A 511976-nucleotide genomic window follows, 5' to 3' on the forward strand; every position below is an offset into this window, starting at 1 on the left:
CCATGGATGTGCTGTCTGCTGACTACACGTGTGATGTGATATGGTATATTAGAATCCTCCCATCAGTCTGTGCATCCACAATGCTGCCATGTATGTGCTGTCTGCTGACTACACGTGTGATGTGATGGGTTATGGTATATCAGACTCCTCCCATCACTCTGTACCTCCACAATGCTGCCATGTATGTGCTGTCTGCTGACTACACATGTGATGGGTTATGGTATATCAGACTCCTCCCATCACTCTGCCTCCACAATGCTGCCATGTATGTGCTGTCTGCTGACTACACGTGTGATGTGATGGGTTATGGCAGGGGTGTCAAACTCAAATTCATCGGGGGCCGCATCAGCAGTTTGGTCACCCTCAAAGGGCCGGTTGTATCTGTTGGTCCCCCTTTATAATTATAATGCCATGACACCACAGGCTGCTCCCCCTGTATAATAATAATGCCATGACACCACAGACTGCTCCCCCTGTATAATATAATAAAAGTAATGCCATGACAAATAAAGGATTATACAGGAGGAGGAGCCTGTGGTGTCATGGCATTATTATTATTATACACGGGACACCTCAGGAAACAGCAGATATATATATTTTTTTTATTGTGAGTGTGATCCTCATCCTCACTTACTGTTTCTCCGTCTGTCCTGCAGCTGCTGCGGCTTCCAGCTTTTCTTCACTGCTTGCTGCGGCCACACTGTCCCCAACTCCCGGTCCAGCTTCCCTGCCTGCTCCTACTTCTCTACAGACGCATGGGCGGGCGGCGTCAACGTCATGACGTCCCCACCCAGTGTCTGTCACTGCCGGGCATCAGAGGGAACAGGCGGCCGGGCCCTCCTCCACGTAGCCGTGGAGGCCGGCGGCCATGTTTCTGTAGCCGCATACATATGTGCCTACAGGAACATGGCCGCTGACAGTGGAGGAACAGGTAAGGCGGCCGCGGACGTGGAGGCGGCCCGCAGCACTCCTGTTTTAGACACACTGCCCCTGCGTGCTATCTCCTCGTGCGGGCCACATGACGAGGTCTGGCGGGCCGGATTTGGCCCGCGGGCCTTGTGTTTGACACCCGTGGGTTATGGTATATCAGACTCCTCCCATCACTCTGTGCCTCCACAATGCTGCCATGTATGTGCTGTCTGCTGACTACACGTGTGATGTGATGGGTTATGGTATATCAGACTTCTCCATCACTCTGTGCCTCCACAATGCTGCCATGTATGTGCTGTCTGCTGACTACACGTGTGGTGTGATGTGATGGGTTATGGTATATCAGACTCCTCCCATCACTCTGTGCCTCCACAATGCTGCCATGTATGTGCTGTCTGCTGACTACACGTGTGATGTGATGGGTTATGGTATATTAGACTCCTCCCATCACTCTGTGCCCCCACAATGCTCCCATGTATGTGCTGTCTGCTGACTACACGTGTGATGTGATGGGTTATGGTATATTAGAATCCTCCCATCACTAAAAGTATCAAATCTAAACAAGCATGAAGCAGAGATGTAAGTATACTGTAATACGTTTATGGTGTGTAGGCTTGCTATTCAATCCATGTGCGATCAGATCGCATTGGGATCGAAACACCCAACATGCATGCTATTTTGTCTATATAGTTCAGATTTGCACTATATAGTCATTGCTGCCATGTCTATCTGGGTTTCGATTTGTGCTGTCACAGGAGTGCGCATCGGGATCGCAAAGTAAAAACCTGTGCGATCTGCATGCGATCCCGATGCAATTAAGACTATATAGTTGAAATTGTATGCTGGATTGTACCGTGTGTACACACCATTACTGTTAATACTTTTCTGATTATTATTTACTCATACTTACCGAATTTGTAAAACTCCTCTCCGGGAGAGACAGAAATGAGTCGCCATCTTCACCTGGGGGTGGGGGCTGCCCTGTGGGGGGCGGGGCGAGGCTACATTTTGGGGGCGGGACGAGGTTGCCGTCACCAAGACCCGCCCCCATGACTGGCAGCAGCATCAATTTGCGGCTCCGTGGACGGGGGAGGGGCTAAAATGACGCAAAATTACGCAATTAGCTGCATTTTAGCCCTGCCCCCTCCCCGCGGACCCGTGAAATTCATTTATTGCCACAGGGAAGGGGGGAGCCGGGGCTCCTGCGAAAATGCAGGAGACTTGCCCACCTTTCCGAGGGGCCTGGAGGGGGACCCGATTTGCGAGACCCTCCCGGCCATTCCGGGAGGGTAGGCAAGTATGTATTTACTTTATTTAACAGTTATTTTGACAGACTATTTTAATTTTAAATGTATTACATATGTATGATTTTGATACTCTTCAGCAGGATCGCTCAGCACATATCGTGGGTGTCCCGCTATTTTAAACAGGCAAAGCCCTTCGATCTAGGGAAAGCCAGTACAAGCACTGGCTTTTCCTGCAGTTGATAGCGATCAGTGAGCAGTGATCCATTTCATATACCCCTTTCACACCAGAAATGCAGGGACAAACCCGGGAATTATATTCCCGGGACAAGCAGGGAAATTCCCGGGTTGGGACCCTTTCACACCAGAAAAGTCCCTGCATTTTCTGGTGTGTGAAGTGGGTGGGAAGGAGGCTGTCAGGAGGTGGGGAGGAGGTGGGATGGCGTCGGGCAGTCGGCAGGATGGCAACGAAGGTGGGTAGGAGGTGGTAAGATTATTCACCCCGGTTGCTGGTCCTCTGTGCAGGCCAGGGATCCACACAGGCGGCGGCGCAAATGAAGGAACAGGTGGCGGATGAAGATGACGCAGCTGCGTCATCATCATCCACCGCCTGTCCCGTCATTTGTGCCCGCCGCCTGCGTGGATTCCCGGCTGGACAGCACACCGAGGGCCAGCAACCCGGGTAATTATACCCTACCCCATTCACACCAGCCAGGTCCACGGGTTTAACCTGGGAACAACCCTGCTACCTAGCAGGGTTAGATTGCCGGCAAATTAGCCCGGTAATTTGTCCCGGTTACCTTTCACACCAGCGATAGTACCGGGGTGTTCCTGGACTCAACCCAGGAATTTAGGCTGGTGTGAAAGGGGTATCAGTGATCTTTTCAGATCGCTTAGAAAAAAGGGCTGAGATCGCCCCCTGTGTATGCCCCTTTATACTGAATATTGCGTGGGGTAATGTCCATCTCTTGAATTTCTCATGTAAATAATACAGCAACCCTTACACAATCATAAGATAAAATATACAGTGTATCTACTAAGAACGACTGTAACTGGCATAAACAGCATTACAAACTCAGGAAGAAGTGACACACCAAACAAACTGCGTTGAAGTGATCAATAGTTCAAGGTAAACAAGGATTTAAATAAAAGCAGAGCCTGTGTAAGTGGCATATGTAGAGGAATCACGCTGGCTCTGAGCAGGTATGATAGTTTAAGAACCTGTGAAGAATAACACTTGCAGTCACTGTGATATTGGAGTAGCAAGATAATTACCACTAGACAGGAATGATCAAACAGCTGATAAATTGCTGGCAGAGGTTACTGATGGCTTCTCCTAGATGGTGTTAGGATGTAATCCTGCAGGCACTTCTCTTCTGTGACCCTGTAACCACATATGTAAAGGTAATCCTTTCAAGGCCAACTCTGATTGACAGTTGCCTCGCTCTGTTTTAAACTAAAGAATTCCCAGCGGAACCGTGACTTGTAAATCTGCAACTGCTGAAGGGAAATATGTTCGGCATAAGAAATAAATGTAAACATTCTGTAGGTTTAGCCCTGTGCAGCTCTATCTGCCCCAACAGCCATTAGTTACAACAGTTTTATTAGAGTAGGGTTAGTAAATGTACAGTAGTTACATAGGGGGTTATTCTGGTTGGTGCGGGCGGACTGCGTTCGCACGGTCCAGATTTTTTTTCTACTGCGCATGCATATCATTCATAGCGAATGAATGCACACCGCTGACAAACGGACTGTCCCGAGCAAAAAATCCTATCCGCAATCGCACGGTGACAGTGGGCGTTTTTAGGGGAGAGGCTAGAAAACTGGGCGTATACCTGGGCGTACACGGGGGTGTGCACTCAAACTGCACGGAGAGACAACCGCCTTGCTCGGCGAGCGCACCGTGCATTTTTGGCCAAGATTAGTCGGACGCCAAAGAGTGCTCAATACCACTCTCATACCACTTTCACACTGCCTTAACATAAAAAAAATGGTATCTTAAAACGGTATTTAAAACGGGTCTGAGCCTTCACATTGCAGTAGATTACCATTCTAAATACTGTACCATTTGAATACCATTCACATCAGTCAACCCATTTTAATCCCCTCAACACGTTTCAAGGCTGAATGCAGGGGACAGCCTATCACAGGTCTGGAATCTGTTGTTTTTACTAAATACCGTTTCAGAGCCATTCTCACTGCATAAAAAAACGGCTCTGAAATGTGTAGGACTCTGCTTTTTAAAAGTTTTGAAATACCGGTTATCTATAACTGGTAAATGAACTCTTGCACTTTCCCACTGCAGCCTTAAACGTGTTGAAATGTGAAAAGAAACAGCAATATACCATTTTACAAGTGCAGTGTGAAAGGGGTATCAGAGTTTCCGCCTGAGTGCGGCCACCCTGGTCTGCTAATTAACGCCAATTACAAGTAAATTGCATACATCTGACTGCAATATTAACCAATGCTGCAGGCTATTAAGTGAAATGCCTCATTTCAGTACCTGCAAGCCAGACACAGCCCAGAAATACATAGGAAGGTTCTCTTTCTACACTTCTCACCATTGAAAGGTTGGTTTATTTTTATTTAGCATTAATCCAAATACACATGTTTCAATGTGTCCAGTTTGTTATTTTGTAACCATCTACACCCTTGGTGCAAGTGTGTTTTACATCTTTGTAGGAATTGTCAATAGGTGATTCAGCCGACACATAGGGAAGAGACGCCTTAAATCTATGATAATAGGAATTTAAGTGCTAAGGGACGCCGCATGAGCCCAAGTTTTTAATTAGCACTATTTGTTCACTTGTCCTTGTTATATGTAGTCTGTCATATTTCGCAGCATCCTCTCTTTTATGTGATGAATTAATAAAAGTTATTTTTTAAGTCGTTCTTATTTACTGTGGTGCACCACTACCGTGACAAACTGCCCTCTCCTCCTTCAAGTTGTTTTACATCTTTACAGGATACACAATTCATAGCAGTCAACATGTGTCAACTTTTTCACTGCAACACAAACATACAAGTCTAATTTTTTTTTTCACACATCTATCACGTCTAACACCAACAATGTGTTTTTGGGTCACCATTTCTACTTGCAATGTTTGTTAAATGTCGTATGCTCTTGGACACTATTTTGCCCACAATCTCACTAATATTTACCTTGGACATAAATTTTTAACTTTGCAATCTCCTAATAACTTTATTTATCACACTCTGTATGCAAGAAGCACATTATTGCAATCACATATCTCTAGCAAAGGTTCCCAACATCTGCCTATCAGTCTGTAATGTCTTATTACACACATCCACATGTAAGGATGCACATTCTCTCACGATCGGGGAGACACGCTGAGTCTCCGAGCGAAAAAGGCTGAGATCCGTCCGTGCACGGTGGCGTACTCTCAAATGTACGCCACTCCCCTTTGTCTGTGACCGTCCGTGTGCGGCTGTTCTGTGAGAGCGCGGAAAACGCTCAGTGTGAACGTCCGTACGCACGTTTCACCGGTCCGATCAGAACAAGGCCCATAGTTACATAGTTGGTGAGGTTTAAAAAAGACAATTGTCCATCGAGTTCAACCTATATTAAATATATGTGACTTAACTGAGTCATTTTAAGCTAGACAACACCTTTTGTAGTGGCCAATGTATCACTGGTCGGGCCCCCTAATGTACATTACCCTGAGGGGTGTAACCCTGTTCCTTTTTTCTCTGCTATAAATTTGTCTAGCCCGCTCTTAAATGTATTTATTGAGTATGCCAACCAGGGCTGCCATCGCAAATTGTAGGGCACGGGACTGACAAAATGTCAGGGCCCCTATAGGGGAAAGGAGGGGCGCATAGGTGGGTGGAGCTGTGGATAATGTAGGTGGAGCTACAGCAAGAGCATAGCATGTTTGTGCTGTATGAGTTCTGCAGCTGAATTGTGCTTGTTTTGGAATATGTTCCAAACATATATGGAGCTGTCCGCATATAGTTAAATCATGGCTTCAGCTTGTTGGCGTGCACTGGCATCCTGATACAACTACCACATAGCTGCCAACCGACTCAAGTACCTAACGCCCCAACCACCTCTTATATACACATATATATATTACCCCATCCACCCCTTATACCTATTACCCCCCAACCCTTATCTACATGAATACCTACCATCAAATCCCACACAAAGTGTATATAGTATTTATGTACATTATACTCCCCTCCCCCCCAGACACACTTCATATATACTATTTAATACATAAAATCCCTATAACACACCTCATACACACTTCCTTGAGTCTACATGTAAGATCCAGGTCTGGAGGCACATTACAGGAAGCTGCAGAAGGGTGAAGGCTTGGGGAAGCGATGCCTGGCAGGCTTGGTGTAGCGGCGCCTGGCGGGGTTGGGGAAGCGACCACCCACCCTGCGAACAGCCTCGACGTACAGTGAGCAGTGCTGCACATATAAATACTACACTGCTGCCATCCGGGCCCCATTCCTGTTGGGGCACAGGACTCATGTACCCCCAGACCCCCCCTAATGGCGGCCCTGATGCCAACACTATTTCTGACAGAGAATTGTAAACTATAGATGCCCTGAACGTAAAGAATCCCTTCCTTCGGAGGGTACCAAATCTTCTCCCCTTTAATCTCAATGGGTGCCCGTTTGTGTAATACGTAGTCTTCACAATAAACAGAGCTCATGACAGTTCCATATACCGACCCCTGTTAAATTTTTAGATATCAATCGTGTCCCTCGTAAACGCCTTTTCTCCAGGATAAACATACCCAACCTGGATTAACTTTCCTCTTAGCTCAAGCACTCTAGACCCTTAAACAGTTTAGTTGCCCTTGGCTCTATACCTCTTTTTATACAAGCTACATTAGTATCCTATTTGCCTTGGTTGCTGCTCCTTGACATTGCGCACTACAGCCAAGTATGTATATTTGTACCCCAAGGTCCTTTTCCATTAGTAATTCACCTAGTAGTGTGCAAGTTACCTGGAACAAAGCAATTTGTTGTGTTTTGTGGTTGTGGGCAATATCAGACAGGAGCCTGAAAGGCCCACGAGGTAATGCAATGGGAGGAGCCAGCTAAAGGGGACCAGCCTTTGATAAGTGTGGCCATTAATTGGAAGAGTGTAGTCATTATCAAACATTATTACATTATAAATAACCAGTGACCCTTACATTTATAATACTGGTGCCTCCCACAGAAAAATATCAATAATTGGTGACCATTCATCGATAATTTGTGTCCCCATTTTGACCCTTTAGCCCCATCCCCTCAAACAAGAGCCATTATTCCCAGTGTTATCTCCAAATATTTCCCACTTCACTATTGAAGGGGTGTTATGAAACTCCTGCACAGTTACATAAGACCCCTAGATCCACTAGGGAGGGTCTTCTGCCTACAACAATCTCCTGGTGTTCCTTTAATGTTTTATATACACCAGTAGTGAGGATGCCACCAGGTCTTAAACCTCCGAGCAGTAGAGGCTTATATAATTAGCATTATATAGAGATCCCAAGATATCACTGGATAAGTAATGGAAGATTATTCCAATATAGCAGAGGGCTAATTCTTTAGGACACAAATAGTAATCAGAATGTTTTCAGAGAGTAATTTGAAAATGGGGGCAAGTTTCCAAAACCATGCAATAATAATAAGGTATAGTATATTGGTTTCAGGCAAGCGATGGATAATATATACAAAGATGCATGCACTTGGGTCAGCATGGTCAGGGTACAGCCACAAAACCAAATGACTATACTCCAGGAAAAAAACTGTCACTGACAATGGAGCACAGTACTGACTGCTTTATAACAGAAACACGGGCCAATCACAATACTGCAAAGATACCAGCCCATGATTATTTCAAAGCAGTCACGGCTGAGCGTCTGCAGAAACTTGCACCGTGTCCCGACTGCTTATTAACATAACACTGTGGCTGCTCTGAGTCCAAAACTGCATAGCAACCCCACCAGAATGCTAAACAGTTTCTTCCCTCAAGCGGTTCACCCAGTGGCGTAACTATAGCACCGCAGCCTCCGCGGTCGCGAGGGGCGCTGTGCATATGGGGGCGCCGGGGGGGCTGCGGTGCTATAGTAATCCCCCCCGCCTCCCATCCCACACATGCTTACCTGTCCGTGCGTCCCGGCTCCCCTCCTGGCTTCAATCAATGCTATGGAGTTGGACCACGATAAAATGGCCACCCCATAAAGCAGACTGTTCTCTGAAACTGTCTGCTGGTCCGTCTGCATAGAATTTATTGAAGCCAGGAGGGGAGCCGGGACGCGCGGACAGGTAAGCATGCAGCAATGGGGGGAGGGGGCACGGGGGGCCGGACGGGCGGGGAGGGGGCGCCCCCCCATTAACGGCGGGGGGGGGGGCGCCCCAAACAAAGCTACGCCGCTGGGTTCACCTGCTGACACCTTAACTCATGAACACCTCACTGTCTAGTCGCGCCATAACCCTCTGCATATAATTTATAACACTGTGTCCCCATGGAATATCTTTCTGTGTCTTTCAGTACATGTTCCCCCACCTGTTTATATTGTTTATACAGTATACTGTTTACTTGTTACCCTCCTGGCTGCTGCACAGCAAACCGAAAACAAATTCCCAGTATACGCAGGTATACCTGGCCAATAAAGCTGATTCTGATTCAATCACTTATCATTTGCTCCCGCGTTTTGAGCATACCGCACATGCACAGTAAATGCTCTCAGCACGTAATGCTGTATCAAACATCATTACATTGGGTCTGTCCCTGGATATCAACTGGATCCAATGTTATCCCTGCACGATAGGTACAATATTTGTCACCACCACAGGGAAAGAATTAGCCCAATGCTACACCTGGGGGATCATTCAGGTGTAATTGAACCTGCACTATCACGTGCAAAAGACAATGAGTGGTCATTTGCATATATGCAGGACCCATTCTGTGCATGCGCAAACAGTCCTGTGACATCGGAAGCAATGCAGCAGTGATTGACAGTCTGCTGCCATTCCAACGACAGGGAGGGGCGGCGGCAACCTTCATTTGTGAAAATGGAGGCGTGCGTGCCATTACAGTGTAGGGGATGGGAAGAGGTCAGGGATCTCCGTCGTAGGACAGAGATTTCCCTGCTTCTGTGATGGGCAGCTTGTGTGCTGCAGTAAGCCACCTGATGGTGGGAGAGAGATCCGATGCTGTGTTCAGCGGCGTAGCTACGTTTTGGGCGCCCCCCCGCCGTTAGGGGGGGCGCCCCTCGCCCATTCAAACCCCCCCAATCCCCCGCAGCCTTACCTTTCGCGCTGGTCCCGGCGGCTCCGTTCTTTTGCTGAGGACCACCACAAAATGGCCGCCCCCATACAGCAGACAGTTTCAGAGAACTGTGTGCTATATGGGGGCGGCTATTTTGTGGTGGTCCTCAGCAGAAGAACGGAGCCGCCGGGACCAGCGAAATAGGTAAGCCTGCGGGGGATTGGGGGGAGGTGTAACTATAGCACCGCAGCCCCCGGCGCCCCCATATGCACAGCGCCCCCTCGCGGTGGCGGGGGCTGCGGTGCTATAGTTACGCCACTGGCTGTGTTCTGGGTCACAGGTCAGATCACTACTGCTGCAGGAGATGTTTGCTTGTAAGAGATGCCTCCTGGTGCATTACCATACAGCGCTATTGCTGCTGCTTTCAGCGAAGCAGTTATAGCAAATTCAACAGCACCCCAATGACTCCCCTTCTCCCAATATACTCTTCCCTTGCTTTTTATTTACTTGTACCTCTAGAGTGCAGGCAAATACTAGGTTACCTGCATTAAATTAGCATGTAAGGGTCCAACAGAAACTTATGGCTATTTCAATCTCCCCCAAAGCGTAGACCAGTGGTGTCAAACTCATGGCCCTCCAGCTCTTATGGAACTACACATCCCAGCATGCCCTGCCACAGATTTTATATAATGGATTGCTAAAACTCTGGCAGGGCATGCTGGAACATGTAGTTCCACAACATCTGGAGGGCCATGAGTTTGACACCACTGGTGTAGACAATACCACTTTCACACTGATGCTGCTTTCACACCGCAAAACCTGCTTTGACGCGGTTTTTGAAACGTTTCAGAAAACAGGTCAAAGCAGGTTAAACCCCTTTCAGACCGCACTTATAAAAGCTGGTATTTAGGGCATGGCACTAAGCTGGTCCTGCTTCATGCATATCTAATGAGCGGGACCCAGCGCAGTGAATATTTAATGAGCAGGTCCCTGCTCCTTCCATATGCAGGGGGCGGGGACCCGCTCATTAAATATTCACTGCGCTGGGTCGCGCTCATTAGATATGCATGGAGCGGGACCAGCACAGTGCTCTCTGCTGGCTGGGTCCTAAATACTGTTTCAGGGGTCTAAAATGGGTAGGACCCTGCTTTTTTACCGTTCCCAAATACGGAAACGGTAAATTCAGAGTGGACCTTTCACGCCGCACATATTACCATTTTGAAACAGTAAAAAAATGTAAAAATACCGGGTAATATGTGCGGTCTCAAAGGGGCATGAACACCCGGGTCCAAGCTGGGATATTGATCATAGCTCAAGGCATGTCACAGCTGCTGAAACCATGTTCTCACTGGTGCTGGGCTCGGGATATTGCCGGGTCACATATTTATACGGGTTGATCCTTGCACCAATCCTGGTAGACCCTTTTGTACCACATTAAGACCCAAGTTGCATGCCAATGTCCCAGGTCAGAAGATTAGTGTGTATGAGAGACAGAGCCATAGGAGGAACCACCACTGTTGCTCTGTTATCACAGTAGCTTTCTGTACAACTGTCTACAGTTTCTCTAACTACTGTATATGCCAATGCAATTAGGAGATGTAATGAATTGGACGCCCTACCATAATCTACATTAATCTACCTATGGAAAAGTGGTGGGGGTTGGGTTGGTTTGTGGGGAGAGATGCTGGGGGATTTAGAAACATATGCACAGATTTGAATGTATGTTGTTTTAATTGAACTGAAATGTCATCAAGCTTGCTTTAAAAATACTTGATGTTTACAGACAAAATTGGATTTTTGTTAATATATCCGCGAACAATGAGCAAGAACTTCAAAAAGGCAGGAATATATATATATTTTTTTACTTTAACTAGAAAAAAGTCCCGACAGCCATGAACTAATGTTTCAGATACTGGTGTCAAAAGTTTATTACATGTCTCAATAATTAGCAAGAAATCTATTGCTCATCTCCAGAAAGGAAGTGGTGACACTATAGTGGAAGTAACGATACCAACCCAGCACCAGTTCGGCAGAAGTTCATGCAATGGTATTCTGGGTAAAAATGGAAGGATGGAAACAATGGACTCCTAGTAGCATTGCTTTGCCACTGACATCAGTGATGCCCGACTTCCAGGTTGATTGGCCCACAGCCACAGGCCATTTACTAAAAAAACAGGGATGACCATTTATTTTAAAACCATCGATCAGAGGCAGAACTCTGGGAGGCAATGGAGTCATCTGCCGCCGGGCTCCTGCTTCCAAGGGGGCATCTTTTCTCCCCTGTGAGTTTGAATCAGTTAATAGAAAGCCGTTGATATCGCTTCTGTGGCTGACTTCCCCTCCCAACAGGACGATAGATGTCACACACTCTTTATTCTAAGCATAATATCCATAATATGCATACATATATTTATATAAAGTGGTGTGTGTGTGTGTGTGTGTGTGTGTGATGGGAAGGGGAGGCACCAATATTTATCTTGCCTCCAGGCAACTGGGACGAACTTAGAGATGGGTCGTTCGTGAACAAAGCAAATCTTTTGAACGGATCCCATGAAAGAACGAGTGAGCCGCCGATCCCAAAAAGGTGATCCGTCTTTTTTTTACTTTCAGTTTCGTTTTTAATTATAATGCATTTTCCTGATCTCAGCACTGCCACCTGTGGCAGCTGACATGTACTGATCCCGGAGACTGAGTTCAGTGCTGCTACTGCAAGTAAAAGAAAGGGTACTTATGTTTTATCTGGGCTCCCATGTTAAATGCACCCCAATTTTTCATACCCCTACTATCCAACTACGCATGGAGTTGATTTTATATATGGCCTTATTTTGGTTCACTCTTTCTGACAAAATCCTTCTTAGATGGACAAAACTATGTGCACTGCAGGGGAGCATATGCAAAATGTGCAGAGAGAGTTAGATTTGGGTGGGGTTTTACTTCAAAGTGAGATCTATATTGAAGTGTAAAAATAAAGCAGCCAGTATTTTCCCTGCACAGAAACAAAATTACTCACCCAAATCTAATTATCTCTGCACATGTTACATCTGCCCCCCCTGCAGTGCACATGGTTTTGTCCATCTAAGAAGTATTTTGTCAGAAAGAGTGAACCAAAATAAGGCCCATAGTGTGGCGAGCGCAGCGAGCCACTATGCCCGAAGTGTGGCGAGCGGACGTGGTCTCATCAGGGCCGGTGCAAGGCACCGGAGCGAGTCGGGGTGGGGGCGCCCCGGTGCCGGGGGGGGTGGTACCTGTGGAAAAAACTTGTGGCCCCTGCAGTCCTGGGGCGGTCAGGGGTGTCCGTGCCGCCGGGGTACCTGCGGCGCCGTCATGTGTATAAAGCTGGCTGCGGCCGGCGGGGTCCCTGCAGTGAATAGAAAATAACTATCGCTTCCCGCGCCGCTGCGCTCATAGCGCTAGTTATTTGCTATTCACTACAGGGACCCCGCCGGCCGCAGCCAGCTTTATACACATGATGGCGCCGCAGGTACCCCGGCGGCACGGACACCCCTGACAGCCCCAGGACTGCAGGGACGCCGGGGCCACAAGTTTTTCCACAGTTCGCTGGGGGTGAGGGGCGAACTGCCGCCCTCCAGGTGCCGGCGCCCTAGGCAAATGCCTAGAGCTGCCTAGTGGTGGTGCCGGCCCTGGGTCTCATAAGAAAAACGGGAGCCCAGATATTACATAAGTACCAAAGAAAGATTAATAAGGCTGCTGCTGCTGCTAGGGATGGCCATCGGTGCAGACGCCATCGATGGTTGCCATCGATGGCGATTCTGCACCCAGCCATCGATCAGTGTTTTACTCGGTTATGTATGTTCTTATTTGTTCAGCTCAATGGGTTTTTTTTTTTTTTAAAGTAAAAAATAATGGGAATAAATGATTGTAAGACAAATAATGCTTCGTTATTAACAAATTACCCCTTCTTTCAAAGTGAACCGCTGCGGGGCCTAAAGATACGGATCTTTTCACTGACTGATCTGCTGGATCCCAGCACTCGCTGAGACCCGTTTTGCCCATCTCTAGACGAACTTACGCCACTGTCATCGATGGTCACCCAACAACACCAATTCTGCTGCCCTCGATGGCCATGGTTTTCCCTTGCATCATCGATGGGGACCATCGGTGGCAACCACACCGTGACCGATTACCATCGCCTGTGTACATGTGAGAAAGTTATACACAGAGCCGGTACAATGACGCTGCTGCTGGCGCTGGGCGTGTTCCATGCTCCTTCCCGCCGTGTACCGGGGGTGTGGAGGCCGTGGCCGCTTCCCCCTCCCAGGCCGCGGCGTGAGTGACAGCAGCCGGGTCAGTGTGTGCTGCACGCCGGCTGTGAGTTACCCGCACCCCGGGGAACCCCTGTACTCTGCACGCTCAGGCGGACGGGCTGTGCTGCGGTCACACAGATGCGCTGCTTTGTGTCCCATGTAGTATAATTCCCCCCCACTGCTGCTGCTGTGCATGTAATATCCCCCCATATCTGCTGCTGCTGCTGTGCATGTAATATCCACCCATATCTGCTGCTGTGCATGTAATATCCCCCCATATCTGCTGCTGCTGTGCATGTAATATCCCCCCATATCTGCTGCTGCTGTGCATGTAATATCCCCCCATATCTGCTGCTGTGCATGTAATATACCCCCATATCTGCTGCTGTGCATGTAATATACCCCCCATATCTGCTGCTGTGCATGTAATATCCCCCCATATCTGCTGCTGCTGTGCATGTTTTGCACCATGGCTGAGGAGAAGGCGGCTAAGCTGAGTCTGAAGAGGAAGAGGTGTGTAACCCCGGCCCCCCAGGGTGCACCAGGAGTCAGGCTGAAGACACCACCAGCAGCAGCACCACCACTGGATGTGTGAGTTGTCACTACCTGCTGTTCTGTAGAGTCACACTAATGATGTGTCTGTAACATACTTTATTTATTACCAGTTATATATAAGGTGCATTACTCTCTCCCCTGTTCCAGCTCCTCATTACGTTATACTGCGACTTACTGCACCAGGTATGGCGCCAATAGCAAGTTGTGGTTCATTGCGTATGGAGCGAAGGTGTAAAGGGGCATACGCACGGGACACCTCATTTCAACGCGATCTGACTAGATGGCTTAGAAATGGGGCACTGGTCGCTCCGTGTGTATAGCCATCGCCCGCAGGGAAAGACCGCTTTTAACCTGCTAGATCACGGCGCTTTGTCTATAACCAATAGGCAAAGCCTTGCACTGCACAGTTTGTTCAGCAAACATCATGGTATGCACCACAGGTGTACTGCGATGTGTATCCTCCCTACACCTATCACCATGGGTGGGATTCTCTAATAACCCCCAGTGCACACCGCTGGCATTCGCAATGTTAATAATCGCATATGCAGTAGCATATGCGATTATTAACTCAAAGGCGATGGCCGGTGATGTGTAGCGGGTTCCCCTTCCTTCCCTGCACCCTTACCTGGCTGTAAGGGCTATTTCACACACTCCGGCTACCGTCCCTTCCAGTGGTGGGTTCCGGTTGCAACCGGGCGGCCGGGCCGTGGCCGTCCTGTCTTAATGGACACAATCGTGTCCATTAGTAACTACTATGCACGGCACGGCATCTGGCCGTGCGGGATTTCGCCGTCCGGCAGGAGCTGGAGTGTGTGAAATAGCCTTAAGGGCTCCGTTTCCTCCTCCTGCACTCCGAAGAGGTGCAGGCAGGAGGAGATCACTGGTCCGGGCAGCACAGCAGGCTGACTGGACACAGTTGAGGGGGGGTGCGTCACAGATCGGCGGGGGATGCGAAGGGAAGCCCATAGGCTTCCATGGGGTTACGCCATCTAGAACTGGCGTAACCCCCCGCACTGAAGCCCAGGCGGTGGGGCTTTACTGCATATGAAAATGCGGTAAAAACCCCAAAAACGGGGTTTTCACTGCATTTTTAGTTTGATGAATCTCGCCCCATGTGTGTACAAGGCTTAAGAAGACTCATCGGTACGACCACAAATGATTTATCTTAAAAATAAATATTCAAGGAAAGACACACACACACACACACACACACTATATTATGTTGTATTTTATTTGAAAAACAAACAAATAAAACCCTCCCCTGACACCCTCTCCCCCCAAACATCCCTCATTCTACATTTTAGTACTCACAAAATGCAGTAAGTGGCTCCCTTTGATCCAACTAGAATCTTTGCAAGAAACAAAAGGACACATTGGAGGATATTTACTAATGTAGGGCACACACCAGAACGATTTGGCCTCAAAATACCCAATTTAGACCCAATTCGAACGATTGTATGTAAATTGGGCATGTTTTGGGCCATTTCTGATCCCATTCCAATCCGATATGCGGCCCCGCCGGTCATTTGGTCATTTCACAAATCCTACCTGCAGCAGGTAGGATCTGGAAATGACTATTCAGCTGGGTGCAGGTAGAGATCGGATTCAGATCGTGTGCAGATCATGTGCTCCCAACAGCTCGTGAGCCGATCGTACAATCTGCTCATGACCTGCATTGTTCTGGTGAGTACCAGGCATAACATTAGAGTTCTATTTTAGATGGGATGTTGGTATAGGCATCTTTATTATTTATTTAGAAGATAATAGATCGTATCTGGTTGCCCATACAGATGGGGTAGGTCTCATCCTGGCAGGGGATGGCGCTGGCGTCGCCAGCCGCCATCCCCCGCCAGCGCCATGGCGATGGCGAGAAGGGGACGCGCGCGCACGAGAGGCGCGCGCGTCCCCTTCCGACGGCGCTTCCATCCGTTCCGCCGGCTTGCCGGCGGTAACCCGGGGTCCCCGCCGCCTGCCCGCACCCCCCCCCCTAACCCCGCCTAAGCCTGTCCGTCTCCCTGAGGCGGAGACGGACAGGGTTTCCGTCGCACTGGCGACGGAGACTGAGACGCGCGTGCGCGTGAGACGCACGCGCGTCTCAGTATATTCGCTGGCGAGGCTGCTGGCGGGTCGCCAGAGGGGACGTCCTGGCGACCCGCCAGCAAGGATGGGAACTACCCCATCTGTAGCAACATCCCTTGTGAGCTAAAACTCCCATCTTACTACATTTCCCCATTTTCTCTATGGAGTCTAGTCAAAAATGATAGTGTCATTCGTGGAGACCAATCTTTAGAAACTAATGAGGAAGAGTGCTGATTGGCTGAGAGCCCTGTCTGCATAATGTGTAATTAATGAGGAAGAGTGCTGATTGGCTGAGAGCCCTGTCTGCATAAAGTGTAATTAATGAGAAAGAGTGCTGATTGGCTGAGAGCCCTGTCTGCGTAAAGTGTAATTAATGAGGAACAGTGCTGATTGGCTGAGAGCCCTGTCTGCATAAAGTGTAATTAATGAGGAAGAGTGCTGATTGGCTGAGAGCGCTGTCTACGTAAAGTGTATAAGGTTAGGTTTTGTGAAACAGGTTTCTTTAAATAGTCTGGAGGGACCAAGCTGATAACAAGTTATTAGGTGGAGGCACAAGAAGTGGAGCTGTTTTGTCAAGCTGCAGTATGTAAAATTGGGGATGTCACTACCCGACAAATACTAGCACTAAAATAGAAATGTAATAATATGATAATTAAAAAAAAACATAAAATTAAAACAAAATTCTTAACAGCAACTGAACAGAAATTTGGAAAAATAAAACAATTAAATGGTGCAACAATTATGCGTGACTGATTTTGTGGTGATGAAAAAGGAGTTGGGTTTGGGGTTCTAATATGAGTCTGTTCCTATTTTGCCTCACTGGATTAAGTGCTGCATACTGTAGTTGATACAGTCTTTTCCAAGTGGTGTGGCTGAATGGAAGGATGCTGCAGGACCTCCTGCTGTAGTGTAGCCAGAAGATGTAAGCAAATACCTATGGGGGGTGGGGGGGTGAAGGTCCCAGGTGGAAGCAGCGCAGAGATGTTCAGCGGCTGGACTGGTTTCTCAATGAAGGAATTGGTATGGAAAGATGGAAGTCCACCAACATGTTTTTCTCCTCAACAGAGATTTCTTTAAATAGTCATAAGTCTTTCCTGATCTGGAGAAGGGGAGCTAAAGGAATGTGGTCATCCTAACAATTTAGAGCCCAAAAAATGCAAGTATTAAAAGTACTTTGTCTTAAGCACAAAATGTATCCTCACCAGATATCTCCGCTCCGCTCTGCACAAGATCAGAATCTCTCATCCACGCTCATTACTAGATGCAATTCACAACTGCAGCACCGCCCCCATGGCATGCCCTTCCAAACACACATTAAGACTCTTCTCTAGCCTCCAAACTTTGAAGCCTTCTCTGAAAAGTCACCTGCTGGTGACTGCCATGCTATGGAATCCTATCCCTCTGTATCCCTCCTATTATGCCTATAGATTGTAAGCTTGCGGGCAGGGCCCTCCTACCTCTATTTCTGTTTTACTACCCAGTTTGTTTTTTCACTAAGGAGTACAATACATAACTTATATATAATACCCGTTTGCACAGGTGGCATGCAGCACTTGTTTGATGTATAGTTTTTTCTGTTAAGCTAGGGTACTGTTTGCTATCCCGCTATTTAGCCTAGTCTTGAGGCTCCCAGTTTAAAGGGATAATGCGCCAAGCCTACCCCATCTAGATATTCACAGAGTATAGTAGGTGAACTAGAAGAATTTACAAAAGGGCCTTCAATGGGTTTTAAAAGACGTTCACATATAGCACTAATGGGTGAGCCTCACAGCGAAGCACAATCTTTCTCCTTTTATTCCGTTGAACTGATGGAGAAAGATTCTGCTCATCTCGGCCTTTTCTGAAAAACAGGATATATCTATCTATCTGTATGGTTATACTGTATGGATGGCCGGTGGTGGGGATGCTGGCGTTCACGATATCGACACCAGCATACCGAAGGAGGGAATCCCAACAGGTGTCAGGTAAGTATACTTACCCTCCCTCCCCGCAGCCTAACCGTAACCTTGTTATACCCCTTTCACACTTGCAAAAATATCCCGGATTTTTGCACATGAACGCGCATCAACCCGGGATTTAGCTCATGTGTGGACGAATATCCCGTGTTCAGCATTCCGGGATTTCAGGACCTGGGTAGATTCCGGAATCGACACGGGATGCGGTGAGTGTGAAGGGTATTCCGGGTCGGCGTGACCCAGATCCCGTTCACTGCAGTGAAAATGCGCCGCTGGGATGTGCGGACATCTCCCAGCGCCGCCCCGGCAACGCCTCCAGATGACGCCACCCGCCCAACTTCATTCCGGGTCGGGTGGCCAGTGTGAAAGCACTTGCAAGCCGGGTCGCACCCGGATCTTAGAACCCGGCTTTCAGGTGTGAAAGGGGTATAAGCTTGCCCTGCGTAATGTATTTATTTGTGCACTTTGTCACCGAGGTTCTTTGTGATCACCTGCCGGGTTAATACGTTCAGACAACTACATAAACAAAAATTCACCTTTACAAGAAACGCCCAGCTTAGATCATGAGCCTCTGCACAGGATATCTGCATGTATTGAGAGCTGTAGGCAAGGTTTATGGCTTGTGTTCTGACATAAAAGATAAGCTGGCCATTCACCAGGCGATTTTGGGCTCTTTACATGTAATTGTGGTAATTAAGCTAATGATTGACAGCAGGTATAATGCAATGCGCGGCATCGGAGCCTGCGAGTCGCATCGGCTGCAGGAGCGATCTGTAGTATCACATCAGAGCTGGGCATGCGATGTATTATATGCGAAAGTACCACATACCATATTCCAAATGTCACCCCGCCGCCTGGGAAGGTCCTGGGCGGCTCAAGGGGAGACTGCGTGCGACCTCTCCGAGGGTAGAAGTGGCACAAGTGTATGGGAAATCTTTTTGCATGATTCCAGTTGTGGAAATGTAGTAACCCACAATATATGTTTTACCATTCAGATTACAGTCTCGGTTGTCTTTGAATTCTGGCTCGATCACAGGTGATAGCACTGATGGAAATGTATAAAGGTCATATGTTGTGTATGGCACTACTGTAGTACTTTGAGTCTGTGCTTCATGCTTTCATGATGTTATTTCCAGGTTATTATACGTGTTACTAGATAGCGACATGAAAAGACCTAGTGGCTGTAGGGAATCCCTTGACGTGTGTCATTGAAGAAGGGCAGTGAGTGAAGCATAAAGAGACGAGAAGTGGCTGTGTTGTGGGAACGTCTCTCACATGAGTGGACAGCGCAACCTGACAATTTTACAGTCGCTGACCTTATTTTAAGTCCGCTTCTTACTGCACAATACTTTTTGGATGTAGACATACACAACCTTGACCTGCTCCTTTAATGTACAGTAGTTTTTAGCTTAATGCCTTCTGTTGCTGGTAGCAGAGTACATACAAGTAATGTAAGAAATAAAAAAATCAGTTCCCTGGTAAGGGACATCTGTAGCCCTTCTATCCATCCTCCAGATGAGGAAAGAAAATAATTATAAACTACATTTGTATGTCTACCGCCCTTGGCACACAATTAGCAACAGACTTGTTTTCTTTCTTACGGTGATTTTCATTTAAACCGGATTAGTGAAGTCTGTTAGGCCGTTAAATTAATTACATTTCTGTGCTGTTACTCCTTGTCTCGCAGTACACCTTAAGGTGCCCATACATGGTGCGTTTTTGCCATGCAGTGCGATGCCCGCTCCCGCAAAGTACAAAGGTATGTGAAGCAGGTACTTTTTGTACTAGATTGCACTGCATCTAGTTCAAAACGCACACTCTTGTAGTGTATCACATGCGTTTTGAACTATATGTGATGCAATTTAGTACAAAACGCACGGAGCACATCACACAATGGGGCAGATGTATTAAGCCTTAATGAGATAAATGCAAGGGTGATAAAGAGAGATAACTGTCCAGCCAATCAGCTCCTAACTGCCATGTTACAGGCTGTTTGAAAAAAGTCAGTAAGGAGCTGATTGGCTGGACGTTTATCTCTCCTTATCACCCTTGCATTTATCACTTGTTAAGGCTTAATACATCTGCCCCAATGGCCCTTATTCAGATCTGATCGCAGTACAAATTTGTTCTCAAAATGGGCAAAACCATGTACACTGCAGGTGGGGCAGATGTAACATGTACAGAGTGAGTTAGATTTTAGTTATTTTGTTTCTGTGCAGGGTAAATACTGGTTGCATTATTTTTGCACTGCAATTTATTTTTAATATATAGGAGGGAGTCTTTAGTTTTGGGGTAGAACGCACTACACTGGCATGGTTAACACGCCATGACATTTCAGCTAAATCCAGGACAAGGCTGAATTGTGAGCCACACTCAACTAAGCATTATATAACCCAACATTTTTTAACACAATGTAAAATAGCCCTGGACGTATTCATACCTGATCTCTCATTATGCAAAACTCAAAGTAACCTGTAATTTATGTAAAACTAAATGGTTTTGTCTATTTTAAGAGAGAATTTGCTTTTTTGAATGAACCAGAATCAGGCCCCATGTTCTGTACCAAATCAATTTTTTGTATTGATTTTCTTTAGGACTGATCGGGATTTGTTTTGATACCATAGACCAGTATATACAAACATGGTAGAACATGTAAACACCTAATCCAATACTAGGGAGGGGGTATCCAATTATTCCAGATTAAAATTTGCCTATTTTTGTCAGGCCGTTCTATTAGATCATCCATGTGGGTGAATTCCTCAACACTGTTTATTTCTGAAATCTCTATTTAAGAACTGCAGTTTTAAAAGTCCTCTTAGTATATCAAGTGGTAAAGGCTACAATCCTTAATGCCGGCGATTTAATTAGCATTGCGGGGATGTGTTTCCCAGGTGACTAATGCTGAGACTAATACCCAGGGTTTAGTCCGTGTAGATTCCAATTCTCATGGTAATAACGCACGCAGTAGGATCGCGCCTGGCCCTGAGGCACAACTTTGATTTCTTCAGGATGCGAGCAGAAACCCGCTAGTCATGGGCTTACAACAGGAGCAATTGCATAGCTCCAAGCACTTTGATGAAACCATTTTTTTTTAGGGAAAACAAGGAATTCTGATATCAAGAACAGGATTTCAGAAAAGACTCATCGGAAAATGGAAAATTGACTCTTTCCGGAGTCTGCAAAGGCAGAGCAAATTATTTCTACTCGTTAATCCGCTTTCAATCGCAGTAACTAAGGCCTTATACAATGATAGCCCTCATCATTTACTGTAGGGGTGATTGCAGAAGTCATCTAGCACCCAGATAATTGTACAGTGTAGATAATTGTAGCGCATTGCAGCGACTGACCGTTAATTGTCAGCTGTCAACAATTTGAAAATATCCATCACGTCAGAAGGATTCAATTACTAGCTACCTGCGTCTGGCAGTGTGTGCGCTGTTATGGAAGACAACCCGACATTCCCTTTGTCATGGGAGGGATCCTATGACAGAGGGAACATTGCCCTTAGTTTTCTGCAAGGTGACAACAGCAAACTGCATTGCATTCTGGGGCTTGGTACATATGGGGAATCCATCCAAAGACCAACAACTTCAGTTTTCAGAATTTTGGCTGCAATTTCACTTTTTAGTACATCCCATCAATAGAGATATTAAGGACAGGGTCACTGGTGGTTCTGAGTATTTGAACACACACTACCGTTGTAGACCATTTGTTTTTAGGATGTAGTACACCATTTTTGTTTTCCTTTTGTTTAATATATTTTTTAATAATTTGACTACAGGGGATATATATCAAGGAGAAAGACTCATGAACTTTCTTTTCATATACTAGTTTTAAGTATGTTATGGATACGGCTTAGGAATGACCATCGAACATCAATGGTCTATAAGGTTTTTGGTGCTAGAAGCGCTAGGTGAAATGTCAAAATGTAAATATAAATAAAATGACATAAACTAATATAGATAAACAGAAATAAAATAGAAAGTGTATAAATGTGAAAAATTAAAAGGTTAATTTGCAATGTTTACACTCCCTTGGAGTGGTGGAGTGTCCGTCCCCTATCTCTCCCTGCTACGCGGCTGTGTTATCCTTAAGCCGCGTCTCCGTTCTCCGGTCCTGGAGATTGACAACGGGGATTCAAGCGGATCTTCTGCCGGAGATTGTTCTCGCGGCAATGTGCTTGCGCCGCAGTTCCTGCTGCAGCGGGGTTCACCGTGGTGCTGGATAATGAGGCTAAGCCGGCGTACCTTTTAGTCTAGGTGGGCGCTGCTGATGGCGGGGCACTTTCTTCAGCTGTATTTCCCCCGTCGGAAATAGCGGCGGGGATTGAATATCCCCCTTAGTGAGCACAATTAGTGACCATGTTTTCTTTTATTAGTATAGTGTTGCATAATTGACAATATATACATTTTTATAACCTTTCATTATTTTGTTGTAATAAGATATTTGTTACTGTGAGTGAAACATGAGTGCATGTTAACCCTGTTTGGTGGAAAATATAGCATTCCCTCAGATGGACATATTTCTAAATAGGGAGGCATCTAAGCTATGGACAGGTAAGTATAATCGGTACTTGTTTCCTAGCACGGCGCCCGTCGCGTCCCATCGCATACCATAACTTAAGGTATGCGATGAGACCCGACAGACCCGATTTTCGGGCTTCAAAGACGGTTTTTGTACAATTAAAAAATCGATCGCATGCCATTATAATGGCATGCGATGCGACGCGACCGACCTGATTTTTACATTGGACCCAATGTAAAAATGGTCCCTGAGACCCGATTTTACATTGAACCCAATGTTAAATGCCCCCCACACCAGATTTTTAATTGTATACCCACCCTGATGGTTCATTATTATGTCAAATACCCCCCACCCCCAATGTTAACGCAACGCCACGATCAATGTCAACCCAAAGCGTGGCGAGTGCAGCGGTACGCATCCTCTGACCTTTTCATACCCCCACTATCCACGTCGGCGTGGAGTTTAATCTATATAGTGTGGCGAGCGCACGCATAATACATGTGAAGTAATGTGCGGGGCTCGCTGCGCTCGCCACACTATATAAAATCAACTCCACACCGACGTGGATAGTGCAGGTATGAAAAGGTCGGAGTTAGCGTTCATCGTGGCGTTAACAATGGGGGGGGGGCATTTGACATAGTAATTACCCATCAGGGTGGGTATACAATTAAAAATTGGGTCTGGGGGGGCATTTAACATTGTAATCAGCCATCAGGGTGGCCGTACAATTAAAAATCTGGTCGAATCGGTCGCATCGCATGCGATGCGACCGATTTTTCAGACCCAATGTCATACAATTGAAATATGTGGTGCCGTGCTAGGAAACAAGTACCGTATACTTACCTTCCCCTAACCACAACTTGCCCCGCTGGTGCATAATCCTAACCTTCCTACCCTGCAGCCTAAACCTTTTCATCCCCTTCTAAGTGCCTAACCCACCTTCACTGCACCCTAGTCCTAAAATCCTAGACAAGAAAAGTGTGAAATACTGTAGTCCTTAAATCTCCCCACTTCTACAGTGTGACCTTAAGCCTCCTACAAGTGCCTAACACAGGGGTGACCAAACCTGTCCTCAAGGTGCATGTTTTCCGGGCAACCTGTGGATCTATAGTAGGAATGAATGCAGCATGTTTTCAAATGTGACAGTTAGTAATGACTACAGCTGTGCACCAGCTGTGTGATCTGGGTCATGTGACAGTTAGTAATGACTACAGCTGTGCACCAGCTAGGTGATCTGGGTCATGTGACAGTTAGTAATGACTACAGCTGTGCACCAGCTAGGTGATCTGGGTCATGTGACAGTTAGTAATGACTACAGCTGTGCACCAGCTAGGTGATCTGGGTCATGTGACAGTTAGTAATGACTACAGCTGTGCACCAGCTAGGTGATCTGGGTCATGTGACAGTTAGTAATGACTACAGCTGTGCACCAGCTAGGTGATCTGGGTCATGTGACAGTTAGTAATGACTACAGCTGTGCACCAGCTAGGTGATCTGGGTCATGTGACAGTTAGTTAGTAATGACTACAGCTGTGCAGCAGCTAGGTGACCTGGAAAACGTGGACCGTTGGTAAATCTCGAGGACCGGTTTGGCCAGCCCTGGCCTAACACTAACCCGCCTTGCATACTTATGTGTGGTATGAGAACAGTCAAGATTTCAGCGCCGGCATCCTCATCAATGTGGCCACAAGTCAGGATGGCGGCTGTGCCGGCATCTCCTCACAAAGCTGCACACGCATTTTGCAAAAGCTAAATCTGACTTAAATAATTGTTAGCACGCCGGTGAGACAGCTGCTTGTACTACCACTGAATTCTACCTAAAGTCTGCCATTGTTTCATCTACAAACCTAAATCCTAAACTACAGTATATCTATACCACCTCTTCCACAGTAAGTGACAGCTGTTGTCATGTTCTAAGTCCTTTCTTTGATGGCACCATTCCCTCTCCCACTTTTACGGCCTCGATACTCACCCAGCCATTGTGTGGACCACTCATCACGTCCTTTTCATATTTACAGCTCAAATTCTAAAGCCTTGTTGAATAATATCAAAATGGTCATGGAAATGTACTCAACCCTGCGTAGTTTGTACGTGAGGCCCTCATGTACAATGATTCTCTGACCTATTGTGACTTTTATTTATTTTTTGTACCCAGTGTGACTTGGCTTCTGCATTACATCACTTAGACCCTGCTATTTACGAATATATTTAGAAGCAGGACCGCAGCTGATACATGTACGATCAGTCCCCTCGCTTTAACCTTCCAGAGCTTTAGACCCGGCTGTGCATGCTAATTCTGTGTTGTTTTTGTTTAAAGTTAGTCCTGGAGCGTCCCTTGGCCCTTCCTGACATTGCACACGTTTCCGGTAGTCGCAGTGTAAGCTGATGAGATGTGACAGAACTGGCACTTGGTATGAGACCTTTCTGCTTGTGTTCATGGTTTGCTGCATTTCATCTCTTTCAGGAGACAGGGCTCCACTGGTTCCTGGTTCGACCAAATCGATTTAACTGCTGCTGAGCTAATGTGGAAAGGAGTTCTGAGAGCTGCGTATCCCGACCTAAGAAGCATGGGCTGGGGAGCCGTACCTGCTCTGCCATGCTTCCAGCCTAAGGTGCGGTACTTGTAAAATACATTACATTATGCATTCTCCCTGCTGACGGATTTATGTGTTTTGGAACCTCCTCCAGTGATGCTGTGGAAATCTTTAACCCCTTGGTTATGTGTATGAGGATTGCCTGAGGGTAACCTGAAAGAAAGGAACCCGGGTCTCTTTGCTTCATCCTCCTCTTTTTTTTTTTTTTTTTTGTACAGTTTCAAAGAAAACACATTTTACTTTGAGATTTCGTGTAATGCTGGGTACACAGTGCACACAATACAGTGATGCGTCAGCCCTGAGCACAGCCGATGCCCGATACATCTCCAGATATATTGGTGTATCTAGCTGTACTTACAGGAGCCGCCTGTCCACTTACTGCAGGGGCTACTAATAAATAGCATCTCTACTGGGTACATTAAAATTGCCGCCCAGTTGTGATGTAAAACAGATGATTGGTTTGTTTCTATGCACTTACCAATTGCTAGATGGGCTGGCCAGATGTGCAGAAGAGGACTAAGACCTCATGGGCCCTAAGCAAAACAGAGTTGGAGCTCCATTTCCTGATATCCCAAGTCAGTCGCTGTATGCCAAATTCTGCCCACATGTGACTGGATACCATACAAAATAACATATTGTAAAATGATGCCAAGTTTAATAAGTATACCCCTTTATGATTCACGAACTTGTAAAGCCCCAGCTGTGCTTATTGGAGGTTATGTTTATTTCCTTGTGTGGACATTTATTGAAGCCACAAGAAATATATATATATATATATATATATATCGAGGGAGACTGTGGTGGCACTCCGTGTTGTCACCACTGAGCGTGGTTGCTGTGGCAAGCTCCGGTGCCCTCCTAGATGAGCGTGCAAGGACGCACTGAACAATAGATACACTGGGGGCGGCGGCACTCGGAAATAAAGACAGTAGACGGCAGCTCTTGTGACCGACGTTTCAAAAGCGCTGTGGCTTTTTTTTATCAAGGTGCTGTAATAGTGAGAACTATTCTCACTATTACAGCACCTTGATAAAAAAAGCCACAGCGCTTTTGAAACGTCGGTCACAAGAGCTGCCGTCTACTGTCTTTATTTCCGAGTGCCGCCGCCCCCAGTGTATCTAATATATATATATATATATATGCTGTTATCTCCTAGAAACCTCAGTAGTGACTCTACACTTGTGTGGGGGACGCAGTTAACATCCTGGCCGGATACGATTTCAGCAGTCAGTCTACCGATGCCGGTATCTCGTCTTGCGGCCACAAGATCGGCGCTGGAACCCCGACATCGATGAGGATGCCAATGTCGAAATCCCACTTGCCGGCATCCCAAATATAGCTATGTGGGGAGGGTTAGGTAAAGGCAGTGTGTAGGGTCATTGTTCGGCATGTACAAGGGGCGAGTTTGAAATGGAGGGGGGTAAGATACGTTTGGGCTGCGTGAGAGAGCCAAGGAGAGGGTAAGTATAATTTCCGGACCCCATTGGGATTCCCTCTATCGGTATGCGGGCATCTGTACTCTGACTTCCGGCAGCCTGACTGCTGGTCATTCTTACGTATTTCCTGTGTGGACATTTTTTTTATTATTTTATTAGTCTGAAATCCAGAATGTGACACTTTATCCAGTGCTGAGGTGTTGAAATAATATATTGTGGATCGATAGACATCGGATTAAATTGTAACTATGTATTAAGTGCTTCTGCTCAGGGATTTAGCTTGTAGATGACGGACACTCTAGGAACGTGGTTATCACCTGAACAGATTGTGAAGATGTTCTATTAAAATAAAAAAAAATAAAAAAACCGATTCCATTTTTCCATTCTCGCTATAGTTGATTGCAAATAAAAGGCTGTTTCACAAAATACTGTAGTTAAATAACAATTTATATGGTGGGGGGCGTGGCTTGGCAGCCATCTTAGGCAGCGGCTTTCCATCTGAGCTCCGGAGGACGCTGTAAAAACGAACAGCTTACCCGACACCAAGGCACCTCTAGACGCACCAGCCGCCGTCGGAACACCGCCTGACCCGCCCGAGCTAGTTTGCAGAGCCGGGGAGGGAATATTTCCCCTCCTGCAGGCTGCGACGCTTGAGGCCTGCCAGTAGCGCCCGCCATCTTGGAAGGCGCAGCCCAGTCTGAACGCGCTGAGACGGACTCCCCTCATCCCAACAAAAGCCTAGAACACCTAAACAGCTTCCATCTGGGATTAAAGCAACCACCTGGACCCTCAGCAGTGCCAGACAGATACAGCCAAGGTACTGTACGATACCCCTATCACAGCTGGAAGGGGCAGGGACACTAGCACACAACCAGATATCCCAGAACCAGGAAATATAAAGGCTCCCTGTTGCATAGTGAGACTTAACGAGAGGGGTGTCATAATCAGTGATTAAGTGAAAAGGAGAACTATACCTCTTGTCCTTATAGGCTTAACTTCTCCCACAGTTCCAGTCCTGCAAAACTCCCTGCAATAATAAAGCAGGCAGCAAAAATAAATCAGCACAAAAACTCATAAGCAGAAAAGATCACTGCCTGCAGCATAGAAGGACAACAGGGACTGACTGGCACCATAACCTGACACAAGCCTGTGAGACACAATTAAAGGTCCAGCACTAATCCCCATAAATAAGGGTGATCTTTAGAATATAAGTACTATAATACAGTCATGGACTAAGTAACAACTTACCAAGCTCCCGCTCGGATAAGGCCACGGCTCTATATAGAGCACAACACTGACACCGACTGAAACCTGTATAATTCAAACCCCTCAAACGATATCGAAATGGACAGAATTAAATCTACCCCACTGCCTCAGCGCTCAGCACAACAGAGCGGGATACAGGTAAAAAGAGGCCCTGGGAGTTCAAAAACCTCTGAATCAGAGACACACCTTCCTGCACAGAAAAAAGCAACCCCAGATAATCAAGAGGAAGAGACAGACTTCCCGCAATCCCCTAACCTTGTACCCTTAACATATGATGACATGGTAGACGCGATTACGTCCACGATGGCTCCCCTGTTAGCCAAAGCAGTGAGCGATATCACATCCCAACTACAAAGCCTTACTCACAGGGTGGACATTGTGGAGAATAATGTAGGGGCCATTGCACATGATTTAGCTGGAGCCATGTGTGAGATAAAAAGGCTTGAGAAAGAAAATTACAACATCACTAACAAGCTGGAAGAAATTGAAAATCGCTCTAGAAGGAGTAATTTGAGATTAATAGGGCTACCAGAATCTCTCAAGGGCCCGGCCCTTGATCTTTTCGTAGGAGACACACTCCCGCAACTGCTCAATGTGAAAGAAGAGTGTTCGTCGATGGTTATTGAGAGAGTGCACAGATTGGGCCCCCCCCCACGCCCTGGAGATACTAGGCCCAGAGTATTAATATTTAAATGTTTAAGCTATGTCCATAAAATGACCTTATGGAGGGCTTCAAGGAAAATTCCAAATCTAAAATGGGAAGGCAACAATCTAAGACTGTTTCAAGACTTCTCGGCAGAAGTTACTAAGGCCCGTAAAATTTTTTCACCTATATGCAGCAGATTGGTTGCCGAGAAAGTTAAATTCGCTTTACTCTATCCTGCTAAATTGAGAATTTTTCACATGGACAAACAATGGGATTTTACCTCGCCAGCGGACGCAATTGATTTTCTACGGAGCAAAATTCACCACAATGGGGAAAATATCTCTGACACTCCCTGAAGCTCAAAAAGAGAGTGAGAGTATCCTTTAAATTCCCGAGGTCAACCCGTTAAAAATGGACATTACCATAAGATATGTTCTTCTTCTAGTGGGTCTAAAAGATTGTTAATAGAGTAAAAATGTTATAATATACTTCTACCGTAGACAGGAAAATATATGTTTCCATTTCCATAACTCTCATTCCCCCTCTGGCACCATTTGATCCTATCTTTTCTCTAGGATCTACCCCCTTCTTACTAAACTACCCTCTCCCATCTATCTCCCAATTATCCTCACCCCCCCCACTTCCATCATCATATTCATCATCATATCCATATATATGGTTCAGAAGGTTAAATGTATTCATTCTAGTTTAAAGGCCGATCCGGAGGGAGCTTAACTCGGATCTAAATGATAAAGTGTGCAGGTCACACAAACGTTATATTTCTACTGCAGTTACTGGGCTGCAGCCAGACATTTGGCAACGGAAAGAGTAGTAGCTCGAATATCGAGCTCAAAATGTTTAAATGTATCTATATTGTGTTTTGTTGTCTTGTCTTCCCCCCCCTTTTGTATCTTCCTTCTCCTAAATGCAGTGACGATCCTGATATCAAAAGAACTCATCGGATCAGGCATGTCGGCGTGTTATTCCACCCTTTTTGCATGAAATGGCAGAACTGAAAATTGGATCCCTCAATGTGGGCGGTTTCAATTCCCCAGCTAAAAGGCGTAAGATATTAGTTTATGGGAATAAATTGAAATTGGACATCATGTATATTCAAGAGGCACATCTTATACCCGCTGAGATGGTCAAGTTACAAATGTTAGGTTGGAAAATGATAGCTGCTGCAAGTTATAATTCAAAAGCGAGAGGGGTAGTAATATTAATCAAAAGGAACATCCCATATGAATTAGTTAAAAAAATAGAAGACCCAGAGGGAAGATATGTAATAGCCCAGATATCCCTGAATTCGCACTTGTACACCCTTTGTAATGTATATGCCCCCACGATATACAAAAAGTCCTTTTATCAAAGCTTAATAAGGAACTTAACCCCATATATAGACACGAAGATGATTCTTTGTGGAGACCTAAACCTTACTTCTGACATTTATTTAGATAGATCAAATCACAACACACGTGCAGCAACATTACCTAAACTAGGAGTTCCACAATTGGCATCAACACTAAGACTTATGGATATATGGAGGGTGTTGAATCCCACAGCAAGAGAATATACATGCCAGTCGGCGGCACATCGCACATTCTCAAGGATCGATTATGCAATGGGGTCGGAGGCCTTGCTCCCGAGAGTCACAGCCACTGAAATTGAGCCAATTGTAGTCTCCGATCACTCGCTTGTGTGGTTCAAAATATTAATCTCTGATGAACCTTCCGGTAGATCCACCTGGCGGTTCCCAAATCACCTTATCACATCTACTATGTTTAAAGAAAAAATGAAGAAAGACTGGAGAGAATATTGTCTCAACAACCAGTCACATGCTGAGTCCGACCCCGCTCTGTTTTGGATCGCTGCGAAAGCAGTATTAAGAGGAAACATTTTATCATATGTAGCTAAACTAAATAAGGATTATGCATCAACTTTTTTAAAGCTTCAACAGAAAGTAACGCAAGTATATATAAATTATCAACAAAACCCCAATACCACAAATCACCAAGCTTATAGAACAGCTAATATGCATCTGAATGAATACCTGCACAATAGAGGCAATAAATACCTGTATAGTATTAACTATCGCTACCATAGTTTCGGAAACAAGACGGGTAAGCTATTAACAAATATGCTTAATGGAACTAGGAGCCCGGCTACAGTTAGTCCCCTCAGATTAGCAGACGGGACAATGACTACATCTAACGCACAAATAGTCCAAGTTCTAAAGGACTTTTATTCAAACTTATATTCCCATATGCCTGCCTCCAATTTAAATGAGAAAGCCCAGGAAAACGTCTCTACCTTACTATATTCAAAAATCAAGTTCCCAAAACTTCCCACGGACAAAACTACTCCACTTTTAGAACCCATAACAACGGAGGAAGTCGCACGGGTGATTAAAAATCTAAAAAAGGGTAAAGCACCGGGCCCTGACGGATTTGGAAATAGTTTTTATAAATTAATGGAAAATCAAATACTTCAACCCCTCACTAAGGCCCTTAATCATATATTACAAACTAAATCCCTACCCTCCCTTTTTAATGCAGCATTCATCAAAACCCTTCCGAAACCAGGAAGAGACTTGACCAACCCAGGATCGTATAGACCGATCTCTTTGTTGAATTCCGATTATAAGATTTTAGCTAAGATTTTAACAGACAGACTTAAACCCTTAATGCCTTTAATTATACATCCTGACCAGTCGGGGTTTATAATGGGAAGGCATTCAGTTGTAAATGTCCGTAAAGCAATAACAGTTATACAGAAAATGCAAAATAGTAAGGACTTCCTTCCACCAGGCATTATAATGTCTATTGATGCAGAGAAGGCCTTTGACCTTGTTCTATGGCCTCATCTGCACAAAACAATGGAACTTTTTGGTCTACCTGCGGAATTTATCAGCTACATCAAATTACTTTACAAAGAACCGGTCTCTCAAATAGTAAGCAATGGGCAGATATCAGACTATTTTCATTTGCTTAAGGGTACCAGGCAGGGATGCCCTTTATCTCCCCTTTTGTTCGCTATGGCCATAGAGCCACTAGCTCTTCTTTTACGTCAAGCTAAAGAATTTACAGGTATTTTTATTAATAGATTAGAACTAAAACTGTCACTATTTGCTGACGATATGATCCTGTATATCACTAAACCTCAATCGTCAATACCTGCTATCTTATCTCTGATCCAAGAATTTAGCCAAATATCGGGGTATAAAATTAATGTGGACAAGACTGAACTATTACTTATAGGGAACTATACAGCAGATCTGTCCAAAGACCCCATCTTTAACAAATTTAAAATAGCCCAATCACAGATAAAATATTTAGGGGTGAATATTACAAATAAAACGGAAAACTTATATAAAGCTAATTATTTACAAATTATATCTAAAACCTTAACACTCTTAGAAACGTGGAATCAAATACCTCTCTCACTGCTCGGCAGAGCAGCGGTAATCAAGTCTATTGTATTCCCCAAAATTTTTTATTTTATTCAACTCCTACCTTTGGCCTTGAAACAGGTAGACATACAAAAAATAAATTCATCTTTCTCGAAATACCTGTGGAAAGGCAAAAAGGCAAGGATCGCTTTGAAGAGGTTAACATTATCTAAGGCGCAGGGAGGGCTACGAATTCCAGACTTCAGATCATACACGGCCTCGGTCTTATTTAGATATGCAGGCGACTGGTTGCTGGAACACTCTGTCTATACCGACAATGAGCTTGATTGCGCAAATTTCTACCCATTCTCCCCAGCAGCTTTATTACATCAGAAGCGTGCAGATATCCCAAAAGCAATATTAAATAATATCATGTTTAAAGATACATACCTAAATTGGATCTACCTAAATAAAAAACTTAAACGAGATCCACGTACCTCTCCTTATATTCCGCTCTGGGGAAACCCTGGTTTTCCCCCTTCCCTTTCGAATGCTACAATTCTGAAATGGAAACAAAGTGGCTTGTCTCTCGTGACCAAGGTCTTCGACCCAGGCGGCGGGATTATGCCTTTCAACATTTTAGCACAAATGTATGCGCTACCGAACTCACAATTCTATCTTTATCTCCAAGTAAGACATTACGCACAAACTCTAAACCTAAAAACAAATAATAACTCCCCCCCCCACCCAATCCTCCATATTTTACATTACAGAACGACAGGGAAATACAAGTTAAGCTTATTATATCCCCATTTAATAGAAGCCAACTTCCCCTTTGAAAACCAAATTAAAAATCTAACAAATAAATGGCAACCTGATATTGCCTCCACAATAGAATATCCGGAAAAACTCATCGAAAATTATTGTTCACTAACCAAATATCTGACTTCGGCGTATCTCCAGGAAACACACCTAAAATTTATACACAAATCCTACATATCTCCAGCCCAAAGGAAATACATGGTAGTGGATGACCCAGGACACTGTTACAAATGCTCAATGAGCAATGCTAAATTTATTCACTGCTTTTGGGAGTGCTCAAAAGTACGCAGATTCTGGAATAAAACCATAATCTATACCAATTCTATACTACAAACCTCGCTAAAAGCAACACCTGAAGTCTGCCTACTCTTGAAGCTTCAATCAGAAAATGAAAATCCCATTAGCTCACAGAACACCCCTATACTTATTCTAATCTTTACCCTAGCGAAGAAATTAATTTTAAAATATTGGATAAAAAAGAAAGCACCCAGTATTCAAGAGTTGAAATCTTTATTGCTTCAATATTTATATTTCGACTTAAAATCTATTATTGTACAAGAAAGCAGTTCTATTCATAAATTCCAAACAAAATGGCATAACTACATAATATCATTAGATCAAGAGTCCAGATTTACTATTTTAAATTACTTCGAAACTTCTTCTTGGAGCAGAGTTAACCCGCTGATATCGGAAGGTCTTGCAGAGAATAGAACCCATCAAATACCCTCTTCATCGGTCCTTTAACAGAAGTTTAAATTAGGGAACTGGAAACTGGCCATATAGACTTCAAAAGTAGTGGATCTCCCCCGTTGAAGGGAATCTGAACGAAAAGAAGAAGACACGCCGACATGACTGAAACAAATATGTCTGAAACAAACATGACTGAAACAAACATACCTGATACGAAATAGTTAAATTTTACGGCATGCGCATAAAAGATATATGAATAAAAGAACACTGCACCCCTTACCCTCTCCCCCTCCTCCCCCTCCTCCTCTCTGTCTATGTCTTTATATAATTTGTTAGAACAAATAAATATATTTGTTAGTAATTAGATAAAAGTTGGTTAAAGATATACAAGCTTAGTTAAAACTAGGGAGCTGAACGTTTCTCTAACTTTCGGGAAAGACTATGTCACAAAGAAATACAACAGCTCATAGATAGATAGGAAAGTTAGAATTACTTCAAATGTTTGATAAGCAAGGGGTTCACATAATGTTCTTAATATGTGTCAAGAAGAAACAGAGAAAATGACATAAAAATACATACCTAGAATGTATTTTATTGTATCCTATTGTATCCTATTGTGAAACTAATGCTTGAGAATGAACACAAATATATTATTATATGCTTTGTTATATTATGCTCAAAAATCCAATAAAAAGTCTTTTAAAAAAAAAAAAAAAAAAAAAAAAAAAAACAATTTATATGGTACTAAATGGCCTCCAGCTGTATTGGCACATTTTTTTTGTTGTTGCAAATTTGCCCCGTTTTTAAGTTCAATTTATTTTTCTTATTATTCTGGTGAGGAGGGTAATATCTCTTAAGTTTTGCTTTTTTTTTTTTTTTTTTTTTACTGTTTCTATGGCTATGGTGCTTTTATTGAGAAAGCAGTGCCTTCGTTTGTTCTTTTGGGTGGGATACATAATACTTGGGGAGCATTGAATGGTACCAGCTGCCGAATTAAAGTCTTAAAACTTCGCCAATCTACAGTCTTTGGATTCTTGGACTGGAAACAATGTGGTTTATTTGAGTTTAGTTTTGTGTCCTTGTATTAATCAGTATATTGGATTGGACATCCTACTGGCTGAATACTGTTCATGTTAGAATACCGTATGTACACTCCGACATTTGCAGTGTGTGTGTGTTTTTACTATGGCAAATGAAAAACTCAAGTAAAAAATACACAGAAACGACATTATGTCCACATGTTTTTTGTATGGTGCTGTTTTATATGTGGGTTTCAAATAGGCATCTGTAGAAAGTTTGAATTTGTCATGTATTAGCTAAACGTATTATGGAAAACTTGTGAACTGCATATGTTTGCATTGAACTTTCATAGTGAACTGCGTTTACCAGTAGCAGGCTAGAATTGATGGAAGTGTTAAAAGAAATAAGTGGTAGCATTTTTATTTATTTGTGTACAGTATGTACATGCAGCTTACAGATGTCCTCATACATCTAGCCTCAATACGCCATGCTCTGAGCAAGATGCGTTTTTATTAGAGAACCGCCAGGTACCATGTATGTCTGACATCAAGCGTCTTTTTTTCTACTATCCCCATGGCAGCCATGACCATGGGATATTCCCCTCCTCCTAGTCAGACAGGATATTTTCCTGGGACCGCTCTCCTTGGGTATAATAGCCCCCTACCTCCTTCTCCCCTGTGTCTTTTTCTCCTGTCTCCGTTCTAGTCAGGACAGAGTAGGGTTGTTACTTTTATTTCAAGCAGGGTTACCGCTATCCAGCAGGAGCTGGCTGGGGTGGCTCCCTGGGGAGAAGAGAGTGCAGGAGGAGTGTGGCCTTTAAAGAGATTCCTACCTCCTTGCATTTAAAAAAAAGTTACCTGCCGTAAGTTATGACTCGGGTAAGGATTACCCTAGTTATGGTCCTGAGTGCCTGGATGCTTTGACCCCCGTTACGCCTGCCAGGGTCATCCTGGGTTGGGGGCTGGCAGTGGCGGTGCTGTACACCCGGAAACTGCGGGAAGCAGCAGAGAATAATTTCTCCTGGCAGGAGCTGGAAGCCGTGTGCGCCTTCACTTACGCCTGGCGCTTCTTAAAGTGCGCCGCATAATGTGTACCCCCAGAAACCCGGCAGGGAATATTAGTTCCGCTCGGCTACCCTGATTATTTATGCCTCTGGGGTTTAAAGCCTGAAGAGACCGGATTCTGCCTGTTACATTGCAGAGGGTCAGTCTGTGTTACCCAGCAAGATTAATCGGCCTTCTCCTCATTAGCCGGGTACTTGGTGTAGATGTTATTTCTTTTTTAGTGTGCCTACTTCTCTGGTTTATAAAAGGACAGCAGAAACAAAAAATACTTATCCAGTTCGTCTATGGGATGTGACAAGATCCAGTATTTGCTCAAACAAAAACTTTCTGTGAGAATTGTGAAACTTGTCAGGTTAAGCCAACTGAGAAAGTGGAACAATCGGACATATTTAAAACCAAAGGAACTGGATGAAAGTCTTTCGTGCCTAAAGAGGAATTGCTGCAGATGCAGAATCCCAAGAGGTCCAGATCCCAGACAGGCTCCAGTCATGGAGAGGAATCATCAGATGAACTGGAGTATGTTGAAGACCATTCCACTGGGGAGTCGGGAGAATTGGAGGAATCCAGATCCTTTTAACCTCAATTTAGTGGAGTGTTTGCTAACATTTATAAGGCAACGAATTACAAAAAAGTACCTGGCACTTCAGAGGAAAGGGACACATTCGGAGGACAGATCCAAGGAAAAACATTCACAGTTCATAAGATTGTAAGGGCAATTATTGATAAAAGAATGGGAGCCGGTACCCGAGTTGACAAGATGTACCCATTTTAAAGATGAGTTTTTGAGTTGGTGTATGATTCCAAACGTAGATGCCGCAGTTGCAGAACTTACATCCAAAACCACGATACCGGTGTGGCTTTCAAGGATGGGACAGAAAGATGGAGAATTCGCTTTGTAAGGCACATTCTACATCCGCTGTGTCTCTCTGGTCTAATCACTGTCCAGGGCTCTAAAGCTTTGGGCATCTAATTTACATACATATATTGAGGATAGAATCTCCAAACAATATTTGTTAAGAAGTCTGGAAGTAATGTAAAAATCAATTGATTATCTCTGTGAGTCTTCCCTGGATGCAGTATTCTTTGCAGCTATGACTATGATTCGATTGCCCTAGAGTATGATAATTTGTTAAGCAAATTGTGTTTATGTCATCCTTAGGTTTAATCATCTGGTTAGGGATACGATTGGCCTCAGTTTGTCTACATACTTTATGATAGGCAGCCGCCAGCACTATTACATTGATCATAAATAATTTGAATTGGTCCTGGACCACTAGACCAAGGCATCCCTGCAAGTGTTCCAAGGCACCCCAGGGTGCCACCGCACACAGTGACAACCACTGAGTTATGGTATAATGGTCCCACAATGTCTGTTGTCAGTCAATGGGTTGACACATGAAAAGATGGTTATGTTGAGGTGGTGTCATTACTATGGGTAAATGGTAAATAGAGGGAAAAGGTCAAATATCTTCTCATTCACTTCCTTGCTGGCATTTCTATACTAGCTGTGCTTTTATGGTTAGAGGTGAAGCTTATTCATTGGATTAACTGCTTTTACAGGCTGGAGGTACAGTATGGCCCTGTTTCCCATGGGTATATCAATTTTATGGGTATCAATTTAATTATGGCACTAGTAGTGCTGGGTACTTGCTAATATCTGACTGTAAAGCACATAATGGTTTCAGTGATGTGCTCGGGGGATGGGCAGAACCCCAGCACCTTATAAACGCCAACATTGCAAATTCTACCGCACCTAATCGTGGTGCATAGCAAAATCACAGATGTTGCTGGATGGGAATTATCGGGCATGTGCAAAGCCAACAATTTTGACCAAGAGTTGAATTCCCTCTAAGGGGTATATTTGCTAAAGGTCGATTTTGGTCAATGTTGGTTGAATTTAAAAGCTCTTAATCGACGTTTGGCTTCCAGAGCTAAAACACACATTTATTTTTAAATGTTTGTAAATTCTAGCCCTGGAAGTCTAACATCAAGGAAGATCAATTTCAAAGTGCTAATCATCATTGATCAAACATCAATTAAGACCGACCTCGCATAAATCCTGCACAGGTAATGACCCTTTCTACAGTATTTTTGGGTTCCGGACGACTGACCATGTCTAGTCAGCCAGTCAATACAGTAGGTCGCCACCAAAAATCAGGTGTACATTAAACAGACATTGACAAAAGTTAGACCTGTATTTGTTAAACATTTACAAAAGTTAGGCTTGCATTAGTTAGACATTGATCAAATAAGGTATTTGTGTCAACCTATTAATAGACTGACTAGACCAGGGGTGGGGAACCTCCATACAAACGGTCCTTGGCACAAAAAAGGTTCTCCACCCCTGAACTATACATTGCTAGGAGCTATACCACACCCATTGAGGTGAAGTTTACATGAATTTGTCAATTGTATTGGCCATTGCATCTTTCCTGGCAGTATGTGGCAATGTCTTATAAATTTTCACTGTATAATATCGCTGTTTCCCCATTGAACATATCAAATAACATTGTCAATATATTTATATGTAGCTTACTGCCAAACAAATGGAGAAGACAACCAGAGCAGAAGTGTTTACAGTTGGAGAGCAGAGTTTTCAATGGGTTCCGCTGCCAAATGTCTCGGCTGGTGATTCTAGAGAACAGCCCAGTGTTCTTCATTCAGAGGTTGGAATCCAACAGCAGAACTCGAAGACCTTATCAGATCCTATCCCCGTTACATCTCCAAAACCAAGTCTTCTCTCCGCTGACACCACTGGCCAATTAGATGATAGGCTGGCTGTGTTGCTATCAAATCAAAAGAAACCGCTATTTAGTGAAGGTTCCACAAAGAAAACCAAGGAGTCAGAAACCTCATATAATCCCACAAAGAAAGCCAAGGATCTTCAGGCATTACAGAAAGGTTCTACAAAGAAAGCCAAGGAGCCACAGACCTCGCAAAGAACTTCCATAAAGACCAATAACGAGCCACAAAAGTCACAAAACATTTCCACAAATAAAACCCAAAAGTTACAAACATCAAAAAAACAGTCCTTTTCTTTATGGCCTACTGTTGTATCTATAGAAAAGAACATAGCCATCCAAAAGACACAACAGGGGCCCACAGTAGTGGAGAAGTTGCAGAGAAGAGAGCCACAGTCTAAAGATGATGTCATTGTGAATGCAGAAGAGGGCACTTCAGCAAGATTGCAGGAGACACAGCAAGGAGATAAATCAGCAGATGTCACTGGTTCCTTAGAGAACTGTCCCATATGTTTGATGCAGTTTCCAAAGGGGTGAGTATACATTTACTGTATCTGGTTGATGGGTCTACAATATCTAGGTTGACAGTCAATAATTCAACACCAAAATGTTGACATGCAAAGGGTCGACCTTGACAGGTGATCCAAATGAGTCCAAGTGGATGTTAAAGTATGGTGCCTGAAGCATGGTAAGTGAAGCAAACCATGCGAAGGTACGCCCTACACTAATTGGGGGTCAACATGTTCGGGTGTTAAAAATGAGAACCCAAAAAATCACATTGACCTTTTTCATGTCCTATCATGTTGACCAGGGGTGGGGAACCTTTTGGTGTCCGAGGGCCGTTTACATTGAGACATAATGCCCTGGGGGCCATTTACAAAAAAATTACAAATCGTCCTGTGGCAGTCGTCCCACGCTCCGGCGGCTGCCGTAGGGAGGTCTGTGTGGTCTGGCGGCTGTGCAGGGAGTCTCATACAGGGGAAATCTCGCGAGAGGTCGGTAGCTCTCGCGAGATTTCCCCTGTATGAGACTCGCTGTACAGCCGTCAGGCGGGCCACAAAAACCGGCTCCGGGGGGACTTATACGGCCCGCGGGCTGGAGGTTCCCCACCGCTGACCTAGACCATGCATGTCCAAACTATGGCCCTCCAGCTGTTGTGAAACTACAAGTCCCATCATGCCATGTCACAGTTTTGCTATTAGGGAATGCTAAAACTATGGCAAGGCATGCTGGGATGTGTAGTTGCACAATAGCTGGAGGGCCATAGTTTGGACATGCCTGACCTAGACAATGTAGACCATTCTATAAACACATATAGAGTACACTAAATAATGCAATGTCCATCTGAGGGAATATTGTGACCTATAGTATCTGAATTGTTGGCAAGATATAGGTTGCCAGTGTCTGAAATGTAATATAAACCGTATATGCTTAAGATCTGTCTGTAGGCCTCTAAGCAGTTTGTGTTTTCAAGGCGTTCTCACAGAATCTCAAGTGAAATAATTAGCTCCACCTGAAGATCTTTTAATTTGTGTTACTGAGTAATGACTACACTGTGTACCTGCTAGGTCAGTGGTTCCCAACCCTGGTCCTCAAGTACCCCCAACAACCTGCCTGGTGACCTGGAAAACGTGCACTGTTGGGGGTACTTGAGGGTTGGGAACCACTGTGCTAGGTGATCTGTTTTGGTTCTCGAGGGCATAGTTTCAGAATCACTGGTATCTTTGTATAGCTTACCTTTATGTAAAGTAGGTTTGGTACAGGCTACCGGCGGTCAGAATCTTGCCTGCCATAATACCAAGCAGTACTGGCAACTATACGAATCCTACCCCTAACCCTAATCTTCCCCGGCATAATTACGCATATGGTCAGGATCCTGGCATTCTGGCTACAGCATCCCATTCATTAGGATGTACAGTATTATAGTTGGTATTCCATGTAAAACTTTGTAAGGTACAGATATATTACTATGGTGTTCAAACAGAAAACCTAATTTTACATATTAAAAACCTTTGTTTTATTTCCTTGCTCAGGTTTTCACAGCTTGATATGGACAGCCATCTGGCCCAATGCTTGTCAGAAACAACTGTCGATGTGGTGTGGTAATATAGTGTTATATCTATTGAAAGTGTCTTTTAACTCCTTGATATTTTGAAATGACCTGCCCAGATTCCCGTGTGTTGCTGACTTTGGTGCTTTCTGTGTAAATAAACAATTAAATCATTGCTTGGCATGAGTGACAGTTTATCATTAAATCAGTGTAATAGTGTGTACACACGGGCGATGACCGTGCTATTCGAACACGATGCAATCGTATCGCATCGGGATCGGATGGCACGGCAAGTCAGAAGGCACGCCAGCAATTTTGACTATATATAGTACAGATCTGCACTATATAGTCAATGCAGCCCTGTCTATCTGGCATCGATTTGTGCTGTACGGTGGCGTGCATCGGTATCTCAAGGTTAAAAACCCTGTGCGATCTGCATGCGATCCCAATGCAATTTTGACTATATCATCAAAATTGTATGCTGAATTTTATCGTGTACACACCATAACTTTTACTTTCATATCTTACATATGTGACTTTTTGTAGCACATATACAAAATACTGTGCAATTTCTAAACAAGTCTACACACTTTTTAAGGAAGATTAAGAATAGGGTGAGAACAAAATGTGCTATGTGTCACTACAGCTCCAGCATTTACTATTATTTAATGTAGAGTGGCAGAGGCTGCTCTTTCAATTTCTCACATTTCTTCTTCGGCCACTAGGGGACACTGGAAGCTTCAAGACCGTTGGGCATAGATGGGTGATAGCTGGAGCCAGCACTTTAAATTTTTTCAGTGCGACTGGCTCCTCCCCCACCAGACCAGTTTTAGAATTGTGCCTGAAGGGAGCCGGTTCACTCTCTGGGCTGCTTCTGTCTCAGAGAATTATTATTATTATTAATCTTATTAAAATGAAGAATACGGTATAACTCAAACATTTCCTCTAGCATACAGTATTTGGGGCATTGAATATAGGACCCAGCACTGCTGGAATTGTGTTGCATGAGCATCTCCTTATTCTGTAGTTGGACCATGGGAAGGGAACATGTGGCATTCCAGCATGCTTTAACAGCAGAACTATGTAAGGGTATGCTGGTATGTCTACTTCTAGTGCAACAACTTGCCTATATAAGCAGACGGGGCAATTTACCAGTCTTTAGAACTACACATACTGTACCAACCTGACCTACCAGTTTTGCTATTGGGCATGCGGGTTTATGTAGTCCCACAGCATGCAGGTCTGACTACTGGACTTTGGGTGCATGGAATGTGGACCACTGTAATTGGATACAGGTATTGGGTTTTATGATCCAATACTGTACGTTTTCCTTTGGTCGTTAAGATGAACTTCCTACTGCATAATCTCTGATATAGTATTATTCCACTTCTTACGTGGAGAAAAGTATGAATGGTTTTTCTTATAAAATTAGCATAATGTTTCTGTTCATTTTCTTCCATCTGTATTAACGGCATATGTAACAAGGAGGAAATGATCCTGTCTGAAAAGGTAAGAACATTTACACAAGGAGAGAGACACCAGGGATGGCTTGATGCTTTCTTATACACAGCCATTCTATTTTTATAACCTGGAAACAACTGGAACAATAAACAGTTACAAATAACTAAGTAATGCCCCTTTCCCACTGCAGCCTTAAAACGGTATATTGCCGATTTTTGAGGGCAAAATACTGTTTAAGGCTGCAGTGGGAAAGCGCCAGAGTTGAAATACCGTTTAAAGTTAAACGGTATTTCAACCCGTTTCCAAAGCAGAGTTTTACACGGTAATCTACCGTTTAAGAGGCAATGGGAATGCATCTTAAACGGTAGAGATGATGGCTGATTTTTTCAGCCATCATCTCAGTGTATGTACGCTGCCGGGCTGAAAGATTAACCACTTTCAGCCCGGCGGTACGCCCCGCTGCCACCCCCCGCCCCCCCCCACCTCCTGTTATACTCACTTGTCCACGCTGCCCCGCTGTGTCCGGCTGGCTGCTGCTGCGGCTGGATGCCGTTAGCGACGCTGGTCCGGCCACATGCCCCGCCTCCCTCCGTCCTGCTCCACACGGAGCAGCACTGGCCACCAATATTTTATTTTGTAAGCCAGTAATATATAGATTGCTGGCACATGCCAGCAATCTATATATTTCTGGAACCACTGGGCACCAATGACAAACCTAAGCCAGTAATATATAGATTGCTGGCACATGCCAGCAATCTATATATTGCAGGCACCAATGATTTAGTTATTAGGCAGTAATATATACATAGCTGGCACTGGCCAGCAATGTATATATTACTGTCCACCATGGGTTAAATTGAGCCGACACATAGCACAAATGTCGACGGCTGCGGGATTTGTACGCACCACTGGCTCCTCCCCCACCTTTTATTATGTGAAAACAACTGTGGGTGTGCACCTTTTTATTCCTGAAAAGCCCATTAAAGTCACAGGCACTCATTTGTGTTGTAAAAACGTTTTGAAGAGCTAAAACGTTTTACCTGCAATGGGAATGGGGTACTCTTTACCTAGAAGGGCGCCAGCGATTGAAATCGCGGTCGTCGGGGGTAAATCGGGATGGCCGCGATGACCGCGATTTTTCCCATAGGGAACAATGTTAAAAAGGCTGATTGACCGCGATTTCACTGTTAAATGCCTCAATGGACCCGATTTGGCCCTAGGAATCAATGTTAAATGGGCCACAGAGCCCAAATAAGCACAATTAACCCTTAAATGTCCCCCCCAATTTTTAACGCCACCCCACGATCCACGCGAACCTGAAGCGTGGCGAGCGGCGGCGGTGCGCGCGAGGGGCGGCGGTGCGCGTCCTCCGACCTTTTCATGCCCTACTATCCACTAGGGCGTGGAGTGAGAATATAATAGTGTGGCGAGCGCAGCGAGCCCCGCGAGGGGACGCGGATACCTTCACAGGTAGACGCGTCCCCTCGCGGGCTTCACAGGTGTCGGCGTCGCCACGGACACCTGTGAAGCCCGCGAGGGGACGCGTATAACTGTGAAGGTATCCGCGTCCCCTCGCGGGGCTCGCTGCGCTCGCCACGCTTCGGGCTCGGTGGCTCGCTGCGCTCGCCACACTATTATATTCTCACTCCACGCCCTAGTGGATAGTAGGGCATGAAAAGGTCGGAGGACGCGTACCGCCGCCCCTCGCGGGCTCGCTGCGCTCGCCACGCTTCGGGTTCGCGTGGATCGTGGGGTGGCGTTAAAAATTGGGGGGGACATTTAAGGGTTAATGGGCTCTGTGGCCCATTAAACATTGATTTCTATGGCCAAATCGGGTCAATTGAGCTATTTAACAGTAAAATCGGGTCCATCGCGCCTTTTAACATTGATTCCTATGGGAAATCGTGAGCATCGCGTCGCGGGCATCGCGGGTACATTTATGGCTGGCCGCGACGCGACCGACACGATTTCCATGTTTAACATGGGTTTCAATGGGAAATCGCGGGCATCGCGTCGCGGCCACACATAAATGTACCCGCGATGCCCGCGACGGGCGCCCTTCTAGGTAAAGAGTACCGGGAATGGTACTTAAATGGCATTTAAAACTGTAATCTGCTGCAGTGGGAATGCTAAATACCGTTTAAGATTACCTGTAACTTAAAACGGGTCTGCAGTGGGAAAACAGCATAAATTACATTGAATAAATAATTTAAACCATTCTATTCCTCAAACATAACCCCCCCTATGTATAATCCTTTACAAGCTACTTTAATATTGTAATATTGGGGGCGTACTTGTGTGTGTTAAATTAATGTACTTTTTGTATTATTATTTTGCTATTCACACTCCTGCTTAATGTGCAATTTAATTGGAGAAGGCTCATCCCAGCAGTCACGCCGCAGTGATAAGTAGAAGTTTTTTTTTTTCAAACAAACGCTTAAAACCTCCAAGGGGAGAAGTCACACACAATATGTATTCCCTTCCCACACCGCTGTGAGGCTGTCTGAGTTAGAGGTGCAACACATCTGATCTCCCACTCCGATCCGCACGGGACTGTGCATTGGATAGAAAGTCAAACCCATGTGATATTGGCCACTGGAATGGCCAATCACACTAGTGTACTGTATGGCCAGTTTTAGATCTGTGGTCCCCTAACGCAGTCCTGAAGGGCCCCTGTTGTTTTCCAGGTCTCCTCACACAAAGTGAAATAATTGTCTCTGCCTGTGAATCTTGTACATCAGTAATGAGTACACCTGTGCTCCTGCTAGGTGACCAAAAATAAATCCTGTTGGAGGTCAGAGCTACTACTTAATACATTTGGGATGCATATAAATGGGGCTGCAAAGAAAAATTTGCATTAAAGAAGGGTTAATTTGTGCTGCTAATTGAAACCAAAATATCCAATTTTTGCCATGTTAAATTGCATTGGTCGGTATTACCCCTGTAAATGTGTCATTGTGGCTCATTGTGTCGCTTCCTATACATTCATTTCTGAAACAATCAAGAAGCTACTAATCCAAACATCCTGCGTACACTGTATTAGAGGGTAGTCCGCAATATATATAATGGTTTTAGACTTATATTTAATTCCTTTAGGAACATGTTCTGATTGCAGCTTATATAAAAGCGGAGTAATGTCACCTAGGACAAAGATTTTGCCCAGGTTCACTTACTTTAGGCCGGAGCTATGTAGCCATTTTCACCATGGCCTCCAATCACAAATCAGATTTGTTCAATAACTTAGGTGTGGGCAGTAGGACTAATCATAAGAGGGGGCTGTAATGGAGGGTCTATGACAGTGGTCCCCAACGTCTGGCCTCAAGTACCCCCCAAGAGTTCACGTTTTTCACACGTGGAGCTTATTATTTCTCTTGCGATTCTGGGTGGAGACCTGGAAAACGTGAACTGTTTGTGGGGGTACTTGAGGATCACTGGTCTAGGAGGTACTGTAGTGTGACATTAATTTTCTAGGATTAAAGCTGGACATAAACTTCACTTTTACCCAGCTTGACCACTGTACACTGATCTAGATGTGCAGCTCAGTATGTATACACCTCTATGGCATTGGAGGGTCGGCTGTGCTGCCTCTAAAATACCACCTTCCAATACAGAGCGATGTACTGTAGGAGCGTTGTCTAGTGAGATCGCTTAGAAAATACCTCTTTATTGCGCCATGAAAGCCCCGTTCGACTGCTAAATCTTTCTCCTGCCCTATCCAACACTTCTATAATGGAGCTGGTGGCATTTGGTTGCTTCCAGTTGAGTTCTGTAAAAAAGTTATCTGGATAAACAACTTCTTTCATACACTGGCCCCTGGCTGGAAGTTGAAAGGAAGACAAGGCTGATGGGGCTCGCAGGCCTCCAGCTTTGTACATCAAACACAAATATGGATTTTTGATGCTGTTTCTGTGGTCAGCGGGATGCTGTTGGTTGGAATGAAGTCCCGAGGAACGCCTGAAACCGGATTCAAAAGGCGTAGTAACACATAGTCCCTGCACACCTGAACCCCCATGTAATATTCTGCAGGAGGAACCATCTGCAGTAGAAAGTACAATGACTGTTGGATTATTACATGGTGGTGATGGGTGCTCTAGAATTAATTTTCTACAATCAAACTTGGGTTTCTTTGTATTCCAATTCCTTTTCTGAACAGTAAAACAATATCTGCTCCCTCTCAGTAAGTGTCTATATGCAGAGCAACAGTATTTGCTATGAGCTCCTGTAACGGGATGCAGTTTAAATCCCGACGGTCGGGATCCCGGCGTTCAAAATCCCGACACTTTCTACCCCCACGACACCCTCGGAGGGAGAATAAATTAGTGTGCCGAGCGTAGCGAGGCACCGGGCCCGCTGCATGGCGAGCGCAGCGAGCCCACAAGGGGGGGCGATCCACGTCCCCCCCCCTTGTCGGGATTCCGGCGTTCGGGATTTTGATCGCCGGGATCCCGACCGCCGGCTTTTCATGCCGAATCCCCTGTAACACAACATCTCCATGTGCAATACTGCGTGTTGATGCATTTTAAGCGGATTGCACACATCTGTGCCCAATATGGCATACAGGTCCATACAAGGAGGACTGTGGGTACTACAGATAGATTAGAGAGTTGTGTGTGTGTTCCAAAATAATGATCCCCAGCCATAACACTGTTGTAGCACCAAAGTATTCAGTGAGGGCAAGGATAGATCTATTTCTTGTCATGATTGGTGGTCATTTAGGGTTTTGGTTTTGTATTTTGAGACCGGAAAAAGAACCTTACAGCGATGGTGATCAATAAATTCTTACATGAAAATAGTGACAAATAAATGCTGCTTTAATATGTACATCCAGCACACATGCAGCAGGAGCAAATCCATATATAATGAATGTATGCCCCTCAGATCTCCACAATGATGACACATACCTACAGATGTCTGTATATAAAAACGGAGGACAGTTGCAGCGCTCTCAAATTTTAATGAGTTGATTGCTCAATGTAAATAACACATAAAAATACAATACATATGAAAAATAAAAAATTGCGCAAATAGTTGCATATAAAAATAAATGAGTATCTATTAAAACCAACAAGTGGACCAATTGTGTATGAAATATATATAACCTACTCTGGTTGATAACCACTCGAGAAGGGCACTGGAGTCCAAGATAGAGTCCCAATTTGCAATCCCAAGGTCGCTGGAGGTGTCCCTGGCCCAATGGGGCAATTGATGTTGCTTGTAGGGATCCTCTCTAAAGTGCGAATATAGTGCAGTTGGGAGATGGGTGGGGTACTCCAAATTGTAGCAAGCAAGCCGTGATCTGTTTACCCCAATCCGGATAAATGCGGGGAGGCTTCTGTAATGAAAGTGCTCTGTGCCTTGGAGGTGAAGTTGTTCCCCACATTTGAAAACGGTGGTTCTTAAAGTCCCAGAAGGATTCAGCAGGATAAATTACACAGGGGGTCACACTTGGTCACCAACGCGTTTCGCTGTCACAAGGGACCGCTTTATCAAGGTAAATATGATAAAGCTGTCCCTTGTGACAGCGAAACGCGTTGGTGACCAAGTGTGACCCCCTGTGTAATTTATCCTGCTGAATCCTTCTGGGACTTTAAGAACCACCGTTTTCAATTGTGGGGAACAACTTCACCTCCAAGGCACAGAGCACTTTCATTACAGAAGCCTCCCCGCATTTATCCGGATTGGGGTAAACAGATCACGGCTTGCTTGCTACAATTTGGAGTACCCCACCCATCTCCCAACTGCACTATATTCGCACTTTAGAGAGGATCCCTACAAGCAACATCAATTGCCCCATTGGGCCAGGGACACCTCCAGCGACCTTGGGATTACAAATTGGGACTCTATCTTGGACTCCAGTGCCCTTCTCGAGTGGTTATCAACCAGAGCAGGTTATATATATTTCATACACAATTGGTCCACTTGTTGGTTTTAATAGATACTCATTTATTTTTATATGCAACTATTTGCGCAATTTTTTATTTTTCATATGTATTGTATTTTTATGTGTTATTTACATTGAGCAATCAACTCATTAAAATTTGAGAGCGCTGCAACTGTCCTCCTTTTTTCTTTGCAAGCTTTACCAGGGATCTGACTAATCCCTAGTTGCAGCAGCTCACCCTGAGTAAAACAACCAAGACCAGCGCTCTAAACAGCTTTTGCTGCTCCTTTTCTACAGATGTCTTTATATGGCCGCGTTCTATAGCGCATTCCCAGATTGAACCATATGCATAGCGGGAGAGGGGCTGTGGCAGGATTTGCTGTGCCATGATGCAAGGCTGTATGCCAGGGATGGGGAACCTTTGGCCCTCCAGCTGTTGTTGAACTACACATCCCAGCATGCCCTGCAACATATTTAGCATAGAAAACTGTAGCAGGGCATGCTGGGATGTTTAGTTCAACAACAGCTGGAGAGCCGAAGGTTCCCCCATTCCTGCTGTACGTGGACACTTCTTGGTGTAACAATAACTTTATTACACTCAAGCAAGCGCTATAATTTTATCAACTCAACTTCGAGAAACACAAAATGGTGTCACTTTGAAAACCAGTGGATCATAACTTTTCCACTGTTCTAAAACATCTTAAACCAATGCTTTTATGGTTTCATGAACGCTAGGAGAATGTTTTGTAATCTTCTTCTCTGCCCCACCGTCCTTCGCAGCCCTGGCCTACTGCCCTCTCCCTAAACCAGTGGTTCCCAAACTTGGGACCTTATTCTGGTCCATGCGCAAAGCTGTGAAATTAGCAGCTTTGCATGTGGATTAAACGCCACCCGCACGAAGAGCATAAACATCGATTTGCAGCTTGCGTGCGGGGATATAATCATTCGATGGTCGCCGAGCATCGAATGATATCTGCAGTGCTAGCAGACCTAAGACGCCTCTCGGGTCTTAGGTCCGCGTGCACCCTGTGAGGGAAGCGGACGAGCATCTGACATCAGCTGCCGGCCCCCCACACCTGCGTCATTGGAAATGAAAACGCCCACCGTTTTCATTTCAACGTCGCCCCCCACCCGCACTGCTAGGTGTGAACAAGCAATTCGCCATGCCTGCTTGCATCTGCACATAAATGCGCAGATGGTAAACATCGCGCCCCATGCGAATGTGTGGGGGAGCAAGTCCATTAGAATAACCTCCTTGGTCTTCACGGATCCCTAATAGTTCAGGTAATCTAGGTCTCCTCACAGAATCTTTAGGTATATAATCTACTAATGCGGTTCTCTTAAAATGTTTCAGTGAATAAGGAGTACACCTGTTCTGGGTGGCCTGGAAACATGAACTGTTAGGGGTCCTTGAGGACTTAGTTTGGGAAGCATTGCCCTACACAAACCCACCTTCATCCTGACCAAATTCCAGGGTCACAGTCCCTTTATCTCTCCCCCACACTTACCCCAGTGACTGGACCTCTTCTTCCAAATCTTTCCAGCCTTCCTTGCTCACAATGGGAGTCATTGGGTTCCAAGGTCCAGCTTTTACTGGGAACACATTGTGGAAACCGGACAGACCTTACACAATCATATAGAAGATACTTAGCTAGCTTGAATTATAAGAAAACAACTATATTTAGCAGACCCTCACCTTTTTTAGGTAAAGTACTGGCAGTGGCGACTCGATGGATCAAATTACTCCTAAACAGAAAGTGAAACCAAAATTCGGTACTTATGTAGTATCTGGGCATCCGATTTAGAAATCGGATCGGATGCGACCAAATCGTATGCGATGGTCAAGATTTTTCCATAGGATTCAATGTTAAAATGGGGTCCTTTTCCTTTCCCCACTATTCAAGTGGGCATGGAGATGGATATAAACCTGTGGCGAGCGTAGCGAGCCACCGAGCCCGAAGCGTGGCGAGCCCCGCGAGGGGACACAGAATACTTTTTAAGAAATATGCGTCCGCTCGCCACGCTTCGGGCTCGGCAGCTCGCTGCGCTCGCCACGCTATATAAAATCAACTCTATGCCCACTTGGATAGTGGGGAAATGAACAGGACCTTCTTAACATTGAATCCTATGCAAAATCGAATCGCATCGCATCTGATTGTATGCCTTAAGGTAAGGCATACAATCACAAAATCGGACACCCAGATACTACATAAGTACCCAAAATTCTATTCTTCAAACCTCCTGGATATGAACAGTAGGGATGGCCATTGTTGCCATTGGCCAGCGATAGGTAAAAATATTGATGCTAATATGGTAATCCATTGCATAGTTTTACAGTATGGTCATCCATTTTTTATGACTGACTGGTCTTTGGGCCAATGATAACACAGGGTGGGGCTCTGTGGGTGTCGGTGGGGGGGAGCTATGCTCCGTGTCCCGGAACTTTGAAAAACAAAAACAAAAGCAAAAAAGGGATTTTTGTAAGAACTTACCGTTCGAATCCCTTTCTCTGATATGGTCCTGGTGACACAGCTCAACACTGGGATGTAGGAGGGTCCGAAGGAGCCAGGCACCTATCCTAAAGTTTTAGAGGGTAGGCTCCTCCCCTACTGCATCCCTGGACTCTTCAGTTCAATCTTTCAAAGCCACTGGAATACATAACTCAGTACAAACGCCTGCACATATTATATGCACATTTTATAACAGAAAACTGTTAACTTTTAACCATTTTAACATGAACATCATGAAACTTCTGGCATACTTACTGAGCGTAAGGGAGGGATCGCTGTGTCACCAGGACCATATCAGAGAAAGGGATTCGAACGGTAAGTTCTTACAAAAATCCCTTTTTCTCTTTCAATGGTCCTGGTGACACAGCTCAACACTGGGACGTTCCAGAGCCGGTCCTTTGGGAGGGTACGCTCAGGTCTGCAGCTCTCAGCACTGCTCGCCCGAATGATGCGTCCTCCGACGCGAACTCATGGAATCTATAGAATTTGGCAAATGTGTGAACAGATGACCAAGTGGCAGCTCTGCAAACCTGCTCAGCTGTGGCCCCATGTCGAACCGCCCAAGAGGTGGCAACTGACCTGGTGGTATGCGCATTTATTTTGGCCGGTACTGGTCTACCCACTTTGGTGTATGCAAAGGCTATCACAGACCGCAACCACCTAGCAGTAGTCTGCTTAGATGCAGGCCAACCAATTTTGTGTACGTCATACAATACCAACAATGTGTCAGTCTTCCTGACACTCTTCACTCTGTCCACATATATGCGTAAGGCACGCACAACATCCAAAGTTCTCAACTTGTCCCTTTTCTTAGAACCCTCTGGGGGTTGAAACACAGGTAGAACTATCTCCTGATTTAAATGGAAGGTAGATACCACCTTCGGTAAAAACTGAGGCACTGTTCTTAAAACAGCCCTGTCATCATGAAAAATTAAGAAGGGAGATTTACATGACAAAGCTCCCAATTCTGAAACTCTTTTAGCAGATGCTACTGCTAACAAAAACACTAGCTTCCACGTGAGAAACTTAAAGTCAGCCGACCTTAAAGGTTCAAAAGGTGCCTTTTGAAGGCATTCCAAAACCAGTGATAGATCCCAAGGTGCTACTGGTTGCTTGTATGGAGGTTTCAACCTGGATACTCCTTGTAAAAAGGTTTGAATTTCCGGCAAAATGGCTATCTTTTTCTGGAAATAGATGGACAAGGCCGAAATCTGCACCTTCAGTGACTGAAGGCTTAGGCCCGATGAAAAACCATCTTGTAAAAATTCCATCATTCTTGATAGCTTAAAATGAGATGTATGAGCCTTTCTTCTCTCACACCATCGAATGTAAGTCTTCCAGACTCTATAATAATTTGCCGAAGATACAGCTTTTCTGGCTTTTATCATCGTCTGTACTACTGCCTCAGAAAACCCTTTTCTTTTCAAAATGGTGGTTTCAATAGCCAGGCCGTCAAAATCAATCGATCTGAATCCAGGTGATTGAATGGGCCTTGTCTTAGAAGGTCTGGTCTCAGAGGTAGACGCCATGAGTCCACAGACAACCTCTGAAGCCTCGAGTACCAGGATCTCCTTGGCCAATCTGGGGCCACTAAGATCACTGGAACCTTCTGCCCCTGTATTTTCTTCAGAAGTCTCGGTAACATTGGTACTGGTGGGAATGCATAAAGGAGATCTCCCTGCCAGTGAATAGTCATGGCATCCACTGCCTCCGCTAGTGGATCCCTTGTTCTGGCGTAGAACCTGGGCACTTGACGGTTGATCCTGGATGCCATCAGGTCCACATCCGGAGTTCCCCACATCGAAGTGATTTGTTGAAACACCTGAGGGTGTAAGCTCCATTCCCCTTCCTTGAGCTCCTCCCTGCTCAGGAAGTCGGCTTCTATATTCTCTATTCCTGGGATGAATATAGCCGATACAGCTGGAACATTCTGTTCCGCCCATAGGAAGATTCTGGATACCTCCCACATGGCCAATCTGCTGCGTGTACCTCCCTGGTGATTCAGATACGCCACAGCTGTGGCATTGTCGGTCTGAATCCTCAAAGGGAGGTTCTGTAACCTGTCTCCCGCCAAGGAAATCACTTTCCAGACAGCTCTCAGCTCCAAGATGTTGATTGGTAACGCTGATTCCTCTGCCGTCCACAGGCCCTGAAGCCTGAGATCCAGGACTATTGCCCCCCAGCCTCTGAGACTGGCGTCGGTAGTTACTATCAACCAGTCCCAGGTCTGTAATGACCGACCCCACTGAAGGGAATCTACTTCTGTCCACCATTTCAAGGATTCTCAGGTGTCCGAAGACAGCACTATCATCTCGGATTTCATGGTCAAAGTGTTTCCTGACCAAGCTGACAAAATGTTCCATTGGAACCTCCGAGAGTGGAACCTGGCAAATTGAAGCGTCTCGAATGACGCCACCATCTTCCCCAGGAGCTTGAGGCACCTCCATACTGAAATGCTCTGAGCCCTGGCCTTTACCTCCGGGAGGAATACCCGATGAAGATGGGTGTCCAGTATGACTCCCAAGAATTGGAGCCTTTGTGACGGTACCAACTGAGATTTTTGCAAATTTAAAATCCAGCCGTGAGCCTGCAAAAAACTGATGGCCTCTGCCAAGTGACTCTGCAGCATGGCTGCTGACTCTGCTTTGAACAGGAGATCGTCCAAATAGGGTATTACTGTGATTCCCCTGAGCCTCAGCACCGCCGCCATCACTGACATTATCTTTGTGAATACCCTTGGCGCGGTTGCTAGCCCAAAGGGTAACGCCCGGAATTGTAAATGCAGGTCTCCTATGGCAAACCTCAACAAGGTCTGATGCTCCGGGTGTATAGGGACGTGCAAATATGCATCCTGGACATCCATGGACGCCAAAAATTCTCCCTGGTCCAGACTCAGGAGTACTGACCGTAGGGACTCCATTTTGAAATGGTCTACCCATAAATGAACATTTAGGGATTTCAAATTTAGTATTGGTCTGAAAGACCCGTCTGGTTTGGGCACCAGGAACAGCGTGGAGTAAAAGCCTTTCTTCCACTCTGCCCTGGGGACTGGTGTAACCACCCCTTTTTCCAAAAGGGAGTGAGCTGCTCTCACAAGAGCTGTACGCAGCCGTGCCTCCTTTGGTAAGGATGTGGGGATGAACCTCTTCGGAGGCGGCCCTCTGCAAGGGATTTTGTAACCCTGTGTTATAATATCTAACACCCAGGCATCCTGGCCTAGAGAAGCCCAAGCGTCCCTGAAGAGTGTGAGACGCCCCCCCACTTTTGTCACTGTCAGGCGAAGCCCCTGACAGTCATGCAGAGGGTTTATCCTCTCCTTTTGTGGCAGGCTTCTTGTGAAAAGAGCCAAATTTTGACCTTTGTGTCTTGCCTCTAGAGGACTGAAACCTTCCCCTGAAAGACTGTCCTCGAAAGGACGCACCACCTCTAGGGGAGGGCCGAAAGGACGGCTTAAAAGCAGAAAATCTGGACGTCTGCTTTGCTGAGGAGGCCGGCAGGAATGTACTTTTGCCGCCCGTGGCCTGTTTTATAATCTCCTCTAATTCGGTACCAAAGAGTACCTTTCCTTTGAAGGCTAATGTTTCCAGAGCCTTCTTGGACTCATTGTCTGCTTCCCAGGCTTTAAGCCAAAGCACTCTCCTGGCATTAATGGAGACTGTGGACACTCTGGTTGCCATTTTAATAGCTTCCTCCTCTGCTTCCACTGCATATTCTGCCGCTGCCTTAATCTTTTCTGCAAGCAGTAATGCTCCAGGGTCAGCCTGCAGCATGGTGCATAATTCACCAGCCCACTCTATCATGGCCTTAGAAACCCAGGCTGAAGCAATAAGGGGCCGTAAGGTAAACCCCACCCCTTCAAAGATAGCTTTGAGGTTTCCCTCCAGCTTTTTATCCACAGAATCTTTAAAAGCTGCACCGCCCTGTACTGGCAATACAGTAGCCTTGGACAAACGTGCCACTGAAGCGTCCACAACTGGGACCTTTTCCCAGAGCTCCGCATGAGACTCTGGCATGGGGTACAGACTAAGGAATCGCTTAGGCATCTGAAGCCTCTTATCAGGAGTTTTCCAAGCCCCTTCTAACAATTCCTGTAACCCCTCATCTGAAGGAAAAGTAACAGCCTCCTTCCGCTGTCGCTTAAAAACACCTTTAACAGGAGTCTTATCCTCCACAGACAGCTTTAAAGCCTGCTTCACAGCTACAATGAGATCCTCTATACCAGCAGCAGAGTTCTCTTCCAAATCATCACCCTGATCCCAGGGGATGTCAGTATACTCTCCTTCCTCTTCATCTACCACAGTAGTTAAAGCATAAGACCTTCTAGGGGTCCCTGCCACATCATCCATTTTGTCCAGCATTTCACTGAACCTGTTGATCCCTTTAGCAGTATCCTGCATCACCTGAATCAGTGCAGGATCTGCCTGGGTAAGAGGCAAGGAGCCGGACGACTGCTGAGATGATGGCATAGGTCTCTGTGATTCTACCAGTCCATCACTCTGCCTGTCCAAAAGCTGCACCAAAGCGTTTACTGACCTGCCTAGGGCCCTGGCCCACGCAGGTTCCATCTGCTCTGCCCTATGGGGTTCACTGCCCATGGGTCTCACATCAGCGCAAGTAATACATAAGCCCCCCTTGGCCATCTGCTCAGGGACAAACTTTTGTGTGCAAACATTGCACGCGCTCAGTGCACTGAGGGCTCCCTCCCCCAAAACCACAGCCTGATGCTCAGACATGATGTAAGTGATAAATGTATATCTATCAGTATACACAGTGCAAACAATGTACAAGCGTTTATACAGAGGCAATGCACCCAGTCACTTATCTGTCTGTTGGTTTCAACTGCGGGGAAGCGATGCCCAGGAAATCCAAGTCACTCTGCCAGGATCAGTAAGCCAGCTCAGCTCCGCTGCAAGCGTTCTGAAAGGCGCCAAAGTCAGAGTGAAGGAAGAGACCACAGGTCCCTGCTGCTGCGGGGTCCGTGACCTTTTGGCGCCAACCACCCCCAGCCAGCCGCTCCTTAGGTAGGATTTCCTAGTTCCAGTGTCTCCCCCTCAACTGGGGATCACTTGGAACATGCCTGTCACAACGCTGCTGTCCTCTCATCTAGGAGCTCAGCGTGTAAGCTCCGCATAAAATGGCCGCCGCCATCACGGAGCGCCTGTCCCCCATGATCCCCACCTAAATGTGGAGCCGGTTTCAGGGTACTCCGGAGCCCAGGCAGCCTTTTAGAAAAGGCTATAAGCGCTGCACAGGGAGACCAGACAGTGTCTCCCCTGTGCACAGTGAGCTGACAGGACGCGCTTCTGTCAGCTCCTGCTGCGCTAGCAGTGTGAGGATTCACTATGAGAATCCTCACACTGTGCCTACCTAGCTAGGGTGAAAGTTAATAAAACAATAAAAATCCCCTAACTACTCTAATTCTTCGGCTGCTCCTGCAGCCCTTTAGAATAGCACCCACTCCAGTGGGCACCTAACACGAACTGAAGAGTCCAGGGATGCAGTAGGGGAGGAGCCTACCCTCTAAAACTTTAGGATAGGTGCCTGGCTCCTTCGGACCCTCCTACATCCCAGTGTTGAGCTGTGTCACCAGGACCATTGAAAGAGAAATATCGGTTTTGCTGTGCCATCAATGGAGGGAAACCATCTGGTTCTCCGCATCGTTGGTAAAAGTATTTGCCACTGGCCATAAACCATCAATGATTTTGAATCATCGATGGTCGATGGCAATCTCCTAAGAGGGAGCTGTGCAGACCTAGGGGGGATGCTCTAACATCCGGGCCCCCTTGCCCCCTTACCGCCTACATAATTATCGCATATGCTCTAACATACGTGATAATTATGGCAAAGGACAGCTCTTGCGTTAAGAGCTGTCCTTTGCGGTGAGAGACAGCTTCCCCCTCCCTCCCTTACCCAGCAGTCATAGGTCCGGGCAGCACAGCACTGTGCTGTCCAGACACAGGTGAGGGGGGTTCGATGTGGGGCTTCTATGGGGCATCGCCAGTTTTTCTGGCTATGCACACCGTCGCGATAACCCGGCGTGGGGATGCTTAGAGCATCCCAAAATGCAGTAAAAACCCTGATAATGGGGTTTTTACCGCATTTTTAGTTTAGAGACTCTCCCCCATAGATTGGAGGTAGGAGCAGATAGGGACTAAGTTGTCATTTTGACAGGCTTGTAACTAATCATTTATAAAATGCAGCTCCCAGGTAGTACTTGTTTTACACCATCAATCATCTTATATCATTTTTGCCGCAGACGTAGCAGTAGTTTTGATCCACACTTTCACCCCCCTCCCTGCATTAATGGTGTATTTATTATGGTATAAAAAAAATAATAATAATTTCCTTGGAGTCTTAGATAGGTAAAGGCAAAAATGCAGTCAGGTGCTACAAGTGGAAAAATGAGGCGGTTTGTTTTCCAATAAAGTTTTTAATGTGCAAGAATATAAATGATCTTAAATTCTTAAATGGATTAGCGGACCATCTTCTGCACAACATTGTAAGGTCTTAACTCATTTCAATTTACAAAACTACAAGAACATATTTACTGCTTTACAATCATTAAATTAGCTATAATGTTAATTTACTATTCCAAATAAGACAACTAGATAATTACCAGAGCAATATTTTTCATATATTAGTTCCCTCCCGAACCACAATTCCAGCCTTCATTTAATTTATAAAACAAGTACTTTTTATATATATATAAAAAATTTCCCCTTCATGAACAAAACATTTTTTTCATACACTTGCATATGAGCAACAAAACTATTTGGCAACACAGGAACGTTTGTAATGCCTTAAATTAAATGTATAAAATCAAGTATTTTTTTAAACTTTTTTTTTTTTTAAATGTTAAAACTTCAGCAAATATACGTTATTAATCCTTCACAAAACAAGTACATGAAGTTACACAGGACCAAATCTTTTGTTCCCATCCCTGACGCGGTATAATTTGGTCTGACACACAGCTTACTCCTCCTTCGGCATCAAAGATCCGCATAGATGTGCAAATTTGCCTTGTTTCTTGTTAAAACATCTTAGTGGCTTGTTTAAGTTTGAAAAGCAAGCTGAGAATCTCTCCGCTTGTTGGAAATCCACACCGATTTGGAGAAATGTTAAAGTGAACTGGTCTTAAATTGCAATGATCGAGAACTCAGGAGATTCTATATTCTGGTCCAAAAAAAGAACAGTCCAAACAAGCTTTAGGAAAGATCACCAGTGTTGTTTAATTGATCGATTTTATACCGTAACTACTGATGGTTCATTTGTGTGCTTCTAACTAATTTAATAAAGATTTATAACTATAAGCAAAAAAAAAATATATAAATAAAACCAGTGGGAATTTTCCTCGATGATTGCTTCGCAGAAGCTTCAAATGGTAATTTAATAAAAAATAAAATTATACTGTAAGTATGTATAGGCCAAGCACATGTTTACGAAGCAGTTTATTTAGTATTGTAGGTTCAAATGTTCATATAAATAGAATGCACCTATTAATGATCACGCTTGCTTAAATTTACATCTCAGTAAATACAGATTTAAGAATTAGTTTGTCTGGCGTAATAAACTCTGGTTTCCCTGACTCCGGGCTTTTCCTGTGTAACGCATGATACATCAGATATGTTACGGACTGGGGTCTTGCCTTCCCCGCCAGTAGCAATTAAAACAAATCGGAAGCAAACCTCTACAAAATGTGTGCTTGACTAGGACAAGGATGGGGGGGAAAAAATACAAGAATAGTATTCTACCGGTTAAGGCGAAGGGATGTGTTATCTGGATCAATGGCAGCGCGGTTTTGTCTGCATGGAATACTGCATTAGGAGTTTATCAAATTAGCAAAATGTCATACACTACAAGCTAAAAGTTAGGCACGTTACATTGTTAATTTCCAGAAAGCCATTCAAAATGTGCAAATTTAGTTTTTTCACCTCCCAACAAATTGTTTTGGTTTTTATTGCCTTTACTTAATTTTTTATTTTTTTTTAAATGTTAGAATCCAAATCTTCCATATCTACGCTTAGCAATTCCAGTGCAATTATTTTTCTTAAGTTTGCGGCCAATGCAAATTTTGTATATAACCAATAGACACAGCGCTCTAATACCCAAGATTTACAAGAAGAGAAAGCAACCAGTCCAGATTCTGCCAGTTCCTTCACTTTCTCTTTCTTAGCGGTTTCCAAGGACTGTGGCAGGTGGCATCTAATGCACTACTGGAAGCGGCTTGCTTACATGATTGCCTGAATAAACAGTCCTTCCACACCGGCACCCTCAGTTGGAATTTACATACACTGTAGTCCCTTCAGGAGGCAGGCACAAAAAGTGAATCCCTTGTTCAGCCGGAGAGCCATCTCTTGAAGTAGAGAGCAGCTACTATCCAGGGAGAGGTCCGTTACGAACATCTCCCTTGTAGCAGATTTTCAGCAGCAAATCCTGTAGTGCTGGCCCATACTAAGAACCTGGCTTCAGTTTTCCAGCCTTGCATGCATATACTGTAGTTGAGGATACAATTTCGGGAGCAATTACACTGTTTGTCCATTTCCGCTGCAGTCCTTCATACAGTTTCTTCCATTGAGAGCAACAAAGGGTTAATATATTCAAAGCCTTCAAATTCTGATTGGTCTATTCGTTTTATTACATCTCTGCAAAAAAAAAAATACATTGTCAATTCCTCTATATATACTCAACGTATTATATATATTTTGGTACTTATATGTTAGTTGGGCGCCCACTAAGCAAATAACTTAGTGGGCTATTCTGCAAATCGGATCGCACCCCCCCACCCCGAAGCGTGGCAAGCGCAGCGGAACGAACCGCCTGACCTTTTCATACCCCTACTACCCACGTCAGCGTAGAATTGAGTATATATAGTGTGGCGAGCGCAGCGAGCCACCGAGCCCGAAGCGTGGCGATGCAAAATACATGGAACGTAATACGCGTCCGCTCGCTGCACTATATAAAATCGACTCCACGCCGACGTGGATAGTGGGGGTATAAAAAGGTCAGGCGGACGCATTCCGCTGCGCTCGTCATGCTTCGGGGTGGCGTGGATAGTGGGGGGGGGGGGGGTGTCCATCACATTATATGTCATAACACATGGATAGTACATTATATGGCATAAAACCCTATACAATCGGATCCGATATTTTATCGGATGCCATGGCACCTGATCTTGTATAGTAAAGTCACTTACATAGAACCCTATGGAAAAAAAAATCGGGTACTCTTTACTTAGCACAGTGCCCATCGCGGGCATTGAATGCACTAAAAAATCGGGTGCAACGCGACCGACGCAATGCCCGCGATTTCCCATAGGGAACAATGTTATATGTCTCAATTGACCCGATTTGCCTGTTCAATGCCTCAATTGACCCGATTTTTCCATAGGAAACAATGTTAAATGGCCCAGAGAGGCCAAATAGGCACCCTGAAGTGTGAAATGGCCCCCACAATTGTTAACGCCACCCCACGATCAACGTGAACCCGAAGCGTGGCGAGCGCGACGAGCCCGCGAGGGGCGGCGGTACGCGCCCTACGACCTTTTCATACCCCCACTATCCACGTCGGCGTGGAGTTGAGAATAGAATAGTGTGGTGAGCGCAGCGAGCCACTGAGCCCGAAGCGTGGCGAACGCAGCGAGCCCCGCGGATACCTGTGAAGCTTGCGAAGGGACGAGTTTACCTGTGAAGGTATCCGCTGCGCTCGCCACGCTTTGGGCTCGCCCCACTATTCTATTCTCAACTCCACGTGGATAGTGGGGCTATGAAAAGGTCGTAGGACGCGTACCGCTGCGCTCGCCACGCTTCGGGTTGACGTTGATCGTGGGGTGGCGTTAACAATTGTGGGGGCCATTTCACACTTTAGGGTGCCTATTTGGCCTCTGTGGGCCATTTAACATTGTTTCCTATGGAAAAATCGGGTCAATTGAGGCATTGAACAGGAAAATTGGGTCAATTGAGACATTTAACATTGTTCCCTATGGGAAATCGCGGGCATCGCGTCGCACCCGATTTTTAGTGCATTCAATGCCCGCGATTTTTTTACCTGCGATGCCCACGATCAAAATCGTGGGCGCCGTGCTAAGTAAAGAGTACCAAAAATCGCATCGCATGGCATGCAAAACATCGGATGCGATGCGATTTTCCTACAGTAATGTACTTATGCTAATTGGGCGCCCAACTAACATAAGAACCTATATTTTTCCTGTAATAGTGCAATTACATAAGCATGATGAGATTACCTTATAAAAATATACATAGCCAGTTTTAGGAAGCGGAGCATGCGCCTATAGGCAATTTGCATTTATTAACATGAATTAGCGCCAATATTGCTTGTTCTTGTACATGGACCACTGAAGAGCCGCCAGCTCCTTATCCAGAAGAAAATCGTATTGTTATGGTGGGATACGGTCACTAGGTCTACATGCATTAAGGTCAACATAACTGAAGTTCGACATGCAGGAAGGTCGACATGACTGACGGTTGACATGGGTTAGGTCGACACACGCGTTAGGTCGACATGGGGTTTTTCACTTTTTTTTTGAGCCGACATGTGGCATTTCATGCCCTACCATCCGCTAGGGCTTGGTGGGAGAATAAAATGGTACCGTGCCCGAAGCAAGGCGAGCCATGCGAGCGGACGTGGTGCTACATTTCAGTGTCCATGTCGACTGTGTAGAAATTTGGGACAAAAAAAAGGGTGAAAAACCCCATGTCGACCTAATGCTTGTGTCAACCTAATGACCTGTCGACCTAACCCATGTCAACCTTAATGCACTGACCTAATTCTTCTCGACCTAGTTGCTGTCTACCCAGTTGCTGATCCGTACCCGTTCTGGCATTATCTATCAGCCACTGAACTGCAACACACTCGACTCAAGTTATTGTATTTGTATGATGCTTTTTTACAAATTTCTTCTTTAAAGGGGCAAAAATGCTCATTTATTACTAAATATCACACATTTATTATTATATTTCTGCAACACCGTGGCTACTATACATTAATGTACAACTGGAGCATATGGGTGGATGTCAAGGTTATCTATTTTTTGGCAATATGGTGGTTCCTTTTGTTGTTAGAAATAAGGTTCATAAGGTTTATGCAGTATAGTGTACGATCATGTGTTATGCTGAACATTTAAAGACCAATATAAATCCCACTGAAATTAGTGTATTTGACCTCTAAAACGTTACAGTGATAAGAACAAGGAGTTCATTAGGCCGTTAGTTAGTATCTCTGTTATTTCTTTATAAATAACGTGCACCGGTTGAGGTCATATCATCATTTTAGAATGTTGGGTTCTAATGGGGCCCTAGTGAGAATACGTTAAGACGGCAAAATGATACAGTGAATGAGTCTGTGCTCGGCTCTCACTCTGGAAACGCACTAGTGTATGTGATTAGCATTTCCCTATTTATGTTAGGTGTCCTCGCTGTGGTTTCCGGGTCAGGAAATCGCTTTCTGAACTCGCCAGAAAAAATAATCATTAGCAAAATAATCAGACTATACTGTAAGAAAGAAAGAGACGGCAACGACATTCTTCCATACGTACTCATCATCCGGCGTAAGCTGCACTGGCTCACTGGTAAACTGAGTGTCAAAGTTCTCCAAACCGTAATCATCGGTGATCTGAGGTTTGAAGGGAGGAACCACCTGCTTCTTTTCCAGCTAGAAAGTAGAGAACATGTTGGTAAACACGGTGAAGAGCCGAACAGTTTAAAGAAAGTTGCACACAGTAGATATTACATACAGAACCAAACAAGAGAACGTTCCTTCATATGGATGACTGTATGGTCTAATCTACCAATCAAATCTGCAAGGTTATAGAGGACTCGTTTAATTATCCATCTATTTCATTCTTTGACGTGAACTCAGAACATCCAACTCATTGTACTAATCCTACTAGCTACAGTGACTCTTATGTCAATTATTGGTTTGATTTTTATCTATTCATTTTTATGAAATTTGCTTAAAGCAGCTTAAAAGACAAAACTACTGCTTTCAGCTCAGAGTTGCCCAGTGTGTATGGGCCTTAAGATTGTGTAGAAACCAGGAGGTTAGTGGCCATTTCTAAGGGAAACTTGGACACAAAAAGAAAATAATGACAGCGCTTTTTGGAAATAAATTTGGATTTTTACTACAAGCGTTTGGAAGCCAGCTGTCCCCCTGTGTCCTGTGAGGAGAAGGGTCGTATATAAAGAAACCTTTCAGTGCACATAGGGCACTTAATCCTGGTGAGTGCATATCTCAAGGGGTTCCTGTTGGTGGGATTCTGTCTGAATATTGTGCATGCAGAGATTGGGAGAAGTGTAAAGAAACTGCTACATGCACATAGGGAACTTTCCCCAGGTCAGTCCTATATTCCCTTTATACGACTGGACGGAAGATTGGTGGATAGACTCCCATTGGTGATAGAAATTTATCATCTCGTTAAGAAGGGACTGCAGCGCCATTCACAAACACCATTTTTTGTATTTCTAAGGGAAAACACAACTTGTAGCAATAATATTTCAGCAGTGTAAATGCACCTTGAGTGCGTCAGACAATTCCCCTCACAAGCAGCGCCGGCAGGAATTAACGAGCGACTGACCAGAAGGCAATTACTGAGTATTGCACAGGAATTTAAATCAGCTGCAAGATGATACATGGCATATGACGTAAAGACAATCATTAATCTAGACATTTGTATTGGTAAATCACACTTGAAATTTCATGTTGTGCAATCAGAGTTATGTGTTACTCCCCACTGCCCTACATTTTTCTTTCAGTTACACTCTGTACACAGTATACAGACTACAGCTCAAATAACATCTCTCCTTTATAATGGAGTATGTTCAGTTACTCCTTGCCCAAGAGTGGCACCTCCTTCCTGATGCCTATAAGTGTCACTGCTGAATTCCTTTGGGCAATACTCAACGAGACTGCCTTCCTTTCTGTGTGACTGGGCAATACTCAGAAAATTGCCTTATTGTCCTGCGACTGGGCAATACTCAGCGAGGCTGCCTTCCTTTCTGTGTGACTGGGCAATACTCAGAAAGTTGCCTTATTGTCCTGCGACTGGGCAATACTCAGCGAGGCTGCCTTCCTTTCTGTGTGACTGGGCAATACTCAGAAAGTTGCCTTATTGTCCTGCGACTGGGCAATACTCAGCGAGGCTGCCTTCCTTTCTATGACCGAGCAATACTCAGCGAGGCTGTCTGCCTTACTATGACTGGGCAATACTCAGCGAGGCTGCCTTCCTTTCTATGACTGGACAATACTCAGTGAGGCTGCCTTCCTTACTATGACTGGGCAATACTCAGCGAGGCTGCCTTCCTTTCTACGACTGGACAATACTCAGTGAGGCTGCCTTCCTTATTTTGACTGGGCAATACTCAGTGAGGCTGCCTTCCTTTCTATGACTGGACAATACTCAGCGAGGCTGCCTTCCTTTCTATGACTGGACAATACTCAGCGAGGCTGCCTTCCTTACTATGACTGGGCAATACTCAGCGAGGCTGCCTTCCTTTCTATGACTGGGCAATACTGAGCGAGGCTGCCTTCCTTACTATGACTGGGCAATACTCAGCGAGGCTGCCTTCCTTTCTATGACTGGACAATACTCAGCGAGGCTGCCTGTCTTTCTATGACTGGGCAATACTCAGCGAGGCTGCCTCCTTACTATGACTGGGCAATACTCAGCGAGGCTGCCTTCCTTACTATGACTGGGCAATACTCAGCAAGGCTGCCTTCCTTTCTATGACTGGGCAATACTCAGCGAGGCTGCCTTCCTTTCTACGACTGGACAATACTCAGCGAGGCTGCCTTCCTTACTACGACTGGACAATACTCAGCGAGGCTGCCTTCCTTTCCACGACTGGACAATACTCAGCGAGGCTGCCTTCCTTTCTACGACTGGACAATACTCAGCGAGGCTGCCTTCCTTACTACGACTGGACAATACTCAGCGAGGCTGCCTTCCTTTCTATGACTGGACAATACTCAGCGAGGCTGCCTTCTTTTCTACGACTGGACAATACTCAGCGAGGCTGCCTTCCTTTCTACGACTGGACAATACTCAGCGAGGCTGCCTTCCTTTCTATGACTGGAAAATACTCAGCGAGGCTGCCTTCCTTACTATGACTGGGCAATACTCAGCGAGGCTGCCTTCCTTTCTGTGTGACTGGGCAATACTCAGCAAGGCTGCCTTCCTTTCTATGACTGGAAAATACTCAGCGAGGCTGCCTTCTTTTCTACGACTGGACAATACTCAGCGAGGCTGCCTTCCTTACTATGACTGGGCAATACTCAGCGAGGCTGCCTTCCTTTCTATGACTGGGCAATACTCAGCGATGCTGCCTTCCTTACTATGACTGGGCAATACTCAGCGAGGCTGCCTTCCTTTCTATGACTGGGCAATACTCAGCGAGGCTGCCTTCCTTACTATGACTGGGCAATACTCAGCGAGGCTGCCTTCCTTACTATGACTGGGCAATACTCAGCGAGGCTGCCTTCCTTACTATGACTGGGCAATACTCAGCGAGGCTGCCTTCCTTTCTATGACTGGGCAATACTCAGCGAGGCTGCCTTCCTTACTATGACTGGGCAATACTCAGCGAGGCTGCCTTCCTTTCTGAGACTAAGCAATACTTAGTGAGGCTGCCTTCCTTTCTATGACTGGGCAATACTCAGCGAGGCTGCCTTCCTTTCTATGACTGGGCAATACTGAACGAGGCTGCCTTCCTTTCTATGACTGGACAATACTCAGCGAGGCTGCCTTCCTTTCTATGACTGGGCAATACTCAGGGAGGCTGCCATATTGTCCGGTGACAGGACAATAAGGCAGCCTTGCTGAGTATTGCCCAAAAGCTTTGGGAAATTGCTGGGCAATATGCAATTGATGGCTTTTTTGTGCATTTTGTGCTTGTTACGGCCTGCTTTAGCCTTGCATATTAACTAGACTCTCCAAACTAATGGACATGCCGTTAATACTCCTTTTTAAGCACTCAAATGGGAGACTTTTTTGCGGATTTCAGCTCGTCTCCCCAGGGAGCTGAAATATCAGCATAGTCAGCCAGATGCTCCGGAACAGAGCTATATTTGAACAGCTCCGTTGGGCGCCCTCTAGTGGCTGCTGGCAAGAAAAGATTTGCGTCCTAACTAATATGTGTTACAAAATAAACATAAGTACCTATAGTAATAATCATGTAATTATGAATTACAAGTATTTTATTGTGAAAGTAAATACATTGCTCATGTAAGAGTCCTGTACCATGGCAGTAACTTATTATGGTCATCAATTCACAATAAAGGGCCACAGGTATTACTATAAGAGACGCAGTAGCAAGCAGCAAGGGTACACTGAGCTCAGTACTCCCTTAAATGCTTTTATTCCTATTTTATTAATGAAATAAAAAGACTCGGGTGAAGCTCACACCGTTCTAGCTGTAATAAGCGGGAATATGAACAGTAATATATCACCAGAAGCACTATCATAATGACCAAAGTCTGGCACTTCCGTTCACAAGGTAATGCCCATAGTAGTACGTTTATTTAAAAGGCGCCGCAAAGTGTCTGCAGCGCCGTACATAGCAAACAAAAAACAAATTACAAGGTAACGTACAGGGTGTGTTGAAAAATACAGTATAAATAGGGGTATAGCTGGTAGAACTAAAATCAGCATCAGTTCAGAAGTAGGTGTCAAAATTGTTGAGGAGACTGAAGATGAAGTAGAGGAAGGGAAGAACAGGACAGGAGCACAGGTGAGGTAAAGAGGTAGGGTGAGTACATGAGGAAGGAGGACCCTATTCATAAGAGTTAACATACTAAAAATAGGTGGGTGGACGAACGAAAAACAATAGGATAAGTAGGAACGGAGGCAGGATAGGAGGATCAAAAGAGGTTAGGAGGAGGGATAGGCTAGTCGAAAAAAGTGGGTTTTGAGGGAGCGCTTGAAGGAGGTAAGGGAATCAAAAAGCCTGATGGGTGGCGGGAGGTTGTTCCAGTGCAGGGGGGCAGCACGAGAGAAGTCTTGGACACGGGAGTGGGAGGAGGTGATTAGGTGAGAGGTCAGTCGGCGGTCAGCGATGGAGCGAAGAGGACGGGAGGGAGTGTGGATAGAGATCAGTGAAGAGAGTTAAGGAGCGGTGGAGAGCCTTGTAGGTGGTGGTGAGGAGTTTAAAGAGAACTCGGAAAGGAATGGGGAGCCAGTGAAGAGATAGCACGTAGCAGGCCAAGCCAGCCGCAGGGACGAGAATGGATTACCGTTTCCGCATTGGCTCTGAATGGTATACTAGGATTAATGGCTTGGGTCGTTATACGCTGGACAGTACACATGGCTCGGACAGTCTTGTGTATCAGGACTAGACTTTCAGTTGTTTGCTGGTGGTGTAATGTGGCGACTGGCCATGGACTGGTCTAGTTCCATTTGGAGAATGTTCTGATGCTTTGACAGGTTGCACTAACTCCGACATTATGTAACATTATCACAAGGGCAAATGCTCACTAGTCATTACAGGTAGATTATTTGTGTATGGCCATGAATGGGGGAATTAATCGAATCATTCTTCATCTTGGTACATGCTTCTTTGCAATATTAAAGGGAATTTACTCGAATGCAAGGCTTTTCTTCATGCTGTGTAGGCTTATTCCCATGTGTTTTACCATCTGACTGACTTAGTGAATGAACATTCCACTGCTGTCACTTTGAATACACTCCCAGTGATGACACTGATGGGGGTTCATTGGAAGTCACGGGTGATCTCAGTGCAGCATTACCCACAAGTAAAATGAACTCTAATTTTCTACAGATTCTTCCCCTACAGTAAACTCTACTAATTGACCGTCAGAGTTTGCCAATATTCACTTGGTCAGATCGATCATTTATAAATTTGATTGTACAGATGTGAAAGTCTGCTCCCCCTGCTCAAACTCAGTACACTCACTTCACAGTCCGAACCCTTTCCGACATTGCCCGGACTACTTCCATATTTATTTACTCCATTTCAGTAAAAATAAAGGGCGAGTGGAGAACAAGATTCATCTCCACATATTATTTATAATAGAGCGGTAGATATTAAATTATGTTATCCCACTTACCTATTTGTAATTTTCTTAAAACTGCTCAGAAATGTTTTTTAATGACTGAATTAGGTCAACAACATTTATTTAAAACGTATTCAACACGATTTTACAAAAAAAATCGGTACTTATGTAGTATCTGGGCTGCCGATTTTTTGATTGTATGCCTTAAGTTAAGGCATACAATCAGATGCGATGCGATGCGATATCGCATCGCATCGCATCCGATATCGCATCCGATATCGGATGCGATGACCCGATTTTTCCATAGGAATCAATGTTAAAATGATTCCTATGGAAAAATGGGTCCTTTTCATACCCCTACTATCCAAGTGGGCATGGAGTTGGATATAAACCTGTGGCGAGCGTAGCGAGCCACCGAGCCCGAAGCGTGGCGAGCGAAGCGAGCCCCGCGAGGGGACGGTATTCGTCCCCTCGCGGGGCTCGCTTCGCTCGCCACGCTTCGGGCTCGGTGGCTCGCTACGCTCGCCACAGGTTTATATCCAACTCCATGCCCACTTGGATAGTAGGGGTATGAAAAGGACCCATTTTTCCCATTGAATTCCATGTTAAAATGGACTCAGTCCATTTTAACATTGATTCCTATGGAAAAATCGGGGCATCGCATCGAATCGCATGGTCGCATGCGATGCGATGCGATCTCCCGATCCGACCCGATTTAGAAATCGGCAGCCCAGATACTACATAAGTACCAAAAAATCTGTACTTTAATATTTTGTAAAATATCGATTTTTTTTCAAACATTGGATCATCATTGGAAAATCTAGACTGGTTTTCATAGCACGGGGTAGACACTAGGGGAGTGTGGAGGGAAGCAGATTGGTTGGGAGGTCCCCCTTAGAGCTGACTCTTCCTGTTGTGTTTCTGACTGGACGCATTATCTGAGACCAGACTATAAAAAACACAGAACGGTCTATTTGCAAACAATGCAACCACGCCTGGCAAGTGGTTAAGGGGGGTTGCACTAATGCAAAAATGTGGTAAAAACCCTGCAATACCCCATAGAAGCCTATGGGCTTCTTACAGCGACCCACGCCACCCTTCACCTGAGTGTGCTGCCCGGACCAGTGACCTCCTCCCTAGCCCCACATCCCCTTCCGCGTGCAGGGAGGAGGAGGCGGTGCCCGCAGCCACTTGGTAAGAGGAGGGAGAGTCGACATGGACCCGCTGTCATCACCGAGCGCAAGTAAAGTGCTTAACACAAGCGCTGTCCTTTGCAATAATTATTGCATACAGTATGCGATTATTATCTATGTGGTAGCCGGCGATGTTCGGCGGAGAGGGGCTGCGGATGCTAGTGCATCCCACCCTAAATCTCATTTGGCTATTTGTAATCACTATAGGGCAGTGGTTCCCAAACTTTCTTCAAACATAGCCCCCCTAGAGTATCAGCATTTTATTTTTAACAGCACCCTTAAAAGTTTAATTAATTAAATTGCCCGTCATCCTTACACAAACCGCTATGTTACTTGACTTCTCTCTTAATGTACTTAATTGCCATCATCTGAGCAGAAACACCTTTCTGATCAATCAACTAGCTCAACAATTGATATACTGTATACAGTATATATTCTTTTTGCAAAACCACATCCAAGCCACACTTCTTTTTTGATGGACAATAGTTTAGGAAAATAAGAGAGAACTATACAATGTAATGTCCATCTTTGTGACTACACAGACACTGGAGACATGCAGGGTACACACTTCTGTGGCTTGGCTGCTTAGCAGGGAATTGTTCAATCACTGGACTATATTTTAATCAGCAACCATCATTTCCTACCAATTTAGCTAATAAATGGTTTAAAGTGGATAAAAAATGCTGTTCTGGAAGACATCAAGATTCAAATATTACAAATACAATATAATTACTTATCCAGGTCACCAGTAAACAGCGTCACATAGCAGACCATACACACAGATAGAGGGACACTGGGTTTTAAACGGATTCATCTTCTGTTGTCACCATCATTTATAACTAGAGTCAGGATTATATGCAACATAAAAAGCTTGAAATATGCATGCAAATATGCATGACAAATACTTAAAATATGCATGAAAAGTGTTAAAATATGCTACATTAAATAATACATTAAATAATAATTTAATTTAAAAATCAGCATTAAATTAGTTGCAGATAAACTTCAAAAATAGGCCCACAGCATCTGCAGATGTCTAGTGCTGTACACAGGACTTTTTTTCTTCCTGGCTGCTACAGCAGACTGCAGCGTCCAAAGCTCTTCTTGCATCAACTACACGGACCCTCATCTCCAGCGCCGATGGATCAAATGTCAGCATAGCGTGTGAGGGTGGCACAGTGGAAGGCTTCCTCCCTACGCCACATATTCACTGTGACACGGCATTTCCTCCGAGCCGCGTGATGTCACAACCCTTTTGACCGCCTCCTCTGCTGCAGAAGTCTGTCTCTTGGTGTAAAGTCCCAGGCCAGGGGCAGGCAAAGGTTCAGGAGCTTCGTAATGGCATCCGCCCCGACTGACTTTTATCAACATGGATAGGCAGCCTAGAGCAGTGTCAGACATAGCGTACATCCAAGGTTCCCCACACTGCGCACATATTGCCCCGGCCTGCACACTCTACCACTACCTGGCCAGCAGCAGCAGGGCAAAGCAGTGCTGTGACTCGCGAGTGGAAAGGGGGCGGGGCCTAAAATAAGCAATATCACTAGAATTTAGGTAAAATATGCAATAAGCAGTGAGATTGGGCAAAATATGCATATGCAAATATGCAAATGCATATAATCCGGTCTCTATTTATAACCATCACATGTACGGAATATCTTTCATTGTCTATTTATATGAGAAACTATACACAAACACACATATTGCAAGATAAGATCTCAACTCATATTCCCTTGTGTGTCCATGTGTCAGCCTGTGTATTTCCCGGCCAGTATCGGACACAATGACATTAAGGATAGGACTATACTCCGCTCTCATGCTTACCACATCTGGCACATGTACATGCATCAAATCTACTGAAAGCACAACAAAGACACTTTATTCAGAGACCAGTACTGGAGGGAAGGAGGATCACAGTGGGTGTGTTCGTATGCTGCGGGTGTTCCCTGCTAACACAGCACCACATTTATTTCGATATATACATATGGTCCCTAGGTCGACAGTATGAAGGACAACACATCAGTTCGGCCACTAAAGGTCGACGGCTTATGTCAACACCTGAAATTTCAACATGGCTAAGATCGACAGGTTTGGAAAGTCAACAGTCAGCATTAGGTCAACAGGGTTGGAAAGTGGACACAAGCATTAGGTCGGCAGTCAAAAATGCCGACATGAGCTTTTAAACGCTTTTTTTTTTTAGCCAACTTGTGCCGACAGGGTATTTCATTCCTTACCGCCCACTTGGGCATGGCGGGAGAATATAATAGTGTGCCCGAAGCATGGCGAGCGGTATACTGATGCGACTTACATCAAAAGTCAGAACAAAAAAACGTGAAAAACTCGTTGTCATTTTGAGTGACGAGCACATCCCTGCTCACCCCCAATTCTTTACCAGCACAGGATGTGCCATATTTTGTGTTTAAAAAAAATGTATTTGCTACAGGGGAAAAGAGCAGATCAGTTGTTAGTTCCTCCGAAAACTTAAGCAGTTGGTATTGGAAGCTACACATACGCATCTATGGGGTGGCCAATTAGGGGAGGAGAAAACCCTCCAACGCATACAGTTAAGGTTCTGTAGCTCAGGTATCTATGCTGCAGTCAAGAGGTATTGTCGTGAATGCCCAGTGTGCCAGAAGACGGCCCCTCGGCCAGAGTTTAGGGCTCCACTGGTACCCATCCCTATCATTTTCATGCCTTTTGAGAAAATTGGTCTGGATCTAATAGGGCCAGTGGAAAATCTGCTTGGTACGTGGTAGTGGATTATGTCACAAGATACCTGGAGGCTATACCCCTGCGTAATATAAAATCTGGCACAATTGCCAGAGAGTTACTAATACCCCTTTCACACTGCAGCTCTTAAACGGTAAATTGCCGTTTTTTTAGCCTTTCAAAACGGGTAGAGCTTCAGTAAACCCGCCTGGAAATACTGAAGGAGGTCTTAACGGACCAAGTTACCCCTTTTGTTTCCAAATTTATGAAGGTTTTATGCCAGTTGTTAAAAGGTAGACAGATTACCACCTCAGTGTACCACCCGCAAACAAATGATAAAGAAGGCAGTGTCTCAAGAAAAGCGAGATTGGGATTTGCTCCTACCATATGTGATGTTCGGTGTCAGTGAGGTGCCCCAATCCTCTACATGGATTAGTCCAATTGAATAAATCATTGGGAGACAACCCAGAGGGATTCTTGATCTGTTAAAATATGGGTAGGAACAACAACCCTGCCAGGACTCTAACGTTGTTCAGTTTGTGCCCCAATTGTACGGCCGTCTAAGGCAGATTGCGCCACTCCTGCGCGAACACATGGAAAGGGCTCAACAACATCAAAAACATAGTTATGCCGTCGACGCCGTCAACAGGTCCTTTAAACCGGGAGACCAGGTGCTAGTGCTTGTGCCCACTACAGACAGTAAGATGTATGCTCAATGGCGGGTCCCTTATCAGGGGCAATGGAACTGTTCAATTAAAAGGTTTGACAGGAGGGTAGTACAAATCTACCATATAAACCTGTTAAAACCTTGGAAGAAAGTGTCAACCTGCCCTCTTTTGTAGGAAAAAAAGAACATTCCAGACTGTCAGGTGCCCATTTAAATCACACTTCATCCTGTCAGAAACAGGAAGTGGTGCAGTTACCAAGATGTGTTTCCTGCCCTTCTGGGAAGGACACCGCTCAGCCAACATGATGTGGTGACTCCGCCCAGGTGGTAATCAAACAGATGCCAAAAGGATTATCCTCTATCTTAGAGGTAAATTACTGCCCAGAGAGTGCAAGTACTCAACTGTGGAGCAGGAGTGCTTAGCAATTAAGTGGGCAGCGGAGTCCTTAAAGTATTATTTATTGGGTCGAGAATTTTTGTTGGTCACAGACCATGCGCCCTTGCAATGGATGCACAGGAACAAAGAGAGGAAAGCTTGTGTGAACCGTTGGTTTTTAACCTTACAGCCATTTAAGTTTGAGGTGCAGATGCCTTTTTGAAGAGGTCTCAATTTCCCGGACCTCCGTGCAACTCTATGGTAAAGCTAGGGGAGGAAGAGGGCGAGGTGGGTGACCTCTGGAAAGTGGAAAGTAGGAGGTGGGCAAGGCAGAGAGCTTGCCTGAAAATTTATTCGCTTCACTACGGTGGTTGAAGCTAAGGGGCGACTGGTGATTAACCCTTTAAATGCCAACATCGCTGTGAGCGTAAATGCCAACTTTAAGAAAAAAATAATAATTTTCACTGGCGCAAAGCAGACAGCGGCCATCCAGGCACAGCTGTACTATGTACCCCTGAAGCTCAAACTGGCCAAACATCAGAACAATTCGAGGAACGAACGCACGATTTTGACGGAGATGATTGTGCAAGGCAATCGCACCGTGTTTACACCCCTTTAGAAGGTAAAAGCTGGGAGCTGGTTTCCTATACAGCACAAGCTGCTGGCATCTGAGGGCTGCTCTCTCTCTGTGTCACTGGCACTAGCGGCAGTTATTGGTCAATGTGCACAGAATCTTAATTGACTTTGAAACACTGATTTAAAAGGAAAACCTCAGAATCGCGCTATAAGCTTAGCCTTTCTACACCTTTTGCAGAGATTAAAATAAGCCTATTATGAAACAAAATTCTAATGCCCAAAGTCCTGCGTTCTCATGGTCTTCGATCACAGGAGCGCTTGCTGCGGGGAGCAGGGACCACAGAACGGAAGAACCCCTTTACAGTTCCCTCAAGTGGTTCTCTAGCTGTGATAGTACATCAGCTCCACCTAAATACTAAATCAGCGGCCAGTCCCTGCAGTGGAAATAATCTCCATCTAACTGGCCACCCTCACCCGCAAACAAACGTGCAATGAGATGCCAGCTTCCTGCGTGTCAGTGTACAGGAAAGAAAAGACCTTTAACATCAGGGAACCCAGCATTGCCATTATGGCATCTGCTACGTTTCTCGAGGGGTGCTTGGAGAGGTTACGGATGCCAAAACCTTGTTTGGACCCTCACATGGCAGGAAGGCCGTGAAAGTGTGGGACATAACCTGGAAACCCCTGAGCCGGTTGCTTCATAGCAACATCTGCAGAAATAACCCCGACCTCCATTATGTTACCTCTGTTGGACACAATTAAGCATCTAAAAATAAAATCTGAACACAGAGAGGGAAGCGGAGCTCTGGCAGATAACCTGCACACAACGAGTTCAGTAAACATCCATTCTTTCCAGCCGATAGTGGTTATTCCTACATCTTTGCCATCTGCACAGTGATAATACTGGATTCCTGGAAAATAATCTCATCAGTGCAGGCATAAGATAAGTGCCAGTGACTAAGGATCGGACCATGCTAAGGAAATCCTATGCTGCAAACAGCATGTGATGGTGGCCTTCTAGGGACAATTGTCCTAAGCACTGGTAATGTGGCCCAGACAGGGCAGTGCAGCACGCATTGTATGTCCCTGCAAGCTCACCCATTTTTTGAGGTACAGTATAGTAAATCTCTGCAGGGACAAAATGGCTGTTCTAGCGGGATGCGGTCATTTGGTCTACAGCATGATGGTCGACAGTCATTAGGTCGACATGGTTCTAGGTCGAAATGTCATTAGTTCGACAGGTCATTAGTTTGACAGTCAAAAGGTCGACATGGGGGTTTTCACTGTTTTTTGAGCCGACATGTGCCGACAGCCGGTATTTCATGCCCTATCATCCACTAGGGCGTGGTGGGAGAACAAAACAGTGTGCCGCGCTTGGTGTGGCACCATGCCCGATGCGATGCACTTTAAACTGTGTCCATGTCGACTGTGTTGACATTCAGGTAAAAAAAAGTGAAAAAGCCCATGTCGACCTTTTGACTGTCGTCCTAGACATTGTCGAACTAATGACCTGTCGAACTAATGACCTTTCGACCTAGAACCATGTCGACATTTTCCCATGTTGACCTAATGGTGTCGACCATCATGCTGTAGACCAAATGATCCAAACTCGTTCTAACTGGGCTGCCGTGTACATTGTGTACAAGCCAAGAAGTGGCTTTCTAGGTGTGACTGGTATATTTCTATGCAACATACATTTATCAAAAATGAAATAAAAAGCTAAAAAAAGATAATCAAAATTGTGCAGCACATTATCTTAATAAGTAAATGATAATTGACACAAGATAGCTACTAAAGGGTTAATGCCTTAAATGCCAACACTAAATTATTAGTTCTAAAACATTTAAGGCATGTAACTTGTGAATCCTGCAAACATAAGGATTAAAAAGGGTTGAGTTTACCTGAAGGGTAAAAAAAGGGGCAGACTAGATGGGCCAAATGGTTCTTATCTGCCGTCAAATTCTATGTTTCTATGTAGTGCTTAAGAACTAAGCAAGTCAGTCTTCCTAACCTCAATAGCTATAGTCAGAAGTATAGGATATTCTTTGTGCTCATTTTAAGAACATAAATTAGCCTGGACTGTGGCCACTAGGTGTCACTGTGTCACCACGAATCACAGCACTGACTGCAAAATCCTATAACCAGACAGCTGGTGGAGCACAAACACCGGTATAAGAGATTACTTTTTCATTGTTCACTATAACGAAACCATAAAATTAAAACAAATTGCAATTCAAGTTAAATACACTAATGACAAAGTTAACTTCTGATATTGAATATTATGCAGAATGTTAGTTATGTCTGCGACTGGACTGACAGCTGAAGTAATTAGCTGTTTTTCTATCTTACCACACAGAGCCACTTACACATCCGGTATTAAAAATATGGCGCAGCTGCCATCTAGTGGACAGTTTGCTAATTACACTCTGCAGACATACTGCAGTGATGGTTTGCTAGAGTGTGCTGGAGGCACTGATGGCATTACCAATCAGAAGAAACTGGGTGGTGATTGCAAGGATATTTTAGTTATCTAGGCAAATGATAAACTGGTTTTCTCTCAAAAAGGGGTGTGCATACCATATTACAGTACATATATATGTATTATATTATTACATAGAGAGAAAATGTGAAAGGCTGAATTTCATGCAATGTGTGCAACCTCAGGATATCAGATATATTCGTCCTCAGCAGTGGCGGATCCTGGGGGGAGAGGGACAAGGTGATAAACCAAATTAACAGTCAAAGCCACGGTAATGTACTGATCGGTGAGACAACAGTGCGGCTTCAGCCAGGCTTGCTGTGAGATGTAGCCAGCTGGCCACATTGTTACACTCAGCTGTCAGCCCGAGGCAGGGATTGGTGACATTAGCCTTCTTCATCCTAGAAAGGAGTGGTAGCCGCATGTGCGGAGCAGTTGGTCCTACCAGGTGGTGGGGGCTTTCAGTCTTCAATTTCTACAATGGTGTATATTCAATGCGGGTGGCGAGCCCCATGAAGGCGAGCAGTGCCGATAGCTTGCCGTCACAGTATTCAACACTGTCCCCTTCACTCACCGTTTCCACCTCACTCCACCTTTTCAGCGAGGCAGAAACGGTGAATGCACGCATCAAAACGGCGAAGCTCACAAACAAAATGCAGCGGGCTCGCTGCATTTGAGGCAAACCTCGCCGTTTAAGGTAAGAGGACGGCGAGGATTTCTTCCAAACATTGAATACAGTGAGGGGGGTTGGACGGCTGGAATAGCTTTTCCTTGCCAAAAAAGCCATACTCCCCATACAAACCCCCCTCACCGCTGCTTGCATTGAATATACCTCAATGTCTGCACACACCAGTGTCCGGCAGTGCGCGGAGAAAGGAGCATTGGATTGTGCAGAGGGACTGTGTATATTTTGATGTATTTCTATAAAACGCTTTTGCTCCGTTTTGATTTCTGTATAATAAATTGTGTACTATTTTGTCAGCATTGGTCATTCTAATTTCTAGCTCACAATTTATTTGCCTTAATAGAGCTGATGTTTACTTCCCGCTTATCTAGGTAGTTGCAGTCGCCTATCACTAGCTGGCTGTTCCTTATGCTCTCTCCATCCAGTCCTTCCTTGTAATGCTCTTTGCCCAAGCACCTAGGTAACCTCTAAAGGTGCATACACACTGGGCCATTTTTGCCCAGCGCGTATGGACAGCGATGATGAGGAAAATCGCTGGACAGAAAAACGTCACAGACTAGGGTATTACACTACAGATCACTACTCCAATAGAAATTTTTTTTATTATAAGTAGAGTTGCTGACTTTGAGCACATCTCACTGTCCTATAATCTAGACCAGGCATGGCTAAACTATGGCTCTCCAGCTGTCCCATCATGCCTTGTTATTCGGGAATACTTAAACTATGGCAAGGCATGCTGGGATGTGTACTTTCACAACAGCTGGAGGGCTGCAGTTTGACTATGCATGTCGGCGAAAACGGTCGCAGAGTGTTGAAAAACGGCCATTAATTTAAGCAATCCACGTCCGTTTCCGACAAAACAGATCCGACTCGTTTTAAAGTCATATCTGTTGTGTTGTAGTCAGCCTTCAATGCGGTCGGAAATGGCAGCATTGAATAAGAGACACCCGCTATTTCCGCAGGCGTCTGGGAATCAATACCGTCCTATATCCCTTTATGTGACATAAAATAAGTGATTTTCTGTTCATTGCATTTTGATTTATTTACAACCATAAAACGAGTACAAAGATTTTCAATAAAGAAGTCCTGCAAAAGCTCATTATTATTATTATTTGTTCGGGAAATCACTGCTTTATACTAAAGGTGCCCATACACGTTGACATAAACAGCGTGCGATGCGCACTCCTGCGGGCATCGCACATACAAAAAGTATGTGCGAAGCGATGCCTGCAGGAGTGCGCATCGCGTCGCATTGCACGCTGTTTATGGCAACGTGTGTGGGCACCTTTTACTTTAGTGGCTTTTTATATTCTCACATGACAGGCGAACGCATTTACATTTATTTAACAGCCATGCACTACACCGTCTGGAAATTACCAGGAAAGAACAGATCCCAGGCCAGCAAAGAACAAATTCCAGAACAGATCCCAGGCCCGCAAAGAACAGATCCCAGTCCTGGACAGAAAATAACTGCATATTTGTACCTTTGCACAAAAACAAAGGTGCGACCTTAAAGTGGAAGGAATTTCCATTTGTAAATGGAGGATTATGCTACACGACTGATGCAATTTTACTTCCAATTCTATAAATAAAATCGCTTTTGAGTGTTTGTCAGTGGATAAAATATTTTCACTTACCATATCCCAGTCTATGCTGCGGAAAAAGGTATGCGACTTAATGTCTGAGAATCCCGTCTGAGGCTGACATCCAAGTCTGTCTTTGGGATCCTAGAGATTAAATAAAAAAAAAAAAAAAAACATTTGTTTGGTTTTAATATGAATGAAAAAGACAGTATGACCAAGTACACCCAGCGGATAACAAGAGGAAAGTGTAGCAGAAAAGGGTACACATACACCGTAGCTAGAAATTTTTCTCCCCCCTGCCCAAAAAAATTCCGGCGCCTCTCCTCCTCCGTAGTTACATATGCACGGGGCGGGGACCTGCTCATTCAATATGCACCGCACTTGGTCCCCGCTTATTAGATAAATAGAGGGCGGGGCCAGCTCAGGGCTCACTGCTGCCTGGGTCACCTGTCAGTTCAGCCAGCGGCGCCCACCACAGACCCTACTGGCGCTGCTCCCCCAAGCCACCGCAGGGTCAGCCACATATGTAGCTACGCCACTGCACATACAGATAGTTTAAAAGGGAATCTTTATTAGAAATATTATTTCTGCCTGGTCAAAACACCACAAATTGAAGCTACCCGGAGGGATCGTCATTTCATCAGTGTGTGTGTAGGAAAGCGCTAACAGGTGACCTTTGTGGTTGGAGAAGCCTTCCGGTATAATGGCTTGTGTCCCGTGGAGTCTGACAGTCTGACACAGATGGAGGCAGATGCTGGATGATTTGTCCTGACAAACTCCGCAAGCACACATGATGTCTATAATAGGAGTCTTGGCTTATTTCTCCTCAGCTCCATCTTTGTATAGTGTGAATAGATGAGTACCTACCTACTTCCAGCATGGAAGGTTTTTATCTGCCTTTTATGGGAGGTAACAATAGGACCTTGTAGTGAGAAAGTAAGAAAACCCCCTTTTGGGTTATATAATAGAGTTGCCTTCTATATTAACTATGAGTTTTGCATTACAAATAACAAAGATGATGAGGAAACGTGTGAATACATATAGGCCAGGAAGATAAAACGTTCTCTCAGAGAAATGTAATAGTAATACTGTCCTTGGTATTGCAAACTAAGAACATGGCATGAAAGTGAGAGAGCTGTAGCAGCAGGTGCAGTTCTGCAGCAGAGTAGTGACCAGACTGCAGCGGAGGCCTGAGACAGGTTTACGTATTACAGTACTGCTGTGCCCACTATATTACAGTACAGTATATGGACTTCTAACAGTACGTCTGACCAAGTGCACACCTACCCGGTAACGCCTCTTACACACTGTGTTACACTCACCTTATTTAAAAATCCTTTTAAGACATGAGAAGCTTTCACCGACAGGAACCTTGGGATCCGAATTGGTTTTTCTAGGATAACTGGTTACAATATAAAATGAAAAAATTAGACTATTTTACTTTTGTGCTTTTCAAATTCAACATGGCAATACGTGTGTGTGTGTAAGCACAATATCGGTCACTGGGCTTACCGCAGAGATCATTAATGATATTGGCGGTAGAGCCCATTGTGTAGTGTGTACGAGGCATCATTAATGCTATTGGCGGTAGAGCTCATGGTGTAGTGTGTACGGGGCATCAATTAATGATATCGGCGGTAGAGCTCATGGTGTAGTGTGTACGGGACATCATTAATGATATCGGCGGTAGAGCTCATGGTGTAGTGTGTATGGGGCATCATTAATGATATCAGCGGTAGAGCTCATGGTGTAGTGTGTATGGGGCATCATTAATGATATCGGCGGTAGAGCTCATGGTGTAGAGTGTATGGGGCATCATTAATGATATCGGCGGTAGAGCTCATGGTGTAGTGTGCACGGGGCATCATTAATGATATTGGCGGTAGAGCTCATGGTGTAGTGTGGATGGGTCATCATTAATGATATTGGCGGTAGAGCTCATGGTGTAGTGTGTACGGGGCATCATTAATGATATCGGCGGTAGAGCTCATGGTGTAGAGTGTATGGGGCATCATTAATGATATCGGCGGTAGAGCTCATGGTGTAGTGTGCACGAGGCATCATTAATGATATTGTCAATATAATTTATTGTATAGTGTGTACGAGGCTTAAAGAAATCTTATTTCTGAGCATACACACCAAATGTTTAATGTTTTTTTCTTTTTAAACAACATCCCCAGAACGGCGCTTCCGAGCAATATCTTTGAAAAAACTTCTAGTGTGTAAGGGGCTTAAAACCCCTCCAGGTGACATAAACACAGTACAGTATGTGCAATATGAAACATCACACACTCTGGAAACACAAGATAAATGGCTAAGAACCATATAGTAATGCCAATTTCAAGTTAAAGAGTAATTACAGTCACAAATCGACATTAATGTGCTGTATTGAACAATATACAATGGACATAGGCACTGTTTTCAGCACGGACAAAGTGAGTGGCGCTGCACAGAACGTGTTACAAGTTTTTTTTTATATTGGGGCATCTTCTTTAGGGCTGTTATGGATGGTAAAAGGCATTACAAATCGAGTTGAGAACTATGAATCACTTTAGTTATTGGCGGGAAATGATCTGATGTCAATGAATTGAAGCTTAGCTAAATATTGTGCCCGCGAATTGAGAGAGGCTGGCATTTTTAGCGGATATTTTGCATATCTCTCAAGGGTTAAGAGGAATCATGGCCCAACACACTTTTGAGAAGGATGAAAGTGGGTTATAAAGGTCTGCCTGTGTTTTAAGCAGTTAAATTAGAGGAGTCCTACGGTGGAGTTGTTTAAAAACCGTAAAAGACAGAACCAGCGTAAATAACAGATAAAAATACCCCACCACTGTCTTCTCCTACAGTGGGGTCACAGGTCAGCGGGGAAGGAGGAAGTGAACGTACACACCTTGGAAAAGGTAGTCTTCCGTGTTCATGTCCGGATTGTCAGTAATGATATCAAAGGGAGATCTTCCAGCCATCATTTCGAACATCAGGACACCGAGCGCCCACCAGTCTACACTGAAACCTGTAATGCAGAGCTCAGCATGATGCGGGCGCTTCGCCGGTAACAGCACCAATTGTGACAGTACAAACACAGCTTTCATTCCTGATAACAACATCTTAGTGGGGGGTTCAAGATGGTCATAAATTGGAAAAATCACAGGTACAAGCAAGGGAAAATGATGTCTACTATCTGAAGCAACGGAGCGGAGATTGTGTGTACATACAACTTATATGCCGATCAGGTACATGAAAGGACAAGACATTAATAAGGAGTACAACGTATAAAGTGTGACAACCATCAATACTGACATAGTCCATAGTGACACAAAGGGGGGTTCCCACATAAAATTAACATTTTATTCTACCCAGCCCTTATACTGGAAATATTAGAGTAGAGTTGAAATATATTAGTTAAGTCAGCCATCTGTTTTTTATTTACCTGAGTCAGCAGTGACCTCTGCAGGTCTGAGCAATCCTGGCTGTAAGCCGCTGTGGAAAATCCACTTCTGGGAGGATGCACACATAAGGCAACCTAAGCGCTTGCCTAGGGCCCAGCAGGTCCCAAGGAGCCCCATTAAAATATCCTAACCGTCCCAAACTTTCCCAGAGGAGCATTGCACAACTACTGGGTGAAGTCATGACATCATATGGACCTGCTCACACTCCCAAAGTCTCTTTGATGTTCTTTAACAGGATAAAAAAATGTTTGGACACACACAATGGTATCACCCACTGTATGGGGGCAGTCAGTTTACTAGTGTTCATTCTAGCACTCGCCATATTTAAAAACCCATGCAGTTCCTCTTTCTTGCCTGGGGTGTCGCTATCTGCTGTAGTGCTTCTAGCAGTGTGGTCTGTATATCAGCACTGATATGCAAACCAGACCTGTGCTAGAAACACCACAGCAGACAGCGACACCCCAGGCAGGGAACAGGAACTGCATAAGTTTTCAGAGATAGCGGGTGCTAGAATGAACACTGGTTTACTTTAAATGTGACTCGGTTAGTAAGTCAACTTCCAAAAGACCTAGAACCCGATTCAGATATGTACGCAGCTGAGCATTTATCTGTATAGTGCTACAGTATGTGTTGTATGAGGGAGGTGGGCCCCAAACCGGTATCTTGCCTAGAGCCCCATGAGATCTAAATCCGCCTCTGCAGCCCCCCCATACTCATAGCACCAAGACCTATATTAATTTTGCAAGACTTCCCTCATGGGGAATTGTGAGCAGCACTTCGACCCTTAGCAACATGACTGAAGTAGGAAAGAGATCATCCCGCTAGTTAAGGTAAACCTGCATTAATAACCACATTAGATAGCACAGTATAACATTACAATTTAACTAAATAAAACAATGAACATATAGGCTGGTCCTTCACATCCCTTGTGAATAATCAGATCCGTAATACCTTCATACAATTAATTTATACAGTTCTGCGTAATAGGTTATATATCCTGGAGGTGTATGGCTATTACACACACTTCTATGTGTCCCTGGGTGTAATAATCTTAGAGTTACAAGGCCATTTATTGGGTCACGCAAAGTAAGGAATTCAATAATATTTGCAGTAAGGAGAGAGGATCTGAAGACAACGCTGTAATCAATAGTAGATTTACCTCTAGGGGTCTTAATTATGGAGCCAGGGGGGCATTTCTGATTTCCGGTGGAAAATGTCAGACTGCTTTGCTGGCTGAATACTCCCAGAAGGCTGAGAGTGATTTAGGCATCTGCCAGGTACAAGCTTCAGCACTCGCCTGTGTCCTATTCCGGGCGTTCTGTGAGTGATATCGTCATGTACGTGCATATTATGTTACAGGGAGTGCGGTGCCGGCTTTGGCCATGCACAGAGAAGACTGAAGACTGAAGGGGGTGAGCTACATGTTCTGCACCCGCAGTATGATGTGTAAGTGTAATAATCCCACAGCCATCTGCCTGTTGTAATTGGTAGGCTGGGCAGTAGCTAGTCTGCCATAATCGGGGGAGGGCGCACACTGAGGATTGTTCGAGGAAAGGGGGCCACAAGTGTCTTGCATAGGGCCCCGTGAGGTCCTAGATCTGCCCCTGTCTGTAGCCACTAGTAGTTTATGTTACAATGTATCATTGTTATGACATTGTTCCTAAAGTCCCATAAACAGTAGATGAAAAAGTAAAGGATATTGCTCAGAAGGGCCCATCTTAGCGATGTATTTTACTTTTTCATCTACACTCAACGTCGTTAACGATGCATGCTCCCCTGCATCGTTAATGACCACCTCCCTCTTCTGTTCTCGCTAATGCCCCACCATCGTCGCTCCCCCCCAACGGACTGGCATAGGCAAGTGTGTATGCTGTATTGCTGGTGCTGTGCCGGGTCCCACTGCCGATATCGGCTATTGTGAACCCGGCTTTAGAAACTTTTGTAAGTTATTGTAATAAAATGCCACATAATGCAGTGTCTCACATTTGGGTACTTGTGTACAATCACGGCTCCCATTGTATGCCATCGCATGCCATATGTAGTGGCATGCGATGCGATTTTACCGTGTTTTTATTTATTATTTATTTATTTATTAACAGTTTCTTATATAGCGCATACATATTCCGCAGCGCTTTACAGAGTATAGTTATTAGCAAAAACACATAACAAATTACAGTACAAGACAGTTTAGGACAAGTACATGGTTAATATGGATAGTTGCATCAGGGGACAGGAGACTGAAGCAATCATCAGGGTGGCAGAGGTTTATATATTCTAAGAAAGGCACATGAGGAGAGAGGGCCCTGCTCGTGAGAGCTTACATTCTAACATTTTTGTTATGCAATGTCATTTTTCACTGAAATTATGGACATGAGTTGAAATCATGTAAAATGCACCCCAAATGTCATTTTTCACACTGTACCACCCCCACTATCAACGCCAACCCGAAGCGTGGCGAGCGCAGCAAGCACGCGAGGGGCGGCGGGACGCGTCCTACGACCTTTTCATACCCCCACTATCCACGTCGGCGTGGAGTTGAGAATAGAAAGTGTGGCAAGCGCAGCGAGCCACTGAGCCTGAAGCGTGGTGGCCCCTCAGGTATTCGTGTCCCCTCGCGGGCTTCACAGGTATCCGCGTGCGCTCGCCACGCTTCGGGTTTGCGTTGATAGTGGGGGTGGTACAGTGTGAAAAATGACATTTGGGGTGCATTTTTACATGATTTCAACTCATGTCCATAATTTCAGTGAAAAATGCGATGCGATTTTTCCATATACGATGCCCATCGTGGAAGCCGTGATTGTACACAAGTACCCACATTTGTATTGGAGTGTTACTGGTCAGTGTACAGCTGTACGGTTTATGGCAGAACACTGGTACTATCCCGGCTGTAAGCAGTAAGAGTTACAGGTTCTGAAAGAATTCTTAGCTTGCAGCTTCCCCCATGCTCACCTGAAAGTTACATCTCATTTATCATGTACTGTATTATGATAGCACATTAAGGGTGAGTTATTCTATAATGTAGTTTTCCAGTACATTATAATGAGCTATAGATACCCGGGGAGCTCAGAGTAACCAAGACCTGGGAAATAGGAGGCTGTAAATATTACTTTATGGGCAGGATTTAAAGCACTGTAGGGTGGCGGAGGTTGTTATCATTGCTGGAATCTGGTTATAAGACAAGTGTGGTTAGTATTGGCTATAAGCGAGACCGGCGGTGGCAAAGGAATAACACAACAAAGTCTACAGACCACCAGCTCCGATAACTATTTTACAAAAATGAAGATATTTTCAAAACTGCCAGTGTGCAACCTCTTAAGCGGTGGTGACACTGAATCAGGCCTTTAGTCACTTGTGCCTTCTCCCCACCGTACCAAGATAAGTGCTAAAGGGTTAGTGCAGGGATGGGGAACCTCCGGCCCTCCAGCTGTTGTTGAACTACACATCCCAGAACACTTTGCTACAGTTTTAGCATGGCCAAATAGTAAAACTGGAGCAGTGCCTGCTGGGATGTAAAGTTCAGCAACAGCCGGAGGGCCCAAGGTTCCCCATCCCTGGGTTAGTGCCATGATAATCATAGTACAATATAAAACCAGTTCCACTGCTCCCACAAAACCAGCACTGGGGTATTTATCTAATTCTATAACCTCACACTGGACCAGGCTTGCCTACCCTCCCGGAATTGCCGGGAGGCTCCCGAAGATCGGGTCTCTCTCCCCCGAGAAGGTCGGCAATCCTCCCGCTTTTGCCTGGCAGCCCCCCACACCCACCTTTCTTACCGCACTAATTACCGTGTTTTTTCACGGGTCCGCGGTAAGGGACGGGACTAAAATGACGCAAAATGCGTCATTTTAGCCCCTACCCGCGGACCCGTGAATCGCGGCATTTGCCTGGATTGGGGGCGGGGCTTTCAGTCATCATCCCCGTCCCCGCCCCCTGACCTGAAGATCCGGCTGTCCTCTCCGGGCTTCTCCCGTAGAGGCTTCTCGAAAAGTCGGCAAGTATGCACTGGACCCACTGCAATAGTCCCAGCTTTAGGGGATTTTATTTTATACAGGAGCACAGGAAACCCCACGGCACAAAGACACTGGTTGCTACTGACAATCGTTACAGCGTACTAAGCTAACGAGTGGATTAGTACAGATGTCTGAAGCAAAGGACAATGTACCATTTAAGAATAATCAGATGATCAATGTCTCCAGAAAGGAATTACTATTGGCTGTACTCATTGGTGTAGCAGGGAGGCAAAGGTCAGGTGGATAGCGGAAGGTTACTTGTGGCGAGCACTCACCATACTCTTCTCCTCTGAGGATTTCAGGTGCAATGTAATTTGGTGTTCCACAGAAAGTGCTAGTTGTGTCTCCTGGCCCTAGGCCCTCCTGTAACAGATGGATCATTTTATTTATGCACAACCAGCACAGGTCACAGCTCTGCGAAAAGCATGGAATATACATAGAGGGATTGGGAACATTACGAATGACACGGTGGGAGATCTGCACCCCCTGACAAATCACCTAAATGATGGGAGGATGGAGACTCAAAGTCACACTTCATTTAACCTTCATTTCTACGCAATGCAGTAAAATAAAGAACGTATTCGCTTTGTTATCTCATCAGTTAAATGACCAGCTAAATGATCAGGACATTAGAAGCGCTTCATCTAGGGTCCTGCTCCCGCCACCGGAAAATCAGGTCACCAGCATTATGGTGGGAACTAGAGCGACTGATAGGGAGATGGCTGGTTAAAAACCTCTAATTTTCCTTTAAATTGAGAAATTCTGAATATAACAGTTGCTTTGATAGTTGCATACACTACAGAGCACTGACAAAACCACTATGTAGTATGGGAGAGCCTTTCAGTAATGCCGGGCACACATTATACCAGCAGTTCTCAAACTGTGGCTCCTGACTCCATGTTGCTGACTATCAGGCTGATGACTTCTCTAATCAGAGTCAGTGATTCAAGGAGTCTGAAAAATCAGTTGAATTGTCTGTTTTCTGGAACTGAACCTTAGGAATATTAAGGACCCACCTGATGGGTTCGGCTGGTCGTGGTAGGTGGGAACATTATTTTTGGTAAAAAATGTATGCTAAAAATCCCAAATGTTTTTATCTTAATTGTTATTTTTGCATAGAGTGTGTATGTTCCATTTTTTTCTTTGTGGCCCTCAGCATGGGAGTATCTCTTATTATGTTTAGAATTGAGATGTACAGTCCAGCCCCATGTACAGCCCTGCAGTGTGCAACCAACATTTACCATGTTCCTTCACAGGGGAGGAACACAGATACGGCTACAATATATGCTGGGTGTCACATATGTCTGAAACTCATTAACATACCTCCCGACTTCCGAGTGAGGTGAGGGACAGAGCGCACGGCAAAATTTGGGGGCATGGCCTAGTGGGAAGGGGGTGTGGCCTATACTCGCTATGCCACTGTCTACACTGCTCCGTAAGCTGATGGCTATTCCCCCAGCCCCTCTGGCCGCCGGAATAGATGCAGCGTCTATACACGGGTGATACGGAGGGGACTCCCAACTGCCAGCCTTCAGCGGGACGTGGGAACGTCCCAAAAAAAATCACGTTCCTGCAAAAAGCATGACAGTTGGGTGTCATTAATATGGCAAGGACAGGAGAGAAGAGTTAATACAATATACTTTGTAATATACACGGAAGTCCAGATAAAACCAGTAACAAATAATTTTGAACAAAAATGTACTGCATTCACATTGCATTACCACTTATACAACACAGCATGTAACGCTGAGTACACACTACTAGATGATGTGTACCAGCCAATCCAACAGGCGATAGAACTCCGTATCGGCAACTGCATACACACTTGCCGATACAGGGACCGATGGAGCACCATAGCATCAGATGTCTACCGTCAGCCCTGCAGCAGGCCAGAAAATATTGGCAACAACTGCGGGGCACGCATATTGGCCATACGCACTGCTCAATATGAACGCTATGTTGGTCCGTTTCGACAGAACAGACGACATATCGCCTAGTGCAGGCATGTCCAAAGTATGGCCCTCCAGCTGTTGTGAAACTATAAGTCCCATCATGCTTTGCCAGTTTTGCCGTTAGGGAATGCTAAAACTATGGCAAGGCATGCTGGGATGTGTAGTTTCACAAAAGCAAGAGGGCCACAGATCTGACATGCCTTTCTTAGTGTATACACAGCCAGTATGCAAATTTTCAATAGTCAAATAGGATGTGTGCTAGGAGCGCAGTCTGTGACTTCTGATTGGTCTTCCCGCTCAAACCAACCTCCCCCTCCCCCCCCAGACCAAACACAACACCCTCCCTAGTTTTCATTCATGTATACAAACCCCCAGGAAAAAACAGCTGAGCGGATTGGTTTCGGGATATGGGGGAAGGATACATTTAATTAAAATGTACCAAAATATGGTAAGCTGGTTTTAAGCCTTTGAGTGCCAAGAAATATCTGCTAAAAATTCCAACAGCTCTGTGAGAGATGGGCAAAATGTTGGCTAAAAAGTCCAGATTCACTCACATTTGTTATATGAATTCAAATAAAAAACATATTGTAAAAAAACATTATAATCCCTACATAAAAGGCAAACATTACAGGTCATTATGATGAATAAAAAGGTTTGCATGACAATTTTCACACCAATTTTGACAAATTCACTTGGCAGTCAAAGGGTTAAGGAACAAAAAATGACCTTCGTTTGAAGTAACTGTTGATAAATTAGTGTCTACAGGAACTTGGCTTATCATTTATCACAGTTTAGGAACAAAACGGTTATTTGAATAGTCAGGGGCTTTGGTTAAGTGTAAGACTGAACCTTTATTCTGCAACAGGACAGCGCACTGACGGCCATATTCCCCTTACCTTACACATGCCGTAATCGGTGAGCTTGATGTGGCCATCTGCATCCAGAAGGACATTGTCCAGCTTCAGGTCTCTGTAGATGATGCCGCGTTCATGCAGAAAATTCAGAGCAAAACAGATTTCAGCAGCATAAAACCTTGGAGAAAATAAAATACAAAATGAATCAGCTGATGAGCGGAACAGAAGGGAAGTAACAGTACAGGGCCACAGGGTGAGCAGGACAGGAGGGTAGTAACAGTACAGGGACACAGGGTGAGCAGGACAGGAGGGAAGTAGCAGAGTACAGGGCCACAGGGTGAGCGGGACAGGAGGGAAGTAACAGTACAGGGCCACAGGGTGAGCGGGACAGGAGGGAAGTAACAGTACAGGGCCACAGGGTGAGCGGGACAGGAGGGAAGTAACAGTACAGGGCCACAGGGTGAGCAGGACAGGAGGGAAGTAACAGTACAGGGCCACAGGGTGAGCGGGACAGGAGGGAAGTAACAGTACAGGGCCACAGGGTGAGCGGGACAGGAGGGAAGTAACAGTACAGGGACACAGGGTGAGCGGGACAGGAGGGAAGTAACAGTACAGGGCCACAGGGTGAGCGGGACAGGGGAGAAGTAACAGAGTACAGGGACACAGGGTGAGCAGGACAGGAGGGAAGTAACAGTACAGGGCCACAGGGTGAGCGGGACAGGAGGGAAGTAACAGAGTACAGGGACACAGGGTGAGCGGGACAGGAGGGAAGTAACAGTACAGGGCCACAGGGTGAGCAGGACAGGAGGGAAGTAACAGTACAGGGCCACAGGGTGAGCGGGACAGGAGGGAAGTAGCAGAGTACAGGGCCACAGGGTGAGCGGGACAGGAGGGAAGTAACAGTACAGGGACACAGGGTGAGCGGGACAGGAGGGAAGTAACAGTACAGGGCCACAGGGTGAGCGGGACAGGAGGGAAGTAACAGTACAGGGCCACAGGGTGAGCAGGACAGGAGGAAGTAACAGAGTACAGGGCCACAGGGTGAGCGGGACAGGAGGGAAGTAACAGTACAGGGCCACAGGGTGGACAGGATGGAAGTATCAGAGTACAGGGCCACAGGGTGAGCAGCACAGGAGGGAAGTAGCAGAGTACAGGGACACAGGATGAGCAGGACAGGAGGGAAGTAACAGTACAGGGCCACAGGGTGAGCAGGACAGGAGGGAGGTAACAGTACAGGGCCACAGGGTGAGCAGGACAGGAGGGAAGTAGCAGAGTACAGGGACACAAGGTGAGCAGCACAGGAGGGAAGTAACAGAGTACAGGGCCACAGGGTGAGCAGGACAGGAGGGAAGTAACAGTACAGGGCCACAGGGTGAGCAGGACAGGAGGGAAGTAACAGAGTACAGGGACACAGGGTGAGCAGGACAGGAGGGAAGTAACAGTACAGGGCCACAGGGTGAGCAGGACAGGAGGGAAGTAACAGTACAGGGACACAGGGTGAGTAGGACAGGAGGGAAGTATCAGAGTACAGGGACACAGGGTGAGCAGGACAGGAGGGAAGTATCAGAGTACAGGGACGCAGGGTGAGCAGGACAGGAGGGAAGTAGCAGAGTACAGGGCCACAGTGTGAGCAGGACAGGAGGGAAGTAACAGTACAGGGACACAGGGTGAGCGGGACAGGAGAGAAGTAGCAGAGTACAGGGCCACAGGATGAGCAGGACAGGAGGGAAGTATCAGAGTACAGGGCCACAGGGTGAGCGGGACAGGAGAGAAGTAGCAGAGTACAGGGCCACAGGGTGAGCAGGACAGGAGGAAAGTAACAGAGTACAGGGACACAGGGTGAGCAGCACAGGAGGGAAGTAACAGAGTACAGGGCCACAGGGTGAGCAGGACAGGAGGAAAGTAACAGAGTAGAGGGCCACAGGGCGAGCAGGACAGGAGGGAAGTAACAGAGTACAGGGCCACAGGGTGAGCAGGACAGGAGGGTAGTAACAGAGTACAGGGCCACAGGGTGAGCAGGACAGGAGGGAAGTAGCAGAGTACAGGGCCACAGGGTGAGCAGGACAGGAGGGAAGTAGCAGAGTACAGGGCCACAGGGTGAGAAGGACAGGAGGGAAGTAGCAGAGTACAGGGCCACAGGGTGAGAAGGACAGGAGGGAAGTAGCAGAGTACAGGGCCACAGGGTGAATAGGACAGGATGGAAGTAGCAGAGTACAGGGCCACAGGGTGAGAAGGACAGGAGGGAAGTAGCAGAGTACAGGGACACAGGGTGAGAAGGACAGGAGGGAAGTATCAGAGTACAGGGCCACAGGGTGAATAGGACAGGATGGAAGTAGAGTACAGGGCCACAGGGTGAATAGGACAGGATGGAAGTAGCAGAGTACAGGGCCTAGGGTGAGCAGGACAGGAGGGAAGTAGCAGAGTACAGGGACACAGGGTGAGCAGGACAGGAGGGAAGTAACAGTACAGGGCCACAGGGTGAGCAGGACAGGAGGGAAGTAGCAGAGTACAGGGACACAGGGTGAGCAGGACAGGAGGGAAGTAGCAGAGTACAGGGCCACAGGGTGAGCAGGACAGGAGGGGAGTAACAGTACAGGGACACAGGGTGAGCAGGACAGGAGGGAAGTAACAGAGTACAGGGCCACAGGGTGAGAAGGACAGGAGGGAAGTAGCACAGTACAGGGCCACAGGGTGAATAGGACAGGATGGAAGTAGCAGAGTACAGGGCCACAGGGTGAGAAGGACAGGAGGGAAGTAGCAGAGTACAGGGCCACAGTGCGAGAAGGACAGGAGGGAAGTAGCAGAGTACAGGGCCACAGGGTGAGCAGGACAGGAGGAAAGTAGCAGAGTACAGGGCCACAGGGTGAATAGGACAGGATGGAAGTAGCAGAGTACAGGGCCACAGGGTGAGAAGGACAGGAGGGAAGTAGCAGAGTACAGGGACACAGGGTGAGAAGGACAGGAGGGAAGTATCAGAGTACAGGGCCACAGGGTGAATAGGACAGGATGGAAGTAGCAGAGTACAGGGCCACAGGGTGAATAGGACAGGATGGAAGTAGCAGAGTACAGGGCCACAGGGTGAGCAGGACAGGAGGGAAGTAGCAGAGTACAGGGACACAGGGTGAGCAGGACAGGAGGGAAGTAACAGTACAGGGCCACAGGGTGAGCAGGACAGGAGGGAAGTAGCAGAGTACAGGGACACAGGGTGAGCAGGACAGGAGGGAAGTAGCAGAGTACAGGGCCACAGGGTGAGCAGGACAGGAGGGGAGTAACAGTACAGGGACACAGGGTGAGCAGGACAGGAGGGAAGTAACAGAGTACAGGGCCACAGGGTGAGAAGGACAGGAGGGAAGTAGCACAGTACAGGGCCACAGGGTGAATAGGACAGGATGGAAGTAGCAGAGTACAGGGCCACAGGGTGAGAAGGACAGGAGGGAAGTAGCAGAGTACAGGGCCACAGTGCGAGAAGGACAGGAGGGAAGTAGCAGAGTACAGGGCCACAGGGTGAGCAGGACAGGAGGAAAGTAGCAGAGTACAGGGCCACAGGGTGAGCAGGACAGGAGGGAAGTAGCCGAGTACAGGGACACAGGGTGAGTAGGACAGGAGGGAAGTAACAGAGTACAGGGCCACAGGGTGAGCAGGACAGGAGGGTAGTAACAGAGTACAGGGCCACAGGGTGAGCAGGACAGGAGGGAAGTAACAGAGTACAGGGACACAGGGTGAGCAGGACAGGAGGGAAGTAACAGAGTACAGGGCCACAGGGTGAGCGGGATAGTAGGGGAAGTAGCAGAGTACAGGGCCACAGGGTGAGCAGGACAGGAGGGAAGTAACAGAGTACAGGGACACAGGGTGAGAAGGACTGGAGGGAAGTAACAGAGTACAGGGCCACAGGGTGAGCAGGACAGGAGGAAAGTAACAGAGTACAGGGCCACAGGGTGAGCAGGACAGGAGGGAAGTAGCAGAGTACAGGGCCACAGGGTGAGCAGGACAGGAGAAAAGTAGCAGAGTACAGGGCCACAGGGTGAGCAGCACAGGAGGGAAGGAACAGAGTACAGGGCCACAGGGTGAGCAGGACAGGAGGAAGTAACAGAGTACAGGGCCACAGAGTGAGCAGGACAGGAGGAAGTAACAGACTACAGGGACACAGGGTGAGCAGGACAGGAGGAAGTAACAGAGTACAGGGACACAGGGTGAGAAGGACTGGAGGGAAGTAACAGAGTACAGGGCCACAGGGTGAGCAGGACAGGAGGGAAGTAACAGAGTACAGGGCCACAGGGTGAGCAGGACAGGAGGGAAGTAGCAGAGTACAGGGACACAGGGTGAGCAGGACAGTAGGGAAGTAACAGAGTACAGGGACACAGGGTGAGCAGGACAGGAGGGAAGTAACAGAGTACAGGGCCACAGGGTGAGCAGGACAGGAGGGAAGTAACAGAGTACAGGGCCACAGGGTGAGCAGGACAGGAGGGAAGTAACAGAGTACAGGGACACAGGGTGAGCAGGACAGGAGGGAAGTATCAGAGTACAGGGACACAGGGTGAGAAGGACAGGAGGGAAGTAACAGAGTACAGGGACACAGGGTGAGTAGGACAGGAGGGAAGTAACAGAGTACAGGGACACAGGGTGAGTAGGACTGGAGGGAAGTAGCAGAGTACAGGGCCACAGGGTGAGCAGGACAGGAGGGAAGTAACAGAGTACAGGGTCACAGGGTGAGCAGGACAGGAGGGAAGTATCAGAGTACAGGGACACAGGGTGAGCAGGACAGTAGGGAAGTAACAGAGTACAGGGACACAGGGTGAGCAGGACAGGAGGGAAGTAGCAGAGTACAGGGACACAGGGTGAGCGGGACAGGAGGGAAGTAGCAGAGTACAGGGCCACAGGGTGAGCAGGACAGGAGGGTAGTAACAGAGTACAGGGACACAGGGTGAGCAGGACAGGAGGGTAGTAACAGAGTACAGGGACACAGGTTGAGTAGGACAGGAGAAAAGTAGCAGAGTACAGGGCCACAGGGTGAGCAGGACAGGAGGGAAGTAGCAGAGTACAGGGCCACAGGGTGAGCAGGACAGGAGGGAAGTAACAGAGTACAGGGACACAGGGTGAGCAGGACAGGAGGGAAGTAGCAGAGTACAGGGACACAGGGTGAGTAGGACAGGAGGGAAGTAACAGAGTACAGGGCCACAGGGTGAGCAGGACAGGAGGGTAGTAACAGAGTACAGGGCCACAGGGTGAGCAGGATAGGAGGGAAGTAACAGGGCCACAGGGTGAGCAGGACAGGAGGGAAGTAACAGAGTACAGGGACACAGGGTGAGCAGGACAGGAGGGAAGTAACAGAGTACAGGGACACAGGGTGAGTAGGACAGGAGGGAAGTAACAGAGTACAGGGCCACAGGGTGAGCGGGACAGGAGGGAAGTAACAGAGTACAGGGCCACAGGGTGAGCAGGACAGGAGGGAGGTAACAGTACAGGGCCACAGGGTGAGCAGGACAGGAGGGAAGTAACAGTACAGGGCCACAGGGTGAGCAGGACAGGAGGAAAGTAACAGAGTACAGGGCCACAGGGTGAGCGGGACAGGAGGGAAGTAACAGGGTACAGGGCCACAGGGTGAGCGAGACAGGAGGGAAGTAACAGGGTACAGGGCCACAGGGTGAGCGAGACAGGAGGGAAGTAGCAGGGTACAGGGCCACAGGGTGAGCAGGACAGGAGGGAAGTAACAGAGTACAGGGACAAAGGGTGAGAAGGAAAGGAGAGAAGTAGCAGAGTACAGGGCCACATGGTGAGCGGAACAGTAGGGAAGTAGCAGAGTACAGGGCCACAGGGTGAGCAGGACAGGAGGGAAGTAACAGAGTACAGGGACACAGGGTGAGCAGCACTGGAGGGAAGTAGCAGAGTACAGGGCCACAGGGTGAGTAGGACAGGATGGAAGTAGCAGAGTACAGGGACACAGGGTGAGTAGGACAGGAGGGAAGTAACAGAGTACAGGGCCACAGGGTGAGCAGGACAGGAGGGAAGTAACAGAGTACAGGGACACAGGGTGAGCGGAACAGTAGGGAAGTAGCAGAGTACAGGAACACAGGGTGAGTGGGACTGAAGGGAAGTAGCAGAGTACAGGGCCACAGGGTGAGCGGAACAGTAGGGAAGTAGCAGAGTACAGGGCCACAGGGTGAGCGGAACAGTAGGGAAGTAGCAGAGTACAGGGACACAGGGTGAGTGGGACTGAAGGGAAGTAACAGAGTACAGGGACACAGGGTGAGTGGGACTGAAGGGAAGCAAATTTCAGGGCCACAGGATTAGTGGGACTGTGGTGAAGTAGCAGATGGCCTACACTGATTATCTGGGATAACTAGTGTTAGCTAGCTGTAGTGGAGGTGCTCCCATGACAGTAGGGTTACAGTGCAAACTGGAAGAAGAGACAAGTACTCTCTTTCGTTGGGGGCATAAAAAAAATTCTAAAATATTAATATATATACAATAAAAACATTTTTTTTTTCAAATAGAGATCCAGACAGACAAACATACAACATGAAACATAGATATAGTGCTATGCACTGTTAGGTAAGTGACAATACATACTGTAGATACCCTTTTATGTACCGCACATAAATTTAAGTCGCGTTTGTGGACACAATAAATTTGTAGCCTGCAAAACATCACGCCCTGTGAAAGTCACGTATTCGGACACAGTAAGTATAAAGTGTGCAAAATATCAAAGTTGCATGCTGTATACATCACAGGTGGGGTGACCGTGTACCCAGTGACATCAGAAACACACCATATTACATTCCTAATAGTTTAACCTACAGTATAATGAAAGGCTACTTTTACAGATAAATACATGTGCCATATATAAAGTGTATCTACATATTGTCACTTACCTGTTTCTATGTTTTATGTTGTCTGTGTGTCTGTCTGGATCCCTAGTTGATTTTTTTTACTTTTTATATTGTACTGCATATATTGATAAAAGTTATATTTTAGAAATTCTTTTTTTCTATATTTACAAGTAGTGCCCCGAACCAAAGAGAGTACGTGTCTCTTCTTCCAGTTTGTAAGCACTTTCCGCGTTGCTCGTGTATACAGTATGTTTGTAAGTCTGTGCAGCATTGAAAGACGTGTCTGCTGTATTAGAGTTTTTGAAAAATAATACTGAATATAGATGAATGTATATTGTGCAGGCCAAACAACGGATTCAAAAATAAAGCGTGGAAGCATACCGGATGTGCTCAGAATGTAAGCCACGCCAGCATACCGGATGTGCTCAGAATGTAAGCCACGCCAGCATACCGGATGTGCTCAGAATGTAAGCCACGCCAGCATACCGGATGTGCTCAGAATGTAAGCCACGCCGGCATACCGGATGTGCTCAGAATGTAAGCCACGCCAGCATACCGGATGTGCTCAGAATGTAAGCCACGCCAACATACCGGATGTGCTCAGAATGTAAGCCACGCCAGCATACCGGATGTGCTCAGAATGTAAGCCACGCCAGCATACCTGATGTGCTCAGAATGTAAGCCATGCCAGCGTACCGGATGTGCTCAGAATGTAAGCCACGCCAGCATACCTGATGTGCTCAGAATGTAAGCCACGCCAGCATACCGGATGTGCTCAGAATGTAAGCCACGCCAGCGTACCGGATGTGCTCAGAATGTAAGACACGCCAGCATACCGGATGTGCTCAGAATGTAAGCCACGCCAGCATACTGGATGTGCTCAGAACACACATCAGGATATCTGGGGTAAACATCTCCACACAGGTTCACCTTTTCCATACAATCATATATTGTTACCTGGCATGTTCCTCAGGAAGCTTTCTTTGCCGTTGCATATGAAACATGAGGTCTCCTCCATTTACGTACTCTATAACCAAGAACAACCTACGCAGAGGAAGAGAAGAAATTTAAAAAAAATTAAGTCAAATCAGTCTTAACCCTTTGAGTGCCAACATCTGTGAGAGATGCGCAACATGGGCGGGATGTATTAAAATACATCGCCGCCCTTCGCGCCCCCCCCCCCCGCCGCGATGCCGCCGCATATGTACTAACATATGCGGCTGGCATCGCGATGCGGTGACGGAGGCCCCCGCGATACCTGTACTGTGGTCTGCAGGGGGTCTCCATCACCTCCCAGCCGGCTTCTGCTGCTTTGACGCCGGGGACAGCTAAGCAAGCTGTCCCCGGCGCTTCCTCCTCCCCCCTGCAGCCGGAAGGATGTCCGGCTGCGTTGCTAGGGGGAGGAAGGGCTTACCTTCCGGGGTCCAGGAGGACCTGCAAGAAGGTAAGCCCAAAAGAGGGGGAAAGGGGGGGGTCGGCGAGGCGGCGCGGTTGCGGCGACGCGGCGAAAAGAAGCCCATAGGCTTCTATAGGGTATCGCCACCCAAAGGTGGCGATGCCCTGCGATATCGCTGCGAACGGGTTTTAGTACATAGGAAAATGCGGTAAAACGGGGGTTTTACAGCATTTTCCCTTTAGTACATCTCGCCCCATATCTGAAAAAAAAAATGCCAGCGTCGTGTGTGTGTGTATATATATATATATATATATATATATATATATATATATATATATATATATATATATATATATATATATAGTCATTACAGGTCATTATGATGAATACAAATGTAAATTTGGCAATTTTCACACCCATTTTGACAAATTCACAAGGCCCCCATACACTATAGTCCAATTTGGCCACTTCATCTAATACCAGAGGACTGGGCAAAAGAAATCGGGTGAAAAGTGTTCAAATCGCATGTGTTTGATATCCGAACCAATTCGCAGACTGGGGTCGAAGGTCGGACCTGCTGCACCTCCCACCTCCAACTCTGAAACCCCTACTGCATGCATGTCCAAACTATGGCCCTCCAGCTGTTGTGAAACTACAAGTCCCATCATGCCTTGCCCCAGTTTTGCTATTAGGGATTGCCAAAACTATGGCAAGGCATGCTGGGATGTGCAGTTTCACAGCAGCTGGAGGGCCGCAGTTAAATTAAATTACAGTAAAACTCATTGTGGGAAGCTGCAGACAGAATGAACAGAATTTAAGCTCCATTAGTACAAAATGGCAAATACTGTATATACATTTCTGGCTTTCTCCATCTTTCATTTCAAATGATTGTCCTGAAAGCTTACATACCCTCAAGAGATCTCACAATCAATAGGATACTCTATTAAAAGCATTACGACCCACAAAGTAAAGATTTATTTTATTATTGTATTGACAATATAAAGCCATTATTAGGCAATTCCCAAACTCATGAACTGCAATTGGAAATAGGTTAGTAGAGCTATAACTGCCGTGTCCATTAGCACACGGTCCGTAAATAACTGCCTCCACTACCGTTCTGCAGCGAATGTGAAACCGGCAAGGTTCTGCTACCGGATAAGAAATTATATGGAAAAAAAAAAAAAAACGCATTTTCAACTACAGTTTTTTATCATCTTCTCAAATGTAATTACAAATGAACTGCTGGAATGATAAATTCCTCATTCTAAACTACTGCTTCGTATACCCATCTACCGTAAATCTCTATAGCTATGAATAATTGTTCTTGTATTTCTGTTTATAAAAGCAAATACGGGATGTAATGATGCAGCCGTGGGCAGGCAGATTGGGATAGGCTGGAGAAGAGGATTTCCTCTGGCGCCCAGGGAAACCGAAGGAAGAACCAGGAAGTGGAGAGTGTAGCGGGATGCATCTTGCAAACACTGGGGCAGGCGCGAACATCATTAGAAATTAATTTTATGGCAGAAGTAAATGAGTTTTGGCCTTGCAGAGTTCTCTTGTGTTCACCTTATCAGAAGTATATCCAACTTTTTCTTGGAGCAGTATTGGGGGAAGGGAGGTAGTAGAGGTCTAAGGTAAGATCCAAAGTTCAGTCAAGTTTGTCTTTTAATTACCTAACTGGTATGAAATCTACTTCAATCGTGGTGTGTAAATGACATCACTAGGGTGGCCAATCCCGGGGGTCGGCCGTATCCTGAGATTTGGTCCTAAAACTGCTGGGATTTCAATGCCAGGAGTGGAGGTTCTAATCTCAGTATTTTAGGATTTGAATGCACATTTGCAGTCTAATGCAGGGCAGCGCCTGAGCACCCACCTGGACGCTGCCCAACTGTTCCTGACCCCCACATGCAGCTCGGTGCAGCATGACTTGGTTCAAAGATCATGCTGCGCAGGCTACACCGCCGAAACCCTGCCCCGATCCCGGACGCACCGCCCCCATCAGGAATATAAATGTCATTTTGAGAAGTAGAAGCAATAAGGTCTAAATTTACGAAGACGGGAGATCTGCTAAAGATGGGATGGATGTTGCCCACAGAAACCAATTCGATTATATCTATTCTCTTCTAGTCTAGAACGTGCTAAATACATGAAGTAGATTCTTTATTACAACTCTCACCTTAGTAAATGTCCCCCTTAGTGCTTTAGCCTAAATGGCACAATTCTCCAGGTCTACTTCAGTAGGTCCGGCATCATTGTACAAGTCAGCGCTCAAAGACCCAAGGGCCCACCTCTACTTATCCGATATGCCCCGGTCACAGCACGTGCCTGATCAGCTTGTTAGCCAGATTGATAATATAGGTGCTTACCTGCTCGGCGTCTGGAAGCAGGAATGCAAACCAACTAGAAAGGGGTTGTTTGAAGCTTGCTCGAACACATGCTTCTCAGTCTGGACCCAGTCAATATCCTGAAAAGTGTAATGCAATTAGTAAGAAGCAGAGAGCAATAAATAATTCACAGAGCGCAGCAAGTCAATCCGTCACACAGCAGCACAATGTAGATGTGTTCATGCCTGTACATTCAGGTTACACATATGGGAGACTGACAGGCTCCCCCTTCCCAGTGTCTGCTTCGCTGTCAGGACTGCTCTGTCAGTTATTTCCACATGACTGGTCTGAACAAACAATGGTACGTACAGCATAGCTACCACACTGGATGCAGGGTGAGATTTACAATATACACTTGTCTCCGGATGCTCTGATGAGGGTCAGGGGGTCCTGGGTGACTGTGCTAGCGATTATAACAATCACACTGCATATAAACCCCCACCCCACCTCCACAGTTATGTTATTTGAAGACGTCAGTCTGGTCTCATAGCAAGGAAGTGCCAACAGGCTGTGTGTGTGTGTGTGTGTGTGTGTGTGTGTGTGTGTGTGTGTGTGTGTGTGTGTGTGTGTGTGTGTGTGTGTGTGTGTGTGTGTGTGTGCGTGCGCGTGTGTGGTAACTAATCTATAGCTCTTCACAATTAATTGCAAAATGCATGCTATAGCATAGCTATTCTACGCATTACATACATACATACATACATGCTACCACTGCTGATTTTTAAAACAATAGGGTATGACAAATGTTAGCTGGCTTTTGGAACTAATGTACTAACAAAGTAAAAGATAGGAAATGTGTTAATTAAGCATTATCCAACCAGGGAAGGTTATACTGTGGTATTCCAAAGGCAGTTTCATTCAGACTGAAGTACTCTATATATGGTCAATGATTTGAGTGTCAAATATTCCACCACATAACCCTCAATTTCTGCTTCCAGTTTAATGAAGCAAACATAACCACACTTATATAGTAGCACAAATACAGTAAATTCCAAGCTGACCCACACAGCAACATCCAGTGAACTTGACAATGTTGTCAGAGCTCGGGAACGCCAGCACGGGCCCCTTTTATTGGGTGTACAGTGGAGTATACTCCTGTCGGTTTGTACAAACCTCTTCGTCGTGCACAAGTTCCTTCTTCACCACCTTCATGGCATACGCTTGATCATTCTTTTTTAACCGCACCAAAAGGACTTTTGCATAACTTCCTCTTCCAATCACTCGGATAAGATCAAAGTCCTGCAGGCTCAGTCCCTGTGAGATTTTAATGCCATCCATTCCATCAATGATTGGTGTAATATCCTGCAAACAGTTTGGAGATATTAGTAATGAAAGTACATGCATTAACTAAGCAGAGGTGGCCACCACAACAACGTAACAAGGCTGGAGCAAAGGAGGCCATCACAACGTAATAAGACTGGAGCAGAGGAAGCCACCACAACGTAACAAGGCTGGAGCAGAGGAGGCCACCGCAACATAATAAGGCTGGAGCAGAAGAGGCCACCGCAACGTAACAAGGCTGGAGCAGAAGAGGCCACCGCAACGTAACAAGGCTGGAGCAGAGGAGGCCACCGCAACGTAACAAGGCTGGAGCAGAGGAGGCCACCACAACATAATAAGGCTGTAGCAGAAGAGGCCACCGCAATGTAACAAGGCTGGAGCAGAAGAGGCCACCGCAACGTAACAAGGCTGGAGCAGAAGAGGCCACCGCAACGTAACAAGGCTGGAGCAGAAGAGGCCACCGCAATGTAACAAGGCTGGAGCAGAAGAGGCCACCACAACATAATAAGGCTGGAGCAGAAGAGGCCACCGCAACGTAACAAGGCTGGAGCAGAAGAGGCCACCGCAACGTAACAAGGCTGGAGCAGAGGAGGCCACCGCAAAGAAATAAGGCTGGAGCAGAGGAGGCCACCACAACGTAACAAGGCTGGAGCAGAGGAGGCCACCGCAAAGAAATAAGGCTGGAGCAGAGGAGGCCACCGCAGCGTAACAAGGTAGGAGCAGAGTAGGCCGCTGCAATGTAAAAAGGCTGGAGCAGAGGAAGGCGCTGCAATGTAACTAGGCTGGAGCAGAGAAAGCTGCTGCAACGTAACTAGGCTGGAGCAGAGGAAGCCGCTGCAACTTAACTAGGCTGGAGCAGAGGAAGACGCTGCAACGTAACTAGGCGTTACAATAAGTAAAGCTACATCCATTGATCAATTTACAAGGACATATGCAATATGTATATACACACACACACACACACACACACACACACATATATACACAGTATATACACAGTATAGATATTATGCCTTAATTACTAGCATTCGTATGCAGCACACACTGACAGTGTGCAGTCTTCCGTATATATATATATATATATATATATATATATATATATATATACACACACATATACACACGCAATCGGTACATCGGTCAGAATGAACTTAGGTCTACAGTCATTAGGTCGACCCCACTAGGTCGACTGGCAGGAAGGTCGACCTGACTTAAGGTCGACATGGGCCAAGGTCGACATGACTTAAGGTCGAATTTGCATAAAAGTCGACATGAGGAAGGTCGACTGGTCATAAGGTCGACATGGGTTTTTCACTGTTTTTTTATCCGAATGTCGACACAGTCGACATGGACACAGTTGGCAATGAGAATCGGACCCTCGCATCGCTCGCAATACTTCGGGCACGGTGCCTCGCTGCGCTCGGCACACTATTTTATTCTCCCACCACGCCCTAGTGGATGGTAGGGCAGGAAATACCGCCTGTCGGCACATGTCGGCTCAAAAAACAGTGAAAAACCCCATGTCGACCTTATGACCAGTCGACCTTTATGCAAATTCGACCTTAAGTCATGTCGACCTTGGCCCATGTCGACCTTAAGTTAGGTTGACCTTCCTGCCAGTCGACCTAGTGGGGTCGACCTAATGACTGTAGACCTAAGTTCATTCTAATGGATGACCGCTTCCCATATATACACACATATACACATACATACAGTATAGACAGATATGTACAATATATATATTGGTACTTTCTTCTACCTTTAATCAGGTCTTAGGAACTTAGAGAACCATTTGTTAGTTTCTTATTTTCCAGCACTTACCTCTGAGCCATCTTTCCGTGTTTTTTGGGGTGATGAGATAATACTAACTAGAAAACAAAATTCAGAGAAAAATATTAGCCACATCCTACATGTACATTTCCTAATGTTACCCGAAGTCACACTTTTAAGGACTAAATATGACAATTGCATTGCATACAGACCATTACCTGATTTAATATAACAAAATCATACAGATTGTGAAGCCCGTGAGGGGACGCGGATACCTGTGAAGGTATCCGCGTCCGCTCGCCACGCTTCGGGCTCGGTGGCTCGCTGCGCTCGCCACACTTTCTATTCTCAACTCCACGCCGACGTAGATAGTGGGGGTGGTACAGCCTCAAAAATGCCATTTGGGGGCCATTGAACATGTTTCATACTAATTCCAATGCATTTGGATGCTTTTCAGTGAAAAATCGCATGTGATGCGATTTTTTCGTGTACGATGGCCATCGTGGGAGCCGTGATAATCCACAAGTACCTTCATGTGTTATTACATGATAGGAATGGATAGGTTTAGTTATAAGAGAAACTTATTTTTGTTGCTTATTGCCTATATATTATTCAATGAGAACAGATAATATTTAATCATTAACATATATGATATAGAATACTGCCACTTCCCCCTGAATATTATATAATTCAGCAAACCATGCCAATTGCTCCATTACAAACCTTGTACACAGGACCTTATTCACATCTGAATTTGTTCTCAAAATAGGCAAAACCATGTGCACTGCAGGGGGGGGGGGGGCTGATGTAACATGTGCAGAGAGAGTTAGATTTGTGTGAGTTATTTTGTTTCTGTGCAGGGTAAATACTGGCTGCTTTATTTTTACAGTGCAATTTAGATTTCAGTTTCAGCACACCCCACCCAAATCTAACTCTCTCTCTACACATGTTGCATCTGCCCCACCTGCAGTGCACATTGTTTTGCTGATTTTGAGAACAAATTTGTACTGCGATCAGATCTGAATTAAGGCCACTGTACACTTATCTTTTCATCTTGCTGCCGTACTTTTTCCCCCCAAGCAAACTTGAGATAAATCCAGAATCTCAATCAACCTCCATTTTTACTTTGCCTCTACCAACACATGTATCTATCTGCTGAATCTTAATATGCTGCGTCTTCCCTAACTATTAAGGATGCTGCCATCTAATGTACTTGAAAATGTAATCTATCGAGATACCTCCTCTTATGGCTCACTTACCCACATCAGTTATTTCCCATCTTTAACAGAAAAGGTCCTGATGCTTCCACTTGCCCCATCAATGCATCTGATCTAATCACCCCAATGCTTGCCTGGCACCTATGGTAGCTCACCTCTTCAACTGTCACTCTTTGCAGGCAAATTCAACTTTGTTCTCAAACACTGCTACAGGCCTCTTCCTTAATTTGTGTTACTAAAGCCCTTTCTCATTCTGTTATTCAATTCCATTCTGTTACATCTTCTGCTGTCTGACCTTCACAGTGGTCTATTTCCTCTATCATTTTTCATAATTTTCCACAGTCAACTCGATTCATGCTGTTCCAGACCTACTGCACAACTCTGAAGCCCCCCGTAAGCTCTGGTACGCACTACACTTACACCTGAACTTCATAAACATGATGCTTTGGGGCTAATACCATTATGTGATTATCGGAGGGCCGCACATGCACACGTTTTGCAGTGTGAGTGCGCGAGCCTTTCGTGTGATCACAGCCAGCAACAGCTGTTTGCAAGTTGACAGCTGGGGGGTGTTTGTAGACTGCACCCTCCCGATATCTGGAAGTTCCGCCAAAATGCAGACATGCCCGGCCATGGGGAAGAAGGTCCATCGTAGCGCTGAAAACATCTAGACCAGTGATGGCTAACCTTGACACTCCAGCTGTTGTTAAACTAAACATCCCAGCATGCCCTGCTACAGTTTTACTATTTGGCAATGCTAAAACTGATGCAGGGCATGCTGGGATGTGTAGTTCAACAACAGCTGGAGCGTCAAGGTTAGCCATCATGGATCTAGACTTACGAAAACCATTAGATTATGTATGATTGCGAATGGTTTTCCCCCTGTGCGCACGGTTGCGAACATATTCGCAGCTCTGCACAGGGACAGAAGAGAATCTGGCAGGGCGGAGTTTACCTGATCGCTGGGATCTGAACACATCGCAGCACAATGATCATCTCTGAATCAGGCCCTTTGTCCTCTCACCCTCTTATGACCTTCAGCCTGTGTCTCACCACATCTGACATGCAAGGCAGATGCCTCACACAGATGTTGGAGAGGTTGTGCATCTGAAGGCACCATCTCCATATCTCGTAGATGTGCCCCCTCAAGTCTCTACATATCGCTGTACCGTGACCCTAAATTCTGTCTTCTCCCTTTAGGGCTACCATTGGATACCTGACACCAAAAATAAATTACTATGGCGTATAGTTACTGCCGACTAGAAGAAGCCTGACCCTCCATCGCTTCAATCTCCAGTATTTGGTATAGCTACAGCAGGGATGGGGAACCTTTGGCTCACCAGATGTTGTGAAACTACAAATCCCATCATGCCTTGCCACAGTTTTGCTATAAGGGAGTGTTAAGACTGTGGCAAGGCATGCTGGGATTTGTAGTTTCACAACATCTGGAGAGCCACAGGTTGGCCTGTCCTGATCTACAGTATGGAATTTCTGATAAGTATAATAGACGAGTCCTCCAAATCATTTGACAGATCTTGGAGCCAATGGCTTTCCCTACATAACGGTCATCCCCATTAAAGTAATAATGAGATATATATATATATATATATATATATATTATCTTATGGACTTTTTTGACTGGGTGACTAAAGTAATAGATCAAGGTGGGGCTGTAGATGTAGCTTATCTAGACTTTAGTAAAGCTTTTGACACTGTCCCACATCGCAGACTGTTAAATAAACTTGAAAGCTTGGGATTGGATTCTAAGATAGTTGAATGGATAAGAGCGTGGTTGCAGGACAGAAAACAGAGAGTTGTAGTAAACGGAGTACAGTCAAAGGAGGGAAAGGTTACAAGTGGAGTACCCCAGGGATCTGTACTTGGACCGGTGCTTTTTAATATCTTTATTGGTGATATTGCAAATGGAATTGAGGGTAAAATGTGCCTTTTTGCAGATGACACAAAGGTATGCAACAGGGTAGACACACCAGGAGGGGTAAAACAAATGATTGAGGATCTAGGCAGATTAGAGAAATGGTCAAGAGAATGGCAACTACAGTTTAATGCCAAAAAATGCAAAATCATGCACTTGGGTCTCAGAAACCCAAAGACTCAATATAGTATAAATGGCACTATAATGGAAACTACTGAGGAAGAGAGGGATCTAGGTGTCACTATTTCAGGGGACTTAAAAGCAGGTAGGCAATGTAACAAAGCAATGAAGAAGGCAAGTCAGATGCTTGGTTGCATAGGGAGAGGTATCAGCAGTAGAAAGAAAGAAGTAATAATGCCACTGTATAGGTCATTGGTACGACCTCACCTAGAGTATTGTGTTCAGTTCTGGAGGCCATATCTCCAGAAGGATATAAATACATTAGAGACTGTACAAAGAAGAGCAACTAAAATGGTGCATGGCCTACATCACAAAACGTACCAGGAAAGACTAAAAGATCTTAATATGTATACTTTAGAGCAGAGAAGGGAAAGGGGGGACATGATAGAAACTTTCACATATATCAAGGGCTTTAACAAGGTACAGGTGGGAGACATTCTTCACAGGAAGAGGAGCAACAGAACACGAGGACATGCACTGAAACTAGAGGGAGGAAGATTTAGGGGAAATGTGAGGAAGAATTTTTTTCACAGAAAGAGTAGTAGATAAGTGGAATAGCCTCCCAACAGAGGTGGTAGACGCAAATACAGTAGTACAATTTAAACATGCTTGGGATAAGCATATTGATATCCTTACAAAAAAATAAGGATCAAATATGATTTGAGGTAACATGTTTAAAACAAGGGGCAGACTAGATGGGCCAAGTGGTTCTTATCTGCCGTCAAATTCTATGTTTCTATATATATTCTTCCTCGTCCTCACTCTTTTCTCTCACATAGTATTTTATGTCCTTCCTTTTTGCCTCCCATTTCCTTTGTTAGTGTACAGTAAAACTGGTCACCTTAATAGATTTTTGTAATGGCCCCTTTAGATCTGTGTATCGAATGTGACCTTTTTTTTATTATCATTTTTAATCTTGTGCGCGCTGACCTCTCAAACTTTAGAGAGAGAAAACAAAACCCAAAGACATGCTGCAGAGTAATGCACCGTAGTTGGGCCGTTATGTACTCACAGTGAGAAATTCAGTGTATTTTCCGAAAAAAAACTTTTTTTTCTAGAACACTATTTAACCCCTTCCCGACATTTGACGTACATTTACGTCATGGTCGGGAAGCACTTCCCGACACATGGCGTAAATGTACGTCATGGATTTAAACTGTCACCGCGTCTATAGACGCGGTGACAGTTTCAACATGTCTGCTGTCCCTGACAGCAGACATGTCCGTGCATGCCCAGGGGGGGCTGCGATGCCGCCCCCCCGTCGGCGATCGCTGTGATTGGCTGTTCAGTGTGAACAGCCATTCACAGCGTTTTCCTGTGTCACCGGCGAATAACGTTCGCCGGTGACACGGGATCAGAGGTGATTGGTGCTGTAAAGTACAGCACCAATCACCGCGGGGTGTAAGGGTGACACTGGTGTCACCCCACCTCACCCCGCCCGCCCCCAAAGGCCGTGATTGGTCCGTCGGACCGACGGACCAATCACAGCCAAGGAGGGGGATTTAAACTAACGGTGACTGCACTGCAGACGCCATTCCGGTCTGGAATAGCGTGCAGTGCGGTCACCGTGCCCACCTGCCGCCATATACTGACCAGAACCTTGCTCCATACTTACCTGATCGCTGCTTCATCACTGCTTCCTGGATCCTGTTGCTACTTGTGCCTTCCTGTGCTGTGAAATTGTGCTGCTGCAGTGTAATAGCTAGATAGAGAGATAGATAGAGAGAGATAGAGAGATAGAGAGAGATAGAGAGATAGAGAGAGAGATAGAGAGAGATAGAGAGAGATAGAGAGAGATAGAGAGAGAGATAGTGTCAGAGAGTGCTATATTTTGTGCTGCTGCAGTGTGATATAGTTATAGATAGATAGAGAGAGATAGAGAGAGAGAGATAGATAGAGAGGCCTAGTGACAGAGTGCTATATTTTGTGCTGCTGCAGTGTGATAGTTATAGAGAGATAGAGAGAGATAGAGAGAGAGAGATAGAGAGAGATAGTGACAGATTGTGCTATATATTTTTTATATAACTGACTGCTGCCCCCTCCTTTTGTGCTGATCAGTATAAATTAACTGATCAGCAACTTTTTGGGGGCGCAGGTTTTTTTTTATATATAGATATACCTGTCAGTGCTGCTGCTGCAGTGTCATAGAGTGATAGATAGTGAGAGATAGAGAGATAGAGAGAGATAGTGACAGAGAGTGATAGAGAGTGCTAAATTTTGTGTCTGCTGCCCCCGCCTTTTGTGCTGATCACTATATCTGAGGTGATCAGCAACTTTTTTGGGGGTACAGAGGTTTTTTTTTTTTTATATATATACCTGTCAGTTGCACTGTCAGTTGCACCAAAGGTTGTGCACCTGCTGCACCTCACTGGTAATCAGTGTCGCATCACTGATCACCTTTTTTTTTGTGTGTGTGCTGTGGGGTCTTTTTTTAATTTTTTATTTACACACACTGTGATTTTGTGGGTGTCCTGTGGCCGCTGTGCGCTGATCAGTGACGTACATCACTGATCATCTTTTTCGGCACAGGGTTGATCTATTTTTTTTTTTTTTTTGATCAAATTCCTGTTGCCTTTGAGCGCTGTTCAGTGACAGACGTTACTGACCAACATCTGTGCTCAATTTTTGGCGCAGGACCTTTTTTTTTTTTTTTTTTTAACCCCTTCAATTTTTTATTTTTAACCCCTTCATTTTTTTTTTTTTTTATTGGTATAAAGTATTTTTTTTTTTTTCTGCACTACATACACACTACACACTACATACCCCCCGGGTTGAAATAAAGTTTGTACCCCCCCCCTACACTATACACGTGTTGAAACATTTCACTACCAGTAACACAAAAATAAAAATGGCATCCCAAATGTCCTCCCAAATGTCCTCCCAAATGTCCTCCCAGTCATCCAGGAGAATGTATTCAGTGGAGGAGGCATATGCCATGCTTGCCTCTGACTCAGACACAGCCAGTGATGCAAGCGGGGAATTTGAAGGATTCGTCTTAAGCTCCTCTTCCTCCTCTGGTGATGAGGGACCCCCTCAAAGACGCCCCCGTAGAGCAGCTGAGACCCCCCCCCCAACAATTGATCTCGTATGGACCCCACCACCAGACAATTTTGAGCCCCAGGTTCCTGAGTTTTTGGCCATGCCAGGAATCCAATTTGATTCCACAGGTCTCAGAGAAATTGACTTTTTCAAATTATTTTTCTCTGATGATTTTATAAATTTAATGGTGGACCAAACTAATTTATATGCCCAGCAGTTTATTGCTCAAAACCCCACGTCATCATTTGCTAGGTGGACCCCTGTAGATGCAGTAGAGATGATGACGTTTTGGGGTCTGGTGTTTCATATGGGCATAGTAAAAAAGCCAGAAATTAGGCAATATTGGAGTACAGATGTTCTGTACAGTACTCCATTTTACCGTATGGCCATGACCCGGACTCGATTTGAGACAATTCTTAAATTTATACATTACACCGATAATGCACAGTGCCCACCCAGAGATGATCCCACCTTTGACCGGCTATTCAAAGTCAGGCCGGTCATTGATCATTTCAGTGCCAAATTTGAAGAGGTGTACATCCCTGAAAAATTTATTTGTATCGACGAGTCCCTTATACATTTTAAAGGAAGGGTTAAATTCCGCCAGTACCTTCCCAGTAAGAGGGCAAGGTATGGCATAAAAATGTATAAACTGTGTGAAAGCACCTCAGGGTACACCCACAGGTTTAGGGTTTATGAAGGGAAGGATTCAAGAATTGAACCGCCAGAATGCCCCCCCTCCCTCGTAGGTGTTAGTGGGAAAATTGTCTGGGATTTAGTGCACCCCTTCCTGGATAAAGGTTATCACCTCTATGTGGATAACTTTTACACTAGCATCCCCCTGTTTAAGGCCCTTGGTTCAAGAGGTACAGCAGCTTGCGGTACTGTGCGCAAGAACCAAAGAGGCCTCCCAAAAACGCACATTGCCCAAGTAATGAGAAGGGGTGAAAGCAGGGGAATATGCAACGAAAATATGTTGTTGGTCAAATATAAGGACAAGAGGGATGTCCTTATACTGACAACAATTCACGGAGACAGTACCACCTCCGTCCCTGTACGAGGTACCAGTACCCACACCTCCAAACCTAATTGTATCCTGGATTACAATAGGTACATGGGCGGAGTGGATCTTTCAGATCAGGTACTGAAGCCGTACAGTGCCCTGCGGAAAACAAAAATCTGGTACAAGAAGGTGGCCGTGTATATCATCCAGATGGCACTGTATAACGCTTACGTGCTATTCCGTTCTACCGGCCAGAGGGGGACATTTATGCACTTTCAAGAGGAAGTCATAAAGGGCCTAATATTTGGGAACCAGCAGGCAGAGGGCCCCAGTACTTCTAGTACTGGCCCCCGTATTGTACCAGGGCAGCATTTTCCTGATGAAATACCCTCCACTGGAAAAAAGGGCAGGACACAAAAAAGGTGCAAAGTTTGCTATAAAAAGGGAATAAGAAAGCAAACTATTTTCCAGTGTGACACTTGCCCCGACAAACCCGGCCTATGTATAAAGGAGTGTTTTAAAATATACCACACATCTATGGAATATTAGGTTCATAATTTCACCGTGCTTCGGGGGTCTTGCTAATGCCACATAGCACCCACCATTCATTCCACCAGAATCTGAGCCGCAAAATCCAAAAATCACTCCTTCCCTTCTGAGTCCTGCCATGCACCCAACTGGTATTTTTTGGTCACATGTGAGGCATTGCCGTACTTGGGAGATATTGGGGCACAGATTTTGGGGTGCTTTTTCTCCTTCATTCCTTGTGAAAATGAAAAATTTTGAGCCAGAACTGCATTTTTGTGTAAAAAAATGTAATTTTTCATGTTCACTGCCCAGTTTTATCAAAATTGGTGAAACCCCTGGGGGTTTGAAATGTACACTATACCCCTAGATGAATTCCCTGAGGGGTGTAGTTTGCAAAATGGGGTCACTTGTGGGGGGGTTCCACTGTATTGGTGCTTTGGGGGTCTTGCTAATGCGACATAGCACCCACCATCATTCCACCAGAATTTGTGCTGCAAACTCCAAATATCACTCCTTCCCTTCTGAGTCCTGACACTTTTTGGTCACACATGAGGCATTGCCGTACTCGGGAGAAATTGGGGCACAGATTTTGGGGTGCTTTGTCTCCTTCATTCCTTCTGAAAATGAAAAATTTTGAGCCAGAACTGCATTTTTGTGTAAAAAAATGTAATTTTTCATTTTCACTGCCCACTTGTATCAAAATTGGTGAAACCCCTGGGGGTTTGAAATGTACACTATACCCCTAGATGAATTCCCTGAGGGGTGTACTTCGCAAAATGGGGTGACTTGTGGGGGGGTTCCACTGTATTTGTGCAACATAGCACCCACCATTCATTCCACCAAAATCTGTGCTGCAAAATCCAAAAATCACTCCTTCCCTTCGGAGACCTGCCATGCACCCAACTGGTATTTTTTGGTCACATGTGAGGCATTGCCGTACTCTGGAGAAATTGGGGCACAGATTTTGGGGTGCCTTTTCTCCTTCATACCTTCTGAAAATGAAAAATTTTGAGCCAGAACTGCATTTTTGTGTAAAAAAATGTAATTTTTCATGTTCACTGCCCACTTGTATCAAAATTGGTGAAACCCCTGGGGGTTTGAAATGTACACTATACCCCTAGATGAATTCCCTGAGGGGTGTAGTTTGCAAAATGGGGTCACTTGTGGGGGGGTTCCACTGTCTTGGTGCTTGGGGGGTCTTGCTAATGCGACATAGCACCCACCAAAATTCCACCAGAATCTGAGCTGCAAAATCCAAAAATCACTCCTTCCCTTCGGAGACCTGCCATGCACCCAACTGGTATTTTTTGGTCACATGTGAGGCATTGCCGTACTCGGGAGAAATTGGGGCACAGATTTTGGGGTGCTTTTTCTCCTTCATACCTTCTGAAAATGAAAAATTTTGAGCCAGAACTGCATTTTTGTGTAAAAAAATGTAATTTTTCATGTTCACTGCCCACTTGTATCAAAATTGGTGAAACCCCTGGGGGTTTGAAATGTACACTATACCCCTAGATGAATTCCCTGAGGGGTGTAGTTTGCAAAATGGGGTCACTTGTGGGGGGGTTCCACTGTCTTGGTGCTTGGGGGGTCTTGCTAATGCGACATAGCACCCACCAAAATTCCACCAGAATCTGAGCTGCAAAATCCAAAAATCACTCCTTCCCTTCTGAGTCCTGCCATGCACCCAACTGGTATTTTTTAATCACATGTGAGGCATTGCCGTACTCGGGAGAAATTGGGGCACAGATTTTGGGGTGCTTTTTCTCCTTCATACCTTCTGAAAATGAAAAATTGAGCCAGAACTGCATTTTTGTGTAAAAAAATGTAATTTTTCATGTTCACTGCCCACTTGTATCAAAATTGGTGAAACCCCTGGGGGTTTGAAATGTACACTATACCCCTAGATGAATTCCCTGAGGGGTGTAGTTTGCAAAATGGGGTCACTTGTGGGGGGGTTCCACTGTCTTGGTGCTTGGGGGGTCTTGTTAATGCGACATAGCACCCACCAAAATTCCACCAGAATCTGAGCTGCAAAATCCAAAAATCACTCCTTCCCTTCTGAGTCCTGCCATGCACCCAACTGGTATTTTTTGGTCACATGTGAGGCATTGCCGTACTCGGGAGAAATTGGGGCACAGATTTTGGGGTGCTTTTTCTCCTTCATACCTTCTGAAAATGAAAAATTTTGAGCCAGAACTGCATTTTTGTGTAAAAAAATGTAATTTTTCATTTTCACTGCCCACTTGTATCAAAATTGGTGAAACCCCTGGGGGTTTGAAATGTACACTATACCCCTAGATGAATTCCCTGAGGGGTGTACTTTGCAAAATGGGGTGACTTGTGGGGGGGTTCCACTGTATTGGTGCAACATAGCACCCACCATTCATTCCACCAAAATCTGTGCTGCAAAATCCAAAAATCACTCCTTCCCTTCTGAGTCCTGCCATGCACCCAACTGGTATTTTTTGTTCACATGTGAGGCATTGCCGTACTCGGGAGAAATTGGGGCACAGATTTTGGGGTGCTTTTTCTCCTTCATACCTTCTGAAAATGAAAAATTTTGAGCCAGAACTGAATTTTTGTGTAAAAAAATGTAATTTTTCATTTTCACTGCCCACTTGTATCAAAATTGGTGAAACCCCTGGGGGTTTGAAATGTACACTATACCCCTAGATGAATTCCCTGAGGGGTGTAGTTTGCAAAATGGGGTCACTTGTGGGGGGGTTCCACTGTATTGGTGCTTGGGGGGTCTTGCTAATGCGACATAGCACCCACCAAAATTCCACCAGAATCTGAGCTGCAAAATCCAAAAATCACTCCTTCCCTTCTGAGTCCTGCCATGCACCCAACTGGTATTTTTTGTTCACATGTGAGGCATTGCCGTACTCGGGAGAAATTGGGGCACAGATTTTGGGGTGCTTTTTCTCCTTCATACCTTCTGAAAATGAAAAATTTTGAGCCAGAACTGCATTTTTGTGTAAAAAAATGTAATTTTTCATTTTCACTGCCCACTTGTATCAAAATTGGTAAAACCCCTGGGGGTTTGAAATGTACACTATACCCCTAGATGAATTCCCTGAGGGGTGTACTTTGCAAAATGGGGTGACTTGTGGGGGGGTTCCACTGTATTGGTGCAACATAGCACCCACCATTCATTCCACCAAAATCTGTGCTGCAAAATCCAAAAATCACTCCTTCCCTTCTGAGTCCTGCCATGCACCCAACTGGTATTTTTTGTTCACATGTGAGGCATTGCCGTACTCGGGAGAAATTGGGGCACAGATTTTGGGGTGCTTTTTCTCCTTCATACCTTCTGAAAATGAAAAATTTTGAGCCAGAACTGCATTTTTGTGTAAAAAAATTTAATTTTTCATTTTCACTGCCCACTTGTATCAAAATTGGTGAAACCCCTGGGGGTTTGAAATGTACACTATACCCCTAGATGAATTCCCTGAGGGGTGTAGTTTGCAAAATGGGGTCACTTGTGGGGGGGTTCCACTGTATTGGTGCTTGGGGGGTCTTGCTAATGCGACATAGCACCCACCAAAATTCCACCAGAATCTGAGCTGCAAAATCCAAAAATCACTCCTTCCCTTCTGAGTCCTGCCATGCACCCAACTGGTATTTTTTGGTCACATGTGAGGCATTGCGGTACTCGGGAGAAATTGGGGCACAGATTTTGGGGTGCTTTGTCTCCTTCATTCCTTGTGAAAATGAAAAATTTTGAGCCAGAACTGCATTTTTGTGTAAAAAATGTAATTTTTCATTTTCACTGCCCAGTTGTACCACAATTGGTGAAACCCCTGGGGGTTTGAAATGTACACTATACCCCTAGATGAATTCCCTGAGGGGTGTAGTTTGCAAAATGGGGTAACTTGTGGGGGGGTTCCTAAATTTTAGCATCTTATGGTGCCTAGAAACCTACATGGTGCCTAAAAAATAATCTCATAAAAAGGAGGCTCCAAAATCAAGTAGGTGCTCCTTCTATTATGAAGCCTGTGGTTTGGTCAACGTGCACACTAGGGCCACATATAGGATATTTTTGAAAACAAAAGAATTGGGGGAATCAATTTTTAGTCACATTTCTCTAGTAAAATGTACTGTGTTCCTTAGAAAAATGTATTAAAATTGCAAATCTGCAAAAAAAATGAAATTTTGAAATTTCACCTACACTTTGTTTTAATTCCTGTGAAACACCTAAAGGGTTAACAAACTTCCAAAATGCTGTTTTGAATACTGTGAGGGGTGCAGTTTTTGAAATGGCATCATTTATGGGGGTGTCTCACATACAAGTCCCTCAAAGTCATATAAGAACTGAACTGGTCCCTAAAAAAATCAGTGTTTGAAATTTTCTTGAAAATTTGAGAATTTGCTATTCATATTGTAAGCCTCCTAGTGTCCAAAAAAATTAAAAGGAAGTTGAAATAATGATGGAAACATAAAGTAGACATATGGTCTATGTTAGTTATTAACTATTTTGAGTGGTATGATTATTTGTCTCACAAGCAGAAAATTTAACATTTTGCAAATCGCTAAATTTTCCATTTTTTCACGACATTTTGGTATTTTTCACAAAAAAACACAGACTGTATCGACCCAAATTTACCACTAATTTGAAGTACAATGTGTCACGAAAAAACAATCTCAAAATCACTGGGATAAGTAAAAGCAAAAAAAAGTTATCCCCACTTAAGTGAGACATGTCAGATTTGAAAAAAATGGCTCTGTCAGGAACGCAAAAACTAGCTCTGTCAGGAAGGGGTTAAAAATGTTCTCCTTAGGAGAACTTTGCTTTGAACAAAGCATGAAGATAAATGATACTGATTAATCTGAAAATATAACAGTGAGTACCAGCAAAAGGTGAAAATGTCATAATCATTTAATTCCTACAGAACATCGTCTTAGGCAAGAAGGAGGAAGCTATATTCCTTCTGCTTATCAGTACAACCTCCTGCCATTATAACAGCCGGCCTCGCTGAGCCTCATTCCAGGAAACGAGCCAGAGTCCAGAGCACTGCAAAGTGTGGAGAGCGTTGGTGCCTATGGCCAGTGTGTGGGAGACAGCTCATTTATACAAATGTTCCTTCCAGGCTCCCTGAAGAGTAGCTGCAGACATACAGTACTGGTAAGTCTGATCAGAAAAGAACTGATGTTCCAGTGCAGTAATGATAAAACGTGTGAAAGGTCTGCAAAGAACACATCAGATGTCTATGTTCTTAAGATTTCTAATTCAAAGTGTGTGTGCACGTGGATGAATCATGGCCTAAAACGTCAGAATGCAGCGTATATATTTGATAAGAATAATAAGGGATGGCGCTGATGTAAAAGTGATTGGTGACATCACTCTCTTGCTCCCAGTACATTGATCGGCTGCGTTCCCAGCGTAATAAAATGGGCTGCTGACATTGTTCACACTGTTTATGCTTTGTAATATGGAACAGTGACCATTCAAGTGTTCTCCTCCGGTACTCAATGGAGTCGGGCATGTTGTGGGGCAGACATGAGTGGGCACTGCCGACATTCATGGAAGGACAGCATTGCGCGGCACAAGTCTTTGCTAACAATGGTTTCCCGGACATGAGGAGGAGGCAGTTACAGCACTTTCCCACTTCCTTTCTGTAGCACATTAATACAATTAAATATTGTGTATTAAGGAGCCAATTTAGACCCGTTCATCCATGTCTGAAATCGGCCCGGTGTCCGATGTGCAAACGCCTTTGGAGAGTATCAAACTTGCCGGGGCATTAGCACGGTCCGGGTAGGGAGCGGCATCAGGGGGACGTCTAACGTTTTATGGGCGTCTCCCCATGAAAACGCTGGATGTTCCTCTGGGAACGCAGGCTGGCCGATGCCTGCTCACTTAGGGGCCTGATTCAGACCTGTTTGCTAGGCTATGTATACTCACAGCTTAGCAAACAGGTCGAATAATTTCTGTCCCTACTGGCGGCATGCGAGGGGATGTTTTCTCATACAGATTCCCTTGCATGCTATTGAGGGGATGCGGGCGGCGCGGGTTTGCTAGGCTGCGAGTATACACATTCTAGCCAACAGGTCTGAATCAGACCCTAAGTGTGCAGTGATATTTTTTTGTTGCTTCGAAAACAATTAGAAAACAAATCTAAATTAGAGGAAGGGTTTAACGTAACTGTAGCCTCCTCTTTATCAAAGGAGCAAAAGTAATTGGACAATTGACTCAAAAGCCTTTTCATGGCCAGGATATTCCATTAATTATCAATTAAACAGAAAAGCGTTTAAATTATGAATATGTCAATTTGTCCAACTGCAATTCCTAAATGGTTTACACGCAATATTTCTTCAATCCCCTAAATTAAAGCTGAAAGCCTGTACTTCAAGTGCATCTCCACGATTTATTTTTAATCCATTGTGATGGCCTGTAGAGCCTAAAATAGATTTCATCTTTGGAACAATGGTTTTATTGATATTTGCAAACTTGTGAATAAAGAGAGTTGTTATAAACTTCTAATAGAGAGACACAAATAACGCCTTAGACTGGGGGTACTTTTTAATCCTCATAAAATTGATCTACAAACTAAAGGCCCACACACACTAAGATGTCTTCTTAATGATGATGAACGACCCCATTATAAATCACCTCGTGAACAACCCAGAACGACTTAGTTCAGGGTCGTTTAGGAGGTGAATCTTTTAACATCGTCTAGTGTTTATGTTGTGAATGACGGACGACTACCAACGATGCGTGTACCCGTGGGTCGTTAAAGACCATAGCCATCGTCCATGCATGCAGGTCAATTTGGCTATGGTCATTAACAATGTTTGTTTTTTCAATAGAAAAAGGTCCTGCATCGTTTGTGGTCGTTTATCATCCGTCGTGCACGAGTGATCACCTGCAATGATGAGTTCCTTCATTCTCACTTCAAGGGTGAAAATGAACGATGGTAGTTAACGATGGGATGTTACTGACACATCGTTGTGTGTGTATGGGCCTTAAAACCTACAGTTGTCCGTTTCCACCACTAACGTCCTATACTTTTATGTTCCAAGCTATAATTGGACAATTTTAATAAGCATTAATAAACTGATAATTCATGTATCTTAAATGAGGGAACACGAGCCCAGTGGTTATCATGGCTCATGAGCCAGAGTACACACAATGACTTGAAGTAATGAACAAGAGGAAGGACGAGATCACTGAGCCATATAATAAATCCTTGATGCGTTCTCTCACTGTCTCATACCCAAAGACCTCTGTAATAGCTTTCGAATAGCTTCAGGCAAGCAGACATTAAAAAAAGGGGAAAAAAAAGTGATCACCACAGACTCCATAATTAAATGACGGTTCCCGACGCAGCCACGCATTAGGATATACAGTTTATTTTTACAGGCCGATAAACTACTTACTTCCATCTGTGTCTCCAGGGGGGGTGTCGCCTTCGTCACCTGTGATCGGCTCCTGGAAAGGCATGACCGAATCCTGTTACACAGACACAAGGTACAGGTTACTTTTGCTGCTGGCTGACACATTCACCATCAAAGCAAAAAAAAAGAGAGAGAGAGAGAAAAGCAAGGAAGGAAAATCGTCTCTGACTTTTGCTGGTGGTGCTGTATTAATGCGCTGGTCTTATCATGACAATGAATAGCTCAAAACATCTTCAAATCTCTCAGAAGAGGTTCATGCTCTGGCAGATATAAGAACAGGAGCGGAACGTGGGCTGCATCTTAACCGCTGTGTCTGCTCCTTAACAGGACTCATCAAGGAGGCTTGTGTTCAGATGGAGTATCTGCGCACATCTTGATTATTAAATGTACTCTTAACCCCATACACTTCTTTGAAAGGCAACGTGTCTGCACAGACTGCACAAAGGCAATTCGTCTAAAAATGAGGATTATAAACGCATCAAGTTTCTTATATTAACCTGAATTTAAAAAGGACCAACTAGACCTGAAGGAATACCACTTGACCCTAAGGAATACCACTAGACCCCAAGGAATACCACTAGACCCCAAAGAATACCACTAGACCCCAAAGAATACCACTAGACCCCAAAGAATACCACTAGACCCTAAGGAATACCACTAGACCCTAAGGAATAGCACTAGACCCTAAGGAATACCACTAGACCCCAAAGAATACCACTAGACCCCAAAGAATACCACTAGACCCCAAAGAATACCACTAGACCCTAAGGAATACCACTAGACCCTAAGGAATAGCACTAGACCCTAAGGAAGACCCTAAGGAATACCAATAGACCCTTAGGAATACCAATAGACCCTAAGGAATACCACTAGACCCTAAGGAATACCACTAGACCCTAAGGAATACCACTAGACCCAAAGGAATACCACTAGACCCAAAGGAATACCACTAGACCCGAAGGAATACCACTAGACCCTAAGGCATACCACTAGACCCTAAGGCATACCACTAGACCCTAAGGCATACCACTAGACCCTAAGGAATACCACTTCACCCTAAGGAATACCACTAGACCCGAAGGAATACCACTAGACCCGAAGGAATACCACTTGACCCTAAGGAATAGAAAATAGGCATGGGGCAGTGGGCTGGCCCATTAGCATATGGGAACGCCCAGCGTTTCATGGGTGTTTCGCTGGGCGTTCTCATGCTAATGAGGCAATCATCAAATGATGTGGGCATCACCCCACAGGCTGAAAATGGATGTTTATGTAAAACATCCATTCGCAACCAGTGCGTGTAAATGCAGGCTGCGAATAGGAAGTCCAAGCCATCATTCGCAAGGCGGGGTTTGGTGGACTTGCAAGGCTGCAAATTAACCAGAATACCCCCATAGTTCTAGGAACTTATGACGGAGCATTAGCGTTTTCGCATGAAAACATTTTTCAGGCAGTAAAAACAGGCTCTAATTGGATTGCCTAAAACAAATAAAATTGGGTTAGGGTAAAATTCTGATTTTCCTGCCCGAATTGAATTGAATTCCTGTGTATGTGTGTGTATATGCAAACATAAAATACACATCTCTATCGCTATCTACCTAGCGGTTTTTACCCTAGGGCAGGCAAACTTGAAGTCGTCCATAAAATGATATACAGTATGCAATCTAGATTAATACTCCGCTAGGAAATGTCAGATCGCGGCTTTTTAAAAAAATGACAGTTACAAGATAATTTTAACCAACAGACAATTTGGTGTAACAGAAGTTAGTAAATGCTTCAATAACACATTCAACTTCATTCAAGAGAAAGTTTGCATACATGTCTGCTAACATTAGTGTTCTTCTAAGTAGCGTAACTTGAATATTAGGTTTAGGAACCCTTTCATTCTGCCAGGTAGAAATAGTATCAATAACCCAACTATTTACTTGATTTCTAAGAACATTGGGCGGGATGTCATGTACAAGGCTTGGTTTTGCCTTGAAAATGATTGCCCCTTTAAAAACGTCCGATGACAGCTGAACCCGCCCATTGTGTTAATTTGCCATTAAGATCATTGAATTATTCTCCGTTTAATCTGTGCTCTCTTGCTCGAACTGTCTGCAGGGCAATCGTCCACATTATAACTTACATTGGTCATACTGTAAAAGTTCCTATTCTCCATTATGAACCTCACAGAATTTTTTTCGCACCCAAAACTCTGCTAATGAAGACAATGGGCGGAATTCAATGAGAATACCTGCGAGGTGCAGCGAATCCTTTTTAGGATTCGCTGCACATTCGCCACGTTCCGGAGCCTCGCTGGCTCCGGTATTCAACGAGTCAGGGGCTCGCTGCCCCTGACCGGCGAATATGAGCTCCTGCGGCGAAAGCCGCAGGGAGCCTGAGGATGGTGGCAGGCAGAGAGATGGAAGTCTCTCTGCCTGCCCCAGAACGTTTGTGGGGGGGGAGGTGGGCTCCCCGGGTGCCAGGCAGCACAGGCTGCCCCCCCCCCCGGGTTGCCAGCAGGGGACCGCGTATATTCACTACACCCGATCGTAACGATCGGGTGCAGTGAATATATGAATATCTAATGAGCACATGAATAAAAATAGCATGCCCCTCCTCAGAATAAAATTCCTGATTTTTTGACACCAAATGTAAAAAACAAAACACTTTATTTTAAAAGTTCACATTCCACTTCACCATAAAAAGATAGCGATTGCTACTCGGTGAATCATGGCGAAAAAAACTTTCACATGTATTCGCCATGTGGTCATTGAATAGGGTGATTCACCGTTTTAGTCAAAAATTCGCCAAAAAGAACAAATTCGCCATAAAAACATGGCGAATCAGGCTCATTGAATACCGCCCAATGTGAAATTTTGATAGCAGATTTTGCCTCTGTCACCATGCAACTGGACACAAAAAGCTGTCCGTGCTCCCCAGGCCATACAGCACGACCCTGAAAGCAGAATTCAGAGATTTCGCTGCAGCAAAGTTGTCCAAGAGCGGATAACAAGGAATTCTGTTTGCACTCAAGAGTTCCGTCTGCACGCTCATGGGTTGTCATGGTAACAATTGGTACTGGACAGAGAAAGTCACGATTGTAAGTGGAACTGGAGTGTAAGGCTTTCTACCTTTTCGGAAATACATGTACGTTTATTAACCAAATGCTTTGATGGGAGAGAAGCACAAAGCTTGGTAATAGGTGATTTAATTGGTGGTACTTGTATACAGAGTCTACATTCATGATGGCCCATAGATTTAATAAAATAACACACCGATGCTTGTTTGTGATGCAGAAAATAAAATGTCACACACTGCCACAGGCTTCTGCACTTTCATCAGTTGCTGGGATACAGTACAGAATGGAACGGTATTTCAAAATCTTATTACATGATACTGGCAGTAACGTTGGCATTGTGTAAGACTCATAGGAGGGGGGGGGGTATAAATAATGTGTGGTTTATTGGTCAAACCAACACAGGCGTTCCTAATCAGGGATACGGTCGCTAAGCGACACTATGACGGTCAACATAAATTAACCACTAAAAGGTCCAAAGAGCTTAGGTTGACAGGGTCGGAATGTTGACACAAGCATTAGGTCTACAATGGGTAGGCCAGAATGGGAAAGTCAAAAGGACGAAGTGAGTTTTTCAATTTTTTTTTTGAGACGACTTGTGCCGACAGGCGGTATTTCATACCCTACCATCCACTAGCGCTTGGCAGGAGAACACAATAGTGTGCCGAGTGCAGCAAGGCACCGTGCTCGAAGCATGGCAAGTGCAGTGAGCCATGTGGAGGGATGCGGTGCATGATGGGTATACACTTGACCGCACTGATTCAGACAGGCATATACACTTACCAATCAGCCGCTGGATAGGTCAGTCAACACATCACATGACTCTGCCTGTCCAGCTGTGATGTCAGTCCCTGCAGTTGGGACGGTCGGCGAGTAATAGCCGGTATCTGGATGGCAGATTATGTTTAGGTTGATAGTCAATAGGTCAACATTATATTGTCAAAAGTTGACCCAAGAAAAAATCAACATGTCTATAGTCAACACATTAAATGGTCCATGAGTTTTGGGCTTATTTTTCTACCTTATTCGTATTTACTGTAGCTTCAGCGTATTGACCTACAGATAGTCTGTCAGTTATATCACACCCCGCACAGGCAGATGCAGCATAAGCTTATTTTCAAACTGCAAATGAACTACATTCCATGGCCGAATCCGGCCCAATGGTCCTGTTCCTAGTCCTAGACATACTCCTCTTACCCCCATTCTTCTGCCTCCCTGTTCTACCCTCCCACATCACTCCTATTGCGGTTACTCACTCCTACTCTCTTGCTCAATTTTACTGCCGTTTCTTGTTGTACTTTTCCTTCTGCTGTTTTCTCTGCACTCCTCTCCCTTCATTGAAACCCTTTCACCATATTGACCTATACTGGTTTTGGTGTGGATAAAACACACAGATGGAACAAGAAATCCGCAATTTAGCCATTTTTTTAATAGATTAGCATTAGGGAATCAAAAAGGAAGTATTCATTAATCATCAACACCGTTCAACACAAAATAACCTAATGGTCCAATTCAGTGCGGGCACCTGTCGCCGTGGCTGCGCTGCATATTTTCAAGCCAATTACTGTAAGTGGATTGTGCCCATACCTCCCAGGGGCATTTTAAGAGCGGATGAGGCCCATGTGCAGCCTCGTCCAGCTGGGCCTCCTCCTCTCTGCCGGGAGCACTAAAGCTCCCTTGCCACCACTACTGGACTCCTGAGGGTAAGTACAGTATTACAAAAATGGGTGCAGCATGTTTGGTGTGGGCCCGCTGGGACTTAAGGGTCCGTGTGCACCGCTGCACACTGCACCCAGAATAAATACGCCACTGATAACCTCCAGAAGCTATGAGAAGCATCAGCTTTTCCATAGCCTTACGTGAAGAGCCACTAGGGGCAGCACATAAATATCACCCTCCTATATAATCCTCAGAAACTCCTGTAGACAGTCTATGTGGACAAGTCTCTCTCAGCTTTTCACAGCAGGACCATACATTTTACTTATTTCTTACTGTCATTTGCATTATATATAAATGTTGTGGTATATACTGCCAGAATGTATCTGGACAATATATCCACAATGTCTAGGTAGACCGTTATTAGGTTGACGTACAAAAAAGTTGATGTACAAACACGCATGTACTGATGGTGGCCACATAACATGGAATATATAAGACGTGGCCTAAAAAAAACAAAAACCCTTGTGTAGACTACTATCATGTCAACCAATTACCTTTCTACCTTTTGTACCTTTCAACCTATTGCATGTTGACCAAATGTTGTCGAGCTATTGTCTACCTAGACATCGTACATGTACTTCTGGCAGGGTTGTCCTATAATACAAGTCAGTGGAACCGCACTCACCATATGCTTTTTGCAGATCAGTGGAACGAGTATGTGACAGCGTTTATGGACAAGCAGTTTGCAGTTGATGCACTTGTAACCTTGCCTTCCAAGGCCCCATATCCTTTCACTGCACTGGCCACAGTAGGCTTTCTGAAAATGGACAATGACGTTACAGTACTAAATACAGAGATAATGTGTTCACCCAAGGCTATCACTCTATGTTACTTGTGCACATCCCAATAAGACAACAAGATAAGCATGAAATAAAAAAAAAACAATGAGGAAATCCAACCTAAAGCAAAAAACAACACATACATAGAAACTCAAAATGAACACGATAGACACGAAAAGGCATGTAAAATATATAGTGGGCAAAGATGAAATTTAAGAAAAAGATGTGCTACATAATGTTTATTTCTATAGAAACCTTTTTACGTTCTTAATGTCTATCAGCAATAGCAGATAGGGCTAGAGGAGATAGGTTTGTTTCATTACTTGGTACATAGTAGACGGATAACATTGTTTTAATCTGTGAAAGTTTAACTAATCGGTCTTCTTATGCTGACCATACGCCATTAGATCTTATGGTGCAAAAAGTGCCCTCTTCCAGCACCCAATGTCGCATGTCAACTTGCAATGGCACATAGGGTGCTTGACCAGGGCTGGAAGAGGGCGCCTTTACAGTGCTAACCTTTTTAGACGGACACTGCCAACGGTCCCTCCAACCCACTCTCCCCAAACCTGATGCTGCCTAAAGTGTTCCCTCCGCCCCCCACCCACGGATTGTATTTGAGCAATCGCACATGGTTAAAAGCCACATGCGATGGCTCCTGCAAGCACATACTATCTATCGACGCGGCATTCGACCAGCAGGCCCAGGCATCACTTCCCCAAAATGTGCGTGCAATCACTCAATTTATCAAACAGAGGTCAAATCCAATATCTAACAAGTGTGTGGGTTCCATTATGCCCTCATACACTAGTAAGATTCAAACCAATTTCACCCAAATACCCGATGGTATCAAATTTGACACCCCTCCGACCCGATGCGCGGTACCATGCGCATTGGGTCAGACCCTGCATATTGAACCTGCTGCAGGTTCAAACCTTCGGAATGAACCCATCAGCAGCACATTGGACCCAACACGGTGTGGGTGCTAAAAAGTATTCTCAGCCAATAACCGGCAAGCCAATCTTTTGAAAATATGTTTTTAAATTCAGCAGCCGCTTCCCACCCCACCGCCTGGCACCTGTTGCTACTAGTTTCCCGTCATCACCGCTGCCCAACCCTTGCCACAGCTCCCCGGGCGTTTGCAGGCAATAAATCGTATGCAATTTATTGCATGTAAAAATAAAGTGCCAAATCCTAAATGAGCCTCCCGGGGTGCTGCCGGGGGGAGCTCAAGGGCATAAGCTCCCCTCGGACAATTGGACTAGTGTATGGGGGGCTTAAACAGCATGGGAAGTTACTGTGACCTGTCCTAAATGCCTCTAGTTAACAAACATCACATGCATTACAAGGACATAATCAAACAGTAATTAAGTAGACGAGCTCTGAAATCGTATTACTTTCTAAACTACAATTCCCAGCTTTCCATGTGCTGTGGTGGCCATGACCATTAAACTTAAACATGGTTCTATTTATCTTCATGAATACTCATACGATTAGCATTGATAACGGAAAAAAAAAAATTTTTTGTTTTTTTTTAAAGGAATAACTAGCATTAGAAAGAAAAATGTATATTATATTACCACACAAATGTACAGGGTTGAGGGGAATCAATGCCCATAAGTAATGGGCACCTGTAGGAGGTATTTAATTATTATGCAAATGGGAACGAGTGCCGCAGACATCCATTAATTATTTCACTTGTTGCGGCCGAAAGCAGCAGATTTAGCCACATAAAACCGCTAAACCAATGTAAACTAGAGGGGTACACTACAGAAACGGAAGTTTGGGCCCCCCGAAAACATCCTATGTGCAGCACTTGTAATCTAGGGGCTCGGATCTGATGCTCGGGGAACCGCTCGTCGGATCGGATCAAACACACATGCAATTTGCACAATTTTATGCAGCAAAATTGCTGCAGTGTATGGCCAGCTTCACATAAATGAACTAAGTGTTTTACAAAAAGGTACATACCTTGCCCTATCCCTTTTCTGTAAAGAACAGATAGCCTGAACATTTTGGGGGATTTTTTATCAAACGTTACAATCCACATGGACTCCAATTGGGAATGATACAGCGTTCCCAGAGCACCGGCAGTGGAGCAAGGCACATGGCAGGAAGCATGACGAGCAAACAGCGCCATGTGAGAGGCGATGTATACTAACTGGCGGGCTCACGTGTCAACATTCACATACAAAAAAAACCCTTGAGACTCTTTCCGTGTGTCGACATTTTGCTTGGGTCAAACCAGACATTGTTGGCCTAATATACTACACCTCTCTATAATATTATTATAAACAATATAATAGCATTTATGGGACAACATTTTCATGCAATACAACACAACATGAAACAAAGAATAAAAACCTTGTAGAAACAGAATATGCAACATTATTCTACAAAGCCGTTGTCTACAATACACAGTAATGCACGATACATTTATAGAATGAATCAAAGTAGGTTTTAAAGGACATGTGCTTCTACAAAATACAGTAAGTCTTTTAATGTTTCAACCCACCCCGGCCTTGGATTGGGATTACAGCACAAGAGCCAAATAAACATATTTTACAATCTAAAACTCCTCTTATTCCAATAGAGAAATAAGTCTGTGGCTGGATAATACAATGCAGCCCGAAGACCGAACAAGCTGTATTTTCATCAATTACTCACTCTGTTAAAGCGTTTGGCTTGAAACAGATGCCCATTCACTCGGTAGAGCTTCCTCCATCTTCTGGCCCCTCGACGGTAGATTGATTCTAAGAAGAAAACAAACGTGTAAAGGAGAAGCATACTAAGCCAGCAGTGCCAGGCACACAACTGCAAGCTGCCTGCAACAGGAAAAAACAATCCAGCTTCTTTTTAATAATCAATGCTGAACGCGGAGGCTTGCGAGATCACTTCCATGGCAGGAGCGAAGCTTTCCATGACAGGCTCCACATCAAGAGCCTCCTGCAACCACTTCTTTTTGTACACCGACCACCTCCCACATCCTCACATGACCATATTCTGGTTTAAAAAGACCCTTTCTAATAGCCTTCTCGCTAGAGGATAAACAGGTGGAAAATGAAGGAAGCCATGATTTTAAAGGAACAGTGCACCCAATAACATTATACCAGGACACCTAAGCAAAGATGCTTAAAAGCGCACTAGCAAAGTTCAGTATTGTATAATTAACATAGAACATGCAATTAGATTACACAATTGTAGATACAACTGATTAATATAAATTAATTGCATGAAAAAAAAAATTCATGTAATGCAGCTTTCAGACTGCAAAACTGGCTTTGACCAGGTATTTTAAAACGTTTCTAAAAACGGGTCTGCCAGCTAAAACCCCTTTCACACCGCATGTCTCTAAACGGTATTTCAGTGCAGTGTTTGTTCCTTCACAACACTGAACCCGTTTTAACGCATAGAAAACAGTGGATGAAAAAAAAAAAAAACGGGTCTGAAACGGGTGGACCCTGCTTTATTACCGTTTAGAAATACCAGTTAAATAGAACCGTTAAATTCACTCTGCACCTTTCAGACTGCACAAATTACCGTTTTAAAATGGTAAAAAAAACAGCAAAATAACAGGTAAAAAGTGCGGTCTGAAAGGGGCATAACAGTCCCTTCTGCCCTTATGCCATTAAGTTGAGAACATCCGCGGATTAATGGAAACGGAACAGAGGTATGCACACACAATAACATTGTAAGACGATAATGTACAATCAGTTTGGAATTACACAAAAAATTTAAAACCTACTTAAATTGTTGTCTTTAGCAGACCAGGTACATAATGAGATGGCAAATTTGGAAACCTACAAGCAATAAAGTTAGAAACAGTTGGCCAGAAAGCCAAGCGTAAATGCCACTTTTACACCTTTTAGCTGCGGAATGCTGGTAGGAGTATCCTGTGATATTATTGCCATTTTACACTCTATGCTATGATTTGGGAAATTCTAAACTCTGTGTTAACATTTGACAGAGGTTTCACCTCTGACCCGCTAAAAGTCTTTTCTTACTACAGGATCCTTTATATCACTAGCAGACAACACTATCAAGTTTTTTTTATAAAATTACCGACTTTGACATTAATAAATCTGCAACTCCAAAATGGCTCCGTGAGTTATTATCCCCAAAAATCAACACGCATATGAAGTTACAAGTAATACTAACAGTGGATTCTAATGGAGTAACAAAATGTTGGAATATCTAAGAATTCCTGTAATTTTCACACCAATAATAGAACTATTTTAATTACACTGCAGTTATGCAGAGAGGACCGGACACTTGTGTACATGATACTTTCAGTAACAAAATGCTAAAGTAAATTCATACCCCTTTCACATCGCACTTTTTAAACGGTATATTGCCGTTTTTTTTCCATTTTAAAACGTTTAAGGCTGCAATGTGAAAGTGCCAAAGTTGATTTACCGGTTAAAGTTAACCGGTATTTCAACACGGTTAAAAAGCAGAGTCCTACACGTTTTAAAGCCGTTTTTTTGGCAGTTTGAACAGCTCTATTTCAATGGCTTTAAACATGTCCCTTGGGGGTTAAACGGGTTGAATGTTTGAATGTTATTAAATGATTTTTAAAACGGTTTACACCTGCAATGTGAAAGGTCTCAAGGCTCTGACTCGTTTTAAAGTCCCATTTAAGAATACCGTGTCATTACCCATTTCTGCAATGTGAAAGCAGTATAAGTGTGTTGAGTTAAAGTACATTAAACCAATCCTACTAAAAAAAAATAATAATAATTCAATTGGGGTTAAAAATCCTAACCAGTACTTTAGAATGGTTTAACCATTTGCTTTTAGAGTCAATAAGCAAGATAATTAATAGAAACATAAATTGCTTCATTGGACATCCATTAAAACATAAAAACAACTATTTAATTCCCCCCTTATATGCACATTTTAAAATCTGCCTGTATTGTAGGTAGACTCCCCTATTCATAGACTAAAAAGGGCACCTAATTAAAGGTAAATCATTTGCATTCATGATATTGACAGGAAGATCTAAAAAGCTGTTCACAAAAATGACATGAATTTCCCTTTCCAGCTTTATTAGAAAACTGGACTTTCTGCAGTAGCCATTAACATGGGAGGGTAACACAGGAGAGCTGCAGCCTTGTCTAGTAAAACCGCAGCTGCAGAGCTCCACATTTACCAGCAGTATCCAGACACATGCCAAATGCATAAAGTGCAGGCAAAGTGGCCCTTAAAACACCCTAAATTGGGTATACCGTTACACTAAGGATCAATGTTTAGTACATTTCACGTAAATTAGGAATCTTGGCTCGAGAAATGAAGATCTATTTCAAACAGATTTGCTGTAAAAACTTGGCATTTCAACCAGGAAAGTAGAAAAAAGGGGAAGGAAAGTAGAAAAAAGGGGAATGATAGGAGTTGTAGTAAAAAGATAGGGTGACCTTAGCACGGTTCCGGTTTTGACACTCTAAGGGAGAGATGCACTAAGCTTCAAAAAGTGATAAAATGGAGAGTGATAAACAACCAGCTCCTAATTGACATGTCACATACTGTGTTTGAAAAATGTCAGACAGGAGCTGATTGGTTGGTTGTTATCGCTCTCCATTTGATCACTTTTTGAAGCTTATCGCATCTGGCCCTAAAGCTGGTCAAACACTTAAAGATTATCTTCTCAACCAGTCAACTAGTTGACTGGTTGGAACGAAAATCTGGTAAAAAAAACGTGTGTGCAAAAGATAACCGACCATTTGCTCCGAAAAGCTGCAAGATGAACAAAAATGGTTGTTCAGACTAATTCCTTAAATTAAATGGATTTAATCAAACTGTCAGAATGACTATTTTTGTCCAGTTACCGGTATTGGGAAGCAAACAGCGGATGGTCCGTTGGTCACATACATTACCAACGAGTTGGCTGGTCGGAGCAATAAACATTAGGTGTGTGTCCGGCTTAAGCCCTGCGCCCTGACAAACCCTTCCCAGGATGCCTAAAGTCACTTTTTTATACTTTAAAGGTATAAAACAGAGGCGGACAGTTGGTGTCAGATGTATATGCCGCAACAATCACGCAATCCGGCATCACTTGAAACAGAGTATCAGCAGCACCATTACGTGGGTGCAAGCCGCACACATTTGTCACCCACCAAGGAGTGACACCAAATTCCTCACTCCTGCACTGTAACAATACTCCTCCCAGAGTGATGAAAAAGGGGGTTTGGGCCAGGAGGACAAGCCTTCAAGACCAAGCCCCCATAAGTAAGACCTTATCCCATTTAGTTAATTTTCACCACAGGTGTGCAAACATGGCCTCTCGCACCAATGATCACCAAAGGTAGGGACCCACTGAGGAATAGTGTACAATTTGATAGATCTATTGTTTGCAACATGCTCTACTTTCAAATGAAGAGAATGGTAATTGTGGGCTGTGACCATTAACAAGCAATCATTGCGCTATACTGTAATAGTCTCTCATTTACAGACCTAGAAACCTTGCTCTGTGTCTTATACACAAATTGAAGTAACAGCAATTAATTGTCTAAAGCTGGGCATACACCATAAAATTATCTGGCGGACCTCTGTCTAATGTGACTGAATGAAATCAAATCTGGTAACATATGGGAGCAAATGACAATTTACAATTGGCTCCCAAACATTGGTAAATGTACTAATAACAGCTGTTAGGACAAATTGGTTAAATCACAGATTTAACCAATTTGTCTGTACAACAGTTTCTGGGGGGTAATCAATTTGTGCAGATTTTTCTTTTCTGCATTTTTTTTATGTCGAATTTCAATTTGATCTTTTCAATGAAAGTACTAATTGAGGACATTTTCCTTACTCCCAGAAAAGACAAAAACACATGGTTGAAAAATAACTGAAGAATAGGTAACATGCCTGCAAATCAATACACAGGCATTTAAATAGTCACGTTATCAAGCCTGAGTGAAAAAAACGGGGCTAACTCAATACCCCCTTTGTTCTTTTTCCAGTATTTGGGAGAAAATGGTGGATTGTCATTTGCCAAAATTTACATATCTAACCTTATATCCCTTTATACTCCCACCTGCCCTCTTCGCTACACAAATATCCCTCCCATTCCTGCCTTAAAAATTTAGCTGGAAAGCGACATTTCCGTAGCTTGTATCTGGTCCCTTCCAGTGACCCCCATGGCATAAGTGTCAGCTAGTACATGCGGAAATGCCCTCCTGGGATATAAACCCCCATAGTCATGTCATTTGCACAGGAGATCTCTTTTAGTCACCGCAAAGTACATGGAAAATGGCCGGAATAATTGAATCAAAAACTGTGGCGCTCGATACATCCTGCCCAAACTAATGTGGCAAAACATTCACAACACCTGATTTAACTGAAAATGGAAATGGATTGAATTAACAACAAAAAATTAGTCAAACACAATGGGGGGGGGGGAATAACTATATTTCTAATGTTTGTCTTCATATTTTTTTTCCCCAGAATGCTCAGTTCTGAATATTTACATTTCTAAATGTTATGTCTGACAAAGTAAATTACCTCAAACACACAAAAAAACAGTGCTCCAGGCTACAGAACATGGTATCAATGTTCCTTGTCCTTTAAATTATTATACCCTTCAGTCAGTTTTTGTCTGTATGCTGTAATTATTTTGAAACCAGATATTTGTGTGCTTTTTGTATATGTAAAGTAATACGTCAGAGGACTTCTGCCTAGGTATATGGGTTTACTGCAATTACATAAAAGACTATAATACCCCTTTCACACCGCACTTGTTAAACGGTATATTGCCGTTTTTTCCCCATTTCAAAACGTTTAAGGCTGCAGTGGAAAAGCGCCAGAGTTGATTTATCGGTTAAAAATAACCGGTATTTCAAAATGTTTAAAAAGCAGAGTTTCAGAGCTGTTTTTTATGCAGTGAGAATGGCTCTGAATCGGTATTTAGTAGAAAACAACAGATTACAGACCTGTGATAGGCTGTCCCCTGCATTCTGCCTTGAAATGTGTTCAAGGGATTTAACAGGTTGACTGATGTGAATGGTACTTTAACGGTATCTAAAACGGTAATCTACTGCAATGTGAAGGCTCAGACCCGTTTTAAATACCGTTTAAAAATACCGGTTTTTGAAACGTTTTGGCACTGTGAAAGCGGTATAAGACATGTAAATGCAATCCAATCGTATCATGTACAAGCCTGAGATGATCTGTTGTTGTATAGAAAGGAAATAAAATTAACTGTCTCAAATTCTAGGAAGGTGTGCCAACAAACACATATGAACCATCAACATAAAATATATAGTTCTGTGGTTAAAATGACAGCAACATGCAGCTCTATGAAACAGAACACTATTGCCTCTACTTGTTAGTTACAGACAATATACACGACTCTATATACAACGGATTCTGAATTTGAGCTGCTGTGACATCACTTGTAAATAATTATCTCTACTTCCTTGGTAAAAATAGGATTTTAATACCTACCGGTAAATCCTTTTCACTGAATTCAGATGGGGTACTGAGGTCTTATAACCTTGGGGATTAGAGGGTATCCGACAGGAGACAGGCACATAACATTTTCTTCAACCAGGGTGTGCTGGCTCCTCCCCTCTATATCCCCTTACTAGCCAGTTAAGAAACTGTGCCCGAAGGAAGGATAACGTATGTGAGGTAGGAACTAATCATTAAGATAACGTGGTGAGATTCGCGCCAGCACACCACAACACACACAACAACTCTCTCAACTAAACGTAGTTAACCTCGTCATTGTGTTACTTAGTAACATAAATGTATTTTTATGGAGCAATATAGTCACCAAAAAACTCAGCTGCTCCTAACAGGTCAATGGACCTATAACTTATCAAAAAACCAGACTTTGCAATAGCAAAACGGTAACAACAGGATAGTAACCTGTGCAACAGAGCCCCGCACTGAGGCGGGCGCTCAGTACCCCATCTGAATTCAGTGAAAAGGATTTACCGGTAGGTATTAAAATCCTATTTTCACCTTCATTCAGGATGGGGTACTGAGGTCTTATAACCTTGGGGAGGTCCCAAAGCTTCCAGAAAGGGCGGGAACGTGCGGAGCCTGTTGCAACACCGCCTGCCCAAACTGGGTATCATCCCTGGCCACAGTGTCAAACTTGTAAAATTTGACGAAGGTATGTTGACCAGACCAGGTGGCAGCTCTACATAGCTGCAAAGCTGACACACCCCGAGCAGCCGCCCAGGATGCTCCTACGGCTCTAGTGGAGTGCGCTCTCACAGATGCCGGTATAGTCAGATGTGCTGACACATATGCTTGCTGTATAGTAGAACGAATCCATCTAGCAATTGATTGCTTCGATGCCGGGCATCCCTTCTTTTGTGCGTCATACAACACAAAAAGACACTCCGTCTTACGGATCCTTGATGTTCTTTTCACATAGATCTGTAGAATTCTAGCCACATCAAGTGACTCAGGAATATCCTTATGACCTGAGCAAGACGGAACCACAATCGGCTGGTTCATATGGAACGCCGAGACCACTTTTGGCAGGAACTGCTGTCTCGTCCTAAGTTCCGCCCTGTCTTGATGGAAAATCAAGTAAGGGCTCTTGCAAGAAAGAGCACCAAGCTCAGAAACTCTTCTGGCCGAGGCCAGAGCCAGTAATGTCACCGTCTTCCAGGTGAGGTATTTTAAATCTATGGAGTCCACTGGTTCAAACCAGGCTGACTGCAGAAACTCTAGGACCACATCTAGGTCCCAGGGCGCCGTTGGCGCCACAAATGGAGGCTGTATCCTTAAGACTCCTTGTAGAAAAGTCTGAACCTCAGGGTAGACCGCCAACTTTTTCTGGAAAAATACAGAAAGAGCCGATATTTGGACCTTTAAAGACCCCAGCCGGAGTCCCTTCTCAAGGCCCACCTGCAGAAAAAGCAGGAAACGGTCCAACTTGAAATCTGCTGGTGGAAAACTCATGTTTTCGCACCAGGACACATATCTACGCCAGATCTTATGGTAGTGTGCGGCTGTCACTGCCTTTCTGGCCCGGGTCATGGTGTTTATGACCGAGGAATGAAATCCCTTTTGAGCTAAGATGTTCCGCTCAATCTCCAGGCCGTCAAACGAAGACGCCCTAAGTCCTGGTAGACGAAGGGGCCTTGTACCAGAAGGTCTCTTCTTAGAGGCAGCCGCCACGGGTCTTCTATCAGCATGTTTTGCAGACTTGCGTACCATGCTCTCCTGGGCCAATCCGGTGCTATTAGGATTGCCTGCACCCGCTGATGCCTGATCCTCTGTAGTACTCTCCCCAAAAGTGGGAGGGGCGGGAATATGTATACTAGGTCGTATGCCCATTCCGCTGTCAGAGCATCTGTTGCCTCTGCTTGAGGATCTCTTGTCCTTGAGCAATACCTTACCACCTTGTGGTTGGTCCTCGAGGCCATTAAATCTATCTGTGGGAGCCCCCACAGACCTACAATGCTTCCGAACACTTGAGGATGCAGACTCCATTCCCCGGGGTGGAGGTCGTGACGACTCAGGAAGTCCGCCTCCCAGTTGTCCACCCCGGGTATGAAGATGGCAGATATTGCCACCGCATGTGTCTCTGCCCATGTCAGAATCTTGAAGGCTTCTCTCATGCACGCTCTGCTCTTCGTGCCGCCCTGGCGGTTTATATATGCAACAGTCGTTGCATTGTCTGACTGGACCTGTATCGCCTGCTGTTCCAGGAGGGAGTGAGCCTCTAGAAGAGCATAGTGTACTGCCCTCAGCTCCCAGATGTTTATGTGGAGCTGAGTCTCCAAGAAGGACCACCTGCCCTGGAACCGCCTTTCTTGTACCACCGCCCCCCAGCCCTGTAGGCTGGCATCTGTGGTCAGCAAGATCCAGTTCTGGATCCCGAATATCCTCCCTGCCAGGAGATTTGGCGTATGTAGCCACCACTGTAAGGACTGCCTTGCCTTGACAGACAGGCGAATTAACCTGTGCATGTGGATGTGGGAACCCGACCACTTGCTCAGCAGGTCCCACTGAAAGGTTCGAGAGTGAAGTCTCCCGAACTGCAGAGCCTCGAAAGAGGCTACCATCGTTCCCATCAGTCTGATGCAGAGGTAGACCGAGACTCTTTCTGGGGCTAGCACCTCCCCCAACAGCTGTTGTAACGCTGTAATCTTCTCCCTTGGAAGAAATACCCTTTTTTCCACCGTGTCCAAAATCATCCCCAGAAACTGGAGGCGTTGGGACGGAATCAGTGATGACTTTTGTATATTGAGGATCCATCCGTGTTGGGACAGGAGCTGCCTTGTCATCTCTATGGCCCTCAGCAGCTTGGACACTGATACTGCTTTTAGCAACAAGTCGTCCAAGTATGGGATGATGTTTATCCCTTGAGTCCTTAGTAAGGACATCATCTCCGCCATCACTTTGGTGAAGACTCGTGGGGCTGTTGAGAGCCCAAACGGTAGGGCTTGGAACTGAAATTGTTCGTCCAGGATTGCAAACCTCAGGAAGGTTTGGTGTGGGGCCCACACCGGTATGTGGAGGTACGCGTCCTTCACATCGATGGACGCTAGATATTCTCCCTCCTCCAATCCTGCAATCACTGCTCTCAGGGATTCCATCTGGAATTTGAACACCCTCAAGTATGGGTTCAAGGATTTTAAGTTTAGGATGGGTCGGACCGACCCGTCCGGTTTTGGAACCAGAAATAGGTTTGAAAAGTAACCCTTGTTCCTTTCTGCAGCTGGAACTGGTATGATGACCTGAGCTAGGACCAGCTTTTGTACAGCTTGTCTGAGGAGTCTGCGATCCTCTGCTGCTGCAGGGAGTCCAGACCTGAAATATCTCTGGGGGGGGGTTCTTTCGAACTCCAGCCTGTAACCGTGTGAAATAATGGCCCTGACCCAAGGGTCTAGGGCTGATGCATCCCACACGTGACTGAAGAACCTCAGTCTTGCCCCCACCGCGGGGAAATCCCGAGGTGGGAGTGGCCCGTCATGCAGCGGGCTTAGGCGTAGCTGCGCCACGTTCTCTTGTGGCAGCAGTTGCTGCCTTCCTAGGCTTACCTCTGGCGCCTCTATTGGCGGAGGAGCCTCCCCTGGCCCTGGACCGAAATCTGGAGGTCCGAAAGGACTGCTGTGTATTCCCTGTTGAAGGGCGTTTTACCGGGGTGGAGGCTGATGGGAGGAATGTGGACTTACCAGCCGTAGCCTTTGATATCAGATCATCCAGTTCACTCCCAAAGAGTCTATCTCCTGTGAAGGGTAGGCTCTCTACACTGCGCTTTGAGTCCGCGTCAGCGACCCATTGCCGCAGCCACAGGGCCCTGCGGGCCGACACAGCCATGGCCGAGTTCCGGGCATTAATTGCACCCAACTCCTTCTGTGCCTCGCACATCATCCTTGCTGTGTCCTGTATGTGGCGTAGCTTTTCAGCTACCGTAGGTACATCCATATCACCTAACAGGCCCTCCTGTATCTGGCCTGTCCATGTGAAGATGGCTTTTGCCATCCAACAACTAGCAAGCACCGGGCGTTGGGAAGCCCCACTGGCTGTGTACATAGCCTTTAAAGTGCTATCTAGTTTCCTATCTACCATGTCCTTTAAGGTAGAGGTACCTGGGACTGGGAGCACCACCTTCTTTGAGAGGCGGGACACTGAAGCGTCTACAACAGGGGGTTCCTCCCACACCTTTCTACCCGTGGGTTCAAAAGGAAAGGTGGATTTAAAACGTTTGGACAATGTAAAACGTTTCTCTGGATTTTTCCAGGCAGCTTTGAACACCTCTTCTAAATCAGACTGTTCAGGAAAGACTATGTCCTGCCTTCTGTGTGACACAAAGAATGGGTCACCCTCAACTGGTGTGGCTAGAGGTAAATCTAGTACTTCTCTAACAGCAAGGACTAAATTTTCAGTACCCTGAATGTTAGACTGAGACGCCTGTGAATCTACAATATCATCATCTGCGTCACCATCGCCATCACCATTGCCATCACCATCATCCATATCAGAGTCAGGTGCCACGGCCTCAAGTGTCCTCTTGCGGGACAACCCTGGTAAGGGTGTAAGAATATCCACCCTTGCTGACAGGACCTTTAAGTCCTGTTGGACTTGCTTTGTCTGTAAGCTATTTGTCGCCAGCTGTGATGAGACAGTCTCTAACATGGCTTTCATACCAGTAGCCCATGAAGGTTCCTGGGAGTCAGCCTGCGAGCTACTGCGCTGCGGAGACATGCTACTGAGCTGAGGTGACATACACTGATCACAAGCGACTTGTGAGGTAGTGCTGGGAGCAAACTTGTTGCTGCAAATCATGCAGGTTATTTTTCTCACCATTGTTGGAGAGATAATACCCCCTTTACACACTGCAATCACGCTGAACACACACACAGTGAATGTACAGTAGGATATATGTAGCTAACACTCTATGTGCAGGATCACATATATCTATATGACAGTGTAAAGTCTGCTTAATTAGCAGTGGGGGACTCAGAGTAAAATGGAGGACACCAGCACCCTGTAACCTGGACTATCGATTTGATAGACCGGCGTTAAAGCACAAACACAATATAAACGATACTGTGTGCTGCTCTCTGTGGTTTAAAGCACAGAGGAAGCGCTATCAAGCGCTATACTTGCTGTCTCTGCTGAACGATCTCTCTCCCTTCAAGGCTGCGCTGAGGAGTGATCTCCGCTCTGCTGTAATGGCGCCAAACAGCATGAGAAGAAGCAGGAAGCAGTGTACAGGCGCGCTCAGGTCCCGCTCTGAGCTAAGCCCCGCCCCTTGTAATGGCGTCTGGGCTATACTGATATTTATACTGGCGCCTGGAAATCCTTTTTAAAAAAGGATTTCCTCACATAGCGGTATATGCCCTGGTGGTCCAGTGGCAATGCCTGGCATCCAGTGTCAGCGTGGCTGCAGTGTTAAAACATCTGCGCGCGATCCCTGTGCAGGGTCACCGCGCCGCCATCGCCGTTATGCCGCACTCAAATCCGGCGTCCCCACTGAGGGGACCCGGTTAACACTCACCACCGACGTATTCAGGCTGAGCCAGGGGTGTGCGGCAGCTGGGGGTGTGCTCGCTGCAGCGCGATGCCCGCGGTAACAGCACCCTCTCAAGTCGGTGGACCTGCAGCAGGGATCAGCTCGGTTCCTTAAGAGGCCTGCAGCAGTCCCTACCCCGGCTTCCCTCGTCGCAGGGAAGCTGTTAAGCCCAAACAGCAACCCAAAAATAATAAACTAAAATAAATTGAAGAAAAACTCTCTGGAACTCCAGGAGTGTGCATCCTCTCCTGAGGGCACATTTTCTAAAACTGGCTAGTAGGGGGATATAGAGGGGAGGAGCCAGCACACCCTGGTTGAAGAAAATGTTATGTGCCTGTCTCCTGTCGGATACCCTCTAATCCCCAAGGTTATAAGACCTCAGTACCCCATCCTGAATGAAGGTGAAAATCATAGTGCATACTTTATAAACATTACGTATAAACATTTAGATATTTTGAGTATATTAATTGGTTCGGCAAAACATGACAAAAATGGCATTATATGTAATGTACTTAAGAGAATGGAACCCCAGGAGGCGATATGGTAGCTGGGCCACAGCCCATGGGGTTCTGGAGATTTGTAAAAAAAAAAAAATTTATTATTATTTTTTTTTATTTTTTAAAAGAGAGGACCCAATTGTGGACCAGGAACAACCCCAACCTTAACACACACACACACACACACACACACACACACACACACACGATACACACTTTCAGATCCTTTGGACTTAAATGGTATTCAAACTTCCTGTGTGGCTCACGGCAACAGAATTCCATCAACCGTATGTATTATTGATTTAATTATGGTCTCTTCTCTCACCAACCTTTGACTAGTAAAATAAAGCAGAAGCACTGGACCCTGCCATGTCAGAGATACAGCTCTCCGTCACTGTGTTAGCTGCAGGCACAGATCTCCAGATATTTCTATTCGCAAATAACAATGCAGAAACACAAGACACATTAAAAAGGTAATCTTAACCCTTTGAGGGCCAAGCAAATTTGTCAAAATAGGTGTAAAAATCGGCAAGCAAACATTTGTATTCATCATAATGACCTGTAGTGTTACCTTATATAGGAAATATATATATATATTTTTAACACTATTTTTTTTTTTTTTTTAATTTATATAACAAATGTGAGGGAAGCTGGCATATTTACCGGATATTTTGAACATCACTGACAGAGATGTTGGCACTCAAAGGGTTAAATAGGTTTTAAGTGTTATCCTCTATCAGATACAGGAACACAAATGAACAAAGTGTTAAAAAAACAATAGTGCCACTATCACAACAAGAAAAAAAGGACTTAATCACCTTTATAGGGTATCACAATGCACCCAGGGCACCGCACAAAGGGGGTTATTCTAGTTCACTCTTTCGGACAAAATCTTTCTTAGATGGACAAAACCATGTGCACTGCAGGTGGGGGCAGATGTGACATGTGCAGAGAGAATTAGATTTGGTTGGGGTTTTACTTCAAAGTGAGATCTATATTGCAGTGTAAAAATAAAGCAGCCAGTATTTACCCTGCACAGAAACAAAATAACTCACCCAAATCTAATTCTCTCTGCACATTTTACATCTGCCCCCCCCCCCTGCAGTGCACATGGTTTTGTCCATCTAAGAAGGATTTTGTCAGAAAGAGTGAACTAGAATAAGGCCCAAAGTGTATATAGAAATATACTACAAACCTAACAGGACCATAGGTGCCGATTCTGTGGGTGCTTGAGGGCCCCGAGCACCCACGGAAATTGATTAGCACCCACCCGCTCAGCAGCGGCCCACTCACCAGTGTCCCACTGCACTCCCCCTCCCTCGTCACTGGCACAGGTACTGTGTGGGCATTTATATACCTGCACTGTGGGGGCATTTATGTATTTGGCACTGTGGGGGCATTTATATATTTGGCACTGTGGGGGCATTTATATATTTGGCACTGTGGGGGCATTTATATATTTGGCACTGTGGGGGCATTTATATATTTGGCACTGTGGGGGCATTTATATATTTGGCACTGTGGGGGCATTTATATATTTGGCACTGTGGGGGCATTTATATATTTGGCACTGTGGGGGGATTTTTGTACCTGCACTGTGGGGGCATTTATGGATTTGGCACTGTGGGGGGCATTTATATATTTGGCACTGTGGGGGGATTTTTGTACCTGCACTGTGGGGGCATTTATGGATTTGGCACTGTGGGGGGCATTTATGTATTTGGCACTGTTGCCATAATTTGAATATTAGAGACAACTGTGCTGCGTAATAGAAATCAGTATTATTTTGTGGCCATGCCCCTTTCCCATGAAGCCACTCCCCTATATTTTTGGCTTGAGCACCCACCAGCAAAAACATAAATCGGCACCTATGAATAGGACAATAACAATATACTATATACAGTATACATGGTAGTCAATAACTAAACATAGGCCTATATGGCACAGCATACTGGTTCATGGCCTAAAGGGGAGCATATGGTGGGCATAGGGAAGGAAATTAGGTGTTCAGGGGTCCCAGTTTCTAAAAGCTTGCAATCTTTAGGAGAGGGGTAGTTAGATGTGGCCAGCGCACAAGGCTGAGTCAGGACAAAAGCAGTCGGTTAGGTTGCAAACTTGTAGACATGGATATTCAAAACTCATTATAAGCACTGTAGAATAGGGAGTAGGAGTAGGAGTAGGAGTGTACACAATTCGGGAAGAGCATTGCAGGAGACATCCCATAGTGGAAAGAGGTAATCAGCTGGGAAGGGAGACAGTGCACAGGAAGAGCAAAGCAGGCAGGCAGGAGCGTAGAGAGAGATAAAGTTATAGATGCAGTGTGTAGAGGATTGGGAGAAAACTTTAAATGTCAATATGAAGAGTTTTAATTGGATTATGTAAATAAAGTGAAGTCAATATAAGACCTGGCAGAGAAGTACAATAAAGCAGCAGTGTTTAGTATGGACTGGAGTAAAATGTGATGGGATTAGAGAAAGCCAGAGATGACAAATGAGTGGATGGGGGTGGACTCAGGATGGGAAAGGGGTCTAAACCTGGAGAGATTAGGAATACAGGGATTGAAAGTGGAAGGAAATACATTTCCTAAATGTAATCCCCAAGCATAAAATGTGCTTATTATTGTAAAGAGAAACTATAATGAATTTGTAACACTTCTATAGTGTTACTGCCTATATTGCTGGGAGATTCATGGAGGGAGCAAATATTCTTGTTTCTTCCTAACAGTCTTTAGATGGAACCTATAAATCTTGGCTAATAAAGAGACCTAGGAAGTTATGGTAAACATTTTGCCAAAAATAAGCACTACAATACACAGCTAAATCCATACAAATGTATAAAGTGCCCAAAATACTCAAAACACAGGTGCCATAAAATGTGAGTGATTTATACACTGACGGTCTCATTTTACCTTCACTCTTCTATTTAGCCATTTTTTTTTTAAAGATAAGCAGATTCACTAAATGGTTCAAACAGCCAATAAAATCTACTAAAATAAAGAAAAATTAATTTAATTTGTGAATAGTTGGAACTAAAAACATTGAAAAATGTTTTTTGTTTTTTTTACCAAAATCAGTTCTAATTCTAAGGACGAATAGGGTAATAATTAGTTTTAGCTAAACTCACTTTTACATTACATTACAGTTTGCAGTTTGTTTTACTTCTCGAAGCCACTTCTTCGTGTGCAGGAATTTGTACTTGAGCCTATCTCTTCGTGTCAGTATATAGAGATGCAGCAGAGGAGCAGGCAGGCTGATCTAACACAGATTGTTAACCAGCGATGGTGTATGCCTTCCCTATGTTACATAATCAATGGCAATGATCAGTGGCAAAGATCAAATGGTATGCGGTTATCAATATTAAATAGGCCAGAAATGTGTTGTTTTTTGTTTTCCCCGCTAGTACATAGGTCATGGAGCTTAGCGACACTGCTTGAAACGGGTTACAATCCAACGATAAATGCCTTCAATCACACTATGTTCTTTAAAATGTCCCGTGCACTACATATAAAAATGAACATGTCAAAAATTCCAACACTACAATTAACCGCAGCAAAGGGCATTTTTGCGGCACTGAATGAAGAACAGTTTTAGTTTAGTATTTTGTTTTATGAAAATCAGTTGCTTTCCCGTAATGTTATAGACACGCAATTTCATTTACAAAAGCAGCAACACTTTTAATGGACAGTAACAGCATAAATAGTATCAATGTTGTTCTCCTGAAACCTATTATTAGTCTAGCCACGCTGTATCCAGATATTGCTGTTTCTATAGCAATAAGGTGTCATAGCAGCTTGACTAGTGTGAAATGTATCTGCTATTTCCTATCGGTGGATCCGTCTCAGAGCGCTATTTTCTGCCATGTGCCAAAAAAGATCTATTTAAGCATTAACAAGAGAAATGTACATAGCTTAAATAGTTGCTTAATCATTTAATTGAAATACATAAAGTATTACTTTATAAATTGGAAATCAGGATCCAGAGATGCAAGAAAGCTACAGATTCAATTACTTACATGATAAAAACAATATATTTTATATATACACAGTATATATTATAATGATATAATATCACATAATCACACACATTCCATTTTCCAAACATTGTAGCTCTCAGCTACCCCCTGCCTATAGAGCAGGAATTGGGGGGAAACCGTAAAATCATTAGCATTACACCCATATCTGGAAACATTTGAAGTCATGTTAAAGGACCACAACACCACAATTTAACTTGGCCGATATGGTCAACTGTATCAGCAGCTGTCAGGTAATGTGCGCGGCTTTACACATAAAAGTGGTCACACTCTTGATCTGGTCTTGTCTGGATTACAAGTTTATGACCTGAGAATAGACCCAGGCACGAGGTCAGATCACCACCCAATTTGGTTCCCAGTCGCAACTCCTTAAAATAGAATTTTGTCCATGGAATTGAAATGACCCACCAGGCTCTTGCAGAAAACCGGCACCTATCTGCAGTAATAGGGGCATGTGGAGATGCTTGTTTCCTATAAAATTAATATAAAAGAGGACTGTGATATTTGTAATGAGTAAAGTCATATACTGTATGCCTGCTGCTGCCCAACTGATGTTTCAGGAAAAAAGTGCTATATAAATAACATTATTATTGTTGTTATAATAATAATAACAATAATAACCATCATCATCATCATCATCAAGTTTAATTCCAGGCTCCTTTAAACAAAAACAAAAAAACAATAAAAAACGGTTGTTTGTATTTATTAAAAACCTGTTTCGGGATACACCGGCAAAAATAATTAAGTCAAATAGCGGCAATAAGAAATTACACTAATCAGATCTTACATCCAATAATTGATAAATATGAACGCAAGGATTCGGTATGAAATGCCGGTGGTCGAAATATCGACGCCGGAATCCTGACCGCCAAAATGCCGACAAGGGGGACTGTGGATCCCCCCCTTGCGTGCTGGCTGCGCTTGCCACGCATCGAGGGACAAAGTGCCGGCGTCGGTATTTCGTCCGTCGGGATTCCGACCGCTGCCATATTGACTGCATCCCTAATGCAACTATTGGAAATCCCAAGGACCCGTGGCAATTAGATTGGAATTTATACACAAGCATAGAGCCGCTCAAGGTGAATGCAGAATTTTTATATTGCACTATAGGGTTCAGCAAACACCTAACTCCCTAAATCAGAGCAGCAATGCAATTCCACCACATTTAGATCCATACATAAGTATCCCATACACCTAAGGGAGTGTATGGATGGAGAGAGCATTTATGGTCTCTGCCACAAAAACCAGACAGAGGATACTGCACTAAGACACCGATGACAACTGTTTGTTCCGTTATTAGAATTCTGCACAGGCAGCTTATAGAGCTTCACAATTAGGTCTCAAGACACATGTTATTATACTGGTCTGTACTGAATCTAGATGTGCAATCTCTACTGTGCCAGGGGGAGCGGGAATGGGCGAGAAAGGACGTCTCAAGAGGATGAAAGGACATTGCTATACACCGTAGGGCAGTGAGGTCTCATACTAGTTTGTCTCAGGAGTTCAAATTCATACTTCTGTGAAATGACTATTGTACTATGCAATGTCTTCAGAGAAAAATAAAAAAACTCCAATAGGCTGAGAGTTGCCCAGTGTGTGTGCATCAGTAATAATGTAGTGTTCATTCTAGGCTGTTTTAGATAAAACAGCCAGGCCCAGTCTGTCCACACGGCTATCCGGAGCGTTCTGGGAAAGTCCCGGGCCCAACAAACATGTAGGCGGGCAGGCCCAGGCCGCCGCATTCAAAGGGCCCCCTTTCACCCTGCCATGCCGTGATCCTGGAGAGATCCTGATAATGAACATAAAATCACAAACAACAACGCGGAAGATGAATTTGGCAGAAATGGTTACCTATTTAAATGACCTATAATTTAAATACCTGCAAGAAATACAGATTAAAGTAGGGTGGCAAAAAAATACAAAAACTTAAGGAACATTATATGCTGGATGTGCAGTATAAGAACACATACAACCATATGAATATATAAATATTCCTGGGAGGGGGCTGGGTATGGTCGCACGAACGTGGTGCTCCCGGCTCTCATCCCCGGCCCCCTGGAAAAGTGGAGAAGGGGCGCTACATCACTGCACAGAGGAGAGGGAGGACGGCCCCTGGTGCGGCAGCCCCCGGCCTGGAGCGATCCATCGCCGCGCAGTCAGAGGAGGACACACTCACCCATGAGCAACATGATCAAGATGGCGCCACTAATGGCTGCCTAAGAACTGTTCCACTCAGCCATATGTTCCCCCGTGTCTCCCCTGTCTCGTACACTGCATAGTAACCTATAACTGTACTTTCTCTGCTTAACTGTTGCCTGCCTGGCTGCTGAGGTGACCAGTGGCGCCACTGATGGCTACCTAGGTGCTATGCAGCTCGGTGGGTATGTGTTCCCTGTGTGATAACTATACTGTCTCTGCTTGTATTGTTGCCCGCCAACGACCAGCGGTGCCGCTGATGGCTGTATTGTTGCCCACCAACGACCAGCGGTGCCGCTGATGGCTGTATTGTTGCCCACCAACGACCAGTGGTGCCGCTGATGGCTGTATTGTTGCCCACCAACGACCAGTGGTGCTGCTGATGGCTGTATTGTTGCCCACCAACGACCAGTGGTGCTGCTGATGGCTGTATTGTTGCCCACCAACGACCTGTGGTGCCGCTGATGGCTGTATTGTTGCCCACCAACGACCAGCGGTGCCGCTGATGGCTGTATTGTTGCCCACCAACGACCAGCGGTGCCGCTGATGGCTGTATTGTTGCCCACCAACGACCAGTGGTGCCGCTGATGGCTGTTTTGTTGCCCACCAACGACCAGTGGTGCTGCTGATGGCTGTATTGTTGCCCACCAACGACCTGTGGTGCCGCTGATGGCTGCCTAGGTGCTGTGCAGCACAGCAAAAATATGTTCCCTGCATCTATAATCCCCAGGGTACATCTAGCGTATACCTGTATCTGTTATGTATATCTGTACTGTCACTGTTAAACTGTTACCTACCCGGCTGTTGCACAGCAATCCAAATCTAATTCCTAGTATACGCAAGTATACCTGGCCAATAAAGCGGATTCTGATTCCAAATGAGATTTTAAATCCACATCACTTTTTAGACTACTTGTAGATTCCACCTTCTGAATTACGCACCAACCACCACAGGTTGCTGTAAATCACTTACACACTCCGATTATGCACAGCCAATATTTAATTAATGTGCGTTATTGGTGTAGGCGATAGACTTTCATTATTGACCACATAAATCAGAGAACACCACAAAATGCGGCAGCTCTCTGCAGTGATATCAACAGGACACAAAGCCTCTCACCTTGAGTAGTGTGTAGTGCGGAAGCTTAAGGGCATATTAAGAAATAAACTATAAGTAATTAAATATTAAGAAAACAAACAATATTATGCTGAAATAAAGTGTAACCTTCACACCTAACCTCTTCCTTAATTTACTTAGGTAAATCGAAGAGATTTGTTCCACATGTTGTCATTTCTGATAAAATACCACCCACGCCACTCAAGCTTTGATGAGGTTATACACAGTTGTGTTATCAGCATTTTGTTGTCATTTTTTATCTTTAACTTTTAATTTTAAAAACAGACAAAGGTGTAGAATACCAAATGTGAGCCATCTGAAAGTATCCTGCAGGCAAGTGGAGTCAATCTCATGGAGGACATGAGATGCAGTCCCATACACAATGGGCAATAAAATTAGTGATATCACTTATTTTAGCCATTCTGAGCGATATTGCTCATTATATCACCCAGCGTGTGCCCTGCCCAATGAGCGCTCTCCTTAAATGACCCCTTTCTTCATCTATGCATGCACGCAGAAGAGGGTGCAGACTGATAACACTAGGGTGGGGTCTTCTCAAAAGAGCCGGGAGCCCCAAACTTAACTGATGATTTTTGAGTATATATAAAATGTATTAATTTATATACTGTATGTGTGTGTGTGTGTGTGTGTTAAGTTGTAAATCGCAATATATTATTTATATCATATCTGTCCGTGGGGGAAATATTATGTCGTACCATACGTACATTCATGACCCGTATGGCCTTACATAAGTTGGCCATTAATGCCAGCCTACAGGGTAACATTGATCAGCCAGTTGGCCGATATTACAATCAGTGTGGTTATACATTTTCCAACTTACGTTGCAAAATCATTGACCACATTCCCCCGCCCCCAAACACGGGGAGGAGACCAAAAAAAATTGCTAACACAATGAGAATCCAAATGGATATTTAGATTAAACACCTTGGCTCCTGCAAGGTTAAATGAAAACAAAAAAAAAATAGCATGGAATGCTTTCATTGGGGTTTAGGAGAAGAACATTCCAACATTTCTTTACCCTAAAATTCTGTTATATAGAGCTTTAACTGGTACTGATTTAAACCATATCTATATTTTTGCTTACACATGTTTTGCCCCTATGTACTTCTGAGCATAGGCGTGCGCAGACCATTTTGTTAGGGGGTGCACCATTGGAGGAGCATGTCCATCACCGCCTACTGGGCATGTCTATCAATGCCTATTGGGCATCAATGCAAACTAAATAGAAGGTGACTTATTTATGTCGGGGGGGGGGGGGGGAGGTGAGAGCAGGTGCGGTGCTGGGGGTAGTGGGGGGACAGGGGTGTGTGAGGTGATGGGGGTGAGAGCGGTTGTGGTGACAGGGCGAGAGGGGGTCAGTTGATGGTGGGGGAAAGGTGGTGAGGTTATGGCGGGTGAGAGGGGATGAGTTGATGTGGGGTTAGAGGGGGAAGAGGAGAGGCTAGAGAGGAGGCAGGACTCTTACTTTTACTAACATTGGCTCCCAGCATCCCTGCAAGTCTCCATATCCCTCTCCCCTCCGCCCGGGGACACACTCATTTTGTAAAAGTGGGTCCCTGGTCTAAAACAGGCGCTAAATCACGCATGCGTGATCGTTGGGCTCCGGTGTATGCAGAGGACAGGCATTGTACTTGTCTGTAATGACACACAGGCGGAACATGCTTCTCTCACCCCCACCCGATATTACTGTGTCCCCTACATGACATCTGTCACACCAGCCTGGCTAAGATGCACATTTATTTTAATAGATGTGCATCTCAGCCAGGCTAGTGTGGCAGATGTCATGGTTCTGAAATTTGAACACTCCCACTCTTTGCACCCATGCCACACTGACCTTCTTTGTATGCTGCCTGCCCTGCATCACCTGCTCTAGCAGCCGGCCAGCCGCAGGCAGGGGACACAGATTCATCAGTGTTCTGCAGAGAGCGGCTGCTGATGGTGAGATCACGTGCCCCGGACCGCCCCCTCCGTACAGCAGCCATCCCCTACTGTGTGGATCACATCATCTCTCTAAGGTAGTGGGCAGTCGGCACAGTTGTGGCTTCCAGCTTCTCGGCTCTCAGGAGAAGCAGGAGCCGGCGGTGGACCTGACCGCGCACCGGAAGCACTAGCAGGCTGCAGGAGCCGAGACACCCTTTCTCGGCTCTAGATAGCACTTCCTGTGCGCAGTCAGACTGGTGTCAGAGCAAGTGCTTTCAGCACTCCGGGCGCTATAAAAAGAAATAAAATACACTGCTTGACTGGTCATTAGGAGGTGCCTGTGCACCCCCGGCACCCCCCGTGCGCACGCCTATGCCTCTGAGCAATGAGTAACAAAGGGCATGAGGTGCGTTGGTAATGAATTACCTACATAGGTTTATATTATTTTGTGATTTTAAATATTTTTCATTGCTCTTTGTCCAATAGTATAGACACTTTTGTATATAGCACAAGTAGCAGAAAAGTTTTATTTGTGTTTGTTTTTTACACTTTTTTAATCTTGCAGTTGGATAGCTGGTCGTAATTGATTTGTCTCTAGGAAGCCCGGTGAAAGTGAAGCGCAAGCTTAATGAGTTGCCGAGCACTGACCACTCAACGCAGCAGGGGGACGACTACGATTTTTGGAACCACGGCACACAGACGCCGGTCTTATACTGGAGATGCACAAAGTTCTGCTACTTTAGTTCACAGCTTTGATTTTTCGATTTTGCACTGCACTCATGCACTATTTTTGCACATCCTGAAGAAAAGACAACCATGTCTTGAAACCTTGACGGTATGAAATATTTTCAGCTGGAATCATCAGTGGCATGTCCCGGCATTGGTTATAATGCACAATGACCTTTATTATTATTATTATTATTATTATCATCATCAGCAAATTCCATTGCGCTTTACAATAGGAAACAGTGATAAAACAAACTGGGTAGTAACAAACTGACAGAGGTAGGAGGGCCCTGCTCACAAGCATATCTCTTATATATTTAGCCAGATCTGTCACTCAACCCCTGTGGAGAACGTTCCTGTGTAAAACAGTTTCACTTTCATGTGTCTGACGTTCCACCCCCTTGACATCACCTCCCCCCGCCCAGCCAGGGCTACAGTAACAGTACAAGCCCACCATTACTCCACAGCCACCATCCACCATTACTCCTGCACATCCCTACCCTCTGCCAGGACCCCCACGACCCCCCTCCCGCGATTCGCGGGACCCCCGCGACCCCCCCTCCTGCGAATCGCGGGACCCCCGCGCCCCCCCCCCCTCCCGCGATTTGCGGGACCCCCCCCGCGACCCCCCCTCCCGCGATTCGCGGGACCCCCCCGCGACCCCCCCTCCCGCGATTCGCGGGACCCCCCGCCCCCCCCCCACTCCCGCGAATCGCGGGACCCCCGCGACCCCCCCCTCCCGCGATTCGCAGGACCCCCCCGCGACCCCCCCTCCCGCGATTCGCGGGACCCCCGCGACCCCCCCTCCCGCGAATCGCGGGACCCCCGCGACCCCCCTCCCGCGAATCGCGGGACCCCCGCGACCCCCCTCCCGCGATTCGCGGGACCCCCGCGATCCCCCCTCCCGCGATTTGCGGAACCCCTGTGACCACCCCTCCCGCGATTCGTGGGACCCCCGCTTTCCACCCTCCCGCGACCCCCCCTCCCGTGATTCGCGGGACCCCCGCGAACCCCCCCTCCCGCGATTCGCGGGACCCCCGCGACCACCCCGGTATCCGGACTATTGTAAGACAGCACTTACATCGACAGCCATTACATCGACACCATTAGTTCAACAGCTCAATAGGTCGACATACCATTAGGTCGACAGCTCATTAGGTCGACAGCTCATTAGGTCGACAGCTCATTAGGTCGACACTGCCATTAGGTCGACAGTGTCTATGTCGACAGTCAAAAGGTCGACATGGGTTTTTTCACTGTTTATTGAGCCGACATGTGCTGACAGGTGGTATTTCATGCCCTACTATCCACTAGGGCGTGGTGGGAGAATAAAATAGTGTGCCGAGCGCAGCGAGGCACCGTGCCTGAAGCATAGCGAGCGGCTGCGGTACACTTCAAACTGTGTTCATGTCGACTGTGTCGACATTTCGGCCAAAAAAACAGTGAAAAAACCCATGTCGACCTTTTGACTGTCGACATAGACTCTGTCGACCTAATGGCAGTGTCGACCTAAAAACATGTCGACCTAATGAGCTGTCGACCTAATGAGCTGTCGACCTAATGACATGTCGACCTAATGACATGTCGACCTAAAACCATGTCGACCTATTGAGCTGTCGAACTAATGGTGTCGATGTAATGGCTGTCGATGTAAGTGCTGTCTAATATCCGTCCCAGACACGACCACCCCCTCCCGCGATTCGCTGGACCTCCGCGACCACCCCCTCCCGCGAAACGCGGGACCCCCGCGACCCTCCCGCAAATCGCGGGACCCCAGCGACCCCTCCCTCCCGCGAGACCCCTCCCGCGATTCGCAGGACCCCTGCATCCTCCCCTCCCGCGATTCGCGGGACCCCTGCGACCCCCCCTCCCGGCATTAAAAGGGCCAATGCCCCCCTCACGCAATTCACGGCACCCCCCATACCCCCCTTCCTGCGATTCGGAACCCCCCACGACCCCCCCTCCCGCGATTCATGCCCCCTCCTGCGATTCACTGACCCCCGCACCACCCCCCTGCGCCCACCCTCCCTTGATTCACGCCCCCCTCATGCAATTCACGGCAACCCCCCACACCCCCCCTCCTGCGATTCGCAGCCCCCCCACGACCCCCCCCCTCCTGCGATTCATGACCCCTCCCGTGATTCACGGACCCCCGCACCACCCCCCCTTGACTCACGGCACCCCACGCACCCCTCCCGCAATTCACGGACCTCCGCAACCCCCCCTCCCGCAATTCACTAACCCCGACAACCCCCCTCCCGCAATTTGCGGACCCCCCTTCCCACGATTCAAGCCCCCCCGCGCCCCCGCCCACGATTTGCGGACCCCCGCCCCCTCCCGCTAACCACGGATCCCCACACACCACCCCCCCTCCCGCAATTTGCAGACCCCCCAGACCCCCTTCCGGCAATTCCACCGCGGCCCCCGCTCCCGCATTTCACGTAACCCCGTGACAATGGGGGATCCTGTACCACCACAAGCAGGTACCGCCCCTAGGTGGGAAATCCGGCCCTGGCTGCCGCACTGCAGGTTTCCCCACTGCCCTCTGCACCAGCGCCACAACTTTTATCAATGTCTTGCCCACATACCACTATTATACAGCCTCCTGCTCTCATGCACGCTCACTCCCTCCCAGTGGGAGGAAACGCTCACCCACTGCCGGGAGCTGCATACTGTCCCCCACCCTCCTCCAGTTCTAGGGATGCCCATCGACCATCAATGATTTTCAAATAATCGATGGTTTATGGCCGATGTTGAATACTTTTGCCATCAATGTGGGAGGACACTGCCCTGCCTCCTGTTCTCCTGCCCCGTAACTTCCGCCAGTGGAGACCCGCTCACCCTGTGTTGCCCACATTCCCCTTTCATGCTTTACCGGCCAGCCTCCTGCTCTCATGCACCCTAACTCCCACCCAGTCGGAGGAGACACTGACTCCTGTATTTCTGTGCTGCCACGCTGGACCCTCACCCACTGGCAGAAGCTGCACAGTGTCCACCACCCTCTTTAGTCCCCCGTATGCCCACACACCCCTATCACTACCCAGCTTCCTGCTCTCCTGAACCGTAACTTCCACCACTGGGTAATCGCTGACGCTGTGTTGCCCACATACCCCGATCATGCCTCATATCCCAGCCTCCTGCTCTCATGCACCCTAACTCCCACCCAGTAGGAGGAGACACTGACTCAGGGCCACCGTCCGGTACTCCTGTGCTGCCACGCTGGACCCTCACCCACTGCCAGAAGCTGCAATACAGGGCATCTTTCATACAATTCTAACCATATTTCTCACAATACAAATGTTCACAAATTAAGAGGCGTAGCCCCTTACGCCGGTGTGAAGAGCGCCCGTAGGGCGCGATGAATCACCTAGTAATCTATATTGCTACATCAGGGGCGTAAACTACCTAATTTCAATTCATACAATACAGCAGTGTTGTGTCCACAGATTCAGTATGAAATCCCGGCGGTCGGGATCCCGGCGTTCAAAATCCCAACCGCCGAAATCCCGACAAGGGGGGGGGAGACGTCGATCGCCCCCCCCCCCTTCTTGCGGGCTCGCTACGCTCGGCATGCTAATTTATTCTCCCTCCAGGGGTGTCGTGGACACCCCTGGAGGGAGAAAGTGTCGGGATTCCGGCGGTCGGGATTCCGGCGTCGGGATTCTGAACGCCGGGATCCCGACCGCCGGGATTTTAACTGCATCCCGTGTCCACACCTCCTGTTTAATTGCTTACCCCAGTTTTTGCACCAGGCTGAGGTGGGGGTTATACTTTGGTCATCCGTATGTATTCCCTCTGTGTTCTGCTATGGGTTGTTGTTCTGGCAAGCAAGCAAATCCTGCTTGCCAAAATTTGCAAAAAATTTTGAAAAACAATTTTAACACACTGGGCGGCCACCCAGTGTGGTAAACTTTTTTTTCTTTCAAATTCTGCCACCGCCGCTGACCCTTGCCGCTCTTAGCGCTACACTACTCCGATGGATGCCGCCAGTGCTCCCCTCAGGTCCCCTCTCCCCAAACCGTTCCCACCAAAAGCACTCCCTCCACTCCCTGCCCACCGATTGCATTAGAAAATCATGTGATCACTTATACGATTCGATAAATATTATGTGCAGCACAATATTGACGCAGTATGCGAACGGCGGGCCCGTGCATTGCATCAGGGATCCATTCAATTTGCATACAATTCATCTATTCATCACACAGATGCGATCAAAATTCGCCCTAGTGCAATATCGCCCTAGTGTATGGGCAGCATAAAAGATATCAGAAGGTTTGCTTTCTCTTCTAGTGTGTATGAGGATTTAGTGCAGCCACTCCAAAAGGTCTTTTTCACCTTTATACCTAGTGATGTAGTATACTGATGTAACAAGACCCTGTTCAATTCTAAGAGACCGAGGTATGTTATTATGAAACGTCATTTTTTTTTTAAACAGTTAACATGCCACACGAGTTGGTCCAATATGCATTATACACTGCGACTTGCATGATCCAAGCACTACACAAACAGTTGTGCCCAGAAACCAATCCCGACAGATATTTCTGCCATTCAAACTCTTCATAGATGGGCCTGTTTTTGTCGAAAACGGATAGTCGAAAATAGCCATAGATTTGACAATCCAGCAGCCGTTTCTCACAATTATTTATTTATTTATTTGCAGTTTCTTATATAGCGCAGCAGATTCTGTTGCGCTTTACAATAGTAGACAGTGATAAAACAAACTGGGTAACAGACAGACTTGGAGGTAGGAGGGCCCTGCTGCAAGCTTACAATCTATAGGTATATAGGAGGGAAACACAAGGACAGGCATCAGTAATAGCATAGCAGTCCCAACAAGTTACAAGTCCAGAAGGGAAGCTATATAATACATAAGTGCCTCAGAGGGTTATGCGTGTAGAACTTAAATATGATAGGCTTGCCTGAAGAGGTGAGTTTTCAGGGAACGCTTGAAACAATGGAGATTTTACTTTAAAAAAGTACATTTTAAAACAGCAGTTGTCCTTTTGCACTGTGGCTTCAGCCATGCCAAAAAGCACCTCTCATTCGCTCCAGGTTCTTTACAAATAGATTTCTTGTGCTCTGCTACAATCGCAGAAAATAAAAGCAGGTTGCCCAGAGCAACGCATCTTGCTCTCCATCAAACTAAATTTAGATAAATTGAAAACAACATCTATTTCCAACGCATCACTCTTGTAGAACTAAAGCAATCATTTTAAAATGTAAAAAAAAAAAAAAAAAAATCTGTAGCGGTGTATTGAATAACACGCAGCGTGGTTTTATATGTGAAAAAAACTGTGTAATGCACCTAGAGAATTATTCAAATTAAGCTATTTACCAGACTAAACAAAAGACTATAAAAAGGTCAAGTTTATGGATGATATAAAATGTTCTGTTACGTTTATTTATATTGATGCTAATTCTCCCACATCAGTTCTGGATATTTCCTGTGTTACCAACATCAGTGTTAATGATAAAAGGTGTTTTGGGTTAGGGTAGAAACACTAAATCGGCACCTGCTGTCATTTCTCAAACCCAGCCTGTAACATGGCAGTTAGGAGCTGATTGTCTGATCACTTGTTAATGCTTAATACATTTGTCCCACTGTGTGATCTCCTCCGTCATACTGTTCTACAGAGGAGAGGGAGCAAACAGCTCTGGTTCTCTGGTCACAAAGGGGGTATTTTACTAAGCCTTGGATGGATATAAATTGAACACAGATAAAGTACCAGCCAATCAGCTTCTAGCTGCCATGTTTCAGGCTGTGTTTGAAAAATACATGCATTGTCTCCCCCAACAAGCTTAGTAAATAGATCCCTAATGCTGTGTACACACGGGGGCGATAGGGGCTGAAATCGCTGGAAATATGGTCGCAGGCGACCATATTGCCAGTGATGGGAGTGTGCCCCGGTGATAAATCGCCGGGTGCGCGCTCCCGTTTTCCGCCCCTTTCTAATCGCTGGTCGCAGGAGCTTGCTCCTGCGACCAGCTGATTACCTCTGCAGCACCGCCAGCAGAGGTACCTTTTCATCAGCGACCATCTCTGGTCGCTGATGCAAAGGAGACACTGGGCAATATATTGCTCAGCAATATATTGCTAGCAATATGTTGCTGAGCAATATATCTCCCCCGTGTGTATGGGGCTTTAGGTACCAATACCTATAACACATAGTTCACTAAATCATTTATCTAATTAATTGCATAGATCAACACTATCTATACATATACAAGTATCAGAAGGTCCAGGTGGCACTCATGCATGGAAAATGAAGAACACCGGGATTACATAACAACCCAACATTTCAATTGGTCTTTTCATCTGGATCTTTATTTGATGGTCTGGCCCCTCTTTTAATCCATACAGATCAGGTGCCGAGGATAGCTAGGCATCAGAGTTCAGTTAGGATGTGGGAGGGTTTAATTAGGCTATGCGAGGGCTTGGATAGGATGCAGGGGCAGAGTTAGGCTGCATGGGGTTTAGGTGCTGCGTGGGAAGAGAAAGGCTGTGGGAGGGCTCAGTAAGGCTGTGGTAGGGAGTGAGGTTTAGGGTTAGACAGTGGTGGGGGGGGGGGGGGGGTAAACTGTAGCGATAATGATTATATGTAGCACCAGTAACCCATCAAAATGAATAGTATCGCACAGCGATGGAACCGAGCGTGGCATAAAATTGCGGAGAACTTGTTTATAAAAGTTGTTCATTTTCGAGCTAATACTGGGAATTTTGTTTTACATACAACGAGCGCTACATACATACATACAATGCATGTGATTTTGCAACTCTTTACTTCCTTTACCCCATATTACATTATAACACAATGTTGATTTCTATTTCCCTCCTTGGGATCTCCTGAAGTCTGGCGCAATGTGGAGATGACTTTTCTCAATAGATCGAGAAATGGTTATTCCAAGATGGATTACCAGGAAAGGATGACAAAAAGACTAACACATACACTACTTGTACTAAGCTTCAAAAAGTGATAAAACGTAGAGTAATAAACAACCAACCAATCAGCTCCTGCCTGACATTTTTCAAACACAGTATGTAAAATGGAAATTAGGAGCCGATTGGTTGGTTGATTAGAACTCTCCGTTTTATCACTTTTGAAGCTTAGTGCATCCGGCACACAGTGGAGCTGATTTATGCTTCTATTTGGTACTCACATTTAAAGGGTCACCCCCCATTAATTAGATAGTGCCCCTTCAGCAGATGCAAACTACAGCAAAGCATGTCATTGGATGACAGTGCTGAAAACCCATCAACAGGTACAAACCCCAGAACGTGCAACTCCTTCTGCCAAAGCGAGATGACTGGAGTGGTGGTTTATCCGAGACCGAGAAGTTGCTGTTGGATTTAGGATGGACGATGAAACTACTGATGGGCAATTAAAAAGTGGTGAGTGTGGTATCTGTGGGGTCTAGCAGAACGAGGCGTTTACTGAGTCCATGGGGCTGCAGGATGGGGACATCTGAAGAAAAGATGAAGAGAGAGATACTGAGAGGAGTTAACTATAAATGCTGAGGACAGGTGAACTGAGGTGACCTGACATATGCAGAGTCCAATATACCAGTATGTTTATAATGTAGAACACAGGCTACCTCTCTTCTATTTTAAAAGTCTGTGGCTGGGCTGACCTCGGAAGAATAAAAAATTGGGTAGTGGAGACAAATGGGGACCATACAGGGAACTCTGTTGGAAGATGCTGTTGGTAAAGGTGTTTTCAGCACACGGCCCCCTCTACTAGCTAAAGGACTGCAAGTAAAACTAACATATATTCAAACATGGACAACATGCTGTATGGAAGGCTTAAATTAACCAGTACATGCTGAGACTTGTGGTACATTGAGGAGTCAAAAGGCAGCCCAGTATAAGTGAGATCTAGAGAGTGGCTGCCTGACTACGTAACCTCTTCTCTCATCATCTCTCCGATGCCTTTACACATCAGCAACAGCACAGAGCCAATGCACATTCAGAGTTCCACAAGGTGCTCAGTGACACATTCATGCTTCAGTAACAGGTACTCCGTGTTCACAGGAGATAGACGATAAAGGCGCATACACACTAGACCAGGGGTCCTCAAACGATTTTGCTCTGGGACCCCATCAGACAATAACAATAATGATAAGACCCCAGCAAGTTACCGCAGAAGGTCATCAGAGTGATGGGAGGAGTCTAATATACCATAACCCATCACATGTGTAGTCAGCCGACAGCACATACATGGCAGCATTGTGCAGGTACAGAGTGATGGGAGGAGTCTAATATACCATAACCCAGTGGTTCCCAAGCTTTTTGAATCAAGGCACCCTAAAGTATCAGAATATATTTCACGGCACCCCTAGGCCAAAAGTTGGTTACTAATTTCAGGAAAAATATTAAATTAGTTGTGATTTAAATGTTTTCCTTAGGTCCACTTATGTGGTGAGAAACATGATTCACTTCTGTTTACCCACATATTCTTAACTGAAAGCCACAAGCACTGATTTTGCCTATTTCATTCACCATAAATATCTTGCATTGATTCTGGATCACCAACCTGAGGCACCCCTGCAAGTGCTCTAAGGCACCCCAGGGAGCCTAGGCGCACAGTTTGGGAACCACTGCCATAACCCATCACATCACATGTGTAGTCAGCAGACAGCACATACATGGCAGCATTGTGGAGGCACAGAGTGATGGGAGGAGTCTAATATACCATAACCCATCACATCACATGTGTAGTCAGCAGACAGCACATACATGGCAGCATTGTGGGGGCACAGAGTGATGGGAGGAGTCTGATATACCATAACCCATCCCATCACATGTGTAGTCAGCAGACAGCACATACATGGCAGCATTGTGGAGGCACAGAGTGATGGGAGGAGTCTGATATACCATAACCCATCACATCACACGTGTATTCAGCAGACAGCACATACATGGCAGCATTGTGGGGGCACAGAGTGATGGGAGGAGTCTGATATACCATAACCCATCATATCACACGTGTAGTCAGCAGACAGCACATACATGGCAGCATTGTGGAGGCACAGAGTGATGGGAGGAGTCTGATATACCATAACCCATCACATCACACGTGTAGTCAGCGGACAGCACATACATGGCAGCATTGTGGAGGCACAGAGTGATGGGAGGAGCCTAATATACCCTAACCCATCACATCACATGTCTAGTCAGCAGACAGCACATACATGGCAGCATTGTGGAGGCACAAAGTGATGGGAGGAGACTAATATAACAGAATGCAGCAGATTTTTCAGACTCTTTGAATCACTGACTGAGATTAGAAAAGTCATCAGCCTGATGGTCAGCAACATGGAGTCTCGACCCCATGCTGAGAAGGTCAGGACCCACAGTTTGAGAACCTCTGCATTAATCGATCTCAAACTAAATGAACGATAACGATATATGGTAACGACATTATTGTGTATAGCGTCTTGTGTGTGCACACTACATCACTGACTATGCACGCTCCTGCGGGTCGGTAGCGTTGTCCTCCATCATTTGGACATGCAGGACGATGGAGGATGTCGCTAGTAGAACAATGCTGCAGAAAGCAGCATGGACCGCATTCCCGCTAACACATCCCCCTCCCCTTTTCCATGCTGTCTTTCGTTGTGTCCAGCGTCGGTAAGTGTGCATGCACTTGCCCATAGCGGCTCCCTGCTGGGTGCAGTCGCTGGGTACACATCATCTAATGTGTACCGAGCATTAGATGTGATTCTTCTATGACAGAAAGGTCCTACAGTACATTTGACATTTGCCTTCTATCTTGTGGCGTTAAATGCTATACAGCTGTCTATAGTTATTCCACAGCTTCTCCGCAACAATCTTTGATAAATTCACAATCCCAAGGTGGACTACAGAGAAGGTTAGACACTGGTGGGGGGTTAAATCACTTTGTTTAAAATAACAAACATCTGTAGGCTGGAAAAAAAAAAAGCAATCCTGTCAAATCAAACCATCAAGCATACTTGTATGTCCTAGTGAGCCAGATGTATCAAACTTCAAAAAGTGATCAAATGGAGAGAGATAAACAGCCAGCCAATCAGCTCCTACCTGCTGTGTTACAGGCTGAGTTTGAAAAATGACAGGTAGGAGCTGATTGGCTGGTTGCGTATCACTCTCCACTGTATTACTTTTTGAAGCTTGATTCGTATGGCCCAGTGTTATTTTAAACGTGGCATGGAAAGAAACCTGCAAATAGCATGGTAACATAGAAACATAGAATTTGACGGCAGATAAGAACCACTTGGCCCATCTAGTCTGCCCCTTTTTTAAACATGTTACCTCATGGTATGAGGATGTATAGCTCCTGTGTGGTCAGGAGGATGGAACCTTTCACAACAGACGTGGGACTAATAAGTTACTGTGTGGCATAACTCACGTGGGGGCTAATGTGTGTTTTAGGTTACGTGTGTGGTGGAGGCAGTGGTAGGAGATGTAGTGTGTGTTTGTGTTTGGGGGGGAGATAGCGCTCCAAAAATTACCAGCGATGTGTCACCATGAATAGTTTAGTATAGAAATCTCATTTATTTCATCATAACAAAATGGAACACGTAATTAAAAGTATTAGTCAGTTTGTTTTTCTGCTGTATTACTGTATATTTTGGATCTGATAAAATACATTTTGAACACAGAAAATGTTGTTTGTGTAGATCAGTACAGAGGTCTCTTTTATAGCAAAGTGATTATGAGAAGAGGCAAAACCATGTAGATTTAATTGTAAAGAAATGCATCTGTCGTATAGAGAGCAGGACCCTCTTCCCTCGTGTCGTCCTCCTTTGCCGACCTTCACCATGGTCTCCCTGCATCTTGACATTCTCTTTGCAATCAGTGGTTCTGTCAGCTGGGCCATTACCGTTTAAGCCAGGGCTGGTTTTATAGCTCCGGTGAGCGGATGGGCACAGATGCGTAGTTACTGATTATTGTACTGATAGGTCTGTACCGTACTTTGCATGCGCTGCAGGTAGCTTGTGGCACCCTTTAAATGAGGGCTTATAAAAATGTATATATACAGTAGCTTAAGTACAGAAATCATTTGAGAAGACACCATTAGTGCAGGTGAATACTAAAGGCACAAAATGACTAACTAGGAGGAATCAATTTATAGACATCACCTTAAAAAGAAACGAGCGTTCTTTGAGCTTCGCTAATTGTACATTCAAATCCTCACAACTGCGGTGTGGGTGACAAAAGCAATTAACGGTTTGAAAATATAAGCAGATAAATAAGGCTTGCTGCAAATCACATGTAATTAAGGCTCAGAGCGGACAGACTTCAGGTCAGGTACAGAAGATAAAGTAGTGCCCTTCTCCCTTTCAGAGGAACTTCTGTACAATGCGTTTCTTACTTCAACAGCATCATTTAAAAAAAATTCTTTCAATAAACGTAATTGGCTATAATAGACCGAAACGCGTGTTGTGTGTTACTTTATAGACTCGTTCGCAATTGTATTTCATTTTGAACATAAGACGATTGACGGCAGGCAGACATTTGTGGGCATTTTCTGGAAGTACCCCAGAAAAGGCAGGAGTTGCTCAGCAGGGCCTCTGCCAACAGCGGCCTCCATTTCCAGACGGCCATCGTAGTGCTAAGTCTATACTTGAGTGGTGACTGGGAACAGAGTAAATGGTGATTGATTGCGAATGGTTTATCCTGTGTGGACGGCTGTGAACGTGCTCGCAGCCATGCGCAGGGGAGGGTATTGACTCTGGCGGGGCAGTGTTTACAAGATTTGCAGCCAATCGGTCAGGTCTGATACAGGCCAAATCTCGGTATATAGTGACCACCTGTTACCTGCACACTTCAGGATACCAAGTTACACTAAAAAAAAAAAAAAATCAACTAACTTAATGCAAGTGAGCCTGGAGCTTTCCAGGGAATGACTACAAGTACTTCTAGAACGATGAAAGATACTACACAGATATAGGACATGGGAACTACTGTACAGTATATGAAAACATAAGAAGAATGAGATTTGAGTGCATCAGTAATAGAGATATGCCTAAACTAGTGGTTCCCAAGCTTTCTTGACTCAAAGAACCCTATCAGAATTCTTTCTCAAGGCACCATTGGTATACGTTTTTTTTTTCAGAATCCTGAAAAAAAATGAAGTAAATTGTTCCTACTGGACATCCATCGGTTTACAGTGTGTACAGTTGTGTTTCTGATTGCCCCCATGTTTTTTTGCTCCTGGGCTACCAACCTGAGGCAAGAGGCACGTTGCACCCCATGGTGTCTAGGAACACCGTTTGGGAATCACTAGCCTGAACAGTATTATCGAATCATAATCTTCATTTCTAAACGTTGATGAAGCTCATCACTTTGGTTACCCAGCAATTGCAGAACTCCAATTCCCAGCAGGATCTGATGCATAACTGCTGCCCAGGTACCAATGCTAATAGACTTGCCATGCTGGCAACTCTCTTCTCAGGAAGGTGAATAATAATCAAACGAGAGTGTCTGAAATAAGCCCACACATAAAGCACACAGTGGAAATAATTAAGGACGGGGTTAAATCTAAGTAAAGCTTCCAGCTCTATTTGTGATGGAGAGACCACTGCAATGGTTTATTCTTGCTGGACAATTGAATCTGCCCAGATCTCATGCTGACTAACACCAGCCTTTCTGTGTAATTAATCCAGAAATAGTGCGATAATTGCCCAACAAGTGGCTGAACATAGCACATAATACAAGGGCCAAAAGACTGGGAACACTATTTAAATAAGATGCTCACTATATAGAGCACCAAATAAAAATTTTGGGTCAAACATGTTTTATAGCAAGGGGTGCATTTTAAAGATGGCTATAAATCTTTTATATTTATTGTTGGCTTTATAAAGTGGGGAACATTATAACGCATGTCTGTGTGACGGCCATCTACAGATACTGCTGTTCTGCACATAATGGATTGCATAGCATGTCTACTCTAGAAATTGAATAATTATGCTGCTCTATATTGTAGCTCAGGGGTGGGGAACCTTTTTTGTGCCATGGGCCGTTTGTATGGGGAAAAAATCCTTCAGGGGCCATATGTAAAAATGTCTCTTACAAATTGTCCTGCTGCAGCCGTCCCACGCTCCGGCGGCTGCCGCTGAATAGGACAGACCGTATCCGCCTGCTGTTGATTAAGAGGAATCTCGTGAGAAATACCGACCTCTCGTGAGAATTCCCTTGTACTTGACTCCCGGCAAAGACGCCGGGCGGGTGGGCGGGCCACTCAGACCGGCTACAGGGGCCGCATACGGCCCCCGGGCCTGAGGTTCCCCACCTCTGCTGTAGCTGGTGGAAGTTTCTTAGTGAACCCATCTCATTTGGTCAAATAGTCCAAGGGAAACATAAAAATAACAGGCAGCTCATACTGTTCGTCGTGGTAAATAAATGAGCAAATAAAAACCAGTTATGGGTTATTTGTCACGCGAGATTAAATTCATTATCTATTAGAGCCTGGTAAGAGATAGACGTGACATATACATGTATAGATTTTCCTTTTTCTTACAATGTAAACCTACCTGCATAAACAAATATAGTTACTTTGAATGTCCAAAACCAGATACGAAAACGAAACTATTTGAAAACACAAAGTTGAAAGTCAGTCTGACAGGATCAACACCATCAGTTACTAATTGCCACTGTCCAATTATCTGGCAGAACACCAAAATAATTAGACAATTCATAGTTTTCCGAGGAAGGATGACGTATCTGTATTAAAAGGGATTATGTAGCAAGAACATCGAGGCTCACAGAACGCACCAGGTGGCATGAATAAATCAGTGGTTGAGCTAAACTCAAAATAATTACAGTTGTTCATTGCACAGAATGATCAACCTCTGTGTATGTTGGGAACTAACTTGCAGACAGGTATTTCACTTTTATTGGACACAGTCTGCTCAATTTTTGCATTTTTCTGTTCTCAACTATAAAACAAGACTTAACAGAGGTACCTTTTGGCGGAGGAGCAGTGTAGGTCTAAATGATATCAACATACTGTATCCGCAGGGTAAAGACCTACTGAAATTATTCATACAGAACATACCGTTTTGTTGATGGCTCTGGCGTTTCTTAGCACTGGGCGTGCTCCGTATCCGGGCACAGGCCATAACTTGGTGGTAACAGCCGCACTCACACACTGGCTAAGTTCACTGGGTGTAGACGGAACTGTGGGCTATGCAAAGTGTTGCATAGATCAAGATCGGTCTTGCACCATAGATATGAAGCTATGGGCAGTATTCAATGTGGGGCGCTATGTCCACTGTTGGTAATAGCACTCGCCTCCTATTCAATGCTGCCATTTCCAATTGCATTGAAGGTGGATTTCAATAAAACAGATCAGACTTTTAAAGTCGGATCTGTTTTGTTGGAAACGGCCACGGATTGTCGAATTCATGGCCATTTCTCAACAATTCATGGCCCTTTTCGCAGACACGTACACTTTTCGACACTAGACAGGCGGATCATCGATTTCCGTGTGGAGTTGCAGGCGAGCTGACCGAAAACAGCCTGGGATTCGCTGTATGCTCAAGGGGTTATTGCCCAGGGGGGGGGTTCAATACCCAACGCAAGCGGACAAGATGTCTCCCGGCTGGCTCTATTGGGAATGTGCAAGATCCCTGCTGTGAAGATAGGACAGGGACACCTGCAGCTGTTGAAATAGATAGCTGCAGGTGTCAGAATGGTCAGCAACCATTCATACGTGGCCTCTGCATATTATTATTATTATTGTTTATTTATATGGCGCCACAAGGGTTCCATTGTGCCTGATAATACATAGATGAACAAAAGAAAATAGTGATTTACATTTCAAATTCAAATAAGGACAAACGCGTGGTAAATAAAAGACAGTTGCAGCAGCGGACATGGAGGCAATCTCATTATCCCTAAAACTCCGTACACTCGGGACGATTGCAGACAAAATCGCCAATGATTTGGTTGCTGACCGACCATATGCCTGTGCTTAGAGGGTGACGGTCGCCGGGAGCGCGCTCCCGCGGCCAGCCCTGCAGTGTTTGCTGGTCACAGGTGCATGCTCAGCAATTTGGTCGCTGAGCGATATATATATATCGCTCAGCGACCAATCGCTCCGTGTGTAATGCTGGCCACACATCAGACCAACTTTCCTCCAACCATCCAACTAGTTGCTTGGATGGAATAAAAATATGGTACTGGATGGGAGCAAAGGACAATCAGAAATGTGCTCACAAACCCAGGAAAATGGACAAAAACATTCAGTCAAATTGTTAAAACAAACTAGAGTTCAACTACAGTACCGTGTCGGAGCGACAGTTTTTGTTCTTTTATCAGATTCTGGGAGCAAATTTCTGAAGTAAATATTACATTTGCTTCCATCCAGTACCATATTTTTATTCCATCCAAGCAACTAGTTGGATGGTTGGAGGAAAGTTGGTCTGGTGTGTGGCCAGCATAAGGAGCATAAGATATTATCAGCACTGCACTGATACCACTTCTCCCCCATCAAGTGATACATCCACCCCACGGTATCATGTGAGGAGAAAGCTGCAATGTGCTGAAGCATGGACAATTTATGGGGGCCTACACACGGGGAAATTTAGGATTATACCTGCAAATTAGAAGGACAACTCACTGCTAGTAAGTAAACAGTGAAATATAGAGGAAACTAAACGGCTTTGACCACGCATTGTGCAGCAGCTTCATTCATAGAACCAAAAATGAATGTCTGCCATCCTTTTACAAGTATAAACCATAGTACACAGTCACCTCCACTAATGCCAGCAATCCGGCATGCAGCTTCGATACTATGATATGTTTAAAGGTGGCCATACACACGCAGATTTATCTGCAGATCTGTCTGGTTGGAACAAAAACATGGTTATGGATGAGAGCAAATGACAGTTGACCATTTGCTTGGAAATGCTGGAAAACTGACAAACTGTCACTCATCCATAACCATGTTTTTGTTCCAACCAGCCAGATCTGAAGATAAATCTTACTAGTGTATGGGCACCTTTAGTCCATGCGTGTGCAGGAACGTCGTTTTGCATAGGTAGTAGGAAAAGAAAAAACTGGCCAGAAAAAAATTATTGTTTGGTGTGTACAGGACTATTGATGTTTTTTTTTAATGTAGACATTATAATTAAGGCTATTCTTGACCACTTTGACGCCTGCTTATGGTGACCTACCACCCTGACTATTCCAAGCTTGCCGACACCGTGCAGTTCAAGCGATATCATCTATACATTTTGCATTAGTTTTCAGCATATTGATGCCGGTAGATCACAACTAAGTAACTGAACAAAAAGTAGATCCCAGGTCACAAAAGGTCCGGCCACACCTGCTGTAGATGAGTACAGGTTGAGTATCCCTTTATTCCCTTATCCAAAATGCTCAGGACCAGGAGAATTTTGGATAACGGATTATTCCGTATTTCAGAATATTTTAATATTTTAATGATGTATCTTGCATTTATGTTGTACATGTACATCAAACACATGAAATAAACAACAAATATATTTTATTTTTGCATAAAACAAGGTTTCAAAACATGAAACAAAGTTTTTGTACAATCTCAGGCACTGAATTTAAATGCCAAGCAATCATTGTCTTGCACATATATAATGGCAGTTACATATCATGTCCTCAGTAGTGCTGTTACAGATGTCCTTAGTAAGTTTTTAGCAAAAAATAAATAAAAAAATTGTTCACTTTCTGGAATCTATGATTTTCGGAATAATTCGGATAACGGATATTTGGATACGGGATACTCAACCTGTAGTACTTTTTACAGTGGAAATACTGTGATTATGCTCTTAACTACAATGATCAGCAACAGAAATGTATGAATATCAGACTAAATATGTTGAAAGCATTAGTCAAAGTGATCACATGCCAAATGTATTGCTCACAGAAGGGAATATAATCTCAGTTTCTTGGAACTACACGGTAGGAGGCTATAAAAATAATTTAGCCTGATATTGTGATTAAAAGAACTACAAAATAAAAAAATTTAAAAAAAGGAAAATACATCACATATAGGCTGGTATTTAATGTGAATGATATATCAGACACACAGATATATGCCATTTATGGACGCATTGCCCCCCATGCAGAAGTGCGTTTAAAATGCACAAAGTGAACTCCATTTTTCCAAACAGATTAAAAAATTCAGTGGAACTAAAAGGTCTGTCTCTAAAATCTTATATATTCTTCATCAAAAATGTATACCTCAACAAAAAGCCTCAAAGATGACCTTCAATTAGTATATATGTGATACGTTGTCTATTATTACTATTTAAATAAATTTGAGCCAATCCCCTTACCCCTCTCTTCCCTCCCTCCCAGTTTCCGGTTAGCATTATTAATGTTGTAATATTAGTATTATAGCATTACTATTAGTGTTTGTATTATTAATTTTATCTTTATCCATTTCATTTTTCCAACTTATTTAATGAACCATACAATAATATCTCTATATAACTGTATACAATTGAGAGTTTTGAGACGCTTCTAAATTTATTTTTATTCCTATTTATTTCATTTAGTTTTATTTTAGTTATTAATATTCTTATAATGTATTAGTTTATTCTTAATGGTTTTTTCTGTGACTACTCTATGCGAGATACATTATTATCTGGTCTAATCCCTACTAATGAATTGGAGTGAACTATACATGGAACTCAATGCACTTTTCCCTGTTCTAATGGAGGACATCTTTAATATCCATTCCAACAACAGAAAATGACCTCAAAAATTGGATCATCAATAATCAGTACCATTGGTGCTTAATTGGGTGTCCAACCATATGTGGAGCCACTCAAGGGTTGATAGAGGAGTCAAAACAAAACACAGCCTCTGTGACTCCCGTATGTTGTTTTTCTTAGCAACTTCCGATGCACTGACCGCATACCGGTAGACACGTGACCTGGTGCGGAATTGCCGGGAACACTACTAACATTAAAATGTAATTTCTCTTTCACAAACACTAAATTTCTCAGTGTTAATATATTTAATAGGTCTGCCTCCTATTACACTATTGTTGTATATAATTACATTGTGCATTTTATATTGCTTTACACACAAATTGACTGGACCAATTGGACAATTGTTTTAATGGAAATTCCTGCCCTGGGGGTATAAATATCTCCTCATGAGAACCCATCAGAACACCTTTGAAAAAGTTGTATTACAGTAGCTCAACGAAACACTCTTTTGCTTCCACCATCACACTGGACTTGTATATCCGCGCCCTTGTGCCTTCTCCTCAACTGGAGCTTAAAATAAAAAACTCTCCTGCAGTAATTATTGGTCAGATCCAGACAAAAGATCACAGTGGTGACATATACCAATGGAAGTGGATTAATAACTGGGGTTACCTTCCAAACCTATTTTAATGTGAGCAATATAGGAACAAGCAGTTCAGTTATTGAAAATTCTGTATCCTCTATGCGTCCCACTTTTTAGAAACATAGGTTCATTACTTTAATATGCATTTATGTTATGTGTCATGTTATTTTTTATTGATCCAGTCATTTTAAGATTGATTATTAGCGCTACTCTTTTCTTTGTATGTACGATTGTCTGGGAATTGACCTTGCCCTGAGTTGGCTGCTTGACTACATCCCCATTAAGGTGCCCGATTTACCTTGGTAAAAAAAAAAATGGATCCTTTGTGGCACCATGTAAAAGGACAACAACAACAACAACTCCTATTTTGACGATGATAAAAGCAATTTCAATACTGAAGTTATTGCTGGTCACTTTATTTGTGTTTGGGTCACAGATGGGAGTCAATTAGACCAGGTGAAACATTGGACATCACAACAAAGATAAATTAAGTTTAAAAAAAACTGCATCGCAATTAGCACATGCACTCAAGATCTATATAGTTGGCGTGCATGTGTTTAAAGAATACACAGATGGCTTATACAAACACACATCACTATGGTCCTTATTCTGGTTTACTTGCAAAGGCAAAATCCTTCTCAAATGGACAAAACCATGTGCACTGCAGGTGGGGCAGATGTTACTTGTGCAGAGAGAGATAGATTTGAGTGGGGTTTTTCTTCAAACTGAGATCTATATTGCAGTATAAAAATAAAGCAGCCAGTATTTACCCTGCACAGAAACAAAATAACTCACCCAAATCTAACTCTCTCTGCACATGTTACATCTGCCCCCCTGCAGTGCACATAGTTTTGCCCATTTGAGAAGGAATTTGCCTTTGCGAATGGACCAGAATAATTATCTATGTCTTATCACGCATTCTTTGTGTTCGAGAAAGGGAAAAGGGGCCCCATAATTTCTGATGGCAGCCCTGATTATTTATACATACATACCTGTATATATACCTGCACCTGCTACACACACAAAAAAAATCTTTAACAAACATTAAATATGAATTTGTTAAATAACAGCAGTAAAATATTTTATGTGATTGCCAAAGAGGGCTTATTGAGGGGTGATGAGAAGCACTCCAATGGTGATTAGCAGCATGGGGCCCAGTCCATGTTTGTACACACTTGCCTGAGCAGCGGAGAATTTTTAGGCTATGGAAATACTAAGAATCACAAGTGAAGCTGCTTCCCAGAAGCCATCGCAGACTCAGGGCCGTAACTAGGGGGGGGCTGGGGGGTCACGCGCGCTGGAGGTGAGGGGCGCTGTGAGGTCCGGTGACAGGTATGTCCGTCCATCTCCTACTAGCGCGGCTGCAGGAAGCGCTGATGACTTCGAAAAGACTTGCCGGACGCTGATTGGCTGAATTCAGCCAATCAGCGTCCGGCAAGTCTTTTTGAAGTCATCAGCGCTTCCCGCCGCAGCGCTAGTAGGAGACGGACGAAGTCAAAGTAAGATGCGGCTGCGGCTTCAACGGTGAGAGGACTGTGCGGGGAGGGGGGGGTCTCCGGCGCCAGGGACAAGGCGTCATTTGGTCGGTCCCCCCTGTCAGCTGCTAACTAAGCAGCGGGGAATAAACGCTGCGCGCATGCGCACAGCGTCTATTCCCGCAGCCAGGGGGCTGGGGGCATGGCCTCACGGGAGAGCGGCGATTGTAGGCTACGCCCCCGAAAATTTCGGCGCGCAGCAGCATCACTAGTGGGGGGGGGGGGGGGGGGGCACCAAAAGACTGCCTTGCCCCGGGCGCCGGAAACCCTAGTTTCGGCCCTGGCAGACTCATTTGCAACTGCGTAATATGCAGATTATACACAACAACAACAAGAGTACCGGCATCGGATGCGGGCAAATACAGTGCGATTTGCACAAATTTGCTATTGATTTTGGTGATATAATCAAAATTAATAGCACAAATCGTACTGTGTGTGTGTACACAGACTGAACACAGCAGTAGCGATGAAAGCGATATGTTTTTGTATGTACATGATGACAGCTGACGGCATATACCCACCCCAAATACGGGCAGGACACATAAGCCTTTTTTGCAGCCACTTCCTGTTAACTTCCTCAAATGGTCATGGTTTCCCTAGATATTAGTCAGTGGAGGAGCATTTGGAAGTATATAACTAAGCTGGCGTGCGTATGCTAATTGGTACCATGTGTTCTGCAATGAGGAAAAGCACCAAAAACTATTCGCTACACCCACACAGCAAACTGCTTCTGATACCAGCAGGGCTACACCCACACAGCAAACTGCTTCCGATACCAGCAGGGCTACACCCACACAGCAAACTGCTTCCGATACCAGCAGGGCTACACCCACACAGCAAACTGCTTCCGATACCAGCAGGGCTACACCCACACAGTAAACTGCTTCCGATACCAGCAGGACTACACCCACACAGCAAATGACTCCCGATACCAGCAGGACTACACCCACACAGCAAACTGCTTCCAATACCAGCAGGACTACACCCACACAGCAAATGACTCCCGATACCAGCAGGACTACACCCACACAGCAAACCACTCCCGATACCAGCAGGACTACACCCACACAGCAAACCACTCCCGATACCAGCAGGACTACACCCACACAGGAAACCACTTCCGATACCAGCAGGACTACACCCACACAGCAAACTGCTTCCGATACCAGCAGGACTACACCCACACAGGAAACCGCTCGTGATACCAGCAGGACTACACCCACACAGAAAAACCACTCCCGATACCAGCAGGACTACATCCACACAGCAAAGCACTCCTGATACCAGCAGGAGTAAACCCACACAGCAAACCGCTCCCAATACCAGCAGGACTACACCCACACAGCAAACCGCTCCCAATACCAGCAGGACTACACCCACACAGAAAAACCACTCCCGATACCAGCAGGACTACACCCACACGGCAAACCGCTCCCAATACCAGCAGTACTACACCCACACAGGAAACTGCTCGCAATACCAGCAGGACTACACCCACACAGAAAACACATTCCCGATACCAGCAGGGCTACACCCACACAGAAAACAATTCCTGATACCAGCAGTACTACACCCACACAGCAAACCGCTCCAGATACCAGCAGGACTACACCCACACAGCAAACCGCTCCCGATACCAGCAGGACTACACCCACACAGCAAACCGCTCGCTTTACCAGCAGGACAACACCCACACAGCAAAGCACTCCCGATAGCAGACAACCTTGACTGCACATTAGTGGACGCCATGCAAAGGCATCGAATGCTCCCCGTCAAAGTAATGACAAGTAAATATGGACTTACTGTACACTGTTTCGTGTACAAGTCTTTAGGGAATATGTGAACAAAGCCACCGGAGTGGCAAATTAACACTACATGGGTCATTCAATACCCGAATGACTTCAACCAATACCTTCATTTGCTAAAATTGGTCAAAAATGCCCAGCACAGAAATCAGACATCTCTTCAAATGGATATAAATAATAATAATACTATTAAAATCTTTGCTTGTGGTTTCTTACTAAAAAGGACAGACCTACAGTATTGTGTGCGAGTAGGAAGCTCAGCAAATTTGTGGCTGGAGAAAATGAGGACATAGGTTTCTTTTGCGGCTGAATGTTAGGAGTTTATCATGTATGAAATTACACTATCAAAAGTAGAAGCTCATTAATTTTGTATTAAAAGATATACTATGAAATTACTGGAGGGTGAACTAATATCAAACGTGTATTCTATTTATTTTAATAGATACAGGAGTTAAAGGGGCCTAGGCTATATCAATGATTGTAGTAAATATGTATGGTTGATAATGAAAAATATCAAAATTATAATGTTGACACCTTAATGTTGAAATTGATAAAATGTTGACTGGTTGACTCGGGACTCCAGACAGGAAAGTATAATTATGGGTGCACGGTACAGGATACCATTCTATTTTAATTGCTGGTCTAATTCAACAACACTGCTGTAAACAGTGTCTCCAAGGAGACAACTGGTCACGGGACCTTAATAATATCCGAGATGACTTTCCAGGTGAGTACTAGTACTTTTACACAGAGTATAGGATATTTTACAGTGCTATGCTGAGATGCAAGATCCAATTCTCTATTTTCTGTCTTTATAAATCTGTACTAAGGGCAGTATTCAATGAAAATATTCTCTGTGCATGGCGAGAGATTTTTTCTCTTGCCATGCACTCTCCCTGTTCCGGAGCCTCCTGCTCCCACTATTCAATGTATTTAAGACTCGCCGCCACTCGCGGCGAGTCTTAACCCCTGCAGCGGACGAGCGTCCGCGGTAGGGAGCTTTCAGGAAGCCGGGGGACGGAAGCAGCCAGAGAGATTAAAGTCTCCCTGGCTGCTCCAGAGGAATGTGGAGGGGAGGAGGGCTCCCCGAGACCCAGGCAGCACAGGCTGCCCCCCCCCCCTATAGCCAGCGGGGGACCCAGTATTCACTGCACCCGATCGTGCATATTAACGATCGGATGCAGTGAATATATGAATATCTAATGAGCGGCTCAAGCGCTCCGGCCCCCTGCTGGCTGCACTGTGTAAAAAAAATAAAAAAATATTTTTTTTTTATTAAATATATATTCATGTGCTATAAGCACATGAATAAAAATAACATGCCCCTTCACAGAAAAAAAAACCTGATTTTTTTACACCAAAATTTAAAAAAAAACCTTTTAGTTTAAAAGTTCACATTCCAGCTCTCCATCAAAAGATGGAGAATTTCTACACGGAGAGAGACGGCGAAAATCACTTAGAAAGACGGCGAATATTTCACATTGAATAGGGTGGTTCACTTTTGGAGAGCAAAATGCTCCATCCAAGGCGAAAACAGCAAAAATTCTCCATAAAACACGGAGAATTTTTCTCATTGAATACTGCCCTAAATCTCTTGAGGTAATGGTTCTCAACCTTGGTCCTCAAGGACCCCCAACAGTGCACGTTTTGCAGGTCTCCTCCCGGAATCACAGGTGAAATAATTAGCTCCACCTGTGACCTTTAAAAATTGTGTCAGTGAATAAATAACGAGTGCACCTGTGCACCTGCCAGATGATCTGGAAAACGTGCACTGTTGGGGGTCCTTGACGACCAAGATGGAGAACCACTGTCTTGTGGGGATGCGGTCAGGATCCAAACAGAATGCAGTCAGTAAGTAATGGGACAAAGGGGAAGGTTAGGCTGCAGGATGGAGAGTTAAAGTTAAGCAGCAAGACAGGGTGGTTAGAGTTAGACTCCAGGAATGGTTGGCAAAGGATAGGATTAAAATACCGGGATTCATCCGGATGCCACCGGTTATGATGACTGTACAGATCGGTTATTTAAAAGGTCATTTGCTTTATTTTTGTAGTTCAACAATGTGCATCATGCCTCCGGGCTTATTCACCCGATTGTAACCTATGTATTGAACCAAGAAGGCAGCCGTGCCTGGTGCTTTCGTGGGTAGAATGTAAAATCCATGAAATTAATAAGAATATGGGTAATCCTGTATGGCGGTCTTCTTGGTAATATGGTGAAAAGCTCTCTCAAAATAAACATTGTTATTTGGTGCAACAATGGATTTTTCTACAAATCACTTCACACGAAAGCGCTCACATGAAATACTGAAAACTGACCACAATTAACCAAACTCTGACGCCGAAAAAAAAAAAAAGAATAAATTGCTCACGGGTTTTTGGCGACATTCAATTTTTTTTGCGGCAATTTATTTATTCTAGGGTTTGGACGCATTAATGCTCAGTCAGTAACACAACGAACTTCGGTGAGAGAGTGCCCATTAACGGCATACCACACCATGCTACTGTACATGAAAGATAGGAGACGTGTCAGCAAACACAATATAATGCTTTGTTTGTAATGACCGTTATTTTTCAAGGACTCAAAATGGTAAAAATGGAGATCTCTTCTTTACACAATACCTACATAGAACAATGCGTGTATAGACATCATGTCCTTAGCGAGAGACCACCGATGCAAGTGTGTAAGTGCCTAAATGCAGTGGGCATATTAATAAAAATAAAAAGTTTACAAAATTTTTTTTTATTTTTTTTTTTATTTGAACACAACTGAGTCAATTTTAACTGTTTCATGAAAAATGAGACTTGCTCAGGAGGCGGATGAAAAAAAAAGATGCTGTCATTTCTATAAAAATCACCACGCCATTTTCTATCCTGCAATCGAATAGGTAAATCATGTGGCCGCTGGGTATTTAAAATTTGATGCAGGCAATTGAATTCCGTTATAAGCAGCTGATAACAGAAACAGGTGAATACACTAAAGAGGCCTACACATGGAGCAATTTGATGGCATTTTCTAAGCGATCCGACTTAATTTGACTAGATCGCTTAGAACATGACCCTACATCGCTTTGTGTGTAGAGGCCATAGCAATAGCGATGCACAACCCCGCGCACTGCTACCACTGGGCGTCAGATCGCCGGACAAGGCTAGTGTTCTCAATAGAGAACACTGGTCCTGACAGCTCAGCACATGTGTAGGCCCTATAACAGTAAGCTCTTATCAGCACACACTTAATATATAATTAAATAAGCACAGAAATGCAATTCTCAAAGACAAACCACAGCTGGGAAGGAGCAGATACAGTAAGAACATTCTAATCAGCAGAAAAGGAGTGTGACAAAAATCAACAATTCACAAGCACAAAGCAACTGTATAGTGTATAATTTCCAATAAAAACTTCCTCAGAGGAAATAAAACACATCTAAGAAGAGTTACCGACAGCTCATTGTTTGCACTTTAAGTAAAATAAAACATAGTGCATCATTTTTCATATAGATGGGTTTAGGTTTAGATTTAGGTTTTTTTTTCTTCAAAATTTTGAAATCATTATACACACAAACCATTTACTCTGAATTCCAATACAGAACGGTCTATAAAATACCAAATAAAACAAATTCTATATATCTTCCTTCTATATATCTTCCATCTTGGCATGAGCCAGCTAGAAAATGGAGTTTATGGTCTCACCTCTGTAAGTATAAAGAAATATGATGAAATTACATTACTATTATACAGTACTTGGCAAAAATCTGAGCACACACCCTGAAGTCGAAAAGAAGCTTGCTTATCGTACATTCTGCAAGTTGTGTATGAATGGAGAATGATTCCCTCCGACTTGTGGGTCAGAACTTAATAACGAACCAAAACATATGTCCAAGTTGTGTACGAATTATTTACAAAAGAAAAAAGATGATCAAGTCGTAATAAATATGGAAATGGCCACCTCAATCACCAGATGTTTCACCCATCGAGCTTTTGTGAGAAGAATTAGACAGGGAAGTCCAAAAACAGATGCCTACCAACACTGAGGGCCTCTAGGAGACTCTTCAAAGCTACTGGAGTAGAATGGATCGGCAAAAGCTGGAAAAATTTGTAAATAGGATGCCGAAGATAGGCAAGCTTTTATCAAAGCGAAGGGTCGTCAATTCCATGAAAAACAGACTACTGTACCTAAATAAACTTGCATAAAAGTAAAAAAAAAAAGTTTTCTTTTATTTTTTTGCTTCCTTATTGTTCAAGCAGTTGTTTATTTAGTAAATACAGGCTTTATTTTGTTACGGTGCCGTTAAATTGAATATTGTTAAAACACACCTTAAAATATAATGGTGTGCTCAGACTTATGACAAGTACTGTAATTTATATTGAAAGCACGCCACGTGGAGTATACAGCGCCGTCTAGTGATAAATACTGTACACAGATAACGGTAAACACAATGACAGAACCAAAGCAGAGGGGTAAGTGAACTAGAGGGCAAAACAGACTCAACGGCTAACAATTTTTTTTTTTTATACAAGGCACTATACTAAATATACTGTATTTGTACCAGTGTGATAAAAGCAACTGAACAAAACCAACTGGAAAATAATAAATGCTATACACAACAGTGTAGACAGGAACCGTTACAGCGTCACTTGCTGGTCTGAGAAAAGAATCAGGCAGCTGTAACGTATTTGATCTATAGAAAAACAGTACAGAAATGAGGTAAGTGAAGCCTGCACTCGGCTCCCAGCATAATTGTGCTGGGTATTATTCCAGAAACGGGGGCACCTTGCCTTGGGTTCTCCTCCGCTCCATGTAATCAAACAGTGCAGCAATTTTATTGTGGCCACATGCCAGATGTAGAAGAAAACAGATTACAGGACGGAAATCCAATTATAAAGTTATTTCTCAGAACTCCAGTAGCATTATGTGAATATATATACTAGAAAATACATTATTTCCAAAGCCACAATCCTGATACTAAAAAAAAAAAAAAAATAAAGAAATTCCATATTGCAGACACTGTATAAATGTCTAAATGTGGGGACTGTGTTGTGCTTCAATGCCACTTTTCATCTATGTGCTGTGAAAATATTCTAATATCAGATATCATTTTGTTTTGTCCTTCTCGTTGTCCTGAAACAGAACTACTCATTGTGTATGCGGTGTGACAGCTGTTGCAAGTATCGCCATTATGCATAAGGTTACGCTGAACAAGTGATTACAATATAAATAGTGTCATACTGTAGCCATGTTGCCGTGCATTGTGTCTGCCCTTGGATGATGGATGACACGACAAACAGGGGTAGATGTAAATTGATAAAGCGGTGATAAAGTGGAAGGCGATAGCGCACCAGCAAATCAGCTGTGTTTGATAAAGGACAGCAAGGAGGTGATTGGCTGGTGAGTTATCTTCTTCCACTAGGCTTAATACATCTGCCCCACAGATGTCAATAGCCATGGGTCTCGGAGCCAAGGAGGAGAAATTGGTCTCCCACTAGGTCACTAATACACAGTAATAAGACATTGGGCCTTATTCTGGTCGATGCGTAATTTTCCGAATTCTTTCGGATGGCGTTTTTTAGCCGTCTGCGCATGCGTGGGCAACGCTATGCGCATGTGCCACGCAAGGTCTCCGTACTCGTTCTTACTAATACCGTACAGAAATGTGCACAGCATTCACTCGGGAGATATGGGCGTATTATGGGCGTCATTCGGAAGTACACAGGGGCGTAGTTTCAAAGTGGGCTAAACTGGGCGTAAACATGGGCGTACACGAGGGAGTGCACTAATTATGGTAGGCGTACATTCGGACAGCACACCGAATGCACGCGAACAAAAAGGCTAGAAATATGCGGTGTCCATAAGCAAGTATTTCTTTGCGGACACCACTCGGTCATGCGCTAGGCATTCGGAACGCCCAAACAATACGGCCGCACCTGAACCAATGTCAGCTGAACACAATACAATCCACTCCTTTACTCATTACTCATTAATTACACTCTTTTCATTGCTTCAATTGGAACCATTGCAGCTTAAATGGACCATTACAAAACACAAATATATGCTGAAAGGCAGGTTCCCGTCCGTTCTGACGCGGTAAGACCGTGCAGAATATGTGTGTGTCCACCGCACACGCAAGGTTTGGATGTCGTCCGTAAACACGCCCTGTTCTTAAAGTGTGAGTCCGTCCGTATGCGGAGGACCGGTGGGCGTTTCTTCGTACGATGTCCGCCGCTCCGAAAGAATTCGGAAATTTACGCACCAACCAGAATAACCTCCATTGTTTGGCATATGTGGTAGTAATACAAGTGGCCACCTTGGTAAGGGAATGAAGCAACATTCCTGATGGAGCCATGTTGGACTGCGCTGTAACGCAACAGCTGGCGGTCTAAGGGGCTGATTCTGAGCGCCTGTGACGCCACCCCTGTATACCTGCGCCTTCTCAGTCATTTGATGGTCGCCGATCATCGAATGATGTGGGCGGATCCCACAAGGCTGGGAATGGATGTCACAAGGCCCTGCGAGCGAATCTCCCCTGTGAATTGTGGGCCGGCGTACCACCATCCACAAGGCGGGTACTGGTTGACTCGCAAAGATGCAAATTAGCATCCGAGCAAATCAAGCAGAATAACCCCCAAAGTACCAGGCAATCCGCTCCTAACTGCCTTGTCACAGGCTGTGTATAAAAATGAAAGGAGCAGGCTGTCTCTCGCCAATGCTTCGTACGTTTCCTGGGTCACCCGACAGGTGCACTCATTACTGTCTGACTCATTTTAAAAGATCCACAGGTGGAGCCAATTATGTCAGTTGATTCGGTGAGGAGACCTGCAAAACATGCACCGTGTGGGGTCCTGAGGACTGAGATTGAGGGTATCCGGACCCATGATCGATTGACTCTAGATCGACAGTCATATGGTCATAATGTAGACCACTATTGGTCGTCAGTGAAAAGGTCGACATGAGTTAAAAAAAAAACCATTGAGCCAACATGTGCCAACAGGCGGTATTTCATGCCCTACCATCCACTAAGAAGTGGAGGGAGAATATAATAGTGTGCCCAGCGCATCGAGGCACCGTGCCCGAAGCACGGCGATTGTAACGAGCCATGCGAGGGGACGTGGAACACTTAGATGTGTCCAAAATGACCTATGTCGACACAGACACACAAAAATACATGAAAAACACACGTCGACTTTATGACTGTAGACATAGACATTCTAGATCTAAAATACAATAACCAACTTTGAGAACCTGTGACCCACGTACATAGGGCTCCACAGTACCATAGAGAGCACGCTGTAAGCAAGCCGAGCTTAGACAATGGCTTAAGAATAAGCCGAAACACTATTAACCAGCAACAAGAATTTACCCTTTTTAAGTTTAAAAAACAGCAAGTACTAAATCCACGTCATGTTTTTTTTTTTTTTACTGAAAACGCAGAAAATAGTAAAAATGGGTTTTCCACAGCTAGACCTCATTTTATGGGCAGTATTCAATGACCATGATTGCGATGTGCAGCGAATCCTGTTTAGGATTCGCTGCACAGTCGCCGTGTTCCGGAGGGCTGGAGCCTTCACTGCCAGCCCTCACTGATACACTATTCAACACCACAGGGGCTCGCTGCCCCTGACGGCGAATCTTAACCACCGCAGGGAGCCGGGGGATGGTGGCAGGCAGGGAGATGGAAGTCTCCCTGCCTGCCCCAGAATGTATGTGGGGGGGTAGGAGAGCTCCCTGGGACCCAGGCAGCACAAGCTGCTCCCTGAGAGAGCTAGCAGGGGACCTGGTAGGAGCCGCTATCACTGCTCCCGATCGTGCATATGTAATGATCGGGAGCAGTGAATGTAGGAATATGTAATGAGCGGCTCCCGGCCCCCTGCTGGCTGTTCTGTGTAAAAAAAAAAATATTTTTTAAATTAAATATATATGCATGTGCTGTAAGCACATGAATAAAAATAGCATGCTCCTTCACAGAATAAAATTCCTGATTTTTTTCCACCAAATTTAAAAAAAAAACATTATTTTAAAAGTTCACATTCCACTTCACCATGAAAAGATGGCGAATGCTACACGGTGACACACGGCTAAAATCACTTAGAAAGCAATTCGCCATCTTCTCATTGAATACACTAACGGCGAATCACATTGAAAAACCACAGCGAATTGTGGAGACTATCAGACGGCGAATTGTCCGTCATTCACTGTTCGCAGACGGTGAAAAGTGCACGTTGAATAGGGTGATTCACTTTGACGCAAAAAAAAAAAATCACCTTCCAAAGTGAAAATTGCACAATTTCGCCATGAAACATGGCGAATTGGCCTCATTGAATACTGCCCTATATATCTAAACCTGTACATAGTAATTATTGAGACCATGGCCCTTATTCTGGTTGGTGCGGCCGGAGCCGCACACGGTGCTCCGGCCGCACAAACCAATCCCCGCCCACGAGACGGATCGCCACGGCCGTCCGTACACGGACGGCTGCCGATCCGCATAAAAATGGTGGGGCGTACGCCTCCACCATGGTGGGAGCTGCCCCCTGCATTCGATGGTCGTCGACCATCGAAGGCAGGGCCGCACGCCACAGCAGCTCCCGCAAGCTGAGACCACACGGACAATCGTCCGTGTGATAGCTTGTATGGGGGCTGAGAGCTGACATCCGGCGACGTCAGCTTTCCGCCCCCATCAGTGGCGTCATACCCTGATTAGCATGCATACGCCCCGCGTTTGCATGGGAACGCCCATGAAACGCGGGGCGTATACATAGGGAAATGAGGGTATGAAGCCCCTCACGCCCCTATACGCCCCCTTTGCGGCGGACGAAATACGTCTGCGGCGAATGGGGCTGCACATGCGCAGATTGACCTCTGCGCATGTGCAGACTAAAAACATCGGCGGTACGGCCGCACGCGGGCCGTACCGTCCGATTCAGAATAAGGGCCCCTATTTTGTGTTACGCATATAACGTGAAATTACTGGTACAGTAGGTTTCCAAGCTTCTGCTTGCTTAGTGCACTCTGGGTGAGAAGCAGCATTCTGTCATTTTATTGGGTCACGTGCAGCTTGCTGGGGGCTACTTCTGTGACCAACACCCTCCCTTGTTTATATTATTTTATTTACATTTTTTGTTTGTTTCTCCACGATGTCTGGAAGAATATTTTTTCTTTGCCTATTGTTCTACATAGTGGCGGAACTTGTGAGTAGTTGGCCCAGGTGCAAATATAATTTGGGGCCCCCTCCTCTACACAAGTTCACAATATGCCACACAGCAGCGGGTGGCAGAGGGGCCCTCAGTCCTCACCTGCTGCACCAATGGTAGTTCCTCCGGTTCTAGATCATTTGTATTTTTCAGCTATTGTATTTGCACTTTTTTTCTCTTGCTACTGATATCGTACTTTTGCGTCACATAAAATAACTAGTAAGCCCGCTTGAAGCAAAAGTTTTGAAAGCTAGCCGGCTACCTTCAGTGTTTGTGCATGTGTGAGAAAGCTGTAGTGTCACTCTGCCAGCAGGTGGCAGTGTTTTGGAGACTCGCTATATAGATGATCATTGTTAAAGCAACAAAATAAAGATAAAGAAAAAAAAAAAAAAAACATTACAGTGCAATTTCATTTTTTTAAGGGCTGCCTCAAGCTATCACATTCTGCAACGATGCCAGGTGAACGAGGTAGAGGTTAAATAAATGACAGAAAAATGACAATGGCCACAATGTAATTTACAGGCCATAAAACACAATACAACATCCTGGTTTCTTGACACTGTTTGGAAGAGCCCTATATACACAACACACACAAGCTTGGCCACAGCATGCCTGGCAGCTACCATGCCAAATAATAATGCACATTTACAGGCTGCCAAGCAAGACTGGTATCAACAATGAGCCGTTGCTGTAGGGAAGGAACACAGAGGCCCCTGTTCCTAAGCAGTCACGTGATGCAGCTGTAACAAGTGGACACACAGCAGCATTTCCAGAGAAGTTTGTGCCATTCCATTAAGGGACGGGAGATGGTCTGATTGGAGTTTCCCATTTAAATCGAAACTATACAATATTAAGCTGCATCATATACATTTTGCGAGAGCATCGTATATATCGGTTAACATTACACTGTACGGTATATCATAACACATTGACATGACCGCCATCTTGATCTTAAAGTCATGAACACAATAGACAAAATAGACATTTATTTTACAATTTACAGTATGTACAAATGAAACCACATGCTGTATAAAAGGCGGAGATCTCTTGCCGGACATTGCAAAATGTTAAAAACTGCGGGAAGTCATTAAGCACATTCCAGGATAGTGTATGGAACCAACTAATGTAGAGGCCGTACTATGTATCCAATGCTCTGTGTACAGACACAGCTATGATATATACAGCCATCGTGTTCATTCTAGCACCCGCCATCTTTGAAAACCCATGCACTTCCTGTTTCCTGCCTGGGGTGTCGCTGTCTGCTGTGGTGCTTCTAACACAGGTCTGGTTTGCATATCACTGCTGATATACAGACCACACTGTGCTAGAAGCACTACAGCAGACGGCGACACCCCAGGCAGGGAAGAGGAACTGCATGGGTTTTCAAAGATGGCGGTTGCTAGAATGAACACTACAGCCGTCATATCAAATACATCCGCATATGCCCCTTGTGTGTCCTAGGGCAGTATTCAATGAGAAAAATTTGCCGTGTTTTATGGCGAGTTTGTGCTATTTTCGCGTTGGAAGGAGCATTTTGCTCTCCAAAAGTGAACCACCCTATTCAATGTGATATTTTCGCCGTCTTTTTAAGTGACTTTTGCCGTGTCTCTCCGTGTAGCAATTCTCCATCTTTTCATGGAGAACTGGAATGTGAACTTTTAAACTAAAAGGTTTTTTGTTTTTTTAATTTTGGTGTAAAAAAAAAAAAAAAAAAAATCAGGATTTTTTTTCTGTGAAGGGGCATGTTATTTTTATTCTCGCCATGCACGGAGAATTTTTCTCATTGAATACTGCCCCTAGTCGCATCACATTGCAACTAACATGCATTATTGGCAAAAAAAATAACGAAAAGACCACAGACACTACAAAGATGCACTGGGCCTGGTGGCTCACTCACACCGGGCATCTTGGGCTGTATACGAAGCATTTTGAGCCTGGATATATGAGAATACATCTGTAACACGCTACTATACTTTGGGTTAGTTGTTATTTTCTTCTCACAACCAACAGGGGTATGGTGTGCAATGTTTTATCTACAAAATGACTGGCAATGTACGCAGATACCCATTGCATGCTCCTAACTAGATGTCCCCTTCAGATGGGGTGTGGATCATTAGGTCTACAGTAAGATGGTCAACAAGCATTAGGGCGATATGCTTAAAGGTCGACATGTGTCTAGGTCGACATGGGTTCAGATCGACAGGTGATTAGGTTGACACAAGCATTATGTCGGCATGGGCAAGGCCGACAGCGAAGAGATCAACGTGGGGTTTTTCACTGTTTTTCCACCCAAATGTCGACACAGTTAACACAGACACTAAAACGTAGCACCGCATAAGCTCGCCATGCTTCGGGCACACTATTTTATTCTTCCCCCATGCCCTAGTGCAGGGCTGGGCAATAGTGGCCCTACAGCTGTTGATGAACTACACATCCCAGGATGCTTTGCATTAGTTTTGCTATGTGGCCATGCTGAAACTGATGCAAGGCATGCTGGTATGTGTAGTTCATCAACATCTGGAGGGCCAGTATTGCCCAGCCCTGCCCTAGTGGATGGTAGGGCATGAAATACCGCCTGTCGGCACATGTCGTGTTGACATGGCCGCACATTAGCTACTGTAATTTCTCCTTCCTTATATGAAACTTATTTTTGTCTGGATAAGAGTTATGTGGTACATACAGAAGCCAATACCTGGGTCCTTTTATCAATCCCAGGATTTAAGATTGATAAAAACGCTCCCTAATACCAAATTCCAAAATTAAAATCTGCTAATTTTAGGCCGAAACCTCGGGATTGGACACCTTAACTCTACAGATTGCAGAGCTATTTCCAATTACTATAAAAAAAAAGTTGAATCTGCAAGGGAGAAAGGCGGACAGAAAAAGGTCGAGATTGAATCGGTGTGTGCCGATATTTCCAACTGTCAAAAATATCGGCATAAATTGAATACTGTCCTTAATATTTTATAACCGATTCCACTGCTATATACAGTATAGATGTGTCTACATCCCTCCATCATTATATTGCTTCTCAGCCATGCCAAAAGCACTAGTCCTAAGTAATTAAAGCGAAGTAAGATGCAAAAACATGGAAATAGTAGCACAATTGGAGCAAAAACAACAGCACAGGAATCGAGCCATATAGCATATAAGAAAAAGTTGTATGAGGAAACAAATTTTTCAGCAGATGGTTTCAAGAGACGAGGAGATTGTAATAGTGTATATGGATGAATTTGTATGTTCAGCAGGACAACTGTAAGTGTAATTGTAAGCAGAATCATCTCTCAAATATAACTGTATAAGGAGTCTATGGGGGGTATTCAATCTGGTTTCCGACTGTCAAGACGCTACCAACAGACTGAATCACGGAACTTTTCGTCAGCTTCCGATGTCAACTCGACAGTCGGTATGTTTTGTTGGGGAACGGCTGCAGATTTGACAATCCACGGCCTTTTCAGATACACCTCCATAGGCAGGCGAGTCCCAGCCATGATTAAATACTGAACTGACGATATTTCCACCTGTTGGAAATATCAACAGGGAATATATACCCCTCTATGTACTAAGGGAATACATATGCTGGCCCGGCAGTGGGGATGCCGGCAGTAGGAACACCAACAGCAGCATCCCAGTACTGAGGGTTTCGACAGGCGTCCTCCTGTAGGCCCCCAACCCAACTATAAATATCTGCATTCCGGCTATTGACTTGGTGATCCATGACAGAGTTCCTGCATTGGTATTCTGCTGACCGCATCCACTACTAAGGGACCTTATAAGCTTTGACGTCAGCAAGAAATTAGATATTGGGAATGCAGTAGACACAGCAAGTAGATAGCAAATCTTAAAAGTTATTATGTTCTTCATATATATTTATTATGTTTAATACAAAATATCTTCTCCAGATATTATGTTTTTTGAACACTGATATTTTCTGCTTTATATCTCGGTTTTATTCTACTAAAAATAGAAATAGGAATGAGAATAATATTAGTAGGAAATAATAAAAGAGGTAAACTAATAAATGCGAGAAAGCTTGCCGTCTGTCTCCGGACACAGCCACCTGTCAACACCGTGCAGGCGGCATCCACCAGAATTAATACTGCCCACACGAGTGTGAGAACCATCCATCTATCTTCTGCAAACCAGCCATCTACCCCCTACACCACACACACGGTTGTGCCCGTCACCGGGGAATATAACATCAGGTTCCGGCTCCAATTACTCTTCTCCCTACTCACAAAAAGCTGGACGTTACATCAAAATTTGGGAAACTGCAGCCCCAAAAATAGCGGGACATTGTGAGCATGGCCGAATTTATATAACAAGCTGGAAATACTGTGTCCGTATAAACATCTGCGGATATATATATATATAATATTTCTATAAAAAGCATAAAGACAGTGCAAACAAGATTATTTTATACTTTATTATTATTCTTTTCTTGCTTATAGATTAGGGAAGTATAATGTATAGGTTTTAAAATGTATCAGGAAATACAGTATATAATTCAATATATAATTGAATTATTAAATCTTGCTACAAATGTTTTAATGTAATGGAATAAAATAATATTCTTCTTTATACGGTCCATTGGTTCTGAAGTGCAGCGCTTCATTTTATCCAAATACGTGTTGCTTTATTCTATAGGGCTTTTTTGAGGTTGTCCTCCTAAAATGGTGGTGTGACTGTGTAATAACACCTAATTAGGTGGTGATCCTACAATACATGGTCTCCAAATACAAAGATAAATAAACTATATCCAATGATCTGCGGAGCGCTATGCAAAGCCGTCCTGAAAGCCGCTCATCTGCTGGTATAACCAGCAGATGAACGGCTTTCCCGGCGATGTTGCGGGAGCGTGCAGCAGTGCTCACCGCTGGGGCATACACACCGAGTGGCTTTCCCCCTGCCCGACGGAGGGGGGAGGACGGCGTCGCATAGCGCAGCGCTATGCAAAGCCATCCTAAAAGCCGCTCATCTGCTGGTATAACCAGCAGATGAACGGCTTTCCCGGCGATGTTGCGGGAGCGCACAGCAGCGCTCACCGCTCATCGCCGGGCCATACACACTGGGCGGCTTTGAGCTGAAAGTCGCTCAAACCTGCTGTTTTGAGCGACTTTCAGCTCAAAGTCACCCAGTGTGTATGGGCCTTAAGAGGCAGATGTGCAATTATAGATGCAGACAATTCCAGTGCAGCACCAGCTTTATTTATAACACTACTGCAGGTTTCCAGCCATTACCCAAATTAGTACAAAATTCATTTATTCATAGAACCCTTCCCTGCTAGCAGACAGTCTATTCAAATATCTGGGCCTGGCAGCCTAATCATAGCCAATCTGCATAAATGGCATTGTGCCCACTTACAGGGCAGCCTTCCAGATTAACCGTAGGGCAACTAGCAGCATGGTGACAGTAAGCTCCCACGGGGCTACCTGCTAGGTTTACAGGCTATTGTCTGTCAATATGAACAATTGGACGCAAATGGTCAAAACGGTACTTGTGTAGTATCACGGCGCCCATGCGATGCGATATCGCGCGATGTTAATCAATGTCATACAATTTTAAAATTGTATGACATTGTATATGGCGTCCTACGACCTTTTCATACCCCCACTATCCACGTCGGCGTGGAGTTGACTTTATAAAGTCCGAGCCCGAAGCGTGCGAGGGGACACAGATACCCGCGAAGCCCGCAAGGGGACGCGTATACCTGTGAAGGTATCCGCGGCGCCGTGATAAGACACAAGTACCGTCAAAACTGTGCAATAAATCTATATGGTCTGATCTATCAATTTTCAAAGCAGTGTTTTTATTAAACATAAACCAACTGGAAAAAAAGAATTCTAATAAAAATGTAAACTACTAAAAATATTGCGGTTTCTTAAATTCAACCCCAGGTGCATGTAACAGAATAAAAAAAAAAGAAAAAGTCTGATATAACATCGAACCAGATTTGGTTGGAAGGATTTCCTTCTTTGTGTGCATGCTGAAGGTGCCGCTGTAAAGGGTGTATGAGGCTGTGTGTCGCAACCAGCTGCACATATCACGCTGGAGTGTGACCAGCACTTCCCAAAGCTTTTTGTGCTGCCCACAGTCTAATGCTGGCCATACATCTGCAGATTGATTGTCAGATTGGGCTGGTTGGAACAAAAACCTGTTAATGGATGGGGTTACCACCCGGTAATTCAGGCCGGAGTCCGGACGGGTGGCTGTCCCGGACAATACAATTTCCCGAAATTTGGGTGGCCCTGGCAGCAGCAGCTCTTCCGCCCGCTTTTCCGGGTGATGGGAGGAGAGCCAGCAGGTGCCACTGTCTGGGAATCTCTCAACACAAAGGTGGTAACCCTAACACCAAAACATTTAACGGCAGATAAGAACCACTTGGCCCATCTAGTCTGCCCCCTTTTTAAACATGTATGGATGAGCGTAAATGACAGTTGACCATTTGCTTTGAAATGCTGGAAAACTGCCAAAAACGGTCACTTATCCATTACCAGGTCTTTGTTCCAACCAGCCCGATCTGACAATCGATTTGTATATGTATGGCCAGCTTTAAGGTGCCTACACACTAGAAAGATCTGCGATCTTAAGATGTGCACATAAATTAACATAGAAACATAGTAATTAAGGTTGAAAAAAGACGTTAGTCCATCAAGTTCAACCTATCTGACTAGTAACTACTGACTTGAGTAAGTCATATCTATAGGATTCCCTTAGTGGCCAGTAATGTATCCAGTTTTGATTTAAATTCATGAACAGTAGTTGCTGTAACCACCCCCACCGGCAATGAGTTCCAGAATGTTACTGCTCTAATGGTGAAGAATCCTCTTCTTAATTCAGTACGGAATTTATTTTACTTGAGCCTCATGTCTGCGTGTCCTAAGCATAGGCCTGTTAGTGACCAATCATCTCCCAGTTCCATATGACAAAAGACTGGACAAAAGATTTCAGGCAAGCGCACATCTTCAACAAAGACTTCTCTTAGATCCCATGTGCGTTCCTATGGATCTTTTGCTAAATCTTCTGATCATTCATGCCGCATGTAAGATCAGAAGATATAGCAAAAGATCCGCACATAGAACCGTTCCTTATATTCTTAACATTTGAGCTTCGTGCTATATCCCTTTTACAATTTGTGCACCTTGGAGTAGCTGTCTGTTACAGTCACCCTAGCTCTCCTTCCAAATTCCTTGACCACTGTGCTTCCTGGCTCCTTCACTTCTGCTCTACAAAATCTTCCCTCCCTGACCTTAGTTGGCATCAGGGGAGGTGTGTGTACACACTGGACGATATTCTGACACTCCGGAAAAATTATTTAGAATATTGTCCAGTGTTTACCAATATGTATCTATCGGAAAATTCCTGGAGACAAAGAATCCCATACTTGCCTACTGTACTTCTCCAAGAAATGTCCAGGGAGAAGAAGCAATTGAGTAGTGATGGAATAAGTGGGGCGTTAAGCCACAACCCCAAAATGCAAACTGCTATGATTGGTTAATATCTGCACATGGCAGGGCTAAAATGATGCATTTAGCATATACGCATGCCATTAAGCCATGCCCACTCCGCAGTGCATGCCGTGAGGCTGCAATTATCTGTGCACTTCACTGGGAAATGAGCAGAATGTGTGAGAGTGCTTATTCTTCCAGGGGAGTGGGGGACTACACAAATAGGTACTTGTGGAGTATCACGGCTCCCACGACCTTGATCGTATGCTGATCGTATGCTAAAAAATTGCATAGAAATGCATCAAAATGCATTGAAATGTGTAGTAAACTTGTGAAATGCCCCCAAATGCCATTTTTCATAGTGTACCACCCCCACTATCAACGTCAACCCGAAGCATGGCGAGCCCGAAGCGTGGCGAGCGCAGCGCGCCCACGAGGGGACGCGGATACCTTCACAGCTATACGCGTCCCCTCGCGGGCTTCACAGGTATTCGCGTCCGCTCGCCACACTTCGGGCTCGGTGGCTCGCTGCGCTTGCCACACTTTATATTCTCAACTCCACGCCGACGTGGATAGTGGGGGTATGAAAAGGTCGGAGGATGCGTACCGCTGCCCCTCATGGGCTCGCTGCGCTCGCCACGCTTCGGGTTGGCGTTGATATTGGGGGTGGTACACAGTGAAAAATTACATTTGGGGGCCAATTAACATGTTGTTTCATACTAATTTTAATGCATTTGGATGCATTTAAGATTAAAAACGTATGCCATCGCATCGGATGCCATTTGATGCGATCGAATACGATTTTTGACCAAAAATCAGTAAAAATCGCATTGCATCGTATACCATCGTATGCCACTACATATGGCATACGATGGGAGCCGTGATACTCCACAAGTACCCACAAATAAATCATGCGCAGAAACTGGGAGAGTAGGCAACAATGAATCTTCTTCATGAAGCCGACTCAGCCCAAGTACAAAGCCACACCTTAATTCTGAAGGTTCACGAGAAACCAGATTGACCACAAATCCCTTACAAAGGGATATTTATGAGGGCATCAAAGATTTGATCAGATATGAAGTGACAGAGTTGCCAAACTCATCCTTACTGCTCAACAATTAGAACGATAAGGAAGTAGCGTGAAGCAATGTGTGCACTTTATTACACAAAAGTCCCTGCTAGGATCATCATCGGGTCATAATACAAAATGGCTGCAACTACCGTTTATACTGTAAGCTGGCCTTACGCTACTGCAATCTCTCGCAGTAGTGTATGGCCAGCCAATCCAATCCCAGTTGGCAGGGTTGCATGTGATACATCACATGTGGTCCTTTCACATGTGATGGATCGCACGCTACCCCTGTTCCCCGTGCCGGAAGGAGGGTCCGAGGTTGAAAAGTCGGACCTGCTTGCCAGTCCGGTGTGCACGGGACTGCGCATCAAACATGAGGGGACATCACACGCACCCGATTTGGGCTGATTCCTTGGTCCTTTCCCCAGGAACAGGTGAAAATCGGCCAAATGGCAATAGTGTATAGGGGCTTTAAGATGCAAGTGTTTGGGGAAATTGGACACATTAAAAACAGAATTTTACATGCTTAGGGCCTGGTGCTCCAATCCAGAGTTATCCTGGGATTTCTGCCAGGATCCAGCATTGTTCCTAATATTAGTGTATTCTTAATTGACATTGTATGCAAGAAAGAAATTAAAAAGGAAAAAAAAGACATAAAAGATCACCAGGAGAGCAGGACCCCTCATACTTGAATTCTGGCACGTTTCATATGGAAAACATTACCCAAAAATAGAAATTTTAAAGATTTGATTTAAAAATCACCCTTTAGTGTGGTCAAGACCCTATATCGATAAAGTTCAATGAAAATATTATGTCACACTTTAGTTTTATACTACACTACAGTCTGTGATGGATGAGATTGTTTAAGACTGAAGTTTTTCAAAAGCGAAAACAAAATGTTTCCATTGTTGTAACTTTTCATCTAATTCCAATAAAAAATATCATGCAAAAAAAAAAAAAAGGGTCAATGAAAGACTGCTTTCATTTTTATATCCATTATTTATTGCCAAAGCAAGAAACATCTCTTCTAGACTGTCAGCGGATTAAGCTAAACAAGTCTATCACCTGGGAAACAGCATCAAACTCCAAACACGGCCACTAAAAATATAATGCGCACACCCTCACACACACACACAAAGCTAAATTAGTTTGATTTATTTTTAAAAAAAAAAGGTAGCAAAAGAAGATGTCTTCCGTACAAGAAAGCAGTGTTGTGCTTCAAGAGGCAAGACACAATGGAAACTGATCTGGCTCCTAATTAAGAATTAAAATTCAAATAATTCATCCATTTGTCAATAGATTTTATGAACAATGTAATCTTACCACACAAGGATTACTGCTTCGGTTTCTGTGCACGGCTCGTACAACATGGTGCTAATTTAGCCATACAGCTAATGGTGGCCAACGCCAAAACACACAATGCAACAAAATAAAATAAGGATGGACCACGCTGCACTTTAATTACCAAATTGTAAATAAATATTTTTCTCTCCTCAAGAGGTAGGCCCATAGCTGTAGCCTCCGCGTGTGGATATTCTTACTGTGGTTACTGAAAATGGTTCAGTGAAAAGACCAAATTATAAAAGATAAACGGGCCAGGTAAAAAAAAAAAAATGAAAAAAAAAAAAAGGGTGAAATTTAATAGAATGAGAGATTCAGAAAAAGTGAGAGAGATTTGGTAAGAAATCTCCAGTTATTTAAAGCGACGATCATTTACACTTCAAAATCAAACTGGTTTTGCAGTGTAATGTCCCCCGTTACACTTGTCCAACAAGTTGGACCGGACTGACTCGAGATTTATCCTATGTGCAGGAGCATCAATCTCTTACAATCTCTTGGTTGTACCCAATGGCACGGAATTGTGCATTGGGTCCTACACATCAGGCACATAAGATTTTGTCAGACATGAACATCAGATTTTGTCAGATAAATTGACCCAATCCACCTGAATTAGGTCAAATCTGACAAAATCTCACAAGTGTAAGGGACCCTTTAATGATTGCCGCTTTAAAAAACCTGGAAATTTCTTACCAAATCTCTCACTCTCTAAATCTCTCATTCTATTAAAGTCAAAGAAACATTAGAACAAAGCATTTTCTTGCAGTACAAATTATATATATATATATATATATAATTTATTTTATTAGACTTTTTTCACTGTGAGCATTTTCTGATGGAAGCAAAATTAATTTAACCCAATGAATCTGTAATGAATGATCATATACGAGTATAATGTACATTGATATGACAAGGTCCCTAATGAACCTCTCACAGAGCCTCAGTAATCAGATCTCCTGCGCCTATTATTTTTTACATTCAGGAACAGACTGGCCCACTTTGCGGCTGTAAGCTTTTAGAGCAGAGAGCAGAGACAGTAAATAATACAGGCTCCATGCACGGCACGTTTTTCTTTTACATTCTAAAAGCCAATGTAATATATGGGCACCGATGGCTGCATTCAGCGCAGCCTAATAACGGCCTAATCACATAAACTCAAAGAAAGAACTGTACCGTGTCATTTCTAACGATTGCTAAGAGAAGCAATTGATACACCTGTACAAAAGGACACACATATAACGTAAATACATACATTATTAAACTATGATGTAAACATAGAGGGAAAACAATACAAAACTAAAATGACAAAAACAAGGTCACCAGACACATAAAACACTACATATGCATTACATTGAGTTTTTAGAGTTCTTTTTAGGCAAAGGTGCAATTTACCAAAAATAAATAAAATGCTATTGCAACCGCTCTCCAACGTAGGTGCTTACACACTATGAACGACAACGTGTTGATAATCCATTGTGTATGCCCTATATCCTACACTACGCATGCTCCAGCGAGCCGTTGGCGAGGTCTTCTGGCGTCAGTAAATGCAGCTCAATCTGAGGATATCCTCAACCGCGGCATACTACCGGATGTGGTCACTGATGGCATCATCTGTAAAAATCGCTCAGCGCTATATCGTTTGTCCGGGAGTTCCAAGGAATTCAAGGTAAATCATAAGCAACATCTCTCGCCAATAAAGCAGAAAAAAAGTACAACTCAGACCAAAGCAATTAAACCTAGACACAAGCGTCTGAGCAGGCGGTGCACAGAGAACATGGACCCTGGGCCATCTCTTAACGCCCATCCACCATGGATCAATACAAGAGACGACAAGATGTGGCACAAACATAGCATCATAATGATCAGGGACCCGTAATGGTCCAGGTGTTGTAGGGTTATTTATTATTTATTTATGACCAGCTATTGATATAGCGCGCACATACCCCAAACCTTCACATCAGTCCCTGCCCCCATGGAGCTTACAATCTATATTCCCTACCACATGTACACGCACACACAGACATTCTAGGGTTAATTTTGTTGGTAGAAACGTATTGGATATATTTCTGGATTGTGGAAGAAACCGGAGTACCCGGGGGAACCAACGCTCGCACAGAGAATATACAAACTCTGCACAGTTAGAGCCATGGGGGGAATAGAACCCATGACCTCAGCGCTGTGAGGCAGTAATGCTAACCACTACACCATCCGTACTGCCCCGTATATATAACACATGGTGGGGATAGAACCCATGACCTCAGCGCTGTGAGGCAGTAATGCTAGCCACTACATCATCCGTACTGTCCCGTATATATAACACATGGTGGGGATAGAACCCATGACCTCAGCACTGTAAGGCAGTAATGCTAACCATTACACCGTCCGTACTGCCCTGTATATATAACACATGGTGGGGATAGAACCCATCACCTCAGTGCTGTGAGGCAGTAATGTAACCATCACACCGTCCGTACTGCCCCGTATATATAACACATGGTGGGGATAGAACCCATGACCTCAGTGCTGTGAGGCAGTAATGTAACCATTACACCATCCGTACTGCCCCGTATATATAACACATGGTGGGGATAGAACCCATGACCTCAGTGCTGTGAGGCAGTAATGTAACCATTACACCATCCGTACTGCCCCGTATATATAACACATGGTGGGAATAGAACCCATGACCTCAGTGCTGTGAGGCAGTAATGCTATAACCATTACACGGTCCGTACTGCCCTGTATATATAACACATGGTGGGGATAGAACCCATGACCTCAGTGCTGTGAGGCAGTAATGTAACCATTACACCATCCGTACTGCCCCGTATATATAACACATGGTGGGGATAGAACCCATGACCTCAGCACTGTAAGGCGGTAATGCTAACCATTACACCATCCGTACTGCCCTGTATATATAACACATGGTGGGGATAGGACCCATGACCTCAGTGCTGTGAGGCAGTATTGCTAACCATTACACCATCCGTGCTGCCCCGTATATATAACACATGGTGGGGATAGAACCCATGACCTCAGCGCTGTGAGGCAGTAATGCAACCATTACACCATCCGTACTGCCCTGTATATATAACACATGGTGGGGATAGAACCCATGACCTCAGTGCTGTGAGGCAGTAATGCTAACCATTACACCATCCGTACTGCCCTGTATATATAACACATGGTGGGAATAGAACCCATGACCTAAGTGCTGTGAGGCAGTATTGCTATAACCATTACACCATCCGTACTGCCCTGTATATATATAACACATGGTGGGAATAGAACCCATGACCTCAGTGCTGTGAGGCAGTATTGCTAACCACTACACCATCCATGCTGCACATATACTATAAATCCCACAATGTACTGCCACAGTTGTGTGGTTCGTGCATGCCAAAATGATTTCTGGGCATGCTAGAATCTGCAATTTCACAGCAGGTGGAGTGCAACAGGTTGTCTACCCCCAATACAGAGAACGGCAAATATAGTATGCCAGGGTGTGGAAAGACATAGTAGACAATGTCATTAGATCCAACATATAAAGCACAATGTCTAATGTGTGCCCGTCATGTTGCTGACCATGCTAACATCGTCAACATATGGAACACATACTGCAGCTAGAGAGGGCCATGCCACGGACATCAGCAAGTGTGTATGCACTTTGCCGATGCGGGTCAATTCCAGTGTACCCATGTATGTCGACCATATATTTGGTCGACATACAAAGGTCCACAATGAAAAAAGTGTCGACAGGGGCAGCGTCCACATGTATTTGTTTTTGTATGCTGTGCACTGGTTTAAAGATATTAAATATGAACAAAAAGAGCAAAGGAAACCAGTTTAATAGGATGCACTCATATTTCAACAGACAAGGTAAGTAGAAAACCACGCTATAGGAGGCGGTATTAATACAACCCTGTTAATTGCATATATATATATGGCACCAGACTATAGGATATTTTTTCATTGTGTATGGATCTAACCACAGAGGAAATTGCCTTCCCTATAACGCTTAGCACTCATCGCTAAGCAGGATCGCCCTGTGGGTATGGGCTGTACACAGCCAGCTCTTCAGAGAAGTACAGATACATCTATCCAGGGCAGCCATTAGGGGGGAACTGCGGGGACTACAGTCCCAGGTCTGGGACTGTGTCTATGTCCATCTACATAATCTTATCAGACATTGTGGATCTAGGCTCTGTGTTCCGGCATTAAGTAAAAGAGAAGAACCAACACGAAACCATCGATGCTGGAGAACCATCACTTCCTGTGTTCCATACTAGCACAGCTCCACTGTGGACGCAGGATCAGTACAGTGTTTTGGAATGATGAACTAGGCATTTGAGTTGTAGTCTCTGCTGATCTAATTCTTACCAAAATATATAAAATGGACAGCTAGTATGGAGGTGGCAGAGGAAGCATACAGCAGAAAAGGGGCATGCTCTGGTCATTAGAAGGGGTTTTAGACATGGTGAACAGCCTAGCGTTTCTGGGATGGAAATCCGGTGGCTCAAATAGACAGAATGCAGTTTATGATCTGGCCACAGAAATCGTTTACGTGGTCTCAAAAGCACAGCGAGAAGAACCTGCCATCACGGTGTACACACGATCACTGGTATTTTATTACTTCAGTTAGTGGTTCCCAAACGTTGTCATTTTTTTTTTTAAATGACAATAATATTTTTGCCTACCACACTGGCCATAAATAATTTGGTCATGAACCCCCCAACAAATGACAACCATGCTACTGCCCCCTGGCACCCAGTCTGGGGAACCACTGACTTAAATAATACCTAGAACACTGGTAACATCATGCAGACATGTGGACAGGATATCTGCCGGCAGTTGCACAAGCGACACTAAACATGAAAAAGGACATCCCTGTTAGGAAGGCGCCATGACGTTCTGTTTCTTATCCAGCTGTCTCATTAGGAGCAATGAATAATGCACATATATAGGGCAGTACGGATGTCATATTGGGGATTAGTCTCTGGCGAATTACAGAACTGGAGCAGGTACCACAGCTAGAACAAGAGCAGAAAATGTGAAAGTGAAACTACACATCCCAGCATGCCTTGCCATAGTTTTAGCGTTCTCCAATAGCAAAACTGTGGCAAGGCATGATGGGACTTGTAGTTTCACAACAGCTGGAGGGCCATAGTCTGGACATGCCTGATCTACCTAGACACTGGCAAGCTATCATTTAGATACCAGGATTTACCAAATATATCCAGCAGAAATCCTCACATTTGTCAAAACACAAGTTCAACTAACAATAATAATTTTGACTAAACAATCTCCAACACTAAACACACAAACTGAGCATGTAACGTACTACAAGGGTAAACAGGAGAAACAATGTTCCTACACTGATGCTTTGGAAATCTATAATAAATAACATGTATGCTGCAGTAGTATGAAACCATGCTGCTTTCACATTGCCGCAAACGTTTAAGACCCAGTATTTCGAAACGGTGTTTAAAACGAGTCTGAGCCACTAAACCCTTTTCATATTGCAGGTGAAAACCGTTTTAAATAGCCTGTAATACCATTCGCATATTTAACCCGTTTAACCCCCAAGGAACACGTTTCAAGCCATAGAAATAGAGCCGTTCACACTGCCAAAAAACGGCTCTGAAATGGGTAGGACTCTGCTTTTTAACCGTTTAACAAATACCGGTATTTGTTAAACGGTTAAAGCGCCCTGGAGATTTCATACTGCAGCTCTACCCGTTTTAAAAGGCTAAAAAAAAACCGGCAATTCACCGTTTAAGAGCTGCAGCGTGAAAGGGGTATACATAGAATAAATAGTGATATTTACAGATGTGAAGGTGTCACACAGTTACACCAGTCTGTACTACTGTAGCTTTTGCCTGGGTTTTTCCTGTAGAAGTCTAGTCAGATGCAGCAGCTGTGAATGATATGTGGCTGCTGATTGGGGGACAGAACAAAAAACAATAGCCTAAAAGCCTGGCAGTATACGCAACAAAGCCAAAATTGAAAAAAAACAAAACGTAGCATGTCTATTATTTGACTCCAGACTTGCTGACCGCCCATGGTCCAACACATAAATCCACTTATTCGATTTACTATGTGAAAACATACAGTACATGCTACTCAGATAATCAGTTAACTGAAATGATGCAAGACAGGGACAGTCTGCTTTATTAACCCTATTGAGTGCCAACATCTGTGAGAGATGAACAAATATCCACACAAAAAAAAAATGCCAGTGTCGCTCACATTTGTTATATAAATTAAAAAAAAAAAATGGGTTAAAAAAAAATATAATATTTTTCTTATAAAAACATCACAGGATATTATGATGAGTAAAAAATGTTTGCTTGGCAATTTTCACACCTATTTTGACAGATTTACTTGGCAGTCAAAGGGTATGAGCAGCTAGAGTATGGGTATGTTTTTAGGATGTACAGTGAAATAATGTGATAAAAAAAACATTTAATAGGAATAGAGATTTGCTGAAATTTAGTAAAATGATGCACACGGTAAGATAAAAACATTAACTGTATACAGCCCGGAGGGTACCGCATTTTGGAACACTGGCGTAGGGTACAATACTGCCCTACAGCACTGCGCCCTATTCCTAAAACCAAACAAAAGGTTATGTGGATTTTACACTTCTCAGGAACACACTGGTTGGCTGATTGGCATCTGACTAAATGAATCTCAGTGTGTGATCGGGAAACAAGCATGCAAGCGCCACTGGTTTAGGCAAGTATGTAAATCTTTACATTTTCCCTGTACAGCTCTTCATGCAAGGATTGGCGATAAAATATAGTACAAATATTAATGGGTAATGATATAAAGAAATAATAATCGTAAAAGGCATCTTCCATTTTAACGTTCACATCTGGAGCCCATTACCCCGGCCATTTCCTGATCCAGTTAGTGAATTATTGATAACATTTATTTTTATCTGCACGCCAACACAGCTTTACATTTAGTGTTTGTGGTCAATTAAAACATGGAAGTCACCCCTAGTACTTTCCTTACTGAACTACTTTTATTTAAATATTAAGCAATAAATTGCCAGGTGAAATCTGTGATCAATAAATCAAATAGATGTATATGAGCCAAGTTGCATAAATCTACATTTACAATACTCAAGTATCACGGGTCCCAGATGACGTCCCAAAGGTCGGTATTCGGGCGGTCAGTATAATGACATCATAATCCCGGTTGTTCAAATGCCCGACAGTTGGGATCCCGGCTGCCAGAGGATAACCTCCCCTGTGGGGGTCCACGACGCCCATGGAGGTAATACATAACCTGTGGCGAGCACAGCAAGCTCACATATGGCTTCTTTGCGCTCACCCAGTCAGAACCGGCGGTCGGGATTTGGATGTCCGTATACTGACCGTCAGTGTTCCGACTGTCGGGCCTGCAAGCCATACCCAGTAACACTAAAGGGCCACTTTTCTGGATTTCTCTCTGAAAACAGGAGTGATGATTGCTAACCCAGCAAACTAGATGAACGGATTAAAGAAATCCACAAAACATGACCTGCTGGTGGTATTTGAGCATTAGGGTTCAGAACCATTGGTCTAGTTGGTATAAAGTTGATTCTATTTTATAAAGGCAACACCAGCAGTTTAATCAGCACAGATATTCATGCATATCCCTCAGTGGGGTAAGCGTATTAAGATAGGAGTTGCCCATAGGAACCAATCAGATTATATAATCTTCTAGAAGGTGCTAAATTAAGAGGTAGAGTCTGATTGGTTGCTATGGCAACATCCCATCTTCAATAGAATCACATTTGACCCGGGATGTTAGTATTTCTTCCGTTAAAACTGTAGAATGCTTGTTGGTTAATCCATTAACTGATCAACTACATACAAATATAGGCATGAGAAAAATCATCATTTATAAAATGCATCACATATTAAAGAGCCAAGATGTAACAAATGTAGTACACTTGGTATATACATGTACTACTGACTAGAGCAATGTGAACAGAGATGGGCAATACCAAACTATTCACATTGATCAATATTTTGATCCATACAGTAGCTGCAATAATTTAACGGAGTGATAACAATGTGCTCCAAGCAAGGGCGTAACTACCCTCTCTGGGTAGGCTCATTTGCTCACTCAACTTCCACAATCACATCTATGCTGATAATACTGGAATCTACCTCTCCTCTAATGATCTCTCTCCCTTTATCCTCACTCATATCTCCAACTGTCTCTCTGCTGTCTACTCTTGGATGACCCAGCGCTTTTTTTAGACTTAAAATATCAAAGACTAAGCTGACCCCTTCCCACCCTCCTGTATAAAACCTGACCATCGCTTATCCTTACCTACTGTTTATACTCACCTCTTTCCCTTCTGTGTCACCCCTGTCTGTCTAACCCTCCCCTTTAGAATGTAAGCTCTCACGAGCAGGGCCCTCTCTCCTCATGTGCCTTTCTTAGAATATATAAACCACTGCCACCCTGATGCTTGCTTCAGTGTCCTGTCCCCTGATGCAACTATCCATATTAACCATGTACTTGTCCTAAACTGTCTTTTGATGTAATTCGTTATGTGTTTTTGCTCATAACTATTCTCTGTAAAGCGCTGCGGAATTTGTGTGCGCGATATAAGAACCTGTTAATAAATAAATAAATAATAATAGAGTGCAGCTGCTATGGGGCCTAAAGCTGAAGGGGGCCTATTTTTGCTGTCTAACTAATATGTTTTACACACATTTATCACCATCAGTTGCTAAATAGGGGGCCCTTACAAACTTTTGATATGGGGTCTACTAATATCTAGGTACGCCAATGGGTCAAAGTTAGAGCATTGGGAATGAATCCATTTTTTTGGTAAAACACTTTTTTTCATTCATAAAAAATTGGACATCCCATCAAGTGTTCTGTGTGTGTATATCTATAACTGAAATTGTGGTGAAACACCTTTCTTATCAATTACCCAGCTCACCACAGGTGCGGGCAATCATACATTACCAGGGAAGCCCAGGAACAGAGCATTTTCTACTCATGGAGAGGGTCAGGTAGGCAACCATGATAGATAAATATATGTATCACACACGCACACACATACATATATATAAGGTTGACGTATAAAAAAAAAAAAAAAAACAAGTACCATGAATATATATGAAATGAGTGCTAATAAAAGGCAAAAGGATTATCCAAACTTGAAAGGAAATACAAAAATGAATATGCATTTAAACTTTACATTTATCAGATGCATTTTTAATATATATATATATATATATATATATATATATATATATATATATATATATATATATATATACATATACAGTATGTGCTGTGTCCCATCCTTGCTGGCGGGTCGCCAGCACGTCCCCTCGGGTCGCCAGCGAATATACTGAGACGCGCGTGCGTCTCACGCGCACGCGCGTCTCAGTCTCCGTCGCCAGCGTGACGGAAACCCTGTCCGTCTCCGCCTCAGGGAGACGGACAGGGTTAGGGGGGGTTAGGGGGGGGTGCGGATAGGCGGCGGGGACCCCGGGTTACCGCCGGCAAGCCGGCGGGGACCCGATGGAAGCGCCGTCGGAAGGGGACGCGCGCGCCTCGCGTGCGCGCGCGTCCTCTTCTCGCAATCGCCATGGCGCTGGCGGGGGATGGCGGCTGGCGACGCCAGCGCCATCCCCTGCAAAGATGGGACCTGCCCCATCTGTATATATATATATATATATGTCACAGAAAAAAAATAGTCAGAAAAAAAAAGCCGTGTACAGTGTACACCGTTAAAAAAAACCCTGATGAAGCCTCTGTAAAAGGCGAAACGCGTTTTTTTTGCTTTGGCGTCTTGAAAGAAATGAACGAATGCTTATATGAAATTTTAGAAGGAAATTTTATTTAATAAATGTTGGTTGTATAATCTGAAGTTGTACACTTATTTATATGCGGTGTAAAATCACATCATAAAAAGGTGGTGGAATTTAATCCAGCGCTCTCTATATTTCTATATCTACATTCCCTTTCCGTCTCCCGCTAACAGGGGTGACTTATAGAGTAGATGCTCTCTTGTGGCGCACTTGGGGTCATCACCCACACATACATACACATATATATATATACACATACACATATATACACACACATACAGGTCGAGTATCCCCTATCCGAAATGCTCGGGACCACGAGCATTCCGGATAGGGGAATTTTTCGGTTTTTGGAATAATTTTTTAAGGCATACTTACCTGTCCCCTGATGGTGTCCGGTGGTCCCTCGGCGTCCCCGCAGTCCCCGGGCGTCCACAGCAGGCCTCCGGCATCTTCTCTGGGTCTCCAGCGGTCCCAGGAATGCATTGCGCGGGTGTGCGCGCGCACACTCGCGCAATGCATTCCTGGGACCGCTGGAGACCCTGGAGAAGATGCCGGAGGCCTGCTGTGGACGCCCTGGGACTTGGTAAGTATGAAAAGAGGGTTAGGGGGAAAAAAAATAAAATAATAATTATTCGAATGATTCCAAAAACGATACTCGAGGAAAACGATACTCGAGGATACTCGAGGAAACCTGCAGAGGAACAGTTACTAGATAAACACACATTTACAACAAAGCAAAATGGATGTCACACACAGACACGATAATACACACATTACACAGGTTTAAATTACAAATATCTTGAACGTAGATGAAAGCACATCATTCTATATTTTATTTCAACAAGAATTTTTAAAAGCCACATACAGAGAAGACGGCGCACCTTCTGATCTCCCTGCAAGATAAACCCGACAATCAGCTAAACCGTAGCGTAAAGCCATGAAAAACAGTGACAGCCAAGCGCAAAGAGCAGAACGAATAGACTGGATGAGAAGAGACAGTAGCTATGAAACGCTCAAGGTGACAGGAGACGTCCAACCAGTATACATCAGACTACAGAACACAATGGGTGACTTTATATAACATTTCTAACCCAACCCCCACAGCAGCAGAGCCCATCTATCAGTCCGTTTATTTGTTCCTTGGTGGTAAAAATGTAAAAATAATTTATTTCTTCAAAATAATGTGCAAAACTGTGCTTCTAAGTAACTAGCACAGCTCCAGTTGCAGACTGGCAGTCTACGCGGTAAGCAGATTATTCCGAAACCTGAGCCACTTCATAAGAACTAAGATTTGGTTAATGTGTTTCCGCATTTTATTATTTGTTTTTATTCCCAGAGACATCCCATTGGGCATGGAGGACGCCTGACAGGACAACCCGGGGAATGGGCTTTGGAAGTGCGTGATTGAGGGTACACCCTTTAGCGATGCGTTCAATATATCATTCCAATCCATGTCAGAACAATACATTGTCCAATGAATCACTTAGGGAAAAATGTACTAAAGGTCCTTAACATAAAAAGAGGTGATGTTGACAACAATTGCATCAGCAACATAGCGGGGCAGTACGGACGGTGTAATGGTTAGCATTACTGCCTCACAGCGCTGAGGTCAAGAGTTCGATTTCCACCATGGCTCTAACTGTGCGGAGTTTGTATATTCTCCCCGTACTTGTGTGGGTTTCCTCCGGGTACTCCGGTTTCTTCCCACATTCCAAAAATATACTGGTAGGCGAATTGGCTTCTAACAAATTAACCCTCAAATGTCTGTGTGTGTGTGTACATGTGGCAGGGAATATAGAGTGTAAGCTCCACTGGGGACTGATGTGTTCAAATATGCTCTGTAAAGTGCTACGGAATCTGTGTGCGCTATAAAAGAAACTGGCAATAAATAAATAAATAATAAATCAACAAACCAATCAGATTATGTCTATCATTTCTCTATTGCATCCTAGAAAAAAACAACAGCATTTTATCGGTTGCTAAGGGCAACACCACTTCTCTTCATTATTAGAAGCTTTAGTAAATGGACGCATAGTGTGTCCCTGGCTTAACCCTAATGCCAATATTGTAACAAGGTTGACATCACAACTGTAAACGACTACATCAGACTGACATCACTGGCCCTTTACCCTTATAAGTGTGCAGGAGTTAAGGACTCTCAAATTCACACATTTTGCAGCTGGTACAAGGTAAATATTAAAATACACCAAATATCAATATTAAATAGCCCTTGTAGCAGTGCCTAATCGTATGCCTATTTACGAACCCCAATAATCTTTTATCATTTATACTCCAAGTTATTCATCATGGTGTGTATAAGACCCACAAGCAGACTTTGCTGATTACAATTATATAAGGCATGTATATATTTTGTAGACGTGTCTGCATGCAAAACGTTACGTTACAGTGGTTTCTTGAAAAACAGCCACTGACACTGCAACCTAGCATTTCATATACAGATACAACCGCACACATTAAATACACATGCTTCAATCCCGGACTAATTTCTTGGCCAGGTAAAAAAAAAAAAATAGATAGACAATCATTCCCTGATTAGTATTCAACTACAGTACAGACCGTTTTATAGTCCATTTTCACCAATGCTGTTTCACTATTTTTTGGCATATCAAGATGGGTGAAAACCGATGCAAAAAATGGGAGCGAATTTGCCCAAAAATTTGAATTTGCTGCAATTTCGCCGATCCATGCGTTTTTCAGCGATGCTGGATTTTTCGGTCAAAAAATTTGCCAGTTTCTCACCTGGCAAAAAAATTTGCCCAGGATTTTCTTTGTATAGCGCACACACAGGGCTGCCACTAGGAATTTCGGGGTCCGGGGCTTATTTCCAGTCCAGGCCCCTCATACCCCAACATTGCGTAGGGGCCATAGCGATAGGAATGTGCAGCCCCGCATGCCGCTATCATCCTTCGATTAAGATAAATCTAATTCGATTGCCAGAGAACACTGGCTTGACACATCGCTGTGTAGCATCGTTCAGATCACTCAGAAAAAAGCTCTACGCGTTTAGGCCCTTTTAAGATGTACATTGTTATATACAATAACAACAAACCTAAAACAAGGCATAAAACCAATTAAGTAAAAAATAAATAAAAAAAAGGAATAAAAAGGCCAAAAAAAAGACATGGTTCTGTATAATGAATATAATAAATAAATAAAAAGGGGCATATGTGATTTAGTTTTCTGACCACTACTGCACGGTTCCGCCGATGGCCTGAAGATTAGCTATTGGATAGATATTGTTGACTGACAACTCGGCTAATAATACTATACCAAAGGATACAAGAGACTGCCTATGGCACATACAGTTTTACTGTCTGGCAACTGCGGTTTTACGTGATATTTCATTATGTAGACGTATCCACCCCCGGCCTCTACCTATGCTTAGCCCCTTCCCACCCGACAATGCTTAATATTTCCTGTTACAGGCCTCTCAAAATAGATTTAGTTTCTTACAAACCTATAGATTATTTATTTATTTAGTATGTTCCCATTTTAATACTCAAAGATTATTATGGTCAACAAAACCTTTTATTCTATACAAAAGAATGAGATGTAAGCGTTTTTGTTTTTTGTTTTTTTAATTGAGACTTCTGTAGTTTGAGCCATAGCCACCTGTTTTACCTGCTTTCATAGGGATTCAGCAATATGGGTGATCTTAAAAGGCAAATAAAAACACATAACGAGTACACATAACCCCACAGGAGTAAGGCAAGAACAGGATCACTGCGCACTCGAAAAACGCTGTTAAATGTAAAAATCGTAAGCTGTCATTTCACAGGACACACTCTGATTGGCTCTGGATGCCATGGCGAAATGGAACTAGTTGAAGTCTCCTGTGATTGGTTATTGCCTCCAATTGCCAATCATGGCCCGTTACTGGGTGCAGACAAGTAGAGAAATAGCTAGAACTATATAAGCTTGTCACATCTTATATATATTAAAAAAAAATTGAGAATTATTTATGCAGAAATTTGTGGCGCTCATTCCAGGTCATTGAAACAAATTGACCTCAGTAGGGTAGAACATGTGCTGTTATCATTACAATGTAAATGCAACTTACTTGGGCCAGAAGAACATCATGAATATCTGAGAGACCTGCACTCCTGGAGGTGGCTAAATCCAGGGCCGGATTAAGCATTCAGGGGGCCCGGGCCACTTTAGACAAGGGGGGCCCCCTCCCACTTGTCAATACTGGCCACAAACTGCACGGGAGAATATTACACTGCCAAAACAAAGAGTAAAGGCAGTATACACATGGTCAATGGGTAACTGGAGGGGGGGGGGGGGGGAATAAATATATATAAAATACTACATGAAAAACCTGTGTTTGTCCCTCTGTACCTTACTCTGTAGGAGCCCTGACAGGATTAAAAATCCTCCCATGGTGAGGCCGCTGCTGCTGCCGTCCTCCATGGGCTGGAGAAGCAGAACTCCACCAAGCAGAACTCAACACAAGCCTCTCAGCCTCTGACCTCTTGTGCAAAGTCTCATGGGACCCCCAGTAATGCACTGCTCCACTTGTGCAGTCAGTGTACCTTGACTCCCGATGCTCAGACCCCCCAGTGACCCCCCCCCCAACCCGGCCGTGGCTAAATCCCATATCCCTGACACGCCTTCCTAGAAAACTAGGCTCTTGTCAATGTTATCCAGTGCAGACAATACAAAAATGAATATTTTGCACATACATTTAAAAAAGTAATTGAAAATCTCTCTGCATACTGTACGGAAACATGGCTATAAAGAGAGCAGACATTTTATACCTCATACTTTCAGAATACTACAACAAATGTATGCAACAGTCCTTATTAGACAAGAAGGTCACACCGACGGAGGTATTGGGAGGCAAGGGTCACCTTGGAATCATCGCTCAAGTGATCCTCTGACAAAGTCATGACCTGAGCCTCAATAATTTGCAGAAAGAACGTCAGGAAAGGCCAGGCTGCACTTGCCAGAACTGAGAGCAACTCAATAACCTTTATTTACAAGCAACATTAGGAGGCGTACACTCACAGTATATTGGGCCCGAAAGATAAGGACGTAGTTAGCAAAGCCAAAACTGTGCAAAGGCTGCCAGCTTCTGTGATCCGCTGCTGCATCCCAGTACACAGCATCGGATCATCCTGCATGACCCTCAGAGTAACCATCGGGTTATCCTTTCAAAGGTAATAAATCGGCAAAGGTCAATCATAGAAAGAAGATTCTTTTGTGACTTACAAAAACACTACCACAAAAAGGAATCCTCTCTCTAGATTTAGCCTGTGCCAATTATTAACTTTCAGCAGTACGCTGAGCCCCTCCAGCCAATTAAGAGAGGAGAATTTTCTTGTAATCACACTCACTGAGGGCCAGATGCAATAAGCTTCAAAAAGTGATAAAATGGAGAGTGATAAACATCCAGCCAATCATCTCCTGCCTGACATTTTTCAAACACATGACATGGCAGGAAGGAGCTGATTGGCTGGATGTTTATCACTCTCAAATGTATCACTTTTGAAGCTTAGTGCATCTGACCCTTATTCTTTTATGTCTAGTCCAGTGCAGTTTTCAGAAAAACTCGCAGGTTACTCTATTTAAAAAAAAAAGTATCTCGATTTAAAAATCACTCAGTTGTACCCCGTGAAGCTGTGCTATTATTGGCATCAGCACTCCCAGAAAATGGTGCCAGCTCTCTGCCCTTCTCTAGAACGCTGCCAGTCATAGCCCCCAAATGCCAGCAGCGTGTCAATCATGCTGTCACATTTGCAGCACGTACAGTAAAGCGACACTGCATCCCCAGAGCTGCACATACGCAGATCTAACATCATGTGGGTTTATGTCAATGAGGCCCGTTGTCACAGACACACTGTAGTCCAATGAAAAACTGGATGTGTGTCATTGCTGGGCTAGAAAGGGAGACATAAATCCTGTAACTTACTATGATAAATGTGTAATATACAGTAGGCAATGGGGATGATATGGCAACAGCCTCCCTGACAAGTGATAGTTTCTCCATCCTGCTTACAAGTCCGCAATTCCTATCTTGCTACATTGAACCTAATAAATGGCCCATGACGTTAGTCCTACAGTAGTTCCAATTCATTTCCTGGAAGGATTGCCCTCTTAACGATACAGAATTGGATGCTGCTATATTTAAGCAATGGATTCAGCAGGGATCAGATCTAGGAGTGGTTCACTCGCTGTTCCATCATCCAGACACCAGAGAGTGAAGACATCACAAGTCGCTGTGCTGGCATGCAGAGAAAGCTGATGCCCAGATTACATGGGGGGGGGGGGGGGGTGCGATCACAGCAACCTGTCTAGTCAGTTCCAGATACAATCCTCTGATTAGCAGTTTAGTTACGAAGCATAATTATCACCCCCACTGCAGGCAAGTGTGTCACAGAGCAGTGAGCATGTGGATGTAGGAGGGCGATCGCACGGCGTATTAAACCAGTCTCCTACACACAAACCAAAGCAATTTATACATTCAGAATTCATTTGATGATGGTCAGAAACACAAACAAACATAACAATAGGATACATAACATTTCATATATCCATAAGACTGATCATCCCCCTCCCTGAAGAGCTGGGGGCATCAAACTGTACAGAACACAGCCATGACAATGCAGAAGTACCCTACGCCGAAATTAACCAAATAAAAGCACTAATAGACGAAGCACAGGCACAGTAAGCAAATCTCCCACACCGGAACGTAAACCTTTAGTACGGCCACGGACACAAGTGACAACTCCTTAGCCGCAGACATCCTCGTTTTTGCAGCATTGCAGAGATACAAGAACTCTCCGATAATGACAAGACTCTGTGCTATAGGCTTCTTTATGACCACACCAAAAGATAAAGGAGTATCATCCTTCTGGCAGGTGAACGGCTGAAGGATTCAGTAGAAATAATAATCTCAAGATACCTGTAAAGAGAAGGCCTTGGTAACATACCTTCAGATTTCTTGGGATACATTCCTTGGTTTAATATTCCTTATCGACAGCATCCTTTTTCCATAGCGACAGTCAGTGACATCCTTCTTTGTACACTGACAGTGAAAGGACCCTTCTATCGGGAGAGATCTTATTCCATTCTTTTGCCTCGGCTCGGAGCTAATTCGGCAGCATCCGCACACACGCAAGAGATGAGCGATAACTGCAAGTGTTGAAGCAATCTATAGTTGCAAAGCAAGACTGAAGGCACAGCAGCTACAGGGGAGGAAGGCTGACATCTCTGCATCAAGCACACACACACTCACATCCACACAGCAATGCATCAGGGGACAGCCTGCCTGCATGCATGCATTACTCACTAGGTGGGTTTCTGTCTATCTTCCTGAGCACAGAGATTTTCTAACATCTTGCATCGAAGGACGTATGAAAGGGAACATTCCCTTCTACCACCCTCCCGGTCCTTATTAAAATGGATACTGCTCTGTGGACATCGTTAGCCATCAAGGACAACGGGCAGAGTCAGCCTGGACATTAGAAGCAAACAAGGGGATGAAGGAGACGACAAGAATTCAAATATTGAAATTGCAGGCAGGATATGTAGCTCAGCCACTTCCCATTTCCCTGCCTCATGTATCCAGGCATGGGTGGTTCTGAATCCCATGGGAGACTACCAAACAGCTGAGGCACAGGAGAAAACACACACACACACCACCACATCCAGACAGTACACAATTACTAAGTACAGGACAGCCAGTGACAGGTCCAGGACAATCCCACGGCAATCCTACACATCATAGGAACCAGCCCCTTATAAAAAGCATTTTTATTACAGGTCTGTTCTTGTATCCAGAAATCACCGAAGCAATGGCTGGGATGTGACATGAGAATGGTAAATCAAGAATGTGACAAAACAATGGACCAAAACCTCAATCGTTTTAATCAAGCACAATTAAATACGATGACGGGTACAATTAGCTGTGACAGAATATAATAACGCACAACGTGGACTCGTGCCCCTGTAGCAAATCCTGAGTAAACAAGAGGCGTTCAGGCAGTAAGGAGTTAACCAGATCAACGTGGTATAAGGGGTTAACCAGGGGCATTTCACTGAAAGGGGGGGGGGGGGGGACACCTGAATGAAGTTTGAACAAATAATCGGTATAAAAAGAAAATCACTGTCAGCACAAAGTAATGAGGATGGAATAGATAGATAGATAGAAAAAGGATCACCTTTAAAGGGATGCATACATCCAAAAGTAACAGCTGGTGCATTGTTTGAGCATCTCGGCTGGTCTTTGTATTAAACACCCCATGCACAAGGCAGCCTGCACTCCCCCACCTACAGTATCTCCTCCCTTCTCTCTCTCCGTGTGAAGGTAAAAGGACAGCCAGTGCTGAGGCGACAAAAGGCTTTTTCTGTGCACCAGTAACTACAGAGAGCGACATGCTCATAACAGTGGGCGGGATGTTCCAGTGCCAGCCGTATTACTCTGTCTGCAGGGCCCTGACACACACAAGGCAACACACATCCCTGGGAGACTCCCATGTAGGAAAACATTATCGCACTGGTCTGAAGAACACTTTTGGCTTGCGCAATTGGTACATGAAATGGAAGGAGTGACATAAACAGGGGAGAGCTGTAACACTGAGAGCCTTTCAGTAGCTGGGCAGTGAAAAGAGGAGTAACCCTGCGATTAAAGCGCTGGTCTCTGTAATAGGAATTGCAGACCAGACAAACCAGGGCCGGCCTACGGCCACCTACAACTGGCAAAGGTAGAGTAAAGCTACAGGACGCACAGTGCTGCGAAAATAACAGGAGGACTGTTTCATTCCAACCACAGTCACAGCTCATTCAGCCAGAAGTGTTGTGGATGTAATGTAATCAATGGGAATACTACTGTGTGACCCCTCACCTGGTGTGACCGGACACTCGCCTACAAAATGCCATAACAAAAAATCTTAGCCTAACCCTAAAATTGTCTGTCAACATGCAAATGTATCATATAAAATTATAATGATGGTGCCGAGAGGACGGACATATTAATGTACCCACCTAAGACGGTTTGAATAAATACCCAGCATTTTTAAATTGCAAATTTGAGAGACTGGCGAGTGCTTCCTATTCTTTTCTATATTTTGGACTATTACGGATCTGGAGGTCACCCCAGCGGTTGGACTGTGGGCCTTATTCTGGTTCGCTCTCAGAGGCAAATTCCTTCTCAAATGGACAAAATTATGTGCACTGCAGGTGGGGCAGATGTCATTTGTGCAGAGAGTAATAAGATTTGGGTGGGGTTTTACTTCAAAGTGAGATCTATATTGCAGTGTAGAAAAAAAAGCAGCCAGTATTTTCCCTTCACAGAAACAAAATAAGTCACCCAAATCTAATTCTCTCTGCACATGTTACATCTGCCCCACCTGCAGTGCACATGGAAAGGAGAGAGAGAGAGATTTTAAATTTGACCGGACAGCGCTCTCTGAAAAGAGTTATCCGCCCAGGTCCGCGTGTGTTTAAGTTCTTGTATACAGTAGATTTCATTTTTTTTAAAAGGTACAATCACTTCTTTTTGAGAGCAGCAGTCTGGACAAATATTACAAAGTCCACTATACCAATTGTAAAGCGCAACGGAATATGCTGCGCTATATAAGAAACTGTAAATAAATAAATAAATAAAAGGGGAAGGGGCCAGCGCCTAATAATTATACTTGGTTTGTGTGCTGTTCCATGCACTCTTGATGAGCAGTAGGCTAATTACACAGCATTAAACCCTCCCCCATAACCTAGAGATTTGGTTTAATGCCGGAGTGCACCTTATAACTTTTATAGGTACGAGGAGAGCATACAGTACTCCTCTTTGGGCAGTGTCCACTTAGCCGCAGGTGAAACCAAAACTGTGCAAAGCATGCATTTTTTTTTTTACCCATTACAGCCCCGGCTTTTAGTGGATCTTTCTTTTTGGCCGAAACCACCTAGAATGGCAATACTTAGATTAGTCTGATAATGATTAGCAGTCGAAAATCACATTAAATAGACCATATTTTCAGCCAAAAATGTTATTGGATACCTTAATATGACTGCTCAAGCGGGAGGAGGAGCAGACATTTTCCCCTGCTGATCATTTACACCTGTAAAGCCTGGCGGTGTATGAAGGATGTAAAGTCTGATTGGACGATCAGCCAACCCAATCGTGTTCTGCATTAATAACACACCTCCCATCCGTAGCACGCACAGAAAATGGACACATTAATTCTCTATTTGAATTAACTTTCTTCTTACAATGCACAGGATTCGGACATGCTAAGTTGTGGACCGCTGTACTTCCCAGGGGTGCCACAATGTATTGTATAATTTATTAGGGGGGACTAGGTTATTTAAAATTTGGTGCCCCTAAAATCTCCAAATGTGTCCAGCTGGAATTATCCACCACACCATCTATCTGATGACAGAGCTACATTTACACAGTATATATGAAAGAGATTATATATATATATATATATATATATATATATATATATATATATATATATATATATATATATATATATATATATAACGAACTATCCATTTATTCATACCCACACATACAGTGCCAGAACTCATGGGTTATGGGCACAGGTACAAATCTATATATACTCATTGCTGGCTTGTGCAGGATTGGGCCCCTTACTCATCAGGGGCCCTTGTGTAATGCACCTGCTGCACCAAATGGTAGTTCTGCCTGTGAAAACATCCACACATTTATGTTAAAAAGTAGCATAAATGGACACATATGCGGAATGCACATATGGTAATTTGGTATTACAATAGAAATATATTTATTATATACCAAGTACTACAAAATGATTAATAACATTTCGGTAACGTGTGAGTGACTCCCTTCACATGAATAAACAGGATCCGCTTATAGCTCACGCCCTGGCTGACGCTGTACATGGAGGGTACTGAGACGTTACAAGGTACATCTTCAGCTAAATCTGGTGGAAAATGAAGTGGGGAGGGGCTTTTGGGTAAAAGGCAGGGAAGAGTGAAAATATGAAGGAGGAGCTGAGGGGAAGAACAAATGAAGTGGGAGGTGGGTTGGGCTCTGGGAGGAGCCAGCTGACGGTAACTAGACACACACTGGGAACTGTAGGGAGCAGTTTAATGATTTTTTTTACCCCCCCCCCCACACACACACACACACTTACAAATGGTAAAATACTTAATGCATTTGCACATGTATCACATTGTAATTGGAAATGAAGCTCCAGCTACCAGATATTCCTGATAACATAATGCTGGAAGCAGTTACTACACTGATCAGTAGGCTGGTCGCAGAGCTAGAATACAAGCTTCATTACTGGAGTGTAACAGGGCTGCAGAGGAATTTTAAGCAAGGATAATACCAACTGTTCCAAAGCAGTTAAGTCTGTAACATAACCGTATTAGTCAGCGAATCAGAGAATACTGCTGTATACAGCTATGTGATCTACAAGAACACCATTAGTTCTAAATGTATATGGATTAAAAAAGAATTATGTATAGAATATCACTAAGTTAACCTCCCCTTTCATCTGTATGAAACACCACTAGGCCTGCAGGTATCTGAAATAAAGGAATCTCCAATTCACTGAATTTACAATCAATAATTAGATAAGTTAGACATTGCCCATTTTGGATGGGTGCTGGATGACCTCCCGACAGTTGGGATTCTGACAGTCAGTAGACCGTTTTTGGAATCACGACTGTTAAAAGCCTGACAGTTGGGATCCCAACTTACCAAGGCAATTCTTCCTCGAGGGGGTCCACGACCCCATAGATGGAGAATGGAAACTTTTGTCAAGCAGAGCGATTCAACAAGCCCTCAGGGGGCTTCTTTGCACTCACCCCACTGTTGGATTACCGGCAATCATTATTCCAAGGTTGGTCTAATGGCTGTCGGAATCCCGACTGTCGGGCCAATTAATAGATAGGGTTCAATCAGTATCAAATAATGAGCTAGGTTTGGCTGATTAAATATTAAAATTGGGCAGTACGGATGGTGTAATGGTTAGCATTACTGCCTCACAACACTGAGGTCATGGGTTCGATTCCCACCATGGCCCTACCTGTGCAGTTTCTATATTCTCCCCGTACTTGCGTGGGTTTCCTCCGGGTACTCCGGTTTCCTCCCACAATCCAAAAATATACTGGTAGGCTAATTGGCTCCCACAAAATTAACCCTAGAATATCTGTGTGTGCGTGTACATGTGGTAGGGAATATAGATTGTAAGCTCCACTGGGGCAGGGACTGATGTGAATGTTCAACTATACTCTGCACAGCGCTGCGGAATATGTATGCGCTATATAAGAGACTGTTAATAAATAGTTAAATAAATAAATAACTAACTAGAGTAATGGCTCACGTTGGATTAAAAGATATATGGACGTATCTGGTCTTCGAAGCGGTTTGTCTGTTATAGTATTACTTACTGGACAATTACTGGAGAATTGGACTAACTATTAATGGAGTTTGGGGGGCAGAGGTCTCCACAGAGCTCTCAGTTCGCCCATTGATTTCCAGCTCTGTTGGCACAAGAGCTGCCGTCGAGTGTCTACCAGTGCACTGGTTACAGACCATGTACTGCATTATGCAGTGACACAGAGTGAGAAGAAAACATTATGCAGCAAAAAGAACAAGTCAAACAAATCTGCTGGTGAAAAAAAGGACAATAATTCACTTCTGCAGATGCCCTCTTCATCACAGCTGTAGCGTATAATAAATGTGTAACCCACTGTTCAGTTCCCCTCCGAAGCATTTACCAAGCGACAAACGAGTTTAACACTTCCATAAGAATGCTTTACAATACGGACATACAAATGGCACAAGTTATCAATACGGGGGCATTGGGAAAAGGTCAGCTGCTAAGCAAATTAAAACCGTCTTACAAAAGGAAAAAAAAACTTGTAAAATTCAATCAAGAACACCCCCCCCCCCCCCCCCCCAAAAAAAAAAAAAAAAAAATTAAACAAAATGCCAGGGGTATGTTTTTTTTCATTGTAACGTTAAGGCAAATGTTAAGTACTCACTGTCTTCTCCTGGACAAGGCATGCCCGGCTTTTCTGGGATGCTTGGAAACACTGCAAGATGAAAAAGACAATGTCACGCCTGTGCCTATGTCCTCCAATAGAAACAGTTCTATATATGGGTTATTTGTTAAGTAGCCAGTCTGGGAGACGGACATGGTTCTACATTGTTCAAAGATTTGTTTCACTTGAACGGCTCTTATGGAAAAAAAAAATCTTAGTACAGGATGATTCTCGCATTCTAAAACAACATTTTTTTGAGCGCAACAGAAATAGGGACGCCTTAGCTTTCTGATGGATCGATGTACAAAAACGGTGTTCATCACAAAATAATTACAAATATACATTATTTGTATATATAATAATAAAGACAACAGTATATACAAGTATAAAAATATGTTCAGGCTATGTGTACAAGCAGCGCTATTTAGCAGGAACCTCTAATAAAATATGACATCACCAGGAACTAGGTTTCTGAACCCGTTCTGGGCCAAAATGTACTTTCCATAATAGAATACTGCTTTCAGACCGTAAATGCAGGGCCGCACTGGGACGCTGAAATGGTTCAGTCCCGGAGCGACTCTGCCTGTGCAGTCTGTTCCGATCACATAAGCGAACCGGCAATATTGCTGGAACGTCGGTGCTTCATCAGGAGCGGGGGAGGAGGCAGCGCTTACAGATGGTGTTGCCTCCTCCATAGTGTGAACAGGAAACGGATCACTCGACCCGATTAACCCATTCACACTGCACAGCAACAGACCGGTAAGAACCCTTCTTTTTACATGGTTCGTATTGCAGTGTTGCTACTGGTTAGCTGTAACCGGTAACCCCTTTCACATTGCACCTTTTACTGGGTTGAAACGGCAAGAAACTGGCATGAACCCGGTAATTTTGTGTGATGTGAAAGAGGTATAAGTTTTATTTTAAAGTCACCTGTGAGCCCCTTTGTTTCTAAATACAATATATACATCTCTCTCTATATTTATTTAATTGATCCATCCCAAGACCCGAAGTGTATATTGTGTGCCCATAACGGGTTTATGGACAAATATTTAGAATACCTGCTTTCCAGCTAGAAACAAGAGGCAATAACTCCTATCGATGCACACAAGAGTGAATGGAAAAAGGACACAGAATGGATTTTTCGTTTCAAGTCCATGCCCCTTTCAGTGACTCCGCCTCCTCAGAGCATTTTTGTGTTTTAAGCAGGATGGCTAAGTCTTAACGGGCATACACACGATACAATTTTCACCCCATATTGAAGCGATCGGACTAGATTGCTTAGCAATGGAGCATTGATCGCTCTGTGTGTGTATAGCTCAGGGCTCGACAAACCCTGGGCACCAGGTCGCCACGGCGACCAGATTCTGCTTCCTGGCGACCAGATTTTTTTGAGGGATGAAGCAGTATTTGGTCTTGGCCAGGTCTGCTTGCGGTGCGGTCATCAACTCCCCCCCCACCCCCCCGGCTGTAAAGGAGCCAGAGGCAAGAGCAGGTCCGTCACGGCTACAACAAAACTTGGGCCGGAAATGCAATGCAATTGGAGTTTGCCAATCAGGAGCAGCACTGGTAGCTCAGCTCCTGATTGGCTGTCAGACTAAGCTCCGAATGACTTGCGATCTGGCTCAAGTTTTGAAATGGCCACGCCGCAGTGGACCTGCTCTTAAACAGGAAGGAGGAGGAGGTGCCGCTCTGGACGACCGCTCTTCCCGGCTGTTGCTGTACCGGGGATGGTAATGGCAGGGTGGAGGAAAAGGCTGCCATTTACACCTTTGCAATGAGCAAGTTAGCCCCTAGCAGAGCATGTAACCCCTTAGCAATGAGCATTTACCCCTGTAAGAGAATGTTTTCATCCTGGCTTCCAGATTTTAAATAAATCCTGTCTTTACAACGCCTGCAGGGAAAGACAGTGCTTGCGCTGTCTTTCCTGCTGCGAGATTGCGGGGCTTCACCTATAACTAATATGGAAAGCCCTGCTCTGCACACATCGCGGTGTGCACCAAGGTTTTACCGTTTTACCGCGGTCATGCTTAAGATAGTGTAATAGGGCGTACACATGATTCAATTCTGTCTCTTTTTCTATTTGATTTTGCTTATGTAAAAATCTATTATTTATCCAAAAATCTACAGCTTTGAAAAACTGACACACAGTAAATACACACCCAAGCATCAGCATGTAGGCACTCCTAAAACAGAAAAAGGTGTGGGCACACATTAGCCAAACAGGCCCTTTTTTCTGAAAAAGGTATGGCCTGGTTCGGCACACGCCAGCTGTGTTGCTGCAGGCATAATGTATATTTCTTGTGTTGCACATACTGGAAATATGGCAGAGTTCACATCTACTCTACTTTCTGCAGATAATCAACAGTAATTACATATGCAGCAGATGTTGAACAAAGCCAAAAGCAGCAAATAAAATCACTGCTCTGCAAATATAGTTTGTGCGGCACAAAAACATACACCCCTGGTATCCCTGCTTGGTAAACGGATAATAAAATATTTTTCAACTAAAACAAAAAAGGAAGCCTGTTCCACAAACAATACTCGGCAAACCGAACTCGTAACATATTCTTGCACAGAACGGTGTGTTACTTTAAGGCCACAAGATACATTGTAGTACCCACTGGCTGTGCATAACTAGTAAAGAAGTTTACAATGCAATAGAAAATGATGACCTGGTTTTTCTTTTGAAGAATTCTTTCCTTAAGGGCATGAAATCCCACTTGTCACATCCTAGCTATCGTTCAGTGTATGACATATAGTTGCTTTGAAGTTTCCAAATGAGAATATATAGCCTGTTAAAGCAGACACTGGCAACCCAGCCATCACTTTACTTAGAAATGAAAAAGGACCTTTGAATTTGGACACAGCAGGAACAAACGCGTAAATTACAAAAACCGACAAGAGGTGAACGATCATGAACTAGTTTGAACAGAGAACCAGCTATTGCCCCCATCATTTGCAAATTGTACCCGATGATTCAAGGTTCACCTTTAAACAGCTGTTAAGCGAAACGCGTTGGTATAATACAGCAAAGGACACCCACCACCTGGATTCTACATTTGCCCCCATCACTTGTGCCCGGACCAGCTTCCGTAACCACCCCAGCAGCCGTGGATTATTGGGACTTAAAATTGCCACTTCACCAGGTAGAACCCCATGCCAGCAGGTGTTCCCTGGACAGGAGAATACAACATCTCCCACAAAGTCCCTGCTACAGAAATCGGCCTCTTATATTCGGGATGTATTTAAAGGAAGCATCATAGGAACGGACACTGGACACTATTCCATCTGGACTCTGGGTGAATATCCTTGCTAATACAATCCTTTCTTGGTACCAGCCATTTTAATATTGCTACTCTATAAAAATGTATTTACTTTCTTTTAATGTTTATTGTATTTTATTGTAATAAATCTGATTATATATTTTGGTACTTGTGGAGTATCACGGCTCCCATCGCATGCCATATATAGTGGCATGCGATGCTTACCGATTTTTGCCGGTTTTTGACAAAATCGTATGCAATCGCATCGCATGCGATTTGATCGCATACGATTTTGCACTGAAAAGCACCCAAATGCATTGGAATTAGTATTAAACATGTTCAATGGCCCTCAAATGGCATTTTTAAAGCTGTACCACCCCCACTATCAACGCAAACCCAAAGCGTGGCGGCGGTACGCGTCCTACGACCTTTTCATACCCCCACTATCCATGTCGGCGTGGAGTTGAGAATAGAAAGTGTGGCGAGCGCAGCGAGCCACCGAGCCCGAAGCGTGGCGAGCCCCGTGAGGGGACGCGGACACCTGTAAAGCCCGTGAGGGGACGCGGATACCTGTGAAGGTATCCGCGTCCCCTCGCTGCGCTCGCCACGCTTCGGGCTCGGTGGCTCGCTGCGCTCGCCACACTTTCTATTCTCAACTCCACGCCGACGTGGATAGTGGGGGTATGAAAAGGTCGAAGGATGCGTACCGCTGCGCTCGCCACGCTTCGGGTTCGCGTTGATAGTGGGGGTGGTACAGCCTCAAAAATGCCATTTGGGGGCCATTGAACATGTTTAATACTAATTCCAATGCATTTGGATGCTTTTCAGTGAAAAATCGCATGTAATACGATGCCCATCGTGGGAGCAGTGATAATCCACAAGTACCTATATTTTTACACCTGTTGCATGGTTTAGATATAGCGCAGTTGCACACCCCCTTTTCCTTTAGCTGCTTTCTTTCATAGCTAACCTGAACTTTTTCAGCAATTTGTACTGGTCAGCGGGATTGGACCATTGGACTAGCCTTCACTGCCAAAGAACATCAATGCACCCTGGGCACCCATGACCTTGTCCCTGATTCACTGGCTGTCTTTATATGCACCACTTCTGGTAGGTACTAACCACTGCATATGTGGAATAACCCACACGACCTGCAGATTTGGAGACGCCCTGACCAATCTAAAGAGCCATAACAATTTGGCCCTGGTCAAAATCGATCAAGTCAAACTTAACGGAGCCTAATTTTACCATAAATTCTCATTGTTGGACACACAAATATAATTCCGTACACCTATGCAGAATGCCAATGTTGCATTAAAGGATTCAGTGCATACCATGAATGCTTAGCCCCTCCTCCTTGTATATGGAATACAGCCGGAATGCTTCTTCCAACTCCATCTGCGAAGAAATCGTACAGGGGTCGCCTGGTTGGAGGAAAAAAAAAAAAAAAGTATACGTTATATTGTAAGGACAGTTTCCTTTATTAGCTTAACTTAACCACAGGTGAACAAACTAAAATGTATTTACAGGTTCTCATATAGCACAGCAGATTTCATTGCACTATACAATTGAATACAGAATTCAGGGGTCAGGCAGTCATATCTAAGAAATCGCAGTATATTTAGTTGACAAGGAATGGCGCATAACAGGTCTTGACTCCCAAAATGTAGGTGCCGGCAGACTAGTTTCCTCCCACGGAATTTCCCCAGTCCAAACCTACAAGATAAATTATATGTGCAGGGAGCACAGAGAAGGGTGGGGAGGGTGCGAAGTACCCGGGCATGTTGCGGGGCCTGGACGAGTGTGAGGCATAAGTACCGAGGCAATGTCTCAACTGACCTCTATATATGATTTTTGGGAATTACACAAACATGGCGCAGCATAAAGGTTTGTTTGACATTATGAAAATTATATTTTTTTAAATGTAAAGACACATTTTTTTAAAGCTGACCATACGATTCATCTGAAGTTATAATTTAATGATGTAATATATACAGTAATGCTGCTTTCAGACCACAAAACTGGCTTTGACCAGGTATTTTAAAACGTTTCTAAAAACGGGTCTGCCAGCTAAAGCCCCTTTCACACCTCATGTCTTTAAACGGTATTTCAGTGCAGTTTTTGTCCCTTAACCACACTGAACCCGTTTTAACCCATAGAAAACAGTGGATGAAAAAATAAATAAAAAAAACGGGTCTGAAATGGGTAGGACCCTGCTTTATACCGAAATACCAGTTCAATAGAACCGATAAATTCACTCTGCACCTTTCAGACTGCACAAATTACCGTTTTAAAATGTAAAAAAAACAGCAAAATATCGGGTAAAAAGTGCGGTCTGAAAGGGGTATTAGTATTTCAGAGCATGCTGCTGCACGGCTTGTTTAAAAAAAATAAAAAAGGAGAAAAAAAAGAAGGAGGAAAAAAAAAAGAAAAAAAAGGAGAAAAAAAAAAGAAAAAAAAGGAGAAAAAAAAGAAGAAAAAAAAGGAGGAAAAAAAAAAAGGAGGAAAAAAAAAAAGGAGGAAAAAAAAAAGGAGGAAAAAAAAAAAAGGAGGAAAAAAAAAAGAAGAAAAAAATAGCGAATCTGAATATCCAATATTACATATACTTTCCTGCACGCTACTCGGATCTCTTAGGTAAGTGTGCATTTAACCCTTTGAGTGCCACCATGTTTCTGTAAAAATATAGGCTAAAAACTCCCATCGTCGCTCACATTTTTTTATATAAATAATGTGTCAATAAAACATAATATTCTCTATATAAAAAAGGTAATTAAAGGTCATTATGATGAATTAAAAAGGTTCACTTGCCAATTTTTACACCTATTTTGCCAAATTCACTTGGCACTCAGAGGGATAAATCAAGCATTTCACAGGCTGGGAACAGTGTTGCTTAATGCAGTACAAACTGTGCCACACATGTAACCGTGTAAGATCTTTCCCATATAGCAACATCGCCTACACCAGATGGCTTACTATACAATTAGGAGACAGTGACTGCTCAGGAAATTAGGGGAGAACAAACACCAAATAACAAAATACTACATGGTAACACCATATTTTCCCTTTCAGAGCTGACACGGGTCCAATGAGCAGGACGGTGCAAGCGATTTTAGCAAACAAATAAGCTCATTAATCCTTGGAAGTGTAAAAACCAACGTCAAAGGCAACTGTGTGATCAGACGCAGAATGATGGTGCAATAAACAGTCGGTGGTGGTCTGAGGGAGGGCTTCATAAAAATGGGATGCAGCATGCATATGCCGTGGGTCAATTAGGCAAGAGGTAGGTCTTGTTATCAATATCAGGGGCTGAGGATGCTCATCTCTGACTAGGCGTCACTGTCAGTGGCAAATATTCCTGAAAACATTTCAGGTGCTAGAAACAGGAGTTTTCTGGGATTTTGTGTCCTCCAATTAAATTATAACCAATTTACTGCAGCCAGCAGGGGATTTTTTTCACTTTCTGTAGGTGAATGGTAAATTGTGCCGAGTGCAGTGAGTCACCTTGTCCGGAGCACAGCGAGTCATTCGAGGGGACATGGTACACTAAATTAAGGCCCATGTGCTCAGATCAAGAGACTGTAGACCCTTTATAGTACAGGTTGAGTATCCCGTATCCAAAATGCTCGGGACCAGGAGAATTTTGGATAACAGATTATTCCGTATTTCGGAATATTTTAATATTTCAATGATGTATTTTGAAGTATCTTGCATTTATGCTGTATAAACACATAATATACACACAAATATATTTTATTACCACATAAAATACACACAAATATATTTTAATTGTTCAAAAAACAAGGTTTCAAAACGTGAAACAAAATGTGTGTACTATCTCAGCACTGAATTTGAATGCCAAGCAATCATTGTCTTGCACATATATAGTGCCAGTTACATATCATGTCCCCAGTGATGCTGTTACATATGTCCCCAGTGAGTTTTTAGCAAAAAAAAATTTTTTTTTCACTTTCTGGAATGTCCGTAGTTCGGAATAATTCGGATAACGGATATTCGGATACGGGATACTCGACCTGTATAAGCATTGCGAGTTGTTTCCAAAATTTAGCATGCCATGGGTACAAGGTCATTCTGGTCCCAAACATCTCTTCTAGAACCTGTGAAATACCAACCATAAGGATACTTATCTTGGGCATATTTACAATATATCTTAATGTCTCTAATACAAAGAAGCTGGGGAATTTGTATTTCATTTAGTTAGGGCCAAGTAGCATTTAGTGTATATTATATTTGATATAGACACTTTTACGCCTTGAAAACTATAGTTCTACCCCTGAAGAGGACACCGCCGCAGCTGAAGTGGGATAACGTTTTATGCGTAGAAGGCCAAGAAACTGGATGAAATGCCTTCTTGGCATCTAAAGCCAGGGCATGGAGTGCTTTAAGCTAGGCATACAATTGTGCAACTTCTCCCCTTTGAGAAGTCACATGCAACCCCCCCCACCCCCCCCCCCCTTAAGCTGATCGAGACCTTCCAGGGTGGCAGGATCACATGTGATCCTGGCCCGGAAGCAATCCAAGAGATGTCTTATGCAGTCCGTGTGACTCACAGGCTCCGGTGCGATGTGCACGGGACCCTGCATTGGACCTGCTGTCAGTCACATGCAATTTGGACACTTTTTAATGTGAATGATCACATGAAAAGAGCCTAAATTGCATGTGAATCACCCTAGTGTATGGGGGTCTTAGAATTGGCTATATGAAACACATCAGGTGTTCTAGGATATTGTTCAAAGCTTGCCACCTGGGAGTGAAACCCACTTGATTAGTGTGGACCAGGGAGTATAGTGAAGAGTTTTAGATTCGGCGCCTCTGTTCTGGGTCTCCATCAACTGCAAGAATTCTATCCTCACTCATGTGCAGGAATTATATCCAGGCAGCAAGTTTTCAGTATCCTAGTTCTAGATCCTAGATCCGTTCTGGTTATAAGGTCCAATACCGGATTCACAAAAAACAGAGGCATGTGTAATAGACATGAGTTGTGGGCCGATCTCACACGGACCCTATTAAATACAGGTTGAGTATCCCGTATCCGAATATCCGTTATCCCAATTATTTCGAAACCCATACATTCCAGAAAGTGAAAAAAAAATATTTTTTTTGCTAAAAACTCACTGGGGACATCTGTAACAGCACTACTGAGGACATGATATGTAACTGGCACTACTGAGGACATGATATGTAACTGGCACTACTGAGGACATGATATGTAACTGGCACTACTGAGGACATGATATGTAACTGGCACTACTGAGGACATGATATGTAACTGGCACTACTGAGGACATGATATGTAACTGGCACTACTGAGGACATGATATGTAACTGGCACTACTGAGGACATGATATGTAACTGGCACTACTGAGGACATGATATGTAACTGGCACTACTGAGGACATGATATGTAACTGGCACTACTGAGGACATGATATGTAACTGGCACTACTGAGGACATGATATGTAACTGGCACTACTGAGGACATGATATGTAACTGGCACTACTGAGGACATGATATGTAACTGGCACTACTGGGGACATGATATGTAACTGCCACTACTGGGGACATGATATGTAACTGCCACTACTGGGGACATGATATGTAACTGCCACTACTGGGGACATGATATGTAACTGGCCCTACTGAGGACATGATATGTAACTGGCACTACTGAGGACATGATATGTAACTGGCACTAGTGAGGACATGATATGTAACTGGCACTACTGAGGACATGATATGTAACTGGCACTACTGAGGACATGATATGTAACAGCACTACTGAGGACATGATATGTAACAGCACTACTGAGGACATGATATGTAACAGCACTACTGAGGACATGATATGTAACAGCACTACTGAGGACATGATATGTAACTGGCACTACTGGGGCATGATATGTAACTGGCACTACTGAGGACATGATATGTAACTGGCACTACTGAGGACATGATATGTAACTGGCACTACTGAGGACATGATATGTAACTGGCACTACTGGGGCATGATATGTAACTGGCACTACTGGGGCATGATATGTAACTGGCATTACTGAGGACATGATATGTAACTGGCACTACTGAGGACATGATGTGTAACTGGCACTATATATGTGCAAGACAATGATTGCTTGGCATTCAAATTCAATATTTGAGATGGTACACAAATTTTTTTTTTTTGAACAAATAAAATATATTTGTGTGCATTTCATGTGTTTGATGTGTTTATACAGCATAAATGCAAGATACTTCAAATACATCATTGAATTATAATATAAATATTCTGAAATACGGAATAATCCATTATCCAAAATTCTCCTGGTCCCGAGCATTTTGTGTATACGATACTCATCCTGTACGACAATTAGATGATTATTTTCTACAAGGTGAATCTCGGGGATAGGTACGAAATCCCGGCGGTCGAAAAACCAATGCCGGAATCCCGACCGCCAAAATACCTGAGAAATTGCCGGCATTGCGGCAGTCGGGATTCCGGCGTCAGTATTTCGACCGCCGGGATTCTGACCACCAGGATTTTCACTCCATCCGGAATCTCCTCTATCTCAGCACGTACTGACGAATTGTTTTACACTCCATTCTGCAGCTATTTTAGAACCTTTAGTCAGAATTAGGGTAAACATGACATAGCTTTCATGTTTCAGACGTGACTGTTAGGATACAAATATGTAACAGGTAGCTGCTAAAACCGTACATTAAATATTTAGGTTTCCCAACAAGTTCAAAGCACACAAAATATAGCTGATAGCAATGTGCTTGGGTAACGGGAACACATTTGAAGGCATCGGCATTTAAATATTAGCAAACATTCCCAGACATCCCCACAATGCTGGGACAGCGAGCGGCCCGCAGCAGGGATTGGTATGTGAAGCGGTTACAGATATCTAGGCCAAGGTTTAATTAAGCTTTTTTCGAATAGGCTGCCTATTGGGCAGGTTAACGGCACCCTAGTGAACGCACACCCACCCCGTCGCCCGAACCCCCATGCTACACTGCGAGGGGATATGTACGCTTACACAAAATCGAATGCGCCCGCAGAGAGGAGAAATCATTCGATAGTTGCTCATTTTTTGATTGACAGGCAGGGGCGCGACTGTTTGCACGCCCATGAAACGCCAGGTGTGCACCCCGGAACGCCCCCCTGCCTGTCAATCAGGCAGCGACCCGGCAAAATGAACATTTTGCTGAAGCTGCTCGCCGCGGGGGTCTGCACATGTGCAATCCTCCGCCATTAGGGACGGGACCAAATTCAGACCTGTGAGAACAGGTCTGAATCGGCTCCTAAGTAGCATCTACCTTCATGGTAGTATCGTCTGCATTTCCTGTGTGTACTTCTTTAAACTACATTTTACCTGGTTACTTATTGCTTCGTTGGGATAATGGGAGAGAGCAGAACACCAAACATATCATTGGAATATGGAACAATAATAAAGGATTTATTAAGACATAGAACAAAGAGCAGGTAACCATAAAGCCGGCAGTACCCAAGCAGACTGAGCACAGGACCCCAACAGATGGAGTATGGGATGCTGGGGGAGAGCGAAAACCAACACATTCGGGGGCCGATTCTGGTTCATTCCCAATGAACAGAAATCGGCCCCTGTCCCCATGGTTGGGGTTTGCGCATTTGTGCAAACGGCCTTGGCGACTTACACTGTCGATTGGCCGTTCACAGCGATGGGACATGGGTACGCCCAGCGTTTCAAGGGTGTTCCCATGCAAAATGCGGACAGGACGAAGTGTGCCGGGGCGGACAGCCGCTTGCCCTGTCTTTTCACCGGTGCCTGGAAGTATAAGTCAGTCTCCACTGACTTATATATTTGCGAGCCCAGGAGTAAGGTGCGGTTTTGGCACGGGGAGGACACTCTAGGACTTGGTAATACCGCTTTCACACTGCCTAAACGTTTTAGAAACCGGTATTTTGAAACAGTATTTAAAAAAGGGGTCTGAGCCTTCACATTGCAGTAGATTACCGTTTTAAATACCGTTTAAGTACCATTCACATCAGTCAACCCGTTTAATCCCCTGAACACGTTTCAAGGCAGAATGCAGGGGACAGCCTATCACAGGTCTGTAATCTGTTGTTTTTACTAAGTACCGTTTCAGAGCCATTCTCACTGCATAAAAAACGGCTCTGAATCGTGTAGGACTCTGCTTTTTAAACGTGTTGAAATACCGGTTATCTTTAACCGGTAAATCAACTCTGGCGCTTTCTGACTGCAGCCTTAAACGTTTTAAAATGGAATATAACCGTTTAACAAGTGCGGTGTGAAAAGGGTTATAAGCTGCAATTTTCGCAGCTTACTGAGTCAACCAGAATTCGGCCCTAGGCTTTAACATAGGTTTATAAGTACAGGTTTTTATGTGGTAAGATGGCTTTAAGCTACACATAGGGATCAGTATGAAAACATAATAATTACACAATTCGGCATATCCTGCATTTATCTACGCGCAATCACTACGTGCAAATATCCCATTTCCACCTCTTTAGCTGAAAGCGGAGAAGATACTGCGTTATATGCAACTCTGCAAGGAGTACAGCGGTACAGCATGCTAAGCAAATGCCTGAGAACTGCATAAGACGTACTGTACGTCACCCGATCACACCGTACAACCATCATATACAGCTCCACTGGCATGGACAGTCCATTACAACACATATATAGTGGGGGCGATTTATCAATGGATGAAATACAGGAAACGGTTAACGTCAGCAAGGACACAGCCATATAGTATATCTGCTGAAACGGACCTGGCCAAGCAGCAAATACAGGTCAAGCTGCTCTGGTCTTGTATCTCCATGCAGCACAGTAATAGGTTTCTGGCGATTAAACTAAATCTATTACAAAAATAAATAAACCGGATTACCGGAAAAGGGGACGATTTCTTTAGTTTATTGTTGCATGGACTAGAAATGTCCTCACTTTGTATTATTAATGTCTATGTGTGTAATACTAAGAAAACTGTATAAAAAAAATGATTTAATAAAAAAAAAAGGGGGGGGAGAGAAATGTCCTCACTAAAGGTACCCATACACTAGTAAGATTTATCTTCAGATCTGGCTGGTTGGAACTAAAACATGGTTATGGATGAGTGACAGTTTGTCAGTTTTCCAGCATTTCCAAGCAAATGGTCAACTGTCATTTGCTCTCATCCATAACCAGGTTTTTGTTCCAACCAGACAGATCTGCAGATAAATCTGCGTGTGTATGGCTACCTTTAGGCCTTTATTCAGATCTGAGCACAGTACAAATTTGTTTGGGAAAATGGGCAAAACATGTGCACTGCAGGCGGGGCAGATGTAACATGTGCAGATAGTTAGATTTGTGTGAGTTATTTTGTTTCTGTGCAGGGTAAATACTGGCTGCATTATTTTTACACTGCAATTTAGATTTCAGTTTCAACACACCCCACCCCAATTTAACTCTCGTGCACTGCAGTTGGAGCAGATGTAACATGTGCAGAGAGAGTTAAAGTTGGTTGGGGTGTGTTGAAACTGAAATCTAAATTGCAGTGTAAAAATAATGCAGCCAGTATTTACCCTGCACAGAAACAAAATAACTCACACAAATCTAACTATCTGCACATGTTACATCTGCCCCACCTGCAGTGCACATGGTTTTGCCCATTTCCCCAAACAAATTTGTTATTAATAATAATAACTATAGCCCCGCAGCCCCCGCGGTGGCGGGGAGGTGCTGAGAAGGTGTGGGCACGGAGGGTCTGCGGGGCTATGGTTACCCGCTGCCGTCTGCGGGTACCGGCTCCTACTGCCCCCCCCCCCCCCTGCGGCCGGTACCTCCAGCTGCTGCCACTTCTGTAGGGTCCTCCCGGCTCTCCTGGCTCCAGCTGCTACGATAATAAAAAGTAACAAAGTAACACTCAGAAAATGGCTGCCCCCCATACAGCAGACCATTTTTAAAGGTGGCTAGAGGAGGCCGCCGTCTCCTCTAGCATCCTCAAAAACTGTCTGCATTATGTGGGCAGCCATTTTCTGAGTGTTACTTTTTATTAGCAGGAGGAGCCAGGAGAGCCAGGACCAGAGTCCCAACAGAAGCGCCGTCGGCAGCACGTACCGGCTGCACGGGGGGGGGGGGGATGGGATGTGGGCACTTTGTTTGTTAACCCTGGGGGGGGGGGGGCTGCCCCAATTTGCGGCGTGGGGTTGCAAATTAATTAGTTACGCCACTGAAGTACCTGATGCCTTTTTTGCACTACTTTGGTAAATGCATATACTTACTGTATTTGTTGTTATTGCACTTATAGTCTATAAGACATATATACATACATACATTAGACCAGAGATTTAATCAAGTCGACTGCGGTACTGTGGTCAAACATGGCTATACTTAAAACCTGAACTGTTCCCTGCGGAAAGTGTTTGCAAACCACCGACAGTCACCTTAAAGTTTGAGAAGCAGAAAGGAAACAATTATTCAAATTTCACTTTTCATGTTGTGGGTGTAATAATCACCAAATCATTTCATACTCCAAGCACACAAATCATAAAAAGGAGCCTACTAAATATTCATTGAAAAGATTATTGTTGGTGCATCAAAAAAAAAAAAAAAAAATAATAATAATAAAAAAATTCCGCTCTCTGACTTTTTTTTATTTATTGAAGTTCATGGAACAAAAAGCAACATTTAAATATTTGATGCTGGCAAGCACAGTTCTTATTCAAGGGCAGAGGATATTGTTTGATTAAGGACTGAAGAAAGCCTTGGAATGTACATGCATTTCTCGATAACCATTTGAAACAAACAAATGAAAAAAAAAAAAAAAGAATATTAAGTTCTCATCTCCAAGGTGCTAGGGAAACGCTCATGCGTGCGTGCGTGTGTGTGTGTGTGTGCCCATCAAATTAATACACTATGGTCCTGATTCAAACCTAATGGCACGGCTGTGAATTAGCAGCCCAGGCATTTTAGGGGAAGGTCAGTCCGTTTCGATCACAGCTGCCGAGTAAGTCCCGGGCTACACATAGACTGCACACACTGGGTAAATCATTTGAAGGTGAACGGCTTGCAAATGGCAACACTCAAAGGGTTAAAAAAATAAAAAAAATTGTGCAGGAAAAACATTTTTGTACAGTGGCGACTTATTACCTTTCTGACCGATGTTGCTGGTGTGTGTCTGCATTGTGCCTGAATCTGATCTGATAGATGGCTGTTGTCACCAGGCGGTGGAGCCCAAATACAGGGAATACGGGGCAGATCAAAAGTCCGGCGCACAACTACAGGTTGGCTTCTAAGGGACTGCATGGGCTGCAGCCCAGATAAGCCACATAGGGCTGCTGTAATAACAGGGGAGTGGCTTCCCGTGGGAAGTGCTCTCTGATACACAAGTTTCCCTGCGCATTTTACACACATGCTTACGCATCATGTGCACGACTAGCCGTGCTATGCTGTAAATTGTCGCACCCGCGGCTCATCTGCTACAAGCAAATGGCTGTTGGGAGCAGACATTTTTTTCTGCTCCCACTTGCCAGTGGGAAGCCACTGACATAGCTTGGTAGTCCATGCAGGTGGCAGATTTTTGGGGGGCTTCAGTCCTTATGAAAAATCGGTTTGTTTATATACGAATGCATCACTATACAAATTAGGAAATTACAGGTTTACCAATAGCAGATCCCCAATGTTTTCTGCAGGCAGTTTCTGGTATTGATTTCATAGTGCACAATAAGTACTTCATTAAATTCAGTGCACGCAGGATGGTTTAAGGAGAATAGCCAGGGAAATAGTATAGAGAGTAGGTCTACACTGAAAAGTAAAATGCAATAATATCAGTCTCTAATATACAGTGTTTAATACTAGATGAATGATTCTGTAACTGAGAAGGACAGCGGGGCCGGGGGCAGCAGCAGGCAGCGGGGCCGGGGGCAGCAGCAGGCAGCGGGGCCGGGGGCAGCAGCAGGCAGCGGGGCCGGGGGCAGAAGCAGGCAGCGCGGCCGGGGGCAGAAGCAGGCAGCGCGGCCGGGGGCAGAAGCAGGCAGCGCGGCCGGGGGCAGAAGCAGGCAGCGCGGCCGGGGGCAGAAGCAGGCAGCGCGGCCGGGGGCAGAAGCAGGCAGCGCGGCCGGGGGCAGAAGCAGGCAGCGCGGCCGGGGGCAGAAGCAGGCAGCGCGGCCGGGGGCAGAAGCAGGCAGCGCGGCAGGGGGCAGAAGCAGGCAGAGTGGCAGGGGGCAGAAGCAGGCAGCACGGCAGGGGGCAGAAGCAGGCAGAGTGGCTGGGTGCAGGAAGTGTCACTCAGAGCAGGCAAAGTTTTTGGAACCACTGCATCACCTATTATCAAAAGTATTAAAAAAGGCTTTCAAATTAGCTTTGGAGTGGGGGGGGGGGGGAGCAGGCGTTTACTGGGCGTCTCCACAAAAACCGTGGGTGTGCCGAGGAAAATGATGGGAGTCCCCATGTGAATGCAGGTGGGCACCTGCCTTCCAGGGGTGGGAGGCTGATGTCACAGAATGCCCGCCCCCTTCTCGGACCTGTATGACGCAGGTCTTGGTCAGTCCAGACTGACTTTGATTTGCGAATAGGATGTGGTGGGCATTCCTGCAAGTGGTGTTAGAAGGCTCGCTAAGCAGCACATTTTCGCTGCTTACCGAGTCAATCAGAATCACCCCATTGGTCAGTAGCCTGAAGAGGGGCATCTGTCACCTACATCGAGGTAATGCGGCCCTTTATCCAGCCAAGGCGGAATATACAGCAATGGGACATTTGCGAGATCACACATCTTATTAATAAGTTGCATTCTCATGAATATTTGTTTCATCCCACAAATGGGAGATTTTGTGCTGTCTCCACAATTAAATAGAAAACGCACAATTTATTCTTGTAGAGAAAAGTAAAACCATTAAAAAGAAAATGCATTAATTATTCAGAGTTAAAAGGACAGCAGCTCCCAGAATTGGGAAACAGGCGGTTAAACACTTAGGAACCTCTGCCCCAATGTAAGGCGTTAATAATTGATGGAGAATGTAACAATAAAACCTATCAATTAAGAATAAAAGACAAAAATAGCCATGCTGATGGACCGGATTGGCAATATAACATTAGACATTACAGAAAATAGTCCTTTTATTGGGATGTGACTATGATGCACCAAAAGACTCTGCCGATTTATTTAATATGCAAAGCTGTCGCGGTTTGGTGAGACCGCACACACATCTGTACAGTAGAACACACAAGCTATGCGAAATCCATCGATGAACCAGGGTCCATGATGTTCCAATCTGATCTTAAATGTATTTAATGTATCTGCCATCACCACCTCCACTGGCAGCAAGTTCTACACCTTCACTGCCCTCACCATAAAGAACGAAGAACCCCTTCCTTCTAATGGTAGGAAACCTCCTCTCCTTTAGTTTACGTGGATGCCCTCTTGTCTTGGTCACTGAGGGTAAAGAGGACACTTGATAGTTCCTTATATTGCCCTTTAATATATTTACACAGGTTAAGCATGTCTCCTCTTGAATGTCTTATTTCAAGTTTAAACATACCTAGTTTGGCCAATAGTCTTCGTAACCCATGTTCTCGATCCCTGTGATAAGCTTAATTGCCCTACGCCGAACTCTCTCCAGTTCAATATAAATAATGTCTGTTTGCAGCGTGGGGCCAAAACTGCACTCCAAACTCAAGATGAGGCCTAACAAGTGCTTTAAATAGTGGCACAATAACAGTGTCGTCTCTTGATTCTATACATCATTTATGTTGATTTCATAAACATCAAAGAATCTGAAATTTCAATGAGGGTGTGTAGACTTTTAGATCGACTGCACTTCAGATTAACAGTAAAGAAATAAAAACCCAAAACCCTAAACTGCATCCATCTAACAATCAACCCCAATGCTATCGCCAGTCCACACCAGCAACAACGTTGTAGTTGTTAAATTCAACACATTTGCTACCAAATCACGTGCTCAAACATTTACCAGAAGAAAAACAAATCTATTAGAAAAATACAAATGTGTCCAACAGACCTGGGGGGGGGGGTGTCATACAAATTACCCATTCAACTGACTGAGTCGCAACATAGTTGGGAAACTGCCACAATCAAGAGTAAAATAAAAGACCCCAAGCAAGAAGCAGTAATTGTCAGATTGTGTCACGGTCACCCACGAGAATGATTGCTGTTCAGGAGGAGAAGACAACCTGGCTACAATGACAGTGATTAGGATTGGAAGGCTGCCCACAGATCTAACATCCTAACTACTCTGCAGACCAAACACCTCAAATCAGCAGTAACAACATGCATTTAAACAGCTAATCAAATAAACCCAACAGATTAAAGGACAATTTAACCCCTTTCCATTGAGCCACTGCCGGGTTATCACCAGAATAACCCAGGTATTTAGAGGCAGTGGAGAAAGCATCACCTGCCCCAAAGACATGCACAAGTATACGATGCAGAAGAATACGCACGCTGGTAAAGCATTTGATCATATCTTGTTTAGAACAGAGATGCCTCATATAATATTCCAGCAATTGCATCATACATGCGTTTTTGGCGCACCAGGTACCGCACAGTTTCGTTTTCACTCCAATGCAAATCTCGATTGCAATGGCATGAAAAGAAAAAAAAAAAAAAAAACACCTCTTTGCGGTATACGGTCATTAAGTCGACAAGCATTTGGTTTACACAAATATGTCGACATGCAGAAAGGTACACAAGGTCTAGGCAGACATGACAGGAAGACACAAGCATTAGGTCGACAGTCAAGAGGTAGACAGAGTTTTTCACTGTTTTTTGAGCGGACAAGTGCCGACAGGTGGTATTTCATGCCCTACCATCCACTAGGGCAGGGCTGGGCAATTGCGACCCTCCAGATGTTGATGAACTACACATCCCAGGATGCTTAGCATTAGTTTTGCTATGTAGCCATGCTGAAACTGATGCAAGGTATGCTGGTATGTGTAGTTCATTAACATCTGGAGGGCCGCAATTGCCCAGCCCTGCACTAGGGCCCAAAGCATGACGAGCCATGCGCAGGGGGTCGCGGTGCTACGTTTCAGTGTCCATGTTGACTGTGTCGACATTCGGGCCAAAACACACAGTGAAAAACCCCATGTTGACCTTTGACTGTTGACCTAGACCCATGTCGACCTAATGGTGTTGACCTGAGTAGTGGAGACGAATACCCCTTTCACATCGCACTTTTAAAACTGTATATTGCCGTTTTTTTTCCATTTTAAAACGTTTAAGGCTGCAATGTGAAAGTGCCAGAGTTGATTTACCGGTTAAAGTTAAAAAGCAGAGTCCTACACGTTTTAAAGCCGTTTTTTAGGCAGTGTGAATGGCTCTATTTCAATGGCTTGAAACGTGTCCCTTGTGGGTTAAACGGGTTGAATGTTTGAATGGTATTAAATGATTTTTAAAACGGTTTTCACCTGCAATGTGAAAGGTCTCAAGGCTCTGACCCGTTTTAAAGTCCCATTTAAGAATACCGTGTCATTACCCATTTCTGCAATGTGAAAGCAGTATTAATGATCCATACCCCCATACCATCTTCGCTCACTCATGCTATGTGTTGCACACCATGAGGCTAGGACATATCTGCAGGTGAGAAACTCATTCGGGGCATTTATACAGAGCGGAAGATACAACCTACTAGTGTTCTTCGGATGGTTACAGTTTTCATTTACATTAGTGATCAACCGCTACATCCTGGGTTTCTTTTATGTAGTAGAACAGATTATAAATACACTCAGCAATAAAATACAATACATACACGGTTATTTATGTGATACAGTATTGAGATGATAGCATTACTATGGATGATAGCATTACTATGGGAGAGTTAACGGTTGTATAAAACAAGATCTGAAAACCATCAATGTTTTAAAATATTCTAACAAGAGCACAAGACATCGTATCGCTGACTATAAACTTTACGGATAAAATAAAATAGCTATAGTTCGATAAAATGGTCACTACTTCACACTCAACACATTAATTGTACAGAAGTGAAATCCCATCAATTAAGTGAGATCTTACGAAACAACTGATTGCCCGCCGGGCCCTATTCAATGCGGTCTTCCACGACAGCATTGAGCAGGGTATCTCAACAGAACGAGCCCGACATAACAAGCTGCCGCACTCGTTCTGCCGAGAACGGCCGGGAAGTGACGAGTTGCCGGCTGCTGCTCGTGGCCACACCCCCTTCACGTCCCGCTGCAGGCGGGATATTGAATCCCGCCTGCATGTTATCGGTCGAGCTGACCGAGAACGGGACTGGATCACGGCGGTCAAGCAAGCTCGACTGCCGTGACCCTCACATTGAATACCCCCTAAATGTATGGAACCTGTAGAGTTTGATATTATGTACAGTGGGCCAAATTAACAACATAACAGGTCAAGTCTATAATCCAACAAACTGCAGTGTAACACGCAGCATTAACCCCTTCGCTGGTAATCCCGAGAATTTTCCGGGCTATGCCTTAATGCCCAGACTGGCAAGCCCGGAAAATTCTCGAGATGGTGGTTTTTTTTTTTAGGCAGCGCTCCCCAGGAAAAACTTGCCCACTGGGGAGCGCTCCCTAAAAAAAAAAAAAAAAACACCCCACCACTGAAGGGGTTAACACCATCAATAAGGTGGATCTGCATAGCTCACAGATAATGTCCGGTTAGACAGTCAATAGTTTGACACAAAAGCTTCAACGGTCAACAATGTGAAGAAGTCAAAAAAAGCAAAAAGGTCAAAACACATGAAAGGTTGACATAAGACAATTTTTGTTTAATTTTTGGGACTATTCGTAGTATGGCGAGCACAGAGGGCCATGTGAGAGTATACGCTACACTAATTGGGGGTCATGTGCTCAAATGGCGACATAGACGCCATAAATGTCAGTAATGTTAACAGGTTAATGGTTAGCAAAAATCTGCAGTAATAACTCCACACATATTCGGCAGTAGGGTAACAACCAGGAAGATATATCTGAACCACTGCAACTAACATATACGCCAAACCCATTCTGTAATAATGTTTAATGAGTAAAAACAAACCTAAGACTGGATACGCGCTTTGCCAGCAGGACCACCACCGAACTAACAGAGCGGCTGATTCCGGTATGTATTTACCAATCAGCAACTCGCCATTGTTCAGTCAGGATACCCAGCTAGACGGGCATTTGAATTTGCCAACCCTGCTGCGATACTCAGGCCCTGCACCAAGCGTACGGGCAATTGGCGGATAAAATAAGCATACGGCCACAGGCAGATATATGTACCATCAGCGATATGCTGTCTATGAACGACACTTTGATTTACCACCTATTCACTGGGATGGCCAATATATAGCTTAATGTGTACCCAGCTTCACCAGTCTCCCAACCAGCCTCAATGCTGGACTTGGAGGAAGGTTAGAATAGCACCAAATGCTTAAAGCCTCTCCTGTGGCGGCTGATGCACTACCTGCAGTGCAGTGGAGGCTGAAGTACTACCTGCAGTGCAGTGGCGGCTGATGCACTACCTGCAGTGCAGTGGAGGCTGAAGTACTACCTGCAGTGCAGTGGCGGCTGATGCACTACCTGCAGTGCAGTGGCGGCTGATGCACTACCTGCAGTGCAGCGGCGGCTGATGCACTACCTGCAGTGCAGCGGCGGCTGATGCACTACCTGCAGTGCAGCGGCGGCTGATGCACTACCTGCAGTGCAGCGGCGGCTGATGCACTACCTGCAGTGCAGCGGCGGCTGATGCACTACCTGCAGTGCAGCGGCGGCTTCCGGTCATGGAAGCCCCCTGTTGCAGCTAAATCTACAAGGTAGTCACAGTCCAGCACTACCATAGTAGCAGTCTGACTGGCTACCTGAGTCCCTCTTATGCTGGGTACACACCAGGACGACTAGGGCCCGATCCCCACAATCTCGATCCAATTCCGATCAATTGGATGTAGATTGTGTGCTGATTGGGCCCTTTTCTGACCTGCTGTGGACCGATACCGATCCGATGCGCGGTCCCGTGGGTCGGTCGGTCGTTATTGAGATCCTACCTGCTGCAGGTAGGATCTCAATGACGACCATACAGCCGGGTGCGGGTCGCCATCGGATCGGACCCGCTCACGGTGCACATCGTGAGCAGGTCGTGCCCCCCCCCGCGTCACCGTGAGCGGGTCGGACGAGACACTGACGACCCGCTCACGATGTGCATCGTGAGCGGGTCGTCCTGGTGTGTACCCCACATTAGGTAGAGTCTCAGACAGCCAAATAGTAGTAGGTGACCTCCCCCTCCTTTAGGAGCTAGCGGCAAGGTAGAGAGATTTAACAAAGCCCTGCCGTGCTAACAAAGAGAGGCGCTAAGAAGGCGAGTAAAGTAGAATCCGTGCCACAGGTTTTGGGGGGAGTTTTTCTTTTTATTATTATTTTTCACACTTTATCATCCCCGTGGAGTCTGATTGGCAATAGTAAAGTGTGCCAAATGGACTGAAACACATTGCGCAAAGCATGGCAAACAATGCAAGGTGACGCAGCACACAAACTGGGGGGCCACACACGGGTGTGGTATGGGACTCCGACAGTCGGGATCCCGACAGTCATTATCCCGATGTTGGGATCCCGACTGGCCGGAGTCAGACAGCATGGCGAGTGCAAAAAAAACCCTTGCGGGCTCGCTGCGCTCGCCACGCTGTGCTCGCCACGCTGCGGGCACGGTGGCTCGCTACGCGAGCCACCTATTCTATTCTCCTTCTATGGGGGTCGTGGACCCCCACGAGGGAAAATAGCGGGTGGCCGTCGGTCACCCGGCTGCCAGCGTTTTGACAGTCGGGATGCCGACGTCGGGTAAATGACTGTCGGCATCGGGAACCCATCCAGCACCCCCACACTGACTACCGCGATGCCTCTGAGTGATCTGGAATGACGGATGCAATGTAACGAATGGGTTTATAACTGCAGAAAGAAGTTTAAATGCAAAGTTACAGCATTCATCGCGGTGCAAGCATGCGTTATGTGATACTTAAATACAGCAATTCATTCATTACAAGATGTCCACCATCAATACCTTCATCATCAATCCATTTCAATGTGATCGGCTGTCCCTGGCGTAGACTGCACATTTCTCTCACTTCTTCGCATAGTTCCTCATAACTCATTGATGCTCCCAGGCGGGTGATGAGAATATCTCTGCAGGACACAGAACAGATGGAAGGGTAAGACAAAGGGATGTTCTAGTGGAGAGTCAGAACATTGACATTTACAGCTTAAGGTGTGTTACAGGTTTCAACATTCTACCGGGTATTATTTCCTGGTATCATTCTGCGGTGACACTTCCACGAACTGCAGTTAAATTATAATGTGGGGTGTCGCATCCAAATGAATATACAGATAGAAAAGAAAAAAGGTCTTAACTGCGCTATAGCTAGTAACAGGCAACAGGCGTTACAGTTGGTTTCAAATCTAAAATCTTTTTTACTTGGTGGGACTGCTAATCTCTGGTCTTTCAGGGGTGCGCCGTCATATTCCTCACATTTAGCGGAAGCCTGAACCTATTATTAGCCACATTTTATCGGAATACGAGCCCGAAGCGTGGCGAGCCCCGTACTTAACATGTATTTTGCGTTCCCTCGCAGGGCTCGCTACGCTCCGGGCTCGTATTCCACGTCACCTCGCTGCACTCGCCACACTATATAAAATCAACTCCACGCTGATGTGGATAGTGGGGGTATGAAAAGGTCGGAGAACACGTACCGCTGCGCTCGCCACGCTTCGGGTTCACGTTGATCGTGGCGTTAACAATGGGGGGGCAATTCACATAGTAATTACCCATCAGGGTGGGTATACAATTAAAAATGGGGTCTGGGGGGCATTAAACATTGGTTCCAATGTAAAATCGGGTCTCACGGACTATTTAACATTGGATCCAATGTAAAAATCGGGTCGAATTGGTCGCATCGCATGCGATTTGGTCGCATACAATACTACCGATTTTTCCAACCCGATGTCAAAATCGGGCGCCCAGATAATACACAAGTACCGAATTAGCTGCGCTATATAAGAAACTGTGGTACTTGTGTATTATCTGGGCGCCCAATTTTTTCATCGCATGCCACTAATTAAGGCATGCGATGCGATGGGAGCCGATTTCAGGGGTTTTGGAACCCGCCTGTACAATTTTTATATCGCGTTGCGTCGACGCGGTCATGCCCGATTTGGGCTTATTCCAATGTTAAATGCTGCTACGCTATATAAGACGCTGTAACGGAATCTGCTGCGCTGTATAAGACACTGTAACGGAATCTGCTGCGCTATATAAGACACTGTAACGGAATCTGCTGCGCAATATAAGACACTGTAACGGAATCTGCTGCGCTATATAAGACACTGTAACGGAATCTGCTGCGCTATATAAGATGCTGTAATGCAATCTGCTGCGCTATACGAGACTCTGTAACGGAATCTGCTGCGCTATATAAGACACTGTAACAGAATCTGCTGCGCTATATAAGACACTGTAACGGAATCTGCTGCGCTATATAAGACGCTGTAACGGAATCTGCTGCGCTATATAAGACACTGTAACGGAATCTGCTGCACTATATAAGACACTGTAACGGAATCTGCTGCGCTATATAAGACACTGTAACGGAATCTGCTGCGCTATATAAGACGCTGTAACGGAATCTGCTGCGCTATATAAGACGCTGTAACGGAATCTGCTGCGCTATATAAGACGCTGTAACGGAATCTGCTGCGCTATATAAGACACTGTAACGGAATCTGCTGCGCTATATAAGACACTGTAACGGAATCTGCGGTACTTGTGTAATATCTGGGCGCCCAATGTTAAAATCGCATGCCTTAAGTTAAGGCATTCGATCAGACCCGACCGACCCGATTTTCGGGGTTTTTAAGAGGTTCCCGTACAATTAAAAAAAAAAAAAAAGCGGTCGCATTATAATGGCATACACGCTAACGTAGTGAAATCAGGCGCCGTGCTAATACACAAGTACCTACACCCCTTATATCTAATCAGAACGCTTAGGGGGTATTCAATCCCAGTCGAGCATATAATTTTGTCAAGCTTTTTAATTTGTTCGAGCTCGTCTATTCATTCTGACTTTCTCGATTTTCGGGGTGAGCTAGTCTGATTTTGGGATTAGTTTTGCTCGCTTGGCGAGATGACCAATTTTTAAATTGTCGAGCATATTTGGCTGAGATTTCTCGGGATACTTTCATCTGTCTATTCAATGTGGATTATTGTTCAGGTGCTCGACTGCTTCAAAGCAGTTACTCTCCTTTTTTAACTCGCCTCTTTCAGTAGTCTTAATAGGGTACTTTTAATTTACAAAGCTGCCCCATAAGCATGCCTATTCCCAAACCACAAGATTTTTTGTTTATGTAACTCTTCTAAGCTCATATTTTTAATTTTTTGAATACTTTTATTCCATGGTTTACTTTACAAGAGTGATTAAAATGTTGTGCATTGCATACTGTACTTTAGATTTCCAAAGTTTGCTGCTGGAGAATATGGGGGACATTTACCAAAATGGATTCGTAGAAAAAAGGTGTATTCGTAGGCAGAAATACACCTTTTTTTTACGAATTTGTATTTTTGGGATTTACAATCCCAAAAATACAACAATTCGTAGTCCTAAAGATGAAACATTCGTATTTGTATTTACAAATACGAATGTCTACACCATCGATAGGATACGACAGAAATCACCATTCAAAAGAATGGTGGTTTCTGATTTACTAAGCAGCCGTATTGAGAATACGGCTGCTTAGTGGTGTAAAACACCCACGCAAATACGACAGGAAAATAGAACACCATTTTCCTGTTCTATTTGCGTTTTAGCCTGCACGGATCAGTCAGATCCGTGCAGGCTGCAGTGTAAAAAAATAGAAAAATAAATAAATAAAACAAAAAAACGGCGTGGGGTCCCCCCCACAGCTATAACCAGCACCAGGCTGAAGGAGCCGGGGCCGGTAATTAAAAATCAGGGAGCCCGACAAATAGGGGTTCCCCGATTTTTAACAACCAGCCCCAGGCTCCAGGTCCGGGGCTGGTTCCCAAAATACGGGGGACAAAATGAGTAGGGGTCCCCCGTATTTTAAGAACCAGCCCCAGGCACAACCAGCCGGCAGGGTAATGTCACAGCCGGGGGACACTTATAATATAAGGTCCCGCGGCCAAAACATTCTCCCTACCGACCAGTCAGCCTGGCCAGGGGCCCTGGGGGAGTGGGGACCCCCCCAATGAAGAAGTCCCCCCCCTCCAGGACTTACCTGACCAGGCTGAAGCCTGGTGCTGTCCTCGATGCCCCTGGGCGGTGGGCATCGAGCTGATAAATGGTGTAAAAAAAAGATGAACCTATTGTTTTTTACTGTGGCACTACAAGTGCCAGCAAACCTCCCCAGCAAGCTGGGACTTGGAGAACCACAAGTCCCAGCCTGCTGGGCATTAAAGGGCCCGCTGGCACTTGTAGTTCTACAGTTAAAAAAATAGTGCACAAAACACACTGATACACTTTTAAAATAAAACTTTATTACACACAAAGCCCACACATACTAATACTTACCTATCTTCTTCCCATAGGTCGCCCTGGTCCTGTGTCGGCGTCTTCTGGTCCTGTGTCGTCTTCTTCCTCCATGTCGACCGTCGCTGTCGCCGTCCGGATCCGACGAAATCCATTTGGGAAGCTGTGGAAGGAAACCATACTCACCTGTCCCAGCGCGACGTAGTCCAGGTAAGGGTCTTTGCAAAAAAACAAACCGACACCCCGAAACCAGACCGGACTGACGGCGACGCACGTGTGTTTGTTTACATCGTGCGGCTCCGCCTCCCGAATGCCGCTATTGGCCGCCTTGCGGCCTAGCGGCTCCTGATTGGCCGCTAGGCCGCAAGGCGGCCAATAGCGGCATTCGGGAGGCGGAGCCGCACGATGTAAACACCGTGCGTCTCCGTCAGTCCGGTCTGGTTTCGGGGTGTCGGTTTGTTTTTTTGCAAAGACCCTTACCTGGACTACGTCGCGCTGGGACAGGTGAGTATGGTTTCCTTCCACAGCTTCCCAAATGGATTTCGTCGGATCCGGACGGCGACAGCGACGGTCGACATGGAGGAAGAAGACGACACAGGACCAGAAGACGCCGACACAGGACCAGGCGACCTATGGGAAGAAGATAGGTAAGTATTAGTATGTGTGGGCTTTGTGTGTAATAAAGTTTTATTTTAAAAGTGTATCAGTGTGTTTTGTGCACTATTTTTTTAACTGTAGAACTACAAGTGCCAGCGGGCCCTTTAATGCCCAGCAGGCTGGGACTTGTGGTTCTCCAAGTCCCAGCTTGCTGGGGAGGCTTGCTGGCACTTGTAGTGCCACAGTAAAAAACAATAGGTTCATCTTTTTTTTACACCATTTATCAGCTCGATGCCCACCGCCCAGGGGCATCGAGGACAGCACCAGGCTTCAGCCTGGTCAGGTAAGTCCTGGAGGAGGGGGACCCCTTCATTGGGGGGGTCCCCACTCCCCCAGGGCCCCTGGCCAGGCTGACTGGTCGGTAGGGAGAATGTTTTGGCCGCGGGACCTTATATTATAAGTGTCCCCCGGCTGTGACATTACCCTGCCGGCTGGTTGTGCCTGGGGCTGGTTCTTAAAATACGGGGGACCCCTACTCATTTTGTCCCCCGTATTTTGGGAACCAGCCCCGGACCTGGAGCCTGGGGCTGGTTGTTAAAAATCGGGGAACCCCTATTTGTCGGGTTCCCTGATTTTTAATTACCGGCCCCGGCTCCTTCAGCCTGGTGCTGGTTTCGGCTGTGGGGGGGACCCCACGCCGTTTTTTTTTTTAATTTATTTTTTCTATTTTTTTTTACACCTTGCAGCCTGCACGGATCTGACTGATCCGTGCAGACTGCTAGAAATAATTCGTATTAGCGGCCGTATATACGGCCGCTAATACGAATCATTACACCATCGGAGGGTTACAAAGCAGTCGTATATGACTGCTTTGTAACTGATCCTCCGGAACACGACTTTGCATACGACTTAAACAGTCGTATGCAGTCGTAGGGAAAATACCAATACGAAAAACTAGGTTTTTCATATTGGTAAATTTCCCCCGATATTTCCGAAGCTTTCTATGAGTATGCTTGAGGATTACCTGAAATTATGAGACCAGTGAACCAGTTGATTTAAAACTATTTGTTAACGTGTCCCTCATGGTTTGGTTAACGTATGTATGTAGGGTAGCCACATATCCATAAATTTAACAAATAACTTTTCTTTATTTGTTGCAGTCACTGTCCAGTCCATTGAGAACATGTATTGGAGTCTAGGATGTAACAGTGTAAGCGGGAGCTGGCGTTGTGTCTATCCACTTTGAAAGGATGGGGTTTTTTTTCCAGCGGCTACCAATTTAACAAGAGGCATGTGCCATAGGGCACTGCAAGCAAGTTCATACTCCCTAGTATATATATATATTCCAGAATGCCCAATCCCTTGATATCTGGAAGTGAACGTTCTCCAACCCATTATTTAAAAGCATTTTTTTTTTTCTGGTTAACACAAATCTCCTATACTAAAATCGCTCAACACAAAATCAGTTGCGCAAATCTCTCATGGGGCCTACACACAGCAATTTTAGCCTTTTTTTTTTGTTGAGCGATCTGACTAGGTCGCTATCGCCGGGCTAGATATTTTAAGCATGCCTGAAATATCTAGTCATCGTCGGTGTTCTATCTATTAAAAACACAGACAGTGACAGGTCGCTCAGCGCACAACTTTCCAGGAATTAAGGAGTAGATTTATTAAGCTCGGTGAAGTGATAAAGTGTCCGGTTTTTATCACCGGCCAATCAGCTCATACCTGTCATTTTTTAAACCAAGCCTGTAACTTCACAGTTAGCAGCTGGTTTTTATCACCGGCCAATCAGCTGCTAACTGTGAAGTTACAGGCTTGTTTTAAAAAGGACAGGTAGGAGCTGATTGGTCGGTGATAAAAAAACAGATATTTAATCACTTCACGAGCTTAATAAACCTGCCCCAAAGAAACTGAGACAAAGCCGTTTACTACACATTCGCAACTGGGAAAAACACCATGCCATCTATCTGCAAACACATTAACCCACTGCGATTATACACAATGCCGCTAAAGCAAGTCTCCTTTTAATGAGACAGATATAGAGATTGTTGTTGAACTGCATATCCCAGGAATGCCCTGCTACAGTTTTGGTCTTTGGTCATGCTAAAACTGTTGCAGTGCATGCTGGGTTCCATAGTTCAACAACAGCTGGATGGCCAAAGGTTCCCTATCCCTGGTGTAGATCAACAGGTACCTTTTTGGGTGAAAATGTCAACACCAGAGCACTGAGACCATACTTAGGTGTACCACTGCATTTGCCATGCTTCAGGACAGGATCCTTGCTACACTTGGCACACCTTACCATTCCCAATCAGAAATCCATGTGGATGGTAAAGAACGTGTAGACTATGACAACCTAGACCTTTTAACTGTCTACCAAGACAGTCAGCCATCCAAATACACCCCCTCCAAAAAAATACTATGTTCATGCCTTTAGTCCACGTGTACACAAAAATAAGCCCATGGAATTGTCTGTTCCTCTGTAAGAGAAAACGAAGCTTTTCTACAAGAAAAACCATTTGGTTACGGACCATATATTTTTACCATGTTTCAGCTGTATACATAAAATCCAAAAAAGAGTATTAATGGTAAATATAAACCTTTAAGTACTGAAATTTCACTCCAACAACAAGGTGTATGGGAGGTTAAAAAAAAAAAAAAAGCCCTTCGTCTGAAGAAGACTTGAACAAACTGCTAAAATAAACCAAAATGTACAAAACCCAGAGACAATGTTTAAGTACAAGAATGGCAAGTCATTTAACTTACACAACAACTGTAACAAAGACGTTTTGTACATTTTGTGTGGCGATACAACTCAAGGCAGAGCTGCAGAAAATAACCAGTGTGAGCTACTGTATTGAAAGAATCTCACCTCATGTTTCTTCAAACAATGCATCAATTGTGCATTGCTCCAATGGCATCTATAGGCAATATTTCATTATAGCCACTCATGTTAATAAATGTAAAGAGGGGGAAAAAAATATTATCCATATTAAAAAAACTAAACCCTAGTTTATTTTATTATATTCGTATTTCAGGAGGGAATCTAGAAAAACAAGAAAATACATTTTTAGTACTAATCAATCCCCCCCCGCCGCCATTTCTAACAGGAGAAATAGCGGAGGGTGCCTATTCAACACGGTCTTTCCCAACACCATTGAACAGGCATCTCGGCAGAACGGACCCTTTAGACGTTCGGCTGGGCGGGACATTGAATCCCGCCTGCCGAATATCAGTCGAGTGGGCACAAGAATGGGTGACCCAGGATGGAATACCCCCTTACTAGAAAAAACATGTGTGGGGGACTAGTGCAAACATGAAGATGAGGAACGGTCAATCAAATAGGTTAACATTTTCAAGTTGAAGGAACAAAAATTTGCTTCCAAAGCTAGAATCCTTGGATGCAAAAAAACAATAAAAAAAAATTAACTTCTAGCATTCGGCAAATTTGGGAATGTCCCAGCTTTGAGTGTCAAGCAGAACACCCCCATTGTGTATCCATCCAAACTATCTGATGAGCTGAGAGAACATTACGATCAAGACTTGCACAACTAACCGTAACCCTTTAGTGCAGGGATGAGGAACCTTCAGTCCTCCAGCTGTTGTTGAACTACAAATCCCAGCATGCCCTGCTACAATTTTGCTATTTACCCATACTAAAACTGTTGCAGGGCATGCTGGGATGTGTAGTTTAATAACATCTGGAGGGCCAAAGGTTCCCCATCCCTGCTTTAGTGCCTACACCTAACCCTCCCCAACTGCAGACAGTCGGGATGTTGGGGCCGGCATTGTGAGGGATGTTAGGATCCTGGTACCAGTCTTCTCATCAGTGTCAGGATTCTGGCATCTGTATTCCGACTGTTGGCATCCCAAGCACGGCTATGCCCACAAGATCCTCAATAACAACCCTAAATGGCTGACTAGCTGAGCTCCAGGAATGGATGATGCCAGTTGGCCGAGACTGAATCCTGATAAAACAGAGGTGCTTATGATAGGGCCTCAACATCAAAGGACAAGACTGCGGCATAGCCCATACAACTGGACTGACACTTGGGGGTACAGAACTACAAAACTCTGATCATGTGCAGAATCTTGGTGTTGTCCTGGATGGTGGCCTGACACTTAAACATCAGATATCAGCCACAATCAAATCCTCATTCCTTCATCTGAGGAACATAGCCAGAATCAAACACTTAATTCCCTCTGAAGATCTGCCAAAAGTCACACATGCATTTGTATCATCTCATTTGGATTACTGCAATACCTTGGTCTACCAGCAAAAGAACTTCACCGATTACAGCTGGTCCAAAACACAGCTGCCAGGCTGTTAACTAACCAGCCCCATTCTAGCCACATTAAACCCATTCTCTACTCCCTTCACTGGCTGCCAATAAAACGGCGAATCATTTTCAAGATCAACTGAGTTTCAAAGCCCTACATGGCCAAGGCCCTAGGTACCTGAAGCAGCTTCTGATTCCATACTGTCCCACCCGATTACTGCGATCTGTAGATGAAGTAAGTTTAGCAGTACCTAGGATCACCCATAATTCATCAGTGGGTCGAGCTTTTAGCCATGCGGCTCTGACTTCATGGAACTCTCCTCCCTGCCCAGTCCGAGAGGTCCCCACCCTAGAATGCTTCAAAAACAGACTCAAGACTTTCCTGTTTACTCAAGCATCTCCTTCTTTCCCTTAAGTATTGTTTATGAAAAGTTTTTCTGTACTGTATTACATTCATTCTATATGTTAAGCGCCTTGAGTCCTATTGTAGAAAGAGCGCTATATAAATTATTATTATTAGTCCATTTGTGCATACAGCCGTTGAGGAACAGAACCCAAGCATTTTGTCCCTGTAGGACTTCAAGAGGAGCAGGAGAATAGCTCTATAAAAAAGGAATACAATGTACTAGTTTTGTTGTACTATGCATGCATATTCAGTCACACACAGACATGCAACATTGAGACTAAAACATATTTTTGGTCGCAATGCAAATGCACAGGACCGGACATCTGAGAGAAGTCACTTAAATCCTGTTGTTCTGAACTTTTAGACAGAGACGAAGACTATTTTCCCCCAAAAGCTTCATATGCACAGAAGGATCTAGGGACTCTGGGTATATAACTACTTGAACACTAAAGCCGTGTACACATGGCTGCGATAGGGGCTGATATCACTGGGAATATGAGCGCTGGCGACCATATTGCCAGTGATGGGAGTGTGCCCCGGCGGTGCGCGCTCCCGTTTTCAGCCCCGTTCTAATCGCTGGTCACAGGAGCTTGCTCCTGCGACCAGCTGATTACCTCTGCGGCTCCCCCGGCAGAGGCTCCTTCTCATCAGCGACCATCTTTGGTCGCTGATGTAAAGGAGACACTGAGCAATATATTGCTGAGCAGTATATTGCTAGCAATATATTGCTGAATAATATATCTCCCGCGTGTGTACGGGGCTTAAATCCTGAAAAGTACAGATTTTATAGTCCAGCTTTAAAAAAATAAAAAAAAATAAAAACACACACACACACTGCAAATGTTGTATAGAAAATTACACCAAACACAAAACATTAGATTCAATACATATGACAAAATGATTCATCTGGCTTCTGAACCAGAAAAAAAAACTGATCCCTATGTTGCTGAGGGACCTAGGATAGAAAAGGATTGGAAAAACGAAAAAAAGACTCTCCACCAGTCTCCAAACTTTCAAGTGTTCCCTGAAAACTCACCTCTTCAGGCAAGCCTATCATATTTAAGTTCTACATGCATAACCCTCCGAGGCACTTATGTATTATATAGCTTCCCTTCTGGACTTGTAACTGCTATGCTATTACTGGTGCCTGTCCTTATGTTTCCCCCCTATATCCCTATAGATTGTAAGCTTGCAGCAGGGCCCTCCTACCTCCAAGTCTGTCTGTTGTTACCCAGTTTGTCTTATCACTGTCTACTATTGTAAAGCGCAACGGAATCTGCTGCGCTATATAAGAAACTGTAAGTAAGTAAAAACACATTTCTTGCATTTGTCAAGATCCGCCTCTGGTGGGTCTGTGTAACTGCAATCTGACTCCTGTATGTGTTCTGTGTGCAGTTCACCTTCTACATAATTAGCTCATTACCTCTATGGGCGGTATTCAATGTGAAGGATTCGCTTCACATTCGCCACTGCTCGCTGCCCCTGACCGGCGAATTTGAGTTCCTGCGGCGAACGCCGCAGGGAGCCTGAGGACGGTGGCAGGCAGGGAGAGGGAAGTCTCCCTGCCTGCCCCAGAACACTACACCCGATCATGAATATGTAATGATCGGGTGAAGTGAATATATGAATATCTAATGAGCGGCTCGGCTCCGGCCCCCTGCTGGCTGCTCTGTGTAAAAAAAAAAATATATATATATATAATATATATATATATATATATTTTTTTTTTTAAATTAAATATATATTCATGTGCACAATTCCAGATTTTTTGACACCAATTGTAAAAAACAAAACAATTTATTTTAAAAGTTCACCTTCCACTTCACCATAAAAAGATAGCGATTGCTACTCTGTGAATCATGGCGAAAAAAACCTTGAAATGTATTCGCCATCTGGTCATTGAATAGGGTGATTCACCGTTTTAGTCAGAAATTCGCCTTACAGCACAAAATCGCCATAAAAAGCTGGCGAATCAGCCTCATTGAATACCGCCCTATGTCTCCGGCAGTCCAGCTGCAGTTAAACTGGGCATCAGGAGTCTTGTTCTTAAGCTGCCCATACATCTACAGATCGATTGTCAGATTGGGCTGGTTGGAACAAAAACCTGGTAATATCTGAATGGCAGTTTCCCAGCATTTCAAAGCAAATAGTCAACTGTCATTTGCTCTCATCCATTACCAGGATTTTGTTCCAACCAGCCCGATCTGACATTCGATCTGTAGATGTATGGCTGGCTTTACCCAGCCATCCTGATTGGGACTTGCTTACATGCCCAGCTGTTTTCAAGCCTCCTGCTTGCTAGAACTTCACCTATAACTGTCACTATTCCCCGGCAGATTAGGTCCACCAGGTATTGGGGTGCCACAAGGACTAGGGGAGAAGGTGGCTATTGGAGTTTGGGCAAGGTAATAAGGAACACCAGGGAAGGGTATCCACGAACAGGATGAAACAAGTTGAATCCCTCAAATAACACAGGCAAACTAAAAAGAACAGAGAATGCCAGTTCTGAAAAGCAGCACTGTAAACTATAATGCTGCTTTCAGACCGCAAAACCGGCTTTGACCAGGTATTTTAAAACGGGTCTGACAGCTGTTTTTAAACGATATTTCAGTGCAGTTTTTGTTCCTTCACAACACTGAACCTGTTTTAACCCATAGAAAACCGTGGATGAAACAAAACGGGTCTGAAACAGGTAGGACCCTGCTTTATTACTGTTTAGAAATACCAGTTCAATAGAACCGGTAAATTCACTCTGCACCTTTCAGACTGCACAAATTACGGTTTTAAACCGGTAAAAAACAGCAAAATAACGGGTAAAAAGTGCGGTCTGAAAGGGGCATCAGTGTCCCAGTACAAAAGGTTCAGTATAAAAAGCTGGAAAATGGATAAGAGCAGTCATCTGCATAAACCGATTTAACCAAATTGTCCGAATTACCATTTTTGTCTGTTTTTCCATGTTTAGGAGCAAATGTTCAATTGTCATTTGCTCCCAAAAATTTCCAGATTTATATTCCAATCAGCTAGATAGTAAATATAATCTTACAGAGTGCCTTCATATTTGTGTTCACTCCAGTCCACATTTTGTTGTTCCTAAGCGTATTTGTTCATGTTACCCTTTGTAACTTAATATAGGAAATGTGCACAAATAGATTGTAATTGCTCTGATACAAACTTACCTAACAGGATTGTTACCATAGCAACACTATCATTCTCAAAAAAAGAAATGTATGCTACAGAGATTGATTCACCTTTCGAAACTCCTGCAGGCAAAATATCTTGTTTTAAAAAAAAAAAAAAAAAAAGTTTTTTTTTTAAAAAAGATCTGAATTTTGGGAACAAAAGAGGCCCATGTACCGAGCCATTGTCATGCTGGGAACATAGAAACAGGAAGTAAAATCTAAAGATGGGGTACTTGTGTACTAGCACGGCGCCCATCGCATCGCAGACCATATCGCATGTGATGGTATGCGATGCAACGCGATATCGGCTGATGTTGTACAATGGCATACAATTTTAAATGTATGATATTTTATATGGCATATAATGTCATGCAATGCGATGCGATTATAAATTGTATAAGCACCCTAATGGGTGGTTACAATGGTTAAATGCACCCCCACGCCACCCCCAAGTATAAACGTGAACCCTGAAGCGTGGCGAGCGCAGCGAGCCCGCGAGGGGCGGCGGTACGCGTCCTACGACCTTTTCATACCCCCACTATCCACGTCGGCGTGGAGTTAAGAATAGAAAGTGTGGCGAGCGCAGCGAGCCACCGAGCCCGAAGCGTGGCGAGGGGACGCGGATACCTGTGAAGCCCGCGAGGGGACGCTCGCCACACTTTCTATTCTCTACTCCACGCCGACGTGGATAGTGGGGGTTTGAAAAGGTCGTAGGACGCGTACCGCCGCCGCTCACCACGCTTCGGGTTCACGCTTATACTTAGGGGGTGGTGTGGGGGTGCATTTAAGCATTGTATGCACCCATTAGGGTGCTTATACAATTTAACATCGAATATGAGTTAAAATCGCGTCGCATCGCATGCCATCGGGTGTATGGCATGCGATAAAAAAAAAAAATCGGGCGACTAATTATCGGGGCGCCGTGCTAGTACACAAGTACCGAAGATGGTCATGCTGACACTTTTATATTTTGCTTCCCTCTATTACATACTTGCCTACCTGACCCTCTCCATGCGGGAGAAAATGCTCTGCTCCTGGACTTCCCTGGTAATGTAAGATTGCCATCACCTGTGGGGAGCTGGGTAAAGGTATTTCAGCACAGGTGATGGCAATCATACATTACCAGGGAAGTCCAGGAACAGAGCATTTTCTCCCGCATGGAGAGGGTCAGGTAGGCAAGTATCTGTCAACTAGGGTGGCCAATCCCGGGATCGGGATCGGCGGGATCCCGGGATTTGGCCTCCAAAATGCCGGGATTTCAATCCCGGGATTGGAGATTCCAATCCCGGGATTTCGGGATTAGACTGCACATGTGCAGTCTAATGCCGGGCAGCGTCTGAGCACCCGCTCAGACGCTGCCCGGCTTCTCCCATACCCGGCGTGCGGCCTGCGCAGCGTGATGAGGTCAGCTGTCACGCTGCGCAGGCCACACAGTGGAGCCGCCCACACACCCAGCAACCCGGCTTATCAGCACACGCCCGCCCACCTGCCAAGCTACGCGACCACCCGAACAGCTACCCAGCCGCCCAGCTGAAGCTGCCCGCCCACCCAGCTGAAGCTGCCCACCCGAAGCTGCCCACCCACCCAGCTGAAGCTGCCCAGCTGAAGCTGCCCACCCGAAGCTGTACACCCGCCCGCCCAGCTGAAGCTGCCCACCCGCCCAGCGGACATACCTGCAGCCCACCCGGCTCCCAGCAATATCTGCACGCTCGCCCACCCACCCAGCACCCGCAAATGTAAGTTCTGTGAATGTGCAGGGTGGCCGGGGCGTTTTTTTTTTTTTCAAATTAGGGAAGCCAATCCCGGGATTGAGCATTTTTCAATCCCGAATCCCGGGATTGAAAAAATGCCCCGGGATTGGCTTCCCTACTGTCAACCTTATCATTGTTGATTTTCACAGGTTCGACCATATCCTTTACATTGTTCCCACTTAGATAACCAATTCCATAAAGCCACCTGTGTCCCATCTCTTCAAAGTGATCAGCAATCTCATTAATTTTCAAGTAAAGCCCTGTACACATGCATCGATTTTTCCCGATTTTCGATTCGATTTTGCTTATAGAAGCAAAATTGAATCTAATCCTAAACCAAATCGAATGGTTTTTGTGTCACTTTCGATCTGCTTTCGATTCGATGCTGGCTCCCGTTTTCACAAAATCGAACAGAAAAATCTACTGTGCAGCCAGGGAAATATCGAATGTGTACAATGTACCAAGAATGTTTATCGAATCCGATATATAATGCAAAAGTACAGATCTAATGCCAAATCGAATTGAAAGATCTAATGCCAGAGCTAATAGAAAATAGAATCTAACATTGAATCAAATGCAAATCGATGTGTGTGTACGGCCTTAACAGAGGCAAAACCGATGTAAAGTTCTGTGTGCACTTTACCATACAAGTCTGTAAGCTGTTGTTTAACTACACATCCCAGCATGCTCTGCTTCAGTTTTCCTATTTGGCCATGCTAAATCTGATGAAGAGCATGCTGGGATGTGTAGTTCACCAACATCTGTCAAGGTTAGCCATGAAGGCACTATAGCATGTGTGTGACACAGTCCAGAATTACCTGGACTACGCAAACAGATGACAGCCTTAACTTGGTCATCGTTGATGCTAGTTTAACTGGAGCCTATTAAATAAACAAACCGGTATGGGGACAGGTGACCTTATATAGTCACCACCTGCAACATGAATGCAATAAATGAAACGATCCACCGTGAGTTTCTGATTAATATACAAAGGATGTGATCTCATTACACAAGTGTCTGTAGGTGTTTCAGCAGTGGTAAGATTTAATAGAATCACACATTGAACTGTAAATGATTGACACCCCCCCCCCCCAATCCCAAAAGCTATAAACCGCATCAGTGTGAGTGTGTGTGTGCATAAAACTTTAACACAAACTATGGAGCGTCTCCCAGGCACTAAAATACTGAATGACATGGCTCAATGACGTCACCTGAACCCCGGTGGAATAAGCAGCAATTGATGATGTGGTCAGATTTGCATATTCAAACAATAGGGGAGGAGAGAATCGCTAACAATATTGTCATCAAGCATTTTGTTAAGAAATATCATAGTGTACCTGGAAAATGATAGCTACAACCTAGTTGGTTCCTATGGACAACACTTCTTAGCGCAGGGGGCGTGGTGCAATGGTTCCTGCCATCAAGGCACCATCCCAGATAACACCATACAGGGGGGTGAGGCCACGACTACGGGCAGAATTACCAAGAGTCAGGGGGTACTTCCCGAAATACGCAAGTCTCCGAAACTCAAGTATGATGCAGTGAAGTGAAGCAGCCTTTGTGTACTACATGCAATACATTGGTTTTAATGTTAATTCTATTGACACCAGAGGAGGGGATTTAGGGTACCATGTGAATGGCATTGTGGGAGAACAGCAGCCATGTATACAAATAAGTATAGTTAGATGGAAGGGTGAACACTTTGGTGGCATGTGTTTTCCATGTAGAATAGGTTAGATGTGCATTGATGAAGACTAGTAGCCAACAAAACCTACAGTAGTAGCACTGGAAGTGTATACGCTTCCTAGGGGCAATCCCTGCCCAATGTGCGTCCTACTCGGCCCCAGCCCACTGGCCGTAACGTACTCTCTTCTGCCGTAGAACGGTCATTATTGTGTGCAGCGTTACTGGGAAATAACACTCACAAACGAGAACAGCGTATTAAGTAAACATGAGATGCAGAATATTTCCTATACAGCACTAGACAAAACTGAATCTGTGTTAGAGAAAGAAGAAGAATCTTTGTGCTGTGACTGGAAGTGGTTATCACAGCAGGACAGTCTGCTTCTATCAGCTCTGTGTGCCGCTGTGAGTCTGCAGCATTGGCCGCTCCGTGACACATTCGCTGCCTTGTGAATTAGCAGCATTAGGAAGGCTGAACACGTGTGACTGCAGACAGTAGAAGTCCTTACAAGTCTGTTATTATATAAAAAGTAACTGACCCGCGCCTCCCGAATGTCATGTCAGCAGCCACATATTGAACGGACTGTGCTGCTTGTCACGACGGATTCAGTATGAAATCCCAACGGTCAAAAAACCGACAGCTATTGACAAACGGTCAAAATCCCGACATGGTCAAAATACTGACATATAGAATGTAGACAGGTGAAAAAGTCAACATCACTCTTGTTCGACAGGTCGACATGGGTTTTCCCGGTTTTTACCTGAATGTCGATACCGTCGACATGGACACAGTTGAAAGTCAACCACAGCCCCTCGCTTCGCTCGCCATGCTTCGGGCACGGTACCTCGCTGCACTCGCTACACTATTTAATACTCCCACCACCAGTGGATGGGTAGGGCATGAAATTCCGCCTATCGGCACATGTCGGGTCAAAAAACTGTGAAAAAACCCATGTCGACCTCGCGACCTGTCAACCGAAAGTCACTTTTTCAGTTGACTTTTTCACCTGTCTACATTCTATATGTCGGTATTTTGACCATGTCGGGATTTTAAATGTCGGTATTTTGACCTTGTCGGGATTTTGACCGTCGGTCAATGGTTGTTGACTGCAAGTCGACATCCACAATGTTAAGTTTGTTAATGCCAACAGTCAGCATGTAGACAATGTGTTTTCATTGGCTTGTCAACTAGCCCTAAACCTAACCACAGCCTAACGCCCAATAACAAATGGCGGCAATCTCAGTGTAGGGTTAGAACCATGTACTGTAGCCATTCTTCTGAGTGACAACATGTTGGATATATAGTGGTGAATGGCTGCGTATTACAGGGGTGTATCTAGCTCAGAACCCAAAAAGTGGTTTTGGGTAGAAGATTGGTTGCTATGGACAACATCTCACACTTCTAATATACTCACCTTAGTAACCTTAGAATTCTGACATACAAGTCTGGATGGCAGGATGCGATACATTGCATGCGGCTCCCGCTCGCTGCCGCCTGGAAGGGGTCCGACACGGAGATACATGTCAGTTTGAGCAGTGGACAGGACCTCTTGCCATCGGATCATCACAGCAACCCGAGCCAGCCTGTCCTTTACCATCACGCTGCATTAGATTACAATTACTATGGTACTCTTTACCTAGCACAGCGCCCATCGCGGGCATCGCGGCCATCGCATGCACTAAAAAACGGGTGCGAGGCGATGCCCGTGATTTCCCATAGGGAACAAGGTTAAAAGTGTCACGCTTCGGGTTCACGTTGATCGTGGGGTGGCGTTAACAATTGTGGGGGCCATTTCAGACTTCAGGGGGACTATTAGGGCTCTGTGGCCCATTTAACATTGTTTCCTATGGACAAATCGCGGGCATTGAAGCATTGAACACAAAAATCGCGTCCATTGACACTTTTAACATTGATCCCTATGGGAAATCGCGGGCATCATGATTTTTTACCCCCGATGACCGCGATGCTAATCGCGGGCGCCGTGCTAGGTAAAGAGTACCATTACTATTTGAGGGAGTACCTATAACATACAGTATACGGTCATGAGCGCGATTCATCTATGGCGGCATCATAGGAATGGGACATCAGTATCTCATATAAGTGACTCTCTCATTCAATTTGGTCATCAGACCACCCATCTAACATCCCTTTGTCATTGTTACTATATTCATTTTACTATATACCCCATTGTTTTTAAAGCATTATATATGTAGTATAGGTTTATGATATTAATAAAAATTGTGATATGTATATTTTTATTGGTTATATCAGCGCCACTTCTTTTCCTTTTTATTACATTTTTCTCTTTCAATGGTCCTGGTGACACAGCTCAACACTGGGATGTAGGAGGGTCCGAAGGAGCCAGGCACCTATCTTATGGACAAATCGCGGGCATTGAAGCATTGAACAGCTTTCACTAATACTAAGCTCTCACTAATTTCTACATTTACCTCTCCTGACTCTGCTGTTTCCCACCTCTACGAGACTCTTGAAACAGCCCTTGATGAAGTGGCTCCAGCTACCTATTATACCCCACGTAGGCTTAGATGCCAACCGTGGCACTCCAACACAACAAGACAACTACGAAATCAGTCACGTAAAGTTGAACGCCAATGGCGTAAATCTCGTAATATTACTGATTTCCTCACATATAAGACTAGCTACCACTCCTACTGCAATGCTTTGGACACGGCCAAACAAACATACTACCAATCTCTCATCTCTTCTCATGCCACCAACCCTAGGCGACTTTTTAACACATTTAAGTCTCTTCTGTACCCTCCTCCTCCTCCCCCACCGGCTACCATCAGTGCACAAGAACTTGCCTCCTACTTTAAGGACAAGATTGATAACATCCGAGATGAAATGGTATGCTCCACAATCTCTAACCCTCTTTCTGCCACACCTGAACCCTCTGGCACTTTCTCTTCGTTTGAGCCCACAAATGAAAAGGAAGTATCCGCACTCTTCTTATCCTCCTACTCTAAGTCATTAAAAATCTATCTCCTGTGCTTATTCCAACCTTAACTAAAATCTGCAATCTCTCTCTTGCTACTGGTACTTTTCCGTCTCTGCTCAAACATGCAGCGATTACTCCCATTCTGAAAAAACACAATTCTGACCCTAACTCTCTCTCTAACTATCGTCCTATCTCTCAGCTCCCATGCCTCTCCAAGCTACTTGAGAGACTTGTCTACTCTCGCCTAACAAACTTTCTAAACTCCAACACCCTATTAGACCCGCTTCAGTCAGGCTTTCGCTCTCAACACTCCACTGAGACAGCACTGACTAAAGTGGTTAATGATCTGGTAACAGCTAAGTCTAAAGGCCATTACTCACTGCTTATTCTTCTAGATCTTTCTGCTGCGTTTGACACTGTGGATCACACTCTCCTTTTACAAACACTACACTCCCTAAGGGCAGGATGTACTAAGCTTGAAAAGTGATAAAATGAAGACTGATAAACCACCAACCAATGAGCTCCTTCCTGTTATTGTTCAAACACAGCCTGTGGCATGGTAGTTAGGAGCTGATTGGCTGGTGGTTTATCACTTTCCTTTTTATCACTTTTCAAGCTTAGTACATCTGGCGCTAGGTCTTAATGATACAGCCCTTTCCTGGTTCACATCTTACCTATCTGATCGCTCTTTCACTGTTCGCTTCTCTGACTCTACTTCCTCTTCACTACCTCTGTCAGTCGGAGTTCCGCAAGGCTCAGTCTTAGGTCCTCTGCTTTTCTCAATCTATACCTCCTCGCTTGGCAAACTAATCAGCTCCTTCGGATTTCAGTATCACTTATATGCGGATGATACTCAAATCTATCTATCAACCCCAGAGTTGTCACCAGTGGTTTTGGGCCGAGTCTCTGAATGTCTCTCTGCCATCTCACTTTGGATGTCTTCTCGCCAACTCAAACTCAATATTTCCAAAACTGAATTACTTATATTCCCGCCAACTAAGAACAGTTACCATCCTGATATCTCCATCACTGTTGACAACTCGACAATCTACCCTACCCAACAAGCTCGTTGCTTAGGGGTCACCCTCGACTCTGACCTGTCCTTTGTTCCCCACATTCAATCTGTCTCCAAATCATGTTACATGCATCTAAAAAACATATCCAAAATACGACCGTATCTCACACAAGACACTACTAAATCTCTTATCCATGCACTCATTATATCCCGCATTGATTATTGCAATAGTCTCCTAACTGGACTTCCCAAGAACAGACTCTCACCACTGCAATCCATTTTAAATGCTGCTGCTAGGCTGATCTTCCTTGCAAGACGCTCATCGTCTGCTGATCCGCTCTGCCAGTCCCTCCATTGGTTGCCTGTATATTACCGTATTCAATATAAAACACTTCTACTTGCATATAAAGCTATTAACCATACTGCACCAGCATATATCTCTGCACTTATCACACAATATCTCCCATCTCGACCACTCCGCTCTGCACAAGATTTGCGTCTCTCATCTGAGCGGATCACTAGCTCCCATTCACTATTACAGGACTTTCATCGGGCTGCTCCCATCCTATGGAATGCCCTTCCATGCACAATTAGACTCTCCGCTAGCCTCCAAACTTTCAAGCGTTCCCTGAAAACTCACCTCTTCAGGCAAGCCTATCATATTTAAGTTCTACACGCATAACCCTCTGAGGCACTTATGTATTATATAGCTTCCCTTCTGGACTTGTAACTTGTTGGGACTGCTATGCTATTACTGATGCCTGTCCTTGTGTTTCCCTCCTATATCCCTATAGATTGTAAGCTTGCAGCAGGGCCCTCCTACCTCCATGTCTGTCTGTTGTTACCCAGTTTGTTTTATCACTGTTTACTATTGTAAAGCGCAACGGAATCTGCTGCGCTATATAAGAAACTGCAAATAAATAAATAAATAAATAAATCCTAAAGTTTTAGAGGGTAGGCTCCTCCCCTACTGCATCCCTGGACTCTTCAGTTCGTGTTAGGTGCCCACTGGAGTGGGTGCTATTCTAAAGGGCTGCAGGAGCAGCCGAAGAATTAGAGTAGTTAGGGGATTTTTATTGTTTTATTAACTTTTACCCTAGCTAGGTAGGCACAGTGTGAGGATTCTCATAGTGAATCCTCACACTGCTAGCACAGCAGGAGCTGACAGAAGCGCGTCCTGTCAGCTCACTGTGCACAGGGGAGACACTGTCTGGTCTCCCTGTGCAGCGCTTATAGCCTTTTCTAAAAGGCTGCCTGGGCTCCGGAGTACCCTGAAACCGGCTCCACATTTAGGTGGGGATCATGGGGGACAGGCGCTCCGTGATGGCGGCGGCCATTTTATGCGGAGCTTACACGCTGAGCTCCTAGATGAGAGGACAGCAGCGTTGTGACAGGCATGTTCCAAGTGATCCCCAGTTGAGGGGGAGACACTGGAACTAGGAAATCCTACCTGAGGAGCGGCTGGCTGGGGGTGGTTGGCGCCAAAAGGTCACGGACCCCGCAGCAGCAGGGACCTGTGGTCTCTTCCTTCACTCTGACTTTGGCGCCTTTCAGAACGCTTGCAGCGGAGCTGAGCTGGCTTACTGATCCTGGCAGAGTGACTTGGATTTCCTGGGCATCGCTTCCCCGCAGTTGAAACCAACAGACAGATAAGTGATTGGGTGCATTGCCTCTGTATAAACGCTTGTACATTGTTTGCACTGTGTATACTGATAGATATACATTTATCACTTGCATCATGTCTGAGCATCAGGCTGTGGTTTTGGGGGAGGGAGCCCTTAGTGCACTGAGCGCGTGCAATGTTTGCACACAAAAGTTTGTCCCTGAGCAGATGGCCAAGGGGGGCTTATGTATTACTTGCGCTGATGTGAGACCCATGGGCAGTGAACCCCATAGGGCAGAGCAGATGGAACCTGCGTGGGCCAGGGCCCTAGGCAGGTCAGTTAACGCTTTGGTGCAGCTTTTGGACAGGCAGAGTGATGGGCTGGTAGAATCACAGAGACCGATGCCATCATCTCAGCAGTCGTCTGGCTCCTTGCCTCTTACCCAGGCAGATCCTGCGCTGATTCAGGTGATGCAGGATACTGCTAAAGGGATCAACAGGTTCAGTGAAATGCTGGACAAAATGGATGATGTGGCAGGGACCCCTAGAAGGTCTTATGCTTTGACTACTGTGGTAGATGAGGAGGAAGGAGAGTATACTGACATCCCCTGGGATCAGGGTGATGATTTGGAAGAGAACTCTGCTGCTGGTATAGAGGATCTCATTGTAGCTGTGAAGCAGGCTTTAAAGCTGTCTGTGGAGGATAAGACTCCTGTTAAAGGTGTTTTTAAGCGACAGCGGAAGGAGGCTGTTACTTTTCCTTCAGATGAGGGGTTACAGGAATTGTTAGAAGGGGCTTGGAAAACTCCTGATAAGAGGCTACAGATGCCTAAGCGATTCCTTAGTCTGTACCCCATGCCAGAGTCTCATGCGGAGCTCTGGGAAAAGGTCCCAGTTGTGGACGCTTCAGTGGCACGTTTGTCCAAGGCTACTGTATTACTAGTACAGGGCGGTGCAGCTTTCAAAGATTCTGTGGATAAAAAGCTGGAGGGTAACCTCAAGGCTATCTTTGAAGGGGTGGGGTTTACCTTACGGCCCCTTATTGCTTCAGCCTGGGTCTCTAAGGCCATGATAGAGTGGGCTGGTGAATTATGCACCATGCTGCAGGCTGACCCTGGTGCGTTACTGCTTGCAGAAAAGATTAAGGCAGCTGCAGAATATGCAGTGGAAGCAGAGGAGGAAGCTATTAAAATGGCAACCAGAGTGTCCACAGTCTCCATTAATGCCAGGAGAGTGCTTTGGCTTAAAGAGACAATGAGTCCAAGAAGGCTCTGGAAACATTAGCCTTCAAAGGTAAGGTACTTTTTGGTACCGAATTAGAGGAGATTATAAAGCAGGCCACGGGCGGCAAAAGTACATTCCTGCCGGCCTCCTCAGCAAAGCAGACGTCCAGATTTTCTGCTTTTAAGCCGTCCTTTCGGCCCTCCCCTAGAGGTGGTGCGTCCTTTCGAGGACAGTCTTTCAGGGGAAGGTTTCAGTCCTCTAGAGGCAAGACACAAAAGTCAAAATTTGGCTCTTTTCACAAGAAGCCTGCCACAAAAGGAGAGGATAAACCCTCTGCATGACTGTCAGGGGCTTCGCCCGACAGTGACAAAAGTGGGGGGGCGTCTCACACTCTTCAGGGACGCTTGGGCTTCTCTAGGCCAGGATGCCTGGGTGTTAGATATTATAACACAGGGTTACAAAATCCCTTGCAGAGGGCCGCCTCCGAAGAGGTTCATCCCCACATCCTTACCAAAGGAGGCACGGCTTCGTACAGCTCTTGTGAGAGCAGCTCACTCCCTTTTGGAAAAAGGGGTGGTTACACCAGTCCCCAGGGCAGAGTGGAAGAAAGGCTTTTACTCCACGCTGTTCCTGGTGCCCAAACCAGACGGGTCTTTCAGACCAATACTAAATTTGAAGTCCCTAAATGTTCATTTATGGGTAGACCATTTCAAAATGGAGTCCCTACGGTCAGTACTCCTGAGTCTGGACCAGGGAGAATTTTTGGCGTCCATGGATGTCCAGGACGCATATTTGCACGTCCCTATACACCCGGAGCATCAGACCTTGTTGAGGTTTGCCATAGGAGACCTGCATTTACAATTCCTGGCGTTACCCTTTGGGCTAGCAACCGCGCCAAGGGTATTCACAAAGATAATGTCAGTGATGGCGGCGGTGCTGAGGCTCAGGGGAATCACAGTAATACCCTATTTGGACGATCTCCTGTTCAAAGCAGAGTCAGCAGCCATGCTGCAGAGTCACTTGGCAGAGGCCATCAGTTTTTTGCAGGCTCACGGCTGGATTTTAAATTTGCAAAAATCTCAGTTGGTACCGTCACAAAGGCTCCAATTCTTGGGAGTCATACTGGACACCCATCTTCATCGGGTATTCCTCCCGGAGGTAAAGGCCAGGGATCTGGTCACCCTAGTCCAGGAGATTCTCAGGGCTCAGAGCATTTCAGTATGGAGGTGCCTCAAGCTCCTGGGGAAGATGGTGGCGTCATTCGAGACGCTTCAATTTGCCAGGTTCCACTCTCGGAGGTTCCAATGGAACATTTTGTCAGCCTGGTCAGGAAACACTTTGACCATGAAATCCGAGATGATAGTGCTGTCTTCGGACACTCGAGAATCCTTGAAATGGTGGACAGAAGTAGATTCCCTTCAGTGGGGTCGGTCATTACAGACCTGGGACTGGTTGATAGTAACTACCGACGCCAGTCTCAGGGGCTGGGGGGCAATAGTCCTGGATCTCAGGCTTCAGGGCCTGTGGACGGCAGAGGAATCAGCGTTACCAATCAACATCTTGGAGTTGAGAGCTGTCTGGAAAGTGATTTCCTTGGCGGGAGACAGGTTACAGAACCTCCCTTTGAGGATTCAGACCGACAATGCCACAGCTGTGGCGTATCTGAATCACCAGGGAGGTACACGCAGCAAATTGGCCATGTGGGAGGTGTCCAGAATCTTCCTATGGGCGGAACAGAATGTTCCAGCTGTATCGGCTATATTCATTCCAGGAATAGAGAATATAGAAGCCGACTTCCTGAGCAGGGAGGAGCTCAAGGAAGGGGAATGGAGCTTACACCCTCAGGTGTTTCACCAAATCACTTTGATGTGGGGAACTCCGGATGTGGACCTGATGGCATCCAGGGTCAACCGTCAAGTGCCCAGGTTCTATGCCAGAACAAGGGATCCACTAGCGGAGGCAGTGGATGCCATGACTATTCACTGGCAGGGAGATCTCCTTTATGCATTCCCACCAGTACCAATGTTACCGAGACTTCTGAAGAAAATACAGGGGCAGAAGGTTCCAGTGATCTTAGTGGCCCCAGATTGGCCAAGAAGGTCCTGGTACTCGAGGCTTCAGAGGTTGTCTGTGGACTCATGGCGTCTACCTCTGAGACCAGACCTTCTAAGACAAGGCCCATTCAATCACCTGGATTCAGATCGATTGATTTTGACGGCCTGGCTATTGAAACCACCATTTTGAAAAGAAAAGGGTTTTCTGAGGCAGTAGTACAGACGATGATAAAAGCCAGAAAAGCTGTATCTTCGGCAAATTATTATAGAGTCTGGAAGACTTACATTCGATGGTGTGAGAGAAGAAAGGCTCATACATCTCATTTTAAGCTATCAAGAATGATGGAATTCTTACAAGATGGTTTTTCATCGGGTCTAAGCCTTCAGTCACTGAAGGTGCAGATTTCGGCCTTGTCCATCTATTTCCAGAAAAAGATAGCCATTTTGCCGGAAATTCAAACCTTTTTATAAGGAGTATCCAGGTTGAAACCTCCATACAAGCAACCAGTAGCACCTTGGGATCTATCACTGGTTTTGGAATGCCTTCAAAAGGCACCATTTGAACCTTTAAGGTCGGCTGACTTTAAGTTTCTCACGTGGAAGCTAGTGTTTTTGTTAGCAGTAGCATCTGCTAAAAGAGTTTCAGAATTGGGAGCTTTGTCATGTAAATCTCCCTTCTTAATTTTTCATGATGACAGGGCTGTTTTAAGAACAGTGCCTCAGTTTTTACCGAAGGTGGTATCTACCTTCCATTTAAATTAGGAGATAGTTCTACCTGTGTTTCAACCCCCAGAGGGTTCTAAGAAAAGGGACAAGTTGAGAACTTTGGATGTTGTGCGTGCCTTACGCATATATGTGGACAGAGTGAAGAGTGTCAGGAAGACTGACACATTGTTGGTATTGTATGACGTACACAAAATTGGTTGGCCTGCATCTAAGCAGACTATTGCTAGGTGGTTGTGGTCTGTAATAGCCTTTGCATATACCAAAGTGGGTAGACCAGTACCGGCCAAAATAAATGCGCATACCACCAGGTCAGTTGCCACCTCTTGGGCGGTTCGACATGGGGCCACAGCTGAGCAGGTTTGCAGAGCTGCCACTTGGTCATCTGTTCACACATTTGCCAAATTCTATAGATTCCATGAGTTCGCGTCGGAGGACGCATCATTCGGGCGAGCAGTGCTGAGAGCTGCAGACCTGAGCGTACCCTCCCAAAGGACCGGCTCTGGAACGTCCCAGTGTTGAGCTGTGTCACCAGGACCATTGAAAGAGAAAAAGGGATTTTTGTAAGAACTTACCGTTCGAATCCCTTTCTCTGATATGGTCCTGGTGACACAGCGATCCCTCCCTTACGCTCAGTAAGTATGCCAGAAGTTTCATGATGTTCATGTTAAAATGGTTAAAAGTTAACAGTTTCTGTTATAAAATGTGCATATAATATGTGCAGGCGTTTGTACTGAGTTAATGTATTCCAGTGGCTTTGAAAGATTGAACTGAAGAGTCCAGGGATGCAGTAGGGGAGGAGCCTACCCTCTAAAACTTTAGGATAGGTGCCTGGCTCCTTCGGACCCTCCTACATCCCAGTGTTGAGCTGTGTCACCAGGACCATATCAGAGAAAGGGATTCGAACGGTAAGTTCTTACAAAAATCCCTTTTTAAATACACCCTCACAAACAACTAGTGATCTCCCAGACTTCACAATGAGGGTAAAAGTATAGGCACTCCTATGTCAGAGATACTTAAATACACAAAGCTGGTCTCACTCTTGTAAAGGTATCTTTAGTCTGCTGTCAGCCACACCCCCCCCTCCCCCTCAGCAGTCACGAATGAAAGTGCAAGTACATCGGTTCCCCTGCACTTTCATCTGCGACTGCTGAGGGCTGAAAATCTTTTGAGGTTTATGAGTCCAGTTAATTTTCTTTACTACAACGGTTACTTGTAATGAATTATGTAATTAGACCTGCGTGTATGTTTTTGCAGTTACGTGCTTCTTTAACAAAAAAGGTCCACCTAGTCCAAGGATATTATCATGTATACATTATTACAGATGAAGGGTCCTCTAACACTTGTACACCGTAACACAGAAAAGTCTTTTAGTCATTTATCACCTGAAGGCCAGCTTTTATTAGCTTCACTTTCATGTATTCCTCCCAGGAAGTAAATAATACAGCAAGGAGTGGTATAATGGCGTCATTTATCAGATGGTGAATGAGTTTCCTAGTCAAACGCACCTGGCACGAGTGACCTGTGCAGAGAAGTGAAGTGTAGTGTCTTTTTTTGCGTAAATGTGCATCTTCATCAAAATTTGAGGGGACATATCGGCTTCACAAGCCTGCACAGATTCATTTCATGTGCAACAGGTGTTTCATATACAGATTAAGGTCCAGTCACACACAGATCTACAACGCAACCTGACATTGGAGCACTGTTGTATACATATTCAGTCGCACACAGATATACAAGTATTGGGATACGGTCATTGGGTCACCAGCATGATCGTAGACAAGCATTATGTCGACATGCATTTAGGTCGATATGACTTAAGGTAGACATGCAGGAAGGTCGACTTGGTTTTTTTTTTTTACTGTTTTTTGAGCAATCATGTGCCGATAGGCGGTATTTGGTGCTGGTGACCCAATGATCAATACCCCAAATATTACATACCAAATGTATTAGTATCACCTTGAGAATTGGTTTTGTTGTATCCAACTGCGACTAAGACGCACATTCGGACACAAGCGGAGTTGCTCTGGCCCCTCCACGCCGACAAGTTACGTTTGGGGCAACTACAGCTGTAGTATAGGAGGGCACATCTGGCACTGACAGTTGGGCTTTAAGAATGGTCACATGCCTAACTGTTGTTTACGAGCATGAAAACGGTTCAAATTTAGAATCTCGGCATGAGACGGTCTGTATTGAATATGTCAATATTCACAATGTGGACACAGATGTGGTATCGATGGGCAATTCTAGAGTTAAGGGGCATACAACTTTTTTGACTGAGTGATGTGCTTCAGCACAACTGCGGGGCGTCCGCAATTCACACACCGATGCTGTGTGCTGAGCGATCGCTCTGAGCGGGGCTTTGCCTATTTTTAATAGGCAAAGCCCCCCAATCTAGGGAAAGCCGGTGCAAGCACTGTCTTTCCCTGCGGACAATAACAGTCTTTTGCCATCGCTGAGGGGGAATAGCCCTGCTTAGAACTTATGGAAAAACCCACGTTTGATAGAGCAGATCAAGTGCTACATTGCCCGACCCTGTGCGCATTAGAAGTACAATAACAGAAAGTGCTTAGTGCGGCTTGTGCATAAGCTGCTAACTCACCAGATCAGAACGGACAGAGCCGTAACGGTCGGTGAGTGCGCAGTGCTTCCGCGCAGAGTGAAGGGCACCCTACAATCTGTAGAGCCCCCTGGAGATTTCTCAGGACGTTCCAGGCAGTGCTGCACTTACCGGCACCACTGTTGAGGAACTGCGAATGGATAATAAATACACTCCCTTTTTGTCTACATCATTCTCCTCCAAGGTTCTGGTCGGGTCAATAGCTCTTCTCTTGGTAAAATGAACATAGCTGCCATTCGCATAGATGTTCAAATACCCAAATCGACTTCTCAACTCCTGACCACTCTCCTCTTATCTACCAACCCCACTTGGAGGTTTCAACACTACTTGATTGACAGTGCAATTAAAAATTGAGCTAATCACCTCTCATTATCCACCCTCTCTAGTTTCCCTCACTGACATGAACACTCAGCCCAGAAAGCGTAACTTCATTTATTACTCCGCCCTCAGCGTCACCCCACGTATTCAATACCTTGTCCTGAGTGAACCACGCAAATCTTGAACAGAGCGGAGATAGAAGCTATTTTGAGAAAATGAGAGTTGCAAAACTATTAGGTAAAGTGCATCTTAGTTTACAAGTATTTCCTGTGACTTATACCACTTTCACATCGCAGACACGTTTTAAAAACCGGTATTTTAAAACGGTAATTAAAACGGGTCAGAGCCTTAATAGTGACCCAGATTACCGTTTTAAATACCGGTTAAGTGTCATTCACATAGCAGTTGAAACGTTTCATCCAGAACACGTTTCAAGGCAGAGTGTGACGATTGCCTGTCATTATGGGGGAAATTTACTAAAGGAAATTTGTAAAAAAAATAGGTGTATTTGTATCAAGAAATACACTTATTTTTGACATTTACTATCCCGAAAATACGGCAATTCGTAGTCGTATTGATGTGCTATCAATATGAATACGAATTGCCGTATTTTCGGGATAGTAAATGTCAAAAATAAGTGTATTTCTGGATACAAATACACCTATTTTTTTACAAATTTCCTTTAGTAAATTTCCCCCTATGTGTCTGCAGAGAAAGCTGTGCATGTGCTGGGCTGGGGATGGGACACCTTCCCCCTACAATGCCCTGTACTAGGAGAGAGTTGCCCTTCAGCACATACTCAGAACAGGGAACAGACACAGTATTGATGGTGGTGCCCCCTTCCTACACACAAACAGGCACCTCGCGCCCCCCCCCCCCCCCCCCGGAGAATGTACTAGGCGGACGGGGATGGCAGTTCGCGGTACAGCTGAGACAGTTTTCTGCCTGCCTCGCCGCTCCTGGCCACAGTGATCAGATAGGCTGTCTGATCACTGTGGCCAGGAACAGCGCGGCTGGTGGAAAACTGAGCTGTCAGCACGGACGCGGTAAGCAGTAAGCAGGGAGACGGGGGAGAGGAGAAGAGTGGAGGAGAGAGATCTCCAAGCCCCAGCGCTCACCTCCGCTGGCTATTATCCCCCGACAAGCTACCGTGTGTGTCACACGTATCAGCGTCCAGCCTACCCCGCTCGATCCCCGGTGCCTGCTGACATATAGGAGGGGAGGGGGCGCCACAAATTTTTTGCACAGGGGCCGCAAGTTACACCACTGCTGTGCCCCCCTGACCACAGGACATCACATGGCTACACCGGTATGTTGGACTGACCCCTGATGTACCTCTACTAGTGCAGGCTTGACTGTAGGAAAATGCTTTTGTTTGTAGTTGTAGCCTATCAGTGCTTGTGCTTGTGTTGTTTGCCTGAAATACCGTTTCAGACAAACTGTACACATTCACATTGCAGAAAAAACGGCAAGGAACCGTGTAGGACTCTGCTTTTTACACGGTTCGAAATGCCAGTTAACTTGAAACGGTAAATCGGCTGTGGTGCATTCACAGTGCAGGCTTAAACGTTTTAAAAAGGGAAAAAAACGGCAATATACCGTTTTAAAAGTGCGATGTGAAAGGGGTATTAATTAGAGGTTCTAGTTGTGTTGTCAACAGAAAGAGAATTGTCAGGTACAGTACGTAGCTCCTGTTGGCTGGTTTAAAGTAGAATAGATCCATGTTTGAGTGTAATGTGACGAGAGGACATCCAAGGTGATATGACAATGCAGGCAGTGGCAGAACTGGTGAGTGGTGGGGCCAAAAACATGCATTGGGCTCCGCCTCTTCTGCCCCACCCCAATAATAGGCCACATGGCAGAGGGTGACAAGCAGAAAGAGACCGGGTGACAGACAAAGGGTGATGGAAACGATGACGGAGAGAGGCAGTTGGTAGTTCCAGGAAAAGCCGCGGTACGCGTCCTCCCGACCTTTTCATACCTCCACTATCCACATCGGCGTGGAGTTGGTTTTATAAAGTGTGGCGAGTGCAGCAAGCCACCGAGCCCGAAGTGTGGCGAGCGCAGCGAGCCCTGCGAGGGGACGCGGAATACATGTAAAGTAATCCGCGTCTGCTCGCCACGCTTCGGGCTCGGTGGCTCGCCACAGTTTATAAAACCAACTCCACGCCGATAGTTGGGGTATGAAAAGGTTGGGAGGATGCGTAACGCGTCCCCTCGCCATGCTTCGGGCTGGCGTGGATAGTGGGGGTGTTTCAGAACACATTCACATCTGCCATATCATACACCTGAGACCGTAATGACGACATGTGTTAACTGGTAACTGGATTTTAGTGAGCAATAATAATAAGAAGAAAGCAACTTAACAAAAGTACAATAATTAACAGCATCAGAAATAATGCAGTCACTTCACCTCTGACTGACTAGGGTAACTGTGTAACGCTGACTGACTACGCTGACCACAGTAAAGGCCCCCATACATTAGGCCGACTTGTCCTAGGGACAAGTCGGACCCAATTTACCTGCGAGCCGCCCGGCAGCTCCCCGGGAGGCTCACATACAATTTGGCACTTGATGTGCCATTTTTACATGGGATAAATCGCATGCGATTTATCCCATGTAAAAAAAACCCCGGGGAGCTGCAGGGCGGTGAGCAGTAGTGGGGGCGGGCAGCGGCAGTAGTGGGGACGGGCAGCGGTGGTCGGGGCGGCCAGCGGCGATAGTGGGGGCGGGCAGCGTTTGCGGTGAGCGCAGTGTACTAACACATAGCAGCAGCGGCGGGGACGGGACGCGCAGTGGCGGCTATTATATTTTTAAAATACTTGTCAAATGACCGGCCGCTCTCTGATTGGCTGAGAGCTCTCCGGCCAATCAGAGAGCGGCCGGTCATTTGACAAGTATTTTAAAAATATAATAGCCGCCACTGCGCGTCCCGTCCCCGCCGCTGCTGCTATGTGTAAGTACACTGCGCTCACCGCACCCGCCGCCCGTCCCCACCGCCGCTGCCCGCCCCCACCACTGCTGCCGCTGGCCGCCCCCACCACCGCTGCCGCTGGCCGCCCCCACTACTCCCCCGGTGTCTGTATGCATATGCCTGTCAGGTGGCAGGCATATGCATACAGGGAGGTCGGACGTGATCGTATGTACAGACCGTCCGACCTCCCTGATCCGGTCCGATGCGCACGGGACCGCGCATCGGATCGGATCAAATGTCACATACCTACGATTTTGGGCCGATTTCTTCCGATTATCGGCACAAAGTGCCGAAATCGGATGAAATCATCCCAAAATCGCATAGTGTATGGGGGCCTTAACACTACGCTGAATCTGACAGGGACGCTGACTACACTGGCCGTGGAAACACTGTGCTACTTCTCACTGACTACATGTTTTTTGTTTTTTTTTATATTTCGGATAAAGAGATCTCCATACACGGGAGACTCGACCTGCATTATTTTGAACTAGTCCTTCAATGCAAGGTCCCCTCCTCCCCTCCCAAATCCGAAATGATCCCTTATCCAAAATAGTGTTCATTCTAGCACCCGCCATATTTGAAAACCCATGCAGTTCCTCTTCCCTGCCTGGGGTGTCGCTGTCTTCTGTAGTGCTTCTAGCACAGTGTGGTCTGTATATCAGCACTGATATGCAAACCAGACCTGTGCTAGAAACACCACAGCAGACAGCGACACCCCAGGCAGTGAGGAGGAACTACATGGGTTTTCAAAGATAGCGGGTGCTAGAATGAACACTACAAAATGATCCAGGTCCTCAGCATTTCAGATAAGGGTTACTCAGGAGCTATAGGAGCATTTTATGGTGAGCAGAAAAAAAAAACACCACTGAGTCACATCATTTATAAATACAAGCTTAATGGACAGGGGCTTTCTTTAAGAACAAGCAGAGTAATGTAAATCCATTTGTTCTACACCTCATATGCTGTATGTGAATCAGCCATGTTGACTTAGGGTTGGCCTTAGTATACATCACCTGCTTTCATGCCGATGCAGAAAGCCTGTAAATTACTGTGCAGTTACTCACAAGTTTATGGTTCTAACCTTCAAACTGATAGGACCACGCTCAGTGTTGTACCGTGCTCTCGCCAGGGTCCGACTTTGTCACGTGACAACCCAAGACATTTTAGGTGAACAAAAAAGCAAAGTCTATGTTTAGCTTCTGTATTGTTTTGTAGGATATGGAGTACACAGTTCATGTAATAAATGCGATCACTTAGGAATGACTGGATTGGAAAGCACTAGCGGATTCCATGGGAACATTCTGAATACTTGCAGAAGCTACAGATTCTTGTAGGACAAGCTACACCTGTCCGCTAGGCAGCCCTTCCAGCCGCTGTCACTTCCGTTACTCTAACGAGACTCTGACAGGCTGCCAAGGAATGTGTGAGCTTCCCATACACAGCCTGTAATCTGCATGCATAAAGCAGGCAGCTCCTAGATTGTCAAGAATGCATATGTAATGTGTAATTGCCCTTAGTCAGCTGTGAGCTATTTAACTAGCATATTCTGATTGTTCCTGCTTCACGTCAAGTGAATGAACTTGAAAACGGGATACTGGAGAGCGAGATCGTTAGGGAATAAAAAAGGGTTTGCTTTTTTTTTTTTTTTTTTTATACTGGGTCACAAGTACATGTGCTTCTTATACCCCTTTCAGACAGAAAAATCCCAAAAACCCAGGTATTTCCCGGATACAAAAACACGGGTACAACTAGGCAGCAAGGGGCTGACCCCCTTTCACACAGGAGCAAAAACCCGGGTATTTCCCGTGTCGACCCCTTTCACACAGAAGCCAGATTTTTCCTGCAAAACTCTGTGTGTCATAAGAAAAGGACAGTTTTAAAGGCACACAGAGATGAGATCATGAAAAGTGGGAGGTGTCTGCTCACTGCATTGCATTAAACATTGCATTAAACGGATCTCCTCATCTTTGCAATGTGCCATGGCCATTTAGTGCTGCGCTGCATGCCACTGCCACGCCCGCTCAGCCAGTCAGGGAAGCTGTAAAGATCAGCCAATCACGCAGCGCCATGCTGCACAGCCAATCAGCATGATTTTTCAGTATTCGGGAGAAAAACACAGGTCGGACCCTTTCACACAGCCGCAAACACGTGTCTGACACGGGAATAACCCAGGTAAATACCTGGGTCGAAGTCCCGGAACTTTAGACCCGTGTTGACCCTTTCAGACAGAAGAAAAACCCGGGTTGACACGGCAAGAGCAGGGAAATTCCCGGGTCTTTTTTTCTGTCTAAAAGGGGTATTAGCTAACTTCTGTCACCTCAAGGATCCAGTTATTATTGGCAAGCGCACACACACACACACACACACACACACACACACACACACACAATTACAGCAGTCACAAAATGTTTTAACATGTCAAATAAAATATAGGAGGTGATCCCATAAATGGGTCAATAATGGTCAGTAGGAACACCACAGACTTCTGGTTTGGGTAGGGATCATTTGGTCTACAGCATGGGACTTCAACCTGTGGCCCTCCAGATGTTGTGAACCTACATGTTCCAACATGCATTGCCACATTTTTTCCTAGAAGAGCATGCCAAAAATCCTCAGGGCATGCTGGGACATGTAGTTCCACAACATCTGGAGGGCCACAGGTTGAAGACCTGTGGTCTACAGCATTATGGTCGACAGTCATTAGGTCGACATGGGAAAAGGTCAACATGGGTCTAGGTCAAAAGGTCATTAGTTTAACATTGTCTAGGTCGACAGTCAAAAAAGGTTGACATCCAGTTTTTCACAGTTTTTTTACCTGAAAGTGAACACAGTCGACATGGACACAGTTTAAAAGTGCACCGCATCCGCTTGCTATGCGTCGGGCACACTATTTTATTCTCCCACCACGCCCTAGTGCAGGGGTGTCAAACACAAGGCCCGCAGGCCAAATCCGGCCTGCCAGACCCCTTCATGTGGCCCGCGCAGCCGCCGCCAGCCTTCACCTTTTATTCTCGATTTTTTTTTTTTTTAAACAAGAAAGCCGCCTCTTCAGCGCATGCGCGGCAGCCTACAAGCCAGAGAACGTCTGCCCTCTAGCGCAGTGCCGCCGGTCGTCAACCCCTCCTCCGCTCCCACCTGCTGTATAGGAGCCAGAGAGAGGAAAGAGCAGGTCCGTTGTGGTGAATGGTGCTGCTGCTGCTGTGCGCTCCAGGTCACTTACTGCTGAGTGTGCACTGCACAGTGACCGGGAGCACGCTGCCCCCCACTCCTGGAGAGATAGTGCGAGGAGCGCTACTCACAGGAGGGAGGGGGAAATGCGCCTGTGTGAGAGCGCAGCTGTGTCCTTGGTGGTGGAGCAGCTCAGACTGGAGTGGACGCATCAGAGCGGGTAAGTGTCAAACTCTCTGCCTATGTGTGTGTGTGCACTGGCACATTGCAGCCCATCATTAATTGCTGTGTCCCATGATAATAAGCAGGACATATGCCCTAAGACTGAGTGCTGCCCCCTGTGCTAGCAGCGTGTGCCCTAATGCACAGCAGTTCACAGCAATAGCAGGAGGGAAATGCTACTGCTGAGTATACAATAACTGAATGCAGTGACAATAATTTATTATAATAAAGAGTGGACACATAGTCCTACAGATACAACCGGCCCTTTGAGGGTGACCAAACTGCTGATGCGGCCCCCGATGAATTTGAGTTTGACACCCCTGCCCTAGTGGATTGTAGGGCATGAAATACCACCCGTCGGCACATGTCGGCTCACAAAACAGTGAAAAACTCCATGTCGACCTTTTGACTGTCGACCTAGACAATGTCAAACTAACGACCTGTCGAACTAACGACCTTTCGACCTAGAACCATGTCGACCTAGACCCATGTCAACTTAATGACTGTCGACCAGAATGCTGTAGACCAAATGACCGCATCCCTCTGGTTTGCAGGAGTCACCTTAGTATGTACTAAAATGAATACTTCCTATTCGCGGCGAGGAATGTAAAGAGCGGATTGTCGCATGCATTATCCATTACGGGTATTTATAATATGTTCCCTCTACATACAGATAGCGCAGGGCTTGTCTTTGCTGGGGATGGCGGAGGACTCGCCACCCGCCATCCCCCGCCCCGCGCCATCTGTATGTCGGAAGGGGACGCGCGTGCACGAGGTGCACGCGCGTCCCGTTCCGACGGAGCTTTTGCCCGGGTCCCCGCCGGCTTCCCCGGGTCCCCGCCGGTCCACACCGCCCCCCCGCAGCCCCCCGCAGCCCTGCCCGTCTCCCTGAAGCTGGAGACGGGCAGGACTGCACCCGCCGCGCCGCCTCGCCGCCCGGCTATTGAGACGCTCGTGCGTGGGAGACGCACGAGCGTCTCATTCAGCCAGAGCGCCAGATTGCTGGCGGATCGCCAGGGACACGGTCCTGGCGCTCCGCCAGCAATAACAAGCCCTGCTCCATCTGTAGCTGCAGCACCTTTCACGGTGAGCAACAGATGACTCGTTTGACAAGCAGTGAAATATCCTTATGTCACACATATCTCAGGTGATTGCAGCCTCCGAGAATGTCAGCCATCTGTGCTTATGGATCCTACCACGCAAATAATTCACAGTCAATGTGATCTCTCTCAGAGGCCACCTGTGCGTGCACACCTGCTCATATTAATCATAAAACAAGATGAATATTCCCAGCAGTCACTGAAAGGAGTATTTGGGGTTAGAAATTGTCATGTGACTCTCCGCAGAGAGTCCATTGGTTGCTTGGCGACCGGTATGCTGCGGCTCTTTTGGGTGTAGCGGCTGGCGGAATGCTTTCGGGGTCTGACAGCGCAGACGCTGAAGCGATGGGAGCCGCTGATGGCTTAGCAATGGGGATGCTGGTGACAGACAGGCGTTCTCCGTTGCCAGGCAGCAGAGAACAGGTGCTCACTTTAGGGTGTGCAGGGAAGCAGCTGCACACCATGTAGTCTTTAGGCAGGTGCTTTTGTGATTGGTTGTTCTCCCTGTTAAAAGTACTTCCTGTGCGCAGACTTTGCTGGTGATCATCATCGTGTTCGGAAAGCCTCCAGTCCTCTGTGCTGTACTCTCTGGCTCGTTGAGACCCAGTCCTGTGTGCCTGCCTGTTTATCAGGTGTATTCATTTCAGTTATATTCTTATGTTTGAGTAGGTCTTTACTAGTGTATTGTCCTTGTTATTTAAGTAAGTACACTTAGTCTTTAGTCGTACTTACTGCCAGTATCTGTTTAGCACATATACCTCCATCATATATCTTGCAGTGTATATATACACACCATCTTATACTCATAGATTCATATGCTGTGTGCCATAATGTGTACTGGGCATAACGGTGTGTGCCATAATGTGTACTGGGCATAACGGTGTGTGCCATAATGCGTACTGGGCACAACGGTGTGTGCTATAACATGTATTGAGCATTACGTTGTGTGGTGTAATGTGAATTGGTACTATTATGTGGCCACACCACTTCCCAAAACAAAAACATGCCCTAAATGTTTGCACTGTCCCTGTTCTCAGAATTATATATTTTGTAGTATATATGTATCTTTATGCGAGTGGGTCAAATGATACCCCCCCACCCCCCCACCCCCCCACATGTGCCATGCTGGGGAGAAGGGGAGAGGAGACTTTATTCCGTTGGGACCCACAAAAGGTCAGGTATGACCCCAATTTTTCTGAGGGGTCCCAGGGACCCACTATTTTTGGGTTTTTCGGGATCACTGTGGAGTTCTGGTGCAGTCAGTGGACGCAGTATTTTATCAGTGTTTGTGCTGCACTGTGATTGGGTGGGCATTACCACACCAGTTCAAACGCTTCAATACAGAGTAGTTCTGGCATTATGAATGCTTTAAGTTGATCTACAGTAGATCATGGGTATTCAAACTGTGGCCATCCAGATGTTGTGGAACTACATGTCCCAGCATGCCCTGACAGTTTTGGTATGCTCTTATAGAAAAAAGGTGGCAATGCATGTTGGAACATGTAGTTTTACAACATCTGGAGGGCCACAGTTTGAAGACCCATGATCTAGATAGAAGAGCACAGTCACTCCTAAGGCCCTCACACACTAGGATACTTCTCCTAAGGAAGAAGTCACATCCAATTATCCTTAAGCCTCCCGGGACCCTCCCGGGTGGCAGGATCGCATCCGTTACATCGCATACAGCCCTCCCTGCTGTTGGTGGTGGATCCAACTGGAGATCTTAGGTGCAGCACGTATAATCTCTGCGTCTGATTCGATGCCAGACACATGCTATTTGGGCCGATTTATCTGCCGGTATTGGGTGAAACCAGGCCCAAATCGCATAGTGTATGGGGGCCTTAAGCACCAGTGTGAGACTAGCCGCCAAAGTTTGGGAACCACCGCACTAGTATAAGCAGACCACCACTAGTGTGGTGTGTTCCAGTCACATTGGGCCTTATTTTGGTTCATTCTTTCTGACAAAATCCTTCTTAGATGGGCAAAACCATGTGCACTGCAGGTGGGGCAGATGTAACATGTGCAGAGAGAATTCGATTTGGGTGGGGTTTTACTTCAAAGTGAGATCTATATTGCAGTGTAAAATAAAGCAGTCAGTATTTTCCCTGCACAGAAACAAAATTACTCACCCAAATCTAATTCTCTCTGCAAAAGTAACATCTGCCCCCCTGCAGTGCACATGGTTTTGTCCATCTAAGAAGGATTTTGTCAGAAAGAATGAACCAAAATAAGGCCCATTCCTTCATACAAGCTATGACTCAAACATGACGACAATGGGATCTTTATACTAAAAAGCCTTTTGGTCTTCAAAAAATTAGAGAACAGAAACATTACAGTAGTAAGCAGGAAAATACATACTGTCTATTTGATACTTGCCAGAGGCACAATCGTAGAGAGACAAGAGGCCACCAAGAACCCTTACAGGGAAGGATTACAAAGCTTCTTCTAACATACAATACATGAGTCAAACAAGTGGAAAATTACACAATATCAAGGATGGAGTTAGCACAGGGGTTCCCAATCTTTTTTTAATCACGGCACCCCAGAGTATAAGAATTTTTTTCGAGGCACCCCTAGGCCAAATTTATTTTAATTAGATTGGATTTATATGCGATTCTTAGGGTCAGTTATGTGGAAAAGGGCAGGAATTGCTTCTATTTGTACACATTTTATGATTGGCAGCCACCAGCACTGGTTTTGCTTATAAATAATTAACCATTAATAATTTGAGTTGTTCCTGGACCACCAACCCAGGGCACCCCTGCATGTGTCCCGAGGCACCCCAGGGAGCCACGGCGCACAGTTTGGGAACCACTGAGTTAGCAGCTTAAACGAGCAAACAGTATGTAATTGACAATCTATATGGAAAGCTGTATAGGAACAAGCCGAATAATATAACTGAACTAATGTATTGTACCTTTATCATTCATATCTGAAAGTCAAAGTTTAGGGGTTTAGTGGGCCATTACATTTAATTAAGGAATATTAATTTCAAAGGGATTCCTTCTTGCTGCATGCACGGCATTCTAAGAAAGCGTAACACATCTAGAACTAGCGCCGTTCCTCACAGAAAGCCCTCAAACTAAACTACTACGGTACATGGTTTTAAAACACTTACAGTATGTGTCAACAGGATGTTAAAGGGGGTTTGAGCTTTCATCTGTCTACCTTTATATACCTATATATATATGGCTACCGCTTATTTTATTATACAAACGCTGTGTGGAAAAATATCAATCCAAGTAATGACAAATGCCTAATAATAGCGTGATCTCACTGCCAGTGAGAAATACATGGCTTTTACCCGCAGGGACGGACCCCCGTTCTCACTGCAAGGCAAATTCCCGGGTGAAGAAGTTACCTTTTAACACGGGTTTTTATGCAGTGAGAACGGGTCAACCCGTGTCTGCATACCCGGATCTCAAACAGGGGTAAAATGAAGGGTGTTAAAAGCCAAATTTCCGGGTCGACATGCTAGACCCGGGAATTTGCCTGCAGTGAGAACGAGGTATTAGTCATTACTGGATGTTCTAGGCGTTCGGAAGAAAGTCCCAACACTTTTAACATCAAACTAAGATTTTTCCTACCTTTTCACACCTTCATGGTAGTAAACACACACACACACAACAATGCGAGTTTGGAATTAGAATGAAACTCGCTGTACTAGTTCGCTTTGAACACAGGTCGCACAAAACCCCTTTAGGTCTAAATATTTAAGACACACAGACGGGATGCAGTCAGCATCTACCAATTACCGCCGGGAGACTAGGGTCGGAATGCAGACATGAATTAGAATGTCAATGCCGGATATTTACTGGGATGCCAAATGGTAAGTATGAAGTACGTGGGCAGCCCTGGCGTGCGGGTTAGAAGGTTAGAATTAGGAACTAGTGAGGGGAGGAGGAGGCTGGGGGGGGGGGGGGGATACTTAACTAACCCCTGTTGGGATTTCCTCCTGTGGGATGCCGGCATCAATATTTTGACTGCCGGTCATCCGTTTGTATCCCATACAGACATATATACAAAGTATCAGACAGTGGCTTAATTAAAACATAGAAAGTAAAAACAATAATACAGAAAAACAATCTGTCAGAAAACACAGGACATTAAAGATCAACACAGTACGTTATCTCTCCCTGGGCCAGAAGCACTAAGCTTAAAAAGTGATAAAATGGAGTGTGATAAACAGCCAGCCAATCAGCTCCTACCTGTCATGTCACAGACTGTGTTTAAAAAAATGACAGGTAAGTGCTGATTGGCTGCTGGGTTATCACTCTCCAGTCTATCCTTTTTCAAGGCTTAGTACATCTGGCCCCGTGTTTTAGACGATAAAAAAAAAATCTAAATAAAGGCAGGAAAATGTCAAAATCGGAGGCCATCATTGCCACCTACCTGTTATAGTGAGCTTTCATCTTAATATAGTCCTTCGACATATCCATTTTTGAGCCCATACTGCTCGGCATGATACTGAAATCCAGTGGCAGGATCTGATCACGTGAAACTGGTGTAGTGTGAACAGGTCTGCGAAACAGCTACAGGAGTTGTGACCAAACCAGATTGGGTTTCTATACAGGAAACAAATAGTGAATCACTAACTGCATTCCAGTATCTTGTATGACCGTAACAGGTTCAGTATTATGAGAACTTGTTTACACTTTCCATAATACAGATTTAGAAATTACAGACCGGATAATATGTAAAATACACCAAAATAAACAAACAAATAATAATCATTTGAAAGTTCTGACAAAACAGACACAGGAAAGCAAAACAAACTGTCCTACACAGTGCAAAGACTAGTATCCATCTAAAGGTGCCCATACACGGTCCGTTTAACGGATCCATTCGGCACTTAATTAGCATGCATCGCATCGGATCGCATCCCTAGTGCATGCACGGTGATCCGATGCGATGTGTACCTAGTACAAAAAGTATGTGCAGCACATACTTTTTGTACCGTACGATGAGATGCGCGGGAGCGCGCATCTCATAGTACAGAACGGACCGTCTATGGGCACCTTAAGACTGGTTCAATACCCACCATGGCCATAACTGTGTGGAGTTTGTATATTCTCCCTGTGTTCACTCTGAATACTCCGGTTTCCTCCCACAATCCAAAAATATACTGGTAGGTAAATTGGCTTCCAACAAAATTAACCCTAGAATGTCTGTGTGTGCGTGTACACGTGGTAGGGAATATAGATTGTAAGCTCCACTGGGGTGGCTCACTAGATCGCTAAGAACATGCCCCTACATTGCATAGCATTAGTGTTCACGGGAGAACATTGCCCTGACACATTGCTGTGTGCTAAGCAATCTTGCTGAGCAATCTGAGCAATCTAGCATCGCTCAGAAAATTGCTACGTGTGAAGGCCCCTTAAGATTCTATATTAGGGGATCCATCTAAGATTATTTGGAAAGTTTGGAGTACAAGGGAAATCGTATGCGATGTGCCGTTGATGCCGTGTCAGATTAGGATTCATCCTATGTGCTGTACATAGGATCTCCGGCTCCGTTCCGATGCACACGGGAATGTGCATCGGATCAGATCCGATGTCAGACACCTCAGATTCGGCTCATTTCCATCCGATATTTTGGGCCGATCCATCGGAATCAGGCCAAAATAACATTGTGTTTTATTTGTGTACGATTTACAGTTACTGTACTGTATAGATTTTTGGGAACTGTTAAGGCCACAATACACTGAATGAATGCAGGAACCACAGTTATAGGAGTAGTTTGTATTAAGGTGCAGGTAAAAATGCAATGTTCAAGATGTTTTCTATAAAAGAAGAGTGGGTATAAATATTAAAATGGGTAATAAAATACTTTCATTACAGTTGTCTAGGGACGCATAAATGTTTCCTTCTCAATTCTCCTAATTGCCTTTCTGACAAATTGAAATCAGATTCAAATTGTCAAAGAATATTAATTAAATCAATTAAAAAAGGTCTCTCTTTTATACAGCTTTGCTTGGTGCTATATTTGTAGTCTTTCCCATGCTCCATAGTTCATTTCCCAAACATTTCTCTATGCTGTATTCATTTTTTAGCGAAGCATTTACACAGAAAAAACACCGGTACTTATATGTTAGTTGGGCGCCCACTATAGTTAGTACGCTCATACCCCCACTATCCGTGTTGGCATGGAGTTGATTTTATATAGTGTGGCGAGCATAATGAGTCCCACGAGGGGAAGCGGAAAACTAAGCAAATAGCTTAGTGGGCGCCCAACTAAGTACCAAAACGCCTTTAGTAATCCCCGCCGGGACCGCTGATCGCCGTGCTGGGGGCATTCCAGCACTAAGGTAAGCCGCTGGGCTGCCCCCAGCCCCCAGCCGTCGTCCAGGATGCGGCCACAGGCATCCATTCACCTACTCTGCCGCCTTTGCTGCGGTCTGTGCCCCCCTGTCTAACATGTGGATGCTGCGGTCCACAGGTTGTGCGTCCCCCATTGATGTAAATGGGAGCCGGGTCAGATGACCCGGCATACCCTTTTACACCGCCCTCTACCCAGGTCCTAGCAGTGATCTACCCAGGTCAGGATCTGGGTAGAAGTCCCATGTAAACGGACACGGCGTGTCCCATTTACACCGCTGCTGACCCGGGTCTGACCCGCCGAAGACCCGGGGTTTTGCGGTGGTGTAAAAGGGGTATAACATGGTTTACACAAAAAGTTGCTTGTAGTAACAAAAAAAAATAGTGGATGGAGGACGGATAATAAAGGCCCCCATACACTATGCGATTTTGGGACGATATCATCCGATTTCTGCACTTTGTGCCGATAATCGGATGAAATCGGCCCAAAATCGTAGGTATGTGACATTTGATCCGATCCGATGCGCGGTCCCCTGCGCATCGGACCGGATCAGGGAGGTCGGACGGTCTGTACATACGATCACGTCCGACCTCCCTGTATGCATATGCCTGCCCACCTGACAGGCATATGCATACAGACACCGGGGGAGTAGTGGGGGCGGCCAGCGGCAGCGGTGGTGGGGGCGGGCAGCGGCGGTGGGGACGGGCGGCGTGTGCGGTGAGCACAGTGTACTTACACATAGCAGCAGCGGCGGGGACGGGACGCGCAGTGGCGGCTATTATATTTTTAAAATACTTGTCAAATGACCGGCCGCTCTCTGATTGGCCGGAGAGCTCTCAGCCAATCAGAGAGCGGCCGGTCATTTGACAAGTATTTTAAAAATATAATAGCCGCCACTGCGCGTCCCGTCCCCGCCGCTGCTGCTATGTGTAAGTACACTGCGCTCACCGCAAACACCGCCCGCTGCCGCTGACCGCCCCCCCCCCCACCGCCGCTGCCCGCCCCACTACCGCCGCTGGCCGCCCCCACCACCGCTGCCCGTCCCCACTACTGCCGCTGCCCGCCCTGCAGCTCCCCGGGGGTTTTTTTACATGGGATAAATCGCATGCGATTTATCCCATGTAAAAATGGCACATCAAGTGCCAAATTGTATGTGAGCCTCCCGGGGAGCTGCCGGGCGGCTCGCAGGTAAATTGGGTCCGACTTGTCCCTAGGACAAGTCGGCCTAATGTATGGGGGCCTTAAGTGGTTAAAAGTGTCATAAAGAATTTCTTCACTGTAGTAAACACATGTAAAGATAAATTACTAGGGGGATTGCCTAGTGCTGATGTAGCTTATACACCTGAACTCTTACACACAGGTGAAACAGAAATCCCCATAGGAATACATAATCAACTGAAGATACCAAAAAAAATCCTAAATAAATAATAATAATCTTTCGTCCTCAATATCAGTATCTTTGGTACATCAGCCGTACAGGGAAAAACAGCAAATCGCAGATCATTTTTTGGTCAGGATCAGGGGAATCGTGGCAATTCATCTCAGTTGTATGGGCCCTATAAGTCTGCTGGAAATTACTGACATGGTATGGAAGTGGGGGAAGCAATCACTGGCCACGTCTTCTGATAGTGCTGTTGTAAATGTCGTTTGCAACATTATATATAAACAAACAAACAAAGTAAAATAGTTTGGGTTAAAAAATAAATATTTGGGCAGATATCCCATTACCCGCAATATGGGTAATACACTCTGCGTGACCTATCCCTCATAAGATGGTACGGTTCGTAGCTTATCGGGGATTTTTTTTATGCCCGATAAATGGCATTGGCAACACATTGGGGTATATTCAATGCTTTCTGTGAGCTGTGACAGCGAGCAGGGCTGCCTGGTGTGTTATAACACACCGACAGTCGGGATTCCGACAGTCATTAGCCCGACGTCGGAATCCCGACTGCACAGCAGGGGGAGCGCAGGGGAGCCCCTTGCGGGCACAGTGGCTCGCTGCGCTTGCCACCCATTTTATTCTCCCTCTATGGGGGTCGTGGAAGAGGGCGGCGTTATGTAGCGCTAGAAGTGCTAGCGCTGCGGCGGGGGTCAGTCAGTGGTGGTGGCAGAATTGTTTAAACACTGGACAGCCCTCTGATTGGCTGAGATAGCTCAGCCAATTAGAGGGCTGCCCAGTGTTTTAAAAACTTCTGCCACCACTACTGACTGACCCCTGCCACCGCTTCTTGCTCTACATAACACCACCCTCTGCCCGCCATCTCCCACGCCGCCAGCGGTCCCTCCGGCCCCCTCTCCCCATGCCGATGAAAAAGCGTTCCCTCCGCCCCCCACCTGCGGATCGCATTCGAGCATCGCATGTGGTTAAAAACCACATGCGATCGCTCCTGCGATTCGATAGATAAGCACATAAGATCTTGAGACCCGACATTCGACCGGTGTGCCCACGCATCGCGTCGAATGTCCCCTTAAAAATGCATACAATCATTCTATTTCTCGGCCAGATGCAGTCGAAGTCGAATGACTGCATGCAATATCTCACAAGTGTATGGGCAGCATAACATTAGCGCTCATTTCTACCATTATTTATCTGTGCCCAACCAGGCGGGGGGCTCAAGCGGGGATTGTGCACAACTTCTCCGAGGCAAGAAGGGTACTTACTCAACTTTGCAGCCACCACTTATGCTACAGAACTTACCTAGAAATCTTTGCGCACCACGCCACCACCCTGGGTCCACGCCACCATCTATTACATCTAGTAAAGTTGTGGCGAGCAAAACAAGCCACCGAACCCGAAGCGTGGCGAGCGATGAAGCTATTCCGAAAGCGGCCAACGCAACTGGCGTAAGCGGAGGCCGCAAAGATGAGGAAGTACCAGGAGAAGTCACAAAAGTGTATGCCCACTTGAACCCAGATAGTAACTGGAATTTACTATATGGTCTTGGACTAAAAAAGGAACAGAATAGTTATCAAAAGGCTCACTTTGAACTACATGTATTCATGACTAATTACAAAAATTTCATGAAAAATATATATATATATATATATATATATATATATATATATATATATATATATATATATATATATATATATATATATATATATATATATACACACATATACATACATACAAATACACACACACACACACAGTAATGATATACAAGACGGAGGAACACACTTACAAGCCAACTGGGAGAAGATCAGAACATCAGCAGCGGGTCCCCCAGACACGGGCACCTACAGGCAGGCTGCTGCACAGACACTGACACCTGCCACTGACACCCCCTGCCGAGACCCAGCGGTCACCTGCTGCAAACTCCCGACAAGTTCCCACCGACTCCGGCCGCCGCTCTCCCCCGCCACCACCAACGCCCCGAAACTACTGCCCGGGACACCCGTCAGTGCCGCCCCGTCCGAAGAACACTGGGCTCCCGGAATATGGCGGAATAACCCTGGGGCCAGCCTCATCCAATAGCGCAGAACTTGGTGTTCTCCGTGACCAATCACCTTGCGAGAGCGCGATCCTTCTGTCCAATCGCTGTATGAGGTTGGAGAGTTGGGACCAATGACCTGAGGGCGACCATTACCTGGTTTAGGATTATAGAGGATTAACCAATGAGGGCGCGACGGATTACACCTGCGGCCAATCAGGGGGCGGGCCAGTCACACGCTGAGTAACTGTGAGTGTATAGTAAGTAGAGGGCAGGGAGCTGTCACCGGAGGAATGCGGGGAAGCTGCTGCGTGACATCACACGGGGCTGACACCCTCACACAGGAGGAGTCTCTGGCATTTGCTCACCCGGCATTCCTCAGCTGCATTCCTGCATAACCTTATCATTATCTATCTGCGATTGTGTATGTCACTGCATTCCCGCACCTCCAACACGGGCACAGGTCCTATGCGCCAAGCATTCACATGGGGTATGGGTCATATCATAGGGTCGACTCAATGAAGGCCGACATGAGTTCTTTGTGTGTTTGGGTCCACATAATGACCTCCAAACTTCAGTACACAAGAGTGTACATTTGTGCTGTATGGTGGCCATACACTTGTGCGACTTCTCCCCTCTGTTCTGCGTTGGGAGTAGGACATTTACCTAACAGGAAAAAAATAAACCACAATCAAATACTTCCCAGCTGTCCCAAATGTTTGTGACTGTTCCACCCGCAGGCAGCAGTGTCCCATGATGGAGGGGTTGCCGTTGGGAGGGTGTGGGCTGTTAGGTCTACACCAACCAGGTCGACAAGCATTGGGTCGACAACACTAGGTCAACAGGCAGCAAAGTTGACATGGGTCTAGGTCGACATGGGTCAAGGTCGTCATGTGTCTAGGTCGACAGGACATTAGGTCGACACAAGCATTATGTTGACATGGGCAAGGTCGACACGGGGTTTTTCACTGTTTTTTTACCCGAATGTCGACACAGTCGACATGGACACAGTTTGAAGTGAACCGCATCCCCTCGCTTTGCTCGCAATGCTTCGGGCAGACTATTTTAATCTCCCACCACGCCCTAGTGGATAGTAGGGCATGAAATACCGCCTGCCGGCACATGTCGGCTCAAAAAACAGTGAAAAACACCATGTCGACCTTTTGACTGACGACCTAGCCCATGTCGACCTAATGCTTGTGTCGACCTAATGACCTGTCGACCTAGACACATGTCGCTCTAAACCCATGTCGACATTGCTGCCTGTCGACCTAGTGGTGTCGACCCAATGCTTGTGGACCTAGTTAGTGTAGATCTAATGACCGTATCCCAGTTGGGAGACTGCCCTGTCACTCGTTTAGCATGCACATGTCTATTGATGGCAGACAGGGGGAATTCCCAGCAACTCGCAGAGCGATGGACCCGCCCCACATCAGCGAAAAGGGGTCCTGGCCTTGTGGGAAGTGTCATGACCATAAATCACGCCCATTAACCACAAGACCACACCCCCTGATATTGGGCATGCACATTTATCCTGTGTCGGCATTATGAAAAGGTCTGAGGTATACGTGCATTGGACAAAAACAACCGTTTGGATAAATATGTTCATTAAAATGGTTTGAATTAATTTGTCTGAATGACCATTGACTGTTTTCCAGCATTTGGGAGTAAATGATTGTTCTTTGCTCCCATACACTACCAGATTTTTGTTCCCACCAGACAGATTGGACAGATAAATCTGTAGGTGTGTGCCAAGCTTTAGGGACTAGTTGTAAATGTAGGCTTCATCAAAGTCATGTAACTGTTGGCACCTGCAACAGGTCGACATGGCTTTAGGTCGACAGTCAAAACGTCTACATGGGTTTTTTCACTTTTTTTGAGCCGACATGTGCCGACATGCTCTACCATCCACTCGTGTGTGGAGGGAAAATAAAATAGTGTGTGGAGCGTAGCGCGGCATGTGCCCGAAGCCTGGCGAGCGCAGCAATACAGTATCCATGTCGACAATATCGACATCCGGGACAAAAATACATTAAAAAAAACATGTTGACCTTTTGACTCTCAACCTTGCCCATGTCGACTTAATGCTTGTGTCGACCTAAGACCCTGTCAACCTAAACCCAATGCCGATCTTTTGAAGGTGGGGAGCGGGCAGGGGGGTCCAGGCTGGCGTCTGACAGGAGCCAGCCCTGCAGTGGTGTCCTTGCCGCGCGGGTACCTCCTGCGGTGCTGAGTATAAAGCTGGCGGCGGTGGGGGGTCCCTTCAGTGAATAAGAAATAACTAGCGCTATGCGGCGGCGCGGGAAGCGCTTCTGTTTTGAAAACACTGGCCGCACGGCGCACGCTGATTGGCTGAATACTCAGCGCCGCAGGAGGTACCCGCGCGGCAAGGACACCACTGCAGGCTTCTGTCAGAAGCCGGCATGGACCCCCTTTGCACGGGGAGGCGAGGGGCGAACTGCCGCCCTCCAGTAGCCGGTGCCCTAGGCAAATGGTGGTGCCTAGTGGTGGCGCCGGCCCTGGGCAGCATGCAACTGTGTGACCTATGATTTCTTGTCAATGCTTCGTCACTACCCATGTCAAACATGCACCACCTGGCAGGATACAGTGTTATCACTGGCTGCAGAAGACATTGTGCTGTCAGAGACTGGCAGCTGCCCCCAAGCAAGACGATCAATCACCCTGTTGGGTGCTGACCCTATGTGCCAACTCCGCTGGGACTGCACTTGAGCAAACCCTGCCAATGTACATCCCAAGGCTGACCCTGATTATGAGCACAAGACATACTACCTACCTGCCAGTCTTCACTAAAATCCATATATGCAATTTAAAAATCATGGTACATTAGTTCAAGCCTGTAGGGAATTCTGGAGTATGAGCCCCCTTAATACACTCTCCTATTGCTGCCTGTATTGCACAGATGTATACATACATTTAGGCTGTCCTTACCAGGCGTGCTATGAAAGGGACGGGGCTCAAAAAATGAGCCTTGTGTGGGAGCATGGCCATTGTGATTGCATAATCATGCAACCCTCTCTCCAACTCCCGCCCCCCCCCCCCCCCCCACTGTGAAATGCTGGTGTCAGGTCTGCACGGACCCCCCACGGAGGGGGGATTGCAGTAGGCTGGGAGGATTGCAGGGGGCTTGCCCATGCGGACCCAATTTTCAGGAGCCTCCTGGCCATTCCTGGAGGGTAGGCCTTGAACTTGGATTAATATGACTGTTCTGCAGTATAATGCATTAGCCCTGTGCTTGTTACACTTTCTTCCATCAGTTTCTAGTAAATATACTGTAGTAAATTGCACATCTGGCATAGGAGTAACTGAGTACCTCTGAGTCACCGTCGCCTAGTGGGAAATGGGACAGCTGTAAGTGAAGAGGGTTTACAAGGAAGCCAGGTACATTCATGGCAGTGGCAGAATGAAACAGCATTTGTACTGCACTTCTGCACTGTGACCAGTTTTTAAATGAATCTTCCTAATTTCTAAGCGGATTCTAGGCCTAGAATACAGCAGCCTCTCCCTCGTGCTGAGAAAGAAGCAGCAGCAGCCACCTGTAGCCACGCCCTGCCGGCCAAACCCCCTCTAGCCCCGCCCCCAGCAGGTCCCGTGTAGCCCTGCCCACCCGCCGAGCAGGGCAGCTTGGCTGTTTGCTAGCCATCTCAGGGGGAGAGCCATAGGTGGGACAGTAACAGTGACACACATACAGCACTCGGTCTACCTACCCCACCTTTGAAAAAGCTGAGACCCTCAGTGAAACGCGTCGACGCTAAGCACCCCTCTTCAAGTCTTCCTTCAATACACTGTGGATTACAAACTGCCATCTCCATTTTGGATACCTGAACCAGGACTCAGTCTATCTGTGGCTTCACTCCCGCTTGGGCCAGATTGCAGCAATTCTACAAAATATGAGATTTTCACTCCAAAGGGGAAATCTCCATCTGCTGCAAGTATACAGCTTAAATCACCCTGCTATATGTGAGTGTCATACTAACATTGCTCAATCAGAAGCGTCCTTGCCACATCAATTCTTTTAGGAATAAATAATTTATTATTGCATTGTTGGTAATCGTTCCTCAGAGCGCAGTTTCCTCCTCTATTTTTGGGTCTACCTACAGTATCTGCAGAGTGCAGGGCAGGCTGGATGGGGGGGGGGGGGGCTGGAATACAGCAGCCTGCTGAGAAAGAAGCAGCAGCAGCCACCTGTAGCTCCACCCCCTGGCAGAATCCCCTCTAGCCCCGCCCCCATTGGGTCCCTTGTAGCCCCGCCCACCCGGCGAGCAGGGCAGTCTGGCTGTTGGCTAGCCACCTCAGAAGGGGGAGTGCCATAGGTGGGTCAGTAACAGTGACAGAGAGAGAGGGAGGCCAGTGCTGTGCTAATAGGCTATTAGCCCCATCTGTCATTCTATGACTCCGCCCAGCGTTATACACACACTCGCATTGTGTGACAGATCTGGACACATATATAGGAGATAACAATTACACTGTTAATTGATGTCCAAAGCAATTTCTTCAGCTAACCCTTGATAATGAATAAGTTGACTTTGGCGCACATGTTATTGGGGAGACAGTGACCATTATATTAACATACCAGGATGCAGTTTTGCATTTGTCTATTAAATAAAGCTAATACTTACTTAGAAGACACCATTGGGGGCTCCCCAGAGCAAATTGTAAGTACAGCAATCCCCAGTTTAGCACTGTTACAATCAGTAGAACACAGAATACAGGACTTAATTAAATCTGGGTTTCCCATAAAAATTAATTGAAATCAAATTAATTTGTTTCTAAAGGTCTTGTAAACTGTATCAACATGCATTAAAAAAGTTGCGCCCCCTGGCTACACCACCAGTAACGTACAGTACTGTTGATTTTAGCCTTATGTTTTGGTAAATCAATTGTAGTGTAAGGAAAAGCCATCATAGTCTTTATTGCATGTTTTACTGCTGTGTGTTTGACAGTTTTTATTACATTGATTGAAGTACACTCAGAAATGTGGCATAAGACAGTCACTGAGGAGAACTCACCGCGTTCTTTATGTCCCTCCATAAATAACTTATCTGAAGTCCAAAACGCCTTTTACTATTATTTTATACAGTCAATATCTTACTCCATTTCATAGACATTGTCAGTGGCATGCGGTTGATACTGTAGGTCGACAACCAAAAGATAGACAGTCAATAGGCTGAGCACTAACGTCCTACGGTGAAAAGGTCGACATGCGATTTTCATAATTTCTTCTGTTAAACCGATTTGTTTATACTTTACCATCACAGCGGGCACAGAGGGAGAATAAAATAGCGCAGGAAGCACATTTATACGGTGTCCTCGAACACAGCAGATATTTCCACGGATCGGAAATATCTGCCCCCTTTATCTCTTTCCAAAGCTTGATAACCTTTCCCCAAGAGGGCTGTACTGTATATAACATATTAAGGTGTCTAGCTGCTATACAGCTGTTGAGCAACACCCCAAGAAACAAAACAAGGATGTACCAGCACGGGCTGTAGAAAAAAAATACTGAATAGGAACGGTATCTTTTACAAAGAATTTAATAATGATAATGTACTAAAATGAACTATGGAAGTCCAAAAGTATAAATAATAATAAAAAAAAAACATAAATATAAATACAGTATAATGAAGTAGTACAAATGCACTTATAAAACAATAGCAATTTTAAAAATTGTTATATCAGGCATACAAGCATATGGGCCAGTGGCGTAACTACATTTCGGGCGCCCCCCCGCCGTTAAAGGGAGGGCGCCCAGCCACTCACCCGCCCCTCCGCCCGCCGCCCGCCGCACCAACCCCCGCAGTCTTACCTAGGTTCAGTCAGTACGCGCTGGTCCCGGCTCCCTTCTTCTGCTATGAGGACCACCACAAAATGTCCGCCCCCATACAGCAGACAGTTTCAGAGAACTGTGTGCTATATGGGGGCGGCCATGTTGTGGTGGTCCTCAGCAGAAGAAGGGAGCCGGGACCGGACCAGCGCATACTGAACACAGGTAAAGACTGGGGATGGGGGGGTTGGTGCGGCGGGCGGCGGGGTGTAACGTAACTATAGCACTGCAGCCCCCGGCGCCCGCACATGCATAGCGCCCCCCCCGCGCGGGGGCTGCGGTGCTATAGTTACGCCCCTGATATGGGCATGATGGTTTGGACTGTGTTGTCTCCAATTAAGCAGCAGATGGACACCAGGTGGCCAGTAAGTCCCAAGAACAGAGTTCAGTTGTATGAATACATTTGGTTCCTCTGGAGTGCGTGTTGGTAGACCTGGATGACTTGTGCAAGTTTTGGCTGCCTCGGATTGGCTTCCGGATGAAGTTTTTAGGGAGACATTTTAGTCATGGATGATGTACTGTCCATAGTCCATGTGTTGGCCCTCATTGGGTAGTATTTACAGGGTAATATAGCTCAGCTCAACACATTTCCCTGGGATCAACCTCCCAGCTTCAATCAAATTCCTTTACTATTGGTCCGGAACACCCCCAGGACAATAGAGTCTTATCAGTAATAATTTATGGACCCAGCCAAAGTACAGCAGCATTCAGCAAAGAATAGAGAGTCAGTGAATACATAACACATTCATTATATGTCAAAATATAAAAAGTTTATTGTACATAATATCTAACAAAAATATTTGTGATGTCATTTTCAGGGGCTACCTGTAACTTTTGCACTTCCGAAGAGTGATCCTTCAGCACTCAGGTTAGGAAAAACCCCCTTGAGGAGGAAACCTCTGGGGAACCATGGCTTCAGGATCGCTCTTCCCTCTGGGCATTAATCATTGTACTAATTGTAATGGGAGGGGCTACATTATGCAAAACTTCCCTGGAGAGGAATACCTGGGATCCCTCCCATGATAACTGTCCACTCTCACATACTGGGCCTTATTCTGGTTGGAGCGGCCGGGCCGTACGCGTACGTCCCGGAGTTTTTCATGATCTGCGCATGTGCAGATACGCTAATGCGCCGGCGCGAACACTCCACAACGCTTACGGCCGGGGTCTCAACGTGCGAAAAAACCTGTACGCGAGTGTACAGGTAATGGGGCGGCATAGGGGCGTGTTGATGGGAGCGGCCGAAATAATGAGGGAAAATGGGCGTAAATATGGGCGTACACGGGGGTGTGCACCAGAAATGAGCGGTGCTACTACCGCACGATCGACTAAGGCACCGTTCATTTCGGACACCAAACAGGCGGCCGCCAACCGCCAGCTCAAACCACCCCTACAGATACCGCATGCCAGCGTGCGCCTGGGTTAGCTAATTTACGCTGATTACTACCAAACACATACACCTGAATGTAATAAGCAATGCTGCAGTCTATTAAGTCCAAACCATGATTTCACTACCTGCAAGCCACACACACAGCACGCAAACACATTGGAAGCTTATGTTTCTATACTTCTCCACAATTAAAGGTTTGTTTAATTTAAGGTAAGAATCTTTTTATACGCTAAGGTAGGTATTTGCTAAACAGACACATTCACTACGTGCTTTCATCGACTTTACGCAGTAGCACACTCAATCTACACAAGTCGACATGTGTCAACGTGTTCACTCTAATACTAACATAGGTTTTGTATTTAGGATACAATAACATAAACCACATCTAACACCTACAAAGGATGTTTCAGCAATGTTTGAAGCCCATGACCACTATTTTCCACACAATCTTTGTATAGTACACAAAATAATGACCTGTACCACTATCTCATCTGCTATGATTTGGATTTGACTACACTCTGGATGTAAGATGCCACCAATCACATTATTGCACTCTCATCTCTCTAACAAAGGATTCCTACATCTGCTTATGACACTGTCAAATCATATATATTTAAACAGTTATGCATGTTTGTTCACAAGCTAATTTATCATGTTTGGCCCATTCACACATCTTTTTTTAGGGAGGACACATATGCATTCCTACACAAATGTACCTTTTCACCCTTGTTTGTCTGCCTCACCCACTCCATGAGGAAAGCATTGTTCTGGACCTGCTTTTACCTACTACTGTAGGAGCTACCTCACCTGCACACAAACTGCTTTCTCACCTATGAAGTTGCTCTGCACATGTGCTGACACAAACTAATTAGCAGGGAAAAGTTGGATAGGAACATGGGAATGGCCATGGAGAGGGTTACACATGGGAAACTTCGACCACACTTCAACAAATGTTCAAAAATACCCTGGTCAGTAAGTACACATAAATCTAGTATTTGTTTCACACAAGAAATGACACATACCACAATTTAGATTTAATTTGTAAAATAAATGTATTTGCTGTTCAGCATCACAGCTTGACACTTTAATGTGAGAAATCAAATAAACAAATAAAATAGACACACAAATAATAAAACAGCCAGAACAAGAGGTTGCATATCTCCAAACATGTGTTACCCTGCAAATGCAATGGTGAAAGAAATGGGGACACCAGAATACGTACTGCAACAACCAGGGTGAATACTAAGCAAGATACACACCACCAAAAAAAAATATCCTGCATTTGTAGAGGTCAAAATACGAACTTTCATGCCCATGGCACGCAAATGGATCGATGGGCAACTCAGGAAGCGGATGTCCAGTGCAATTTAAACCTTTGGGCTCCAACCACAGAGGAAGTGAACCAGGTCTCATTTGGGCCCTTTTTTGCCCCTTTTAGATGGGGCCTTGGGGACAGGGGCCTTTGGCTCAGCTGGCTTTCGGCGTCTTCCCCTAGTCGACACAGGAGGGTCAGCCGAGGTGGAAGGTTGGGGAGCAGCTTGGGGTGGGGCAGCAGATGGGGGATTGTCCCTTAGGGACCTGGCGGTGGACAGCTGCTCCGCAAGAAGTTCATTCTGGCGGCTGAGGTGTTGGCCAATGCTTAGCATGCCAGCCGCCAGAGTTTCATTAATGTGGTTCAAGGCCTCAACCTGCAGCTGGTTTGTGGCCTTCCCCTCCGCCAGAAAATCCGCCACCTGCTGCTGACGGATCGCAGCATCCACCCCTTGCTGCTCGATCCTGTCCAGCGTCACCAACAGGCTCTCATTCCATGTCTCCTGTGGCTGGGGCTGGGGGCGACGTCTTGGTGGAGGCTGGACCACTTGCTCCACCTGTGGCTCTGCAGAGGAAGATGCTGCCGGTACATCCTGGCTTTCTGCTTCTGCTAGGATAAGAATTGAAAACAATGTCACCATCACATACGCAATAAAAAATATCTTTCTAAATACAATGCATTACTGTGACTTACCATCAAAAGCAGCATCAAAGACCTCCGCCGGGAGCTCACTGTCCATATTGGAGATCCCCCTGATCTCCCCCACATCAATCACGTCACAGGAGTCCAGCTCCAGGGGGGTATACTCCAAATGGTCAGGCATAGGACCTCTCCCGGTGGACATGCTGTGGTTGTACCGGTCAGTCATCTTCCTCTTCAGTGTACTTTTGAAGTCAGTCCACCTACAAGTTTAAAAATACAAATATCACCATGAGATATGTGCACCACTGTGCTACGTGTAGGGTTACCACCTAGTCCCTTTAATTCCGGACACATGTTACTTACACAGGTTCTGTGGCAGTTTAAAATTAGGTGAAGTGGAGTTTTGAAGTCAGCCAGCCACAGAACCTGTGTAATTAATATGTGTCCGGAATTAAAGGGACTATGTGGTACCCCTAGCTACGTGACATTTCCTAGTGTGGGTGATCTTATTTTTTTTGCCATATGTGTCCCACACACACATTCATGTCTCAATTAGGAGGCATTTCAGTGTCTCATCTCATTCATTAGGCCACTAAATGCACATACATACATCACTATGCAGAAATGACATCATCCATGGCCAAATTAGGCACCTCCACCTGGTGTGAAACTACACATTCCACCATAGCTTGACAATGTGGTTATTATGGAGTAATTTAACTATGGAATGGCATACTGGGATGTGTAGTTTCTCACCAGCTACATGTGCACAGTTTGCTCATTCTTGTTTCAGTAGCATCATATGGAACATGTTACAACAACTCTTTCAAAAACACACTTTCTCTTGTCCCATCACATACTTCACATGAGCAGAACTGTGCCCATAACCTCACATCACACCAATGGTGCATGTTTCATATATCAATGTGGGTTATTAGACATGGTTGTGTTCACATGTGACATTGAAGTGTAGCACTATCTACAAACACACCTTTCTATTAGTCTCAAAACATACATGTAACATATGTACACACATATGACATTATCAGGGGGACAAAGACCAGGGCAATTTTTCAGCAGTCTCCAGCAGGAACTGAGGCCCTTATTCTAGTTCACTCTTTCTGCCCAAATATTTCTTTGATGGACAAAACCATGTGCACTGCAGGTGAGGCAGGTGTAAAACCCCACCCAAATCTGATTATCTCTGCACAAGTAACACCTGCCTCACCTGCAGTGCACATGGTTTTGTCCATCTAAGAAATATTTGGCCAGAGAGTGAACTAGAATAAGGGCCTCAGTTCCTGCTGGAGACTGCTGAAAAATTGCCCTGACAAACACACTAACCTTTTCTTCACCGCGTCCCAAGTTCTGACCACTGGTGACACCTGGTTCACTTCCTCTGTGATCTTGTCCCAAAGGTTTCTCCTTGCACTGGCACCCGGCTTCCTGGTTGCCAATTCAATCCATTCGCGTGCCCTGGGCACTAGAATTCGCATTTCGGCCTCTACAAATGCAGGGTTTCTCTTTCTGGTGGTGGTATCCTGCTCAGTCCTCACCCTAGATGTTGCAGCCTGTTTTCTGGTGGCCCCAGTTCTCTCACCATGCACCTGCTGGGTCACACCTGTTTGGAGAGATGCAACCTCTTGTTCTGGCTGGTTGCTTGGCCCTTGTGGAGCTGGTGGAGGTTCACCAGGGCCTGTTACTGAGGAGCCTGCTTGATCTTGCAGGCTACTCCTCTCTTGGGCCCTCCTTCTCCGCTCCTGTTCCCTTTTGTTCAGTGCATCAAGCAGGGATTGTGCTGTAGCTCTCTGCAGAGCGTCCTCAGCTGCGGAATCGTCTGAGTCAGACATGTTTGCAGCAATTGTGGGCTGCATCTGACTGAATATTTATATGTTAATCTCCCGCCATGAACAAGGGGGCGTATATTTTTTCCCGCAAGGTAGATGCAAATTTACGCCGATATTTCCCGCCGATAATTCCCGCTTAAATTACGCAGGTCTCAACGCACCTGATCAATCACCTGTATATGCATATACACAGGTTGTGGAGCATTGTGGGCTACATCGTGAAATGTGTGCACCTGTCATTCCAATGATGAGTGTTGTCAGCTGGTATCTGTTGGAGTTCGTGTATGCCTTGTGAGTCACATTTCAAAACATCACGTTACAATGCTTTCCATACATATGTAATGTATATGAAATTGTCATACAGCAACATGTCGCATTGTGGCCCTTTAAGCAGCGTAGTTATGAGTAGAGGGTTGCGTGTATTATTTTCCGCACACTGTAAATACAGTACTCCTCTCCATGGATATCGGTGTATCGTGCCCCCTTTAAGCAGCGTAGTTATGAGTAGAGGGTTGCGTGTATTATTTTCCGCACACTGTAAATACAGTACTCCTCTCCATGGATATCGGTGTATCGTGCCCCCTTTAAGCAGCGTAGTTATAAGTAGAGGGTTGCGTGTATTAATTTCCGCACACTGTAAATACAGTACTTCTCTCTTCATTGAATGCATGCTGTTGGTTGTGGTGTGTGTATATCGGAACGGTCCGCGTAAGTTTCTATTCGCATCCAGTTTGTTAATGTAAGAAGGATTAATAAAGTTAATACCAAACAAACAATTTTTTACACCAATCAGCAAGCACCAAAAGTGATATATGTACCTGCAATTAATAACTGCGCCATTGCCACCATGACTTCAACCAGGGCTAGGGCGTTTTCTACCCAGGAGCTATTGGCCTTGGTTGAGGTCATGGACCGCCACCTGGGGCCCAGGGGCCCTTATGTGGCAAATAGTGAAAAGCGGCGGGCATACAATGCTGCCCGCCGGCTAATTTTCGCCAGGACCGGCGTGGATGGGAGCCTGGGTCAACTGGAGCGGCGCTGGTCGGACCTGCGCCGGCGGCAGCCAGTGTTGCTCTGCACACTTCGCCGCCATATTGCCCGATGTAAGTTTTTATTTACTAGTATGCCTGCGTTATTTTGCAAATGTTTTCTGTACTTTTTATAAATATGTCCCTGAGTATGTGGGTCTATATGGGGTGTATATGGGGTGTATAGGGGGTGTATAGGGGGTGTATATGGGGTGTATATGGGGGTGTATATGGGGTGTATAGGGGGTGTATAGGGGGTGTATAGGGGGTGTATATGGGGTGTATATGGGTGTATATGGGTGTATATGGGTGTATATGGGGGGTATATGGGTGTATATGGGTGTATAGGGGGTGTATAGGGGGGGGGGGTTAAGTAGTTGATCAGTTTTTGGGTGTAGGATATCAAATAGTTTGCATGATAAATGTCTGAAATATCACAGCAATGATAATTTTGAAGGTTATGAGCATGACTAATGTGAATTTTTCTTTCCCCCTTTTTTATGAAACCCAATCTTCGATTTCTATGCCATCAACATGAACATTTCAGCACGGGCAAGGGCACGCATGGAAGCCCGGGAGCAGGCAGCCCGGGACCAGGCAGCCCAGGAGCAGCCGGAAGAGGAGGAGGAGGAAGAGGAAGAGGAGGAGGAAGAGGAGGAGGAGGAAGAGGAGGAGGAGGAGGAGGAGGAGGAGGAGGAGAAGAAAGAGGAGGAGGAAGAGGAGGAGGAGGAAGAAGAGGAGGAGGAAGAAGAGGAGGAGGAAGAAGAGGAGACACTGGGTGCAGTTTGGACCCACACAATTTCCCCATCCCCTTCCCCCTCCACAACCCCCACCCCCTCCACAACCCCCACCCCCTCCACAACCCCCTCCCCAACCCACACCCCCTCCCCCTCCCCAACACTGGAGACACTGGGTGCAGTTTGGACCCACACAATTTCCCCATCCCCTTCCCCCTCCACAACCCCCACCCCCTCCACAACCCCCCCCCTCCCCAACCCCCACCCCCCCCCTCCCCACCCCATTTCCTACCCCCCTACACCTCTCCACCCCCCACCCCCAAACCTCTCCACTCCCCACTCACACCCACTACCTCGGTCCAAACTCCAGGACCATCCCCCTTGCTCGTGACCCCCCCAACCACTGCACAGCCAACCAGCGGCGACCAGGATGGCTCAAGTAGCCGTAAGTAAATAATGTGTCTAATGTTGACCTACACATTTCTACACATAAACAATCACAACAACCACATATGTGTATCCAACATCAACATTAGTTGCAACATATCACTGCAGGCCGACCATGAGGTGTGTCCTGTCCTTCTCCAGGAACAAGGCTCCCCTTGGTGGTTTTTTTGAGTGTGGCCATGCCTCACCCCTTGAATAATTGACATAACAGTACATCCAATGAGATATCCGACATTAGTGGTGTGGTAGTTATGTGGCTCCAGGTGTTGGGTAACTCCAGTTCCCAGCATGATGTGCAACACAGGGCCGGATTATAATGGAGGCGCAAGGGGTCAGTGCCCCTGGGCCCCCCTCTAGCTAGGGGCCCCCTGTGGTTGTCACGTATTTTTTAAAAATAAAATGTTTAAGTTATGTTTTGTTTTTTTTAGCTAAATGTTTTGTGCATGGGTGGGGTAGTGCTGCAGCTTCACCTATCTGCCAATGTGACAATGATTTATGGTGCTGAGCATCGGGAGCCAAGGCACACTGATTGCACAAGTGTGCAGTGCATTTCTGGGAGTTGACTAAGTCCCATGACACTTTGCACCAGAGGACAGAGGCTGAGAAGTTTGTGCTGAGCTCTGATTGGTGGAGCTCATTACATGCTTCTCAGGTCCATGGAGAACAGCAGCAGCAGCTTAGTCATAGGAGGGTTTTTAATCAGAGGCAGCACTAGGACTGTGAGGTCTCCTCCAGAGTAAGGGGCAGAGGGACAAACACAGGCTTTTCATGTGGTGTGTGTGTGTGTGTGTGTGTGTGTGTGTGTGTGTGTGTGTGTGTGTGTATATATATATATCCCCTGCAGGTAACCATTGACCAAGTTTATTCTGCCTTTACTCTGTGTTTTGACAGTATAATATTCGCCCATGCAGTGTGTGGCCAGTAATGACAAGTGCAAGGGGGCCCCCCGCTCTAAAGTACCCCGGGCCCCCCAAAGGCTTAATCTGCCACTGGTGCAACTTAAATGTAGAGATTGTTTTGGTAATAGTGTGTGAGGCCATGCGGATGCATGCTTTACAAACATAGCTGTAGGCCTATAATTTGTACAGCAATGTCCTAAATTTAAAATACTAAGGAGTGCTTAAGCCACAACAATGTCATAACCCTTAAATAGCACAGGCTAATTGTGAGGTTAGAGGACAGTCCCCCAAAACCAAAGTACCAATTGGGATACAGCATACATTCATTGATGAAGGAGTAATTGAATTAATGTTATTTACTATGTACAGTATGTGTGTGTTAACATATTTTTTTTTAGTACTGTGTTTACAGCAGACCCATCTTCAATGTAGTTTCTAAATGTATGTGGCCTTCACACATAACTCTGAACTTTTTATTATGTACAAATACAACAAACATTTGTGTATGTTATATATTAATTTTTTGTTTTATCCCTTCATTACAGACACTGAACAGCACCAGGAGGAGGTGGCAGTCCTCATGCGGGAGATCATGATCACCCTCCTGTACCTCCAGCTCCTTTTTGGCCTTCTGGAGGCCCGCCTTTAATTTTTTTTTTATCCCCCCCCCCTTATTATTTTTGTAGAAAATAAAAGTTGCATTACAGTTCGAAATTGCCTGTGTTTTTACTAATAAATATGTTAGAGGGCTTGTAAGGGTAGGTACATACAGATGTGTACTGTAAGTTATACTTGTAATTTGAGGTGAGGGGTAATGATTGATGTGTGAATGTGTGTGTTTTTGAGTAAAATAACACATAGTGAAAATGCATGAATGTTTAATGTTGTTCGATTAAAACATCACACATAACATCAGGGTAGGTATACATGTTACACATTTTGGACAAAGTAATTACGGACATAATTTAGTACATATACAGAAACACCAACATAACTTGATTTAAAAGTAACAGCAATATGGGGACACATAGATAGTGATTAAAATGCCACATTAGAACATAACAAATATACATGTAATGTGGGTTCAAATGTAGTTTTATTAGGTCTTTATTAAGGTAGACAATTGAGTTAATAGAAAACAATAATTGAATAACAAATAGATTAATTAATCAATTGTCAGATTAGTAGTTGAGAGGCAAGATTTGCAGGTCCATATATGTGAAGGGTATGCCAGCGTGCACGGACGTACGCTCACTCTCACGAGCGGTGACATAAGCTGAGTTTTCCATTGAAAACAATAGGGACCCGTCCGTGCAAGCTGGCGTACGCTCAGATATCCGCAAGAAGTCGTTGGGAAGACGGACGAAAGACGTCCGTAAACGGCGCCGTACGCTCAGTTGTACGCCTGTTGTCGGAGTGCAAGGGCTGGGCCGTCCGCGTACGTTGCCGTACGCTCATTTGTACGCCACTCCCCTTCTACGGTATTTCTGCCCGTACGTAAGCGGCTGATTTGTGGGTGGACTTAACCCTAACGGCCGCGTACGGCTAGCGTGCGGTAATGGCGAACGTACGCACGTTTGGCTGCTCCGATCAGAATAAGGCCCACAGTCTGAAGATTGCATATGTGAAATAGCACAGCCAGGGTCTGTACAGAGAAGTATACATTTCTTCGACATCGCAGGGACTGGTTCCAATCAAAGACCCTGTTCTGAATCTTATTGGTGACTACTGGGTAATCCTAAGGGCCTAACAGCCATATACTTGGGCAACCTTTGGACCAACGAAAAGAGTTACCCTCCAGCACCCAGGAAAGAAAAATGCCCCTGTGGGGAAAATCTCTGGGGAACATTGGCTTTAGGATTGCCCTTCCCGCTGGGCATTAAGAGGTACATAGAGAGGTTTGATACTTACCTGTACTTACCAAAAGTTGCCAAAGATCAGGAACTGCCATGTAGGAAAAGGGGAAAAGGAGGAGAAAACATTGATAGAGGTCCATCCTGTTCCTTGTCATCACGGCACCGCACGCACATTTATGGTGGGCTGAATTTGCTTAAAAGAGCTTGCACCCCCATAGGGGTCACACCTCACACCCTTCGGACCTAATATGATCGACCCCCTAGTGGATGAACAATCATAGATACATTGGTGCACTTGTAAAGAGGGAAAATTCTCTCCTCATAAATAGATCAATTCAACTATGGAAGACATTGAAAAATACGTAAGATAAGAACGATTAACCAAAAGTGCATGGCCTCCGTCGTACAGCATGGCCTCCATCGTACAGCATGGCCTCTGTCGTACAGCATGGCCTCCGTCGTACAGCATGGCCTCCGTCGTACAGCATGGCCTCCGTCGTACAGCATGGCCCCCGTCGTACAGCATGGCCTCCGTCGTACAGCATGGCCTCCGTCGTACAGCATGGCCTCCGTCGTACAGCATGGCCTCCGTCGTACAGCATGGCCTCCGTCGTACAGCAAGGCCTCCGTCGTACAGCAAGGCCTCCGTCGTACAGCATGGCCTCCGTCGTACAGCATGGCCTCCGTCGTACAGCATGGCCTCCGTCATACAGCATGGCCTCACGGTATGACCATGAGTTCTACATTTTGGTGGCACGATCAGCGGGTCCCAGCTCACCTTCATGCACTGTATAGAAGCTGTTTGCAGAGCATCGGTGATCGTGGGGTCACCCAACCTTCCTCCCACCCACAGGATGATAAGACCCAAGGGTGGCTCAACGGGACAGTGGGCAGAACTCAGACACATTTGATCAGGTCTGAATCGATTTGAGTGTGTATGTTGACACATCTATACCCAGCAAATCACTGATTCACCAGCTAGGTTGCTCCTTAAAATGCTACACTGTTAGAATTATTTAGGACACTTTGACACAATCTGAGCTCAGTACAAATTTGTTTTGAAAATGGGCAAAACCATGTGCATTGCAGGTGGGGCAGATGTAACAGAGATGTGCAGAGAGTTCAACTTGGGTGGAGTGTGTTGAAACTGAAATCTAAATTGCAGTGTAATAATAATGCAGCCAGTATTTCCCCTGCACAGAAACAAAATAACTCCCCCAAATCGGGTGTGGTACAGGGGTCCGACAGTCGGGATCCCGACTGACCAGACTCAGACAGCATGGCGAGCGCAACTAAGCCCCTTGCGGGCACGGTGGCTCGTTACGCGAGCCACCTATTCTTTTCTCCCTCTATGGAGGTCGTGGACTCCCACGAGGGAAAATAGGCGGTGGTCGTCGGGAACCCGGCTGTCGATGTTTTGAAAGTCGGGATCCCGACGTCGGGTAAATGCCTGTCGGGATCCTGACTGTCGGGACCCTGTCCAGCACCCACCCAAATCTAACTCTCTCTGCACATGTTACATCTGCCCCACCTGCAGTGCACATGGTTTTGCCCATTTTCCAAACAAATTTGTACAGCAATCAGATCTGAATAAAGGTCTGTGGGTGAATCCAGTTAATAGATGTTGTGATTGTGTGTAAATGGTGAAATCAGCATTCACCCCCCTTGTGGACATATCTCACCCAAATATTTGCAGATTTTTTATATACAGTCCTAGGGAAAATCTGGCAATACTCTGTGAGCCTTGCTCATACCCATTAGTAAGTCGAGGCTAATTGGATTGAACCCTAAAAAAGATGTTGGCTTACAAACTTTTTTTTCTCATTATTACAATTTATTTTAATATAATGTTTTGTACAATTATAATGATAATGAGCCAGCACGGAGGCATTGGGGGTAACATTACTATTTCACAGTCTATTTCCCCAAGTTGGTCTGTTTTCTGCCCAAACTAAGGCAGGGCCAGATTAAAGGGGGGGGGGGGGGGGTGTTGGGGCTGGCAGAGTCAACCAGAATAAGGGCCATAATGTGCCCAGTAGCAGTAGCGCCATAATTTTGTGGCAGAAAAGGAATTGGTGCCTTCCCCCACAAAAGCACACACTCCCGGCACTGCATCCTCTGCTGGGTGGGTAGTGCCAGCTCTGCCTACCCCAAACACTGACTGTCAGTTACTACCAGAAGGTAGTGACTGAACAAATCCTCACTGCGGGCAGCATCACAAAAGCACATTGGCGGGATGTGCAGCCATGACACTCGCAATTGTTTAATAATTGCTCAGCTTCATAAATAAATACTAAAATTTTTCTTTAGAATGTAAGCTCTCACGAGCAGGGCCCTCTCTCCTCATGTGCTTTTCTAAGAATATATTTCTCTGATACTTTTGTATTTGCCTCAGGTTCTGCTGCTGCAACTGTCTTTTATTTACCATGTACTTGTCCTAATTTGCATTTGTACTGTAAATTGTAATTTTCTTCTCTTTTCGCTCATCTATGTTTTGTCAGGGGCTGCGGAACCCTTGTGGTGCCATATAAATAAACGATAATTATTGTATACACATTGGAATCAAGCCCTATGTTGCTGACCCTAACCTGGATAAAATCATACTTCCCAACATGACCCTCTCCAGGAGGGACACATTGCTCTGCTCCTGCACTTCCCTCAGGGTTGCCGACCCTACCGGAATTTCCGGGAGTCTCCCGAAAATCGGGTCCCCCTCCCGGCCCCCCGGAAGGGTGGGCAACCCTCCCGGAATCTGGGGGACCCCCCTGAGCCCCCCGAATCGCGGCATGTAAATGCCGCAATCCGCGGGTCTCAGAGGAGGGGGCGGGGCTAAAATGGCACAATCGTGTCATTTTAGCCCTGCCCCCTCCATAGAGATCAGTAATTTCTCCTATTATCCGTAATGGGGGCAGGGCTTAATGACATCACAGTCAAGCCCCGCCCCCTGACGGGTAAGGAAAGTTTCCTATCCGGGCTTCTCTGGAGAGGAGCATTTATAAGTCGGCAACCCTGACTTCCCTCCTGATGTATGATTACCATCACCTGTGTTGAAACGCCTTTCTCATCAATTAACCTGTTCAACACATGTGATTTCAATCATACATTAAGAGAAAAGTGCAGGAGCAGAGCAGAGCATTGTGGAGAGGGTCATGTTGGGAGGTATGATAAAATCATATATTGGTACCATATCATTGTACTATTTTATAGCAGAAGTTAGTGAGAGAGAGGCGACCCAGAGTAATGACTTCTACATTTAGTTTAGTTGAGATCTAGTTACCTCAATTTGACAGATGTACAGGGATTTACAGTATGTCACATACGTCTGCTTTCCTGTCTGTCCAGAGCCTGCTCACCTCTGTTGTGTTAGTTGTAGGACTTGCATGAGGCACTTCCCTGCCCTCTGCTGGGTGAGGCCTCTAATTGCACAACAGGGACAGGACCATGATAATGCAAATGTAACTGTGCGGCTATTAGTTATGCCACAGATATGACTGGTATATATGCCACATCTGCAGAATTAGCAGCATATTAAAACTGCTATCTTTACACTTGATACTCAGATTCTTTTCTGGCTATTTAATTCTTTCCACGATTTGTCAATTAGCTTTTTTTTACGTCACTTTTTGTAGTAGCAGTGAAGTCTGTCACTCCAACCTCTGCTAATCCCCATGTTCTCCCTGGCTCTTTGTCCACTAGTCATGGCATACATAGAGAGAAAAAAGGGACTGTTAACGGGAGCGCACAGACAGAAGAATTTTTTTATATATTAAAACTTAACTTTTATTTTCTTAGTACAAGTATATTAAAACTCCCTTATAATCTACTTTAAAGGTCCATACACACTGGGCGACTATGCCCAGCGTGTATGGACAGTGATGTTAGCGTTCATCGCTGCGGGGAAAGCCGTCCAGTGCATACACACTGAGCGGTTTTCCCCCTGCCCTGCGCCAATGGAGGGGGGAGGACGGCATTGCATAGCGGAGCGCTATGCAACGCCGTCCTGAAAGCCGCTCATCTGCTGGTATAACCAGCAGATGAACGGCTTTCCCGACGATGTTGCCGGAGCGCGCAGCAGCGCTCACCGCTCATCTCCGGACCATACACACTGGGCAGCTTTGAGCTGAAAGCCACTCAAACCTGCTGTTTTGAGTGACTTTCAGCTCAAATTCGCCCAGTGTGTATGGGCCTTAAGGGAGGTACTGTAGTGACAGTGAAATTATAAGGGTTAAAATATCATATCCATTCTAATGTTCTACTAATTGTATTTACAACTCACTGATATTTTTCCTATGACAAGACCCCCAAGGGGAAATACAATAACATATAGGTACCTATGAAAATAGAGATAAATCTCTATTAGATACCGAGGAGCCAATATTGAATAAATCATAATCCCGCATCTACACTAATCTATGCTGAACCAATAAAGACATATTCAGACTGACATTTGTATTATTTTAATACACCATTTTATTTTCTTTATTTCACATTAAAGCACAATCTGTGCATGTGTGTGTCTATGTATGTGATTTTAACCCTTATAATTTCACTGTTAACTACAGAAATGTTCCATATGTAATATATAAACCACTCAATTGAGTTTTGCCTTGCTTATGGCGCAGTGTGTGTAGCCTTGTGATCAAGTTTGGGGTGTGGCGCCTGTACTACTGTTATAATTTTGCTTCTTCACACGGATCATTCTTTGGTCAATGCCCATCACTGGTGTCTTTCTCATGGCCCATCTGCCTCTGTGGAACTACTGCAGCCAGCATGCCTTGCCACAGAGTTAATAAATATTGTGGCAGGGCATGCTGGTTGCAGTAGTTCCACAGGGCGCTATGAAGTAGTTAATGGAAAAACAACTCTAGTAAAAAGTATGGTACTTATGTATTATCTGGGCTCCCATGTTAAATGAACCCCATTTTTTCATACCCCTACTATCCAACTACGCATGGAGCTGATTTTATATAGTGTGGCGAGCGCAGCGAGCCACCGTGCCCGAAGCGTGGCGAGCGCAGCGAGGCCCGCGAGGGGACACGGTCTCATAAGAAAAACGGGAGCCCAGATATTACATAAGTACCAAAAGTATTTAATAACAAATCATGTATACAACTTTCAATAAAAATCAAAAGGTACACTAATAAGGAATACTTTCAGGATATTGACAGTGGTGATCATCAAGTTGGTGAAGGCAGCCCAACGCGTTTCGTCAATAGCATGACTTTATCAGGGGCAGAAACAAATCAGTTTGATTGAGAGATAAAAAGCTGGCCATACATCTACAGATTTATTGTCCGATCTGGCTGGTTGGAGCAAAATACTGGAAATGGATGAGAGCAAATGACAGTTGACCATTTGCTTTTAAAATGCAGGAAACTACCAAAACCTGTCACTCAGATATTACCAGGTTTTTGTTCCAACCAGCCAGATCTGACATAGCTATATGTCAGACACTGCCCTGAATATATTCTCAGGGTCTCTCTCCAAAGTGGAGCAGGACGGGACTGAGACTATTCTCCAGAAATAGAAGCAGTCCCCCTGCTTGTCTGTAGAGGTTCAGAGTACGATTACTCAGGTGCCCCAAATCACAGAACATATACAACGGTGCCTTTTTGTCATTTTTTGGCTTTATGTATGTGTGTCTATGTCTGATAAATGTCTGTCTAGTCAATATTTTAAAATCTACAATTAAAAGTTAAATCTTAATCTCTACTCATTTACCCAGGGATCTCTAAAAAACTCCATTTTTGTGGGTTTACTTTCCCCTGAAACTGTGTGTACTAGTTACCTATTACCAATATCTACATAGTCACTACTATTGTATAGCAAACAGTACAATATTTACGTATTTACCCGGGGACCATCAAAACTCCAGCTTGGGAGTTTGTTTTGTTCACCCCCCCTTAACTCCGTGTACTAGGTATTTGCTACTAATTTCTGCTTTGTGACTTCCGTTGTATACCTTAACCAACAATTCGTATTTCCAGTCTAGGAGCTGCTCTTACGGAGAGGCCCCTAACATGAAATGAACGCCTAAAGATTGGCAAACTTGACTGTGGGTACCTCACCACATACGTATACTTGAAAACTATAGATTACAATACGTAATCTTAACTATAAGAGTGCCCCAAAAAAAGAGAGAGTCTTTTCCTTTTCTTTTGCTAACTATAACTACTCTCCAGGGTGCACCTCCACTTCCTAAATGTACAGAGGGAGCATTCTCTCTCTCAAATGACTTAGCCATTGTGGATTAGGTGTCACAAACCGTGGGTCTCAGCCCCGTCTGAGACCACGTCCATTACCTTCCCGGTGGTCAGCGGTGAGAGTAAGGCCTCTGGTAGCTGTCAGCGCCTGGCGAGATGTCCCATGTTTGGCTGGTGTTGACCCGTGCAATCGACATGCCGGCACGCTGGAGCCCGCGCGTCATGGGCGCCGCCATGACACATGCGCTCAGCTGACCAGAGGGTCCAATCCCGCGGTCCAGCCAGGGTGACCTCTGACCCACACACCTGCACACCTCTCAGGTGTACTCACTCTTTCCCTGGACTGATTGGTGCTGCTGACGCTAACCAATCAGTGCGCAGCAAGGGGGATATATTCCGGCTTCTAACTCACAGTCATCGCCTTGAATATGTGTTCATCTGACCTCAGTCCCTCCTGTGTTCAGCTGTTTCCAAAGGCTCCTGGTTATCCGGTCTCCCCGTGTACCTCTCGCAGTTTCCTGCATACTACCTGGTTTGTCATCTCCAGAAGACTCCTGCCATTCCACTCTGCAGTCGAGTATTACTCCTGTTACCATCTTTACCTGGCATACCATCTCCAGAAGCCTCCTGCAAAATAACCATCGTGCAGTTGAGTGATCTCATCGACCCTGCTGTCGACATCAGTGTTGACACTTTCACACTGTGCCCTCCAGAGACTATTCCAATTCCCAGTGTCTCCAATATCACTACCACTCTCCGCCTACGTCCAGAGGACCAGGGCAGAGGGCCGCGACCTGCCTGTCAGACGCAGCGAAGTCCATATCCCCTTGCGGGGGTCTCTGGTGAATACCGCTGGCAGGTTAGACTCCGCGCCTCTGTTTCTGGTTTCAGCCAACACTCTGGTACGCAAGGCAGTGCCTCTGTGCATGTCATTCATCAGGCCTCCGGCCTTCCGCTACACAGCGCCCTCCACTGGTTCACCACGGTCAGGGCCGGGAACACAGCAGACCCAGAACCTGACAGTATATTCAAGGCCGATGGACTCGGCCCAAGACCCAAGTGTGGGACCAGCGCTTCTTCAAAATGTTGCTGCCAGAATGGAGACCCAAGAAGCTACTCAGCAGCAGGTGATTAAATTCCTACAGGATGTGTCCACTCGGTTGGACACCCTGCAACAGTCCCTGTCGACTTCTGTGTCAACCACTACCGTAAGATCAGCAACACCAGCTTTATCATCCCGTCTCCACCTGCCAGCACCCACCAAATACGATGGTGACCCCAAGACCTGCAGAGGGTTTATCAACCAGTGCCAAATTCAGTTCGAATTGGTTCCTCATAACTTTCCTACGGCCAGAATTAAAATCGCATACATGGTGTCATTATTAACTGGCTCGGCCCTGAAGTGGGTATCACCCTTATGGGAAAAAGCAGATTCTCTGCTGACAGACTATGACCAATTCCTCCTGACCTTCCGCCGCATTTTCGACTTGCCAGGTCGACCCGTGTCAGCAGCTACCGACATCCTCCAGGTTAAGCAAGGGTCCCGCCCCATGGGGCAGTATGTAATCCACTTTCAAACTCTCGCGTCTGAATTACAGTGGAACAATGAAGCCCTGACAGCCGCCTTCTGGTTAGGAGTTTCTGACCGGATCAAAGATGAGCTGGCATCTCGCGACCTTCCTACCCCCTTGGAAGATCTCATATCTCTATGTGTCAAGATTGATCTACGTCTTCGTGAGAGAGGACTAGAAAAACACAAGAAGTTAATTCCCAAAGTTTCTCCCAAGATTCGTTCTGAGTCTCCTACGCGTGAAGAACCAATGCAAGTGGGTAGATCACGACTGACTCCCGAAGAACGCACCCGTAGGCAGCGCAATCGCTTGTGCATATATTGTGCTGCTCCTAGCCATTTCATTAACAATTGTCCCGAGCGTTCGGGAAACGACCGGGCCTAACCTGCAAGGGAGGAGTCAGGTTGGGTCAAGTGGCAAAATCTCCTCCAGAATATGACTTTGTCTTACCCGTATCTTTGGATACCCCTACTGGTACCCATTCCAGTACCGCCCTGGCAGACTCCGGCTCGGCCGGGAACTTTATTTCTCAAGACCTGGTTACTAAACTGAAGATTCCAATGGAACCATTAGTTCCACACCTAGCTGTGACAGCAGTTGACGGCAGCAGAATCCCAGGCAGTGAGGTTCGCTTCTGTACCAGTCTCCTCACCCTCAGAGTCGGCATGCTGCACCAGGAACAGATCAAATTTCTCGTTATTCCCAAATCTTCTTATGAAATCGTCCTTGGTCTTCCCTGGTTTCGTCTTCATAACCCAAACATCAATTGGAAGACGCTACAGATCGAGCAATGGAGTTCTCATTGCCAACAGCAGTGTATCAAGTCAGTGGTGCCCACTCGTTCAGCCAATGTAAAAATTCTTCCTGGCCTCCCTGAAGTCTATAGTGAATTTGCTGATGTGTTCTGCGAGCAGTCCGCTGATACTCTTCCTCCTCATCGTGATTGGGACTGTAAAATTGACCTTCTCTCAGAGAAATTCCCCCCTAAAGGTCGAACTTACCCATTGTCCGTTCCTGAGACACAAGCCATGTCGGCATACATACAAGAGAATCTTCAGAAAGGCTTCATCCGGCGCTCTAGTTCACCAGCAGGCGCAGGTTTCTTTTTTGTAAAGAAAAAAGATGGAGGCCTCCGTCCGTGCATCGATTACCGGGGTTTAAACAGTATCACAGTCAAGAACAGTTACCCCCTTCCTCTTATTACAGAACTTTTTGACCGAGTGCGAGGTGCCCAAGTCTTCACCAAATTGGATCTCCGTGGGGCATACAACTTAATAAGAATCCGTGAAGGTGACGAGTGGAAGACCGCATTTAACACCCGGGATGGTCATTACGAGTACCTGGTAATGCCTTTCGGTCTTTGTAATGCCCCAGCAGTATTCCAGCAATTTGTAAACGAGGTCTTTAGGGACATGCTCTACGTTTGCCTTGTGGTATACCTCGATGACATCCTCATTTTTTCAAAAGACTTATCCTCTCATCGAACTCAGGTCAAGGAAGTATTGTCTCGTCTTCGCAGAAACAAACTGTATGGCAAAATCTCCAAATGTACTTTCGAAGTCCCTTCTGTGCCCTTCCTCGGATACATCATTTCTGGGTTCGACCTACGTATGGATCCAGAGAAGTTAGAAGCTATTAATGGGTGGTCACAACCCACTTCCCTCAAAGCAGTCCAACGCTTCATAGGGTTTTCCAACTACTACAGGAAATTCATTCGAGGCTTCTCCACGCTGATTGCACCCATCACCGCACTCACAAAAAAAGGGGCTAATCCAGCCAACTGGCCCTCAGAAGCCATCGCAGCCTTCCAGTTTTTAAAACAAGCTTTTGTCACTGCTCCTATCCTGTCCCAGCCTGATGTCGACAAACCCTTTTTTCTTGAGGTAGATGCCTCTCACATAGGAGTCGGTGCTGTACTATCTCAAAAGAACAGTGATGAAAAACTCCACCCCTGTGGGTTCTTCTCTCGCAAGTTTCTTCCAGCAGAAAGAAATTACTCCATTGGAGACCAAGAATTACTGGCCATCAAATTAGCTCTCGAAGAATGGAGATATCTTTTAGAAGGTGCTGAGTTTCCCGTGACGATCTTCACAGATCATAAAAACCTCCTGTACCTCCAGTCTGCCCAGTGTATGAACCCCCGACAGGCTCGTTGGTCCTTGTTTTTCTCTCGTTTTTCTTTCAAGCTGTTATACCGTCCTGGCACTCAGAATGTGAAAGCGGATGCCCTATCACGTTCCATGCAAGAAGATTCTGACCTACAGGAAAATCGGCCCATTCTGGACCCCATCGCCTTTGCTCCCACTCAGGTGTCGCCTGTGCCTCCTCCTGGTAAAATCTTCGTTCCCACTGAATTACGTCCGAAGCTTCTTTCCTGGGCTCACAAGTCATTATTCTCTGGGCATCCTGGCGCTCAAGGGACATTAAAAATTCTTCAGAGATCCTATTGGTGGCCACAGATTGGCAAAGAAGTAAAAGAGTTCGTGGCATCATGTCCAGAATGTGCACAGCACAAAGTATCCCGACAAGCCCCAGCCGGCCAGCTCCATCCTCTGTCCGTTCCATCTCGGCCCTGGACTCACATCTCAATGGACTTTATCTGTGACTTACCCAAATCCCAAGAGTACAACACCATATGGGTAATAGTTGACAGGTTTTCCAAGATGGCCCGATTCATCCCATTACCCGGCCTACCGTCCGCTCCCACTTTGGCTCAGCTGTTTGTACAGCATATCTTTAGAAGTCATGGCTTGCCTAGCGAAATTGTGTCCGATCGGGGGGTACAATTTGTGGCACGGTTCTGGAGAGCCCTGTCTCATGCATTCCAAATCAAATTAAAGTTTTCTTCAGGCTATCATCCCCAATCCAACGGTCAGACAGAAAGGGTGAACCAAGATCTGGAGACCTTCCTTCGTCTTTATATATCATCCTCGCAAGATGACTGGTCGAGACTCCTCCCATGGGCAGAATTTGCTCATAATTTCAGGTACCACACAACCACTGGTCATTCCCCTTTCTTTATAGTCTATGGACAAAACCCCCGGGCCCCCAATTTTGAAATGTTACCAGCGATAGAGGTACCTGCAGCCGCAGCAGCCATTAACCATTTCTCTCAAATCTGGCGAGAGGTTCATTCCAACATCACGAAAGCCTCAACAAGGTATAAATTCTTTGCAGATCGCAAGAGAAGAGCTGTTCCTGAGTTGCACCCAGGAGATAGAGTGTGGCTTTCCACACGGAATCTCAGACTGAGAGTTCCCTCTATGAAATTTGCTCCCAGATTCATTGGTCCCTATACGGTTCTACAAAGGATCAATCCTGTCGCATACAAACTGAAGTTGCCCAAATCTTTACGCATCCCCAACTCATTTCACATCTCTTTGTTACGTCCTCTCATCCTGAATCGCTTCCATACTTCCTCACCCTCACTACCCAAAGTTCAAACCAGCAGGGGAGTAGAATTCGAGATTAATAAAATTGTTGATTCTCGTCGGAGGTATGGGCATCTCCAATATCTCGTTGATTGGAGAGGATATGGTCCTGAGGAGAGGAGTTGGGCAGATGCAGAAGATGTACATGCCCCCCGACTAATCAAAGTATTTCACGAAGAGAACCCGTCCAAGCCTAAAGGGTGTTCGGTGCCCACCCTAAAAGGGGGGGGTACTGTCACAAACCGTGGGTCTCAGCCCCGTCTGAGACCACGTCCATTACCTTCCCGGTGGTCAGCGGTGAGAGTAAGGCCTCTGGTAGCTGTCAGCGCCTGGCGAGATGTCCCATGTTTGGCTGGTGTTGACCCGTGCAATCGACATGCCGGCACGCTGGAGCCCGCGCGTCATGGGCGCCGCCATGACACATGCGCTCAGCTGACCAGAGGGTCCAATCCCGCGGTCCAGCCAGGGTGACCTCTGACCCACACACCTGCACACCTCTCAGGTGTACTCACTCTTTCCCTGGACTGATTGGTGCTGCTGACGCTAACCAATCAGTGCGCAGCAAGGGGGATATATTCCGGCTTCTAACTCACAGTCATCGCCTTGAATATGTGTTCATCTGACCTCAGTCCCTCCTGTGTTCAGCTGTTTCCAAAGGCTCCTGGTTATCCGGTCTCCCCGTGTACCTCTCGCAGTTTCCTGCATACTACCTGGTTTGTCATCTCCAGAAGACTCCTGCCATTCCACTCTGCAGTCGAGTATTACTCCTGTTACCATCTTTACCTGGCATACCATCTCCAGAAGCCTCCTGCAAAATAACCATCGTGCAGTTGAGTGATCTCATCGACCCTGCTGTCGACATCAGTGTTGACACTTTCACACTGTGCCCTCCAGAGACTATTCCAATTCCCAGTGTCTCCAATATCACTACCACTCTCCGCCTACGTCCAGAGGACCAGGGCAGAGGGCCGCGACCTGCCTGTCAGACGCAGCGAAGTCCATATCCCCTTGCGGGGGTCTCTGGTGAATACCGCTGGCAGGTTAGACTCCGCGCCTCTGTTTCTGGTTTCAGCCAACACTCTGGTACGCAAGGCAGTGCCTCTGTGCATGTCATTCATCAGGCCTCCGGCCTTCCGCTACACAGCGCCCTCCACTGGTCCACCACGGTCAGGGCCGGGAACACAGCAGACCCAGAACCTGACATTAGGTACTCTTTACCTAGCACGGCGCCCACGATTTTGATCGTGGGCATCGCAGGTAAAAAAATCGCGGGGATCGCGGCCATTGAATGCACTAAAAATCGGGTGCGACGCGACCGACGCGATGCCCGCGATTTCCCATAGGGATCAATGTTAAATTTCTCAATTGACCCGATTTTACTGTTCAATGCCTCAATTGACCCGATTTTTCCATAGGAAACAATGTTAAATGGCCCACAGAGGCCAAATAGCCACCCTGAAGTGTGAAATGGCCCCCACAATTGTTAACGCCACCCCACGATCAACGTAAACCCAAAGCGTGGCGAGCGCAGCGAGCCCGCGAGGGGCGGCGGTACGCGTCCTACGACCTTTTCATACCCCCACTATCCACGTCAGCGTGGAGTTGAGAATAGAATAGTGTGGCGAGCGCAGCGAGCCACCGAGCCCGAAGCATGGCGAGCGCAGCGAGCCCCCCGGGTTGACGTTTGTGGGTTGACGTTTGTGTGACGCTTCGGGTTGACGTTGATCGTGGGGTGGCGTTAACAATTGTGGGGGCCATTTCTCACTTTAGGGTGCCTATTTGGCCTCTGTGGGCCATTTAACATTGTTTCCTATGGAAAAATCGGGTCAATTGAGGCATTGAACAGAAAAATCGGGTCAATTGAGAAATTTAACATTGATCCCTATGGGAAATCGCAGGCATCGCGTCGGTCGCGTTGCACCCGATTTTTTAGTGCATTCAATGCCCGCGATGGCCGCCGTGCTAGGTAAAGAGTACCGTGGATTATATATATATACCTTCACCATTACCGTCTTCTTGATACCACCTGTGCACTGGTCGACACCCCACTCCTCCCTTCCCTACAACAGTGAGATATCCGAAACGCGTTGATGAACTACTGAACCCAGACCGCTGCACTACTTTAAGTGACAGAGAAGACCAGCGTCCCGTCAACACTTCATCTGATGGAGACGAGCGCGGCTGCTCCCCGTCTGCATCGACGTGTCTGCAGCACAGAGATTTCAACCTGCTGGAAACCTGTTCACCCGCACCTTTCCATTTGGCTTTTATATTTGGTTTTAAAGTTGTTTCTTCGTGTTGGAATAAATCCTGCTTTATTTGCACCGCTGACTCCTGATTGGTGGATAAAGATACCCTTACGTGAACGCGTGAATGAATCAAAAAGTAAGTTGAGTTCATGCTGCCATTTATTGTAAACTGAAGTAAAGATACCATTAAGTGAACCCCTGCCAAAATTAATTAATTAATTAGGCTCCATCTCTTTGAATGCGGGGGAGTCACTGTGCATAGTGGATTATATAAGAAGATTCCCACTGAGAAGCCTTTCATTAGGATTTCTCAAAGCGCAAGGCTCCTTACACCTTTTTCTTGTATACATGTATGTTTGGGTTGGGCGTTAACCCTATTTAAGGAGACCTGCTGCACTGATCAGCGCAAGGTTCAGAAAAAACTTCTATTTTATCTGCACGTTACAATTATTGATTACAATATCGCATCTCATCGCATCTCGGTTTTGCCAAGAGATGAGATGAGTATCTAGTACAAAAAGTATGTGCTGCACATACTTTTTGTACTAGATCTCATCTCATCGCAAAACCGAGATGCGATGAGATGCGATATTGTATACAATAATTGTAACGTGTATTGGCACCTTTACCTTCATATTGGGCGGATAACTGAAAATACATTTAACGAGTTTTATGTTAGTTTCGGTTCTTCACATGTGAAAAAAATCAGGATGGTTGTGCAAGTGGAGTCATCTAAAGTGGTGGTTTAATATCTGGGGTTTAGTTCTAGATCTTAATACAGTTTACATTAGAATATTTGACAGCATTCAGTAGATTCCAAGCCTCTTGTTTGACATCTTTAGAATTTGAAGAGTCCCTATAACATCACCTTGATGCTTCTCTACACAAGAGCAATCACATAAGCATTTGTTCTTGAGCAGCTGAAAAGCTCTAAATCTCACCAAAAACATCCCAGTGTTCCGTCCTAGTCTTCCGAGCGATATGAACAAACACTATTCTGAGATGATGGATGAAGTCAATCGGTATGAATGGAAAAAGTCATTGAGAATAGCGGCTTTCTAAATTATATTAAAGGAAGAGAACATAAAATGAATGGAATGTCCCTGCAGCAAGATCTTCATTTTATTGAACTTGTAAGCAATGAATTTATTAAAGCTGCGCACACACAGTGAGATTTCACTTTCTATTCAACTCCTATTCAGTCTGTGTCTGGATCTGGGGTTGGTTACAGTGTTCACATTCGATTTTGACTATGTAGTACAGTACAGTAATAGTACAGTACTGTACTATATGATCTTGCCTGCCTATTTTCTATCCGATTTACATTGAGCGTGCATTGGGATCGAATGTAGAAAAACCGTTCGATGCCCTTTCGGTTTTCTATTCAATTTTGCTTCGATTTTGCTTCTATAAGCAAAATCGAATAGAAAAATAGTGCATATTGCATATCTCACCGTGTGTACCCTCTATATGTCTCTTCTATATTTCCTGAAGCTAGCAGTGGCCCTTATTCAGATCTGATCACAGTACAAATTTGTTCTCAATATGGGCAAAACCATGTTACACTGCAGGTGAGGCAGATGTAACATGTGCAGAGAGAGTTAGATTTGTGTGAGTTATTTTGTGTCTGTGCAGGGTAAATACTGGCTGAATTTTTTTTTACACTGCAAATTACGTTTCAGTTTCAACACACCCCACCCAAATGTAACTCTCTCTGCACATGTTACATCTGCCCCACCTGCAGTGCACATGGCTTTGGCCATTTTGAGAACAAATTTGTACAGTTTGAGTATCCTGTATCCGGGCATCCCTGTTTTTTTGGAATAATTCGAATTTTTTTATTTGTATTTTTTTACCCCCCTATCCCTTTTTATATACTTACCAAGTCCCTCGGTGTCCACGGCAGGCCTTCTGCATCCTCTCCGTCGTCTCCAGCGGTCCCAGGAGTGCATTGTGCGAGTGTGTGCGCATGCCGGTGACGTCACCGGCGTGCCTGGGAACTCGCAAAATGCACTCCTGGGACTGCTGAAAATGCCGGAGACGGTGCTGGAGACCAAAATCCAGAAAAATCCCTTATCGGAATGCTCGTGGTCCCGAGCATTTTGGATAAGGCATACTCAACCTGTACTGTGAAAAGCGGCCAGTGTCTCTTCTGCAGCATCTCCACTGGAAGGAGAGGATGCACAGTATCAGAGATTTGAATGAATTGGATATATATTATTTGCCACACTTCAATGGATTAAAGGCAACCTAGATACAATGAGGAAGATTCAATTACCTGCAGTGAATTTCAGCAGGAGCAAACGAGATGTAGTTAAAGCGTTGTAATCAGTTAGACTCTCGAATTCTCCCAAAAGCCTAGTTAACGTCTGTTAACTTGATGTGTTAACAGGCGTTAACTCAAATAATCTGTGAAAATTGACGGATTTGAGCGGTAACGCAGTCACAGTACCCGTTAACCCCCGAGTTATTGGGGATTTTCTTTTTCAACCTGTTGAGGCAGTTGAAAAAAATCCCAGATAACTTCTGGTTTCAGTTCTAATTGCATAGCCCTGGGGAAATCAATTAGCCCTCTGCAATCTACGGTGGCTAATTGAATTCCCCCTCCCCCATGTGTATTAAAGATTTATTTTAGAATATATTGTAATAATTATTCACTAATACATATTGATTCAATCTATGGGGCCTGCAAACGCACAAATACCCATGATGATTATAATCACTACAGAACATGCATAACTCACGTGACAAAGTACAGAATAATTGCATTGTCCTACATGATTAGATTAGGAGCTGCAGGCTTCCCGCTAGAAATGCTTTAAATTTCATCAGGCGACTTAACATCTTCCTTCCTACATGCAATGATTTATCATTAGATTTCTAGCCAGAGTACAGGGGCTATAACAGGTAAAGAATCAATTTTGAAGTATTCAATACCATTATTTCTGTTTTTATATTTTGAAAGTCTCTACATGTTACTCAAGACTGTATACAGGGCTGGCGCTACCAGAAGGATACAAAGCAGGGAGGCGCGAGACTAGAGAGGCTCTCTCCCCGCTCTGCATCCCCACTGATGCTCTGTGTGCTCTGCTCAGTTCCTGCTGGCTGCTGCTTCAAAGGGTAGGCAGCGGTGCCGGCAGCTGCAAAATCCGCCCATAGCAGGCGCTCGCAGGGGTACGCCCAGCATTTCTGTGGGGACGCCCACCGTTTTTGTGGGCACACTCCTGAAATGCTGGGCGGTCCCCTGTGTCCAACCCCCACCGTTCACTACGGGATTTGCACATGCACATTTGGGGGAGTGATTTCGGCCCACAATGAGCAGGTCTGCATTACCCCCATTATGAATGTAAATGGCGCTGCTACTTCAGGTATTATGTGTGTTAGCGGCACTGCTACTTCAGGTATTATGTGTGTTAGCGGCGCTGCTATTGCAGGCATTATGTGGGTTAGCGGCACTGCTATTGTAGGCATTATGTGGGTTAGCGGCACTGCTATTGCAGGCATTATGTGGGTTAGCGACGCTGCTATTGCAGGCATTCTGTGTGTAACTTCAAATGGAGTTGAACAACGCTCTCCTGTGCAAACGCGCAGAGGAACGTATGAACCAAAATGAACTCCTTTATGTTTGTAAGCGGCACAGCCCAGTGCTGCAACTGGGGGCATTATGTGTGCAAGTGCCTCTACTGTGGGCATTGTGTGTAAGAGGAGCTACTTCTGCAGGCATTATGTGCATAATGGGAGCTTCTAGTACAGGCATTTTGTATACAGAGGGTGCTACTACTGCCGGCATTATTATGTTTATATAGGGCACTACTACTGTGGGCATTATGTGCATAAGGGACACTGGGGCAGATGTATCATAGCAGCGCTTATCGCGCCGCTATGATACTTCCTGCTTCGCCTCAATAGCGAGGCGAAGCAGGAAGGGACATCGACAAGATGTATTAACATCTTGTCTGCCGAAGCGGGGGAGCGTTAACTCCCCCCTTCGGCGATGTCCCTTTCTGGAGATAGCGCATCAGTTAATACTGATGCGCTATCTCCTGTCCCCCGCACTGGGCATGCGCGGGATCTCGCTGTTCACGCGAGATCCCCAGCGCAGCCCAAGCCAGACGCAGGGCTAGCGTTGTCCCCATAGTGGGGGATAGGACAACGCTAGCCCTGAGCGGCCAGGGTGAATTAACGCCTTGAAGGCTGTTAATACATCACCCCGGCCGTTAATCCCTGGGGGGGATTGCAGGGACAGCCCCGCCGAGCGTAACTCGGCGGGCTGTCACTAGCGCACGTTAGGTGCGCTAGTAATACATTAGGACAGACGTAATCCCCCCCAGTTAACCAGCGTTAAGTGCATTTTTGCACTTAACGCTGGTTAATACATCTGCCCCACTGCTATTGCAGGCATTGTTATGTGTATAATGGGTGCTACTATTGAGGCATTATGTGTATAAGGGACGCTACTACTGCGGGTGTAATGTGTATAAGCGACACTACTACTGTGATAATTATTTTGTGTATAAGGGATGTTACTACTGTAGGCATATGTATAAAGGGCACTATTGTGTAGTCTAATGAGAATAAGGGGCATTGTGGTGTAATAAGAATCAGGGGCACTACGTGCTGTGCAATATGAATAAGATAGCGCTACTGTGTGATGTAATTTGTAATGGGGATACTATTGTGTTTCCATGTCCATTTCTTGTGACACCATGCCCTCTTTTTAGCGTGCGCCTCTGGTGTGTGCTGTCCCTATGTAAAGTATGGGAGGGCACAAATTTATAGATTACAGGGGGGCACCGAACACCCTAGCACTGGTCCTGACTCCTGACTGTATATCTAGGGTGTTATGATACAAACAAATGGCATGAAATCAGGGCCGGCGCTACCCGCTCAGCAGAGCCTGCAAAGCAGGGAGGCGCCAGGCTGGAGAGGCACTCTCCCTGCTCTGCGGCTCTGCTGGTTTACGTAACTGTTGCTGCCACTGTGCCTGTCAGAGGCGCCAGCAGCTGTGTAGACAATTTGGTCAGTATAAAACAAGGCACCGTGTCTCCCCTCCTGCAGTTATAGTGCAGTACGGCCAGGCTTCAAGGAACACAGCTCCACCCGACAGCAAGCTCCGCCCGCTTAGACCCTGCAAAGCATCATATTGCTGCTGCAGTCGGCTATGCTGTGCCTCTCCGTGGCTGGCGAAAAACCCACACAGTGCCACAGCTGCTCTGAGTGCTGTGCCACTATTCTGGTCACTGGGCAGCAAGGGAGGAGAGGGGGGAGGCAAGGAAAGCACTGTGACACACAGTCCCCCTTCCCCGTGTTCTGTCACACTGACACGCCGCTCTCATGTTCTGTCACTCCATTACACCTAACTCTGTGTTCTGTCATTGCCCTATATTCTGTCACTGTTACAAACCCTTCTGTGTTCTGACTGTCACTCTATCATACCCCACCCGTGTTCTGTCACTATCAAACCCCTTGTGTCCTGTCACCCCACCCTGTGCTCTTTCACTCTCACACCATGATCTGTGTTCTGTCCCCCCCCTCTGTGTTCTGTCACCCTCCTGTGTTCTGTCAATCTCACACCCTTCTCTGTGTTCTGTTATCCCCCTTGTGTTCTGTCACTATCACACACTCAGTGTTGTTACCCTCTCTGTTGTGCCACCCTGAAAATCCCATCTTGTCACTGTGAGATACCCCCATGTTTTATCATTGTGTGACACCCCCTCTGTGTTCTGTCCCAGCCATTGTGTGAACCCGCTGTGTTCTGTTACTGTGTCAATCTCCCCTCTGTGTTCTTTCCCAGCCATTGTGTCACCCTCACAGTGTTCCACTCCTGCTCTGTTTTCTGTCCCAAAATTTGTCACCCCACTTATGTGTTCTGTCACTGTGTGACACCCCCCTTCCCCATGTGTTATGTTACTGATCAGTGTGGTTACAGGTGCCCCACCCATCTCTCTCTACATCGCTGGAGTCAACATGCCTATTAGACTCTGGCACTGCCTGTAAGTGACTCCTGGCATAAAGCTTCCATGATTCTAATGGCTTCTTATGGGGCCTACGCACATAGCGAATTCACTACATCGCTCAGAAAATGGCCCTACATAGCTCAGAGCCCTTCTGTCTGCAACTAATGGCCATTTTGTATGATGCATACACTGTTTTGTACATTTACAGTGTATATTTACAACTACGGTATCAATATTTTTAAATGTTATGAAGCACTGTGACTCTGTTAATAAACATTTACAATTGTACATTTGTAGTCCAGTCATTAGGGATTACAAATATTCAATACACAGATGCCCTCATGCAAATTAATTTACTGTATAAAAGTTTTGATGTTGGCTACCCCTACAGGGTCTGCTGCTCTTTCCCTGCACCTCTGAGTAGTGTAGCACTTAGTCTTTATGTGCCTATTCCATTGTATTTGGTGACCAGCCACCAGTTGATTGCAGCTGACACATCAACAGGTAGCCATGTAGGTACTAACAACCCCATGGGCATTTTGAATCTAATGCAGGCAGTGAGTGTATCAGACCTGTCAGAAGTGGCCGCAGCGGGTCACAAATGGTGCCAGATGTGGCATAATGTGTTAAGGGCATTACTGTGTGGCATAATGTGTAAAATGGGGCATTACTGTGTTGCATAATGTAAAAGAATCAGTACTACTGTGTGGCATATGTGGTGCTGCTGTGTGGCATAATGGAATAAAGGGCTCTCAGTGTTTGGCGTAACGGGACTTAAGAATCATTACTGTGTGGTGTAATGCCGCAAAGGGGCACTACTGTGTGACATAATTTGATTAGGGGTACTATTGTGTGGCCACACCCCTTCCTTCCGAGATCACACCCCTTTGAAGTGATGTTTACTTTCTGCACATGTGCATACGCTGGGTGTGAGTGGGCATGGCAAACTGCTAGTTCCCCTTCCCATTCGCACCTATGAGTGCGGGCGGGGGGTGGCGGCGACCGGCTGCACCCATGGGAACGCCCAGCGTTTGATGGGTGTTCCCATGAAAATGCTGGGCATTCCCATGGAAATTAGGCAGTGACGCAGGTGCCGGGGCTGACAGCTGGCATCAGCAGGAGTCAGCTGCCCCACCCTCTTCCCGTACAGGGAGCAGGCAAAGCTAAGACACCAGAGAGTGTAGAGTGTGCACCTTCCAAATCATTCGCGTGTTGGTGGCTGTGCTTGGGCATTGCAGTTTGGTTGATTCCTAGACGTCCTTTCTTTGCAACCATACACCTTTATATTAATTTCTTATCACATTCATTCAATAAATTAGCTAAGTTTATCTGGTTTATTATTGGGTGTTTTATTGTTTCTGTGCAGGGTAAATACTGGCTGCTTTATTTTGACACTGCAATATACTGTAGATATCAGTTTGAAGTACAAACCCCACCAAAATCTAACTCTTGCTGCACATGTTACATCAGCCGCACCCGCTCACCAAGGTCGCTCAGCACACAGCAAAGTGTCAGCGATGTGTGCTTAGCAATCTCTCAGGGCCAATGTTCTCCAGAGAGAACACTGACGGCGATTAACTAGATTTATCCAGCATGACAGATATTGATCACCCAGCGATGCATCACTATCGCCCCTACACACAGAGCGATGTTTGGGGAAATGCCCCCAAACCGCTACATGTGTAGGTCCCTTTAAACAGTAAAAAAGAAAAACCATTACGAATCGTAAGATAACGCGCACCAGCTAGTGAGGGAGATAGAAGACGACAGCTGAACAAAGTGTAGGAGAGTGCCATTTGCAACGGAAGAAAAGGGTAGAAAATAGATTATATATCTGGTAAAGACGACAAACAGAAGAAGGGAAAATGTTTTATTACAGAAGATAATGATACTAAAAACTCTAAAACCTGAGATGTTCCAGTTGCATCAAAGTTTTTTGTGTATATTAGTATTCTACCTGATGGACGCTGCATCCTTCTAAGCCATGTCTTAACCTCCAACATGACCCATTCCATTAGGTACACAATATTCTGCTCCTGGACTTCCCTCTTAAGGCCCCCATACCGAGGTGAGAACTTGCAGCCGGTCCCCCTTGAACCACCCAGGTGCCACCATCGTATGCAGTCTTTTTGCATGAGCTATATTGCATTCGATTCCAGCAACCCCTGATCTGACAGATCCTACGTGCAGCACTTACAATCTAGGGGCTGCTATCCGATGCGCACAAGACCATGCATTGGATTGGATGCAAAACACATGTGATTGGCCCGATTCCCCTAGGTTCCTTGGATCGATGTGTCGGGATAGGGTGAAGTCGGACAAAATCACATAAGAGTATGGCCAGAATTACTGTATGATTGCCATCGCCTGTGTTGAAAGACCCCTATCATCACTTAACTAGTTCAACACAGGTGAATGCAATCATGCATTAAGGGGGAAGTCTAGAGCATATTGGACCTAATGGAATGGGTCATGTTGGATGATATGTAAGTTAGCCTTTAAATAAAATGAGTCATAACATTTATTTTATTAAACAGAGCTTCTCCGTCAGAATATGATCGTTTGGGCACTCCCATAGTTACCACCATTGTGGCCAGTAATTCCCTGTGTTCCTCCTTTTAAACAAGTGCATTTATTTATGCACAGATTTTTATATAGCGCACACAGATTCCGCAGCACTTTACAGAAAATATTTGAACATTCACATCAGTCCCTACCTCAGTGGAGTTTACAATCTATATTCCCTACCACATGTACACGCACACACAGACATTCTAGGGTTAATTTGTTGAGAGCCAATTAGCCTACCAGTGTATTTTTGGATTGTAGGAGGAAACCGGAGTACCCGGAGGAAACCCTTGCAAGTATGGGGAGAATATACAGACTCCGCACAGTTAGAGCCCTGGTGGGAATCGAACCCATGACCTCAGCGCTGTGAGGCAGCAATGCTAACCATTACACTCCCCGGTAATGCTATATGCCCAGTAAGATCACACAATATCTACACCGCGGTTCTGCACCGTTCACTTGAGTTACAAGTTTTTGCTGACAAATATACAGAAACATATAACCAGCAGGATTGCTGCACTTTGTTCATTTGTTTTCCCTTTTGAACCACATTAGAGAAGCACTGAAATATAACATCGTCTTTGGAAAAGATAAGGATGGCACTAATATTATATATCAACTTTCTCATATCAACATTTGCTACTCAATATTAATATGACTTGGTTCAGACTTCTTTCTATTGCGCTTCTGTTCGCACAGAAATACAACAATCCTGTATATTTCTATTACGACCGTCAAAAAGTTCTTGCAAATGAAGAAGGTAATCGAGTCATTACGCACGTCTTCCATAAATGTCAGGTAAATACGATAAAGAAGGAAAGGTCCGTCCTGCATCACCACAGTGATGACCAAGGTCCAAATGTAAGCATTGCAACATGAGCAGGCCTTTAGCCTAGTTTGGTCCAGTGATCTATGCGACTCCTCATCATCTGGTGTCTTCTCAGAAGGCAGGGGCACACTTTGTGTGAGCACTATTGTAAATTGCATGATTGCCCAGCTAAACAAACACAGTCCCACGATTACTATAGGTAAGTTGGTTTTCACTTCTGGGTCCTTGATCAATTCTAAAACATCTAGGATGTCTGCTCCTAAAGCAAGGTACGTCAGAAGCAATTGGGAAAGCTCGTCTCTACTCATATGACCTTTTGGCATTAGCCAACGTCCTATGATAAGAACCAAGATCGTTAACTCCTCCAAACTTTGGATTATAGTGGAATATTCTTTGTATTCCTAGTGGGAGAAAAAAACATTTTATTACTAAGATAAAAGGAAATAAATGTATAATCTTTATTTATTATTATTATATATTAACAGTTTCTATATATAGCACACACATATTTCGCAGCGCTTTACAGAGAATATTTGAACATTCACATCAGTCCCTGCCCCAGTGGTGCTTAAAATCTATTTTCCCTACCACATGTACACGCACACACAGAAATTCTAGGGTTAATTTGTTGGGAGCCAATTTGCATACCAGTATATTTTGGGATTGTGGGAGGAAACCGGAGTACCCAAGGGTAACCCACACAAGTATGGGGAGAATATACAAACTCCGCACAGTTAGGGCCATGGTGGGAATCAAACCCATGACCTCAGTGCTGCGAGGCAGTAATGCTAACCATTACACTCCCCAGTAATGCTATATGCCACACTAGCCAGGTTGCACAATGCTTCGCCACGCCCCGTCAGTTGGGCTAACCGCCATAGTTCCATGAACGTTGCTAAATCTGTAGTACTAGGACACTGTACAACAGACCTTTTTTCTGAAGCCCTGAGTCACACTGCTCAAGAGGATGCCACTCTCCTAGTGTGCTGAGATCCATGCATTCACACGAATATACATGTACAGTAAGATCACACAATATCTACACCGCGGTTCTGCACCATTCACTTGAGTTACAAGTTTTTGTTGCCAAATATACAGAAACATATAACCAGCAGGATTGCTGCACTTTGTTCATTTGTTTTGCCTTTTGAACCACATTAGAGAAGCACTGAAATATAATATCGTCTTTGGAAAATATAAGGATGGCACTAATATTATATTTTATCTTTCCTATTCCAACATTTGCTACTCAATTTTTATATGACTTGGTTCAGACTTTTTTGAAAATTGTGTTTGTTGGGTTTTCAGTGTAAACCATCTTGGGTTTGAAGGAACCTTTTTAGAGTTTGTCTATCCACAAATGTAGTAGAGAGTGGGGGGTGGTAACTAAGGTTGAAGGGGTTATCGATTGTACATAATGATGCAATTGCATGATTGGGAATAAGCTACTTTGGGGTAAACCAAATTTTTCTCGCAGAGTAGAGAAGGAAAGTAGTTTCCCTCCCGGGTCGAATACCTGTGAAATAATCTGCAGTCCCTTATTTTTCATGCGATTGAAGGCAGGGTTGTTTATGGCAGGTGGGAACATGGGATTACCCCAGATTGGGATCCATTCAGTTTGGTTAGGATTAAGCCCCAATTTTGTGCACGTTCGGCGCCATGCAACAGATGTCTCTGAATAGGGGACTATTATATGTGTTTTTAGGGATGAGTTTTGCAGTAGTGTGTAAAAGGGCTCCTGGAGAAAAGGGGAAAAGAAGGGCACAGTCCAAGTCATATATCGAAAAAGAGTCGTTTTTCATTAACCAACCCACCGCATATCGCATAAGGAGGGCACATGAATAATTCTGAATATCAGTGAGGCCTAGGCCTCCATCAGTTTTAGGTAATTTCAGTTTGTGTAGGGTAATTCTGGGTTTCTTACAGTGCCATATAAATCTGGAACAAGCTTGGATTAAAATGGCAACATCTGTGGGTTTAGGTTTAATTGGTAACGTTTGTAGAGGGTATAACAGGCGCGATAACAGTACAGTTTTCACCACTTCCGCCCTTCCCAGTAAAGACAACGGGAGGTTTTTCCAATCTTCTAAGGTTCTTGTAATTTTATGTATGATAGGGGGATAGTTTAGTTTGTCAAGTTTAGATAAATCATTGGGTATTTGGACTCCTAAGTACTTGATCTGGTCTGACTGTAATTTAATAGAGTGAAGCCCATCATCCTCCGGAAAGACTGGTGGGGGCCCCCCTTATAGTTAATAGCTCGGATTTGTCCACATTGACCTTGTAGCCTGAAAAGCATCCAAAATCCTTCAAAATCTGAAAGACTACTGGGATAGCGTGTTGTGGGTGGGATAGGAATATCAACATGTCGTTGGCAAATAACAACACCCGAAGGTCAATGTGGCGAATCTTTATTCCTTGGAATAGCTGGGAATTCCGGAGGGTGATAGCAAGGGGTTCTAGTGCTAATACAAATAGGAGGGGCGATAGGGGGCATCAATGTCTCGTACCTCTCAGGATAGGGAACGAGGTTGACAAAAGCCCATTTGTTATTATTGAGGAGGTGGAATTGTTATAGATAGTAAATATAAAGTCTATAAATTTGGTTGGGAAGGCAAAGTGCTGCAAGGTATGTCGTAGATGGTCCCAGTGCACCATGTCGAACGCCTTCTCCGCGTCCAATGAAAGGATAGCTTTTGGACCATCCGACACAGCACACTGGGACGTTGAGAACGCAGACAGCACTCTCCTGATATTTATGGCCGAATTACGTCCCTTAACAAAACCGGTTTGATCTATGTGTATCAGTGAAGGAAGGATTAGTTTAAGTCTCGGCCATTATTTTAGTTAGTAGTTTGTAATCAATATTTAACAACGAGATTGGCCGATAGGAGCCAGGAACTGTGAGATCTCTGCCTTGTTTGGGTATTACCTTAATATTTGCCGAACTGAAATATAAGGGAATTGATTTTTTGTTAAAAATATCTTTAAAAACATCTGTAGATATAGGGGTTAATTTAGGCGCCAGTAATTTATAATAGTCAGGGGTAAGACCGTCGGGACCTGGGGCTTTACCTGACTTTAGGCCGGAGATTGCTTTGGCTACTTTCTCTTGGGTAATATCTCTAGTTAGAATTGTTGCGTCTATGGAGGACGTCTCTGGAGTAGGCAGAGATTCCCAGAATTGGGCTGCTTTCTGAGGGTCAGACAAGGGGTGTGAATAGAGGTTAGTGTAGAAATCACATAGCATTTGGGCTGTATGCTAATTGGAGGTGGTTAGTGTACCCTGAGGGTTAAATGGTTGCAGGAGGTCTTTGTCCCTGTAGTAGGGAAGACAGTAATTTGCTCAATTTGTTCCCGAACCTATGGAAACGGGAAGATTTGGAGAAAGAGATTCAGATTTTAATACCTTCATACAAAGCTCTGGCCTCAAAATATGATTCCTTATGTATGGTAGAAGGATGTGATTTGTATTTTTCAAAGGCGTTAGTAAGAGCTGATTGGGTCGTAATATAGTCTGCATTTAGTTTGCGTTTAATATTTATTGTATGGGATATTATCTCTCCTCTGAGAGTAGCCTTGGAAGCCTGCCAGAACAAGGGGGGTTTTCAGTTCTGAAGTACTCATTATCTCTAACATAATTTTCCCATGTCAGCTCTACTGCGGTTCTGAGTCTAGCCGAGGACAGTAAAGTAGAAGGGCATAGCCAGAGCCGGCCCTAGCCTAAATGGCACCCTAGGCAAGATTTTGGCTGGTGCCCCCTAGCACCGCCACTAGTTCCACCTCCGACCCTGCTCCCCTTTCCCAGCACCATCAGCCCTCATCATAGCAGTCATAATTTTAGTGGTCCTACGCATAATATTTTAAATAGAAACAGTGCACACATTCGGTGCGCGGCCCAAACAGGGGTGTGTTCTTGCTGGGAAGGGGCATGGCCACACAATAGTACCCCCAATTCAGATTATGCCACACAGTAGTGCAACTTTATTCACATTATATCATGCGATGGTGTCCCCATCACACAGTAGTACCACTTTACCTTATATACATTACTCCTCACATTATTCACATTATACCCGTAGAAAAAAAATCCTGAGAAAATATTGTATTTTAAGCACCTCCATGGCCACACTGCAACCCAGCACAAAGCAGTGTGTGCTGGGCAGTGGAAAAGCTAACGTTGGGTGGCTTTTTTTGATGAAAATTCATCTTATTTGCATTGTTATGTGACCAGTACACACAAGGAGCTTCCGATGATTAAAATGATATGTGGCATGCCTATATTCTGTGTGCGACTGTGGCTGTACCTGAATACGAAATGCTATGTTATATTCCATGAATATACTATTGCATATGCAGATACAGCCTCACTCACACACAGAATATAGGCATGCTGCATATCATTTTAATCAGCAGAAGCTGCTGGTGCCCCTAGGCATTTGCCTAGTTTGCCTATGCCTAGGGCTGGCTCTGGGCATCGTCATATTTTAGATGTAGGTTGTATTTTAATCGGAGAGTTGATCCCTCCGACATTCCAGCTACCTATGTGTAATGCCATACCATACATACAAATGATGCCAAGAAGAAACATAGTGCAAACAAATCGACTGAGGCATTGAGTACCTGCATAGAATGAGGGACAAAGGGAGAAGGAAAAACAACGGGGGGGGGGGGGGGGGGGGCAATAAAATAACACAACAATAACAATAGATGGACCATACTTGGTAGCTTCCGTAACCTGTGGAAGAAAGTCTTCCTAACTCTCTCATAAGCGATCACAGAGTGGCTCCCAAGCCGATATCGGCCCATCATAATTAACTAGTGTGATATCACCAAAGGCAAGGTCTGGAGTATACATGGTTAACTCTAAAATTCCTCCAGACGAGCAGGCTTCCCATAACCCTGGAAACCCAAGATCAGCCTGTGGAGAGTAGATGATTTTATAAATGTTCGGCAGGAAACTGCGATAGTAGCTGAGACCTTCGTGTAGGGTAAAATATTAGTCTTTGTCCATTCCACTTATTATGTGGCAACTTGAGAACAGGGAGAGGCAGGTCGCCTTGGGGCGACAAATCAGGAAGGGAAAGATGTCTCTCAATCTCAAACAGATATTTGGGTTTTCCATGTGGGTGATTGGAGAAGTAGATGCTAGGGGGGACATCTGCAAGGGGGGGGGGGGTGCTGGCAGGTCCATGTACCAACTTGATGTATAAACTTTAAAGGTTTCATAAACTATCAAAGAAATGCATGAGAAAACAAGTAGTTTGTAGTTATCTGAGTATAGACATCAGACACAACAAGGGCTCATACAACCATCCCGGGTAATATTAATTAATTTATGTTAATGAAATTTGAGGTGAACCAAACTTTCTGCTTCAGCAGGGTGGCAGAAAACCAGAGTGTCTCTAATGAAAATGGGAAAAGTTGCTCTTTTCAGAGCACCATGGTGAGTGGGGCAGTCAATTCTCTTATTCACAGTCAGACATTCTGCGTTGCGATGAGAGTTGTCAGTCCACCTCCTCAAGATAGGCTTCTGCGTCAGCGGGGGACATGAAGTCCTTAAAAGAGGACCCGTCATATACTCTCAATTTTGCCGGGTATAATAGTGCAAATTTGCGCTCCTTTTCTATGAGTTTGGTTCATATCGAAAAGAACTGCTTTCGCTGTTTCGTCAACTCGGCAGAATAATCTTGATATATTAATATGGTGTTGGCCTCCCATACGATATTTCGGTGCTTGCGGGATGCCGCCCAGAAGAGCTCCTTATGGAGATAGTTAAGGGCTTTAAAAATAACTCTTCTGGGTCTGTTATCCCTCGAGGGGCGCTGGGGTCCCAGTCTGTGTGATCTCTCTATTACTAGGTCTGTGCAACGGTCCTGGATTTCCAGCATCTCAGGGAGAGTGGTTCTGATAAACAGATCTGGGCCTTTTACAGATTCAGGTAATCCCACCAGACGCAGATTATTACGTATGGATCTGTTCTCCAGGTCTTGGAGTTTATTATGCAGGGATAGCAAGGCTTTTGATTGTTGGGCGACTATAAGTTTTACCTCAGCCACATCTTGGAAACACTCCCCCAACCTGCACTCCATGTCCAGGACTCTTTTCTGGAACTCGGCCAACTGTTTCTTAATGTCCGTTTGCTCTTTAAATAGAGGAGCTATAGCAGCTCTTATTGCACTCACATTTCCCTGTAGGTGACTGGGGCAGATAGGTCAGGTATAGAGGTGTCCAGGGATAGGGGGGAGGCCGGGTGGGAGCCCTCTTCAGAGGTGTCTGATGTGGGGGCCAGCGAGCCTCTTACCCGCTGTGGCAGTGGAGTTGCTTGCCACGTCGGGCGCGCCGTTTCTGATGTCGGCGCCATCTTGGATGTGGAAGACGCCACGGGTTTGGCTTTCTGCGCGCGCGAGGATTCTGTCAATGTGCCACATGTCCAGATCGGGGAGTGTGCGGGGGGGAGATTTGGTGAGTTTGGAGGCTGAAAACCGCTGTTAAAAAGGTGTCTGGGCCGGTTCAGCAGCGGAGCTTCATATCCCTCTGCCGGAACCGGAAGTCCAGACTTCTTTCTATTGCGCTTCTCTTCATGCAGAAATACAACAATCCTGTATATTTCTATTACGACCGTCAAAAAGTTCTTGCAAATGAAGAAGGTAATCGAGTCATTACGCACGCCTTCCATAGATGTCAGGTAAATACGATAAAGAAGGAAAGGTCCGTCCTGCATCACCACAGTGATGACCAAGGTCCATATGTGAGCATTGCAACATGTGCAGGCCTTTAGTCTAGTTTGGTCCAGTGATCTATGTGACTCCTCATCATCTGGTGTCTTCTCAGAAGGCAGGGGCACACTTTGTGTGAGCACTATTGTAAATTGCATGATTGCCCAGCTAAACAAACACAGTCCCACGATTACTATAGGTAAGTTGGTTTTCACTTCTGGGTCCTTGATCAGTTCTAAAACATCTAGGATGTCTGCTCCTAAAGCAAGGTACGTCAGAAGCAATTGGGAAAGCTCGTCTCTACTCATATGACCTTTTGGCATTAGCCAACGCACTATGATAAGAACCAAGATCAATATCTCCTCCAAACCTTGGGCCATAGTGGAGTATTCTTTGTATTCCTAGTGGGAGAACAAAATTTTGTATTATTTATTATTATTTATTAGCAGTTTCTTATATAGAGTACACATATTCCGCAGCACTTTACAGAGACTATTGGAACACTCACATCGGTCCCTGCCCCAGAGGAGCTTACAATCTATATTCCCTACCACATGTACACGCACACACAGACATTCTAGGGTTAATTTGTTGAGAGCCAATTAGCCTACCGGTATATTTTTGGGATTAAACGTAGGTGGTTGGTTCTTGGTCACACAATTCTCTGTTCATATATACAAACAGCTATTTTAATAATACAGTGCATGTGTAGATGAGCGTTTATGTCTGTCCTATTCTGAGTCGTGCATAAAAGGGAATTTATTTTTGAAAGATCTCTTGCACCTACTTACTAATCATAACAATTGAGCTGCTGTCCCTGAGCATTTGCAGCCAGCGGGCCCCTCAGTTACGACTGCTTTCTGCTCATTAGAGTACAGCACATGGTTCAGCGGCTGCCCACAAGTACAGCCACTTTCCGTATGACTCAGAATCTGTCCAATAGTATGAAATGTCCAGTTATGGTATATGGCAATGAATGTCAAATATTGCTCTTTACAAATACTGCTACTTCATGAGACACAAGATAAAAAGCGGTAAACTCCAGTGTGGGTAACGGCAGACCCACAGGTGCTGTTTTTTATCGTACTCAACTATATCTAAGCGCCAGGAAATTTGTAAACTGATATTTGGTCTATGACCATTCTTCGGTGAGCAAAGATACTGCATGAGACACGCAGTGTTGTTTTACAAAATACAATGAAAAATGTAGCTGCATAGTTCTGATGGCTTCATTGTTCCTTGGGTAACGCCAATATTAATTAATTACTACATTTTTTAAACAGTTCTCCCATGGTTGTTATATAGATTACTAGGCATGGAAGAGAGTCTCAAAGAGTAGAAGGGTACAGGAGAAAAAAACCGAGAGAGGTGGAAAAAGGGAGAGAATAAGGAAGGAGATGGAGCAAATTGGGAGACAGCAACTAGAGAAGAGAAATCCAGAAGGGAGGGGTCATCCAGTAGGGGGTTAGGACTAGGAAAAAAGGTGAGAGTAGTATGGGCAATGGAGAGGGAACCAAATTAATGGGCACATGTATCAAGCTTCAAAAAGTGATCAAATGGAGTGTGATAAACAGCCAGCCAATCAGCTCCTGCCTGCCATGTTACAGCCTGGGTTTGAAAAATGACAGGTGAGAGCTGATTGGCTGGTTATTTATAACTCTCCACTTTATCACAGTTTGAAGCTTAATACATCTGGCCCTTAGGGTGCAAAGAAAAGAAGAGAAAAAACACATAGAGGTAGAACCAGAGATGGGAAAAGGAGAAATAACCAGATGGAAGAGCAGGGGAGAAAACTAGATTGGAACAAGAGCCGGATAGATGAAGGGTTGGGGATTTACAATGTGCTGGTTTCTTCTTCTTTTTTTTTTCCAAAATATTTTTTTTTGAGCCTCAATAAACAAAATAATAGTACAGTATATCCAACAATGGACAATGACATACAAGTAGTAGTAATGAGGTTCAAGAACCATTTTCAACATTTTCCTTAACATATTCACTAAATGAATGAAATGGAGAGCTATCTCCAAATATAGTAAAGAAGATACAAATATCACTGTATATGCTTTTTGATGAAGAGATATGAGAGAGTCTCTTTAAGTATTAAACTTGACCTGAGCATATAATCATTATAGTGACCAAAACAAATAAAATAACAAAGATTAAAATAATAAAATAAACGGATATGAATAGGAGCAAAAAGAAAAAAAAAAACATTACCATAGCAGATGGCCAAGTAATGAACCAAAGTACCTGCCCAACAGTTGACCCGGACCGCCAACCCATCCACGGAGAGATCCAGTCAATATGCGGGAATTGAGGAAAAGGAAGACAGAAAGTATGGAATGAGGGGAGGAGTAGGGGGAGAAAGGGAAGGATGAAGTATAGATAAAATTATATTTGGGAGCCCGATCATATGGTAATAGGAGAAATATTTTGTAGAAGTTGAAGGGAGTACCATGATGTATTTTGAAAACAGCCTTGGATTGCCTGTTTAGTACGAGGGGGGAGGGTCTGAATACATTTTTTCCAGGAAGTAAATATCTTAGGGGTTAGGAGTTCTTTTTGGAGCGAGGTCTCCAACCAGTCCATAGTGAATAAGAAAAGTAGACGTGAGGTCGTCATATCTAATGGAGGTGAAGTCTGTATACATTGTTGCAGGACAGCTTTTTTACCTATGCTGAGATGAATATGGTCAGTTTTTTATCATCTTTAGAAATATTAGATTGATCGGCAATATGTCCGAATAGCGCCCAGGAATCAGTGCATCTAATTGCAGTGTATTTGTAGCATAGTCATGTAGTGTTTGCCAGAAAACCTGTATGTGTGGATGACATATATCAGCCTCTGGTGTATGGCATTTAGAACAATCAGACCTCTCTGCTGTACCCATCAGATAACAGCGTTTAGGTGAGAGATAGGCTCTGTGAAAGATTATATATAACATTTCTTGATAGGAACTGGCCGGGATGAGTTTAAGGGGGATATTCAATCGCCGTCGAGCATCTCCTGTGGGGGAGATGCTCGACGGGCCCTATTCAATGCTGTCTTCCCCGACAGCATTGAACAGGGTTTCCTGGCAGAACGAGCCCGACATCTCTAGCTGTCGGGCTCGTTCTGCCGAGAACAGCCGGGAAGTGACGAGCTGCCGGCTGCATCTCGTCACTTCCCGGCCGCAACTCGCGGCCACGCCCCCTTCTCGTCCCGCTGCAGGCGGGACATTGAATCCCGCCTGCATGTTCTCGGTCGAGCTGACCGAAAACGGGACTGGGTCACGGCAGGTCTGCCGTGACCCGAAGATTGAATACCCCCCTAAGATTTATTAAGAAGGTGTCTAGAATGGTTTCAGAATGGTTCCTTCTTCTTAATGAAATCTTTCAGTACACCATGCTTGCTCTGCATCTAGAACCAAGAAAAGGGCAGGGTCATACTGTAACTCTTTGTAGGCTTTCTTGAACCTTAAACACTATTTTAGCATCCTTCTGTGCAGTGTTTACAGCAATGTGTCATGACTCTCACATGCGAGGTGCTACGACTTCTTCATGTTGTTAACAGCATTTATGGCTCATTCTGCTTTTTAACAGTGACACGTCTGGGTCTGAGTAGGCTTGCAGAGATGTGAACCTCGACCATGAGGGCATTAATATTTGGTCTTGGGTCACTGTTTAAAATTATATTTGGGGGTCTATTCAGTATTTCTGCACTCCCAGCCTTTCTGACATATACCCTAACTGATGATAACCTTTAGGGGGAGCGGTGCCGGTGGTCTGGGGTCCCCTGGTTGAGGGACCCCATCTGGTCTGGTAGTCCCTCATTGGCGTCGGCAGCAGTGGTGGTTATGGCCAGAGTCCTCCATCTGCGGCTGCAGAGGTGGGCTGGGGTCCCCTTGTGATTGGGGAAGGCAGCAGCGGCATATTTTTTTAAATTTCAAAATGGCTGCGTTGAGAAACTCATGGCTCGTCTTGTAATAGCCTCGCCCCATTAGGCTGGCTACATTAGCAAATGCAAAACAGAGGGCAGGCAGTCCAATGGCGGACAATATTACTTTATGCAAAAGCTATAAATCTCACATCTACCACTCAGGGATTAGGGGGTACAGCCTAGGGCTTCAGCCCAGGCATGGGGTACCCTGGAGAGGGGGGAACCCCCTTCATTTGGGGGGTCCCCACTTACCCAAAACTTCCCAGACTGGGCTGACAAGTTAGGGTGGATGAATGCTGGTGGAGCCCAGTGTTGGTTCTTAAAATATGGGGGGGGGCACCCTACTTGTTTTCTCCCCATATTTTCAAAATCAGATACAGCTCCAAGAGCTCCAGGTTTTTTTTTCCAACCAGCCAGATCTGACAATCAATCTGTAGATGTATGGCCAGCTTAAAGGTGGCCATACATCTACAGATTGATTGTCAGATTGGGCTGGTTGGAACAAAAACCTGGTAACGGATGAGAGCAAATGACAGTTGACCATTTGCTTTGAATTGGTGGAAAACTGCCAAAAACTGTCATTCAAAGCAAATGGTCAACTGTCATTTGCTCTCATCCGTTACCAGGATTTTGTTCCAACCAGCCCAATCTGACAATCGACCTATAGATGTACAGTATGACCAGCTTTAGATTGCCGATTATGGACAATCTGCGGTACGAACAGGTATGACCGGGTTCGGCCATAATTGGCCCATAAATACGGCCTGAGAATTCGGCACATTTATTAAGCTGCCGAATTCTCAGGTTTCATATTTTCCGATGATGAAGTAATTCGAATTTGGCTGCTGAGTTTCCTGGCAGACAAATATAGACAAGCATTATGACTGCATTGATCAGTCAAATCCGTGCAGGCTTCTCTGTGTAAAAATAGAGCCCTGGGCTCTTTGAGCTGTTCCTGGTTTCTGGAATACAGGGGGGAAATGAACTGGGGTCACCCCATATTCAAGACACCAATACTCTTGGACTATATTTACCGCCCCTGATCACTGCCTCCCCAATTGTGCCTATGACCCCTGTTCCCCTTTTTAGAATTTCGTTGACAACATTTTACTAGTAAAATCTGTTTGCACATTTACAATATTAAGTACACACTTGTTGATTATGCTGCCAGTTGTAGGAAGTGCACAAGAGCGGTGCTTCAGTAGACCTGGTATGTCGCTGGTATTTTGGAGAATCTGGACACTATCCCCAAACAATTAACAACAATCTTACTCATTTCACTATCCACCCACAAGGCACCTCTTTGACTCTTCTGGAGGAGATACTACAGCCAGGGAAAATGTAGAATAAAGAACAATCGCCATTGGGCCACTCCCTACTTGTTCTTACATACGCCCAGAAATCCAAACCGTTAGGCAAAGGTCCATGTTTCAGGTGAAGTATATTTAACAAGTACTGTGTATATATATACCTATATAATATTCTAATTCATAAACTGTCATAGTAGAGAAGTGTATGTCTTTTTTAAGACCGTAAAGTGAACAAATATCTTCCCTGAGAGTGTAAATCGAAAGAAAACCTTTCAAGAAGGTCAGTTTCCTATATGAAATATCCCAGGAATTCCATACTAATGAATACCACACATACATACATACATACATACATACATTCATTTTCCAGCTTCTACATATTCACCAAATACGTACGCTTTCAATACACTTAACACTTGTTGTGTTGGTTACGATTCTGCCTTCTAGGAGTTCTAGTTCCATCACGAAGACACAGGGTATAACAGTACACAGATATATAAACACCATGGGGGAGAACCTGCAATAGCAAAAATATAGATTTAGTACAGCACAACAGATTCAGTAGGCTTTTAATGGTATTATAGGTCTATTAAAACGTATTAAAATGCTCAAAGAAGACATCATATAATTAGTATTTATCATATGTATTTATTTTGCATTATTTTTCTTTACCCAAATTTTGTGTTTTGTTTGAATATTTGTTTTTGGTAATAGGCATAATTGCTACATACACAGGAGATCATCATGAAGTGCCAAGTAGATGATGCACAGAATAAAACACCTTTTGGAGATATGTAGTTACCATGGGCCTTATTCTAGTTCACTCTTTCTGACAAAATCCTTCTTAAGGCCCGTACACGCACATCGATTTGCTTTTGATTCGATGTTAGATTTGATTTTCTATTAGATATGGCATGAGATCTTCCCATTCGATTTGGCATTAGATCTGCATGGTACATTGTACACATTCGATTTACTAGATCGAATTCGATATTTCCCTGGCTGCGCAGTAGATTTTTCTGTTCGATTTTGTGAAAACGGGAGCGCGCATCGAATCGAATGTAGATCGAAAGTGACACAAAAACCATTCGATTTCATTTAGGATTCGATTTGATTTTGCTTCTATAAGCAAAATCGAATCGAAAATCAGGAAAAATCGATGCATGTGTACAGGGCTTTAGATGGACAAAACCATGTGCACTGCACTTGTGCAGAGAGAGTTAGATTTGGGTGGGGTTTTACTTCAAAGTGAGATCTATATTGCAGTGTAAAAATAAAGCAGCCAGTATTTACCCTGCACAGAAACAAAATAACTCACCCAAATCTGACTCTCTCTGCACAAGTTACATCTGCCCCACCTGCAGTGCACATGGCTTTGTCCATCTAAGAAGGATTTTGTCAGAAAGAGTGAACTAGAGTAAGGCCCAATGTATCATTGTTTCTAGCAATGCACTACTGTATGGAAGAAAATGGCTCATTTGTTCACTGTTCTCTGCACTACCTAAGCAATTGTCCAGTACACATGCCACTTACTTTGACAAACTGGCTGCGCTATATGGAGGAAATTTACTAAGATGAAAGTTCTGTTTAGGTCAACACCATTAGGTCGACATGGGAAAAGGTCGACATGGTTCTAGGTTGAAAGGTCATTAGTTTGACAGGTTGTTAGTTCGACAGTGTCTAGGTCGACAGTCTAAAGGTCAACATGGGGTTTTTCACAGTTGTTTGAGCCGACATGTGCCGACAGGCGGTATTTCCTGCCCTTACCATCCACTAGGGCAGGGGTGGGGAACCTCAGGCCCAGGGGCCATATGCGGCCCCCGTAGCCGGTCTGAGTGTCCCTCCCACCCACCCGGCGGCTTTGCCGGGAGTCAAGTACAGGGGAATTCTGGTTAGATTCCTCTTAATCAGCAGCAGCCGGAGACTGTCAGTCCTATTCAGCGGCAGCCGCCGGAGGGTGGGACGGCTGCAGCCGGAGACTGTTAGTCCTATTCAGCGGCAGCCGCCGGAGCGTGGGACGGCTGCAGCCGGAGACTGTCAGTCCTATTCAGCGGCAGCCGCCGGAGTGTGGGACGGCTGCAGCCGGAGACTGTCCGTCCTATTCAGCGGCAGCCGCCGGAGCGTGGGACGGCTGCAGCCGGAGACTGTCAGTCCTATTCAGCGGCAGCCGCCGGAGGGTGGGACGGCTGCAGCCGGAGACTGTCAGTCCTATTCAGCGGCAGCCGCCGAAGCGTGGGACGGCTGCAGCCGGAGACTGTCAGTCCTATTCAGCGGCAGCCGCCGAAACGTGGGACGGCTGCAGCCGGAGACTGTCCGTCCTATTCAGCGGCAGCCGCCGGAGCGTGGGACGGCTGCAGCCGGAGACTGTCAGTCCTATTCAGCGGCAGCCGCCGGAGCGTGGGACGGCTGCAGCCGGAGACTGTCAGTCCTATTCAGCGGCAGCCACCGGAGCGTGGGACGGCTGCAGCCGGAGACTGTCAGTCCTATTCAGCGGCAGCCACCGGAGCGTGGGACGGCTGCAGCCGGAGACTGTCAGTCCTATTCAGCGGCAGCCGCCGGAGTGTGGGACGGCTGCAGCCGGAGACTGTCCGTCCTATTCAGCGGCAGCCGTCGGAGCGTGGGACGGCTGCAGCAGGACAATTTGTAAGATACATTTTTACATATGGCCCCCGAAGGATTTTTTCCCCATACAAACGGCCCTTGGCACAAAAAAGGTTCCCCACCCCTGCACTAGGGCATGGTGGGAGAATAAAATAGCGTGCCGAGCGATGCGAGGGGATGCGGTGCACTTAAAACTGTTTCCATGTCGATTGCGTTGACATTCAGGTAAAAAAAAGTGAAAAACCCCATGTCGACCTTTTGACTGTCAGCCTAGACATTGTCAAATGAATGACCTGTCGAACTAATGACCTTTCGACCTAGAACCATGTCAACCTTTCCCTATGTCGACCTAGACACATGTTGACCTTTTCCCATGTCGACCTAATGGTGTGACCTAATGACTGTCGACCATCATGCTGTAGACCAAATGATCCCAACCCATAAATAAGAAGTAGATTCTGATTGGTTGCCCATAGCAACAACCCAAGTGAAATAGAATTCCCATCTTAGTAAATTTTCCCTTAGGACTCGCAGACATTCCATAACTTTACCCTAGTGCAGGGGTGGGGAACCTTTTTTGTGCCAAGGGCCGTTTGTATGGGGAAAAAATCCTTCGGGGCCATATGTAAAAATGTCTCTTACAAATTGTCCTGCTGCAGCCGTCCCACGCTCCGGCGGCTGCCGCTGACTAGGACTGACAGTCTCCGGCTGCAGCCGTCCCACGCTCCGGCGGCTGCCGCTGACTAGGACTGACAGTCTCCGGCTGCAGCCGTCCCACGCTCCGGCGGCTGCCGCTGACTAGGACTGACAGTCTCCGGCTGCAGCCGTTCCACGCTCCGGCGGCTGCCACTGAATAGGACTGACAGTCTCCGGCTGCAGTTGATTAAGAGGAATCTCATGAGAACTACCGACCTCTCGCGAGAATTTCCCTGTACTTGACTCCTGGCAAAGCCATCAGGCGGGTGGGCGGGCCACTCAGACCGGCTACGGGGGCCGCATACAGCCCCGTGCCTGAGGTTCCCCACCCCTGCCCTCCATCTCTCAGCATGTGTACAATTGTCTCAACATTCACTGACCTATAACCTATACCTATTGGTTATTGAAGTCACGCCCCCAAACACATAGGGCGAGATGTATCAAACGGAAAATGCGGTAAAACCCCGGTTTTACAGCATTTTCCAATGTATCAAAAATGATACCGCATTGAAGGGTATCGCTACCTTTGGGTGGCGATACCCTATAGAAGCCTATGGGCTTCTTTTCGCCGCCCGCCGACGCAAGCCCGCCGCCTCGCCGACCCCCCCTCTGGCTTACCTTCCTGAAGGGTCCTCCTGGACCCTGGAAGGTAAGCCCTGCCTCCCCCTAGTGAAGCAGCCGGACATCCTTCCGGCTGCAGGGGGGAGGAGGAGGCGCAGGGGACAGCCTGCTTAGCTGTACCCCGGCGTGAGGGGAGAGCCAGGCGGCAGGGAGGTGACGGAGACCCCCCGCACACCAGTGTACAGGTATCGCGGGGGGGGGCTCCATCACCGCATCGCGATGCCAGCCGCATATGATAGTACATATGCGCTGGCATTGCGGCGGGGGGGGCCGCGAAGGGCGGCGATGTATTTTAATACATCCCACCCATATAGTGAAAGCTCATTTAACAGTCAATGTTATGTGATTGTTTTGTGAACCTGCTGCTATGCACAATTTGTAAACATTAAATAAAAGCGAAACCATCCAGGGATAAATGCAATCTGCCAAAGGTGCAAGACTTTTTGCAAGTCTTCCAATATTGTGGCAATTATTTACAAATGTAAATGCTGATGGTGTATTATGGGTGGACTTGCACAAATAAGGCAATAGAGGAGCATAGAACGGACTCCACGATAGCAGTGTAAAAGAGCCGCAGCAGCTCCTGCGGAATGTTGAATTTTTTCAGTTGCCTCAGGAAGAACAGCCGCTGTTGGGCCTTTTTGACAATGGAGGTTATGTTGGGCTCCCATCTGAGGTTGCAAGAGATTTTCATTCCAAGATATTTGAAGGTCTCTACCCATGACAGCACTCTGTTGGAAATTACTAGTGGGACCTTGACATATTGGTTTTTTCCTGAAGTCTACAACTATCTCAACTGTTTTGATGGGGTTTAGATCCAGGTTGTTTCTGCCGCACCACTGTGAAAGCCTGTCCACTTCCATACCTTCTAACATGACCCTATCCAGGAGGGACAGAATGCTCTGTTTCTGGACTTCTCTCTTAATTTATGATTGCCCTCACCTGTGTTGAACAGACCAATGCACAAGAAAGGTGTTTCAACACAGGTGATAGTAATCATAAATTAAGAGGAAATTCCAGAAAAGAGCATTGTGTCCCTCCTGGAGAGGGTCATGTTGGGAGGTATGGACTTCCCATCTGTATGTAGACTTATCCGCCTCCTTTATTAGGCTGATAATGGTGTCATCAGCTAATTTTATGATTTTTACTGACTGGTTACTCGAGGTGCAGTTGTTAGTGTAGAGTGAGAAGAGCAGGGGGAAAGGACACATCCAGTGTCGGCCCGTACCTTTTCGGGAGAGGGGGGCTGCCTCTGGCTGCAGCCGGGGTACCACACACCTCACCCCCCTGTCGTTGCCACCGCCGGTCCCTACAAAGTGCCCGGCACCTTTGCTATGATGACAGGCACCGGGACTGGCGCATGCGCAGCACAAACCTCAGTACTGCGCATGCGGCCAGCTTCTATGGGCTGCTTCGGCAACAGCCCATAGAAGGAATACAAATGATAGGCACTGGAACCAGCACGTGCGCTGTACAGATATAGGTACTGCGCAATCACTGATTTTGCAAGGCAGCCCACAGAAAGGCATCCCGGAGGGAGGGAACACCTCCCAATGGGACTGCCTTGGTGACTGGCAGGTCAGACTTCCAATAGGAAGTCACAGTAAACCAGTGCAGTCTCACAGACTGCATCTGGCTTCACTACAGTGGCAGATTTTACCAGGGGGGCTGCAGCCCATAGGTAAAAACTGCCACTTGACACATCCCAGGGGAGCACCAGTGCAGATTGTACATATGGCTGATGTGAAGGTTCCGGCTTTCACCACCTGTTTCCATGCTGTCAGGAAGTCCACAATCCAGGAGCAGGTAGTTTCTTGAACTCCTAGGGAGAGAAGTTTGGGCTGTAGGATAACGGGGGGCAATTGTGTTAAATGCCGAGCTGAAGTCGATGAATAGGACGCTCTCATAGGTGCCTGGATGATCCAGGTGTTCCAGGATATAATGCAGCCCTAGGTTAACTGCATCCTCAACGCTTCTGTTTCTTTAACACCTACAGAGTGGCAATACCGTAGATAAATTAACTTTCAGTAGGTTTGAATTGTGCAAGTCTAAGCCATGTTGTTATGGATTACCCCTTGTACATATGAAAAATAATTTGTCAGAAAATGCCACATTCTATGTAGAGGGCAGAGTCGGCTCAAGTCTGTAATTACCCTCTTACTAATCTTTTTCATTAAACAAGTGCCACTTCTTGCATATATTTCTTTCTCTTGGCATTGGGTTTGACAAACCTTTTTTAAGTGGCAGCTATTAGCATAGACATCCCTGTTGGCGCCTACTTCTGCTACTTACAGGTAGGTAGCAAGTTTGTTCTTTTTGCAATAGACAGCCTCCCTAAATCCCTAGAGAGCAGCTGCCATTGGCTGACCAGCCCAGAGGGGCAGAAACTGACCTGGCTGGCCCAATGAGAATTTTGTCCACATCTAAGATGGCGGCGCCTGCCTCGTGCCAGCGCCAGAGTCACTGCTGCCGCCGGGACCTGTGGCTCGCATTGAGCCTTCCAGCCACCGCCCTGCCGCCGACCGCCTGCTGCCCGGGACCCGCTGTACAGCAGGAGAGCCACCACTGTTCACGGAGGGGTGAGTAATGGACCCGCCATGCACCGCCGCGGCTGCTCCTGACAAAGTGTAGTTCTAAGATCAGTGTGAGTACATACAAACTCACATGTTTCTCGCATTCCCACAGCTCACAATTGTCAAACTTGCATCCAGGTGTTTCCAAAAAAACACAAACAAACAATGAACCAGGGTTCCAGTTCGTAACTTGCATTAAAAGCTTACCAAATAGAGCAGCTTTTGATAGGTGAGTTTGGCAGAAGCGTGCCCAGACCAGTGAGATCTATAGAACTGATGTATGTAAGAGGTAGAAAACAGTGTGGGGTCCATACTTGCCTACCTTTATTGTCTCCTCTCTGGGAGAAGCCTGGAGAGGAGACACTCTGCAGGTTTTCCAGGGGTGGGGCTTTCTATCATTAAGCCCTGCCCCATTAAGCACCGCACCATTAAGGTAAATACTACTATTTTCAGCTCCTAGGCTCCTCGGGGAAATGGTGACACTAAATGGTGCAATTCGCAGCATTTTAATCCGGCCCCCTCCTTGTAAAGCAGTGAATGGTTGTATTTGACTGACAGAGGGGGGGGGGGGGGGGGGGGGAATGCAGGTGTCCTGCTAAATTCGGGAGTCTTGCCCACCCTTCCGGGGTGTCAGGAGGGGGACTAAATTTTCGGACCCTCCCGGTCATTGGGGGGGGGGGGGGGGGTAGGTAAATATAGTCACCTTAATACCAGAGATGCCAATACACAATGTAAATAGAATAAATTGCGGTGTGGCCTAATAACAAGGGGTGTGGCCTACCAAGGAAAAACGGCAGAGCAGCCAGCAGGGTCCTAGTGCTGGCCAGGTTAGTTTAACTCCTTGCAGCCCTGATCACATGGAAGGGGTTTTACTGGGCAGCGCTTGCTACCATTCCTAGGTCCATTAAGGGGCACAGGGGCACCTGGAGTGGGGTACCACATGTGCATCCTTCCAAATAAGCTGAATAAAACTACTCAGTTGGGTACAGAGAACTATTGAATATTGTTTTGGCTTTATAAGAGTAGAGAGATTTGCCTGATGGCACAGTTCAACCAGTAATCATTCTATCAAAATTTGGAATACATCAAGTCAGCTAAATGACTGAATGACAATATACACTGCTCAAAAAAATAAAGGGAACATTTAAACAACACAATGTAACTCCAAGTCAAGACACTTCTGTGAAATCAAACTGTCCACTTAGGAAGCAACACTGATTGACAATCAATTTCGCATGCTGTTGTGCAAATGGAATAGACCACAGGTGGAAATCATAGGCAATTAGCAAGTCACCCCCAATAAAGGAGTTGTTCTGCTGGTGGTGACTACAGACCACTTCTCAGCTCCTATGCTTTCTGGCTGATGTTTTGGTCACTTTTGAAAGCTGGCGGTGCTGTCACTCTAGTGGTAGCATGAGACGGAGTCTACAACCCACACAAGTGGCTCAGGTAGTGCTGCTCATCCAGGATGGCACATCAATGCGAGCTGTGGCAAGAAGGTTTGCTGTGTCTGTCAGTGTAGTGTCCAGAGCATGGAGGCACTACCAGGAGACAGGCCAGTACATCAGGAGATGTGGAGGAAGCCATAGCAGGGCAACAACCCAGCAGCAGGACCGCTACCTCCACCTTTGTGCAAGGAGGAACAGGAGGAGCACTGCCAGAGCCCTGCACAATGATCTCCAGCAGGCCACAAATGTGCATGTCTAATCAAATGGTCAGAAACAGACCCCATGAGGGTGGTATGATGGCACAACATCCACAGGTGGGGGTTGTGCTTACAGCCCAACACCATGCAGGACGTTTGACATTTGCCAGAGAATACCAAGATTGACAAATTTGCCACTGGCACCCTGTGCTCTTCACAGATGTAAGCAGGTTCACACTGAGCACGTAACAGATGTAACAGAGTCTGGAGATGCAAGACTCCATGTGCTCGCCAGAGGTAGCCTGACTGCCATTAGGTACCAAGCTGAGATCCTCAGACCGCTTGTGCTGGTGTGGTTGGCCCTGGGTTCCTCCTAATGCAAGGCAATGCTAGACGTCATGTGGCTGGAGTAGGTCAGCAGTTCCTGCAAGATGAGGGCATTGATGCTATGGACTGGCCAACCCATTCCCCAGACCTGAATCCAACTGAGCACATCTGGGACATCATGTCTCTCTCCATCCACCAACACCACGTTGCACCACAGTCCAGGTCTGGGAGGAGATCCCTCAGGAGACCATCCGCCACCTCATCAGGAGCATGCCCAGGCATTGTAGGGAGGTCATCCAGGCACGTGGAGGCCACACACACTACTGAGCCTCATTTTAACTTGTTTTAAGGACATTACATCCAAGTTGGATCAGCCTGTAGTGTGTTTTTCCACTTTTATTTTGAGTGTGACTCCAGACCTCCATGGTCAATAAATTTGACTCCCATTGATAATTGTTGTGTGATTTTGTTATCAGCACATTCATCTATGTAAAGAACAAAGTATTTAATAATAATATTTCATTCATTCAGATGTAGGATGTGTTATGTTAGTGTTCCCTTTATTTTTTTGAGCAGCGTATTATATTTATTTATGTATTTATTTATTTGACTAGATTTCTTATCCAAAAGTACAACTGTTCTTCTTCAGTAAATGGAAAGGCAGTGAATTAGAGGAAAGTTCCTGGGAACAGTCAGGGCCAAGGCTTCTCAGCACCCTAGGCAAAACTTCAACCTACTCCCCCCCCCCCCCCCCCCCAAAAAATAAAAATAAATCATGTGGTCCTCCCAGCCCCCCTGGAGGCCCTCTGCACTCTCCCCTTTGCCATCCAAACAGAGTACAAGTAGGAGGGGGCAGCAATGTAGGGAAGTATGTCTCAACGGATAGTATGGAGGTGAGGTCTTAGAAGTTCCACAGTCACCACCTGCATTAAGTACAACAAGGATCCTCATAGTCATCCTTGATTTTTGGATTTGCAGACTTGTGGCGCCCCCCAGATCTAGGCAGATGCCTAAAGCTGCCTAATGGTAGAGCCGGCCCTGGGAACAGCTTGTTAACCTCCATGCCCCACATTTTATACAAATTATTTAAAAAACTATCCTAAGCCTGCGGCACCTGAAGAGGGGTATATTGCATCTGATTGAGACCTATTAGCGAGGCTCAGATTTTTACAGGTGGGCAAAACCATGTGCACTGCAGGTGGGGCAGATGTAACATGTGCAGAGAGAGTTCGATTTGGCTGGGTTGTGAACCTGAAATCTAAATTGCAGTGTTAAAATAATGCAGCCAGTATTTACCCTGCACTGAAACAGAATAACACACTCAAATCTAACTCTCTCTGCACATGTTACATCTGCCCCACCTGCAGTGCAGCATTGTTTTTGTCCATCTACAAAAATTGCAACATTGCTCACAGGTTTGAATTAGGCCCATTGGCACAGACAGCAATATAAGGTGTGCCGCTAATTGCAGCTGGTACGAGGGTGGTCCGTCCTCACAATATAAAGAACAAAAAAACAAGAATATGTACGAGCGCTGGCTAAGATTATTATATAGATTATATTCTCAAATAATAGAGGGGACGGGTTCTTTCAAATCAAAAAATGTAATATACAATTAAACATAAAAATAATATATAAATTCATATGGATATCCAATGACACAAATTCAATAATATATATATATATATATATATATATATATATATATATATGAATACAGAAAATATATGAGGACAGGTTTGAAATTATTTACTGGACAGGACGTCTCCAATTATACTGTATATAGCAGCGTTTTGTTTACCAGGTGACCAGGCTCCAGCGATATCCCAAGTGAAGAAGAGGTCTGCCGTATTTATCACACGTTCTTCCCTATTCTTCACTTGGGGTATAGTTGGTTACAAGGTAAACAAAACGGTGCTTACTATAATACATGTATAGCAGTGGTTCCCACCCTGGTCCTCAAGTACCCCAAACAGTGCACGTTTTCCAGGTCACCCAGCAGGTGCACTCATTACATACCCTCCAACATGACCCATTGCATTCGGTACACAATGCTCTGCTCCTGGACTTCCCTGGTAATGTAGGATTGCCAGCACCTGTGTGGAACTAGGTAATTGACGAGAAGGGTGTTTCAACACAGTAGATGACAATCATACATTACCAGGGACGTCCAGGAACAGAGCATTGTGTACCGAATGGGTTATGTTGGAGGGTCTGTCATTATTCAGTCACATTTTAAAAGATCCACAGGTGGAGATAATTATAGTTTTTGTGATTCTGTTTGGAGACCTGGAAAATGTGCACTGTTGGGGGTACTTGAGGACCAGGGTTGGGAACCACTGCTGTATAGCACTACGGAGGGGGGGGGGGGGGGGGGGGGTGCATTACCTACATGGCTCTATGTGTGGGTATTCTGTATATGACACTACAGGGGGCATTCTGTATATAGCAACACTGGGGACGTTATGTGTGAGAATGGCACTACTGGCGGAATTATGTGTGAGAATGGCACTACTGCGGGCCTCTACCAGCAGCTGTTCACAGTGCACCTTCCTCTTTTTTGGGGGGATTTAAATTGTTTATAAGCACCCCCATTGCTTTTTAGATATGGGCACTGTTTATATTATCCTTACTTTAAAACAATTTTAATATTTAAATTCTCTCAACCACATTACAAACTATACATAACGTTATGTTAGAAAAGATATAATATTACCATTTCCATTCTCCTTTCTTGGTTTCCCGTAGTGTCACGGCCAACTCAACAAATAAGAGAACAGTGCCAGTTAGGAGTATCAAAAAAGCTCTATTTTCCTTTACTACCATTGTTAAATAAACCATCAGGGTCCCATGTATTCCAAAAATTAAGCGACTGAGAACTGCTGACAGGATCCTACAGCACTTGCTCTTCATTCTTCCTGTTTGCCTGCAATCTGGAGATAGAACTAGATTTAGGCACAGATTTATTATAACATCTGTACATGTGTGAGAGACATTATGCATGTTTACATATACTGTAGTAATGGAAGTTGTTCTTTGGTGTAAATATATGCACTTAACTTTATTGCACTGGAAGTAGTGTTAGAAACTATAGGGTGCAAATCTATGGATATTTGGGATTTTAATTCCAGTTTTTAATCATAAATACAGTAGTATTAGCATTAGGAGTAAACGAAATTCCTAGTTAGCTATTTAAACGAATGAGAGATCCTATAATATATATCTCAACCAAATATCTTTATTCAGACTCAGGGGCGTAACTACTGTAAGGCAGCCCCAGCTGCCACTTGGGGGAGCAAGCCACAGTGGGGTCTGTGTGGGCGCCGGCACCTGCTCGACACACTGATATGCTGCCTGCCGCTGCCCACTGGCTGAGCACCAGAGGCTAGTCAGCCGCAGCGCGGGTTCGGCCATGGCAGAGACGACAAATTCCCCCACTGATTCAATTGACTGTACACAGAGCTGGCTATTGGCTACTGTGTACAGGATGGATGGGCGTGCTAGGTCGGCCTGGGATGCGTCGGAGCCAAGGGAAGCAGCAGTGTCTGCTGGTCTCTCTTCCTCTATCCTGTTTCAGTTTCTCCATTATGCATGTGACGTCATTACATCACACACTGGGGAAACACGCCGGAAAAGAGTCCAGCGGGGGGGGGTGCCACACATTTTTTGGCAGGGGGGAGCAACTGCCAGACTTGCTTGTACTGTTATGTGATCGCTTCCAATGGAAGAAAATCTGAATGAAGAATACGACAAATTTACAAAGCTGGTTTATTCTTCTCCTTTGTATTTTCTGATGTCGAGTCCGTTCATACCTATTCATATGGGTATCGGTTCCTACATGTATTTATGTATGTACGGACGCCAAATATGTATGAAGTGGCAGCATCACACAGATCAGTCTGATTAGTGCAAAGCTGTCCCCGGCCTCCGGGGAGCTCCACTCCTGATTGGCTGGAAGACGGCCAATCCCCAGTTCTGGGGAGGAGCCGTAAATGTAAACAAACAGTAACAGCTCCCTCAAGATGGTACACGATATGCGTTTTCTTATTTTAACCCCTGGGATGCCTACTATGGACCAAAGAGGACCGGAGGACCCCGTAAGTATAAATTCCTTTCACAGGTCTCCACTTGGATTTCTACTGGAGAAGAGGACGTGCCAATGTTGGAAGCCATAGGTAAGCATAGTATGATTAATTGTAGTATGTATTAAAGTCTTAATGTGTGTCTTATATGTCAATATTTGTTTTGTTGAAGAACTTTAATGCCCTGCATCCTGGGATTTGTGGTTTTCCAAGTCCCTGCTTGCGGAGCAGACTTGTTGGGACTTTTAGTTCTACAAAATATTTTTTACTTTATTTTTGACACCAAATCAACAGCCTGGTGCCCACTGCCCTGGGGCACTGGGGACAGCCCCAGGCTTCAGCCTGGGCAGGCGGTATCCTGGAGGGGGGCCCCACTGCCCCCCAGGGCCCCTGCCTGAGCTGACCAGTCAGGGGGTTTAATTTGGCCAGGGGAACTAGTGTAAATAGTTTTCCCCCAGGTGTGGCATTACCCTGTTGGCTGTTTGGGCACGGTGCTGGTTGTAAAACTATAGGGGACCCCTATTCATTTTGTACCCCATATTTTGGGAACCAGGACTGGCCCTTGAGCCTGGTGCTGGTTTTAGAAATTCTGGAGAGCCCCAACTTTTTTGTCCCCCTGAATTTCTAAAAGACTGGTTCTTTGAGCCGGGGCTGGTTATAGCCATGGGAGGGTGGACCCCATGCCATTTTTGAAAAAATGTATATAATTTTTATTTTTTTAAACTGAGAACCTACACAGATCTGACTGATCCATGCAGGCTTTCCTCAAATGCGAAAGGAAAAGCTGTCCTATTTGCCATATTCTATATTCTATTGATGGTGTATTAATTTGCATTTTTTAGACATTCTAAAGTTTACGAAAAATATGAATCGTATACAATACTTGTTTAGTAAATTATTTGATGTGTGAAAATTGAAATATGTATGTATTTCACATCAAATGAGTATGAATAATACAATCATTGGTATCCATTCGATCTTACGAATTTTCCCCTGCAGTGTTAATGCAGACAGCCTTTGTGCACATAGGGGGGACAGATGATAGTGTACCCTGGCCCCCCTCTGTCAGGGGCCCCTCTGGCCGTAGTGACAGCACTGATTCCTGTCCCAGTGTGTAAGTAGAACAGAGGTTGCTGCTATTCTTGCATGTGACAAGATAGATCATACAGTACATTCAATTTTTGTATGTGTATTTGAACATCCCTATGTACAAAATACTTTCTAAAAATTCCAGCATCGCCCACATTTTTTATATAAATTCAAATACAAAATGTTTTGTATCAAGAGATTATATTTCCTATAAAAGGTAAACATTACAGATCATTATGATGAATAAAAATGTTTGCTTCTCAATTTTTACACCTATTTTGACAAATTCCCTTGGCACTCAAAGGGATTAGTTGTTTTTGTTCGTCTACGTGAAAACGTTATGAAATAATTGTTTCTCAATTAGGTGGAGCTATAAATAGTACCCAGACAATTTAAAACTATCAATTTAAATTAAATATACCCAAGTGGTTTAAATTTAATAAACACAATCCATACCTCCCAACATGACCCATTCCAGGAGGGACACAATCCTCTCTGCCTGGACTTGGCTCTTAATTTAGGCTTGCCATCACCTGTGCTGAAATTCCTTTACTATAAATTAAATAGCTCAACCCAGGTGATGCCATTTATATTGATAAACCCAGATAGAGAGCATTTTGTCCCTCCTGGAATGGGTCATGTTGTAAAGTATGCTCAATCATATATACAACCCCTCCTTAACCCAGGCCCCCTGTCTTAAATGCCCAAGGCACCTAAAAGCCATAATCTGGCCCTGCCTGGGCGATGATGGCTGGGATTCAAGTAAGCAGAAGTGCACTGTAGAGTACACAGGCAGTGGGTGCAAGTAATGGACAGATGGACAAGGATCAGCTGGTGGGCATGTGGAAAGTTGGTGGCAGGCATGTAAAAAAGAAAAAATTGGTGGGGATTTACATGAAGAGGGAAGTCCAGGAACAGAGCATTGTGTACCGAATGCAATGGGTCATGTTGGAGGGTATGATATTAAACAACTTTTATATAGTACATTGGGACTCGCAATTCAGACACCAGTCAAACATGTTTAAACATGAATAATGTACCCTGTGTCATATGTGGAACCAGGGGCGTAACTAGATATTCGTGGGCCCCATAGAAAAAGTTTTTAAGGGCCCCCTATTTAGCAGTGGATGATGACCAATGTATAGAAAACATATTACTTATAAAGTAATATGGGCCCCCTTCAGCTCTGGGCCCCATAGCAGCTGCACCCCTTGCACCTATGGTAGTTACGCCCTTTTGTGGAACAGCTATGTACTACAGAACAATCACCTTCATAGATTATCCATAGCTGTTGTAGTGGTGTGTAATATGTAAGGTCATTTGTTAGTAATTATCTCTTTACACAGGCGCTTAGTGCAAGGTGCGGTCTGGGCCCCCTGGACCCCAGAGGTCTGTTTGCACCATACACTGCACTCAGTGGCTCATTACTGTACATAGCACTTTCTCATGCTATGGATGCAGCAAGGTTCAGAATTTCGGTACATCCTGAAACACAGTATTATGTAAAACAATCCCTCAATATATCTGCCACAGTTTCACAAAACGCTGCCCACTAGTATATATACAATGTAAGTATTTGTCCATATCCTGCGATATAAAACCTTTGTCTTAGGTACCATGTTGCTGTCAATGCCTAATTTATCCCAGCATATAATTTCCATAATCATAATTATAACCATGCCCATAATGTCATGCTTGGTCTCTAAATGAGCGAAATTACACTAGCTGTCAGATGATAGTTATTAGAATTTCATATCATGTCACACTCACATGTTATAACAAATTATAAGTTAGTCACAGAAAAAAACAGCATTAGAAATGAAGTCATTAGCATTCCCTTACACCAGTAAGCCAGCCAGGAAATACAGTATCAGGGGGCGTGTCTATAGGCTATTGAAGCAAATGTGAATGAATAGATTCTCCCCTCCCCCCGAGAGTTCTCTTGGGAAGCAAGAGAAAACCAAATAGTCAGTTGCTGTTCGATCAAGACGCAGAAAGGATGGGTCTGGTATCGCCGGGAGTTTCCTTCCATTACATATGGATTTGGACATGACTTTGAGTAATGTATAAACTTGTAGGACCGATTGTATTGTGTACTAGGACCCCGGTTATGGAATATGGATTATGCTAGAGAGTTTAAGAGTAGTTAACTTCCATTCTTAGTTAGTTTCGGACATTAACATGTGTTTAGGCCCAGAATATGTTTACATATAGCTATACAAAGAAAGCTTGTGTCTGTGTTTGAGAAGTGACCTGTGTGACCAATGATTAGCTAGGATCATTGAGATAAGGCATTGTAATAATATATCATACATAGATCTAATGGTTGAAACGTGCTGTGTTATTAGCCTGTAGTTATGAATCGTGAGTGGAGTATATGGTGTATGTATAGGAACAATGGGATGTTGCCCCTGGACATATGGAGGTATGTATTGTGTTGAAAGTGTGGTGATTGTGATCTGTTCAGAGAGGATGTGTTTGGCTTGGTAGATTGATCTACAACTATGTATTTGAAAGCATGTGTTAGGCTGTGCGTGAGCATGTATGGACTCCAGCATTTGTGCTTAATCAAGTGTGTGTTTGCTCAAAGGAAAGCATGAATCTGAACGCATGTGTAAGGCTATGCGTGAGCATGTATGGACTCTTTGTATTGAAGAGTGTGAATGCTTTGTGTGTTGTTAGCATGATGCTCGGATGGTGTGTGTGTAACGACATGTGATGTGAGTATGATATAGCAAGGCCATAGATTGTATAGTGCCAGTTAGGTGTTCTGTACAGAGAAGTACATTGTAGCTTAAATGATATTCAATTGTGTATGCTGCAGGTAAAGAGTGTTTGCTGAATGTGCGAGTTATATTCAGGATCTTGAGTATTGCATGATGCAGGTTAGAGGTAATTTGGAATAAATGTTGTGGAAAGACAAATGAACGTACAGTCAGTTTATGTTTGATTGCCAGGCGGAAGTTATTAGTCTGTTGTTAAAGTTCCTTTGTGGGCCATGTAGTGGAATATAAGATGGCCGACAGTTATTATAAGATGGCTGAATGCCATGCGGCGGTATCTAAAATGGCGGACACAAAGACTTGGTATCACAAAATGGCTGCTTCATAGCCACGCCCCCTCCCGCGCTGTATTCACATACACAGTATTTAACACTGAGGTTAATTGTATTTAAGGATGCTGGCATAATAATCGTTATTATGTATAAATACCTGTATTGTTATATTTTGTAATCCATGATACAGTTTCATCTGTTTACATTCATAAATAATATTCATTGATTATAAATCTGGACATTCAATCATTGATTGCGTGCGACATGAATAAATTAGATAGACTTTGCATATATAAATAAATGTACTTCCATAGATGGGGCCTCAGTCCTCGGGATTAAGCATTTGACGATGTGCAGATATGCGCAGGTTTGCGAATATCGGCAGGTGTGGGATCATCTGCCAGAAAAGAAGAAAAAAAAAGGTTTTTTTATTTTTTTCTGGTGCGTTTTGTGTGTTTCCATATTACTGCCGGTTGGGGGCCTGTGTTGGATCTGTAGTATTACAAAGCTCTAATTTGAACTTTGGGACAAAAGGAAAAACATTTATTTATATTTAAATACCAAGATGCGATTCTATAAGTATATATTTGTTATAATAATTTGTTTTCTCACATGCAATGTTATCCCCTTTTGATGTTTATCTTTTAAATAATAGCCAGATATGATTGGCAAGGGCTGTTTCAGGTTGAATTGTTTTTTTTATAAAATTTGAATTGTTTTATAAGCAGTGCAAATTTTAAATAAATGCACATTTTTTTAGAATTGCAGCAGAAGCGGATTATAAGGGAATAATGTATAGCCATAAATTGCAGGTATTTTACTGCAGACCATCTCAACCTGAGAAAGCCATTGTATAATTGTATGTTGCAAAGAACTCTGGGTAAAAATGCTATTTCTACTAAATAAATTTATTTTATTTTTAGTATACCTTTCAACATATGGTAATGAGAATAGTAGGCAAGGTGGCTAAGAGTGTTTAATGGTAAGCTTTCATTCCCATAATTGATAGGATTGAGTCATAAGTATTTTAACTTTAGAAAGATAAAAGCAGAGAGAGATAAAATACCAGTCAATAGAAAAAATCAAGTACAGTTAAAAATCAACAAATTCCAAGCAGTATGAAATTTGAATAATACTCTAAAGTATTAAACCTGAAATTGAAATTAATTGTTACCAAATATGATATATAAAATTTTTTTTTTCTTTTTCTATTCCAGTGCTAAAAGACAGAAAAAGATTCTTAACTTTTAAAAGTGCCAGCCAGAGGGTATTTAGATGTAAATTAAGGTGTTGAGACAATAGATTTACAACCATAGCCAAAGTGAGAGTTTGAATAGGAATGGTTCATTTATACTCTCAGCAGCAGAGACTGTAGTTTTGAATAGGCTCAATAGACAGAATATTTCTTTTTGTAACTATTGTGATCTTTATCCCAAATGCATAAGTGCATGAAAATTGGTAAGAGGTATTGTACTGTGTGGAGTTTGTACCTGTTAAGAGTAAAATTGCATTTGTTTTCCCCTGTGAATGTGAGATATCTACAGTATTGTAAGAGGTGTTAAATTCATAGTGCCATATCCTTGCAAACCACAAATGTTATAGAAAGAGTGTGCTATTGGGATTTCTTGAATAGTTAAGTTAAGTAGAAGTGCAAAATAATGTTTGCAAAATATGCAAAAGAAGGCGGGATTTGGACACATGGGTGTCAACGTCTGCCGCTCAGTGAGACACTGTTTGCGTGATGGACACATGTGCTGGCGCATGTGATTGCCTAGGTACGCTGTACAGGTAAATGCCCAAGGATGGGTAGTGATAATTAATTAAGTGAAATTGAGTAAGACTCCTATTGAGTTACAAACAGGATTCTTTTATTATTGATCAAAATTCAAGAAATTCAAATGGTATTGATTAAATTCCCATTGATAGTCAAGGGAACACTCGTGTGACATCCAGTATAGAAGCTGCCGACCATGGGATCTTTCTGTACAGAAATATAGATAGTAATGTTAAAGTGAATGGTACCCAGATGTAGAAATTCCTGGGAGGTGAAAGGATTGCCCTTAGCGCTAAGGATTGTGTGTTGAAATAGGACACACGGGGGTACGCGACAACGTACGAGTCGACGTACCCATTTTTACTGCCCCTTCCGTGGACCTACCTATTTTGGTCCACCGGAAGGGTATAGGAGCGAAAATCGGAACTTCGAATTCCGCTGAGCTCCTCCAGTTTTTGGGGATACAGGAAAAATAAGTTTTGTTGTGTCCTGGAAAAATCTGGCCGCGCCTTGCAAGTTGGCTAGTAGTTCGCTACTAGTTGAAAGACTTGGTGATTGAGTACTTTACCTCGCATAGTGGGCTTCACGCTTAGGTGCGGAATAGTGCCATTTTGTGGAGAAGGAGTGAATTGGGAGTGACTCACTGATAAACGGCCCACCGGTTTCTGCTAGCTGTGCCCATACGGGCTACACAGGGATACTGTGATATTTAGGGAAGAACCGAGCGGACCCAAGAAGGACCGCTGAGTTCAAAGGAAATGTCAGGTAGACATACAGGTGAGTAATGCAGTAACTCACCACAAGATGAAGTATATAAATAGTAGAATTTCCAGGTACTGGCAGCTTCGAACCGGATGAATTACACAATAAGAATTGAAAATAATGTCTGCTCTCATCAACGCGAGGTAAGAAGAGGCATAGTGTTTGTTTAAAACTGTGGTATAGGAAAATGGCAATAGGAAAAGTGATGTCACAGATGCAATTAGACTGTTAATGCAGAATAGCAATACCCCCCCATTCATATATAATGGGACCAGTTATTCTAAAGTGTCTGATGAAATTGTGAAACTGACTAACCTATACCCTGTGTCAACTCCTTGTTAAGGATTAGTAAGTGTCGACGTAATATTCAAGACCGCTGTCGTCCCCGAGACGAGATAAGTCGAATGTAAGGCGGAGTCAAACAGCCAGAGAGGATGCTGTTTGTTTTTCCCAAGTGGTAAGAGAATGTACAGTTGACGCCAAATTGACAGCTGGAGAAGTAGGTATACTTGTTTCACACTGACTCAGGTAATAAGTATTAAGGTAACAAGATAAATTGAGAATGCTAAATTGTATTTGAAGTTAATTACATCCCCAGGTTAATAACTGCTGTAGGTATAGAGAAGCAGAGATGTCGCACAAATGAAGAACGGTAACTAGAAAGACTCCTAAACTTTCTTTCTCCCCTTTTAGCAAGTAGATTAAAGATTTAAGAGTAGAAAACAATATTACAGCGAACACATGAAGGCTTAGACTATGGTAAGACATACAGGTATAGAACATGAGGAAAGGTAGAGAACAAGATAACATGTTCTATTCAAAGGAGTACTGCATACGATCCGCCCTTGGTACCAGGGTAATGACGTATAAGGAAATTTGTTTTTGAAACATGCTTGTTCATTACATGACATATAGTTCCCATGACACATATGTATGTGAACACATAGGCATAGGGAAGTGGTTAAAAAAAAGTTAATAGCCACCTAGTGGTGACTTGTATGTGATGTAATTGTCAGTCCAGGTTCTTAGGAATCAAGTAAGGAGAAATGGAAGTTAGTCTATACGTACTCTCTTTTGTTTGTTTGATTGTTATTGTTTGTTTTGATGGTTCTCAGAATCAGACATATGTCATGTAAGGTGTCTAACGATTTGTTTTTCTTTGTGTTGTTTAGTAAGCCGGAAAGAGCTGTGATTGGACCCGGTCAAATGTGACGCAGTGAATTTGGAAACCCCTATTGCTCCTAATTGCATGGAGAGCGTATGGACCTAACATTGAAAAAGTTTCATCCCCTAGACAACGAGATATATATATTAGTGTTTTTAAATGAGATTTATAAATCTCAAGATATTGATAGTGTTAGGTCCAGATGTCAAGTAACTGATAGTCCCTAGTGATTAGACTGAGAAGAGGAAAATGAGAGATTGAATATTCTGAATATCTCAGATTTCCTCTAGTCACATTTTTCCGAAGAAGAACACAGATTATCTGGCTCAGAAAACTGTATTTGTAATATATGGAGTGGTATAGAGGTTAAATTGAAAGAGGTTTGGTAGTACAGGGTAGAAATACCCTTAAATAAATTAGAGCGCCACCTAGTGTCAAAAGACAGTAAGGCGAGGGTTAAACTATAGCACTCTAGAGTGTAGAAGCTTCGCAGATGTGGGAGGCGGGATGTATTTTTTTAACGCTTGGGAAGTTCTTTCTGTTTATGTCTCTGCAGGGAAACAAGTCGACGACAGAACTATCGGAAGTCTACAAGTGGATCGGATGGAATACAAGAAGCCAAGAATGGTAGGGAAAATAGGTAGAAATGCAAAAATATTGATACTTCTTTTTTCCTACAGATGCAATGGAGAAGAAAAGACAAGCCCAGCTGTAGACAGACGATGGTCCTCGAGATGACGACTTGGATACCGACAGATGACTGGACAGGAACCCAGCTAGAAAGCCCCAAGAGCCGACGAAATACACAAGCCGACCAAGAGAATGATGACCCCTAGACGACCCCACGTCGTGATGAGCAGAAGACCCACTAGAGACTTTCTTTGGCCCTTAGTTTAATGTCAAGAGACACTAGGAATGACCCAAAAGTGCGTTAGAACGGTTTTTATCCTGGGAGGTCTAGCCGGGTTTTTAGTCCACTAACTGCACTAGGAGAAATGACTGTTCTCCACTCTTTCAGGAAATCTTTATAATACTCTGTCAAATTGTTCGTTATGATTGTTCATCAATGTTTTCCCAGCATCCTTTGTAGGACATATGAAGGTTGTTCAACCCTGTACACCCTGCGGTAGGTAACACAACACCTATGCAGGAACACTACACCCACCTAGACTACACATACACTCCCCAAATGTATCATTCAGTCGTGTGTGTCTGGGCTGTGGCCCTAAAACTATTGTGAGGTCATAGTCTGGACATGCCGGCGTTAAGTAAATGCACTCCCCCATTTATTATTAATCTCGGATTAAGCCATTGCGCAAAAATGATACATCCCTTTCTTTCTACACATACACATACGTTCCACCCTTTAAAAATCTTTTTTTTATCAATGAAAAATATTTTTATGAAAAATATTGAAATTTTATGAATTATGAAAATTAATGCGGAAATTATGCATTATTAATGTGACTGTTTTATATACTGTCAAATGGACGACTGTCAATGCCTAATTTATCCCAGCATATAATTTCCATAATCATAATTATAACCATGCCCATAATGTCATGCTTGGTCTCTAAATGAGCGAAATTACACTAGCTGTCAGATGATAGTTATTAGAATTTCATATCATGTCACACTCACATGTTATAACAAATTATAAGTTAGTCACAGAAAAAACCAGCATTAGAAATGAAGTCATTAGCATTCCCTTACACCAGTAAGCCAGCCAGGAAATACAGTATCAGGGGGCGTGTCTATAGGCTATTGAAGCAAATGTGAATGAATAGATTCTCCCCTCCCCCCGAGAGTTCTCTTGGGAAGCAAGAGAAAACCAAATAGTCAGTTGCTGTTCGATCAAGACGCAGAAAGGATGGGTCTGGTATCGCCGGGAGTTTCCTTCCATTACATATGGATTTGGACATGACTTTGAGTAATGTATAAACTTGTAGGACCGATTGTATTGTGTACTAGGACCCCGGTTATGGAATATGGATTATGCTAGAGAGTTTAAGAGTAGTTAACTTCCATTCTTAGTTAGTTTCGGACATTAACATGTGTTTAGGCCCAGAATATGTTTACATATAGCTATACAAAGAAAGCTTGTGTCTGTGTTTGAGAAGTGACCTGTGTGACCAATGATTAGCTAGGATCATTGAGATAAGGCATTGTAATAATATATCATACATAGATCTAATGGTTGAAACGTGCTGTGTTATTAGCCTGTAGTTATGAATCGTGAGTGGAGTATATGGTGTATGTATAGGAACAATGGGATGTTGCCCCTGGACATATGGAGGTATGTATTGTGTTGAAAGTGTGGTGATTGTGATCTGTTCAGAGAGGATGTGTTTGGCTTGGTAGATTGATCTACAACTATGTATTTGAAAGCATGTGTTAGGCTGTGCGTGAGCATGTATGGACTCCAGCATTTGTGCTTAATCAAGTGTGTGTTTGCTCAAAGGAAAGCATGAATCTGAACGCATGTGTAAGGCTATGCGTGAGCATGTATGGACTCTTTGGGCGGTATTCAATGAGCCAGAATCGCCAAGTTTTATGGCGATTCTGTGTTTTTTTCGTGTCTGACGGTGATTTTTGGAGCTCCTAATGCGAATCACCCTATTCAATGACCTATAATCGCCGATTAGGACCGGTGAATGAAGCACCAATCGCCAAATGTTATTCTCTACAAATCGCCGTTTTTAGTCTATAGGATTTTGCATGGGGAATCGACGGTAGTCGAGGGGAATCGCCAAAAGTGTATTCAATGAGAAGGTGGCGATTCCTTTTTCTTGTTACATATCGCCGTTCCTCACCGAGTGTCCCTCGTCATCTTTTTCTGGTGAACTTTTATAGGAACATGTCAAATAATTGGTTTTAAGTGTTCTATTTAACTGTGCAAGTGTAATGTATTATTATTTGCTGCCCTTGTGTGATGTGATGGTCGTAGAAGTGCTATTCAAATATATATTTAATTTTTTTAGGTATTTTTTTTTTCTCCCACAAAGCACTGTTCTTACCCATGGTGCACCTCACTTACCCATGATTCTCCTCCCCACCTCACTCCTTCGTTTGGCCTTTGTGCAGATTACCCAGATTTTGCCGTCTGCTGTATTGGAAGCGTTTATTCAGGGTAATTTGCATTTTTCTTGCATTTCACTGCAATTTTTTAAACACTGACGACATTAATGAAGCTGTTTAGGGAAACGCAGGGTTGGCTGAGAATCGCCGTTAGGGCCGGCGATTCTCAGCCACGTTGAATAGGGTGACTCGGCGACTCCCCACGAATCCCCATGCATGGCGATTGGCAGCAAAAAAACGGCGATTGGCTGGCGAATGAAAAAACTGAATCGCTGTGACCAACGATTCAGCTCATTGAATACCGCCCTTTGTATTGAAGAGTGTGAATGCTTTGTGTGTTGTTAGCATGATGCTCGGATGGTGTGTGTGTAACGACATGTGATGTGAGTATGATATAGCAAGGCCATAGATTGTATAGTGCCAGTTAGGTGTTCTGTACAGAGAAGTACATTGTAGCTTAAATGATATTCAATTGTGTATGCTGCAGGTAAAGAGTGTTTGCTGAATGTGCGAGTTATATTCAGGATCTTGAGTATTGCATGATGCAGGTTAGAGGTAATTTGGAATAAATGTTGTGGAAAGACAAATGAACGTACAGTCAGTTTATAATTTATCAAGAAAGAAAAGAGTGTCTTGTGTTGGTGCACCTGGAGAGAATAGTTCAATAAAACGTCACTTTTATTCAGTTCATTAAAATATTTTGCGAATATAAAAGAAAATAACAAGACATGAGACAACACATAGTGATTTAAAAAAGGATAAAAATCCTTGCACCTAGTGTGAAACCCCACTACTTCTTCTCCCAGTCTATTGTAATGGCCTGTGTTGCTTGTTGCAATTTGTAGCGTGGTTCAGGGTTATTGTTAATATACACAATGTTTCAAACTGTCCCTGGGCTCTTGTTAGCAGCCGCTGGTAAGCACCTGAGCACGGATATGTCCCGTCTCAGTGCTCCTGCAGGCTTGCTGGAGCCAGTAGTACCACGTCCTACAGTTCTTCCACTGAGCTGTGTGAGAGGAGTGCCTGGGTGCACTTCCTCGCTCAAGTGGATTTGTGAACAGGCAGGAACACTGACGGTTCTGGCGCCAGATACCGTCCCAGTGTGAGTCTCTAGGAGACCGTGTCCAACGGCCAGCCTAACGCAACCAACAATTCATAAAATACAGTATATATGTGGGGAAGGGAGAGTGGGGTATTAAACACACTAGGTGTGTGATGTAGTCAAGCGTACGCTTTCGCAACAAAAGCTTCCTCAGGACCTCGGTCCTGAGGAAGCTTTTGTTGCGAAAGCGTACGCTTGACTACATCACACACCTAGTGTGTTTAATACCCCACTCTCCCTTCCCCACATATATACTGTATTTTATGAATTGTTGGTTGCGTTAGGCTGGCCGTTGGACACGGTCTCCTAGAGACTCACACTGGGACGGTATCTGGCGCCAGAACCGTCAGTGTTCCTGCCTGTTCACAAATCCACTTGAGCGAGGAAGTGCACCCAGGCACTCCTCTCACACAGCTCAGTGGAAGAACTGTAGGACGTGGTACTACTGGCTCCAGCAAGCCTGCAGGAGCACTGAGACGGGACATATCCGTGCTCAGGTGCTTACCAGCGGCTGCTAACAAGAGCCCAGGGACAGTTTGAAACATTGTGTATATTAACAATAACCCTGAACCACGCTACAAATTGCAACAAGCAACACAGGCCATTACAATAGACTGGGAGAAGAAGTAGTGGGGTTTCACACTAGGTGCAAGGATTTTTATCCTTTTTTAAATCACTATGTGTTGTCTCATGTCTTGTTATTTTCTTTTATATTCGCAAAATATTTTAATGAACTGAATAAAAGTGACGTTTTATTGAACTATTCTCTCCAGGTGCACCAACACAAGACACTCTTTTCTTTCTTGATAAATTATGTCCTATCCGTGTCTATGGTAGCACACCCTCGTATCTATCACTAATTGAGTGTTGATTACATACAAGGAGGGTCCACCCTTGCATCATTATCCATTTATTTCTGTGCGACTGACTTAAACTCTCCCGATCTCCCTACAGTCAGTTTATGTTTGATTGCCAGGCGGAAGTTATTAGTCTGTTGTTAAAGTTCCTTTGTGGGCCATGTAGTGGAATCTATTCACATACACAGTATTTAACACTGAGGTTAATTGTATTTAAGGATGCTGGCATAATAATCGTTATTATGTATAAATACCTGTATTGTTATATTTTGTAATCCATGATACAGTTTCATCTGTTTACATTCATAAATAATATTCATTGATTATAAATCTGGACATTCAATCATTGATTGCGTGCGACATGAATAAATTAGATAGACTTTGCATATATAAATAAATGTACTTCCATATTGCTGACCACCCATCGCTGTGCCATGGCCCCATCGCCGCTCCCCGCTGTCCTATTTTTCATACTTTCCAGAATGTGACCGCAGTTTCAGGGCTCACCCATGCCTGCTGCCGCGTCTGGGCGCATGCGCAGGTGTGCTTAAATCATTGATTTGCAATTTCAGGTAAATTAGGTCCAGTATATACGGTGTTGAATGTGGAAGCACATGGAAAGGTCAAAAGGACATAAATGCCCCTACATCGCTCTGTGTGTAGGGCATAGCAACAGCGATGTCACTATTGTCCCCAAGATTAATATCTACAATGCTGGATAAATCAAGTTGTGATGCTGAGCGATCTTGCTGAGCGTTCTGAGTGATCTAGCATCTCTCAGAACGCTCAGCAAACTCACTGCGTGTGTAGGGTCCATTAGACTGGATAGTGGAGATGTCAAAATCGAATGAAGTGTGGTCAAAGTTGTAAGCATCTGGTAAGGTCAGAGTGTTATGTGGAGGTATGTGAGCCTGAGCAGGCCGAGTGTTATGTGAAGGTACAGTATCTGAGGAGGCCAGAGTGGTATGTGGAGGTATGGGAGCCTGAGCAGGCCGAGTGTTATGTGAAGGTACAGTATCTGAGCAGGACGAGTGTTGTGTGGAGGTACAGTATCTGAGCAGGCCGAGTGTTGTGTGAAGGTACAGTATCCGAGGAGGCCAGAGTGTTGTGTGGAGGTACAGTATCTGAGGAGGCCAAAGTGTTATCTGGAGGTATGTGAGCCTGAGGAGGCCATGGGGTTATGTGCACGTACAGTATCTGAGGAGGCCGAGTGTTGTGTGGAGGTACAGTATCTGTGGAGGCCAGAGTGTTGTGTGAAGGTACAGTATCCGAGGAGGCCAGAGTGTTGTGTGGAGGTACAGTATCTGAGGAGGCCAAAGTGTTATCTGGAGGTATGTGAGCCTGAGGAGGCCATGGGGTTATGTGCAGGTACAGTATCTAAGGAGGCCAGAGTGTTATGTGCAGGTACAGTATCTGAGGAAGCCAGAGTGTTACGTGGAGGTATAGTATCTGAGGAGGCCAGAGTGTTATGTGGAGGTACAGTATCTGAGGAAGCCAGAGTGTTACGTGGAGGTACAGTATCTGAGCAGGCCAGAGTATAATGTGGAGGTACAGTATCTGAGGAGACCAGAGTGTTATGTGGAGGTACAGTATCTGAGGAGACCAGAGTGTTATGTGGAGGTACAGTATCTGAGGAGGCCAGTGTGTTATGTGGAGGTACAGTATCTGAGGAGGCCAGAGTGTTACAGTGTATGCGAAGATACAGTGGGGCAGATGTATTAAGCCTTAATAAAGAGATAAATGCAAGGGTGATAATGGGGGAGATTCTCTAAGAATCTCCGCCCCCCTTCGCCTCTTTTCGCAATTATAATTTTCGCATATGTTCTAACCTATGCTATAATTATAGCAAAGGACAGCTCTTGCGTTAAGAGCTGTCCTTTGCGGTGAGAGTCGCCGGGTCCCAGCAGGTCCCGGCGGCTCCCCCCTCCCTCCCACACCCGGCGCTGCTGCTGCGCCGGGCTCTCCTCCTCCCTGCACCCGGAAGAGGATCAGTGCAGGGAGGAGGTCACAGGTCCGGGCAGCACAGCTCTGTGCTGCCCGGACACAGGTGAGGGGAAAGAGGGGGCGATGCGGGGCGGCGGGGGTCCATGCGGGGCGGCAGGGGGTCGTTGTGGGGTGGCGGTGGGATGCGATAGAAGCCCATTGGCTTCTATGGGGCATGCTTACAGCATCCCAAAATGCGGTAAAAACCCGATAACGGGGTTTTTACCGCATTTCTAGCTTAGAGAATCTCCCCCATAGAGAGATAAATGTCCAGCCAATCACCTCCTAACTGCCATGTTACAGGCTGTGTTTGACAAAAGTCAGTAAGGAGCTGATTGGCTGAGAAGGCCAAAGTGTTCTGTGGAGGTATGTGAGCCTGAGGAGGCCAGAGTGTTATGTAAAGGTACAGTATCTGAGAAGACACCCATGAAATGCTGGGCGTTCCCAGGGGGTGTGTCTATCTGCCTCCACCCCACGCCCCCCGCATGCACTGGTGGATGTAATTGGGACGGCGAACTTGCAACCAGCCTATTCACATGCACAGAAATGTGTGAATACGCGGGGGAAATGAATGGACCAGAATAAGGTCCAATTCAGGACCGAAACGTCAGCAGTGGCTGGATGATAAATAAATAAGGATTTTATCTGCAGTTGGGTGAGTGCCCTGATTATTTACTTCTTACATAATACTGTTTATATTTAAAAAGCACAACCAACATAAACACATGTTTTCAATATAGAACCAATGGTAGCAAGCGAAGATATGAGTTGTCAGTTTGTCATACAAAAAAAGTGATAAATTCAGTTTAATACTTATTTGTAGCCATAGCACGTTCTTTTAATCTTTTTTTAATAACAAAGATTCCAGTAGCTCAACCTACAGTATAATAAACTTAAAGACCCAAATATAGCATATAGGGTCCATTGTAGGCACATCAACATGTCAACATAACATACAGTATATCACAAACGGAAAGTAATCTTTTTGTTTAATCAGAGTTCTCTGAGTGGTCTTCATAGTAACAAATAGCATATAGGTAAGCAGGAATGTAGTCAGAAATTTGTGGCCCACATACAGTAGCAACATTTATAAGAGACCCCTATCCCAGAGCTTCACAGCAGTTTGTTAATGTTATGCCCCATGGTAGGGCAGAAGTTTATTTTGAACCACCCCAGCCCAAAAAGTTATCCCACACTGTAATGCCCTTTATGCCACACATATTGTGCCACACATCGTAATGCCCATTACACATTATTCAAAAGACTGTAATGGTCCTTACACATTACGCAACACAAAGTAATGCCTATTACACATTATGCCACACAAAGTAATACCTATTACACATTATGCCACACACCGTAATACCTATTACACATTATGCCCCATTCTTGCCTACTTTTCACTGCTACTCTCTGAGAGAAGCCCAAAGAGGAAACACTGATTTGCAGTCTGGGAAGCAGACGCTGATGTCATTAAGCCCTCTCCAAAGCGTGCCGCAAATTCCAGCATTCATCACTGTAGTCGAGGGCAAAGTGAGGGGGGGAGGGGGGCCCAGGGGTTCATGGAAGATTTGGTATGCTTGTCCATCTTCCTGGAGGGTCACCTGATTTTTGGGAGTCTCCCTATTATGTCTGTGTTTATGTTCTTTTCCTACCACTAGGGGTCCTCAGGCACCTTTGGACATGCTGTTCTGACTCTAGACTGATAATCAGCTTACCTTGGACACCTGTGAGCTGCTTATTTAGCCTGTCTGATACCAACACTCAGAGCTGGTCATTGTTTGTCTGTTCCTGGTGTTGGAGGAAGTGTTTCCAGCCTCTGTTCTGCACTGCAGCTCATGCCATGGACTTTTATGTTCTGCGCTGCCGCTGTACTGATCTGCCTCCTGTATCTCTCACTACAGCCGATGTCCTGCACCACAGTCTACGTCTTGCTATCCAGCCTGTGCTTAGTATTACCATACCCAATAGGTGAACTCTGATACTCATTCCTGTTTTGTACCTACAGTGTTTTCAAAATATATTGTGGTTGCATTATTAAATATCCAGTATTCACCTGCAATCCTTTTGTTCTGTGAATTTCTGCTTGGAGCTCCAGGAGTTGATAGTAACAGAATGACCAGTCCTCACAAACAAGGGAGTGTTGTGGAGCCTGATACACTTGTCTCCCAAATTAAAGCCCTTTTAACAGAACTCTCTGTAATAATAAGCAATTCCGTTCCTCCCTGTGGAAAAGATTCATTGTTTCCGTTACAAGTGGACATCATTTTGCTTCGCTACCAGCTGGCACCGTTCATAACTTCGCTGCCTGAACTTTTTACAAAGATTCCTGCACTTCTACAAGTGAATGTTTCCTACATGTTTGCTGCATTAAATATAGTTCAACCCAAAACATTAGATTTCACGTGGTCGTCTTGCTTCTCTTTCTGAAGCAGAGGCGGTCTTTCGCAGGTCTAATCATCTGTGTTTATATTGTGCCAGCCCTGAACATTTTCTGCATTTCTGTCCATTGCGCAAACCTATAACTGATGTGACTTCTGTTTGTTCCATTTCTGAAAAGATATTCCTGCTCGTCTTATCTGCTGATTCCATGGAGATATTATTTGCACAGAGCTGCCCAGCCGGAGTCTCCCTACAGGGCAGCCCAGCCGGAGTCTCCCTACAGGGCAGCCCAGCCGGAGTCTCCCTACAGGGCAGCCCAGCCGGAGTCTCCCTACAGAGCTGCCCAGCCGGAGTCTCCCTACAGGGCTGCTCAGCCGGAGTCTCCCTACAGGGCAGCCCAGCCGGAGTCTCCCTACAGTGCAGCCCAGCCGGAGTCTCCCTACAGGGCAGCCCAGCCGGAGTCTCCCTACAGGGCAGCCCAGCCGGAGTCTCCCTACAGGGCATCCCAGCCGGAGTCTCCCTACAGGGAAGCCCAGCCGGAGTCTCCCTACAGAGCTGCCCAGTCGGAGTCTCACTACAGGGCAGCCCAGCCGGAGTCTCCCTACAGGGCAGCCCAGCCGGAGTGTCCCTACAGGGCAGCCCAGCCGGAGTGTCCCTACAGGGCAGCCCAGCCGGAGTCTCCCTACAGGGCAGCCCAGCCGGAGTCTCCCTACAGGGCAGCCCAGCCGGAGTCTCCCTACAGGGCTGCCCAGCCGGAGTCTCCCTACAGGGCTGCCCAGTCGGAGATGTTATTTGTTCAATGTCCCGGTCTCCGCCAAATAGGTTGATGTTCTGACCCCAGAAGGGGAGTCCATGGCCGTCTGATGTCCTGGTCTCCTCCAGAGTTAGCAATGTTCTGACCCCAGGAGAGGTGGACGATACCTCAGCCGGTGGCGTGTCCCCCGGAGGGGTGGCCGATGCCTCAGCCGATTTCGTGTCCCCAGGAGGGTTGGCCGACACCTCAGCCATCGGGGTGTCCCCAGGATGGGTGGCTGATGCCTCAGCTGGTGGCGTGTCCCCAGGAGGGGGTCTGGTATGTTGAGCCCGAGGAGGGGTTCGTGTCCAGCCCAAGGAAGGGGTTCCAGTTGTCCTGGCCTCTGGGTCAGAGGACACTATTACCCTTGCCTCCGGGTCAGAGAACTCTATTGCTCTGGCTTCCGGGTCAGAGGACACTACAGCCGTGGCCTCTGGGCAAAATAATTTTTGATGTTGCACCCCACTGATCCTGTTTATATGTGGATCCTCTTAATATTTGAATCCACGGACAATATACAAATGGGGGGGGGGGGGGGGGGGGTGAAACAGTCAATGTCACTCACATATCCAGGATAATTCTCACTACTCCAATCTCCACTTGAGGTGGTCCCCGTGAGGTGATGAGCGGTCTTCTGATCTCCTTTTCTCCTTTAAATATCCCCAGTTGATGGTCCGATTTTTTTGAGTCCCAGGTTCTGAGTTTGGTTACCTGGTTTTGTAATCCACAGTCCACAATAATGAAGAAGGTGAGGGTGCTGAAGCCTAACGCGTTTCGCTGGGGGGCTCCCAGTGACATTGACTGTTTCTCTTCCCCCCATATGTATACTGTCCGTGGAGTCAAATATTAACAGGATCTACATATAAACAGGATCAGTGGGGTGCAACATCAAAAATGATTTTTCCCATAGTGGAGATTTAACAACCTGCAATTTTGCACCATTTGGCTTGCCATTGAATGTTATTTTAGTATTATTTTTATGAATTTATGTATACATGAATCATGTTTATGCTAATTTTATTTTTTCTTATTGACTAATAAATTGTTATAAAATTGATGCGTTTAAATTTCTTCCTCAAATAGCGCAGTTATCAAACTTTCTTTCTGTGTATGTATCGGGGAGTGACTATCCCTAACTTATAACTGCTGCTTGATTTGAAAAAAGGGCCCTACGCAGCGCCTGGTAATTACCCTAGTGGTATTACACAATTGTACGGTTTTTATGGGCACTCCCACTAAATGGCAGGTTACCACCCCCAGACGCCTACTTCCTGTCAATCGCCTTGTGAATTCGCACAGCAGTGATCAGGTCTGAATTGGGCCCATTGTTCCTGAGGGTTCCTGCACTGAGTTATCAGGTTCAGCCCAGGACAAACTGGCAAATTCCCCCTGCAATTATTCTCACCTCATGGTGTATTTCTAGTCACATTCACATGTTGTCAAATGCCTGTCACACAACATGCAGCAGCTGTCTGGCCTACACAGAGAATGGGAAAGGCTGTTCTCTTGTCTTAACTAGTTTCTTGCTAAGGGGGACATGTACTAATTCTGCTTTCACACCGCAAAGCCTGCTTAGACCCGGTATTTAAAACGGGTCTTAAAACCGGTCAAAGCAGCCTTAATGCCACTTTCAGACCACACATAAACCCGGTCTTAAACAGGGTCCAAACAGGTTTTCTTGTGTGCTCCCCCCCCCCCCCTACCTTGGCAGCGCAGCGTAGCCCAGGGAAGGCAATGATTGCGCTGGTGTGCAGGGGTCCCTGCAGTGTATGTTATATGTTAGATTAGCGGACGGGTCCCTGCAGCGGAGGGGAACTACTAGTTCCCCTCCGCTGCAGGGACCCCCTGTTGATCTCACATACACCGCAGGGACCCCCTGCCTGCCAGCGCGATCATTCCCTGCGCTGACCAGGTAGGGGAGGGGGGCTGCCTCATTGGGGGGGGGGGGTGCCTCCATGGGGTGGGGAGAGGTTTGGAAGTGTGCATATCTAACGACCAGACTGCACTGCATATTTAATGAGCGGGTCCCCACCCGCTCATTAAATATTCACTGCCCGCTCATTAGATATACACAGAGCGGGAAAACTATTGGCTGGGACCTAAATACCGTTTCAGACCTGTTCTTAACCCGTTATCAACCTCAATAACATTCATTTCCAGTATATCCTGAACACCTCAAAATGTTGTGTTTAGGTCAAAAGTTTGCAGCGAGGTAGCTGGATGACTATGCTAAGCGACACAAGTGGGTGGCACAAACACGTGGCACTGCAGCGGCAGACCGGATGGCAGTTTGAAAAACTAGGCCCCAAAGGACACATAATGCCAAAAATAGGTACAAGATGGAATTTCCCTTGGGCCCTCCCACCCTTATATTGTGGTAATAGGACATGCACACTGTCTTTAACAAACCAATAATTTCAGTGACAGGGTCTGCCATACGATTGTGGCTGAAATGATTGGTTTGTTTGGGCCCCCACAAAAAAAGAAGCGTCATCTCTCCCTGTACAAACTGGCTATACAGAGTCAAGATCTCATCCTCATCCTCATCCTCTGATTCCTCACCCTCTTCAGTGTATACTTCCTCATCCTCACAGATTTTCAATTCGTCCCCACTGGACTCCACAATCACAGGTCCTTCTGTAGTCTCTGGAGGAAATTGCTGGTCTTTGTTGTAGTTTGTAATTGATAATTCATTTTAATGAACATCATCTTCTCCCCATTGTGGACAACACCTCCTACACGGCTCGATGACTAGGTTCCCGGCTGCACTTTCGGAATACACACTGGAGGGGGGAAAACTCAGGTAAAATAGAGCCAGTTTGTACAGGGGCTTCCAAATTGTCTCTTTTTCTTGCCAGCACAGGTACGGACTGTCTGACATGCATACTTGGATGCTGTCACCAATGTAATCCTCCACCATTTTTTCAATGGTGACAGCATTGTATGCAGTGACAGGAGACATGTCTGCAATTATTGGCAGGGCCTTCAGTCCGTACCAGATGTCCAAACTCTCTCTTGCCTACCCTGCAGCGGGTAGGAAAGCTTAGTTGTTTCCTCGCAGCCACAGGTGTGGGAGAAAATTAAGCGGTGGCCATGTCACAGTCCCCTTCAGATGACAATCTCCCGACCAGCTGTTCTTTGCACCGCTGTAGACTTGTGTCTGCCGGAAACAGAGACCACAACATACGCTTTAAACCGAGGATCAAGCACGGTGGCCAAAAGGTTTTCCTCTGACTTTTTAATAGACTGACCGCCCTTATATCCTGGCAAATCGTATGAAGGGCTTCATCCACAACACCTAAATACTAGCTATAGGGGTTATAAAGTAAGGGTCGCAAATGCACAATCTTTCCCTAATGCGCAAAACCATGTACACTGCAGGTGGGACAAATGTGACAAATTAGGCATGGATTGCTCCGTATGTATGCCCCCAAGTGTCGGCATTGCACGGTCTCATGCATAGCCATCCCCTGACAACATCATGACTACATGTAGTATAGTCAGATAATAGTTGCAAGGTGTGCACACCTGCCAATAGGTGCAGTAGGGCATTACTCTGGAGTCCTGCGTCTGGCACTGAATGTGCAAGAAAAATCACAGCCAAGAAGGCCGCTGCATGGGTGACATGTTTTAGTAGACCAGTGTGTCGCAGTAGACTCTGGAATAATGCCATAGTCTATTGTACCATGTAGAAGAAGTCCAACCAAAGACTGCACACCAACACCCTCCTCTGTTAAAATTCCCCTAGTTGTCTTGTCATATGTACCTACGTAAACCCTAAACACAATATCTGGCTCTTTAAGCGTATTGTACGGGTGCTGAACTACTGCAATATCCACTTTTCAAAGACAGTGAAGAATCTGCTAGAACTGCTACTGAGCATCGCATTGAAGTAATCACTTTTACGGTATATATCCAACTGACATCATTTTTACTTTACTACTGTTGGATCGTAATTGAGCTTTGACCTTTTTTAATTCTTAGGGGCCAATTGATCACCATCTACGTCCTCAGATACAGATCTGATAAGGTAAAATCGTCCATATCCGCAATGCAATAATTGATTTATATTGCACGGATGCATCCAATATCGAATGCTGGTGTAACGAATTGAAGCTCCGGGAGGGCTGCCGGTCACCATGATTTCCTGCTGCTGTAACCTCCGATGCTGTAAAGTTAGCATTGGGGGTCACAGAAGCACAGAGCCCCAATGATCTGACCGGAGCACAGATCAGCGGACCAAGGGTAGGTGAATATCATTTTTTTCATTATAATTTTTTTTTACACTGTAATCAGCTTATGTGTCCAATAGATACTAATAATAATAATAATAATAATAATAATAATAATAATAATAATAATAATGTATTATTTATGTAGTGTTCTTTCTCCAATTGGACTTGTATATACTGATTGTTTTTATGTCATGTCTTACTAGATATAATGCTCATCATCATCTCTACATATAATAAAACTGTAATGGGCACCCTGGCCAGGGATGACTAGTTGCTGGTTTAATGCCCCAATACAGGTATCCCCAGCTCTGGCATGACCTTACTGACCACTAAAACTCTGGTTTGATGTGCTACTACGTTCTTTTTTTACCATATCTTTTTGAACCAGAACTGGGCCAGGAGCCCGGCGCTGGATCTTTAAATACAGGAGAACCCTATGCATTTTTCCCCTGTATTATTTAAACCAGCACTGTTTCAAAGAGCCCCACGCTTGTTATACTTAGATGGAAGTACCCCACACTGTTTTTTTAATTGTTATAGCTTTTTGGGAGTCCTATGCGAGCCCCAGGTGTCTTCATGGTCGGGGCGTGATCTATTTTTGAGGCCACACCCCGTTTTCACTGCTGTAGGTGCATGGACAGCACAGAGCAGTGGTTAGCAGGGGGACTCCCAACTGCCATCCACCACCGTGGGACACTGCCAGGCTCCAGGTGGGAACGGTCTGCCCCCCCCAAAACGGTATGGTCCCACAAAAATCGGGACAGTTGGAAGGTATGTAGTTGATCTTACTAACTGCTTTGGGGCTCAATTACAGTTGTATGTAAACATAGGCCTTTGTATAATGGGTGCAGTGTACACGGTGGACATGGGCCACTGGGTCCAGGGGGCCCACAACGCACACACTGCACTCATACATTACATACCCTCCAACATGACCCATTCCATTAGGTACAAAATGCTCTGTTCCTGGACTTCCCTGCCAGTGGCAGTTACAGAGGTTGGACTCCAGCACAGTCCAAAATTCAAGGAGGGGGGTCACATCAACTGCCAGTGAGTCCAGGATAGTGATGCTTGAGGTGGCATTAGGTGTGGCTCCCCTTTTTGAATATTGGACTGTGCTGCAGCCTCACATCTGCAACTGCCACTGGCAGGGAAGTCCAGGAACAGAGCATTTTGTACCTAATGGAATGGGCCATGTTGGAGGGTATGACATTATACTCATCCATTCGGAGTCCTGTGGCGGCGTATCGGCACCAAAGACACAAATCACTAGAAAAATGGCCATTTCCGAGTGATTTGCGCATGCACACTGTCCCTGGGAACAAGGCGTTGGCGCCATGTTCCCAGAGACCTGTGCATTTGCAGTAAACTCTGGCACAGTGGCAGAGTCTACTTGCTGTCAGAGAGAAGGGGCCCACGGTGGAGGCTGCACACTGGTCCTCTCCATTCTTAAAACGCCCCTGGGTGTAAGTAGTTTTTATGATGTGTTACCCACATTGTGTAGCTTTTATATATAAATAAATCAGAGACATAAACATTTAAATAAGATCATTTCCCTGCATTGGTTGTAAGGCTCAATGATCCCCCATCGCTATGGCAAATGAGATTTCTCATGGTCACCCGAGTGTGTGTGTGTGTGTGTATCATGTGCCAAGCTATAACTGCTACAGTATGTCCTCCTTTTGTTTGTGTCAATCTTTTGCCAATGTCAACCTTGTGTATGATGACCTATTGACCTACGATCCACACCCTTGGTCACTGTGAGTTAGATAAAGCAATGTATTTGAAATGAAAGCTATGTTTTCTTTGAACAAATTTATGAACAATACAGATGAAGCTGGCCAAGCCTCTCCATGGATATTTGGCTTTATCCCAATCCTCTGCTATTCATGGAATGAACCTTCCTGCCAATAGCACCTATTGATGTTGGCTTGTGTTACATTGTGCAGCGTATATACACGGTTCTCATCAGTTGTTGATCAGTGTGCACTGAGCAACACAAGCTGATACTTGTTACAGGGCGTAATTCCGCTTCAGTTGTAGTCTGCAGTAGCATGCAGGGGGGGGGGGGCAAGCATGCTGTATCTTCTCCCCTCGATGCAACCGCAAGATTATGCAGTCACAGCACTATTGTGCGAGCGCTTCTCTACATTAGGACTAGCCCCTGGCAGCTTAGCCAAGGGACTGAAAATTATGTAATTGAGGGGTAGATTTATTAAGCTCGGTGAAGTGATGGTTTTTATCACTGGCCAATCAGCTCCTACCTGTCATTTTTCAAACCCAGCCTATAACTTCACGATTAGGAGCTGATTGGCCGGTGATAAAAACTAGACACTTCATACTAGGCAGGCTGAGACATGCTAAGCAAACTATGACATGCTAAGCAGGCTATGACATGCTAAGCATACTATAACATGCTAAGCCAGCTATGACATACTAAGCAGGCTATAACATGCTAAGCAGGCTATGACATACTAAGCAGACTATGACATGCTATGCAGGCTATGACATGCTAAGCCAGCTATGACATACTAAGCAGGCTATAACATGCTAAGCAGGCTATGACATACTAAGCAGACTATGACATGCTATGCAGGCTATGACATGCTAAGCCAGCTATGACATACTAAGCAGGCTATAACATGCTAAGCAGGCTATGACATACTAAGCATACTATGACATGCTATGCAGGCTATGACATGGTAAGCAGGCTATGACATGCTAAGCAGGCTATGACATACTAGGCAGGCTATGACATGCTAAGCAGGCTATGACATACTAGGCAGGCTATGACATGCTAAGCAGGCTACGGCATACTAAGCAGGCTATGACATGCTAAGCATACTATGACATGCTATGCAGGCTATGACATGCTAAGCAGGCTATGACATACTAGGCAGGCTATGACATGCTAAGCAGGCTATGACATACTAAGCATACTATGACATGCTATGCAGGCTATGACATGCTAATGTCATAGCCTGCATAGCATGTCATAGTATGCTTAGTATGTCATAGACAATTAGAATGTAAGTTGTGTTGGTGCAGCGCCAGTATTTCTGTGTTGGTGCAGCGCCAGTATTTCTGTGTTAGTGCAGCGCCAGTATTTCTGTGTTGGTGCAGCGCCAGTATTTCTGTGTTGTTGCAGCGTCCGTATTTCTGTGTTGGTGCAGCGTCAGTATTTCTGTGTTGGTGCAGCGTCAGTATTTCTGTGTTGGTGCAGCGCCAGTATTTCTGTGTTGTTGCAGCGTCAGTATTTCTGTGTTGGTGCAGTGCCAGTATTTCTGTGTTGTTGCAGCGTCAGTATTTCTGTGTTGGGGCAGCGCCAGTATTTCTGTGTTGGTGCAGCATCAGTATTTCTGTGTTGGTGCAGCGCCAGTATTTCTGTGTTGTTGCAGCGTCAGTATTTCTGTGTTGTTGCAGCGTCAGTATTTCTGTGTTGGTGCAGCGCCAGTATTTCTGTGTTAGTGCAGCGCCAGTATTTCTGTGTTGGTGCAGCGTCAGTATTTCTGTGTTAGTGTAGCGCCAGTATTTCTGTGTTGGTGCAGCGCCAGTATTTCTGTGTTGGTGCAGCGTCGGTATTTCTGTGTTGGTGCAGCGCCGGTATTTCTGTGTTGGTACAGTGCCGGTATTTCTGTGTTGGTGCAGGGTCGGTATTTCTGTGTTGGTGCAGCGCCGGTATTTCTGTGTTGGTGCAGCGTCCGTATTTCTGTGTTGGTGCAGCGTCAGTATTTCTGTGTTGGTGCAGCGTCAGTATTTCTGTGTTGGTGCAGCGTCGGTATTTCTGTGTTGGTGCAGGGTCGGTATTTCTGTGTTGGTGCAGCGTCAGTATTTCTGTGTTGGTGCAGGGTCGGTATTTCTGTGTTGGTGCAGCGCCGGTATTTCTGTGTTGGTGCAGCGTCAGTATTTCTGTGTTGGTGCAGCGTCAGTATTTCTGTGTTGGTGCAGCGTCGGTATTTCTGTGTTGGTGCAGGGTCGGTATTTCTGTGTTGGTGCAGCGTCAGTATTTCTGTGTTGGTGCAGGGTCGGTATTTCTGTGTTGGTGCAGCGCCGGTATTTCTGTGTTGGTGCAGCGTCCGTATTTCTGTGTTGGTGCAGCGTCAGTATTTCTGTGTTGGTGCAGCGTCAGTATTTCTGTGTTGGTGCAGCGTCGGTATTTCTGTGTTAGTGCAGCGCCAGTATTTCTGTGTTGGTGCAGCGTCAGTATTTCTTTGTTGGTGCAGTGTTGGAATTTCTGTATTGGTGCAGCGTCTGTATTTCTGTGTCGGTGCAGCGTCCGTATTTCTGTGTTGGTGCAGCGTCAGTATTTCTGTGTTGGTGCAGCGTCTGTATTTCTATATTGGTAAAGCCTTTGTATTCTTGTGTTGGTGCAGTGTCTGTATTTCTGTGTTGGTGCAGCGTCGGTATTTCTGTGTTGGTGCAGCGTCGGTATTTCTGTGTTGGTGCAGCGTCGGTATTTCTGTGTTGGTGCAGCGTCTGTATTTCTGTGTTGGTGAAACATCTTTATTCCTGTGTCAGTATACACTATGGTCTATATTCCTGTGTCGGTGCAGGGTCTGTATTCCTGTGTCGGTGCAGCGTCAGCATTTCTGTGTCGGTGAAGCATCTTTATTCCTGTGTCGGTATACATTGTTGTCTATATTCCTTGGTCGTGCAGGGTCTGTATTTCTGTCAATCGCTGTCAATCGCTGGGGTGTGAATTTGACGCCTGAGCAATTATCGAACCACTGTGCACGATAAAAGCCAGAGTCACCTTTTCAATGCAGGCCTATGAAGGGAGACAGACAGACGGCATTTGGGGGTGGCACCCGGCCATTTTAAGGGAGTGACAAGGGACCAGAAATTTTGGGGAGGACCCCTGATGTCAGAGCTGGCACCATTCAGCCATTTTCTTTGCAGCCACCAAATAAGTCCCTTCTCAGAGGAGAATCATTCGATGGTCAGCAACCACCCAATGATTACTCCTCTGTGCGGGCGCTTGCCAGTGGATGTGTAAAGTGTACACGTCTGCTCTCAGCGTAGCGAGGGGATCCAGTGGGGGTGGTGTGCGTTCGCCAGGGCGGCATTAATCTGCTCACTAGGTTCCGAATATACACAGCCTAGTGGACAGATCTGAATCAGGCCCAATGTCTGTGTACCTGAACCTCAGAAAAATGGCCGCCAGCACCATTCAATAGGACACATGCATCTCCAAACATGGCTGCCGTGAGGAGAACTTGTCATCTGCACAATCGGGCTCTACTTCCCGGGACTGGCAGATGGCACATGCTCAGTGAGGCGTACTCAAGAGACTGAGGCCAAAATTTACTAAGGTGCCAATTTTCATTCAATGTTATCCGGGTTTATGTTTGGATGGTATCGAATGACTTTTCTGCAGCTGATTTGACGCCATTGGTGTTTTCCGATGTTTAAAATCATATAATGGCATGCAGATTTGTCTTCAGATTCGTAGCTACATACGTATTCGACATCTGACACCATGTGCTGAGTACGAACGTGATGGTTTGAAACTCCTACGATGTCTGACCATTGGGACTTCTGTTTTGTGATTGGTTGAAAGTTACTAATATGGGAGTGACTTCACACAGGCATATATAATCCCCCCCATCTCCCCCCAGCTCCTTGTGAGTTTAGTTCGGTAGTGAGAGGAGTTGAGGTGCTGGAGTGGATTTGGAGATTGGTGAGTGGGTTCTGTGAATTCTGAGTGTTATTTTGTGAGTGCTTCTTGTCCTGCATACCTCCCAACATGACCCTCTCCAGGAGGCACGCAATGCTCTATTTCTGGACTTCCCTTTTAATGTATGATTGCTATCACCTGAGTGGAAACACCTTTCTTACATGTGTATAAAACAGGTGATGACAATCACACATTACCAGGGAAGTCCAGAAACAGAGCATTGTGTCCCTCCTGGAGAGGGTTATGTTGGGAGGTATGGTCCTATGTGTTACTGTTTCTCGTACAGGTTGAGTATCCCTTATCGAAATATCCGTTATCGAAATTATTCTGAAAACCATAGTCTCCAAAATGTACATTTATTTTTTGCTAAAAACCTACTGGGTACATCTGTAATTGGCACTACTGGGGAAATAACATGTAACTGGCACTAAATATGTACAATATATTTATTTATTTTATTAACAGTTTCTTATATAGCGCATACATATTCCGCAGCGCTTTACAGAGCCAGTGGAGACACACAGACATTCTAGGGTTAATTTTGTTGGAAGCCAATTGACCTAGCAGTATATTTTTGGATTGTGGGAGGAAATCGGAGAACCCGGAGTAAACCCACGCAATTACGGGGAGAATATACAAACTCCGCACAGTTAGAGCCATGTTGGGAATTGAACCCATGACCTCAGCGCTGTGAGGCAGTAATGCCTCACAGCGCATTACAGCATTACACAGTGTGGTTACACCATCCGTGCTGCCCGCTGTACAAGGACATGACTGCTTGGCATTCATTGTCAGTGCCTGAGATTGTACACAAACCTTTTTTTCATGTTTTAAAACCTTATTTCATGCACAAATAAAATATATTTGTCTGTATTTCATGTGGTTATACAACGTAAATGCAAGATACCTTAAGATACCTCATTCAAACATAATAATATTCCAAAATACGGAATAATCCGTTATTCAAAATTATTCTGGTCCCGAGCATTTTGGATAAGGGATACTCAACCTGTATACTTTAAAGTGTGTCTTAGTTTCAGTCCTTGTGTATTTTTTTTGTGTCCACTGCCTATGTATATTGGGGGCTATTCTGGTTGCTTATTCACAGCCTTGCAAGTCCACCAGATGCCGCCCTGCAAATGCCGATACGCACGCCCCCCACCCCTGCACGCCGCATTCGTTCACATGGGCTGCAAATGGACGTTTTACACAAACATCTATTCGCAGGAAGTGGGGGAATGCCCACATCATTCGCTGGTTGCCGACCATCGAATGATTGCGAAGGCCCACGCACATCTAAGGTTACTCTGAGGTAATGTTAGATGCGCGTGGACATTCGTAAGGAAGTAGGTGGGCAACTGACATCAGCTGCCCGCTCCTGGCTCCCACGTCATGGCCCGATTACCATAGGAACGCCGAGTGTTTTCATGGGAACGCCCATGAAACGCTGGGCATTACTATGGGCGCGACCATCCGCTGCTGCCCCATGCCACCTGTCCACAATCTTGAATGGGTGCACCCTGCGAACAGTCATTAAGCATCAACTGCAGCTCTTTGGCCATCAGTCGGTGAAGGTGCCAGCCCGCAGGAAATTGGCACTGTGGCAAAGCGTAGTGTAGGCTGTCAATGCAGAGGGGCCTACGCGCAGGACCTACCAGACGTGAGGAGCCCATAAAATACTCATCGCTCTGAGGTTGTGCAGCCTGCTGGTGTCATCCCCCCCCCCCCCCCCCCCATTAATTTAACTGTTTTTCTTTTCTTTTTTGGTTACAACTGCAATTGTTTACTATGGTATTTGAACTCTGCATCACATATGTAGCTGTTGTGTCACTTGTGTTATGTTGGTTTTTGGTGTTTCAAATGTATTTTTATTTTTATCCTCCTTAGTAAAAATGAGCCATTAACATAGTGTACATTTAAAGAAAAAAACAGTTGTTTTGGTTTATTAATAATCTCTAAACAAAAATCACATGTCCTAAACATTATACATGTATGCACGGAAAAACCACTGTTAACAAAGTGGCCACAATAACAGTTTATTAACCTTTTAAAATGCAGACATATGTATATGAATCCAACAGTCATTGCATAATGTACACGTTTTTTCTTCTTATTAGTATTTCAAATTCTTTTCTGGTTCTCACACAAAGACCCAAATCCATCCAAAAGCATCTGCAGAGATGGTGATGATGACGATGAAGGGGTGGGAAAATGTTGTCTACAATTGTGCATAAACACATACATTTTGGGGTTTTGTTTAGCTTATTGTGTCTATATATTTTTTAGGCCCTTCACAACAGTGCACACCACCAAGGAGGCTCTTCTTCACAGTGGAATTTTTCACCTGAGCAGCTGCTGGCATCACCACACCTTCCTGAAGCACCATCTCCACAACAGAAAGGTGAGTTATTATCCCTACAGAACAAATACACAACACAACATATTAGACCACACATATACAAACATGTTTTTAACATTATTTTAGACTTACGGAGCTCTGTTATTTCACAAAAAATAAAACTTCGCTCATTTTTAAAATCAAGGTCACTATGGGGGTTATTCTAGTTCATTCTTTCTGACAAAATCCTTCTTAGATGGACAAAACCATGTGCACTGCGGGTGGGGCAGATGTAACTTGTGCAGAGAGAGTTAGATTTGGGTGGGGTTTTTCTTCAAAGTGAGATCTATATTGCAGTGTAAAATAAAGCACTCTTATTGCATTTTCCCTGCACAGAAACAAAATAACTCACCCAAATCTAATTCTATCTGCACATGTTACATCTGCCCCCCTGCAGTGCACATGGTTTTGTCCATCTAAGAAGGATTTTGTCAGAAAGAATGAACTAGAATAAACCCCTATGTCTTGATCTTGCAGTGTTATTTTTTATTTAAATACATTTTTATGTAAAACTTTAAACCAAGGAAAACAAACAAAAATTTGCAAGGTGAACACAAATGAATTAATCCTTAAAATATACAGTAAGTGGAAAAAAATCTAAACTAAATCCAAACTAAAATTAAAGAAATCAATGTCAATGTTTGTTTGATGTGCTGTTTCTACATGTCCATAGTAAAAATATGATTTCGGAAATATTAAACAGTACCCTTTATAAATAAGTACACGTGATGTGGAATACTTACTGCTTAAAGAAGCATTTATGTGGTTGAAAGAAACTCATCCATTCAGCGTGACCGTCACAATATGGGCATCTTCTTGTTGATTATAGAATTTTATTTTTAAAAAGGTACACATTATTTTAAACATTTAATTGTTATGGGTGTTAAAAAAAAAAAAAAGATGGTTCTCTAATTTAAAATTGTTTGAACTTTGAATCTGCAACATATATGAAAAAATAAACTATATAGATTGCTTGGGCAATAAAATATATAGATTTTGTTGTTTTATTGCTGATCTGGGCATATCAGCAATAAAACAACAAAATATATTTTAAAAGCCATATTTTCACCTGAGAATTAATTTATAAACTAAAAAGATTCTTTTTGGACCTTAAGTATGTTTTGTACAAAATTCTAACTTATTTACGAAAGCTACTGCAATGTCAGCAGGTGAGCTGCTTGAGCCGGTACAAGAGGAGGAGGAGAGGTTTATTCTAAACCTAACTACAGTGCCTTCATCTCCATCAACACCTCCTCTCCAGTCTACCCCAGCACTTCAGTTCAGTCCTGAGCCCAAAGATCAGGGTGTTGGGGCAGACTTATTCACCATTTTGTTGTCGCAACAGCACAGGCGGTAATACGCTAACACCAAAACGTTGGCACAACATTCCTACAGGGTTTACCGGGAAACAAACTGACTAGTTACACACGTGCGGAACATCGATAACCACCACCTGGAAAACAATAAAGATGCTATGCAATTTCAAAATCGGTTCCTGACAATAATGGAGTAATTGATGAGCAACCAAACAACAAACATACGATCGAGTCACAAAAGTGCCACTAAGGAGCTGAACACTACATGGACTCACATACAGTAGTACACAGCCACGCCTCTGCTGGGTCCCAATCCTCAAGCATATCCTCAACATTTTGGAACTGATGTCTACGGTGCTTGGGAACGCTAGTGTGTGGTGTATGACCCAGCAGCCACCACGAAGGAGGAATGCCAACCTCCAAAACACAAACAGGAAATTGGGAAAAACATGGGGCGCTCAGTGATACAGTTGGAAACACATTTGTATACTTAGAATAATTAATTTGTTAACAAATATGTTAAGATATAATTAATAGTATACCAAGCACACACAAAAAACAGAACTACTCACGGTGTCAGCATTGTAAACTTAAGTGTTAAAATGCGGAAAGATAAAAAGACAGACATTCATTACAAAAATAACATTTCATTTAACCAGCCTGAAACATGACATTTGGGAGCTTATTGGTTGCTTATTCATCACTCTCCATATAAACACTTTCCCCGTTTATTAGTTCTGGCAGTAGTGCACGCAGGGGGGTTTCTGAGTACCCAGAAACCCCCCAGGAGTCTAAGGGCCTGAGGCTGAAAGCTGAGGGCCCCCTCTTTCCATGGGTACATGAATTTTAAAAATCGGCCCTGGGGAACCGGAGATATCTGACTTCAAAGCTGTGTTCCCCATCCAAGCCTGTTAATTGCTATTCCCAGTCAGATATTTCAGGTTCTATCTGACTTAGAGTTTTTCTGAACTATATTCCCAAAGCTGGGATTCTCCTTATTTGAAGGACACTAGAAGCTTGTCTCTACTGTTCCCAGAACCAGAGATATCAGCCTTCCAACAGCTGGTTATTGCTCCAGCTCCACACACCTGGTATGTAGTTTTATATTCTCGTTGGTAGATTGCTCTGCCTCCTGAACTCTGATCCCCCATTGCCCAATATCATTAGGTAGGTGGTATTCTCTAGTTTTTAATTCCATTAAAATGTAAGAAATCTATTTCTGGGAACTGGAGATATCTGCAGTCAAGCAAGCTGTCCTCCCACCAGAAAATTATGAATAATAAGCCCACTCCACTATACATCCCTCCTCTGCATATTAAACATCCTCTACCACCCTGGAAGTTATGTATCAGGGCCCCTTCATTCAGCCCAATGCCCCCTTCTCCCACCCCATCTCCCACCATCTGTTCAGTAAATGGGTAATTAGTGGAAATTACTGATCCAGGCCCTACATGCTGAGCATTTGATATAATACCCCCTACCACCCGCGGGACATCAAAGCTTCCCCCACCCCTACCGCTGGAGGATCGGTAGGTGCCACAATACATTGCTATGCCCAGGGGTCTACACTGCTGTTGACACCCCTGTATGTATATATATATATATATATATATATATATATATATATATTTTTTTTTATTATTATTATTATTATTATTTATATACATTTGGTCTATCTATAATACTTTAACTGACCTGGCATATACTGGGTCACCTAAGTGTCCATCTCCGTGCTTTGCTCCGCCCCTCTGGAAACCCCCTTCTGAAAATCCTGCGTTTGCCACTGTTCTGGCCCTATGGAAGCAAACCATGGTCTACACATTTTTGCTTTGATTTGATATCTAAACTACAAATTTCATAAATAATCTAGTACAGATACCAGCGGAAACAAAAAACACAGAAAAAAGCAGCACTCAATTGAGTGAATCAATTTGTAAAATTTAAATTATTTATTCTCAACCGTATAGATAATGCATATGTGATCATGCATATAAAAAACACATGTGTAATTCACAGAATTAGGCACATAAAAAAGAAGAAATGCATAATAAAATGACAAAAAAAATGTTGTTTTAAAAACAATTGGATGACCAGATCTCACGTGTGTACGGAGGTCCCCTGATTGGGGTTAGGGGAGCAATGATCCTGCACTGTCCACACACTATACCCGTAAGATGGATGGAGTCCAAACACTCTGCAGTTTTTATCCTGTGGGCCCAAACGAGGGAGTGGCTGTTGTTGGTAGCCTACCTTCAACCTCGTGGCCAGGGGTATCCAATTTTGTAGGAATCAGCCTGAGACTTCCAAAATTCTGGGAAAGGTGGTCAGAGTATTTAGCAGGTGAGTCCTCCAATGAACCTCCAGGATCTGGCACCAAGCAACACCAACGCATTTCGCCGGTCCAACGTCAGCTTTGTCAAGGCATGTTACCTGGCAGATACTAGCGGAAACACAGTCAGAATTGTTAAACCAGTACCAAGTCTGGTGACAAACACAAGGGAAAACGTTATTTTCATGTTTAAAAATACAAACCGTTAAAGGTCCACAAAAAGGTCCACAAAAATATAGGCATACATCAGCTAACACTAGAATTTAAATTTGGAAAATGAGGATGAAGACACATTTGGATCCAATAACTCCCCACTGATGTGCACATCTACTACTTGCTACCTTATCTTCCTCCCTTGTTCATCATGAGGCAGATGAGGCAGATTTTGTTGCACACATATGTTATGGAGAAAACGGCAGCAGAACACAATCACAAAAATATTTTAGAATGCCAAAACATCGAGTAGCCGTCTGTGCATGTTGGTAATTGTATTCAGCATCCGAATCGGGCACCAACAGTAGAGTAAGGAACCAAGGCAAACATAGATACCCAGCATCACCTGAAACACATTATTAGTGTACTTATTAAGGTTTTGTTCATTATGCACCATACTGGATTCTATTTAGACATAATTGGGGCAGTGATGCCGTAACTTACCAGCCGCCACCTCTCTGGTAATAATCTGGCTTCAAATTTGGCATAGAGGACAGACTGCCTGAGGATGTAGGAATCATGGCATTAGCCAGAGTAACCTTCAAACGCACTCATTCTTTTTAGGTTAGCATCACTGAACACGTTGGTAGGGGTATGATGATGGTTTTGGTGGGAACACCTCTAGGTGATCTCAGCTGTAGGTGTCTGCAATCTACTGCACCACTAAATTAGGTATGCCAGCTGTACGATAGAATACTACTCTAACATCATGCCACTACGGCTCTAATGGGGCCAAGACCTGGGTAAGGTACCTAGAGAAAGTGGCTTGTGAGATGCCAATGACATGTTGAAAACTCCCTGTGGCCCGAAAGTACAACACAGCCAGGAATTTGTGTAGGCCTGAGACAACGCATTAGCATCATGTCTCAGGTTGTAGCTCCAGTCTGATAAGGTCATACAGATGGAGTATGCTGTCACGATTGAGCTGGAACCTCTGTATGACCTAATTATCTGGCATTGCATTGAAGATACAACGCACTCTAAATAAACGAGGACTACGAAGCCTCTGCGATACCTACGTACACCTTGATAAAGTTCCCTAGAGGAGTAAAACGCGTTGGTTACCAGTAGTTGACTGACTTCCCACATCTCAGCTGCATCGTCTTCTCTATTTGAGTGACCAAACCAGCCTCTGAAAAGGTAAGTGCTGATCCTCCACTGGGACTTCATATCTCCCAAAGGACCCCAACGTCTATCAGGGCTACAGAACAGGAGGTTTGCATCCTCTATCAAGCCTACAATCTGGGATATATCCGATCAACATCACAGCACCGAACCAGTGAAGCCTAATAGGAACAGACACTATTCCTTACATTAAATCCGGCTGGAACTTTAATTTCATCCCACAAATACGGTACCGTTTGGACTAACAATATCAGTCACCACTTCTTCATTCATTTTATTTATTCATATGAATTGATTGTATTTTACATTTATTATTGCTTTTATGTTTCCATTTATATTCATTTAATTATTACAATAAATAGTATAAAATAGGTACTAGCATCCTGTACTTATTGTTCATTAATTATTAGTGCAGTCATTTACTTTTCCTTTTTGCGGTACCTGCACATCGTGTTGATCATGTTCAGTTGGCTGACCAGGCCAACATCTTCTGTGCTGCTGCCAGTGAATTGGGTATCCCACAGCCTCAAGTACCAGTATATTGTGCTGCCTGTAAGCCTCCATGGTAACTAAAATGCAGAGAAGTGTGTGTGTGTGTGTGTGTGTGTGTGCGCGCTTAATGGACTTTTATAAGGCACACACTTGGTTGCTGAATGATTTGCTATTAGTTGCACATGTAAAAATCACCACAAAAACATGGTCTGGTTGAAATTTGTATTTCCATAGGAATCTCACTGTTTACCATCCAAATTAGGGCAAAATACATAGAACATGTGAAATATGAATCAATAGCAAATTTGCTGGTACCATTGAAGTGTATGGTGAATTACGTACAAGTTCTATCGTTGGTGTATTCATTCTTATAGCCACATTCTTATGAAGTTGCCACTCGTAAAATGACAATTCGTACAAATTATGCAGATTGTAAATTTGCCGATCACTGTTTTCAGTACATAACCATGATGGAATGGGTACGAATGAGTGCTTTCCAATCCGATTTTAGCAAAATTTCCATTAAGTGTGGCAGACTGCCGCACACTAAAAAGGAAATGACGTAACAGCGCACATGCACCGTTATGTCCCGCAGACATCGGAAGTGTGGCAGAAGTACCTCACACTTACAGATTTATGTGTTATTTACTATTTATCATATGAAATGAAGTTATTAAAATAATGTACAACTTGCCCGTATTGTCACTCGCCCCTGTTTTCAAAACGGCATATGATGTCATCATTATTCAATTAGCATATGAGGTACAAATAGCAGCTCAGTCCAATTTTTCTCTACTTCTTGATGAAGTCAACTATCGAAATGTGTCTGCCTATGACGTCCTGCTACATAAAGGTAACCTCTGGCTTTTATCATTTTTTAGTTTTTGTTTTTTAGTTTTAAATCCCAGCTCCAACATGTATACACAAAAAGAGCTGTACAACGCTGCTTTAACCCTTGTTTTTCCCTTTCAGGTACATGATTCAGTCAATTTTAACATATCATATTAATACAAGCACTCCTTATTTGATTTAACCACTACATATTCAGATTGGAGCTGCGTAAACAAAAAGCGCAGTCACACGTATCTCATATTACTCAAATGTGAACAACATGCAATCCCCACCCCACCACAGAAATAAATTGCAAGACTAGCTGATTACTCACCTGTCCCTTCACGTGTCGCAACCCCGCACTTCCTGTTTCACGCCGGATGCCGGGTCAGGAGCGGTGGTCGTGCGTCCCATTCCCCTACTTCCACGTGTCACCGGCCAGATAGGGGGCGTATCTTACAGCTTCCTGGATCAGCAGTCACCTGTGGACACCTGTAGAGAGACAGGGAAACCTTACTAGTGACAAGTCTAAATATATACTGTATTCATCACACAAACAATAATAAAAAAACATGTAATAAAAGCAAATGCATACAAGAGTCCATCCTCAGCTACATACCCCAAGGGTAAACCAATTTGATCAAAAACCAAAGTGGCAAAACAAAACCATTAATGCTGTATACGTAAACATACTACTAACAACCCCACCGGAGCTGATAGATTCAAGCAAGACTATTTCAATTGATCTTGTCGTTGAGGCCACCTGGTCTGGTGGTTCCCAATCTCAAGATCCACTGGGTCTCTTTAATGAGCAACTTTTTTTGCCCTGTCTCCTTCCCGTAAATTTTTGGGGGACTTATTCTATCATGAAATATTTAAGGGACGCCAATGAATGACCTGCCTGTTTGAAATGTCAGGGGACCGGTTGGTCCACATTTTTACCTTTCAGCATAAGATGGATGGCCAACCGATACACTGGCAGATACAGAGAACATTGACAATGTGTATCACAGACTATTGAAGACAGTACCTCTCTGGCTAATTATTATAAAGAACACAATATTCCTTGAGCATTTCGGGTCGCAGGCGAAATCCCAAATTTGTTTGTAGATGGATTGCTATACTTAATAAGTGTGCCTTTGATCTTATGATTTTAGTTATTGTGGAGGCGAAAAGAGTATTAAATAACACCAGACCGAAAATCACAGCACTCCATCAGCAATTTAAGCATATTCTGGAGCTAGATTCTAACAGCAGCTGGCTGTCTAAATAGGAGGCACAGTGTGAATCTTATAAAAAAGAACTTTTGAAGTTCAAGCGGAGTTAAAAATTGTGGACATGGGGGATATGACTACTGGTGCAAAAATTTGTGGACAGGGGATACGACTTTAAGTCATTGATGTCCCAAAAAAAGAAAGTTTTGGAGATGGACTCCAGTTCTCTCTGAATTCTTAAACGGAAACAGGGTGACAAGAGGATTCCATGGGTCCATGAATTTTCATTATCCAGTCCTATTGTCCAACGTGCCTCAAGGGCTCTCTGGCCCATCGTTAAGACTGATACTGATTTGGTTGGTCTCAAAGACCACAAACGCTTATTGGCTTACACCCGGGGGGAGAAATTTAAGAGACTGGTTGGTCCATGCCGACATTACAGATAACCAGTGTATGTGAAACCTCCGGGTTGCTACAACTGTGGTAGCTGTGCGACCTGCAAATTTATGGTTAGCTGCAAAGACTTTCAAATCCCCATTGTGCAAAAAAAAATTGACCTTAGATTGGTGCTTACGTGTTCATCTACACATGTGGTCTAAATTATTATGTGCCCGTGTGGCCTACATTATGTAGGACAAACTACACGTAACTTTAAAGAAAGGATGGCCGCACATCGGTCTGCCATCCATCTTACATTGAAAGGTAAGGATATGGACCAACTGGTCCCCTGACATTTCAAACAGGCAGGTCATTCCTTATATTCCCTTAAATACTTTATACATTATAGTTCAAGTCCCCCAAAATTTACGGGGAGGAGACAGGGCAAAAAAGTTGCTCATTAATGAGACCAAATGGATCTTGAGGTTGCAGACCCCCAGACCAGGTGGCTTTAACAACAAGATCAATTGAAATAGTCTTGCTTGAATCTCTCAGCTCCGGTGGGGTAGTAAGTAGTATGTTTAAGTACTGTATACAGCATTAATGGTTTTGCTTTGCCACTTGTTTTTGTCCAAATTGTTTACCCTTTGGGTATGTAGCTGAGGATGGACTCTTGTATGTATTTGCTTTTTTACATGTTTTTTTTTATTATTGTTTTTGAGATGTCTATGTATTTAGACTTGTCACTAGTAAGGTTTCCCTGTCTCTTTTCAGGTGTTCACAGGTGACTGTGGCTCCAGGATGCTGTGAGCTACACCCCCTATCTGGTCGGTATCCGGAGTGAAACAGGAAGTGTGCGATGAACGGAGTGTTGGCTCCCAGGGACAGGTAAATAATCAGCTAATTATATTAAGCTATTTATTTCTGTGGTGGGAATTGCTTGTTATTCACATTTGTTCTGAAAGGCATATATCCTGAAGATGGGGTGGTGACCCCGAAAGCGCTCGATTAGCTATTCCCATTACATGCAGACATTTGAAAATTATACTTGTATGTGTGCCTTTCTTTATTTGAAACCTATATATATATATATATATATCATCATCATAAAGCAGGCTAACAAGGGGGGGGGATAGTTGTCTTAAATAAGAGCGACTATTTAGAAGAAGCGTATTGATTGTTAGATGACATTGATACATATTCTAGACTCAAATGTGACCCCTCTAGTGATGTATTGGATAAAATTGTAACTCTCATAAATGATGGAGACCAAAATAATTGTCTATCACTTAATGAATCGCATTACATTATAAATTTACATCCTTCTACGGCTATTTTTTTATTACCTTATGAAGGTTCATGAGCAGTTAATAAAACCCCCTGGGCAACCTATTGTCACCAGTATAGGCTCTGCTACACCTGCTCTCTCAGAATTTATTGATCTCCATATTATACAAATTTTGGAAATAACAATTGGTGCGCACAGGTAAATAGGGTGCAGCTTAAGATACAGTGCAAAGAGTGACATCCAAATCACTCAAAGATACAAATATGGCAAAGAGAAGATGCACACAATCATTAAAGCGCTCCCCATAAACACCATGTGTGTAGAATAAAATAAATGGGTACTATCCCTTTAAGGAAGTGAATCCAATCTTCAGATCCACGTATATGCTCTGTGAAAACAACCTTGGTTTTATGCAGCCCAGTTTGCAAGCATATTGCCAAGGAAAAATATAACAGAATTTAGTGCAGATTGTTATACACTGATGGATGATTTGTGAAATGGTTGTACACTCACACTTTGCTAGTTGGTATATGTGTATTCATGTATATCCCACTGGCAATCAACCGCCTCCTGATTCCACAGCATTTGGACATGGAAAAATTTCAGAGAAGAGCAGAGAATAGTGCAGATTGTACACAAAAAGAGGGGTTTTATTAGGGGGTTTACACTCACATATAGGAGATAAGGTAAAAGCATGTAAATAGTGTCCCACAAGGCAAACTGGAACTCGGTGCAGCTTCTGATTCCCGGGGCTTGATGTAATTCACTGACCCTCCGGAAAGGTCAGACTCAGGAAACCAGAGAGAGCATCCAGTCAGTCCACAATAAGGGTCCACAAAACGTCCAGTATACGCTAAACGCGTTTCGGAATTAACCTTTTTCAATAGCGCTTGTCCTGGACTGTGTTGGTGGCTGTATTTATCAGCCCTGTAATTGTGATCATTCTCAGCACCTGACGCCGGCTGCACATGCGCAGTACGGCGTTCCAAGATGGCCCTGCGTTTCACAGACCCGGAAATGCCGGGTTTTCTGTGTTCCGCCGGCTGCGCATGCGCAGTACGGCTTTCCAAGATGGTGGTGCGTTTCACCTACCCGGAAATGCCGGGTTTTTTGCGTTCCACTTCGTCTTTTATTGTGATCTAGGCAGAAAAAAACACTGTCATATCTTTCCTTGGCAATATGCTTGCAAATTGGGCTGCATAAAACCAAGGTTGTTTCCACAGAGTATATCTGTGGATCTGAAGATTGGATTCACTTCCTTAAAGGGATAGTACCCATTTATTTTATTCTACACACATGGGGTGACATTCTATGGGATGACATAAATAGACTTTTGCGATTTTTTCGCAAAAACGTCCGAAATCGCATTTTTTTCCATTTTCGCATATTTAATGAGCTGCGAAAATGTGAAAAAAGTGCGATTTTTGCCAACAAGTTGGGCACACTGGAAATGCGATGGCTGCTTTTCGCAGCACATCGCATCCAGATGTTTTCACATGAAAAAGTATACAAATCGCATATTTAATGGTATGCGATTTGTATAAAGTGTGTCTATATTTCAGACCAGGTTCTGATGGGCGAATTAGCCTGAACCCTGCACAGATCGCAATGTTCTTTGCAGGGTTCTGGTGTAAAAAAAAAAAATTAAACAGTTAAAATAAAAAAAAAAACAGCGCGGGGTCCCCTTGATTTAATGAAACCAGCACCAGGCTCAAGGTCCGGCGCTGGTTCCCAAAATACGGGGGACAAAATGACTAGGGGTCCCCCGTATTTTAAGAACCAGCACCAGACCCAACCAGCCAGCAGGGTAATGCCACAGCCGGGGGACACTTATTATATAAGGGGCGTGGTCTATTTGGAAGTAGGCCAAGCCCTATTTCTGTGTCTATTCCAAGCCAAAACTTCTGTTTTTGTATCCTGACAAAAGGTGCTCCAATAAATGCACCTGAAACGTTGCATGCATCGTCGGCGCATGCATGTTGTTGGCTCTTTAGCTGGACTACAGATATTTTTCGGCTCTTTACCTCTGACCGGTTGGCCACCCCTGCCCTAGTGGATGGTAGGGCATGAAATACTGCCTGTCGGCACATGTCGGGCCAAAAAAACAGTGAAAAAAACCATTTCATGGCTCTGATGGGTCTTAATTTCATTTATAAGATCATGAACCCCTGATGAATCTCTAACAGAGACTAAACGGTCACGGTTTTGAAAAATTTAAAAATACATTTTTGAAACTTATGGACTTTACTTTATTTGTTTTAGAAAATGTGAGATTCATTCAAAGGCTTCATTGATCTAATCCTTAAGGTCATCACAAAGGGTGCCATCTTACAATTGCCATAGATATATATATATATATATATATATATATATATATATATATATATATATATATATATTATTCTATTCCACTATCTGCCCTCTCTTAACATGATGTATATGTGGTTTTTTTTTGTTAACGTCCATTTTTTTTACTTGTCTTAATAAAATAAATACATTCATTTTAATATCTGGCTTATTTATAATCTTACAGAGTTAAGTATATAACACCATCGGTCACTGACCCCCTTGTTACATATATATATATATATATATATATATATATATATATATATACACACACACACAGTATATATATCCAGACTCCCACACAATAGCCTAACAGCAAAAAGTATAATCAGGCGCAACTTATAAATATTAATTCAATAATATTAATGATTTGAAACGACCACAGTTGTTATGCTGCTCCCAGAACAGAATACAAAGAATCTGATTGTATTATATTGAGCATTTTCAGAGCATCATTGTAATCCTCATGACGAAATTTCAAGATCTATTCGGTCTTTACATCAGGTCATACATTGAATAGCATACGTGCAAAATTAAACAAACAAATAGTCTACACAGTATATATGATACATACCGGCGACCAGAGGTCAGGTTGACAGCAGTAATAATACCAACGCTGACAAGGGAGGGAGGTATGCTGGCAACCCTAACCCCAACACCCCTTGACCCTAACTAAGGTAACCGTCCCTTCTAGAAGCCTAACTCTAACCCCTGCCCGTAGCCTGACCCTAACCCTTCTCGTTTGTTCTCGTTTGTGCCTAAACCTAACCCCTGTACACTGCCACATAATCCGCCGGGCTGCAAAACACCGCACAGACGAAAGCCGTGCCGTACACAGTAGTTAATAATGGACAGGATTGTGTCCATTCACATGGGACGGTCACAGCCCGGCCGCCCGGTAGCAGCAGGATGTCACCACTAGAAATGAGAAATGAAGGCTGCCAGGCTGTGGCCAGAGGCGTAACTAATATTGTGGCGCCCTCCCCGCCAAAAAATTACCTTACCCCTCCGCATGCCGCCGCCGCCGCCGGCCCCGCATTCAGTCCGGCACCGCAGATAGCCTCCGGGCTCCGTCTCCTGCAGTAATGAAAAATGACACGACAAAATGGCTGCCCCCGTACAGCAGACAGTTTTTTTAGGGATGTTAGAGGAGGCGGCGGCCTCCTCTAGCATCCGTAAAAACTGTCTGCTATTAGGGGGCAGCCATTTTGTCGAGGCATTTTTCATTACTGCAGGAGACGGAGCCCGGAGGCTATCTGCGGTGCCGGACTGAATGCGGTGGCGGCGGCATGCGGAGGGGTAAGGGGGGGGTCTGACCAGAGTGCCAGGGCACCAGGGGCGCCCCGCTGGCGCTTGCTCCCCCAAGCAGCCGTGGTGGCTACCTTACGGTAGCTACTTGGCCATGCGGGGTTTCACACCCGGCGTCAGCTGGAGCGTGTTAAACAGCCCTTACACACACACCCCCCCCTGCAGCCTAACACATTTTTGTAAGTGTTTAAACCTAACACCCCCTCCCCTCAGCCTAACCCTAATCTTCCCCTCCCCAGCCTAGCTCTAAAGGTGCCCAAACACTTATGCAATATGGTCCTTTTTCCCCACAATTTCGACCCATCGGGCTGATAAATCAAAACCGCTCCAATGTCCAGTCCCATCCGGAGATCGCCATGGCTGCCACAAAAATCTCCCAAAAACTTTTTTTTCACGTTGTGATTATAGGATATTGTGTGTTTGAGGGAAAATTAATTTATTCCATTTCGGAATAAGGCTGTAACATAATGAAATGTGGAAAAAGCGAAGCGCTGCGAATACTTTCTGGATATATTTATATAGATTTATATATATATATATATCTATAGATATACAGTAGATATACAAACTATATATATATATAAAAAGTCTAAAAAGTTGCTACAACATAAGAGTTGCTGATACATATTGTAGGTGTTCTAAAATATATCAGCGTCGACATTAAAACAAATACTTAGAAGGGTCTTGGCATATAGAAATCGAGAAACAGGAACATTCTGTGCCGTGAAATCCTGACACAGCAGCTGCAAATGCCTCGAGTAACTACAATTAATGTTTTATTTAAAGTAAAATCTGAAGAGCTTACCTCCAGCACAGTTCCACCGTCCTACTCCCAGGCTCTTCCTGTACAAGTGAAAAGTATTTTCTGTAAGAGTTCAGTGTTTCACCGCAGTCGTTTTCCAGATTCCAGTTCTTCTGCTGTTATTATGATCCAGCCCACAGACATACTGAAGTCAGCAAATAGAAAAACATTTGCAGTAACAGCCACACCCCACATCCTTCACAGGGGGAGCAATCTGGAGGGATTTCATTTTAGGCAGTTATATCATAAGGATATACTGTATTCCTGAACTGTTAACAATTCATGCTTTTGCATTGTTCCAGATGTAAGTTATTTGTGCAATACGATGTGTTAGCCGAACTTCTGGCATGTCTTATACCCCTTTCACACCAGAGATGCAAAGACAAACCCAGGAATTAAATTCCAGGGACAAGCAGGGACATTCCCGGTTTCGGACCCATTCACAAATGCTTTTGAAGCAGGGACAACCCGGGTCGGCACCTTTCACACAGAACCCGGGATAACCCTGCATTTCCTTGAGTATAGCATTGAAAATGGCCTTTTTTTAGGCTCACATTAGATTATTGATAATGAATAATTAAGACACAAAACATTTGTAGTGTTTCAGCCTTTGTTAACTTGTATAAAACAAATTAAAAGGCTTATGAAAGCATCTTCCCCTCTAATGATTATTAGCTCTCTCACCTCCTCATTTGTCCAAGACATGGCACACATTGCAGGCTTTCAGGGGTTAAAACGCACTTCTGGGGTCTGTGGTGCTACAGAACATGCACACTGTCTCCCTGCACGCTGTATGCTGTCTCTGGGCGTGTCTGTGAGTGTCACCACAACAGGAAGTTGCCCTGCTAGCAAATCAGCACTAGCAGAAGCAACACGGGAAGCAGGGACATGTCCCTGCACCTTTCACACCAGCCAGTAACCCTGGAAGGACCCGGGAGCAACCCTGCTACTTATACCCCTTTCACACCAGAAATGCACAGACAAACCCGGGAATTCAGTTCCCGGGACAAGCAGGGACATTCCCGGGTTTGGACCCATTCACACCAGAAATGTCCCTGCATTTTCTGGTGTGTGAAGGGGGCGGGAAGGAGGCCGGCAGGAGGTGGGGAGGAGGCGGGATGACGTCGGGCAGTCGGCGGGATGGCAGCGGAGGTGGAAAGGAGGTGGGGAGAATACTCATCCCGGTTGCTGGTCCTCCGCACAGGCCAGGGATCCACACAGGCGGCGGCGCAAATGACAGGACAGGCGTCGGATGAAGATGACGCAGCTCTCCGGCGTCCTCACTGCCGCCGGAGAGCTGCGTCATCATCATCCACCGGCTGTCCCGTCATTTGCGCTAGCCTCCTGCATTAATTCCCGTCGGACAGGACACGGAGGACACGGCAACCCGGGTAAGTATACCCTACACCTTTCTTACCAGCCAGGTCCCCGTATTGAACCCGGGAACAACCCTGCTACCTAGCCGGGTTGGATTGCCGGCAAATTAGCCCAGTAATTTGTCCCGGGTACCTTTCACACCAGAGGTAGTACCGGGTTGTTCCCGGACTCTACCCAGGAATTTAGGCTGGTGTGAAAGGGGTATGATAGTAAAACCTATTGATCTGAAAACACAGTGCAAAAGCACTATGTTTAGAAACTTTACACTTGCGCTAAGAACCACTTGGTCCATGTAGTCCGCCATGTAGACGCACACACTTCACACTAGGATTCATTTCTGTTGGGAGTCAATTGACCTACCGGTATACTGTACTTTTGGTTTGTGGTCGGAAACCCAGGCAAGCGTAGGGATAACGTACAAACTCCACAAAGTTATGCCAGTGGTGGGTATTGAACCCATGACCGCAGTAATGCTAGCCCTCTGTACTGTCCCACATTGACAGTGCATATCAGACAACACATGGGGCCTGACATAGCATGGATCGCTAATTAGAATCTGCAATCTGCTCAATTATCCAATGACTGTGTGTGAAGCGTTTGCATTGTGCATGTGTGGCTGCAATTTGCAAATAAATACCCGTATGTATAGCGGTGGCATAGAATTTGTAGTGTGATTGACAGAAAGACAGTGTTTAGGGCCTTTTTGGGTGTATTTGTGAAACCACTGGCATGCCCAGGCATCTTTTGGGTGAGTCTCTGGCACATACTTCCCTACTTTGATTTTCACCTCTCAGGAAGAAGCCCAGAGAGGCAACACGTCAGGGGGGCGGGGGCAAGGCTGAGATCACTTGGTCCTGACCCCCATGCCATTAAACTCCGTGATTCGTGGGCCGTAAAGAGGGGGCGGGGCCTAAATAAAACGAAATGCCGCTATTGCGTCATTTTAACCCCCACCCCCTCTCCGCAGACCTGCAATTTGCGGTAATTGAACCAGCAGGGAAGGGGGGAGCTGGGGCTCTGACCAGCAAGCGGGAGACTTGCCCACTTTACCAGGGAGGCAGACACGATTTTCGGGAGCCTCCCTGCCATTCCGGGAGGGTAGGCAAGCCTGCTCTGCGATGACCACTTTCAGACTGGTTCTTTAGCAGATTAGTGGAAGCTCTAGACTGGTGCAGATAGAAAACACTATTCAGTGGTTCCGTCTTTGCGAATGCATCTGTGAATGTGATGCATTCGCAATTTTGCAAGACGCTGTTATTCTTTCTGTCCGGGCAGCGACCTTTTGATCACAGGCAACTGCTTTATCCCTAATTAGTAATGCATGCTGAATTAGGCCCATATACAGTTAACACTTTTATGTTTGCTTATCTCAGTTGATAGCAACTAGATGAGCACAGAGATGCCAGCTACATTAAGTCATATGATAATGCCTCTTGGAACAGATACAAATCTCTACAGTTCTGTGTTGTCAGACTCTTCTGTTCTCAAAGTGAAGCTCCGGAACTACTAATATAGGCGCTGGGCTAGAAGTAGAAGTTGTCTGTTTGCCTTACATGCCCCTTTTCCATGGGGGTCATTTCACAACGGAGACGAATATCAAATAACTGCGCATATGTATGTATTATAGTGCGCATGCACGAGCAGTGGTGTAACTAGCAATTTTGCTCCCCCCTGCCCCAAAAAAATTTGGCGCCCCCTCCCCTCCTAAATGTCAGCAGGCACTGGGGATCGAGTGGGGTAGGCTGGACGCTGACACGTGTGACACACACACGGTAGCTGGCGGGGGATAATAGCTGGCGGAGGTGAGCACTGGGGCTTGGCGATCTCTCTCCTCCACTCTCCCCCCCCCTGCTTACCGCGTCCTGACAGCTCCTGCTGCTGTTTTCCACCAGCCGCGCTGTTCCTGGCCACAGTGATCAGACAGCTTATCTGATCACTGTGGCCAGGAGCGGCGAGGCAGGCAGAAAAACTGTCTCAGCTGTCCCGGTAACTGCCAGCCTCCATTCTCCGCCTGGCTACAGGGAGCCCGGAAATACACAGAAGTGTGCAAGCCGGAAGGGCAGCACTCTCTGGCTGTCTGTGTGACCCTGTCACTGCGTCCTCACACAGTCAGCCAGAGAGCGCTCCCCCTTCCACCATGCCCTCTGCTCTTGGGCTACATTAGGACACTGAACCTGCGCCCCGGTGGTGCCTGCTCCCCCCCCCCGCCACCGCCGGGGCTGCGGAGCCCAAATTACACCACTGTGCACGAGACCAAACAGCATCAAAATCCAGCGCCTATTCTGATCGTTAGCCATTCACACGTTGATTAATAGGAAGCTGACGTTTGTGGGTGTTACCCAGACGTTTTCTGGGCGTGTCAAGAAAAACACAGATATGTCCTGGCGTTTTCAGGAAGTGTCTGTGACATCTGCAGCATCAGTCAGTCTGTTTCTATTGCACAGTTAGTTTCTGGGTTACGCACACACTGGGAATATCATTCAATGCTGAGTGAGTTGTAAATGGATTTGCAGCTGGCCGCCGAACAGCGTGATTTTCGTAAGCCATTCGCACAGGGTGGATTTTCACTCTGTCTGGGTGGCGACTATCTGATCACAGGGTTTTGCAAAATTGCACATCAGTGATCAGATCTGAATAACCCCTCATATCTGTATTTTAAATTACACATAATTTGGTACTTGTTTCCTAGCACGGTGCCCAGATTTTCTACGTACGCAAACGTAGGGAAATCGCATTGCATTGCATGGGCCATTTTAGTGCTGTGCGATGCAATGCAATTTTTTAATGTAATTTATTCACTGCTCTGTGTGCCCCAGGGGATTGCATCGCATCGCATTGCACCTCCCGCAAAATCGCATGCAATCGCATGCAATTTTATAGGGTGTGCGATGCCAAAACATTAGCTATACAATAATATCATTGTATGACATACAATGATGTTTTACGTACATCCCCACTATCCTCGGCACCCCGAAGCGCGGCGAGCGCAGCGGAACGCCTCCTCCGACGTTTTCATACCTCCACTATCCACATCGGCATGGAGTTGATTTTTTATAGCCCGAAGCGAGCCCGAAGCGTGGCGAGGGGCCACGGATTATGTATTACGCGTCCCCTCGCTGCGCTCGCCATGCTTCGGGCTCGGTGGCTCGCTGCTCTCACCACACTATATAAAATCAACTCCACGCCGACGTGGATAGTGGGGGTATGAAAAGGTCGGAGGACGCATTCCGCTGAGCTCGCCACGCTTCGGGGTGGCGTGGATAGTGGGGGGGTGCGTAAAACCTCTTTGTATGATATACAATGATATTATTGTACAGCTAATGTAATGGCATCGCACACCCTATAAAATCACATGCGATCGCATGCGATTTTGCGGGAGGTGCGATTCGACACATGCGATCCCCTGGGGCACACAGAGCAGTGAATAAATTACATTAAAAAATCGCATCGTATCGCATGGCACTAAAATGGCCCATGCAATGCAATTTCCCTACGCAGAGTAGCCCACTAAGCAAATAGCTTAGTGGTAGAGATGAGCGGGTTCGGATCCCCGAGATCCGACAGATCCGAATATCGGGGATCCGGGTCAGATCCGAGCCGGCTCGGGAGTTCCCGCCTGAATTCCGGACCAATAACGAGGCCGAACGTCATCATCGCGCTGTCGGATTCTCGCGGGAGCGGGATCTTATAAAAGACGCACGCGCGCCCCGCCATCTTCACTCCAATCTTGGAGAGGGAAGAGGGTGGTTGGGAAGCTCTGTGTGCTCCGTGCTGTGCTCTGTGCCATGTGCTCCGTGACCTGACCTGTGCCCTCACTGCCCTGTGCTGTGCTCCGTGCCATGTGCTCCGTGCTGTGCTGTGCTCCTTGACCTGCCATGTGCCCTCACTGCCCTGTGCTGTGCTCCGTGACCTGCCCTGTGCCCTCACTGCCCTGTGCTGTGCTCCGTGACCTGCCCTGTGTCCTCACTGCCCTGTGCTGTGCTCCGTGACCTGCTCTGTGCCCTCACTGCCCTGTGTTGTAGACTTGAGAGTCAGTGACTGTTTATAGGCCTGAGCCCTGTAGTGTGATTTAACTAACTAGGTGCTGCAGTGCTCACACGCAGGGGCTGCAGTGTCCACTGTCCAGGGGCTGTCCTGTGGCCCGTGCCCTGTTGTGATTTATTTAGCCCTAAGCCCTGTGTTGTGATTTATTTAGCCCTGAACCCTGTGTTTTTTGTGATTTAACTAACTAACTCAGTGCTGCAGTGCTCACACGCAGGGGCTGCAGTGCTGCTGAGTAGTACACTGTGTACAGGGGCTGCAGTAATACAAGGGGCTGTGTCCAGTGTGACGGCCTATATCTTATCCCATACCTCCCAACAGTCCCGATTTTATCGGGACAGTCCTGATTGTCAGGGCCTGTCCCGCTGTCCCACCCGCGGGCGGCAGTGTCCCGCGGTGTGGGGGGGCTGTTGGGAGTCCCCCCTGTCAGCTGCTAAGCAGCGGGGAATAAACGCTGTGCGCATGCGCACAGCATCTATTCCCGCAGCCAGGGGGCTGGGGGCATGGCTAGAGGCTCACAGAGCCTCTGGGTCATGCCCCCATAGCTGCAAAATGGGGGCGTGGCCTCGCGGGGGGAGCCACGAGTATAAGCCACGCCCCAAATTAGGCCCCCCCCCACAAAAAAAATTGGCGCGCGGTAGCGTCCCGCCTGCTGAGCTGCGGAAGTTGGGAGGTATGTTATCCATTGTCCAGTGTCACGAGTCACTCACAACATATATCCTGTGTCCTGTCCTGTGTGACGACTGACGACATATATCCTGTGTCCAGTGTGACGACATATATCCAGTGTCCACTGTGACAACATATATCCTGTGTCCAGTGTGACGACATATATCCAGTGTAACGGGCTGTGTCCAGGGGCAGTGTCCAGTGACCAGGGGCAGTGTCCAGTGTCACAGGCTGTGTCCAGTGTAAAAAATCAGAAAAATAAATAAAAGTATTAAAAAATAATAATCATTTTTGGAGGATGATGGAGGAGGAAATAGTGGGAAATCAGCAACCTGATAGAACTTCTGAAGCTGCTACCACCAGTCAGATTCATGATGGCAAGGCCGATGGTCAAAGGCCTAGAGGCCATGTAAAAGCAAAGCAGAAATCTCATTTTACAATGGTCCATAAAAAAAAAATTAAGTCACGTGCGGAGAAAAATAAAATTGGCAATATGCCGTTCACCACACGCAGTGGGAAGGAAAGGCTACGGCCTTGGCCTTTGTTTCTGACTGATGGTACAGCGTCTCAGAAGAATGATGGTAGCCCTTCTGCTACTACAAAAAAAAGAATGAAAGTTTTTAAGACAAAGGCGAGTTCACAAATGTCACAAATCCCAGAGGAGAGTCTAAGTGTGTCCGCGGATGCCATATGTGAGCCGGACCTTTCAAAAATGTATGGCCCTACTACAGTAAATGAAAACGATTTTGTGAGCTGTGAAGTGATCAAAATTGTCTAGAAATGAGTGGAAACTAATGTTATTGAGCTTAATAACACTTTAGGGGCAAAAACAGGCCCGAAAACTATTATTTTAGCAATTTTTAGCATTTTTCCAAAAAAATCCAGATCCAAAACCAAAACCCGCAAGGGTGGTTTTGCCAAAACCAATCCAGATCCAAAACACGAAGGGAGATCCAGATCCAAAACCAAAAACCGAAAAAGTGCCCGCCGCACATCTCTACTTAGTGGGCGCCGTGCTAGGAAACAAGAACCCATAATTTTGCTATATGTGCGTCCATAAATCTAGTGTATAAATGTGTCTGCAGCAGATGTACGCCAATCATTCTCATCAACTCAGAAAACTGCACATGTTCTGTGTTGGGATGCCGGGGGAGCCGATAAGGAGAGGCGTTTACGCTGGGCATAACGCCTCTCCTTATATTCAAATAATCTCAGACACAATAAAGTCATTCAGATTTGATGCCCTTTAGTCAATCAGTCTATGCTAAATCCCCCCACCATCTTACTACAGTCAGTGTATACAGGGCCTAGCAACAAAAAAAATAACTCCCCCCCCCCCCCACACACACACACACTTTTGAAACCTGCGTGTCCAGACATTGGATACCACAGGAACGATTGCTGACCTCCCCCATTACATATGCCACACACCATAGTGACCATTACACATTATTCTGCATGCCATACTGCCCGTTACACATTATATTGCAAGCTGTAATGCCTAGTACATATTATGTCTCACACACTGCAATGCACATTACACATTGTGCCACACACCATGATGCCCATTACACATTGTGCCACACACCTTGATGCCCATTACATATTATACCACACACAGTGATACCCATTATATATTATGCCACATAAGAGTCGCTTACCTACATGCTCAATGCCAGTGGTTACATGCTTGATTCCATGGTCTTCATGCTCGATGCCAAGGGGGTTTCATGCTCATTGCCAATGGGGATTCATGCACATTGCCAAGGCGGTTTCATGCTCATTGCCAAGGGGGATTACATGCTCATTGGCACAGGAGAGTTAAATGCTTGTTGTCACGGGAGAGTTAAATGCTCGATGCCAAGGGGGATTACATGATTGTAGCCATGCGGAAGTGAAATGCTCAATGCCAAGGGGGAGTGAAATGCTCATTGCCATGGAGGGGGAGTGAAATGTTGCCATTCACGGTAACAGGCACAACCGCCAGCCAGGCAGATTTGAAAGCAGTGACAGCCAGGCAGAAAGCAGTGGGCTGCCCAGCTGCATACAGATACGGAGCCGGCCCGTGGCTAATTTGAAATCTTGCGCTGGCTTCTGAGCCAATCTGAGTTTGCAGTGACAGTGGTGGCTCCTGATTAGCTTCGCGAGCTAGGGAAACTTAATGCCATGCACCCACTGTCAAGAAGGCTTAACAGTGGATGTTTTTCCTGAGGCAACTCAGGAAATTCAACATCCCTCACGAGCTGCTGCTCATCTTCTACACTGCCATCGTAGAGTCGGTCCTATGCTCCTCAGTCTGGTATGGAGGTGCCAACGAGAGTGACAGCCATAGGCTGCAAAGGGTGGTCAAAAACGATCATTGGGGCTGGCCTTCCCCCCTGTCCAGGCACTATACTTATCCAGGATCCAGAAGCGTGCAGGGAAAATAGTGGCGGATAAGCTGCAGCCTGGCCACATTCTATATGAAACACTTCCATCAGGCAGGTGCCACAGCTCCATACCTGCCAAGTAGGCTAGAACCCCAATAGCTGTCCACCAACTGAACACTGTCCAACATGTACAGTATAAGTATGTCTGATAAGTATAATATGTCTAACATGTCGAGTCCAATGTGCACACAGAAATAAATTTGGGTGAAATTTAATAGGATGAGAGATTCAGAAAGTGAGAGATTTGGGAAGAAATCTCCAGATTTTTTAAAGCGGCAATCATTTACACTGCAAAATCAAACTGGTTTTGCAGTGTAAATGATTGCCGCTTTAAAAAAACTGGAGCTTTATTCCCAAATCTCTCACTTTCTGAATCTCTCACCCTATTAAATTTCACCCGTCATGTCCATTTTGATCCTGCACGTGTAATATATGTATTGTGTGTTATGTATTTTCCCCTTTGTATTCTTGCTTTGTTACCGCAAAAAATATGTGAGTATACCTGGCCTGTAAAGCTGATGCCAGGGTTTACATGCTCCTTGCCAGGACTTTAATGCTCATTGCAAGGGTTTCATGTTCATTGCTATATGTTTCTTGCTCGCAGGCATGCAAGCTTATCCGGAATCTGATGCTATACATTAGTGTTCACTCTAGGAGTGACACCGGGCAGGGCGCTGGGGGGCGGACCGGGCACACCGACGTCACAGCTGGGGGCGTGCCCGGGCCGCGATGTCATGAAAGGGGCGTGCCCGGGCCACCGACGTCATGAAGGGGGCGTGCCCGGGCCGCCGCCGTAATGAAAGAGGCGTGCTTGGGCCGCTATTGTCATCAAAGGGGGCGGGCCCGGCCGCCACAGTCATCAAAGGGGGCGGGCCCGGCCCCTCCGAATACACTGTGCTGCCGGGGAAGCGCCAGGCATCGCCGTCAACGGCGACGCTGGGCTTCCCCGTGAGGCTGTTTTAGCGGGGCGCTGCGAGACGGGCAGGGCGCATTTTGCCCTTTAAAAATCGGGCAGGGCTAAAACAGCCTAGCGGGAACACTATACGTTACGCAATTCCCTGACAGACACTAGGGGTCCAGTAGGCCCTCTAGCATAAGTATCCTACAAAGCAGTAGCCATTTTTGCAATCTGCAGAGACCATGCGTCCACGGTGCACCAGCTCCCCAAGTGCACTAGCCACTGCTCACTGGCTACATGCATAAGTAGCCAGTATTTACCCTGCACAGAAAAATATACATGCATTTGCTACACTTGCATTGTAGCATGGTGTGTTAGGTACGACAGGGTGGCAAACGCAAAAGAAGCCCCTTGTGGGCTGTCTGCACTCGTAACGCTGTGCGCATGGGTGGTGGATATCCCCTGTCAGTCTGGAGCCCGGCTATCAGGTCGCTATCTGGCACCCATTTTTATGTGCAGGGTTTGCAGTGGTGCAGGTAAGGCACTTAATTAGTTCTTTAGCAGGTGGAGTCAGTAGTCCCACGTGTAACAGAGCTAACCTGTGTCAATGCCGCAGTGCTCTGATAATGCTGGTCAATGTGACTCTGCTTTGTCTCCATTCCTCCTGTGCCAGCTCCTCGCTATGGGCCTTATTCTGGTTGAGTCGGATGGCTCCGAATGCAGACAGACCGGCCGATGGTCGGTGTTTGCGCATGTGCAGAGGCGTATCTTCGCATGTGCGAACGCCGCGCACTTCCGAATACGGCGTGAGTTCCGTACAGAAAACGATCGGTCGGAGCAATCTGAACAGGGGTGGATAGGGGCGTGAAGGGCTGTTTGGGCTCATTACCATATGCTTACTCCCCTTATTTCATGGGCGTTCCCATGAAAACGCTGGGCGTACGTATGGTAATGCGGCCGTGACGCACGTGTGGGGGGCGGACATATGACATTGCCGGATGCCAGCTGCCCCCCATATCCCTGCTTTTGCACGGAGAAATGCCCGAGTGCACTGGAGCACTCGGAGCTGTCTGACCGCTCAGTCCATCATTCGATGGTCGGCGAGCATCAGAGGATGGGGGAGGTTCCACAGATGGAGGAGGTGTTTACATAAAAAATCCACTCGTGGTCTGTTCGGTCGGCGGCCTATATGGGGGATTATTTACTAATATGGGAATTCTATTGAAGATCAGATTTTGCCCATTGCAACCAGAAACTACTTCTCGGCCGCCACGGCTTTTCTGCATACAACACACTCCACATTCCTTCAGGGTGTCCTAGATGCCTGACAACCATTAACCCCACAGATGCTCAGGCATCACATAATCCTCCTGTGCAAGAATATGTAACGATGTTCATTTGCCAAACAAATCTATAGGTGGTACATAAACTGAAAGCAGTCTGTAAATAAGGTGGTTTCGTAGTGACACAGAAGCATGTGCAAATGTGGGACTATGTAAAAACCGGACCCGGACTAGACTCCGGACCGCCGGACAGGACATCAAAATCTGCAGTCCGGAGCTTGTAGGGTCCGGTCCGGGGAGTGTCCTGTCCGGGGGTTGTCTTGTCCGGGGGGGTCCCTGTGATAGCTATCATCAGGGACATGGGTAAGAGGAGATTACAGCCTCCCCGTGTGGTCCAGACCGTCCGGTTTTTGCTACATGCCCGGACCATACAGAGAGACTTTATTCTCCCCCTCCTCCACTCCCTGGTGACAGGCGTCACAGGCAGCCCCCCCAGACAGGACACCCCGGACAGGACACCTCCCGGAACGGAGTCTACAAGCTCCAAAATGCAGAGTTTGATGTCCGGTCCGGGGGTCCAGGGGTTTTGTCCTGGTCCGGTTTTTACCCATACCCTGCAAATGTGCAGCATCACTATTTGTTTTGTTTTATTTAAATACTTTTATACTACATAAGGAGTAATGTGGTCAAAGAGAGATCACTCATTTCCAAAATGTGAAGTGATCACATCACTAAGCATCAATGGTAAAGATATATGTTTGTTAAAATACAACTTTCCCCATGATACTGTAATTGTATCATTTCTGCATTATAATTATAGCCTGTACCAATACCGAAAATAAAGGAAAGTGATTCACCAGACTTCCTGAATGTACTGTAAGTGTTGTTACAGTACTGTAGCTGGAACAGAGAAATCCACTGATCCAATTGCAAATGTTCAGATATACTGTACAGCGTTGGCTGTAATATAATGTAAATATATAGCTGTGTGTTTGGGGTATGGGTAAAAACCGGACCAGGACAAAACCCCCGGACCGCCGGACCAGACATCAAGCTCTGCATTTTGGAGCTTGTAGCCTCCGGTCCGGGGGATGTCCTGTCCGGGGGATGTCCTGTCTGGGGGTTCTGCCTGTGACACCTGTCACCAGGTAGAGGAGGAGGGGTAGAATAAAGCCTCCCTGTATGGCCTGGGCATGTAGCAAAAACCGGACGGTCCAGACCACAGGGGGAGGCTGTAATCTCCCCTTCCCCATGTCCCTGATGATAGCTATCACAGGGACCCCCCCGGACAAGACACCCCCCGAACAGGACACCCCCCGGACCGGACCCTATAAGCTCCGGACTGCAGATTTTGATGTCCTGTCCGGCGGTCCGGAGTCTAGTCCGGTCCGGCGGTCCGGAGTCTAGTCCGGTCCGGTTTTTACATAGTCCCGTGTGTTTGTGTTCATTTTTTAAATTTGCTTTAATGTAATAATTGTACAGCTTACCTTCCTATTTCGTAGTTAAATCCTTGTATATGAGCGGTCAGTGTTCTCCATACAGATCCTTTCCAGATACTGGCTGCAGCATCGTACTGACTTCCTGTGTATGGATTAGATTATGCTCCAGCCCACAGATGTAAAGATCTCAAATAACTGATCATTTAAATTTTTAAACGCACCCTTCACAATGAGAGTAAACGGGAGTGCTTTTATTTCAGGCTGTTAATCCTCTGTTCCGTTTAAAAAAAATGTACAATTCAACATTACAGGTATGACACCACATTACTTGGACCTAATAAAAAATAGTGTATACGTGTATGTAGAGGATAATCTGAGGTGATTTTATTTTACCTCTATCTCTTCTGTCTGTCAGTGCTTGTGAATCTTGAGTTGTTTTCGGGGAATGACCGGGACTGCAAATACCAGGGGGAGAATTTGGAAATCCACCTTTACACTCCCACAAACACTTTGTAATTGCCAAACAGGTGTCAAGCATAAGAAATCTGGAACATTTATTAACACCAATAGCAGAGCAGCATGTAAATATATACCATGTGCTGCATATACTACAGTGTAAAGGTGCCCATACACTAGTAAGATTTATCTGCAGATCTGTCTTGTTGGAACAAAAACATGGTTATGGATGAGTGACAGTTTGTCAGTTTTCCAGCATTTCCAAGCAAATGGTCAACTGTCATTTGCTCTCATCCATAACCCTGTTTTTGTTCCAACCAGACAGATCTGCAGATAAATCTGCGCGTGTATGGCCACCTTTACAGTTTTCGGCCAGCTCAGCATCTATGAGAGTACTGGGCACACCCTTACATACCTCTTATTGTCCAATTTATGCGGGACAGTCCCCCCTTTTTTGGGGGGACTCTCTCACATCTCTGGCGGGGTCGGCAGTCTCGCACATGGTGGGGGGGGGGGGTGGATGGGAGGTTGGGATACCTCCTTGCTACCCGTTGCTGCAGAGCAGTAGTGAATAGATTCGTGCGCATAGGCGAATCTAGAAATATGGTAATGGGTGGTCCCCGATTTAACTACAGTATGAATATGAGTGCGACGAAGCCGTGCGGCCTATTGTGAAGGGTTGTGGCCTTTTGTGAAGGGGCGTGGCTTAGCAGGTAGCACTCCGGTAAGACACTCCTCCATTTTTTTCGCCACTGTGAGGGCATGCCCAGGGCTCTGTGAGCTGCTGGTCATGCCCCAGATGAATTTATATATATATATATATATATATATGTGTGTGTGTGTGTGTATGCATGTGTAGTCATTGTACCTCTGTGTCCCCCCTGCACCTCTCCATCCCTCTGTACCTCTCCGTCCCCTTTGCACCTCTCCATCCACCTGCCCCACTGAACCTCTGTCCCCTATGCACCTTTCCTTCTCCCTTTCACCTCTCTGTTAACCCATCTCCCCTGTACTTCTCTGTACCCCAGTATCCCGTTCACCTCTCTATCCCTGTGTCACCCCTGCACCTCTCACTACTTCCTTCCCTTCACCTCTTATTCCCTCCTTCCATGCACATCTGTCCTCTTGTCATCTCTTCACCTCTACATCCCCTTCACTGCTTCAACTCTACTGTACTCCCAAACAATTAAATACATATATTAAACAGAAAAAAAAAAACACTTTCCAAAACTTCTGCCAATTGTCTGACCTGCAGGCAGGCATAGAAACATAGAAACATAGAATTTGACGGCAGATAAGAACCACTTGGCCCATCTAGTCTGCCCTTTTTTTTAAACATGTTACCTCAAACCATATTTGATCCTTATTTTTTTGTAAGGATATCAATATGCTTGGGCAGTAGCAGCCGGGCGGTAGGCAGCAGACAGGCAGTGCGGTGGGCGTCAGGCAGCAGGCTTGTGTCGGGCAAGTAGACTTGTGACAGGCGGGCGAGGGAGAGGAAAGTAGTATACCACGGATGGGTCTTCTTAAATGCAGCCTGTGCACCAGGTACTTCCGGCGCAGGTAGCTGCTCCTCATATTGAAGAACTCAGCCGCCGCTTCCGTGCTGGCTCTGTGACAGAGGCAGCTGTGATAGTCACTGGGAGCCGGGAGCAGAGTAGGCCCTAACAAATTTGATGCCCCAGGCAAATTTTTGCTGGTGCCCCTAGTGGATAATCCCACCACCTTCATTGCGTGGGCCTTGAAGCAATCCATCGGCTGCACTGCTGCTAGTTCTGCCTCTGACCCAGTAGCCTATGGCATAACCCAATTTAAACCACCACACACCTCTTATCCCACACATACATAATCCCCATAATCCTCCACAGCACACATACACCCCCTATATCCCCAAACCTAACCCCTATCTCTATACCCCCCTGCACAACCTACTCCCCCTGTCCACCCACGTGTACCCCATATGCCTCTACCCCTATATAACCTACCTCCTATGTCTTCCCACATACACCCATATCCCTCTACCCCCAAAACATCCTTCAACTTTTGGTCCCTCCACATACACCACAAGTCTATCTAACACCAACACACCGTAGTGTCTCTACTCCACCACAAACCCTAGTCTCCACATAACCCTATACTCCACCACACACCATAGTCCCCCACATACACTGTACCCTCAGCACATGCAGTACTCCCTGTTCCCCCACATACACTCCATAACCCTCTACCTACACCATATATACCCTATTCCACTCACATACACCCTATAATCCTCTAATGTACTTTACACAATTTAATAGTAAAACATGACATAGATCAGAATTGGGTTAAAAACCACGGTAAAGGTCAAATTGAAATAAAATAAATGTCCACATGTGCTCACAAAAAAGACAATATAATTAGAGAGTCTGTTCCTATTTGTTCCCGATTGAGATGGTAGTTAGATAGATAGTTACCGCCCCTGTATATGCTGGCAAGATGCAAGTATCCAATCAGTGTCCACATAGTCGGCCCGTGCTGGAAGTAATCACCGATATCGGTACTTGCTCTTCGCTCGCACACGCTGCGGGCTCGCTATTTAAAATCAACTCCATGCCAACATGGATAGTGGGGGTATGAACTATCCATGTTGGCATGGAGTTAAGTTATTTTTTTTAACATAGTTTGTGGCGAGCGTAGAACCCGGAAGTAGCACGGTGCCATGCTGACGCCGTGAAACTACACAAGTACCCCAATATCCACTGGAGAATGTGTTATATCCTTAAATTTCAAATCTGGAATGGATAGCCTTGGGAGAGGTGACAGTTGGTATCTGTTGTTCCTCAATTGCAAGTTCCTGCAAAATGGGGAATCCTGTAGGGTTGGTTCAGACAGCAATCCAAGAGTCTTAAACTGGGTACACGTATATACAATCGTCGGGCCGTTCTTCCATTCTGGGTCGGACGGCTGTTTGATTGTATAGGTGTGTACGCTGTCCCGATTCCCTCAGTTTGCCGTATCTGTCCATAGTCACCCTGGCAGCTGATTGTAGACGCATATCCTGTCTTTATAGACTGCTGTTCTCTGCACAACCAGTACTGATGTAAAAAAGGAAATCACTTTTGTTTAGGTTCTGTGCTCACGTCTCTTTGTTTTGGTATGCCCTTAACCCAGCCCATTCTGATAATTTTGTTTATATATATATATATATATATATATATATATATATATATATATAACAGATTTGGAATGGGTGCGCAGGCACCTGTGCTGGATCAACTCTGTAGTCAATTTCTCAGTCTTTTAAAAGACTTTTAATAAATATTTTAATATTTTAATAAGCATTTGCAGAATACACTGAAGCCGCCTGAAGCCCAATGCCGACAGCAATAGCCGCAAATGCAGATACTACTATAGACAATAAAGCAACACCACGGCGCATCTATATTTGAGAAATCAAGAAAAGACCATATAATAGAGTTAGAGTATTTTAAAGATGCAACACCTATATCAGTTTAGTAAATCACTAACTATCTTGTAATATAGAGCGTCCATTGTCATTTAAACATACAGCAGCATCTGTAACAAAGTACTTAGCAACATTCTAACGCATTCATAAATACAACAGACATGCCTTTCTCCAAGTGCAAAGCACAGAGTCTGCTATAACAATAATAATAATAAAAATGTACTAGCTCTGCATTGTAAAAGATACATACCGCGGCATTGCTAAGATTCTCTATCTGCAATGTTAAAAATCCTGACAAAGTACAGTACAGCGCAATATGGACATAATTTTTTAATTTAATTTAATTTTTTTTATAATTTGTTCTTAATACTCGGCATACATATTATTATAATAAACATTCTACAGTATCACATTCTAAAGTGATTAATATCACTTAAACACGCGACACGTCCAACAGACAATTAAGTCGCACCACCGGGCATCTACACTGAAAGCCTGGTTAACATATATACTAGATCAGGTCTACCTGAAATATATAATACAGTATATACGCCGACATGACAAAAAATCTTTAGCACGGAAAAGCGCCTGCTGCCGCTTGGACACACAGCGCTAATTCAAACAGCGCATTGAAATGTAAAACCCCGTATATATAGTTTCTGCCCCATACCCCGCCAAATTGAATGTATGTACTCTGTTCATAAGACGTGACCAGTGAAGAAGGGAAATATTAAAAACTCCCCACTCTGTAATTAAATATTTGCATATGCAAACTCCCACCCGCCCTGAGACTTGCGGGTTGGATTTAAGGAGATGACAGCGTCCGTCAGGCCACCGCCGGGGAACCGTGAGTGCACCGAGAGGGTCTCTCTCTCCAACCGCAGTTGTAGCTGATTGCCAGTGTGGATACTATTTTATGCCAGGTGGTTTTTAAGTCCACCGCTGACGAATGTTCTGGTACGCTCAATGTACTTTGGAATTTTTTAATATTTCATTTAAATAAACCAAATGATATTGCACCATTAGGCGCCCTTCTCCTCTATTTTTGCTTGTAGATATATATATATATATATATATATATATATATATAGCGTATATCGTGTCAATATCCCAAATCGGGAGAGTGTGTACAGTTGTACAATCTTTTTCTTGCGACTGTTTGGACGGAAGTACATCGGACGTCGCAAGTAAAATTGTACAGGTGTGTATGCGCATATCGGCTGGTGTTTGTGGACGGTCCGTCGCATCTATGGTCGGTCGAACGGTCGCAAGAAAACAGGGATTGTATATATGTGTACCCAGCTTTTGGTGGAGGGTGGGTGTAGCAGCAATCCTCATTTCGCTACGCCTCATATCTTTATCAAAGGTAGATAGCTGCTTCATGGTGGCTGGGTAATAAAATAACATAGCATGCAAGTAATTAATTTAGTAAACAGTGCAGGTGAATACATCAAATAAATTTTGATGCTGTAAAACGCAGTTTCCGGGTTCCGGTAGCAGGAGCGGCTGCGTTTCATTGGTGCCATAAATCAGGTGTGCAATTATATGCATCTCCTGTTGCCCATAGACGAGTTACGTGACCACATCTACCCGGAATTACTCGGGTCAGAAGGCGGACCACATGACCGCTATCCCAGGAAGACTGGTGCGGTCCACAATGACTGCCGTGATTTTCAGCCGTCCCAACCCTGATGCCTGTCACAACCCTGCTCTCCTTCTCTTTTTCTTTCTCCCCATCCCTGTCTCCCCCATTTCTCTCTCTCCTCTTTCGCTCTCTCTCCTCACCCCTCTGTCTTACCAATCTCCCCTCGTCTCTCTCCTCTCTTTTTCGCTCGCTCCCTTTCTTTACCCTCTTCTTTTTCATCTCTCTTCCCCCTAGTCAACCCTTCTCTCACCCCTTTTTCTCTATTCCATGTTCTCTCCCTTCCGCACTCACCTTGCTTTGTTTTTTCTATCTCCCTCTGGTCTCTTTGTCCATCGCACTGTGCCCTCTTTTTCAACCCCCATCTCTGTCTCTGAAATCTCTCTCTGCCCCTAGTCCCTGTTTCTCCTCTATCTTTCTGCTCCCCACCTCTTTCCGCCCACTTTACTCCTCTCTCTTCCTTCCCTCCCCGCATCCTTGACATTCTCTCTCACTCCTGCTTGCACCCCTCCCTTTCTCTCGCTCCTCTCTTTTTCTCTCATTTCTTTTTCCCTGAAGCCCTTTATCTCCCCTGATCAACCCTCTCTCTATCTCTCTCTTTCCAAACACTATTTTTGTTGCTCACTCCCCTCACTCTATCTTCTGCCCCAAAAGGGTACTAAAGTGACAATTGGGGGGGGGGGGGGGGGGGCTACCAAGATTTTGCTATGAGGCCCACAAAATTCTAGTTTGCCCCTGGCTGGGGGTAGGGCAGCAGCTCTTAGCGTTCGCCTTGCCCCCACAGCAGAGAAAACGGGGCATGGCCTCATGGTAGTACTGCAAAAATAAGCCACACCCCATGATAACAGGCCCATGCCTATTATTTTCTATGCTCCTGAGGTCTTCTGCTCACCAGCACCAGGTCTCCTACTCAAATGTACCTCCTCAGATGCCACCATTGTTGGAAGGTCTGCCCCTAGGGCCTACAGCAATGCTGCAGCCAGGCTTATCTTCCTCTCCCGCCGCTCTAATTCTGCCACTCCCCTTCAACAAAATCTGCACTGGCTTCCATTCCCCTACAGAATCCTCTTCAAACACCTCACACTCACATACAGGGCCATCTCTAATTCCATTGCTCCATATATCTCTAACCTCATCTCCATTCATACACCCTCCCGCCCTCTACGGTCGGCTGACGACTGTCGTCTCTCCTCCACCCTGATCACTGCTTCCCATGCTAGAGTACAGGACTTTGCCCGTGCTGCACCCCTTCAGTGGAATGCACTCCCTCGCTCCATTAGACTCTCCCCGACCTTGCAAAGCTTCAAACGGGCACTGAAAAAACTCACCTATTCATCAAAGCATACCCTTCCACTGCATAAACCAGATGGTTCTCCGACCCCTTGCCTGTTTACATCCTGCTATCTAACCACCACCCACTTGCTTGCACCTCTTGTAATCTGTCTGTCTCCCCTTCCTACTAGATTGTAAGCTCCTCCGAGTAGGGCCCTCTTCCCTCCTGTTGTCAAAGCCCTCTTCTCTTCACATGTCACTCACAGCTCTCCTATACTCAAACACTCAGTGACCATCTTCGTCTGCATACTCATCTCCATCATTGGCCTCAAGCCTCTAGTTGTATGTTGATTAAGCACCCTAATGGGTGCTTTTAAGCACCCTAATGGGTGCTTACAATGGTTAAATGCACCCCCACGCCACCCCCCAAGTATAAACTTGAACCCGAAGCGTGGCGAGCGCAGCGAGCCCCGTGAGGGGACGCGGATACCTGTGAAGCCCGCGAGGGGACCCGGATACCTGTGAAGGTATCCGGGTCCCCTCGCCACGCTTTGGGTACTTTCTATTCTCAACTCCACTCCGACGTGGATAGTGGGGGTATGAAAAGGTCGTAGGACGCGTACCGCCGCCCCTCCCTGGCTCGCTGCGCTCGCCACGCTTCGGGTTCACGTTTATACATGGGGGGTGGCGTGGGGGTGCATTTAACCATTGTAAGCACCCATTAGGGTACTTATACAATTTATAATCGCATCGCATTGTATGGCATTGTATGCTACTGTACAACATCGGCCGATATAGCGTCGCATTGCATCGCATGCGATGTGGTCTGCGATGCAATGGGCGCTGTGCTAGTACACAAGTACCGTTTTTTATTACATTTTTTTACAGAAAATTACTAAATTAAGTAAATTGAGTTAATATGTCACGCTTAGGGTTAGTTATGTAGCAACAGACCGGATTTGATTTTGTTTGTCCACATATTGTATGATGGGAAATCACAAGCACTAGTTTTGCCTATTACACTGACCAATTTGAATTTAAATTATTCCTGGACCACCAACCCGAGGCTAATAAATGTGTCCCAAGGGCCCCAGGTTGCCACGGCGCACAGTTTGGGTACCACTGGCCTACAATAATGCAAAGAGGAGGTGGAATGAGGCCAAACCCCTTATATATATGAGATTTCTCCTCTCCATAAGGCTTCTCCCATTTATAAAGTGTGTGCACTAAAGGGGATAAGAGCTTTCATTTGTGGTGTGAGGACTTCTAGATTTATGCCATCGGCAGGCATATGCTTGAGTCCTAGGGGACACTCGGCATAATTAAGCAGGGATTGCTAATCAGAGAATTTGCTCTCTGTTCGATTATCAAACGACTGCGCATCATTCGCATTGCTCATTTGCAGAGACATTTAGTGAATATCCATATGAATATAAGTTTCTCAGTAGTCGCAGTGTCATTGTCAGGAAGCCAGCATTTAGGGCACAGCAACATGGCATTTTCGTGTTTGGGAAATAACACAGTCGCGCCTAGAAATTTTTCAGCTGCCTGTTCGCTGTGGCCGCATGCATAAATGCGTAAACAGAAAACATTGCTTCCCCCGAGCGAAGGAACCTGAATAAGATCCTTAGTGTAAACTATTTGTATAAGGTATATTGTATATGTCTCCCCTGGGTTCATTAAGAATCTGACTCACTATGAGTTGGTACACAGTTAAAATATGACAGTTGGTTGCTATGGAATCCAGCAGATATTTAATGTGAACAGTACATTCAGAAATGCCCTCATCTCAGAGTAACTAAGTAGGATATCATTAGCTTTGTTATCGCAAATATCTGTAACACTTAAGAAATGGCTACAGTCTTAACTGTGTGAATGAGGTTTTATCATAGTTAGAAATTACTATATGAAAATTGAAGGTAAATTGACTTTCTGGTCTTACTCCAAGTAAATGGATCTGTAATGGCAAATTATATGTGGCGAGGAGGCGATTCCTAATTGGAGATTAACGTTAAATCTGCTTCAATGCTAAGAATTGAGCAGGCGGACGATTCAGGTCAAAATGGAAATTCGCAAACTGCTTAATCTTTTGAACACAGATGATGACCACTTATAACCAGAAATTTAAGCAGAACTTACTTCAGTGTAATTAGATAAGTCATAATATATGAAACAGCCTGTTCTGCAATTTCGTAATAATGAGTAACACAAATTCCACATGTTAGACAAGTATTAAAGTAACAGCAGTGAAACAAAATGCTGTGCAATATTTTGTGTTCTGTCATTTGATCCAACTCACTGGATTTGAACAATGCATAAAGGCATACTCAGTAGGGGATTCAGGCTGGTGGGGGCCCAGTGGCCACAAAGGTGTGAGGGCCCCCGCTACTAACATTGGTGGCAAGCACAATCCGCCCTACCACACACACAACCACACATAAACAAATAAGCAACCACACACACACAGAATACACATGCACTATTACCTGGATGGGCAAAACCCGATTAAGGGTTCCAGCCCCCCTAGGCTTATCCAGATATGGCCGCCAAACTCCCCCAAGAATCACTCACTTCTGGCTGAAGCTTCTTCAATAGGTCAAAGGCAAAGTCCTTGAGGCCAGAGTAGGAAATAAGCCAGGAATTTTAGAATTGTTGCGAATGCTTCAATGTTCTAAATCACCGACTTTATCCTTAACCCTTTTAGTGCCGTTTGAATTTGTCAAAACAGGTGTGCAAATTGCCAAAAAAACATCTGTATTGATCGTGATGACCTGCAATGTGAGGAATGCCAGCATTTTTAGCATTTCTAGCGTATATTTTTCACATCTCTCATATATATGTCTGCACTCATAGGGTTAAAGCTTCAGCTTAAGGCTGCATGATCTCTTGGATAATAATACTTTCAAAAAGAGGGGTGGGGGGGTGGCTTATACTGAATACCCCAAATAGACATATTGAGAGCTGCTCAGCATGCGTATCTTTAAGGCTTTCAGAATCTGCACCATGACCCGAGACATGGAACCAATGTTTCTGCAGTTATACAATCGCATCAATGATCAGGCAGCAGAGGGTGTTCCTATGCTCAGGTAACCTTCTGCCCATATTAGCATGATGACTCAATCGTGGACAGCAAAAGATTGCAACAAAATCGCATCAGCAACCACATCTGAATCAGGCTCACTATGGCTGGCAGGCCGAGCAGCTAGACATTTTTATAGTGTGTTAATAAGAGTTGTTTTTTTGTTCTTAGTTTATGTTTAACTCTATATGGACAGAATCCTTTTGGTGATATTACGGCCTAATTGAATGCGTCTCTGTTGTTCTCTCTGATCTAATCAATAAAAACAATTTAAAAATAAGCCAAGAGTTGTTTTTTGTTTGTTCATTGTGGGTTGCAGGTTTATTATTTCATTTGAAAGAAGAATGATAGAAGCTATCCAACATTACTACGAAGTGCTGCAAGATGAGCTTTATGGTACAGTATGTTAAAGTCTCCATTCCACTGGAATACTAGAGATGGGAATCACATAGAGGTTGCCAGAAAAGCTTTTTGATGTATAATACTAAAGTACACAGTTTGAATTACTTGAGTCAATCATTCTTATTGATATAAATGACTACCCACAGTGCTCTGCTTTTCTATTTTTATCTACTGTATACTGTATATTCACGGGTTAGTCCTTTGCTGGCTAAGGATTAATAAATCTCTAGTAATAATAATCATTTTAATTTTATTGCGTACGTTCTCCAACAGTATGCGCTTTTATTCCGGATGTGGCTGATTTATCACAATCCACATCCCAGATGATAATTGTGATGTGATAAAATCGCTCCGATCTGCAAGAAGATCATTTATTACACTGCAAAAAAGCTCTGTTTCTGGGAATGCACTCCGCAGTACTTTGTGCCGCCAACATCACAGCTTACACCGGCGCCAGGTACCCCCTCTCCCATCGTAACTACACACCCCCACATGTTGCGACCCCCCTCTCCCCCATTATGCTCATACTCACCATACACAGAATGTAGATCCTCTAAATCTAGTGTCAATGAGCACCCCCAAATTTCTCTCCATTAATGATTTCCCTATAATTAAATTAATTATAGATTGCACACTTATTTCTAGTCCCAAAATGCTTAACCTTACATTTATCAATATTAAACCTCATCTTCCATTTTGGTGCCCAAACCTCCAGTTTCTTTAAGTCACTCTGTAGATTGGCGACATCCTGATCTGATTTTATTACCTTACACAGTTCAGTGTCATCGACAAAAACATGCACTTTGCTCAGTAGACCATCACCTCGGTTTTTAATATATATATCAAGAAGAAGTGGCCCCAGCACAGAATCTTGAGGTACACCACTGAAAACTTTAGCCTTATTTGAAAATGTTCCATTTACCACAACTCTCTGTTCCCTATTCTTCAAACAATATTTGACACAAGTACAAATGTTGCTTCCTAGACCCAGCTCCCTTATTTTGTAGATTAACCTCATGTGAGACACTGTATTAAAGGCCTCAGAAAAATCTCAGTAGACCACATCTACTGCATTGACCTGGTCTAAGTTCCCACTCACTTTCTCATAGAAGCTAATTAAGTTAGTTTTACATGACCTATCCCTCACAAATCCATGATGATTCCCATAATAATCTTATTGCACACCATGTACTCCTGAATGTTATCCTTTATTATACCCTCCATTAATTTCTCTACTAAAGATGTCAGACTTATGGGTCTATAATTTCCTGGATGTGTTTTACTTCCCATTTTAAATAGTATCACTACATCTGCTATTCACCAGACCCTTGGTACAGAGCCTGATGAAACTGTATCAATTTCCTGTATACTAGTTCAACGTCACCATGGAATCATGACATGTGCCATTGTTGTCCTGGTAAAAACATTACTTTCCTTAGAACTGCCACAATGTAGGAAGTTATTGATAACAGAGGTACTCTTTACCTAGAAGGGCGCCCATCGCGGCCATAGGGAACAATGTTAAATGTCTCAATTGACCCGATTTTCCTGTTCAATGCCTCAATTGACCCGATTTTTCCATAGGAAACAATGTTAAATGGGCCACAGAGGCCAAATAGGCACCCTGAAGTGTGAAATGGCCCCCACAATTGTTAATGCCACCCCACGATCAACGTCAACCCGAAGCGTGGCGAGCGCAGCGAGCCCGCGAGGGGCGGCGGTACGCGTCCTACGACCTTTTCATACCCCCACTATCCACGTTGGCGTGGAGTTGAGAATAGAAAGTGTGGCGAGCGCAGCGAGCCACCGAGCCCGAAGTGTGGCGAGCGCAACGAGCCCCGCGAGGGGACGCGGATACCTTCACAGGTATCCGCGTCCCCTCGCGGGCTTCACAGCTGTCCACGTCCCCTCGCAGGGCACGCTGCGCTCGCCACGCTTCGGGCTCGGTGGCTCGCTGCGCTCGCCACACTTTCTATTCTCAACTCCACGCCGACGTGGATAGTGGGGGTATGAAAAGGTCGTAGGACACGTACCGCCGCCCCTCGCGGGCTCGCTGAGCTTGCCACGCTTCGGGTTCGCGTTGATCGTGGGGTGGCGTTAACAATTGTGGGGGCCATTTCACACTTCAGGGTGCCTATTTGGCCTCTGTGGGCCATTTAACATTGTTTCCTATGGAAAAATCGGGTCAATTGAGGCATTGAACAGGAAAATCGGGTCAATTGAGACATTTAACATTGTTTCCTATGGGAAATTGCGGGCATCGCGTCGGTCGCATCGCACCCTATTTTTTAGTGCATTCAATGCCCGCGATTTTTTACTAACGATGCCCACGATCAAAATCGTGGGCACCGTTCTAAGTAAAGAGTACCATAACAGATTTTTGAAACTCTGAGTTTATGCAATGACAACTAGTATGCCCTTGTCTAACCAGCCAAAATTGCCCCACAGCATAAAGCTACCACCTCCTATGCCTTACTGTAAGTACTGTACATTATTTCATCAGATTTTCTCCTGGCAAACACCAAACCCAAACACGTTGCTCAGCAATATCCAAGTCCATGGGCCTCCCTACGAAGTGTTCATGTTGAAACCGACACAGTAGTCATTTGGAACTTGTGCAATTGTTCTTTTGCTGCTTCCGGTTTAGCACTCTCCGGTCCCTGGATTACAGTTTAGGTCAGTGGCATAAATTCATCCCAGGTGCCCAGAGGAAAGAAAAATATTAGTGCACCCCCCACCACCACCTTATATAAATATAAGTATGTATGTATGTATGTGTGTATGCATGTGTGTGTGTGTGTGTAAATAAAGAATGTGTGAAGTCCATGGTCCTGCTAGGAGGGGGGAGTCAGCCTCAGAAGCAATATTGAAGGCTTTCAATTAACTGATGCAAATTTGCAGGGGAGGAGAGGTGCCCCCCTGGAAGCAGGAGCCCGGCGGCAGATGACTCCATTGCCTCCCAGAGTGGGGCTGGTTTCACACACTCCGGCTCCTGCCGGACGGTGAAATCCCGCACGGCCAGGGAGCCGTGCCGCACACACTAGTTTATCATGGAGGGGATGGCCACAGCCCGGCAGCCGTCCCTTCCAGTGGCGGGATCCGGCTGCAGCCGTGCGGCCGGGCCGTGGCCGTCCCATTTGAATGGACACAATAGTGTCCATTCACAACTAATGTGTGCGGCACGGCTCCCTGGCCGTGCGGGATATCACCGTCCGGCAGGAGCCGGAGTGTGTGAAACCGGCCTTACGCCTCTGGTTTAGGTAGACTTCCAGGATGAGGTGCATTCCTGCAATGACCATTCTTCTTCCACACTGTGATGACAGCAGACAAAGTGGATTTAGGGACCTTCCTAATAAAAACTAATATTACAGCCCCATGTTTTAAATAATCTTTATCTTACAGTATTTTTTTTTTTTTGTCATTGATTACAATCCCAAAACGGAATCCGATAGGCAACCTATAAAATAAAGTCTCTGCAAGTGCTGAAAGCATAAGTAGGAAGGATATCCCATTTAATAAATATATATGATTCATACTAAACTATTCACGGACCGCACTGTCACCACTAACACCTCCCATCCACAGGCTGGCCACAGGATATAGAATTTTCTTTTATTTAGCCCTATGGCCCTACTACACTAAGGGGGATATTAAATTAGCCGAGGGGTTTGTACACTATAACAGTATAACCCATTACTGGAAACGGATCACACAATGCCATATACACTACTGTATGTTTGCCAGTTGTCATATATAAAACATATCACATTACTTGATATTTTCGTTAATAATAATGTGATATGTTTTAATTAACAAAAATATCAAGCAATACAAAAATGCTGTGATTTCATGGAATTGCTTTCAATTTGTATATTATAATTTTTTCTTTTTCTTTTCTTTTTCGTTTTCTTTTTTCATCTTTATTTTCTTATGTTTATTTCACTTGCATCTGAGTAAAAAAACAATTGCAATGCACTTTTCTGACTGATTCAATCATTTCTATTCATAATTCCAAAACACATCGTCAGGGCACACACAGATTTATTTATTTATTAACAGTTTCTTATGTAGTACAGCATATTCCGTTGCACTTTATAAAGGAGACAGTGATACAACAAACAGGGTATTTACAAACATTCAAAGGTAGGAGGGCCCTGCTCGCAAGCTTACAATCTATAGGGAAATAGGTATTGATACACAAGGATATATATTCTTTATTGCATTAATTCCACCAGAATGCAGAGGTTCCTGGTGTGCTGTAAGATACGGTGACCCAGCAGTTTGGCCAGGGGTCAGGAGAATGGAAAATGTGAAGAAAAGAGTGGATGGGTGAGATTTAATAGGATGAGAGATTCAGAAAGTGAGAGATTTGGTAAGAAATCTCCAGTTTTTTTAAAGGGACAATCATTTACACTGCAAAACCAGTTTTGATTTTGCAGTGTAAATGATTGCCGCTTTAAAAAAACTGGAGACTTCTTACCAAATCTCTCACTTTCTGAATCTCTCATCCTATTAAATCTCACCCGATATGTGTGGACTGTGCAGTGGGGATGTGATTAGATAGGAATGGTATATGAAGATTAAGTGACTGGTTCTGGAATTTGATAAGCTTGCCTGAAGAGGTGAGTTTTCAGGGAACGCTTATAAGTTTGGAGACTGGAAGAGAGTCCAGAATTAATCTCAAAAGGGACATACAGTAACAATAAATAATTGATGTTAAATAAATGATAAGTAGAATCCGATTGGTTGCTATATTCCACTTATAAAAACCACACACTTATAAATAAATATGCCCCTAAATGTTTAGATCGGCAGCACAAAGCAAAAAAAAAATTGCATCTTTAATGGATTTACAAACAGAATTAAAAAAATATTACGCAAAGATCAATAATAAAAACAATTGTTCCCAATCTTGTGTATGACGAACGCAGCTAGCAATAAAAATAATAATTAAGTCTACATTGTATGTTCAGGAACATCAGTGACCAGAGGACCATTGGCAAATGCTACATAGATTATATGGAATGGGATCATTCGTCAGACTGCATTTAGGTCTACAGTCATTAGGTCGACCCCACTAGGTCGACTGGCAGGAAGGTCGACCTGACTTAAGGTCGACATGGGCCAAGGTCGACATGACTTAAGGTCGAATTTGCATAAAGGTCGACATGAGGAAGGTCGACTGGTCATAAGGTCGACATGGGTTTTTCACTGTTTTTTGATCCGAATGTCGACACAGTCGACATGGACACAGTTGGCAATGAGAATCGGACCCTCGCATCGCTCGCTTCGCTCGCAATGCTTCGGGCACGGTGCCTCGCTGCGCTCGGCACACTATTTTATTCTCCCACCACGTCCTAGTGGATGGTAGGGCATGAAATACCGCCTGTCGGCACATGTCGGCTCAAAAAACAGTGAAAAACCCGGTACTCTTTACCTAGAACGGCGCCAGCGATTGAAATCGCGGTCGTCGGGGGTAAAAATCGCGGTCATCGCGGTCATCGCGGGTAAATCGGGATGGCCGCGATGCCCGCGATTTTCCCATAGGGAACAATGTTAAAACGGCAGATTGACCGCGATTTTACTGTTAAATGGCTCAATGGACCCGATTTGGGGCCAAATAGGGCAAATTAACCCTTAAATGTCCCCCCCAATTTTTAACGCCACCCCACGATCCACGCGAACCCGAAGCGTGGCGAGCGCAGCGAGCCCGCGAGGGGCGGCGGTACGCGTCCTCCGACCTTTTCATGCCCTACTATCCACAATGGCGTGGTGTGAGAATATAATAGTGTGGCGAGCGCAGCGAGCCACCGAGCCCGAAGCGTGGCGAGCGCAGCGAGCCCCGCGAGGGGACGCGGATACATTCACAGGTAGACGCGCGTCCCCTCGCGGGCTTCACAGGTGTCCGCCTCGCCACGGACACCTGTGAAGCCCGCGAGGGGACGCGCATAACTGTGAAGGTATCCGCGTCCCCTCGCGGGGCTCGCTGCGCTCGCCACGCTTCGGGCTCGGTGGCTCGCTGCGCTCGCCACACTATTATATTCTCACACCACGCCCTAGTGGATAGTAGGGCATGAAAAGGTCGGAGGACGCGTACCGCCGCCCCTCGCGGGCTCACTGCGCTCGCCACGCTTCGGGTTCGCGTGGATCGTGGGGTGGCGTAAAAAATTGGGGGGGGACATTTAAGGGTTAATGGGCTCTGTGGCCCATTTAACATTGATTCCTATGGCCAAATCGGGTGGATTGAGCCATTTAACAGTAAAATCGGGTCCATCGCGGCTTTTAACATTGATTCCTATGGGAAATCGTGAGCATCGCGTCGCGGGCATCGCGGGTACATTTATGGCCGCCCGCGACGCGACCGACACGATTTCCATGTTTAACATTGGTTTCAATGGGAAATCGCGGGCATCGCGTCGGTCGCGTCGCGGCCATACATAAATGTACCCGCAATGCCCGCGACGGGCGCCGTTCTAGGTAAAGAGTACCAAAAACCCATGTCGACCTTTTGACCAGTCGACCTTCCTCATGTCGACCTTTATGCAAATTCGACCTTAAGTCATGTCGACCTTGGCCCATGTCGACCTTAAGTCAGGTCGACCTTCCTGCCAGTCGACCTAGTGGGGTCGACCTAATGACTGTAGACCTAAGTTCATTCTAATAGATGACCGCATCCCGATTATATTATTAGATTATTGTGTGTGTGACACAGGGCAGATAGCCCACCCCACTCTGCATACTACACCCATAACACTAGTTTCATAACATCAGTCACTCATAACATGGCAAAACTATGGCAATGTTTCTCTGTCCTTTAGACCAGGGATGGGGAACTTTTGTCCCTCCAGCTGTGGTTAGACTACACAACCCATCATGCCCTGCTACAGTTTTGTCATTTGACCATGCTAAAACTGTTGCACGGCATGCTGGAATGTGTAGTTCAACAACAGCTGGAGGGAATAGGTTCCCCATCCCTGTGAACAGACAAAAATAAACAGGTGTAAGGAAAAGTCCCAAGGCGCTATAAGTCCTTGCAGCCACAAACCAAAATGGAGGACCACTGGGCAATCCTCTCTAGTAGATATTTCGGAACAAATGAAGGTCTGATGGCGCTGAACTTGTGTGTCCGTGGAATATAATCTCTTAGTGAAAAGCCAGGTCCCTCTTTCTCAAATGGAAGTGTGAACCTCAAATGCAGAGGTATATTTTGCATATACCTCTGCATTTGAGGTTCACACTTCCATTGGAGAAATAGGGACCTGGCTTTTAAAAGAAACCGTTATGTGTTTATCCTACCTACCCATTCAGTGAGTATGGTAGGCACCCATTTTGGCTGTTGAAATTGTTACTTCTGATGTGCTGACAAAGATACCTTTGTATGCGTTAATGCTCCTGTTCATTCAGTGAGTACGATACGCAGTCTGGATACTGTCTTCCATCATTGGTATTGTCTTCAATGTTTTCTGCACGGGTGGACCCATAAAGATACCGTTATATATTTATAACACACCACTATTTAGTGAGTTTGGGTACAAATTTCCCCATTGAGTGCTCTTTTTTCACCCCCAAAAAAAGCATCTCCACCTTGACATCACCTTACACTTGGTTTATCTTATTATTTTTCATATCTCTACACTACGAGATTATATTCCACGGACACACAAGTTCGGCGCCATCAGACCTTCATTTGCATAATAGTATTCATTATCCGGAACCTTTGAGCCCTGTTCCTGCAGCTTGGCACTTTACTGCAATGCATTATGCCTGTGTATCGATGGGTATTGACAGTCATTAGGTTGACACCAAATGGTCGACATGCGGACTGCGTCTGGGGGACTCGCAAGGCAGCAAAAATCTCAGCCTTGCAAGTAAACCCGAATAAGGACCTATATCCATGTTTTTGCAATTGAGCGATTGCAGGAAGACTTTTGCATGTGCTGCAATCGCAGTACGCATGTGTAAAGGTTTCTTTGTTAATGCACTCCCACCTGTGAGGAGTGATTTACAGGAAATTACCATTTAGGGGAGTTAATGTGAAGTGGCTGTGAAAATGCAGGTGCGTCATGGCTGTTTTTAGGGTGTATATAAGCTGTCAGCCGAAATTATGTATGCACCTGCACCGCTACAGTCGCTCCCCATTATTTGAAAGAAGCCTGTATATCAGGCATGTCCAAACTGTGGCCCTCCAGCTGTTGTGAAACTACAAATTCCAGCATGCTTTGCCATAGTTTAAGTATTCCCTAATAGCAAAACTGTGGCAAGGCATGATGGGACTTGTAGTTTCAGAACAGCTGGAGGGCCATAGTTTGGACATCCCTGCTGTATATTGTAAACAATTGTCTTCTTAGCAGTTCTGTAGCCTAGACAATTGCAATTGCATAGCACTCTGAATAAGGCCATATATTAGACCAAATTCTCTGTTTCATAAATATATATATATTTTTTACACAATTTTAATGATCTGTACAGAGATCTCTGAAACTAGACTGCTCAATGTGTATATCCAACCCAATAAAGAACGTTCACTACTGCAAAAGCCGCTGGGAACACTGCCCGAGAATAGACATCGATTGTGTCAGCATCTAGGGGTTTCAGGAAAGTCTTTCGTCTGCCTTTATTCTCTGGTGTAGGTTTGCCACAGGGCCCTTTTTGCCTCCTTGTATTATCTGTGGATCTGCTCACTGGGCACGGAATAGGGTTTTGCTGGTCCATTTTGATGAAATTTACTCCCAGTATTGAAAGGGAGAATAAAACAATGGCATGTTTACCCTCCATCATGGACATCTGCAATATAATCAGAGATAATGGTTACAGGATACAAAGTGATATGAAGGAGGAGTGCAGCAAGCGTGCAACGTCATTTTCTGAAGGAAAAGAACCCTGTATTATACTCTGTCAATATCGCCTGCAGTGGGTCCTGGCAAGAATGATATACAGTATATGCTTTCAAATCGGTAGGTTATTATCAGATCATGGGATATATAGACTTTTCTGCTGAAAATGGTGAAAAATATATATAGCACATGTAACTGACAGGGAAGGTTGACCCCTTTCAGCTCTGGGCCCCATAGCAGCTGCACCCCCTGCACCTATGTTAGTTATCCCCTTGACTTGAGGCTAATCAGTGCATATGAGATCTCTATTTCCTTCTGTTTTTTTGGCCTAATTCATATTTGTGCACAAAGCCAAGGGTATGAGTACAAACTCGATGATTGCAGGTCTGCATTGGTAAGTACAGAGCAGGTCTTGTGATACCGCTCACAGTCCCCTGTCAGTGGAGTGGGCGCGGCACCCATCACCATTTATCAAAGTGGTGGTGTGTTACCAACATTCAGAAGGAATTATATAACTACAGTATATAACAGTGTAGTACTGTAGTTGGTTAAAAGTTCTACTGAAAATGTACTGTACTGTATGTTCTAGACCAGGCCTGGCCAACCTGTGGCTCTCCAGATGTTGAGAAACTACAATTCCCAGCATGCCTTGTAAAAGCTTTAGCATTCTCTTATAGCAAAACTGTGGCAAGGCATGCTGGGACTTGTAGTTTCTCAACATCTGGAGATCAACAGGTTGGCCAGGCCTGTTCTAGACACATTTTATACCAAGCATTTGCTGGTGATGAAATGAGAAATGACAGAAAGAACAACATCTAATGAAAACTAGCAACAACAGCCAAAGTAACTTTGTGATTTTATTTTTAGATTTTTGGTTTTCTTAGCCCCTTGCCAATTGCCTGTGCCATGCAAATGTCACAATTACTAATTTTACTTCTACTATACTTTATATACATGCCCCATGTAATGGCCTTTATTTATACCACACTATATATATCAACTGTAACTAGTTTAAACCCCTTCAGTTGGCACTGGCTGTTGGCTGTACTGTCTTTGTGCCTTAGCTGTTATATTTGGAATACAGATGCCGGCATCCAAAAGGAGGGAATCCCGACAGGGGTCAGGTAAGTATACTTACCCTCCTCCTGCACCCCTAACCATCCCTTCTAGTGGCCTAACCAGACAGCCTGACCCTAAACCCCCTTCTTAGTGTCTAATAGATCAACCCCGAACCACGGCCTAATCCTTACCTTCCCCACCTGTAGCCTAACCCTAAGTCCCCCGACTAGTACCTAAACCTAATCCCCCTTCTTGGTGTCCAATTCCCCCCCCCCCCCTTCACCTCCCCCTCCCCGCAGCCTTACCTTAAGTCCCCCACTAGTGCCTAAACCTAACCCCCCTTCCCTGGTTTGACCTTAACCCTCCATTTTTAGAAACAACCTATATTTATTGGATGCGCTGTTTTCCATAACTATACAGCATTAGCCAAATCAATATGGACACAAGAGGCTCTCATTAAACAAAACTGAATAACTAAGGGGCAAATATATTAAGCTTTAACAAGAGATAAATTCAAATGTGATAAAGAGAGATAATCTTACAGCCAATCACCTGCTAACTGCCATGTTACAGGCTGTGTTTGAAAAAAGTCAGTAAGGAGCTGATTGGCTGGATGTTTATCTCTCCTTATCACCATACATTTATCTCTTGTTAAGGCTTAATACATCTGCCCCTAAAAGTCTTACCCTAAGTCACAGCTCACTACAGACAGCAACAGCACCCTATGGATGAGTGTACACCAGCACAGATAAGGCTATATGATCATATGCTAACATCTCTTCTGTCATGGGAAATAATGAAAGTTGTCAGCAGAGATTCCAGAGCATTTACAGCAAATCACAGCGATTACAGCAAATCACTGTCCTTGCAAAGGTCAATGCAGGGCAGCAGGAGATTTAGGACTGAAATGGGAGCCTCCTGCAGGATCCTGGAGGGTGGACAACTATGTTACCACCAGAAGTCTCAGCCAGGCTCGGCCATAGGGGGAGGGGGGGTCAAAGGGGACAGCTGACCCAGGCCCGACGATCTGAGGGGCCCCAAGGTCAGCTACCATCATCCCCTCCGCCTGGTCCCCACGCCACTCTGCTGCTTGGTCCCCCTGTCTCTCAGATGCCGGCTCTGCTGCCACCCAGTCCTCTGACCCCTTGCCGCTCAGATGCCCAGGTGCCAGATGCATCCCACCACTCAACTCGACTGCCGCTGTTTGCCCTATGGGTGAGTGCAGTCTCCTCCTCTGTGCTGACTGCCGAGCGCTGAGATGTGGACCCGGCAGATGACGGAGAACCCCTGCAGCAGGGCAGGCGCTCTCGCTCTTGGAATCCACGGCACTGGGACAGATGATTACCGCTGAGCAGGTAGAGGCCGACAGGCGAGCAGTGGGGATAGGGCACAGGCTTAACAGGTCACCAACTCTCGCTGCACTTACTGGAGTGACAGTGGGGGAGCCAGCGCATGTTAGCTGGATTTAAAAGTCCCCTGCTGGTGTTTGGCTGTCAGTGTAAAGTGGAATGGGGGAGATATGAGGTGACCCCAAATACCAGTATGCACATGTTCTGCACTCAGCCCCCCTGCAAGCAACAGTCCGCCCCCCTGTCTCTCTTCCTAACACTCTCTCTTGCTAACCTCTCTTTATCTCTCTGATACTCTGTCCCCCCGGTTCTCTTTCCCTGACACTCTGTCCCCCTGATTCTCTCTCCCTGACACTCTGTCCCCCTGATTCTCTCTCCCAGACACTCTGTCCCCCTGATTCTCTCTCGCTGACACTCTGTCCCCCTGATTCTCTCTCCCTGACACTCTGTCCCCCTGATTCTCTCTCCCTGACACTCTGCCCCCCCCCCCCTCTCTCTCGTTCTGTGACTTTCTCCAAGATGCTCTCTCTCTCTTTCCTTCTCTCGCTCTCTCTGACACACTCTCTCTCCCTCCCTGTGAGTGGGGGGGGGGCCCCTTCCAATATTTTTTCTATGGGGCCCAACAAGTTGTAGATACATTACGCCCCTGTCAGCAGCCATGGTAACTGGGCTCCTCGTCCATCCTCATGGAAACAAAATCACTTATCCAGCCATGAGTCCTCGTCATAGGCTGGACATTAAATGGTAGAGGTGCACCCAGACCTCGGCTGCCCAGCTCCCTTTCCTCTGCCTGACCTGCCCAGCTCCTGACCATACAAGCAGAGAGAAGGAGGTTCCTGCCTTCAACGGAACCTAACTTGGAAACACCACCATCAGCCACGGAATGCAAAGTAAGTTTAGTTACCCCAACTCCCATCCTCCCTCCCTGCTCCGCACCACTACTCCCATCCTCCCTCCCTGCTCCGCACCACTACTCCCATCCTCCCTCCCTGCTCCGCACTACTACTCCCATCCTCCCTCCCTGCTCCGCACCACTACTCCCATCCTCCCTGCTCCGCACCACTACTCCTATCCTCCCTCCTTGCTCCTCACCACTACTCCCATCCTCCCTCCCTGCTCCGCACCACTACTCCTATCCTACCTCCTTGCTCCTCACCACTACTCCCATCCTCCCTCCCTGCTCCGCACCACTACTCCTATCCTCCCTCCTTGCTCCTCACCACTACTCCCATCCTCCCTCCCTGCTCCGCACCACTACTCCTATCCTACCTCCTTGCTCCTCACCACTACTCCCATCCTCCCTCCCTGCTCCACACCACTACTCCTACCCTCCCTCCTTGCTCCTCACCACTACTCCCATCCTCCCTCCCTGCTCCGCACCACTACTCCTATCCTACCTCCTTGCTCCTCACCACTACTCCCATCCTCCCTCCCTGCTCCACACCACTACTCCTATCCTCCCTCCTTGCTCCTCACCACTACTCCCATCCTCCCTCCCTGCTCTGCACCACTACTCCTATCCTACCTCCTTGCTCCTCACCAGTACTCCCATCCTCCCTCCCTGCTCCACACCACTACTCCTATCCTCCCTCCTTGCTCCGCACTACTACTCCCATCCTCCCTCCCTGCTCCACACCACTAATCTTATCCTCCCTCCCTGTTCCACACCACTACTCCCAGCTTCTCTTCCTGCTCCAAACCACTACTCTTATTCTCCCTCCCTGCTCCGCACCACTACTCCTATCCTAGCTCCTCACCACTACTTCCATCCTCCCTCCCTGCTCCGCACCACTACTCCCATCCTCCCTCCTTGCTCCTCACCACTACTCCCATCCTCCCTCCTTGCTCCTCACCACTACTCCCATCCTCCCTTCCTGCTCCGCACCATTACTCCTAGCCTCCCTTCCTGCTCCGCACCACTACTCCCATCCTCCCTCCTTGCTCCTCACCACTACTCCCAGAATCTCTTCCTGCTCCGAACCACTACTCCTATCCTCCCTTCTTGCTCCGCACCACTACCCCCATCATCTCTCCCTGCTCCGCACCACTACTGTGCTTGATGAGGAGGGGGTTCCCCTAGAGCAGTGGTTCCCAACCTTTTTTGTCTCCCGTACCCCTTGATTAGGTTTTTCATTTATGAGTACCCCCTCGTGAAATTTCAGGGGGCGTGGTCTAAAAGGGGTGTGGCCTCATTTGAAGGGTGTGGCTTAACAGGTGCAAGTCATACTGGCAATGAAGAGAAAAAAAAAAGTGCAACCACTTGACCACAATATAAGCTCAGCCCATTCTGCGGACAGCATATAAAATAACAGAACACTGTCAAATCTCTATTATTAAAGTAACAGACATTCCAAGGGATCACGTTAGCCTTCCAATAGTGCCAGATACACATATGCTCCAATGGTGCCAGGTATGCCCCCACAGTGCCAGAAACGGGAATGCCACCACGATGCCAGGTATGACCCCATGGTACTGGGTATGCGCCCACAGTGCTAACAATGCCCCTACAGTGCCAGCAACAAGTATGCCCCCATAGTGCCAGCAACAAGTATGCCCCACAGTGCCAACAATGCCCCACAGTGCCAGCAACAAATATGCCCCACAGTGCCAGCAATGCCCCACAGTGCCAGCAACAAATATGCCCCACAGTGCCAGCAATGCCCCACAGTGCCAGTAACAAGTATGCCCCACAGTGCCAGCAATGCCCCAGTGCCAGTAACAAGTATGCCCCACAGTGCCAGCAATGCCCCACAGTGCCAGTAGCAAGTATGCCCCACAGTGCCAGCAATGCCCCACAGTGTCAGTAACAAGTATGCCCCACAGTGCCAGCAATGCCCCACAGTGCCAGTAACAAGTATGCCCCACAGTGCCAGCAATGCCCCACAGTGCCAGCAATGCCCCACAGTGCCAGTAACAAGTATGCCCCACAGTGCCAGCAATGCCCCACAGTGCCACTAACAAGTATGCCCCACAGTGCCAGTAACAAGTATGCCCCACAGTGCCAGCAATGCCCCACAAATGCCGGAACTGGTAATCTCTCCTGAGCTCCTACTAAATGTCCCTGGTCTCCACTCTCTGGGAACTACAGGAGCACTGGACTGGAGTTTGGTACTGGTGACTTAACCCTCAGAGGAGAGGGGTTGGTGATTCCTCTGTGGTATGGGGAGGGCATGTGTAGGTGCATCTGCTGTCTGCCTGGAGTGGCGGGAAGTGCAAATACCTGTAGCCGGGAACGAGTTGCAGGCTCCTGCCCGTCGCTACTCCGTCCTTTGATGTCCGCATGGCTGGCTGTTAGGTGCCGGCCTCCTGCGCTCCAAGCTCCGTCTCCTTTTCTGCCGGGGGGCGCAATAGTGCGGGAGCCGCAGCGTTGCCGCACTCAGTCGCCCCTCCGGTCTGCCGGCTGCTGGATACGCTCTCTAATCGGGGCGGCACTGGAGTGGCACCTCACTCCCTGCCCCTCCGATGTCTCTACCCCGTCTCCGGCACTCTTTCCACGGCTGCACGCGCTGGCTCTCCGACTTCCGGTTCCCTCCTCTCCTCACGCGTCAGCCCACACGCTTCTCCGTCCTCCTCTCTGTCTCCCGATCAGATCCACTCACCACCGCTTCCGGGACCTCTCACCCCCCGCTGACACCTGCCCTCTGCTCCTATTGGTCCCCCTTTGGCTGTCACTCAGCCCGGGGGCTCCTTTTCGCGCCCTCTGCTGCGTCCAATTTTTAACCCCTTGGGCACCAACTGCTGCGGCCGCCATTACAGGCCGGGCCGCCGCGTACCCCCGAGCTGGTGGACGCGTACCCCCAGGGGTACGCGTACCACAGGTTGGGAACCGCTGCCCTAGAGATATCAGTGTATGGGGCCCCAAGATTTCTGTTGCCGGCCCTGGTCTCAGCAGTCTTGCTCATTTCTGCTCTGCAGGTCTAGTAATAATGGTGTTTACTGACAGACAGGGAACTGGAGTGTTGGTCACCACCAGTGGCGGTTTTTACCTACTGTATAAGCTGCAGGACTACAGCCCCCCCATGTAAAATCTGCCACTGGCTTCACTGTTACTGCCAGTGATTTCCTATTGGAAGTCAGGCAGTCCCACAAGATCCCTGGACTGTGGAGGGTAGAGGGTAGTCAGCTTGTGACTGACTAGTTTCAGTGGCAACATCCAGACTGGTACACACATGTAGAATGTGAGTCAGGGCTGAGCCACCACTGCAGCAAGTAAAAGCTGGTAGCACTGGGAACAGCAGCAGGGAGGAGGTAGAGAAGCCACAAATAAACATCTGGTGCAGGTCCCATCCCATTGCACAAGCATCACCATACGTTCATTCCCATGTAGCCATTATCGGAGGTGGCCATTTCTACGCCGATGAGGGGGACAAAGCCCCCAGAAATGTACTCAGGTCCGTCTACCAAATAGGTCCAGTCTAAAGGATATACATATGTATCCACGCTCCCGTGATCCCGTCACCATTTGATCCAATGGCTCATAGTAAAATATTGAATGGCGATGTTGCAGCATGGCGATTTCTATTTAAATGCATGATGTCATCAAATCCCCTACAGCCACACACAGCACACATAGATCTGCTCAGCTGCAGCGCTGATTTATTTGTACAAAAAATATATTGTGCTTCTAACAACAGGCTCCATGAGTATTGTGTCTGACTGCAAGGTAAGAGGTGATGCGTCCGAGTCACAAGTATGACAGTATATTGAAATGTGTGCCTTAAATTAAAGAGCATGACATCCAGTGGTCATTTCTGACTAGTGGCATTTCAGGAAAAGCCCAGCCTGGCATGATCCCTAACAATTCAAGAGAACATACAATATCCTTCCATACTAATTTTTAATTTAATTTAATTTTTTATGAATAATCCTCATCAAATAAACATACTGTACTTGCTCAACCAGTGAACTATTAATCATTATATCATTAGTCATGATACCTGACCTTGCGTTCCTGCTTAGCTCCCAGTATCTTCCCCTTCTGTTTCTTCATGTAATCGGCATTATAGTGGGCAAAGGCATATTCAACCAGGGCTGCAAATACGAACACATAGCATATCAGGAAGTAGACATCTAGAGCTTTGACAGCAGATGCCCTGGGTAAAGCCGACCGTGCGCTGTCCATCAGTGTCGTCATTGTAAGTACAGTGGTTATCCCTGTAAAAACAAAAGTTACAGTATATAAATTCTCATACCAATTAGAAGAGATACATATATATCACATTTATCATACTTATTTAAAACAAAACACACACACACGTGTGTGTGTGTGTGTGTGTGTGTGTGTGTGTAGCAGACAGAAAATTCAGCACACTGCAGGATGCTAGGTCATAGATACAGTATTTGGCTTGGAATCCCCCTAGAGGATAGCACTCTTTAATAACAGTGAAGAGTTCTTGACCCTGGGATGTTGATGCTATAAACACAATTTTTTCACCATTTTTTACCATTTTTCCTTAACTCTATCTTAGGCTTGACACACGTGGGTGGCACATCTAGAAGTGGCACTACCGCGGCAGACAGGATGGCAGTTTTCAAAACTGTGCCAAAAATCCTCCAAAGGGCACATGATTCATAGAAAAGAGGTGCAAGATGGAATTGTCCTTGGGCCCTCCCTCCTACCCTTATGTTATATCAATAGGACATGCACACTTTAATAAATCAATCATTTCAGCTACAGGGTCTGCCACATGACTGTGGCTGAAATGATTGGTTTAATTGGGCTCCCACAAAACAAGCTGCCAATGCTCCAAAGAGCACATAATGCAATAGCTATATAAGAAACTGTAAATAAAGAAATAAATAATGCAAAGAAAGGTGTAAGATGGAATTGTCCTAAAAAATAAAAAAAAAGATGTTGGTGGTGGAGACTGCCGGTGCTAGGCAGGAGATAATGTCACTGCGTCTTTGTATGAGCTGGAAAAGACTAGGAGGAGGAGCTGAGGAAGAAAATGGATGCTCTTAGCAAGCTGAGCTGATGAACACATATTGGAGTGTGATACGAGCAGGTGTGAGATTAGATCACAGCGTTGTAGTATCATTGGATTGTTTGTACTCCCACAAAACTAGCTGGTAATGCTCCAAAGAGCACATAATGGAAAGAAAATAGGTGCAAGATGGAGTTGTTCTTGGGCCCTGCCACCCACCTTTATGTTGTATAAACAGGACATGCCTAGTTTAATAAACCCATAATTTCAGCGACAGGTGGTCCCCCTGGAAAAAGCTCTCCAAGTTCTCCCATTCATAGCTACAAACATACCACCTCCATATTTGGTGACTTTTCACATTCCGAGAAGAGGAAAGAGGAAGGGGACAGCGAGGACAAAAGCTGCCAATGACACAGAGTGGCAAGGAAAGGCTAAAGCCTTGGCTTGTGCTTATGCTTTTAGGCTTACTCCAGGATTACGGGCCGCATCTTCAGTTGGTGGTCTCCCCTTATCCCACAGTTGCCCAGATTGTTTTCCAGTCTGTCTTCACCAGCTAGCTAGTATTTATACACAGCAAAATAGACAGGCGGCAGCACCCCTGGACTGATAGTGAGAGGGACAACACCACTGGACTTATATGGCAGACATATAAGGCAGCACAGGGCAGCACTGCTAGACTTATACGGCAGAACAGGGAAGCACTGCTGGACTTATACGGCAGCACCACCGGACTTATACGGCAGCACAGAGCAGCACCACAGGACTTATATGGCACAAAGGGCAGCCTGCAGTGAAGAAATAAAACTATTTTTTTTTTAAATCAGCCCTTTAGTAGTCCCCTTTTAGTAGTCCCTCAAAGCCCCTTAGTAGTCCTCTTATAGTAGTCCCCATAGTAGTGCCCCCATAGCAGCCCCATAGCCGCAGACAGAACAGACATTTCTTTGCTGTCTGAATTCATAATTCTTAATACAGGTTTATGCATATCTACCAACTTTGGGATTACGATAGGTAGGACTCTTGTGCACAGCTAAGGCTTATGCCAAACATTTGGGGGAGTGGTGTGACGACAAGGGGCTTGACAAGGGGGACTTCCAACTACCTCCCCCTATGCGGGACACTACCGACCCCGGGCGGGACGAAAGACTGTCCAAAAATAAATGGGACAAGCCTTCAAAAATTGGAGGGTATGATAAATGAGTGTCTTCATTGACCTGGAAGAGCTTTTGGAATGAACAGTGATTTATACTGCTGATATTCCTGTGCTAATGCCATGTGTTCCATTTGCTATTAGATTTTAGTTTGTGAGGTCCCTGCACTAACTTGGGATGAGCATACTTTCTGCAATGTTTTCTGAGTTCCTTCCAACCCACTACATCAATACAAGAATCCTACCTAGTGATACTCTGGCAGGAACAGCTGACTGACTGATCCAGAATGAAACCCAAGACATGGCCACCAGCAAGATGCATGGTACGTAGGACTGTATGATGTACATCCCCCGATTTCTTTTGATTTGGAAGAGAAGAGTCAGTCTGGGGAACTGACCTGCTGAGAGATAAAGAAGACTTCAATCTTTGCACTGACTATGTATGAGAAAGCTTATCACATGAAACAACACACTGTAATACCGTAACATATGTGTTTATATGTTGATATATTATATAAACCTTATTTCAAGCCTGTCAAAAACAGCTTGAGGCAGTGGCAGAACTTGTGGGTGATGACTCATTCTGTGGAAGCCGCTGACGATACTTTAAGGCGGGGAAACGCATCAAGTACCCTAGGGACTCTGATACTTACCGGTGGAGAGCCAGCTTGAATCCTGTAAGACACTTCCAGATATGGCTGCTTTCTAGGAGGCACCAGCAAATGGGAAATACATGCGGAGATCCGAGGCATTACTGAACTCGACAACCATTTCCGACAGGGGAAATAGCGACGGCTCTTATTCAATGTTATCATTCCTGACAGCATTGAAGAGGCAGCTTGAGAGAATGGACCCGACAGTCGGGTCAGTTTTGCCAAAAAAGTCTGTGGATTGTCGAGATCACGGATGTATCTCGACAATCCACGTCCATGTCCCCTTTTAGCTGATTGGCAGGTCAAACATTGAATCCCACCTGCCGATAAACTGGTAAGTGGGCTCAAAACGGACCAAGGCCCCCGACTGTAGGGATGTACCGACATTCAGTACCCGGGATTAAATACCCCCTAAGTATTATTTACCCACTAGCCTATTTACTATTACCTTGGAAGGATATTAACCCTTTCAGTGGTGGGTTTTTTTTGGTAGGGGAGCGCTCCCTACTAGGCTAGTTTTTAATGGGTAGCGCTCCCTTAAAAAAACCCACCACTGCCTCCTCGGGTCTGGGCAGCGCCGCTGAACTGTCAATCAGCCGCTGCCCGGACCTGTGCCCCGGCACCCCGTCCCTGTCCCCGGCAGCTGGCTTGTCATAAGCCGGCGCCGGAGACTTCTATGGAAAAGCCGGAGGGGAGGGGGGAGGAGGAGGCGCGGCAGAGGGGATGGAGCTGGGCAGCGCTGAAGCTGCCTGAGTTCAGTGATTGAACTCAGCAGCGCTGACCGGCTCTAAACAGTGGCAATCCCGAGAATTTTCCGGGCTTGCCAGACTGGGCACTGAGGCACAGCCCAGAAAATTCTCAGGGTTAAAGCATTTTCTTTCCCTCTGGGCATTGCTGTGAGAGAGCAGTGACTGGTCTGTCTACTAACCACAAATCTACGCCAGCTGAGTAAGAGTTGTGCTTAAGATCTGCTTGCTTCTGGCTACACTATCTTGTCAGCTTGCTACTAAATCAAAATCTCAGCTCCGAGAAGTGTGACATACCGTATATCTTGCTAATCAAATAGTAACAAAATTCCAGCTGTGAGAGAGCTGTGCTAAGCAGGGGTTACATTGAAGGGGAATGAGGTGGAACTGAGCTCCACCACCTCTTATGGTAGGAGGCACTGAGTTACACCTCTTCAACAGTAATTCCAACAGAAAAGCCTGTCCCATTGGCTTCTTCTTCTGGCACAGCGTATGTGATGTCATGCCATCAATGAAGTGAAGAAGTGCCACTAAGAGTATCAGATTCTGTGCTTGTGAAAGACAAGGTGAGAGTGGGCTGGAGGAACTCCGAGGTGGGGAAGCTGCTGGAGGTACACAGTGCATGTATAAGCAGCACAACTGTGGATATTATTTGTATAAGGGGCACTATGGTTTGATTTAATATGAATCAAGGGCACTACATGTGGTGTAATGTGTATGATTGTGCTATTGTGGGTTGACATTTTACATTGGTGTTAATATTGTGTGACCACACCCCTTCCTTTCGGACCCATTATCCCTTTATGGGAGGTAGGGCACAAATCCCCTGGCACTGGTCTAGACTCGGCCTAATGAGGACCACATTAATCCCTGGTGCTAAGCATCTAACATCTCGCTATTTTCTGCTTTTATGAACATTCTAACAATGAAATCTAGATAAATTATGCAAGCCTCAGTCTACATAATATAATTATCTAGTTATTAATTGTATGATATTTCTGCCAGCCAGTATATTCAAATTGTATTGTATTATTTATAAAATAAATATTTTTTTCAGTTTCAATAGCGCTGCCTTCTTTCGTTTTGGTTTATGGTTGATTTTCTAGAATGGCTGAGTATCCCTTTACAGCAGCAGCAGAATTTAAATTGATAACAGACCCAAACTTAGGGGTTTATTCTAGTTCATTCTTTCTGACAAAATCCTTCTTAGATGGACAAAACCATGTGCACTGCAGGGGGGCAGATGTAACATGTGCAGAGAGAATTAGATTTGGGTGAGTTATTTTGTTTCTGTGCAGGGTAAATACTGGCTGCTTTATTTTTACACTGCAATATAGATCTCACTTTGAAGAAAAACCCCACCCAAATCTAATTCTCTCTGCACAAGTTACATCTGCCCCACCTGCAGTGCACATGGTTTTGTCCATCTAAGAAGGATTTTGTCAGAAAGAATGGACTAGAATAACCCCCTTAGTTTTTGCACTTATACCAGGGTTGCCAACCCTCCCGGAATGGCCGGGAGGATCCCGAAAATCAGGTCCCCCTCCTGGCCCCCCGGAAAGGTGGGCAACAATCCCGGATTCCGGCGGTCCCCTTTCCCCCCTCATGTACCTGGGGGCAGAAGCGGGAAATTGACGCGATTCGTGGCTTTTCGGCGGAAGGGGTGGGGCTAGATATGCAAATTGGGTAAATTTAGCTCTGCCCCCTCCTCGGAGACCCGCATATTGCAGGATTTGCATCACTGGGGGCAGGGACTAATGATGTCTCCATCAGGCCCCGCCCCCAGAAGTGATGCTGACAGTCTCCTCTCCGGGCTTCTCTTGGAGAGGAGACTGTAAAAGTCGGCAACCCTGACTTATACTTACAGAAATATAATTTGGGCCAACTTCCTCCACCCCAACTCAGCCACACAGCAGTTGATGACAGAAAGAGACAGAGGGTGACAGGGAGATGAAGGGAGAAGCAGAGTGTGACAGGGAATTACAGTGGGTGATAGGAAGAGGGTGACAGGGGCAGCAGTGGGACCCTTAGTTCTCAGGGAAACAGGGCTGAATTATGCCCTCTGTTTGTTTCATTGATAATAATCTGTTCAATGTGGAGTCTCAAAGACTCTCATCCAATCTGAAACATATACATCAAAGGTCCAATTTTTGAGAACACCATGCCTCACTGAGGGCCAGTTGTATCAAGCTTCAAAAAGTGATAAAATGGAGAGTGTTAAACTGCCAATCAGCTCCTACCTCATACCTCCCAACTGTCAGGATTTTAGAGGGACAGTCCCGATTTTCGGGTCCTGTCCTGCTGTCCCACCCGCGGCAGGCATTGTCCCGCTGCGGGGGGTGTCAGTTGGGAGACCCCCCAATCTAGTAGAATAGACGCTGTGCGCATGCGCACAGCGTCTATTCTCGTATGAAAATGAGTCCGCGGCTAATTAGCATAAGCCGCGCCCTCATTTGCATACGCCCCGCCCCCTTTTCGGGCTTCGCCGCGCGAGTGTCCCTATTTCTTCGCGTCAAAAGTTGGGAGGTATGCCTACCTGTCATGTTACAGGCTGGGATTGAAAAATAACAGGTATGAGCTGATTGACTGGTTGTTTATCACTCTCCATTTTATCACTTTTGAAGCTTGATACATCTTGTTCTGACCCTTACCTGAACAAGCACGTCTTAACCTGTTTTGGCCATGTGAGTAGTTTTCTACCCAGCACTATAATTAAGATTTTTCTTAAATGGGACAAAATTCTTTATCTCTCAAGATATCTCAAAAGATTTCAATCAATTCAGTTGCCGAGCCAAAAGGGGTTAATTCTGTTAGCACTTTCTGACTGGGCAGAGGGAGAGGAGATGGATGGTGGACAGAGAGAAGGTGGATGGTGGGCAGGGAGACAGGGATATGGGAGGACCGATGGTTGGTAGGGAGAGGGGAGACAGATGCTGGGCAGGGATAGAGGGGAGACAGAGGATAGCCAGAGAGTGGGCAGAAGATATTAGGCAGGGAGAAGGGGGACAGATACTGGGCAGGTACAGCAAAGACAGATGCTGGGCAGTGGGGGTAGGTACTGGGCAGGGAGAGGAGGGGATAGATACTGGTCAGGAGCAGGGACAGATGCTGGACAGAGAGAGGAGAGGGTTCAGATGCTAGGCAGGGAGAGGGGGCAGGTACTGGGAAGCGAGAGGAGGGGATAGATACTGGGCAGGTAGAGGGGGTACAGATGCTGGGCAGGGAGAGGGTGGGACATATGATGGATATAATATATATATATATATATATATATATATATATATATATATATTATACACTAAACATCGGCACTCACCTTTCCTAGTTTTGGGGTGCCCTATGGCTTGTGACCACATTGATTAAACAGACATTGTAGGGGCTCTGCACTCACTAAATTAACTGATATTAATAAATAGTGGAGATTTAGTTCATGAATTGATCAATGCATTTAAACCTGCAGCCCCCTTCACGGGACCCCACTTTTCTGCAGGTCCTAACACTATCACTCAAAATGGCTACAATACACATAGCTATCACATCAATGTTTGATTCCAGGCATGCTATCTGGTCTGAAGATCACAGCACACTTTGCTTTTATAGGTGAGCAGTTACTAACACACCTGTCACTAATCATCTAGGGAACTGGTTAACATAAGCTATGCACTATAGGTTAAAACAGAGTGCACGAGAGAATGTGACCACAATAAGATTAATTAAAAAATTAATCTAATAAACAATATACACTAAACATTGGCACTCACCTTTCCTAGTTCTGGGGTGCCCTATGGCTTGTGACCACATTGTTTAAACAGAAATTGTAGGGGCTCTGCACACACTAAATTAACTGATATTAATAAATAGTGGAGATTTAGTTCATGAATTGATTGGTTGTTTATTAGATTCGATATACAAAAAGCGTGAGTCACTCACTAGTCTTGCAGATAAAACAGATATTTTAATCAGGCAGCATGGCAAACAATAGGTACTGTAGGTTGACGTTTTGGTCCACCTCTGGGACCTTTGTCAAGGCTAATGAGATATACCATATGAGACATATCGATATTTATGCTCCCCGGGACCAGGAAGTCAGTCCCACTAATTATCATGAGAGAAGCGGTTTTAGTGTTACCTGCGCACTGAAAAAAGCCTATGTTCGGGCTAGCTGCTGCACTAAAAATGGCTGCTAGGTCCGTTTTTTTGCAAATTTAATTTTGGGGTTAGTGCTGTGTTCTGCCCCTTTTGTTGCTTCCGGTGGGTGGTTTGTGATGTTTGTTTCCCACTAGTATCCTTCACCCATATAAAACAATTTCACTGATATCCCTATACTTCTAACTGTGACTGGTATATACTGATTGTCTGTGTTTCAAATTATATAAAAAATATATACAGTGGCTAAAAAAGTTAATGATTTTAATGTTTTGCACACATTACTTATAGTTAAAAAATATACAAATATCAATAAGTGGTTAAATCAGCATAAACATTTGAACATCAAAAATGGATATATAAAAAAAGGGATATATAAAACTATAAAAAAATATATTAAATAAGTATCATATGAGCAGTTCTACTCATTGGTACCCCTACCCCGTTCAAGGCTGACCAGCCACGGTGCTCATGTTTCGGCCGGGGGACTTTATGTAAAAAGTGTCCTCCGGCTGTGGCATGACACCGCGGGCTGTTGGAGCCCGAGAGTCCGGGGCTGGTTTCAGAAATACGGGAGACCCCTATGCTTTTTTTTTTATAAACCCAGATTCGCACATTACCTCAAATTTGCACATTTTCATGCATTAAATATACGTTTTTAAAAAAGTGCGATAATGGGCGAATTAGAAAGTGTGATAAAATTGCATTCTATTAAATGTCACCCAGTTTGTACACAGAGACAACCATGCAGCTTACATTCTCATAGACCATTCATGTAAATGACCCCAAAATAATTCAAGAAACATTTAATGGGAATTGTGCATTTGATTACAGAATTATAGGTTATGGGTCCCATTAGCGGGCCATTAATACCTGATTTGAAGTTCATTATTTCTTTTGTGAACTTGTAGTTAGTAATTGTGAACTGAGGCAGCTCCAGTTTATCCAGTCCGTGGATCTGTTCCTGGTTCTCTGACCAGTTGTAGAGGATGTCTTCAGCTGAATAGCCATCTGGATATAGTATGACATTAGCATATTACACAACACCATGCTGAATTCAAATTATATTATACACAGCATAAAGAAGTGGCGCATCAAGAGTCTCTATCTGGGCCGCTCATCTCCAGCCAGCAGAGCAATAGACTCTGGGCACTAGGGGCACTAGGAGACCCTTGCACAGTCAACATCACATGCACAGATCTCCAGAAAAATGTCAGCTGAGCTGTTTTCCTTGTGATTTCCGACCGTCAATGTATAAAACGCAGGGGAAATGGCCACCGTGCTATTTTCCAAGTGCTTTCTGTAGCCAACATGGGACTCCAGATGGTAAGTATTGAAAAAATGGTTGCAGGGTGGGCCCCTGGACCCAGAGGGCACGTGTGCACTGCTTACACTGTACCCATTACCAATGGTGGATTGGCCATTGAAATCAACAGGAAGTTTCCCCGGAAGCCGGCCACCACTAAGGCAACCGGATCCCCGGCTTGACTCCTTACATTTAAAAAAACACGAAGACAAACTCACAGAGCGACAGGGAGCAAGAAACTCCTGGTAACAAGCATGTAGGTAACCGGCAGGTATATGGTATATTATGTAATAGGCATTATGATGTGTGGCATAATATCTAAAAGGCTTTTTGGCATGTGGCATAATATGTACTAGGCATTATGGCATGTGGCATAATATGTAATAGGCATTATGGCGTGTGGCATAATATGTAATAGGCATTATACTGTATTGTATAATATGTAACAGGCATTACGGTGTGTGGCATTATATGTAATGGGCATTATGGTGTGTGGCATAATATGTAATGGGCATTGCCATGTGTGACAATGTGTTATGGGCATTACAGGGTGCATAATCCTGGTGCAGTGTGTCATAGGGGCTCTTCCTGGCGCAGTATGTCTAAGGAGCTCTACCTGGCACAATGTGTGGTGTAATGTGAATTGGTACATATATTGCTTCTTCCGTCGCGCCCTAACACTTTTGCCTACATACAACCAAAATCACGTGTTGATATCGCAAGTAGAAACAGACTGTGCAGATAAGTCTATTTTTACAATATCGCAGGAGAGCCATCCTTCACAATGCAGCATAAGTTCCACATTACATCCTGTTTATGGTTCCAGCTAACCATCGTTTTCAGCCGACCCTGGTAACTATTGGTTCCATCCGATCGGCTAACTATCGGTTATAGCTGATCCTGCCAAACCATCAGGTCCCGACAATCCTGCTACTCAGTGTCTTCCTCACCTCCAGACTTATGTATATCTCTGGATTCCTTGGTATATTATTTATTTGGAATTAGTTATCTATTTCTGTGTAACCCAAGGAAATCTAGCAGGGGGAGCAACCTGGCCCTTGGGGCGTCACTAAGTCCAAAACACCTTACGATGTTTGCTGGTGAACACCACCGGTGTCTTAGATTCTGCTTCCCTGCTCAGAGTTCGACGTCTTCTTGGGTTATTTTAGTTTCCGCTTTTCTTGCTGAGATATTTCTAGTATCTAGGACAATGCAAAGTCTGTATATAAGCTATACAGTCCCTTGTACATACACCCCTGCTGGGTACAATAATCTCTATTTTTACAATCTGGCAGGTTCAATCACTTGGCCTATTATTCACAGAATCGTAATTTGACATACAATTGGAAAATATACATTGAATTTGAAAAATTCCAAATTTTGGGATCAGATCACAGAATTTCCCTATAAATCCAGATTGGAATAATGGTTGTTACACACTTTATATTGCATATAAGGAGGGTTCTATAACTTACAGCTCTCCAGGTCAAACATACATTCCTGCTCATCCATCGGGTATTTTGTCAGGTCCATGTCGCAAGAGACGGTGGATGTTATTCTGCAAAAGATATGTCTAGCCCTTAGCAATAAATTGGCAGTTGGAATGTGGAAAACATAGAAGGGTCACAGGTCGACCTGCTAGAGACATGTACTTGTCAGTAATCAGTCCCAGCTTTGTTTTTCGAATTACATGATGAAGCTGTGGGCAAGGCTGGCATACAATTCGGAGTTCCTAAAGGATAGTTCTACCTGCCATGTAGGGTCTCCTCAGCCTGCCATATAAGCACCACCACACAGTCCATGTCTGGAGACCAGCAGTCCCCTGGTACCAAGGATGTGCAGTCAGGGGAGGCAGAGCCTAACTGATTTAAAAAAAAATACAAAGATGATATTTATAACAAATATGCTGTGTTATAAATATCTTATTTGATTTTTTTTTTAAATATATATAGTTATGAGGTGGGACACTGTGCGAGGCTGGGCGGCAGCGGGAGCTGTGCCTCCCGCTGACAATTGAAGACTGTCGGGCAAGGGGGGGGGCGGGGATAACCCGCAGGGGGAAAATAGGCTGAGAAGCCCATTAACATTGAATGGGGAAGCGGCATCTACTCCTCTGCCTCAGTGACAGGGACGCACGCCCCTGTCACTGAGACAGATGTGATAGGACAGCGGAGCAGGCTGTCACTCACTGACAGCCTGTACCCGCTGCCCCTGAGCTGCGTAGTGGCAGTGTCGGCTCCCGTATCCCCATACACTGATTTTATGTAAAATTACATTTAACCAGGGGGTGGGCAGGAGTAGCAGTGGGAGTAGGTGCAGCCGCAGCAGCGGGGCTGGCAGGAGTAGCGGGGAAAGGCAGTGAGGACCGCTACTGCCGTTGCCACTACCAGCCACTGCCGTGGCTGCAGCTCTAATAATCGTGGGGGTGGTAGCGGTGGGTAGTGCTCACCATGCCACGGGACTTGGCCGCCCGCAGCCCTGCGCCGAACTCCCCCTCTCCGGATGCCCGTGGTCAGGTGCACGGTGAGCTGTCCGCTTTTTTCCCCCAGTCCCCCAGTGGGGCGCAGCAGCTCAGCGCTGTATGTTTATACAGTTCAGGTGCACGGTGAGCTGACAGCTCTTTTCCCCCAAGGGGGGGGGGGGGGCAGCTCAGCGCTGTATGTTTATACAGTTCAGTGTGCAGCGGCTGTATTTCTGGACCCCGCCGGGAGGCCTGGCTTTCCTCCACCTGACGCTGCAGCCTGGGCCGGCTGTATCCCCTCCTCTTGGCCACTGGGCTGCCAATGCTGCTGGTAGACTTTAAAAGTAAGTAATACTTCAGCCCTATGTCCCAACTGTCACCCCCCCCATCCCCCACTGCCACTCTCCCCACTATCACTCTCCCCCATCCCCTGCTGTCACTCTCCCATATCCCCCACTGTCACTCTCCCCCATCCCCCACTGTCACTCTCCCCCATCCCCCACTGTCACTCTCCCTGCTATTACTCTCCCCCATCCCCCATGGTCACTCTCTCCGATATCACTGTCCTCACTGTCACTCTCCCCCTTCCTAGTGTTCCTTCTAGGAACTAGGGCGGGCAGGGCAGGGGGGTCGGACCGGGCACGCCGACGTCACTATTTTGGGCGTGCCCGGGCCGCCAACGGAATCATGCAGAGGAGTGGGCACAGCTGGCGGCGTCATGCACAGGGGGCGGACCCGGCCACCCGGAAGGCTGTACACTGCCGGGGAAGTGCCGGGCATCGCTATGTACAGCGGCGCCGGGCAACCCCGGGCAAAACAGCGGGGACAAAGGCAGGCTGGTTTAGCGGGGCGCTGCCAGAGGGGCAGGGCGCATTTTTCACTTTAAAAATCGGGCACTGCGCAGCGCCCCGCTAAAACAGCCTAGCGGGAACACTACCTTCCCCCGATATCACTCTCCACCCTTCCCCCGCTATTACTCTCCTCCATCCCCCACTGTCACTCTCCCGCTATCACTTTCCCCACTGTCACTACCCCCATCCCCCACTGTCACACCCCGCTGTCACTCCCCCTCATCCCCCACTGTCACTCCCCCTCATCCCCCACTGTCACTCCCCCCATCCCCCACTGTCACTCTCCCCCATCCCCCGCTGTTACTCTCCTCACTGCCACTGTCCCCAACTCCCCTGCTGTGACTCTCCCCCATCTCCTGCTGTTACTCTCCTCACTGTCACTGTCCTCACTTTCTCACTGTCACTGTCCCAAATAGCACATGCCTCACCTGACACTAACCTCACCGCACGTCACTGCCTGGTACATACCACCCTTTGCTTGTATCTGGCCTGCAGAATTGTACAGTATATAGCTGGATACAGGCTTCAAAGCTGGAGCTATGCACTTGGGCAAAACTTTACCCTGCTCAATGTGTGTGACAAAGTAACATATATTAGGCATACGTTATGCAATTACCACCCCAATCTGCTGATTACTTGTGAAATAGGCTGATAATCACATAGTATATAGCTGTGACACATCAGCATTGATCAGACCATCGAACATGAGTTTTGTTCCCAATATGCCCGATTGATCCAATCCTTGGTCAGACACATTTGGCTGTGTGTGCACCACCATGTACAACATTTCCCTGTTCCCTACCAGCTAGGAACCGAGAAATGTCAGATATTGAGTGACCATACATTGTTGCATAAGCTGTCAGATAAATAATTGTCTCTCATTTGATATGGCAATGTATGCCCAGCAATAGGAATACTGTTATTTAAGACTGGCAAAACAAAGAACCACAATAATTGTGTACCAAGCCCACTAACATTATATTTTTCTTTTAAATTATATATATATATATATATATATCGAAAACAGGGGGGTAGAGACCCTTTTTCTGCGCTAATGTGGGGGCAGCACTTCTATTATGCCTTGCTGTTAATAAAGGCACGATGGATACAAATAGAGATGAAGAAAGTAATAGGAGTGCGCCCTAAGAACAGTTTAACACCACAGAACATGTACAGTTAAAATATCTGTATTTATTACAGCAATAGAGTACATATAAAAAACAGTTTTGACATAAAATTTGATCGGTAAGTCCAAACAGAATGATCCCAGAGCAGGAAACAACCCTACGCGTTTCGTCCGTTTAGGACTTCATCAGGGGTAATTCTGGATCTAAGTGGTGAAACATACATCAAAAATTATATAAAATCTTTATCTATTAAAAATTAAAAAAGATGCTATAAGTATATAGTAAAGTAAAAAAAGCCTTTAGGGCAGGAGATAAGACATCAAATGGGAGGAGAAGGAGGAATAAAGAACGAGAGGATGTGGCAGTGACATGGTCGGAGGTTTTAGGGAGAAACTCAAAAAGATCCCGAAAGTCACCAATGTTTTGTATAGGAGTTCGAAGAAAGTTTTTATTTACATACCCAATTCTATTAAATGAAACGATTATTTTCCCGCATAAGATGGTAATTGGGGGAAATATGCTGTTAATAAACGGTCTATAAGGATTATCAGCTTCAATTCTTGGGCGTGGTATCACAAAAAGGCTCCAAGGTAACCTATAGGTAGATAAAGTCCCCGTGAATCCTTATTCTAGGGCTTAATAGTGTAGTGCCACATATAAAGAAAAAGGAGAGAGGCATACCAAAGTTTTTGTACTTAGATGTTGAACGAGGATGCAGATGAGCATAGGCGACAGTAAATAATCGATATGGGGTAAACAATATCCAGTTCAATAATCACGTAATGAGCTTCTACAAACAAATAGGGTAGTGCATCAATTTTACACATATTATACATAGTCAGTTCAATACAGCGAAAGAGTCATTCGATATGTATAGGAAGCTAAGCGCTGATATGTTATAACATTATTCTCTTAATTTAATTATATACAAGAAAGGTTTTAATCCAAAATGAAGAAACAAAAAAAGGGTGATATAGATTCCACATTGGTATTTCTAAGACCAAATAAGCATGTCTATAAAGCAATCTAATATAGATAGTTTTACACATCACAGAGCCAGTGGATACTGTGTTACAAACTTACAGGCATAGTTAAACACTAAATAGTCAACAGTACATATAGTATAGCCTATATATAGGATCAAACAAACGCAACCTTACCAGGGAGCCAAAAGCTGTGTGTATTCCAATGGAAGTACCGCGTACAATGAAGCGGTGGCTCAAGGGGTTTAAATACCCTGTGGCTGATGATCATCACTTCCTGTATAATTAGAAAGGAATGAGTGCTGAACAGCTCCTCTATCCAAGATAGTGAGAAACCCTAAATGGGGAATGAAGGGGTAGTGAGTCTGACTCAAGGGGCTATAAAAATTAAATGGAAATTTGAGGCAATCGGACCAAAAACTAAGTTATCCGCAGTTGGAACGCACTCGATCGCGTTGTGCGTTCCACCTGCAGCGGGACGTCATATCCGGTTCCGGTATATGTTTCAATTGCGGAGTGTTAACTATAGCTGATACACTTAGAGCGTGCGTAATAAGTATCTCAAACTAATCATATGTACACAGTAAGTACAAAATGGGCTGGAACGCAAAAAGATAATAATATATAAGCAATAAATGCAGACGGGCTGGAGCGCAGAGAGATGACGTCATGCGTCTCACTCTGCGTTCCACGGCTTCCAGATATGGAAGCAGCATATTATACAGACGTGGGCAATATCTAACCTATGAATAGAGCTCTAATAGAAAAAATAAATAAATAAATATAAAAGGCAACAGTACATATATCGGACTGCACAAAATAAGTAGGATGTGCTACAATAAATGTGAATAATATACAGGTACGCATGGTGATGACGTCATGCGTCTCACCTGCGTTCCAAAACTTCCAAGTAAGGAAAACACCCCATAGTGTTGAAGTGGACAGTGTCTAACTATCGGACCTTATTGGTCCATATTACTATAAAAATTAAAGGGGAAAGGGGTTGAAATACATAAGTTACAACTAATATGTAAATATACATGGGCTAATATTAATATCAGGGTGACCATCATATATAAATATAGTCTAGTGAACAGGTGTATCTAGTGAAAACGTCAAGTAGCTCACCCTACATAACTATATGTGGAAACCACACACTATACTAACATAAATAGTATTAGGTCTTATAGGTTCTATATAATTTTATTTAAAGGGGAATTGGACAATAATTTTATAATAATAATATTTATACAGTGTGGCCAAAAAACTTATATGACCGAAAGTGGAAAAAATAAATATATATATAAAAAATAAAAAAATACATATATATAAATAATGTAAAAATATACATCTACAACCAAATAAGGGGAAGGTATGTATGTGTCTTATGAATATATAAAGACAGCAAAAGTAAAAATACCCTTGATGTCTGTTAGACCAGGTTTATAGTTAGTTTGATCCCATATGTACAATAATTTTTAGTGGTATGGACCTCCAACTAAGTCCATAAAGGTAAAAAAACAGAAGGGCTGAGTAGACCAATAGGCAAGAAAAAGGAAGAAATAATAAGGAATGGGCACTTAAGACAGTATATACAGATGCCTAATGTCATCTGAGGTATAAAATAACAAAGCGGGAGTTATTCTAGGAAGGACACTATGTCGATATTTTCGTTAAGTCTTCTAGGAGAAAGGGATTGTAAAGAATAAATCCAAAAGGTCTCACGTTTAGATAACATGAGCTCCCTAATGCCCCCTCTTAGATTAGGTGGAACATGTTCCAAAGCGGTGAAGGAAAAATTGCTCTTATCAGGGGTCGCATTATGTTTTTCTAAAAAATGACGTGGTAAGTTGTGAGAGATCAGTTTGTTCTTAATATTCCTCAGGTGTTCCTGAATCCGGAGTTTCAACATTCGTTTGGTTTTTCCGATATAGTGCATCCCGCATCCGCAGGTAATCCTGTAGATTATAAAGTTTGAAGTGCAAGAGCAAGAATAGTTAAGGGAATAGACTTTATTTTCCTCGGATTTCCAAGTGAATGTTTTCCTTTCTAAATATTTGCAGCAAATACATTTAGTGCACGGGGAGCACTTAAAAAATGTTTGCTTTGTTCAGGTTTGTTCGTCCGGAACTGACTGGGGGCAACTAGACTTTTTAAATTGGCCGCTCTACGGTTGACGACGTTTGGTCTTGGGGGTAGTGTTGGCCCCAAGATGGGATCCTTTAATAAAATATGCCAGTGTTTATTCAAGACTTTTTTGATCAGGTGATTCTCTCTGTTGTACTGGGTGATGAAGGGGCGGACCTGCTGCTTTGTTTCTTTAGATGTTTTAATGGATAGCATTTTCTTTCTGTCTAGTAATGCTGCCTTAGATCTAGCTTCATTAATTTTCTCAACATTATATCCACGTTCGATGAATCGTTTAATTAAAATTTCAGACTGATGTAGATACACCTCATGGTCAGAGCAATTCCTCCTTAGTCGGGTAAATTGTGCATATGGCACTCCATCTTTCCACCTCGGGTGGTGACAGCTGTCGTAAGGGATGAAGCTATTCGCATCCACGTCTTTAAAAAAAGTCATGGTGCTAACTTGTTCCCCTGGTATCCCCCTCAGGGACAGATCCAAAAAATCGATGTTTGTTTTATCTGCCTTTAAAGTGAACTTTAAATTGAAGTTATTAATCTGGAGGTAAGCGTTAAACTCAGTGATGCTTGATAGGTCGCCTTCCCAGATGAACAATAAGTCATCAATATAGCGCTGGAAGAATTTTATATGCCGTTCGAATCTTGAGCCATAGATGTAAGTGTCCTCCCAGACGCCCATCAGCAGGTTAGCGTACGATGGGGCAAACTTAGTCCCCATCGCAGTACCGTTTTGTTGGAGGTAGAACCCCCCATTGAACTCAAAAAAATTGTGCGTCAAAATGTACTGGATACTGGTGAGGATAAATTGGCGTTCTTGTGCCGACATAGTGGGATCTTTTAATAATGTAGCCTCCACTGCTTGTATTCCTTTAAGATGAGGGATCGAGGAATAAAGGGCCTGCACATCAACAGTTATCCAATAAAGATTTTCTTGCCAAATGAAAGGTTCTAGTTTTTGTAGCACAGACGTAGAGTCCTTAAGGTGGGATTTATTAAGGATCACATAGGGCTGCAATAAAAGGTCAATAAAATGTGACAGGTTGGCGCTGAGGGATTGGACCACTGCAACAATTGGTCTTCCCGGTGGACATTTCTTATCCTTATGGATTTTTGGTATATGGTAAAAAACCGCCATAACCGGATGTTTAACAAATAAATATTCAAATTCTGTTTTTGTGATGAGGTTCTTCTTAAGTGCATCCATTAGTATTATATACAGTTCTTCCTGAAAGCCATTTGTGGGGTCTTCTTGTAACTTGCTATATGTCAGTTGGTCATCCAAGATTTTAGCAGCTTCCGTAAGGTATGCTTCTGTGGTCTGTACGACCACAGCTCCACCTTTATCAGCCCCTTTCACTATAAGTTCTTTATCTTTCTTTAGAGTCTTAATCGCATGTTTCTCTTGGGTATTCAAGTTGTTTTTAAACTTATTGTTGGTCACTTTTAATTTCCTAAAATCATCACTCACTGAGTCATAAAAAATATCGATAAAGCTGCCCCTAGACTCTACAGGGTAAAACTTAGAAGGAAGAGCAACTCTAGGTGGTGCTTTGATGTCGGTTTCAGGTTTGACCATAGGATTCTTCAAAAAATGTCTCTGTAAGGTTAAGTTTCTAGTAAACTTATTCAGATCAATGTATAGATCGAACTTGTTTACATGTGCATCAGGTGCAAATTTGAGCCCTTTATTTAAAATTGAGACCTCCGTTGGAGGTAGTTGCCTCGTAGAGAGGTCAACAACCCCTGTCTCTGTGGGTTCTGGCTGAACGTTGCTTTTCTTTTTTTGGGGCTTCTTTCTCCCCCCTCTGCACCCCCGTCTTCTCCGATCAGGACTCTCTTCGTTCCTTGAGGTGAATCTATCTGAGTGAATAATTCTTCTTCCCTTTGTACAATAGGTCGATTGTGTGTACTTTTCCCATCTAAAAAATGTTTAGAACGGTTTTGGACAGGGGAAGGTGTGGTGTAGTTTCTATCATAATGACGATCGGATGCAGTTCTCTCACCATGAGTATCATACCTTCTGGGGCCCGAATAATCTCTTCTAAATCTAGGGCCTGAGTTATCTCTGGGATTTCTGTGTCCCGAGCGGTCTCTAGGATTCTTATATCTCGTGGTATACCCTTGATGATTATTTCTAAAGATTGGTTGTTGCCATCTATTGAATCTTTCGTTAGTTTGATAGTTCTGGCGTCTATGGTCCTCATTAGGATTTCTTTTCTCCTGTCTTTGTTGGTAAGTGTTATATTCGTTTCTTCTTTCGAAGTTCGACCAGTTACGTATTTTACCGTTAAGGTAGTCGTTTTTGTCACGGGTGAATTTTCTTTGTTTCCTTTGTATTATTTCGTTTTCTTCCTCATCGAGTTTCCGATGTAGATCTGCCACATCCCGCTTAAACTCCTCACTCTCGTCAAATTTCTCAAGGAGTTTATCCATTTTTACCAATTCTTCCTCTATGTGGGTAATCTCTTTTTTCCTTTCATTGATAATGAGTGTCATCAATTTGGCTGAACATTCATCCAGAATACAATTCCAATTGGAAATAAATGTTTCATTATTACCACCCATTGTCGGTGTTTTATTCATTCTTAATCCTCTCGGAATTCGCCCCACTTCTAAATATTTTTCAAGCGTGGTGATGTCATACCAGTTTTTAAGTTCACGCATAGTGAGCTTTTCCGCTGAGTTAAGATAATTATAATAGTCGTCCTCCTCTCCTTCCATTACATAGTTCTCCTCTAAAAAGATGTTTTTAGCTTTGATGGATCTTTTAGATCTATCGAAAAACGGCATTTTTGGAAACAGCTGCAGATAAAGGTCACTTTAACAGCAACAGATACACCGAAAACAGGGGGGTAGAGACCCTTTTTCTGCGCTAATGTGGGGGCAGCACTTCTATTATGCCTTGCTGTTAATAAAGGCACGATGGATACAAATAGAGATGAAGAAAGTAATAGGAGTGCGCCCTAAGAACAGTTTAACACCACAGAACATGTACAGTTAAAATATCTGTATTTATTACAGCAATAGAGTACATATAAAAAACAGTTTTGACATAAAATTTGATCGGTAAGTCCAAACAGAATGATCCCAGAGCAGGAAACAACCCTACGCGTTTCGTCCGTTTAGGACTTCATCAGGGGTAATTCTGGATCTAAGTGGTGAAACATACATCAAAAATTATATAAAATCTTTATCTATTAAAAATTAAAAAAGATGCTATAAGTATATAGTAAAGTAAAAAAAGCCTTTAGGGCAGGAGATAAGACATCAAATGGGAGGAGAAGGAGGAATAAAGAACGAGAGGATGTGGCAGTGACATGGTCGGAGGTTTTAGGGAGAAACTCAAAAAGATCCCGAAAGTCACCAATGTTTTGTATAGGAGTTCGAAGAAAGTTTTTATTTACATACCCAATTCTATTAAATGAAACGATTATTTTCCCGCATAAGATGGTAATTGGGGGAAATATGCTGTTAATAAACGGTCTATAAGGATTATCAGCTTCAATTCTTGGGCGTGGTATCACAAAAAGGCTCCAAGGTAACCTATAGGTAGATAAAGTCCCCGTGAATCCTTATTCTAGGGCTTAATAGTGTAGTGCCACATATAAAGAAAAAGGAGAGAGGCATACCAAAGTTTTTGTACTTAGATGTTGAACGAGGATGCAGATGAGCATAGGCGACAGTAAATAATCGATATGGGGTAAACAATATCCAGTTCAATAATCACGTAATGAGCTTCTACAAACAAATAGGGTAGTGCATCAATTTTACACATAATATACATAGTCAGTTCAATACAGCGAAAGAGTCATTCGATATGTATAGGAAGCTAAGCGCTGATATGTCATAACATTATTCTCTTAATTTAATTATATACAAGAAAGGTTTTAATCCAAAATGAAGAAACAAAAAAAGGGTGATATAGATTCCACATTGGTATTTCTAAGACCAAATAAGCATGTCTATAAAGCAATCTAATATAGATAGTTTTACACATCACAGAGCCAGTGGATACTGTGTTACAAACTTACAGGCATAGTTAAACACTAAATAGTCAACAGTACATATAGTATAGCCTATATATAGGATCAAACAAACGCAACCTTACCAGGGAGCCAAAAGCTGTGTGTATTCCAATGGAAGTACCGCGTACAATGAAGCGGTGGCTCAAGGGGTTTAAATACCCTGTGGCTGATGATCATCACTTCCTGTATAATAAGAAAGGAATGAGTGCTGAACAGCTCCTCTATCCAAGATAGTGAGAAACCCTAAATGGGGAATGAAGGGGTAGTGAGTCTGACTCAAGGGGCTATAAAAATTAAATGGAAATTTGAGGCAATCGGACCAAAAACTAAGTTATCCGCAGTTGGAACGCACTCGATCGCGTTGTGCGTTCCACCTGCAGCGGGACGTCATATCCGGTTCCGGTATATGTTTCAATTGCGGAGTGTTAACTATAGCTGATACACTTAGAGCGTGCGTAATAAGTATCTCAAACTAATCATATGTACACAGTAAGTACAAAATGGGCTGGAACGCAAAAAGATAATAATATATAAGCAATAAATGCAGACGGGCTGGTGCGCAGAGAGATGACGTCATGCGTCTCACTCTGCGTTCCACGGCTTCCAGATATGGAAGCAGCATATTATACAGACGTGGGCAATATCTAACCTATGAATAGAGCTCTAATAGAAAAAAAAAAAAAAATATAAAAGGCAACAGTACATATATCGGACTGCACAAAATAAGTAGGATGTGCTACAATAAATGTGAATAATATACAGGTACGCATGGTGATGACGTCATGCGTCTCACCTGCGTTCCAAAACTTCCAAGTAAGGAAAACACCCCATAGTGTTGAAGTGGACAGTGTCTAACTATCGGACCTTATTGGTCCATATTACTATAAAAATTAAAGGGGAAAGGGGTTGAAATACATAAGTTACAACTAATATGTAAATATACATGGGCTAATATTAATATCAGGGTGACCATCATATATAAATATAGTCTAGTGAACAGGTGTATCTAGTGAAAACGTCAAGTAGCTCACCCTACATAACTAAATGTGGAAACCACACACTATACTAACATAAATAGTATTAGGTCTTATAGGTTCTATATAATTTTATTTAAAGGGGAATTGGACAATAATTTTATAATAATAATATTTATACAGTGTGGCCAAAAAACTTATATGACCGAAAGTGGAAAAAATAAATATATATATAAAAAATAAAAAAATACATATATATAAATAATGTAAAAATATACATCTACAACCAAATAAGGGGAAGGTATGTATGTGTCTTATGAATATATAAAGACAGCAAAAGTAAAAATACCCTTGATGTCTTTTTTTACTTTACTATATACTTATAGCATCTTTTTTAATTTTTAATAGATAAAGATTTTATATAATTTTTGATGTATGTTTCACCACTTAGATCCAGAATTACCCCTGATGAAGTCCTAAACGGACGAAACGCGTAGGGTTGTTTCCTGCTCTGGGATCATTCTGTTTGGACTTACCGATCAAATTTTATGTCAAAACTGTTTTTTATATGTACTCTATTGCTGTAATAAATACAGATATTTTAACTGTACATGTTCTGTGGTGTTAAACTGTTCTTAGGGCGCACTCCTATTACTTTCTTCATCTCTATTTGTATCCATCGTGCCTTTATTAACAGCAAGGCATAATAGAAGTGCTGCCCCCACATTAGCGCAGAAAAAGGGTCTCTACCCCCCTGTTTTCGGTGTATCTGTTGCTGTTAAAGTGACCTTTATCTGCAGCTGTTTCCAAAAATGCCGTTTTTCGATAGATCTAAAAGATCCATCAAAGCTAAAAACATCTTTTTAGAGGAGAACTATGTAATGGAAGGAGAGGAGGACGACTATTATAATTATCTTAACTCAGCGGAAAAGCTCACTATGCGTGAACTTAAAAACTGGTATGACATCACCACGCTTGAAAAATATTTAGAAGTGGGGCGAATTCCGAGAGGATTAAGAATGAATAAAACACCGACAATGGGTGGTAATAATGAAACATTTATTTCCAATTGGAATTGTATTCTGGATGAATGTTCAGCCAAATTGATGACACTCATTATCAATGAAAGGAAAAAAGAGATTACCCACATAGAGGAAGAATTGGTAAAAATGGATAAACTCCTTGAGAAATTTGACGAGAGTGAGGAGTTTAAGCGGGATGTGGCAGATCTACATCGGAAACTCGATGAGGAAGAAAACGAAATAATACAAAGGAAACAAAGAAAATTCACCCATGACAAAAACGACTACCTTAACGGTAAAATACGTAACTGGTCGAACTTCGAAAGAAGAAACGAATATAACACTTACCAACAAAGACAGGAGAAAAGAAATCCTAATGAGGACCATAGACGCCAGAACTATCAAACTAACGAAAGATTCAATAGATGGCAACAACCAATCTTTAGAAATAATCATCAAGGGTATACCACGAGATATAAGAATCCTAGAGACCGCTCGGGACACAGAAATCCCAGAGATAACTCAGGCCCTAGATTTAGAAGAGATTATTCGGGCCCCAGAAGGTATGATACTCATGGTGAGAGAACTGCATCCGATCGTCATTATGATAGAAACTACACCACACCTTCCCCTGTCCAAAACCGTTCTAAACATTTTTTAGATGGGAAAAGTACACACAATCGACCTATTGTACAAAGGGAAGAAGAATTATTCACTCAGATAGATTCACCTCAAGGAACGAAGAGAGTCCTGATCGGAGAAGACGGGGGTGCAGAGGGGGGAGAAAGAAGCCCCAAAAAAAGAAAAGCAACGTTCAGCCAGAACCCACAGAGACAGGGGTTGTTGACCTCTCTACGAGGCAACTACCTCCAACGGAGGTCTCAATTTTAAATAAAGGGCTCAAATTTGCACCTGATGCACATGTAAACAAGTTCGATCTATACATTGATCTGAATAAGTTTACTAGAAACTTAACCTTACAGAGACATTTTTTGAAGAATCCTATGGTCAAACCTGAAACCGACATCAAAGCACCACCTAGAGTTGCTCTTCCTTCTAAGTTTTACCCTGTAGAGTCTAGGGGCAGCTTTATCGATATTTTTTATGACTCAGTGAGTGATGATTTTAGGAAATTAAAAGTGACCAACAATAAGTTTAAAAACAACTTGAATACCCAAGAGAAACATGCGATTAAGACTCTAAAGAAAGATAAAGAACTTATAGTGAAAGGGGCTGATAAAGGTGGAGCTGTGGTCGTACAGACCACAGAAGCATACCTTACGGAAGCTGCTAAAATCTTGGATGACCAACTGACATATAGCAAGTTACAAGAAGACCCCACAAATGGCTTTCAGGAAGAACTGTATATAATACTAATGGATGCACTTAAGAAGAACCTCATCACAAAAACAGAATTTGAATATTTATTTGTTAAACATCCGGTTATGGCGGTTTTTTACCATATACCAAAAATCCATAAGGATAAGAAATGTCCACCGGGAAGACCAATTGTTGCAGGGGTCCAATCCCTCAGCGCCAACCTGTCACATTTTATTGACCTTTTATTGCAGCCCTATGTGATCCTTAATAAATCCCACCTTAAGGACTCTACGTCTGTGCTACAAAAACTAGAACCTTTCATTTGGCAAGAAAATCTTTATTGGATAACTGTTGATGTGCAGGCCCTTTATTCCTCGATCCCTCATCTTAAAGGAATACAAGCAGTGGAGGCTACATTATTAAAAGATCCCACTATGTCGGCACAAGAACGCCAATTTATCCTCACCAGTATCCAGTACATTTTGACGCACAATTTTTTTGAGTTCAATGGGGGGTTCTACCTCCAACAAAACGGTACTGCGATGGGGACTAAGTTTGCCCCATCGTACGCTAACCTGCTGATGGGCGTCTGGGAGGACACTTACATCTATGGCTCAAGATTCGAACGGCATATAAAATTCTTCCAGCGCTATATTGATGACTTATTGTTCATCTGGGAAGGCGACCTATCAAGCATCACTGAATTTAACGCTTACCTCCAGATTAATAACTTCAATTTAAAGTTCACTTTAAAGGCAGATAAAACAAACATCGATTTTTTGGATCTGTCCCTGAGGGGGATACCAGGGGAACAAGTTAGCACCATGACTTTTTTTAAAGACGTGGATGCGAATAGCTTCATCCCTTACGACAGCTGTCACCACCCGAGGTGGAAAGATGGAGTGCCATATGCACAATTTACCCGACTAAGGAGGAATTGCTCTGACCATGAGGTGTATCTACATCAGTCTGAAATTTTAATGAAACGATTCATCGAACGTGGATATAATGTTGAGAAAATTAATGAAGCTAGATCTAAGGCAGCATTACTAGACAGAAAGAAAATGCTATCCATTAAAACATCTAAAGAAACAAAGCAGCAGGTCCGCCCCTTCATCACCCAGTACAACAGAGAGAATCACCTGATCAAAAAAGTCTTGAATAAACACTGGCATATTTTATTAAAGGATCCCATCTTGGGGCCAACACTACCCCCAAGACCAAACGTCGTCAACCGTAGAGCGGCCAATTTAAAAAGTCTAGTTGCCCCCAGTCAGTTCCGGCCGAACAAACCTGAGCAAAGCAAACATTTTTTAAGTGCAGTTAAGTGCTCCCCGTGCACTAAATGTATTTGCTGCAAATATTTAGAAAGGAAAACATTCACTTGGAAATCCGAGGAAAATAAAGTCTATTCCCTTAACTATTCTTGCTCTTGCACTTCAAACTTTATAATCTACAGGATTACCTGCGGATGCGGGATGCACTATATCGGAAAAACCAAACGAATGTTGAAACTCCGGATTCAGGAACACCTGAGGAATATTAAGAACAAACTGATCTCTCACAACTTACCACGTCATTTTTTAGAAAAACATAATGCGACCCCTGATAAGAGCAATTTTTCCTTCACCGCTTTGGAACATGTTCCACCTAATCCAAGAGGGGGCATTAGGGAGCTCACGTTATCTAAACGTGAGACCTTTTGGATTTATTCTTTACAATCCCTTTCTCCTAGAGGACTTAACGAAAATATCGACATAGTGTCCTTCCTAGAATAACTCCCGCTTTGTTATTTTATACCTCAGATGACATTAGGCATCTGTATATACTGTCTTAAGTGCCCATTCCTTATTATTTCTTCCTTTTTCTTGCCTATTGGTCTACTCAGCCCTTCTGTTTTTTTACCTTTATGGACTTAGTTGGAGGTCCATACCACTAAAAATTATTGTACATATGGGATCAAACTAACTATAAACCTGGTCTAACAGACATCAAGGGTATTTTTACTTTTGCTGTCTTTATATATTCATAAGACACATACATACCTTCCCCTTATTTGGTTGTAGATGTATATTTTTACATTATTTCTATATATGTATTTTTTTATTTTTTATATATATATTTATTTTTTCCACTTTCGGTCATATAAGTTTTTTGGCCACACTGTATAAATATTATTATTATAAAATTATTGTCCAATTCCCCTTTAAATAAAATTATATAGAACCTATAAGACCTAATACTATTTATGTTAGTATAGTGTGTGGTTTCCACATTTAGTTATGTAGGGTGAGCTACTTGACGTTTTCACTAGATACACCTGTTCACTAGACTATATTTATATATGATGGTCACCCTGATATTAATATTAGCCCATGTATATTTACATATTAGTTGTAACTTATGTATTTCAACCCCTTTCCCCTTTAATTTTTATAGTAATATGGACCAATAAGGTCCGATAGTTAGACACTGTCCACTTCAACACTATGGGGTGTTTTCCTTACTTGGAAGTTTTGGAACGCAGGTGAGACGCATGACGTCATCACCATGCGTACCTGTATATTATTCACATTTATTGTAGCACATCCTACTTATTTTGTGCAGTCCGATATATGTACTGTTGCCTTTTATATTTATTTATTTTTCTATTAGAGCTCTATTCATAGGTTAGATATTGCCCACGTCTGTATAATATGCTGCTTCCATATCTGGAAGCCGTGGAACGCAGAGTGAGACGCATGACGTCATCTCTCTGCGCTCCAGCCCGTCTGCATTTATTGCTTATATATTATTATCTTTTTGCGTTCCAGCCCATTTTGTACTTACTGTGTACATATGATTAGTTTGAGATACTTATTACGCACGCTCTAAGTGTATCAGCTATAGTTAACACTCCGCAATTGAAACATATACCGGAACCGGATATGACGTCCCGCTGCAGGTGGAACGCACAACGCGATCGAGTGCGTTCCAACTGCGGATAACTTAGTTTTTGGTCCGATTGCCTCAAATTTCCATTTAATTTTTATAGCCCCTTGAGTCAGACTCACTACCCCTTCATTCCCCATTTAGGGTTTCTCACTATCTTGGATAGAGGAGCTGTTCAGCACTCATTCCTTTCTAATTATACAGGAAGTGATGATCATCAGCCACAGGGTATTTAAACCCCTTGAGCCACCGCTTCAATGTACGCGGTACTTCCATTGGAATACACACAGCTTTTGGCTCCCTGGTAAGGTTGCGTTTGTTTGATCCTATATATAGGCTATACTATATGTACTGTTGACTATTTAGTGTTTAACTATGCCTGTAAGTTTGTAACACAGTATCCACTGGCTCTGTGATGTGTAAAACTATCTATATTAGATTGCTTTATAGACATGCTTATTTGGTCTTAGAAATACCAATGTGGAATCTATATCACCCTTTGTTTGTTTCTTCATTTTGGATTAAAACCTTTCTTGTATATAATTAAATTAAGAGAATAATGTTATGACATATCAGCGCTTAGCTTCCTATACATATCGAATGACTCTTTCGCTGTATTGAACTGACTATGTATAATATGTGTAAAATTGATGCACTACCCTATTTGTTTGTAGAAGCTCATTACGTGATTATTGAACTGGATATTGTTTACCCCATATCGATTATTTACTGTCGCCTATGCTCATCTGCATCCTCGTTCAACATCTAAGTACAAAAACTTTGGTATGCCTCTCTCCTTTTTCTTTATATGTGGCACTACACTATTAAGCCCTAGAATAAGGATTCACGGGGACTTTATCTACCTATAGGTTACCTTGGAGCCTTTTTGTGATACCACGCCCAAGAATTGAAGCTGATAATCCTTATAGACCGTTTATTAACAGCATATTTCCCCCAATTACCATCTTATGCGGGAAAATAATCGTTTCATTTAATAGAATTGGGTATGTAAATAAAAACTTTCTTCGAACTCCTATACAAAACATTGGTGACTTTCGGGATCTTTTTGAGTTTCTCCCTAAAACCTCCGACCATGTCACTGCCACATCCTCTCGTTCTTTATTCCTCCTTCTCCTCCCATTTGATGTCTTATCTCCTGCCCTAAAGGCTTTTTTTACTTTACTATATACTTATAGCATCTTTTTTAATTTTTAATAGATAAAGATTTTATATAATTTTTGATGTATGTTTCACCACTTAGATCCAGAATTACCCCTGATGAAGTCCTAAACGGACGAAATTCTGTTTGGACTTACCGATCAAATTTTATGTCAAAACTGTTTTTTATATGTACTCTATTGCTGTAATAAATACAGATATTTTAACTGTACATGTTCTGTGGTGTTAAACTGTTCTTAGGGCGCACTCCTATTACTTTCTTCATCTCTATATATATATATATATATATATATATATATATATATATATATATACATACCTACATACATACATACGTACATGCACACATATTTCTGCATATCTAAATGACTTCCTTTTTTCTCTCCTTACCTCCATATTCTTTTATTAAGATCTTGTTAGGTCAGGTGGGCAGGAATCTTGGACAGAACTACACTGCCTCCCCCTTCCCTGTCCTATTAATCCACCTATATCTGCCCACTGTATCTAGCTACTGATTGGCTTGCAAAGTTGGCAAGTGTGCTGCCATACTATCCGCAGTGGCTCACAGATTCCAGTGGTTCCCGACCATTGATAGGCCAGTGGGACAGCACATCACACTGTTCACTGGGGACTGTGGTTCCAATGGAACCCTAGGCAACCAGGTCTCTCCTGTGGCCACACTAGCCAATAGTCACAGCTATTACTAAGCAGCCAGGATGTTTCCTTACAATGTGCGGCCGCTAAGCTTCAGTATAATTATTCTCGCGGTCCTTTTTTAAGGATAGTTGATTGGCCCCAAGTTCTGGTAAAAGGCATGGAGGGCTTAGCCTCCCTGTCAGTTATAGCTTTGCCCTACAAGAAAAATACCTGTCCCTGCTCATAGGAGTGCGCAGCCAGGGCCGGCGCCACCAGGAAGGCGGTAGTGAGCTGGAAAGCTCTACCACCGCAGGAGCAGCGGAGCAGGAGAGCCGGAGGAAGGAGCAGGTGTTCGGTGAGTGAACCCCCCCCTCCCTCCCCAGCAGCAGGGCGGCCGTATCACAAGCACCCATCCACCCACCCCCCTCGGCGGCCGGGAAGACGCACCACACACACACACACCCCGCTGCCGGGCAGACACACCGCACACCTGCCGGCGGCCAGGCTGAGACATCGCAAAACACACACACCCCCAGCGGCAGGGCACAGACAGCGCGCACCCCCCCCCCAGCAGTTGAGCGCCGGGGCACCCCTCCCGCACATTTTATTAGGGGGTGCGCTGTCAAAGCGGTGTGCCTAGCACCACCTATTGGGCATGTCTAACACCGCCATTGGGTCTGTCTAACAGGGCCAATCAGGTGTGCACTCACTACAATATAAAATGTCACTCAGCCACACCATTATATCCTGCCTGTTTAAGTATTAATCTTCTAATTTATTTGCATGTAACAGTTCATGCAAATAAAGTCAAAATCATATCTGGATGACACAGATATGTAGTGATATGACAATGGTGTAATACAATCAATAACGCAAAACGCACATAATTGATTGATGGGCGCTTATATTAATGTAATACAGGTCTAAAAAGCAAAAGCCTTTGGTAAAAGGTATAGCTGGTATTACTAGCAGCCTATATAACCGCATGCGATCTTGGGGGAGGTGCGATGCGATGCGATCCCCTGTGGCCAACACAGCAGTGAATAAATTACAATAAAAAAAAAATCGCATTGCATCGCACGGCACTAACATGGCCCATGCGATGTGATTTCACTACGTTAGGAAATCTGGGCACCCTGCCAGGAAACAAGTACCCCTTATATTAATAATGTATTGTAGAATTACACATCTCATTGCTGCATTACATATTTCTCTATGCTGTTTACATGAAATGCTGGCATTCCCATGGGCGAATCCCCTGGCCTGCAAACCCACGCCTCCCCGCATGCACTGATGTGTGCAAGCGCCAGCGAATAATCTATTTGCCGTGTCCGCTCGCTCACAGCCGCTGCACATGTGCAGAACCGACTATGCGCAGTCGCAAAACAACGCTCCGCTGCACGAACACGCAGGTGAGCGAATTAATCTGAATAAGGGCCAGGAGGGGTGGCCGTATGTGAGGTAAGCTGCTTTTGTTTGTACTTTTATCCCAGATGAAATTTAATATAGGCAATTAAAATGTTCTTCTGTGACAAAAGCCTGGCATGATCTGTGTGGATACCGCAAGAGTTCATTTCACAGATATTAAAATCTGGTCACCACAAAAAGTTTCATAATAGGTGCAGCAGCAAAAGGGTCAGAACAGCCTCCTTGCCCAAAGTGACGACATTAACATTGTATATGTACACATATAGTACGCCTTGGTTTTCTGGGTGCTTCAAAGGCAGTATTTAGGTTAACAAAGATACAGCAAGGCTATATGGGATACGGTCATATTGTCGACCCGATCTTATTAGGTCGACAGTCATTAGGTTGACACTATTGGGTCGACAGGCACACAGGTCGACAGGGTTCTAGGTCGACAGGTGTCTAGGTCGACATGGTTCTAAGTCGACAAATGTGTTAGGTTGACATGGGTTAGGTCAACAGGTCGTGAGGTCGACATGGGGTTTTTCACAGTTATTTGAGCCGACATGTGCCGACAGGCAGTATTTCATTGCCCTACCATCCACTAGGGCGTGGTGGGAGAATAAAATAGTGTGCCAAGCACAGCGAGGCACCGTGCCCGATGAGAGGGGCTACGGTTGACTGCCAACTGTGTCCCTGTCGACTGTGTCGACATTCCAGTAAAAAAACAGTGAAAAAACCCATGTCGACCTCGCGACCTGTTGACCTAAACCCACGTCGACCTTGTCCCATGTCGACACAGACACCTGTCGACTTTCACCCATGTCGACAAAGAACCCTATCGACCTTGCTGCCTGACGACCCAACGGTGTCGACCTAAGTCGGGTTGACAATACGATCCACACCCAGCTATATACTGTACATTGTATATATACTTACAGATACATGGGGCCCATTTCACTTACCTACTGCTGTAAAGGATGACGCCGTCTGGCTGCAGCCGAATCAGTTTGTTCTCTACTGTGACATCATGGAACCAGGCAGATTTGGCGTTCACTATAAATGTGTCTGGAAGCCAAAGTCTTTCAACGAATCTGCCGTCGAAGCCAAGGGTCTTATTGGTATGGTTGTAGGAAAGCCTTTCATCTCTCCAGCTCTGACGCAGGAACACTGTCATTGTATAGTCCTGGACAATAGCGTCATTACGTTCAGGTTTCATCGTACAATTCATCTAATAACAATCTCACAGGGTGGTCAGTGGCAATGGTCAGTACAGATGAAGGTGCATTAGGAAAAACTGGACATAATTCAGGTGTGGTTGTAAGTGTGCCCTGTGCCCATGCAAATGGGTCCTGCGCAGGTGTGCCATGGCTGTTTTTGGCGTGTGTACCTGCTGATAGCTGCAAGCTAGTACATAAAAAAAACGAGGGACCAATACTAATACTAAATTATACCAGGAAGTAGATTGAAAACTCCTGCGTACAGCTTCCTTCAACACTGTAAATAAAATAGGAACATAAGGACGCAAGTGTTGCCACCATTTTTGTTCTTTATGTAACAAAGCTTCTGCCAAATCCATGAGAGATAAAAATAGTATTCTGCAATATAACAAAGTTATGGGAACAGATTATTCACTGTAGTATTAATACAAATACATGTGGAGGACAGCAGCCAGCCAAAGTGTTGGGTAAACTAAGCTATAGTCAAGATTGGACAAAGAAACTATAGTTGCAATAATAACAAAATGCTGCGCTGCGCTAGGCAAAGCCGTCCTCTCCCCGCTGATGGCGCCGGGCAGGGGGAAAGCCGCTCAGTGTGTATGCACTGCGCGGCTTTCCCCCCCCGCGATGACAGCGATCATCGCTGTCCATACACGCTGGGCATAGTCGCCCAGTGTGTATGGACCTTTACTTACATTATGAAAAGTTTCAACTTAATCCAAGTCCTCAGAGAGATTGTGATTATTACTAGTCTATTACATGCTGCTGTGTATTTAATTTATAATACTGTATTTGTTTTATTTAATGACCATTCGGTTGTTGTGGTTGTTATTAACATTACGAATGAATGTGAGAACTATTTTTATAAATAATACATTTTGCATTCAGTTCAGCTGCTTATATTGTGTGTTTTATTGGAGTATTTCCCTGCAGCTCCGAAAGAGTAGGCGCCCCTTCCGCATCCTGCGCTCTTCCTAGTAAAGTGGATAGAATGGGAGTTTAATATTTATTTTATTATTTATTTATTAATTAACAGTTTCTTATATAGCGCACACATAGGACGTGATGTATTAAAATAAATCGCCGCCCTTCGCCACCCGCCCGCCGCCGCGATGCCAGCGCATATGTACTAACATATGCGGCTGACATCGCGGTGCGGTAATGGAGCCCCCCCGCGATACCTGTACTCTGGTGTGCGGGGGGGTCTCCGTCATCTCCCTGCTGCTTGCTTCCCCCCTTACACCGGGGACAGCTAAGCAGGCTGTCCCCGGCGCCTCCTCCTCCCCCCTGCAGCCGGAAGGACGTCCGGCTGTGTTACTAGGGAGAGGAAGGGCTTACCTTCCGGGTCCAGGAGGACCTGGACCAGGTAAGCCAGAGGGAGGGGGAGAGGGGGGTCGGCGGGTTTGCGGCGAAGGCGTCGGGCGGCAAAAAGAAGCCCATAGTCTTCTATAGGGTATCGCCACCCAAAGGTGGCAATACCCTACAATGCGGTATCGTGCCGGTGGCGTTTTCATACATAGGAAAATGCGATAGAACGGGGGTTTTACCGCATTTTCCCCTTAGAACATCCCGCCCATATTCCACTGCGATTTACAGAAAATATTTTGACCATTCACATCAGTCCCTGCCTCAGTGGCGTTTACAGTCTATATTTCCTACCACATGTACATGCGCACACATTCAATCTTGGGTTAATTTTGTTGGCAGCCAATTAACCTTCCAGTGTTTTGTTTTTTTTTTTACAAACTTTATCAAACCCATGACCTCAGCGCTGTGAGGTAGTAATACTAAACATTACAACGCCTGTACTGCCCCTATATAATATAGGGAATCCTGGGGTCCTTAGGTAGGGGGTGAGGCCTAGTGACACGATTCTGTGACAAATGTGACATTTGACCCCAAACACGACAATTTTCCCGGGAAGGGACTGGGCTTAATTTTGTAACTATTCCAGCATCGCCCCCACCGCAGTACGCAGTTACTGTACTTTCAGTTTCCTCACTATTTATTCTTAATCACTCTCTACTTCATCTGTATCCAAGACTTGATAAATGTTTTTTTCTTATAGAGATAATCCTATCTGCTATATAGAGAGTACTTGGATGATGCAAAAGGCATTCCTTTGACAGTATATACAGTGATACCCAATTTCAATTTCCTCTAAGGACAGGTAATGGTATTTTGAACCCCTGTTCTTATTTTCATGTGCACAACTGCTCCGAAGAAGGATGGGAAGATGTCAGCTGTGAATCTTTCTGACCTTTGGGTACCTTAAACACCATTTAGCATTGGAATAATTTATCTCTATAGAGAAACATACAGAGAATGCTCACAAGCAAATTAAGTAATGGATGAGAAATACAGATACAAGAGGCAGCTTATCTCCTGATGTTATTAATAACAGTTTCTTATATAGCACAGTATATTATGTTGCACTTTACAATTAAAAACAACAGTGATAGAACAAAATTGGGAAATAACAGAGAGACATAGGGGGGTAATGGGTTGTATGATATGGTTACCCTGCAATGTTGGTTTATGGAGGATGTAAAAGTGAAGAAAGAGAAGATACTGTATGTGTGGACGGGATGTAATTAGATAGGAAAGCTCATGAAGGTTATTACGCAGTTTGGTTAAGTAAAATGATTTTATATTGAATGTGATAGAGTACAGGCAACCAATGGAGGGACTGACAGAGCGGATCAGCAGACGATGAACGTCTAGCCAGGAAGATCAGCCTCGCAGCTACATTCAAATGGACTGTAGTGGTGAGAGTCCTCTTTGGGAAGACCGGTAAGGAGACTATTGCAATAATGAATGTACGAGATAATACGTGTATGAATTAGATCTCAGCCACATTCTATACTCCATTAAGCTACAAAGTCTTAGGTTGGTGGTGCAGAGTTGAACACAGATACTCCCTTCTTGCAGTCAGGGCCGCCTAGAGGTATGCCGGGCCACGGTAAAATGTTGGGTACTTGTTTATTATCACGGTGCCCACGAAATCGTCCGAAAATCGGCAGCAAATCGCATGCGATTTTGCGGCCGATTTTTTCGCTGTTCCATCATTGCACACCTTGCACACCCACGATTTCCATCGTATAGCATTGCATAGTGGCATGTGATGCATGCCATGCGATGCATGTGAAGCGTTTCGATTTGTAATTGTACAATCACCCTGATGGGTGCTTACAATGTTAAATGCACCCCCATTGTCAACACCACCCCCACTATCAACGCCAACCTGAAGCGTGGCGAGCGCAGCGAGCCCGCAAGGGGCGGCGGTACGTGTCCTTTCGACCTTTTCATACCCTCACTATCCACGTCGGCGTGGAGTTAATTTTAGATAGTGTGGCGAGCGCAGCGAGCCACCGAGCCTGAAGCGTGGCGAGCGCAGCGTGCCCCGCGAGGGGACGCGGAATACATGCAGTGGCGGATTCAGTGGAGGGGCACCTGGGCACGTGCCCCCCCTGTCATTTCATTTTGTAGCTGAGGACCAGGGCTTTCCAACGAGCCCACCCCCGTGTCTCTAGCCCCCCGGGAACCGGAGATATCGCCTGGCAAAGCTGTAACGTTTTTTCCCCATAGGATAATATGGTACCCGTCAATTCCGACCCCCACCCCGTTCCGACAGCTGCCAGTTCCCCAACTAGCATCACAGAAGCTTATGGTTGATCTCATTCAATTCCAAATCGCTGGGCCTTCAATATGATACCAGGCTGGTCCATATCAGTCAATCGGTTCCAGAGATATTGCATGTAAACCGATTTTTTTATTTTTGAAATGTAATTTCATGGCTGTTCATGTTCTTTGAGGGCAGATTACTCTGGAGCCAAACGTTTCAGTTTCACTGGACCAAAATCATTCGAAGCCCACACAAAAGTTCTTCAATATGATACTTGTCTCATGTAAATGGGTCAGTTGGTTCCGAATATATAGCCGGTTAAATGCAGGGACTAGGATGGTGTAAAAGGGGCCAACCTGGGAATGCATTTTCTGGTGTGAAAGGGGTATTATTTCAAATAGCTGGGACCTGCAGTGCTCTGAATACAGCCAGGCTCTGCCACTGTCAGTGGCTATCAATTCTGCCTGGCGGCGTCTGTCCCCCATTTACCACGAGCATGTATTCCCCTTGGCAATGAGCATGTAATCCCACATGGCAACGAGCATGGAACCTCTGGCAATGAGCATGGAACCCTCGGCAATGAGCATGTAGATAAGCAGCACTTATGTAGCATAATTTTTAATAGGCATTATGGTGTTTGGCATAATACATAATGGACATAATGGCGTGTAACTTAACGTGTAATTGACATTATGGTGTAAATGTTTAATGCGCACCTTTGGTGGACAATGTCCCTGTTTATGAAGCGTATTGTGAATTTTGGCTTAATCTGTGTGACATTATGTGAATTCTGGCTTAATCCGTGTGGCATTATGTGAATTTTGTCTCAATCCGTGTGGCATTATGTGAATTTTGGCTCAATCCGTGTGGCACTATGTGAATTTTGGCCCAATCCGTATGGCATTTTATGAATTTGGCTCAATCCATGTGGCATTATGTGAATTTTGACACAATCCGTGTGTTATTATGTAAATTTTGGCTCAATCCGTGTGGCATTATGTGAATTTTGGCTCATTCCATCTGGCATTATGTGAATTTTGGCTCAATCCGTGTGTTATTATGTAAATTTTGGCTCAATCCGTGTGGCATTATGTGAATTTTGGCTCATTCCATCTGGCATTATGTGTAAGGGGAAAGTATAATGGGGTGTAGTATTTTGTTGCATAATGTGTAGAAGATGTATATGGTGTTGTACACTACACTCAAGGACACGCCACCTGTTGAGTGGCCACACTCCCTTTTCCGGAGCGCGCCTTCGGCGCGCACACAACTACATCCTTCACTTTTGGCACCATGGTGGGCCTGCGTACTTTAACCCCTTCCTGACAGAGCCTGTTTTTGCCTTCCTGACAGAGCCCTTTTTTTCAATTCTGACATGTCTCACTTAAGTGGGGATAACTTTTTTTTGCTTTTACTTATCCCAGTGATTTTGAGATTGTTTTTTCGTGACACATTGTACTTCAAGTTAGTGGTAAATTTTCGTCGATACAGTCTGTGTTTTTTTGTGAAAAATACCAAAATATCGTGAAAAAATGGAAAATTTAGCGATTTGCAAAATGTTAAATTTTCTGCTTGTGAGACAAATAATCTTACCACTCAAAATAGTGAATAACTAACATAGACCATATGTCTACTTTATGTTGACATCATTATTTCAACTTCCTTTTAATTTTTTGGGACACTAGGAGGCTTACAATATGAATAGCAAATTCTCAAATTTTCAAGAAAATTTCAAACACTGATTTTTTTAGGGACCAGTTCAGTTCTGATGTGACTTTGAGGGACTTGTATGTGAGACACCCCCATAAATGATGCCATTTCAAAAACTGCACCCCTCACAGTATTCAAAACAGCATTTTGGAAGTTTGTTAACCCTTTAGGTGTTTCACAGGAATTAAAACAAAGTGTAGGTGAAATTTCAAAATTTCTTTTTTTTTGCAGATTTGCAATTTTAATACATTTTTCTAAGGAACACAGTACATTTTACTAGAGAAATGTGACTAAAAATTGATTCCCCCAATTCTTTTGTTTTCATAAATATCCTATATGTGGCCCTAGTGTGCACGGTGACCAAACCACAGGCTTCATAATAGAAGGAGCACCTACTTGATTTTGGAGCCTCCTTTTTATGAGATTATTTTTTAGGCACCATGTAGGTTTCTAGGCACCATAACATGCTAAAAGTTAGGAACCCCCCCACAAGTGACCCCATTTTGCAAACTACACCCCTCAGGGAATTCAGCTAGGGGTATAGTGTACATTTCAAACCCGCAGGGGTTTCACCAATTGTGGTACAACTGGGCAGTGAAAATGAAAAATTATTTTTTTTACACAAAAATGCAGTTCTGGCTCCAAATTTGTCATTTTCAGAAGGTATGAAGGAGACAAAGCACCCCAAAATCTGTGCCCCAATTTCTCCCGAGTACAGCAATGCCTCACATGTGACCAAAAAATACCAGTTGGGTGCATGGCAGGACTCAAAAGGGAAGGAGTGATTTTTGGATTTTGCAGCTCAGATTCTGGTGGAATTTTGGTGGGTGCTATGTCGCATTAGCAAGACCCCCCAAGCACCAATACAGTGGAACCCCCCCACAAGTCACCCCATTTTGCAAACTACACCCCTCAGGGAATTCATCTAGGGGTATAGTGTACATTTCAAACCCCCAGGGGTTTCACCAATTTTGATACAAGTGGGCAGTGAAAATGAAAAATTACATTTTTTTACACAAAAATGCAGTTCTGGCTCAAAATTTTTCATTTTCAGAAGGTATGAAGGAGAAAAAGCACCCCAAAATCTGTGCCCCAATTTCTCCCGAGTACGGCAATGCCTCACATGTGACCAAAAAATACCAGTTGGGTGCATGGCAGGACTCAGAAGGGAAGGAGTGATTTTTGGATTTTGCAGCACAGATTCTGGTGGAATGAATGGTGGGTGCTATGTTGCACCAATACAGTGGAACCCCCCCACAAGTCACCCCATTTTGCAAAGTACACCCCTCAGGGAATTCATCTAGGGGTATAGTGTACATTTCAAACCCCCAGGGGTTTCACCAATTTTGATACAAGTGGGCAGTGAAAATGAAAAATTACATTTTTTTACACAAAAATGCAGTTCTGGCTCACAATTTTTCATTTTCAGAAGGTATGAAGGAGAAAAAGCACCCCAAAATATGTGCCCCAATTTCTTCCGAGTACGGCAATGCCTCACATGTGACCAAAAAATACCAGTTGGGTGCATGGCAGGACTCAGAACGGAAGGAGTGATTTTTGGATTTTGCGGCTCAGATTCTGGTGGAATTTTGGTGGGTGCTATGTCGCATTAGCAAGACCCCCCAAGCACCAATACAGTGGAACCCCCCCACAAGTCACCCCATTTTGAAAACTACACCCCTCAGGGAATTCATCTAGGGGTATAGTGTACATTTAAAACCCCCAGGGGTTTCACCAATTTTGATACAAGTGGGCAGTGAAAAAGAAAAATTACATTTTTTACACAAAAATGCAGTTCTGGCTCAAAATTTTTCATTTTCAGAAGGTATGAAGGAGAAAAAGCACCCCAAAATCTGTGCCCCAATTTCTCCCGAGTACGGCAATGCCTCACATGTGACCAAAAAATACCAGTTGGGTGCATGGCAGGACTCAGAAGGGAAGGAGTGATTTTTGGATTTTGCAGCTCAGATTCTGGTGGAATTTTGGTGGGTGCTATGTCGCATTAGCAAGACCCCCCAAGCACCAATACAGTGGAACCCCCCCACAAGTCACCCCATTTTGCAAAGTACACCCCTCAGGGAATTCATCTAGGGGTATAGTGTACATTTCAAACCCCCAGGGGTTTCACCAATTTTGATACAAGTGGGCAGTGAAAATGAAAAATTACATTTTTTTACACAAAAATGCAGTTCTGGCTCACAATTTTTCATTTTCAGAAGGTATGAAGGAGAAAAAGCACCCCAAAATATGTGCCCCAATTTCTTCCGAGTACGGCAATGCCTCACATGTGACCAAAAAATACCAGTTGGGTGCATGGCAGGACTCAGAACGGAAGGAGTGATTTTTGGATTTTGTGGCTCAGATTCTGGTGGAATTTTGGTGGGTGCTATGTCGCATTAGCAAGACCCCCCAAGCACCAATACAGTGGAACCCCCCCACAAGTCACCCCATTTTGCAAACTACACCCCTCAGGGAATTCATCTAGGGGTATAGTGTACATTTCAAACCCCCAGGGGTTTCACCAATTTTGATACAAGTGGGCAGTGAACATGAAAAATTACATTTTTTACACAAAAATGCAGTTCTGGCTCAAAATTTTTCATTTTCAGAAGGTATGAAGGAGAAAAAGCACCCCAAAATCTGTGCCCCAATTTCTCCCGAGTACGGCAATGCCTCACATGTGACCAAAAAATACCAGTTGGGTGCATGGCAGGACTCAGAAGGGAAGGAGTGATTTTTGGATTTTGCAGCACAGATTCTGGTGGAATGAATGGTGGGTGCTATGTTGCACCAATACAGTGGAACCCCCCCACAAGTCACCCCATTTTGCAAACTACACCCCTCAGGGAATTCATCTAGGGGTATAGTGTACATTTCAAACCCCCAGGGGTTTCACCAATTTTGATACAAGTGGGCAGTGAAAATGAAAAATTACATTTTTTTACACAAAAATGCAGTTCTGGCTCAAAATATTTCATTTTCACAAGGAATGAAGGAGACAAAGCACCCCAAAATCTGTGCCCCAATTTCTCCCGAGTACGGCAATGCCTCATGTGTGACCAAAAAGTGGCAGGACTCAGAAGGGAAGGAGTGATATTTGGAGTTTGCAGCACAAATTCTGGTGGAATTTTGGTGGGTGCTATGTCGCATTAGCAAGACCCCCCAAGCACCAATACAGTGGAACCCCCCCACAAGTCACCCCATTTTGAAAACTACACCCCTCAGGGAATTCATCTAGGGGTATAGTGTACATTTAAAACCCCCAGGGGTTTCACCAATTTTGATACAAGTGGGCAGTGAAAAAGAAAAATTACATTTTTTACACAAAAATGCAGTTCTGGCTCAAAATTTTTCATTTTCAGAAGGTATGAAGGAGAAAAAGCACCCCAAAATCTGTGCCCCAATATCTCCCGAGTACGGCAATGCCTCACATGTGACCAAAAAATACCAGTTGGGTGCATGGCAGGACTCAGAAGGGAAGGAGTGATTTTTGGATTTTGCGGCTCAGATTCTGGTGGAATGAATGGTGGGTGCTATGTGGCATTAGCAAGACCCCCGAAGCACGGTGAAATTATGAACCTAATATTCCATAGATGTGTGGTATAATTTAAAACACTCCTTTATACATAGGCCGGGTTTGTCGGGGCAAGTGTCACACTGGAAAATAGTTTGCTTTCTTATTCCCTTTTTATAGCAAACTTTGCACCTTTTTTGTGTCCTGCCCTTTTTTCCAGTGGAGGGGATTTCATCAGGAAAATGCTGCCCTGGTACAATACGGGGGCCAGTACTAGAAGTACTGGGGCCCTCTGCCTGCTGGTTCCCAAATATTAGGCCCTTTATGACTTCCTCTTGAAAGTGCATAAATGTCCCCCTCTGGCCGGTAGAACGGAATAGCACGTAAGCGTTATACAGTGCCATCTGGATGATATACACGGCCACCTTCTTGTACCAGATTTTTGTTTTCCGCAGGGCACTGTACGGCTTCAGTACCTGATCTGAAAGATCCACTCCGCCCATGTACCTATTGTAATCCAGGATACAATTAGGTTTTGAGGTGTGGGTACTGGTACCTCGTACAGGGACGGAGGTGGTACTGTCTCCGTGAATTGTTGTCAGTATAAGGACATCCCTCTTGTCCTTATATTTGACCAACAACATATTTTCGGTGCATATTCCCCTGCTTTCACCCCTTCTCATTACTTGGGCAATGTGCGTTTTTGGGAGGCCTCTTTGGTTCTTGCGCACAGTACCGCAAGCTGCTGTACCTCTTGAACCAAGGGCCTTAAACAGGGGGATGCTAGTGTAAAAGTTATCCACATAGAGGTGATAACCTTTATCCAGGAAGGGGTGCACTAAATCCCAGACAATTTTCCCACTAACACCTACGAGGGAGGGGGGGCATTCTGGCGGTTGAATTCTTGAATCCTTCCCTTCATAAACCCTAAACCTGTGGGTGTACCCTGAGGTGCTTTCACACAGTTTATACATTTTTATGCCATACCTTGCCCTCTTACTGGGAAGGTACTGGCGGAATTTAACCCTTCCTTTAAAATGTATAAGGGACTCGTCGATACAAATAAATTTTTCAGGGATGTACACCTCTTCAAATTTGGCACTGAAATGATCAATGACCGGCCTGACTTTGAATAGCCGGTCAAAGGTGGGATCATCTCTGGGTGGGCACTGTGCATTATCGGTGTAATGTATGAATTTAAGAATTGTCTCAAATCGAGTCCGGGGCATGGCCATACGGTAAAATGGAGTACTGTACAGAACATCTGTACTCCAATATTGCCTAATTTCTGGCTTTTTTACTATGCCCATATGAAACACCAGACCCCAAAACGTCATCATCTCTACTGCATCTACAGGGGTCCACCTAGCAAATGATGACGTGGGGTTTTGAGCAATAAACTGCTGGGCATATAAATTAGTTTGGTCCACCATTAAATTTATAAAATCATCAGAGAAAAATAATTTGAAAAAGTCAATTTCTCTGAGACCTGTGGAATCAAATTGGATTCCTGGCATGGCCAAAAACTCAGGAACCTGGGGCTTAAAATTGTCTGGTGGTGGGGTCCATACTAGATCAATTATTGGGGGGGGAATCTCAGCTGATCTACGGGGGCGTCTTTGAGGGGGTCCCTCATCAGCAGAGGAGGAAGAGGAGCTTAAGGCAAATCCTTCAAATTCCCCGCTTGCATCACTGGCTGTGTCAGAGTCAGAAGCAAGCATGGCATATGCCTCCTCCACTGAATACATTCTCCTGGATGATTGGGAGGACATTTGGGAGGACATTTGGGAGGACATTTGGGATGCCATTTTTATTTTTGTGTTACCGGTAGTGAAATGTTTCAACACGTGTATAGTGTAGGGGGGGGCACAAACTTTATTTCAATCCGGGGGGTATGTAGTGTGTAGTGTGTATGTGGTGCAGAAAAAAAAAAAAATACTTTATACCAATAAAAAAAAAAAAAAATGAAGGGGTTAAAAAAAAAAAAAAGGAAGGGGTTAAAAAAAAAAAGGTCCTGCGCCAAAAATTGAGCACAGATGTTGGTCAGTAACGTCTGTCACTGAACAGCGCTCAAAGGCAACAGGAATTTGATCAAAAAAAAAAAAAAAAATAGATCAACCCTGTGCCGAAAGAGATGATCAGTGATGTACGTCACTGATCAGCGCACAGCGGCCACAGGACACCCACAAAATCACAGTGTGTGTAAAAAAAAAAATTAAAAAAATACCCCACAGCACACACACAAAAAAAAAAGGTGATCAGTGATGCGACACTGATTACCAGTGAGGTGCAGCAGGTGCACAACCTTTGGTGCAACTGACAGGTATATATAAAAAAAAAAAAACCTCTGTACCCCCAAAAAAGTTGCTGATCACCTCAGATATAGTGATCAGCACAAAAGGCGGGGACAGCAGACACAAAATTTAGCACTCTCTATCACTATCTCTCTCTATCTCTCTATCTCTCACTATCTAACACTATCTAACACTCTATGACACTGCAGCAGCAGCACTCACAGGTATATCTATATATAAAAAAAAACCTGCGCCCCCAAAAAGTTACTGATCAGTTAATTTATACTGATCAGCACAAAAGGAGGGGGCAGCAGTCAGTTATATAAAAAATATATAGCACAATCTGTCACTATCTCTCTCTATCTCTCTCTATCTCTCTCTCTCTATCTCTCTCTATCTCTCTATAACTATCACACTGCAGCAGCACAAAATATAGCACTCTGTCAGTAGGCCTCTCTCTCTATCTCTCTCTCTCTATCTCTCTCTCTCTATCTATAACTATATCACACTGCAGCAGCACAAAATATAGCACTCTCTGACACTATCTCTCTCTCTATCTCTCTCTATCTCTCTCTATCTCTCTCTATCTCTCTCTATCTCTCTCTCTCTATCTCTCTCTATCTCTCTCTATCTATCTCTATCTATCTCTCTATCTATCTAGCTAATACTAATACAGTGCAGCAGCACAATATCACAGTATGGCACAATTATTGCACAGGATCCAGGAAGCAATCAGCAGCGATCAGGTAAGTATTGCAGCAAGTATTTCTGGTCAGTATGGCGGCAGGGGGGTACGGTGACCGCACTGCACGCTTTCCAGACCGGAATGGCGTCTGCAGTGCAGTCACCGTTAGTTTAAATCTCCCTCCTTGGCTGTGATTGGTCCGTCGGTCCGACGGACCAATCACGGCCTTTGGGGGCGGGCGGGGTGAGGTGGGGTGACACCAGTGTCACCCTTACACCCCGCGGTGATTGGTGCTGTACTTTACAGCACCAATCACCTCTGATCCCGTGTCACCGGCGAACGTTATTCGCCGGTGACACAGGAAAACGCTGTGAATGGCTGTTCACACTGAACAGCCAATCACAGCGATCGCCGACGGGGGGGCGGCATCGCAGCCCCCCCGGGGCATGCACGGACATGTCTGCTGTCAGGGACAGCAGACATGTTGAAACTGTCACCGCGTCTATAGACGCGGTGACAGTTTAAATCCATGACGTACATTTACGCCATGTGTCGGGAAGTGCTTCCCGACCATGACGTAAATGTACGTCAAATGTCGGGAAGGGGTTAAATGCCAGGGCCTTTTTTTAATCCCATTCCCACCCTCTCTCTGCTGCTCTCTTAGCATGTACACTGGCACCACTAACACTGCCCCTTCCCCACCTAAACCCTCTTTTATCATGGTGCCCCCCCTGTCATTTTATCCTGGATCCGCCCCTGAATACATGTAAAGTAATCCGCGTCCACTCGCCACGCTTCGGGCTCGGTGGCTCGCTGCGCTCACCACACTATATAAAATCAACTCCACGCCGACGTGGATAGTGGGGGTATGAAAAGGTCGGAGGACGCGTACCGCCGCCCCTCAAGGGCGTGCTGCGCTCGCCATGCTTCGGGTTGGCGTTGATAGTGGGGGTGGCGTTAACAATGGGGGTGCATTTAACATTGCGAATCACATCGCATCGCATGCCAATTGCTGGCATGCAATGCGATGCGATATTTAATTGCACAATATGGGGCATTTTCCCGAAAATCACATCGCATACCATCGCATAGTACCTGGGGGTGTGCAAAGATGGAATAACATGCAAATGTTATCTAACAGGTATGTAACATCCACATCCACTGCACTACAGATCCCAGCCTAGCCTCTGCATTGTCTTCTGGCATGTTTTAGCTATAAATGTATGTAACATCCACATCCACTGCACTACAGATCCCAGCCTAGCCTCTGCATTGTCTTCTGGCATGTTTTAGCTATAAATGTATGTAACATCCACATCCACTGCACTACAGATCCCAGCCTAGCCTCTGCATTGTCTTCTGGCATGTTTTAGCTATAAATGTATGTAACATCAATAGATAATTGTATTTTGTTAGATGTATGTATAGATTGGAAGGTTCTAAGTAAGCCAATATTAGCATACCTCTTGGTTGGCTAATCAGGCTAGTTTATGATCTTTGTACAATTAGCATTTCAATCAGGTGGGCAAATGGTCTGGCCTGGCCTGGCTCTTAATTTGGGATAGTATTTCTGTAGGGTTAGAAGCAAGACAGCTTGCTGTTTTAGCAAAGGGTGTTCTTAACTAAGGGTAGCATCTGAACAGTTAAAGAAACAGTTGAACAACAACTACATAAAGAAATACTGGAGGAACACAGAAGGACATAAAATTCACCATCATCCACTGAAAATCCAGCATTCTGCAGTGAGTTACCTGACCCAGCATCACCTACAGTCTGCACAGCCAGGACAATGAACTTCATACTGAACCATTCTATGTACCAGAGCCATGGTTCCTCAATCCTGTGCATTCCCTATTCACTCTGCATGCTTTCTGCCCCTAGCAGGGTGTGCTGTGGCATGGCCCACGGTGCAAAGCTATTAGGGGTCAAGGGTGCAGGTGGAGGGGGAAGAGGAGGATAGGAGGAGAGAGAGGACTACTTTGTCCATTCTCTTTACCTGCTGCCTCGTGTCCTGCCATGCTCACTTCTTGCCTCAGGTTTCCTTACCTGCACCTCATGTCACCTGTCTGTCTCCCCCTCCCTCTAGATTGTAAGCTCCTTAGAGCAGGGCCCTCCTCCCTCCTGTTCTCACTGCACTCTTCTTGTATTTCAACTACAGCTCTCTTACTCATCTACAATCTATACCTGCATCTATTCTCATTCACTTCCTTATATCTCAGCTGTATTGTGTACTAAGAATTGTGCTTTAATTGTGTTATGACTAGTTCTGTGTACCCTGTACTGTTCTTTTGTGTTCTATATGTACAGTACTGGCTGGTGCAATCACCATGTGGCGCCGCTGATTGGCTGCCTGGGTGCTGCACAGCTCAGTAATGATATGTTCCCCATGTCTGTGACCCTCATTAGAGTACATCTAGTATATATATCAGTACTGTTACTGGCTACCTAGCTGGCTGTGCAATCACCATGTGGCGCCGCTGATTGGCTGACTGGGTGCTGCACAGCTCAGTAATTATATGGTCCCCATGTCTGTGCTCCTCATTAGAGTACATCTAGTTTATATATATCAGTACTGTTACTGGCTGTGCAATCACCATGTGGCGCCGCTGAATGGCTGCCTGGGTACTGCACAGCTCGGTAAATATGTTCCCCATGTCCGTGTCCCTTATTAGAATGCGTCTTGTGCATATCTGTATGTGTGATGTACATTTGTACTGCCATTGTTGCCTGTTCCTTGTACTGATAACCCTTTGTATTGCAGTATGTGCATTGTTATTTTTATTGTCTGTAAAGCGCCTTGAGTCCTGTTGGAGAAAGTGCGCTATATAAATAAAACTTACTTACTTACTTACTTACAAATCGGCAGGAAATGGCCGAAAATCGGCAAAAAAAAATTAAATCGGGCGCCGTGATAATACACAAGTACCAAATGTTGGGAGCGTGGTTACCTCCTGTGATTAGGCCACTGTGTGTCAGTGTCACTGAGACGCTCATGCTGAGCCTGCTATCAGCACAGCACATGCTTTAGGAGGTGTGCTGCTGCAAGGGAGGGATGGAGGGGGAAGTGGGTGGACCAGGGCCCCCGCTGGGCCCCTCCAGCAAGCCCGGGCCTGGGTTATTAGTACCCGCTCCCCCCCCCCCCCCCCTCTCGGCGGCCCTGCTTGCAGTCATGTAAATAAAAGCATGCTTGTTTCTTGGCCATGCGCTGTGCAAAAAAAGTATTCTGTGCATCGTATGCTGATCTGCTCATCCCTGCATCAGCCAGGCCCTACTATATATATTACCATGTTCACTTCAGAAATATGGTCAATGCTGGTGACTTCAATGTCCACAGCTACAATCACTGGGGGACCTACAACAGAAGGGGGTAAGAAATATTACTACCATTAACATTTGGATAGTTGTAATATTGCAATGTTTTTAGATAATATAATGAATGATTGCTGTTTGTCAAGAACATAAACTGTATATGATTTTATGCATTTCCTATATGACCATTTCCAGCATGTACAAGATGTTCTGCTCCTGTTCTACCCAGTCACAGTAGTATTACCCTTCTCCTGCTTTATCATGTGCATGGAGCTGAGAGAGCAAGCGGTGCCATGATCTATGTATGGGATGTAAGCACCACATCCTACCCCGGAGTGACTTTCTGAGCTGGGTGCTTCGTGCTGTTGTCCGGTGCCCAAGCTGGTGAGCAGTTGGGAAGTTTCCAACATTATTTAGTTGTAGTTCCCATTCATGTCTGGATTGGCCTTACAACAAAATGCTGCTTTAGCCACTTAAATGGCATGGCCAGAAATCTTCCTGGACCAGCTGCACTGCTGGCACTGGCCACTCCGGAAGAATTCCGGGCTGCATCACTTTTTCGATCCCCTGGGGACCACCAGCTCTGATAGGCGTGCCTAGGAATCAGCATAAAACTCTTAAGCCCTCCACTGGACTCCTATGGCGGAGGGGGGGGGGGGGTGGGGTGGGCTTAACTGTGCAATGCTTTATGCTAGGGATAGCCATCGTTGCCATTACCATCAATAGTGCAACTGGCCATCGATAGTGGCATACTATACAAAGTGGGAGTTCCCCAAAGTGGGGAAGTGGGCGACCCCACTTCCCCAGGGCCCCTGCTCCTGCTGGGGGGGGGGGGTGAATGCTATGGCCGGGGGGACTTGTATAAAAAGTCTCCCCCCGGCTGTGACATTACCCCGCTGGCTAGTTGGGCCCGATGCTGGTTTTTGAAATACGGGGAACCCCTAGTCATTTCGTCCCCCGTCTTTTGGAACCAGGATCGGCCCTTAAACCTGGTGCTGGTGTTATAGAATCCAGGGGAACCCTATTTATTTTGCCCCGTAATTTTATGAAACCAGGACCGGCTCTTTGAGCCCGCGCTGATTATGCTCAGGAGGGGGGACCCCATGCCGTTTTATTTTTTTCAAAAAGTCGCACATGTCCAAAAATGACCACATTTTCATGACTAAAAAATTGCACCATATCGCACTTTTTTGTCGCAAATTTGCATTCCATTAAATATGCGAAGATTGGCCCAAAAAATGCGATTTTAAAAAGTGCGATATGGTGCAATTTTAGAAAGTGCCTAAAATCGCATCACATTGAAATGTCCCCCTTTATATCTAGACACAGTATATTGCTAACAATCACATAAAGCCACTCAGCTCTTTGAAATCTCTGTATAAATGTATATTATCCATACCCCAAAGGACTTCATTTATGCATTAAACATGGATATTTCCCACCATGTGTTTGTTTTAGCACAGCAATAAATAGTTTCCATTGTTATATATTCTCACACAAGTTATTTGTGTTTGCTGGTGACAGCACATTGTATTGTGCTGCTATTGTTTTGTCTACATTTTCTGCAGCCAAAACATAGACTATATTTGTCAGCACTGGGCTGCACCAGCGCACTATTATGTACCTAGCAAAATGAAAGCATGAGCTGGTACTTCATTTGTGGAGCACAACCTTTATCCTTGCACCTAGGCTTGCCACGTCAGTCATTGGTGATTCCTGGAGATACCCCCCCTGTTAATAATGCCCGGGGAAGTGGGCATGGCCTAAAAGGGGTGTGGTCTTTACAATAGTGGGCGTGGCCTCTGAGACCTAAAAAATATACATATATATATATAGGAGCGGGGTTTGTCACTCACCACAAGCGCTGCACACAGCGGTATGTCATGCTGCTGTGGTGCCAGCCCTGCAGGTCTGACTAACGGTCCCGGGCTGTCCCCGCTGCCGCTGGCTGCCTGCTTCCGGAATCGGATGCACTATTCCCCCGCAGCCTGTCACAGACAGACTCGCGAGATGATGACATCATCATATCGCGAGTCTCTCAGTCTACAGGCTGCGGGGGAATAGTGTATCCGATTCCGGAAGCAGGCAGCCAGCGGCGGCGGCACATGGGCACGGGTAGAGAGAGAGTGGAGGGCTAAACAGGAGGCTTTATCAGACACCCGAATTCCGGGAGAATCCGAGAATCCGGGAAACTGAAAAAGCCTCCTTGAGGGTTGCCACCGATTCCTGGAGATTCCCGGAAATCCAGTGCGCAGGGTTTATGTAGGTGATGTTTGCACTACAAAGTGACCTTTATCAATGACTGTACCTCCAATTCCAGGCCGGAAATTCCTGGCATATCCTCTCATCAGTCCATCCAGGTTAGGCATCCATGATATTTCTAAATTCGATCCAACATAATTCCCAATATCTTCAACACCACTGAAAAAAAAAACAGTGTACAGGGGTTATAAAAAACCACAAGGGGAGATATCACCAAATTGTGGAATTTCTAGATGCATTTTGTAAACTGTGCAATTTACTAATCACATAATGAAACCTCGTTGTTTCAATTCTCTATTGCTGCAGTTTGCAAACTGCACATGAAACAGCGGCGTAACTACATTTTGGGCGTCCCCCCGCCGTTAAAGGGAGGACGCCCAGCCACTCACCCGCCCCTCCGCCCGCCGCACCAACCCCCGCAGTCTTACCTAGGTTCAGTATGCGCTGGTCCCGGCTCCCTTCTTCTGCTATGAGGACCACCACAAAATGTCCGCCCCCATACAGCAGACAGTTTCAGAGAACTGTCTGCTATATGGGGGCGGCCATTTTGTGGTGGTCCTCAGCAGAAGAAGGGAGCCGGGACCAGCACATACTGAACACAGGTAAAGATTGGGGATGGAGGGGGTTGGTGTGGCGGGGTGTAACGTAACTATAGCACTGCAGCCCCCGGCGCCCGCAAATGCATAGCGCCCCCCTCCCCCCGCGCGGTCGCGGGGGCTGCGGTGCTATAGTTACGCCACTGACATGAAACCATTAGAAAATGGCCGACACGCAGAGCGTGATTCTTCTACTGGTGCAGTGGTTCCCAATCATTGAATCACAGCACCCCAGAGCAGCGGTGTCAAACTCATGGCCCTCCAGCTGTTGTGCAACTACACTTCCCAGCATGCCCTGCCACAGTTTTAGCAATCCATTATATTAAATCTTTGGCAGGGCATGCTGGGAGGTGTAGTTCCACAACAGCTGGAAGGCCATGAGTTTGACACCACTGCCTAGAGTATCAGATTTTTTTCCCAGCACCCCTAGGCCAAAAAATTTAAAAGCAAAATAAAGTGTTGAAGTCGTGTTGCATCCACGCCGCACTAGTATACTATGGCGGCCATTTTAGTTTGCATATTTACGTAAATAGTGTATAGAAGCAAGTAGGAATATTGTGCGAACTCAAATGGCTGCCATACTAATACATATAGACCCATACTCCACAATCACAAATAATAAAATATAGTTATTGAAGGGTTAAAATGAGGAATCCATGAAGCATACAAGAAGTGCCACGTAGACTGGTTTTGCCTGTGTTACTTTGCAAGGTCATGCATTGTGAGCCTAGTGTGCCTTATCTCTCGATACTGTGTTTCTACTGCATCCCCCCTTTGGTTTCGGCATGCAGTGTTCTCGTGCATAAACGCCCTTATAATGGAAACCCCCCCTGCTACTCATTCTCCCTGTGTATGATCCTGTATGCCCCCTGTTGAATCTGCCCAGCAACTGTTAACAAACCAATAAGAACGTAACATATACTTGTACACTCCCATGTATTCTGCCTTTTTAACTAGCTGCTTATTCCATAATAAACAGAATGATTCTTAACTTACCACTGTGTGTTTGGTGTGGAGTGTTAAGTTCCATTCTCACGGGTACCTAAGGGGCCATCACGTCGAGGGGCTAGAGATATATCCTTACAATTTGGGGGCTTCGTTCGGGATTCAGCTGGCCGTCCCCTACCCGGTAAGATAGAGAATTCTGTTGTCTCTCTTGTCCGCCACGGGATTGCGGTCACCTGCTGAATCTGAACTCACTCTGTGTTCCGGGAACACGTGACAAGGTAATATTTAAGTCCGGGACTTTATATTACGTAATTGTATGTAAGGAAATTTATGACGCCATAAACAGGTATCAGGGATACCATAGAACATGGGTCTTCAACCTGTGGCCCTCCAGATGTTGTGAAACTACATGTTCCAACATGCATTGCCACATTTTTTCCTAGAAGAAAAAATGTCAGTGCATGCTGGGACATGTAGTTCCACAACATCTGGAGGGCCACAGGTTGAAGACCTGTGCCATAGAAGGACCAGGGGTCCACGTCATAAAACAGGTATCCGGGATACCACGATTGGACCAGGGGTCCACATAGAGAAAGCCTCCTCGATTTGATCGCCTAAATATATGTATGTACATGTTTGTCTGTTAATGTTGCAACTGTGTATTTGTTTAAACACTCAGTAGACGTGTGGTAAGTGTACGGCCACTGAGTGTTATTGTTGTTTAGAGCGATTCTAAGTAGATTTGCAAATTGATTTGGCTACTGAGTGTCATTGTTGTTTAAAGTGATTCTAAGTAGATTTGCGACTTAACTTGTGACAGATATTATTGTGACTATATTGACTGACAGACTGTTATATTATGGGATCACATCAGAGTAAAGAAACAGAATATTCCCCGCTTTTACCAGGAGAGACATGTAAAGAATATGTTGCCTGTGTCTCCCCCACAAATTACTATTTCATTAACCCTTGGGTAGACAATTTAGCGGGATGGATAGGATAATTAAAAATTGTCCCAAACCAATGATAACACCAATAGGATGCATAACATATTTAAAGAAAGCATGCAAAGGACGCAGCTTTACCCAAGAAGATATGAGACTCATTGTTGATGGTATAATTGACCATTACAATGGATGGGACTGGGAAAAAGTTCCACTTATCAGTGTACCCTCAGTCACACAAACAGCTGTAGGTTACCCACTTAACACACAAGAAGGCATAGATGCTATGTGGGATCAACTTGCTGCACATATGAATGAAGTGTTTAAAGCACGCTCATCTCTCCCCATAGCTGTAAGTTGTAAACAGAAAGTGTCAGAAACAGTGACAGATTTCTGGAAGAGATTCAAAAAGTGCTGGACCGAGGAAGCAGGTCTGCCGCTTCTGCATAATGATAATTTACTTGTTTCCACTTTCATTAATAATCTGCTGCCGACACATATCCTCGCTGTGAAGCAGTGTGTTTCAACTTGGACCTCTGATACAGTGAAGGATTTTAAAAAACATTTGTATGAAAAGGAAGCAGCAGGTTGTTTTGAAGTTAAAAGAAACACTGTCACACCATCACATACCCCGTTCATACGCTTCCAAAATCAAAACAATCCTAGGAGACAGAATAAACCATTCCGTCCTCCTAGAGACAGGCTACCTCAGAGGGCTCCTGCGGGACCCCCAGCCAACAGGCAGACAATCTGCTATAACTGTGAAAGGGACAGACCTTAAAGGGCCATGATATAGGAAGACACATATTTACCATCATGCCAGGCTGTCCAGTAAATTTACTGGGAAGAGATCTTCTCAATGCATTAGAAATCACTATCAGCCCAGGAGAGGCAGGTAGCGGCATAGACATTTCATCACCACATTTTCCCATGATAAGTACTCCTAATGTGCACCTTGGATTAGACACAGTAAACCCAAAGATATGGTCTGATGGGCCATATGACACAGGTCTAATATCTTGCACACCATACAAAGCCACCCTTAAGCCCGATGCACAGCCAATTTACCACAAACAATACCCTCTGTCCAAGGAGAAGATAGAGTGCCTTAGACCAATGGTGCAACAATTCCTAGGACAGGGCATTCTCAGGCCCGTTGTGTCCCCATACTGCACACCAGTTAACCCGGTAGCCAAAGCTGATGGCTCAGTGAGATTTGTACAGGACCTCAGAGCAATAAACCAAATGATTGTTCCCATTGCACCCATTGTGCCTGATGTAAACTCACTCATCTCAGCCATCCCTGTAGATGCCGCCTACTTCTCAGTAACCGATTTGAAAAATGCATTTTTTAGCATACCTGTGGACACCCAGACACAACTGTTATTTGCATTTTCTTTTGAGGGCCAGCAATTAACATGGTGCAGACTGCCACAGGGGTATATTGATTCCCCTGTTGTGTACAGCATCGTGCTCCAAGCCACATTAACTCCCTGGCACCCCCCCTATGGTTCAGTCCTGCTACAGTATGCAGATGATCTGCTTATCTGTAGTTCAACAAAGGAGGCATGCCGAGAGGATGGTATATCACTGTTAAACTGGCTCTGTGAATGTGGGCACAAAGTGTCAAAAACAAAAATGCAATGTGCAAAAAGAATGTTGATTATTTAGGTTTTGTCTTGACAAAGGGGGAAAGGAAAGTCAGTCCACAACGCATCCAGTCTGTACTGGGTCTGGTCCGCCCAGCCACTCAGAAAGAAATGCTATCTTTTCTGGGAATGATAAACTACTGCAGACAGTGGATTTCTGACTGTTCCTACTATGATAACATTTTGAGACAAGCCACACTCAATGACAAACCTAAACAGATACAATGGTCACAAGAAATGTTAAATGCATATGAAAGCCTTAAATGTATGTTGATGAAAAGTCAGGCATTGGGCCTCCCAAACTATGTACAACCATTTCATTTATATGCAAGGGACAACTGTAAAACCATGGCGGGGGTACTAACCCAAGAACATGGAGGTAAGCTGCGCCCCGTGGCATTCTTTTCTAAAGTGATGCCGGTGTCGGTCCAAGGTATGCCTGCCTGTCTTCGGGCACTGGCGGCCTGTGCAATGGTAGCTGAGATGGCAACCACACTCACCCTAGGCCACCCAACTGTCCTTCACACAACCCATGATGTCATGACAATTCTTAAAGGGCTACACACACAACATTTGTCAGCCCAGCGTCTTAGTGGATATGAGGTCCTGTTGCTAGGAAGCCCTTCACTCACCATTAAGTATGCAAACGCATCCTCAGGCCCCGCACCCATTCTAAATGCACTTCTAGGACTAAAGGGCCCCCAGGATGACATTCCTGACGACCATGACTGTTCTGCATCAATAGAGTCAGAGACCTCCCCTAGACTGGACATGTCCCCTGTACCAATACCAGGTTCTGACCAGGGCCGTAACTAGGGGGGGGCTGGGGGGTCACGCGCACCGGGCGCTGGAGGTGAGGGGCGCTGTCGGGGCCGTCGGAGTCCGTCCATCTCCTTCTAGCGCGGCTGCAGGAAGCTCTGATGACTTCGAAAAGACTTGCCGGACGCTGATTGGCTGAATTCAGCCAATCAGCGTCCGGCAAGTCTTTTTGAAGTCATCAGCGCTTACTGCAGCCGCGCTAGAAGGAGATGGACGGTGAGAGCCGTGCGGGGAGGGGGGGGGGTCTCCGGCTGTGCGGGGAGGGGGGGGTCTCCGGCGCCAGGGACAAGGCGTCATTTGGTCGGTCCCCCTGTCAGCTGCTAACTAAGCAGCGGGTAATAAACGCTGTGCGCATGCGCACAGCGTCTATTCCCGCAGCCAGGGGGCTGGGGGCATGGCTAGAGGCTCACAGAGCCTCTGGGTCATGCCCCCATAGCGGCAAAATGGGGGCGTGGCCTCGCGGGAGAGCAGCGATTATAGGCCACGCCCCCAAATTAGGCCACGCCCCCCGAAAAATTTCGGCGCGCCTCCGGCGCGCAGCAGCATCACTGGGGTGGGGGGCACCAAAAGACTGCCTTGCCCCGGGCGCCGGAAACCCTAGTTTCGGCCCTGTTCTGACCATGTTTTTGTGGACGGCTCATGCAGCAGACCCAATGACTCTACATACCAGGCGGGCTACGCTGTTGTACGCCACCCAAATGACATCCTAGAGGCTAAACCCATACCATACCAGTCAGCGCAAGCAGCAGAGCTCATAGCCTTAACAAGAGCTTGCCAAATGTACCAGGACAAGCCTGTAACAATTTACACAGACTCCAAATACGCCCATAGGCGTGGTTCATGATCATGGCATGATCTGGGCCCGCCGAGGATTTGTTGGGGCTGACGGAAAAGGTATTTCCCACGCCCAGCTTATCACAGACCTGCGCCATGCTATCACACTGCCCTCTAATGTCGCAATTTTACATTGCAGGGCACACACTGGTGGCAAGGATGACATTTCTATAGGTAACGCCCCTGCAGACAAAGCTGCCAAAGAAGCAGCACTGCAACCTGTTACCCAATCACATCTGATAGTCATGACACCCCCTGTGATTGATGATCAATACCTGATCACTGAATTACAGGCCTCAGCATCACCAAAAGATTTGGATGACTGGTTGTTCCCGATATTGCAGAAAAATCCTAAAACAGGATTGATCTGCAAAGAGGGGAGACCATGCATACCACAATCAAGCGCTCCATTGTTCATTGCCCACTACCACGGTGTAGGACACCATAGCAAAAACACCACAGCTATGCTTTTAAACAAAGATTTTTACATTACAGATGTTAAAACATTGGTAGATCAGTATGTCAGCAGATGCATTATTTGTCTACGCAACAATCCCAATAATCCAATGAAAGCAAAGCATCAGCACTTGGAGTATCCTACCACTCCTTTCACACATTTGCAAATTGATTTTACACACATACCTAACAAAGGTACAAAACAGGAATATGCTTTGGTTATAGTGGATATGTTTTCACGATGGCCAGAGGCATTCCCAACAAAAGCAGAAGATGCTAAAACTGTAGCAAGAATATTAACCCAAGAAATTATCCCTAGATGGGGATGCCCGCTGCAGATAGATAGCGACAAAGGCACTGCCTTTACAGCAAAAATCACACAAGCTTTAGTGAAAGCACTTCAAATAGAGTGGAAATTTCACATTCCCTATCATTCTCAAAGTTCAGGGATAGTGGAGAGAATGAATAGGACTTTAAAGGATAAACTTAGGAAAGCAACAGGAGGAACATTTAATAAATGGAAACAAACCCTCCCCATTGTCCTAGCAGAAATTAGAATGACCCCCCAAAAGACTCTGGGTTATTCACCCTTTGAAATACTCATGGGAAGACCTTTTCCCACGCCCTGGGCTAAGAAACCATTAGTAATCCAGGAAGGGGATCTAGAACAGATTAGAGAAGAATACGTCAGATCCCTCATAACCAGACTGAGTGAAATTGAAAATGACGTTGTGCGTAAAAATCCTTCTAATCCACAGGAACCAACACACCCTTTCCAGATCGGAGACAAGGTCGTTGTGAAGGTACTCCCTAAGAACAAAGGCCCAGGAGATTTCACCTACGGTCCAGAGACAGAGATCGTAGCAGTAACCAGGACGGCTGTCCTAACTGAAGAAGGCCCGACGTGGATACACGCATCCAGAGTGAAGAAAGTCCCGAGTAACGACCCGGATAGAGAACAGATCAAGGAAGGGGTACTAACGAGAGTAGACAACTCTGACCCACAACAAGGAGAGGTACTAACGGGGGCAGACAGCCCTGACCTCCTACATGATGGAGAAGACGACTCACCAGCAGATGAGGTCATTCCAGAATTCTGGACGATGGTGGATAACGTATATTATCCTATTGATTCTTGTCTGCCAGATACCTTCGCACAAAACTAAAGTGGACATGACTGAAAAGGCAGGCGTATACACTTTCTGGTACAATTCTTTCAACACCGAGGTAGCCGCCTACCAGATAGACTTTTGTACCATCAACCCCTGTGTCTCCAAACGATGGACATAGGGATGTAATAAGAATGGTCACCCAAATGGTATAGAACAGGCCCTTGTTCAGTTAGGAATCTATATATTGATTATTCTTACTGTTATCTGTGTTGTTGTTTTTTTGCATAATACTATGTTGTAGGAAGCTTGCTACCAAAGGTATTGAGAACACCTTTATGTATGAATCCATTGCACCTGCACACGCAAATTCCCCTGAAGGCTACAAGCAGTACCTTGCTAAATACAGAGATAAGGAGTTTAGTAAGAAGAATCATATCATTTAAATGTATGATTCTAAGAGGGGATTGAAGGGTTAAAATGAGGAATCCATGAAGCATACAAGAAGTGCCACGTAGACTGGTTTTGCCTGTGTTACTTTGCAAGGTCATGCATTGTGAGCCTAGTGTGCCTTATCTCTCGATACTGTGTTTCTACTGCATCCCCCCTTTGGTTTCGGCATGCAGTGTGCTCGTGCATAAACGCCCTTATAATGGAAACCCCCCCCCTGCTACTCATTCTCCCTGTGTATGATCCTGTATGCCCCCTGTTGAATCTGCCCAGCAACTGTTAACAAACCAATAAGAACGTAACATATACTTGTACACTCTCATGTATTCTGCCTTTTTAACTAGCTGCTTATTCCATAATAAACAGAATGACTCTTAACTTACCACTGTGTGTTTGGTGTGGAGTGTTAAGTTCCATTCTCACGGGTACCTAAGGGGCCATCACGTCGAGGGGCTTGAGATATATCCTTACAGTTATATGGTTTAATATCGCTACACATAGTATTAATGGTATTACATTCTCTCCTGGACATTTTTGGTATCAATATGATCAGTCTCTCACTCGCAGCTCTCCGGTGTTAGTTTGAATTGCGCAGCATTTATCTGTCAGAAGTTATGGACAATATATTTCTTAAGTTACACATTGCCATGAGAAACAGCTAACTGAAAGAGATCCAGCTGAAACCAAATGCACAGCATGACCCATGGACATATAAGTGACGAAGCCTTGGACAAAGACACAGCCGTGCATCCTTACTGTACCAATCAGGAGAAGCGGAACCTGACCTCTTAGCCAATAAAGAACTTTACTGTACCCTATTGTCTGGGCCCAATATATTGCTGCGCATGGGCTAGAGACGGGCTATTTGGACTGTGCTCAGAACTGAATACAGATACTCGGTCCGAGTGGCGCCTGCGAGTTGAGAGACGGTAACTGTACTTTTGTATTGTTGTATTTGTGCTGTGGCTGATTGTGCTTACATCTGTTTTTCCCCTTTTCATTAGTTATTGTTAAGTATTGTATAGAGATTTGTATATGGTGTAATTGTTTCACATTCTGTTACCCTCTTTGTCCATTAGGGGCTAAATACATACGGTGAAGGACTTTGTACCCTTACTTCGAATTTATACCGTCTTGTGTCATTTATTCGCAATATACGGAAGGGTTAACAGCAGTTATTTTCAACCTTTTTACCTTGCGGCACACTATATAAGATTTTAAAATTGCCAAGGCACACCATGAGATCCCCACAGGGCAAAATACATTGGCCCCCACAGGAAAAAAAAAAAAACCTATTGGCCCTCATATAAAAAATAATCACACTGGTGCCCACAGGTAACAAAAATAAAATTCATTGGCCCTTTACATGAAAAGAAGAGATCAGTAAATAACAGATGAACTTGAGATGGCTGTAAACTGGCATGCACATCTGTAGATCTGGGGGCACACTTGAGAACAGCTCAAGGCACACTAGTGTGCCACGGCACAGTGGTTCAAAAACACTGGTTTACAGGAATAATACCTGGTACATTGGGCCTTATTCTGGTCGATGCGTACTTTCGCGCACTCTTTCGGATGGCGTTTTTTAGCCGTCTGCGCATGAGTGGGCAACGCTATGCGCATGTGCCACGCATGGTCTCCGTACTTGTTCGCACTAATACCCTACAGAAATGTGCACCGCGTTCACTCTGGAGATATGGGCGTATTATGGGCGTCATTCGGAACTACACAGGGGCGTAGTTTCAAAGTGGGCTAAACTGGGCGTAAACATGGGCGTACACGAGGGAGTGCACTCATTCTGGTAGGCGTGCATTCGGACAGCACACCGAATGCACACGAACCAAAAGACAAGAAATATGCGGTGTCCATAAGCAAGTATTGCTTTGCGGACACCACTTGGTCATGCGCTAGGTATTCGGAACGCCCAATCAGTAAGGGCGCACCGCAACCAATGTCAGCTGAACACAATACAATCCACTCCTTTAATCATTACTCATTAATTACACTCTTGTCATTGCTTAAATTGGAACCATTGCAGCTTAAATGGACCATTATTAAACACACAAATATATGCTGCAGTTTTGACACACATTTACACTGCAACCAATGGACAGAACTTCCTATCACTAATATAAATATACATGTCACTTCTACATTTACCAATAAAACCACACATTTGGGGATAAAAATATAAATTTATTGCAATAATGTCAAACAGAAAATGGAAAAAGCTTGTTTTTGGACACATGCAACAAATTAAAGGTACCATACCAGGAATGTCGAAAAATAAATAAAAATAAAACAATGTATTATTGACATACATAGCCACAGCAGAATCATTAGGAACACATCAGGTGGCTTCACAACAAAAGTATAGCACCAACACTTCAAGTACAGCAGACGGTAATGGTAGCCGAAAGAGGGCAACAGGGGAACCAAACAAGACATTCGAACCAAGGGCAAATGTGGGTACCCTCTGCACGGGATTGGACACAGGAAGCTGACACACACAGCTAAATGAAAGATTTGGGAAGACATAAGGGTGGAGATTAATGCGGACACAAGTTCATTTTCTGGCACGTTTGGGCCTGGTAGGCTCCTTGCCACGTGCAGCAACTCCTCGGCAACGGCCACGTTGGGATGGTGGCCCAGGTGGAGCAGATGCTGGTGAAGGGGGGGATGGTGTTCCCCCTCTGCCAGCAGGGAGTGCTGGTTTTGGAAATGCACCAGAAACGACTGACAATAGGGCCCTATTGGTGGAAACTAGCTCCACCATAAGCTCATTATGGTGGAGGAGGAGGTCATTTTGGCGCAGGGCTTGATCTGCCAGCACCTGCAGGCTGGCAGCTATGGACTGCTGGGTGCCAGCCATGGCCTGCTGGGTCTCAGCAATAGCCTGCTGGCTCCCAGCTATTGCCTGCTGGGTGCTGACAAAACCCTGCATGACCTCCTCGGTCCTACGCAGCCGCTCTGATGCTAACTCTCTGCTAACTTCACCTGCTGGTGAATCTGGCCAAGCATCTGCACCCACCTGTCGTAATCCGTTTCGGCCGTTGGCTGCTGCTGCTGCACATGGCTGCCACTGGTGGCAGGTGGCACTGACTCCTCCACCTCCTCAAGAGATTCTCGACCTAACGGTGGGGATGCTGGTGAAAGAGAAATTTACAATTACAACACATTCCAAGAAAATTAATACCAACTACTTATGCCATGCCAAATAATTACCTTCAACAAAAGCAGCAAAGACTTCCGCTGGGGCCTTGCTATCCATGTTGCTCACCCCCCGGACCTCCTCTATTGCAATACAGCACTCTGCCATCTCCTCCTGGGAAGTGAGCTTCATGCGGCCTGGCATGGGGCCAGCCCCAGAGGTGTGGCTGTGTTCCCACCGTTTGGTCAGTTTCTTCTTGAGGTTGGTTTTGAAGTCGTGCCACCTGCAATCAAAGTTTAAATATTACTACATGTCACTCCTGATGTTTGCTGTAGCAGCCATTGCAATCTGCAACAGTTTACAACATGTGCTTCATTCAACATAACTTACATTATATTAAACTATAAAACCAACCCTTAGACGATACATTCACACTCACCCTACAATAACTATCGACTAAGTGGCATGGCAATCATGTCTGTTGCTCCTAGCAACGTGACGACCATTTACCAACTCCATCTACCATCTAATTAAAACATTACTGGTCTTGTTCTGCTCAAATGTAACACACATGAACTTGCCTCTTCTTTACGTGCTCCGCCTCACGAACTTGTGGAGCTACCACATTAATCTCCACAGTTATGTCCTCCCAAATCTTCCATCTCCTTGTGTGTGTCAACCTGTCCTGTGGACACTCTATCCAATCCCATGCACGGGGTACCAGTATGGCAAGCTCCTGCGGTTGGAATGCCATGTTTCTGCTGCTTGGTTCCTCTGTTGGCCTCTTTCGGCCACGCCCACCTGTCGCTGTACTTGAAGTGCTGGCCAGGCTACTCTGTTGGGAAGCCACCTGCTGTGTTCCCAATGATTCTGCTGAGGCAGAAGATGGCCCAGCTGCAGATTGGGCATCTGTATATTGGCCTGATGTTGCTGGGCCAGCTGCCTGCTCTTCTCCCACTGGCTGGTCTGTGGTGAGGGGCACATAGGAGGTGCTGGAGTCCAGGCGAGCAATGAGTTTCTGGTACTCTTGGTCTCCCTCAGATTGAGATCCAGCCATGTTTGCAACAACATTTTGGTTTTCTAGCATACCTTTATATGCTATTTCTGTCATTGGCGTACATCAGCCACACCCAGCGTTCTTTGCGTCAGCGTTACGTACGCCAGCGTACACCGTGCGGTGCATAGGCCACGCCCATACCAGCGGACAAACAAAAGTACAAAACCAGGCATACTTTCAAAGTCTGATTTAGTACTTATTGGCAGATTTGAACACCAATAAACACCTACAATTATGGCCAGACATGAAATCTATATGTGAATGTTCATTTGTACTGTGCACTTGTTTGGTATGTACAACAAATGACACTAACCCATTCCATATGTTAATCCAAAATACACAAAATGGAAACCACAATAATCAGGCGCTCCACTCCTTCCTTTCGCAGATAGTCTTCCAGACGGATAGAATTCATGCAAGAAAAAATAAAATGTGCAATAGTGAAGTACGTTCAAATCCACACTTCTAATTTAATGCACATACACAATGAATAAAACAATAAAAAATTTCATAAAATACAAGCTTCTTATGCAACACCGAGTAAAGTGCTTTAAGTGCATAAATAATCCTCAATGAAGGTATAGACGAAGAATTACCAGCTGTTGTGGGAACTGATTATTGCACAGTCCCAAATGCGCATGTGACAGTGTCCAAACTTTACCACAGCGTCTCCCGGCTTCTCTCCGTCCACCAACCAGTGAGGAATTCAGTTGCCCAGTTCACCAACGCGTTTCTTCCTTTTCATAAGGACTTTTTCAAGGACCTTGCAGAGGAAAAATAATTTCAGTTTTACTTACCATCGAAAAAAAAAATCCTCTTGTCCCTGGTGCTTCCACTGCCGCGTAGCTCAGGACTACTGCGCGCAAAACAACTGTTTCCAATAGTGTGGGGGGTGTATGTGGGGGGGCATGCTAATGTTTTGCCCAGGGGCCCTCACTGTACACCACACACATGCTGGTGTATACGAAGCTGCCCCTTCAGGGCTTGGAGCCCGGAGGCAGGCGCCTCCATTGCCTCTGGAAATTACGCCTCTGGTTGCAGCAGTTCTGCTAGGACAGAGGGTTAATCTTCAGAACTTACTTTATTTGTGGGTTTACATTCCAGTCTGACCTGCCCATAGTGCAGACTCAGCACAGTGGGAACATTCTGCAAATTGTCCAAGCATAACAAGGATCTATTAAATATAGAGCTTAACTGAATATTAATTCACTGTATAAAGGACATGATGGGGTATTTACTGCTCAAATGTATCATTAGACTGGCCGACTGTATTGTATGATGGGCACAGAGAGTACGGCCCGTATACAATTAGTTGTAGTATGAAATGCAGCATTTATCAGGGATTATGCTTCATGTGCCTCAGGCGTTCCCTAAAATATGGCATTGAGCTTGTTTACTTCGACTGAGGTTCTAGCATTACAGAGCAGCCATTGCTACTGCATATACAGTATTAGCCATTTGGGTAAATCTGGTGCTTCTCAAAAAAGGGAAAACCCATACTCCTAAGCAAATGGCCCAGCTTTTTGAGGAATGAGAATTGTCAGGAGATGTGGACAGGAGCTATTGTTAGGTTTCGGGTGTGACCCCACCGCCGGGACTGCTGTTTAGGACAGCCACGGCCAAACCCTATACTACCTCTGTTGTACCCCCCAGGCTGGGTGACCGACTCCTGCAGGTGTTACTAGGCTTCGCCTGTAGCCGCCACGTTTGAATGGGTAGGTTAAGCCCACCCAAGCTCCGGTGCAGCCAGGTGTTATGAGAGGACAAGGAGCCGGGGACCCCCCTAGGGTACGGTCAAGAGGAAAGCTGACTGAGGGGCCTAACTGAAATTAACAAACGGCGACTTGCCGGGCCCTGGCTAACGCAACTAAGCGCCCGCGACCTGGTCGCCACAACCCGCGACAACCGTCGCCCAGGGAACCATACAAAATATAAGACACAATACCAAAGTATACAAAGAGCAGGAGGGACTGGAAAACCCCAGAAAAACTGGGAGACAAGGGGAGAGAATGAGTGGGAAGCAATGGACCTTCCCAGCATAAATGACCTGCCAATGCGGCAGACAGAGAACACAGGTAATGAGTAAGGTAATGACAATGAAGAAGGTGTGAATGAAACTACCCCAAAGGGGCAACTCACGACACAGGAGGAACCAATGGAAGAGGAGACCACGAAGGAGCCGCTGGGAACAGCAGGGAAACGGACCGGAGAGCAGCAGACAGATAGGTCCAAACAGGAGCTATCACCGGCGAGGACTGCAGGGCTGGCTTCCTAGATAAGAAGGCTAGGAGCCAATGAGAATGGAGGCCTGAGTCCCGCCTGTCATAACGAGTCCTTTCCGACACCTGCGGCCTGTTGAATTTCGCGGCTTTTCCTCTCTGCCTAGCAGCGTCTGCCGTTGCTAAGCAACGGCGCTGCCGCGTCTCAGGCGCTGAGGGACGTGAGGAGGGAGGACGGGCGTCACGCTCCGACGCTGCGTCCTCCGGCATCCCTGGTTGCTAGGCAACCGGACGTCAGAGCCGGAAGGACAGGCGGCTAAGCGTACATGCCGCTCTGTCCTTCCAGAAGCGCTCCCACGGCGCCTAACTATCCTTTCCAATGGACAAGGAAACATAAAGAACCTCGAGAGACCTTGCAATCCAAGATTTTTTCTACAAGAAATTCTGACTGTCCATGGACATTAACAGGTGGTTTACCCAGGTCTGCCTTTCGAGGAAATTTCCTAGACGTGAAAACGGGCTTGAGCAGAGAGGCATGAAAAGTATTGGCTATCTTTAAAGCCCTAGGAATTTGTAACCGAAAGGCTACAGGATTAACTCTCTTCACAATGGCAAATGGACCAATAAATTTTGGACCAAATTTAGAAGTTCTTTGTCGCAATATGATGTTCCGAGTAGACAACCAGACTTTATCGCCTACTTTAAAGTTGCATGGTCGTCTTGACCGGTCAGAAAAAACTTTTTCCTGAAGAGCAGCCCTCTTAAGAGCGTCGTGTACCTCCTTCCAAATGACCTTTAAACGGGCAGTAGTGGAAGAGCGAACTACTGATCCCTCTGGAGCCAGAGCAGTGGCTTTAGGGTGAAAGCCATAATTGGCTACAAAAGGTGAAGTCCGGGTAGCCGAGTGAAAGGAGTTGTTATATGCGAACTCGGCAACGGGGAGGAACTCCGACCAGTCATTCTGAGCTTTGGACACAAAAAGGCGCAGATATTGCTTCAAGGATTGATTAAGGCGTTCCGTCTGCCCATTGGATTGGGGATGATAAGCGGAAGTTAAACTCAACTTGATCTTTAATGCATTGCAAAAAAGTTTCCAAAACCGGGCAATAAACTGCGGACCTCGATCAGAAACTATATCGGTTGGAAGACCATGAAGTTTGAAAACATGAGCTAAAAACAATTTGGCCAACTTATTGGCTGATGGCAACTGGGGCAAAGGAACAAAGTGGGCCATCTTACTGAACCTGTCAATAATCACCCATACTACTCGAAAACCTGATGATAGAGGTAGGTCGACCACAAAATCCATGGCAATATGTGACCATGGTCTGGAGGGAATTGCCAAGGGGATAAGTTGTCCTGTGGGCGACAATCTGGGAATCTTGTGTCTAGCACAATCGGGACAAGACTGGATGTACTCCTTGGTATCTGGAACCATGCTCGGCCACCAGACGCATCGGGAGAGAAGATCAAGTGTCTTCTTGATGCCGAAATGCCCTGCAATCTGGCTGTCATGGAACTCCTCTAAGACCCGTTTTCTCAAGGACTGCGGCACAAATAAATGGCCGAGAGGCATCTGTCTAGGTGCCTGACCCTGGACCTGCAGAAGTAGATCCTTGAGGGTCTGAGTAATGCCAAAATGGATAATTGAAGCCGGAAGAATGGGCCGCGGAGATTCCCGCAACCCTTGTTTGGGTAAGAAACTCCGAGACAATGCGTCTGCTCTTACATTTTTAGACCCGGGACGGTAAGAGATAATAAAGTTAAAACGTGTAAAAAATAATGCCCACCGGGCTTGTCGGGCATTCAGACGCTTTGCTGATTCCAGGTATTGTAAATTTTTGTGGTCTGTGATAACCAGAATCTGATGATTGGCCCCTTCTAACCAATGCCTCCATTCTTCGAATGCCCATTTTATGGCCAACAATTCCCGGTTCCCGACGTCATAGTTCATCTCTGCAGTAGAGAATTTTCGAGACATGTAGGCGCAAGGAAAAAAAAATAAGGACTCAGGATCCTGTTGAGACAGGACTGCCCCTGCCCCTACCTCAGAAGCGTCGACTTCAACGACAAACGGTAGTTGGGGATCGGGATGTCTTAAAATGGGAGCGGACACAAAAGCTTGTTTTAAGGCCCGGAATGCCTCTTCTGCCTGGGGAGGCCACTGGGATGGATCTGCTTCCTTTTTTGTGAGCGCCACGATGGGAGCTACCACATCAGAAAAAGAGCGGATAAACCGCCTATAGTAATTTGCAAACCCTAAAAATCTTTGGACAGCTTTAAGGGTCGTGGGCTTGACCCAATCTAACACTGCTTGCAGTTTTTTGGGTTCCATATAAAAGCCTTCCGAGGAAATCACGTATCCTAAAAAGGATACCTTAGTAACTTCGAATTCGCACTTCTCAGGCTTAGCAAAGAGACGATGTTCTCTAAGCCTTTGAAGAATTAACCTGACCTGATGGCGATGTTCTTCCAACGAGCTGGAGTAGATCAAAATGTCGTCTAAATAGACCACAGCGAAGACTCCCAAGAAATCTCTAAGGATGTCATTGATGAAATCTTGGAAGACCGCTGGTGCGTTGGACAAGCCGAATGGCATTACGAGATATTCGTAGTGCCCTGTTTGGGTACTAAAGGCAGTCTTCCATTCGTCTCCCGCTTTTATGCGGACAAGGTTGTAGGCACCGCGCAGGTCGATCTTAGAAAAGATCTTAGCGGTGCGAAGCTGGTCAAACAACACAGATATTAATGGTAATGGATACGTGTTTTTTACCGTTATCTTGTTGAGTGCCCTGTAATCTATACAGGGTCTTAAGGAGCCATCCTTTTTGGAAACAAAAAAGAACCCTGCACTTAAGGGAGACTTTGAGGGCCGAATAAAGCCTTTAGCCAAATTTTCTTGAATATAGGTATTCATGGACTGCGTCTCTGGTCCAGACAAGGAATAAAGTCTGGCTTTGGGAAATTGTGCCTTGGGAATTAGCTCAATGGCGCAATCGTATGTGCGATGAGGGGGTAAGACCTCAGCTTCGCCTTTAGAAAAGACATCCTGGAAGTCAGCGTAGGCCGCTGGAATCCCCTCCACGGAAACCATTGCCCCGAGTATAGGCTGCCCTAGGCAATGACTGGAGCAATGATTACTCCAACGAGTTATTTCCCCTGCCTGCCAGTCAATCTGTGGGTTATGAACCCGGAGCCAGGGGTGACCCAGAACGATCGGCACAGTGGCGCATGAGATAAGAAAGAAAGAAATTTTTTCTGTATGAAAAATGCCCACACGTAGGGAAACTGGCGGGGTCTGATGGCGGACCACTCCGTTGACCAACGGGCTGCCGTCCAGGCCTCGCATTATTACAGTTTTTTTCAGAGGGAGCAGGGGGATGGCCAGTCTTTCGGCCAGCTGAATATCTAGAAAATTCCCAGCTGCCCCGCTATCAATAAATGCAGTAACTGACATCTTCACCTCTATACCCTGAATCTCAGTAGGGACTAATAATGCATTGTGAGGGGAAATAAGAAGAGAACCAAAGTGAATCCCCTCTGCATTCACTTGGTTTTGGCGTTTCCCGACTTGTTGGGACAAGCGCGGAGGAAATGCCCTTTGCTCCCGCAATAAATGCATAAACCGGCATTCATCCGGCGAGCTCTCTCATCTGAGGTGATGCGGTAAGCACCAATTTGCATTGGTTCTTCTTCGTCCTCTGAGGGTACAAAGCCGAGGGAAGTAGGCCTCAAACTAGGTCCTCTCTCAGACCTGCGTTCCCTAAGACGCCGATCAATTTTAATCGATAACTCCATGAGTTTATCAAGGGATCCCGGGACGGGATACTGGATAAGGCTATCTTTAATGGCTTCAGAAAGCCCTAGCCTGAATTGGCTACGTAATGCCGGGTCATTCCAGCCACAGTCATTCGACCACCGTCGGAATTCTGTGCAATATGCTTCTGCAGGGTTCCGGCCCTGCCTGAGAGAGCGCAGATGACTCTCGGCAGACGCCTCTCTATCAGGGTCATCATATAGAAGTCCTAATGATTTAAAGAAAGCATCCACCGACGCTAAGGCGGGATTATCGGATTTTAACCCAAAAGCCCAAGTCTGGGGATCCCCCTGAAGCAAAGACATAATTAAACCAACTTGCTGTAATTCAGAGCCGGATGACCGGGGTCGCAGTTTGAAATAAAGCTTACAACTTTCTCTAAAATTAAAGAAATCCTTCCGGTTACCCGAAAACCGGTCTGGAAGATTAATTTTGGGTTCTACCAGAACCGGCGGATTTCCTCGTACACCCTCCACCCTTTCATCCTAAGAGATAAATTTTGAACCATCTGCGTTAAACCTTGTAATTGACTGGCAAATGCCTGAGCCTGACCCTCAGGAGTGGGATTCATCTTAATAACAGATCCACACCAGAGACAACAAAGATATACACACCCAAAATGCTATCTGTCCAGAAAAACGGGAGAATAAGAAAGGGGAAGGGAGAGAGGGAAAAAAAAATAAAAAATCTTTTTTTTTTTTTTTTTTGTATGGCCGGTGATAATGTTAGGTTTCGGGTGTGACCCCACCGCCGGGACTGCTGTTTAGGACAGCCACGGCCAAACCCTATACTACCTCTGTTGTACCCCCCAGGCTGGGTGACCGACTCCTGCAGGTGTTACTAGGCTTCGCCTGTAGCCGCCACGTTTGAATGGGTAGGTTAAGCCCACCCAAGCTCCGGTGCAGCCAGGTGTTATGAGAGGACAAGGAGCCGGGGACCCCCCTAGGGTACGGTCAAGAGGAAAGCTGACTGAGGGGCCTAACTGAAATTAACAAACGGCGACTTGCCGGGCCCTGGCTAACGCAACTAAGCGCCCGCGACCTGGTCGCCACAACCCGCGACAACCGTCGCCCAGGGAACCATACAAAATATAAGACACAATACCAAAGTATACAAAGAGCAGGAGGGACTGGAAAACCCCAGAAAAACTGGGAGACAAGGGGAGAGAATGAGTGGGAAGCAATGGACCTTCCCAGCATAAATGACCTGCCAATGCGGCAGACAGAGAACACAGGTAATGAGTAAGGTAATGACAATGAAGAAGGTGTGAATGAAACTACCCCAAAGGGGCAACTCACGACACAGGAGGAACCAATGGAAGAGGAGACCATGAAGGAGCCGCTGGGAACAGCAGGGAAACGGACCGGAGAGCAGCAGACAGATAGGTCCAAACAGGAGCTATCACCGGCGAGGACTGCAGGGCTGGCTTCCTAGATAAGAAGGCTAGGAGCCAATGAGAATGGAGGCCTGAGTCCCGCCTGTCATAACGAGTCCTTTCCGACACCTGCGGCCTGTTGAATTTCGCGGCTTTTCCTCTCTGCCTAGCAGCGTCTGCCGTTGCTAAGCAACGGCGCTGCCGCGTCTCAGGCGCTGAGGGACGTGAGGAGGGAGGACGGGCGTCACGCTCCGACGCTGCGTCCTCCGGCGTCCCTGGTTGCTAGGCAACCGGACGTCAGAGCCGGAAGGACAGGCGGCTAAGCGTACATGCCGCTCTGTCCTTCCAGAAGCGCTCCCACGGCGCCTAACAGCTATATTAATGGCATAAGCCAATAACAGCCATTAGTATGGTGTGCTATACTGTGTGTGTGTGTATATATATATATATATATAACTGGAAGATTGGCGGCACTCGGACGACTTGAAATGACTGGAGACCACACAGGTTCAAGTCATTTCAAGTCGTCCGAGTGCCGCCAATCTTCCAGTTATATTTGCCAACCCAGTTGGGCTAGTGCTTGGGAAGGCACCGGGCACCAATATATCACAAAGCAGAGGAGTGCCGGCTATTCCACTATATATATATATATGTGTATATACTGAAGTGTGGCAAGCGGACGTGTTACGTGTCCCCCAACCTGTTGATACCCCCACTATCCACGTCGGTGTGGATTTGATTTTATAAAGTGTGGCGAGCGGACACAGATTACTTTACATGTATTTCGCGTCCCCTCGCGGGGCACGCTGCGCTCGCCATGCTTCGGGCTCGGTGGCTCACTGCGCTCACCACACTTTAGAAAATCAACTCCACGCTGACATTGATAGCGGGGTAATGAACAGGTTGGGGGGGGGGGGGTGTAATAGTGGGGGTTTGAAAAGGAGGCATTTGCCAGTATGTAACATGGAGCACTGGCAAATGCCTCCTTTATTGTGGATAAGACGCACTTGCGCCGGATACCCCCTTTGTGCACGAGACGCACGTGCTACCAAACACCCTAACTCCGTCTATCTGAAGCGGACAGGGGTTGGGTTGCCGTACCCTGCCACAATAATTACAAAGACGCAGAAGCGTCTGAGACGCTTGTGCGTCTCAGACAGCTGGTGCGCCTCTCCGCCGGCACTCGCATGATCCCTTCTCTGCCGGCGTCCATCAGCGCAGGGGATCTGGCGGTTACCGGCGATGTGTGAGAGGCGCTCACTAGGCTTGCCATGGACACCGGGGACAGAGCCAGGCTGCCGTGGAGTCACTACGCTAAGTACACTAACTACGCTAGGCAGCCGTTGGGCTACGCTGACAGCGTAGCCTAGCCTATGCTGAAATGTATCGTAGCCGGGCGCCGTGCTATTACACAAGTACCGCTCAAATATTTCCTATTCTATAACACAAAGTTATTTAAAATATATTATGCTTGATATGGTCTTTGTTTATGTATGAAGGTTCTCAGCTAGTGGAGAGGCCGTGAATGTGTAATAGTACAGTAAGTGGAAGTCCTGTACCTGTGTATCCTGGGCATAGGAGTCCACCCTTCTCTGCTGTCAGTAGGTTCAGCAGTGGTGTAACTATAGCTCCGCAGCCCCCGCGGTGGCGGGGGGGGCGCCGCCGGGGGGGCTGCGGGGCTATAGTTACCCGCAGTCTGCGTCTTGCCCGGCTCTCTGTCGGGACCTTCCTGACGTCACGGTCCCGGCCGGCTCCTGCTGCAATGAAAACTGACAATTAGAAAATGGCTGCCCCCATACTGCAGACAGTTTTCAGTATCGGGGCAGCCATTTTCTAAGAGTCCGTTTTCATTGTAGCAGCAGGAGCCGGCCGGGACCGTGACGTCAGGAAGGTCCCGACAGAGAGCCGGGCGAGACGCAGACCGCGGCTAAGAAGGGGGGGGGGCAGGTTAGGTGCGGCGGGGGGGAGGGGCGCCCCCCCACATGCGGCGGGGGGCGCTAAATAGTTAGTTACGCCCCTGAGGTTCAGACCTGGCCACTGGCCGCCCATCTTCCTGTCATCACAGGTTGATGGCGGCTGCTGTTGCTCCCTCTCTCTCTCTCACAATTTTTTTTTATTGTGGGGGCCAATGGGTTTGTCTTTTCCTGTGGGTGTCAATGTGTCTGTGTTTTTTCCCTGTGTGCCTTGTTCAGTGTGCCACAAGTTAAAAATAAAAGGTTGGTTTCCTTCTTATTTGTTCTAGTTTTAATATGAAAAAAAAAGAGAGAATGGTATTTTCCTTTTACCTAATGTGATTTTATTTTGTATTGATTCTCTTAGAAAATAAAGAGTTTAAAAAAAAAAAAAGGTTGAAAATGACTGCTATACACAGTATAGAGCCACAGGTAATTAGTACAATTTGATGATGAAAAAAAATTAGTGCATCTTAGGAGAAATGATGAAAATGGGTGGAAGCTTTTGGTATGTGTCCAAGAATTGGTAGAGAAGAGATCCATTAAAAAAGACAATAACAATTACATGAAATACTGATGATAATCTCTTACTCATAATTGCTGTTACCCACTTTTTGACTCCTTTACCACAACAGTCAGTAAATTACAGTAATGTAATGGAGTGGGGTGAGGTTGGGGGGGGGGGGTAATAGTAGGGGGCAGAGACATGAATATTGTAAGTTGTGCGTAGAAATATACAACTTAAACATTCCCCTGGCTGCCAAAATTATACATAAGGGAAATTTTTATTTTTAAAGAGAAAATTCTAATTAATAATGAAAATACTCATCCAGGCAATCAAAAGTACCAGTATTTTTCTTTCACAGCCTTATAAAGTATACTTTAATTTAAACGAAAAAAATGGGACATGATAACTTATCTGCCAATGGGGCAGATGTATTAAGGCTTAACAAGAGATAAATGCAAGGGTGATAAGGAGAGATAAATGCCCAGCCAATCACCTGCTAACTGCCATGTTACAGGCTGTAATACAATAAAATGTAATAAAACCAATGGCGCTGAAAAGGGCAGCACTAACCTGCCCAAGGGTTACCTTCCCTGGGTAATGGATAAACAGTAAATTACAAAAAACAGGAAAAGCGCCCACTGTTAGGAGCTGATGCTCACGTCTTCAGAGTCCGCAAAAGTTCTCTATTTTCTTCCCAAAGGGTATATGCAAAAAAACACAAATGAGAAGAACACAATGTGTAGTCCTGTTTCCAAATACAGTTATAGTTTTGGGGTTCTTTAGGGCCACATACAAATCCCTCCTTCTTTCCAGTGTTGTTCTATCTTTAAGGGTTCACCACGTGTTGTCTGATTCGTGTATAAGCTGTCGTACATGTATGCTTACATATATCTGGCGCTTTAAACACACATCAGGGTATCTTTATGACAGGTATTCTTACTTGTATGCTTACTTTAAGCTATATGGGGATCCTCACATCATGGTATCTTTGACCAAGGACACACCTCCAGTGAATTTTTCACGTAGTTTTATTGTAAAAAAGGTAAATTCATATATACATAAAAATGATTTCCGAAATGTTAAAAATTGTATACCAGTTGCTATGGATTGTTCTAAGGCCCAGGTTCGGTAGTCACAAAAAGATGTTATATGCCCGGGAATGCTCACCAATACCAAGGGTCTATCACAAAGAACATATACTGGGTATACCTTAAAAACAGCAGCACCGCACCGACGCGTTTCGACCCTCAGGTCTTTATCAAGGTGGTGCTGTATGTGGATCCAAACAGGGTTTAAATACCCTAGGTCTCCTCCTCTTCCCCCTTGTCATAGGTGAATGTGGGGGGTTAACGACTCTTTCATAATACATCATTTTTCTAAAACATTGGTGTAGTAATAAATTCTGCATGTAAACATATTCCACGAATATACACATATCTTAAAAATGCACATAATTTCATAATCTGAACAAACTAATCAATTAAATCACCGGAAATGAGAACCGGAAGTCCATCTATGGGCATCCCGCCCTGTAACCTGTATCTCGCCTGCCCCACGGGGGCTCTTACCCAGTATAGTATGGTTGATGCTTGTTTAGTGCGGGGGTACTGGCGTCTAAGCTCTGATGCGAGCTTTACGTGTTAGGATGGGACAAAGTTATATTTCCACACAAGTTGAAGATTTCAAAACAATATATATATATTCAGTATATGTATCCAAGGACTTATCGATGTGACATAAGCTATTGCAAGCTACTATCACCTGTTCCTGTCAATCAAAGACCAATCAACAAGCTATTATGAGGATCACCAGTTGTTCCTGTCAATAGAACTTTATGTAAAGAGTTTAGAGTATATACATTACAACATGTCTTACGTCAGAGAGCCGATTAGAACTGCTGACCAATACTAAATATGTTCTTCCATATATGTAATGATTTAAATAAAGGTAGTTAGCATGATCACCATATATGAAAGCACCCCCATACTATTTGTGGCCGTAGGAAGTTTAGAAACTATAAATTGGATGATGTGACAACAGCAAAGTGGGAAGTGCTGGGGGCCCGCCCCTCACACTATCCTCACACTACACATGCTTTTGGATGCTGTGCTGTCCAGTTCTGTCTGTCTGGAATTGAGCAATATTGTATAATATATTATTTTGGATAAATATGTAATTACGTGTCATTTATTTATCCTCGAACTTAACAGTGGATTTATTCCCAACTTATCAATGGTGACTCCGACGTTCCTGCCTTAATCACATCAGGCTACCTGCTGCATTCTACGCAACTTCTACAAACACAAGGTGAGAAAAAGCCTTTTTTTACTATAATATGATTGCAAAGTTGCGTTATGAATGGCAGGTGGACTGATGTGGACGGTAGGTGACACGATATATCTTATGTGATATTGCTTATTCTTATTCTAAATTGGAAAACTTATTATAAAAACTGTAGTTATAGGCTGATAAGAAAATAGATGTCATTTAATCGCAGTGAGTGACGTTAAGTCAGCTCTAGTATGTGATAGGTACAATGACTATTGTGTCATAAAATATAAGCCTTTCATTTGTACGGGTTTTTAAAACCTACGAAACTTCGATGAGATATGTCTGGGACTATCAGCTTGAAGTTTTATTCTGGTTCATAAAAGTCTTAGCAAGAGACGTCTTGCTCGGATATTGAACTGGATTGCTCTGAATATGGTAATTCAGTAATCATCTATTAACTAGATCAAAATTATAGCCTATTCTAAATTGAAGTAACATATGGTATACAGTTTTTTTTAATAAAGCAAATTAAACTAAAAAGTAACTTAAGTAGAAGTGTTAAGATAATCATAACAGGTTAGAGATTAACTTAGCTTAAACTTAATAAAATAATGTACACTGAGAGCAATTAAGAATAAAATGAAGTATCTTAAAGACAGACAGTATAAAAATTCATCTAAAACATGCCAACTAAAGTAACTAGTTACAATGAAATTCAAGTTTTTAAAATCCTAGGAATACATAAATGTGTGCCCAGATCAAACAACATGATCTGAGAAAGTAAAAATGTCTAATATGACTTATGTTTGAAGTCTGCAATTTGGTAAAATGGGAAAATGTATCCTGGCCAGGAAAATACATTTATATCTTTATTTAGTTTTTTTCCCTTTACCAATAAACAGTCAAATGTATTGCGTAATGCTCATGAGCTCAAAAGTAACAAACTAAAATTATCTAAGAAATCTTGACATAAGTTTATGTCATGTGTCTAAAGTAATTTGTAATGTTTCATGTGAATGCCTAATTCTTACGTATGCCTTTGTATGCTCTGCATTTGGTGAATTTTACTACTTAACTGTATTTAAACATTCAGTAAGTGCAATGTTTTAACATTTGAGCATGTACTGATCTAAACAACTGCATGTGAGAACTCAGGTCAAACAGGTCACGGTGCTGCACTATTTTTAGTACCAGTGTGTGAATTGAGTGATGTCTCTCTGTGTTAAAGCATGTGACATCCGTAGCAGCTGCTCGTGCACGGAAGCTGAAGCTAGCTACAAGAACATCTTTAAGATCAATAGCGCTAAATTTGAAATTTTTTTTTTCTTTTAGAAATCTGATCAGTATCTAATATTGTATGTTTCATTTGTTTTTGAAACCATTATGTGACAGTAACATTTGTTTTTTCTGTCTCCTCAAGTCAAGTAGAAATACGATCTGACTGCTATTTCTTTTTTTTCAAAGTTCAAAAGCAAAGTACAGTTACATTATGTTTGCAGATAAGATATTTCTTATATTTCATTGATTATTTCTACTAGAATTTTTCCTTAAAGCAAGAAGTATGTGATATGTACACTAACACACATTATGTGTGCATTTAATTAGAACTGACAGTACTGACAGAACTGACAGTACTTAAAAGTTCAGTGGTATAATTTTAGACCATCGCTAGTGTAATGACTTAGTATACAGATTGCTTAGAATGTAAAAAACAAAACACGGATTATGTGACTACTTATCCTTCATAGCCTAATATGAACACTGATACCTTACTGGAACATTTTTTACTAGCCACAGAGTGGCTCATTCCTGTTTTAGGATTTTGTTGAATTTTTATGTTCTGTGTTTAGTTTGTATGTTCTCTCCAGATAAGTTTTCTGGGTTTTGCCTTATTCATTTGTCATTGTTCTTGTATCTGTGAGCACAGCTGCTCAGGTGTAGCTTGTGTGCTTTATAGTCTGTTTTGTATCATTTGTGGGTTAAGTCAATTTTCCAATTATGACCTCATAGCCTCTACGGGTGCCTTGTATATAACGATAAATCCATGCTGCAACGGAGTTTGGGCGAACCTAATTTGCCCTTCCAACCGCGGCGGCCACAGGTGAAGACTAGTACCTTGCAGGCACCGGTGGACCACTATGGGGATATAATATAATATTATTATTATTTTATTTATAAGGTGCCATAAGGGTTTTACAGCACCTCAAAGGGCCCAGTCTAGGGCTTCAGACTAAGTAGAGCTGTTGGAAAAATCACTACCAATCACAGCTTGACCGTTAGTTGTAAAACAGCTTCCTAGCAAACATTGATACTTGAAATTATGTCATAGCCTATATTGACAACTGTGGTATGCAATCTCTTGATTAATTGGTTTATAACTATGCTAGTGGATTAATCTTTTTCCATAGTATGAATAATGCCCAAGTTCCATAATTATTTTCTCCTTTATAATTATATGGTTAATTAATTATAATTAATAATGGCTAATTGTTTTTAAAAAAATATATGTTTCTTACGTGTTTTGTTTGCTCTATGGGTGAACCATTGTGCAAACAAACAGGGGATATATGTAATAAATATATTTTTAGTTTTATAATGACATAACTGCTGCTGTGCAGTTTTCAATATTTTATTTTGTTATACAATAACCATGCACATTCAAATAATGGTTATTTACATAACACCAATGGAAAAATTAATGTCTAAGTGTTATTTAATAAGTATATATGCCTTGATAAGATTCCTTGTTTAGGGCTTATCATGTGTGAGACATTATTGATTATATGTTATTAAATGTTTTATAGATAAAATCCAAAATATGTAAATTATGAAGTTAAATCTACAAAATAGTCAGACAGAAAAGATTTGCCTTATGCTACCTCATAGAAACATCTAGACTGCTATTGGGGATAAGACAGTAAGTATTTGCACTGTACAGAGACAATTATTAAAAGTTATTCAGTAACAAAAGTATCCATTATGAAATGGAAAATGGATTATCTGCTGATATAAGGATTGCAGAAGTATTTTACATAAAATCTATTGTGTGAAACATTATCCTATGGTCAAAAGGTAGTTGTATATGTACTAAAGAAATATTGTCTTATTTCAGAGCGACTATTGGTAAGTGTGGGGAATTGTGACCTGTTCACAGACTACACCTCAGGACAATAGTGTGTGCCGTGAAGATCACGTGTGCTCACATATAGGGCAAGCCAGAACCCAAATTTGGGTCTCCGTCAAAACAGATGGAAGTTAGAATGGAGAACCGCAACCGTACACACACAGTACATGGAATACCTATCTAGGGTCTTTTAGGAGATCTGAGGTAGGAAAGCCAGTACTAAAGCACTTGGAACTCCATGCTCTAAATAAAAATAAAAAATACATGTAGAAAAGGCTGTCCAATCCTGGAGCGTGGTTGTGAGCGATGGATATTTGGTTCAAGTTTCCTGGTATTACCAATAGCTTCTCTAGTCTGTGTTCATTGCACATAGCTAGGGTTACTGACATGGATAATGTTACACAAAATTAGATTTACTATAGATATAGATTAAATTGCTATAGTTTGAGAATTTACATTGTCTCAATCACACTAAGTGATTATAAGTACAATGGCCTTATTGTCTCTGGAGTGCAACATACTACTGACATTAAATCAAATGAAAAACATCTTTGATTAAGAAAAGCACAATAACTATTCGATATTATAAGTGAATTCACGATTTAAGGTTCAATGAAGAGAAAAGTAATTTAAAGCTAATGACACTGGTTTAATGTGTATAATAGTCTAAGATATTAGTCGACAGTTTATTTATCATATTCGTATTGTTCCTACATACTGATAATATTACTAATATCCATTGATTGACTATATAATTGATATAATGATGAAAAGATAGGGTGATAATTAACAATTTTCTTTTCATTTACACTTAGCTGAACATATGGTATCCATAAGAAAGATGATCATTTATAGAGATAATTCTATATTTTTGAGACCAATAATTATACATATTAAGGGATAAAGCTGATTCTACAGAAAGAATAATGCATGGGTTTATTCTAAGTAAGATTCTAATAAAATGGTTTATGAATCAAGACAATAGGTTACACGATTATTAATGCATTGTGCTCCAAGATTACAGAAGTTTCTCTGAGTACTTCGAACTGATCATCCGGATCCAGAGATGTCACCTGTATCTAAAGAAGTCCTCTCAACTATAAATCTTCATTTGTGGGAAAAACAGGAGGAACTGTTAGGATGGGACAAAGTTATATTTCCACACAAGTTGAAGATTTCAAAACAATATATATATATTCAGTATATGTATCCAAGGACTTATCGATGTGACATAAGCTATTGCAAGCTACTATCACCTGTTCCTGTCAATCAAAGACCAATCAACAAGCTATTATGAGGATCACCAGTTGTTCCTGTCAATAGAACTTTATGTAAAGAGTTTAGAGTATATACATTACAACATGTCTTACGTCAGAGAGCCGATTAGAACTGCTGACCAATACTAAATATGTTCTTCCATATATGTAATGATTTAAATAAAGGTAGTTAGCATGATCACCATATATGAAAGCACCCCCATACTATTTGTGGCCGTAGGAAGTTTAGAAACTATAAATTGGATGATGTGACAACAGCAAAGTGGGAAGTGCTGGGGGCCCGCCCCTCACACTATCCTCACACTACACATGCTTTTGGATGCTGTGCTGTCCAGTTCTGTCTGTCTGGAATTGAGCAATATTGTATAATATATTATTTTGGATAAATATGTAATTACGTGTCATTTATTTATCCTCGAACTTAACAGTGGATTTATTCCCAACTTATCAACGTGTTTACACTGCTTCCGGTATACGTATACCCGGAAGTCGCATTGGAGCGCGCCGTGGAACGCACGGCCATTTTGGTTAGTGTCAAAAACATTGTTCTAACTCGTAGGACGGTGACACGCACAGCCATTTTATTTGATGTTATTTCGGCTGTCATTGCTTGTATCACTACTTCCCTAAGTAGTGACACGCACGGCCTTTTTGCCGTGATCCACGTTGTCATGACAATACTGTGTGCATCTCCCTTTTGGTATATGATGAACCGCACGGCCATTTTTAAAATAGAAGAGATTCTATATATATAGTGCAGTTCTAGGTGTACTCTGAGGGGATTTTTAATATGTAAAAAGGTTTATTTGAATATCCAACTGAGACTTCTTTTTAGTGATTAGAGGAACCATTTTACCTCAAAGTCGCCATTTAGGCCATTGGGTGTTAAGGTTTTCATATTGTAAATGTATTTCATTTCATTTTGAGCTAGTATTGTGTCACATCCTTTTTCCCGCCAATTCCCCACTACTTTCTTAATACCAATCACTTTTGCTATTTCCTGAGTGGAACAGGTATAGGTATGTTTGTTCTTAAAATGTTCTGAGAGGAGATGTCCTGTCATGCCCTTTCTGATGTTCCGGGCATGTTCGGCCTATCTCTCTCTCAGAGTTCTACCTGTTTTGCCCACATATTGGAGGCCACATGAGCATTCGATTACGTATATGCAATTTTTGCTATTACAGGTTATAAATTCTTGAATTTTGAATACGGATCCGTTGGCTGTGGTTGTGAATTCTGTTACCTTAGTAGGGGTATTTTTGTGTGTCTTGCACATAGGACACATGCCGCACCTGTGGAATCCTTTAGTTTTAATTCTCCCATCTCTTTGTTCAGGATTTGCACTTTTCACTATTTTAGATTTTAGGTTTTCCGCCCTCCTGTAAATAAACGTGGGTTTGTCTCCAATGTGGTTTTTTAATAACGGGTCTTTAGTTAGGATGTGCCAATGTTTTTTAAACACTTTTTCTATTTCCTTGTGTTGGTTGTTGTATTTTGTGATGAACGCTAATTTTGGTTTGGCTCTTTTCTTATGATTTTTATATTTCAACATGGACGTTCTGGGGGAAATTTATTAAAGGAAATTTGTAAAAAATAGGTGTAAAAATAGGTGTATTTGTATCCAGAAATACACTTATTTTTGACATTTTCTATCCCGAAAATACGGCAATTCGTACTGATGTGCTATCAATACGAATTGCCGTATTTTCGGGATAGAAAATGTCAAAAATAAGTGTATTTCTAGATACAAATACACCTATTTTTACACCTATTTTTTACACATTTCCTTTAGTAAATTTCCCCCTCTGTCTTGGACTTTTAGTTCTTCTATTTTCTCATTGATCTTTTTTTCTTGGTAGCCTTTTTTCCATGAAGCGGTTTTTCATTTCCTTCGCTTGTTCTTGAAATACTGTCACTTCAGAGCAGTTTCGTCGTATTCTCTGGAGTTGCCCTGAAGGAATGCCTTTTAACCATGTTGGATGGTGATTGCTTGTCATCGGGATGTAATTGTTGTTGTCTGTAGGTTTCGTATAGTTTTTTGTATGTAGTTTTCCCTCTTTTACATATATACATAGGTCCAGGAACTGTACTTCGGTGTCGCTAATGTTATAGGTAAGTTTTATATTGTGGTTGTTATGATTTAGAATATTGCAAAATTCCTCCAACGTTGACCGGTCACCTCTCCACACAAACATAATATCATCTATATACTTTTTCCAAACTTTAATTTGTTCTCGGTATACATTGTTTGTCCAGATATTATGATCTTCCCACCAGCCCATGAACATGTTCGCATAAGCTGGTGCGAACTTGGTTCCCATAGCGGTACCTGTTGTTTGTTGATAGTACCGTTCTTTGAAACAGAAACAATTATTGTTTAGGATGAATTCTATGGCATCTTTCAGGAAGTCTATTTTGTTTTGGTCCAACATGGTTAAAAGGCATTCCTTCAGGGCAACTCCAGAGAATACGACGAAACTGCTCTGAAGTGACAGTATTTCAAGAACAAGCGAAGGAAATGAAAAACCGCTTCATGGAAAAAGGCTACCAAGAAAAAAAGATCAATGAGAAAATAGAAGAACTAAAAGTCCAAGACAGAACGTCCATGTTGAAATATAAAAATAATAAAAAAAGAGCCAAACCAAAATTAGCGTTCATCACAAAATACAACAACCAACACAAGGAAATAGAAAAAGTGTTTAAAAAACATTGGCACATCCTAACTAAAGACCTGTTATTAAAAAACCACATTGGAGACAAACCCACGTTTATTTACAGGAGGGCGGAAAACCTAAAATCTAAAATAGTGAAAAGTGCAAATCCTGAACAAAGAGATGGGAGAATTAAAACTAAAGGATTCCACAGGTGCGGACACACAAAAATACCCCTACTAAGGTAACAGAATTCACAGCCACAGCCAACGGATCCGTATTCAAAATTCAAGAATTTATAACCTGTAATAGCAAAAATTGCATATACGTAATCGAATGCTCATGTGGCCTCCAATATGTGGGCAAAACAGGTAGAACTCTGAGAGAGAGATGGGCCGAACATGCCCGGAACATCAGAAAGGGCATGACAGGACATCTCCTCTCAGAACATTTTAAGAACAAACATACCTGTTCCACTCAGGAAATAGCAAAAGTGATTGGTATTAAGAAAGTAGTGGGGAATTGGCAGGAAAAAGGATGTGACACAATACTAGCTCAAAATGAAATGAAATACATTTACAATATGAAAACCTTAACACCCAATGGCCTAAATGGCGACTTTGAGGTAAAATGGTTCCTCTAATCACTAAAAAGAAGTCTCAGTTGGATATTCAAATAAACCTTTTTACATATTAAAAATCCCCTCAGAGTACACCTAGAACTGCACTATATATATAGAATCTCTTCTATTTTAAAAATGGCCGTGCGGTTCATCATATACCAAAAGGGAGATGCACACAGTATTGTCATGACAACGTGGATCACGGCAAAAAGGCAGTGCGTGTCACTACTTAGGGAAGTAGTGATACAAGCAATGACAGCCGAAATAACATCAAATAAAATGGCTGTGCGTGTCACCGTCCTACGAGTTAGAACAATGTTTTTGACACTAACCAAAATGGCCGTGCGTTCCACGGCGCGCTCCAATGCGACTTCCGGGTATACGTATACCAGAAGCAGTGTAAACACGTAAAGCTCGCATCAGAGCTTAGACGCCAGTACCCCCGCACTAAACAAGCATCAACCATACTATACTGGGTAAGAGCCCCCGTGGGGCAGGCGAGATACAGGTTACAGGGCGGGATGCCCATAGATGGACTTCCGGTTCTCATTTCCGGTGATTTAATTGATTAGTTTGTTCAGATTATGAAATTATGTGCATTTTTAAGATATGTGTATATTCGTGGAATATGTTTACATGCAGAATTTATTACTACACCAATGTTTTAGAAAAATGATGTATTATGAAAGAGTCGTTAACCCCCCACATTCACCTATGACAAGGGGGAAGAGGAGGAGACCTAGGGTATTTAAACCCTGTTTGGATCCACATACAGCACCACCTTGATAAAGACCTGAGGGTCGAAACGCGTCGGTGCGGTGCTGCTGTTTTTAAGGTATACCCAGTATATGTTCTTTGTGATAGACCCTTGGTATTGGTGAGCATTCCCGGGCATATAACATCTTTTTGTGACTCCCGAACCTAGGCCTTAGAACAATCCATAGTAACTGGTATACAATTTTTAACATTTCGGAAATCATTTTTATGTATATATGAATTTACCTTTTATACAATAAAACTATGTGAAAAATTCACTGGAGGTGTGTCCTTGGTCAAAGATACCTTGATGTGAGGATCCCCATATAGCTTAAAGTAAGCATACAAGTAAGAATACCTGTCATAAAGATACCCTGATGTGTGTTTAAAGCGCCAGATATATGTAAGCATACATGTACGACAGCTTATACACGAATCAGACAACACGTGGTGAACCCTTAAAGATAGAACAACACTGGAAAGAAGGAGGGATTTGTATGTGGCCCTAAAGAACCCCAAAACTATAACTGTATTTGGAAACAGGACTACACATTGTGTTCTTCTCATTTGTGTTTTTTTGCATATACCCTTTGGGAAGAAAATAGAGAACTTTTGCGGACTCTGAAGACGATGTTACAGGCTGTGTTTGTCAGTAAGGAGCTGATTGGCTGGACGATTATCTCTCCTTATCACCCTTGTATTTATCTCTTGTTAAGGCTTAGTACATCTGCCCCTTAGTTTGTTAATGCTTATTGAAGCCCAAAAAATGCACCCAAAAAATAATTGTGTGAAGTAAAGGAACATCAGACAAGATTGATAAAACATTATTTTCTAAAATCTCTGGGGGAAATTTACTAAGGAGGGAGTTCTTTTTCGGAGAGGATCTAGCTATGGGCAACTAATCAGATACTATTTATTATCTTCAAGAAGGTGCAAAATAAATAAGTATGATTGGTTGCCCCAGCAACATCCCATGTGAAATAGAACTCCCATCTTATTAAATCCCCCCCTCCTTAAATAGCAAAGGGTAAAAAAAAAAAAAAGTGATATGTGCATTAGGGACCGAGGTACATACAGATAGTGGTAGATGCTCAATTAGTTCAGTAATACCACTCAGGTGCATGAGGGAGGGGTTAATACTGAGTAAGTAACAAGACATTGGTTCCCTCAGCTCACTGAGTGGTATAAGTAACCAATCTTGAACACTATGTGATAATAGAATTCAGAGATATTGGTTACATATACCTGCGCAGGTGTATGATATGCCCCCAAGCCGCGTCAAGGCTTCTCTGTATATTGGGGGTCCCTATCGGAATATCTAGGTGCAGGGTGCGGCACCCCAAAAAACTAGCATAAGCTAGGAAGCTCAGTGCGGCATGCCAGTGAGATACTATAGTGTTAGTAAATTTTAGTGGTAAGAAGCCGAAGCTATATATAGAGAGAGAGCGAAAAAATATGAAATGTAATTAAAATATTAAAGAAATAGTGTTAGTGAGGAAAATAAAAAAAAGTGTTAATAGAATGTAAGGGCATGCCGCACTAGAGCCACCCAGACCAACCAGTCCAGGGGCACCGCACCCCACACCACCGTTTTTTTTTTAAATTAAATATATATTCATGTGCTTACAGCACATGAATAAAAATAGCATGCCCCTCCTCAGAATAAAATTCCTGATTTTTAGACACCAAATGTAAAAAACAAAACACTTTATTTTAAAAGTTCACCTTCCACTTCACCATAAAAAGATAGCGATTGCTACTCGGTGAATCATGGCGAAAAAAACCTTCAAATGTATTCGCCATGTGGTCATTGAATAGGGTGATTCACCGTTTTTGTCAAAAATTCGACAAACAGCACAAATTCGCCATAAAAACATGGCGAATCAGGCTCATTGAATACCGCCCTTTGATTCTGTAAGTGCTCTCTTATGTGTGTTCGTGTATGTCTGTATGTTTGAATCTATAGATATATAAAATACACACACGAACGCATACACAGATACATAAAGCCAAATAGATGACCATGCGTAGCTACATGTATGATTGCAGAATCCTGCCCCGCACAGTGTGACTTTACCTTAAGACTTTCCAACGCAACAAAACAACTTTAGATTTAACAGCAACTAGCAATAGTCCATGGGGTAGATGTATTAAGCTCGGTGAAGTGATAAAGTGTCTGGTTTTTATCACCGGCCAATCAGCTCCTACCTGTCCTTTTTCAAACCAAGCCTGTAACTTCACAGGTAGAAGCTGATTGGCCGGTGATAAAAACCAGACACTTTATCACTTCACCGAGCTTAATAAATCTGCCCCCGTGTGAGGTAAGGATGTAAGAGCAAATAGGTGTAACATGAGTTTCTCTAGGGCAGGTCTTCCCAAATGTGGTCCCCAAGGCCTAGTCTAGGTTTTAGGAATATTCCTGCTTGAGCACAGATGGTATAGTAAAAGAGACTGAGGTTCTGATTAAGGGGGTTATTCTTATTGATGCACAAGGCTGCCAATTTGCAGCCTTGCAGGTCCACCAGACGCCGCCGGTACGCCAGCCCCCCTCGCACGCCGCATACGTTCAAACAGGCTATGAATAGATGTTTAACATAATCATCCATCCGCAGGCTGTGGGGAAACACCCAGATCATTCGATGGTTGCCGACCATCGAAAGATGTGGAAGGTCCACGCATATCTAAGGTTACTCTAAGGCAAACTTAGATATGGGTGGACATTCAGCAGGAAATGGGCGGGCAGCTGATTATCCGGTGATGCCAGCTGCCCGGCACCTGCGTCATGTGAACACCCATGAAACGCTGGGCTTTCCCATGGGCAAGTCCCTACGGCCCGCCGCCACCTGCCCGCAGTCTTGGGTGTGTGCGCACGGCAAACAGTCTGTCGCCGTGGCCACACACGCCCGTAGTATGCACATGCACAGAAATGCGCCTGCCCGCCCACTATCTGTCTGGGATGCGAAGCGAAGGGCCTAACTCACATGTGTTTAAGCATGGATATGCTGAAAACCTAGACTGTTGGAGTGCCTTGAGAAACACATTTGAAAACCACTGCTAGGGAACTATTCTTAGTAACAGCTAATGAACCCATTATGGCCGGGAGTGCCCTGCAAATCGGGTCCCCCTCCCGGCCCCCCGGGAAGGTGGGCAAGTCTCCCGCATTTTCGCAGGAGCCCCGGCTCCCCCCTTCCCCGCGGTAATAAACTCAGAATTTCACAGGTCCGCAGGGAGGGGGCGGGGCTAAAATTATGCAAATCGTGTCATTTCAGCCCCTCCCCCATTCACGGACCCGCAAATTGATGCTGCTGCCAGTCATGGGGGCGGGGCTTGGTGACGGCAGCCTCACCCCACCCCCAAAACGTAGCCTCACCCCGCCCCCCTTTGACTCCTCTCTGGGCTTCTCCCAGAGAAGAGTTTTACAAAGTCGGCCAGTATGATAATATGTATCTTTTCAATACAGTATATGGATATTGGATATATGGATATGGTATATGGATATTTTGAATATGACAATGAATAGAAAAAAACAGGTAATGATAAGCAATATTGGCAATCGCAGAGCAATAGATGGACAATGAGTGTTTGCAGTGTGTAAGTCTATAGGTACATAAGTTGGTAAGAAATAAGGAGAATCGTATATAACATCAGAGCCGGTATTGTCACCGTATAGGCTAGTCACAGTAAGTTACATCTGCTCCTAAGTAAACTCATCTACAGTATATTCACAAATACAAGAGATTCATCAACCAGTAAAACACCTGCAAATGTAATATATCAGAAAGACAGATAATAACTGATGAATGTACATTACCTGTGGCACATGGTCTGTAGGAAACATACAGCAAAAACTAGCAGGATCCCTGGGTTATATCCCATGTCTTTATCATTCAATGGATGCTTACAGACTGGGACTGGACTCCTTCGAATGATATAGTGCTGCCATCCTGTTCTGTGCGGATAGTGCTGACTTAGATGCCAGCGCAGAACACTAGATGCCAATGAAGAGCAGTGCCCAGAAATGCACAGTTCAAGCCGTGGAGAGCAGATTGCTGGACTGTCGTGACTTTCCTACTCCGCTCTGACTGGCACACACATTGCACACGTGTCTGAGCACTGGGTGGCACCCAACAAGAGATTCCACTGCCATAAATATAAGATACACATACACCTGGCATACATTAAGGGCCTCATTCAGATCTGAGCTCAGTGCACATTTGTTTGGAAAATGGACAAAACCATGTGCACTGCAGGTGGGGCAGATGTAACATGTGCAGAGAGAGTTACATCTGGGTGGGGTGTGCTGAAAATGAAATCTAAATTGCAGTGTAAAAATAATGCAGCCAGTATTTACCCTGCACAGAAACAAAATAACTCACACAAATCTAACTCTCTCTGCACATGTTACATCTGCCCCACCTGCAGTGCACATGGTTTTGCCCACTTTCCAAACAAATGTGTACTGAGCTCAGATCTGAATAAGGCCCTAAGTGTAGAACTAAGTCAGGGTTGCCGACCCTCCCGGAATTTCCGGGAGTCTCCCGAAAATCGTGACCCCCTCCCGGCCCCACGGAAGGGTGGGCAACCCTCCCGGATTCGGGGGGGCCCCCGCTGTCCCCCGGATCGCGGCATTAAAATGCCGCAATCCTTGGGTCTCAGAGGAGGGGGCGGAGCTAAAACGGCACAATCGCGTCATTTTAGCCCCGCCCCCTCCACTGAGATCCGTGAATTTGGTGTTTTACCATCATGGGGGCGGGGCTTATTGATGTCACTCTTAAGTCCCGCCCCCTGAGCGGCTTCTGAAACTCTCCTCTCCGGGCTTCTCCCGGAGAGGAGAATAATAAAGTCGGCAACCCTGACTAAGTCATTAATATTTAATACACACTGTAAAAAAAAAATCATAAGATATATAACAGTATCTATTCTCTCAGTTGTACAATTGGAATGAATTTGGCATTACCATGAATCCAACCCTTCCCTTCCTCATAGGGGATTACAACAACAAACTGTAAATCAATTACCAAAGCCTAATAGCATACACATTCCCCAAAGGTACCCTTAATACCAAAAGTATCTGAAAATGTCCGACATACAATATGCTTGTCAGGAAGGGGAACCTTGTAGACACATTCTTAACCGCAGGTAGGGTAATGCTGGATTATAATAGGTTACATGCGTATGCTTTTTATATGTCCCGAAAAGTTTAGAGTAGCTTTCAAATAAAGGTTTACGGAACATATTATCTGTTTTATATACAGTATGTAAGGGGTTATACTGTAGATGTGTATGAACAAACAGAAACAAGTGTGAATTGTATCATTTAGTGTTGTGTTTGACATCACAGTATTTGTGTTTGTATCCCTGTGGTAGCCTTGACAATCTCCAGATTCGACCGCGCATCGAATCGGAAGTAAATGACATAATATGACACTTTAAACCCCATTTATACCTCATAAAACTGGGCTAGGGAAAAGGATTACAAATCTTGACAAAAATATCTAAAAATAAATAAGGCGGTTGGAGGTCCTCCTAGGTGGCGAACTGTACTGCTCAGTAAGAATATATCCCAGACTGTCCCTGGTCAGTGTTTTAGGTATCCTCCTGACATTGGCACCTAGATTTGCCTATTTGTGTACAGGTCCTTTACGGCACTGCAACAACATTGGAGGTGGAAATATAATACACAGGTTTCCAGATGAAATATAATATAAGGTTTCCAGATGAGGCATGTAACTATATACACACCTAAATTATACATGCTGAAAACCATTCCCATTGGATTGGGATCCTTAATGGTTGCTAGTCATCGACCCCCAATGATCTAACCCGCTGTCTCTCCTTCTGGCTGCAGCTACATCCTGTCCTGGATACCTGTTAGTAGGTGAGATATATGCAGGATTCACACCTGTATTCCTGCTTATTATGCGGTTATTGGTGTCTTTGCACAAGCTCATTATTGCACATGCATTTGTACCCCAGCTAAGCTACAGGAATTCACAACTTTATATTTATGCACAGGCAGGAAGCAGCTTTTGGTGTGGTTTCCATTGATGGTAATTAGGAAAGGAACCAACAATAGCATATAACTATGTATTAGATCAGACATTCCCAACCACGGTCCTCAAGGCACACCAACACTGCAGTGATATCCAGGCTTGAGCACAGGTGACGTAATTGGTATCTGAGGGATTCGGATTAAACCATCTGTGCTGAAGCCTGGATATCACTAAAAACCTGCACTGTTGGTGTGCCTTGAGGACTGTGGTTGGGAATGCCTGTATTAGATTGTTTTGTGCAGGTTCAACAGATTCGCGAAGGAATGCAGTTGAAATCCCGGGCGGTCGGAATCCCGACGCCGAAATCCCGGCACTTTGTCCCTCTGTGGGTGTCCACAACACCCATAGAGGGAGAATAAATTAGTGTGCCGAGCGCAGCGAGCCTGCAAGGGGAGGGGGGGGGATCCACATCCCCTCCTTGTTGGGATTTTGGCGGTCGTGATTCATGTGAGAAGCTGGTGTAGAGGGACTTATACAATGCACAGGAGAGAGTGTCTGGACAGGGGTGAATTTAAGGGCAAAGCCACCCCTAGGTACAACATTATCAGTCTCCCCAGTCCCCCCCCCCATCATGTCACTGCCCCCTACATGTTGGCAAAGCAGCACCAACCTGACTCACCGGGCCATCAGCCTAGCAGGGCTCTTATGTAAGTCAGTATGTTGTGATACCCCCCAGCAAGTTTCACCCCTGTGCATGTGCATCTTGGGTATGGCCAGCAGCTCAGAGCATTGTGCAATGCATGCCCCCAGCCAGTGACAAAAATGGGAGGCGTGGCTTACGAGTGCAGAATTCCTGCTGCAAACAAAGCCAAGTTCCCGGCCGCACACTACAATCCCTCCTTACAGGCACACAATGGGCCTGATTCAGACCCACTTACTAGGCAGCGTATATTGTGC

The 511976-nt window shown here is 44.9% G+C and overlaps 4 protein-coding genes across 14 annotated transcripts; 1 reads left to right on the forward strand and 3 right to left on the reverse strand.

Annotated features, from left to right (window-relative positions):
* The first annotated feature begins 4667 nt into the window (after window positions 1-4667).
* On the forward strand, window positions 4668-40681 carry FAAP20 (FA core complex associated protein 20). 2 transcript variants are annotated; one of them, XM_083163332.1, is made up of 4 exons: window positions 4668-4744; window positions 25254-25401; window positions 38247-38989; window positions 40490-40681. In XM_083163332.1, exons 2-4 carry the CDS (start codon window positions 25312-25314, stop codon window positions 40560-40562), a joined length of 906 nt encoding a protein of 301 aa, XP_083019458.1. In that variant the 5' UTR covers window positions 4668-4744; window positions 25254-25311; the 3' UTR covers window positions 40563-40681. The 2 variants fall into 2 exon arrangements, with proteins under 2 accessions (XP_083019458.1, XP_083019457.1); XM_083163331.1 differs by lacking the exon at window positions 4668-4744 and adding an exon at window positions 13443-14267.
* Window positions 40682-56768: 16087 nt separating this feature from the next.
* Window positions 56769-277866, reverse strand: PRKCZ (protein kinase C zeta). 7 transcript variants are annotated; one of them, XM_083163334.1, is made up of 19 exons: window positions 277617-277866; window positions 272500-272672; window positions 232750-232871; window positions 215055-215144; window positions 210458-210508; window positions 125096-125181; window positions 122275-122406; window positions 116852-116924; window positions 101620-101666; window positions 99631-99819; window positions 98503-98600; window positions 95698-95784; window positions 87956-88091; window positions 85383-85470; window positions 80539-80658; window positions 78971-79050; window positions 77703-77792; window positions 61910-62025; window positions 56769-59000 (listed from the first exon to the last, which is right to left on the reverse strand). In XM_083163334.1, exons 2-19 carry the CDS (start codon window positions 272568-272570, stop codon window positions 58913-58915), a joined length of 1764 nt encoding a protein of 587 aa, XP_083019460.1. In that variant the 5' UTR covers window positions 272571-272672; window positions 277617-277866; the 3' UTR covers window positions 56769-58912. The 7 variants fall into 7 exon arrangements, with proteins under 7 accessions (XP_083019460.1, XP_083019459.1, XP_083019463.1 ...); XM_083163333.1 differs by having other exon boundaries at window positions 101620-101662; window positions 116848-116924; XM_083163337.1 differs by lacking the exons at window positions 210458-210508; window positions 215055-215144; window positions 232750-232871; window positions 272500-272672; window positions 277617-277866 and adding exons at window positions 204409-204610; window positions 205639-205822 and having other exon boundaries at window positions 101620-101662; window positions 116848-116924.
* Window positions 277867-315132: 37266 nt separating this feature from the next.
* Window positions 315133-385302, reverse strand: LOC146042996 (transmembrane protein 26-like). Of its 4 annotated transcripts, none has more exons than XM_083163343.1 (5): window positions 385164-385294; window positions 378156-378313; window positions 339800-340016; window positions 329017-329137; window positions 315133-317074 (listed from the first exon to the last, which is right to left on the reverse strand). In XM_083163343.1, exons 3-5 carry the CDS (start codon window positions 339994-339996, stop codon window positions 316484-316486), a joined length of 909 nt encoding a protein of 302 aa, XP_083019469.1. In that variant the 5' UTR covers window positions 339997-340016; window positions 378156-378313; window positions 385164-385294; the 3' UTR covers window positions 315133-316483. The 4 variants fall into 4 exon arrangements, with proteins under 4 accessions (XP_083019469.1, XP_083019466.1, XP_083019467.1 ...); XM_083163340.1 differs by lacking the exon at window positions 315133-317074 and adding an exon at window positions 317081-323793; XM_083163341.1 differs by lacking the exons at window positions 315133-317074; window positions 378156-378313 and adding an exon at window positions 317081-323793 and having other exon boundaries at window positions 385164-385302.
* A 30614-nt stretch (window positions 385303-415916) lies between these two features.
* Window positions 415917-473757, reverse strand: GABRD (gamma-aminobutyric acid type A receptor subunit delta). The gene is made up of 9 exons (XM_083161564.1): window positions 473741-473757; window positions 472488-472600; window positions 470155-470222; window positions 454788-455008; window positions 434235-434317; window positions 432327-432464; window positions 426154-426309; window positions 423780-423991; window positions 415917-416379 (listed from the first exon to the last, which is right to left on the reverse strand). The coding sequence occupies exons 1-9, from the start codon at window positions 473755-473757 to the stop codon at window positions 416086-416088; spliced, it is 1302 nt and encodes a 433-aa protein (XP_083017690.1). The 3' UTR covers window positions 415917-416085.
* Window positions 473758-511976: the final 38219 nt, after the last annotated feature.

Source organism: Crinia signifera, chromosome 19 (assembly GCF_055691185.1).
Source record: "Crinia signifera chromosome 19, ASM5569118v1, whole genome shotgun sequence".
NCBI classification, from domain to species: domain Eukaryota; kingdom Metazoa; phylum Chordata; class Amphibia; order Anura; family Myobatrachidae; genus Crinia; species Crinia signifera.

Excerpts from the sequence above, each read along its gene's own strand:
- FAAP20 (XM_083163331.1), top strand. The coding sequence starts at position 14,134 with ATGTTTTGCACCATGGCTGAGGAGAAGGCGGCTAAGCTGAGTCTGAAG. Across the intron at positions 14,268-25,253 it reads GCAGCACCACCACTGGATGT|GAGACAGGGCTCCACTGGTT; the intron begins GTGAGTTGTCAC and ends CATCTCTTTCAG. Across the intron at positions 38,990-40,489 it reads TTGATGCAGTTTCCAAAGGG|GTTTTCACAGCTTGATATGG; the intron begins GTGAGTATACAT and ends TTCCTTGCTCAG.
- PRKCZ (XM_083163334.1), bottom strand. The coding sequence starts at position 272,570 with ATGCCGAGCAGTATGGGCTCAAAAATGGATATGTCGAAGGACTATATT. Across the intron at positions 122,407-125,095 it reads AAGCCAAACGCTTTAACAGA|AAAGCCTACTGTGGCCAGTG; the intron begins GTGAGTAATTGA and ends GTCCATTTTCAG. Across the intron at positions 79,051-80,538 it reads GGAAGACTACCTTTTCCAAG|TTATCCTAGAAAAACCAATT; the intron begins GTGTGTACGTTC and ends TATTGTAACCAG.
- LOC146042996 (XM_083163341.1), bottom strand. The coding sequence starts at position 339,996 with ATGAAGAGCAAGTGCTGTAGGATCCTGTCAGCAGTTCTCAGTCGCTTA. Across the intron at positions 329,138-339,799 it reads AAGAAAGGAGAATGGAAATG|GTTCTCCCCCATGGTGTTTA; the intron begins GTAATATTATAT and ends TTGCTATTGCAG. Across the intron at positions 323,794-329,016 it reads GTGTTAAGTGTATTGAAAGC|GAATACAAAGAATACTCCAC; the intron begins GTACGTATTTGG and ends TTCTCCCACTAG.
- GABRD (XM_083161564.1), bottom strand. Across the intron at positions 470,223-472,487 it reads TTTCCGGCCTGGAATTGGAG|GTCCCCCAGTGATTGTAGCT; the intron begins GTACAGTCATTG and ends CTTCTGTTGTAG. Across the intron at positions 423,992-426,153 it reads TCCTGCCAGAGTATCACTAG|GGATAACCACTGTACTTACA; the intron begins GTAGGATTCTTG and ends TTGTTTTTACAG.